The 576,716-nt window shown below is 43.0% G+C and overlaps 2 protein-coding genes, 1 non-coding gene and 1 pseudogene across 4 annotated transcripts; 1 reads left to right on the plus strand and 3 right to left on the minus strand.

The window, feature by feature from the left end:
* Positions 1 to 27,585: 27,585 nt before the first annotated feature.
* On the minus strand, positions 27,586 to 64,965 carry DDX1 (DEAD-box helicase 1). Its single transcript, XM_030311616.2, has 26 exons — positions 64,876 to 64,965; positions 61,968 to 62,019; positions 61,620 to 61,683; positions 60,702 to 60,731; positions 59,645 to 59,741; positions 57,151 to 57,198; positions 55,304 to 55,387; positions 54,992 to 55,075; positions 54,494 to 54,570; positions 53,732 to 53,804; positions 52,013 to 52,089; positions 51,790 to 51,904; positions 50,947 to 51,085; positions 45,234 to 45,294; positions 41,762 to 41,860; positions 40,815 to 40,904; positions 39,667 to 39,855; positions 37,660 to 37,711; positions 35,561 to 35,707; positions 31,767 to 31,858; positions 30,429 to 30,501; positions 30,204 to 30,276; positions 30,078 to 30,120; positions 29,000 to 29,095; positions 28,595 to 28,715; positions 27,586 to 27,921 (listed from the first exon to the last, which is right to left on the minus strand). Exons 1-26 carry the CDS (start codon positions 64,889 to 64,891, stop codon positions 27,791 to 27,793), a joined length of 2,223 nt encoding a protein of 740 aa, XP_030167476.1. The 5' UTR covers positions 64,892 to 64,965; the 3' UTR covers positions 27,586 to 27,790.
* Positions 64,966 to 89,873: 24,908 nt separating this feature from the next.
* Positions 89,874 to 423,392, plus strand: NBAS (NBAS subunit of NRZ tethering complex). 2 transcript variants are annotated; one of them, XM_030311617.1, is made up of 52 exons: positions 89,874 to 90,025; positions 92,332 to 92,386; positions 94,816 to 94,852; positions 97,549 to 97,626; positions 97,975 to 98,022; positions 103,294 to 103,337; positions 113,611 to 113,744; positions 116,167 to 116,300; positions 118,036 to 118,134; positions 143,778 to 143,916; positions 150,459 to 150,527; positions 158,783 to 158,911; positions 170,825 to 170,888; positions 172,173 to 172,366; positions 173,552 to 173,809; positions 174,534 to 174,659; positions 178,272 to 178,423; positions 179,312 to 179,452; positions 179,713 to 179,791; positions 185,286 to 185,390; positions 186,012 to 186,148; positions 212,668 to 212,751; positions 218,933 to 219,086; positions 224,634 to 224,819; positions 226,515 to 226,688; positions 236,688 to 236,821; positions 242,739 to 242,801; positions 245,287 to 245,409; positions 249,484 to 249,586; positions 253,483 to 253,712; positions 256,892 to 257,004; positions 263,690 to 263,803; positions 269,142 to 269,255; positions 273,783 to 273,940; positions 274,950 to 275,039; positions 294,602 to 294,766; positions 297,847 to 297,960; positions 298,283 to 298,406; positions 308,759 to 308,835; positions 309,220 to 309,357; positions 321,283 to 321,512; positions 325,813 to 325,923; positions 333,948 to 334,198; positions 335,271 to 335,605; positions 371,716 to 371,934; positions 374,829 to 375,031; positions 377,353 to 377,442; positions 387,509 to 387,704; positions 401,095 to 401,234; positions 405,406 to 405,550; positions 412,094 to 412,222; positions 422,968 to 423,392. In XM_030311617.1, exons 1-52 carry the CDS (start codon positions 89,909 to 89,911, stop codon positions 423,241 to 423,243), a joined length of 7,122 nt encoding a protein of 2,373 aa, XP_030167477.1. In that variant the 5' UTR covers positions 89,874 to 89,908; the 3' UTR covers positions 423,244 to 423,392. The 2 variants fall into 2 exon arrangements, with proteins under 2 accessions (XP_030167477.1, XP_030167478.1); XM_030311618.1 differs by lacking the exons at positions 387,509 to 387,704; positions 401,095 to 401,234; positions 405,406 to 405,550; positions 412,094 to 412,222; positions 422,968 to 423,392 and adding an exon at positions 379,590 to 379,719.
* LOC115509817 lies at positions 140,350 to 143,361 on the minus strand (annotated as a pseudogene).
* On the minus strand, positions 198,097 to 198,202 carry LOC115511321. Its single transcript, XR_003967992.1, has one exon. It is a non-coding gene; the product is annotated as a U6 spliceosomal RNA (small nuclear RNA).
* Positions 423,393 to 576,716: the final 153,324 nt, after the last annotated feature.

Genomic DNA, 576,716 nt, shown 5'->3' on the forward strand with positions numbered 1-576,716 from the left:
AAATTGAAATCATTCCATAAACTGTGGAACGTGTTACTCCTGTATATGTGTCACAGAAATCACAAATTTTATTCAGATATTATAACTTCATTAGAACTTAATCTCATTGTAGTCTAAACTGTAGATAAATCTAAGACACCATTCAACAGCCACTTTGATGGGTTTTGGAAAACTGAAAAACTGAACGTTTCACCAAATTCTGAAAGCTGCCTCCTACCCTGAGGTCCACGTAGGTGGGAAAGAAAGCCTTCAACGGCCCCCAGGCCACTTAGACTGGACACAACTTTCTGGCGTAGATTCTACTCTTTGCAGTGAAACTGGGGAGTTTGCTGAGTAAATGCCTTCTTTTGGGAACAGAAAACAGGGAAAAGTAGAAGAGGCCTTGTGCAATAATGAGCAGAAGTTTGCCATCAATTTGATGCTTGTCAGATTCTCCAAAGATGAGCCATGCGCAGCGAACCCCCTTCTTTCAAGTCCTGTTTATGGTTGGTTAAGTAAGCAATGGAGTCATCTGTCACCTCCGCTCTCCAGCCGGTGAGTGGAGAGAGCGACAAGCCAATCTGATGTGAAATGATTTGGACAGTAAGTAAATAAATCCCACCTTGATAAGCTGGCCTCTGCCACAGCTCTCCCACGGGCCCTAAACATTTTGATTACAGGACTGATGAGGGCTTCCCAGGAGGAGGCCAGATACTCCACTTCCCTGGAGGTCCCTGAAACAGAACGTCACCCCATCCGTTGGCAATAGTTTTAGGTGGAAGACAGTAAGTGGGGAAACAGGGCAACCAGGTGACCATTTAGGTCTTTTCCCCCAAGGAGTCTTAGAGACAATATCCGATTACCACCGGAGGCAAACAACTCAATTTTGGGGTGTCGGACTTACCCAAATTTCTGCTCCCTAAATGCATGGATGGAAAATAGATGTGTGGACAGGGGAGAGAGTTTCAAGCTTGTTTTGCCCAAGCAATTTTCATAAGCCCAACTGCATAATATATCTGCCATCTGAAAGGCAGATTCCCAGGGAAGACACACAAACACAAAATCACTACTTTATTGGGTAAGGAGTGTCTCTTCCTGTTTGGGGAATCTCCTGTGCTCTTGGTGGAAACTTTTTTTCCCCCAGTGAGAGGTGGAAATGTCTTATTTATGTGCAGCTTTTCCTAGGTTTATACCTATTTCCTAATCATTAACCATTTTAAAACATTGCCCCAAAGCAAGGAGCCATTTCCTTTAAAATGCCCAAACTAACAGCTTGCATTTTTTTTGTGTGTGTTTCGAGCTGTACCAAGCTCTTTTCTGTATCGCATCTCATTCCAAGCCGAAAGGTGTCCCTTGGCACAATGCAGCGGTCACAACCACACAATTCACTAGACAGCCAGACTGCTTGGACTTGAGTCCTATCTCTACACCTATCAATCATGTGACCCTGGGCAGGTCCGTTCAATGCTTTGTGCCTCCTTTTCCTCCTCATACAATGGGGATGGTATTATTATCTAACTCACAGGGTTGTCCTGAAGTTTACACGAGTGGGTCCATGTAAAACACTTATGACAGCAAGGATTCACTGAGCTTCTAGCAACTCACGGCAGATTTCAAAAGGTGATCAAGCAGATACAGCTCAATTTTTGGCAGATTTCCCTTTTGGCAGAAGAAGAGGGTAGAGATTTTCCAAGGCACATGGTGAGGGGACAGCCACGCTCAAGCTGAAGCCCAAGATGCCCTCTCAAGGCTATTTGCAGACATTGAATTCATGCTCAACTACGCTCTTACTGCTCAATACTGAGTGAGCTAATTGTGGTCCAAAGCTATCTATTAATGAAAATTCTAAGAGAGCTTTGCCTGACAATGAGAATTTCAGCTGTTGCTCTCAGGCCCAGAACTCAGGTCCACAGAGATGGGCTCATCAGCAAAACTCCAGGTACCTCAAAGTCACATTCTCTTCTCTTCCTCTCCTGTTTGGAGTTGGATTGAGTGGTGCGTTTTGCTTTCTTTCTCTCTTATTTTTATTTTTATTTTTATTTTAGGGACAGAGACCATGCAAGCAGAGCAGAGGGCTAAAGGGAGAGAGAGAATCTCAAGGAGGCTCCACGTTCAGCACAGAGCCCAAAGTGGGACTCAATCCCAAGACCCTGGGATTACAACTTTAGCCAAAATCAAGAGTCCGACACTCAGCGAGCTAAACCACTCAGGCGCCCCTCTCTTTCTCATTCTTATTTACTAATAAGAAAAGAACTTTTCAGAAAAACAGTGTTTGTTTTTTAGATGATAATTGTATTTTATACTGTCAAAAATGTAGGAAATAGCTGAAAAACAAAAGAAGAATAAAATTTTTAACTATCCAAGGGGCGCCGGGGTGGCTCAGTCAGTTAAGTGACTGACTTTGGCTCAGGTCATGATCTCACAGCTTGTGGGTTTGAGCCCCGCGTCGGGCTCTGTGCTGACAGCTCAGAGCCTGGAACCTGTTTGGGATTCTGTGTCTCCCTCTTTCTCTGCCCCTCCCCACCTTGTGCTCTGTCTCTCTCTGCCTCTCAGAAATAAACATTAAAAAAAAATTATAACATTTTTAACTATCCAAAATTCTATCACTCAGAAATCATCATTGTTTTGGTATATTCTTTTCATGTCTTTTTTTCTATGCATGTAATAAGAATATGTGCATGTTTTTCTTTTACATAATTTGGATCTTGGCGGTGGTAATGGATGGGGTGGTTTATGTAACATATTGCAAGCATTTTGTTCGTTCACCTTTTAATTGCTTTGGGGTTAATTCTCCAAAATAGAGATGAAATAGCAGAGTGCAAGAGTGAAAAGCAAAGACAGCTTGGGTTTGCATCCTGGCTCTGGCACTCATTAGCTATGTGGCCTTTTACAGGCTACTTAGCTTTGCTGGGTCTCAGTTTTCTTTGGGTAAGACAAGAATAATAGCACACACCCCAGAGGGTTGACCTGCTTATGGAAGTGGATGAGTTAATGTCAGAAGTGGTGATGGTGTGCACTTGGGATGTGGTGCCTTTATTTTGTCAGTCTAGACTAGAGCTACATTCCATGTAGGATTTTTGGTTGCAAACAGACACAAACCAACATAAACCAAAAAGAGGACTTGATAGGATGTTGAGTAGGACATCTAGTCTTCCACTGGGAAGGCCGTTTGGATGATGACCACAAGCATTACTTGAGTACCTGCTGGGTACCAGACACAAGGGCTACTTCAGGAACCTCTCACACTGTGTCATTTGTCTTCCTGAAGCAGCTATTAGGTTCTTCTTCTGCATATTAGGTATCTGAGTCTCAGAAGGATTAAATGGCTTGTTCAAGAAGGAAGTAGTGGAACCAAGATTCAAACCCAAGTCTGATTTACTTAATGGTGTGTCTCATTCATTCATTCATTCATTCAGCATTATACAACGTTTATTCTATGTCAGACCAGGGGTTCTTTGGTGAGCACACAGACATGGTCCCTGACAGCATGGAGCTTACAATCTAATGGGAGAGAAGGACGTTTGTCCAGTTACCACACAAAGAAAAACGACATTGCAGCAGTAATGTGGGCTCTGGAGGAGAGGTCTGTGGTGTTATGAGAACCTGTACTAGGGATTTGACCTTGACACAGAGGTGATAAAAGATGCTGTTAGGAAAGTAATGCCTGAGCGGAGATGGGATATGAACAGAGGTGATGGCCAGGACCCAGGAGGTGGATAGGAGCACTTCAGGAAGAAGAAACTACAAGGTTCTATGGAAGAAAGAAGAGTGAGGTTGTGAGAGACTGACACCCGCCATCGGATATATTAGAAATGGGGACAAGCAGAGAGGGGTGGAGAGGTGCATCAGGAGAGAAGAGGCAGGCCATATAAGGTTTTCACGTTAACCAGGGAGCTTTGGCTTCTCCTGAGGCCAATGGAAGTCTTTAGAGAATGGAAAGCAGGGAGACAACGCCATTAGATTTCACTTCAAAGATGTCACTCTAGTTTCAGTGGGGAGAATACATCAGGGTGGGTAACTGGTTTACCAGTCTTGGCCTATAGCAATAACCCAGCATGGTAATGACAGTAGCTGAGACCAAGGATATGGAGAGACATGAACAGACTCAGGAGAACTTTGGGAGGTCAAGCTTACAGAGTTTGGTGATAGATTGGCTATGGAAAGAGAAGGAGAGGGAGGGGTTGAAGATGATGTCAGGACTTCCAGGTGGTCTAACTCAGACAGTGACGGCGTTATTCACTGACCTGATGAATATTGGGGAGATTCAGATTTAAGAATCAGTTTTGAATACGTTAAGTTTGAGGTGTCTTTAAAATACCTCCACAAAAGATGTTAAACAGGAAGTAAACTACAGAGGTCTGGAGTTTACAAGAGAGGCCTGGGATGGAATTGTATAAGTGGGCATCATCACCTATGGATAAAGGTTAGTGGGCATTTGCCATTCTTTTGGGCTCTCCCCCATCTGAACCCCCTTCCAAGTTTGGAGAATCCCTCATCTTATGAGGCAAAGCCCACCTCCCACTGTAGAAGCCAAGAAAAGCAGCTTTGGGATGGCCTACAACAGTTTGGATCTAAGCCCACATCTCCCAGGACCTCTGTGGTCCCACAATCTCTTGATTTGGCTTGGCATTGAATTGGCTCCTCCTACATGCAAGGGCAAGTCTTCCCCCATTTATAGCTAACTAGACCAAGGTGCAAGGGTCAAGAGAGAGGTTGTCCATGGTTTGCTAAAGAGAATGAGCTGGGAACAAGAGTTTGCCACAAGCTAGTCATGTGGCCTTAGATAAGCCCCCTCGCCCCACATTCCTACTTTTGCCAGCTGTACATGGGGCCGGTGACCTCAGGGCTCTCCAAGGCCCTGACTGCCCCTATTAGGCTCTGATGGTGTCTAAGGACAACCAGCCAGAGCAATTACCTAGTTAATTCAGACAGAGGAATTATCTTACTGGGATGAGAAAGCAGATTTTATTTTTCTGGCCCTGAATAATCGAGATCGTTCATCCCCAAAGCTGTAAATATGCCACCCAAAATAGCAAAGAATTGAAAGAAAATGAGCTCATCAGCAGATTGAAAACAAAGTTCTTTTCTTTCTCATTAACAATAGATTTTTTTTTTTTAATCTACATTTTTCTTCAGTATGAACTTCATTTCATTCTGCTTACCTAGGCTAATGTAATAAAACAGTCCCGGGGGGTAACAGTTACTGATAACTGAGACAAAACAGAAGCAGTCTGGGCCCTGGGAGGTTTTGCCTGAAGAATAGATCAGTGCTGTCCGAAGTATTCTATTCTGTGCGGTAAGCCAGTAGCTACTAGCCACGTGTGGCTGTTGAGCAGTTGAAACGTGGCTGGTGCAACTAAAGAACAGAATTTTTTATTTTAATGAATTTAAATGTAAATTGAAAGAGCCACATGTGGCTACCATACCGGACGGGGCAGAAGACGTTTGTAGCTGAGTGGAAACTTACCATAGACACGTCTTCTGCCCCTACAAGAAACTCAAAGCAAATTCACATTTCCGGAAGCTAGTCATTTGGAGTTTGGGGACAGGGGATCAGGGGAAGGGGACAGAATTCACTCTTTCCCAGTGCCGTGTGTGGGTTTATTAATTGTCTACATGATTGCTTTTGTAAGAAGACTACCTCTCTGAACCCAGAATTAGGAGTTCTGAATTTGAAGCCATTTATTAGGCTTAAATTTATGTGGTGTGAAATGTGTTAGATCATTTGCTCATCAGTAGGTTGTCTAGAAAAAAGGCCCATCTACAAAGGCTTTTCAGGGTGAAGGTCACCGGTGTAATCAGAAACATACCAAGCCTGGCCTCCAGCAAAAGATTGTGTGCTTTCAAGTAAATTTTGAATTTGCAAAGTGGCCTTTTGAAGACCTTGCCATTGGTAACATTTCCTCTCTTATGGGAAAAAAAAAAAAAAAAGCAATTATTTTTCACTATTGTTCAAGTTAACCGAAAGGTAGAAGCCTCTCTAGTGGTTCACATCTGAAAATATGGCACACATAGGACTGCCCTGCTGATAGGAAACCTTCGAAGCTACTAGGCAGATGGTGGGATCCAATAAGAAAGTTTGATTAAAATTTGGACAAATCATGCAACAGGAATGGCCGACCAACCCCGGGAGTCAAAAGGCATGGCTGGAAATTTGCTGCAGCTTACGAGAAGAAATACTTTGTCTCGGGCTGGAGATCGGTTCATTCGTTCCACAAGTGCTGATCGTGGACCCGGGGAGGCTTGGAGCAGGTTCAGGGAGCAGGTTCAGGCTGCTGGCCGGGGGGCTCACAGTCCAGGGAGGAGGCCCAGCGTTAGCCGGGCAGCATGCCATCCCCTGTGACTGTTCTCTCCCAGATTCGTCTGATCCTAAGAATCATCCTAGGCACATTTTCAAACACAGATTTCCAGCCCCTTCTCTCCAAGTATCCAGATTCCGTAGGTCTGTGGCCGGCCCTGAGAATATGTGGTTTCGTGGAGTGCCCTTAGAAGACTCTTATTAAAGGGGCGCCTGGGTGGCTCAATCGGTTGGGCATCCAACTTCGGCTCAGGTCACGATCTCACGGTTCGTGAGTTCGAGCCCCGCGTCGGGCTCTGTGCTGACAGCTCGGATCCTGGAGGCTGCTTCGGATTCCGTGTCTCCCTCTCTCTGTGCCCCTCCCCCGCCCATGCTCTGTCTCTGTCTCTCTCAAAAATAAGTAAACACGGAAAAAAAAAAAGTTTTAAGAAGACTCTTATTAAAGACAGTTTGGGAACTTTCTCCAAGTGAATGCATCCTCTCTCCACCCATAGCTCTTCCTCATCACCCCACTCACTCCAGTGAGAACAGAGGAGCCGCCCTAGGCCCCAGACCTCCCTTGCCCATGTCACTAAGCCCAGCTGAGGATCCCTGCTCGGTCACTTCCCACCTGGACTGGGGCAGTCCCTAACCTCCCTCCAGTCCTGTCTTCCCTCTCTGAAGCCATTCTCCGCAGAACCGTCGGCATCATCTTTTCAAAACATGAAGCTGAAAGTGTCTCACCCTTTTGCTAAAACCACCTTGTGGCTCCCACTGCCAGGGAACAGAGGCTCCCGCGGCCCCCAGTGGCCCCCAGCGGCCCCCCCGGCAGCCCGGCCCTCCCTCCTGCCCCCCACTCTGTTCCGCAGCTGCTGTTGGGGGCATGGGTGTCACTGCTTCACCTTCAAGCTCACCCCACACACACCTCCTGCGTGAAGCCTTTCCAGATCCTGCCAGATCATATCGTCTGCCCGCCTCTGGCCAGAGCACAGGTGGAGAGAAAGGGACGTAGGAATTGAGACTGAGAGATGTAAAGGGTCCAAGCGGCCAGAGCGCGGGGCACGGCGAGGTCACGGTGGGATGTGAACGGGGAAGAAAAGGCAGCCTGGGTTGGAAAGGGCATTAACACCAGCTGTGGAAGCTGGCCTTTATTCTGTAGGAATGGGAAAGAAATCTGGATAAAAGTTGCTTTACCTCAAGGAAGAGGCCCGGACAGCCTGGTGGGGGAAGCGGGGAGGGAGTGGAGGCTGTTATTTTTTTTTTCTTATTTGTTTTTTACTGTGTATTCTGGAAACTGTCTAAAACGTTTCAAAATAGGGAAAATAGAATAATGAAGCCTCATAAATATTCAGGGATTAATTGAATCTGGAACATTCTATTCAATCAAGAGGGAACAGGGGGAGCTTCAAACTGACATATTCCAATAATAACCACCGACGCCCAGGCACCTCTACCTTCTCTCCAAGGCCTCCGCACTCCTGACTCACACCTTCTCATGGGCTCCCACCTTATTCAGGAAATTGCTGCCCAGAGAGAGAGGAGGCAGCCGCACCCCTCGCCCTAGCGTGGGCCCACTGTCTGCCCAGGAGGCCCCCCCGGCCGAACTGGTAAGACCGACAGGAGCACACTTTCCTTCCATCTGATCATGTAAGGCGTTCGATGCCGGAACAGACAGGTGCTGGGCATACAAGCACAGTGGGCAGCACAGTGCGTTAGAGCAATGGCAGGTGCCGGAGAGAGGGGAGGGCGGGCTGGACAGATAGACTCCGGCGCCCTGCCGTGAGCCTGGAGGCCTCGGGCAGCCACGCTGGGCTCCCGGGAAAGAGTGGCAGGCTCAGACTGTGGTTCGGGAAGAGCAGGGTGGCAGCGCGGAGGCCACGAGCCTGGAGCCTGGAGTCAGGCCATCTTGACGACCGCCTACGCTAGAAGGATGTCGCTGTGGCAGAGGGCAGGTGAGGAGGTGTGTGCAGGAGGTAAGGAGAGGAACTCCACAGGCCTTCCTTGGTGACCGCGGCCAAGGGGGCAGTCAGAGATGGCACTGGCTCCCTCCCCAGGAAACCTCCGGACTCAAGCCCCCACCCCCTCGGTGCTCCATTAATGCTAACCCCCCGCCACCTGCCATTTGCTGGCCTGACACTGGCCAGGCCTCCTCGGGCACCTTTCATGTGACATTCCTCCCTCTTTGGCTTTCACAGGACCAGGGGTTACTGCCCGTGGTGCTAGGAGATGAGAAGCAGGCCCCGGAGCGGGGGGGAGTGGGTCTGCTGGGACCCCCCAGCTTCCCTGGGGCAGGAACCACAGCTCTGGTTCCCATAGAATTCAGTGTTGCCGGAGCTGGACGGGAGGTGTGAAGGCCACGGAGGGGGGTCATTTGTGCAGCCACCTCCATGTGGGGGCCCGGAAAAGGCTGAAACCCTGCCTGCCAAATCAGTAGCCACAGTGTGTCACCAAAAGGCCAGGAGAAGGTCTTCTGACAGCACCCAAGCTTTTCCGAGGAACCCAGAAGGGGCACCGACAGCTGTCGGCTGTGGGTGGCATTGCCCGAACCGCTTCGAGGAGGACGTGCGCCACGTCTGCAGGGTGTGTTTAATAAAACCCTTTGGTCTCCAGCCTCTCAAGCCAGTGAGAGAATGAAGCATTAGGTATCAATACTGGTGCTATTACTTTAGGGGGGAGATTATTCGGAAGGTTATTAGTCGTTTTAGGCATAAATCTCTTACAGCCAAGCTAACCCAAGAGGCAGGGAGAGAAGGGGGAATTGGGGGTCAGGGAGGGCCAAATTCGAGTCCTGAGGCTGACGCTGTCCATCCAAGTGACCTTGGCTTAGTCATGGAATCTCTAAGTCCTCGGGCAGCAGAGACAACGTATGCCTATCACGCTGGGGTTTGTGAGCTTTAAATGAGGCGATGGTTGTGAAATCCTTTCGTGGGGAGCTGGTGGGGGGAAGGGCACTAGCATCTCCTAGGTGTCAACCACCCATCAGCTATCCCTGTCGATCTCCCAACAACAACGCGAGGTAACTCTTTTCGTCCCCCTGTTGCAAATGGTGGTATGTAACTTGTCTCACATCACACAGCCCGGAGGTGGCTGCAAGTTTTGAGTCTGGGCTCAGTTACTCTCCACCACGTCACAGACGGTGTGCAAGTGCTAAATTACTGCAGGACCCCCATCCAAAGCTCGGCCACCGAAGAATCCCACAGGGCGGGCTGAAGCCCGTGAGACCTCGGCATCTGGGTTCCCAGGGTGTGTGAGACACACACACCTCACACCCAAGAGGCAGCAGGGAGGACCCGACGGCGGTGTTGGATGTCTGTGGGAATTGTCAAGTTCGCTGGTCATTTGGAACCGTGTCTCTTTGAGGGCTGATTTACGTGCAGTGCTACTCTCAAGGCTGGCCTGTTTGATCTCCGGCCTGAGAGCTGAGTGCATTAGTGTGGCCATCCCGCCCCCTTCCCAAGGGGCTCCCATCACCAGCCGTGCCTAGCTTGGCCCAGGAGGGCCAGACAAAGAGATGGGGCCAGGCGTAGAGGCCTGGTGGGCGGCAGAAGGCGAGGAGCTGGGAGGGGAAAGGATGTTCTTCAGTAGTATTTCCAGGGAGGCAGAGCAGGATGGCAGAAAGAACAGGAGCTCAGAGTCAGAGATCCAAGAATTCTAACCCCACGTGCAGACTTACCAGGTGAGAGTCTCTGGGGGCATTTCTCGACAGTTCTTTGAGCCTCCGTTTCCCTATTTGTAAGATGGAGGTGGCATGGCCTACTTTCGTAATGAGTCTAGAGCCCCTGCTTTAGGGAAGGCACTCAATAAAATGTATCTGTCATTATTATTTAATCAGAAAACTAGCCCTGTGACAAAAGCCCTATTGCCAATCATTGGCCCCAAATTCTAGCCTGGCTTAGTTGAATGAAAGGGAGGTTCACGGGGCTTATTTTTTTTGTCCGAGGTGGCCAGCCAGCACATCCTGCCGCCGAGCACCAAGCTAGGGCTGGAGAACTGACTTTTGATTCCAACTCTGCCTTGGACCTGCTGTGCACCTGAACCCTCTGAGCCGAGCCACGTGGCAGGCAGGTGGGCAAGGACTTAGATGAAGTTCCCGCAACTTCAGGCGGCAGACAGGCTTATCAGGTGGGGAGCATTGGCCTCACCTGGTAGGAGTTCTCTACAATCAAGGCTTGCTTAACACCTAAATGACGTGCACGAGAACTTGACCGAAGACTCCAGAGAGCTGGAAGAGATACTGCCTGGGAAGTTAGTCTTCTTTAAAAGAGAGAAAAAGCAAAAGTGTAGAAGCAGTGGTAAGGCGGGTGCCACAAAGCTCCCACAAATGGTCAAATCAGGGCCTATGGTATCGGGTGAGAGACACATGGGGCACGTGAAGAAGGCCCCCATCACTGCGAGAGGGACTTGCTCCCCTCTGCCTCCTCCTGGGCCAGGCACACCTGCACTGGTCCCAACACACCAGTGTACATCGATCCTCAACCATCTCTGTTGGTTCATTCATAGCCCAGTTTTGTGTCATGATCCAGGTCTGCCCTTAAGTCCCTGCTGCCCAGAGGTGGTAGGGCCGGACGATCCCTCCTGGCCCTTCCAGGTTGGCTATTCCAGCTTCCTGCACCTTACCAGGAATCACTAATGTGTCTGACAATGTCCACTCCATGTGGTAAGTCCTTGGCAGCGATAAAAGAAGAGAGAGGCCCAACCCTGTGAGCCCCGGAGAGATGCTCTACGTCAAGACGGTGCTTGGTATGCAAATCGGCCACAGGATAAATGTAGGACTGAGTCGGCAGAGACAGAGCTAACATATGAAAACAGAGACAGAGAAAATACGAAAGAACCGAATTCACATCGTCTACAGAAACAAGAAGGTGCCGTCAGGCCCTGGGGTTCAGGAAGGAAAAAGGGAGGCCAGGAGCCCCAGGTGCATCGGGCAGCCCTGGCCTCCCTCCTCCCCGCTAGAGGTCGCCAGATACGGCTCTGCAGCCAAGTGTGACCCACAGCTCACAGTGGGTCTGCAGCTGTATCTCCCAGGAAAGATGGGTCCAAAGATTAGATGGTCAAAAACTGGAGGAAGGAGCCATTGTCCTCTATGAGGTGAAAAGCAAAACATCTGGGAGAAAAGACAGAATCAAAGCTGTGGAGCCCTGATGTTCTCGACCAGCAAGGTAATCTCTACCAGGGTAAGCCACAGATTTGGGTTCAAGATGCCAATTTGAGGAGGACAGTCTACTGGCTGGGAAGGGGTAGGGGTAGGATGGAAAGGCAGCTGGGCTGCTCCTGAGACTTGACAGCTGCCAACATGGAAGACCACCCTAGGTTATATTAATAGAGGTCAAATGTCCAGTTCTGAGGAGGTGAGGACCCTGCTTCATTCCACACCAGCCAGATGCTACTTATGCATTGCATCAGTCCTGGGTGCCATCTCTTACCACTTCAAAATTCAGACCAAAGTGGCCAGGACAAAGAGGACCTGGAGGTCATGTTAAAGAGGCCCAGTTACTCAGATCGTGATCTCGTGGTTCGTGAGTTCGAGCCCCACATAGGGCTTCGTGCTGACAGCTCAGAGCCTAGAGCCTGCCTGGTTGGGATTCTGTTGTCTCCCTCTCTGTCTGCCACTCTCCCGCTCACACTCTGTCTCTGTCTCTGTCTCTGTCTCTGTGTGTGTGTGTGTGTCTCTCTCTCTCAAAAAATAAACATTAAAAAACCAATTTTTTCGATGTTTAAAAAAAGAGGCCCCATTAAAGGGGTGCTGACTCTTTGTTCTGGAGAAAAGCAGCCCAGTGGGAGGTATTTCCGAAGGGCTTGAAGGAGCAGAGATTTATCTGGTTTTGAGGGGTGGAAAAGTGAAGAGCAGTGGAGGGAACTATAGAACCTATATTTCAACGCAGAGCTAGAACTGGCCCAGAAGCGAACTCACGGCCTGGCACAGAGCGAGCTTCCCGTCTCTGGAAGCATGCAACTGGGATGAGCCAACACCGCGTGCGTGCGGGGAGGGGCGAATCCCTGTCTCTTTTTCCGTATCCTTGAGAGAAGATTCTGCGGTTATTCCTGAATTCTTCCGGCGGAGAAAGCCTTGGTGCAACGCAAATGCGCCTGTGCAGACACCCAAGCACCGGCTGCCAGTCCCCCTTCCAACAGCGCGGGCTGAGCGTGCCCACGAGGTCCGAGACGCCGAGCCTCGGGTCCGCGCCAGAGGTGATGTCACCGTGGAAACACGAGCGTGGCGGCCCACACCTTTCCAGGTCACCGAGCTGTCCCTGCCGCAGGAAGAGGCATTTCCTGGCTCTGGTCCCTCTCAGGGCTCCCCGGCCCGGTATCCTGTTTCTCGTCTGGCGGGGCATCCTGTGATGGTCACCGGGGCTGCCGCAGCCGCTTGGGGCCGCAGGCCTGGCAGAACCTTGTCCGTGCCGACCGCAGACATCACAGCGCCTGCATCAGCTGGGAGGCTGGGCAGGAGCCGGCGCCCCTGGGGACAATCTGGGGAGCAGCCTTCCCACAGCAGGAGGAAGTACAGTCCCGCGGAAGATTCCTCTGCCTTCCTGTCACCGCCCTCAGCTACGTCCCTCATAAAATCCCTTTCCCGGTGTGCCGGAGGCTGTCCCTGGGGCCCACCCAGCTCCTGCCATGTGCCAGGCCCCATAACCAGTGGGAAGTCACCACAGGGCAGGCTAGGACACGGGTGCTCTCAGAAACTCTGAGGCCTGGGGGTCTGTCCTCGAGCAGTGCTCTGTGTGGAGGGGCCTTCGCACCCAGCGGGGAAAGAAAGGGGTTTCTGTCCCCCCAGCAGGAGCCCGGGCACAGCGGCAAGGAGACAAGCGGACCGTGCCCACTCGGGCCTGTCCACACGGGAGCCCCTTCCTGAAGGAGGCGTCAGTGGTCGGTCAGCTCTGCATCTAGGGAGCTCAGGGCCTGAATACATGGGGTGTGGTTTGAGTGTCCACAGGTCTAAGTGACCAAAATCCTAAGAGACAACAAGTGTCCTAAGGGGAGTGGGACAGACCGTTCAGAGGATTTTTTTTTTTTTTAATTTTTTTTTTTTCAACGTTTATTTATTTTTGGGACAGAGAGAGACAGAGCATGAACGGGGGAGGGTCAGAGAGAGGGAGACACAGAATCGGAAACAGGCTCCAGGCTCTGAGCCATCAGCCCAGAGCCCGACGCGGGGCTCGAACTCACGGACCGCGAGATCGTGACCTGGCTGAAGTCGGACGCTTAACCGACTGCGCCACCCAGGCGCCCCTTTTTTTTTTTCTTTTTTAATTTTTTTTTCAACGTTTATTTATTTTTGGGACAGAGAGAGACAGAGCATGAACGGGGGAGGGCAGAGGATTTTGATCAATATGCAGATGGGGAAACTGAGGCACTGGCCAGGCTAGCTTCTTCCTCTCCATGTTCTAAAGCCCATTTCAGTAGCATCCCTGAGCAAAGCCACCAGGCTGCAGATCTCCATGGTGTCAGTCATCCCTGTCCCACGGGGACAGTCACCCTTGCCTGAGGCGTCACCCAGCTCCTGATGGCAGCAGGACTGTCCTTCTAGAAGGCCCACCAGCGCTAGCCCCTGGGACTGGTACCCGTGCTGAGGGTGTCATTGCTGATGGGTGTTGCATTTGCTGCTTAGTGAGTGCTTTCAGGTGAGAGGCGCAGCCTCAACCCATTCCTAAAAAACAACAACAACAACAACAAAAATTCAATGCCCAGAAGAATCTAGCGTGCTGGGCCTAGCTAAGCGCCACGCCTACGGGGCAGACTCTGCCCCCGCAGAACACTGGCCACCTCAGATGCGGCGGGTGTCCACCCTCGGCAAAGGACACCTAGCACTGCTTTCCTCAGCGGGGTCTGTGGCTTCACCTACAAGATGTGGACATAGGCAGACATGCCCAGATGGCCATCTCCTTACCATGTTGTTTGGAAGGTAAAATGGAAAAGTCTCCTCCCCTGATCAGCAACTACTGGCCCCTCGAGACACAAAGCTAGTTGCACCCTCCGACGTCTTTCCTGATTTCCGGGGCCCAGATCCCAACTTGCTGCTCACCAGCCACGGATGGTGGGTAATGTATCTAACCTCTTCGAACCTGATCATTTTCATCGGCGGATATGCACACCAGTCCCTTCCGCACCCAGCAACGCCCATCTGTAGTGGCTACTGGGTGTTTGTCACCTTCTCCATGGCCCTTCCTTGCAGCCACGGTTCTCCCGCTTCCCTTGGGGGCCATCTTCCTTCCTCAGCCCATTCGTTTGCGGTGGGGGCCTGAGCAAGCGTGTGACCGAGGGCTGGCCAACCGCGTACCAAATACCCCAGCCGCAGTGACTGGTCATGAGTGGGCATACGATCCAAACTGTTCCAACCATCATAATATATCTGGGTCTTGTGCAGATCAGCTCTCTGCTTTGGCTGGACTCAGAGGATTTGCGCCCGGGACTGTCACAGGTCACCATGTGCAGCCTGAGCATAAAGCCAACAGAGGGAACACCAGCGCCCGGAGAAACCAAGGCTCACTGACTTGGTGTGCGCCCCTGGATGAAGTGCCCTTTGAGGCCGCTCTGTGCCTAGGCTTCTCAGTTACGCAGGCTGATACATTCTCTTTTAGGCTGTAGCCAGGTCGACTTGCGTTTCCTGTCTCTTATAACTGGGAGGTTCCTAACTGATGCACGTCGAAGCCTCTCATCTTCTCTCATACCATCTGAGCGAAGCAGGAATTGCCTGCAGGATATTTCCGAGGCGGTGGTGATGGGCTGCACGCTGACAAAGAGCACTGGTTGACACACACCTGTTCAAATAAGTTGATATTCCCATCTCCAAACACTAGCTCCTCTGTCTCCTCCACCTTGAACCCCCCAGGTTGGGTGTGGGGCTCCGGGCTCTCCGTGTTCTATCATCACGGTTGTGGCTCCTTTTTGTACTCTGCCTACTTGTCCGTCTCCCAAACATTAGGAGGAAAGGACTGGGTATAAATCATTTCTGTGTGCACGGTGCAAGCAAGCAGTGAAGAGATGACGGACAGAGTCGATGAGAAAAATTCACATGCATGGACACCAGATTCACATAATGCTGCCATCAAACATACAAAGTGTATGTCGCAGAGGGTGTTAGTTGCCTCCTCAAAAATCACCTAGCCATTGTGGCTTAGATACAGAATGCCAATATGCCCAGATTTCAAGGAAGGAAGGAAGGAAGGAAGGAAGGAAGGAAGGAAGGAAGGAAGGAAGGAAGGAAGGAAGGAAGAAGGGAGGGGGGAGGGAGGGAAGGAGGAAGGAATGAAGGAGGAAGGAAGGAAGGAAGGAAGGAAGGAAGGAAGGGAGGAAGGAAGAAGGGAGTGGGGGAGGGAAGAAGGAAGGGAGGGAGGGAGGGAGGGAAGAAGGAAGGAAAGAAGAAGGAAGGAAGGAAGGAAGGAAGGAAGGAAGGAAGGAAGGAAGGAAAGAAGGAAGGAAAAAAGAGAAAACCTACATGTTCTGGCCTCCCTTGCAGAGATGTGACCTCAAGTTCTGGCTAACGAGATGTACACACAAGTTGTTGGGTCAGACCCTGAGAAGACTCTTCAAAAGGATGACAACCAGGTAGGGGGTTCCCTTTGGCCCTTCTTTTTTTCCCCTTTCTGCTGGTTTTGGTGCAGGTGTGATGGCTGGAGCCCCAGCAGCAAACCAAGACCACGAGGCATCTTCGAGGAGGGAAGCTATGAGCTCAGTATGGCAGAGCAGAAGGAACCTGGATCTCTGATGTAAAGGACCAACCACACCGGCTTCACACTGCCTGCCTCCACACTTTTGTTATATTAGAAACAACAACAACAACAACAACAAATCCTTTGTGTTTAAGCCACCATTTTGAATATACTGCTGTATGTAAATGAGCCTCATCCTGATGTTATCACGAAATTTTTATCCTAATATTCATTGATAATAGGTCTTTCTTTTATTCTAATTATAAAATGAAAATTCTAAATCCGTGTCCGACATCTGGAACAGTGCGCGTGTGCCAGATATCCAGGCGGCATAACGGTGGGAGATGTGGACATAGGAACAAGGAGAGGGAGACGTTTTACAATTACCTCACTTTCTCCGAAAAAAAAAAAAAGGGGGGGTATTATTTTACTGATTTTATGGTATGGAAATTAGAGGTTGTTAATTTTAAAGTTAGGGTTAAAGCTTATATTTCCTTATGCTTAATTCTGGTCCCTTCCGCCCCATCGACAGCAGGTGGGAGGGCTCCGGGTGGTCCTCCACATCTTCCTGCCACGGAGCCTGAGTGGATCAAAAGGCCAAAAGAATGAGGAGACTTTTCTCCCGCAAAATAGCTCTCGGCCCCTTGAAATGAATGAACGGCTTCTTTAACAGACTTTTCCTCCAGCTCACATTCCCCATGGTTGGTGAGGCAGAAAATTCACAAGAACAAAGCTCTTGCCCTAAAAAGATCTTCTTTTCAATTTAGGGTCAGTTCCACATTTGGGGCTTCCAGGAGAGTCACCTTTAAATTAAGAAAAGAAAAAACGGGGGCTGTTGCATAGAAGCCGGGGAAATCACACACATGAGTGTGCACAGCGCCCGCCCTCCCGCCCCGCACCACACACATACCCTTCATGGGAAACTCATAAACGCTGTTCCTCACACAGGCTCCCAACAGAAACCGCTGGACCTGGGGGTCCCCAAATGGATTCATTTCCCTCCCCACTGTGCGTCCACGGGTGACTTCTAGGGGCCTCGTCTAGTCCTTCTGGAGAGTGGGCCAACGGCCTGCATCCTGCCTTCCTCACACAGCGCTTGTCTGTCCAAGGAGACCTGCCCTTTGGGAAGGCACTCGGCTCCCCCCGTCCCCCGCCCCCAGGACAGGTGGCCCTGTCACTCCGGCCTGAACATGTGGTAGCATTCTGGCATATAATCTACCTGGGATCACCTTCTCCCCTCGGCCTTTCGGGACGTATCAACATGCACTTGGGTTAATTAAAGTCAACATTCTTCACATTTCACCCTTTATAAAATGTCAGGAAGCTAGACTCCACATGGAGCCCGGTCTGGCTCCGTGGGGGTCCCGAGGCTGAACCCCTGTTGCTAACCTATCAGTCTGGGGCGAGGCTCAGCATCTTGTGTCCTGGGATCAGCTGCCTCCTGAGCCGGCCCGCCCTCACCATGAGTGGTAACCGGGATGGGGGAGAGGGGCGGCCGGGCAGCCAGTGCGCACCCGGGGGCCAGGTCAAGGTGATCGAGTTTCTGGCTCTAGTCGGAAGCCCCATCGCCCCCCGGCTCCAGGGTCATAAACTCAATCGTTGGGCTTGAGCTGTAACACGGTTCATTTCTGGGCCAAATCCCTGAAGCTGAGGGTTTATTTTTAAGGACAAGCAGTTTGCTGTTTTCAGCGTTTCTCATCAGAAATAGTGCAATTCAGCCCGATCTGCATGGGAAGCATAATTTATCATCTCACACAGATGGTTGGCTAAGGGTGGGGAGGAGGTTTACTTTCCATTTTAGTTCAGCAAACATTTCCTGAGCCCCTGCGTGTGCCAGGCACAGGGCAAGGCAGTGGGGACCACAGATGAGGAAGGCAAAGTGCCTGGCCCTTGAGCCACAGTGCAGGGAAGGGACAGACCCACAACCCCAACTTTGGCATCCAAGGGCCCTGGCCAGGAATCCTGATTCTGCTGCTTACTACTGGGGTCACACCGGGAAATTACCTCTTTCTTACCACAGTTCGTCAACTTTGTTAATCTTTTCAAAAACCGACTTTGGTTTTGTTGATTTTCTATTTCCTATGACACTAATTTCCATTCTCATCTTTATTATTTCCTTCCTTCTGCTTGCTTTGGGTTATTTTGTCCCCCATCCCCACCCCCTACCACCACCACCACCAACGTGCCTTAAAGGAGAAGGTTGGACCGATTTGAGATCTCTCTTCCTTCTTAACACAGTCACTCACAGCTATAAATGTCCCTCCAAGCTTTTACCTATATCCCAGAAGAGTTCCTGTGCCATACTTCTGTTTTCCTTGAGCTCAGGGTATTTTCTCTTTTCCCCTTTGATCTCTCCTTGGACTCATTGGTGGTTCGGTAATATGCTGTTTAATTCACCAAGTTCCCAAAGTTTTGTTACTGATTTCTAGTCTCACCCCGATGTGACTGAAGAACATATTCTACATAATTTCAAACGTACAGAAGATTAATTTATGCCCAAGAATATGGTCTATCTTGGAGAATGTGTATTCTGCTGTTGTTGGGTGGAATGTTCTAGAGATGCCTGTCAGGTCCAGTTTAGAGTGTCGTTCAAGTCTTCTACTTCCTCATTCAGCTCTTGTCCAGTTGTTCCGTCTTTTGTTAAGAGTGGGGTTTTGAAGTTCTCAAGTTGGACTGCCGAACTGTTACATCACCTCCTCGGGCCTCTGTTTCCTTGGGAGAAAACAACTGTTCCTGTCTCAGAGGTGTAGGGATAAAAGACGCAAAGTGTGGCAGCACACTTGTCACGCGGTGGACAGAGCTATGTTGCAGCACGACCAGACAGAGTATGGCAAATGGGGGGGGGGGGGGTGAGGATTTCCTCCAAAGGTGGGTCAAAAAATAAGCCCTCTTAAAGAGAAAGACTAGGCTCAAAGCCTGTCTTTTCCTGTTGTCCTATATTCAAGATACGCAGATCTCCCATCCCAAACAAAAACTAAGTAGCAAATAAATCCTAACTTCTCCTCATTTATTTTGTTAATGTCTAAAATCCCCTCAAAGAAGTTTCTTGTAATAATTCATCCATCCATCCATCCATCCAATCATCCTCCCTTCCTTCTCAACAAATGGTTGCGAATATTCTCTGGGCCAGACTCTGCCCCGAGAACGGAAGATACTGAAATCAGACCTGCTGGAAAGGACGCACCCTATCTGGGGAGAGACACTGACATGTAAGCAGGTAAATAAAATATTCTGGTAAATAAAATATAGGCATACAAATGCTCCAGTGAAGGCGTAAAAAGGTTTGTAGGGCACGGAAGAGGGAAGTGACCTGCCTGGGCGGGGAAGAAGACGAGATCAAGACGGCTTCCCCACAAATGTTAACAAAACCGAAAAGAAGTCATCAACAGTGGCTGGAGTCCCGTAACCCCCCCAGCCCCGCCAGTCCCCTCAGGTAGGAGGGCCCCTGGGAGGAAAAGGAGGAAAACAAGAGGATGTTACACAAAGTGAGTCATCAACCTCAAATAACCAAGAGCTGCACAGGCAGAAAGTTCTTGACTTGGAAGTTTGCCAACATCAATGCTACAGAAATAACCATGATGAATTCACATATTTCTGTGCAAGTATCGGTCCACCATAACACTGAAATCTCAGCCATAGGAAATTGGAGCTTTGGGCCCCATATGTTCAAAATCATGCTCGTATTTTGGTCAAGATTTTCTTGAAGAAGCTAAAAGCTACATTTTCCTATTAAAAGTGGTGCTGGTCTTCTTCCATCCCGGCCTGGATGAGACCGCAGAATAACAGTTCCTGCTCGGGGTTAAAAGTCATGAAGTATCTTTCTGTCTTGGGTCTTAGTCTCTAGAACTGATGCCATCGGGTGGGTTGATGGACTCTCCTCATAGCCTGAAAAATAGGCTGATCAATAACACCTGTGCGCTCACTACGTACACTGCAGAGAGAGAGAAGGGAGCCCAGACATACCTACCCTTCACTGGAAGAGCTTTCGATTCACCTGAAAACACTGAGAAAAAGAGTCACAAACCAGTTTTTAAAAACGAAGAGCTACCTAAAGTATAAGGGCAAAACAAAGAGTAACATGCCGGAAGGTTTCCTTGGGGCAGAGCCTAGGACGGAAAAGCAGAGGTTCCAGAACCTGATGGACCTGGACTTCTCTCTCTGCACCTTGAATTTCTTATCTGCAATGGAAACACACACACACACACACACACACACACACACACACACACACACACACACCAAAACCCTGGCTCTTACATGAGGCTGAATATAAAATATCTGGCTCATGGTAGGTATTCAAAAATGTGGTGTTCTCTTGCCCCCACGAAGGAGGCAGAAGTGACTCAGATCCGTAAGGATGGGTGGCGTCCTGACAGGCAGAGGGGAGGTGGGAAGGTCTACCAGGAGGCAACAGCAGCCACGCAACCCACAGCAGGAACAGCAGGGCACATATGTGGGTTAAGACCCTGCATTCAAATGCTGGCTCCACTGCTATTAGCCAGGTCATCTTAAGCAAGCAGTAACTGCCAGGCACCTCAACTTCCTCGTCTGTAAAATGGAAATACTAATAGAACCTATTTCCTGAGATTGTTAGAAGAATTCATAGACGAGTAAACACATAGGATACCTGGTACATGGTGAACGGTCAGATAATGTTGGCTATTTTTTTTTTGCTTATTTATTTATTTTTGAGAAGGGAGGGGGGAAGGGGCGGAGAGAGAGGGACAGAGAGAATCCCAAGCAGGCTCCGCCCTGTCAGTACAGATCCCGACGCGGAGCTCGAACTCATGAACTGTGAGACCACGATCCGAGCCGAAACCAAGAGTTGGACGCTTAACCAACTGAGCCACCCAGGCGCCCCAATGTTACCTGTTTTTATTACGTATGGAGGGGAGTGAGGTTCAGTATGAATTACAGAACAAAGGACATGACAGTAGGAAGAATGGGGCCAAGGAGAACCTTAAGTGCCCAAGTTAGTCTGGACTTAATTAAGGAGATAAAGGCCCATTGCAGGTTCCTGAATGGAGGTTGACACAGATTAATTATAAGTTGAAAATGATAGAATCAAACGAGTTCCTGCCATAGCTTTAAATTACATCAGAAAGGGCTGTTCCTGAATAGTGACTCAAGTCTCCTGTCTCTACCCCTCAAAGATGGTATTCTTTGGAAAAAAGGAGAAGGAAAACGGCAGATCACGTATCTGGTCATTTTGCTGGTCTCTCAATTTACAATCCCATGAAGTCACTTGGTCGGCAGGGAGACTGGCACTTGGGGTGTCCGATCATTCTGACTTCTCAAATTAAGTAGCCATGAGCTACTTTCTGAAGTGACTAGGCTCATTGTTTGGGCTGTCTGTCTCAGCCCACACATCCTGCCCTCACCCCCACCCACACCCACCCACACACAGGCAGGCAAAGTCAACTGGGGATCATTCCGCCAATCTCCACCGTGCTCTCCAAGGGCAATGCTGTAATCCCTAGGATCAGCGGAGAAGTGGCAGGAAGGTGAGTGGGCGTGAACACGATTCCCCACCTCACTTCATTCAGATCTGGGCCTCTAGAGATAGGCAGAATCAGAGGAAACGAGTGAGGAAAAGCATTCTGCATTCTAGAGATGGTAATGAGAAGGGCAATTAGCATAAATGCAATTTTGACACGCGTGGATGTTCTCTGTACAGAGAACTCCAAACGCTGGGTCCAGGACAAAATGGGTGCCCACGATCCTGTGAGTGCTTTGTGACAGGAGAAACCACTCGACCACAAACGGTGTGGAGCCAACTCACGAAAAACATCCAAATGCACATTTCTTGGCCTTCGGGATCCAGAGAAAACGACCACAGACTCTGACAGATGTAATGGGCAATAATTCCTTTGAATCTATGATTTGCTTAGCAGGAAAAAAAAAAAAAAAAGGAAGTCAGGTAATCCTTAACTGACCCCAAGCGGTAAAAATACACCAGCCTAAGCGTTCAGCTCTTTGTGGGTATTCACGGTGTGACACTAGCGCCACCTGCTGCACTTACGGGGAAATGGCAAAGCGCAGACCCACGAGAGCTAGTGTAGGTGGGGCCCTGCTGTTCATTCAGGGTCATCTTGGAGGAGAGTATTCTTTTGGTGCTGGGCGCTGAGATGGAAGTGGCAAAGGAAGTAATTTGTGGGCAGAAGCCTATGCTGGAGTTTGTCATTAGAGCCAAGAGAACTAATATTTTAAGTGAACAAACAGTATTTAATGAGAGGGCTATGATCCAATGTCTCCAAACTGCTGGCCTTTTAGGAGCCCAACAAAGTACCTCCAGCTCCCAGCCTGTGTGACTGCAGGTTGGCCAGTTCTGTCCCAAGTCCGTCTAAGAATTCCTGGGAGTTCGTGGACACTGCTAAACCTGACTGCCACTAGGCCTGAGTGTCATCTTTCTAAGCTGTGGTGTAGACAACTGTTCCGGAGAGGGTTTTTTTGCCCCCCCGCCCCCTGCAATTTGTAACGATTTCCCACCGGATGGGGTCCTCACGAAATCCCACACCCTCCAACATCACTTTGTCAAAACACGGATAGAGCCTTCCCTTTGATGCCCAATTCACACTGACAACAAGGCAGCAAACTTTTGAGGATTTCAAGGGGATCCCCATGTAGAAAAGAAAGCCCCAAACTCATTATCAGACCCCGATGCTCCCACACTCAACCGACCCCATCCCTGCCGGCTCTCTCCCTCTGCCTCCAACCTCCATCCTGGCGATTCCTATCCTGATCAGGGTTTCCCAAGCTGGACTCTCTTCCCGGAGACCCTGACCCACCACACACAAAACAGCAGAGAAGCCCCGAACACCCAATGTCCCACCTTACAGAGACACGACCTCAGCTGCCTCTTCAAAGTCCTACTCTGGCAGCGGCCAGTACCTGTCCTTTGACGGGGATTTAAGAAAACACACAGCGAACAGCCAACCAGACCTTCTTGTGGTGGACAGGAGGAGGTAGCAGGCGGGGGAACGGGATCTGAGGTAAAATGACGGGTTGAACCAATGATTTTGCAGAAGTCTGTAAGGCAGCTGCAAAGCATTAGAAATGCTGTAAGTAAAAACCAAGCGATGTCAAAAACAAAAACAATTAAAAGGCCAAATGAGTTTTGAAAAATGGAAGCATCCTTCAAAGATTTGCCTGAATCCCCAAAATAACTATTTGGAAGGGAACTGAACTCTTCTGGCTACAAAATTTAATTTTAAAATAATCTTCGTTTCTCAAAACTGACATAGGATACCATTTTTATGAAATGCTTTTTCTACAATAACCTCCTCTCCCTAATACAATAGCAAGGGTTCCTTGAACCTAAACTATATTTAATGTTAAGACGCGTATTAGCTTAGGCATGCGCAGAGGGCACACACGAGTTGCAACAGGATCAAGAAATCCCCAGAGTCAGGCTCAGTTTAAAGCAGCAGCTCTCCATCCCGGCAGCGTATTGGCATCACCTGGGCTACCCAGGCCCCACTCCAGAACGATAAAACCAGAATGTCCGGAGGTGAAGGACGGATGTCGGGATTTTCTTGTGAAGCTTCCCAGGTGATCCCAATGTGCAGCCAGCAATGAGAAGCACTAACCCAAGGAAAGGAAACAAGGTATCACTTTTCGTACAAAGGCAGCAGAACAGCACTGAATGATGATTCTAGGACCGCAAGCCTCTCTCTCAGATAACAGTTTGAGTCAATCTTGCCTGAATCTTAGGGTAAAAGATTGCAGTGAGAATTATAGTTCTAAGAGCGATTTCTCTGTAATAGTGTTTCTTGATCTGTGGTTCCAGGCACATGGGTGTCACCATCTTCTGGGGAGTTTGTTAAAATGCCCTTCCTGGGCCCCACCTGCGATCCACCGACCTCTGCGTGTGATTAACTAACTAGAAGTCGGTAACGGCGGCCGGGGTCAGATCCGGGCCTGTCCGGCTCCAGGTTCTTCCAAATCCCCTCAACACTTTTCACCAGTGAAAGTGCAACCCCCGTCAGAGAAACCAGAGCTTTAGATGATCTTAAACGAAAGGTAATTATTTAAAACAAAAGAATGGAAAACAACAGCAAAACTTCCCTAGCACTCCTCCCTCCAAAGGAATCCTCTATCAATTACTGTAGAGTAGAAAATACTATCCCTCCCTTTCCTTCCTGTTCCACTACATTTTTTCCCTTCTAACAAATATCCCTTTCTCCCCCAAATAAGGTCATTTGGAAAAATCCCTGGTAGGTGTCAGCATCTGTAAGAAAATAATAAAACGGCTGCATAAGGGAACCTGCCCCCAGAGCTCAGGATGTATTTCCCTGCACGGCTCTCGAGTCTCACATCTCCCACACGGGCTGCAGGAAAGTGTGTACTTCCCTCTTACATCAGAATAAGGTGAAAAATATAACTAAATGGTTTTGCCCATTTAGAACTGGCTGGGAACCAACTTTTCTTTCTTTCTTTCTTTTTTTTTTTTTTTAATCTGGGCTGTTCTCAGTCACTGCCACATACACTTCTACCTTAAAAAATAAAAAGAAAGAAAAGAAGAGTTGCACCTTACTTACAGCAAGCTGGGACCTTGTTTGTAGAACGAGGATGGCGGTGAGGCAGGGGTGGGGGTGGGGGCGGGGGCGGGGTCAGTAAGGAGTCGTGTGCGAAGAAACCTCATGTGACATGTGGACAACCTCTGAACCCCACTACCGACTCACGCACCGTGCAAAGAGCCAGTATGGAACCGGACTTTAAATGCAACAAATACTATCTGTCCAGAAAATAAATCGTACAGAATTCTTCCTATATTGTAAGTGTGAATGGCACCCAGTACAACCCTTGCAGAAAGTGATCCGGTAATGACCCTGACAGATGTTCACAAGCATCATTCATTTTAATTCAACAATCCAGTTTCCAGGAATCCGGTAGAAAGCAATCCAAAGAGAGAACAAGGATGTTCACAGCAGCGAACAGCAGAAACACTAGAAAACATGGTTAGGAGTACCTGTTGTCTGCTGGACTTCGCTGAGTGCTTAACATAATCCTGAATGATGAGAGTTATTTTTGCCATTTCTACACACAAAGAAACTAAATCAGAGAGGCTAAGGAGCTGGCCTTCTGTCATCCAGCTCGCATGGGTTAGGGCTGGATTCACACCCACGTTCACACACTCCTCAATCCCCTCGGTGCTCAAGGGCAGTCAGAATGCAAGTCACATATATCACAGCACATTCCATGGACTACACAGCCATTATGTACAATAAGAAAAATACTTAGGTCAAATGAAATACAAAATTGTATATGCAGTAGGACCTAACCTGTATACCAAAGACCTCAAAGAAAAAAATGAACCCCAGTGTTATTGAGTGATTCCCTCTGAGAGTGGCAACAGAAGTCAAAAGTATGGAGGGTGGGTCCAGCTAACCTGAAATTCCCATTTCTGTTTATAATTGGAAAATAGGTACTAATGAGGAAAGCAAGGTTTGGGCAGTCTTATAACTAATGCCGCTGGTCAGAGTCCTTGACAATCAGTTCTCTTTAAAGTGGATACATAAATGGAAATAGAGAAGCTCAGCTCAGTTTATTAAAATTTGAAATAGGAAAAAAAGCCCCCCCCCCCCACAAAACCAGTCATTTTGAAAGCATAACTCTAGCAATCAAAGCCCAAAGCTAGCTTCCAAGAGAAGGGGGAGTGCCAGACGAGGCAGACGATGCGGAGGAATGTGCCAAGACTCCCAAACCCCCAGGCCAGGTCTAGGACACGGGAAGGTGGGGCGAGTATGCAGGGGGGAGACCAACGGCAGAGCCACAGGCACAGGTCTGCGGGTACATCTCTAAGCTCTTACCCTTGCGTAGACAGCGCTGAAGCTGTGAGTCAGAAAGACTAACAGGTGATGGTTAACATTTAACATTTTCTGGACTCTGCCGTGCCCCTAGAGTCCTGTATCAGCTGGGGTGGAGGCCTAACCATAGGGTGGCTCAGAGAAGTCAACGTACTGTACCAGGCCGGCCAGAGAGGGTGCAGGTCCCCTACAAGGTCCTCCAGGTTGTCTGGTGGCCCTGCCGTGCCCTAAGTGTGACACTTTCTTAATGTGGACACTGGCTAATACCACAGCCAAGTTCCAGCTTGAGAGAGCAGAGAAAGGGCAGGTAGAGGATGGGACCTAGAAGTTGTATCCATCAGTCTGACTCGTACCCACTGACCAGTACCTGGGAAAGAGAGTCTCCAGCGAGGCGATCTGGGACCGACTCAAACTCAGGAGGTGCTATTTCTAAAAGGAGTAAGGGGGCAATCAGCATCTCTCGTGGTTCAGTGACCGTTTCTTCAAGCAGACTTTTAACAGTTGCTTACATTCTCAGCATGAATCCAGAGGCCTGAAGGAAAGAGTTTCTGGAAGCAGGGACGAGGAGTGAAGGGCAGGATTACCGATGTGAGGAGAAAGGGCAGGCCGGGCGTCCAGGCCCGGTTACACACAGCTTGCCCTTTATAACCTCTGCTGCCCAGGTCAGGGCAGCGGGACAGTCGTCTGAGGAGGAAAAGCGCAATCGCCCCTCCCACAGCCTCCCAGCTCTTGGCGGCCGTGCTCGCTGGCCTACCCGCCTGTCCCGGAGGACCACCTTCCAAAAGCACACAAGGAGTAAAAGCTGAGCCCAGGGAAGCCAGGTTGCAGGTCCAGTGCTGCAAACCGGGCCACGTGGACACGCGCTCCTGCAAACTGTGCGGCTGTGCCTAGAAAACGAGGACACGAGCAAGGTCAGACCTGCCCCGGTTCGTGTGTAAATGGTCCGGATCTCAGTCTTTCCTTTGCCATTATACTGGTTAAAAACCCCTTCCTAAAGCAGTGATGCATGTGTGCAGACTACAGAGAGCTGTCACCGCATGGCACCGAGGTCGGCTGGGGTCGTTCTAGGAAATCGCCAAAGAACGTGGTCAAAACCTAAGCGAGAATGGGACCCCCTCCTCGTTTCACACAGGCCAACTCAATGTACTGGGCAGCGGTTTTCCACTGTTAACGTCTACACTGAGTATTACTCAAGATTTTGGCTGAAGAAACTATTTTGGGGCTAACAGGTTTGAAAACCATCACACAAGAAGAACTTAGAGTAGCCTGTGTGCTTAAGGAATCCTAAGGCAGGAATAACACTTTATGAAGACACAAAATAACAATCCAATTGTACATGTTGGAATGTTCCCCTTTCCTGCTGGTATTTTAGGCAAAAGGGATTGAGGAAATGTATTCCAGAGAACTGTGTTTAATTTTAAAACCTAGAGGGACAGCAGAATAGTTTTATCTTCATAGGCAGCTATCATCTGCAAAGAAAGGTTCTTCCAAAGGTAAACTGTCCAAGATACATCTTCACTGTCACCATCACAAATCAGTCCTCAATCCTCAGACACAGAACCTTTCTGCCTCTCTCAAAAACTCCAGGCCCCTAAAACTAAGCAAGTTGTCCTTCTGCCTTGGCATCACCCAATTTTCTTTCCTGTTACGAGTCTCCTCTAGCTTCAACGTCCACCTAGACGACTATAACCATCTCAAGAACGTCTCCATTTAGAACCACTTCCTGTGAAAAATCCTACTCAAGATACCCAGTGGTGTTTCCATACAGCTCCTCCAGCAAAGTCACATACCCATAAACTTGACTTCATAAACCCACCGTCTTCTTGAAAAACTATCAAGTTACTTTAAAAATAAGACACAAACCTTCATAAAAATATAGTCATCGAATTTATTATTCTCATTAGGCTGCCATTTTATGAAGAATTCCTAACAGTAACGTTTCTTGACATGCAAGACTTAGCATTAATGGCTTATGTTACTATAAATACTGCTGCTTGCAAGCAGTACATGGGTTTTAGAGTTTTAAGACTACAGACTTTTATTATTCAAATCTTACTCAGTTTACGTTCATATCAGAAGGTTCTGAACAGCTGGTTAGGAAGGTAGCCAAGATGCAGGAAAGATGTCTGCGCCTCCTTTTCAAGGGCAGCCAACTCTTGAACGGTAGGTGCCAAAATATCCACATGGCCTTTATAGTTTCCACCTGCATCACACACACAAATTATAAAGCCATGTAAATGACAGGCTTGAAAAAACTTGTCAGCAATACTTTGGCTCAATCACGTCCGTTTAAACATTGCTTCTAGCAATAGAAATGTACTACTGGGCAAGTTATCTCCAAAAGTGAGTTTTAAAAATGTTAAATCAATATATATAAATGGTTAGGCCTCACTAATAGTGTCCCAATACCCCTAGCAACCCCTCCCCTCTGCTCTTTTTTGGTTTGGAAAGCACTAGCTTAGTAGTCTGAATTTTTTGAAAAAATTTTCAGGAATGAGCTGAGGGCATTCCAGGCGAAAGGAGCAACCGTGCGCTGGGTTACCACTTGAATTAAATCGAAGGTTTTCAATTTTGTTCAAAATCGCCATTATTCTCTCGCTTCCTAATAATTCCATAAATGTTCAACCACTCTATGACACGAATACCTCAAGAGACACAGGTAAGCTGCTGTCCTTCACTGGCACACAAATCACATAACCAAAGCATGTGACAAGACAGGTACAGATAAACCGCTGCGAGAGTCATAGGAGGAAATGATTAATCTGCTAAAACAGACACTCAGCATGAGATGAAATTACCTACTCTCTTCTACACAATGAAGCTCAGAAAGGACACATTCACATTCAGAACAGAAATAAAAGTAACTCAAAGCTTACCACCAGCGGCTCTCTTTTGACCATAAGTAACTTTCCCATCAAATTCGTCCACTGGGACCTTTATATCTGGTTCAACCTGAGAAATGGTGCAGTTCAGATGTTCTTCTATCTCAGACAGCAGCTAAGAAGGGAAAGGAAACAAAAAGCATTTTTGAGGAAAAATCTCATTTTGACAGAGTTGAATTTTAATAGCATCAAATAAACCAGGAAGACTATAATCCTTAGAATAAGTGGAAGTTAGATTTCTGAAGAGATAAACTCACAAGTTATAATTTACAAACTCTGACGTTGTAATAAATCACTACTTTTCCTCATAACCAACAAACAGATAAACGCCGGGGTATAATTTTTATAATTAAATGCAGTCTATTTTTGCCAATTTCAGTACGTTTTTACGAGTCTTACCTGCATCTCATTGTACCATATGGTACAGCCACCATCTTCCTTAAGTCTCGTGTTATAACACCCTTTTCCACGGCTGCTACATACGTGGTACCAAACCTACGTTAAAGATGGAAAAACACTAACATGTAGAGATGGAAACACACTAGTTATCTTTACTCTCAATTAGTTTTTGCAGTATTTTCTGTCCCCAAGGAACAAGAGAAATTGCAGGTGTGACGTGCGGTCCACTCACTACTGGCCCTCAGGAACGCGTTAACTCGGTCTGCTGAAAGAGTTCTTTTGGAGAAAAATCCTGAGGTTTTCCTAGAATGCATGTCAATTATAGAAAGGAATTCTCAGATAAAAACAAGGGCGAACAAGTGAATGCTAGAGAATGCTATATTGAGGTTATATCAAAAATAAAGTCCACATGTTTTCTATAAGAAATAAAAAGCAAAACGAACGGCCGGTTTGAACACGGAGTGTGTGGGAGCTCCTTATTCTTGCAACTTTTCTGTAAATTTGTATCAAATTTTGTTTCCAGATAAGTCCCCATCCTTTCCCATAAGAGTTTTCTGTAGCATAATGTCAGAGAGGATTTAAATAGTTTTTGGTGAAATCGAGTATATATATTAAAGCTATTAGTGAAAATCATAGTTTGCATTTTCCTTTCTACACTTCATCTCATTATTGGTCCATTTGAAAATACAGAAAAAAAGGTGCCATTAAAAAGTTCAATTATACTCCAGGGGCGCCTGGGTGGCTAGATGGTTGAGCTTCTGACTTTGGCCCAGGTCATGATCTCACCATTTCCTAGTTCAAGCCCCGCGTCGGGCTCTGTGCTGACAGCTCAGAGCCTGGAGCCTGCTTCGGATTGTGTCTTCCTCTTTCTCTGCCCCTCCCCCATTTGTGCTGTCTCTCTCTCTCTCTCTGTCTCACAAATAAACACTAAAATATTTTTTTTTAAATAACAAAAAAAATGTTCAATTATATTCCATATGCAACTGAATTCAGTGTAAATGGAAAAATCAAACTGCTTTTATTTCCAACATCTAAAACAACACAAACAGCGAATATAATACAGCGCTGAAAAGATTACCTTTTCTTTCTCTGTTGCCACCAGGGAAATGGCCAGACCCATCCTGAAAGATTTTAGAGTCCTTATTAGACTTTATTCGAGAAGCAAGCAAATATTAAAAGAACAAAAGAGAAACTCCAGCGGCACCTTTCAGCTCTTCCCACTCGGCCAATTCGGTGGACGTAGTTTTGCTTCTCATCAGGCAAAGTGACATTTATAACTGAAAATAAGAACAATTATTACCAGTCGCCATTAGTTCTACAATTTTCAAACGTATTAGATGTTTGATGTTTTAAATATTTCAAACGTATTAGAGGGTTTACTTTGAATTCCATAAAATGTAAACCGCAGGGATCAGAACTTTCTTCTTACCGTAGGGAACACCATGGATGTCAATTCCTCTGGCGGCTACATCCGTGCAAATCAAGAACCTCACGTCTCCTTTCTAGAGAGAACAGAGAAGGAATTTACCGGTACGTATACTAAAAAATAAACACGAATATGGTCATCCACTGGATGAGACGGACTTCTGATAACTAACGTGATACTATCAGACTAGAGGTCCAGATATTCATAATTCACTGGACCGTGTCTTAAATTTTTAAGTCATGATCTGCTAAAATAAGACACTGAATAAATCAATAATTGGATTCATTTTTTACTTTCTTTTTTCCCACACCAAAAATATTAAACTGCTATAATGTGGCTTTATCTTTAGAAATCCTGACTGGTAATTCAAAAGACAGAACAAAATGTTAAAACATAAGTATTATCTTTACCCTTGTATTAAAATAAACTCAGAATACTAGGTGTTTTCCCTTGAGGTTACACTTTCTGTGACAACAAAAATCCTAAAGAGATAGGAACCTAGAAGGGGCCCCTGTGCTCTCACCAAAAAAATACAAATTAGCCTTTGGGTGTCATTTGTGCTCCAAGGCACAGAGTGAGAGACAGGAAGGGGAAGGACACGCTGACCTGGGGCCCAGGGTAAGGTCCAGGACGGAGAAGGGCACACAACGTGGCTCAAGTGTGGCCACGCAGCGCGCTTCACTACCCATGTCACTTCTGCTCAGCCTGGAAGTGGAATCCAAAGTGCCTCACCCAGCACTTCCCACCTTCTACTCACATGACGGGTCTGAGAGAAGATGATACTCACACTCTGCACTGGGGCAAGCACACTGGTAAGCAGGGACAATGCTGTGGCCGGAGGCTCAAGCCCAACCCACCTCCACCAAGAGCTACACAACCCGGTCACCGGCTGCAAGCATGGAACTGGGACGGTGTGCCCCAAACAATTACAAATAGTCTTAATTCCACAAAACCGTATTCTGATACCTATCCTAATCAATCTATGAACTCTCTACGGATATTACTACAAACTATTAAAAAAAAAAAAAAAAAAGACTCCCAGACACGGTTTAACTATCCCATGATGCTTCTCTTAAAAAGAGCTACCTGAAAGAATGAGTCTAAAATTCCTTAAGTTGAAAATTCTTATTACAGTGGTGTTGTGCTGACAGAGAACTTACAATTTACCATTTGACTGCTAAAGATGACTAAACCCTGCCATGATAAGGATATACCAACAGGGTAAACATCTTCAGAAATTTCTAGGACAATTACTTTAATGACATTTACCAGAACTAATTAAAACTGGCTACAATTCCCCTCTGAAGTATTAAAGAAATGCAGTCAGCTAAATATCAGTACCTTAAATCTTTCCAAGTTTTGCTTCCTCTCGTGAGGCTTTCTGTCACCATGAAGACAAACACATGAGAACTGGTGTCCTTTTTTATCAGGTCCTAGTGAAAAGCACATTCAACAGTTAACCCTGGAAAACATTACACCTAAGACCATGTCAAAAAACCAATAGCATTCAGACTACACTGTTACCATATAATTCCACAGAAATCCATACCCCAATCTGCCATAAACCATGATTAACACAATTTCTATCATAGGTGAAATGCCACTGAAATAAACTCTATGAGCATTAAAACTGATTTGCTTTGAAGGACATTTTTAGTCACTCTTCCTGATCTACAGAAGTAGATGGAACAGTGTACCAACTAACTGTGTTAGTGAAACTGTGTTCACTAACTGTGTTAGTGAAAGGAAAACATATGTGTATACCAGGAACTTCACCTATCCCATATAAAGCCAGGAACCAAAAAGTAGATTCGAGATCAATCTTGGAAGAACCAAAACAGGCTTTATGAAGTTGAGGCCCTTACCTAAAAGGCCACTCCCATAACCCTACCCTCCTCAAGGTGTCCTAAGCAGCTTAGTTATCTGGTTCCCTGACCGAAGCAGATTAGAAGAATCAAATTGGTCAGATGAAGAGGAACTACTATAGAGTAAGTGCAGTGGTAGCCAATCCCGAAAAGAAAGTCAAGCAGATACAGTAACAAAAGCAGTATAGTCCAGACTACAGTAAGAGCAAACAACCTTCCGGAACTTAATAGAATGTACAGGCTCCACTATGAGGTAGCCTAGGGTAACAAGTATGCCATAACTACTCTCCATAGTAAATTTTAGGTTCAATACGATATACTTCAGAATTCAAGGAAAAACATATTATGAAGAGCTATCCATCCACCCAAAATGACTCACACAAGAACTAACCATGCAGAGGAGAGATGACAGCAAATCAGAACTTGCAGGCCAACTTACAGCTGGTCTGCCACATTCTGAGCTCGAGTGGCTGAGGAAAGTATCCTAGATACACTCCTACTCCCGGTGGAGCTGTGTATCGTGAAGGGAGGGATCCTTCATTTTCCCCTCTCTTCAACCTCTGAAGTCTGGTATACGCTGTGTTATTTTGGTTTTAATCATGGTTTGGGAGAGTTGGTTTTTAAGTAAAAGTATCCAGAATATTTAGGGAAGGAAGGTGAAAGGAACTAGGAAATAGTACTGCTTGATTAACAGCATTCCCAACCAAATAATCAAATCCTCCATTCAAAACCAACATGGACAGGAAGGAGTATTTATTACGAATCAGTCACTATAACTCAACCAACCAAGCAAGTCTGTTTGCCATGACTTGGGGGAAAAAAAGGTACTAAACTATTCACTGTAAGGAACAATGTAACATGTTCTTTATATGACCATTACTTCACATTTTTCATATTTTCTATTTTCTTTTAGAGTTTTCTGGTTCCTTGATATACAACAATTATAAAAAGAGATATGTTAGAGTTTTCCCCATTATGAAAATAGGATTTACCTGTTACCTTGTAATCTGTCAAATTTTGCTTTATATATTTTTACATTTATTATATTTCGTAAAATTTTTTTTAACATTTATTTTTGAGAGAGAGAGAGAGAGAGCACAAGACGGGGAGGGACAGAGAGCGAGGGAGACACAGAACCCACAGCAGGCTCCAGGCTCTGAGCTGTCAGCACAGAGCCCGACATGGGGCTCGAACCCACAAACCACGAGATCATGACCTGAGTCGAAGTCAGACGCTTGACCAACTGAGCCACCCAGGCGCCCCTACTGTATTTCAAACACAGCAACAATGAATGAATTCTAAAAGCGAACAGCTATATTTTCACCTCCTGGATTATACCATTAACATTTACTATATTTGCTTTACTCCATACCTGTCCCTCTGTCCTATCAATTCATTTTTATATTTCTGATGCATTTTACTGTAAACTGCAAATATCTACACAGTTTAGCATGCATTTCATTAACTAGAATGTAGTTATTTGGTTAGGTTTTACTGTTTTCCTCTAACGTGAAATACTACATACAAGGAAATGTATAAATCTTGAGTGTATATTTGCTGAGTTTTGACAAATGCACGTACCTGTGTAGCCCAAAGCCCTACAAGATAGAGAATATGAATGTCATCCCACAAAGAACCCACATGCTTTCCCAGATAACCCCACTCCCGTTGTCCCAGGGAAGACCACTGTTGCGGGTTTTTTCTCCATCAAAGGCTAGTTCTGACTCTCCCAGAACTTCACGTAAGTGGAATCATACAGTATACACATATACACTCTTGTGTAAGAAATCCTTCATTCAGCATCATGTCTGAGATTCACCCAGAGTCGCTGCATCCACCAGAAGTCCATTCCTTTGTACTGCCGGGCAGGACTCCACGGTATAAATAGTTCACATCTGGTTTAAACCATTCCCCCACTAATGCCCACTTAGTGTATTTTCAGTTTGGGCCTATTATAAATAAAGCTGCCATGACCATTCTTGCCCATATCTTTTCTCACTGTATCTTGGGTAAATTTTACTTATCTTGGGTAAATATTTAGGAGTTGGATTACTAAGCCATAAGACAGCAATGTTAATTTTATTAAAACATGTAAGACCTTTTACCAAGGTGCCTGGACAACAGCAGCATACGAACACTCCAGCTGCTTCATATCCTTGCCAAAATCGGGTGTCGTATTTGTAATCTAGCTATTCCAATGAGTGTACGTGGTATTACATTGTGATTTTGCATTTCCCTAATGACAGATCACGTTGGGCATTATTTCATGTTGATTCATATATACCATGTCATAAGGAGCATAATATTAGAATCATCATATAGTCATTGTAGATTAGATTTATTACACAGTGACCTTCTTTATTTCTAGCTAATATTTTTGTCTTAAATTCTCTTGCATCTCTTATTAATACAGCTAGACCAACTTTCTTTCGATTAGTAGTTTAGCTAATACATTTTTTCAGCCCCTTTTGATCTTTCCATGACCTCAGGTTTTAAGTATGTCTCTTGTAAACAGTATACGGTTAGATTTTATCCAGTCTAACAATGTACGCCTTTTAACAGAAGGCTTTGGCGCACTGATATATACTAGAGTGAGCGTTCACTCATACAGATTTTTCCACCAGCCGTCTTACTCTGTAATTTCTAACCATTCTCTTTCCCATTTTTTTTCCTCTTCCTTTCTTAGCCTTTTTTCAGATGAAGGTTTACTCCTCATTTATTGGTTTAGAAGACATACACTCTATTACTTAATAATTACCCTAAAAATTTTTTTTTTTTTTTTAAATTTTTTTTTCAACGTTTATTTATTTTTGGGACAGAGAGAGACAGAGCATGAACGGGGGAGGGGCAGAGAGAGAGGGAGACACAGCATCGGAAACAGGCTCCAGGCTCTGAGCCATCAGCCCAGAGCCCGACGCGGGGCTCGAACTCACGGACCGCGAGATCGTGACCTGGCTGAAGTCGGACGCTTAACCGACTGCGCCACCCAGGCGCCCCATTACCCTAAAAATTTTAATATTAAATAATACCATTACCTTTCTTCCAAATGACAGCAGCGCCTCAGAGCACTGGAATGAAACTGTGCCTGCGTGGAAAGCGGTTTTCCTGGGGCTTATCGTATGGAAAAGTACTGGACAAGCACAGACACTGAGACAACGCGCCTCCACTGCTTTAAATTCAGCGCACGCGTTCTAGACCGCACCAACATGAGACTAATAACCGATTAAGTGAGGAAATAAACACAATTTATTTCAAGTGAGGAAACATTACCTCCTCCTTGTTGCATAAAATATTGCTCCAAGTTATCGCAGTCAATTTTGGTTCTACAGAAAATAATGGCTTGATCCATCTTGTGTTCCTTGATCGCCCGGACAGCATACTCCCCCTTCAGGATTTTAATAGCTTCAGACCACATCTCTTGAATACCACCACCACCACAACAACAAAAAAAAAGAATTTCAATATAAAATTGTTATGAACACACATAATTACAGTCACAGACTTACTGCTTTGCCCACCTGAAAAAAACTCTGCTTTAATATAAGTAGTACAGACAAAAATAAGAAATATTAAGACAGGATGAAATGGTGAGAATATCCATTCGCTCATTTTTCTTTAAGTTTTATTTTTATTTATTTCGAGAGAGAGAGGGTGCATGCGTGAGAGGGGGAGGGGCAGAGAGAGGGGGACAGAGAGAATCCCAAGCGGGCTCTGCACTGTCAGCATAGAGTCCAAAGTGGGGCTTGATCCCACAAATTGGGAGATCGTGACTGGAGCTGAAACCAAGAGTCGGACGCTTAACCCACTGGGCCACTGAGTCACCCCAACTCATTTATTTCTATTTCTGTTAGTGTATGTTTATGCCATTTTATAGTGTGCCAAAAACACCTATGCCACACCTCTTATGAAGGAAACCACACATATAAACAGACAAATAAACAGAACTTCATATCCACAACAAAACTTTGCTCTTACCTCTCATGGAGATGTTTACTCAATTATTTTAACCCCTTTTAAAAATAATTAATGGACTTTTTAAATCAATCTAACACCAGAAAGTTCATACTTCTCAACGGAATAAAAACTGTACGTCGAACTCGGTAATTTCTTAGTCATCATTCTCCCAATCTCTATTTTTCAGTGTGAAGCTACACTACAGTTACTCAACTATCTAATGCAAAACTTTAATTCTGTAATCCACCATATTTCTAAAGGCTCTCCGGTCACACCTAATTGCAGTATAAACTAAGCAAAACATTTATAAGAAAAAATTTATTTCGAAGAAGTAAAAATTTTTATTTTATGATATGCATTCCCTAACAGTGGGAGGATATATTATTTTGAACTAGCAAGGTCTCTGCTCTTCTCCAACGATAAGGCTAGTCGAGCATGCACCTTATAAATTTGGAACTGCACATAAAACCGAATTCAAAGGAACTCTATTTAATCAAGATTTCAGAGAATTCACCTTTTAGATATTGGCCATAAACCCACCAATGAATCCAACCATAAAGTAAATGCAGTCTAGCCCTTCCCGATGATCCGCCTGAGACACCTGAATCCACACATCTGAGACCTACTCTAGGCTAGACGAGCACTGTCCTTCCAATACAGCGTACCTTCGGAGATCTTTAACATATGAGGCACCTGAAATCGTCTCTGCTCTGCACAGAAGCATCTTCAAAGAATTAGGATTTAATGTTAGACTTTTTAAAAACTGGTAAATATTTCGTGATATGGAGTGTCTGTTTAGGAGGATGAAAAAGTCCTGGAGATGGATGGCGGCAATGACTGCAACGTAGGGATGAACTTTATGCCACTGAACGTGACCACTTCAAAATGGCTAAAGTGGGCAATTTTGTGTTGGGAATATTTTACTGCACACAAAAAGAACAGATAAGCAATTCCAAGATAATTTCTGTATCTTTCACAAAGTTGTAAACTAAAGACATTTTTCTTTATTAATTCCCCGAATGAAGAACCTATGTGACGTTTCTCCTGGGATTCAGGGCCAATGTAAAATCTGTTGCCAGAGAAATCTGCTGATATCCTCCAATCAATAAGAATTCCATAATCCAAAATACTTGTGACTTAGATGTCAGGAGACTAACGTCTGAAATTCCATGATTAATACTGCTCTAAGTTGACTGACACCAGTCAATTTTCACCCATTTCTTTATTATCATTTTTGTTACCTTTATTGTCAAAGTTCCTGTTCTAATTTTGTAGGTCACCTCAAATCCTTCATGAGAACAGACAGGGCATAAATTCAGTAAGACAAATCAATTTGTTTTCAAAATCTTTCAACCCCATTCATTCATTCATTCATCACTCACTCATGCATGCATCTGTTCACTCATTCAACTTACCCGGACTATTAGCACCAGGCCTTGTGTTATCTTTTGCATGTACATCATCAGTCTATGAAAAGAAAAGGAGAAAAACAGGGTGGCAAGTGGGTAAGGATTCCAAACAGGTATCGTTTTTTTTTTTTTCTTAAAGAGAAAAGTGTATCTAACTTTAGATACAGACATATGTCTTTAAAGTATGTGGGCAAAACCATTCTTCAGATTCAGAAAAACCCTTTATTAACTGTGGGTCTAAGACTAATCAATTTTATTTTATTTTTATTTATTTATTTTTTTAAATATATGAAATTTATTGTCAAGTTGGTTTCTATACAACACCCAGTGCTCATCCCAAAAGATGCCCTCTTCAATACCCATCACCCACCCTCCCCTCCCTCCCACCCCCCATCAACCCTCAGTTTGTTCTCAGTTTTTAACAGTCTCTTATGCTTTGGCTCTCTCCCACTCTAACCTCTTTTTTTTTTTTTTCTTCCCCTCCCCCATGGGTTCCTGTTAAGTTTCTCAGGATCCACACAAGAGTGAAAACATAAGGTATCTGTCTTTCTCTGTATGGCTTATTTCACTTAGCATCACACTCTCCAGTTCCATCCATGTTGCTACAAGAGCCATATTTCATTCTTTCTCATTGCCATGTAGTACTCCATTGTGTATATAAACCACAATTTCTTTATCCATTCATCAGTTGATGGACATGTAGGCTCTTTCCATAATTTGGCTATTGTTGAGAGTGCTGCTCTAAACATTGGGGTACAAGTGCCCCTATGCATCAGTACTCCTGTATCCCTTGGGTAAATTACTAGCAGTGCTACTGCTGGGTCCTAGGGTAGGTCTATTTTTAATTTTTTGAGGAACCTCCACACTGTTTTCCAGAGTGGCTGCACCAGTTTGCATTCCCACCAACAGTGCAAGAGGGTTCCCGTTTCTCCACATCCTCTCCAGCATCTATAGTCTCCTGATTTGTTCATTTTGGCCACTCTGACTGGCGTGAGGTGATATCTGAGTGTGGTTTTGATTTGTATTTCCCTGATGAGGAGCAACGTTGAGCATCTTTTCATGTGCCTGTTGGCCATCCGGATGTCTTCTTTAGAGAAGTGTCTATTCATGTTTTCTGCCCATTTCTTCACTGGATTATTTGTTTTTCGGGTGTGGAGTTTGGTGAGCTCTTTATAGATTTTGGATACTAACCCTTTGTCTGATATGTCATTTGCAAATATCTTTTCCCATTCCATTGGTTGCCTTTTAGTTTTGTTGATTGTTTCCTTTGCTGTGCAGAAGCTTTGTATCTTCATGAGGTAAGACTAATCAATTTTATTTTATTTTATTTTATTTTTTTCAACGTTTATTTATTTTTTTTGGGACAGAGAGAGACAGAGCATGAACGGGGGAGGGGCAGAGAGAGAGGGAGACACAGAATCGGAAACAGGTTCCAGGCTCTGAGCCATCAGCCCAGAGCCTGACACGGGGCTCGAACTCACGGACCGCGAGATCGTGACCTGACTGAAGTCGGACGCTCAACCGACTGCGCCACCCAGGCGCCCCTAATCAATTTTAAATGTAATAATAAGAATGCAAAGGTGGCTCTTAGGATATCGTATATTTACAATATGTAACAAACCCTTATTTTATACAGGTAAATCTACGATCAGTGGGAAAATGACTAAATGGGCGCATTAAATTGATTTTTAGGAAAATAAGGAACCTCAAGAGGACATCAAAACACTACTAAAAACCACTGTATCTGAAATTAGATTTACATACATACATAACGCTATTTATTTATAAAAATTACATCAAGATGATCATAAAAGTAACTCTCACAGAGGAAAAAAGAAAAGTTGAGCCCATCGCTTATTCTGTGCCCTCAAGGCCTGAACATTTCTGGCCCATGTGCAGGACTCCTCTTTTCTTAGGTATAGTATCTGGCTGTAAGAATCACGAAGAGCCCAAGGTTAAGCTAGTTTATGGATGTTTTATTCCACACAAATGTTAACACTGTAAAGTACTTACTCTAATGTGGTTTTTCCCAAGCCTTTCCCAGAGTCTGTCAGTTTTGGGGTTCACTGGGACAACCACATGGTGCACAGTATCCGGGACAGAATCTTCTCCTTTTAAATCAACCCACGTGGGAAAATGCATTATCTTCTCAGACAGCTTCTTTACGTCAAAAGAGTGCAAAGTAGCAGAGCAAACAATCACCTAGGGAAACAAAAAAATCAAAATTTAGCTAAACTGTTCTAATTACAATTCCACCTAACGCGAGGCCCAAAGTATGTCAACCTGGCATCTAAGCAACAACTGGTGGCATGACTCTGGGCAGGTCGGTCTCAGAGCCGCAGCCCCTCACCCCTGCGTAAACCACGTCTCTATTCCACAAGGCCCGACAAAAACTAGGTAAGATGAGAAGGTGTTTGAAGATCTAAAATCCTAAATTACTGTGTGTCCCCTTCCCTCCCCTTGAAGCCTCTACACCTCTCAAATTCTTCCTAGGAAAGAAGGGTGAGAAAAACAAGAGTAACATCTTAAGAAATAATTACAAAGGAAACCACTGTTTTTCAACAGCTCCAGATATTTTCCCCTCAAAGAGGAAGCAGTGCTCAGTCTGGAATATAAACTCTAATGCTCTGTAGGAAAAACCAACTAAGAATGTTTTCCTTATCATCCTCAGCGACCTAATTTCCTCAAGTTCCCTTCTCCTTCATTTCTACGGGCAGCTTTTAAGACTCTTTCTTTGTGTGTGCTATGTAATCAGGTAACAAAGAAAATGTTTTCTACAGTAGTTAATCAGAAGACACTAAGACAAGATGTAAATGTAAAAGAAAATAGGGGCGCCTGGGTGGCTCAGTCGGTTAAGCGTCCGACTTCGGCTCAGGTCATGATCTCGCGGTTCGTGAGTTTAAGCCCCGCGTCGGGCTCTGTGCTGACAGCTCGGAGCCTGGAGCCTGTTTCAGATTCTGTGTCTCCCTCTCTCTCTCTGACCCTCCCCCGTTCACGCTTTGTCTCTCTCTGTCTCAAAAATAAATAAACGTTAAAAAAAAAATTTTAAACAAATTTCAAAAACATTTGCAAACAAATGCTTGAAAATGTTTTGAAAACAAAAAGCATTAACACGTAACAACTGTCTACATGTATTTTAGGATATATCAGTCATTTCATACCTGAAGTCTTTTCCCATCAGAGGTAATCTGAGGAATCTGACTGTGAATCCTATTTATAAAATCAGAGTAACCTTGAGAAAGAAGTCCATCCTGAAGGAGAAGGAAAGAAAGTATAATTTTTAAATCAACACCTAGATCTTTCTTTTGTAAATCAAGTGTAGAAAGATAATGGAAACAAATTCATAAGCATACATATCCCCACCATATTACCAAAATGATTATTTTCTAATGGATAAAGACAAATTATAAATTCAGCTTTAAATTCCATGTAACTAAAATATGAACAAGCTGACAATAAACAACCCAAAATCTATACTCTAGTGTTCTAGAATGAATATGAGAGTTAATAGCTCCTACCACATGTCCTTAAACACAGGATTTTAATTTGAAAAAATGAAAACAAAAATCATCTCAGTGTTATAAAACTACTCAATCCATTTTGAAAATACTTTAGAAGTCTGTCAAGACATTAATATCCTTACAGTTCACATTTTGCAACTATAACATAAAGAAATAATTGTACTGTGTAATTTATGTACCAACAAAGACCACTATTTGGAGTAAAAAAACAAATCTACATATCTAGTAACAAGAGTAGTTAAACAAACCATGAAGTATCCATGTACTAGAGCACTAGTCAGCCTTTAAAACCTATTTACAAGTAAGGATGTGAAATACATATAATACTACATTTAAAGAAAAAAAGAAAGATTTCCCAGATCCTACACAGCTTGATTTACTATATAGAATAATATTAACATGAATACAAGGAATGGATGAAAATATGCCAAACTGGTAACAATGATTATTTCTACATGTTGGGATCATGAATGAACTGTATTTTTCCATCATTCTACATATTTTTACCTCCAAACACATAAGCAAACTTTTTTTTTTTTTTTTTTTTTTTTTTTTTTTTTTTAAAGCATGACTATAGTCCAACATACAGCTTCATCCAGGACCAGGAATCTAACTTGGGATAAGTTCAGTTTCCCAGTTGACACCAAATCGTCTAGTCTTCCTGGGGTGCCAACGACTATATCTACCTGAAAAATATCAAAAGAAGAACCCAGTGAAAACCGAAGCACTATTATAATCACCATAAAACAGCAACCAATAACGGTCTACTTACCATGAAAACATGCATACTGAAGCAGTGACAGCTCCAAGTTCAGAGAAAAGGAGCTATAGATAATGCCCTATTACCAAACCTGTATTTGGCGTGAAATTAACATGAAGATTTTAGTAGCTGATTTTGACATCCCTAACTGATATAGCCTAATACATAAAATAATATATATATAATCTAACATATAAAATAATTTATAAAACTACAGTCTAATATATAAAATACATAAATATTTTCCAAGTGAAAACCAGATGAATCTTATGGGAACTCAAATCAAACCAGGACTTGATTCCCACCTCCGCCATTAGCCAGCTGGATGACCTCAACTTACTTAATTAATCTCTTCTCGTTTCAATTTTCTCATTTTTGGAATCTGCTTTGCAACATGGCTGTGACAACTGAGAGATGAGATACAGAAGGCACTCGATGCCCAGTTTGTGTGCCAGGTGCTCAATAAATGCAGTTATAATTAATAACGATGATGCTCTGACTACCCAGGAACGCAATCATAATGACTCCTTGTCAAGTGCTTATAATGAACAGGCACAGTGCTAATGTTTTACAAGTACTGTATCATCTCATGACCACTACAGAAAACAATACTATCTTTATTCCTATTTTTAAATGAGGAAACTGAAGTTTAGAATACTGAAGTCATGAGAATTTAAACGATACAGCTCCAAAGCACCCAAACTAAATTTCAAACTCAAAGTCCAAACCTGAGTAAAGGTCTAAGTCAAATAAGAACAAGTTTTACTTAACTTTTTATTCTAAAAATTTTCAAGTATACACACAGGGAACAGAATAATAAGTCCCCACATCAGTACAAATAACAAACATTTTCCTTTCACACACACATCTTTTAATCAAGCTCAAAGGTAAAGTGATCAGGAACATGGACTTTGAAGTAAGGTCTACCGGTGAGGCATAAGCTCTTGGGCAAGTGACTTAATATTTACTATCAGCCCTCTTCCTAGTCTGTAACAATGGAGAAGACCATCATTTCAGAAGGCTACCATGGGAACTGAGTAAGACAATGTAGGTAAGCATTTAGCTGGGCTTGGCCCAGTTCTAGAAAGCAGTCAATAAAGGTAAACTGTTTTAAAGTGTATATATAGATCTATGTGTGAGCACAAATATTATATCAAACCATTCAATCAATTAGACAACTCAAAACTTCTACTCGATTAATCGGCATGAAAACTCACTCCTATTCTTCATTTGTTTTCTCCACTGTAGACTAAAAACATAATTTTCTCCTAACAAATTTATCACCGGAGTCTCATTACTTCAACATCTCACAGACACTTGAAGAAGCAGAATCCTGTGTTGGCTTTTAATTTGAACCGACAGAAGGCATTTATAGTCCCATGAAAAGTGAAACTGACATTTCTGAAGCGATTATTTCATCTGTACTGATAACAATAAGCAAATTTCAGTTCAATGTAGAGAATATTGCCTGAAAATCTGCAGATAAAGGCCTGTTTAAGTGTGTTAAGAACAACCATGTGCCAAGCACCGTGACATGGCTGTACAGGGCAATGAACAAAATATCACTCTGACTCTGTATGTAACATCTCTTTACCATAGGATTCCGACCCACATGTGAATTTCCTCTCTTCTCTATTTCAGTAGCAAAAAAACTCACTTTACATGAAATATAGACACTAGGTCTCACAGGTTTAAAGAAAAAAAGTCAGTTAAGTTGGAAATATTTACATAACTTGTGTAAGAGCTCCAACCACTCCCCTAGGCCTCAACTGCACAGGCTGCATTACTGTGCAACTCTAAAATATTTTTTAAATTACACAGTTCTACTCTCTTACTCCAAAGCTGACTTCTGGTCCAGCGTAAGATACAACACAGGACTAGGGCTGAGCCACAGGATGACGGGAGACGGAACAAGGAGAGAATGCAGGTGGAAAGAAGAGCAGAGAGAGAACATACGAGATCCGCTAAGTAGAATGGAAGCAAATCTGGTCAAGAAAGCTACAGAATAACACTGCCTTTACCTCTGCCACTGGATTTAGCCAGTACCAAATGTTAGATGACTGACAAATCATATAGAATTCCCTAAAAGCTCTGCAGCTGCAAAACAGGAGTTAAGAAGCTTAGTAACTTATGGGGAAAACGGATTGGGGTTTGAGAAACCAAGAATAGGAATGAACATATTAAATCTCTCTCTCTCTTTTTAATTTATTCATTTATTTCTCAGAGAGAGAGACAGAGTACGAGCAAGGGAGGGGCAGAGAAAGAGGGAGACACAGAATCTGAAGCTGAGCTGTCGACACAGAGCCCGACACGGGGCTCGAACCCACAAACCGTGAGATCATGACCTGAGCCGAAGTCGGATGCTTAACCCACTGAGCCACCCAGGCGCCCTGAACATATTAAATCTCTTACAATCCCTAAAAAATATAAGACAGCAAATAAAAACCTATCAAAGCAATATTACTATCTTAGACCAGTATTAACAGGTATAGCAATGGGATTCTTTGCTTTTAACATGTCATACCAGGTCAAATCCAAACCATTTGGCATAAAATTTCATTTGATAGAGACACCAATGGGCCTGGAGGAAGCAGACACATTTCCTCACTGTGACTCAGTATCAGGAGGTTTAGATTAAATGATAAAATATTTAGGGAAGGAAATGGAAGAGAAATTTGAAAGGAGCAAGTTATTTCATACACATGAAATATTTTATGAAGTCCTATCTATATCTGGCTTCACAGAATTGATGAGCACAGTTAAGAATATCCCAAGCTTCTTCCCCCATAATGAGGATCACTGTCTTAGCTTTGTCCTTTGTAACCGCCTGCCTGAGCAGTCTGTGAGACTCCCCCCACCCTTATCTAACTTCTCTCCCTCCTTCTGGAGTCACATTGTATCGTTCTTCATCCTTCCTTTGGGTCCCTGTGACAACTTTTACATTCTCTGCAATCCAGCTGATCTCCATTTCTATCCTTAACTGTACTTTCTTCTTTCTCCATTATCCCCAAAAGAAAGGACTCTTAATTCATGAGAAAGCAAGAAGAAAATCCTCAAGTGCTCAAAAGGTAAATGAAAAAAACCAAACATCCTGTATGCTGAATTTTGCATGAGGGGTGCAAAGAAACTGCTGTACACTCTTAGGAAAAGAAAAGACATCCCCACAAGGTGCTTCCGAATACATACTTGACCTTGTTCTAATTTCAGCCTCACTTGATTTTTCCTGAAGCACAACAGAACTACACTGCGAAAATGACAACCCATCATGCCACCTCTTAAAAATTAAAAGTACAACTTACCCCATTATCCAAAACAGAGAGCTGATCTCGTGCTGCAACACCTCCAATTATCAGAAGCTCCCTGAAATAAATACCATCATGATAATGAAGAAAAAGATTAAAGCGCTTTACTGTTTGACTTGTATTGTTTGACTCATACATTACTAGTAGGAAAGTAAAACAGGGGTGTCACTTGAGAACACAGCTGGACGGCTCCTGAAAACATCAAACGTGAGGCTACTATGTGATCCAGAAATTCCACTCCTACGTACAGATCCGGGAGAAATAAAACGACGTCCACACAAAAACCTGTACACTAATGTTCACAGCACAGTAGCCAAAAAGTGGTAACAACCCAAATGTCCATCAGCCAACAAATGGATAAACAAAAATGTGGCATACTTTGGGGCAATAAAAAAGAACGAAGCACTGATACATGCTGCATCGTGAACAAATCCTGAAAACATTACGCTAAGTGAGAAAAGCCAGTCAGAAATGAGCACATACCATCCAATGCCATTCATGTAAAATGTCCAAAAAAGGCAAATCTATAGTCAGAAAATGAACCAGGGGTTGCCTAGGGATGGGAAGGTTATGAGGACATGGAATGGCTGTCAATGGGTACAGTGCTTCTTTTGAGTGTGATGAAAGGTTTAAAAATTGGTTTTGGTGACAGCTGCACATCTCTGTGAATAGAATAAAAACTAAAAGCAATCTGTACACTTTAAGCAATGGATTGTATATGTGAATTAGATCTCACTAAAGCTATTTGCAAAAAGACAGTGTTTTTTGTTTAAATATTTATTAACTTTTGAGAGAGAGAGAGAGAGAGAGCGAGCGCGAGCGAGCATATACGCACACACACAAGTGTGGGCCTGGGGCAGGGGCAGAGAGAGAGGGAGAGAGAATTCCAATCCCACGCAAGCTCCACACCCTCAGCACAGGGCCCAAAATGGGGCTAGAGCACACGAACCGTGAGATCATGACCTGAGCCGAAATCAAGAGTCGGGTGCTCAACTGATTGAGCCACCCAGGCGCCCCAACATTGTCTTTTTATAAAGCAGACAAAATTACTTTCTGATGCAGCCAGATAACTTTCAATCAGAAGCATCGACCAACCATCTTTATTTTATTCTTATTTGATCGATCTTTTAAAAAAGACTAGAAAACATTAAGGAAATAAATGACAGGGTCTCCGTTCTACAGGATGAAATTTGTTAAAGTTGTCAAGAATAAGGCTTACCTCAAGAGATACCAAGTGAAATTTAGAAGATGATGAGAGGGTAAAACTGATAACTATGCTTGGAAACACTTGGAAACTTGGGATAAGAGTAAATATAACACACCTAAATACAGGATGATAGCTCATGTAACCAACAGGGATACCATTTGTCAGATTGCCTGTGCCCTAACAGAAGGAGACGTGATAGTTTGTGCAGCTCATGTTCACAAACCCCCAAAGCATGGTGTGAAGGCTGGCCTGAGAAATTAAGCATACTGTACCGGCCCGCTGCTGGCCTGCAGGCTTGTCAACAGGTTTGACATGGACAAGATCTACGAAGGCCAAGTGGAGGTGACAGAGATGAACACAATGTGGAAAGCATTGATGCTCAACACGGTGCCTTCGCCTGCTACCTGGATAAAGGGCTTGCCAGAACTACTACTGGAGATAAAGCTCTGGGGGCCCCCAAGGGAGCTGTGGATGGAGGCTTGTCTATTCCTCACAGTACCAAACGATTCCCTGATTATGATTCAGAGAGCAAGGAATTCAGTGCAGAAGGACATGAGAAGCACATCATAGGTCAGAACATGGCAGACTGTGTTACTACTGGAAGAAGATGAAGATACTTATGAGAAGCAATTTTCTGAACACCGAAGAACAATATAACTCCAGATATGATGGAGGAGATGTGTAAGAAAGCTCACAGTGCTACCCAAGAGAATCCAATCTATGAGAAGAAGCCTAAGAAAGTTAAAAAGAGAGGTGGAACCATCCCAAAATGTCTCTTGCCTGGAACAAAGATCAGGTAGCTCAGAAGAAGCAAGCTTCCTTAAGAGCTCAGGAGAGGGCTGCTGAGAGCCAATAAACCAAAACCACAATTTGCTACGAAGATTTTTCAGGTAAAGACAGTAATAAACTTATTCCCTAAACAGCTAAAAAAAAAAAAAAAAAAAGCAAGTAGGTGACCTTAACAGAGTCTTATAATTCTATGGCTGATTAAAGATTGGCTTTATGGTTTCCTATCTGCAACTTGAGCAATTCAGGCAGTAAAAACAAACAACACAAAGAGACGTCTAGCCTATGAATGTGCATGACCTTGGCATATTCCCTAACCTGCTACATTAGAGCCATTATGTTCCTAAGTCTGATAACACCAGATGCCAGAAGGTCTCTAAAAGGATCACCCAGAGGAGCTGCCATTCTTCCTCAAGAAAACAAAAAAGTTCTAATTCCTCTTCCCTGGAAATCCTGGCTTCGTGCATTCAGGAGAGGACCAACAAATCTATCCGTATCGTTAAATAAGGCCCCAAAGTTCCCAGGTTTGGAAACTATGGTCCTAGATGCATCATTTCATCTCCTACAATGCTTGACTCTTATCCATAATCCCAATCAGATATATTGATCCCTATAAATTTAGCAGAAGATACCCACACACATACACACCAATCTATGCTGGTGTGCAGAGCACTGTAGGCTTGAGGAATATAAAAGAACAGCCCCTGCCTTAAGCAGTGTAAAACTAGCAAGCGAGGACGAGCAACGCCGTGCATATTTAAAACAAGGACCGCTAGCACATGACCATGTGTAAGGGTTAAGGCAAGGCTTACAGTCAGTGGTATCTAAGGAAGGAGAAAGGACTGGGCTGGTACGATTCGGTTAGTTTCACAGACGGGAACTTGAGCCGGGTTTTCAAGGAAGCCTTGTTTACACAGAATACTAATGAGTATTCTCACAATTTTACCATCTTAATAAACAAACTGATTTTACCAGTCATCTTCCCTTCCAGTCCTTGTCCATAGGCATGTTAACCTTTACACCTAATTGTAGCACAAAAATCAATTCACAATAGCATTTTACTTCTTCCAAAAACACTGTCTTACAAATTCCAAGTCCCTTACACGAAGCAGATACCCTGGTTGTGTCCCCCAACCTCATCCCCAACGCATTTTACCCAACTCGTTCTGCTGTTTCTCTCCCCTTCACACCATCCCCACATTCCCACACTTAATTCTGGGAATGCAAAAACTTTCTCATTATTATGCTCCTGACACCAAGCTGAAGACTTCACATGGTAGGTATTCAAATAGTTCCCAAATGAGCGACATCATCAATGCCAAAACAAAATTAGGAACTATTTTACCTAAAAAGTTTGTGTCCTGTCTAATCTATCCCTGAACAGGTTTCACTTGTAAGAAAACTCAGTATTGCAGAGACGGTCCCGCGTGACGTCAACAATCCCAGGTTTCTGAAATTGGACAGTGGTGACCGTGGCACAACCTGACTGTGCCAAGAACCACTGCAACGGACACCTGAAGTGGGGAATTTCATGGTGTGTGAACTGTTTCAATGAAGAAGGCACTTAAGGCAAAATTAACAACAATCAAGTGAGTGACAACTCACAGACTAGTTTATAAGGTAGAGCCTCCCTCAAAACGGCAAAAGGGACCGCCACTGAGCGAGAAGCTCCACCGGATCACTGAACTCATGGTCTCCCTCCAACGCAGGAAGCGCCTTCTGCCTGGAGAGGGAGCGGTCCGAGGGCCCGAATGGAAAGTTCTCATCCCCGGGAGACAGGCTGGACTCAGCCGCCCCAAGCTGTTTACCAACATGCCAGAAATAGTGATACACCTTCTATGCAAATGAAGTGACGCATCCTAGCACCGAATGAAACGTTCCCTTAAAAAAGTGTGTAGGGCACCTGGGTGGCTCAGCCAGTTAAGCGTCCAACTCTGGATTTCAGCTCAGGTCATGATCCCAGGGATGTGGGAGGGAGCCCCACATCAGGCTCTGCACTGAGCATGGAGCCTACTGGAGATTTTCTCTCTTTCTCTCTCCCTCTCTCTCTGCCCGCTCTCTCTCTCAAAATATATAAACATTTTTTAAAAATTTAATTTTTATTCTGATACTGTTTTGCAAACCATGACACTTCATGGAAGAGCAAAATCTCAATCTTTTTTTTTTTAATGTTTATTTATTTATTTTTGAGAGAGAGAGACACAGAGCACGAGCAAGGGAGGAGCAGAGAGAGAAGGGAGACACAGAATCTGAAACAGGCTCCAGGCTCCGAGCTGTCAGCACAGAGCCCAACGTGGGGCTCAAACTCACAAACCGTGAGATCGTGACCTGAGCCGAAGTCGGACGCTCAATGCTCAACTGACTGAGCCACCAAGGCACCCCCAATTTACTTTCTATTGAACTTATCAAACAGGAGTTTTATATAAAAAATAACTGCTGGGAATGCAAGCTGGTGCAGCCACTCTGGAAAACAGTATGGAGGTTCCTCAAAAAACTGAAAATAGAACTACCCTAAGACCCAGCAACTGCACTACTAGGCATTTACCCAAGGGATACAGGTGTGCTGTTTCGAAGGGGTGCATGCACCCCCATGTTTACAGCAGCACTATCAACAATAGCCAAAGTATGGAAAGAGTCCAAATGTCCGTCAATGGACGAATGGATAAAGAAGATGTAGTACATATACATACATACATATATATATATATATATAAACTTGTATATAAACAAGTATGTATATACGTACGTATATGTATATATATACACATACATATATGTATATACATACATGTGTACATATATACACATACATATATGTATGTATATGTATATATATGTATGTTATGTATATATATATATAAACTTACATACATAAACTTATGTACATATGTACATATATATAATGGGGTATTACTCGGCAATCAAAAAGAATGAAATCTTGCCATTTACAACTACGTGGATAGAACTCGAGGGTATTATGCTAAGCAAAATTAGTCAGAGAAAGGCAAATAACATATGACTTCACTCATATGAGGACTTTAAGATACAAAACAGATGAACATAAGGGAAGGGAAGCAAAAATAACATAAAAACAGGGAGGGGGATAAAACATAAGAGACTCTTAAACACAGAGAACAAACAGAGGGTTACTGGAGGTGGGAGGGGGGATGGGCTAAATGGGTAAGGGGCACTGAGAAATCTACTCCTGAAATCATTGCTGACTATATGCTAACTAATTTGGATGTAAATTTAAAAAAATAAAAAAATAAGACAAGTTAAAAAAAAACAAAAACAATGAAATAACATGGGATGCTAAATAGCCACACGCTCAGGATTAGAAATAAAGTGTAATACACAGGATGTTCATAAAATTTTAGGGATGAATGAAAATTTAAACATTTTGAGCATGGAGAAATGGTCCAGTATTATTTGCCTAATGTTTATATAGTATGTAAACATGCTGGAAGAAACTTACAAAACTAAATGGTATACATTCAGAACATTATTTTGTGTAATAAAAATTTTCAAAGAGAAAAAAATAATTGCTACTATGTATCAAAGTTACATAGTAACTTTGCACTATGCACTTAACTTTGCACAGTTGTGCATTGGAATGCATACTGAATTTCTACCTCATTTTTTTTTCTATCTCACTCTTCTTCCAAAACACCTCAAACCTAAAATCAACAGGCATGTGAGCACAAAAGGAAGCTTTACCTTAATTTAGGATTATCAATATATTTCTTAAACTGCTTGACGTTATTCAAAGTTTGTTCAGCTAACTCTCGGGAGGGCTCGACGATGAGAGCTTTCGGAGCGTTGGGGAGAAACTTTGTTTGTGCCACCTGCGCATTACCTTAAGAAAACAGAAACGATTGGAATACGTTCAAATCACACCTCAATACTTTTACTTGTAAAGCACCAGCGCAAAAATTCCAATATCGGAGTTTTCAATAACTGTCGAAAAGTATAGGAGGTGGTCATAAAACAAAATAAAGCTAAGATTCCTAAAATGAACTATGGCTTCTTTAAATTTACTTGCAATAGATGCAATTGATTATATATTTTGTGATAAAGTAAACAAGCTATGAAATGTATTTACTTTAAATAATACAGTGGGTAAGAGCACGAGCTCTGGGCTCGAACTGCTTGGGTTTAAATTCAGTTCTCCCACTTGCTGTGTGCGACCTTGGGCAAGTTACTTCAAGTCCCTGCTCCTCGAGGTCTTTGTCTGTACGGTGGGAAGAATGCTACCTTACAGGGTAGTGAACACCGATCCATGTAAAGCACTTGACACGGTGCCCATGGCACTGAACACACACAAGTTCAGAAACACTAGACATCATCATCATGATCAGGTTCCCCAAAAGGCCTACGCTGACACTGAATACTCAAGAGTTTATGAATTGGGTTTTGAAACTGGACTTTACTGACATGGTACGTAAAGATGTGTGACTAAACCAGCAAAGGGAGCATACGGAACTCACTACGAGAAGCCTCCTTACTGGAGTTTTCGCCAGTACCCCATTCCTGAAATTGCTACCCTCTCAGGGGCAATACCTGTGTGCTGTGATTTGACAACATAACCATCCGCTGCCTTGGAAAGAGCAACAAAACCATCTTTTGGTGGAAACTTAAATTCTTCTTCACCGAAGTTAAATTTTAGTTCAGCATTCTAGCATTGAAAAAGAAAAGGAAAATTCTTAACCTACTAGCACACTAACTAACACAAAATAGTGAAGATCAGAGTAGCTTAGAATCATAGCAACATTTTTCTAATTACCTTCAAAACACAAGCAGGAAAGAGGGCTTGGTTCTTCATATGTGGTGGTATTTCAAATGCCAGACCAAGGTCTTTTCCTTAAAAAGAGAGAGAAACTATCAGAAAAGAACCTCCCCTCAGTCGCACCATCACCACTATCAACCCAACTGCATTCATGCTTTCGTGTCCTGTTCCCATGGATAAATTGTCCTGCCCAATGCCAGACCTTTCACTTTTCTCGCTTTTTTACTTTACTCCTAGAAGTGCCCTTTCCGCCCCCTACATTTCTAAACATTCCCTACCTACTGGATCACTTCCACTAGACGCTTCAACCAGACTTTCCATGGCATACAAGCACGCTGCAATAGCTCCCATATTAAAATACAGACAACCTCCTTGAATCCACATCTTCCTCCATTCACCTTCTATTTTCTTTCTCTTCTGTAGTAAAACTCCCTGATCTCCATTTTCACCATGTCACTTCATTTCATCTCACTCTCTATTCAAGTGATTCCCCATCAGGCTCCCCCAACTCACCCATCACGTTCACTACAAGAGGTCCTTCTCAAGCTCATCAGTGATACCTTCTTGCCAAACCCGGTGGCAAATCTCATCCGTCACCTTCCCAGGTTACACCCATCAGCAGCACTGGACACAATCTGACTATTCCCTCCTCCTTCAAGTACTTTCCTCACCTGGACCGCAGGACCTCAACTGCTCTTGCTTCTCCTGCTGGCTCTCCTCCTCATTCGCCTCTGCTGCATTCTCCTCCATCTGCCCACCTCTAACCACAGGAACACCCCAGGCCTCAGATCTCTCCTATTCCTCACCTATTCTCCTTCCCTAAGGGATCTCATCCAGTCTTCCAGCTTTAAATTCATCGTTGAGCCAATGTCTCCCAAAGATGTATCTCCAACCCTGACCTCCTGACTTACACACTTAACCAGTTACTTGGCTTTACCACTTAGATGTGTAGGAAGTACCTCCAATTTAATACGCCCCAAATAGAAACCCCAGCATCCAAATGGCTCCCTATCTACTGCCACCACCCTCACCACTCTGTTTTTAACACAGAAGCCATAATGATATGGTTAAAGATGCCAATTCTCTACTCAAAACCAATCAGGCTTCCAATCTCACTCAGAAAGTTTGTATCATGGCCTATAAGGCCCTGTCCTACATGGCCCGGACTCACTACCTCAACTGACTTAACATTCTACCACCCCTCTCCATGCCCAGTGTTCTCCAGCCCCATTGGCCTCCTCGCTGTTACTCAAATACCTCAAGCACACTTTCCTCCCGGGACCTTTGAGTTTACTGTTCCCTCTGCTTGAAACGCTTGGAAGATTTTTGCAGCTCACCACCCGACTCGTTCGGATGGCTGCTCAGATGTCACCTCGACAACCCTGTGAAAGTAGCACAGCCCTAGACTGCTATCACCCTCCATCCCCTTACCCTGCTTACAATCTCCTTCGGGGCACTCATTCCCACCTGGCACATTATGCCTCTGTCTCTCCCCACCGGTAGGTAAGCCCCACAAGACTAAACGTGTTTGTCTATTCCATCTTCTACTCATCTTTAGCACCTACCGGTGTGCCTGGCATACAGGAAATGCTCAGTAAGTATTGGTTCAAAGGTAAGACAGGGAGGGAGAAATGAAGAAGAGGGTAAGGGAATTATAAGTTATAAATATTTGTTATCATGTATTTTCTCTAATAAGACAATCCACAGAAAGCTCACCATTTTTGGAGAACTTGACATGCCCTTTATCTACATCTAGGTAACATCCAATGGTATCATGCATAGTGAATTCCTAGAAAAGCACAAAGTCAAGTGCTGTTAACAGAAAGCAAAATCATAAAGTTACAAGTTCACATACAGCTACATCAAAAGTACACGTCAGTTCTTTAAAATAATTCCTTGAGGCCCTAATGTAGGTGTTTAAAACTGCTATTATTTCAGGCGCCTGACTGGCTCAGTCAGTGGAGCGTGCGACTCTTGATCTTGAGGTCGTGAGTTTGGGTCCCATGTTGGGGATAGAGATTACTTAAAAATAAAATCTTTAAAAACAAAACAAAAATGCCTATTACAGCATATCATATGTAACAGCAGAGGCATCTCGACAGGCTTTTTAGAATCAACAGGATATTCGGGCTCATCCACCTTAAAAACTACATTTAGATTCATGATTAGATTTTCATGATCAAAAACAAGAAATGAGAAGAACATAATGCATTCAAGTCAAAGCCAAAATCAAAATGGATGAAAACAAAACAAAGTAGTATATTTGGAAAGGCTAATAAATGGCCACAGGGAAAAATACTTAGCTCATTTTGTAACATTTCTTCACTCAAGTCCAAATCTGAACTTTCTGTGGAAAACATTCAGAAAATCCACTTGAATCTGAGAGTCACTTTTATATCCTCAGTCATGTCACAAGTGATCAAGTAAGTACACAAGAGAACTTAGTAATGCCACGATTAGGTCGAGAATACAACTTACCTCTCCATAATTATCAAACTGTTTATTATGGGATTTCTTTCCTGTTCCACCAAAGCCAAATCCAAACTTGTCAGTACCTAGATTTTAAAATATACGTTATTTATTGGTTAAGAGTAAACATAAAACTAAACACTCCGCCCATAAAAGAAGTTCACAATCTACAATAACTTGAAGCATCTATGCTACACTGTTATAGATGTTAGTTATCGTAGTTATTATAGTTATTGTAGATGTATAGTTAACAGAATAACTGTTAGTTATTCATACTAACTTTACTTTTTCTTAACTTTGTTCCTCCTCATTTTATACTGTTACGGTATGTACTTCTGAACACTTCAAATCCTTTTGGAACACAGTGAGTATACATACATTTATTTCCAAGTTTCTAAAATATAAACTTTATATGGTTATGCTTATTTATTTTGCTCCCCACTGTCATAAATGTCAACAATCCACAAATATAAATCCGTAAATTCAGTTTATCTTAGAAATGCTTACCTAGGTCTAAGGAAGCCTGCATGGAAGACCAGCCAACCCTGCACAATCCTTGGTCATGACAGGATACTTCATAGTAGTGCTTTCCTGTAAGGGCAAATACTCCGAGATTTATACACACCTAGGATTCATTTGCCATGTAGCCACTTTCCCGTTGTTTCTGAATTACAATTTGTATGTTCCAAATGAAGAACGGTCTGTCTTTCTGTAACATTAGAAATCTTCTCAGATCCTTACTTAAAGCTACAGAAAGCAAGCTCATGTATTAATACATTATTTCACAAGCTGAGACAAGTACAAATGCTATTTAAATACCTTTCGTCAACCCTTTAGTGGCTCTGCATCCGTGCCACTCCTTCACTTCTCTGCTTTGACAACAAAGACCATCTGACCCAATTGCTGGATTTGAGAAAAACGCAAAAAAAACATGTCAGTACAATTATATAAATTAAGCATTCAGTCTCACCAATAAAATAATTCTTTCACTTGTTGCAATGTTCCAGACGCTGAGACTTACTGATCCTGAGTAACAAGATCTTCCCTACAGGTAATCACCCTTGTTCATCCCCTGGAAGGCCCTGGCCATGTGGCGGACTAGTTTCTATACTGTCATCTACACTGTCATCTATTAACTCAGATGAGACTTTACTGCATCAAGTCTGGAAAGGAGTCACCACGGCACCTAATCTCACACCGATAACTCAGCTGCATCACCAACACAAATGTGTTCAGACAACCCTTGTCTAGAGTCTTTTAAAGAAATGGATACTACGAGGTGATGCAGCACTCGCTCATCAATACCTATTGCTCTGACTTTATGCTTAAATTAGAGCTTGAGCAAATACGACACTAAAAGGAAAACGGGAACTATCTCTGGCTCGTTCCCCAATCCACGGATCCAGAAACCGCAGAGAAAGCAGGGAGAAGCACAAATAAATAAACCTGCGGTTGTTATTCGCTAATATTAGGACCCTACTAAACGATGTTCTGTATTATACCTCATGGGCAGTCACAGTGCTTGTCAGCGCTTACTGGCTCTAAGTAAAGCATACAGCCTTCGTTTGTCCTGGAAAGAAACTGTAACTTCTGTCCCGGCTCAGGCTTACGACCCCAGTTCCCTACCTGAACGTACAACAAACCCTCAAGAAAAGCATCTCATCACACATTTTACTTCACTCGTCAGAAATTAAATTATTTATTCAAAGTATAAATTCTTATTCGTATGGGTACTATGTTCCATAAAACTTTAAACCCTTTAAAAAGTTATCTAAGCAATGGCAAATCCTTAAAATTTCTATATTTAAAATTCTTTACGCATGCATACAGATAGAAACTTTGTACAAACTAGAAGTCACGTGGTGGAGAGCAGCAGTTTACATGTTTTGTGGGTCTGTCTGGGGCGTGATTACTCACACTCCCTCTACTTCTTTGTATCCTGCTTCGGTTCTCACCCACACCTGGCGAAAATTCTTCAAGTCAACACTATAGTTCTGGCTCATTCTCTATAAAGGCCACACGATGGTCCTCGGATACACCCTAATCTTTGTTAACCAATCTCTGGGCAGTAATGGCATTCATCCTCTCGTCAGTTTTTACCATTTACAAGTGACGCCACATCTAACAGCTCTGTATGTATATCCTCACATACGGGCACTCATACTACAACGGGCTAGACCTTCCAGAAGTATACACATATTTTTAACTAGCAATGCCAAACTGCTTTCCAGAAAGGCAGTAATTTGATAGGCTGGTTATCACTCTGTTCGACTGCTGCCAATCAAATGGGTATAAAACAATACCTCACTGCAACTTTAATTTCCACTTACCTGCTATCTGTAAACATTGTCTCTGAACGACTGTTGTCATTTGGATCTGCTCTCGTGGGCACTGCTGATTCACATCCTTCAGCCACTTTCTTAACGGGTTATCTTTCTTACCAAACAGGTAACTTGTTATCTACATGAGACCCCTTGCCATTTTATACGGTTTCTGCATCCGTCATCAACACTGCAAGTGTTCTTTCTGCACTTTTTTGTTTTTGTCTACTGACGTTCTTCTGCGGTATCTCTTACACATATGTTTTTAAATATTAAACAAATACACCTCTATCTTTTGCAATTTCCAAGTTTCCTCTTTGGGTCAGGAAAAATCTATCCACTTACCAAAAGCAGATCCTCTATCATATGGGTTCATTTGCCATTTGTTGAGCACTAAAAATAAGTTACAAACATATGAAATTGAAAACTCTCTAGAAAACAAGCCAAATATTTTATATTTTACATACCTTAATTCCTCTAGATTTAATATGGCTTTATACATTATTTGGAACGTACAAGTTAAAGCTCTGCCGTTTTTATTCAAGGCAAAATTGAAAGTGAAAACTGAAACAGGTCAAAGGCAATAATCACGGGCCTTCTGGGCTAAAACCTTTTCTCCTCACTTCCTTCACTGCACTTTGTAGTAGAAGGCACTGATCCCTGTAAAACTATGAAGGCACTGATGATAAATGAAGTTTTGGTAACTAAACAACCTGATTACAATCATAATGGAAATAAATACCAACATATCAAGATCTAGTTAAGTATCACTATCATTTTTAAAAGAAAAGTTCTTTATTTTAATTAAGTCAATATCATATTCAAAAGTCACAATTTTTTTTTCCTCCTCCCTTGCATGGGATCAGCATTTTCCTTTTCTAAAACACCTTAATAGTCTATGGATAACCAAAGAATTGTAATAGCTAGAGAACTCTACATGTTTTCAGGCCCAGTTTCCTGACCAATGTAGAAATCTTTCCTAGATTACTTGTAGTCAAATGATCTTATCGTCTGCTTAAACACTCTGATGGAGAAGTAACTTCCCCTGAGGCTCTCTCTTTCTTTGTGGGCTCAACCGAGTTAATTAGTATTTACACAGAAATCTTCATTCATTAGGTTATTTCTAATTAGTCCTGCTCCTTTCTAGAACAATTATTTTCTCTCCAGATCCCTTCAATGATTTCAATGATTTAACAATTATCCCAACACTTTTTTTACTTATTTCTCTATGTTTACACATCTAGTTTCTTGATCTCCCAGTTTAAGGTGTCAAGACCCGACTAGGCTCCCACGCTGATAGGGCAGGGCCTGCTTGGGATTCTCTCTCCCCCTCTCACTCTGCCTCCCCCCAACTCGCGCGCGTTCTCTCTAAATAGATAAATAAATATTTTAAATCAATAAATATCTAATTTGTTTATTTCTCACAGGCCATGATATTCAAAACTACTACCATTCTGGTTATCCTCCTTTGGAAGCATGCTCCTGTATCACCATCTCTCATAAATGATGGTTTACTGTTGTTACAAGTTCTGAAACTACTTTCAAGTAGGCCAACAGTCTAAAGACTTCATATCCATTACCTCGCAATTCCTCTACAAATGAGTTCATTCTACGAACTATGCAACATTGTATCTTTAAATTACTGAGAAGAAAAATGTTGATATACCCAGTTCACGCCACTGAAGCTTGCAATTTTGCCACAATTCTGTTTTGTATCATGAAACAAATAGGACTTAAAACATAAAATTTTTGGGGCGCCTGGGTGGCGCAGTCGGTTAAGCGTCCGACTTCAGCCAGGTCACGATCTTGCGGTCCATGAGTTCGAGCCCCGCGTCAGGCTCTGGGCTGATGGCTCAGAGCCTGGAGCCTGTTTCCGATTCTGTGTCTCCCTCTCTCTCTGCCCCTCCCCCGTTCATGCTCTGTCTCTCTCTGTCCCAAAAATAAATAAACATTTAAAAAAAAAAAAAAACATAAAATTTTTTTAAATAAAAATTTAAAATTTAAATTTAAAATTTAAAATAAATTTTGTCAAAGTATTAACAAAACCATAAATTATTCAAGGTAGAATGGAATTCAGAACCATTTAACAAAAGCAACACAATTTACAGATGAGGAAATTGATGTAAGATTGTTCATGGCACAGATAGGACCCGAAATCCTAATAAAAGACCAGTCTCCAAGTAAATGGGACTAAAACTGAGTTTAAAATTTACACTTTACATTTTAACTTCCTGGACCCCTTTCTTATCTTAAAGGGAAAATGCATGCCTCTTTTCCCTGTGGAAGGCAATACTTCCCACCATCATGGATTTTTACTCCATCAATTTTTAAATAAAATCCTTAATACCTTTGTAAAATATTGCACCAACGTATCTTCAATATTAGACATAAGGGTATTATTCTCTCAAAGAGAGCACTACTAGTATTTTAGGAAACAATCTTTTTTTTAATGTTTATTTTTCGGGGAGACAGAGACAGCAAGTGAGCGAGCGTGGGGGAGGGGCAGAGAGAGAGGGAGACACAGAATCTGAAGCAGATTCCAGGCTCTGAGCTATCAGCACAGAGCCTGATGAAGGGTGTGAACCCACGAACCAGGACATGAGCCAAAGTCTGATGCTTAACCGACTGAGCCACCCAGGTGCCCCTAGGAGGGACAATCTTTCACTGTTTATGCTGTAAATGACATTCAGTATCCCTGGTTTCCAAGGCACCAAATGCCATTACCCCTCCCCTCAGATATCGACAATAAAAATGCACACTCTGACCTCCCATCTGTCAATGCCAAGAATGAGAATTACTATTTTTATGCAAAAGGTAAATATTACTATGCAAAAATTACCTGAAGCACCGGTTTTAATTGTTGTTTTTCCTTTTTTGCCTTCCTGTTGGTCTTTCAGAGTTTCATAAACTATCTGGATAACTGGAATACTGAAAGCCTATCAAAGAAACAATTGTTCTCTACATTAGTATTCAGATATTAATGACAGTTTGACAACAGACATTACAGAAGCTATGCATGCACATTCAATAATTACATATTCCAGACTGCTACTCTAATTTCATTTGTCCAAACCCAAAACATGAGCAAGGTAATAAGAGAGTTGATTAAATGAAGGCAATAGGAGACAGCTGATAGCCCAAAACAATACACAAAGGGAACCTGCATAATGAGCCTAAACTAAAGCAGGAAACTATTTTCCAGGCTGACACACTACTTCTCTGGTCCAGGCCAACAGGAGAGCAACCCCTACTGTCAGCCTGTTTATTATAGAGCCATTGCACTAAAATTCAGAAATAAGTATAAATACAGAAGATACTACAACTCTTTATACAAGACCAGTTTAAAACTGTACTATTCTTAAAGGTATACTCTTGTAGATCCTATTTCAGAATTAGGGGGCAACAAGAATATCACCCTCGGTGGCAATCAATTCCTTACATTTTTTTAAGTGTTTATTCATTTTTGAGAGACAGCGTGAGCGTGGGGGAGGGGCACAGAGAGGGAGACAGCATCCCAAGCAGGCCGGAACTCATGACTTGAGCCAAAGTCGCAAGCCCAACCAACTGAGCCACCCAGGTGCCCCTCAATTCCTTACATTTTGGAAAAGGTTGTTTTATTAAATACTTCAAAGCAGAAACTACTGTTCAAACTTACTTTAAAAATTAACTCTTACAGGGGCGCCTGGGTGGCTCAGTCTTGATTTCGGCTCAGGTCATTATCTCGCAGTCGTGAGAGCCACATGGAGTATGGAGCCTGCTTGAGATTCTCTCTCCCTCTCTCTCTGCCCCTCCCCTGCTCTTGTGCATGTGAGCTCGCACTCTCTCTCTCAAAATAAATAAATAAACTTAAAAAAAATAACTCTTACAAAGTAAATCAATTTAAGTTCATTACTTACACCAGTTTTTCCACTTCCTGTTTCTGCAGCCTAAATGGAAAAAAAAGTTGATTGTATCATTTAAGTTGCCAATTAGAAAAGCCAAATTAACATGATACTACGTAGAAATCTTTAAGACGTGACTAGCTACCTTTATTGTCACAGTGCCTCCAGATGACTCAGGCTTCTGCAGTCAACTCTATTGCCACTCTTGTCACTTCTCTCCCATCGCTCAAGAATCTGCTCTCCCGTTCTTTTCCCACTGCTACCATTCAAATCCAAGCCCTCATCATTCTACCTAGATCATTACAGAAGTATCCTACCAGTATCTAAATTCTGAGCTATACTACAAGCTGCTACCAAATCAGTCTTCATAGACGCGGTTACAACTATGTAACACATCCCCACTTAAAAATGTCCAATGAGCCCCACTGCCAACAAATATCAATTCTTTAACATGATACTTGAGAAAGAGCCCAAGTAATTTGACCCACTATGTACTTCCCATCTTACCTCAAGTTACACACCCCACCCCCAACACACACATTTTATGCTACCATCTAATTGAATTACTCAGGGGTCAACTCCTGCATCCTCCTGCTCGCTGCTTTTGTTGATACGCTCTCCACGTATAAGGTTTTCTCTTTCAGCTTTCCTTTGTCCAAAATCTACTTACCCCAAGCAGAGCCTCTTGTACAACACTTACCTGTGTACCTGTCTTAGTGTGCCACAGGGTTTCAGCTTCTCAAGAGTAAAGAGCATATCTAATCCACCTTTGTGTTCCCTACAACTTCTACCTCAGTACTTTGAATACGGCATGAATAAAAGTAATTTGGTGAAAGTATCATTTTTAAGCCTGGGGAGCTCTTAAAGTGGTCACAAACAGTCCCAGAACTGTGTGTCCTCAACCCAGAAAGACCTCACCAAATGTAAACATACCATAAGGACATCACCGCCTCCTAGGATCAGTGGAATAGATTCAGCCTGGATATCAGTTGGGAGCCTGAAAGAATCGTATTTCAAAGAATTTTCGTTAGTAAAAAAGCTAAATAAGTCATGCTAAACTATAAATCTAAAAGAGAATTTTATTTGGTAAATAGTACCCATCTTTTCCAACTAAAAATATATCAGAGTATAAAAGGGAAGCTTTCTAGAGAATAAGAGAATCCTAAGAAAAACTGAATTTTACTTACCAACTAGACTCCAAAATTTTTGATAGAATCTGTAGCAACTCCTTAAATTACTGAACATTGTTGTCACAGGTGCATTTAAGTTTTATGTACTTACAGCCAATCCATCTCCTCTACAGCTTGAGCAATCTCAGGCATAACACCCATCTCTGAAAACAAAAATGAATTGTAAGAAATTGAGCACACTAAATTGAAATCATACTGCTCTTAAAAGGACTGTTCAGGGAACAGGGAAAAGGCTTTGAAGCACAGCTGTTCTTCAGCACCTCCTGCGTACGGCACCATTGAAAGAGTATAGTTTTGGAGAAAGACTTGAGTTCACGAATAAACTCTCACTGACTAGCAATGTGACCTTGGCAAGCTCTACAGCTTGCAAAGCTATACACCTATTTTCTCCACATAAAATCAGACTGATAGTATCTGCGTTGTAGAGCTATAGAAGATTATAGATGAAAATATGTGATACATGGTCGTCACTCGATACACAGTAGCCACCAGTCCTTCCTTCCTAGGGCTAGTAAAGAAAAATCTACCAGACTTGGAGAGAAGGTTGTATCTTGACCAATATCTTGGTTGTTTCATCTAGAAATAATGTGGAAGTTATGCACCTTCACTATTTGAGAACCATGTGATTAGCCTCAGCGACCTGAGAAAAGTGAACGGACAAGTGGAGAGAGAGGCCCACGCTTACTGGCAGCCGGGATCAAACTCCGACTAACTGAAAAGGGAGGGGCCAGTTGTGAAAAGTTGGATACTTAGAAATCACAGCTGAAGAACTACTGTTCTTAATTGTTCTCATATTTAAATAATTCACTTTGAAGCCAGTCCTAAATGAATAGATTGGGTTATCTCTGACTGAATTTTGTCATTTCTCAAATGAACTGTAGTAGCTGGCACACACGGAGTAGTTAGTTGGATTGTGTAAACCTCCCTTCCAAATAAGTGATTTTTAAGTCTCCATTTACAAAAACACAGCTTTTATTACTATTACAAAAACATATATTCTTATGAAAAATTTAATAATACTCAAACATTCCTAAACCTCAGGGATAACCAATTTGGAATTTTTTTTTTTTAATTTTTAAGGGAACTTTTTTATTTCTTATAATTGTGAAATGGCATAAATCTATAAATTGAATATATCCAGTGCGAAAACTGCTTTTTCTTTGCACTAGGTGAGAAGAATCACCCTAGCAAGTAACACAGCAAAATAGGTAGAACACTAAAATTTTAGTACATAGTAAACCAGTTCATATAAGTACTAATGACATGGGAAAGTAGGAAAATCGTTTCCAAAAAAGGTTCTCCTACCTCTAAATCTCCCCAGGAAAATCCACAAATCAAAAAAGTAATCAAGATCTAAAGCTGTATACCCAAGCAGACCTTCCTAAGAATTGTTCCCATTAGGGTCTAGCTGTATTCTCTCTAAAATGCAAACTGCTAGAAAAAAGAAGACAGTCTTAAATATGCTGCACTGAGTATACTGCAAGTTGAGGCTGCCGGTGAAATTGTTACACAAGTAGTAACCAGAGACTGCTTTCAGCAAGTTCCAAACTTTCTTTTTTTTTTTTTTTTTTCCAGCTTATCTACTTTTTGAGAGAGAGAGAGCAAGAGGGAGCAGGGGAGGGGCAGAGGGAGCGAGGGGGAGAATCCTAAGCAGGCTCCACACCATCAGCGCAGAGCAGGATAAGGAGGCTCAAACTCATCAACCCTGAGATCATGACCTGGGCCGGGTAACCCCGGACAACTTCTTGTTTCATTCTGGTCATGTTCTCTGCATGTTTGCTTTGAAACCATGTTTTCTATAAATATAACACTTAAATATTTAAGGGAAAAATAGGAATATTCATGTTCTGTAATCCTACTTGTCTTTATTTCATATCACACACTCTTCTAGTCCTTCACCCTAACATCACTGAAATTTGCACATGACTCCCAAAGAAGTGAACCTAATAAAATGACAATCTGAAACTGCTCTGTGCACCTTGGCGCTAACATCTTATTCTAGGAGAGTTGGGCGAAAACTGCTACCAGTCTAAGTACATTTCCCCTTGCCTCCTATTATAAGATGCAACTAAAACAAATCAGAAATCGCGTCTCGTGACTAAAGGCGTGGAATTCCTAATCTTCTTCTAGGTGTAAGCCGAAAAAAGTACAGTACTGTGTTATATCTGAAGTCATCTTCATAGGTTATGTGCATTAAAAGACAGTAGGCCTCACTTGATACGTATATGGCTACATAAATTCGCCACCTTTCGTATACATAAGGCTTATGGCAGCTTCATAAAACTGGATGTAAAAAGAACGACAGAGAAGACGGGAAAAGGACAACTTTGGGGTTAGATCAGCCACCTCAAATCACTGTTTGGAATAAAGGAGGGCATCGTACGCGAACTAAGAACAAATGAGTTTCCAAAATGTATGCTGGGCTGGTGTGTCTGCGAATATGCTTCAACATAGAACGTTAATGTTGCTACATCAGCGTTTGGCAACAAATAATGATCAGAGGTGTGCCTGCGACTTTTCGTTTTAGGAAGGCCTGAAAAGACTGGACAGAGGCAGGACGGGCATTTCCGACTGACCCTTCCCCACGCCCCGCTGCTTCTCGGCCTGGCCAGGCCCGGAACCGGCGCGGGCAGAAGAGGGCTCCCGAGCGCCACTGCCACGTACGACAGGCCGGGGGCCTAGCGCTACGCCGCCGCGTCGTTTTCGCTGCCGCGGGTGCCCGGGCAGGCCGGCCGACGGCGGGGGAGAAAGGCGAGAGGGTGCAGGGGGAGGCCCGGCGGGCAGCACCTGCAGAGAAAGGCACTCGCCAACACCGAGGCGGAGATCGCCACTGGTCCCCCCGCAGTTCAGGGACCGCTGCGGACAGCTCCCTCCCGGAGCGCGCCGCACTGGTCCCCACCGCCCCCATCGCCCCCACCGCCCCAGTGGCTTCCCGCCCGCTTGCCGGCGCCGCGGCGTGGAGGAAGCCGCCTGCACCAGCCCCCGCTCCAAAGACGCACCAGAAAAGGCCGCCATCTTCGCCCCGTCCCGCGCGGCTCCGCTCGCTCTCCCTCCCTCCGCACTGACACGCTTCGCCTTGGCAGCGCGCGCTTCCGGCCCTCGGCCTGCAGCTTTCCCAGTCCGGGTAGGAACTCAGGCCGGGGAGAACGGTTCCGGCCGAAAGGAAGTCCCGGCCTGGACCCCGCAGCGCGTTGACCAGGTTCAGCCGGACCCCGCCTTCGTAGGTAGCCAGGACCCGTCGTCATTAGCCGCGCTAATAGTTATCTGTTGTTTAGAGCATGCCATGTGTCATCGGGACCACTTTTCCACATGTGAGGAAGCAGACGTTATGTGATGAAGGTCACACAACGGTCCTGGATGATCAGAGGGTAAGACGTTGCCCTCTTCGCTGCCTCACTCAGCACCCCGACTTCTGAAAAAGCAGGGCCTTGTGGTGTGTGAACGATGGGAAGGATGCACTGCGCTCATTGCCCGCAAAACCTATGCCAGTGAGGGTCTGCACCCAGTAGGCATTCACGTAATACTTTTGATTTAGGTTTCCCAACCTCCATTTTGTTGTTTGATGTAGTACTGATGATATCAAGTTTATTTGACTTCCATACAGTTTTGACTCCTTTCTCTTTGCAGAGAGATGGGAAAAGTAGATCAATGTTTAATCCTCCCTCTACGCACAGGAAGTATCAGTATCTTTCGATGAGGACACAGAGATTCAGGGAAGTTAAGTAACTCACGTAAAGCCACCTGCAGCTACTAAACGGCAGCGGGGGATCCGAGCCACATCTGCTTAACTCCAGGGTGCATGCTGGACCATCTTTAGCTGGTCACACAACGACCTGGAGAAAAGGAAACCCCTCAGGCAAGATGTATGGGTGGAGTTAGACGTCCAGCTTCAGGATCCCTACTTCCTTGAGTAACCTGTGTAACCTTACCAAGTCTGGGCTTCAGTTTACTCATCTGTAAACTATCCATGAATAATTGTCCCTGTCTTACAGGATTGTTGGGAGAATTAAGTAGGTAAAGCATAGCACATGTAACAATATATAAGTGTTAGCTTTATTACTGTTACATGTAACGGGACTCTCTTGAAGCTCCAACAGCCAGGGACAATACATTCAGGCCTGCAGCTTCACACCTCCAGGGGGCACCATTTCCCTTATATTCTATGCTGTCATACGTTTTATATACATTTCTACAAATGATACCCCTGAGAGTTATGCAGTGTGGCAATTCTGAATAGATGCCACATTCCAAAGACAGACAGAAGTTCCCGTATCATGCAGCATTTGCAAAAGGGAAATCTGAAATCTGCTTTTTGGTCCTTTAGCCATTCCCTATCTAATATGTATGAGAGGATTGAAGGTATAAGAAAAAAGGTCTCTCTGAAGAGAACCGTTGACACCCTATGGCATTTTTCCTCTCTCAAGAGTGAAAGTATTTTTCCGGGCACTACTCAGAGACCTTTTCATCTCTGGGGTTTGGGAAGCATAAGGCATGCTGTGAGAAGATGTGGCAGGAAAGGACAAAGCGGAAGACCAGGCTGCTGAGGGAGCAGGCCACATTTCTAACACCTGAGGCAGAAACACATAAGATTTTTCTCCCAAGGGCTAACCGGACCTCTGGGAATAGACTTGAAGCTATCTTTAAAGGCAATGTGCTCAAGAGAGCTGCCTGGAGAAGCTAAAAGACACAGCAGAGGGACTCCCAAAGAACCCTGTTGTACATGCCTTCTAACCAGAAGGGAGAGGTCACCTGCCTTATGTGAGTTAGACCTGGAAGATACCAGCAAAAGAATCTCCAAAACACCTGCAGAAAGTACCCCCTCCGAGAAAAAAATCAGAAAGCACCAGAACCAGATCACTATGACACCAGCCGGATGGAGGTAGGTACCTTCCCCACCACACATGACTTTATCTCTCACCAGACACCACAAACAGCAGCTAATGGGAGAGGGGAGAGCAGAGACTGACCACACTCCACCCTATGGCCAACCCGGGGAGGAAGGAAGCTATAATTTGGGTTAAAGTTGTGAATTTTGATCATGACACTGGACTTGATAGTTAAAATTTTTTAATGTTTATTTATTTTTGAGGGGGGGGGGAGGGGCAGAGAGAGAGGGAGACACCGAATCCGAAGCAGGCTCCAGGCTCTGAGCTGTCAGCACAGAGCCCGACACGGGGCTCAGACTCACAAACCGTGAGATCATGACCTGAGCAGAAGTCAGAATGCTTGACCGACTGAGCCACCCAGGTGCCCCTGGCCTTGATAGTTTAATTACAGAAATGAGGCTACAATTGTGATGAAAGTAACCAGACAACTTTTCATTATTTGAGAGTAACCAGAAAAGCTTTAGAAGATGCCAGAGGCATCTACCTAGGTCAGGAAAAGAAATAGCCCATGGAGAGGGTTTCAAGGTGATGAATGATGTTTTCTCCTTATGCCTTATCATGTTTATCTCATTTAATATACCATTTTAATAAATATCGTGCGTGTGTGTGTTTGCGTGTGGTAATACCCTCAATAATGTGAGTTAGGATAAAATGTGATTGGCTACCCACCTTGGCAGGTAAGGACAAGGCCAGGCAAAGAAGTGGCAGGCAATTCCTTCACTAAACCAAGAAATAGAGGATGGGTGCTCCCAGTCCAGCATCATGCTGGTCTACCCTTCCCAGAACAATCTGATAAAATGGAGGCCTACTATTAGGAAACAGTGCTAGAATCCCGGCCTACTTCCAGAAATCCAGCTACCAGGAGATAATTAGGCAGGAGGACAGCCACCACTAGGTGGCCCCAAACTGCAGCTAAGCCTAGTAAAGTTTGCACTGGATTTAAAACTACCAGCTGGGACTGCCCCCCACCCCCTGGGGATTTATTTCTATAACCTTACATAGAACCCCACATTCTATGTACTTGGGTATTATGTAACATGACCGTGCTAATCATGTTATGGTGGAATGTTACTACATTACCCATGCACCCAGAAAGATTGTGCTGTGTGTTTTCAAGTAAGCTATTCTTCTCCACGGGAAAACACGTGGTTGGTTTTGCAAGTAAGACAGACATGAGAAATAATGTCTTTCAGATAGCCAGGACAGCATAAAGAGCAGGGGCCCAGGGAAGGACTCTGTAGACTGGCCACCCAAAAGCCATACACTGTCCTCTTCCTCCTTCCCTTTCTGTGTTATACAGACTGGGAAAAACAAAACAAAACAATCACTTTGCAGACTCCTTTGTAGAGAGAGAGATCCATGAGCCCCAGTTCCGCCTGGAAAGGTGTAAGTGGAAACCCCACGTAAGGACTCTTTAAAACAGAATATCCGGACTGGCCTGTGACCTTCTTCCTCCTGGCACATGGACACGGGACCTGTACAGGCGGCAATGCGTCATGAAGAAGGAAGCTTCGTGCTATGGCTATTGAAACATGAAACGGGAGAAGATTGGGTCCTTGGTGACAATGTAATACAAGTTGCCAGCCCAGATCTGTCTACCTCTAGACCTCTTGTGGTTTGAGAATGCCTTATGTGGTTAAGCCACTGATAATTCTCTCTGGTTTGCAGCCCAACACATTCCTAACTGGTGCAGAAAAGAACGGAGATGAAGCATTCATTGGGATGGATTTCGTGTAATGAATCCTTCAGAAATTTTTTTCAAGTGATCTAGAATACAGTGATAAGCAACCAACAGTGACTCTAAGGAGGAGGAGACATTTTGGCCTGGATCGTGAAGGCACCATCGAAAACAATGTTTGAATGTATGGTCATTTCCTTACAACCAAAAATAAGAATGAAATGTGTCGTACATGGTGGAGGAAGCGACCCTGAAACCAGGCTAGGAAATAGAAGTCAGATCAGATAGTTTACTTTGTCCTTTCATTGGCACCCATCCCCCTCCCAGACTCCATTCTGGCTCTTGATAAAGATAAATCAAGCTGCCTAGTTCTTAAGGATCCAGCCTCCAAGAAGAAGGAAGCAGTAAGGGAGAGAAGTTGTTTTAATGTAAAAGAAGTTGATCAGATAAGGCGATAAATTCACTATATAAACCCAAGTCCTTCCTCATATGATACAAACCCACCCATCATTCCACACAAGAAACCGCAAGCTTCTGCCTCTTCAAATGCTACCCAGGGAGTTTGCCTTCACATCCCCACGGAGAGGGGAGGACTCTAGAGTACTTGGCTCTGGATCCTGAATCCCACTCTCAGTAAACCTGATGTGACCAACCTTCACCAGGAAGCTCCCTTTCCTCTGATACAGCTCATAGTTGTTAAGGCTCCCGCATCCACTCTCCTTAGGATGCCACACACCAAACCCTCCATGCCCAGCCTCCTGCTTACTTCTGGCTTATTACCTGGGGTCATTTCACCCTCTAGTGTATTAAATTATGTAGGATTCCTTGCATACACCAGATTGCCTCTTACCGCTGTGTATTTTCTTACGTTGTTTCCTCTCCTTAGAAGAGCCTTTCCTTGTAAGTTTCAGTTATCTGTTGCTGTGTAACATCCACTCCAAAACTCATACAACAACCAGTTTATTTGCTCATGACTCTGTGAGTCAGGAGTTGGGGCAAGGCTTAGCTGGCTGGTCCTTCTGCTCCAATGGCACGACCTGGGGTCATTCACTCGCATGCCATCAGCTAGAGTCTGGCTGGGCTGGCAGATCTGAGAAGACTTCACAGCCATGCGTGAGGCCACAGTGCTCCTATACATGGACTCACTCTCTCCACAGGCCTGCTTGGATCTTGTCACAGCCAAGTAAGTCCCAGGGAAGAAAGACTTCTCAGGTGCCAGTGGGGTTCCCAGAGGATGTGTTCTAAAAATAGAAAGCAGATGTTGCATATTTCGTAAATCGGTCTGGGAAATAGTAAATGTCACTTTCGTCAAATTCTATTGGTCAACACAAATCACATGACCAACCTAGACTCATAAAAAGGGGAAATAAGCCCCTTATTTTGATGCAGTAATTGGCAAAGAGTTTGAGGACATCAGTGGCATAACCACACCTATCTTCCTGGCACACTCCTGGTCATTACGGAGACTTAGCTAAGCTAGCACCTAGCAGCAAATCCTGTTTAACGCCAATCCCTAGCTAGCAAATACTGCTAGTTTGCCCTGAGGTTTATTTCTTTTTTTTTTTTTTTCTTAAATTTCTGACTCTTAGGTGGACATCTGGCTGCCCAGAATAAGGACTTCCCAGCCTCCCTGGGACTGGCCTGTGTTCTGGCCAATGGCATATACGCAAAAGCATCCTTAAGGGAGGTCGTAGATCCTTCTTCCTCCTCCTCGTTCCTGTTGGCTGGCCTGGAGTTTGAGCAGCCAAACTGAACCACGAAAAGAGAGCCATACACGGAGTATGGCAGAACAAAAGGAGAGAAGTAGCTTGGGTTCCTAGTGAGGAGCACCATACTAGCCAAAACTGTGACTCTAGATTTCTTACATGGGGGAGAAATAAACATCTATCTTGTTTGTTTTGGGTTCTTTGTCCCACACAGCCAAATCTAATCCCAATTTATATATCCCAGTTAGGTATCTCTTGCTGCAAACCAAATTGCCCCACAATCTAGTGACTTAAAACAGTAAACATTTATTGTCACTCACAGTCTCTGTGGGACAGGACTTCAGGAGCAGCATGGCTGAGTACTTCCACTGGGAGTCATTCAGGCTGTTGAAGTCGGTCTGCTGGCCGGGACTGCCGTCATCTGGGGCTAGGGAGGGAGGCTCAGCTTATAAAGGTGGCTTGCTGTCATGACTGTGTGGCAGCTAGCAGGAGGCTTCTGTTCTTCTCCACATAGACCTCTCCCTCAGCTGCTTGAAAGTTCTCATGATATGGCTGCTGGTACCCCGCCAACCCCACTCCCTTGTCACCAGAACAAGTGGTCCTAGAGAACAAGGCAGAGTGAGTGATATCTTTCATGGGCTAGCCATCAAAACCACACAGTCACTTCTGCAATAGCTTGTTGGTCACAAAGGCCTATTCAGTGTGGAAACACACAGAGGTGTGAATACCAGTTAGATAAGGATCATTTGGGGGCCATCTTCGAGGCCAGCTACCACCCCCCCGCCCCTTGCTTCCCTAACAGACCTCTGATTTGTTCACGTAACAGGTGGTAATCCCTCAAAATCAGGAAACAGTATGTTTTTACAGCATCCTCTGGGATAAATCATGTTCCTTCTAGACCAGCCATTGTTGTCATTAAATTTGTTGGCTTAGCTTACCTGGTTTTTCTCAATTTTCCTGACTCAGAAAGCAGTTTGGAGAGAGGGAGGTTCACATTTAAACATCCTCTTTTTTTCCTTCTGAATTTCCTGCAGCTTCTAAGCCAAGCAACAATCATTGAATTTTTATGCTTTTGTCAAAATAAGCTGTCAGAAACTGGTCCAGATCTATTAGAATGCAACATCATTCTCGCTGCCCCAGCATTCACCTTATGGTGCAGAGACCAGAGGGGGCCTGGCAAACAGACATAAATCCAGAGATCTATAATTCTCTATCCCCTGAAGAAGTGGCCATAAAGTCCATCACTCCAGATATATGAGGAGAGGGAGACAAAGGACAACCCAGATGAGTTTCAGAGGGACTGTAAAACAGAAAAAGAGATCTCACTAACTGTGTCGGTCTCATTATAAGCAAACCAGGCAAGGACATGATTTATGGTTGGGTGCTGACTGGCCGGCAGGCATGAATGTTACTCTCTCTCCCACGCCCGCCATCTTGAGTGCTCATCAGCCCCGGTGAGTGATGCCGGTGGCTCTTGGGGAGATAGCGCTGTTCTTGGAGCCTGAGCAAGAGAACACGGCCTGGAGGTTGTGGGTGTTTAAGAACAGACTATGCACCAGAAAAATGTTCTGAGTCCAGCTGCCCAGAATCTGCTAGGACCCCTGAGTTCCATTACCTACGGAAGAGAGCCGTCCTTGCGTCTGCACACAGGCTTCAGGCTTGCTTTCTTAGCCTCCTTCCTAGTGTCCTCACTTCCATGTACCTCCTTCCTGTCTCTGAAACCGATCACAGGTTTTCTTGTTAATAAGGTCTGTGATTTTTATTTAAGCTTGGCTGAAACAACACAACTTTCTATATTGAAAAGACAAAAAGCAGGGCCAATAAGAAAGATGGCCAAGAATTCTTCAAAATGCCTGGAGAAAATAATTCTGAATATGGAAATTTATACTACCTGGACATGGGTTCCTATGATGTTACAATAATGGGACTGGGAATTCATGGAGGCTGCTTCACGCATAGCTCTGAATAGTCATGTTCCAGTTACTTTGGCTGCATAACAAATTACTCCAAAATGTCGTGGCATAAAATATCCATTTATGACGCTCATAGATTTTGTGGGTGAGAAGCCTGCGCAGGGCACAGCAGGAATGACTTACCTCTGTTCTTCAATATCTGTCGATGCAACTGAGAGACTCAAAGAGGAGGTGTTGGGATCACTTGAAGGTTCCTTCACTCACACACCCTAATTGATGCTCTCATGTCACTGACGCCCTGGCTGGGGCTGTTGGCCAGCGGTGGCCTCTCCATGTGGACTTCCTCACAGCATAATCGTTCTATTCCAAAGGCAGCATCCCAAGGACCGGGTGGTAATCCTTAATGACCAAGCTCCCGAAGTCGAGCAGTATCCCTTCCTCCCCATTCTGTTAATTGGGGTGCTTGCAAAGGTCTGTCCAGGTTCAAGGGGATTCTAGATAGTAGCATTTGAAGTATGAGTGGCAACATTTCATTACAAGAAAAGCACGTGGGACAGGGTATAAATTTGTGTGGCCATGTATTAGTCAGAGTTCTCCAGAGAACAAACCAATAGAATGTGTATATATGAAGAAAGAGATTTAAGAAATTGACTCATGCAATTACAGAGGCTGGCAAGTTCAAAATCTACAAGGATGGGTTATCAGCCTGGAGAACCAGGAAATGCTGATAATGTAGTTCGGGTCTGAAGGTTGTCTGCTGGCAAAATTTCCTCTTGCTTGAGGGAGGTCAGCATCGTGTTCTGTCAAGGCCTTCCACTGTTTGGATGAGGCCCAACTTTACCCAGACCGGTTGACGCATAAAGTTAAGCATCGCAAATCCACCTTGTCAACTTGGCACCCATGTGTATCTTCTTAAACTATGCTTAATCTCCTAAGACAATGACAAGGTCACGCTCCCGCCTAACATGGCACAACCGTCCTGTGTATAACTATTGATAACTCACTGACCCTTTCCCCAGGTGAGGATGCAAAGTCCTTACATGACGTTTACTGTTCTTGATATCATGTAATTTGAATATCGTGATGTAAATTTAGCAATTCTTAAATACTATGACATGAAGTAAGTACATCTTATGTTACATGACAAAGGGATAAGAGAGGAAAGGATATAAAGATATTAGCTTAGTGTGTGCATATATATAGCATACACACACTCATAACAAAATAAGGGAGAAATACTCATGGCAGTTGTAGTCCACAGTTCTGAAACTGGTCATGTGGTCATAGCTATTATTTACAACTACGTTCTTCGACTACCCACTCCCTGTTTCCCTGCCTTGTGCTTCATGCCATCAGTGCCACAACATCCTACTGGTTACATGGACGAGCTACAAAGGGCTAGAAAAAAGGAGGCTGGGATTGTAGGAGGACAGTTTTGGAGATGAGCTCCTACACCGGAAAATAACTACTATTTCTCCATTCTTTAGATGTCAAGTTCAAATCATAAAATGGATACAAAGAAGCCTAAAGCATTTGGACCTAGACTGGATCAGGGAGGACTGCGTATATCAAATGAAGATTGGTTTAATACGGTAAATTAGTGGTTCCCAGCCCTCACTGTGCATCAGAATCGCCTGTGGGACTGGCTAAAATGCAGACACGGGGCCCTCCTCCCTCAGAGTTTCTGATTTCGGTAGGTCTGAGGTTAGCAGACCTATCATTTGCATTTCTCACAAGTTCCCAAATGATGCCGATGTTGCTGGTCTGGGAACTACCATTTGAGAACCACTGTTGTGGATGAAGCAGATTTTAAGCAAGCAAGAGAGTGATCTGATCAGATTTTTATTTTCTATAACTCTTTCTGGTGGTTTTGTGAAGAATGCATTCGTGGAGGTAAACCACTAATAGGTTATCACAGTAGCACATGTAAGTTGTAACTGAAACTTGAACCAGGACAACGAAAGAATGTCAGACAGGAAGGGACAGGTAGGGGCAATGTCATTAAGCTGGCAGAGTTGGATTTGACTGGGGGCAGGTAGAGGGCGGTAGGTAGAGGAAGAGGAGTAAATGAGAGAGGAAGGAAGGCATTGGTACCACTCTGTTTCTAGTGGGGATCGTTGGGTGAATGGTGTTAGCATCAGCTGAGAAAGAAGATTACAGGAGGGGCAGCAAGGTGATGAATAAGTCCATTCCTTTGGGATGCTGCCAGTCACTTCACTTTGGAGCTTTTCCGCTGGGCCTCTCTCTCCAGTAGCCTAGCAGGGACTTCTTGGCAGCTCCAGAGTCTAAGAGGAAGGAAACAGAAGCTGCTAGGCCCTGAAGTCTGGGCTCTGATGTAAGAACAGTCATGCATAGACCCAGTGCAGATTCAAGAAGAGGGGACATATACGCTTCATGCATTTATCCAAGGGACCGTATCCCCCCATGGAAGGACTGGAAGACTTGAGGTGCTTTGAGGTTCTGATTGAAAATGGGCATAATTCCATACCTGATCCCTTTTCACCCCTCCCTCCACCCCCAGTTTTATATGAGATATCTTACCTAATAAGTGCTAAGGCCAACAGAATATGTACTATGCCCTATCTGCTCGTTTAGAAGAAATTTTTCGCCTGTACATTTCTACTTAATCAATTAGACCACTGATCTCCAAACTTAAGTAGATCAGAATTACTCCGGGGAGCTCTTTCAACTGCAGATTCCTGGGTCCAGCCATCAGGGATTTTGGTTGCTCACATTTGAAATGTAGTCCAGGAATGTGCATTTAAAAACAATTTGAGTCTCTATTCTATTCCATTGGTCTGTGTGTCCGTTTTGTGCCAATACCATGCTGTCTTGATTACAGCTTTATAGTAGAGGCTAAAGTCTGGGATTGTGATGCCTCCTGCTTTGGTCTTCTTCTTCAATATTACTTTGGCTATTCGGGGTCTTTTGTGGTTCCATACAAATTTTAGGATTGCTTGTTCCAGCTTCGAGAAGAATGCTGGTGCAATTTTGATTGGGATTGCATTGAATGTGTAGATTGCTTTGGGTAGTATTGACATTTTAACAATAATGGAATAGAATAGAGACTCCAGAATTGGACCCACAAAAGTATGGCCAACTAATCTTTGACAAAGCAGGAAAGAGTATCCAATGGAAAAAAGACAGTCTCTTTAATAAATGGTGCTGGGAGAGCTGGACAGCAACATGCAGAAGAATGAAACTGGACCACTTTCTTACACCATTCGCAAAAATAAACTCAAAATGGATGAAGGACCTGAATGTGAGACAGGAAACCATCAAAACCCTGGAAGAGAAAGCAGGAAAAAACCTCACTGAACTCAGCCGTAGCAATTTCTTACTTGACACATCCCCAAAGGCAAGGGAATTAAAAACAAAAATGAACTATTGGGACCTCATCAAGATAAAAATCTTCTGCACAGCAAAGGAAACAATCAACAAAACTAAAAGGCAACCGACGGAATGGGAGAAGATATTTGCAAATGACATATCGGACAAAGGGCCAGTATCCAAAATCTATAAAGAGCTCACCAAACTCCACACCCGAAAAACAAGTAATCCAGTGAAGAAATGGGCAGAAGACATGAATACACACTTCTCTAAAGAAGACATCCAGATGGCCAACAGGTACATGAAAAGATGCTCAACGTCACTCCTCATCAGGGAAATACAAATCAAAACCACACTCAGATATCACCTCACGCCAGTCAGAGTGGCCAAAATGAACAAATCAGGAGACTATAGATGATGGTGAGGATGTGGAGAAACGGGAACCCTCTTGCACTGTTGGTGGGAATGCAAACTGGTGCAGCCGCTCTGGAAAACAGTGTGGAGGTTCCTCAAAAAATTAAAAATAGATTTACCCTATGACCCAGCAATAGCACTGCTAGGAGTTTACCCAAGGGATACAGGAGTGCTGATGCATAGGGGCACTTGTACCCCAACGTTTATAGCAGCACTTTCAACAATAGCCAAATTATGGAAAGAGACCAAATGTCCATCAACTGATGAATGGATATAGAAATTGTGTTTTATATACACAATGGAATACTATGTGGCAATGAGAAAGAATGAAATTTGGCCTTTTGTAGCAACGTGGATGGAACTGGAGAGTGTGATGCTAAGTGAAATAAGCCATACAGAGAAAGACAGATACCATATGTTTTCACTCTAATGTGGATCCTGAGAAACTTAACAAAAGACCATGGGGGAGGGGAAGGGGAAAAAAGAAGTTAGAGAGGGAGGGAGACGAACCATAAGAGACTCTTACAAACTGAGAATAAACTGAGGGTTAATGGGGGGTGAGAGGGAGGGGAAAGTGGGTGGTGGGCATTGAGGAGGGCACCTGTTGGGATGAGCACTGGGTGTTGTATGGAAGCCAATTTGACAATAAATTTCATATTAAAATAATAATAATAACAAATAAAAACATTTTGATGGGGGCGCCTGGGTGGCTCAGTCCATTGAGCATCCAGCTCTTGGTTTGGGCTCAGGTCATGATCCCAGGGTCATGGGATTGAGCCCTTTGTCAGGCTCCGTGCTGAGCATGAAGCCAGCTTAATATTCTCTCTCTCTTCCTCTCTCTGTTTCCGCCCCCCTGCTCCTCTTCCCTGCCTGCATGCACCCATGCATGCTCTCTCTCACAAAATAAGTCTTTAAAAAAATTAAAAATAAAAACGTTTTGACGTGTGAAGGCATCCCTGGACCGCATATGTAGAAAGATTATTTTAGAATTCATTTTTCTGTTGTTATTTTTTTTAGAGCTTACCTGCTCGGTCATGTTGATTTCATGGCATTATTCTTAGATGTCTACTTTATTATTTTACTTACTTCATTTTATGTTCTATTTTACTAAATTTCTTCTCACATCTTGAACTGTCAAAGATAAAAAAAAAAAACAAAAACAAAAACAGGCACTGAAGTGGTAAGGACAGGTTTTAATCAGTAATAGACTGTTGCCTTAGAGAAGAGGGTCCTGCATGAACCAGACCAAACTTTGACTTATGCAGAGGTGGTTGGGCATTTTAAAGGGCAAATGAGAGGATAGGGAAGGGCAGAGGTGGAAGCTTGAGCAAAGTCAGGGCAGTGCAAAGGTTGGTCAGTGGAGATGCACATCAGGTCATCTGTGTCAGCTGGCCAGTTATCAGAAGTTAGGATTCTATCTTGCACAGAGACTGGGAGGCAGAGGCCCTGTCCTTGCTGAGGATTACATTTCAAAGGGAAGCTTTCAGGTCCTTGAGAAACAGTTGCAGGAGCTACATATACATGCCAAAGGGACAGAGGGAGGATTCCCAATTGTAAGCTCATTTTAGAGAATGAGAGAGTGGTTGGGACCTACCCAGGCGTTGGCCGGCTGTCTCAAACAGGCACGTTGTGGTGGGGGAGGGGTGGATTAGGACCATCTTAGGGATGTGTCTGGAGCTGTTAGCAACTTTTAGTGTTTAAGTCTTTTAATGACAGGGGAAGGTGGTTGACAAGATCATTTGCGCTGAGAATCTACTGATTTTAATAGACTGAGGTTGAGGCTCAGTCAAGAAGACTCAGAGAGCCCATCTAGAGTTTGGTCAAGGAGAAAATTTTTGTGGGAACAATGCCTTATGTTAGGTCTTTCTACTTTAGGACACCAAGCCACAGATAGATTAAATGAAATGTGCAAAGCAATAGTTAAAACTATTCCATAACAGAGCTGTGATTCAAAAGGAGGTTTTCCAGACTCTAGAGTTTATGCCAGAGGGAGGGAAGGAATTGGAAGATTGTACAAGATCCACTGGGTCGAAGAAATGACATTCTATAAATGTGCATTCACTACAAAACTATTGAGTTTTATCTCTTGGATTCAATGTTAGTTCTAGAGCAATTTCTAGCGTATCAGTACATTTGATTTTAACATACTATTTTCTTACTTGGTGACCTAAATTTGGTAAAGATTTGTGTCTCCTCTAAAATGCCTTTAATTTTTCTCTTCATTAATTCCTTTAGGACTTAATTAGGTTGGAAAGCTTCTTTTTAAAATCATTAATCTCATGTCTGTATCAGAATATAACAATTTAAACTTAAAAAAAAACTTTAGAGTTTAACATCTGGTATACATTTTTCTTTAAAGAGAAACCTAAAATGATAAGGACTTCCAGGAAACAGTTGACTGTGAAATTCCACTGAAGAGCTAACATCATTAAAATTGAGAGACATTTAATAATTCTACCTCAAATGGTTCTTAATCCTCGGTGTTTAATTTAGCTTTGTAGAGAGTGTCTGATCCCGGTGTAATAGCTTCTACATTTTCAGTTCATACTTTGCCCTACCAAACACATTATTAATTTCTCGTCAGCTTCATTGAATCCTTGTTCTGTTGGTTAATATCTCCATTGTAGGTTTTCATTAGTGGAAACTCAAGGATAAACTGGACTTGACCGTAATTTCAATACAACCATAGGGGAAAAAATTATAGCTCACGAAAGGGCTATTTATCCAGAGAATTTTTCCTTGAGAAAATTAGTATTTTGTTGGAGACAATAAGTTGCAGTCTCTCTTTTAAGCAAAAAAGGGTTAATCCGTAACAGTGACAAACACAATCATGAATAATTCAGGCAGTCAAGAAAAATGTATTCAGGGCCAACCCTCAAGCTGGGTTTATGGAGATTAAAAAGCCATTGTTCCTGTCCACAAAAATTATAGTATTTTGGTTTTGTAGTTGCCTTTTGAATTCTTGAATTATTGGTGTTATTTGAGACTCCCTAGGTGTCCCCAGACTGAGGACATGAATGGTAATCATCATCGTAACATGAAACACCGTAATTTCACTGGTCTTGCCACCAGTTGGTGACGTAGGACCCCCCAGCCATTTTGTAAACTCCCCTACCAGATACTTCTGGGGAGCCCCAGAGGTGTCTTATGCATGTTGGCAAACAACACCATTTCTTTTAGATGCTGCCAGTTGGCTCCCTTTGGAGCCACTGTTGATCGCCTCTATGTGGTCTGCACATCTGAGCCGCGTGGCTGTTTGTGGCAAAGCTGGGGAGAATGCTTTCCCCCATGTGTGTCCCTCTGTAACATTCAGAGAGTTTCATTTCAGAGAATTTGTCAGACAAGACACCCCGAAAGACTCTTACAAACACCAAGAGTGCTAGCTGAAATATAAAAGCAAAAACACAACTTTTAAAATAAATGGGTGATGGGGTGCCTGGATGGCTCAGTCGGCTGAGCATCAGACTTTGGCTCAGGTCATGATCTCGCAGTTTGTGAGTTCGAGCCCCATGTCGGGCTCTGTGCTGACAGCTCAGGGCCTGGAGCCTGCTTCAGATTCTGTGTCTCCCTCTCTCTCTGACCCTCCTCCATTCATGCTCTGTCTCTCTCTGTCTCAAAAATAAATAAATGTTAAAAAAAACTTTTTTAATAAAAAATAAATAAACAAAATAAATGGGTGAGTTTGTCAGAAAGCGGAAGAAACCCTGAATCTTGGCAACAGGCAGGAGAATTTGTGGAAGAAGCAGTGAGGTCATCAGCTGCCTTAGGGATGAGTTTTGACTTCAGGGCGGATGATAGAGGTGTGGTGGGATAGAGAAGCTGGGGTCAAAGCCTCAGGCTTGTGAGGGGAGGGGATATGGAGTATCCATCCATCTACATGACCTGTGATTAGCAACACTATTACAATAAAATCTCCTAAACCAGAGGCAGAAAGCAAACAAACTTGTCCACTCAGCCTGGAATCTGAGTGGATATAAAAGTTTCCTTTGAGAATTTGTGGTCACAGTTGGCCTGAACTTACAGTATTTGTAACATCTGAAATAATTCAGAATCTTAATTTAAAGTGGACCCAAGTCCCACAGGCGCCTTGCAAAAGTGACAGCAAGTCTTCCCAGGGGAAGGCACCATCCAACCCAGGTTTCAGAAAATGCTCACAGAATGGATTCCAAAGCATATGAGCAAACAGTAACACACACAAACACACACACACACACACACACACACGCATGCACGCACGCACACACAATGCATAAAGAACCAAGTCACCATGAGCAAGAGTCAGCAGGAAATTTTAAAAAGGTCCTTAAAGACTTTAGGTATTAGAAATATCAGGTAGAGAATACAAATTATGTTTGATGTATTTCTAAAGGTAGGATTTGGAACATAAGAAGCAACAAACTAACAAAATGGCCAGCATACTTGATTTTTAAAAGACAATGAGTTCCATAAATAAGATATCAGTAATAATTGAGATTAAAAACCTGGTTGGGGCGTGCCTGGGTGGCTCAGTCGGTTAAGCATCCAACTTCAGCTCAGGTCACGATCTCCCAGTTCATGAGTTCGAGCCCCACGTCAGGCTCTGTGCTGACAGCTAAGAGCCTAGAGACGGCTTGGGATCCCGTGTCTTCCTCTCTCTGCCCCTCCCCCACTCATGCTCTGTCTCTCTCCCTCTCTCTCTCTCTCTCTCTCTCTCAAAAATAAATAAAAAAAATTAAAAACCTGGTGGAATGGTTACACATAGATTAACCTGGAAAGTGAACTACAGTGGGCTGGATGAGAAATAGAAATTATACTGAATTCAGAACAGAAACACAAAAAAGAGATACAAGGTGGGAGAGGGAAGTTGTGACAAACAGAGGCTATAAAAGTCCATCATGCACATAGACCAATGGAATAGAATAGAAACCCCAGAACTAGACCCACAAACGTATGGCCAACTAATCTTTGACAAAGCAGGAAAGAACATCCAATGGAAAAAAGACAGTCTCTTTAACAAATGGTGCTGGGAAAACTGGACAGCAACATGCAGAAGGTTGAAAATAGACCAGTGTCTCACACCATTCACAAAAATAAACTCAAAATGGATAAAGGACCTGAATGTGAGACAGGAAACCATCAAAACCCTGGAAGAGAAAGCAGGAAAAGACCTCTCTGACCTCAGCCGTAGCAATTTCTTACTTGATACATCCCCAAAGGCAAGGGAATTAAAAGCAAAAATGAACTACTGGGACCTTATGAAGATAAAAATCTTCTGCACAGCAAAGGAAACAACCAACAAAACTAAAAGGCAACCAATGGAATTGGAAAAGATATTTGCAAATGACATATCGGACGAAGGGTTAGTATCCAAAATCTGTAAAGAGCTCACCAAACTCCACACCCGAAAAACAAATAATCCAGTGAAGAAATGGTCAGAAAACATGAATAGACACCTCTCTAAAGAAGACATCCGGATGGCCAACAGGCACATGAAAAGATGCTCAACGTCGCTCCTCATCAGGGAAATACAAATCAAAACCACACTCAGATATCACCTCACGCCAGTCAGAGTGGCCAAAATGAACAAATCAGGAGACTATAGATGCTGGAGAGGACGTGGGGAAACGGGAGCCCTCTTGCACTGTTGGTGGGAATGCAAACTGGTGCAGCCACTCTGGAAAACAGTGTGGAGGTTCCTCAAAAAATTAAAAATAGACCTACCCTATGACCCAGCAATAGCACTGCTAGGAATTTACCCAAGGGATACAGGAGTACTGATGCATAGGGGCACTTGTACCCCAATGTTTATAGCAGCACTCTCAACAATAGCCAAATTATGGAAAGAGACCAAATGTCCATCAACTGATGAATGGATAAAGAAATTGTGGTTTATGTACACAATGGAGTACCACGTGGCAATGAGAAAGAATGAAATCTGGCCCTTTGTAACAACGTGGATGGAACTGGAGAGTGTGATGCTAAGTGAAATAAGCCATACAGAGAAAGACAGATACCATATGGTTTCACTCTTATGTGGATCCTGAGAAACTTAACAGAAACCCATGGGGGAGGGGAAGGAAAAAAAAAAAGAAGTTAGAGTGGGAGATAGCCAAAGCATAAGAGACTCTTAAAAACTGAGAACAAACTGAGGGTTGATGGGGGGTGGGAGGGAGGGGAGGGGGGGTGATGGGTATTGAGGAGGGCACCTGTTGGGATGAGCACTGGGTGTTGTATGGAAACCAACTTGACAATAAATTTCATATATTGAAAAAAAAAATAAAAGTCCATCATGGCTCTCATGACAATGGTGAACAGGCAATATTTGAAGATGTGATGACCGAGAAATTTCCTATATGTGATTAAAACAAATGAATGGATCAGGGAAGAAATGATATCCCAAACTTCTGAAATTACTCTTCATGAGACAAAGTGAGATGGGAACTCAGTATGTAGTGTGTGCGTGGCATACATGTGGATGGATGTGTGTGTGTGAGTGGCATTAGGTAAATGATTATTGTACCACCTAATTCAAGTGGGAGGATTTTCTCTTTATTCTGGTCTATGTTTTCTTACTATTCTGTTCTTCCCTGCCTCAAATTGATAGTTTTTAAAATTTCCTTTATTCCATTTTCTAGTTTGGAAGATATGGGTCTTCTTTCTTTCTTTTTTTAAATTATTTTTTTAAAAGTTCATCGACTTATTTTGAGAGAGACAGAGACAGTGCAAGTGGGGGAGGGGCAGAGAGAGGGAATCCCAAGCAGAGTCTGCCCTGCCAGTGCAGAGCCCGAGGTGGGGCTCCAACCCACGAACCCGTGAGACCATGACCTGAGTCAAAACCAAGAGCCTGATGCTTACCTGACTGAGCCACCCAGGTGCCCAACTTTTTAAGAAAATATATAATACTTTAATATATAATTAAATTAATATATTATTAATATTTTAATATAATAAATCTAAAGTTATTTAGTATTAAATCCTGCTCCCAAATTGGAAAGAACTTTACCACACTATTTATTGGACTTCCTTTTCCCATTTCCCTTGGTCGAGCTATCTAAAATTGCAGACTTACTTGTTTCTCAACTTTTATTATAAAAGTTTTCATACATAGAAAGTTGAAAGAATTTTACAGTGAGCATTCATATTCCTACCACTGAGATTCTATCATTAATATTTCCACAATTGTGTTATTACATCTTTCCATTTATTTAGCCTCAATCCATCCATCACTTTATCTTATTTTTTGATGCTTCTAAGTATATTACAGATCATCTACCTTTGTTTTTAAAGTTTCTTTATTTTGAGAGAGAAAGTGTGGGTGGGGGAGGGCAGAGAGAGAGGGAAAGAAAATCCCAAGCAGGCTCCACGCTGTCAACAAGGAGCCTGGCACAGGGCTCAATCCCACAAATTGTGAGATCATGACCTTAGCTGAAACCAAGAGTTACATGCTTTAATTGACTGAACCACCCAGGCTCCCCTACCTTTGTTTTTAAACCAAATAAAAGAAAATAGCTTGTCTTACTAGTAAGTCAATATTGACTTATTTACTAATATAAATTAATTTATCTAAATTAAATACATTTAATGTATCTTTTTTTTTTTACCAATTTATTTGCTCACCTCTCACACTTGCTGCTTATGTTTGTGTTTGTCACTGTATGTGGGTCTGAAAGGCCTCTTCCCAAGTTGTCGTTCCATATGATTTGTGAGCAAGGAAAATGGGGGTGGGGGGGAATGGCCTGTGTGAATTGTGTAGCAAATTGGAGTAAAGGATCTTTAAATAAAGGGCTGGAGAGGTTTTCTTACCTGATACCATTTATGAACTTTATGATGTCTATTTGGCTGCCAAGAGATGTTATGGCAGACTTAGAATAGTTTTAGAAGAATAAACTGGGTTTCTGCAAGTTTTCTGGAGGAAATAGAATGTCTTGAGTTGCACTCAATATTATTTTATTATTACGACTACAATTCTCTTCATAAAGAGCTAGTTTGCCATTCAGTCAAGCACAAATGTATGACACCTATTACAGGTTAGCATTTAAGTGTCTAAATTCAATTCTATGCAATTTCAAATTAAAAATGGAAGCAACTTCATATGATGTATTAATCTCTGATTTTTAATATGCAGAAGCATAAAGGGTTAAATGCTGTATCGTTAATGGCTTTTGGAATAATAGGCTTTTTAGCTGATAGAAACTACAAAATGAATCTATCAGTTAATGATCGCTCTACATGGAAAAATTAATAGGAAAAAAATGATTCCTTTACATAAGATATTGTTACATAACTTTTGTCTGGTTCTAAGGTAGAAATGTCTATGGCTATCAGCAAAGTGAAGGGGAATTATATTTTAGTTCATCTGAGGTGTAATGATATGATGTAAGGGTAGGAAGAAACAAAAAAAAAATTTTTAAGTAGGCTTCATATCCAGGGTGGCGCCCAATGCAGAGCTTGACCTCATGACCCTGAGATCAAGACCTGAGCTGAGTCAGATGCTTAACCAACTGAGCTACCCAGGCACCTCAGAATGAAAAATTATTTCCTGTTTTTTACCTTCCCCTCAACAAAGGCTTATAAAAACATCAGATTGCTTCTTTTTAAAATGCCTATCTTGGAATTGTCTCAATTTTTATTTCAATCTTACTTCTTAGCAGCTCACAGTTACTATCTGTGTTAGTTATTTGGAAAACATAATGTGCTTTGAGAATAACTTATTCATGATTGAAACCATCTTCAAACCAGGCCTGGACTCTCAGCTAAATTAAGAAGTATGTTGGATGATCATGGTAGCATTTGGCAAACAAAGTCTAATACACAATATATTTACTTTCCCTAGCGACACAACAGGTTGACAATATTCCCATTCCACATGTTAGTACTTGTCAACCAAAACAACGCATTTCCACTTTCAACCATCTAAGGGCTCCATCTATACCCTGGGTGATGTGCTATGGTGTGGGGAAAAGTGCGCAGGATCAAGACCTGATGAAGTGTGTTTGAATTTTGGATCTGTTGTGATCTAGGATTGCTCTGAGCTTCAGTTTTTCATGAGGATGAGAGTTTTATAAGCCATGAATATTATCAATGTATTCATGCAGTAATACCATTTATATATTATTAATAACTCAGAAGCAGCATTGCAGATATCTATATAGTAAATATAGATTCTAAATTAGATAAATCTGCAAGTTCAGTTGGTAGAAATGTTGAAAGACGTGATTTTAATGTGTTGAAATTCAACTCAAATTAACTTAAGACGAATGCACTGGCTCACTTAGCTAGGAAGACAGGAGTACACAGATGTCACTTGTTTCAGGCATGTTAATATCAAATGAAGTCTTTGTCTCTCTGTTTTGTTTTTTTCATTCTCATTGGCTTCATTGTCTTTCCATGCAGATAGGGTTTTGTGTGTGGTAAGATGACTGCTAAAACTCCCAATTTGTGTCCTTCAAACTCTGTGATCCAAAAAAGAAAGGTGCTTTTTCCTCCATTTCCATTTTAAATCCTTCCTTCCATCCATCCATCCATCCATCCATCCATCCCAGGGAAGAATTCTCCACCCAATGCTTGAGGTCAGAGGAATGGGGCTCTCTGAGATATGGATTGAAGAGGCAGAGTTTGGGGATTGGCAGCCCCACTAGAATTACATGACTTGAGTGAAGGGAGAGCAATTGAAACAATTATCCAAAAGCTAAAAGCTGGGCAGACGTTCTGGAGAAGAGTATGACGGTTCCTCGACAAACTAAAAATAGAACTACCCTACTATCCAGCAATTGCATTATTAGGTATTTACCTCAATGATACAAAAATACAGATTCAAAGGGGTACATGCACCCCAATGTATATAGCAGTATATAGCAGCATTATCAATAATAGCCAAACTATGGAGAGAGACTAAATGTCCATTGACTGATGAATGGATAAAGAGGAGGTGATACACACACACACACACACACACACACACACACACAATGGAATATTATATTACTCGGCGATCAAAAAGAATGAAATCTTGCTATTTGCAACAATGTGGGTGGAGCTAGAATGTATTATATGCTAAATGAAAAGAGTCAATCAGAGAAAGACAAATACCACATGATTTCACTCATATGCGGAATTTAAGAAACAAAACATATGGGAAGAGGGGTAAGAGGAGGAAGGGAAACTAACAAGAGACTCTTAAAGGTGGAGAACAAAATGAGGTTTGATGGAGGGAGGAGGGAGAAGGATGGGCTAGATGGGTGACGGGGATTAAGAAGGGCACTTGTTATGATGAGCACTGGGTGTTGAATGTAAATAATGAACCACTGAATTCTACTCCTGAAACCAATACCATACCATAGGTTAACTAAAATTAAAAAAAAAAAAAGAATGGTCGCTGTCACTACATCAGTCACACTAAGAGAATCAGGAAAAGAGTCTTGCTGTACTTATGAAATACACACACCCTCTTCACTCTATCACAACTCTCTTGCTCTAAATTAGTGCGCCCATCCTCTTAGTTTGCCCAGGACAGTCCTGTTTCATGCCTATTTTCCTAATAGAATTATTAAAATCATATCTTTTCATTCTCAAAGTGTCTCAGTTTGGACAACTAACCAGTTACTGAAAATCAATTAGCAATTCGGCTTGAGCCCTCCATCTGTCTTAAATCATCCTGATCCTTAGACTCAGCTGAACTTTGATTTGAACTTTGATCACTTCTCTGCCTTTCCTGTCCACCCCAGTGTCCGATGCTCTACACTTGGAGCTCTTCTCAGGACATACAGGACATAGTCTTTCCATTTTCTTTCCTTTTAGTGGTCACCTCACCTTCTCTTTCCTGGGCTTTTCCAGATATTAAATAGTGATGAAGAGGGCTTCATAACCTGCCTATCTATCTGCTCAGAGCATCTCTGGGAGTGGAATTTCCCCTCTGGAAATTGCTCCGAGTTAAATGTACAGTCAAATAATGTAGTTTCAGCCCATGCTCTTTGTTTCTTCAGAATAGAGGCTTGCATGGATCACTTAGGCATGGCCTTATGTTTCCTGTTCTGTTGTATAAGCTCGGGCAAGTGGGGTCGGGGTGACGATGGATAATGCAATTAATACAGTGCGATGATGCCAAAAGAAACACATTTTCTTGGTGATATGTTTGCACTTGTTCTCTTCACACACCAGCTGAGAAGGAAGCACCTGTGTCAGCTTGGCCAGGAGCCCCCTGGCTGCTTGTGTGCTTGATCAGGTGGAGGTCATGAAGGGCATGGATGAAACAGAAAGCAATCTCATTCTCTGTCCAAAATACTCGGATTAGATAGGGAGGAGTGGATAGCCCTGGTGCGCAGACTTGGGAGAGGGCAGGACCGAGGCCGTGCAAGTTCAGGGACCACCCTCACTGTGTGTTCTGAATAAATGGAGCTCCTACCCCTTTGTATTCTATTGCATACAACATCTGCATGCACATGTCTGGTGTCTGCTGCTCTGAAGAAAAGTACTTAGGGGGAAACAACATATAAAAAAAGGTTTGGGGGGAAGTTTTTCATTTATTCAACAAGTAATATGTATTTTGTCTTGCGCTCTGTGCCAGGTGCTGTTAATATATTCTGGGGGATGTGGCAGGGATGTATATAGTGTGTGTGAGATGATAGAAAATACATGTATTGATCTCTGCCCCTGGTTCCTAGCACAGAGCTCCTAACATCCTTATAATTTCTTAAATGATAATACTAGGAGTATCTCTTGTTCTAATATTTGTCTTTCACTCTGTCCCTAATCCAGGGCTCCTAAAACTTTGTAAATTCCTAAGTGATAAGAGCACGAGGAGTGTCTTTTGTTCTAACGAAAGTAAGTCTGAGTGGGCCCCTGGATGACTCCTCAATGGCAGCTGGTCACGAGAAAGACCAAGCTATGATTAGAAACTTGGAATTTTCGGCCCCATCCTCCATTCTTCAGAGAGAGGAGAGGAGCCGGAAATTGAATCGAATTAATAATTGATCATGCCTCATGAGGAAACCTCTATAAAAATCTCAGTAGTCAGGGGATTGGAGAGTTTCCAGGCTGATGAATACAACCACACTGGGGGGGGGGGTGGTGATGTATCCCAACTCCAGGGAACAGAAGCTCCTGCACTCAGAACCCTCTGAGATCTCGCCCTATGTGTCTCTTCATCTGGCTGTTCATCTGTATCCTTTATCATATGCTTTAACAATCTGGTAAACCGAGGTGTTTTCCTGAGTTCTGGGAATTGCTCTAGCAAATTAATTGGACCTGAGGTGGGGGAGGTGTCTTTGGAATCTCTGATCTACAGCTGGTTGGTCAGAAGCACAAGTGATAAGGTGCTCCAATGGCATAATTGGTTAGCATGCAGTACTTACACAGAAGCACAGGTGATACCTTGGGCTTGCAACTGGCATCTGAAGTGTATGTTTGGGAGTGTGTGTGTGTGTGTGTGTGTGTGTGTGTGTGTGTGTGTTGGACAGGGGTAAGTCTTGTGAGATTGAGCCCTTAACCCGTGGAATCTGATTCTATCTCTGGTTTGATAGTGTTGAATTCTTGGAGACTTTGCTGGTCTGAGAATTGCTTGATGGTGTGGGGAAAAACCTCTGCACATTTAGTAACCAGAAGTGTTGTGTGTGAGTAGGAGGCTCGCAGGGAAGACACACGTAGTAGGGAAGAACTGGATTTTCCCTACACAAGTGAAAAGCTGAGTTTTTTCCATTTTAACATCTGTATGCATATAGTAGTGCACTCTGTTATGGCGGAGTCTACATTTTAGTGAATGGGGACAGACAATAAATACAATAAAACATACAGTATATAGCGTTTTGGGTGATAAGTGTTACGGAAAAAAGCAGAGAAGGTTAAGGGAGATCTACAGTTCAGAGCAGGTGGTTGCAAATTTAAAAACAAGCAATCAGAATAGGCTTCAGAGATAAGGTGACATATGAGCAAAAACTTAGAAATAAGGGAGAGACACAGACAAATATCTGGGAGAAAACCTTCTAAATAGAGGGGAGAGCCCATGTAAAGTCCCTGAAGGGGAAATGTGCCTGGCGTGTTCAGAAGGAGTAAGGCCCCTGTGGCTGAAGGTGGTGGGAGGAGGGGGGAGGAGCAGGAGAGGAGATGAGAGGCAAGGGGAGCTGGTAGGTGAAATAGGGCAGGCTTTAAGGTCATTTAACTTGGAAATAAATGGGAGGCCTAGGCTTCCCAGCTGAGGCTTTTAATTGCATTATTGCCTAACGCATCTTGATGGATATTGTGCAATTTAATTCCTGCAGGAAATGTTCAGTATTTGTATTTCTTTTGAATGTGAGACAGGCTAATTCCTTGCACACTGTACATTCATTAGGTTTACAATAAGCTCTGCTTTCAAGTACAGGGCTTTCCACATAGAGGCACTTGTTAAATGAATAAATGAACAAATGAGGCTGGCATTTTAGCTCCCTCCAAGTAGGTTCTCAATGTATTATTGCCAGTTTCTTGCCTCCATGCCCTTTTCTCACTTGGGCTCTATTCAGCTGCCTGTGCTCTTTCAACTGTATATTTTTCTGCCTGTCTTTGCCCATCCCATTTCCGCTTGCTTGAGACGCTCTCCCCAAACCTTCTTAATTCTGCCTAATATTAAAGACCCAGGACAAGCTCCACTTCCTCCGGGAAGCCGCTCCAGACTCTCTGAACTTTGTTGCCTTTTCTGAGCTCCTATAGCATTACTCGTCTGACAGCAATCATTGGCTTAGTATCTACCGAGTTGCATCATTTTTGGTGTTTATTAAAAAAAAACAGTTTGCACTCTTTCTATGCATTTGTCAACAAATACACGAATGAATGTTAGCATCTTAGGGAGATACTTTCACCATTTTTGTTTTATAGAAGCTGGCTGGATACGAGGGGCTCAGACTTGGCGCATCTGACGCAGATTAATAAACAAGCAGTGCACCGGGACCAGGACCTAAATCGTACTCCAGACAAGCCAAAGTCACCGTCCTTCCTATTCATTAAAGGGTTAATCTAGCACTTCCTTTCCACGCCCAGCTCCACGCCCAGCTAACTCCACCCCTCCCAGGGAGTCTTAAGCAGCCGCGGTGCAGGAAGCTTGTCCTTGGCGGGATGCCGTAGTGGCCCTGTCCCGGTGGCTCAGTTGCCCCGCGAACATGGCGGCCTCCGAGTCAGCGCCGGCGGTGAATCCAGGCACCGCGGAGGCTGAGGAGGAGACGATTCTCTATGACTTGTTGGTCAACACCGAGTGGCCCTCGGAGACAGAAGTGCAGGTGAACCAGGCCCCTCCAGAGCTGCGGCCAGCATGGCGCGGACGCTGTCCGGGCAGAGCCACGTAAACTAGAGCCACGTAGGGGAGTGGAGCTGGGTGGGAGGGGGAGCAAGGTTCCGCCGCTTGTACCGTCGCCTTGGCAACGGCACCGCGGGCTAGCTGGGGTCTGGTTCCGCTAAAGCAGGGGTACCTGAGATCCCTCCTGGGCTCCCAATTCTGTTGTCGGGATAGAACCTCGGGCTCTGGGTCTCAGTTTCATTGTATTTGGAGGGGAGGCACAGCGTTGGGACTCCAGGGTCCTTCTGCTGTCTGGACTCTGGGTGGTCCTTTCAGGAAGGCGAGGCAGGAGCTGACCAGGGCTGAGCCTCATCTGCAGCGGGAGAACTTTCTAGGACCCTACAGTCATCTCAGCAGCTGGAGGGCCGCCACTGAAACCTTTACTCCTTGGGGCTGAATTGCGCCCATTCTTGTGTACTTCAGTAAAGAAGCATTTAGTGTGCTTGTATGTCCGTCCGTGTCCCAAATACCGTGTTGGGCGCTGGGCATAGGAAGGTGAATAACTTTTATGGTGCCTGCAGTCTAGACTGGGGCTAGTCCAGTAAACATTTTTCATCACTTAGCGTAATTGCGCTGTGCTGGTGGTGTGAACAGAATGCTGCCAGAGGGAAAAGTGAGGAGGTGCTGATCCGCAGTTAGGTTTCCTGCTAAAGAAGGGGTTCTAGAGGTTGGTAACCTGCACTGGACCTTAGGGTCTGCGGTCATTCCGTAGAGAGGGGCCTCTCAGCGCAAGGTGAATAGTAGGGGCCAGGAACCCACATTTATTCAACACATTTTTTGAGTGCCTAACTTGTGCCAGTCATTGTTTTCGACTCACAGGATGCAGCAAGGGCCAAAAGGACTTTTATTAAAATCAGGCAGTCCCACCATATGAATTCTTTTTTCACATCTTTCCTGGGTGTTTCTTTACTGGAGAAACTACTCATTTTCCTATAAAGTTTGTAGTTTTTCTTTAACCTCCTTCCCCCTTGCAGTTTCTGCTTGTCTTGAATAATGTATTTTTTAGGCTGGCAGAGATCTGCATACATACTACTGTTTTTCGAGTACAGTATTTACTTAGTTTATGTTTGTCTTGAACAAAGTGAATATTGTAGGTCCTGCAGCTAGGATGTTGTTGCTGCTGCTGTTGGTTGAACAAATACTGGTTTTCACTGCGTAGCACCCGCTGGTTAATTACAGGAATGTTTCAGAGTGCTTAACATTTTAAATTGATTAAAAAAAGAAGCACAGTATCAGCTTACATTGAAACCTCGGAGCACTTTTTTTTTTTTTGGTTCTATTGATTTCAGCTGTCTAACTTCAAGCTCTTGGAAGGGCAATTGCATCGGATTCATCTTTATAACCCTCCCCGGGACCAAATTGTGTCTTAACTGCAAAGCGGATAATCAGTTCATGTTTGTGGAATGGAATCGTTTTTCTGTGCTTTTAAGACCTATCTGTCTGCCCTTACTGCTCCTTCCTTAACAGTACATGAGTGCGTTTTATTCATTATTTGTTGCTTCTGCGATTGTTCACCCTACTCGGTTTAGTCTACACTTAAGGAACTATTTAATACAGCAATTGGATATCAGTGTGTTAGTGGGATTTCCTCTGTGGGTCTACAACAAATAATAAGCTTGCCTCCAAGATACGAGTTTATTAATCCGTATGACCACTTTTCAAGCAAAACTTATTTTAGGCCACTGTAACCCACCCAAATAGCCTGTGCTGCACTGGCAACTAGTATGGTCTTGGGCTGGTGTTTTGCTGTTTGGTGTTTGAGGGGCACTTGGGTGGCTCAGTTGGTTAAAGGTCCGACTTCAGCTCAGGTCATGATCTTGCAGTCTGGGTTTGAGCCCTTCATCGGGCTCTGTGCTGACGAGTCAGAGCCTGGAGCCTGGCGCCTGCTTGAGATTCTGTGTTTCCCTCGCTCTCTGCCCTTCCCCCACTCATGCTCTGTCTCTGTCTTTCAAAAATGTATACATGTTAAAGAAAAATTAATTACGTGATGTTTGGTATTTGACTTTCCATCTTGAATCTTTGTATTCCCTAGCAAAGTTTGTGCTGACAAATGCCTATAACTCCACTGTGCTCAGTTTTGCTCCCACCGTTTTCAGTCCTGCTTTCCCTTCTTTTGTCTCTGAATAGTAGTTTTTAAATACTGGTAGCTGTACCCTGTACTGAGCATTAGCAAAAGAATATAATTTTACATGTTGTGTAAGTATCACAAGGAAATTCTCAAATGTAATACATTTTTCTTTCCAATTGCAGTCTAGAGGCAACCGAAAACATGGTGCATCCTTTATCATCACCAAAGCAATTAGAGGTAATGTAGCTTATTTATTTTTCTCTATATAATGATAAGAGCAGATAATTTTTTTCCCATTTCATTTGTAACTTTATTGTTTTTGAAACTTTAGGAGTTTTAAAAATGTTCTTTAGACTTATAACAGAAAGCCTGATAAAAGTGAATAGCATACATGTTACCTGAATTTAATTTTTTATATGTATGCATATTATGTATGATATATGGGTATATAGGTGTATATGCCGATATATGTGTGCATACACACATTTTTAATGCAGTTGAGAGCTAAAATATGGCTTAACTTTAACCATTATGAATGTATTCTAGAAGAAATGAAGAAAATGAAATCCAGTATGGGTCCCAGAGAGTCTAGACATTGCAAGTGAAAAGGCAATGACCAGCTGTTTTAAGTGGTTTACACGATATTTCTGCTACATCTGGCCAGAGTTCTTCAGATTAAATATTTTATCAACCAGAGCATTCATGTAACTGCTGACAGAGTTTACATATATATACGAGCTCACGGTATCAGAGCAAGTCTTCAGCACTTGTTGCTAAGCTCGTGCTATGGGGACTTTATGTACATTTATTGATACAGTCCTTTACCAGACCAGCAAGGTAGGTACTGTTATGACTTCGTGTTTTTAGATGAGGAAACTTGCCCAGGATTATTCATTTGGAATTTGACTGCATGTCTTTCTGCCTCCCAAGCTCATCCTCATAATGCTGGTGAATTTGAGCTACTTACACAGAGAAGATTCAGTTTCAAAGGAGTCGAGTACTTGAAATTAACTATTTTATCTCCTGATAAAGATTATTTTCTGATACAAGTGCTAGCATATTCAGTTTTCATTGTGACTAATGTTTTGAAATTTTGAAAATTTAGAAAATGTACCCAGGTGATAAAATTCATTAGAGAAATTTAGAGAATATGGAAAACCACAAACTTAAATGAACAATTTCTCATTTTACCACCCAGAGAAAACCTGTTGCCCTTCAGATCTTTTTTCATTGATACACATCTACATGTTCACACACACATACACGTTTTATTTTATTTCAATTTTTTTAATGTTTATTTATTTTGAGAAAGGGGGTGTGTGTAAGCAGTGGAGAGACAGAGCGAGAGAGAGAGAGAGAGACAGAGAGAGAGAGAGAGAGAGGGAAGCCCAAGCAGATTCCACAGTGTCTGCACAGAGCCTGATGTGGGGCTCGATCTCACAAACTGAGATCATGACCTGAGCCGAAATCCAGAGTCGGACGCTCAACTGACTGAGCGACTCAGGTGCTGCCACACATACACATTTTGATAGGATCATATAAAACATTACTTGTCAATAGGATAGTTAGCCTTAAAAATAAAACTGTCAGTTATTTTACCAGTAAAAATGGGTTTATTCAGGAATAACAGAATTGCAATTCAGGACATGCAAGTTACAGCAAAACTACAGCCAAGTTCAACAGAGGAGGGGAACGTTATTTTCTGGAGGAGGAAGTAGTCGTGAGGAGTTGTTTTGAACTAAAAAGCCATTGGAGAAAAGAGTTCTGGGTGATGATGGTTTCTCATGGCCCGAATTGCAGAGGTAGTCGATTTCTTACTGGCGATGTGACAGTACAGCTCTTCCTTGTTGGGGCCTGTAACAGGATATTTTCTTGTTGATGACTCTTCTGTTGAGGTCTGATGCTTCTTCTTGTAGTTAATGTCAAGTGGTACTGCTCTCCCTTCTGGCCTCCTGACTCGACTTAAGTGAGGTGTCCCTTTATTTTCAGTGTGTTAGAGATTTGTGTCTGCTTGACTTCTGCATTTTAGATATTATTTTTTAAAATCTTTGCTACAAAATATAATAGTATCTTAATTTTTGTACAAATATTTTGGTTTTAAAGGGTGGTTACTGTGACTTCTACTGTATGGTTTTATTAAAGCCTGTTCGGTGAAATTTATATCTCAAACCACCTTTACTTTTTTATACTGTTAGAAAATCCTTCAAAGTTTTGAGTAACAAAACTTGGGCCTTAATATAAAAAAGTACAGGGGCGCCTGGGTGGCGCAGTCGGTTAAGCGCCCGACTTCAGCCAGGTCACGATCTCGCGGTCCGTGAGTTCGAGCCCCGCGTCGGGCTCTGGGCTGATGGCTCGGAGCCTGGGGCCTGTTTCCGATTCTGTGTCTCCCTCTCTCTCTGCCCCTCCCCTGTTCATGCTCTGTCTCTCTCTGTCCCAAAAATAAATAAACGTTGAAAAAAAAAAAAAAATTTTTAAAAAAAAAAAGTACATGATCTTATAAAAGTTACAGTGCATATTAGATTATATTCCCTTATTTTAAGAATTTTGTTCTACATATTTTGTAATGACTCAGCAGTATATTTTAGGTTTATTGTCGATGAAGCTATTTTGAAAGTGATTCCTAAAGAATAGCTGATTCATATTTGGTTTTGCTATTTTTATTACAGATCGTTTATTATTTTTACGCCAATACATCTGGTACAGGTGAGTGTCGCTTCAGAGAATAGTATGAATGTCAAATACAAATATTATCTTATTTATGATTTGAGTTTTCATAATTGAATCCCAGATTGTGATACAGATGCTGACATTCCGGTGAATAAAATAGACCTTCTGAAACATTTGATATAGTGACAAGGTAGCTCAGTTGACTTAGGGTAATTTTTGTTCCTTAGTCCTTATTAAGAATATCTCAGGATGACTTCTGCTTTCTCTGAGTATTCTCAGCCTTATCTTGAATGCCCACATGATGAGTCTGTAGCTTGGGGATCTTTTTAAGAACAATTTTGTTTTTTACTGGATCAACAACTCTTGTGATCAGTATTCAGTTGCTGTGCATGGGGGGGCAGGGGGTCCTTTATGTTTCTGTTCTTGGGGACTTTTTAGTTCTTTTTAGTGTTAAGGATGTTTTAGGAATGGTGCAAATTTTCAGCCTTAAAAGAAACAAATGATCATTCTGACAAATGATACAGGTCTGCTCTTAGATAGGTATATAGGGATTGTTTTATAGATTTATTTAACACAGATTTTTTTTTTCCTTAAGGACATTTAATCTTAAACTCTCCAGAGATAATAGAGACCTTTAGCTCTTCTCTAGGATTAGCTCTGATGTTTTTATGCTTTGTGTGTGTGTGTGTAAATTTAATCTTGTTTTTTAGGGGCTGTGGAGTATGATAGGGTAAAGAGATGAGAGTGGAGGGAGGGGCAAGGATGGGAGAGGAGTTTAGAAGTAGGCTATTTTTTCCTGAGCTCACTGGGTGATCTAGCTTGCTAGTCCTGAACATCTTTGGGAAGTGTGGGCAGAAAATATCCAGTATAGGCCAGTGCACCTTGAAGTGATTGTCTAATCTTCCGGAGGATATGTTTTGTTACTTTCATAAGTAACGTGAAGTTAACTGAAAAAAGTTCAGTTTTTGCTCTTTCAGTTTATGGTAGTTAAAACTAAAGGTTTTGGGGCCAGTATTTGTTTCAAGTGGCTTTTTCTTTTAAAGTTTTTTTTTTTCTCTTTTAAGTATGAAATATTACAAACAGAATTATAGATACTGTAAATTATAACAGGTTTATTATATTATCTACTTGTGTAGGCACATATGCCTCCATGTGATTTAGGCAGTTGTTTGCTCCAGATAGCCTTCTCTCTCTTTGTGCAAAATGTTACAACTTGAGGTGCCCCCACCCCTCACTTCCCTTGGAGAGGATGGATATTCTTCTCTTCCATCTGTTGATGCTATCACTCACATGCGTGTTTCCTATCTTTGTTATGGTATTTCTGTAACTACCATGGTATTAAATATTTTGTGTTTTAGAAATGAATGCAAGTACACTGAACATATAGTACTGATATATATGTATATATATATTTTTAACTGGTTTTAAAGTTTATTTATTTTGAGAGAGAGCGAGAGAGTGTGTGCGAGTGGGGGAGGGACAGAGAGACAAGTATAGAGAGGATCCCAAGTGGGTTCTAAGCCACCAGGAGCCCCATTACTGACATATTTTATTTATTTATCTAAAACAAGTATTGTCATTTTATTTTGTTTTTTAAAATTTTTTTTTGAGAGAAGGCACAAGTGAGTGAGGGGCAGAGAGAGAGAGAATGAGTAGAGCGAGAGAGAAAAGTGGCTTGAGCTCATCCCATGTGGGATTTGAACTCACAAACCATGAGATCATGACCTGAGCAGAAGTCAGATGTTTAAAGACTGAGCCACACAGGCGCCCACTGATATATTTTAATTACAGATCTTTTTAGCCTCCTTTTTTTGTTTTCTATTTTACACAATTTTTGTTTTGTTCTTTTTCTTTTTTTTTCTTTCACTAGCTTGTTTTCTTTATTCTTTTCCACCTATTGTCTTGACTTCCTCCTGTGTCACTCTTGCTTTGTTGTATCTGCTCACGCACCCACGGTGGATCCTTCCCTCCTGTCTTTTGTGAATGATGTTAGTGTGAGCTTCTGCTTAGCTACTCTTGCACCACTTGAGTGAATTTGACATTGCAGTCTGATCTTGCATGTAGTAAAGGCTTGGGGTTTTGTTTTTTCACAGGGGAGTTCATTCCCATGCCCCCACAGACCAAATTCTAGACTGAGATGAGCTTCTAGAACACCCTCCCTCCCTCCCCCGGGGCCCTGGGAGGCTCCGGTGACGTGCAGTCTCTGATGGGTGCTGGCCTTCGCAGGAGTCTCCCTTCCAACTCCTGTTCTTCCTGTGCCCCGCGGCTCATTTTCTGTCCCAGGTGTTCCCTCCTGATTTCATACCTGTAGCCAATTCTAACTTTAAGTTCCCTTTTCATTTCTAGTGCTTGGAGATTTCTCTTTCTTTCTTAAGAAATTTGTTACCGTTGAGTCAGAATTTCTAGGCAAGCATAGAAGGAAAGGTTTCTTACAAGCTCACCTCTGCTATGTTACTGGCATCCTCCATAACCTTTCCTTAGAAAGCTTGTAACATTTATACTTTTGAATATACCACCATGTTTTTCTGGAAAAAGAGTTATGTACCTGGTCAGAAGTTTCAGATAAGCAATTAGTAACTTTGGGTTTTAGGTTTGCCCATATTCGAATTTTATATTTTAGTGGAAAAAAAAATCCTCTCTTGTTATATAGATCTGTATGCTTTTTATAACATTTATCTACTTATATGTATTTTTTCTGATTAGATTTTAAGTTGGTTAATGTGTTGTTTCAGCCCTGTGCCTTTTTTGCTCCCTGATGGACTGGTTCGCTTGGTTAATAAACAGATACATTGGCATTTGGTACTTGCAAGGTAAGGTATTAAAAATTGATACAGTTTTCTTTAGTGGGGTTAGCACTTCAGTTTCGTTATGGATATTGGGGTCCTTTTGTCTTGCATTCTTGTTTGTTTTTTATTGTATATAAATTCCTTTTACATATTATTTGTTACATATTATTTGTGTCTCTTCAATGAATTCCACTGTATTGAATCACTTTGTGCACACTTTGGTACCTTTTATGCTCGTTTAATTTTGAGGTCAAAAGTTGGATAATTGAAGGTGTGAAAAAGATAAATTTTAACTTCTTAGAATAATTTCATCTTTAAAGACGGCTACAAATATTCACGTAATTTTTTTTTTTTTTCCCCTCTCTATGAAAGCAATGGAAAAATTTTGGCTGCTGTTCAAGATCAGTGTGTGGAGATCAGGTAATTGTTAATATTACTCCTATTCAGAATTTTCCCTTGAGAAAATTTTCCTTCATTTATGGGAACTAAGTTTTTTGAAGGGCTTATTTAAAGGGCTTTTGCTCTTAACTCCCATAATTTTGTGGGTTGGTGTCAAACGGCAACTTCTGCCAATTACAGGACAAAGGATGCTTTGTTAGAGTCACATGGTCTCCTTCCCCAGATCCCTCCCTTCTCCCTTGGGCAGTTTTACTTTTTCAGTAGACCAGGCACATCTTCAGAACTCTGGGAGTCACTCTTGGTTGACTGGTCACTGCTAAATCCACTAAAACAGATGCTCAAGAAGGTATTGAAAAAGTAGGGGCCGCCTTGCTCTATTGGCCTAAAGCTGTACGTGGTGTGAGTCTGCAAGACGAAGAGTACGTATTACTTGAGACCAGTGATATTCTCTGTCCTTTTGAGACATTCGTTGGTATTATATACACATCTGAAAGTCTTCTCTAAGCTGAGCTTTTCATGTACTTTATTTTTAAGTAATATATCAGTTGTGAAAGAAGTAGCAACAACAGAAAGTAACTCAGGAAAACTAGTTAATTTTTTTTTTTTTTTTGGAAATTAGCACTAGCAGACTAAATGTGTTGAACTTCTAAAATTCGAGGCTACTTCTTTCTGCAGGCAAGGCCTGACTCTTGGTTTTCAAAAAATAAGTAAGGAGATCAGATTTTAGGATATCGGTCAAAACTTTTTACCGATACTTCATTATTTTTGATTAAACATAGTATAACGTGCATTCGGTTGTTCCCACCCCGGTGCTAGCTTTTTGTGCAGTTTCTTTCTTTTTCCAGTTATTCAAACAGAACTGGACCCCTCACCTTTTTGGGGAGTGGACAGAAGGCTTGCCCCCATTGGGGCATTGACTTCAGATGGGGAGGCTTCGTTTTGTGATCCCTCTTGAAATCCTCGGATGGAGAGGATTGGCACTAATGACAGGCTTTCAAAACTACATTGTTTGGGGCGCCTGGGTGGCTCAGTCGGTTAAGCACCAGACCTCGGCTCAGGTCATGATCTCATGGTTCGTGGGTTCAAGCCCCACGTGGGGCTCTGTGCTAACAGTTCAGGGCCTGCAGCCCACTTCAGATTCTGTCTGTCTGTCTCTCTCTCTCCCCCTCCCCTGCTTGCACGCGTGTGTGCTCTCTCCCCCTCTCTCTCCCCCTCTCTCTCCCCCTCTCTCTCCCCCTCTCTCTCCCCCTCTCTCTCTCCCCCTCTCTCTCCCCCTCTCTCTCCCCCTCTCTCTCCCCCTCTCTCTCCCCCTCTCTCTCCCCCTCTCTCTCCCCCTCTCTCTCCCTTCCCCACTCCGTCTCCCCACCTCCCTCCCTCCCCCCCCAGAAAGAAACATTAAAAAAAAACTGCATTGTTTAATTTGGCATGGCTTTAAAAAACAGACCCTTCTTTTTTTCACAGCATCAGTGAGCATCTCAAGCTGGCACAGTTTTGAACTTGGCACTGCTGGTAGAAATGGGTTCGCACTTGCTCTTCGTGTGCTTTAGTGACGTGAAATCTGTCTGAGATGTGTACTTGTGGTGTGACTGTACAAAAACAGCGGTTAGTTGTCAAAACCTCCATCTTTCTCCCGTGAAATGAGAGCATCCGTGGAATGATTTTAGGTGTTAGGGTCAGAATGTGCGTGTGGGGATGGGATTGATATTTGGGCCAATGAAGAGGAGTTTGACCCGGGGTCTCTAGAACTTGTTGATAACATTTTTGATGAAAGGAATAAAAAAATCATTTGTTTTTATAAAAGGATTTGCTACTGGATTGGTAGAGTGTAAAATATTTATAAAACTTGTACATACATCCAGCTCTAGGAATTCATTCACGTACGTGGTGATCGAGATGAGGGGCTGAGGGAGGATTTCCAGGCAGCCGAAGTGATGCTCATCGAAATCTTGGTCATCTGGTCTGTAATTTGCAAAAGCTTTTGGTCACATTAGTGTATCTGAGGTCTCTTACGTGGTAGAGCACGAATTCCACCAGGAAGCCTTTCAGGAACATACTTCCTATGGATCCTCCCCTTTACGCTCCTGAAATAACACAGTACTGTACTTTGTGATAAGATAACACCGATGACGTTGGGCACCCTTGCAAGTACTTCACAGGTGTTAATTCATTTCATCCTTGCAGAAGCCCCGTGAGGTAGCTTTTGCTATTTTTCTCCATTTTAGAAATGAGGAAGCTGACACAAATGGTTAAATTTCTTTCTTTTTTTTTTTCAACGTTTATTTATTTTTGGGACAGAGAGAGACAGAGCATCAACAGGGGAGGGGCAGAGAGAGAGGGAGACACAGAATCGGAAACAGGCTCCAGGCTCTGAGCCATCAGCCCAGAGCCCGACGCGGGGCTCGAACTCACAGACCGCGAGATCGTGACCTGGCTGAAGTCGGACGCTTAACCGACTGTGCCACCCAGGCGCCCCGGTTAAATTTCTTTCTTGAGGATTTGAAGTCTGCTGTCCCAGCTTCGGTCTTCCTGCTCTTATCCAAGAATGCATACTACCTTTTGGTCACGTTGTTTAGCCATGTATGCTTGTATTTTTACATGTGGGTTTCCCCTGGTCTAGTTGGCGCCGCTGCTTTGCACAGCCCCAGGGTTGTCCTTTCCTCAAAATTCAGTGTGAATGGGCTCTGGTGTCTGTGAGTCCAGCTACACTGTGTGCCTTGGAAGCAGGCCCTGTCTGTTTTCCCGAGCACTGGATATTTCCTTGAACATAATCGGTGCTTAGTTGGTGTTTGCTGAATAAGTAAGGTGTTTGCGAGTGGGACAGAGGCAGCAGACGCAGGGAGTGCCTCACCGGGTAGAGTCCGCTGACTGCTCAGCCTTGGCAGTCCGTTCCTTCTGCTGAATTAACAGACACACACAGTTTGTAGGGACCTGAAAGGAGAGTCTGAGCGAAGATGTGGAGTCATCATTAAAGAAGAAGGGGTGAGGTAGATCCTCAAAGTAAACCCTGTCAACGGTGGCCGAACCTGAATACTTAAGACCTTTGTTCTTGCTCTTCCACGTGTATTTTGTACTCCGGTGTGAAGAACACGTCCGATGCAAGATTGGCGCAGTCGTGATAGGAGTAGGCCGCTGGAGTTCGGGAAATACTGTTGATTGTATTAGACTATGAGTGATAACTCTAGTGTCTCGGGTCCTTATTCGTTACTTGGAAGCAGTCATAAATAGCAAATGGCAGGGAAAAAGATGGAAAGCTGAAACACATGTTAGTTTTAGTTTAGAGAGAGCCCTGCCTTTTGTAAGATCGGACTAGGGCCGCTGTGTGTGTGTGTGTGTGTGTGTGTGTGTGTGTGTGTGTGTATGGTGAGCGGCAGGTGGCCCCAGTCACTTGCTCTTATCTGGCACACCTAACCAACCTGCTTGTGTGCGGGGCTCACGTGGATGGAAAGTGACTTGTTGTGAATTGCTACTTATTAATCTGTAATTTGGCAGTAAGTAGGTATTATGTGGCTAATGTGTGTTTCCTTTTTTCCTAAATAGTGAAGTAACAATTTCTTATGATTATGGGCTGTTATAAATATGGGAATTAGAAACCATCACAGAACCCAGTAAAAAGCATTAAAATAAGGGACTCTTCTAAAAAAGGCACCCGCCCCCAAATTTGCTTAAGTGAATACATTTGCGAAGTTTTGACAAAACCAAATTTATGTCTCTCTCCTTCACCTTTCTCAGCGAAAGAGCAATTATTATTTGTGATGATCTGTATTAAGGATGAAAGAAATGAACACTGACTTAGGTCTAGTTTGTGCTAATTTATGCATTATGTCTTCTTTAATCCTTCCCTAAGCAATGAAGGTGATATTACCCATCCCATTTTATTGAGAGGAAGATGAAACTCCTATTAACTATTTTGTCCAGGTTACCCAGATAGAGCTGAAATCAGGTCAACTTCACTTCAAAGACCATGTTCTTCTCTCTTCCGTGTGGAGGCTGAATAGTCAATTTCTTGAGGAAGTTTATTAACATATTTATAATTGGCTTTTGTCATAATACGGTATCTTAATAAATAGCTAAAAATATTAGTGTTTAAAATTTGTTTTAAAAGTAATGCTTAGTCACTTTACCAATATTAGAAAATAGTTAAGTATTCAAGAAAGAAGAACTACAAATTACAGTTCAGCTAAATGTTGTATGTTCTTTGGAATTTTTCTGTGTGTGTGTGTGTGTGTGTGTGGGTAATACTTAGTCTAACAGTACTCTGCATTCTATTTGATATGTCTTCTCTTGATAAGTTTTGAAAATTATGAACATCTTTCCATGTCACATATAGTAATTGCGTAATATTTCATTGAGTGCAGTTGGCAAAATCTAATCTTATACTGGGTATATTTTTCTCTTTCATAAATTAGGCTCCATGAATTTCCTTGAGATCTGTGTGTATCTGTAATTATTTCCTAGAGATAACTTCATTATAGAAATTGAGGCAATGGATCAAATGACCGTAGACGTTAAGGTTTTAGATAATTGTTACTAAATTATTTTCTAGATGGTTTACCAACTTTTCATTTTTGAACATATAATAATTAAACTACTTAGGCATATATTTCAAGATCACAGATTTTAAATAGGTCACTGGTAACAAATATGGTCACTTATTAAAGCTATTTGATTTATTAAAAGCAAGACCTTTTTTTTCCCTCTTAAAATGTTTATTTTTGAGAGAGAGCGGGGGAGGGGCAGAGAGCGAGGGAGACAGAGGATACGAAGCTGCACTGCCAGCGCAGAGCCTGATGGGGAGCTCGAACTCACGACCATGAAATCACGACCTGAGCCGAAATCAGAAATCAGATGCTTACCCGACTGAGCCAGCCAGGTGCCCTGATCTTTTTTCTTAAGTGATTTAAACTTTGTAATATGATACAGACCGTGGTTCGTGACCAAAATCAATCTGTGGAGCTTTAAAAAAAACATTGTTTCTTGGATCCCATTCCATATTTGCTGAATCAGAACCTTTGGGGAGGGGGCCAATGTCTCAATTGTATTAAAAGACCATGCTTAATCTCATTCTTGTATTGCTGTATTCTAGGTATAGCTCCATTTCTGGTGAAATAAGGTTGGGAGAAAATGTCGCCAATGAAAGGGTCTTGTTTGAGCACAAATCCATGTCTGAGAGAAGGACTGGTTTAGTGTTGTGCAGACAAGTTGTCTCTTGTATCATTTTTGTGGGGTTTCATAGTACGACAAAATATGTTGTGATGGTGAAACTATTGGCTTAATTTTACGCATATTTTGCAGGTCCGCAAAAGATGATTTTACATCCATTATTGGGAAATGTCAAGGTAAGAGTTTCCAAAATATTTGCAAAATGGAAGTTTCAAAGTTGCAACAGTTAACAGTATTTCTTAAAAGTCAGAATAGATGTTAAATATTAACAAAGATTGTTGTGACTTTATTAAATACTTTTAAAACATCTTAACTGATTTCTCTTACTGTCTTAAAATGTTTTGCTTAGTCCATTTTGGACCATTTTGAAGAGATGTGAAATTGAAGCTGTTTTTAAAATAAAAGTCTGTGCCAGTTTTGGGATAAAGTATTTGTGTCCCTAATCTTTTTTTTTTTTTTTTTTTTTTTGACTTTTTAAAAATTTTAATCTCTGCATTCAGTGTGGGTCTTGAAATCATGACCTCGAGATCCATGAGTCACATGCTGTACTGACTGAACCAGCCAGGCACCTCTAGTCTTTTATTTTGAATTCAATGCAAAAAAAAGTATAAGTCAAGTGTTGGAATTTACTCATTCTTCTGGTGACGTATTCAACACCAATTACTATCCCTTATGTATATGAACCATTTTGCGGGGTACTAGGGATATGATTGTGAGCAAAAAGTCACTGTCCCCTACCTCATGAGGTATATAGACACTCAAAATAGAAGTACAAACTGTGACAAATCTGATGAAGGAAAAATACAGAGCAGAGTGAGAGTTTAACCGGGGCTGTGTGACAAGATGGTTAAGAAAAAGTGACTTTGGAAATCAGCCTGAAGGATGAGTAGAAGAGTAGCCATGGGGCCTGTTTCTTTCTGCAGGAGCAGGAGGAAAAGGCAGAGGGAACCTTACAGGAAGAGAAGAATTAGGAGGACGCTAAATTAGGAGATAAATGCAACCACCATGTATGTTTTACTTGACCTGCAGTTCCATCTGTCTGTCTGACCTTGGGTTAGTTAGTTAGTGTAGTAGTTGTAGGAATGAGAACGATGGTAATCATGGTTGTTGCGATGGTGACAACAAATATGTATAGTGTCCTTACTCTGTGCCAGCCACTGTATTTAGGGTTTCACTTACATTTTCTCATTTAGTTGGAAGGACATGGTGTACATATTTTATCTTAAAGTAACATTAGGGTAAAATAAATCCTCGACAGCGAAAGAAAGCTAGGAGAAGGAAGACATGAATAGTTTTGAAATCTACAAAATACTGGTTCTATCGAGGATTTTCCCCAACGTCCTCAAGGAAATGCTTAAGCTCCTTGTCAGATGCACCCTCAGTAAGTGGCTCAGGGCGAGTTTCCTTCTCATTTTTGCCATTTTTGGCCATGCACATCGGTTCTGAAAATTAAAGATCATATGTTTGGAAAATGTTTTCAGTTTTCATATGAATGGCAATATTCTGTTAGTATGTCAGAATTGCTCTAATAATTTTATAATTCCACACATGCTAGTAGGTAAGGTAGTAATAGAGTTCTTACGGAGTTGTCTTTACAAATAGTATATATTATAACTTAAAAGCAAATGTAACATTGCCTATTTGTTTATATAAACTTATTTCTCCTTCTTATAATCTGTTCTTTGGCTCTGTTCCCTAGATTGTCAATGATACCATTAGCTGTACCAAGCCAGTAATCCTTTTTCCTTCTTTTCTTTTTCTCCTGCTTTTCTCCTCCTTTTTTCTTCTCTGTCTTCTTTGACAAGTATTTATTAAGCTGCTACTGTGTGCCAGACACTCTTCCTGGGTGCTACATGTGAAGTGAGGAGTAAGCCTTAGACGACCTGGATTTAAGGGTTTGTAGTCCATCAGGGGAAGAGACACATAATTCACTGCAGTTGTAGTGAGCGACACAGTGGGGAAGCATTGCCTTAGCTTAATGTCACCAAGCTCTGGGAACCTGTTAAAATATCTCTTGCCTCCATTTCTGCACTTCTGCCATCACAGCCCTAGCACTGGTTTTTAACATTTTCACTCCTTTTTTTTTTTTTTTTTTTAGTAAGTCTCCTGACAAGGTTTTCTTCTGTTTGCCTCTCAACAGATCCACACTTCACACCAGATTCATTGCTCTTAAATGAGAATTCTGTCAGGTTACCCTTCAAATCTGGCTCCCCTGCTTTCTAGAAATGTGACCTTGGATGTTACCGTACCTCTCTGAGCTTCAATTATCTGTAATATGGGCATAATACTATAGATTGGGTTGTGGAAACAATATGAGCTAATATATGTAAAGCTCTTAGCATAATGTCTGATGTATGCTAAGTACTTAGGAGACCTTAAGTGATCGCTTTTGCTACTGCTACCAGTACTGTTAATCTGCCTAAAATCTTTCGTTTGTTCCCCACTGACTGTAGAGTGCAGCTCATTTTTTTCTGACCTTTCAGTCTGTGTGTCCCTTAAGATCTCCTTGCCATACATCCCGTGTTCTAGCACAGATCCTCTTGTGCTTTTCCAGCCCCCTCCCCGCCCCGTGCTTTTCACGCCTTGGTACAGATAGTTCCTTTTGCCTAGAAACTCTCACTTTTATATTTAATTAACGAGTCTTGCATATTTCAGTTCAGGCATCAGCTCTTTTGGGAAACCTCCCTCCCTGCCTGCTTCCTCCTCATTTGTGCATCTTTCTTAATGTTTTCCTTGGGCTTGTTTGAACATGTATCACCATACATAGGCTAATCTGCTTTTTTCCCCTTAGTTGTTGCTATGCTTGTCTGTTTCCCGGTTAGACTGTAAATTCTTTGAAGGCAGGGCTCCCATCTTATTCAGCTTTTTTTTTGTTCCTGGTGCCTAGCATGGTGTCTAACACCATAGTAGGCACACGGTTTTTGACCCTATCAAATGGGTAATGACACTTGAGAACTATTACAATAATGTTTGTAAGTTTGTGTGTGAACCAAGTATATTTGTCTATTTCCTGTGAGTTAGTTTTAGAAGTTCATGACTGTATATATATATAGATTTATAATTTGTATGTAGAGAGAGGGAAGGAGGGAGAGAGAAAGAGAAAGTGAGACTGAGTGAGTGGGGGGTGGGGAGCAGAGGAAGAGGGAGAGAGATTCTTATGCGGGCTCTATGCCTGACATGGGGCTTGATCTCACAACCCTGGGATTGTGACCTGAGCCAGAATAGTCAGTCGGAAGCCTAACTGACTGAGCCATCCAGGTGTCCCCTGCCCCCACCATGCTTTTATTCTTACTGCACACAAATGTGTATACATGCCACAAACAATAAGGGTAGATAAGAGGTCCTGTTTGCTTAGTAACCTGTTGAGAATAATAGAAGGAGAGTGGTGTGTGTGCATTTCTAAAGTTTGGAGTACTAGCATTTTCTGAATTTAGTCTCAGTAATCTTCACCAGCGCTTATTAAAGTAGACCAGACCTGGCTTAAGTAATGCGTAAGGATCAAGATGTTCCCAGAAGGATAATTTAGGGATAGATATTCAATTATGTTTTTCCCAGTGCTGTGCTTCTGTTGGGTGAGGGCTTGGGGGGCCCGTGGTGAGCTGCTGAGAAGCATGTTCAGCATGTTGGAGTGATTCAGACATGCAGGGTCCTTTTGAGCTGTGACATTAGACATCCTCTCTTTTTTTTTTTTTTTTTTTTTTTTTTAATTTTTTTTTTTTCTTCAACGTTTTATTTTTGGGACAGAGAGAGACAGAGCATGAACGGGGGAGGGGCAGAGAGAGAGGGAGACACAGAATCGGAAACAGGCTCCAGGTTCTGAGCCATCAGCCCAGAGCCCGACGCGGGGCTCGAACTCACGGACCGTGAGATCGTGACCGGGCTGAAGTCGGATGCTTAACCGACTGCGCCACCCAGGCGCCCCCATCCACTCTTAACCAGTACGTAAACTGAAAGATCTACAAGTTAACATGAAAATAGGAAGCTTATCCCTCTGTATTTCACACAAATTATAATATTTGTTAGAGGTTTTAGTGCATACAGTTAATGTGGCAGCATGGATGGGATAATAATGCTTTGCGAACTAATGTTTTATTTTGTTGGCTTCCAAATGTATGAATTTATGACCTTAATGCTGCATTAATGGCTTCTTTCCATTTCATATAATTTGAGGTAATGATCATTTGCTTATTATCTGACTCTTCTTTATAGGAATAACTCTCATATGCCAAATGAGATTTCCTGTGTCTGCCTGGAGAAAAGGAACCAGATTGTTGTTAATGCATTTTTGAAACTACATATTGCAGAGTCTGCAAACTAAAATAGGAACTGTTTGGTTCCACTTTGATATTTTTCAATTATTGCTTTATAAAATATATGCCATTTGAGAATGTTTTAAATGTGGGTTGCAACTTGTTTTGGCTCTGTTTGCCAGGCCATAAATACTAGTCTTCTCTTCCTGTCTTGAATAGTGACCTAAATACTACCACAAGGAATTAGACTTTTTTTTTAAATTTTTTTTATTTTTTTTAGAGCTGTACTATGTTAAGAGATTTTTCTCCTATTTCTGATTTTGAGATCCTGTAAACCAGAGCTTCTGGTACCAAGCAGTAGTTCGCCTGTTGTGAGGAGCTGAGGTTCCCTCAGTGCACTGGTGGCCTGGTGGGCCGCATGACAGCCCAGGCCCAGACACCGTCTTTTGTGTTTTTGTATTTCTAGAACCTGGCTCGATATCTTGATATTTTGTAGCTTCCATCACGTTTCTGTTGACATTCTCTGTATACTGCCTATGTTTATGTTTTTCTTTGAATTCCCAACTATGCTATAATAGCTGGTTTGAAGTCCTTGTCTCTCATTCCTCAGTTTGTAGCATTTCTGGGCGTGTTTCTATTGGCTGGGTTTTCCCATGATTGTGTATATTTTCCTGCACTTTGGATTGTACGTTCAACATTATGGAGCTGAGTTAGCGAGCCTTGTTATCATCCCTACTAGAGTATTGAGGTTTGCTCTGGGAAGTAGTTAATCAGCTTAATTTTTTAAGGCTTTTTTTTTTTTTTTTTTTTTTTTTTTTAAAGTCTTCTAACATAGGTTTAGAATAGCTTTTATTTTGGGGTTAGGTTAGTCCTACTTTATGATGGAGTCTTTCTGGGATGTCTTATGAAAGCTCCGAGTGTTCATGAACGTCTCTCCACTCTGATGAGGCGGAACTCAAACATTTCCAAATCCTCTTCCACCTCTGGAAGTCGCTTTTGCCGATAGTCAGTCCCCTTCTCCTTGGCGGTGTGGCCCTGTGGAATGTGTGTGTGTGTGTGTGTGTGTGTGTGTGTGTGTGTGGCCAAAGACCCAGGGCTCATCTCTGCACATTTTTCAATCTCCTTCTCTGCCTGCCTCACTTCCCTCTGGAAAGCTGCCTTGCAGGTGGTTTTCAGCTCTGTAGCTCCCGTGTAGCTCTGTGACTCCATTCTTTATCTGCTCAGTTCCTTGAGATTTGCACCTGCAGCTGGAGGTCTCTCTTCACACAAGGCGGTCTAGAAGGTGCCTAGTCCAGAAGGTGCCTACTGGCTGAAAGCAGCCTCTCCCTGGGGTCACAGTCTTGCACTGCCTGTAGATAACGTCTGAAACGGGTCTTTGACATCTGAAACGGGTCTTTGACATATTCTTCTTTCACGGTGGGAGATCTAGTCTGAAACTAGTTACCCTGTTTATTTTATTACAAAAGCAGTACATACAGGTAACAAATTCAAACAGTGCAGAGGCAGAGAACGTAAAGTTTCTTTTCCATTTGCATTTCTCACGGTGACTTATATTAATGATTTAATATAAAACCTCTGCTTCTGTAAACCTGTACATATATGGATTGACTTTGTCATTAACAAGTCGAGATCCTATTGTGGACTTTGTTCCCAGCTTGCTCTCCCTCTGACTGTATCGATGTCTTTCCTAATCAGTGCGTACAGATGCACTTCAGTCTTTTCAGCGTAGCCACAGTCTTCCCCTGTAAGAATGTGAACTGCATTTTATTCATCTGTTCTCCTCTTGATAGAAATTTACGTTGTTTACAGTGGCTTGTTTCCTTCCTCTTTTTCTTACCCATCTTCTCCCCCATCCCTCTTCACCAGCGCTGGAAAGACATCCTGTTTGTGTCTGGGTGTAGTACTCAAATAGCTACTGCTGTAATTCTTTCCAGAAGGTTCCACCTGTATATACAACTATGAAAAAGGTATGATGGAAGCAGTTTTTTTGCTCTGCTGTTACCTATTTAAGAAGTATTTGTTAGGTTCACTGGCAAAGGATAAATCAGTATCTCATTTTCAATTTGCATTTTTTTTAGTTATTAGGTAGAGCATATGTTAAGTGGCTATTTTTATTTTTTTGTGCATTGCTAGATCATACCCTTTTGCCTATATTACCCTTAGCTTACTTGTTCTTATTGGCTTGATAGTATGAATGTTAATACTTTGTCACATATGTTACAAATATTGTCACCCAATTGATTTCCTTTGAAATTTGTTATGGTGGTGGTGTTTTGTTTTGTTTTTTCTCTTGTGACTACATTTGCTTTTTTTTTTTTTTTTTTTCTTTTCCCTGTATAATTTCAGAGTTTCTCATCATGGTTAGACCTTTCTCATTCTAGGATTGTAAGATTTTTCTCATGTCTTTGCCAGTACTTACTTCATACATTCAAGACTCCAAGTCTTCATAGCCCCACTAGTTTGCTTTTGCTCACTGGTTCTCGATTTAGCAGTCAGAGTGAGTCCGGGAGAGATTGTTCATTCAACCCTTCATTTTGCAAATGACCAAGCGGCACCTTGGTGATCTCCCCAGGGTCACACCCCTTGGTTTTATGGCAGCACTGAGAAGAGAACCCAGTGTTCCTTACCTCGTAATCTTGTCCTGTGTTTCTAATCCGGGCGGCTGAGCACTGGATTAGTGTGTACTCTGTTAGCACTTGAGTGCTGATTGCTACCACCAGTGTGCTAGGCCCTGGTGAGGCAGTTCGGAACAAGATGGACCCAGGCCCAGGCATTTTGGAATTTATAGTTTAAGTGAATAGACAGATGATAAAAAGTAGACAAACATGTGCATAATCGTTTGGGATCAGATATGTGGAGGAAATGAAACCAGTGGACAGTGGCGAATAATGGGGCCTTGGGTTGCTTTAGCCAGGGTGGTCAGAGAACGCATCCTAGGGAAGTGGTACATAAAGTGAGACCTGAAAGATGAAAAGGAGCCAGGAGAGGGCTTAGGGAAAGGGTTCCAGGCTGAGAAAACAGCACAGACAAAAGCGTAAGGTGGGAAAGAACTTGGCACCCAGGCAGGTTGAAGGGACTGCAGCCGGTGCAAGATATGAGCAAGAATGAACAGTCTGACCATGAACGTGGAAGTTGTCAGACTGCTGGTTAACTTGACCAGCAGCCTTTCTGAATACCCTTCAGACAACCCCATTAACACTTAAATCTGGACTGTTTGTTCCTCTCCAAAACCACACAGTCGGCTGGAAGAATCTGTTGATAAAGCCTTTATTTTTACATTGCTATGTGAAATCTTATTTTGTAATGAAAACGTCTTTATCTGGGTCAAAACACATGCGGAGTTTTCTGGAGCTACTGGCTATAACTAGAAGTAATAGTAAAAACAAATCCCCTTTAGATGGAACCTATTTTAGACAGAAACAGAATGTGGTGCATAAATCTGTTTATCCTAGCAAAATGAAATAAGAGGAAAAAACCCGGTTATCACAGGTAAAACAGTAATAATGGAAAAATATTGCTGTGTTTCTTGAGCACATGAATATTTTTCAGGGCATTAAAGTGTCCTCTTGCTGGTGTTTATGTGGCATCTGTGTGTATGTGGGTCTTGCATTGTGTTGTTTATCATTTTGTGCCTGTGTTTACTTCCAAGTTCGGATTTTTTTTAGCTTTATAAAGACAGAGAACTGATATTTTTCTTCATTTTATTATCATTAAAAAAGTTGCTTTTCTAGAGTGTATGTAGTATTTTGTTAGTCTTTAATAAATCCACTAGACCCTCCTGTATTCAAAGACCCCCTTGGATTGTTTTTTTTTTTTTTTGGTATGCTTTTTACCTGTTGATAAATAGAGAAACTCCTTGATGTCTGGTACACTTTCCTCATATAAAGAACATATATTATGGGTATTACAGAGATAAGAGGGAAGTCTGAATTCTGTGTTATCTCTTTTAGGTGGAAAGAAGTCTTCAGTTATGTGATTCATGTTTAATTGGTAGTCCTTGAAGGATGCTAAACTCTTACTGTTACCTTGTCCTGTTAATACAGACTTCTCTGAAAGACGTAGTCTTCACTTACTAGTGAAGATTAGAAAGTGAAACTAATCACTTTCTGTTCCAGGTCCCAGGATGGCAGTGTTGAGTAGGACACTGTCTGTGATTTCATGGAGTTCAGAAACTGGTGGGGGCATCAGTCACGGAAACAACGTAATACGATGCGATCAATGCTATGGGGGAGTTTTGTACAGCATATCTGGGGCACAAAGAGGAGAGCAGTCAGTTTGGGAGAATGTCCAGGAAGGAGGAGGTAGCCACTTGTTAACACAGGTGGCTGTAACAAAAGAGAACCATTTGAGGAGTACTAAAGAAGAACATTCTGGGGCGCCTGGGTGGCTCAGTCGGTTAAGCGGCCGACTTCAGCTCAGGTCATGATCTCATGGTCCGTGAGTTCGAGCCCCACGTCGGGCTCTGTGCTGACAGCTTGGAGCCTGGAGCCTGCTTCCGATTCTGCGTCTCCCTCTCTCTGTCTGCCCCTCCCCTGTTCACTCTCTCTGTCTCAAAAATAAATAAATGTTTAAAAAAAAATTAAAAAAGAACCTTCTGGGTAGAGGTAGCAATGTGTACAAAAGGCTGAGACTCGAGTGCGCGTGGTTTGCTTTTTTGCCAGTTGTGTTGTTGGCTCGTCGGATATGTGGAGGTGGTAGTGGTAGGAGGGGACACTGGAAGGCTGTGATGGGGCTATTTGTATGGGGCCGTTGGTGCATGTGGAGGAGTTTGGACTTCATTCTGTTGGACATGGAGAACCATGCAGCTGCAGGGTGGGATCTGTTCCCCTTAGAAAGATCTCTTTGGAGAGTATTGAGGAACTATTGGGGAGAAAATGGAAGGGAGGAGACCACTTGGGGGGGGGGGCTGTTGTGAGCGTCTCCGCAAGAGACAGGGAAGCCTTAACTGGGCGACTCTGTTAGGGGAGTAGAGAGAAGCCAGTGCATCTCGGAAGCCTTTCTGAGGCCGTCCTGAGGCCCTGTCCAAACTCCGACCGAGAGGCGGTGAGTGTGTGGTGGCGAAGTGTTCACTGTTTGGGAAGGCAGGACACGTAGGTCCAGGGCTTTCTTTGCTCTTGACTCGCTGTGTCACCTTGTCAGTCCCCTAATCATCTGGAGTCCCTGCTGGTAAAGGAAAAGGCAGTGGCCCTGTCTCTTCAGTGCTGGCATTCTAATGAGGGACAACTGAAGCCCACAAAACATCAAAAGCCTCAAACAAAGCTAACAGAGTCGAGAGTTTCACTGTCCCTTTTCTTGTTTGTTTTTTTGTAGCCGACAGCTTTTTTTCTTCATTGTTGTACTGAAAAATTCAGAACAGAAAAAGTAGAGGTGTTAGATTGTTAAGATTGGTTATTAAAATATTATAATCGCATGACTGATCCAGGATAGTACTTGATTTACCTAATATCTGTGTCTGTGTATTACACATGCATGTGTATATTTCTTCTGCAGAATACTGCGTTGTATTTCCTTGGTATCTGTATTTGGTATGTTTAGAAGATTTCAGGTGAAGTTTTCATTTTTTGCTGTTAGAGATGCGGAACTCACTGGATTGGAATTATTTTCTGCCCACTCTCTCTGCTTTTGATCCGTTTTAACTTCGCGAGTGTTTTGAGGTGCGCTGTTCCCAGGCCTTTGCCACACCAGGGCATGCTCAGCCTTCACTAGACCACTGGGGTCACAGTCTTTCCTTCGGGAGTAAGCGGGGCAGAGCTGGCTCTGGTTCGTATGTCCCACTCTTACTTGAAGTGGCTTTCTGGGAACTGTTCTCTTCGATTGAACTGAAGCATTAGAAATCCTTGGGAGAGGATGTAATAGAGTTGAATAATTTACATTTATAGTTACTGCAACTAAACTATCTGTATAACACATTGTTTTTGTTTTTTTTTTTTTTTAATTTTTTTTTTTTTTCAACGTTTATTTATTTTTTTTGGGACAGAGAGAGACAGAGCATGAACGGGGGAGGGGCAGAGAGAGAGAGAGAGACACAGAATCGGAAACAGGCTCCAGGCTCTGAGCCATCAGCCCAGAGCCTGACGCGGGGCTCGAACTCACGGACCGCGAGATCGTGACCTGGCTGAAGTCGGACGCTTAACCGACTGCGCCACCCAGGCGCCCCTATAACACATTGTTAAAACCACTTCTTTTCCTTTCATTATAGTTCCAAAAGACCCAAAACCCCAGTGGAGACGTGTAGCATGGAGTTACGATTGTACCCTGCTGGCCTACGCTGAAAGTACGGGAACCGTGAGGGTGTTTGATCTCATGGGAAGCGAACTCTTTGTTATTACCCCGGTATGTATCTAACCGGAAGCTCATTACATGAAAGGCATTCAAACAAGTATGTGAAGGTGCTTGAATGAATGTGAAAGAGGGCAAATAGAAATGTAAGTCTGAGTAAGTTGTGAACTTAAGATATTCAGAATCTAGTAGGTAGGTATCTGTACATGAAATATTTTTCCTTTGTATCTTGTAGTGCGGTGTTCAGAGGTAATCCATTGGCATCAAAACATGGTGGGAAGTGGGGCGCCTCGGTGGCTCAGTCGGTTGAGTGTCTGACTCTTGGTTTTGACGGGGGTTCAAGCCCCACATTGGGCTCTGTGCTGATGGTGTGAAGGCTGCTGGGGATTCTCTGTCTCCCTTCTCTCTGCCCCTCTCCTGCTCATGTTATCTCTCTCTCAAAATAAGTACATTAAAAAAAAAACAAAACCTTAAAACAACAACAACAACAACCACCCCCCCCCAAAAAACCATGGTGGGAAGTAAATGCTAAACAGAGTAAAAGCTGTTGAGAAGTTCCAGGGGGGAAGAGCAGTCAATGGGCTGCTGCAATAGGGAACAGCTTTCAGAGGAACTGCGTCTGTCATCCTAAAAGGATAGAAATTGAAAGGGAGAGTGAAGAAATGACTGGTAGTAATAACTTGTATTTGTGTAGTGCTCTATACTTTATTAATGAGTTTGACATATATTCTCATTTAATGTTCACAAGAATGCTTCGAGTAGATTGGACAGATATTATCTGCGCTTTACAGTTTGGAAAACTAAAATTGAATTGGGGGGGGGGGGGGGGGGGGGGGCCCAGGCTGTTGCCATGGCAATCCAGCTCCTAAGTGAAACAATTTCAGGGACCCAGCACTTTTCACTTTGTGTGCTTCTTCCTTGAATGACCCAAGATACAGAGACAGGTACAACAGCATTTCTAACTCTGGCTGCATCTTAGAATTGCCTGGAAAGCTTTATAAGGAAAAGAAAAACAAAAAATTACTTGATTTTCTAGACTCGACCCATAAAAATTCTGATTTAATTGATGGGAGTGGGTTCTGGGAATTAATATTGTTTATAGGTTTTTTTTTTTTTTTTTAATTTTTTAATGTTTATTTTTGAGAGCACGAGTGAGCGGGGGAGGGTGTGGGTGAGGGAGACACAGAATTCAAAGCAGGCTCCAGGCTCTGAGCTGTAGCACAGAGCTTGATGGTGGAACTCACAGTGAGATCATGACCTGAGCTGGAGTCAGACGCTCAACTGACTGAGCCACCCAGGCGCCCCTGTTTATAGGTTTTTCAGCTGATTCTAATGAGAAGCTGGGGATAAGAACTTATGATATAGAGAATGGTTTTTGTTCAGAAATAATGAGTGGAAAAACTTGAAAAAATGTGTTAGGCTCCTATTATGGAAGTCCTGGGGAATCAAACTAGGAAGTTTGGATCCCTGTTTCCTGGACTAAGCACTATCTGATAGAAAAGTCATGTGAACTTTATATATGATCGCATGTGTGATTTTAACTCTTCTAGTAGCTGCATTAAGAGTAAAAGAAAGCAGGTGAAATTTATTTAATATTTAATCCTGTATATCACAAATATTATTTCAGCATGTAATCCATGTAAAGAGTATTAACGAGATACTTTCTTTGATACCAAGGCTTTGAAATTTCATGTTTACTTTTGTAGCCGATCTCAGTTAGGACTAGCCATGTATGAGTGTTCAGCAGCCACATGTGGTCACAGTCTTGGTGGTTCTAGACAGGAGTCATTCAGGGTGATAAACTTTATTATGTGTGCTTCCTAGGGTGCACGTGCCTTCAAATCCTTAGCAATATAGCCTGATATTTAGTTAATGGAAAAAGGTTGCCATTGAATGAGTGTTTTAAGTGCCTTTTCCTTTTACTTGTCGATGGGGCAAATGGGAATTAAGTGAGGCTTTTTTCTTGAAGCATTGTTTCCTGCAGGCAATGCAAATCAACATTTGGAAGGTGATATCTGAGTTCTGTATCTCAGAGTTATTTAAAAAAAAAAATTTTTTTTTAATGTTTATTTCTGAGACAGAGAGAGACAGAGCATGAGTGGGGGAGGGGCAGAGAGAGAGGGAGACACAGAATCTGAAGTATCTTAGAGTTCTTTGAAGTTGAATTGTGGCATTGCTCCCCTCCCCCCCCATACACACAATAGAAGTACAGTCTGAACAGAAATTCACGAATCTAGGAGAATCTCTCATCCAAAGAGGATTGTGTGCTTCTAGCCTTTGATTGGGAGGGCAGGTCTAGAGTTGTGTGTCTGGTTCTAGGCACTCTGATTTGCATGATTCTTTAGTATACAGATCAGTTCTGGGGCTGTCTTAATGTGCCCCTGGCAGGGCCAATGTCTGGGACGTCTTCCAATTGCACACATGTTAACTTCTGTGTGGTATCTTTTTAGTGACTTAATTTACCTCTTTTCTGCAGGCATCCAGTTTAGCAGGTGATTTGAGCTGTGCCATTGCTGGGTTGATATTTTTAGAATATAAAGCCAGTGCACAGTGGTCTGCAGAACTCCTGGTCATCAATTACCGAGGAGAACTTAAAAGTTACCTTGTAAGGTAAAAATATACTTTATTTGGGAACTCCGGTTTGACATAATGTTTATTTCTCTGGCTTAGTGTCAGCTTTTGTTTTGTTTTTTTTTCTTTCAGCATTTTACTGTGAAAAATTGCAAATATAATAGGAAGGTTGAAACAATTGTATAGTGAATATTCATATACATTCACTTAAATTCTAGAATGAGGATTTTATTACACTTGCTATATCACATTTCTGTCCATCCCTCTATTTAGCCATTTAATCAGTGTTCTTTGTTAATTAATTTCAGAGTTAATACTTAAATACCTCCACATCGTGTCATTAATTAAAGTTCAATATTTGCTTATAGTTTTCTCTTTTGAAGTAAAATTTGCAGATGAAATGAAATGCACAGATCTTAAGTGTACCAGCCAATGAATTATGATAAATGCATGTGCTTGTGCAATTCAAACCTCCATTAAGATGCAGAACATTACCATCATGCTAGAAAGTTCCCTCATGCTCTTGCCCAGTGAATCCGTTTACACCCACCCTTAGAGCAACTGCTGTTTTTTTATTCTTCTTCTAGATAAGTTTTTCCTGTTCTGGTAATTCACATTAATGGACTCATAGTATGCACCCTTCTGTCTAAGGCTTCCTTCTTTTAGCATATTTTGAGATTTATTTGCATTTTTTCATGTATCCGTTTATTCCATTTTATTATAATACATTGTGTTTCATTGTATGAATATTTCATGTGTCTTAGTTTGATTTGTTACAACCGAGTTCCATAACTGGGTGACTTATCAACAACAGAAATTTACTGCTGACACTTCCTGAGGGTGGAATTCTATTCTAGGTACCAGCATGGTTGGGCTGTGGTCTTTTGGCTTGCAGACCGCTGTTTGCATGTGGTGGGAATAGAGCTAGCTAGCTCTCTGGCCTCTTGGAAGAAGAGTGATTCCTTTTGTGAGGGTGTTATCCTCATGACCTAATTAATTCCCAAACACCCCACTTCCAAATACCATCATATTGGCGTGAGAGTCTTAACTTACGAATGTTCCGGGGGATGCAGACATTCAATCTGTGGTGGGCAGGGGTGTCCACAGACGTTCAGACCATAACATTCACGATTTGTGTGTTCGCTCTTCTTTTGATGGAATTCTGATTTCCAGTTTTGGGCTACAGTGAATAAAGCTGTTGTGACCATTCTTATTTAACTATTTGTGGATATACATTGTCATTTCTCTTTGGTCACTATCTTTGAGCAGAACTGTTGAGTCATAGGGTAGATATAGTTTATTTTTGTAAGAAACTTCTAGACCTTTTTCCAGAGTTTTTGTATCACTCATATTCCCACAAATAATGTATCTGAGTTCTGGTTGTTTTACATCCTCAGGTGTATTTGGTGGTGTCTTATTTATTTATTTATTTGTTTATTTATTATTTTTTATTAAAAAAAATTTTTTTTTAAATGTTTATGCATTTTTGAGAGACAGAGACAGAGCATGAGCGGGGAAGGGGCAGAGAGAGAGGGAGACACTGAATCCGAAGCAGGCTCCAGGCTCTGAGCTGTCAGCACAGAGCCCGACGCGGGGCTTAAATTCACAAATTGTGAGATCATGACCTGAGCCGAAGTCGGACGCTCAACCGACCGAGCCACCCAGGCGCCCCTGGTGGTGTTTGTCTTTTAAGTGTAGACATTTCAGTGGGTATTTTTTGGTCTCTCACTGTGCCTTACTGGTATTTATTTCTTATTTACCTTCTTAAATTTAGTGTTGGAACAAATCAGAGCTATCAAGAGAGTCACTGTTTCAGCTTCAGTAGTCATTACCCTCACGGAATCAACACAGCTATTTACCATCCTGGTCACAGGTAAGTAACCATTTCTTCTCTTATATGGTAGAGTATTAGGTGGATGTAGACGTCTTGGCACTGTTTCAGAGAGGAGAAATTGTCCATTTTGATTATTTTGGCTTTTTCGTTTCTTTCTCTCGTGCATAGTTATCTTAAATCTCTTTAATTTGTATGTAATCATTGTGTGAGCATTTCTGTTCATCTGGCGGACAGCTCTGAGCCAGATGGGGCAAGGGGAGTATTCAGTGAGGAAGCCTTTCTTCTCTCTTCACTTACTTAGTCTTATTTTACTCATCTGTGAAATGAGTATATACCTAACTTTTAACTCTAGCGTGTTGCAAGAACTCCTCAAACTGTGCATGTGAAGTACCCTTGCCCAAGAGGTCTCAGTAGACATTCCTTCCCTCATCCTCTCCTTCTCGGCAGGTTCGAGCTGCTCTCATTGCTGCACAGCTCATTCCTACAGCCCTCGCCCATTCTTCATATATGACACTTCTCCATGTATTGGCCACCTACGTTGAGGGTTACTTGAAAATTGGGCGTTTTCTACTTCCAGTGATTTCTCTCCTTTAATTTTGTTATTTGAGAATGAAATTTCCATCTATTTTTTAAGTTAGCCAAGCAAACTTTTTGGTTTTCTAGATGGGAAGAATATCAAGTTGTGCATCAGGCAAACCTAGCTTGAATTCTGTATTTTGACAGTGAGTCTGTGTCTGTTTGCAAGTCCTTAAACTCTCTGATCCTCTCTGTACTTAAGTCTTTTGGATGAAAAAAGGTATGGATTTTTTGTATTCTGTTCAGTCCTAGGTCTGACCTTTTGTGTTTAGAATTTATTATGAAGTGTTCGTTCTGCAAAGGAACCCACATCTACCAGAGCCCAGTTTGTACTCTTCCCTGACCCCCTCCCCACTAGAGAGAACCACTGTCCTGAATTTTGTGTTGATCAGTCTTTTGTTTTCTTGATAGTTTTACCACTTACTCATATTTAGTTTTGCTGTTTGACTTTATATAAATGGAATCATAAGGAAGACACACAGGTCTTACTTTGAGATTCAGTTTTAACTACCAGTACGATATTTCATGTTATGGGGGGCACCTGGGTGGCTCATTTGGTTAAGCGTCCAGCTCTTGATTTTGGCTCAGGTCATGATCTCACGTTTCTTGGAATCGAGCCCTGCGTTGGGTTCTGTGCTGTCAGCGTGGAGCCTGCTTGGGATTCTCTTTCTCTTCCCTCTTTGCCCCTCCCCCTGCTTATGTGTGCTCTCTCTCAAAATAAAATAAACATCAAAAAAAAAAAAAGGATATTTCATGTTGTGAATATATTGCAGCATAATTATTCATTCTCTGTAGATGAAAATTTGTTTTGTTTCCAGTTGTTTTTTTTTTTTGTTATAAGAATTGTACTGTGGCCAGAATGATCATGCATTCCTCTGACACATACGTGCAAGGGTTTCTGTAGGATATATAAGTAGAAGTGGAACTGCTGAGTTGTTGAGGAGGTACATCTTTAACTTTACTAGGCAATGCAAATGTTTTTCAGAATGGTTCTGCAAGTGGACAGAGGCAGTGTATGAAAGTTTCTGTAGTTTCATATTCTTTTAGCGTTCTCGATACCAGACTTTTAAATATTTGCTGAGCTGGTAGGTATAAAAGAGTCTCTCATTGTGGGTTTTTTTTTTAAGTTTGTTTATTTTGAGAGAGAGAGCGTGAGCATGTCAGCGGGGGAGGGGCAGAAAGAGAATCCCAAGCAGGCTCCATGCTGTCAGCGCAGAGCCCGACATAGAGCTCGATCCCATGAACTGTGAGATCATGACCTGAGCCAAGATCGAGACTCGGACACCTAACCGACTCAGCCACCCAGCTGCCCCTCTGACTGTGTGGTTTTAATTTTCATTTCCCTGATTACTGATGAGGTTGGTCACCTTTACAAGTTATTGGCCATTCATGTTTTGTCTCTACAAAATGCTTTCTTAGATAACTGCTTAATTTTTATTGGGTATTTGGTCTCGACATTCTTAGTGTGATCTAGATATTAACTTTGGATTATGTGCCTATTGAGTATCTTCTTCCAGCATATTTTTTTCAATTTATCTTTAACGAGTTATAGTTGTGTGTGGTTTCAAGTGTTAAATAATTTTTAAAAACTTTCACCCAATTTATTTCCAAAGATAACTACTTTGAGCTATTTTATGTAGCTATTTTATTTGATAGCTTTGGCTGTTGTCATACATAAAAATAAAATGCTTATGTTGTTATTTCTTAATTTCTCAGTTTTACACCTTATCTATGAATGTCCCTTTATGGAAGATGCATGTATAGTTTTCTTAACTCAGTCTGTCTCCCATACACAAAGCGAGTATTCTCTTATTCTCCTATTGCATTTGATTTTGTTGGATGAATATTATGGTTAGATGCTATCCACAGATGAGACCAGAACCTTCTGTAGTATTGTGTCCTTGCCTTTTCATCCTTAAATATTCGTTGACTCATTTATTCACTCATTCATTTCCTGTTCTGTGCCACATGCTGTTATATACCTTGGTATGTTCTTTGTGGAACTTACTTCTAGAAGGGGTGACAGACGACAAACAATGGACGTACAGTGTTTGCGGAACTGATAAGTGCAATGGGGAAAAGGATCAACAGGGATGGAGGACGGTGGCCATGACGCGGTGGGGAGTAGGGCACGGGTTGTAATTTTAATTCGGGTTGACTGATTACCCTCCTTGAGAAAGTGACATTTGCTCAAAGACCTGTAAGGGGCGAGGGTATTTACTTATCTGGCTCTCTGAGGGAAAAATGTTCTGTGCAGAAGGAATAGCCAAAGAAAAATGAGTTGGGAGTGTACTGGCCATTTTCTAGAAATAGCAAGGAGGCCAGTTTGGCTGAAGCTGACCGAGTGAGTAGAGTAATATACTGATCTGAAAGAGATGAGGTGAGTACTAAATCATAGAGGGGCTTTGTAGGTTATAGTAAGATCTGTTTGGGAACTTCTTAACTGTGTGTATTCTTGTAGTTAATTTTTTTGTTTATTTGCCCTAACCCTAAACTCACCCCCATTAGTGTAGACCCCCTGTTAGTACATCATATTCTGTAGGTATCATCTTGTAGTCTTTTCTCAGCACTTTCTGACCTGCTCTGATTTGGGTTTACAACTTCTGTTAAGAATTTCACTTCATCATCATGCTGAGAATTGCTTTTGTTATTATTATTGTTATTATTTTTTGTGACATCACCTGTTTCCTGGATGCTATGGTTTTTTTTTTTTCTTTTTTGGTCTATTTCACTGTTTTGGTGAAACTCTGTAATTCCCTGAGGAAGAGTCCATGGGAAGCGTATATTTTTTTCAGGCCTTGCCTGTCTGAAAATGGCTTTTATTCTGTCTTCATGCTTCATTGATAATGTGCCTGGATAGAATTGTAGGCTGGAAATAATTTTCCTTTTAGAATTTTGAAGAGACTGCTCCATTGTCATCTAGCTTCTAGTGCTGCCCTTGAGAATTCTGATACACTTTTTTCTTTGTTTTCTCTATTTTTTTTTGACACCCTTCCCTCTGGAAACTTAGATTCTTTTTTATTTTCCCACAGTGTTCTGAAACTTGACCATGTAATGTCTTAGAGTAGTTTTGTTATACCCACAGTGTTGACCCTTCAGTTTGAATATTCGCTTTTGGGAAAATTTGCTGACTTACTTCTTTGATTGTTTCTTCCCCTGTGTTTTCTCTTTTCTCTCTGGAATGTCTGTTCTCTAGATGTTGAGTCTCCTTGGACTCCCCTTTATTCTCACTCTTTTTTTCTCCTTTATTTTTTGTTGAAAAAAAGAAGCTGTTTTAATTCTTTCCATATAAACATGGACACTAATGAAGAAAGTAGTTTGAGGCACTTTTGAGATATATTATAAATACAATGAATTAATGATACATATGATATCCTATTTATAAAGAAAAATCTGTTCTGGTAATCTTTTCTGATGTATCTTTTTTTTTTTTCTTTTTACTAATTCTATGGCTTCTCTCTCTTTTTTTTTTTCATGTTTATTTTTGAGAGAGAGAGAGAGAGAGAGAGAGAGAACACAAACAAGCGGGGGAGGGGCAGAGAGAGAGGGGGAGACACAGAATCCCACGCAGGCTCCAGGCTCCAGGCTCCGAGCTGTCAGCACTGAGCCTGCCACAGGGCTTTAACTCATGAACTGTGAGATCATGACCTGAGCCGAAGTCGGAGGCTTACCTGGCTGAGCCACCCAGGCGTCCCATATGCCTCCTCTCTTTTTAAGGTAGGCATTCTGTTTTTTGCTTCAGTTGTTGTATTTCTCCTTTCTAGAAGTTCTCTGTAGTTATTTTATGAATCTCTCTTAAGGGAAGAAAGGAATTGAAATGAGTATTCAGTGAGTCACTAGTTGCTTTGAGGATTAGATACATAGTAGGTACTCAGGAAATGATAGTAGTGAGTAGATATAATACCATTAATTTCTTCCTTTTAGTTTGTGTGGCTCTTGCCTTGAAGAGTCGGTTTGGTGTCTCCTTAAGAAATTGGAAAATCAGTTGCAAGTCTAGTTAATTAAAGAATTTAAAAAAATTGTTTATTGTATTTAGCATATTATTTTCCAATCTGAAATAATAGACTTTTATTTTGGATATGGTTGAGTGACCACATGCACAGTTAGCGGTCTTTACGTTGTTATAAAACTGAATGTAATTGTATGTGCTGCAAATTGCTGCCATTTTCATAAAACATTTCTTTTGATTATAAAATAAACACATTACAACAATAAGAAAATTGTGTTGTTTTTATTTTATTCTTGTCAACTTATATGAAGTGTGGCCTCTTACTGTACGTTTTTATAGTTGAGATACTGTGTTTTCCTTGCATAGCTTCACGTTAAGCCTTGAATTTAAATTTTGCCGCTAGAAGAGGGGTAGCATGTGTTTTTGCTTTGACACGCTCAGCTTTCCGTTGTGAATTTTGCCAAGCCTGGACAGTGTGTGTATTATACCCACGACGCTCTGCTGGCCGGTTTGATTTCTGTTGAGGGTGACCTGTTGGTTTGCATCTTCTTGGGTACAGTGTTTTATTATTTTATTTATTTTATTATGTTCAAGCCAGGTTTTGCTGTTTTGCTCTTTCAAGGCCTTTGTTTTATTCAACCTGATTTTGTTGTTTTCAAGCGTAGGTATTAATACCTTTCTTGGTACCTGTATACATTTAAAAATTTTATATTCTACCTTTCTTAGCACATACATACATTTATAAAAATTTAATCTGTCCTCCATTGAAAAGTGCATTCTGTTAGAGGAGTTGTCTGCATTACAAAGATTGAGGGTAGAAGGTCTGTTTTATCTTTGGCTTGCTTTCCATTACTCTTTTTTATTGTGGCTTGCATGCAACACACTCCACTAGGTGTTGTGGAAGATGTGAGGGTGAAGGACGGTCCTGACCTCAAGATCTTGAGGGAAATGATATACGCATATGTTATATACACGTACATATACTTCTAATGTCTAATATGCATTTTCTCTACTTAAATGTGCGTACAGATATGTACGTGTGTATGTATTATGTGGGTATGTGTGTATACTGGAATGCAGTATATGTTAGGGCCCTTAAAAAGGTGCAGGTATGGTGATGTGGGGATCCAGATGAAGGAGATACTTCCCTGGTCTTTCAAGGAAGGACTGTGGCAGGCAGCACTCGCAGTTGCTTTGGAGAATGGATACAATCTGGGCATGGTGGATATTCCAGACAGAGTGATGGTGTGAACAGTGACCAGAGGAAGGAAGCCACAGTACGCTTTGGGGAAATGGCAGGTGGGGTAGTTTGGCTGCCACCGTAGGGCGTGTGTGGCAGGGGAAGAGTGGTGATGGTCGCCATGGGAGGTGGGGCCTTGGGAAGGCAAGTTGGGGATCAGATAATTGGGAGCTTGAGTGGCAGCTTGTTCTTAAGGGAACTCAGATGTCTGAGACGAGAACATATGATCAGCTTTGTTGGAGGAATGTTGGTTCGGTTGGGAGATGCTTGAGGCTGGGTGAGTCTCGGCTGATAACGTCCCAGTTCAGGCCACAGGCAATGAGGGCCTATTTGTTTTCTTACATGGACTTGCTATGTCCACTTATGTATAAGTCACCTCTTGTTTTATTTTTCTTTCTGTTTTGGTGAATGGATCCTCTGTCACCCCTTGGAATGTCAGGTACCTGAAGGCAAAGAATGTGTAGTGTACGTTTTTCTAGAAGCCCCCATGTCTAGTATAAGATTCTGTTTTGCTGAATGATACTTTTACCTCTGTGGGTTTCTTGGATAAGTAATTTTAATTGCCTGAGTGGAAAGGAAAATTAAGTTTGTTTTGATTGTTCTCTTCCTTTTTTCTTCTATTTTGTGTTCTTATTCGTCCCTCACATTTCTATTTTATTTTTCTTGCCCCTTTTAAAAGAAGCGTATTTTCTATCTTAATACTTTATTGTTTTGTTTTGCTTTGTTCATTTCATTATGGTCTTCTCCACCGTCTTGATTTATTATAAAGGTCAATATTGGATTTTTTTTTTTTTTCTGGCATTATTTCTGGAGGGTAAGTGGGGTTCTCTTGGCACCATCTGTTCGAAATTATCATTCACTGAATACTTCTTACGTAACAATTTGTCATAAGTCGGATTCCATTTATTACTCTTAAGGCTTTCACTTTCTGGCCCAGGATCACCCTATTTTTTGGGGGGTGGTCTCTAAAAATTTTAGAAATTTAAATATGTTATCAAACCACAGAAGGAAGGCCTATTGTTGGTTCTGCAATCATATACGATTCTTGAGAGCAGTCAGCTTGAAGATGGATGACTGCATTAAGGTTTCTGGATGAAAATTGTTACAAAGCAAGGCGTATGTTACATGTAAATGCCCTGTTGTGCCTGACAAAAATATTGCTAGGTTGTTTATTTTTTCCATTATGCAGTCTTTTCTTAAATGAAAGAAGCTGAAATATTCATCACATTTTTATTTATTTTTGGTTACTCTAGTAATGTGAGCCTGTGATATTTATCATCTACAAGGATTTTATAAATGTGAAATAAATCAGCCAGAGAGGAGTTGGAATAAATTGGTAATGTACAAACTCAAGGTTTTATGAAATTCATTGTTTTGCCTAATGCTGTGAGCACTGTTGAAGAAGAGAAATCGAGGTGGTAAATTGGGTAATATGAAACATAAGTTAATTGAGTAGCTTCAGGTTACCTGTATGGATTTGCTGATTTTGGCCGTTTTCTTCTTTACATGTCCTCACTGCCTAATGAATGTATTTTATCCACCTCTCTGCCTCCTTTACTGGTCCTGCTCCCCTTCTAGACCCGCCCCAATACCTCCCTGCCTCCTCATTTCTGTTTTTAATATTTGTTAATTTTGGCTTAGCTGGCACCTTGATTACAGCTAAGAGGAATTTCTTACCCCCTCTGCATTCTTAGAGGGGACCGCAGTTGCTCTGAGTGCTGTGCTCAGTGGTGGAGATTCAGATGTAGTGTCTCTCCTCTGGCTATGTCCAGTCTATTTTGGGAGTCCTATTCACAAATAAGGGTGCTCAGTATGAGTTGAGTTCAAATAGAAGACTTCATCTATTTTTAAATGACACCACTTTCAACAGCAATCACTTTTTTTTTAAAGTTTTGTTTCTAACTTCACTGTAAAATGTTTTAATTAAAAAAATTTTTTTTAAACATTTTTATTTATTTTTGAGAGACAGAGACCAAGCATAAGCAGGGGAGGGGCAGAGAGAAAGAGGGAGACACAGGATCCAAAGCAGGCTCCAGGCTCTAAGCTGTGAGCACAGAATCGATGTGGGGCTCGAACCCACAAACCGTGAAATCATGACCTAAGCCCAAGTCCGATGCTTAACCGACTGAGCCACCCAGATGCCCCCACTGTAAATTTCTGTAAGCAAAATCTGATGTAGTCAACTTTGAATGTTGAAAAATTCCTTGATAACTATGCAAAGAGTGTTTGAATGTAACTTTTCCTAGACTCTAATTTACATCTCAACAGTGTCAAAAAGTCTCTGAGAACATGCCTTCTCCAACGCCTCAGAGAACCACCCATGCCTTCAATACTTACTCTTTGATACTGATTTTGTGTGTAATTCGGTGATTTTTAAAGTAAATGTACATAATTGTGCAATCACTACTACAATCAGTTTTAGGGTATTTCCATTACCCCTAACTCTCTCTCCTGCTGGCAAGTTTCTTGGAGTATAAATCATACTTCAGTAAAACTAATATATAAAGGATGAGTAAGAAAGAAAAAGAGACCCTTTAAACAAGACTTCATTTGAACCTTTTTTATATTAAGAAAGCTATTCATGTTTATGTTAAGAAGGATACTCCTACTGTCTGTGGAAAAAGAACCATGACTAATAAATAATGTGTTTCACTGTTGTGCAAAGGAAGAATCCAAGTGTTTGGATGATCATAATTTTTTTTTTTCATCTTAATCAACTATTTTAGGGCAAATACAGTTTGAATAGAAGGAACTTGAAACAGCATTTCCAGGGGATAATAAGCTATGGTTGCCTTAAAGTAGGTTACAGATTACAAGGACTCCAGTTGTAGAGTAGTTAGGTAACTGATGCACTGATTGGAGCTGCTGCTATTTCGAGCGAGGCTCAGAGGTGGTATAGGGAGGCCATGGTCTGCAGAAAGCTGTTCATTTCAGAGGAGACTGGGGAATACCTCTAAGTGATGGCATCCTGAAGTGTTAGAGGGCTATGCTTTATGCGCGTTGATCTGGTCATCTCATGTGGGTTTCTGATTTCCCCTAAACAAAACCTTAGCCATTTTAAATACATGAACGCTTTATACCCATGGGATAAAGGCAGTAGTCCAAAAAAAAAAAGCTAGTACTTAGTGGGAAGTCCAAAATTTTGTGGTGTGATGAGTTCTCAGGTGACAGGATGGTAACTTCACTGGAACAAAATGGAAGGAAAAGAGTCTTGGACATAGATTGGGAAGGGGTTCAGCAGCGTATGCAGAAGGGCCAGTCTCTTCATGTATCACCTTTGGGAAAATGGAGGTGAATCCCATAAATCTTGAAATTTGATCTTGTGAAGAGAGTAGCATTGAGAGTTCCTTACCTTAAAGGTTTATCTAAGGGCTCAGGCAAATTTTATTTTCCTAGGAGGTATAAGTTCTATTTAGACCTATGAGATGCATTTGGAAGTCAGTGAGTGCATTTTCACAGACATTACATTGCTGTAATAGTGCCTGTCTTTCTGGTTCTTAAGGTCATATGCATTCTGTGAGAATCCGGGCATTGGTAAGTGAAAAGATACGCCGGGGCACCTGCGTGGCTCAGTTGGTTAAGTGTCTGACTCTTGGTTTCGGCTCAGGTCATGATCTCACGGTTTCGTGTGTTCAAGCCCCACGTCATGCTCTGTGCTGATGGCGTGGAACCTGCTTAGGATTCTCTCTTGCTCTCTCTGCCCCTCCCCCACTCACGCTGTCTCTGTCTCTTTCAAAATAAATAAACTTAGAAAAGATATGCTATATTGACAGCTGGAGGACCAGTTAGGTATAAATTGCGTTAAGAATTTTTCCTAAACTCTAACTAGGTAAGAATAATAGCTTTATGAAGGATTGCTTCTAGAAAAGAATACTGTAGTTCTGATCATTGCTGATTATCTCCCACTGCAGTGAGAGTACATTTGGCCTGTGATAATGTACTGGCTATTGGCATTTGAGAGAGTAATGTGCAGACTGTACCTGAGAAGTATGAATGTCAGTAATCGAGTTGACCTTATATTAAGGATTTTTTCATTTTACCTCTCAATTTCTCATTTCTCCAGCATGAGAAAATTCTCCTTTCTTTAAGTTCAGGTCAGTTTTTTTGAGGAGAAACCAAGGGTGCTGTTGTCTGTAGAGAAAGCTGCATTGTCTCATAGAGGTGAAAGCTTTTGGATGTGAATAAGGGACTTCTGAGCTTCACAGACTAAATTTTTTGGCTTTACAGGCACTTGTCTTCAGAGAGACAGGGAAATGGAGTGTCTTGGCTGTATCCTGTGATCTGTTTTCATCAGAATATGTTACAGATAGGTAGTCATGTGTGACTCAGCAGTTTCTTGGTCCTCAGCAGCTTTCAGCTGGCTGTCTTTTTTTTTTTTTTTTTAATCTTTATTTATTTTTAGAGAGAAAGAGAGACAGTTGCGAGCAGCGGAGGAACAGACAGAGGGAGACACAGAATCTGAAGCAGGCTCCAGGCTCTGAGCTGTCAGCACAGAGCCTGATGCGGGGCTCGAACTCACAAACTGTGAGATCATGACCTAAGCCAAAGTCTGACACTTGACTGACTGAGCCACCCAGGCGCCCCTGTTTTTTTTTTTTTTTTTTTTTTAATGTTTATTTTATTTTTGAGAGAGAATGAGAGGAGGGGCAGAGAGAGAGGGAGAGAGAGAGAGAATCTCAAGCAGGTTCTGCACCACCAGCACAGAGCCCAATGTGGGGCTCAATCCCATGGACTATGAGATCATGACCTGACCTAAAAAGAAGAGTCAGACACTTAACCGACTGAGCCACCCAGGTGCGCACCAAGCTGGCTGTCTTTTAAGTTGAAGACTTCTATGTTTGGAGATTCTTTGATAGGATTCTTTGATAGGAGGGGCTCATCCCCTTTATGTTACAGTTACATAGGGGTGCCTGGGTGGCTCAGTTGGTTAAGTGTCCAACTTCAGCTCAGATTATGATCTCGTGGTTTGTGAGTTTGAGCCCAGCTTCTGGCTCTGTACTGACAGCTCAGAGCCTAGAGCCTGCTTCAGATTCTGTGTCTCCCTCTCTCTCTGCCCCTCCATCACTTGTGCTCCGTCTGTCTCTCCCTCTCTCAAAAATAAACAAACATTAAAAACAATTTATGTTACAATTATGTATAAAAAGGTCTTTATAAAAGACCTTTATAAATCTTTTACTTTATTGCCCCTCTCCCCCCTTATAAGGACTACTCTACAATCCCTCTGCAAAGATTTACAGAAATGCAATTTAAAGAAGTAACTTGGGCCTGATTGAATTTTTGCTTCTACTTGGAGCTATGATAGCTGTTGTGCCTTCCTCTTGGGAGTAGAGAGCTAAAAGAAGACTCTTTAGCTTATTTTATAGGAATGAAGGAGTGATGTTTAATTTTATTTTATGGGCAAATAGAAAACTAAAAAAAATATATAGTTTTCTGACATAGTAGAATGTGTAATGGGTTAGGAGACAGGAGATCTCAATTCTGTTCTTGGTTCTACTGTTGAGCTGTGTAATCTCAAGGCAAGTCCTTCTTTCTGGACTGTTCTTTGCTGGCACTGCACTGGGCACAGACAGTAGATGGTTTTATTAAGCTGCTCAAGTACCTTCAGTCTAGTATAGGCTATTACGGAGCATTTAACAGAGGAAGATTGTGGTAGGGACTTTAGTAGTAGGCATTAGAGATAGACCCATTGTCAGGGATACCTAGCAGTCCATGGGGCTCACTAGAGAGGGGAGCTAGGGTTCAAAGGGAGAACTTTTTTTCCTGAGAGAACAAACAAGTTTGAGAAAGACTTTAATAATTAAACTACTAATGTTGGAGTAGAAGGTGAATTTAGTTTCAGAACCTGGGTAGTTCTGAAATCTGGATACAAGGTTAGGCATGAAATTGACCAGATGGGTGGATGCTGAACATACTGGGCTTTTGCAGAAGAGTTGCTTAAATCCATCCTAAGGATTGGGAGGGAGTTAAGTCTTTAGATGACCGTTGGCATCAGCTGTGGGTTGCGGCAAGGAAACAGGGTCAGGGACATCTGGGAAATCTAAATTATTAGTATTTCTATGGACATTCTGCTTGCTAGGCTAGTGGTTGTTAACGAGGTGTGGACAACAGAATCACTTATTGAGAATTAAAAAAAATGCGCATACGTAGGCTGTACTCTTGAAGGCTTGATAAGGTAAGGTGTAGGATGGGATCTCAGCATGTGTTAAAAGGCTTTATAATCCCCCATCCCTCTTGAGAACCTTTGCGCTAAAGCTCTGAAAGATTAAATAAAATGAATACAAGATATCCTTGCTTTTGAAGTTGTCCTAATGAAGGATAGGAATAAATTTCATTTTAGGTGTCTCTCCTCTCCATAGGCTGTGGCTGCTGGGAATACTGGATTGAGAAGTGCTCTGAGGCCAGATCTGAGCCTGTCAGGAGCTGACTGTGTAGGACATAAGTGTAGAAGTAACACAGCTCGGTGGTTTTATTCTCTTGTGTAGCCCCATGGGGTGCGGCAGGGGGAGAGAACGTACGAGTGTGTTTATTCTATGCCTGTAGATATTCCTTGGAAGCCTGTTGCGTGCCAGGCTGCTAAGGCATTGGTGGGGTGTAGGGATGACAAACAGGAGTAAAACAAAAGTTCGTGGAGCATGATTTGATACCCGAACAGTTTTCCACCAGTTAGCAAGCATTTCTTTAGCAAGGTTACCCCAGTCAGTACTCTGGCTTTGTAGCCCCAGCAACTGAATTTTTCAGCTTACAGAGAGTATATCACCCTCAGGAACTAACCAAGCTCAAAAGATTGATGTTAATATTTATGTGGGGTTTTTTTTATCAGCTAATTTTTTAAAGTTTATTTCATTTATTTATTTAGAGAGAGAATGGGCATGTGTGAGGTGGGTAGGTGGGAGTGACAGAGAGAGGGACAGAGAGAGAAAACCCCAAGCAGGCTCCATGCTGTCAGTGCAAAGCCTGACCCGGGGCTCAGTCCCATGAACTGTTGAGATCATGACCTGAGCCGAAATCAAGAGTTGGATGCTTAACCAACTGAGCCACCCAGGTGCCCATAGCCAGCTTATCTTTGATGAAGGAGCAAAGGCAGTTCAATGGAGCAAAGACAGTCTTTTCAACAAATAGTCCTAAGTGACTGCACATCCACATGTAAAAAAAAATCTAGACACAGACCTTAAAGTCTTGGCAAATATTAACTCAAAATTTAATATTTTATTTTGAAAATGAACTCCCATGAGCCAGGCCACTTGTCTCAACAGACCGATATGGGAAGCCCACATATAATAAAAAATTTGTTCAGTAAGTACAGACAGAAAAAGGGCATTATAAACCTAGCTGAAGTGCCTGGATTTTTCCATGACTATGGTAAGAATAGCCTTTCCGGTAGAGCTGTTTTTCCCTCCTCCAGCTTTATTGAGGTAGAAGTGACAAAATTGTAAGGTATTTTTAAAGCGTGTAATGTGATGATTTGGTGTATGGATACATCGTCGAAGAATTCCCCTCGTCAATAAATTAAAACAGCCATCATCTAACGTATTTGGCTTTTGCCAGTAGAACTTTTGTATCCAAATTCTACCTCCTAAGAGCGTGTTTGTTCTTTATATGCGTGTAACGTGTGTGCACGTGCATCGAAAAACCTATGCAGCATTGCCATCGCTTCCCTACTCCCCAGTTTGGCCTGGGACAAGTTACAAGACCTGCACACCGGTGCATTCAGTCAAGAACATCTGCCTTTCCAAAAACCTGTATGTGTCCCCTTGTACCTCTTATGACAGGGATCACCACCGTCACCTGGGCATCCGGGAAATTCGTCCATCTTATGTGTTATTTTCTATTCTGCTTACGTTGTCTCTCCCAAAGTGTAACAGGTACATGTGTGGTGGTTTTAGGTAGGACATGCACAAGCCTTTATTTGATACTAATTTGTATAGAAAATCCATGATGTCAACAGAGTTGTGATTATGACCAAGCTAAATTAAAAAGAAAAGCATGTTGACTTTAAATAAATGTGTTATAAATAATATTTTTGTGTGTGCCATAAATCATTTGAAAGAGGTACACTGGTGTCTGAAAATTTGGAAAAGTTAAATTTTTTTTCCCCGAGTGCTTATTACTAGTATATAGAAATACAGTTGATTTACGTATATTGGTCTTGTGTTCTATAGCCATACTGAGCCTGATTATTAATTCTAGTAGATTTTCAGTGGAGTCCTTTGGCCATTGTTTTTCTTACCTATTCTATATATTTTTATAGGCAACTTTAAGCAAACCAGTCAGCACTTAAATGCGTATGTGATATCTCCCAAATCTGTATCCCATAAGTCACTTGTAAGCCACACAGCTATTTATTCACTTGCTTACAGAACATCGTTTCTTGGGTAGCTAGCTCTCAAGTTCCTCATATTCAATTATATTCTGTTAATAGCTTTTTACCTCCAAATGTGCCTTTTCTCCTGTATTCCTGAATCTTGGTATATAGCATTTCTTCCAGGCCAGAACCCTGAGATTTGCTTTATTATTTTTTTATTTTTTAATTTTTTTACCTTTATTTATTTTTGAGAAACAGAGTGAGACAAAGCGTGAGCGGGGGAGGGGCAGAGAGAGGAGGAGACACGGAATCTGAAGCAGGCCCCAGGCTCCGAGCAAGGGGTCAGCACAGAGCCTGATGCGGGGCTCGAACCCACAAACTATGAGATCATGACCTGAGCTTAAGTCGGATGCTCCACCGACTGAGCCACCCAGGTGCCCCTAATGTTCATTTATTTTTGAGAGAGAGAGAGAGAGGGAGAGTCAGAGGGAGAAACGAAGACACAGAATCTGAAGCAGGCTCCAGGCTCCGAGCAAGCGGTCAGCACAGAGCCTGATGTGGGGCTCGAACCCACAAACTGTGAGATCATGACCTGAGCCAAAGTCGGATGCTCAACCGAGCCACCCAGGTGCCCTGAGATTTGCTTTAGATAATTCTTAACTCTTTCTTATGAATCTTAACGACTTGATGATTATTTTTCTCTTCAATGTATTAAATCTGTCTCTGCCTCTTTATTTCTCCTGCCATCCTTCTAGCTCAGACACTCTCCACTTTATCAAGTGTGTTCCCTGCTTCCTGTCTGGTCTCCTCTAATTTCTTTTCTGTTGTGTTTCCAGCACGGAGTACAAGTCCGATATAAGTCTGATCACCTACTTAGAAATCCTCTAATTTCCTTTAGCCATTGAGATACAGATGTAACTCCTTAATTTAGTGTTAAAAGCCTTTAAAAAAATTTTTTTTTTAATTTTTAAGTAATCTCCACACCCAACATGCGGTTTGAACTCAAAACCCTGAGATCAAGAGTCATATGCTCCACAGACTGAGCCAGCCAGATGCCCCAATGTATTAAAGGCCTTTTATAATTTGGTCTTTTAACCTCTCTAACCTTCTGCCACATCCCCTCATGTTTCTTTGCTCTACACCAAGATTGGCACACCTTTTTTGTAAAGGACCACATGGTCTCTGTTGTAACTATTCAACTCTTGCACTGCCGTGTTGAAAGCAGCCATAACAATATATAAATGAATGAGCATGACTGTGTTGTAAGAAAGCTTTATTCACAAAAATAGGCAGTGGGCTGGATTTGGTCCAGGGACTGTAGTTTACTGACTTTTGCTCTAGATAACTCTAGACCTATATATATATATATATATATATATATATATATATATGTATGTATATGTATGTATATATATACATACATATATATATATATACACATACATATATATATATATATATATATATATATATATATATATATATAAGATTTCTCAAAATGATTTTGTTCTTAAAGGTATTCGTGGTTCTTTTTTCCTCTGCTTGGAATGTCCTTGTTTTTTGTTTTTTGTTTTTTTTTTTCCTTCATTTATCTGCACTGGTCTTAGCACTGTATTATCAATGCTTATCGCAATGCTTTTTTGCATGGAATATCAGTAAATTGTGGTTCAGTTGTCAACATTTACTTGGCCTTGTTAAAGCATGAAAAAGGGGAGAAGCAATACTGATGCACTGGAATGTAAACTCCGTGAGGACAGGAACTTTGTGTTGTTTGTAGCTATTTTTTTCAGAGTTTAGAATGTGGCCTGGTGCATAGGGCGCTCAATGAAATATTTGTTGAGTAAATGAATGAAAGCCTGGGAATGGAAGAATTAAAATGTAAGAGCTCAGGTTAAACAACTATATGAATGGAAGGCCTGAAACAAGTTTTTTCAAGCCTTTTTTAGGTGAAATCACAGCCCCATTACCCCATGGGACTGTAAATTCCTTCAGGGCAGGGAAAATTTGGTTTCCCTACGAAGCATTTCTTACACTGCTAGCACAGTACCTTGAAAAATGAAGGCGCTTCCTGAATTGATACTGAATTGACTAAACCTGAAGGTATTAAGGTTATAATTGAAAAATTTTAGAGTCTTTACGGACTACCAGATATTTATTGAATTTCAATCTTCAATCCAATAAGATGGTATTATAGCTGCTCTTGTATAGTTGGAGAAACCAAAGGTCTGAGAGGTTAATAGTGTCTCCTAGGATGATACAACTCTACGTGGTAAACTCAGGTCGTCTGATACTCACACTCCGTAAGCTTTTCTCTGTACCAGAGTCTAGAAAACTATGGGCTGTGGGCCAAATCTGACCTGCTTTAAGGTAGCTTATCAGCCAAGAATGGATTTTACATTTTAAAAAATGTTTGGAAACCCCCCTCCCCCCCAAAATTTTATGATCCATGAAAATTATAGGAAGTTCAAATTTCAGTGTCCACAAATAAAATTTTATTAGAACTTTGTAATGCTTTTTTTTTTTTTTTAACATGTTGTCTGTGCTCTTTTGTACTGTGACTGAGTAGTTGTGAAAGAGACCATTTATGGTCTACAGAGCTTAAAATATGTGTTCTCTGGCTTTTTATAGAAAATGTTGGCTGACCTCTGTTCTATGCCATCCAACCATCTATCTCAGTATGGGTTCAGTTCTGCTTGAAAGATCTAAAATAAAGAGTATTGAACTTTATATATTTCCTCACACCTCTTGATTTTGAATTATTATAAATTGTGTTTTAAGGAGTTTATAACCAGGTACCCCTCAATTTTAAATATATTAAATGCCTAATTATTAAACTGTAGGAAAATGGAATGATTTATTACTAAACTAACCAGTCTTTTATAGTGTTTTTCCTATTGAAGAAAAATTCTCATTGTTTTGCCTTTAAAAACTAACCACTCATTAAAATTAGTTTTCTGTGATCATCCTTTTTTTTTTTAAATTTTTTTTTTTTTCAATGTTTATTTATTTTTGGGACAGAGAGAGAGACAGAGCATGAACGGGGGAGGGCCAGAGAGAGAGGTAGACACAGAATGGGAAACAGGCTCCAGGCTCTGAGCCATCAGCCCAGAGCCTGACGCGGGGCTCGAACTCACGGACCGCGAGATCGTGACCTGGCTGAAGTCGGACGCTTAACCGACTGCGCCACCCAGGCGCCCCTGGTTTTCTGTGATCATCCTTAAGCATGCCATGCTTCATAATTTGATTTCTAGTGAGCCGTGTCCTCCAGAGCTCCGATCATAGATTCAAACATCATACAAAGCTGCGTTCTTAAAGTGTGGTCTCTGCACCAGCAGCATCAGAATCACTGGGGGAGATTGTTCGATACTCAGATTCTTGGACTCCATCCCAGGCCAACTGAGATTAGACCTCTGGAGGTGTGGTCCAGCAGTCTGTTTTTACGAGCGCTCTAGGTGATTGTGATGCATATGAACGTTTGAAAACCACTGCTGTTGAATGAGTTCCAATTATGTGTGTTTTCTTCCTATAAGTCTTAATCTAATAAAGAGATCAGCGGAATCTTAAATTTTGAAGTAGTAAAGGTTTTGAAATCAAGAATGTGTAAGGTACACTGAAGATGAATTAAAATGAGGGGAACATTTTCCATTATCCCAAGAGAGGAGTGACTTCTAGCTGTGAAGCAGTAGGTGACAATTCTTGAGCCCTTATTTTGACAAGCATGATCTTAGGCGCTTTAAAATTTTGAGAGCTGTAGTGTTTTTCTTCCTTCTTCCCTTTCTGTGGGTTGTATGCCACAAGCCCACCGGTCACTGGACGGAGCACATACAGCTGTTTCTGCTATTTCAAACTTCCTTCCTCCGCTTTCAGAAGTTTGAGCCACTAGATGGCAGATTCTTTCAACAATTATAGATTGAAGGACCTTCTTAATAAACGATTTACAGTTCTTCTTGGAAACAATTTGTAGTGTCACATGGAGCTCTCCCGGTTCATCAGTGTCACATGTGGGGTGATGCCTAGGGACACGCATTCTGTCCCCAGCTGCCTTTCCTCAGATGGCCTTGACCACCCCCGTATCGCTGCCCTTTGTTCTGCTCGGCCACCGCCTTTACTCTTGCTCATTTAATTCACCTCTTCTTGTGTTTTTGGCTCCATTTGTCACAGTTTATTTTTGTTGTCTGATACCTGTGTTCCTGCTCTGAGTTTGAGCCTCTTAGGATGTCAGAGCTGGGGAAGAGGTTCATCCGTCATTTGGTTCAGCCCCTTCATTTCTCAGGTGGGAGAGCTGAAGCCCGGGGAGGTTAAGCCAAGGACAAGGACTGTGTCTTATTTATCTTTGTTCCTTGTAGTGCTTTGCACATAGCGCACAGATAGTTTTGCGTGAAACAATTGTGGTAAATGCTATAAACGAGGCACATCCAATCTCTGTTCCTAAGTGGCTCCGAGTTTGCTAATGGAGGCGTGATTTAAATAACTTCTGGTAGAGAAGGTAAGGTGGAAGGTGGCAAGTGCCCAGAAGGGAGCAAGACAAACTATTCTGTAGTGTTCAGGACCCCTTTGAACTTTCTCTCCCCCTCCTGCTTCCCTTTTTATAGGCTAGAAGCACACACGGCATTCATTGTTCTCCAAACACCGTTTCACAAATGACACTCTGCTTTTTGACATTGACTTCCCAGGGCTTGGAATGTTCTTTACCTGATCCCTTTATTTGGGAAATTGTTTAAAAGATAAACTTTTCACTGTGAAGCCTTCCTTGGCTCCTTCCTCCATGCACTGTCCTTTTGGCTGTCTTTGTACCTACCTCCGAGGTCTTTTTTTTTTTTTTTTTTTTTTTTTTAATTTTTTTTTTCAATGTTTTTATTTATTTTTGGGACAGAGAGAGACAGAGCATGAACGGGGGAGGGGCAGAGAGAGAGGGAGACACAGAATCGGAAACAGGCTCCAGGCTCTGAGCCATCAGCCCAGAGCCCGACGCGGGGCTCGAACTCACGGACCGCGAGATCGTGACCTGGCTGAAGTCGGACGCTTAACCGACTGCGCCACCCAGGCGCCCCATCCTCCGAGGTCTTTGAAGAGGTCCTGTGTGGCAGTGGTTTGTGTTGACTTGTCCCTCCCCGCCCCCCCCCCCCCCCCCCCGCCTCCGCCCCCCAGGAGTGGGGCCGCTCATTTTCATTCCCGTGGATCAGTGTACCTCCAAGGCCAGCAGAGGAAAGCAGGTGGGGATCGAAAGCATGGCCCTCAGAGCCACCCCGTGCTCGATGCTGATGAACTGGGAGATACTGTGACACTACAAATGGATTCCAAGAAGAATTATAAATGGTTCATCACGAAGCTTCTTCAGTTGCTTGCCATAATTCCATATTCCGCATTGCTTAGCACACAATTTGCATTTAGTAAATATTGATGGGATAACATCACATAGTTACTTTGTTGCAGAGGTACTGGAATCTGATGCCTGATACCTAGACCTATGATATTCCTATTTTCCACAAAATTTTGAGGTTGAAGATTACCGGAAAGGTCAGTCTTTCTCTCCTTTTTGTCAAGAAGTACAGTTACAATTCCCACACATCATGTGCTTTAATCTAGAGAACTTAATTTGCACTGTAGAAAATCTGTTTTGCTTTATGTTTTTATAGAAAAATTTTAAAACCATTACTTCAAAATATGATTCTTAAAGTAAGCACTTAAGCCAAATATCCAGTATATTTAAGGAAGTATTCTGGGTGGAGGAATTCACTGGAACAGAACAATGTTAATGCTGTAAATTATTTTCTAGAGTATTATCTGTGTGCGGGCTGACTTCTGCAAAAATCTAATGATCCTTTCAGCAGTAAATCACGGAATGCTTAAGCTATAACCGTTAATATATGAAAACCTCTAAATGCCACAAAGTAAATGATATGCTGATTTTATTTTCAGTGTTTGACTAGACTTGTGGGTGGGTGTTATGTGCTAAAGCCAGTTTACTGCATTTTCTTTCCTGGACTTCACTAACTGGCAAAATTTATGTACATGATTTGGGATACTGTATCTCGATGTTCCCGTTTTTAAGTTAAAGAGAAAAGTACGGAGAATGAGGTCATGAATACCTAAGTATCTACTACTCAGAATTAACAAATACTAACGTTTTCTTTTTTACTTAAGGGGTGTGTGTGTCCGTGTACATGCACATACATGAGTAAAAGAGACAGTACAAACAATTCCCCAAATTCCCTCCTTCCATTCCTTTGTCTCCTCATCCCTTTCTAGAGGTAGCTGCTCTCAAGATTTTGGTGCATGCCTCCCCCCCCCCCCCATTTCTTTACCTACCATCTTATCTACGTGTCCATTCTATTGTTGTGTATGTTTTCCTGGATAATTTGTTGAATTTATCCATTCCTTTTAAGCATTTAAAATACATCTAATTCTCCTGCATTATAAATAGTGCTGCACAAAATCTTCTTTTACCATGAGATAAATATACCTGTACAAGAATTTCTCCAGAGTGTCCTTAGAACATAGTTTATGGGGTTGTCAGGTATGTCTTTTTGTTAGGTTTGCCACATCATTCTCCAAAATGATCGTTCCAATTTGAAGCTTCACCGGTACTTTAACTGTGTTCTTAAACATTCTCTGTATTTTACTCATTTTTTTTTTTTTTAACGTATCTGTGGCCAACATGGAGATTTGAACTCACAATGCCAAGATCAAGAGTCACATACATGCCCTACCAGCTGAGCCAGCCAGGCACCCCTAAATCTGTATTGTTTTAATCTGCATTACTGACTTTTGGATTTCTCCTTTTGTGACTTGCTTAATGCTTTGTCCATTTTTGTTTTGGGCTGATTATGGGAGATCCATATACATTCTTTGCTAATACTCTGTTACTTTTGTGTGTTCATCTGGTGTGTGATTTATCTTTTCATTGTATAAATAGAAATTTAAAATTTTTAAAAATTTAAAATTTGTTTTAGAGAGCGTAGCAGGGGAGGGACGGCGGTGGGGAGAGAGAGAGAAGAGAAGCGAATCTTAAGTGGGTTCCACGCTCAGCATGGAGCCTGACGTGCGGCTCAATCCCACAACCCTGGAATTATGACCTGAGTCTAAATCAAGAGTTGAACGCTCAACCGACTGAGCCACCCAGGCACCCCTGTAAGTTTTAGGTGTAATATGGTGGAATTTGAAGGAGAATGTCTTAATGACCCCAGGTACGAAAGTATTTGCAGATGAAGACACACAAAGCACAGCGCACAAAGGGAATGATTAGCAGTGAGAACGGAGTTAGCTTTTCTTAGAACTGCTCACTCTCGTGTAAGTTTTAGATTTGTCTACTTTTAGTATGTGTTCAGTTCCATGAAAAATTCTGTTGGGATTTTATTTGAAATTGCATTCAATTTATAGATGAAGAATTGACTTCTTTCAGGTATTGAGGGTGTGTCAAAGAACATGGTATTTTTCTCTGTATTCATGGCTTTTAGTCTTTCATAAATAGTTTGAAATTTTTTTCTTAACACTTTCCTTTATCAGATTATCGGCTTAGCCTTGTTTAGTTCTATCTTTATCAGTGAATCATCCCCTTCCCCCATTTTCTCCCTCCCCGCTGTGGCCTTGACCTTTCCCCTTTTCCCTGCCTCATCTTCTCACACCTCGCTGCTGGAACCAGCAAGCTTGGGGACTGGCAGGGGGACGTGGAGTTGCTCTGGCACCTCTCACTGTGCTACTTAAGGAGAAAGTTGGAGCTTTAAATTCAGTTCCTCAGGAAACATCTATTCTGTATATTGTGCTGGGCTGGGCCTCAGACTTCTTTCTTTTTCATTGACTGTTTTCATTCAAGTTACATGGTTTTATCATCTAGTGAGGATGGTATGTGATTAGTTCCATCATTCTGCCTCTTTTTCCACTTACTCCTCAATTAGGCATTAATGGAGGAAAGGTTTGGAAGCAGGTATTGAATCTCTTTTGTTCTATTTATTTATTTATTTATTTAGTTATTTAGTTATTTATTTATTTTTGAAGTTGGCTCCATGCCCAGTGAGGAGCCCAATGCAGTGCTTGAACTCATGACCTTGAGATCAATACCTGAGCTGAGATCAAGAATTGGACGCTTAACTGACTTAGCCACCCAGGCGTCCCTGGATCTCTTTTGTTCTTAATGGAGTTTGCATGTAGCCAGTTTGATGTATACATGGCTATGATATTTCTCAAAAATCATGGCGAGGACATGTCTTCTAGCATGAAGAACAAGAGATAAGAAATCTGAGATTTCAGTTAGCTCTGTATCTCCTTCTTCAGTAGTCAGGCAACTTAGTTTTATACATATACGTGTGTATGTATACATATTATTATTTTTTGATTGTCAAATGATCCTCTACTGAAAAATTTTCCTTTGTAGTTCTTACTAGTGGGGCATTCCACAGCACCACTGTTCATGCATCTCTGATGTCATGAGGGTGGTGGCCATGAACATTGCCCCCCATAGACTGGACAGTCCCCAGGATCTCTCGAATGGTTCCAGAAAGTTCTCTGGCTAAAGAATGGTGCTGCATCTGTCGGGCAATGTTCACAATCTCATCAAAAGTGATACTTCCGCTGTGCTTAACGTTTTTCTGCTTCTTTCTCTCTCTTGGTGGTTCCTTGAGGGCTTCGATAATCAGGGAAGAGGCAGAAGGTACCATTTCAATCCGGGTCTGTCTATTCTTAACGGTCAGTTTCATTGTCAGCCTCAGACCCTTCTGATCACAGGTTACCCTGGAGATGTCATCACCAACCTTTTTTTGGAGACAGATTCGGGGCAGTCTTGGGGGTCAGGGCAGATGTGGCACTGACTTCCCCACTGGTGTACCTCAGGTATACAACTTAGATCTTGCTGGGATTGAATTTAGGTGGCGTGGTGGAGGCGGCTGGTATCGGATGAACCCGGATTCTGGGTGACTGAAGAGAGTTGCACCTTCGCCTCCTCCAAGCCGAGAGCCAAAAACTGTGTATATTTTTTATCTGAAAATTAGATATGTCCCCTCCATGACATAGTAGTGCAGAGTAAATAATAATAATATTGAATCCTTTGAGAAAAGAATTATACTGTTGTTAATATAAATATATATGTTGTACACTGAGCAGAGGAAAATTATTTTCGTTATCCTGGTCTTTTGGGAATTTGTTGAATTCTTAGTGTTTTTATGTTTATTATAATGATAGGTTGCTAATTTTTAAAGATATGTTTTATGAAAAACATGTTTTCTGTTTGAAAAAACACTGAGATTATATTCAGAAATATCAATATTCAGGATTACCTGTTTTGTTTCTGTTTATTCAGAGGATTTTTAAAAAAGTAATCTCTATGCCCAGTGTGAGGCTTAAATTCATAACCCTGAGATCAAGTGTGGAGGTTCCTCAAAAAATTAAAAATAGATCTACCCTAGGACCCAGCAATAGCACTGCTAGGAATTTACCCAAGGGATGCAGGAGTGCTGATACATAGGGGCACTTGTACCCCGATGTTTATAGCAGCACTTTCAACAATAGCCAAATTATGGAAAGAGCCTAAATGTCCATCACCTGACGAATAGATAAAGAAGTTGTGGTTTATATATACAATGGAATACTACATGGCAATGAGAAAGAATGAAATGTGGTCTTTTGTAGCAACGTGGATGGAACTGGAGAATGTTATGCTGAAGTGAAATAAGTCCTACAGAGAAAGACAGATACCATATGTTTTCACTCTAATGTGGATCCTGAGAAACTTAACAGAAGATCATGGGGGAGGGGAAGGGAAAAAAAAAAAAAAGAGGGAGGCACACCATAAGAGACTTTTAAAAACTGAGACTAAACTGAGGGTTGACGGGGGGGGGGGGGGGGGGGGGAGGGGGTGGTAGGAGGGAGGGGAAAGTGGGTGATGAGCATTGAGGAGGGCACCTGTTGGGATGAGCACTGGGTGTTGTATGGAAGCCAATTTCACAACAAATTTCATATTAAATAATAAAGTAATCCCCACGCCCAGTGTGAGGCTCAAATTCACAACCCTGAGATCAAGAATCGCATGCTCTACTGATGGAGCTAGTCAGGCACTCCCAGAGTTTTTTTTTTTTTTCTGCTTTTTTTTTTTTAAACAAAATGACTTTTGAAAAAAATTTCATTGTGGATTATTTGAAGCGTGTTCATAGAGACGATAATATATTGACTTCCTTGTGCCTGTCATTCAGTTTCAACAGTCAACTCGTGGCCACTCTTATTTCATAGGTATATCCCTGGTCATTCCTCTACCCTTTTTTTAAGTAAATCCTTTTGATACACCAACTCTAAAGAGCCTTTTAAAGTGTTGTTTTCGTTTACTTTGTATTTTCTATGCAGAAGCTAAAGTTTTTTAAGTTTTGCTGTTTCTATGAACATGGTCTAGAAAAAGGTAAGGACTAATTTGTGTGATGAAGTACATCCTTTTTTTGACAGAATGGGAGCCTGGTGACAATATGAGTGTTTTGCTTTAAAGGGAGCTTGATAATTATTTTCTGTCATTTGGGACAGTGGTAGATCATGTTGGGGCAGTGTTACATGGACAAGACCAGTGAAACTGTGACTTCTCTTTTCTGTTAGTGTTCCACTTTATTGTCATTGGGAACAATGAATAATTCACTGGTAGGTGTAGTGCTTCCTTTAACTTATCATAAATTTACCTTTAAACATTTTTTTTTCGATAGATGATTATAATGCCTGTCACATAGTTCTCGGCTAGATTTAGTGAATGCTGTGACTTTAAAAATCATGAGTGTTGGTGCTGACTCCAGTTAAAAATACCGTATTGCATATTTGAAAGTTGCTAACAGAGTAGATGTTAAAAGCTCTCATCACAAGAAAAAGAACGTGTAACTGTGTATGGGATAGATATTAACTAGTTACGGCGATCATTTCACAGTATATACAAATTTTGAATCCTTATGTCGTACACCTGAACTAATATGCTATGTATCATTTATATGTCAATAAAAACATCATGACTGTTTGGTTTTCATTATTAATGAGTTTAGTCTGTGTAGTGTCACAGTCTTTTACCTTCTAGTATATGTCAGACTGTTTGCCCTGTTGGCAGCTTGCCTCTAATTGTTCACAAAGTAGAACAACTGGAGGAAACAGATCATAACGTGCGTGTAAACTACCGCGTCGTCTTGTTTCAGTGTCGTTATTATTGTAGGGTACTGTCCTATCCACAGCGCTTTTGGCTGTCATCCCTAACATCTGTAATTGTGTCCTCACTGTGCATAATGCTGTGATGAATATGCATGAATATGCTGGGTGTGGGACGCATCTGGATATGAAGTTTATTGGTGTTGATACAGACCATTTCTTCAGTGTTCAGGGGCCAACCTTAAAACATTTTTACTCTTTCTTTACCGTTCCCATCTGGATTTCAGGTACTTGAATGTTTAAGCCTTACCTCTGTATAAGTGAAGGTGGAATTCTAGGTGAAAAACCATCTGGTTTTCTTCTGGTTGTTTCTTCTAAAATATTTACTTCTGGGTTTAGTATATAGCAACTTTTACTTCAGTTTTCTTTGTGAAGGTGACTGTTTCTGCTCTCCTTGTTTTGATGTCCTCTTACTCATATTACAATTTATCAGTTCTTTTTATTTTTCTGTTTTCTAGACTTTTACTGGTTGGTGGATGCGAAACTGCTGAAGTGGGCATATCCAAAGCGTCTAGCTATGGCCTATCTGCCTGGAGAGTTCTTTCAGGATCGCCTTATTATAAGCAGGTTACTAATGGTGGAGACAGGGTCACTGCAGTAAGTATTAGTTATGGCCTTTCACTTTGCTAATAGAGCTTAGGCAGGAGAGGAGGAAATAATTTGTCTTGGATGAGGAAGGTGACTTTGTGTGAAATTTTGGTACTTCTTCCAAACATCAAATTTATCTAAAGCATTTTGTGTTTAACTTGGTCTCATTTTTAGTAACGGTATTAGCAGATGTTAGAAGAACAACAGTAGTCCTGTTACTTACATTTGCTTATTTAAACGTTAACGTTCATTCCACGTGTTTGCTGTGCTGGCGGCTCTTCTGAGTGCTATTGTATGTATTAGCCCACTTAATTCTCCCCCACTTTTTGAGATAGGTATTGTTACTAGCCTGTCTGTTGATGGCAAAAGTAAAGCGTAGTTAAGTAACTACCACGGGTCACCGAGCTAGCAAGTGGCAGAATACAACGGAAGTTCCCCTGTTCAAGATTTCACCACCATGCTACACTTCCTGACATTTTCGTCTGTGTTCACCTGGGTGATAAACCTGGCCATTCATTCATTTGTTGTATAGCAGAGTATTCTGGTGTGCTGGAATAGTCAGTATAGGCTAGGTTCTGCTGTGATAATAAAAACAGTTACATAGATGAAAACTCCTGACATTTCTGTGTTTTACCGGGTAACAACTCATCCCTTATTTGTGACAGAGCCTGCTCTTGGTGCCATGACTCCCCTGAACAGTTTGTTCCGAGTGATGACTGAAGAATACACAGAGGCTGGTGACCTCTTGAGGTTCCACTGTGTCTCAGTTTGTAGAAGAGGGAAGAGAGGGCTGAAAGGTGGAACTTTTTAAACCAGAGCTGCTGTTACTTCTGCTCATAGTGCATGCGTTCTAACTAATCATATGGCTCTTCCTGCCTGTAAGGGGCCTGAGAAATTGTTTTTTCTGTGTATCCAGAAAGCCAAGAAAAATGAGATATTAGTGAATAATTTATCGGCCATATTGACCACCCTGTAATGTTATATATCTTGGTTATTTATGTAAACTGCAGGAAATCAAGCACTTGATCAAAATTATGTATCCTGTTCTTAGCACAGTGCCTCCTTTCCGGTGGCTGCTCAGATATTTTTTCCAGTAGGGAAGAAACCAAGAAATTAAAGTAAAGCACAGTATAAGGGAATGTGTCATGTTGTTTTTTCCTATAGTGAATGTATTTGTCCTGTTAATTCTGTGTTAAGATACACTGATTTTAAAATAATACCCTAAGACCATGAATGGTTAAATGTCTGGTGTTAAAAAGGAACTAATGAAGAAATGCTTTTAAAAGAAAATCTTAAGCAATTATTGTAAGCTCCCATTCATTTTTTTCTTTAGTTCTCAGCATATTCCGAAGTATGTTATTGTGAATTGAGCTCAACAAAGTAGGGTTGGGTATGTGGGTTTTTTTTTTTGTTTGTTTGTTTGTTTTTTGGTGAGAAAGGGTGAGTGAGGAAGGGAGAAGAGAGAGAGAGAATCCCATGAGGGGCAGAGAGAGAGAGAGTGAGAGAGTGAGAGAGAGAGAGAGAGAATGAGAATGAGAATGAATCCCAAAGTAGTGCTTGGACTCATTACCTGTGAGACCATAATCTGAGCTAAAGTCGGATGCTTAACTGATCCACCCAGGCACCGTTTGTTTTTGTTTTTTTTTAATTTAGTTCAACTTAGTGGTTTATGTGACACTAGACCCTGTATCTGGTTGTATTTCTGGATGAGTTTATAATCGAGGACTGTTTTTTGTGCTGTTCCTTCCATGTGCTACCCTCTGCTTATGCTAGTTCCTGCCTCTTCTCCTGCGGGACCCAGAGGAGTCCGGATTGGGGTTTGGTAGCCACACTTCACAGATAAGGAGCCTAAGATCTCATGACTAAAAATAGGGAACACAGGTGGAACGGATCTTCTAGACTCCGTTGAGCACCTTCCCCCACTCCCCGTGTGAGATTATGCCCGTCTCAGTGGCACTGTCAGATTTGTCTGTGATTGTCCTATAATTCATAAAGGGGTAAGAGTTGCTTAAACATATTATTTCGTTTTTGCAGGAAGTTCTTCCTGTTTCTCTCGATGTAGTTCATACCCAGCTTGTAGTTTTCTATGTGAGATATTCAGGGCAGATCTTGGAAAGAGTTTGAACAGCTTTGGCTCTTGAATCTAAGTGTGATGTCTGCAGCTTATTTTTTAAATGGTTTAGTCAAAACCATAATTTAAGAGACGTGTATACACACACATAGATAAAGCACACATAGATAAATGGCAAAGCATCGATAACTGGTGAACCCAAGCGAAAGGTATACTGGTGTTTCTTTGTACCATCACTTGCGCTTTTCAGTAGCTATGAAATTTGTCAAAGGTTGAGGGGCAAAAGAGAAAATATAGGCTAAGTGTGGAGGATACAAGGAGAGATGAAGCAGGCGAACTGTGGAGGTCCATTTCAGGTCAGTATAATCGGACGCATTTGTGACAGAGTGGTCTGGGAGACGAAGAGTCACAGAGTGCTCTCGCATACCGTGAACCCTCTTTTCACCTTGGCTTCTTTGAATTCTCATGTGCTTTCACTTTGCTCCTCACTGAAGTATTGAAATCTGCTTTGCTATGGCCCTTCCCTCTCCAGCCTGAAGCTTTGGTATTGCAGTCTCTTAAAAGAAAATTGCCCGTGCCCTGACAGAATAAGTGGGGAAAAACATTAAATTGCAAATTGAATGCTCGGCTGTATGATTAATTTCTTCGAAGGGTATTTTAATTACGTTAGTGGCTCTTAAATATGTCTTGCAGCTAAACGTCCAGTCCTTCTACATAGCCTGCCCCTACCTCAGAGTAATTTGAGTTTTGGGAGTAGTTCCTTTTGTCAGGTGGCAGATACTGTCCTCATCGAGCTTGTTTGTTTAAGGTTGCTATTGTGTTCGGGTGGATATTGACTAAAAAATGCTGCTGACACATATATTCTAGTCTCTCACAAGGCTGCCAGGTTGTCTAAGAGACGGTGCAAGATTCAATATGTGCATTGACCAAAGTTTCAAATTAATGTTGGGTAGTTTTATGTATTCATTTGTTCAACGTTGAGTCACTGCTGGGTGTTAGGAATGGAGAGGTAGCAGCCCTCAAGGGGTTTACTGTATGGGAGGATATAGCTGTGTCCACAAATAGAGGCAATAAGCTATAACAGACAGCAGGTTTGAATTCAGTAACTGGGAGAAAGGAAAGAATCCAGACTCGGGAGTCAGAAGTCTGGGATGGGAATTCTGCCTCAACACTTTACACCTCTGTGGGTAAGGCTTTTGCGACAATTAGATGAGGTAATATATTTGAAGGCACTTGATAAGCCATACGGTGATCTAGAGTGTTCATTGTTATTATGTTTGTATTTTTAAGATCAGAATTTTAGAAAAAGTATAAAAAGGAACAAAACTAATTTTTATGTTACTGCTACGCTGCTTTTTTGGTAAAGGCTGTTTTGGAAGGGACACAGGCTGTTTGGAAACCCGTTTCTCTGAGAAATCCTATTTCCCTCAGAATATAGAAGTAATCAGAGGAATATTTCCATAAGACCCCACCACCTGCCTGCATCTGTACCTCTTCTGTCATTATCGCAGACAAACTGTCCTTGTACCGGCTACGGCCAACCCATCTGTGTTTCTACCAGATCTCACACTTGTTCATGGAAGAATATTTTTCCTATACCATGAATTGTGCTGTCTGTTAGACTTATCAGCGTACAACATGCTTTTATTTTTCCATCATAAAAACCATTTTTTTGTTTGCCTTTGGGGGATATAGACCCCACTAAATCCTGCTACCACCCCACTTATTTCCCTTTCTTTAACATGTTCTAGAGTCGTCTATACTTGCTTGCACTTCCTCTTTCTTTTCTCTCTTGAATTCGAATTCTGTTGCATGGGAATTTACTTCCATCATTTCACTGAAATACTCCTATTGATGTTATCAGTGGCCTCCAACATTTTACCCATGCATCAATTTTATTGGTATTCTTTAATCTCTTCTAATTGCTTCTACAAAAATCAGTTTATCTTCCTTTCTTCCTTTCCGTTCTCTGCCCTTTTTGTGCTACTGCTACTTTGACAAAACACATAATATTTGCACATTAGTTTCTACCTTGATCCTCACCTTTCTTTAGTGTCTTAGATGTCCATTTCTGATTCAGAATGCTGTTATTTCTTGTTTTGAAGTGTTCCCAGTCATCTCTTGGTTGGGTGAAACTATCTTCTAGTAGATGTGTGTGTGTGTGTGTGTGTGTGTGTGTGTGTGTGTACACACACGCTCTTTAAGATTTTATTTTTAAGTAATCTCTACACCCAACATGGGGTTCAGACTCAGCCTGGGATCAAGAGTTGCATGCTCCACTGACTGAGCCAACTAGGTGCCCCTCTTTTAGAAGATGTTTTAAGACGGGCTCATGGGGAAAGAGTTCCTTAAGTTCTTGTATGTTCAAAATTGTTTTCTAGTAGTCTAGTATTTGAAGGAAAACGTATGGATATAAAATCCTTAGTTTACCCTTTCTTTCATTGAACTTAAAAAAACAAAAAAAACCACTACTCCATTATTGCTTTGCTTTGTATGTGGAATATGAAAATTCTCACTGAAGTTAAATTATTTTCCTTACAAAGGGAATCATACAAATGTTATTTGGCCATTATACTTGAAGGCCTTGAGGATTTTTTTTTTTCAGTCTGTGAAATTTAATAGCTTTCCTAGGATATTTCTCAGAGTTGATTTTTCTGGGCTAATTTTCTCAGAGAATCCCCGTTGGCTCTTTCAACGTATATATCTTTTTCTATTTCTGGCAAGAATTCTTGGATTATAATTTTGACAGTGGTTTTAGATGATCCCTTTGCTACCTTCCCTCATCTGTCCTTCCTTGGCCCTGCAGTATTTTTACAATCTGCTTTTGCTCAACACCAGGCCTGGTAGTAGGCGTCATGGGGACATGGGGGTTGGCAGGAGCAGTGGAGATGACACCCTGGGATTTGGTGTTTTTTGTTTTTCTTACTTATAGTTATCTTGAAGTTTGTCTTATCTTCTGTCTTCAAGTTAAGGTGAGGACATGATTTTCATATAGATTTATTTTCTACTCCCCCCGCCCCCCCCGCCCCACTTTTTTTTCTCCAAGTAAGCTCTACACCCAGTGTGGGGCTTCAGTTCATGACCGTGTTCTACTGACTGAGCCAGCCAGACACCTTATATTTTTCCCTTCTTTTTCTTTTTGTGTTGGAGGAAATATTGGGAGATACGGAGCTAAGCCACCACTGATGGCTTTAACTACTCAGAAGTTCTGATAGGAAAATTTTTAAGCTCAACAAAACTGTACTCTTCTTTGCCTTTTTCTTTCAAGTTAAAATTCATAAAACATAAAACCAACCACTAACCATTTTAAAATATACAATTCAGTTGCATTTAGTACATTCACAATGTTTGCAACTATCACCACCATCTAGTTCCAAGACATTCTCATCACCCCAAAAGGAAACCTCATTCCCATTAACTTGTCCTTCCCTATTCTTCCTCCCTCCAGCTCCTGGCAACCTCTAGTCTGCTTTCTGTTTCTGTGGACTTACCTATTCTGTTTCATATAAATGGAATCATATAATATGTGGCCTTTTGTTTCTGACTTCTTTGATTAGAATAATGTTCTCAAGGTTCATCCAAGTTGTAGCATCTATCACTTCTTCATTCCTTTTTATGACTGAACAGTATTCTGTCGTGTGGATATATTACATTTTGTTCGTTCTTTAGTTAATGGTCTTTTGAGTTGTTTCCACTTCTTGGCTGTTGTGAATAGTATTGCTATGAACATTTGTGTATAATTATTTGATGGAATACCTGTTTTCAATTCTTTTGGGCGTATACTTAGGATGGAATGGCTGGGTCAAATGGTAATTTTATGTTAAACTTTTTTTTTTTTTTTTTTTTTTTTTAATTTTTTTTGGGACAGAGAGAGACAGAGCATGAACGGGGGAGGGGCAGAGAGAGAGGGAGACACAGAATCGGAAACAGGCTCCAGGCTCCGAGCCATCAGCCCAGAGCCTGACGCGGGGCTCGAACTCCCGGACCGCGAGATCGTGACCTGGCTGAAGTCGGACGCTTAACCGACTGCGCCACCCAGGCGCCCCTATGTTAAACTTTTTGAGGAACCATGAAACTTGTCTACAGCAGCTGTACCATTTTACTTCTCCCCACCCCAAGCAGTGTACTAAATTCTCTACATCTTCAACAATACTTGTTGTTTTAAATTTCTTAAATTACACCCTTCTCTCCCTCTTGGTTTTATAAATGCATCTGTTAAGTCTAAAGAGAGTCTGTGTCCTATTATTTCAAATACTGGTTTCTAAATGTTGATTTCTTTTTTCTGGCATTTTTGAAGCATAAGATCAATTCCTTAATAAATTGGCTATTGTGAGTACATCTCTGACACCTATTGATGGTTTTCTTAACTATTTCTTAAAGTGTTAGATTTCTTCTAGTTTTCATTTCGTGATAAAAGGATTTTTACAGCGAGGAAGCATTCCATTAATTTTTCTTTGTATGATGTGCATTTATTTTGTAGGTACCGAAGACCCTGGGATTGTTAAGGATGTTAAGTGTCAAGTTTTATAGTCGCCCGGGACAAGAACAGGTAACTCACAAGCTTAACCTTGTGCTTCTCAAATATTTTCACCGAGTACCTTTAAAGCACAACGGAATGAACCTTCAGTGTTATAGATCTTCATCTGGGTGTGCTCTTAATTGTACCCTGCGTGGACAGATCCATAAGTAAAAATTCCTGGAGCTATTCCCTGAAGGTTTGTGTGTTTTACTGTATATCATTCTTCTCTCAATAATGAAGATTTGAAAAAAAAAAAAAAGGGTAAAGAATGAATTTAGTCCTCTTGAGTTTGGGAATGGAAGACAAATCTCCTGGAACCATTATATGTTTGAAGTGTTTTTTTTTTTTTTAATTTTATCTTACTCGCAAATTTTCCTTCCTTGTCCATAATATATCCTTTTTTGTTTGTTTTTTTAAATCTGAGATTATTGAAACTCCAAGAAAAAGCAAGCCATGTTGATTCTGGGCTTCAAAAACCATTTTATACTGTTTTCCAAGAGATGCATGGATCCTTGACAAGGATGTTTGTCAGTTTCCTCCTGATGTGAGTGAGGTGCTTAGGAGCTGCCTCTGATGGAGATGGTTACTTCACTCTCTCTCTCCTGTTCTCACAAGAGTCTTGGCCTATATGGAAGCATCGGATCTTACCTTTTTTGTTTTGGGGAGACTCAAACTGCCTCATTTTTCTGTTTCTTCAATTTCTTTATTTACCCAAGGGAAATTACAAGAAAGTACAGAAATCTTGAGAAATCAGATGAGCATCTTGGTGCTGCATTTGCATTTAATATATTTAAAGTTTGAGTTCTTTCTCTGCCATTGACTTCAACTAAGTCATGCATTCTGGATTGTTTTGGCATTGTTTCTACAAAAGTGAGCAGTACCACTGCTGTTGATGTCTGGAAAGTCACTTTCATGTTGAATCCCCATATGGTGGCACTGTTTTCCAGTTAGCATTCTCTTCAGGCATTTCATGGAGTTTGTTTTCATTTTGCAGATGAAGAAACATATGAAAGATCAAATGGCTTGGCCTCTGCCATGGACTTAGTTCTCTGTATCGCCTCTGTTGATCTGTTACCATTTTAGTGCATGATAGCATTATTTTACTTTTTCTTCCTGCATCCTTTCTGCATTCTCTTTAATACTATCTAAATTACTATCTTTAACAAATCTTAAATGACTCACTTTTAAAATTCTGTTGACTTTATTAAAGCAATTATATGTCATTTCAGTGTTTATTCTTTTTTTTTTTTTTTTTTTTTTTCAGTCAGTCAGCACTCACTTTGAGCCCAGGCATAATGTTAGAGCTGAGAATAAATTGATGAATAAAATGCATTGCACTTCCTCAAGCAGCCCTCAGTGTAGTGGGGGAGACAGTTACAGAAGCAGCTGGGAAATAATACAGTCTTATGCATTTTATAACCCCTTCTATAAGTTAATATGAAGTACCATTGAGGTGCACAAAGAGGGAGCCTTTCATTCTTGAGAGGATACTCAATTTAGAAGTGAGGGTTCCTCACACAGAAAGAGGGACACTGGACATTTCCAGCCTGGTAGCAGCATTTGCCAAGTCCTGGAAGTGTCAGAGGGCAGTGCTGGAACATTCCAGTTTGCTGGGCTGTAGCCACTAGTTTTATTTGGCATATAGTATTACCTTTCAAAGAGTATATTAATAATAAAAGTTCTGTGTGTTCTTTTATAAAGAATGTTGTCTTGGAAAATTTTTTTCCCAAGGGCTTTTTATTTCCTATGTATTTTTGCAGTGTCTCCCCCTGCTCACTAGCCCCAGGTTTGTTAACCAGGCATTTGAGGATGATTTATTTATTTATTTATTTATTTATTTATTTATTTAGGGAGGTCAGACTTCTAAACCACAGTGGGCAAGAACATCAGCTCAACTTCTTAAGGGCAGGATTTATGTTTTGCTTGCTGCTAGCTTCCCACAGTGTCAGACATACCTGGCATATAGTCTGTATTACTGGATATGTTTATTCATGTTGAATGTGGGAAGAGCAGCACTTACGAATTCACCTTTAAGACTGTGTAGTAATTCAGAACATTTTGAATGTATGTACTAGAGTTCAGTACTTTAATTTTCATGTAGCGTGTACATTTGAAAGGTGTAATGAAATAGGAAATCACTCATTTTTAATTGTTCTGTGTAGATATGCAGTTGAAGAAAGTTAGGTAAGTTAAAGTACTCTCTCTCAGTGCTAAGATCTGATATTGAACATTTAAAAGAATTACTCTCTTAGAAAGGACAGTTAAAGGTTTTATTGTAGTGTTTGAGAGAAGACACAATTCCTACTCTATTGCTGCCAGTAGTAGAGGCTTTAATTAGTGTTTTTAATTAACAAAAGATCAAATGGACGTTTGAGCTAGTAGTTTAATAAATGAGAAATAGAGGTGAAAGTTAAAATCCTGTTCATGTTATTAATTTCAGTAGTATTGGTATCACATTGCTACACAAGAGATTCAGTGAGGTAAGAGGAAAGTATCTTTTGGAAAGCTGTGGGAAGAGATTTTGATACAAGGAGGTAAATAGAATTGATAATATGCTCAATTAAAAGGGTCATAGATGAATTCATGGTGAAAGAAGACCATGCAAATGATCTTTGTCAACCAACTTCCTTTGTTCCATCGTAACTTACAAGGTAAGACTGCCTTTCAGTAGATACTCATGGAATAGAGTAGACTGAAGCAGGCAGTAAGTGAAATTCATCATTTTCTTTCTTTCTTTTCCTCACCTTTTTTTTTGTTTTTTTTAATTTTTTGAAACATTTATTTATTATTAAGAGACAGAGCGTGAACAGGGGAGGGCCAGAGAGAGAGGGAGACACAGAATCCGAAGCAGGTTTCAGGCTCTGAGCTGTCAGCACAGAGCCCGATGCGGGGCTTGAACTCAAGATCATGACCTGAGCTGAAGTTGGACGCTTAACCGACTGAGCCACCCAAGCGCCCCATCTTTTCCTCGCCTTCTTTGGGGTATAATTGTAAGATATTTAAAGTGTATAATGTGATGATTGGATCTGCATATATGTAAATGAAGCTTTTCCCCCATCGAGTTAACATATCCACTACCTCACATATTTATATTTTTATTGTGTGTAAGAACCATTCAGGTCCTCCTCTCTTAGCAAGTTTCAGTTACATAATACAGTGTTATCAAGTGTAGTCATCATATTATACATTAGATCTGCAAACCTTCTTCATCTTGTAACTGAAAGTTTCCACCCTTTACCAACCTCTCCCAACTTCCTCCACTCACTCCCCCGCCTCTGGTAGGCAGCTAGTTTTCTACTATCTGTTTCTAGGAGTTTGATTTTTTTTTTTTTTAAAGATTCTACATATAAGTGATACTCAGTATTTGTCATTCTGCGTTTGACATATTTCACTTAGCATAATGCCAGCCAGCTACATCCATGTTGTCACAAATGACAGGATTTCCTCCTCCTCCTCCTCCTCCTCCTCCTTCTTCTTTTTTATGTTTATTTATTTTTGAGAGAGGGAGTGAGACAGAGTGCAAGGAGGAGAGGGGCAGAGAGAGAGGAAGACACAGAATCCGAAGGAGACTCCAGGCTCTGAGCTGTCAGCACGGAGCCTGACGTGGGGCTTGAACTCATGAACCCATGAGTCATGACCTGAGCTGAAGTTGGATGCTTAACCTGAAAGGGCCACTCAGGCACCCCATGGATTTCCTTTTTAAAGGCTGATTGGCAGTTTGTGTGTTTGTGTCCCCACATCCTCACCAGCATTGGTTGCCTTTTCTTATTCATAATAGCCATCCTGAGGTGTGTGAAGTGATACCTCATTGTGGTTTTGATTTGCATTTCCCTGATGATTAGTGATGTTGAGCACCTTTTCATGTACCTGCTAGCCATTTGTATGTCTTTTTTTTTGTTTGTTTGTTTTACTTAGAAAATGTCAATTCAGATGCTTTGCTCATTTTTAAATTGGGTTATTTGTGTTTTTTTGCTATTGAGTTGTAGGAGTCCCTTGTACATTTTGGATATTTTTATCAGATGTGTGGCTTGCAAATATTTTCTCTCATTCCATAAATTGTCTTTTCATTTTGTTAATGGTTTCCTTTGCTGTGCAGATGTTTTTAGTGTGATGTAGTTTTGCTTGTTTATTTTTGCTTTTTTGACCTTGCTCTCAGTGAAAAATACAAAAGATCATTGCCACGACCAATATCAAGGAGCTTATTCCCTGTGTTTTCATATAGGAGTTTTAGGGTTTTTGGGCTTATGTTCCAGATCTTCATCTGGTTAGAGTGGATTTTTGTATATGGTGTAAGGTAAGGGTCCAGTGGGTATCCAGGTTTTCCAATACGATTTATTGAAAGAGTATCCCTTCCCCATTGTGTATTCTTGACTTCTTTGTTGTAAAGTGACCATTTATGCATGAATTTCTTTCTGAGCTCTCTTCTGTTCCATCGATCTTTGTGCCTGTTTTTATACCAATACAGTATTATTTTGATTACTATAGCTTTGTAGCAGTAGTTTGAAATCAGAAATGGTGATACTTAGAGCTTTGTTCTTAGTTTTCAAGATTGCTTTGGCTGCTTGGGGACTTAGGGTCTTTTGTGGTACCGTGCAAATTTTAGGATTATTTTTTCTATTTTTGTGGAAAATGCCATTTGAATGTTGGTAGGTATTGCATTGAACCTATAGATCACTTTGGATACTATGGGCATTTTAACAATGTTCTTTAAATCCATGGACATGGAATATTTTTTCATTTATTTGTGTTCAGTTTCTTTGATCAGTATTTTATGGCCTTTCTTGTATAGATCTCTCACCTCCTTGGTTAAATTTATTCCTAAGTATTTTATTCTTTTTGATGCTAGTGTAACAGATTGTTTTCTTAATTTCTCTTTCTGATAGTTCACTGTTAGGGTACAGGAACAGTAGTCATTTTTTGTATGTTGATTTTTGTATCCTGCAGCTTTACTGAATTTGTTTATTCTAACAGCTTTTTGGTGGAGTCTTTAGGGTTTTCTAAATATACCATGTCATCTGTAAGGAGACAATTTTACTTCTTTTCCAATTTGTGTGCCTTTTATTTATTTTCATGCCTAATTGCTCTGGCTAGGATTTCCAGTACTGTGTTGAGTAAAACTGGCAAGAGTGGCTTTCTTGTCATGTTCTTGTTCTCAGAGAAAAGGCTTCCCTCTTTTCACTGCCAAGTTACATACTCTTGACCATCATTCCAGCTGTTGTAATGATTAAAATAAACATGATGTTCATATTTGAGGAATATGAAAGAAACCCAGACACATTTTAACTGAAGTAAAAATTACAGCTAAATTATATTGCTTTTGGAACTACTTAATTCAAATAGAGAAGACGAGAGAACGATTATTATTCACTTATGCTGAGAAATCTGAATACGGTAAGAGGAATTATGGTTTGAAGGTTTGAGGTTTACTTTTAGTGTGATGTGCAGTTGATTGAAAAGCCATTTCCTCTTATTTCCAAATAAATAATTTGAAAGAAATTCTCTCCCCAGCCAAGCAAGAAACATTCTGACTTCCAAATACTGCAGGCTCGGTTCACAGACTTTAGCCTGGATTTTCTAACTGTGGCTTTAGATCTTGTGTAACAGCTACTGTCAGGAAAATAAATTATTCCCTGAGCCAGAGACACTTTGTGTGCTATAGACGCTCTGCAATGTTTCTACAAATAAAATGTAGTTTTTATTTCAGAAGGAAAACATCGTGTTTCTAAAATAACATAGGTGGCTTGTCTATGTCTGACAGGCTGCAGTTCATTTGCTGCTGAGAACTGTCTTCTCACTGTGCGTATATGTGAAAGTTAAACGGGTAACTTGGACTTTAAAGAACTGCATACGTAATGTGTATACACCTAATGTCTGGATTTGCTCTACAGTACTCTAGGGGGAAAAAAAAACCCCAAGAACATTGTGGTGATTGGGGAAGGGTTTGTGAAGCAAGTGTGAAAAGTTGGTGTTTGTTGATAAGCTGGTTGTTGGTTCCTGGGTATTCGTTATCCTCTAGTTTCTACATGTGGGTGTAAGTGCAAATTCCTACAGCAAAATGCTTCAAGAAAGGAGTGTTAAGTTTTCAGCGAGGAGATCATAGTATCAAATGAAACTTAAGGGGATTCAAGAAGCCACCAGTTTAAAAGCAAGTGGTAACATTTTAGTTCTTCATGTCGAGAGAGAAAAGGAAGGTAAGAGGGAGAGAAGGATTAAAACGAAGGATAATTTAGCATATTCATTTATTATTTTCTAGATCACAAGGCTATTGTTAAATTATTCACATTATTCAATATACTTTTGTTTGTTTTTTGTTAAAGAGATTCATCAACTTCCCATTTGCTTTCAGAGCACTTTTATTAATTGGTTAATGAAGCATTTATAATACCAGGGAGTTCTCATACAGACCACTGGTGACTAATTATTTAGGTGAGAAAACAGTAAAGTATACTTGATCATGATTGCTGCCGAGGAGCATGGAGCCTCCTGGAAAGGCTGAGGCACCGGGGAGGGCAGTGGTCACCGTGCGGTGGAAGTGACTTGGGCTGGGACTGAAGGCGGCATCTAGCTCAGGTACTGCTATCTATACTAGAATGATCTTCAGCAAGTTTCTGAACCTTTGGGATCTTCAGTTTCTTTGTCTGCAAACTCTGAAGAATGCAGGGAGAGTTCTTGAGAATGAAAATTTATGCTTGTGATCCCACCTTCTGCCAAACCATGGAGCGTATTGACCAGAGTTGTGAATGGAAGGTGCTAGGCCCTTCGTCTTCTCTTCCTGACCTCCTCTCCGTCACAGAGGAGGGGATGGGATGTAGTTAACATTTGCTCTCAGTGCTTTTGCTTTTATTGCTTCTTTTTGTATTTTAATCTTTCTTACATTTAATTCTGGCAATCTGGGATAGACGTGTTATATCCAGTTAAAGTGACTTCAGTCCTTAGTGAGGAGATTAGAGGATGCTAATCTTCTCATCTATGTACTCATCCAGCAGTGTTTCTCACTTTCTGAAATTGTTCTATTTCCTTTTGATGGCTAATACGCCTTAGTCATTGTAGACCTGAGGACTTAAGCTTGTGTCTGTAGAGACCAGGTAGATAATGTGGTGAATTGAGCCAGGCATAATTTTTTTCCTTTTTTTTTTTTTTTTTTTTTTTTTTTAGTATAGTCATGTGTAAGTTTCAGATCATAGCTAGTATTTGACCTTAATCGTAGGGCCATAACCAAGAATGGTGGGGGCTTTGGCTTACTGGAAAGCTTATGATCCTTTTAAGCATGCATATGCTGTCCAGCCCCACCTGATTATTGCCCTAGTGTGACCGGGTAGCACCCTCACCCTTAAAAGGTGGTGGTGGACTCTTGTGTTGCCAGATTTTCTAAATGCTAAGGACACATATGGTTGTAGGCTGTCATTTTTAGGTCTGATTTATTATTTGTAGGTAAACTACCTTAGACGCTGCTTTCAGTAAATGCTTGAGTGGGCAATAGATGTCCAGTTAGTGTTGGTTTGATTCTTCTGCCTCTGCTTAGGCGATGAACAGGGGACATCTCTGCTTGTCTGGTTTCTCATCAAGAAAGGACTGAGAGACTGTGTGGACAAATAGGCCTTGAAAAGACAAGACTTTCTCTGTGCACCCCGTGCTTGGCCATGTAAAATCAGTGTATTAACAAAATTTCTCTTTTCTGTAGCAGTGATTAGATTCCTCATGTTTACCAGGAAATCTGGAAAATAAACACTCTTGGTGCCCCTTAAATTAAGGAATGCATTTCCCCCCTGGCTGCCTCTGTTCCCATCACCATTGGACCTTCTTTTCTGCCAACTCTCTTCTTCCTCCTTTCCCTTCCCTTTCATCCACACAGCATAAATTTGTGGCCTGTGACAGGATATTCCAGATATTGTGTACATATAGAATCTTGTGAAAATGTGAACCCCAAATTCAGGAAATTCACCATCTGGTCAATATCGACCCATAAAAGTTAATGAGAACTCATGGTAATTGATGTGTGATGTAAAGGAGTGTTTTTATAATGCTCGTATATTTGGGTTTTTGGTTATATGTGAATTATAACACTATAAAATGGGTTAAAAAGAAAAAAAAAAAACTCCTTAAGGGTAAGAGTTCTGTTTCTTTATGCTGGAGCACATTTATAGTGTATGAAGCTGTTGGAACCCTTTATTATGAGAGATCATTTATGACATGGCACCCTCTAAAGAGTGTTATTAAATTCTGGAGGTTACTTCTATTCAGCTACAAGTTCCTTGATCTGACGTTAATGTAATATTATTGTATAGGATGGGATCTTTAAGATGAGCCTCTCTCCAGATGGGACCCTCCTTGCTGCCATTCATTTCTCAGGGAAACTAAGCATCTGGGCCATTCCGTCTCTGAAGCAGCAAGGGGAATGGAATCAAAATGAGCAGGTATGTCTGTTGATTATTATTATTATTAGAATGGTTCTCGCTTAAGGGTGAGTACTGACAATAATGGTTTCATTTGGTTAATGTTTGACTGCAGCTCACAGCTATTATTCATGCTCAGCATGCCAAAGCTTTAGTTAAATTAGAATATCATCAGCATCGTAGGATAAATTAAGAACAGAGTAGCACTGTGTGCTGACTTTAATTTGTAGTGCAGTACATTCTGTATACTGACTGTAATCTGTCCACCCCCTTCTCCTTTTTTCTTACTATAAAAATACAGAATGGAGACGCTAATTTTGTAGCAAAAGCCAACTAATATGGTAAAAAAATTGGAGGGTCAGTATTCTAAAAGGGCTACAGTTCTTCCCAAATCTTGCAACACTAATGTAATATTGGGCTTGCTTAAGGCTTGAAGGGAGACCTCTTCACTCAAAAGGTAGGGAGTGAAGATGCAGTCTATTAATTTTTTAGTGTCTTGAAATGACCGGTTTTAAGAATGAAAAGGCTTAGTGGTTTAGTAACAGAATCATCATTTGTTATATTCTAAAATCATGATGGGCAAATAAGGTCTGTGCATATAATGCTGTGTATTGTGATAGAGTGAAGATGAAAAGAAAGACCTCAGTTAGATACAACTTTATGTTCTAAATCTTTTACTCCTCTGATGGTGATTTGGCATTTCAGTACTTATGGGTTAATTTTTTTTTCCTCTCACTTCTCCATTTCCCTTTTCTTTTTTTTTTTTTTTTTTTTAATTTTTTTTTCAATGTTTTTATTTATTTTTGGGACAGAGAGAGACAGAGCATGAACGGGGGAGGGGCAGAGAGAGAGGGAGACACAGAATCGGAAACAGGCTCCAGGCTCCGAGCCATCAGCCCAGAGCCTGACGCGGGGCTCGAACTCACGGACCGCGAGATCGTGACCTGGCTGAAGTCGGACGCTTAACCGACTGCGCCACCCAGGCGCCCCACCATTTCCCTTTTCTATAGGAATATCTTTTCACCAGCTTTGGTGGATAGTTTTGTGATTCTAAGACTGGAGCCTTTTCCCTGAATGGTCTGAATGGATTGATGTCTTTTTTCAGAATTCTTTTTAATTTCATTTCATCAGTTAATCTGAGCTATTAAAACAATTTTGAAAAGCAAAGAGCATTTTGTTATTCCCAGAATAGCAGAGGGAAAGAGAAACTGGCTGTATATTTTCTTACACTTTTCACAGACTTAAATTTGTTTTTGCTATTATTCTTCATTTTTTTTGTTAAAAAAATTTTTTTTTTACATTTATTTATTTTTGAGAGACTGAGAGAGACAGTGCATAAGTGGGGGAGGGGCAGAGAGGGAGGGAGACACAGAATCCGAAGCAGGCTCCAGGCTCCGAGCTGTCAGCAGAGCCTGATGCGGGGCTCGAACCCACAAACCGTGAGATCATGACCTGAGCCAAAGTCAGGCACCCAACCGACTGAGCCACCCAGGCACCCCTTTTTTTCTGTTTTAATACACAAGTTTGGCAAGATTTTTTCCCCTTAGTTCCTACTCACCTTGAATTTAATTTGTTCTCTGCACCTCTACCACTCACTCTGGCCCTGGATCTCGATTTGTTCTAAACAGAAGAGGGGTTCCTCAGTCTTCAATCTCAGCAGCTAAATACAAGGAACATTGTTTTTCTCTCCTCGGAACTGATAGCTAACCTGATTTATATCTTCCCTCTAGAAGTGGAGTGGATCAACTCTAAAACCATTTGTTTAACATATTTAGCCATGCACACTGGATAACTGATCCAAAAGGTACCATGTATTTTTCGTGGCTATTAATGTATAGTGATAAATTTGCATTTGGAAAGACTCTGTTCTTTCCAATATTTTACATTTGGGCAATTTTTTTTCTTAAGTTTACTCATTTTCTTAAATTATTTCATTCACCTAATAGAAATATTGATCAAGTTTGAAGCACACTTAATGTTTGATTTTGTTAGTATTCTAGAATGGCATACACGTAGTGTAAGGACTATTTAGGCAAAATTTATTAGTATGCTCTTTTGTTTACTGGAATTCTGGATACCCTTCTTGTGAAGATAAATTGCATTTGTTGTAACCCTTATTGGCATACACTCAACTTTTTAAGTAGTTAGACATTTTTTTTGTCATTAGTTGCCAATCAGTATCATTGTAATTCGCTACTCTTTAGCTCATTAATATTATTCATTAATTTTTTTGATTTTTATAGCGATTCTATTAAAATAATTTAAAAATTGTTTAAAAATCTTGAATGAGTAAATGTAAGTATCCCAGTAGTTTGGAATAGGCCATCAGAAGAGTAATGGGGCAGGAAAGGAAGGAAATTAGAAAATGACAAAAGGTTTATGGTGGGAAGAGAGAAGAGTTTATGCCAGAAGTTGATCTCCTGTGTTTCCCTGGTGAGACTCTTTGACCCTTGAGAATGTAGAAGGGCAGCTCATCAGGAATTGCTCTAGACTGTTCTGTTGTGCCACAGCGTGCTTCCATCTCGCCCCTTGTGCCTCTGGTTTAGCGCCCACCACACAGTCTGTAGAGGCTGTCTGTTGATGTAGCTTGATTCTCAAGCCAGTTCTAGCTATTATTACAAACTGAACAATTTTTAGGGTAATATATCCGTGTTTTTCAGATTGGGTCGCCATAAATTATTTCCCTCGAATGCCTGAGCAAACCAGGAAAAAAAAACAAACAAACAAACAGGTTTTGGGGCTCACAAAACTGAAAACCATGGACCGGTTGCCATCACTGCAGACGTTTTGTAGGTGGTAGAACCCCTTGCTGAGGGAACAGTGGCTTAGTGAGAATTACTGAACCTAATCCTACCTTTACTGCTATTTCTCCTGCTGCTCAGCACACCGCCTTATTCCCGAATTCATCCCATCCAGGGCCTGTGGCGGTCAGCCCCGCCCTTCTCGCGCTGTGGCTCAGCACAGGGAAGGACTGGAGCTGAATAGAACAGATCTTGCTTTGAGACTCCTCATTCTAGTCTCAAAAGAAATTTTGTCCAGGTTGAAAAGCAAGACTTTAATTTCATCTATTCTTTTCTTTAAAATTCTATAGTTGTGGTCAAAATGCAAACTCCTTTGTTTACCTGGATCATTATGCTGCTTCACACTTGCTTCCTGAACTTTCCTCTCCCTGCTCCCTGCTTTTGTCCCATCCTTTCTTCACTCTGTCATTCTTCATTCTGTCATAAACAAATTCTTGTGAGGCTTCATCATTTTCACAGAACACTCTGTTTTTTTTTTTTTGTTTTTTGTTTTTTGATACACATTTTAGGCTTATGTAGCTCTGGTCACGATTCATGTAGATAGTATTCTTGTAGCTTTTACAAAATTTACTGTAATAATAACCTCAATTATTTATTGAGCACTTATTCAGAGTTATTTAGCAAGTAAGCAGTAGAGTTGAGATTTCAGAGAGATTTCATCTCTCTCTGACTCTGACGTATATGCTCTTCCCATGACCCTGTGCAAAAATAGATACAGTTTTTAAAAGGTGGAAAATATATTTATTAGGCTTTATTTATTTGATCTTTAGAAGAACAGAGATAAATCTTTTTTCCCAGTGAATAGAACACAGATGTCTTCAGCCTTCTCAGATGTGTTGAACTCTCGAGCCAGTTAGTGTGTATCACCAAAAACTGGAGTAAATAATTGACATAGCTTCCCGCTGGTAAACCCTGAAGTTTACAATAGATCTGTGCAGTACTTATGATGTGCTGGGAGAGTATGTGAGAGTGGTAACTCTTTCTTCAGCACAAAGGGTTTGAAAAACTATACTTTGCTTGAGTCTTTCACCTGTATCCTGGGAGTTCATCACATTGGCTTGGCCATTTTGGATTTGGATGGGTACTATATGAAGGGAGTCAGCAAAATTTAGTGTACCACGGTAAGTGGTATAAAGCTTGTGTGTAACAGTTTTATAAAGAGTAAGCTGTTACTGTATTCATAAAAATAATCATAAAATAATAGAGTTCATCTCTTTATTGAATCTTTACCAAGTTTTAGAGTAGAGAATGCAGTAAGTCCCAGTGAGATGCTCATAGTCTTGCAAGGGGAATTATAAACAAATCAACAGAATAACATGTTAATATTATGAATCCAGTTGGGGGGAAGGATTGTTGGGAGTAAGTAGCATTTGTCTACTAAGGCTTGGCTGTCCACCCTGAGTGATAGGAACCTATCTCAATTGCTTCACTACAGTCCTAGTAAGTAACAAATGTTTTTGTGTTCTAATAGATGGGAATAGTGCTAAAAAGAAGTAAACTTGCATTGCTGCATTAGAATCAAGATGCTGGTTGGACTCAGGTTCTTGGACTTCATAGGTTAAGCCTTTGTTTCAGAGTATCTTCTGTAGCCCTTATGTTGACAGATTTTGACTTTTTTTTTTTTTTTTTAATTTATTTATTGAGAGAGAGAAAGAGAGAGAATGAGAACCAGCAGGGAAGGGGCAGAGAGGGGGACTGAGGATCTGAAGCGGGCTTTGTGCTGACAGCAGTGAGCACGATACGGGGCTTGGACTCATGAACTGTGAGATCGTGGTCTGAGCCAAAGTCAGCACCCCTAGATCGTGACTTTTATCTGGGTGAGTTAGGTACGAGTGATGATATTAATGGAAAACAGGGAGAGAGTCCGTGCAGTTGATGTGAACGATGCTTCTGGAGTTCAGCATTCGTTATGCAAAGACACTGGAAACACGAAACTATTAACAAGTCATATACCAAATATATTGGTGTCATTTTGTGTACTCATCACTGGCTGAGCCCTTAAACAGCTGCTCCTTTCTCACTCGTCCTGCAATAGTCAAGGGACCTCGGGTCAGCCAGGTAGGACAGGGCTCTGCCTCTCTTACTGCTGTTCTAGGAAATGAAATGGCCAAGCCAGTATGTTTAAAATAGATTATATGGTAACATATAGTGTAGAGCCAGCTTATAATTTTAGCTAAAACATTGTCTGAGAAGAAGCTAGTGTTACTGTTGCCCTATACAACTGTAGCCTCTTTTACCAAATCGTGAATTCAGCTCATCTGGGGCTTTCTTCATGTAATTCACTACTTTATTAGTTTTCATAATATGCTTTGTGTAATTGAGTATTTTCTCTATAAAATCTAATGATTAAAGATAGTTGTGGAAGTGCCTATTCTGATTTACTTCTACCCAGTTGTGAGTTGATTAAATACTTCAGCTTTCATTGTCAATATGAAAATCCATCTGGCTAGAAATCTGTGAGTATTAAGTTTTGTTCATGTGTGGAATATAGTAAAATTGCTAAATTGCTAAAGTGATTTTCATTTCAAACATTTCCCATATGTTATGTTTATATATTTCCATCTCATTTTTGGCCTTAATTTTTGTCTGAAGAAGTTTTATCATTTTTCTATTTGTACATCCTATGATAAAATAGGAAAGATAAGTTTTGTTTCTCCTACAATTTGCTCTTTGCCACAATAGTAGGTATTGGACAGATTTTGTTAAATGGATCAATCAGTGAAAGATAAGTGGGAAGATGACAGTTAATGTGATTGGTCTTGACACAATCCGCAGCTGTCCTCACAGCTTCACTCAACTGTGAGCTCCTGGAGAAAAGACCCTGAATATATGTTTGTTCCACGGGGCCTAACATAGAGCTTGGCATAAAAAAATACTAGTAAGTGTTTGTGGAATGAATAAGCAGTTGAAAGGCTGCTTTTATGCTGTTGGAGGCAGCGGCCTTCATTATGTTTAGCTTCTAGCTGTTAAAGAGTCAACAATCAGGGGCGCCTGGGTGGCGCAGTCGGTTAAGCCTCCGACTTCAGCCAGGTCACGATCTCGCGGTCCGTGAGTTCGAGCCCCGCGTCAGGCTCTGGGCTGATGGCTCAGAGCCTGGAGCCTGCTTCCGATTCTGTGTCTCCCTCTCTCTCTGCCCCTCCCCCATTCATGCTCTGTCTCTCTCTGTCCCAAAAATAAATAAACGTTGAAAAAAAAATTAAAAAAAAAAAAAAAGAGTCAACAATCAAAATTCCTAACTGAAGAAAACAGTGCTATCGCTGTCACTGTAGGATGTTCTCAGTCATGAGGTGGCATGTCACCCACAGAGGAGTGACAGGGAGGTTGCTTCTCAGAATATATCAACATGGCACTAGGAGTGAGCACCCCTGGAGTGCTTTCACAGGGGCCATGGGTCCTTGATGGTCCTGCCCTCAAAACACCGGCCTACAGCGTGTGTATCAGATACCATAAAGCATGGCCAGATCACGGGCCCCTCACAGTTAGAGTTTTTAGGGTTGAAGGATGGGAAGTCTGGCCCAGTTTGAATAGTATGAGAGAAGCGATGGGAATATCAGCTTTTTTTTGTTTTGTTTTGTTTTGTTACCTCTTAATTCCCTTTACCTATTTTGCCCATTTCTCCCCATCCCCACAACTGCCAGTTTGTTCACTGTATTTATGAGTCAATTTATATTCTCTTCAGATTCCACACATGAGTGAAATCGTGTAGTATTTGTCTTTCTGTCTGACTTACTCCACGTAGCTTAATACCCATGCATGTTGCCATGTGAATGATGAGATCTCATTCTTTTGTTTGGCTGAGTAATATTCCATCATACGTATACACCACATCTTTTTTCTCCATTCGTGCATCAGCGGACACTGGGTTGCCTCCATATCCTGGCTGTCGTAAATCATGTTACAGTGAACATATGGGGCTCCTATATCCCTTCAAATTAGTGTTTTTCTCTTCTTTCTTTGCTTACTTTCATTTTCTGGTAAATACTTAGTAGTGGGATTACTGGAATGTGTGGTTTGTCTATTTTTAAGTTTTTGAGGAAACTTCGTACTGTCTTCCACAGTGGTGGGACCAGCTTGCATTTCCACCAACAGTGGAAACAACTCCTAATAACATTTATTATTTTTTGTCTTTTTTTCTAGCCATTTTAATGGGTGTGAGGTGAGAGATCTTATTCTGGTTTTGATCTACATTTCCCTGATGATGAGTGATAATTGAGCATTTTTTTCATGTGTCTATTGGCCATCTTTTTGTCTTCTTTGGAAAAATGTCTATTCATGTCCTCCGCCCATTTTTATTTTATTTATTTATTTATTTATTTTTGTGGATTATCACTTTTATTTATTTATTTTTTTCAATATATGAAATTTATTGTCAAATTGGTTTCCATACAACACCCAGTGCTCATCCCAAAAGGTGCCCTCCTCAATACCCATCACCCACCCTCCCTTCCCTCCCACCCCCCATCAACCCTCAGTTTGTTCTCAGTTTTTAAGAGTCTCTTATGCTTTGGCTCTCTCCCACTCTAACCTCTTTTTTTTTTTTTTCATTCCCCTCCCCCATGGGTTTCTGTTAAGTTTCTCAAGATCCACATAAGAGTGAAACCATATGGTATCTGTCTTTCTCTGTATGGCTTATTTCATTTAGCATCACACTCTCCAGTTCCATCCACGTTGCTCCAAAGGGCCATATTTCATTCTTTCTCATTGCCATGTGTAGTACTCCATTGTGTATATAAACCACAATTTCTTTATCCATTCATCAGTTGATGAACATGTAGGCTCTTTCCATAATTTGGCTATTGTTGAGAGTGCTGCTATAAACATTGGGGTACAAGTGCCCCTATGCATCAGTACGCCTGTATCCCTTGGGTAAATTCCTAGCAGTGCTATTGCTGGGTCATAGGGTAGGTCTATTTTTAATTTTCTGAGGAACCTCCACACTGTTTTCCAGAGTGGCTGCACCAGTTTGCATTCCAACCAACAGTGCAAGAGGGTTCCCATTTCTCCACATCCTCTCTAGCATCTATAGCCTCCTGATTTGTTCATTTTGGCCACTCTGACTGGCGTGAGGTGATATCTGAGTGTGGTTTTGATTTGTATTTCCCTGATAAGGAGTGACGTTGAGCATCTTTTCATGTGCCTGTTGGCCACTGGAAACCAAAAGAAAGCTGGAGTAGCCATATTCATATCAGACAAACTAGACTTTAAATTAAAGTCTGTAACAAGAGATGAAGAAGGGCATTATATAATAATTACAGGGTCTATCCATCAGGAAGAGCTAACAATTATAAATGTCTATGCACCGAATACCGGAGCCCCCAAATATATAAAACAATTACTCATAAACATAAGCAACCTTATTGATAAGAATGTGGTAATTGCAGGGGACTTTAACACTCCACTTACAGAAATGGATAGATCATCTAGACACACGGTCAATAAAGAAACAAGGGCCCTGAATGATACATTGGATCAGATGGACTTGACAGATATATTTAGAACTCTGCATCCCAAAGCAACAGAATATACTTTCTTCTCGAGTGCACATGGAACATTCTCCAAGATAGATCATATACTGGGTCACAAAACAGCCCTTCATAAGTATACAAGAATTGAAATTATACCATGCGTACTTTCAGACCACAATGCTATGAAGCTTGAAATCAACCACAGGAAAAAGTCTGGAAAACCTCCAAAAGCATGGAGGTTAAAGAACACCCTACTAAAGAATGAGTGGGTCAACCAGGCAATTAGAGAAGAAATTAAAAAATATATGGAAACAAATGAAAATGAAAATACAACAATCCAAACGCTTTGGGATGCAGTGAAGGCAGTCCTCTGCCCATTTTTAAATTAGACCATTTGGTTTTGGTGTTGGTTTGTGTAATTTCTTTATATATTTTGGATATTAGCTCCTTTTTGGACATGCCATTTACAAATAACTTCTCCCATTTAGTAGATTCTTTTTTCATTTTGTGGATGGTGTCCTTTGCTGTGCAACAAGTCTTTTATTTTGGGGTAGTCCTAGTAGTTTCCTTTTGTTCTTGCATCCCTTGCCTGAGGAGACCTATTCATAAATAGTTGGAATCATGTGAAGGGAGGCAGTGGGAATGTCTGCTTTGAGAGTAGTGAGGCACAGCTGTGTCAGGATACTGGTCTGATAGGTCACCTCTGCCTGAAGTAGACTTATGTTTGGGCTTCTTTTTTAAATGTACTGTGCAGATAGTTTCATCCAACTCCCACATATTGTGAAAGTAAACATTTAGTTCAGATATCTAGCGTGAATCTGTGTTCAGCCGTAAAAATGAACGAAGTACGGATACATATTACAACATGGATATACCTTGAGAACCTTCTGCTACTCCAGAGAAGCCAGACACAAGGGGTTACGTGTTGTGTGAACTCATTTATACGAAATATCCAGAATAGGTAAATCCACTGAGGCAGAAAGTGGGTTGGTAGCGGACAGGGCTGAGGGGATGGGGAGTGGGAAATCACTGCTTAACGGGTAAGTGGTTTTATTTTGGATCGACACAAATGTTTTGAAACTAAATGGAAGTGACAACACTGTGAACGTACAAAGTGCCACTGAATGTTCATTTTAAAATGGTTAATTTTCCATTATGTGAATTTTAGCTCAACAACAAAAAATGGCATCGCGAGTGCCATCTTTCCGCCAAAACCCCAAGACAAGCAAAAATGCGGATAATTAGAATGGATATCCTGTACTTCAGTTAAACTGACCCACTGTTTTCCTGAATAAGTTTAGTTTTTTTTTTTTTTTTTTACCGGTGTACTTTTGTTCATTCTGTGTTTGCTGACTGGAATGTCTTCCTCCACCCATTTGCCATATCCAGATTTTATCCAGTCTTGAACGTATGGCACCCAGTGTAGTACTTCCTTTATACCTCTTGAACCCCCTTTGTCTTTCTCAAGGCCATATTCAAAATGACCTCTTCATCCTTTGAAGACCCCTCCACTTTTATCTATACCTCTTTTTGGGCAGCTGTTATATTTGAACTTGGGTTATAGTCACTCACATCTGTTTCTTAGCTCTCTACCTGCTTGAGTTGTGCGGCCAGTAATGTATGGTTTCTCTTCCCCCTCACAGTGTAAGTGTACAGTGTTCATTGACTAAATAGCAGAAGAGACCACACCTTTGAGAGGCTGCAGGAATACTAGTACTAAGCTAATTTTCCTATGGCTTAGCCATTCTAATTAGGGTGCAGTGATTTAAAAGAATAATTCATTCCTGGGGTGCCTGGGTGGCTCAGTCAGTCGGGCGTCCGACTGCGGTTCAGGTCATGATCTCATGGCTTGTGGGTTCGAGCCCCACATCAGGCTCTGTGCTGACAGCTTGGAGCCTGGAACCTGCTTCGGATTCTGTGTATTCCTCTCTCTGTGACCCTCCCCCGTTCGTGCTCTGTCTCTCTCTGTCTCAAAAATAAATAAACATTAAAAAAAAAAAGTAATTGATTCACTTATTCAGCATTTAGCTACCGTGACAGGTGAGTACTGTGATAGGTCTGGGAGTACGAAGATGACTCTGACAGAGTTCTGGCTGCGGAAGAACACATCTTCGTCTTGTGTTTAAAATCAAATTCACAAGAGACATCCATTATTAAAGCCATCTGCACGGAACAGTCTAGTCCCGAAATGTCTGAAAACTGACCCTCATGGACTGGTGCAGCTTGTTCACGGTGCTCTTCCTCATCATTAGCTCTGATGAAGACAAGCCCACCTTGAATTCTCAATGTACTTATACTAGTGAGACGGTTTCGTTTGAAAAAATTTTGGAGATTTCTTGTTAAATTTCACTGTGATCTGTATGTACTTAAATTCCCCCAAGGCCGAATCATCTTTGTTGTTTGTGGGACTTAAAGTGTTAGTCCACCCTCCCCTTGTGTACTCCACGATGTCAGCAGGGAAGCACGCATGTCCCCATATGAAGGTGCTGTGGGAGCGCGTACAGCTGATGATTCGGAGGCCCTAAAAATGTCTGAAGTGCCCTATGAGTGACCAAAGAAGATTTGACCTTAAGGAATCCGAGTTGATTAGTTTCAGTAATCTATACCTTCTGGTATTCTGAATCTTTGAAAGTTAATTATGAGAAAGTAAACCGGGACAATCTATTTCTTCTGTTAGTATATAAATAGGCTTTTAGGGTGACTTTTTGGGTAAAGTTTAAAGAATTATATCTTCTGTTTTCAGTGACTGCTGTGAGTGACTTATCATAGTAGTGGAGATCAGGAAATTCTTTTAGGCCTTGGAAAGAAGTATCAATTTTAATACTCTTAAGGCTTAGCCACTGAGAAATTGTTGATAAAGTATATATTAAATGAGAAAGCACATTTTGACTTAAATATAGCATTACTTTCTTTAGGCTTAAGATTTCACATAGCCAAATGATATTTTTGCTGGTCTTTTCCCATACTGCTGTAATTCTGAAGATGCAGTAATTAACAGTGAGCCCAGAGGGGGTCTGGCAGTGTGTTCATCTCAGCTGTTGTATGATAGTGGAGAGAGATTGATGTGTTGTCACCTTCTCAAAGGTGGGCATGACATTATGTTCCATGAGATTAGAATATGAATGGAGGCAGCTTGAGAATCGCATTGTTATATTTTTTTCTGTAGTAAATTAGTCCTAGGAAGTTAGAACCGGGGATAACATGGAGGTTTCAGAGTCTAATCTCAGAACCGTGGAGCCTAAGGCCTGGAGGGGTCACTCCACTTACAAGTTACAGGAGTAGGACTTGTACCCAGACTTGTGCTTATTCACCACAGCATAGCCGTTCTCCTCCTGGAGTGTAAGTGTGTGTATATGAGTGCGCACAGAATGAATGTTCGTGTGTCTTGCTCTCATCGTATTAATTACACACTCGCTGTCTTACTTTTCTTCTGCATGCTCTTTTCTTCATTAAATTGAGTTACAGTGGTTCCAGGTGCACATTTTAAGTGTAAGAGCAAGGTTATTAAGAGGAATAGATTACAGCTAGGTAGAATACGACTAAGAGATCGAAGGAAAGCATCGCTTCCATATTTTGTTATTTCAAAAAATCCATAGTTGTTAGTGATGCTCTCATAATTTTCTTACATTGTTGACTCAAGAAGTCCTGTGCATATTTTTCATGTTTAGCCAGGCTATGATGACCTTAATCCTGACTGGAGGCTCTCTCCTGAGAAGAGAAAAAAAATCAAAGGTGAGTTGTATGAAATATGATAATTGAAACCTTATGAGACAGTAATTATATAGTAAAGGTGCTCTTTGATGATATATGTAGGGGATGAAAACAAATCTTTTTCTTTTTACCTTCCACGGTTCTCTGGCTGGGGTCCTGTAAAATTAGATTGACAGAAGACAGATTAACAGGAGAAAAACAAAACCGAAGTTACTAGCATGTACGTTGGGAGTAGTACCCAGAAATGAGTGACTCCGAGGGTTGGTTGGAAGTTGGTTTTCCGCAGCATCTTATCAAGGGAACAATAAAATTATTAAGTGCCAAGACAAAAAGAACTTTGAGTTTCACTCATTTCTGCATCTTAACATATTTCTTATGTCAAACTGGTCAATTTTGAGGTGGCAGTCCTGCTCTCCTTCAAATCTTTAAGAGGAAATCAGCATTGGGGCATCTGGGTGGCTCAGTCGTTGGGTGTCTGACTCTTGGTTTTAGCTCAGGTCATGACCTCATGGTTCTTGGGTCCGAGCCCCGAGTTGGGCTCTCAGCTGACAGCATGGAGCCTGCTTAGGATTCTCCTTCTCCCTCTCTCTCTCTGCCCCTCCCCCCTCAAAATAAACTTTAGAAGTGAAAACTATTATATGTCTGTCTTAAATTTTTTTTTTTTAATTTTTTTTTCAACGTTTATTTATTTTTGGGACAGAGAGAGACAGAGCATGAACGGGCGAGGGGCAGAGAGAGACAGAGCATGAACGGGGGAGGGGCAGAGAGAGAGGGAGACACAGAATCGGAAGCAGGCTCCAGGCTCCGAACCATCAGCCCAGAGCCCGACGCGGGGCTCGAACTCACGGACTGCGAGATCGTGACCTGGCTGAAGTCGGACGCTTAACCGACTGCGCCACCCAGGCGCCCCTTAAATTTTTTTTAAGTGTATGATTCTCTCCTATTGTTAGTCTGAAAAGGGATATGTGAACATTTTTCAAAACCTTTTAGAACCTTTATGATACGTATGCTTCATACACACCAACATTTCAACCTGTTCTGTTGACATGTGTTGGTAGACTTCATTTTTTGCGAGGGAAGACCTAAAGATATTTACTGCTCCTGCATCCTTAGAATTTTGGACTTTGACAAATTGTCGGAACTCAGGTACCATTTTGTAAAAATTTGGGTGACGACTTCTAATTTATTTTTCTTATTGAACACGTTTCGGGCCCAAATATGGTTTTTAAATTGATCATTGGACTAAATGTGTTGTAGTTAATGCACATTGACGAGGCGCTTGTGTTGATTTACTTTCCCCATTAGATAAAGAGTCCTTTTACCCACTGATTGATGTAAATTGGTGGGCAGCCGGTGCAGTGACTTTGGCTCGCTGTTCTGGTGCTTTGACGGTTTCGTCGGTGAAAACTTTGAAGAATTTACTGGGAAAATCCTGTGAGTGGTTTGAACCATCACCTCAAGTCACTGCTACCCATGATGGAGGATTTTTAAGTTTGGAGGTAACGCTTTCCCTTTTGGAGCAGCTAGTGTGTTGGAAAGAAAACCTGTATTTCACCAAAAATCCAAACACCTGATTTAGTTTTTAGTGATTTTTGTCCATTATTTTTATTGAAGTATGGATAAACGTTTGATTTTTAAATTTTAGCTAGCCCATCATCTAATCTTGTTTTTAAAAACACCACCCTGTGACTGGAATCAGAGATTCAGTGAGGATAATAAGAAAGATCTATTGTTGAGTCAATTAACAAATTTGCGTTGTAAAAGAATGGAGAAAATGGAGTCATTTTGCTCTTTGTAAAAGCATTTTTTCTTCACGGACATGACATATTTTGTTCTTTTTCTTAGATTGGACATCTTAAAATGTAAAAGGTATTTCTAGTTAGATATGGTCTTTAACAAACTATTTCCTTGAAGTTTGGGAACTTAAAAATTCTGGTTCTTTTAGTAAAGAAAGCTTGTTTGTCATGACAGAAGACTTGAAAATTGAGGCTAGTCCCATAAAGTTCTGTTTTTATCATGAACAATTCTAAGTCTTTCAAGTGTAATGACCTTCAATAGCTTTCATTTCAGTGCAGATTCACAAGTATTTTTTTTTTTTTTTTTTTTTAATCTCAAAGTTTGTTACTGAGTCTACAGATGTGATTTAAAAAGAACCATGGCTTAAAATCTAAGCCAACTCTGTTAAGTCTGGAATGAAAGTTATCGTCAACAGTCAGGCTTTCAGACTCAGAACTTTATGAAGCTGTTACACATTTTTTTTTCCCCAAAGGGAGGGAGGGCAGGAAAGCTAGTCTCAGTAAAGCAAATAAATACCTTCATGTTCATTTTCTAAATAGATGAGAAACTCCTGTTTTTTCTGCAGCAGGTACAAAAATACCAAAGTGAAGATATTAACATTCTTTTTGTTTCCCTAAAATAATTGCCAGGCATATATTTGGGAGATCATATTAATGAGCTGTTTTTAAAACAGGCTTTGGTTTTGGAGATTTGGAGCCAATAAGACAGAGGATCTTTCTGGAAGTGTTGATGTATATACTGTCTGTATTGGGTTCTCTTGAAGCTTATTCTTAATCACATGGCTCGTGTCATGCATTGAACCAGAGCAGAATTAAAAATATTTTTCTCACTCTAAAGCTTGTCTTCAGCTCCTCACTACTGATTTAACATTTCCTTTTTCAATTTAGTGTGAGATTAAACTTGCTCCCAAACGATCTCGTTTGGAGACTAGGGGTGGAGACGAAGATGAAGGTGAAGAGGATTCGGATTCCGATCAGGAAATATCCGCGAAGGCTCGCTACTTCGGCTACATAAAGCAGGGCCTGTACCTGGTGACGGAGATGGAGCGATTTGCGCCTCCACGGAAACGCCCGCGAACCATTACAAAAAACTACCGCCTCGTGAGTTTGCGCTCCACGACTCCAGAAGAGCTTTATCAGAGAAAGGTGAGGGAGCGTCCTATCGCTGTCAGAGTGCATAGGCATCCAGCTTTTATTTTATTGGAATGAGAAAAACTAATTTTTTTAACACAGAAATTTAAAGAGGGATCGTCCTATCATTGACCTGTTAGAAATATCGGTATTATAGAGCTTTTGAAAATAATGCTGGTTTTTGTGCCTGAGGAATCAAAATAAAAACAGTGGATGAAAGATGAATTCACTGAGACCGTTGGTCCACTTTGTGGATTAGCTGGGTCTTTGCTGCCCTTCACGTGGCCTTCAGCGCTCACCTTATCTGTGTTCAGTGCAGCTGTCTCCTCAGACTGCAGATGGTGAGGGAAGAAATGCAGACTTGCTTTCTAATCAGGCATCTGCTTGGGAAGCAGATTTGGTCCACTCTGAGCGTTCTAGTTGTTTGTGCCGGGTGCTGTAGTGTCCGGGGTGGGCTCTGACCAGGAGTCAGGCTGTCGGTTCTCCTTGTCTTGGTTTCACCATCATTTTACTCCATAAATATGGGCATTTCAGCTGTCTCTCAGCTGTCTGTTAAAGAGTGGAAAGAAGCGCTTGCTCTGTCTGCCACTCAAGGCTTTGGGCTCCTGGTGCCACAGTGCCTATGAGAATAGTTGGGAATGCATAACATGCCGTAAGGGTTAAGGTGATCGCATCATGATAGTGACACCGTGGGCGCTTCAGTAATGTAACATTCCTGTTCCCATTTCCTTGTCCCAAGATTGAAAGTGAAGAATATGAGGAAGCCTTGTCTCTGGCTCAGACGTACGGCCTGGACACTGACCTAGTGTATCAGAGACAGTGGAGGAAGTCCGCGGTCAACATTGCTTCCATTCAGAGTTACTTGGTATGTTTACATATTTTCCTAACGTGGTAAAATTCAAATTATGGGATACTTTTTGGTTATGGGCCTTTTTTTGGGAGCATTATATATTGCTGACATTTCTAAAGCTTATTCAACCTGGAGGAGTTATCCGGTTGTATTGGCCCTGCAGCTGGACCTTGGTGCTGAAGATGTGTGAACAAATATTCACTGATAAGCCAGCTAACTATCTGGGTTTTTGGTCTAATCCTTTCTCTTCCTCTACATCACTTACCTTTCTTCACCTACATCATTAAGGGTCTCATCAGGAACCAGAAACCACCTAGTAATTTGGACAGGGAAAGTTTTAATATGGAGCATTTTTAAAAAATTTATTTTGAGAGACAGAGAGAAAAAGCATGTGCATGCAAGCAGGGGAGGGGCAGAGAGAGGGGGAGAGAATCCCAAACAGGTTCCACACTGTCAGCACAGAGCCTGACGTGGGGCTCCATCCACTGAGATCATGACCTGAGCTGAAATCAAGAGTCAGACGCTTAATCAACTGAGCCGCCCAGGCACCCCTGGAACATTATTTTCTAGTGAGATTTCCTATAAAGGGGTAAAGAGAACATTAAGGACTACCCTAGGGCTGAAGGAGCATACCCAAGGAGGGAACAGACTTGGAAGGGAGCTGGGATTCAGACCTCACTGAAGAGTGGTTGCAGCACATCGGCAGGAAGAGTTCTCTGCGGTGTCTTGGGCCAGGGCTGGTTCTTAGATGCCAAGGTTGGCAGGTAGGAAAAGGTAGGATGGATGAGCAAACTGATGCCTGCCGCTAGGTGCAACAGTAAGCGGAGGTTAGGGGTCGGAAGACCTCAGATAAGGACCCATGGCCATGACTGAAAAGAAAAAGGTCCTGCTACGCAGGTGGAGATAGTCTGGAAAGACACCTCCCCTTCTGCTGGGTGCCTGGGAGATTCACTGGGAAGGAATCTGCCCATAGGAGTACAACTGACATTCAGGGGAAGTTGTGTTCAGCAGAGCAAGGGGGGGAGTAAGCACTCTGGAGGGCTCCTACATGCATTGGCTGCTAAGCCACAGGAGCAAGAAGTTTAGACCCTGAGCCTGTTAGGACTAGAAACCAGAGCCTTTCCTCCACAGTGGCCCTCTAGCGCCCTCTCCTGATGAAGCTTGATATTCTGTCCATTAAAAAATGGGAATCCTGTCTATCCCAGAGATAGCCGTGAAGAGAACTTTTGAAGCTGAGAGGCGATGTAACAAGCCTGCCAAATTCTCCCTTTGTGTTTAAATTTTCCAATTGGAATCGCTTCTCGGCCTTTTGGCTAAGATCAAGTGTAAAATTTCCAACTGGATTCCTCCTGCTTCCTGCTGCCTGAGTTAACGTGTGTTGTATCCTGTGTATTTGTACCGTTGGCACCTTTGTGAGGGAGCGGTTGGGTTTCTGGCATGCTTTCGAGAGGCGTGTGGTTCTTCACGTGACGTTGAGAAAAGAGAATACCTTTGCCTGTAGGAAGATCTAAGAAATGTTGGGAAAATGTTGTAATTGTTTTCCTTACAATTTATGTACACGAGTAATTAAAAATAAAAATCTGAAAAAGTTGTAAGTAAGAAGTTGATGCTTCAATAAAACTGGAAGATAAACTGTTAGTACAAGACGCCAGAGAAGAGAGAGCGTGAGAGATCATGAAAGACAGAGAAAAAGTTGCTTGTATATCCTTTAGAATATCAGAACACCAAAGCTATATTATCTTTCTTCTTTTGTGATCAAGACAGTGAGTTGTGAGTTTATGTATACCCGCTTAGGGCTTTTTCTGGAACACAGTAGAGGACAGTTTTGGTCTCTGAAGGAGCTGACAGGTGTTGAGAGAGAGCAGGTACATTTTTTTTATTGGGAGAAATACTTAATTCAGTGAAATAAATAGGCAGTTAAGAGTCAAAGCACTTGGCGAGGGGAGGTGAAAGGGGTACAGGAGAGACATAAATATGACCTTCCCTTTTAGGGAGCTTATAATCTTTCTGAGAAGATAAGCCTCATGTCTAAAATATAAATAACTAGGGATGCCTGGGTGGCTCAGTCGGTTAAGTGTCCAACTTCGGCTCAGGTCATGATCTCACAGTTCATGAGTTTGAGCCCCGTGTCGGGCTCTGTGCTGACAGCTCGGGGCCCGGAGCCTGCTTCGCTCGGGGCCCAGAGCCTGCTTCGCCCGGGGCCCGGAGTCTGTGTCTCCCTTTCTCTCTGCCCCTTCCCCGCTTGTGCTGTGTGTCTGTCTGTCTCTCTCAAAAATAAATAAACATTAAAAAAAATTAAAAAAATAAATATAAATAACTATGCAGGAAGATTCCAGATAAATGCTGTGGGAACCCAGTGAAAGTAGCAATCATTTTAGATCTAGTGGTTATGGAAGGCCCTTTGTAGTGAAGATGTTTTGAGCAGGTTTGAGAGAATTCAGAGCAGGCCTCCTGGAGTTAAAAGATTGGAAGGCATTCTTCATGGGACAAATGGTATGAGCAAATGAGAAGAAAATGAGCATGACCCGTGGCATTGACTAAATCTGTCCTAATCATTGCTTCATGTCTAGTTTAGTACCTGGTCCCCAGTAGGTGCCCACTAGCTATTTCTTGGATGAGTAAATGAGCTCTGTAAGTAAACCAATCTGCTGGATCTGGTATTCAACAGTAGTGAACTTGGGGAAATATGATTAGAAAGATACATTGATTTGGGTTCCGGAGGATGTTGAAGACTTGTGATGACTTAAGCTTTTTATCTGTAGGGTAACAGGAAGTGTTGTGGATTTTTGACTGTGGAGGTGCTGAGGGAGGTGGTGTAGAAGACGAGTTGGTGTGGAAGGGGAGTGATGGTGGGGAAACCCTCTAAGGGCAAGAGACCCTTCTGGTGTCACAGATGTTATGTGTTGATGACATAGACTGGTATGGAGGCCATAGACCTGGAGAAGAGGAAGTGAGTTAGGCGACATTTGAAGGAAGAATTGATAGAATGAAATATGTAAAAAGAATAAAGGGTAAAAGTCAAATGTCACTTAAAATTTATAACCACAATGACTCTAAGAGGAGGGAAAGTCAGGGGTTTTGAGTGGAGTCAGAGGAAGCAGTTGGGTGGGAGGAATAGGCCCTTGGTCTTTCCAAAGAATAGCATATTATGACTTTGATGATTAAATTATCATCCGCACTTTGTGATACATCTCATGGTCAAGTAAATACAGAACTGTGATGTGCTATGCCTCATTAGTTTCGTTTCAAAGTTAAACATGCTTGTTACAATAGGATATATCTTATTTTGCTTTTCTGCTTTATTTTCGACTCTATTATATAGCCCAAATGCAAACTAACGAGCAGCTATAAAACTCTGGGCAGATCTTTTTTATGTTTCTGAAAAAGAGTCCTGAAGCTTTGGGTTTCAGCTTTGGGTTTCTCTTCATTAGAAGAGAAAGGAACGCTGTAGGAATCTCATTCTCTACGTCCCATTTTAATCATTGTTGGGGAATTTTCCTTTTCCTGTGGGCCAAGGGCATAGGTAGCTAGACTTCCTTAGGTATGGCTTTACAATTCTAGAAGGCAGCTGTTAGGTGCTGTCACATGTCATGGGTTCTGTAATGCCTCTTTTTTATTTGTATCCAGAGTAAAATAAAGAAACGATCTTGGGTTCTTCATGAGTGTTTGGAAAGGGTTCCCGAAAATGTGGACGCTGCAAAGGAACTGCTTCAGTATGGATTGAAAGGCACGGACCTGGAGGCCCTGGTGGCGATAGGGAAAGGAGCAGATGATGGCAGGTTGGTCACAGAAAGACTTGGATTCAGGAATAAAGGTGACTTTGTGAAAACATTTAAGCTGAGACGTGGTGAAAGGTAAACTTCTTTATTTAGGTTTATCCTGTAATGAGACAGTTGCCTTCGATCAATGCTTCCCTTATCTGAGGTCACAGCTTTCTTTACTTTGAGTTAAGTATTGTACATATGAGAGCTTGGTGCTAAGAAAAGAGCAAGTTCTACGAAGTGTTATTGGATGCTGGCAGTTTCTAAGCTGTGGGCTGAAGGCATGGACCTGGGTGTGCTCACTAGTCGGAAGCACCCCCCGGGCAAGTGTGAGCTTCATTCACTTTGTCTCTGGCCTCGTACCCTCTTTAGAGAATTGGAGTGCTTAAATTATGTGTTTTGCAAAAGCACTTCATAAGCTTTTAAGTACCACACAAATGCCTGTTAGTAATAGTAGTAAAGTTACTTGAGAAGAGGCATTGCTCATCAGACATTTGGAACTCTTTAAAGTTACAAACGTGATTGTGTATTTGATAAATAAATAACGTAAATGAGACGGACATTCATTACCATTTTAAAACCTTAAAAAGAAGTGATTCAGATTATAAACTCTGGGCAACATTTTCTTCATCGGCCGTTTCACCTTGGGTGAATATAACCTCCCGTGTTTTCCTAAGTAGTTTTTATTGTCATGATTTTAAAATTTCTGTATGTGATGATTAGTGATGACGTTTTGCTCATCCTGTGGATATAGCGTGTGCATCTCTTTGCCTGCAATACAAAAAGCATTCTTTCAAATAATTGGTTGTTTCTGTTTCTGTGAAAATCAACTTAGTAATAAAATCAGCCAAAGTAGGAGAAAGCTGCTTTCACGAATAGCTTTGGGTCTTCTGTTTCTTCGTGCAGATTCACATTACCTGGTGAAGTAGACATTGACAATCTCCCCTATGAAGAGCTTTCACCACCTGATGAAGAGTCTGCCAAGAATAAGAAGGAGAAGGAGATGAAGAGGAGACAGGAACTACTTAAATTAGTAAACTTTTCGAAGTAAATGATTTATTGCTGTTCATTTGCTACTGTCTTTAAAATAACTAGTCAGTTAAGTGTGTTCTTTACTAGGATTAATTGCTCTCAATCATTCCAGCAACTTCCATCAAATGCATTTGCTCTTATTTCACCCTGGTGCTTCTGTGTATTGTTCTGTCAGTTTGGGGCTTAGTGGAATACTGGTTATTTTTATTCTATTTTAACTCCTAGAGAACTGTGCTTCTGTGTTAATATAAGTGGCCTAATATTATTCACAACAGGTTAACACTGGAGCAAAAGGAACTTTGCCGTTGTCGGCTGAAATTATTAACCTACTTAGATCGGCTTGCAACATACGAGGTGAGGAGTAGTTTTAATCAAACCAATTATGTTTGTTCGATCTGTTATTGTAAATGCTACGGCCGCCCTAATATCTGACAGATCTGATCTTTAAAACTGTTGTTTACGAAAATATCATTTTGTGCAGAAGCAGTTTCTCTTGCATACCAGCTTTGGTAAAAATTAGAGATTGTGGAAGGCACAAGTTGTTGTGTTAGTCTAGGGAATAGAAAGACTAGCTGTTTTGGTATATATGTTTTCTGGATATATGACCCTTTTGATTTACTTTTATTTTACATTTTTATTTTCAGGTATGGTGTGTAGCTGTCTCTAGCCAACTTTCAGTATATACTGGGTTTTCATAATCCTAATATGAATATTTCTTACTCATTTTATTTCAGTGATTTGTTGAATTTAGTTGGTCGAACTTTGATTCTAATTATGGCCAAAATTAGACACTTGAACTTAAAAAAAGTATACTTTATATTTATTTCTTTCGGGGACACAAACCCTGATGTTCAAACCACGTTCAGTAGCACGATTCAAGTGTTGTTAAAACTATTTCAGCAAATATAAATAAGTTAGATGGCTTTTTCACATGACGCTTTTAGCCGAAATTACCCAGAAATTAATACAAATTTCCAACTTTCAAAGTTTGGCTTCCCTGGCAGGTTACTTCGCGGTCTGTGTTAAGCCTCCTTTCTGTGGGCCTTGGTACTGGCACAGCAGGCGCCCAGTAAATGTGACACCTGGTGATGTGATCTTGTCCCTGTGTTAATACGCAGGTATTTAATCCTTATCCTACCTGCAGGCAAATCCAAGAGACTTTGATTTCCCACCTGGTAATAAAAATAGAAGTGTTTTCAGACAAAATACCAATGACAAAAGAGGGCTATTTATGGTTATTAGAAAACATAGTAGTGAGTATATCATTTTCATACAAAATACTTTTTTTTGTTTTTTTGTTTTATTATTTTTTTTAATAATGAAATTTATTGTCAAATCGGTTTCCATACAACACCCAGTGCTCATCCCAACAGGTGCCCTCCTCAATGCCCATCACCTACTTCACCTCCTTCCCACCCCGCATCAACCCTCAGTTTATTCTCGGTTTTTAAGAGTCTCTTATGGTTTGCCTTCCTCCCTCTCTTTTTTTTTTTCCCCTTCCCCTCCCCCATAGTCTTCTGTTAAGTTTCTCAGGATCCACATAAGAGTGAAAATACTTTTGTCTGTCACTACTGCTAGTTTGTTGGATGGCCATATTATTTTAAAGCCTACCTTTTACTGTGTTGGACTTTTTCTTCTAAAAAAAAATTTTTTTTTTAACGTTAATTCATTTTTGAGAGACACAGAACATGAGTGGGGGAGGGGCAGAGAGAGAGGGAGACACAGAATCCGAAGCAGGCTCCAGGCTCTGAGCTGTCAGCACAGATCCCCATGTGGGGCTTGAACTCACGAACTGTGAGATCATGACCTGAGCTGGAACCAAGAGTCGGACGCTTAACTGACTGAGCCCCCCAGGCATCCTGTGTTGGACTTATATTTTGAAGTAATACATAAAAGTGTGTTATGAACTGCAGAAGTTGGTACAGATATAGTTTATTATTTTTTCTTAGCCTTTGTTTTACTAAATCTTACTGATTTTGAGATCTTAAGGAGTTCCATAAAATGTTCAGAGTTTGACTATGCAGTTAATTTTTTTTTTATTGCCCTTTAGTTACTGAATTGCTATTTCTTATTTGGTAATATTTCCGATTCGATAATAGGAGGTACTATTACATTTTTTAAAGTATTTGTCGAGCCCACTTTCTTAGCGAATTAGGCTAATTAAGCTTTCAAAAAGTAGGTGAAATTGATGAATTTGGCTATTAAAACTTAAAAATGAAGATGTTCAGATACAGTGGCTAACCAGCTGGATAGTGGTAGAGACAGGCATTGCATTTTAATCATAGTGCATAGCTTATTTTATTAATTCTGTGATGAATTAGATAAAAATGGATTCATTTAAAGTTCACGCGAGTGCCTGGTAAGTACCAGCTGTCATGCGGGAGGTGGAGGTAAGAATAGGGAGCTGTCCTTCTGGAGTCTTCACTTTATAGGCACTAAGTGACTATAATAATGTGCAAAGAACTGGTGAGGGGGCATAGTGGAGTCCTGGGGGTGTCCCAAGAAGATGCCTCAAAGGAAGTGATAGTGCAACTAGTACTTAAAAAAAGGCAGGCGGGTTTTAGGGGCGCGGGGGGTGGGGGGTGGATTACTATGAGGGGCACATGATGATAGAAGTTCCGTAAAGGCATAGGGGATTTGTCTTGTTTGTCTTGACATCCCTAAACTCAGATTGATACCTGGCTCATTGAGGAGCTCAGCAAATATTTGTTGAAGCAATCAGTAGGTCAGACAATACCTTAATACCAACGCATTTGTTGAGGATTTAGCCACTGTGCTGTGAACTTAATCCAGATTATTTCTCAGCAGTCCTTTGAGGCTGGTACTATCCTTGCAGTTTTATGGATGTGAAAACTGAGACTTGGGGAAGGAAGGTAATTTGAGTAGAAAGCAAGAACTCCTAATGAAGTCTCTTGTATTCAGTAGCCAGTGCTGATAAGCGGCCTGCTGTATGAGGAAAGGCCTAGCGGCATTTAAGAAGATGGGGTGCACCTGGCAGAGACAGCTCGTGGGGTTTGGCGGAGGGGCAGCACAGACCAAAAGGAGGAGGGGTGGTTAGAATAGCTTCTGGATACATGATGAAAGGACTTTCATGCTGTGTAAGAACTTGAATTGTTAGAGATTGAGTGGGTCTAGGAAACAACAGGAAGGGGGTAAGTGGAGACAGTTGTGGGCAGCTCTTTCAAGAAATTTTGTTTCAAGGGAGCCAAGAAGGTGGGGGTAGCTACAGGGTATATAAAATCAGGAGTTGTTTTGTTTTGTTTTTTTTCATGGAAGGAAGAAGACGTATTGTTCATATACTAATGGGAATGAACCAGTGGAGGGTGAGGAGGAATTTACTGAACAGAAGAAAGAAGAGATAATGGCATGATTGTAGAAATAGGAGAAATGGGATCCGGAGCTTGAGTGGGGTTTGAGGCTGTTTTGGGAGCAGATGTATATAATTTTTCTGTTGTAACTGACAGGAGGAAAATCCTATTGGTATTGGTACAGGTAGATGTACAGTGTTAGTGGGTTGGAAAATGAGAGCTTTCCCATCTAATAGTGTTAGTTAAAGTATAGGAAGCAAGTTTTTAGTCGAGAATGGAGATAGGAATAAGGTGATGGAGGTTTGGAAAGAATGAAAGAATTGTGGAAAAGTTCTTAACAGAATAGGAGAGAAAGCCTGTTAGGGAAATGTTGTAGCATTGTGGGACAGCATGTTTGAATTGAGTTTATAAAACTTCAAACTTTCTTTAAAATATAGAGAAGAGTATAATGAGCCTGGATGTCCTCACTGCCCAGCTTCAACCATTTTACCAATCTTGTATCTTACTCTCCACTCCTGCCTTTTCTTTCACTTAGTCATTTCAAAGCAAATCCTAGACGTCTTATCATTGTACCCGTAAATACTTAAGTAGTGTCTGTAATTGGTAAAGACTTTAAAAAAATAACCACAATAGCACTGTATTATTTCTAACAAAATGAGTAGTAATTCCCTAACATCATTTGATATCCGCCTCACATTCAATTTTCCCAGGTTGCCTCACGAATGTTTTTACAGTTAGTTCATTTGAATCGGGGCCCTAACGGTGTTGAGATCTGGAAATGAGAACTGTCAGCTTGGTTTTGTAGTATTTCTGCAGAGACTTTGGGTAACTTGTAATCAGGGTTCATAGTTGCCTTTGACTAAGGATTAGGTTTTGCCAGGTGAATATGATAAAGGGAAAGAAGCAAGGGATTAAAGAAATCTCTGTGTAATGATGGGCCAGGGATTAAGTTGGTTAGAAGGGATAAGAGACTTTGAGGAGAGAGAGCAGGTAAAAAGCCTAGGGTCGGTGGATTGGATGTGTCGGTGAGCTGAGGAGTTGCTGGAATGCCAGGGACTGGGTGGGTGGAAGGAGCAGTCGCTCACAAGTCTGGTGCTTGACGTGGAGGTGTCCATAGAGTTCCTTCTTGGTAAGAAAGATCCAGGGCGGTCCTAGGATGTGTAACTGAGGGAATAAAGGAAACGACTGTTGTGGATGAAGTTGGGGAGCGGAGAACACTTTTGAAGTGCTTGCTTGCTTTTTTGGTTTCCATGAGTATGTGTTAAACTCTTCCCCCTCCCCCTTCCTTCTCTGGCTCCTCCGTCTGCTTTTCAGGTGCAGATTCCTCTCGCCCCCACTACTCTACTTTTTGGTTTTTTTGGCCGATCCTTTAAATGATGTTGCTTCTTAAGGCTGGTTTCACTCAACTTAATCCCCCTCGAAATCATAGTCACTTTTGTTTTTTTGTTTTTTTTTTTCAATATATGAAGCTTATTGTCAAATTGGTTTCCATACAACACCCAGTGCTCATCCCAAAAATCATAGTCACTTTTGTATTAATTACAGTACATCCTCTACATAACGCATACCTTACCCCAGAACTCCAGATCTATCCATCCACTTGCCTTCTGGGAAGCTTCTTTTAGACTTGCTAAAGTTCCAAACCCAACATGTTTGCAAGTGACCTTCTCAACCCTCCATCCTCCCTCCCTCACCTCCTCCACACCTCCTCATTCTTCTCTCTTTCCTACCTCAGTAAATTAATTCAGTCAACAAATTATTTATCGGTTATTATGTGAAAGCAGTCTGTTAGGTATCTGGGGTTCAGCGTGAAACACGGCAGATGTGAGCCCTGTGTCCTACGTGGCAGAGGGGAGATCTGCACCTGCAGTTTCCTTGGCTGACTCCTTCCCGTTTGTCTTTTACGTTTCAGCTTCGGTGCCACTTCTGGGAAGCCTTCTCCGTCCTCCCAAAACTAGTTTCATAGCACCTTTCCTATGTGTGTGTGTGTTTCCCTTTCTCTGTTCCTAGCTGCTCATTTGTCTTCCCTACTAGGTTTTAAGCAACTTGGAGGGCAGGGCAAGTGTATCGTTCATTGTATCGCTGCTGCCTGTCACAGCGCCCCTGGCACATAGTGGACACTCGATAAATATTTGTTGAACGAATGAATGGTTCCATCTGCATTTTATATAGATCACCAGCAGCAGTAAGGTTAATCTAAAGTTCCCCTACAGACACAGGTGCTTGTCCTACACAGCTGTGTATAATGGTTGCTTATTTGTTTTTAGCAGGTGGTGGGTTTTGGTTGTCCTACTCTAATGAATTTTTTACTGCCTATTTCATTTACTTTTTAATTTTCCTTTATATTAACAGCATTTATAAATACAGCCATTTTCACAATAAAGGCAAGAATGCAGATGTACTACTTCAGTTAACAGTTGATAGTTTAATTAATTCAGGGCTTATTTATTTAGGGAGGCAGAGTTGTAAAGGTTTTTTAATATTTTCTTGTCACCCATCTTTAAAAGCCTTTTCATTATTAAGTCGCTCTTTCCCCTCAGGAAATCCTGGGAGTACCTCATGCATCTGAACAGAGATATGATGCTGAATTCTTTAAGAAGTTCAGGAATCAGAATATTGTTCTCTCAGCAAGAACTTATGCTCGGGTAATTTCTTTTTTGTAAATAAAATAATTATGGTTATTAACACTTTCTAAGTCTCTGAGCCGTTCGGTTAATGTTATTGCATGCATTTGCCATTATTTCATTTTTTGTTGTAGTATTAATGTAGAGAAAATGGAACCATATTTAAAAAAAGTTTTTTAATGTTTGTTTATTTTTGAGAGAGAGAGAGAGAGTGAGCATGAATGGGGGAGGGCCGGGCTCGGGCAGGGGGGGGCGGGCAGAGAGAGAGGGAGACAGAATCTGAAGCAGGTTCCACGTTCTGAGCTATCAGCATAGAGCCCGATGCGGGACTTCAACCCACGAGCCGTGAGATCATGACATGAGCCAGAATTGGGTGTTTAACCGACTGAGCCACCCAGGCACTCCTGGAACTATATTTTTAAAAATGTTTATTCATCATTCTGAGTTTTAAAAATAAGTAATTTTCATAGCATTAGATTAAGATATGTGGTGCAGACTAGGAAGAATTGGAAATATTTCAAAGTACCTTTTATATCAGAACTGCATAATGAGCTGATTTTAGGTTTTCGGATGTTTTCCTACAAAATCATTCCTTTTTTTCTGAGGTTTACAGTGGAAACTTAACCCTTGCCGTTTGTACAGGAAAGTAATGTACAAGCCCTAGAAATTCTGTTCACTTATCATGGATCAGACCTGCTTCCTCATCGCCTCGCGATTCTCTCCAACTTCCCGGAGACCACTTCTCCACATGAATATTCTGTCTTGCTGCCTGAAGCTTGGTATGTGACTTTGTTTACTGAATTTTATCTTTTTTCTAAATAATAAGTGTTTTGTCTCATGCTGAATAATCTGTATTAAACAAAAGTAATTTTAATGTAATCTACTTAAACTTTTTTCTGATTATAAAATTATTTCTATTTTATTTTTAAATGCTCTCAAAGCCAAAATGCATCTAGCTTAACAGGATGACCTTAATTTAATGAACATGAACTTTTCTTTGTTTATTTTTTTTTTTGTTTGCTTTTCTCTGAAAGCTAAAAGGAAAAAAAAAGTCTTTTGATGATAGAAGTGAACAAAAAGAAGCTTGAGGTGCTCTTTTCATCTTCATATTTCTTTTACTCCTGTATAGTGATATGTAAAATGCATTTTGTGAATTTATATTTACAAGTGTTTTAGAATATAATTTATTTTCTGCCCCTTGGCAAAAATAGATCTAATATTAATAGAAATGACTTTTTTCTACTGTAAATTGTTAGTATACATAAAGGGCTATCCCTTAAAAGTAAAGAGGGGCTACTGTTCCAAAAAAAATTTTTAAAGTAATTTGAGTTCCTTTATGGTTGTAGTCTTCTGATGTCTACTTAACCATACGATTTTCTGAAATTTCAGAATTGGTTTGCAAAATATTTTTAAATGCCCAGCGCTAGATTATCTCTGAATGCCCCTGGTTCCTTTACTGGAGCTGCTGTTACCAAGTTAAATTGCAAGAAATATGTTAGGTATATCATATTGTAGTGCTGTGGTGTTTTGGGGTGCGGTAATCAGAAGATAAAGTTACGTGGCATCATTGTGTTGGGATGTGTTGCTTAGACAAACTTTGAAAAGATTGGTTTCTTATGAGTCTTTACTTTCTCCATGTGTTTAAAATGAATATAGTTAAAGTTTTTTTTTTCTTCTTTTTTTGCTTAATTTTTATTTCTCAAGCTCCAGGTGGAAAACATGAGGAAAAATAATAAGTTTTAACAGTAACCTGTGTCTGTGTCTCCTCGTAATTTTGTGGGACATCCAGCAGGGCGGGGCTTCTTCTAGGAGCCTCTTCCATAAACGTCCTCCTTTTCCTGTGTTCTCATCGTTTTGTTTGGTCTTGTAGCATAACCCCTTTTACAATATATTTCAGTCATTTTCATTTCTGCTCTTCTCCCTCTTGTTCCATCTTTAATAAATATCCAACCTGAAGCCCGAAACCAACTGTTTAAGGCACAGACCATCTCTTACTTAGTGTTGGATCCTCACAGTCCGGGGTTGTACCTGTGCAGCAGAGTGTCTGAAAATGTTTGCTGACTGGATAAAGTAGATCCGCCTTGTGGCCATTTATAAAAGAGATCAAAAGCTGTCCTGACGGGAGTGCGGTAGAATATACTTCACCTTTAACAACGGAGGCGCCCTGGTGAATGTTCCACCAAGGCTCCCACGGCCTTCATTCACAACTGCGGCCTTCATTCACAACTCTGTTGCTCCTTTAGCCTGTGGGTGAAGCCCTGTTCTTCTACCCTGTTTGAAGTTCTACTCTAAGGGATGCCTGGATCAGGAAGATCTAGTTATAGGAATTGTTTCCTTTTTGAGGAAGTTTATTCTTGTTTGAATACTTGGTGTTTGTTTATTTTTAAATCACTTTCAAGTCAGATGAACACAAAGTGTCTGTTTTGTTGGAGTATGAGCGATCCCCTCTACTTCCCCGCTCACTGTTTGCTGAACACCATCTCTGTGCCTGGCACTATGGGAGGGATTCCGAAGCACGTAAAATATTGTTCTTCCACAGGACTAATCAGGTATGTTTTATATATCAACAGAAATTCCTGCTTACAGCATCACGCTTTCAAACTGAGCAAGAAATCAGCCGAAAAGACTCTAAATACATTTGAAGCTTTTTCTGCCTTTTTTTTTTTTAACCCCCTCAGTTGCAGTGTTTGAAAACTAGTAACATGATCTTCCCACTTCCTCATTTACTGCCTTCAAGGACTGTAGAACTTTCTGTGCACATGCCTTTTTTTTTTTTTTCTGGCTGTATGTACTGTTCAGCCACAGAGCCCCCGGCTCATCCTGCTTTATAAAGTGCCCTTCATTGTCTCAACTTGTATTTTGCAAGTAATAATGACTTTTCAATAATCTGTTAAATTGCTTTGAAACAAGTCGCTGAACTCTAAATGTGTGGCTCCCAAAATGCAGAATGGCTGTGTAACTTCTGCTCAGTCTTCAGCTTGCTGTCAGGGTAAGGGCATACAGTCCCCCGTTTTCTCCTTCCTGCCTACACGAGCCTCTCATTGTTCCTTAAGTCGCCACCCTGCCTCGGCCGTGGGGCTGGTTTTGTGGCCAGTGTGCCTCCTGCCTGGTGTGCCCTTCTCCTAGATCTTCATGTGACTGGGCCTCCTACTTCCTTCTGAGTCTCCCCTCAAAGGCTCCCTCTTCAGAAACCCCTTCTCTGACCACTCTCTTCAGGTAGCCTCCGCTCCCTCCCACAGCTTTTGCCCAACCAGGTTTTTCTCCATCGCACTCACACCTAACATATTATGTGGTCGTTTGTCTTCTCCACTTTATCTGATCTCCCTCGGCCATCCTGTTTACGATTTTACCCTCACTTTAAATCCTCCTTTCGTGCTTTAGTTTCTTCCTAGCATTTATCACTCCTACTTTAGTTTGTGTTCTACTCACTTATTTATTTTGTTCCCCCCACCCCCTGCCCACCCCACTAAAACAGCAGCCCCAGTAGGACAGGGATTTTGTGTGTTTTCCCTTCCTTACCCGCCCTGCACTTAAAAGATTGCCTGGCACATTGTAGGTACTCAGTAAATACTTGTTGAATGAATGAATGAATGAATGAATGAATAAATGAATGAATATTTGAATATCAAATCCATAAGGGAAGGACCTCATGTCTTGTTCCCCTGTGTAGAATGTACATGGGAGGGTAGGTAGCGTTTTGCATTTTAGAGTTCAAGCTGTGTAATATTTTGGAAAGTGATAGTAGGTTATGCCAGCAAATTGACCTGTTACCTACCCTGTGTTGAGATCCAGTAGGCAGAACTTTTGCTTTGACATTTAACCAAAGTTTGGTTAACCAGTTTTGATCTAACCAAATTTGATGATTATGATTGCTGGGAAACTTCTGTGGCGTGTGGTATTCTTGTGTTTTATATTGTCATTCTTAAATTATCATGTGTGTTTGACGATGATGAAATGCGACCAGGTTTTGTTAAACTTTGAAATTACGTTTTCCATCATAGATGCCACATCTTTTTATTAGCTGTCTATCCTTAGTTTATCATTGCTATAAAATGTTTCCACTTTATAGTGTACTTGACTGTATGAAAGTACAAAGGTGACATTTCTTACTGTCTTCATTAGCTCCCACAATATGTGTTAATAGAGATTTTTATAAAAGAAATTCTTGTTTATTTTGGGGATTTTTGATACTTGTGGCATGTTTTAGAAAGATTATTTAGATTTTTCATTTTATGCCTCTTTCCCTAGTGTAGAATCTTTTCCAGAATGATGGAAGTAACCTAGTTTAAAAAGTGGTATTTTGAACGGTTGTCTGTTGAAGTAGCGTAGCAGAAGAGGGGTAGGAGCTTTGCTATTAGAGCCCGAGTGCCTAGTTCATGTCTTTGGATAACTTTCTTAAATGCACTTTGGTCTTCTCACCTGTAAAATGGACATGAATTGTCCTCAGCATTGTGAGAATGTTTAATGAGCTAATGCATTGCTCGGCACCAAATAAATGCTACTTAAGTGTTAGCAACTATTGTTAGGGTAGAATCCTATATTAGCACCTTGGCCTTGTATACTTCACATGCTTCCTGTTTTAAACTTATTGGCATATTTTTATAATTCCAGAAAAGTTGAAAATACAGGGAGTTCTGGATACCCTTCACTTAGCTTCCCTTTTCTCCTATATAATCATAGCACATTTGTCAAAACTAAGAACTTATCACTGGAATAGTCAGTTCTGCTATATCATGACCTATACATTCCTAAAATCACTGACTGTGTGGGATCCTGCAGTGAAAACCACAGGGCTTATGGGAACAGTGGGATTAGTGGTCCAGGACTCCAAAACTTTGTTCGGTGAAAAAAAGGAACCTAAATGAAAGTCCTGACTAACACTGTTTACATGTGTTAAAGGGTTAATAGGCACACAAATACTAAAATATGGCACTTCTGTTGAAAAAGACCTTAGAAGGACTTTGCACGTGGAAGTGGGTGTCGGGAGAGTTGCAGGTCCTGCGTCACTGGGAAGTGGAGGAAGAGGGTGGTTGGAAATCTGGTGGAAAGTGGTGTCACCAGATGTGGATGGGGGCTTCCTAACATACTCTGTGATCCGAGGTTTCTGGTGACTGTCTGGGCGTCTCTGCACGCGTAGCCTGACATGGCTGGGTTCGGTTTTCTGTGTGCACCTAGTGTTTCTTGGGGATGAAATTTGGCATCAGCAAATGCAAAACTTGTGTTATGCCCAAGTTGTTCCCTCATATCTATCACTGGAACAAATTTGCATCTTCAAAACAGGATAGCAGAACCGACTGCACAATACTGCTAACTAAATGACAGATTTATTTGGCTATAATTAGTTTTTCTACTAATATGCTTTTTCTGTTTTCGAATCCAATCCAGGATACCACGTTGCATTTAGATTTCATTTGCTTTTAATATGTAGAAATAAACTCTGTTCAATATCTGTCAGTCAGGAAATTCTTTGACACATGTATTTGCTAGATAATGAAAATTGATACTCATATTTATATTCCTGGATTATTTCCAGAATCAGCAAGGAAAGATTCCATTATTTAGTGTATTTGGGGATATTACTGTATTTAAACTATTTTATAATTGTAAGTGGTAAAACTCTGTTGATGGAAGTAGACTATCCAGCTATCCGGCACACTACATTTGTCTCCTAGACGAGCTGTTACTGTGGTAACTTGGCAGTTCGTTTGCTTATAAATATCTGAGTTTTGTTAATTATTTGGCGATTGGAGGTTGGACCGCGAAAGTGTGCTATAACATGTGGATAGATTGTACTTGTGTGAACCATAAAAATGTGTTGACGTTTCTAATTTCTTTTCTGAATTTGTGATTGTAAGAATTATTTGTTGACTTCTAATCATTGTCTGCCTTTAGTTCCACAGTAATTTATGTGATGTACCGTTAAGGCTAACATCCAAAGGGGCTGGCTAAAAGATGTGAAGTGATCAGCTATTTAGATCATCTAGGAGGTCAGCCGCATCCCATGTCAGTATATTTATGGCTATTTAGAAACTGCTCTTTTTCTAGAGCATAGAAATTGGAAACCACTTTCGCCTGTGTTCATTTGGAGCCACCTTGAAAAAACAGTATAAGTTGTACGAGCACCTAATGGGCAGAAGCATTCTTCCTGTGACCTGCAGACCTGGGATTTTTTTGTGCCGCGCGTACTTTAACTCGTGTTTGTCCCTGGCATTTTATTCCCTTGTGAACCCTGAATCATTCCTGCTTTTCCTAGGCCTGAATCCCTTTCTGGTGCTCTCTGCCCCACTTGATAACGCAGCATGGTAATAGACCGATTGTGTTCTTCAACAGTCCGATTCAGAATGACTAGATCTGTCTTGGATTTGTAAATCGTATTTTGAGCTTTGCATATTTTTGGCTTTGTTAAGTGCAGGGACTGTTAAGACCATTTGACCATTATAATGTTTTTGTTTTATTTTTCAAGAAAAAATTTTTAATTGTAAAAAAAACATACAACATCAAATTTACCATTTTAACCACTTTTCAGCATACATTTCCCTAGTAGGTCTGTTCCCCTTGTTCAACCAATTTCCAGAACTCTTTTTACCCTCATGAAACCCTGCACCCGTTAAACAACTCTCACTTTCTGCCCAACCCAGCCCCTGACCACCAGCATTCTGCTTAATGTCTGGGTGAAGTTGCTTACTCTTGGGTGCCACCTAAAAGTGGAGTCATGCAGTATTTGTCTTTTTATGATTCTTTTATTTCACTTAGCATAATATCCTCAAGGCATACTCCTATACTTTCAGTGAAATTAATATTACAATTAAATAGGGCTTAGAGTGGCTTGCCATCTCTGGGTCATGTTTCTGTTTATGCTGCGAAAGTACTTCTCAAACAAAGAATAGGATGAGGACGAACTAACTCTAGTTTGAGATGCAAGGTTACATTACCATTATTGCTGGACTTCCTGTGGAGAGCCTCTTCTCCATCTCTTGGTGATAAATAGGGTGTGCAAACTGAAGGGAACTTGGAATATATCCAAAATATATCTAATATATCTTCTAACACTTGTGTTTGAATAGCCAAACATGGAGCCTTTTTCTGTAATTACAATAACATAAAAATTAGGTCCTAAAATAGCAAAACATCAATATGCATTTTATTAAAATTCCAAGTAGGACAAATTTGATTTAGGTCAAATTGATTTGCCTTATAACTTAAATGATTAATAATTTGTCCTTAAAGAGATCAGATGACATTATTTCCATTCTTCACAACTGAAATATTAGGCAGAAGTTTACTCTTTTAAATTAATTACTTAATATTTAAAAATATTTATTTTTAATATACATCCAAGTTAGTTAGCATATAGTGCAACAATGATTTCAGGAGTAGAATCCATTGATTCATCCTTTACATATAACACCCAGTGCTCATCTCAACAGTTGTCCTCCTTAATGCCCCTTGCCCATTTAGCCCATCCACTGCCCATACCCCCTCTAGCAACCCTCAGTTTGTTCTCAGTATTTAAGAGTCTCTTATGGTTTGTCCCCCTTCCTGCTTTTATATTATTTTTGCTTCCCTTCCCTTATGTTCATCTGTTTTGTATCTTAAATTCCACATGAGTGAAGTCATATGATACTTGTCTTTCTCTGACCAATATGATAGTGACCATGATACGCTCTAGTTCCATCCACATTGTTGCAAATGGCAAGATTTCATATGTATATATATACCACATCTTCTTTGTCCATTCATCTGTCAGTGGACATTTGGGCTCTTTCCATACTTCGGCTGTTGTCGATAGCACTGCTGTGAACATTGGGGTGCATGTGCCCCTTCAAAACAGCACACCTGTAGTCTTTGGATAAATATCTCGTAATGCAATTGCTGGGTCATAGGGTAGTTCTGTTTTTAATTACTTGAGGAACCTCCATATTGTTTTCCAGAGTGGCTGCACTAGTTTGCATTCCCACCAGCAGTGCAAAAGGATTCCTCTTTCTCCATATCCTCGCCGACATCTGTCATTGCCTGAGTGGCTAATTTTAGCCATTCTGACTGGTGTGAGGTGGTATCTCATGGTGGTTTTGATTTGTATTTTCCTGATGATGAATGATGTTGAACATTTTCTCATGTGTCTCTTAACCATCTGGATGTCTTCTTTGGAAAAGTGTCTCTTCATGTCTTTTGCCCATTTCTTCACTGGATTATTTGTATTTTGGGTGTTGAGTTTGTAAGTTCTTTATAGATTTTGGATACTAACCCTTTATCTGATATGTCATTTGCAAATATCTTCTCATTCTGTTGGTTGCCTTTTAGTTTTGCTGATTGTGTCCTTTGCTGTGTAGAAGCTTTTTATTTTGATGAGGTCCTAATAGTTCAATTTTGTTTTTGTTTCCCTTGTTGTGCAGAAGCTTTTTATCTTGACGAGGTCCTAATAGTTCATTTTTGTTTTTGTTTCCCTGGCCTCCTGTTTCCCTGGCCTGCCTGTTTTCTCCTTTAGGATTTTGATGGCTTCCTGTCTTAAGTTTAGGACTTTCATCCATTTTGAGTTTATTTTTGTGTATGGTGTAAGAAAGTGGCCCAGGTTCATTTTTCTGCATATTTCTGTCCAGTTTTCCCAGCACCATTTGCTGAAGAGACTGTCTTTATTCCATTGGATATTCTTTCCTGCTTTGTCAAAGATTAGATGGCCAGAGGTTTGTGGGTCCATTTCTGGGTTCTCTGTTCTTTTCCATTGATCTGTTTTTGTGTCTTCACACAAAACTGTCTTCATAATTACCGCTTTGTAATACATCTTGAAGTCCAGAACTGGGATGCCTCCAGCTTTGGTTTTCTTTTTCAGGATTGCTTTGGCTTTTTGGGATCTTTTTGGTTCCATACAAATTTTATGATTGTTTGTTTTAGCTCTGTGAAGAATGTTGGTGTTATTTTGATAGGGATTGCATTGAATATGTAGATTGCTTTGGGTAGTATCGACATTTTAACAACATTTGTTCTTCCAATCCATGAGCATGGGGTATTTTTCCATTTTTTTTGTGTCGTCTTCAATTTCTTTCATAAGCTTTCTATAGTTTTCAGCGTATAGATTTTTCACCTCTTTGGTTAGGTTTATTCCTAGGTATTTAATGGTTTTTGGTGCAATTGTAAATGGGATTGATTCCTTGATTTCTCTTTCGGCCGCTTCATTATCGGTGTATAGAAATGCAACCAATATCTGTACATTGATTTTATGTCCTGCAACTTTGCTGATTTCATGGATTAGTTCGAACAGTTTTTTGGTGGAGTCTTTTGAGTTTTCCCCGTGGATTATCATGTCATCTATGAAGAGTAAAAGTTTGACTTCTGCCTTGCTGATTTGGATGCTTTTTGTTTCTTGGTGTTGTCTGATTGGTGAGGCTAAGACTTCCACAGTATGTTGAATAACATTGTTGAGAGTGGACATCCCTGTCCTGTTAGCGGTGGGTCTTTCATATATGGCTTTTATGATCTTGAGGTATGATCCTTCTGTCTCTATTTTCTTGAGGGTTTTTATCAAGAAAGGATGCCATGTTTTGTCAAATGCTTTCTCTGCATCTGTTGAGAGGATCATGTGGTTCTTGTCCTTTCTTTTATTGATGTGATGGGTCACATTGTTTTGTGGATATTGAACCAGCCCTGCCAGGTATAAATCCCACTTGATTGTGGTGAATAATTCTTTTAATATGTTGTTGAATCTGGTTGGCTAGTATGTTGTTGAGAATTTTTGCATCCGTGTTCATTGGGGAAGTTGGTCTATAGATCTCGTTTTTAGTAGGGTCTTGGGTTTTGCAATCAAGGTAATGCTGTAATGCTAGCCTTGTAGAACGAGTTTGGACGTTTTCCTTCCATTTCTATTTTTTGGAATATCTTCAAAAGAATAGGTGTTAACTCTTCTTTAAATGTTTGGTAGAATTCCCCTGGAAAGCCATCCAGCCCTGGATTCTTGTTTCTTGGGAGATTTTTGATTACTCATTCAATTGCTTTACTGGTTATCCGTCTGTTCAAATTTTCTGTTTCTTCCTGTTTCAGTTTTGGTAGTTTACATGTTTCTAGGAATTTGTCCATTTCTTCCAGATTGCCCAATTTATTGGCATATAATTGCTCATAATATTCTCTTATTATTGGAAGGAAAGCCTTCTTGGAAGAGGGAAGGTTTTCTCTAGATCTTGAAAGTTGAGTGTGATTTTGATATTGGGAAGTTCAAAGAGGAAAGAGTCATCTGAATATTTAACATGAAGTTGTGTTACCTACCCAGTCTTTACCTGAGTCTTTACCTGTGTTATACTGTTTAGTCACGGGGTACAAAAGATGTTGCCAATTAATTTGTTAGTTGAAATGAATTAATGCAGAGGATTTCCAGTAAAACAATCAGGAATCTCTTTTTATGTTTTTATGTAGCTTGCTCTTGTTCATAAAGATTTCTTTTTTCTTCTCTGAAGTTTTTAAAAAGCAGTTTCTGTTGGTCATTCTATTGGCCATTCCCACCATATTTTTGTTGTTGTAATGGAAATATTATCTAAACTGTAGCCTGGATGATGAAATAATTATGGAAAAAATTGGGGCATCGCATTCATTTTTTGATTCTCAAGAGAAAAATAAAAGTGTTTCTTTTTCCTTTCACATTGAAAAGTTGATTAGTTACCTAATCAGAATGCAATTCCCATATGTACAGTTTATTTCTGAACTGCTGTGAACAAAGAACAATACATTGGGTTGTATTTAGGCTTGGAATAAGTATCTGGTCTTCTGTGGTGACTATCAGTACAGAAGAATATAGAGTCCTCTACAAATGTTGGATATGTTGGCACTTTCTGGATCCAAGGATAACTTGGCGTTTGGATCAGAAAGGAAAGGCTCGTCACCTCAACTGTCTGGGAATAGGGTCTGGGGCTGGCAGTGGGGCGATTGGTTTGCATGTCTCCTGGCACTGTGGGCATGTTAGATCTTGACTTCATTAGTTTTTGTCTTTCTGATTATTTAAAACCACGAAATGGATTTAGGACAATTTCCTTGATTAAGAAGGTAGAAGTGAATCTTATTTCAGAGGAATTTGTATGGGCTTTGGAAAGTGTGTTGATACTTGTTGTGTATTTGGTACTCTGAGAAGTACTAAAGAAATAAAGGTGTACTGATTTGTTCATTTCCTGTTTGGAGCATGGGACTCTTTTTTTTTTTAATTTACAAACCAGTTTTACGTTTCACATGTAATTCTCACAGCATGTTTATGGGATAAGCAGAGAAGGGAGTTCTATTCCTGCCTTCAGGCAGAAAATTTGAAAGGCATTAGTTGAAATATATGCTGAAATAGGGAATTATTTTAAAAATAATTTTAATTGCATTATCATTTTACATATGTATATGTAACATTGTCCAATGTTTTTAATATGGCTTAATACAGTTAAAGTTTCTGATTTATTTGAAATTAAGACCTTTTTGAGGGGGTACTTTTTTTTTTAAACTAATACATTCTCCTAAAAATCTGTTACTAAATTCAGCATTAGCTAGTGGTAATGATACTCTTTTCATGGAGATGAGATTTTTCTTTCATTATTCATTTTCCTCCAAAGTTTAAGTCTCCTGACCAATAATTCAGTACATGTGATCCTTAAGTAGATTATAACATCTTCTGAATGGTTGAATTACCTTAGGGAAATAGTCCCTATAATTCTTCTTGATCACACAATGTCTTTTCCAGTCAAGATTTCATTAATATGTAAATACTTGTCTGTAACAGCAGTGAATCTCTTTATCACACTATATTTAATTAACATATAAATAACCCTGTGAGACACTTTCCCAATTTCTGATATAGGCAAGCCTGTTTAAATATTGTATTTGTAATAAGAAAAATTCTATTAAGAATCAAATTCATATTTCATACACAAAGTATATGCATTATTTTAAGAAATGTTTTGACCTCCATGTGTACTCCATTTTTAATCCTAAAAGTTTAGCTACTATTTGTAATGACTGTAGGAGAAAAACTCCATGACATACGTAAATGTTGGGATCACGTGACATGGCACTGACGCGCATCAGTTTCTTCAGGTGTGGAATGGGGACGTTGCGGAGGTATTGTGATGGTTAAGTCATCGAAGAGAGTTGTCGTCTGTCACCGTTGCTGGCATGTCGCTGGCGTTCAGCATTCAGCAGTGGTTGTAGTAGCAGAGGATAAAGGAGTAGCAGTGACAGCAGCCGTACCGATGTTTTGGGTATATGTCGATAAGAATGTTAGTTACGGATATCTTTCAGCTTCTAGTGCACTGATGAATAAACAGAATGTGTATGACAGGGAGTATTCCTCCCTGATGACACTGATGCTGGGATTGCTCCTCTGGGACAGGACCCCTTATCCTGGTATCAGGTACCCGAGTTTCCAAATGATCACTCCAGAAGTTGCTTAGCGAACCTTATTTCCAATGCAGTTAAAGGTTTTAATTTCATTTTTGATTGAATGATACATACAGGAAAACGAACAAATCGTAAGCGCACAATTTGCTGGATATTTGGATGAGACCGAGAAAGACGTTATCAGCATCTCTTACCCCCTCTCCTGTTACCATCTTGCAGTCCTCTCATCTGAGAGGACCGCTTGTCCTGACTCCTGACGTCACAGCCTAGTTTCATCTGTGAAAGAAACGGAGTGGCTTGTGAGCACTGTTCTCCCCTCTCAACAGAGATCAGATTTCTTCTTCTTCTTTTTTTTTCTTTTTATATCTTGTTGGAAAAAACAGACCGCTTCATGAGTTTGGGCGTCATTCTTGTGAAGCGGCCACGCTGATCTTCTCTGTATCGTCCCGATTGAAGTATATGTGTCACGAAGCGAGCACCAGAGATGAAATTTCTGATGTCCTTCAGATTGAATACCTTTCTAATGCTGGATGTACATTGATATTTTGGTTCTTTTATATTTAAAGTGTGTTTCTTATGGACAGAATATACAGTTGACCCTTGAACAATGTGGGTGTTAGGGGCACTGACACCCCGTATGGTAAAAAAAAAAAAAAATCCACATTTAAATTTTGATTCCCTCCGAACTTAACTACTCATAGTCTACTGTTGAGTGGAGCACCTACCAATAACAAAAACAATCAATTAACACACGTTGTATGTTGTCTATATTATATACTGTATTCTTATAATAGGGTAAGCTATGGAGAGAAAATGTTATTTTAAAAATCCTCAGAAAGAGAAAATAGTTATAGGACTAGATTGTATTTATCAGAAAAGATCTATATAAGTGTGCCCATGTAGTTTGAACCGGCGTTGTTCAAGGGTCGACTGTAATTGAATCTTGCTGTTTTATCTAATCGGGGAATCTCTGCCTTTTGATGGTCATGCTTTGGCTGTTTAAATATAATGCATAGTTCAGTGTGGTTCAGTTTAAAGCTAACACTTTGGTATCGGTTTACCACTTGTTCCATTTTTTCTTTGCTTGCCTTTTTCTCTTTTCCTGCCCGTTTTAAGTTTATTTATTTATTTATTTTGTGATAGAGACAACCAGTGTGGAAGGGGCGGGGGGGTGGGGTGGGACAGAGGACCTGCAGCCAGCTCTGTGCTGACAGCAGAGACTCCGATGTGGGGCCCGAACTCCCGAACCGTGAAATCATGACCCGAGCTGAAGTCTGACGCTTAACCGACTGAGCCACCCAGGCACCCCTCCTGCTTTCTTTTGAACTGGTTCCTTTTAGAATTCCATGGAATCTCCCTTATTGGGTTATTAGCTATACTTTCTTTTTTGGTGGTTGCTGTAGCATTTACACTTCTGTAGTTATGATAGTCTACTGTCAAATAGTATAATAGAACTTCAAGTATAAGATGAGAACCTTACCACAGTATTTTTCCATTTTCTCCCTGCTGGCTTTTGAATGACTGTTGTCATATATTTAACTCTTATATATGTTATGAATTATACCTTTTTATCATTTTTGCTTTAATGAGTAAAAATGGGGGCTCCTGGGTGGTTCAGTCAATTAAGCGTTTGACTCTTGGTTTTGGCTCGGGTCACGATCTCATGATTCTTGGGTTGGAGCCCCACGTTGGGCTCTGTGCTGCCAATGTGGCGCGTGCTTGGGATTCTCTGTCACTCTCTCTCTCTGCTCCTCCCCCTCCTCTTTCTCTCTTTCTCTGTCTCTCAAAATAAATGCATAAATTAAAAAAAAAAAACAACTAAGGGGTGCCTGGCTGGCTCAGTTGGTTAAGTGTCTGACTTCAGTTCTGGTCACGATACCGAGGTTCATGAGTTCGAGCCCCACGTCAGGTTCTGTGCTGACAGCTCAGAGCCTGGAGCTTGCTTGGGATTCTGTGTCTCCTTCTCTCTCTGCCCCTGCCCTGCTAGCATGCTTGCTCACTCACTCTCTCTCAAAGATAAACATTAAAAAATAAAATAAGAATGAAATATAAAAAATTAAAAATGTGTTTTATATTTGCACATATATTTACTGTTCTGCTCTTCATTGCTTTTAGTAGATCCAAATTTCTATCTGGTATCAATTTTGTTCGGTCTGAAAGACTCTGTTTGGCATCTCTTGCAGGGCTAATCTGCCGGTGATGCGTTCTCGGCTTTTGTATGCCCAAGGAAGTCTTTCTTTTGCCTTTGTTTTGGAAAATGCTTTTGTTGGGTGTGGGATTCGAGGCTGTCACTTTTCTCCTGTTAGTCTTTCAAGGGTTTCCCTGCACTGTCATCTCCCGTTGTCCTCCATGAGGTCGGTTGTCATTCTTAACTGTGCATTTTTACAGCATGGGTCTTATTTTCTTTGGATGCTTTTAAGATTTTCTTTATAACTCGTTTTGAGCTGTTTGATTATGATGCTCCTTGACGTGGTTTTCATCGTGTTTATTCTCATTGCTGCTGATTGAGTTTTCTTGGATCTACACCCAATTTAGGAGTTACGTGCTTAGTACTTCTTCAGATACCGTTTCTCACTCCACCTCCCCTCCTTAAAACACACCCTCTTTTCTGGGCCACCGCTTCCACGTGTGCTGGCCACTTGATCTTGTCTTACAATTCATTTTTTTTTTTTCGGTGTTTTTCTGCATTTCATTTTGAATAGTTTCTATTACTATGTCTTTGTAAATAGGTTGCAATAGCAATCTATAGGTTGATAGCTGCAATGTGTGCTATCAATGATATCAGTGTGTTTTTCATCTCTGCTGCTGAATTTTCATTCCTTGGAGTATGATTTGGATTTTTAAAAAATTCTCTATGTCTACCGCATGGTATATTGGTGTTTTAAATAAATTGGTAATTGTCCTGGTTACAAGCCATAATTTCCTGCTTTTTTACATATCTGGTATTTTTGATTGGATGCTGGACATGTGGGTTTGTTCATCTCACTAGTTGAGTTCCTATCCCGGTTGTTATGGAACATACTTTGTCCTTTCCCATAATGCACTTTTATTTAATCACACTGTGTGTGTGTGCTCTAAAGTTAGCTTCTCTGTGAAGTTGATCCAAAAGGATTTCTTAATTTACAATGGGTTAAATTAATCTGTAATGGGTTTCCTTAATCTGAAAATTATAGAAAATGACCTAGCAATACAGGTATAGGGCTATTTATTTGATATTTTTTGTTAGTGAATAACTTGGAGCCTGTTTTTATTCCAGGGTCAACTCCCTTGCCTCTTCCTGTACTTCTTGTTTCTGATTGGGTGAATGAGTGCTTATTAAGTAGTAGGAATCTATATTAAAAAATATAAGACCGGGGCTGCTGGGTGACTCAGTCAGTTAAGCCGCCAGCTCTTGATTTCGGCTCAGGTAACGGTCTTGGCAGTTTGTGGGTTCAAGCCCCGCATTGGGCTCCGTGCTGACAACACGCGGAGCATGCTTGGGATTTTCTCCCTCTCCTCTCTCTGCACCTCCCTCGCTCTCACTTGCTCACTTGCTCTCTCAAAATAAATAAATAAGGGGCGCCTGGGTGGCTCAGTCGGTTGAGCGTCCGACTTCGGCTCAGGTCATGATCTCGCGGTCCGTGGGTTCAAGCCCTGCGTCGGGCTCTGTGCTGACAGCTCGGAGCCTGGAGCCTGTTTCAGATTCTGTGTGTCTCCCTCTTTCTCTGACCCTCCCCTGTTCATGCTCTCTCTCTATCTCAAAAATAAATAAATGTTAAAAAAAATTAAAAAATAAAATAAATAAAACTTAAAAAAGAAATGCCATTTCCTCCAAATTCTCCAACATGTTGCTTTCTTTCTCTTCCGACAATTTCTAGTTTAACTTTGAACTTCATCAGCAGTAGAGATGTATTAGAATTACTTGCACTACAGATACCTGGACCATTGTTTTCTAACCACAGCCTGTGCAATTGACACGAGAGCCTCTCCCTCTTCATTTCTGGGGTTTTCATTTCTTTAGTTGTGACTGTAAGTCAGTCTGCAGTGTAATTTGGCCTAGACCCAAAGAACTCATGATGGAAAGGCTGTGGATAGACATGTACAGCAACATCTTAAGGCAAACCACCTTTGTGCTTCTTTGTCTAAAGCTTAGGACATGTCACATCTCTGTGCTTATGCGCACCCATACACATAGGCCCAGAGTCACCTGCAATTTACAGTATTACAGTGTTCCTGAGGGCACGATATACAATAGGAAGTTGTACAGTCCATTGCAGAAATCTTAAATCAGAAACATTTGAAAGAACACTAAAGTACATTGTCTAAATCTTTAGCCACAGAGCAAGCATAATGATCTTAAGCTGTAAATACCCCTGTAGTTCAGTGGTTGTTTTTGTTTACTTATTTATTCAAATTCATCCTTTGGTCCTTCAGTTTGTCCATCTATCCATCCACTAAGCTTTCAATGAATGCCAAGTATTGTACTAAGAATATAAAAATGACTAACACTTGGAAAGAACTTATAGTTTAGTGAAGGAGCAAGACACAAGTAAATAATTGTGCATATCTTACTTATGATGAGGTTATATCTTGATAAACCCATTGCTGAAAATACTAAGTCAAAAATGCATTTAATACACCTAACCTACTGAACATCATAGTTCACATTAGCCTTCCTTAAGCATGTTCATAACACTTAATGCTAGCCTCCAATTGAGCAGAATCATCTAACACAGGACTGTCTTGTAATAAAGTGGTGAGCCTCCTCATGTAATTTATTGACTACCGTACTGAAAGTGAAAAACAGAATGGTTACATGATTACAGAAGGGTTGTAAGTAAATTGGTGGTTTATCCTCCGTGATCGCTTGGTGGACTGGGAGCTGTGTTTCCCTGCCGCCATCCAGGATCGTGAGAGAGGACCATTACCGCATGACCCTAGCCCAGGAAAAGACCCGACTTCAAAATCCAAAGTACAGCTTCTACCAAGGGCATATCCCTTTCACACCATCGTGAAGTAAAATAATTGTAAATTGAACCATTCTAAGTGGAACCATCTACCTGTAATTCTGTGCAATGACAGCAGTAACGGGAATACATACAAAGCTTAGTCTTACGGAAGAAAGTCAGGGAGGCTTGATCTGGGAACGTCACAGAAGGTTTCAGTTTTTTTCTCTTCTAATGATCACTGCATTGATTGGCCCAATTAAAGACAACATTGTAAATATGCATTCCATGGATCAAGACTACTTTTCTATCCATTCAGATCAGGCTAAAGTGCTGAATTTATAATTTTTATGAGTCTTTTTAAATATCAATCTACATTTTTTTCTTCCTGTTGCCACTGTATAAAACTTGGCTTCCGAAGTGTAAATTTTTCTTTTTTTTTTTTTTTTTGGAAGAGTTTTTCAAGAGTTAGAGTAACACAATGCTTCCCTTGTGAAGCATTGCTAATTACTTGATTGAATCACTTTGCTGAGATTTTTCTGTAAGTTAGGTACTGAGGGTGTAAAGTGCCCCTACCCTGAAACCCATGTGTACAGATAATCTCAGTAGCAGTGAGGTATATGCTGTAAAGGAATCAGTCCTAGCTATGTCGTCTTAATTGACTTTTATAGATTTCATTTATTGGTCAGATTAATTTTTTTCCTTTTTTCAGCTGAAATATAGTTGACACACGCTGTGGGTCAGATTAGTTTCAATGTAAATTAGTTTCACAACATAGTGATTTGACACATTTATACGTTATGCTGTGCTCACTGCAGTGTGCTTATCGTCTGTCCCCATATAGAACTGTTACAATACCATGGACTATATTCCCTGTGCTGTGCCTTTATTCCCGTGACTGATTCATTCCACAACTGCAAGTCTGGATCTCCTACTCCCCTTCACCCATTTTGCCCATCCCCCACCCACCTCCCCTCTGGTAACCATCAATTCTCTGTATTTATGGGTCTGTTTCTACTTTTCCTTTGTGTATTCATTTGTTTTGTTTTTCAGATTCCACATATAAGTGAAATCATATGGCATTTATCTTTCTCCGTCTCACTTCACTGAGCACAAAACCCTCTCGGCCCATCCGTGCTGTCACAAATGTCAAGATCTCAACCTTTTTTAATGGCTGAGTAATATTCGCGTGTGTGTATGTGTGTGTGTGTTTGTGTGTACAGTCTTCTTTATCCGTTTATCTATTGATGGACCCTTGGGTTGCTTCTGTATCTTAGCTATTGTAAATAATGCTGCAGTAAACATAAGGGTGCACATATCCTTTCAAATTAGTGTTTTCATTTTCTTTGTGTAAATATGCAGTAATGGAATTACCGGATCATATAGTTTTGAGGAACCTCCGTAGTGTTATCCACATTGACTACGCCTGATTTGCATTCCCACCAACAGTGCATGAAGAAGGGTCTTTTTTCTCCCCATCCTCGCCAACACTTGTTATTGCTTGTCTTTTTGAGTCTAGCCATTCTGACACATGTAAGGTGATATCTCATTGTGGTTTTGATTTGCATATCCCTGATGATTAGTGATATTGAGCAATTTTTCATGTGGTTCAGACTAAGTTTTGTATCTTGACTAAATCTTACCTTTCCAATTCTTAAGGGTTTTTGTTGTTGTTGTTGTTGTTATTTGTTTTTGAGAGCTCCGATTTTAGAATTAAGATAACATCACTGGATCCGTTCCTACTGATAAATCATTTATGCATTCACTCAGTAAGACAGTGAAGATTTTCGAGTCCATGTAGTTTACTTTTCTGCAAATTTATAATTGTAATATGTAGCTTATGGGGTGTTTGAGGAGGAAATGAAATAATGCGTTTATAAATTATTATTCATGTAATACTATGCCTATATTACTACTAGGAGTTGTGATGGATGCCAAGGAGTACTTACAAGAATGGAATATTTACATTAAATTTTTTTTAATTTATTTTTGAGAGAGTGAGTGAGTGGGGGAGGGGCAGAGAGAGAGAGGGAGACAAAGAGGACCTGAAGCTAACTCTGTACTGACAGCAGACAGCCCAATGTGGGGCACGAACTCGGAAACTGTGAGACCACGACCTGAGCTGAAGTTGGACACTTAACTGACTGAGCCACCCGGGGTTCCCCTGGAATATTTACTTTTAATGGGGAAACAAAATATATACTAGGAACTTAAGAACATAATAGAGAAGTACTCCAGGAAAATCAGAGAAGAAGGTACTACCTGTATATTATCATAAGGTTAAATAGGAGTAAATGCCAGATGAATTGTCTAGTTATTAATAGTGAGAATTTAGGAAGAAAGCAATCTGGCCTGGGATGGTCCGAGAACATCCGTGAGAGGCGGGGATTTGAGCTGGAACAGGTGGGAGTCAGATGGGTAGGATATTCTAGTGCATGAGAACGCAGGCTCTGGAACCAGGCTGTTGGGTTCAAATCCAGCTGCAACTGTTAGTTGTGTGACTTTGCACCTTAGTAAACATCTCTGTGCCACTGTTTTCTGTCCTGTAAAAGGGCAAAGATAATGTCTGTCTCTCGAGACTGTTGACTTCATGTATTCATGAATATGTATAATTGCTTACAACTTTATATTTGTGCTCATACATAGTAATCACTATGTCTGAAATGTCCATTCAATGTAGGTCTAGAGGTAGGACTATGCACGATCTTGAAGGGTGACAGTGGGGAAATTACACTTCCTGTGGCTTGGGATCTGCATAGGCATTATTTTGCCATTTTATTTGGTTATATGAATAAAAGGAAGATAAAAAAATTCTTTTCCTCTCTAATCCTTTCGTTCAAAGTCTCTTAGCACCAAAACCTTACACAGGTCAGAGATTGTAATATACGGTGATACAATTCATAAACATTTTGGTACATTTCTTTAGTTTTGTAGTTGATAAATTCAGATGTCATATACTTCTATCTTTGTCCTGGAAGGTTTTTCTGGTTTAATTAATAGACCAAAGGAGATTTGTCAGGGTCTTGTTACCTTCAAGTAATGTGAAAGGAGAGTGTTGCTTTTATTCTCTCTACTGGTTTTATGTCAGTCTAAGTAACAGAACAGGGAGTGAAATTGGATTTCTCTTGTGTTACTTCCCTGATGGTAGTTGGTACGTGTAGTTTTGGGTCTCCCCAGGATGAGGATCGTCCTATCAATCCTTAGTTGGCTCTTAGACCTCAGATCTTTCAGTATCATCACATGTGATATAGGTTCTCCCCTTACTGCATGAAATCCTGACAGTGCTGAAACTATAGTTGAGTTTATGCTACAAATGAAGGTTGTAACTTACCAGTTTTAGGTTGAGCACTTATTTATGATAGGTGCAATATTATAAATATAAATATGAAAATAATCATAAAAATAAAAAAATAGAAACATTTATAAATATTGGTTGTGTGTAGCACCAAATGCTGAATGTAAAAATTACTACATAAATGTTTTGTTTGGGGGATTTTTTTTTTAATGTTGTCTGTTTTAGCTTATTCTTAGTGAAATATATGCCATTGAAGTTGGGTTTGAGAATGCCTTTTTTTCTCCTAGTAACTTTCCTTATAGCAAACATAAGTATTTGTTGTTCGGGGACCTTGAGTGCCTCTTCCTCAAAATCAGGGCCCTCTGGGGGCGCCTGGGTGGCCGCAGTCGGTTAAGCGTCCGACTTCAGCCAGGTCACGATCTCGCGGTCCGGGAGTTCGAGCCCCGCGTCAGGCTCTGGGCTGATGGCTCAGAGCCTGGAGCCTGTTTCCGATTCTGTGTCTCCCTCTCTCCCTGCCCCTCCCCCGTTCATGCTCTGTCTCTCTCTGTCCCAAAAATAAATAAACGTTGAAAAAAAAAAAAATCAGGGCCCTCTGTCCAAGGGACAGGTGACGGAGGTGGTGGTGTAGGGGATAGTTTTCCTATCACTGACCTCTCTCTTCTGTCGCCCCTTGTTTTATTGACAGCAAACATCTTTGTGAAGAGTAGCCTTTTTTTTTTTTTTAACGTTTATTTATTTTTGAGACAGAGACAGAGCATGAACGGGGGAGGGTCAGAGAGAGAGAGAGAGACACAGAATCTGAAACAGGCTCCAGGCTCTGAGCTGTCAGCACAGAGCCCGACGCTGGGCTCGAACTCACGGACCGCGAAATCATGACCTGAGCCGAAGTCAGCCGCTTAACCCACCGAGCCACCCAGGCGCCCCAAGAGTAACCTTTCTTAACCTTTCTGACAGTTTCTTCCTTTGGAGTTTGTGGCTTTCCCTTAAGTGTCAGTGATTTTATAGACCACTTCTCCTCAGAAATAATCAAGCCACCCTTTGCCTGTGGTAAAAAATTTATCTTCAAACTTTGCGTGAAGCATTTGGGAGAGAGATGATGCCTTGTGGATGTTGTTGCTTATTTCTGCCTCATCGATCAGCTCATCACTTCTTATCACTGCGCATTGCGTTGGCCAGGCGCCATCTATTGAGGCCGGTGTCTGCAGACTTTATTGCATTTGTTAGGTATTTGTCAGTATAATCATTGATGTTATTTATGTGGTGTTACTACTCATCATCAGGTAGATCTTGAAACGTTACCCAGTTACATCGATCTTGTACTTCACTGCCCATGAAAACCTTGCTGGTGTTGGGAATAGTGATGCTTTTTATAATGGTTGGACACTTTTTATATACCAGGTACTACTCTAAAGTCTCTAGATGTACTAATTTGATTCTTCCCAAATCCAAATGAGTGTAATACTATTATTCTATTTCACTCATGGGGAAATTGAGGCACAGGCAGGTTGAATAACTTGATCAAGACCTCACAGCTGTGCAGGGTGGCATGCTGTCACAGAGGTTAGACTTTGGAGAGCATTCTCCTAATTATAATGGATTCGAGTTCAAGAATGTTTGTCTAGTTTTGTCTTCATTTGGGGCAGATAATATTACAGTATTTAACAAATAGTGTACACAGGTGGGTCCCAGGGATATAGCTGGTGGGGACAGGGGGAGAGTCCAAGTCCTGGAGTGGTGGTGTTTTCACTGTGGTCTCTCTCACACATTGCTAACATCCGAGAATACTGGGAAGTTTCAAGATAGCTCTTTAATCTGCTGGATCTTCTAAGTCATTTATTAATGAAACTGAATCCTGTTGTTCCAGAAGAGAACTCTGAATGATGCCTTTAGATAGCATTTTTGCAACTTGGCATTCTGAATGATAACTAGCTTTTTGATTGGTTTCCCATTGAGTTTCAGACCAGTTTGATTTGTTCAGTGATGGTGACCACAGAGTAGTTATATATATATATATATATATACACAAATTATTATTTTTTGTCCTTTATTTACCAGAACATTTTCTTCTGTGCTAAATAATAGAAATAAATTTAACTCCACATATTAAAACTATTGCATAAAAGGTAGCAATTAGTAGTAACATGCAGTCTATTTATCCTTTTGTTTCCAAGTCATGGAATACAAACAAAAGAACTTTTTGTAAGTTTATTCTTCATAAAATTTCTTTGAAATAAAACATTTATACTTAGTGTGGGAAATCACTGGTGAGAGAATAGTCGGACATAATAGAACTTGCAATACTCATTCCTTTCCTGCTGACAAATAAATGTTACCTTCAGATGAAACCAGCATGTTCATTGTTTGGAATAAAACAATGAGCCGAGTTCTCATATAAAGAATCTTAAAATTAAGCAGCTGTTACTTTGTAAAGAGGTCATTTAAGTTTACCACGGTCTTCCTTTTTTTAGTGGGGGATGATACATGTTAGGTTTTAAGATGTCTTAGGCCAAGTGGAAACAACAAAAGACCAAGATGAAATCAAGTGTATGTACACGTTCTGTGTTGATGGGACTTGAGATTCAAAGTGTAACTTTTGCAAGTCACTCAACTTCCTACAACTGTTTTCTGGGTTTTCTTGAACCACAGTGTCACCGACCTCATTTACAGATTGATTCACATGATTCCTATCTTCAGTGTGAACAGAATTAATGAAATGCTATCGCTCCACTTACCTTATGAAAGAATAAGTAGCTAAAACTTGGGCATGTTAACAAAAGTAATGGTATAAGCAGTTATTTTCAAGTGTGAAGAATGGTGAGATTTAGAGAAATAGGTATTCTGAAGTTTTCTCCCCCCCCCCCCCCGCCCTAGAACACGACATGTCCAGCCAGCTGCCCAGATGACATGTGAGCTGTCACTGGCATGGCTTGCTGTGTCATCAGGGTCGTGGGCTCTACAGGAAAGCATTCGTGTTCTCCCTCGCAGCTCTGCAGACTCCATACACACATAAACACACACAAACACACACACTTCCGTGGCATATCTATGTTTATGACTAGATTGTGCCCCTTCCTTGCTTTATTCCAATTTTGAATTTCTGTGATACTCAAGAGAGCACTTTCATGAAAGAATTGACTATAGATGAGATACAGTCCTCACTTAAGAAATCTTTGTGCTGTTATTGAATAATTCGTTTGACATATTATTTTAGAGCCTGCTAAATGCCAGGCACTATTTTAGTTATTGAGGCAGTGGACAAAATAAACAAAAGTTCTGCCCTCAAGAAATTTATATTCTGGTTGAGGAGGAGATCTTGTCTCTGAAATGCTGTTATTTGAAGCAGGATAAAGAACTTAGAGTATTTTTATAGCAAGCATGTTAAACTCCTAAAATTTGTTTTAAAATAACTTGGTTTGTTGAAACATTCTGTAAGGAAATGAGAGAGTAGAAGGAAGGTTTTTGTGTTTTGTTTTTACATAAGTGTTGGTGATCAGACCTAAGGTCTAGCCGTATTTGGTAGAAGCTAGCTTTATCATATTAGTAATCTACTCGTATTGAGTTTGGTTTTATTTTGTAGTTTAAATATGCATGCAACTGGTCCTTACTGGGTTGTCTAAAGTTAAATTTCGGGAAGGCTCAAATGACCCCTACCTGCCACCTACAGATCTTGCCTGGTGACTCATAGGTGTGGACCAAGGCAGTGGTGACAAGAGAATGGATTTGTGGCTGGGGGCTACACTGGAGCCCCTGGGCCCTTTCTACAGGTAGTCTAGTGTGCGAGCTGGAAGTCCGTCCACATTTGGGGTTCTGGTTGTCATTTACTAGTTTTATGAGGACGGACAAGTTAAGCCAGGCCTCAGTTTTCCCACTGTGACATGAGGAAGATCATATCACCAACTACAGTAGATTGGCGGGACTAAATGAGGGTTGTGTGTTAAATGCATTTCATCCTGTCTAGTCCATAGTAAGAGCTCGATAAATGTTGCCGATCATCGGGGGTATGCTAACAGTAGGATGAATAGTGCTGTTACCGTGTCGGTGGTGATCAGCACATTTAGAAACCTTCGGTTGTGCTCTGCCTTGAAAATGCAGCAAAAATGCTTTAGTAACTCAGGACTCTTCAGGACGACTTTTTGGAGTGCACCTCAGAGCTGGAACTTGCCTTTAATACGTGTTTTGATAAAAATAGGTATGTTTTCATACCCATTTCTGTTCAGTGAAGCTTCACAAAGTTTTATAGCTTTCTAGTCTTTACCAAATGAATTATTATTTTGCTGAGGGGGCCCACGCCACTATTAATCATTTTAGTAATAACCCTTGTATCTAATATGCACTTTGTATAGAAAGTACAAATCTCAACTTGTGATACATTTTTCTAAAATTCTTTGAGAAAGCATTTTGTGTGGCTATGGAACCGTGTCTGCTTTAATTAGAAAAGGCGGTAATCGTTTGTTCGTTTTTCTTCCCCCTTGTTCCTCAGTTCACTGCTACAATTTATTCTTCTGTTGGAAGAGTGAACATCGTCATCATTGTTGTATCCCCATGTTCTCTTCTGCTTTCCATTTCAGTAGCCTGTGGTAAAGTATTAGCTATCGACATGGAAGGAAATAAAATCGTTTTTTATTGGGTGACAAATAGTGTGATTGTGGCATCCATGCTAAATCATCTGTGTGATGCAGAAATTTAAGAAACGAACTCAGATACCTTCAAAAATGTATCTGGTACATAGTATGCAAGATCTGTACACGCTAGCTACGAAGCGGTAAAATACTGTGCTTAAAAAATATAGTAAAGTACATTTCTTTTTGTCTGTATCTAGAGGGGAGTTTTGACTTTGGATAATTTGCACCAGTAATAACTTGATGGGAGTGCTGTTGATCGATGCACAACACTGCCCGTTCTCAGACCTTTTGGCTTCCCTCTTCTACTTGAAACCATCCCACGGGCTTGTCCAGAGGACTAGTCCCTCCATCTACGTAGTATTCAAATGTTTACAAAGTATTTCTTGTGCAAGGCATGCCACATTACCTAGTAAGAGAGGAAAGTACAAAATACAACCTGATATCAGGAAGTGCAGTCCTTTCTCTGGGGCTATGATAAATTTTAGAAAATTGCTACCATGAATACTCAGAAGTAGAGAAAATGTTTTGTTGAACTATAAAGCAGAGCAACTGAAATTTGTTCTTACAATTTTTGTCTTCTTGGGGAAGGAGCTTGGGTGGCTCAGTTGGTTAAGCATCCGACTCTTGGTTTAGGCTCAGGTCATGATCTCACACAGTTTGTGGGATTGAGCTGCAGGTCAGGCTCTGCCCTGACCGCGTGGAGCCTGCTTGGGATTCTCATTCTCTCTCTCTCTCTCTCTCTCTCTCTCTCTCTCTCTCTCTCTCTCTCTCTCTCTTCTCTCTCTTTTTTCTCTTGCTCTGTCCCAACCATGCTCTTGTGTGTGTGTTTGTTCTCTTTCTCCCAAGATAAATAAACATTTAAAAAAAATTGTCTTAATTCCAGATGTTTCAGTTGTCATGGGCTTATGGACTATTAGGGCCCAAAGGGACCTTCGAGCTCGCGTTTGGAGCGCTTCGCTTTCGAAAGGCCTGTGCTGAGGACCGCACGGCTCACCAAGACGCTGCCAGCCTTCTGTTTCCCGGGCTTCCCGATGCGCCTGTTGCTCTGCTCTGTTCCCGCACCCTACTGTCTTTACCTCGCTTTTCTGTCTAAATTTACTCCTAATTTCATCCAATCAGGCCTTATTTTTGCCTTTTTTAGTTCTCCTGCTATCATCTTTTGCTGATACACTTTCTTTCCACTTCTATCGAGAAATAAATGACATACATTCCTGTAGAAGTTGAGGGTCCACAGCACGATGGTTCGATTTACATACATTGTGAAGTGATTATCGCTCTAGGCTCAGCTAACGTCCATCACCTCCTATAGGTAAAGTAGAAAGGAAAGACGAGAAAGAAAAAAATGTTTCTCCTTGTGACGAGCACTCAGGATTTACTGACTTAACAGTTTCCCCATATATCCTGCAGCAGGGTGAACTCTCTCGTCATGTTGTACCCTCCATCCCTAGTGCTGTTTTCCTGGAAATCTGCATCTTTTAGCATTTAGTGTTATTTTTAACCTGCAAAGTCATTTCTTCCCTCAATATTTACCTCCCTCCAGGTCTGTACTGTCAAATACGGTAGCCACCATTTAAATTTAAATTAAATTTTATGTAGCTATTTAAATTTTAATTAGCACTAATTAAAATTAAATAAAGTTCTCTTAGCCATATTTCAAGTGCTTAATACATGTGCATGTAGCTACTGGTTACTATGTTGGATAGCATAGTTACAGAACATTTCTACGATCACAAGAAGTTAGACTAAGCCTTTCGAGGGCATGGGAACATTTATGTTTACATTAAGAACGTACAACACAGGCTCTTGATGAAAGCTTTGACATGGGTGAATGAGCATATACCTGCGTTGTCCTTCAGTTCCTTGCCAGTTTTTTTGTTTTGAATTATCCTTTTCTTCTTGAACCATTTTCTGATGCAAGAGAGATCGACCATTTGGTATTTTCCACTTACGTATTGTATGTAGCCTATATTGTGTTTGACTTACTATGTCATAAACAGGAGTGGAGGTTTAAGGTTGTGGAGAAACTTTTTGCATCATGCTCCTTGTGTAGCCAGTCACTGAGGTAATGTGTATTTCAAATACTTTCTTTTTTTTCATTTAAGTTATAACGGAGACTCCTTGGTGCTCATTCCCTGGCGTGAACACAAACACCGGGAGAAAGATTGGTGTGAGGAGCCGGAGCGCAGGTAAAGGGTGAGCTGGCGCGAGGGACCTTCATTCCTCTGGGAGGGTCACGCAGAGGGCCTGTGGACGTGGCATGTGGTCAGCGATCACGTACTTGACGGTGGTCCCTGATGTAGGGAGTTCAGGTGCGGTTGTTTTAAACACTTGGCTTGATTTTACTCCATTATGTTACAGGGTTTTTTTTTTTTTTTAATTTTTTTTTAATGTTTTTATTTAGTTTTGAGAGAGAGAGACAGAGTATGAGAGGGGGAGGGGCAGAGAGTGAGGGAGACGCAGAATCTAAAACAGGCTCCAGGCTCCGAGCTGTCAGCACAGAGCCCGACGCGGGGCTCGAACCCACGGACCACGAGATCATGACCTGAGCCGAAGTCGGACACCCAACCGGCTGAGCCACCCAGGCAGCCCTATGTTACAGGTTGTTTTAATGGAAGAATATTAAATTCTACAAAGTAAATATTCTAAACAAATGATCCTTATATAGCAGCTCTTTTCATTTTAAAGTATTCCTTTAATTTCGTTCTTGATTCAATTTGCATTTTTATTTTTGTGAGACTTAACCTTAGAAAGCCTGAGAATGTGGAGGCATCAACTACTGGTGAAGGGGTGCGAGAGGAGGTTTGGGGCTGAAAGCAGTTGAATTCCCTTAGTCCTCACTTCTCAAGGTCAGGAAAATGTTCTGTCACCATCTAGCCTTCTGTATTTCCCCTGCATGAAATCAGATGTTTGTTTTTTGGATTCATGAATTAAGGCAGAGAACCTCTAGGATGATCCAGAAATCCTCCAGCTGCCTGGGCATTAGGCACAGCGCAGGGTGGGGGTGGAGTGCTGGGGTTGAAATTGTGAGCGTTCAGTGAAAATCTATGTCTGAATGTTGGAGCCTAGGGGTACCCACCCCCTCCGAGCTCCTAGAGTGCAGGCATATTCCCCAAATAGAAGTTGGGAGAGTTCTTTTCTAGAGAAACCGAATCGTGTCCGAGAAGAGGCCTCCAGGTATTGAGATATTAGTCCCAGAAGATCAGTGCATTACCTGGTCACAGCGAAGCCAGCAAAAGAACGAGTCCTGTCAGCACACTGAGCTTCCCGGACGTTTGAGGGTTGGCGTCAGTGGGCAGGACAGACAGGAAAGGCAAAGCCAACAGAAGGTGGAACTGGAAGTCAGAGACCACACAAAAAGAAAACTTCAAAAATTATAATTAATGTTGCCCATGAGATAAGATACTGTAGTTGTGAAATAACAAAAGGATTTTATAAAACAGGGACAGAGAACTAAGAGCACTTGGGGGAACAAAAAAATAAGATAGTTGGTGTCTAACAATTAGGAAAGTTGAAAGATAAAAGCAAAGAATTTCCCCAGAAAGTAGAATAAAACTATTATAGAGCTAGATAATAAGCAAGCAAAGATAAAAAAACAAGCTTAATATTCAAATTACAGGCATTCTAGAAAGAGATGACATATCATAGAAGGGAAGAAATAAGAAATATTTCAAGTCTAGTATTTAGAATTGAAGGCTATGAGTTTTCATACTGAAATGCCCACTGCACTAAAGCATACAATCATGACCTTCCCAAATATCAGGGACACAGTCTACCAGAGAGAAAAACATATTCCATAAAAGGAAGTTTGAATTAGAATGACCTCAGACATCTCCAGAACAGCACTAGGAGCTAGAAGAAAAACTTTTGCTGGAAAATACTTTTTGATCGGGAATCCTGATGCAGCTAAAATCATCATTCAAGTATGAGGTTAATCATGTAAGGTCTTGTAAAATTTACCATCCATGTACATCTCATTCCAGGAAGCCGTAGGAGATGTGTTTTATTAAAATGAAGGCGTCAATTGAAAAAAGAAAGCCATTAGAGTCGGAACTGGGCTCTAACGTGGGCCATGGCAGTGAGAAGGCCTGGGATGACAGCTGTGCTCTGGTCGGGTGAGAGAGCAGCTAGCACAGACTGGGAAGGGGGTAGATGGCTTCAAGAGCCAGGTGTCTTGGAAAAATTTTAAAAACGGAACTGGTGTATCGTCTGATGTATTTGACTATTTGGGGAAAGCTTTTAAATCTTGCTATTAATACATCTTTTGGAGAATTTGGAAAAAATAGCAATGAATGCATATTATAGTGAATGAGACACGTAGGACAACTGGCGTTTATTAACTCCAGAAAATGAAAAGGTGTTCAAAAAGAACAATAGTTATGATAATGTACCACGTGGCTCAGGAGAAGGTAACATTCACATAATCAGAATGTAGATAATTAGTGGTTTAATCCCAACTGTGATATAGCCACAGTGGGAGGAAAGAGTGTAAGGGGAGTGGAAGGTTGTGGTTTAAGACCGCTGAACAGCAGGTAGAGTAGAGAAGTCAGGGAACAGTCCCACACACATACTGTTTGTTTGGATGTGTAGAGGAAAATCCAGGAACGTGGCTGAAAGACATGGAGGGGGACAAAGATGTCAACTGTGTATGGAATCGCTGGCTTTTTGATAGGAGTCTTTTCATGCTTTTGGATTTTTGAAGCTATGTATATGTACGGTCTGTCTGATAAATGATAAAAACCCGTAGTGTTGATCATTGCAGATGACATTCGAAAGCTCTCTAATGTTCGTGCTAATGTTGGCCGTTTCTCTTTGTTTTGTTGTATTTTGGATATCTGAGATAATGGAGTAGGTAACTCTTAGGTACCTTTTATTACCCCCCAAAAGTTTTAGTGTAATAGCAGTTGAATATTCTGCTCTGTTTTTGCTGTTTGCTTTTTAAAAGCTGTTTTGGATTTTCATTTTTAAAAATCAGAGTTGTATATATTTGCAAGTAGATTAAAATTTTTCTACAAAGCTGTGGTTAAAAAAAAAAGCATCAAGAAGATGTAGCCTATGTACGTACACACACACACACACACACACACACACACACACACTGGAATACTACTTGGTGATGGAAAAGAATGAAATCTTGCCGTTTGTGACAATGTGGATGGAACTGGAGGGTATTATGCTAAGCGAGATAAGTCAGAGAAAGACAGATATCAAATGATTTCACTCATAAGTGGAATTTGAGAAACTTAACAGATGATCACAGGGGAGGGGAAGGAAAAATAAGATAAAAGCAGAGTGGGAGGCGAGCCATAAGAGACTCTTAAAGACAAGAGAACAAACTGAGGGTTGCTGGAGGGGGTTTGGTGGGGAGGTGGGCTAAATGGGTGATGGGCATTAAGGAGGACACTTGTTGGGATGAGCACTCGGTATCATAGGTAAGTGATGAATCACTGGGTTCTACTCCTGAAGCCAAGACCACACTGTATGTTAACTAACTTGACAATTAAAAAAAACAAAAAAACAAAACAGCAAAACCCAAACCCTCAGTCTTTTGTTTCCTTCTCCCATTTCTTGCTCTCCAGAAGCAATTACTTCTAATTCTTGTAGATGATAGTTTTTGTGTTCCGTACCTCTGAATAACCATTGTGTTAGCTACTTGTTGATTGTTAAGTTCTGGCCATTACCTGTGGGTTTGTAGAAGGGAAGGGAGTGGCTGAGCATGTACCCTGCAGCTCTTGAGAGTGTGTGGGACATCCTCCACCCCACACCCCTTAACGATCCTGTGCTGCCATTTCAGGGGCGTTGCAGGGAAAAGTGGAGCTTAAATGCATGGTATTCATCCACCATATTGGACTAGAAGTCATCACTTAACAATTGTAATGAGAGGTGGAAGAGGTAGGGAAACCGAAGACGGCAGGAGGTCAGTGACAGGGTGGTAGGCAGAGGTGCAGAGACACTGTTGACAGTGACCTCTCTCATTTCCGGATGGGCTTTTGAGAGAATAGCACTGGCGGAGCATCGCGCCCTTCATCCCACGCTTCCAGGTCCCCACGGCCTGCGCCTTTGCTTGATTCTAGGTAGATGAAAGGCACGAGGGCGTTTCCTCTCAGACCGACCACAGCGAGCCGAAACGTAAGCCAGGCTTGCTGTGCCAGAACTCCTAAAACTAGAGATGAAAAGTCAAAAGTTTCACAGAGGAAAAGATGCTTTTGAAGATGGTACAGATGTTCAGTATTCCAGGACATACCGTGTTGCTTATCCATTTAATTGGCGTCTGTCCTCTGTTAGATGCGAGAATACCAAAGAAAAGCAGATGCGGTCTCTGTAACTCGTGAGGCTTATAACCTGGTGGGGAAAATGGTCCTGTTGTAGATGACTAATGGGATGAGGGCTAGGAAAGACAAGGGCTGGGGCGCCGGGGGCCTGTAGCAGGGAGATCTCAACTTGGTGGAGGACAAGGAAGGTTGTCCCGGGCAAAATCTTGTGAAATCTGAGATTTGAACAGTGAGGGCGAGTTTGGCAAAAGAGAGGGAGCGTGTTCTGAGCAGAGGGAAGAGCGTGTTGGAAGGAGGCTCACGGCGGTGCCCTCTTTCAGGACTCAAAACAAGGACGTGGATTGCTGAAGCACCCAGGGTAAGAGTGAGATTGGCACCAAGAGGAGGCTAGAGTATTTTGTGGCGGATCACAGGCTTTAAAAGTAGGTATGGATGATGTAGCCACGTTTCTGTTTTTAAAGAGGTGACTCTGTTACCTGAGGACATCGTGAGTTCAGTTTGGATCTTGTTGTATTTGAAGTGCCTGTGAACCATTGAGGAGCAAAAAGCAGGAGGATTTCAGAGCTTCTGAGCGGAGGGTGGGTTTGGGGTAAAACATGGTCATTGTTGTAATAATGTGTGTGGTAGTTGATATTGTAGAGTCAGAGGTGACACCAAGCGAGAGTCCAGAGTGAGGAGAGAGGAGAGAGCCAGACTGGGAATCTGGAGGAGCCAGGATGCAGGGGTCAGCTGGAGGGGCTATCCGAGCAGAGGTGACCCAGAAGGAGCCACCAGGAAGACGAGGGACGGCAGGCGCCACCGCATACTGGAGTGAGGGAAGGGGAGCCTGTTTCTGAAAGAACGTGGTGAGATTCCATCAAACGGTGCTGAGAGGGAAATACTAAGGACTGAAGAAAATACCAGGGGACCTCGGAGTTGCTCATGGGTATTTTTCCCTGCTGACATGTGTGGCTTTAATGATCTCGGGGTATGTATGTGACTTTTCTCGTGGCAGTGATGGGAAAAACCACTGGCCAGAAAGTGAATGTCAGTTGTGAGACCAGCTGGGCAGAGGGCTGCTGGCTATAAGCACAGTACGCTGTCTGAGGCATGTGGCCAAAATGCCCAGATATTTTATGGGCTTTGTGTCTGCTCCTACATTACAGCTACTAACAATTCCAACAACAATAATACCTGTAAGTAAAAAATTAAGCACCCGCTCCGTCATACGATGTTTTATGTCTACTTTACGTTATTTTGAACACTCTGGCATAGTATTTACCCATTTTATCTGAATAAAGTGAATCTAAGAGAAGTGTTAGCTCTGTAATTTGTGCAGTTTCATGCCTTTCAGCAATGGCATGCGCTTCAGTTCTGACCCCCAAGCCCCTTGCCTTGATGGTCCACTTGGCCGGGATCATCCTCCCAAAAACTCCTCGTAATTTCCCCCCCTCTCCTCCTCCTCCTCCTCCTCCCCCCCCCCCCCCCCCGCCGCCTTCTTTTTAATCTACGGCAACCGGCCTGAAGTTGTTCCTCTCTTTGCAAATGTCAGTAGCGTACTACATTGCTGATGCCTGCTGACGGTATACTATCAATGTAAATAAGGCGTATTTCCTTTGGTTTTTATGAACAGAGAAAACCAGGTTTCTGAATTTATATTTGAGTCAGAATCGCCTGGAGGTGTTTCACCTGAACGAGGCCTGGCCGGCCATCACAGGTAATTTTGATTTGGTACGCCTGTGGCCGGCACCCAGCCATAAGCGTTTCGTAAAATGTGCCTCCCAGGCTGATTTTGATTTTGTTAATACTCACTGGATTGATTTGTGGCATAGCTGTTTTGGTGTATCGTCCATTCTGATTTTTTACATTGGGAAGCCTAATAGGGAAATAGATTAGGCATCCCCCACATGTCCCATTTATCATGTTAGTGTGCACATAGATACGGGAAAAGATACACGCAGACACCCTCCCCTTTGTACACACACACATACACCATACCCCCATCTCTGTGACCGCTCCCTTCCCATCCCTGTTCCTGTCTCTCTCTCTCTCTGACTTGCACAAAATTCTAACTTTTCCCAGCATTCCAGTGACTAATTGTTCCTTTTGTGCCTTGCAGAATGGTGGTCGAGCCGCGTCTGCAAGATGAAAGTGAATTCTTGTATGCCGCACAGCCTGAGTTGCTGAGGTACAGGACGCCACCGCTCACGGTAGAGAAGGTTGTGGACTGGTATCAGACAAGAGCAGAGGAAATAGAGCATTATGCTCAACAGGTGAGGGGCAGACGACAGCCGCGACTCCGCGATGCCGGCAGAGCCGCGTCAGGCCCTCAGGATTCAGGGCACGTCGTGGCAGCTGACGGTGGTGCCAGGGAGCCTGTATTTGGTTTGCAGAGATGAGATGAATCTCTCTTACTACTTTTGCTCTTTTTTCCTTTGCCTCAGAAGCTCTTGTGGCCTTTCTGGGGATTCTTAAAGAGCAAATACACGTAAGAAAAGTTGTTCACAACCTTACTCTGAAATCAAATGTAAGCTGCGAAGTATGGTGGGACTATGGGACAGAATATGGGACAGTGGTGTCGCAGATTTTCCAAAGATTTTTAATAGGCTTAATACCATGCTAGTTGAAAAGACCGTATCACCCCAGAAATGTCTGATTAGCTCCTTGTCACGTTGCAGTAAGGCAGCTGATTTTTATTTTGCTTTTTAGGAATTTGGGTTTGAGGCTCTGTCTCTAATGTTTTCCTTAAGTTGAAGCCTAATTTCCCTCCGTTCCCCTGTGCCTTTTTGGAGCCACATAAGAACTGCATCAGACGGGCTGTGGAAGAGAGAGAGCAGATTGTACGGAAGCTTAGGAGATCTGAATACTCATCTTAACTCTTTGCTAACATGCCTTGTAACTCTGAACCTGCCACTTACCTTTTCTGCCTGTTTATTTTCTGCCTGTTCATGGGGTTAGGTTTTTTTTTTTTAGTGTTTGTTTATTTTTGGGAGAGAGACAGAGTGTGAGTGGGGGAAGGGCAGAGAGAGGGAGACACAGAATCCGAAGCAGGCTCCAGGCTCTGGACACAGAGACGACACAGGGCTTGAACTCATGAACCGCGAGATCATGACTTGAGCCGAAGTTGGACACTTAACCGATGGAGCTACCCAGGCGCCCCTCATGGGGTTGCTTCTTATACCAAGGTCAACGAAACAAAGAAAATACACAGGAGAGAACATTACCAATTCTGCTAATTGAGGGCCTTGCAAATATCAGCAATAGTTGTCTTCGGCTTAGAGGACAGAAGTTGGCAATTCAGACTGAAGAATGGCAGAAGGCACTTTGAAACCTCATTCAGGGTCCGGCCGATGCATGACTTTTGCTTTTTACTTGCGGTCTTGGCTTTGGACCACCCATCCTACCATCAGTTTTCCACTTCACGGGAAGGCCGATTCTAAAAGGTCTGATGAGCAGCAGCACTGTGGGAAGGAACTTCCATCCCTTTGTTTAAATTTCTACTTAGTGATTGGCACAGCTCTGTGTCTCCATTTGATAGTCTTCTTGAATTTCTGCTTCCATCTCATTCCTATCTTTAGTAGTCATGGAATTGAAGGTGAATTATTTATTGGAGCTGATGGCACTATTATTGACCAAACTTTTTTTTTTGGGGGGGGGGGCGGGCCAAGAATATTTATGATGGACTTTCCAGGTTTTTGAAGATGGCTAAGGACCATAGTATGCTTGAAAATGTCTAGAATCATAAGGTGCTGGAAGAGAACCTCTGGAGGTGCTCCCGTTGTGCTCTTTGGACCTCGGGTGACAGTGATGTGTCAGGTTTATCGATTGTAACAAGTGAACCGTTCCGGTGGGGGATGTAGATGGTGTGGGAGGCTGTGGGTAAGTGGGGGTAGAGGCTGTATGGGAAGTTGCTGTACTTTCTGCTCGGTTTTGCTGTCAGCCTAACACTGCTCTAAAAGGTAAAGTCTATAAAAAATAAACAGAAAGGAGACTGCAGAGCTCTTGGAAATTAAAATTTTTTTTAATGTTTATTTATTTTTGAGAGAGTGAGAGAGCGAGGGACAGAGAGAATTCCAAGCAGCCTCCATGTCATCAGTGTAAACTCCGACGTGAGGCTTGAACCCACAAACCAGGAGATCATGACCTGAGCTGAAGCCATATGCTCAACTGACTGAGCCACCCAGGCACCCCTGAAACATAAATTTTTTGACAGTCTCGCAAGAATTCCTAGACATCTTAAATTCATCATCTGAGGAATTGGGAATAATTATAAAGGGAGCAAAGTGATTTTGGGGGTGCTTTATCTGCTTCGTATTCCTTCATCCCTTTCCTTCATTTAAAAACCCTTCTATCAGAAGCCTTGCTCTTTTGCTCCATTTTGTTTACTAATGTTTCATGTGGCTTATGCTACGAAGTGTATCTAACGTAGTTTCATCTTTTTCATTTTTAGAGACTTAATTGATGTGGGACTTCTTTTTCCTTAGTGCCTACAAATGCCTTTAGCAGAACTTGTTTGTTGGATTAGAGAATGTGTATAATGTGAAATGTATCCGGTGAGGGCTTGGGGTACACGGCCAAATTGAAGTTGTATTAGAGCCCACTTTCATTTAAGGTGTCAAGTAATTTGGTTCCAAAGCTTTTGTACTTCAGTAAGTATCTGGGAGAGCCACAACTTCAAGGCCGATATTAGAAAACCAAATCTGGGTCACAAAATTGGTGAGTGTATTACAAATGGCTAATGTGCTGTGTATGTCTTCAAACTATTAGTTGCACAGAGTTGTGTTTCATGCATCAGGTTTTCTTCATGCTTTCTGAAAATTCACATGTGATAGTTTTTTTTTTAATTGATATACAGGTAAATCTGTCTTTTCAGACATGACCTGTGTTTTTATTACTAGAAATTAGGTAAAAAACGCATTTATCTGTTGAGGTGTTTCCACATCATTCCTGTTTTGCCTCATGCCTTACCTACAGACGGTTTTTCCCCCTTGTGTTTATTGGCACCATATGCATTTCTTCTTTGTTCATTGCATCTGTACCAGTCAGTGCCTGGGTCTTATTAGAAGGGCTTGGAGGGTGGTCCTTTAATACTGCTGTTCCTGCCTCGCCTTGATGCGCTGCCCCTCCCCCTTCTCTGCTTTCCCGGATCTACCACCTCGGCCTCATTCCCACTCATTCCCAGAAGATGATTTGCCTGTGTTTCACTGGGAAACTTGAGAACTCGCTTCCCTTTGTCCTTCCTCTTTCCGGCTTTTCCCAGAGAAAGAGGCCTCTTCTCTTGCGTTCAGGCTGCTGGAGTCTACACTCCCCCCTGCTCAGGGCTGTTCTGTCTGTCATCTTTTCTCTCTCTCCAGTGGCTTCAACCTCTCCTTCTCTGCTCTGTCAACTTTTTTTTTTTTTGGTCCTGAAGTTGAAGTCACTCCTGTTTTTTTAAATACAACAACAACAAAGAGCCATATTCTCCCTGGCTTTGGCTGCAGCTGCCTTCCTTCTGTCGCAGCTCAGCTCGGACATAGTCCCCTCCGCTCTTTGTGATCGCTTTCTCCACGTTTCTTTGCTCCTCGTTTGTCTGGAGTCCGGCCACCCCTGCCGTTCCACTGAAACTGCTTCTTAATGTCAAGTCCCCTTCCTCTGTTACTTTACTGCTTCATCCTTTGACACTACTGCTTCCTCCTTCCCGCAGGCTCCTCTGTGTGGCTTCTGTGATGCCCTCGTGCTTTCCCCTCATCCTTGTCTTAGCCATTCGTTTTCATCTCTTCTGGGTGGCCCATGTCTTCTGGCTTTGTCCCCCAGGGTGCTGCTCTTGTCACTAGTAGAGAGTCTTCTGACACCAGTAAGTGCAGCTGTCTGAACCGGTCTGCCTGCTTCCTGTTCAGTCCACTTCCAGCCCACCATTCAGCACGTACTTACCAAACGAATGCTCTTTCTCGGGCGGACATCTGCTCCTGACATGCCTCAGTTCAAAATCCTTTGGCCGTATTTGGATTTCAGGATAATCTGCCCCTTCCATAGCTCAGTAAACAGTGTTCTCTGTTGTGTGGTGCCTCCCTACTGCCCCAGCCATTTTGCTCATTGCTTCGCTTCATCCAGTCTTTGGGATCCTGCAGAATGAACTGTACTTTCACAACACGGGACGCTTCTCTGCCTTCCATGCTGTTCTCCTGCCCTCCTTCCTTGTGACCTGCCGATATCCACAGATTCTTTTTTTCTTTTTGTTAAGTTTATTTATTTATTTTGAGTGAGAGAGAGAGCAAGAGAGGGAGAGAGCGAATCCCAAGCAGGCTCCTCACTCAGTGCCCAATGTGGGGCTTGAACTCACGAACCACGAGATCATGACCTGAGCTGAAATCAAGAGTCGGACGCTTAACCGACTGAGCCCCCCAGGTGACCCCAGTATCCACGGATTCTTTACAGCACATTTTTTTTTATTTTATTTTATTTTTTAAAAATTTTTTTTTTCAACGTTTATTTATTTTTGGGACAGAGAGAGACAGAGCATGAACGGGGGAGGGGCAGAGAGAGAGGGAGACACAGAATCGGAAACAGGCTCCAGGCTCCGAGCCATCAGCCCAGAGCCCGACGCGGGGCTCGAACTCACGGACCGCGAGATCGTGACCTGGCTGAAGTCGGACGCTTAACCGACTGCGCCACCCAGGCGCCCCAACAGCACATTTTTTTTTTTTTTAATTTTTTTTTTCAACGTTTATTTATTTTTGGGACAGAGAGAGACAGAGCATGAACGGGGGAGGGGCAGAGAGAGAGGGAGACACAGAATCGGAAACAGGCTCCAGGCTCTGAGCCATCAGCCCAGAGCCTGACGCGGGGCTCGAACTCACGGACCGCGAGATCGTGACCTGGCTGAAGTCGGACGCTTAACCGACTGCGCCACCCAGGCGCCCCTCAACAGCACATTTTAAGTGTTCCTCCCTCAGGGAGACTTTGTGGCACTCGCAGGTGGGGCCATGTGCCCCCTTCTTTGAGGCCCCACTCATCCTTGCTCTACTTCAGTCTTTGATTTACTGGGTGAGTTTTCCTATGAGGTGGAGATCATTGAAGGAAGAGACCTCATCAGTTTTCTATTCCTAACACTTAGAATGGTGCTTGGTTCATGGAAGGTCCTTAGGAAATAACTGGTAGTCTAGGATAAGGGTGTAAGTGAGTAGTACGAGAAGCGGTGAGTTAAGGCCACGTTAGATGATTTTGCCATCAGCCCGAATTATGTCCTTTCATAAACCCAATCAAGTGATAGGGAGTCAAATTGCTGTGTCCTGAGCATGTCTAGGAAAATCATACTTCGTCTTGGTCTCAGTGAAGGGCAAATATTTGAATGGAGACAGAGAAAGTGTCTACCAGAGTTCATCATTCAGCAAGTATTTATTGAATGTTTTTTATATAGGAGGCACTGTGGAAGGGTAGGTAGTGAACAGGAATATGAAAGCAAACATTTTGTTTTTGGAGCAGAATGATATAGTGAAAGTAGGATTAATTTGGCATTATCACTAAATAGCTCCCCCTCGCCCCCCGTGTTAATGTCGTAAGAATAGACAAATATATATGAAATTGCTCTTAAACTGTCATGCTCTATGAATTTAAGATGTTTGTCTTTCATTATCTTCAGTATTTCTTACTGATTCTTTTGAAACAGTTTGCTCATATATTTGCTAAAGAACTCTAATGTTTTTGTATTAAATAAATGTATGTTACTGATAATGCAGTCTTATAGAAGATGATCACAAGAGTCTGATTCTGTACAGGAGGCTTTGACTGTAGAAGATGTGGGAGATGAAACACTCAGTCTTCCTGTCGCTTTTCTGTTTCAGGTCGACTGTGCATTGTCACTCATTCGACTCGGAATGGAGCGGAACATTCCCGGTTTGCTGGTTCTCTGTGATAATTTGGTTACCCTGGAAGCCTTGGTTTATGAAGCCGGGTGCGATTTAACCCTAACCTTGAAAGAACTCCAGCAGATGAAAGACATTGAAAAACTAAGATTGCTGATGAGTAGTGTACGTTTTATTTTAACTTTCTGTGTGCTTGGGTTAACGTGGGTCTCAAAGCCAAAGATAAAATGGCCTCCAAACCTGAGAATTTAGTAAATAAAGGAAGGTTTCTTGACTAAAAAAAAAAAAAAAAAAAAAAAAAATCCAGTTTTTGAATAAATTACTGAAGGCATCCCAAACTATTTTGGCTGTTCTTGTACCTTGCTTGCCCTTTATTCATAATCATCTGTATATAACTTCTTTTTTTCTTTTAGCTAGCAGATTTCTAAACTAGCTGGTCATTCTAGGAGTCATGTTTCTAGGCCTTCACTGTTAAAATTCGCAATTACTTCTCTGTTTTGCTTACACGAAAGTACTGGATTCAGAGGGCTGGGTGCTTGTGTGAAGAAAACATCTTGGCTTAGTGGTTCGTAAGTTCAGGAGGGTTTGCCCAGCCACTTTTAGATTCTTCTTGGGTCACCCTGGAGAGGAAATACACCCCCCAACGTTAGAACCTGGTTTCTCATGAACCCACTGAATAGAGAGGCACCTTTGAGACCAGAACGGTGGGGCTGTGGGGGGACAGCTGTCACAGGCCAGACTGGTTCTAAGCGGCCCGGGAAGGCATGGAATCCTTGTCCCTGCGCTGCCCCACGCGCTCTCCTTTCTCCCTGACTCTTCTCTTTTTTTCTCATGTACTTTCTTTTTTGTCTTCCTTCCTTTTTCTCTCTTGTCCTCTTTCTCCCTCTTACCAGTCAGCCTTTTCTCTCTCCCTCTGGCCCTGCCTTCCATTTTGCTTACTAGTTTTTTCCCCCCCACTGATTATCCAGCCAGTGAGAATTGATTTGTGTTACATGTAAGACTCCTCTTAGGGGATTTAGGTGTTATCTCCTGGGGTAATTAAAAGAAGGAATTGTATGATGTCAGGGAGAATGAGTAAAATTATGTGTGTCATTTGGAGTTTTGTGAAGGTGGATGTAAAGGGGAAAAACAAAACAGGAAAAGGAAAAGGAAGGGAGAGACTCTGGGATTCAGAGACTATTCTGAAGTAGTTGACTTCTAGAGGTTTTTGTTTTGTTTTAAGTTTATTTATTTTGAGAGAGAGCTAAAGAGAGTGTGGGGAGGGGCAGAGAGAGAGGGAGAGAGAGAATCCCAAGCAGGCTCCTCACTGTCAGTGCAGAGCCCGACATGGGGCTCGAACCCATGAACTGTGAGATCTTGACCTGAGCTGAAACCAAGAGTCAGATGCTCAACCAACTGAGCCCCAGCTGCCCTCCTTCTAGAGCTTTTTTTATGCTCCTCTGTCTCTTTGCTTTTTTCTGTTTTATTCTTCCCATCTCTAGGCTCGCTTGTTCTCTCTCCATCTCTCGAGACATCTTTTACACGCACACACACACACTTTTGTAGGTAGAATCTCTCTTTACTCTGGGAGACCTCATGTTGGAGCAGTAGTAGTAACATTTTTGTCTTCCAGAGCTGGGCATAGGCTGCGAGGGACCCAGAGTGGCCCTGGTCCTGAAGAGAGGGCCCCAAGTGCTGTCCACTGTACAAGCCCCAGGCAGAAGGCCATTCTGCTACCTCTCAGGCTGCCTGGGAGAGGTGAACCAGAGTGTCTGTTTTAGGAAGTGTTGGCCTTCAACTCTTTAACATCAGTCTCTTGAACTTGTTGTCTGGTATGATAGGTATTTAATGTGTGTTTGTTTTGGTTGATTGTATTTTCAGTGTTCTGAGGACAAGTATGTGACAAGTGCCTACCAGTGGATGGTTCCCTTCCTTCATCGTTGTGAGAAACAGTCTCCTGGTGTGGCTAATGAGCTATTAAAAGAGTATTTAGTAACTTTAGCTAAAGGGGACTTAAAATTTCCCCTGAAGATATTTCAGCACTCCAAACCAGATGTAAGTAGAAACTCTAACTTCTAAAAAAATCTCTGCACTTCTTCCTCTGCATAATTATGTCTTATTTGTCAGTTTGTTATAATAGGCTTTGCAAGTAACTTCACTTGAAACAGACAAGAAAATGGTTGTCATATTATTCTTTAAAAATGTTTCAACAATTCAGTCCACTAATTTTTTGGAAGTTTATATGTACTTTGATTTATTTACTCATAAGTTTGTTGACTTTCTATTATATTGATTATATATATAGATATATATCAATACCATAAAAACTAATAGTTGATAGATACTGAATTCTTACTATAGATAGGCACTCTAGAAGTGTTAACCCATTTAATCCTTATAGCAATCCTATGATGTAGATATTTTTAAAATTTTTTTTTTTCAACGTTTATTTATTTTTTGTGGGACAGAGAGAGACACAGCATGAACGGGGGAGGGGCAGAGAGAGAGGGAGACACAGAATCGGAAACAGGCTCCAGGCTGTGAGCCATCAGCCCAGAGCCCGACGCGGGGCTCGAACTCACGGACCGCGAGATCGTGACCTGGCTGAAGTCGGACGCTTAACCGACTGCGCCACCCAGGCGCCCCTAGATATTTTTTATTAATATTGGAGGGAAAGAAAATTGTGATCTAGTGTGGTTAGGCAGTTGTCCAGGGTCACAAGGTTAGGAGTGGATCCTGGGTTCACACATAGGTATTCTAATTTCACAGCTGTTTTCTTAACCAGTATGCTTTACCCTAAAGCCAGGAGAAGAAGAAAAGATTCTCACCCTTTAGGACCTTCAAAATACTTATGAAAATCTTTAGGATGTCATAAGGAACTCTGATTTTTCTTAATATCTCTTGTATTTGCTTAAGACTACTATATATTGGCTCTCAAACAACACAGCATTTAGGAGCACCAACCCCTGCCCCCCCACATAGGTGAAAATCCATTTATAATTTTGACTCTCCCAAAACTTCCAACTATCAGTAGCCTACTGTTGACCTTACCGATAACATAAATAGCCGGTTAACACGTTTTGAATGTTACATGTATTCTGTACTGTATCTTCATAATAAAGTAAGCTGGAGAAGAAAACGTCATTAAGAAAATCATAAGGATGAGAAAATACATTTACAGTCCTGTCCCGTATTTATAAACAATTGGCATATAAGTGGACACACAGTTCAAGGGTCAGCTGTGTTTAAAGCTCTGTACTGCTGTAGAATTCAAGTCGTTGTTCACATTCACTGGCAATAAGTCATTTTGTTAAGTACAGTATACTTTAGCAAAGTAAATAACCTCTTAATTTAGCCATAAATCAAATATGTTGTTTTAAGAGATACTGGCTCCCTTTCTGTTGGCAGTGGCTCAAGTGGGGTGGCATGGCCACTTGAACGCCCTGACTTTGTAGTGAGAGTCAAAGGGTTGGATTGGGGTTCAAGCCAGAGGCCATTGAAGCCTTCTTCCAATCCAGAATTCGAATTGAGTGCACTTCCTTGAGCTAACCTTTATTGCAGTCTGAAGTCTTCTGAGGTGTATGGTCTTAAGCGGTATAATCCAGATAAAAAAGGAAAACGTTGCTTAGCTAACCTTACACATTTTTTGGTTTCTGAAAGGGTCGTTTTTCAGAAATATATCTATTCTTTGGCGTTTTAAAATTTTCTATCTTCTCATAAGCAGCTCCCGTTTAGTATTCTGGTTTTGAATTTGGGATGGTTTACTGTGAGCCAAGGGTGGGTTGCTTAAGACCGCAGAACACAATGTGAGAAGCAGGATGGATTGAAAATGAATGTTTTATGAGGAAGAAGGAAGTGACTTTAAATTCTTTCTAGTAATCTTGTTTGTGATACTTCTTCCTTACAGAGTCTTGTAAATCCTTTGTATGTCATCAGCTTTTTGTTGTTTTTACTTGGCAATTTAGCATGTGCCTTTTGAATAAAACATACGGTCATTTGCTTTTGTTGAAATATGTAAACATCAAAGCAAAGAACAATGGAGTTGCTGGGCTCTTCCTTTCTGATCCAACCTCTATATTTCTAACAATATTATCTTTCCACAACAGAACTTTGCTCATGTTCATGGATCATGATCTATGGGAAGCCTCCAGTGGCTTACCAATGTCCACAGGGTAAACGTTAGGCTCTCTAGCGGGTTCTTTGTGGTCTGTTTCTAGTCTGCCTCTTGAGCCTCGTTTCCCTCTGTGAAGGAATGTGCTAGTTCACTCACACTGAACTTCTCACCCTGTCTTCACCTTGTTCGGTCTTTCATGTCTCTTTATATCTTAATAGACTGTCTCCTTTGTTAGGGATGGTCAACTTCTCTTCCCTTCCCTTTGCAGACACCTACCTGCCCTTCAAGATCCTGCTGTCTAAGATTCCCTCTGCTGGGAGACCTGTGACTTACCTGTGCTATGACAGGTCTTGTCCCTGCCTCTGTAATAACCCATGTCACACTCTCATAATTGGTGTTTATTTATTTTTATTAAAACACTCATGTTTGTCTCTCCCACCCTTGTTTCCTATGTGTGTTCTCTATGTCCCCTGCATCTGTGTGTTGCCAGAGTGTCAGTGCCTTGTAGAGAGCAGGTGCTCAGTAAATTTTGTGAGGGCAGATGATGAGCGAGGGACTGAAACTGGGTTTCATTATGATGCTTTAGATCACTTGATTCCATTTGTTTGCTTATGAGGATTGTGCTTGGAGCATTGTTTTTATTTTATTTTACTTGGCCCTTTCCAAAAAGATCTGCCATGTGTTAGGCACAGAGTATTAACAGTAATATCACGGGAGCAGTGATTTCTGTATCAGACCTCTTGGGCTAAGTTACGCTGCATTAACAAATGAGTAGGTTAGAACAGACATTCATCACTTGCAAGTGTCATACAGGCTGTGTCTGGGCTTCTCTTGTGTTCCATGTCTTGTTCGCTCTGGGACATGGCTAAAAGAGCAGGCCCCCTTTGCTGAGCTGTGGCACAGGGAAAAAGAACAAAGTGGAACTGCACAGTGACTCTTAAAACTTAGCTCAAAGTATGTCACGTGACATCCGGTCACATTTCACAGGCTAGAGGAAGTCTGTGGCCAAGCCTGATGTTAATAAGGCAGGGAAGAAGGGAGTGCATATTTGGGGACAATAATACAGATACATACTTGCCCTTTTACCTGTAGTGTATGCTACAAACTCTTCTTCTTTTGTATAACATCCTGATTTTAAGCACTCCTCTGTGATTTTAAGCTGCTGTTCTTTGCTTGAATGGCCCTTTGGAAAGTAGAACTTGTGAAGGAACTTGGGCAAGTCTTGATGAAGAGGATTTGGGAATAAAATATTCTGCCTTCTCATGTTCTCTGTCTGCTGTACTAGCATTTTAAAAATGCATCTGTATGGGAACTATGAACTTAAATTTTTTTGATTGTTATTTATTTTGAGAGAGAGAGAGAGAGAGAGAGAGAGAGTGAGTGAACCAGTGTGAACAGGGGAGGGGCAGAGGGAGAGGGAAGAGAGAATCCCAAGCAGGTTCTGCACTGTCATCACAGATCCTAATGCTGGGGCTCGAACTCACAAACTCTGAGCAGATGAAGAGTTGGACGTTTAACTGACTGAGCCACCCAGGTGCCCAAGACTTTAAAACAAAAAGTGGGGGGGTGCCTGGGTGGCTCAATCGATTAAGCAACCAACTTATGCTCAGATCATGATCTCACAGTTTGTGGATTCGAGTCCCATGTCAGGCTCTGTGCTGACAGCTCAGAACCTGGAGCCTGCTTCGGATCCTGTGTCTTCCTCTCTCTCTGCCCCTACCCAACTTGTTCTGTGTCTCCGTCTCTGTCTCTGTCTCTGTCTCTCTCTCTCAAAAATAAATAAACATTAAAAAAAATAACAGTCTTCTAGGCCCAACCCAGATATAATGAGAATTTGGGGGGTAGGGATCTGGAATGTGCACTTGACGATTTATCCAGTGATTCTGGTGGAAATCCACTTGCTATATGCTGCAAATAATTCCCACTCCTGTTTTTCTGTTCCTCCTGTCGTTCTCTTAGTGATGAAGGTCACTTTCATCTGACGGGGAATCAAACTGTTTCAAGGTTCAGAAGGACTTTCCTCTTTCCAGCTATCCTATATTTCTATGGTGCAGTCCTCCAGAGGCCTGAGTTTGGAAGCTTTGGGTGCTGACGTAGGCCCTGTATCCCAGCAGTGGCATAAATGGGAAAGTCTACTTAACACTTTAAACTCTTGTCTTCGATTTCCTGCTTGCCTACTTTTGGCCCATACTCCTTAGGGAACTGAAAAATTTATACTCTACCATGCAGTTAAGTATGGTAACCTCTAGCCATGTGAGGCTATATAAATTAAAATAATAAAATTAAAAATTCATTTATTCAGTTTCCCCAACTTTCTGTTATTTCTAGTATTTTGTAATTACAAACGATGCTGTAGTGAATAACTTGTTCCCATGTGGTTTTTTGTCTTTGATGTTTATTTTATTTATTTATTAAAAAAATTTTTCTTTAATGTTTATTTTTGAGAGAGAGAGAGAGAGCGAGCGTGAGTGGGAGAGAGGGAGACACAGAATCCAAAGCAGGCTCCAGGCTCTGAGCTGTCAGTACAGAGCCTGACATGGGGCTTGAACTCATGAACCACAAGATCATGACCTGAGCTGAAGTCAGACGCTTAACCGACTTGAGTCACCTAGGCGCCCCACGTTTATTTATTTTTGAGAGAGAGAGACAGAGCATGAGTAGGTGAGGGCCAGAGAGAAAGGGAGACACAGAATCCGAAGCAGGCTCCAGGCTCTGAGCTGTCAGTACAGAGCCCGATGTGGGGCTCGAACCCATGAACCGTGAGATCGCGACCTGAGCCGAAGTCGGACGCTTAACCGACGGAGCCACCCGGGCGCCCCAGTTTTGTGTCTTTGGTATGCCTTCAAGGTGTGTTCCTACGATGGGCATACTGAGCCTACAGGCAAGCGTTGTGTTGGCATTGCCAGAGTTTCCTTCGGGGCGGTGGGGACGGGGGATGGTTGGTCCAGTTGACATTCCTTCCTGCGGTATAAGACCATGCTTGTCGCTCTACAGTTTTGTGGACAGAATTCATTGCCATAGTTTAACATGTTTACTAATGTGGGAAGTGGAAAGTGGTATTTCAGGGGTGTTTTAATTTGCATTTAATTATGAGTGAATTTGAAATGTCCTCATGTATTTGAGGGGATTATCTCTTTTTTGGTGACTTGTCCATTCCTGTCTTCTCCCCGTTTTTCATTTGGATTTTTGTTCCTTTGTGCTTTGCTTTTGTAGAAATTCAGGTACATTGGCGTAATTACCCCCCTTTTTAATGGTATGGATTGTGTATATTTCTTTCAGTTGGTAGATTATCTTTTGACTCTGTCTCTGGTGGGTTATGTCAGCCAGAATTTTTATCTCTATGTGTAGACAAATTGAGCAATTTTTTATTGCCTCTGTATTATGAGTCATGGTGAGCAAGCCGTTCCCTCCAAGGTCAAAGAAGAATCCACTCATTTTCTTTCAGTACTTGTATGATTTTATTTTTCTGTGTGGATCCATAATCTACTTGGAGTTCACTTTTTTGTGTGGTGACATGAGGTCTAATTTCTTTCCTCAGATGGCTACCTAGTTGTCCCAGCACCATTTATTACAAATTTGGTCTTTTCTAGAGTGATTTGAGATGCCACCTTTGTCTTATATCAGATTTCCATTTAGTTCTAATTCTAGACTTAAAAAATTTTTTTTGCAAGTTTATTTATTTTTGAGAAAGAGAGACTGAGTGTGAGCGGGGGAGGGGCAGAGAGAGAGGGAGACACAGAATCCGAAGCAGGCTCCAGGCTCCAAGCTGTCAGCACAGAGCCTGACGCGGGGCTTGAACTCATAAACTGTGAGATCATGACCTCAGCCGGAGTCGGATGCTCAACCGACTGAGCCACTCAGGCTCCCCTAGAGGTTTTATATTGTTACTGGTTTGTCTGTACACTGGGACCAACTGTTTAATTGTAGAGATTTTATAGTGTGCTTTTAAAGTCTGGTAAGGGTGGTGTTCCTTTATAGTTTTTCTCCCTAGGTTTTTTTTTTTTTTTTTTTTTTAAGCTATTCTTATAAAAGTTTGTTTCTTCATCTGAACTGTAGTACAACTTGTTTGATTCCATAAAATAGCTTATATTTACTGTGATTATATTAAATTTGTAAATTAGCCTAGCAAGACTAATATTTATTTATTTATTGAAGTTTTAAGGTTCAGTTAATTAATTTCATGCACATGCACGAGCATGAGCTGGGGAGGGGCAGAGAGAGCAAGAGACCAGTATCTCTATAACATCCAGTCATCCTATTCAAAAAGAGGGGGTATCCGTCTTGCACTGTTAGTGGGGATGCAAACGGGTGCCTTTGGAAAATAGTGTGGCGGTTTCTCAAAAAATTAAAAATAGACCTATCCTATGACCCAGTAATAGCACTGCTAGGAATTTACCCAAGGGATACAGGAGTGCTGATGCATAGGGGCACTTGTACCCCAATGTTTATAGCAGCACTTTCAACAGTAGCCAAATTATGGAAATAGCCTAAATGTCCATCAACTGATGAATGGATAAAGAAGTTGTGGTTTATATACACAATGGAATGCTACGTGGCAATGAGAAAGAATAAAATATGGCCTTTTGTAGGAACGTGGATGGAACTGGAGAATGTTATGCTAAGTGAAATAAGTCCTACAGAGAAAGACAGATACCATATGTTTTCACTCCTATGTGGATCCTGAGAAACTTAACAGAAGACCATGGGGGAGTGGAAGGGGGAAAAAAAAAAGTTACAGAGAGGGAAGGAGGCAAACCATAAGAGACTCTTAAAAAATGAGAACAATCTGAGGGTTGATGGGGGGTGAGAGGGAGGGGAAAGTGGGTGATGGGAATTGAGGAGGGCACCTGTTGGGATGAGCACTGGGTGTTGTATGGAAACCAATTTGACAATAAATTTCATATTAAAAAAAAAAGGAGGGTATCATTCTGTCTTTTTTTTACTGTCTTTCGGGTGTATTAAAAATGTTCTTCATGTAGCTTGTGCACATTTTTTGTTAAATTTATTCCTAAGCCTTTAGTTTTCTCTTTTTCTATTATAAATTAAGTTTTCCCTACCTTCACTTCCTCTGTTTGTTGGTTTTATATATGAAAGCTATTCATTTTGTATGTTAATTTTGTATTCTGCCCCTTTACTAGTTTCTTGTATTGCTTCATTCTCTGAGGTTTTCCAGATATCCTGTCTTATCATCTGCTCTTCATCTACTAGCCTGTAGTGCATAATTTTAAGATATTTATTTATTTATTTATTTATTTATTTATTTATTTATAATTCATTTATTCATCCATTTATTCATTCATTCATTTAATGTTTGTTTATTTTTGAGAGAGAGAGACAGAGCACAAACGAGGGAGGAGCAGAGAGAGAGAGGGAGATACAGAATCTGAAGCAGGTTCAAATGCATGGCTCAAACCCATGAACCGTGAGATCATGACCTGAGGTGAAATCGGACGCTTAACCAACTGAGCCACCCAAGACTGTTCTTTAAAATAAAATTATAATCTTCCTACATTTTACCTTGCTGTGTAGCATGGAGAATAATCTGCTACTCATGGTGGGGAAGACTCACTGACTTCCTAGAAAGTTTTAAAGGGGCTCTTTTTTGTTAGCTCGAGGTGGGGCAAATGATGGTTTAATAGTCACTACTGAGATATTAGGGTAGGCATGATGGAAATAAGAGGAAGTGTGTTTTACACTTTATGAAGTTAGACATCTTGTAGGTAGATGAATAGGGCACGAATGGTAAGTGCCTTAAAATGGTGATCGTTACAATTTATGTGCTAATAGATTGCATTAGGAAAGATATACTGAATGGCACGGGAAGCAAACAAAAAGATGCCATAGGAATATAAAGAGGAAAAAATAATTTATGTATCAGAGTAGAATGAGGATAGAGTCTTTGGATTAACATTTATTGAGCATATGTAAGAGGCTGTAACAATCTGGCCAAGTCCAATTGAAGTTCAAGCCAGGCAGAGATAAAACTGGATTATTAGGGAGGTCGTAGATAGGGCAAGACTGAGTTTTTGAGAAGTACACGACGACAAGGAGACATAATCAGACTAATAGCATGTTTAGATGAAGGCAAGTAATTGAATTTGAGTGAACTAAAATTTGCATAGAGGTTTGTAGGACCAGAACAGTGAGCTGGCACCAGGCACGAAGGACTTGAGTGGAAGGCAGAAAGTTCATTTTTTACCTTTCACATTGTAGGACTGCAAAAGGGTTTTCAGCAGGAGATTTTGAACACATATGATCAAGTATGGACTTTAGAACCTTTAACTTCCAAGTGATTCTTTAGTGTCGCAGGGAGGGCAGGAAAGGAAACAGGGGAATCCAGGGAAACATCGAAGAGTTTGGCTTCTGCTGCAGTTGGTTTTCCATTTATTCCTTTTCATTCAAACTGGTTTGTTTTTTTCATTTTCCTGTAGGAGCTGCGTTGTTGAATACTGTAGTTTTTGTCAGTCTCTCCCATTCTTACTGTGAAATGTTCCCGCGGGCCTGTTCCTGCAGGGCTGAGGGGCTGTGAGAGCAGGTATCCTTAGCCCTGGTTTTGCAGCCAGTTGTCTGCATTTGACTCCTGGCCTGACCACAGCCAGCTTTGTGCCGTAAGCAAGTTATAGGGCCTCTTGGGGCCTCAGTTTCCCCTTTATGTAGAATCGAAATAGAACTAGTATTAACCTTACAGGGTGGTTTGAGAAATTGAGAATTCATGCGTGTGAAGCACATAGAAATAGTACCTGGCACACAGTAAGAAATCAGGAAAAGTTAGCGATTTTAATTAAACAATAATGACTTTTACTGTGCCCTGTTTGTCTCTTTAACCAGTCTGTTACTTTGCAACCTTGGATAACTGTCACGTGTCGATGTCAAGTTAATGGGATGTTTTTCTCTTAACACCTTGAAGAAATCTGTAGAACTCCTGTAACCATACTACCTCAGAAAACTGTACTTTCCTCATAACCTTGAATGTTTCTTCTTCAGTCCATCCATGTGATTTTTCCAGCGAGACGATAGATGCCTTTGGTAGCTTCTCTCCATCACTTTCTTATCTGTTTTGTGAATTTCTGCTAAAATGCTGAACCCCACTGGGTCTTTATTATGGAAATTATTTTGTCATTGAGGGCTCTAAACTTATTTTGTCATTGAATAGGGCTCTAAGAATAAAGTTTCAGCTTTCTATTTTCATTTCTTTGGTGGTAATCATGTCAGCGTTCTTCATGTATTAATTTATTTAGTCCTCACAACTGTGACATTATGGAGAGTTGTTAATATCCATTTGCATAGATGAGAAAAACAAGGCACAAATACAGTATTTTTATATCCTAGAAAATACTCCAGAATGGGAGTCTGATTTGCGATGGAAAGGGTGTATCCTATAGAAGACAGTGACCCAAAGTAGCCATTCTTTCTGCACCAGAGTGTGCTCTGTGATTTGAATATTACTGCATTACAGTGTGACTTCTTTTGAATAGACTGTCAGTGCTGTTTAGTTACATGACTAATATATAATGCATACTGAAAAATAGTAGGTTCAAACATCTCTGAATATTAGTTAAGGAATTTTATATATTTTTGTAATTGAAACACATAAAATTTGGCTTTAGGGTTAGAAATGTTTTTAATGAAGTGCCTTTTTAATTCACTGTGTTTCTTCTACCCACTTTATCTTGAATGGGTCATAAATTGAAGAATCTGTTTTCAGCAGATGCAAAGCTTATGGGTACAAATTATCTTTTCTAGCTGATTCTGTAATTAAAATGTGATTTCATTCAGAATTATTAAAGACCCCAAAAGTCTGTAAGCTAAAGAAAAATCAAGATTTGTTTTTGCAGGTGATTAATTGCACTATTTAATATTCTATTGACAGTTGTACTGGGCTAGGGAAAAACGGACTATAAATCTGACTCTTACTACAGCATGCTTTATTTTCTCTGTAGCTGCAGCAAAAAATTATTCCTGATCAGGACCAACTGATGGCAGTCGCTCTAGAGTGTATCTACAACTGTGAACGAAATGACCAGCTGTCCCTTTGTTATGACATATTAGAATGTCTTCCACAAAGAGGATACGGGTGAGAATCCACAGTGTGCCAGTCTTATTGTCGTCTTTTTTGTCCTAACAGCTGAAACGAAAATGTTGTTTCCCTGAGTGTTCATTAGAGAGAATTTGGGGAATATAAAAACATGTATAGAAGAAAATGAAATCATCTGCAAACCTGTAGCCTAGAGATAAACTTTTGTTTTTCCAACAGTGTATGAGCACTGTAATTTTGTCCACTTGGATAAATTATCCATTAAAAAACAAACAAAAATACCACCACCACGATGAAAAATACTTAATTTTAAGTGCATAGGCAGTGATATCTCTGTTTTCAGTTGTGTTTTTCATGAAGCTTTTTTCATATTTATGGGCTTGGGGTAATCTATGAATTATTTGTTCTGGGCCCTTGCCTACAATAAGCATGTTAAGTAATCATGGATGAATATAGATAATTCTATTTTACTTTATTTTTCTTTCAGTTTTATTGAGCTGTAATTAATATACAGCACCGTGTAAGTTTGAAGTGTTTAACGTAATGGCTGGATATCCATACATTGTAAAGCGACAAGTCTGTTTAGTTAACATCCCTCATCTTCTACAGATACATACATGCACACATACATACATAAATAAGTTTTCTACCTTGTGATGAGATCTTTTACTCTTTCGAATATAGCATACAGCAGTGTTTTGGTTGGTTTCAGTTGTTTGCCCAGATTGTTCCTTGACTGGAACATGTTGCTTCATCACCATCTTAGCGCATTATGTCCCCTGTACGTACTTCTCTTACACCTGGAACTTTTATACATGTTGACCACCTTTATTCGGTTCCCACTCTACCCACTCCCATCCCCTGTAACCACAAATCTGATTTTTTTCTATGAGGAGGTGGTGGTGGTTTTTAGATTCCACATATAAGTGAGACTTGTCTTATAGTATTTGTCTGTCTTTGACTTATTTCTCTTAGAATAATGCCCTTAAATCCCATCCATGTTGTCATAAATGGCAGGATTTCCTTCTCTTGTGTGGCTGAATAGTATTCCACTGTGTACATGTAAATAGCACTTTTTCTTGATTTATACATCTGTTGACGGACACTTAGGTTGTTTCCATGTCTTGACTGTTGTGACTAATGCTGCTCCCTCTCTCTTTTCCTTTAAGGAGATTTTTATTTTTTGTGAAATGAATGATAGAAATCACCAATTTTGCATCCCAGTGTGAAATAATGGTTTCATGCAGTCATTCACGGGACTGCGGTCAGGTGAAAGCTTGATGGGTAAAAGATATTTGCGTGATACCAAAGTATTAGCTCAGCATATTTTTAATATATTTCTTTTGTTATTTCAAAGGGGAGATTTAACTTTATAAAGTACAAGTCTGACTGCCACCATCTTTAATCAAGCTACCACGTGTGATATCACGGTCAGCCTTGTGTTCTGTGCCTCCTGCAGAGATGCATTACGAGTAAAATTGTTCACTCTGAATCTTCAGTCCTTGAGCTGAACTTCTGCTTTACAGTAAATCAGGGGATAGGGGAGCAAGTCCAAGAACACATGAAGGAAACAGATACATACGGAGGGTGAGGCACTCTGCAAGTCAACTGGTCTCACTTTGAAAAGCCCGCGTCATGGAGAGAAACAAATGAGTGGGGGTGGGAGGTGCCGATCTAAAATCAAGAGTCCAAACAGACATCATCATCTCCTAAATTTTAACTATAAAGCAATGTATGCACATCAGGAAAGTGAAGGAATCGAAAGACTTGTGATCGATAAACAGTTGATTGCTGCCCCCCTTCGTCATGCTTGAACACCTGTCTTCTAACAGGAACACTTGCATGGGTAATGGTTTTCTTCTGGTCTTTGCCTGCCTCCTCTAAAACAGTAGACTCATGCTGCTGCCGCAGTGCTACATGATTCTTGACTTCCTTTCATGGAGGTCTACCTCTCCCCATACCTGCTTGTCCTACTGTTCTGTCAGTGTGGTTAAGGCCGTAGTTTCATCACTGTGTTAGTAAATGTTGTTTCTACAGAGCTGGGTATGATTATATTTCTTTTTTTTGCAGCGTTTTGTTGTCCCTGAATTGGATCATTTCCTTTATTGTTGTTTGCTTTGTTCCCATTTATCTCCTTCAGTCTTCCGATGGAACGTAAAACTCTTCTTTACAAAGATATCTCAGTTCCTTCCCTTTTTCTTGTCTTCTCTCCCCCTGTCTTCCTTTTGAAGCCTCCGTCTTGGACTTGTCTTTTCTCTTGCTTTGATGTGAATTAATTGTTGTGTGTTCTGAGCAAATGCCATCCCGGGACTTGCTGCGCCTCTCTTGTGTTGCATATTGCATTTCTGAGATCTCTTCTCTTCTCCTTCCTTCGCTTATTCTCTCATTTTGATGGAGCAAAATCTTAATAGCTTCCTGTCAAAGGTTACATGGAGGCATTTTGATTTGAAGACTGTCCCATGTCAGAAAGATAACCAGAATTGCCCCCTTAAACTTGATAGTAGGCTTGGCTGTGTCTGCAGTTCTAGGTTTATAATTATCTTTTCCTTGTGAGTTTTGAAGGCATCCGTCTTGTCCTCTCCTCCCAGGATTGTCAGGTAGTCCCATATCATTCTAAGTTGTTACTTTATATATGGCTTTTCTTCCTTTTTGGATATTTCAATACCTTCTCTTCATCTCTGTATCGTAAGGGTGTGTTTTATTGTGAGTCTAAATGCATTGTTGTGGTGTTCACTTAGTTAGTCTGTTCCAGTCTGGAAACGCTTGTCTTTCAGATCATTGGGAAATTTTCTTATATTCTTTCCCTAATCAGTTTCCTTGGTAATTTTATTTTTACTTCCTTCCTTTTTTTTTCTTTTTTACTCTCTTTCTTTCTCTATTTTTTTTTTTTTTTGCACTTTCTTCTTTGTTTACTACCCCTTTTATTCTTTTGCCCACTTTTTGATCTTCTGTTAAATGATCTAAGAGTGTCTTCAGTTTTATCTTCTCATCCCTCTTTCAAATTTTAAAATTTAGTTTGGCTTTCTTATTTAAATTCCAGGAACATTTAAAATAAAATAGTATCCTAGTCTTGTTTCAGAGATGCACATGTACCTGTTCCTCTGTTCCCTGCATTACCCACGTTCTCACCATAGTCTCTCAGTATTCATATCCTGTTTGTTTGTATCTCTGCTTTTACCGTTAGGGACTTTCCTTCATGTCCAGTGATTCTTGGCCATTACTTTATATCTAAGACATGAAAAAGCTCTCTGGCAGCCTATGACAGGCTGAAGCCTTTTCATGGTAGGAGTGCTTGAGGGGTGGCCTTGTGTGTGAGCACCTCATTTGTCCTCTTGTTTCATGTTTCAGTTTTGGATGTTTTGTGTCTGTGGTGCTCTCAGATGTTGTCCATTATGTCGTAGAGATGTTGGGTAGTTTGGAGATCTTGATCATTCATCTCCCCTCAGCAGGGGTCTCAGTACTGACCACCAAGAAGGAATACAGGCAATGAGACTTGTCAAAGTAAAGGTAAATGGAGACCATAGTAGTGCTTAATACATCCTTTCCTTCCTTGGTCTCAGTTGAAGGAATCTTCATGTAGGGAAAGGTAAATCACAGAGTGACTCTGCACGTATGTATTACCCAGACCTATACAGCTATGACCATTGGCCACCTCCCATCCTTAGTCAAGAGCAACAGGAACAGCAGGTGTGTCTGTGGGAACCGTGGGCCCCCCTGAGAGCCATGGGCCTTCAGTAGGCAGCAGAAGGCTGGTAAAGGGACTGTAGTAACCGATTTGGTAGCAACCTACGTTCGGTTACTAAATGTAGTAGCTGATTTTGCACCCATCATTTAGAAACCTCAACCCAGTGGCTGTCAGGGTGTTAGTAGTAAAACTACTCTTTGCAGAGGGTTACAAGAGATGCAGAGGCCTCTCTTAACATCTGTGTCCGAAAGCAGAGTGATGGGAGTTTTTTTCCCTTCGATGGCCCAGCTGGGAAACTTGATGGTCTGTCTTTCAGCTTTGTGCCTCTGTTGTGGTCTTTGAATCTGCTAGTCAAACTCATTGACGTCCAAGTAATGTGTGTAATTTTTAGGAATAAATGTATTAGACTTTGTTTTTCAGGAAGATCAAATAAGCATAAATATCAACTAGAGCCTATTAATTTTTGAACAGTAATTTGCCTACTGTAAAGTATCAGTGGAATGATATTAAAAGAACATTTTTTTAATGTAGACATTACAGTTACATTACAGAATTAGTGTGGTTTTGAAGAGTGTCTAGGCTAAGAAATGTCTCTTTATCTTGGCTTTAGATTAATGATATTTGATCTAACAGATTTTTTTTTTGTAAATAAAAAAAATAGCCTGATACTCTCTTGTTTTCCATTTATTTCTTAATGATTATATTTCACATTTATAATTTTCTAAATAACATGTCATTTTAAATTAGCCCCATATTAAAATTCAGAGCCTCAGAGTATTTTCTGAGGTTCTCTTTTTTCTTCATGCCAAGTTTGTCAGTTTGTATTTTCCTGTGATTAGTTGTTTGTTTTTAGCAGTTACATGATTATTTACCAAATGGTAAACTATGTGTTTTTTCGCCATGAAATGAACACTTATTTAACCTCATTAATTTTTCGTGTACCTTACGTAGGCAGCATGTTCCAGCTGGCTGAAAAAAAAAAAAACTTATTATGTTCGTGAATTATCAATTCACAACGGAGGAACACCATATTCTTGAAAGTCAGTGACAAATGTTTATTGTAGAGCTGCACAATGATAGTTAAGAAATTACTGTCGTGGGTTAATAGAAGGTAGCTGTGACAATTGACCTTCTGAAGGACTTTAAGTGGAACATACCCTAACTTAACACTCTAGGTCAAGGCCTCAAATTGGTTTTAAAGGATAGTGTAATCTTTGTAAATTGCACAAATAATTGCCAAATAGATTGAGACCAGGAAAGATTGATAGTTTTATAGTGAGTATTTTTGGGGGTTCAAGTTAGGACATTTTTAATTTTCTAAGTTCAGATGAAGAGTTTTATTCGGTCATCTTACTAATAAAACCCTAAGACCTGGCTGGGATTCAGTTGCATCATTGGGGTGGGGGGGCACTGGAGAGCATCAGGTGCGGTGCTGCTCGGCTGAAGGCAGTCCCTCCATATTAGGGACACAGAGTTGTACCGGATGGAAGGGGACTTTAATAGTAGTGTCTCAGCCTTTGTGCAAAATCCCTGCATTCACTTGTACGTGTGTTGTTCCATACTAAATCTACCAGCCACATTTGTATTAGTGTATGATGTTTGCCATGATAATGTTTCTCCTAGTCCCCTGTCCACACGCTTCCTCAGAGAGGCCTTGCTTTTTATCTCCACTACCTTCCAGGGATTATCTACATGATAGCCTTGCTTCTTTTTGGTTCCTTAATATTGAAGTGGGTGCAGAGGGAATGATGACATAGAAGAAATCTTCTGAGTATATAGAATCCTGATGGAAACTTCTAGGGGGTGGTAGGGATATAGACAGGTGGAGGAGAAAGCCAATGTGCAGGGCCATGCTTCCTAACCTGTTTTCTTGGTTAAAAGAACAGAACTAAATGGTGATTTTACTTTCTACCTCTTTTTTTTTTTTTTTAAGAAAAGACTAAAATTGACTTATAATTCTCTGTTGCTTTTAGCAGAATTGAACAAAAAGTTCTTCAGTAAATACCTGTCCATATCATGCTAATCAGTAATAGAGAATATCATTCTAGTCCAGTATTTTTTTTTTTTTTTTTATTTTCATCTCTTGAGTTGTGAAAGATGCTGGCTGAATGCATTCAGGAGATGACTAAAATTTTGCCCAGGCAGTGTAATATTGTTGTATATTAACTATAAGGGAAACATCGTTTCTCTTTTTCACTTCATTGAGTCTTATATTTCATATAAGAAGCTACTCCTGAAACTTTTTAATTTTTTTTCCTCTTAATCCTTTAGTCCTAAAACCGAGGCAACCGCAGCTCTTCATGATATGGTCGACCAACTGGAACAAATTCTCAGGTGAGAAAAATGAATCTGTTGGCTTTGTGCTGAGGGAGGAGGTCTGTCCAAGAAATACTACCTTTAGTATGTCTAGTGTATTTCCAGTTTGACTTTCTGTTTGAGTGCATTTTCTTAATGCAAATGTACAGCTAGCCTATGTAGAGTAGTAAGAGCCTGGACGTTGAAGACTGGCGGACCTGTGTTCAAATCCAAGCATTGCCACTTACAGGCTCTGTGATATTTGAGCCTTCGGCTTTCTTATTTAGAATTTCAAACTCATGGAGATTATGGGATTAACGTTAGATGAAGTTTTTAAAATGCCTCCTACACAGAAATGTTAGTTTCTGCAGCAATTACTGTATCTTTCAGCAAACAATATTTATTATACTCCTGACTTTCATTTTTTGGGCATATTGCACTTGATGGACTGTCTGAACTAGATCAAACTGCACTAAAGCCTTCAAGTAACTCTGTAGTCATATCCTTTACTGTCAAAATGAAGCATCAAACTTTGTCCTGGAGCCTGAAATTTCCCAATTTAGTATTTAGGAAGTCATGTGCTGTTTACTAGTATTTATATGTGTATATGAAGATGCTTGAGTAATTTTTAAATATCTGTATTAAAATTTTAGGGATAAGAATTTTTCCAGTATATGTAATTATAGAATAATAGGTAATACCATCACTTTATAGTGGTGATAAAATAGTAAAGTATATAATTTGGAGTCTACTAATTAGAAGTTTTATTCATTCAATTTAAGGGGCTTGAGTATAAAAATGTTTCAAGTTGTATTTAAGGAAACAGTGTTTTTATGTGCTGTGTATGTATGGGAGTTTAATGAAGAATTAATTGTTCAGTTGCCTCCAGACCTCTGTTTCCTCTATTTGTTATTGCCTAGACTGAGAGGTGTTCCTTTGTGTTCTGAAAGTTATAGTTTTTTTTTTTTCTTGAAAAATGCTTAATAAATCAAGCTTGCTCTTTGTTTTCAAGCTTTGCTTATTTTAGGTTGGCTGTGTTTCTTCTGTCCCCAACGTCCCTGAAAAGTTGAGCATCGTTTTGAGTAAAGCTTAGTGGATTAAACCACTATAGAATCATTCCTTACAAATTTGAGGATTACAATTTTTTTCGTCTAATGAAATTGAGAACAGTTATCTCACAAAGATACAGTAAAATAAACACGGTATATTTCACATATGTTCCCTGGGCATAACCATGAGTGGTCCTGATGTCACATTATGCTCTTAGAACCTCAAGGAAACAGTAACCCCTTGTCAGTTTCTGGATGGTACCCATGCCTTTGCCTCTTTAGTTTAAGTCATTTTTTAAAATAAGGACTTTTTATTTCTGTTCCACTGCATAGCCACCAATTACTGAAAAATGTTTTAGCATACCTAATACCAGGTGACATGACCCATGAAACCTGTTCTTAAGAAGAGCTAGTGAAGTCTAACCAGTCACTCTGTGAGTCCAGTAGTAGTTAATTCATAAATGGGAGGTTCGGGGAGGCAAACCAGGTCTCAAGACGATTCATATGAGACAAAATTTGTGACATATTTTATATTTTTATAGAATAGATTTTGGAGGGAGATTAAGCCTTGTGGTATTTCTGGGGCTCCAACTCTAAAATTGTTTCTTTTTTTTTTTTTTTTAATTTTTTTTGTTTTTAACGTTTGTTTATTTTTGAGAGAGAGAGAGAGAGACAGAGCATGAATAGGGGAGGGTCAGAGAGAGAGGGAGACACAGAATCAGAAACAGGCTTCAGGCTCTGAGCTGTCAGCACAGAGCCTGACGCGGGGCTTGAACTCACAGACCGCGAGATCGTGACCTGAGCTGAAGTTGAACGCCCAACTGACGGAGCCACCCAGGCGTCCCGTTTATTGCTTTTCTAACAGCCTTGCCTATAATAAGTTACTCAGCAGGTTTGTTCAGAGTTAAAGCTTCGTATTGAAATGATAGATTTTGCTTGTTTTACTGATTTGATGCTTTTAGAGTACAGGAAAATTACAAAAACTATTTTTAGATAAAGATATGTCATACTTTTGAAAAAATAGTTACTAGTTCTAAGTACACTGTCATAAGAGTATGGGATATAAAATTGGATACATAATTGTTAACTTTTTTTGGCTGAGAATTAATGTAATTTGTAAAATTGGGTCATTCTGTATGCTATATATTTTTTTAAATACTAAACACCTAAATGCTACATGTATAAGATTCTTGGATTTTTTGATTTGGTAACAAGACTTTAAAATATCCTTTTCTCGGGGCACCTGGGTGTCTCAATTGGTTAAGCGTCTGACTTCAGCTCAGGTATGATCTCATAGTCTGTGAGTTTGAGCCCCATTTTGGGCTCTGTGCTGACAGCTTAAAGCCTGGAGCCTGCTTCAGATTCAGTGTCTCCCTTTCTCTCTGCCCCTCCTCTGCTCATGCTCTGTCTCTCTCTGTCTCAAAAATAAATAAAAACATTAAAAAAAATTTTAAATATCCTTTTCTCACTTTAAGTGTGTCAGAGCTTTTGGAGAAACACGGACTTGAGAAACCGATTTCGTTTGTTAAGAACACTCAGTCTAGTTCAGAAGAGGCACGTGCGCTGATGGTCAGATTGACCAGGCATACTGGTCGGAAGTAAGTAATGAACAGAACTAATCAATACTTGTATATGGTTAAAAATAGTAGTATTTTTCTTTTTTTTTAATTCATTGAGTTATAATTGACCAACAATAAATTGCACATATTTAAAGTGTAGAATTTGTTAAGTTTTGATATATGTATATACTCAGGAAACCATCTCACAATCAAGGTAATAAATATATCTGTCACTCTTAAAAGCTGCTTTTTGCCTCTTTATGTTCCCCTCCCTTCAGCTTCTCCCCATCACTCCCTCACCCCTACTGTAGACTACCACTGATCTGTACTTTTATCACACTTTGTTGACCTATTCACCTGTTTAGGGACATGTGGGTTGTTTTGAGTTTTGGCTTTTACAGATAAAGCTATGAATATTCATGTACCATAAAATATTCCTGATATTTTATTTTCTTGTGTTATTATAAATAGAATTATTTTCTTAATTTCATTTTTGTATTGCTCATTCCTAGTGTATAGAGTTATTGGTATGTGTTAAAATATATTTTTTAAAATTTTGATATATATTGAGCTTGTGTCTTCCTACCTTGCTGGTCTCCTGCATTAGTTCCAGTAGGTTTTCCTGAATATTATGCCATCTGCAAATAGAGACAGCTCTAGTTCCTTGTATACAATTTTCCTCTCTCTTTCCTTTTATTGGTGTTAGCATGATGTGTCTTTTGGTATATAGCATGGTATACCTTTAACGTTTAATTAATTTATGGTTTTGTATTTGAAGTGTGTTTTTTGTAGGTAATACATAAGTTAGGCCTTTCTGTCAAGGTCTGAGCTGGAGAGAGCCAACCTGCCACATGCCACATAGTTATGGTGGGACTGTAAGGGCATTAAGACCCTTCAGACCTACTTATAAACAATAACAGCCTTGAGATGGTAGATGGGTGAACATACACCACCCAGATGTCTCCGGGAATCCTGTCCCAGTCAACAGTAGCAAACCACTTGGTGGTTTGCTCAAGGAACTCTCCTTCCTAAGAAATCCCCTGGCATTTTGTATTTGTCTCTCCCTATCTCTGTCTTTTTCACTAGTGTACTCATAGTGATTGATGTGTGTGCCTTATGTTCCTTTTGAGATCATAAGCTTCTCTGGGGCAAGTGTTATAGTTCCCATACATCTAATAAAGGACCTCATAAATGAATAATTTAAAAAGTTTTCGCAACTCAAGTCTTAAGATTTTTTTTTTTTTTAATCTTTATTTATTTTTGAGAGAGACAGAGTGCGAGCTGGGGAGGAACAGAGAGAGGGAGACACAGAATCCGAAGCAGGCTTCGGGCTCCGAGCTGTCAGCACAGAGCCCGATGCGGGGCTCGAACTCACAAACCGTGAGATCATGACCTGAGTCGAAGTTGGACGCCTAACCGACTGAGCCACCCGGGTGCCCCTTAAGATTTTTTTTAAAAACTATAAACAAATGGTCAATATTTCTGATCATGTTGACTCTAGAACCTTGTCTTCAGGAAAGCCTTGCTTTTGCAGCTATATTACTTCCTGTCCTTCCTTTGAGTCCCTCAAATACTTCTGAAGTCCTTATAGTTCATCTCTCATGGTTGTTCTACTTTGAATATGTAAGAGAATATGGCCTCTTTTTTTTTTTTCAAACTAGTTAATTTTAAGTGAATCCTAATTATTTCATGTATGCTACCATAGCTTGGCCTTCAGCATCTATGGAATATCCTTATGCATATTTTAAATGGTAGCAGATTTCATTGAATCTACACAAATCAAGTTTTACCATCTTGAATGCAATGCTATTTCTCCCTGGAAGATATTCCTTTGTTCCAGGGCTGTAACTAATACATCATGTTTGTATTTAGGGATCTCTCTGTTAATTTGCAAATCTGGTATAGTGCCTTCAGGTTCTACTTTTGGTTCATATTTACTGAATGTATTCTGCAAAGGCCATTGTAAATAATGTCTTATAATTTATTTCAATTAGAACCTGTACTTATGGCTAGCCATGTGTGAGAAAACATTAATACCATCTGTCCCATTGTTGATGGCTTCCAGAAGAACAGCTGGGCTATGAGAATTTGATTCAGCTAGACAATGCTTAGGTTTGATTTTATCCAGCTGGTGCAAGATGGACACTCACTTCAAACATTTTGCAACTTATTTACCTGCAAGCCAAATCTGAAAGAGCCCTCCAGTTCTTTGAAGTTCAGCCACAGAGTTCAACCTACCAAGGTCTAAGTGATGGACACATTTCAGGGATGATCCTGGAAAATGTGCAAATGTGTCATTTTTTTTTTTTCTGGGGGAAAAATGCATTCTCTTATGCTTTATTGCATATGGGATACAAGTTATATGTTTTGTGTAATAAATACAAGCTACTGTAAGTAAATGAAGCATATGCTTATAAAAAATTTTAGGTGAAAAAGTTCCTAGATACCAGAGATTTGACGACAATGATCCCAAACACAGGCTGTCCCTATAGCAATGATATTATACACAAATAGTCTATTTGTCCCGTTCTTAATGCATTAAAAAGGGAGAAGATGTGTGGTAAAGAAACGGTCAGTTGGTTTATGACAAATGCCAATCAAAATAAAACAAAACCTGCCCTTTTCAAACAATGAGATTCATGATTATGTAGAACGACAAGACTAGCAAGTAAACAAATAATGATTCCAAATTTATGTATATTCAACGAAGGTGAACTTTTGGGGGAGGCAGAGAGAATTACAGAACTTTCTCTTTCCTGCTAAACAATATTAGCAATCGTGTATATAACTATAGAAACCAAAGAAATGTGTTTGTAACTTTCAGATTCATTCATTAACATTTATTGAATACTACTTTATACCAGAAAAACGGAGGGAGTGTTTCTTCATACATTCTAGTTTCAGTTAATCCTCACAATGTACAAAAAGGGAATCTGTAGCTCAGAGGAATTCAGAGACCTCTTCAAATCCATATAGGTGATTGAGCTTGTTTTTAAACTTAAGAACATCTTGCTTCAATGCCTGTGTTTTATAAGAATTAATCTCCATTTTTTATCACTTTCCAAGATGGGTTTTAAGTGAGGAAACTGAAATTCAGGAGCATTCAGTGTTCATAATCATGCAGCTAATATGTGATTCTTAGTGAAATTTTTAACAAACCCCTTTGGCCTGCTGCAAGACCATGTGAACCGTTGACTTCTCAAACTCTGTAACCCTGGTTTCCAGCATAAAATGGTATTTGATCAGTGAGATTGTGCATGCCTCATTGGTTGTGTAAAACTGATCCCTGGTTGGTAAATTGCTTCTGACCCGGAGGAACTGGAAAGGAACTGGGAAACCTGAGAGGGTCTTTGTGCTTTGGGCTTTACTGAGGGTGGTCACTGACATGTCCTTGAGGAGACCCTGAAAACTGTGCCTATGGAGTTGTTATGAAAGATACTGATTCTTGTGGGGCATGAAACTTCCTCCTGAGGCCGACAGGGCAGCTCCTGCCACTGACCTCTAAGGCTCTGTCGCCTGGCACCTGGGCTGTCACCCGGGTGAGCATAACCCCTGTGGTGCCCGGTTGGTCGCTCTGTGGAGTGCCGCAGGGACCCCACTGGAAGGAGCGACTGGCGCTGCCCTGCTGGTGAGCCGGGGTCCCCAGCCTCTCGACGGACGCCAGGGGTGGGCGGGGTCCAGAGCATCCCCTGTGGGGCCTTGCGGTATGATGAAGATGAATCTGCAATAGTACTCTGGTGTCCAGGTGCTGTCCCTGCTACATCTTGCTGTGCTTTATTTTGTCTCAGAAACTCACAGCTTGTTTAGCTTTGCTGTTATCACGTAATGCTGTTCCGGTGTGGAGTGTAGGCGGCCTGTGACTGAGGCAGCTCTGGAAGCCTCTAGCATTGATGCAGCGCCGCTCAACTCTTCCTCGGATCCAAGTTGTTTCCTGGAAATTCAAATGAGATTATATCTGTTGATCACTTGCGGGTTGTGTGGCACATAGAATGGTGACACCGATGGTTTTGTTTGTTTGTTTGTTTGTTGCTTTTGGCGAATTGAAGAGAGATTTCATGAGTTATTTTCTTCTTCTGCTCCTCTTCTCCCTCCCTCCCTCCCTGCCCTCCACAGGCAGCCTCCCGTCAGTGAGTCTCATTGGAGAATGTTGTTGCAGGACATGTTAACTATGCAGCAGAATGTTTACACCTGCCTGGATTCTGATGCTTGCTATGAGGTAACTCTACACATGGGAATTATTGCCTCTTAATTCGGAAGGTTTCGTTGTTACAGTGTGTTTATCGGACACAAAGGTGATGACCATAGGCTTCGTTATAAGTAATACTATTGAGTAAGGGAGTAGTGCTTTCTTTTTTTCCCCCGAGTTTGTTTATTTTTGAGAGGGAGAGAGAGAGTATGGGAGGGGCGGAGAGAGAGGGAAACAGAGGATCCTAAGCAGGCTCTGTGCCGTTAGCTCAGAGCCCGGCGCGGGGCTTGAACTCAGGAACCATGAGATCATGACCTGATCTGAAATCAAGAGCCTGTCGCTTGGTGGCCTGAGCCAGCCAGGCGCCCTGGTATTGCTCTCCAAGCTGAGTGCTTCCCCACCTGTCTTCCCTGTCTTTGTTATTCAGTGCGTTCCTCCCCAGTGGGGCCAAGGGACACATCCTTGTCTCCTCTCGCTTCTCGGTTTTGCTGGTCACTAAAGCGTATTTGATGTACCTGGGAAAGGTCTGTCAAATCTGTCCTGTCTTCATCTCTGCTAAATTGTAATTCTTCTTGTCTCCCGACCTCCGTATTTCTCATCTACACTGATTCCGAGCATTCTTCTAAAACACATCCTCTCGTGACGCGCCCCTTCTTCACATTTGCTGCTTGCTCCATTCAGCATCAGAAAGTAGCCGTGCTTGTTAGCGTGGCAGAGAAAGCCACAGCACACCAGCTTTCCCGTCCGCTCTCCCCTGTGTTACTCTGCACACGCAAGGGTCGCCGTGTACCCCGTCCTTCGCTACATCCACCACATCTGCCCTGACTCTGCACGCACCATGCGGCTTCACGTCTCTGTGACTCTGCCGGCATCGTTCCCTTTGCCTGGATGTATCCCTCTTCCCTTTATCTGAAAATTGCTGGTAATTTTTAGGACTCACTTCACTAATTATGCCCTCTAGGATGCCTTCCTTTGTCCTTTCATGTAACTTGTCTCTGTTATGGTCTTTCAAATGCGGTAACTTGTTTCCACATGTGGTTCTTCCCTTTGGTCATGGGCCCCTAGGGTAGGCATTATCGTATTCATGTTCATCCTCTTGTGCCCCGGTGCTTATTGGAATGTCCAGAACACAAAGGAGACTTAAGATATGGTTGCTAATTGACTTAGGAATGTAGCCCAGGGGATTGAATGATTATTTTTGGAAGGTATGTGTCATACCACCCAATTACTCATAGTCCGTGTGGAAAAATGATCCAGCTAACCCACTTTTAGTGAGAGATAGTTTAAAAGCAGATTCCTGTTTTGAGTTTTTCTGTCAATAAACCAGACATGAAATTGTATAGAATATTTCTTGTGTTGCTCTGCTCTGACATCGCAAAGCATGACCTGTTGATGAGAGTTATAAATATAGGTCTGTATTCTGTGAAATTGGTTGGCATTTTTATTCAAGGTAATTTTAACAAAACAGTGCTAATATAGACTGTTGAGAAATGGTTTTATATTTGAACTTCAGGTTTTTAAATGCTTGAATGAGAATGGAGTTTACATTGATGATTATAGTCTCAGACCACGTACATATAACTGCCAGGAGCTTCCCCTTTTGTGTCTAAAGTGAAAACTTGAAATCCAGTTCCAGGAGAAAGTCTATATTCACATGGGATCCAAAACCTAACCATCATGAATATGTCTGCAGTAGTGTTTTTAAGTTGGGATGGCATTGTTTTGCTATTTTCCTGTTTTTGATTTTCATTGGAAAATTGGCAATAAGTATATTACACTTAACTAGCTCTTTTATAATTGCATAACAGCTTGACATATTGAATTGTTTTATATTTTAACACCTTTTTATTAGACTTTGATATTTTAGTGACTTCTGGCCATTAGTCTCAGTTCTTAGAGAAAACATTTGAAAGCATATTATAACAGTTTTGAAATGGTTATAGAGGAAGGTAATACAGATTTGGCAAACTTACATTTTTTTTTTCAAACTTACATTTTTTTTTTTTTCAACGTTTATTTATTTTTGGGGCAGAGAGAGACAGAGCATGAACGGGGGAGGGACAGAGAGAGAGGGAGACACAAAATCAGAAACAGGCTCCAGGCTCTGAGCCATCAGCCCAGATCCTGACGCGGGGCTCGAACTCACGGACCGTGAGATCGTGACCTGGCTGAAGTCGGACGCTCAACCGACTGCGCCACCCAGGCGCCCCCAAACTTACATTTTTAAATACTATTTTAGTACCTTTTAAGTTATGCTATATTATCCTACTGAGTCTTGGCTATTATGTTAGAGTTTTCAACAATACTTGGGAGATATTCGAAAGCTCAGTGGCACAATTTTGAAAATGTTAAACATTTCGATACAGCAGGTAGAGCAGAAATCTATATTGTTTATTTTAGCAAAAACTTTTAAATTTTAGAGTGAGTGAATTATATTTTTCAATACTTGGCATTAACTCTCTATGGCTTACTTGAATAACCCAAAGGAATAGAGAAACTGTCATATCTAAGTCATTTGGGTCCCTTGGATTAAGCCATTTTCACTTGTCGCCTGTAAGTGATTACAGCTGCTTGTTGGTAATTTGCTTTCTGTCACAACACGTATTTTATAGCAGATCCCATGTAGATATTAGTAATATTATCCTTATCAGTCATTTCAATAAAGGCCTGTCTGAAAATACTACCTTCCCTAGAGGCCTAGAAACAAGTGAAAAGGAGGGGATCCCATGAAAATTGGGTAGTCGCCTTAATTATAAGAAAACTCTATTCTCCATGAAATCTACTTTTTTCAACTCTTGCTTCTGTTTCTGTGCTATCCTTATCCTACAGAGGAGTCCTAAGAGGGAAGAACATTCTTGGGGAAGTTGTTATACTAATTATATATTGACGTTATTAGTGTAAATTTAAAGGAATCTCTTTAAGACTTTTTTTGGACTAAATAATAAGTACATAATCTCAGTTATACAGTAAATTTTATATTGATGCTATTAGTTGCCTAGTAGAATACAGTGTTTGCATGATTACCTTCTATCAGTGGCTCTTGTTTTATTTCAATAGTTTTTAATTTGCAGATTGGAAAAAAAAAAGTCCATGTTATATTTGCAGCTTGGCTAGTATGTAAGCCTGAATTCAGATGCATTCAGCAGTCATAAATTATAGGTGTCATATTCAGAGATTTTCTTTTAAAAATTGAACTATTATAAATAGTTTAAGCAGAGTAGGCCCTGTTGAGTATGGGACAGTAGGTCTAAGGAATCCTGTTTTTAATGAACATGAACTTCAGATATTTGACTCAAATGTTCATTGTACACATTGAGGTATGGTTGACCCTTGAACAGCATGGGTGTGAACCACATGGGTCTACTTACTTATACACGGGTTTGTTTTTGTTTTTGGTGAGTACAGTACTGTAAATGTGTTTTCTCTTCCTTGTGATTTTAATGTTACTTCTGGCTTACCTTAGTGTAAGAATAGTTATAGAATACAGTAAATAAAAAATATGTGTCTATCACCTGTCCATATTATCACTGGGGCTTCCGCTTAACAGTAGGCTGTTAGGAGTTAAGTTTTGGGAGAGTCAAAAGTTATACTGGGATTTTTGACTGCGTGGGGAGGTCAGCACCCCTGCCCCTGTGTCGTTCAAGGGTCAACTGTATTATGCTTCCTATTAGTGCGTTCAGTTAAACGATTTCTTCTTCCTAAAAGATGAGTTTGTTTTATTGAGGTGAAATTCACATGACATAAAAGTAACCACTTAAAGCGTACTTCCTTGCCATTTAGTGCATTCAGTGTCACTTGTGCAACTGCTACCTGTACAATGAATGTTTTTTTAATCTATTTCGTTTGGATATCAGAGCCTTCATTTTCGTGAGAAGCACTGTTATCTGCCCTCTTTGAGGCTAATTCCAGTTTCTTCTTTCCCCCAGATATTTACAGAAAGCCTTTTGTGTTCCAGTCGCCTTGAAAACATCCACTTAGCTGGTCACATGATGCACTGCAGTGCTTGTTCGGTAAATCCGCCAACTAGCGCGGCCCGTAAAGGAAAGACCCAGTGCAGGGTCAGTTATGAAAGAAGTATTGACTTGGTTTTGGCCGCCAGCAGAGAGTACTTTAACGCTTCTACCAGCCTCACTGATAGCTGCATGGATCTGGCCAGGTAGAGTAATTCCACGTTCTTCCAGAAGAGGGAGGGGGGAAGTCAGAATACACAGACTCCACTGTTGGTGTTGTTCTTTACTTTACAAAATATATCACCACAGGCGCAGATTGACTGTCCTCCACGGGGCACAGTTACTTATTGCTTGCATACAGAAAGATAATTACGTTATGAATATTCATCAGCTTTCTTGTGACCCCTTTTCTCCAGCATACTTTCCCAGTCTTTCTTGCTGATGATCTGTAAGATTGTGTATCTTTTCTCTTAGAAAGGATTTATGAGATGGCCTGTAAATTCAAGTTCTGGAAATTTTTAGCACATTTTGGCAATGGCCATATGCTTTGCATGACTTTGCTCTGTTTGGGGATGAGGGACCTGATTAGATGATAAAGCTTCAAAGTCCCTTCCAGGTGGAAATTTCTGGACTGTGAATTCTGTTCCTCTTTGGCCTGTTGTCCTGGAGATTTAGTGTTGATCTTTTTACTATTGATTCTTAAGAGCTTTCTGTGCATAAAGGACATTTACCCTTTGCATCTCTTACATGTTTTAACCACATTGTCACGTTTTTATTATGTATGATTTTCAAATCGCTGTTCAGAATCTTTAAGGATTTTGATTGTTTTCTTTTATAGTTTCTATCTTGTGTGTCATCCTTTGAAAGACCTTTAATTCCCAAGACCATTATAAGAGTTTTTCATGTTGTTTTTCACTACTTTGATAGTTATATTTTCACATAGAAATTTTAGGCCCATTAGGAATTAATTTGGTTGTAGTGATTGTGGTACCTATTTAGATTAATTTCCCCCCCAAATGACTAGTAGCTAAAAGCTTAAAGGAAACTTTCCCCCCACCAGTGATATCTTATTACAGAGAGAACCATGTTTTCTCAAACCGTGTTATTGGACTTGACAGAGTTGTTAAAAATAGTAAATTTTTTTTTCTTCTCTCCTAAGGGATTGTGTTTCTATTTCAGACGATGAAAATATCAAATAGAATAGCTTTTAAAACTGGGAGTTGTGTTTGACCTAAATCTTTTTGGCAGGAGTTTTCAGAGATTGTTTTTAAATCTACACTTCTGATATTTCCCTTTCGTTCCATCCCTTTTTCTCCCACAAGGACACACGTTAATTTGGAAAAGATGCCATATGTGTGTGTAAGGTGGCACCAGACTGATTATGATCTGCAAGGCTGGGTATATTGAAATGTTGACAGTAATATTTAATATAGAAAATAGCCCTTACATTCTTATTGATTAAATTATCATGAGCTAGTTTTTTTAATGTTTATTTGTTTTTGAGAAGGAGCATGAGCAGGAGAGGGACAGAGGAGGTGGGGGGAGAGGGCACAGAGGATCAAAGCGGGCTCCGTGCTGACAGCAATGAGTCTAGTGCGGGGCTCAAATACAAACCATGAGATCATGACCTGAGCTGAAGTTGGACACTCAACCGACTGAGCCACCCAGACACCACTGAACTAGTTTTTTAATTGAGGAAGTAATACATCCAATGAGATAAAAATATTCAGCAATAGAAAAAAGGATATTTCTGATAATTCTGTCTTCATTCTTGTTGCCCTAACTTTATGCCTTAGCTATCTTTTTAAGTCATTTTCCTATGTATCTTTCCAAAATATCTTCTTGAACGTTACCCTCTTCTTAAGTCACAAATGGGTGCTCTTGAACATTACCCTCTTCTTAATTCACAAGTGGATGCATACCTTTCTGCATCTTGTTATTTCCACTTATGATCTATTCTGAAGGTTTTTTCATGAGTGCCTATAGGCTTGATTCATTCTCTTTTGATGGTTGTAGAATATTCCATTGTTTGACTTTCTAGAATTTATTTGATTAGCTTGTGATTTAATGCATTGTCTTATATTTTAAAGTTTATTTTGAGAGAGAGAGAGAGAAAGCGTGTCCACGTGCATGAGTGGGAGAGGAGCAGAGAGAGAGAGAGAGAGAGAGAGAGAATGAATCCCAAAAAGGCTATGTACTGTCAGCACAGAGCCTGCCCGCCATGGGCTCCTGAACCTGATACATGGATCTCATGAACCATGAGATCATGACCTGAGCTGAAATCAAGAGTTGGACGCTTAACTCACTGAGCCACCCAGGTGTCCCTCTTATATTTTAAAAACACCATGATAGTCAACATCCCTACTTACGTGTGGGCGTGTGCTAGTCTGTCTGTAGTATAAATTGCTAGAACTGGGAATTCCTGGGTTCAAAGATAGTTCAAAGATAGAATTTTGGTAGATACCACAAGGTTCTGTCACTTTCCCTCTTGAGTCAGCAGTATATGTTAGTGCTCTTCTTATTTAAATTTTAAAGTTTTGCAAGCAAGGTAGACCTGTATCCATCATACAGATGGGTACTGGGGCCATGGGATCTTCATCAGGTGGTCCATGATTTTAGCACCATTAGCCCTTCCTGGCCTGATCTCTACCAGTCTTTCTAGGCTTGTGTCTCAATGTCCTTCCACATGCACCTTTCAGAAAGTTGGTTAATTAAAATATTTATTAAGGACACTTTGTTTGGATTTTTAAAAACTTGCTTAAAATCCTCCATAGGGTATCACAAATTCTTAGTTTAGCAAAGTCACTTTCTCCCGTTTCGCTTTCATTTCACTATTGCATTACCAACAGACTCTTCCTTCTGATCAGAAAAATGTCCTTTGTGCAGTTTCTTAGGTTAGTCTTTTTTCCTTTGGGAAACAAAATTGTCACCGAAACAAGATGTTTGTTTTCCCTAGAAGAATAAGTGGAAATTACCTGAAATCTGTCTCCTTTTTTAAACCTTTCCTGTATGATTATCACCTTTGGAGTCAGCAGTAAAAAGAGTGTTAAAGGCAGAGTTAACACATTTTGCTTCATACTGTGGTACCATTACCTACTATCAGCATAACCCTGTGCGGGACTTTACCTCTCTGAGCTTCAACTTTGGCTTCCTTAGAAAGGAGGTGATGCTATTTGCCTATCACACAGGATTGCTATGAGGACTCAGGAAGGTAATAGACAGCATCTAGCAGAACCTGGCGTGGAGTCAGTATTTGATAAATGTGTGTTGGATCTCACATTGTTGAATACAGAAAGGCAACTTAGCCAAACGTGTGTTATTTAAAAAACAAAACAAAACAAAAACAAAAAAAACAAAACAACAGAATTTACCTTGTTTCCCCTAGGTGCTGCTTACAGCTGATAACAGATAGACCTGTGGCCATTCAAGAGGAGCTCGATCTTATCCAAGCCCTTGGATGTCTTGAAGAATTTGGGGTAAAGATTCTGCCTTTGCAAGGTGAATTTTCCATTTAGTGTTGCATTATTAACTTAGTATTCAGTTGTTTTGCGTTGAATTATTAGCATTACCTTTGGCCATTTAATCCATTAGCAATAGATCCTACTCTCTGCCCCATTTTCAAATGAAATCTTAAGTGGATATCTAAAAAAAAATAGAGCCGATGTCTTACTATAAATTTATTTTTAAGTTCTCAGTTATGCCATTAAAAGGAATAACGTTAGTAACAGCCTTGAGGCTATTGGATAAAAACAAAAAGAAATGGGGGATTACAGATAGACTTTCAGATCTTCATCAGTTTTTGATGATGCAGTTTTTCTGTATTTTGTTTCAGTTGCATACATTTAAGTAGCTGTACATGATCATAGTTTATTTTGTTATGCTCAGTACAGACTATTCTTAAGTTGATACTATTTTTTTTTAAAAGGAAGAATGACAGGAAGCTCTTGCTTAGAGTTTAATTCCTAGGGATATCTTAACAATGCTCAAGTTCTTTTACCTAAATGTACAGTTGAGTAAGTACCACCCAAGACAAGCCTGCTGATACACAGTCACTTGTGATCATTATGCACTTTGTGCGGTGAGGACAGTGTGTGTCTCCTAGTGTCCTGAACCTTACGTGACAAGTTGGAGATAGATTTTCTGTTGCCTTGAACTCTGGACCTCTGTGCCCTAAATAAAGCGGGTTGCTTGATTATTAGCAGTATGCTTGGTGCCTTCCATGTAATTTCTTATCTTTATTCTTAAACCTGGAAATGTTGGGAATTGGGAGAGGGGAAGCTATAGCTGAGTTGTTTCTGTCTCTGGTTTTTGATGCATTTTCACTAGCATCGGCTCTTCTTCCTTCTTCCTTCTTCCCTCTTCCCTCTTCCTTCTTCCTTCTTCCCTCTTCCCTCTTCCTCTTCCTTCTTCCTCTTCCTTCTTCCTCTTCCTTCTTCCTCTTCCTTCTTCCTCTTCCTTCTTCCTCTTCCTTCTTCCTCTTCCTTCTTCCTCTTCCTTCTTCCTCTTCCTTCTTCCTCTTCCTTCTTCCTCTTCCTTCTTCCTCTTCCTTCTTCCTCTTCCTTCTTCCTCTTCCTTCTTCCTCTTCCTTCTTCCTCTTCCTTCTTCCTCTTCCTTCTTCCTCTTCCTTCTTCCTCTTCCTTCTTCCTCTTCCTTCTTCCTCTTCCTTCTTCCTTCTTCCTCTTCCTTCTTCCTTCTTCCTCTTCCTTCTTCCTCTTCCTTCTTCCTCTTCCTTCTTCCTCTTCCTTCTTCTTCTTTTTAAACTCCTTGTACCTTTGGACAGTGGTGTCCTGTTACAGGTTCCTTGGTGTCCTTGTCCTGTGTAGGGTTTGAGTCAGATGGATCTTAGGGGATAGAAGTCAGTTGAGACCTTCTCGTGTTTTCATGTGGGTTTCCATTGTAGTTTCATTACAAATTAGAGTTTGTCAGATAAATTTACTAGACTTGAAAAAGGTAGTATTTGTGTTACCTTGAATATTATTGTTTGGAAGTAATTTCTAGGTGATTATACATATCCTGTAGCATCTTAAACAAGTACATTTATGGAGATTGTTAAATCACTGGAAAATTGTGTTTTTTGAGCTCAAAGCTTTTTAAAATTGTGAAGATTAATCAGAGTTACTAAAAAACATTTTCATTTTATTCTGCGATGTCTTAAATCATTACCTGTCTCCCCTGAAACACTTATATTTTCAGTTGAGGTGTTCAGCCCGTCAGCCCGGGAGAGTATACAGCACTAGGAAACTTTTGCCCTGGTTGGGCCAAGCCCTCATAGCTTTGACTCTGTATATGAGTGTATTTTATTAAAAAAATTCTTTTTAATGCTTATTTATTTTTGAAGGAGAGGGAGACAGAGCATGAGAGGGGGAGGGGCAGAGAGAGAGGGAGACACAGGATCCGAACAGGCTCCAGGCTCCGAACTGTCAGCACAGATCCCGACACGGGGCTGGGACTCACGAACTGTGAGATCGTGACCTGAGCCGAAGTGGGATGCTCAACCGACTGAGCCACCCAGGCGCCCCTGTCTATGAGTGTATTTTAGCTGCTTATTTAATCCAGGCAGATTGATGTAATACAAAAAACATTTTCTTGCAGTTCCCCAAATGCAAATGAATTCGTTCAATTGAATTGAAATAACAAATCGAGCTCGTAATTTTCCGTGGTGCTCCATTAGCAGGACTTTTGCTGGCAGTGTTTGCACGTCATCTGATGGGTTTGAGAATCTGCGACTGAACCTGCTATCCTGCTGTTACTTCTGAGAGATTTCCTGACTGAAGAGTGTTTTAAGAAGGACGTTTGCTTTCATGTCTTGACAGCTTTCCAGCTTGATATATTGATTTGGAGCTTCCTGTTGGAATGAATGTCAGAAAATTTTCTGGATGGGGACACGGGATACTGCGTTTGTATCCTGTGTGTTGTGTTTATGCCGTAGATACAATTTAGGGTTAAGCTGCTTTTGTAGTCATCAGGGATACTGGACAAACCACATAACTTGGTATTTAAACACTTAAGGTCCAGGTATTTTTTTTTATAGCGTACATAGTTTATTTTGTCACTCTGCTTTGTTTTGAAGCCTTGGCCTACACTCCAGGAGTTGGTACTGGTCACCAAGTGAAGGCTAAGGGTACTGAGTGACACTTAAAGAGTTCATAGAAAACAGGAACAGAAATAGCATGTAAAAATGATTCCTTACGTTTGAGTGTGTGTGTGTGTGTGTGTGTGTGTAAGTAAGTGTGTAAACACCTGTGTGCTTTTCCCCATCATTTGGAAATTCATGTTTTATGTAAATTATTCTTAATATTCACACGGGCAGATGTGGGATATTTCAGTTGTCCCCCGTGTTTTCTATAGTAGGGTAAATCACTTTTCAGTCTTACAGCACTGTGGTTAAAGCCACCCACAGCCAGTTTTGTCCAGCTAGTGACTGGACACATATTTCACCTTTCTTTTTGTTTAGGTTTTCTCATTCACAAAATGGGGATGCTAATAAACAACTTCTAGAATTGCTAATAGACACGAAGGCCATGTGTTCACAGTGCCTGGGATATCGTAAGGGCCGTGCAAGCATCAAGTGTCATCTTTGTTATTTTACATGGAGGTTCTAGTGTCTAATTGGTGGTGGAATTAGAGTGGTCTTACCTGCTTGTCGTTGTTCCTCTTCCCCACCATCTCTTCACTCTCGTGTTCCTACTCTGCTTTCCTTCCATTTAAAACCCAAGTTAGCTTCTTACCCTGTTCTAGGAACTGAAATGATGAAGGGAATAGGGCACACTTCTGACTCGGGGGGACTAACACCGATAACAAGACAGAGTCACACAAGCGTCACGTAGGAGTTTAAATTCTGATTCATCCACTCTGAGCTTTGTGACCTGTGGCATCTTCGTGTTTTTGAATGTCCCCTTCCTCAGTTGGAGATAATAATACAATGTTCTGTAGATAGACCTGAAAACTCTGTCTTGAAACATTGAGAATTTTTACATTAGAGGATCTCATACTTCACAAGTATTTCTGTGCATATGTCAATAGTAGTAATAACAACTAACATTTATTGAGTAGCTTTCATGTTCTAAGTATATGTATTTGTTCTCAAAAGTCTTCTATGAAGTAGTGTCTATTATTGTTTCCAACTTCCAGATAATGAAATCAAAATAGAGGAGGTTAAATAGCTTGCTCAGGGTCACGCAGTTAGAGATGGAGCTAGAATTCAAAGCTAGATAGTTTGGTACAAAAACCTGTGTTTGTAAAGAGTGGACCATACTCTTCTGATGAAGTGGTGTGAAAGTAAAAGATTTAATAAGGAAACTCCGGTGTTCTTGCTCATCGGCTAAGTGACTGCTGCATATTGTCACCTTCTTCCCCTGTCCAATTCAGATTTGTACTTCAGCAATGTCACAAGTAACTGCCTGGACTGTTGTGTACATTTGGTGCCATTCGTGAGCGACTGAAAGTGGTATTTTGCATCTGTGGTTTGTTGGGCATGATTCCCTGTCTGTGCCTTACAAGGTCATGATGAGAGCGTTTGGCATGTGTGTAGCTGGTCGGTAAGAGCTTCTTATGTCTGAGGTGTGTGTGTGTGTGTGTGTGTGTTTAAAACACTGGATCTATATTTGTGAGATCCGCAGGAAAATGAGGGATCCTCAACTATTAAAAGATGCATACGTGCATATCTTTTTCATGGTCATTAATTCCATTTGAAAAGGAATTTTAAGTGTCGGAGACTCCTTTCCTTCATAGAAATATAATAACATCTAAGTCTTGAATTTGCCTAACCAAGAAATCACATTTTGAGATATAATTTAGCATGTCCTACAATAAGCAGTAAAAGAGAATTGGTCTAGTGATTGTCCAGAGGCTCAAAAAATAGAGAAATAAATAAAGTAAAAAGACATTTGAATAAGGCAATTGCACTCTATTAGAATTCCACTCTGCAAATTTACTTAATGTCCTTAAAATATTAGTAGTTATGCCTTGCTTCGGGCAAGAAACAGACAAAGAACCAAACTTGGAACTTCAGAGAAAATGAAGATCTGTTGCTATGTGTGACTTCAGTTTAGAAAACTGAAAAAGTAGAACTTTGATTTTATTGAACTAGAGAAAGAATGGCTGTATAGTAAGGAAGTCAGCTTACTAGAGTTATTGAAACCAGGGTTTCCCCGAGAGAACCAGCATTCATCAAATGTGGCTATAAAAGTGTGTACAGAAACCCCAGGTTCTTACATATGTAGACTGACCATGAGATCTCGGTAGGGCAGGTTTTATTTGGAAAATCAAATGAGAAACATGCAGAAAGTACCTTTCTCATAGTAATTGCATCTGAAATAATGAGGTAGTAATATACATTTTCTTAAAATGCATACAAGGAGGAAAACCCATAAAACAGTAGCAAATGTTAAGAAAAAAACAAAACAATTTTTTGATTGAGAAAAGTTTGAGGAACGCTGTATCAGTTAATTTTTGCCAGGCTGTGCTATAGGAAAAGTCTCCAAAGCCTCAGGACCGCGGAATAGAAGGTGAGTTCTCGCACACTGGCATTTCTGCAGCTCGGCTTTGTGAAGTGGCGTTCTCACGGGAGGGGAGAAGATAAGGAGTGGGATCCCACGGTGACTCTTAAACATTTGCTCGGAAGTGGCATATGGCGTTTCCACTCACATTTCGTTGCCCACAGAAATCACATGACCAAGCCTAAGTCTAATGTCAGGTGGGTATTTGGGGCACGGCTCATTGTGAAGCAAGGAACTGAAGTCTACGTCTACCTTCCGTTTTATAGTGAAGGCCACAAGGGATTACTGTACTAGCAGATGCATGAATAGCCCTCTTAAAATAACCCAGTGTACACTCAAGTATTTAGGAATAAAAGGATGCGACATATGCAACTTATTCGCAAGTAGTTCAGAAAAAACAGGTGTGTGTGTGAGCGTGCGCGTGCACGTGTGCACACAGGCATTCGTGTGCGTATATGTGTGGAGAGGGAGTGCTCACCTGCATGATTGCACACGTGCATGTGTAAATGGAGCAGATTGTTAGCAATTGGTTATTCTTGGCAAAACGTACAGAGTTCTTGGTATCATTCGGGCAACTTTTCTGTAAGTTTGAAATTAAATCATAATGAAAACGAACAATAAAAGGGCCCATTCCAAAGAAAACTACTACCTCTCTCCTTTATCTTGCCAACCCCTGGACCTCCTGCCACTTACCTATAAGAAGTTTTGGGAGAACCTAGAATATATGGGATAAAGCCATGGATTTGGGAATGGGTAAAGGAATGAAGGTATGAAAAACATTTTAAGGGGCTGGGTTGAATTCTGGTTCCATCACTTTTTCAGTGACCTTTCTGTACCTTTTTTTCCTCTGAAGATAATAGCATCTGCCTTACAAGTTCTGCCTTGTAGGGTTAATATACGTAAATTACCTATGACAGTGTCTGGGATGTAGCTCATACTCACTGAATGTCAGCTGCTGTCATTATAGTTCCTACTGTTGTAATTATGGGGGCCTGGCCTCCCCGATAGTGACATGCTCCTTAAAGGTTGATACCTCTCCCTTAAGTAAAAAAACATCTCTTCGTAGCATATACATAATACTCTTTGCTGAAGCTTTTTTCTCCCTTTAAGTGTCCTTATTTATCTTATAGTGTGAATCACTGTGATCAGACATGTTTTATTTTCCTAATATCTGTCTTAAGTGAGAAGGTAGGGCCAGTTTGGAGAAAGGTTAATACATTGGAACTGTGAGCACTTGAAAGATCCCTGCCCTTTAAAAACAGGGGTGATGACGTGGCGGTAGAAATATGGATGTTTGGAATATGGGATGGATTTTGGGGTGGAGGGGTTAGGTGAATGGGGGTGCAGGTGTGATAGGAAGTATCTGACGTTTTCAGAGACAGATACTGAATTCTTTAAAATTTTCTGAGGCATTACATGGCAGTTGAAAAGGTGACGCTTTGTCATAGCTCCCGAACGTCAGCGCCTTCACTCTTTCAGAAGCTGGGTGACAAAAGATCCAAGCTGTACATTATTTATTCAAAAGCAACAACAATTGTAATTTTTTAAAAACAATTGTGTCTTAATTCTTTTTGATCTGGAGGCTGAAAGCTTTCATTGTGTTCACTTACCTAAAACTTGGACAGTCATGACACTCTTCCGTGATGTCCCTGGTTACCAGTCTTTAGTATGTCTCTCTTCCTTAGTGCGACTGTGCTCTGATCGGATCGGCCTCATCAAGGAGTGTATCTGCCAATCCCCCACGTGCTACAGACAGTCTGCCAAGCTTCTGGGCCTTGCTGACTTGCTGAGGGTAGCAGGTAAGCTTTGAATGCTAAATTGCAGAGTAGGGTTTCTGTGTTATTCTTGCCATCATCCCAGGCAAAAGTCAGAAAATCTACCTCCAGGTGTCAGAGAGCTGTTCTTGAGCAAGGATTTGTCTTCTCTGCAAAGATTGGCACATTATAAAAATGGGTACCCATACTGAGCTGCTGGTCCTTTAAATGAGGACAGACTCATTCAGGGTGCTACAAAGAGTAGCAGCCAGGATTAGTATTTATCACCAGAAAGCTTAAGTGTAGAACAGGTCAGGCCTACCAGGTCACTTTCGGTGCCCAGATTCGGTGTGGCGTTTTTGAACCTGAACAATTTCTTAGAAAAATGCGTGCATTTACTGTTTGGTGGGGTTTTCACATAGGTGATCTTACTTCATCTCCTATTAAATGGTGGTGATGATGGTATTTTTCTCATTTTATAAGGGGAATTAAGGATCAGAGAAGTCCAATATCTGGCTCAGCAGGGTTAAATAGCAGAGCCTGACTTCTGAGGAGTCTTTCTGACTCTTTCATGTTTCTTTAACCACACTGTTCTGCTTACCAGAGTCTGTTAATAATTTTCTTTTGTATTTTTGACTTAAGCTTATCTCCACAAAAACAGTTGTTGGCCATATGTTTTATAAGCAGTGGTTTGAAGTTAGACTTGTCCAAACCACATAGTATAGGCTCAAAAGTAAGTGAGATTTCTGTTTATATTTTGAACTGTTAAAAACATATATATCTAGTATATTTAGGGGACATACATTTATAAATGTTTTTAAATCTTAATATAAATGACTTACTCTTAAGGGCTACAGTTTTAGTAAATTGTCCTGTGTCATTGTCCTCTTCTAGTTCTGAAAGCAGAGAGTTAGCATCTTTACCTGCGGGCCCGCTGCAGCTTTGGGACCTGTCACCCATCGTGAGGCATTTGGATGACAGGGTGGGGGCGGGAATTGGGGGCAGGGAGTCAGAAAACCGCTTCAGTCCTCACTGTCCCATACGCTTGCAAAGTGGCTTTAGCTCCAGCTGTTGTCTCTGGTGACTGGCAATGATACCCTTGCTTCACCCTCCAAGTTACAGGATCCCCGAAGGAGTTAATGCCTATAAAAGCACTTCGTAAACTTTGAAGTGCTCTGTTCATCAGGGAAAATTTTCGTAAGGAAATTTCACAGAAACAAATGAAGCAGCTCAGGGATACTGCCAGCATTTTTATGTACCCACTAAGACTAATTTCCTGTTTTGTCCTGTGTCATGTTGACACGAAACAGGAATATCCGTGATCTTGGTAAATTGTAGGAATTTTTAATGGTATTGACTGACATTCTTTCAGTCTCCTTCTGTACTAGTCATTCACTTAATTAATTAATTTATTAATTATAATTTTTAGGGGTGCCTGGGTGGCTCAGTCGGTTGAGCATCCGACTTTGGCTCAGGTCATGATCTCGCGGTTCGTGAGTTTGAGCCCCGCATCAGGCCCTGTGCTGACAGCTCAGAGCCTGGAGCCTGCTTCGGATTCTGCGTCCCCCTCTCTCTCTGCCTCACCCCTGCTTGTGCTCTGTCTCTGTCTTTCAAAAATGAATAAACATTAAAAAAATTTTTTTATTTATTATAATTTTTAGAGAGAGCATGAGCTGGGGAGAGGGGTAGAGGGAGAGAAAGTATTCTAAGCAGGCTCCATGCTCAGTGTGGAGCCCAGTGTAGGGCTCGATCCTCAACCTGACTGAGCCACCCAGGTGCCCGGATACTCCTTTTTACGTAGTAGCTCTTCGGTGATGTACAACAACCTCTTGTTCCCTGCGTTTTACAGATGAGGAAGCGGAAGCACAGAGAGGTAAAGTAGTACCGCTAGGTACTTTGGATACATAGTTCTGTTCCCGGCAGCTTCTGCCCTCTGGGCATTTGGAATCTTAGAGGGCTGAGGAAGCAGATAACTATGCTGCAACATATGTTGCAACAGGACATGATGTGTACCTGGCTTCTGCAACCAAATGTTACAGAGGTTGGAAGAAAGGCAATGCTAATATTTTTCCCAGTGAGGAGGGTAATTAAGAAAGGAATCACAAAGCTGGTGACATTGATCTGAAGCGCACAAGGTGTTTGGTTATCTACTCCTGCCTTACAGACCACCCCCAAAGTTTAGTGACTTAAAGCAAAATCATTTGATTTTTATTCTCCCAGTTCTGGAGGTTGACTGGGCTCAGCCAGGCGGTTCAAGATCTTTCATGAAATTGCACTCAGATAGTGTCGAGGGATAGATGGGTTCATCTCAAAGGTTGCTTTACTTACATGCCTGGCACATGGTCTGGGAAGACTTACATAGCTGGGGGATAAAATAGTCAGGACCTTGTCTCCTCTCTTTATGGTTTCTCCTTGTGGTCTTTCCATATGGTGGCCTTAGAGTCCCAGTACTTCGTGATGGCTGAGGGGTCCCAGAGTCAGTGTTCCGAGAGAAACCAGGAAAAGCTTCCTGGAGTTTTCTAATCCAGCTTTGGAATTTGGGCAGTTTCATTGCCATTGTGTCTTATTCATGGAGGCAGTCACATGGGCCCTCCCAAGTATAAGGGAAATACATATGGGCCCCACCTGAAGGCTTAACTGGGCCCGGATAATCTGCTTCTGAGCTGGCTTACTCGGCTGTTGGAAGAGACCTCAGTTTCTTCCTGGCCGGTGGCAAGAGGCCTCAGTTCCTTGCCACATGGACCTCTTCATAGGGCTCCTTAACTGTTCTGTCAACATGACACCTAATTGTTCCTCAAGCAGTTGAACCATGAGAGACTGAGGAGGAAGCCCTCGTGTCCTTTATGACCTAGTCTTAGAAGTCTAGTCAAGTAAATCAGTAACCAGTCCCTGTCAATGGGAGGGTCACTGTGCTCCATCTTTAGAAAGGAGTGTCAGAGAAATTGTGGATGTGGCTTAAATTATATTTCATATACTCAAAGCCTTATCATGCCACCATTTATGTTCTTTCTTTCAGACTAAATATCAGAATCATTTTAATAGATGTCTTTTTTTTTTTTTTTAAATGTTTACTTGTTTTTGAGAGAGACAGTGCATGAGCAGGAGAGGGACAGAGAGAGAGAGAGAGAGAGAGAGGGAATCACAGAATTCAAAGCAGGCTCCAGACTCTGAGCTGTCAGCACAGAGCCCAACACGGGGCTTGAACTCATGAACCGTGAGATCATGACCTGAGCCGAAGTCGGACGCTTAACCAACTGAGCCACCCAAGAGCTCCTTTAATAGATGTCTTGTCTGGCCATACTCCTGGCTGTTAAGAATTTGTTTTGTTTTTTTTGTTTTGTTTGCAATATTTTTCTAGATCATTCTTTTAGGCTGTTTTTGGTTATGTTTTCCCACTAATCCACCTGTTCAGATTGGAACTTTCTAGAAAGAAAAACCGTTAAATATTTGAACTTTGGACTTGAAGGTGACCATTTAACCTATCTCCATGTAAAAATTTACATTAACTACAATAATAATCCTCCCCTTATGCTTTTATTCTTATCTAGGTTACTTGTTAACTGCCCTTATAGCAAAGATATGACTCTTATTTTGAATGTGAGAAAACAGGGATAAAGAAGTGAAACAATTTATTGATGATTTCACAGTTAAGAAGTTTCTCACTTTGAATCCTTTACTCTTATCCTTTGTTTCCACCTTTTTGTTATTGTTGGATGATGGTAATTAATGGATCCTTAAAGTCAGCTGACTAGAGGCTTTATATCTGCAAAATATCTTTGCCACCTAGCCAAGCTGTCTTATGAAAAAAAAAATCACCCTTGGTCCTTTCATTTTTTTATTTAGATATTCTGAATAAATGCAAACATTTTGAGAGGATTATCTAGGAAATAGGTTTTATATTAAGTGTGATATGTGCATGTATTTTTGAGAAACTTTGTGCATATTGTTCCATTTCCAGTATTATGTGTCAGTGTTACAGAACATGGGTTTGTTCTAATAATAATACTATTATGAATCATAGTGTTCTATTCTCTCTTAAAAAAAACAAAACCTAATGTCTTTTTATTAGCTTAGGCCAATACTTGGATTTTAAACCTGTGAAACACAGGATGGAGATTAACGGTAACATATTTTAAAACTTTCATTCAAACCTTTCTGTGATATGTTTATTTTTTCTTCCAAACTGCATTATAGCTTAAAAATGCAAGGATCTGGGGCGCCTGGGTGGCGCAGTCGGTTAAGCGTCCGACTTCAGCCAGGTCACGATCTCGCGCTCCGTGAGTTCGAGCCCCGCGTCGGGCTCTGGGCTGATGGCTCAGAGCCTGGAGCCTGTTTCCGATTCTGTGTCTCCCTCTCTCTCTGCCCCTCCCCCGTTCATGCTCTGTCTCTCTCTGTCCCAAAAATAAATAAACGTTGAAAAAAAAAAAATTAAAAAAAAAAATGCAAGGATCATTGCATTTTTCCTTTTTCTTTTTGGAAATATTGAAAATAATTTTAAAGTTTCATTACTTGATTAAAATATAAATTGTTTACTTTTTTTTGCCTAAGTGTACAAATTGTGTTTATGTTGTAACTTTGAATTATAATAGAATCTCTACTCATTTCACTGAGTATTTTTTTTGAACCCCAATTATATGTATGACTTGGAGGTACTGAGAATTTAACAAGGGAAGGGACCCCTGTCTTGAGAGATCTTAAATTCTGATACTAGATGTAGATTTTTAGAACAATAATCTCAATAAATTGGTATTCTGAAAATGAAAACTGAAGAAACATGTAGGAGGTCACCTAAACCATACCTTTCTCGTGAAGAAAGTGTAGAGATGTCAAAGAAGGACATCACATCTAAATTGACTTCTAAGAATCTTTTTGAGAGATTAAGATATTTGTGTTACCATAAACTGAATTTTGGTATGTTTTGAGAGCCTACATGCTTACTATGATAAATAAAAGATAGTACTGTTAGTGAAACCATAAACTTATAACCAATTTACTGTGTGTTTAAGGCTCCCCTCTTTGTATTTGTCATTTGTTAATTATAATTAGAAATAGAACATTCAAAGGGCAAAATATTAAAAAAAAAACAAAACAAAATATTTAATGCCACTACTGGGAGGAAAACTTTTTCTCTCCCCACTTAGGTTGGAATGGTTGGTCTGGGGCTGATACTGATCATTGATCTCTTAGGAGAATGAGAGCTAATTCCAGGATTAATAAATAGATTGGAAGGTCAAAGTTGCCTTGACATTTGTCCTATAATCTTTTAAAAAAATCAGTCTAATCTCTACCTTTTATTTTTTAATTAATTCAAAATACAATGTTAATGAGCTGTTTTATTAATTGATGCTGCCATAATCATTAAGTTGTTTGCATGTGTTTACAGGTGAAGACCCAGAAGAAAGGCGTGGACAGGTTCTGATCCTTCTAGTGGAACAAGCACTTCGTTTCCATGACTACAAAGCAGCCAATGTGCATTGTCAGGAGCTGATGGCCACAGGTGAAATAGACAAATTACTTAACACTTTGCCCAGGTCCGCTTTGCATGATGAGTAATGGAAAAGGTCTGTTCTGAAATCAATTGGCCTGATTGGGAAGCCAGGCACATTTTCTTCAAAAGACTTGAGAAACCTTTTATGAGCACTAATCAGTCTGTATTCTTTGTGCTTATATATTAATGTAAGTACTTAATGGGCTCAGGGGTTATATTTTAGCTGAGATTTTGGTTGCTTTCCATTGTCTATTAAAAATATGCTCATAATTTTAAGAACAATTTTATATAAAATATTTTAATGCCTTTTCATGTATTTGTTATATAAAAGAAAATTTAAAATTTTTGAATTATCTCTGATTTGTGAGTAGTTAATGTTTCTAGTCTTTAATCTTTTTTTTTTTAAAAAGGATAACATAGTGCTTTTCAAACCGATCTTGAGAAGTTAGAAAGTAGTCTGCAACCCTAAAATTTTCTATATTGAAATTTAAATTCCAGTCTCTGGAAGATCAGATTTGTGTGTGTCTGTGTGTGTGTAGAATAATTTCACTATGAAAGAACATATTCCCCCATGGGGTAGGAAGTGATGTTGTCTGATCATAGACTCTCTACTAAATGATCTGCTTTCTGTAGCTGTCTCTGAATGTAAGAAAGCTCAAGCATATCTTTTTTATGTTCAGCATAGAAGGAACGTACTTAAACATCATAGAAGCCATTTATGTAAAGCCCACAGCTAATACCATCCTCAATGGGGAAAAACTGAGAGTTTTCCCCCTGAGATCAGGAACACAATAGGGATGTCCACTCTCACCGCTGTCGTTTAACGTAGTGTTGGAAGTGCTAGCATCAGCAATCAGACAACAAAAGGAAATCAAGGGCATCAAAATAGGCAAAGATGAAGTCAAGCTTTCACTTTTTGCAGATGACATGATATTATATATGGAAAACCCGATAGACTCCACCAAAAGTCTGCTAGAACTGGTACATGAATTCAGCAAAGTCACAGGGTACAAAATCAATGTACAGAAATCAGCTGCATTCTTATACACTAATAATGAAGCGACAGAAAGACGGATAACGAAACTGATCCCATTCACAATGGCACCAAGAAGCATAAAATACCTAGGAATAAACCTAACCAAAGATGTAAAAGATCTGTATGCTGAAAAGTATAGAAAGCTTATGAAGGAAACTGAAGAAGATACAAAGAAATGGAAAAACATTCCGTGCTCATGGATTGGAAGAATAAATATTGTCAAAATGTCAATACCACCCAAAGCTATCTACACATTCAATGCAACCTCAATCAAAATTGCACCAGCATTCTTCTCGAAGCTAGAACAAGCACTCTTCAAATTTGTATGGAACCAGAAAAGACCCCGAATAGCCAAAGTAATATTGAAGAAGACCAAAGCAGGAGGCATCACAATCCCAGACTTTAGCCTCTACTACAAAGCTGTAATCATCAAGACAGCATGGTATTGGCACAAAAACAGACACATAGACCAATGGAATCGAATAGAGACTCCAGAATTGGACCCACAAGAGTATGGCCACCTAATCTTTGACAAAGCAGGAAAGAATATCCAATGGAAAAAAGACAGTCTCTTTAACAAATGGTGCTGGGAGAACTGGACAGCAACATGCAGAAGAATGAAACTGGACCACTTTCTTACACCATTCACAAAAATAAACTCAAAATGGATGAAGGACCTGAATATGAGACAGGAAACCATCAAAACCCTGGAAGAGAAAGCAGGAAAAAACCTTTCTGACCTCAGCCCTAGCAATTTCTTACTTGACACTTCTCCAAAGGCAAGGGAATTAAAAGCAAAAATGAACTATTGGGACCTCATGAAGTTAAAAAGCTTCTGCACAGCAAAGGAACCAGCAAAACTAAAAGGCAACTGACAGAATGGGAGAAGATATTTGCAAATGACATATCAGACAAAGGGCTAGTATCCAAAATCTATAAAGAGCTCACCAAACTCCACACCCAAAAAACAAATAATCCAGTGAAGAAATGGGCAGAAAACATGAACAGACACTTCTCTAAAGAAGACATCCAGATGGCCAACAGGCACATGAAAAGTTGCTCAATGTCACTCCTCATCAGGGAAATACAAATCAAAACCACACTCAGATACCACCTCAAGCCAGTCAGAGTGGCTAAAATGAACAAATCAGGAGACTATAGATGCTGGAGAGGATGGGGAGAAACGGGAGCCCTCTTGCACTCTTGGTGGGAATGCAAACTGGTGCAGCCACTCTGGAAAACAGTGTGGAGGTTCCTCAAAAAATTCAAAATAGATATACCCTAGGACCCAGCAATAGCACTGCTAGGAATTTACCCAAGGGATGCAGGAGTGCTGATGCACAGCGGCTCTTGTACCCCAATGTTTATAGCAGCACTTTCAACATTAGCCAAATTATGAAAAGAGCCTAAATGTCCATCACCTGACGAATAAAGAAGTTGTGGTTTATATATACAATGGAATACTACTTGGCAATGAGAAAGAATGAAATCTGACGTTTTGTAGCAACACGGATGGAACTGGAGAGTGTTATGCTAAATGAAATAAGTCCTACAGAGAAAGACAGATACCATCTGTTTTCACTCTTATGTGGATCCTGAGAAACTTAACAGAAGACCATGGGGGAGGGGAAGGGGGAAAAAAGTTACAGAGAGGGAGGGAGGCAAACCATAAGAGACTCTTCAAGACTGAGAATAAACTGAGGGTTGATGGGGGGTGGGAGGGAGGGGACAGTGGGTGATGGGCATTGAGGAGGGTACCTGTTGGGATGTACACTGGGTGTTGTATGGAAACCAATTTGACAATAAATTTCATATTTAAAAAACAAACAAAAAAAAATCAAGCGTATCTTTTTACCTAATGTCTTTGCTTTCATAGCGAGTGGTTAAAAATGTAGTGCTTCACCTCGTAATAACTCATGGAGAGTGCACTTAGAGTTTTGCACTTTGTGTATACCGTTAAAGAGAAATATTCTGTCATTTCTTAAAAATTGTAAGGAAGACATTATTCAGGACTTTTGCAATAGATGTTAAAACTATTGCATTAAGGGAGAGAGAAGAGACTCAGTTCCAAATACGAGAAAGACAGCTGGCGACTTAAAGCCAAGGAGCATGGTAGGGGGTCAGTGGATGGAAAATTAGCACGAGACATCAAGGTTCGTGGCATTCTTTCTGACCTGCCTTAACAGGATTCTTGCTGAAGGCAGGCCAGGGTGATTAGATATCAGGGATGAGGGATGGGGCATTTGCTCACATATCAGCAACGATCAGTTGTCAAGGGTGGGAGATTCTCTCTAAACTGACTTTTTTGTAGGATTATTGCTGAAACTGGAGTATGCAGGCTCAGCCAGGCCAAGGTGTAGGCCTAGTTGGGAAGAAGCTTCAACAGAACCTAATATTTGGTCAAAGAAAAAATCGTTTTCTTTACATCTATGAAAGTGTTTAAAAGTCTAGGAGAAAACACTGTGGTTTGTAATATCAGCATTAGAAAATCCGTTTCATAAAATAGCTACCTACATTCGGGATACCAACCAATATTAACATTAACCAGTTATTAAGCCACTATTGATATTAACCAATATTGACTTTGTAACATTAAGTTCAGAATAATTATGGTTGTCTGAAAAAAACGTGTATTATTCTAAAATTATTTAGAGAACTTTGTTAAAGAATTTTATTCCCGTAAGGCGTAGTACCTGGATTTTTACTTCATATGTTTAGAGAAATTGTTCTGGACCCAGGCCTTTGTACTTAGAAAAAGCAAACCCTTTCAAAATAGAACTTAGTACTTAGAAAAAACAAACAAACCCTTTCAAACTAGAACTCCTTCAGTGACAAAACTGTATTTTACTGGAGTATAACATTGTGCAGCAAACATCTCTGCTTAGAGCCACGACGGACAGCGTGCCTTGCGCTGTCCTTGGATCTCTGTCTTCTATAAAGTGAATGTGTCTGTGTAGCTGCCTGTAATAGTTTTTCTTTTCTCACACTTGGCAAGTTTACAAAGTGGCTTTTAGATATAAAGGTGATTTAATCCTTCAACAACTCAAGGAGGAAGGCATTATTACTGTCCCTTTGTGGTAGTAAAGGAGCTGTGACATCTGGGACTCTCTCAGGCACACACAAGTGCTAAATAGCAGTGTTGGGCTGTATCCTCAGGTCTTCCGAATTCAGATCTCTGACTTAGCTTTTTACTCACTGTCAAAGCTAAGTAGATGACGGGTAGTCATTGTCAGGTATTCTAAAAGGAAACAGTTTATCAGAAAAACAGATGGGATATTGCTAACCTTTCTGGATAATAAGCCAGCCCAGTATTTCTTTTCTACTTTACTTTAGATCCTTATGTGTTTCTTACTGCTTATAAAAAGGTTACGCGTCTCTAATGACCAAGATTGTGCTTTGGTGACACAAGACCTGAGCAGAAATCCACTGAGTTTCTCATGTTAGATCAGAGATTTTTCTTCTGGTGAAAATCCGTTTGTTTTTTCTTGCTCATTTTATAGGTTATTCTAAGAGTTGGGATGTTTGTAGCCAGTTAGGACAATCAGAAAATTACCAGGACTTGGCCACGCGTCAGGAGCTCATGGCTTTTGCTTTGACACATTGCCCTCCTGGCAGCATTGAACCCCTTCTGGCAGCGAGCAGCAATCTGCACACAGAAGTAAGTGTTCCGGTGAAGTAAATCCCAAACTGCATGAAATCTGATTTGTTGGGTGTGTGGATCTGAGATCTTGTGATTGTTTTTGTAAATAATATGGAAGAAAAATAGCTTGTCGCTTATGTGAAAAGGGATTTGGAGATATTGGATAGAAGGTAGTGTTGTTGGCTTATTATAGTAAGGGAGAAAGGTAGGAGGTAATATTAAGAGGTAAATTATTGGATATAATGGAAGAAATTAGTGTTGTCAAGAATAAAACATGAGAAATGGTCATGGAAAATATGTTAAAAACCATTGGTGATACCATCCCTCGGAAGTCGTTTGGAGAGTGCCGAATCCTAACCACTAGACCACCAGGGAACTTGGAAGTCCTTTGGAACTGGCAGAGGATGGAGTTTTGGTTGGGGAGATGCTCAGTTTCCCAAAATTCACGGGATCTGCCTAAGAGTGGATAGTACTTTTGTTGCAAAAAATATAGAAGAAATAAATAGAGGGTATAAGAATATAGGAGGAGATTCTGGAATTCTCCTTTTCATATCCTCGTCATTCAGTACATTACACACCAGGTTTTTCACCATTGGTGCCCACTTCTCAAATTGGGAAGCCATTCAGGAAGTCCTGAAGTACGCCTGTTACCAAAAAGTGTTCATTATGAAGTAGCAATTTTTTTCCTCAAAAGAGTGCTTTTAAAATTTCCAGTCTATGTTGTAAAGTGAGGCAAATTTAAAACACAGTTCCTTCAGGGGCACCTGGGTGGCTCAGTCGGTTAAATGTCTGACTTCAGCTCAGGTCATGATCTTGCAGTCCATGACTTTGAGCCCCACTTTGTGCTCTGTGCTGACAGCTCGGAGCCTGGAGCCTGCTTCGGATTCTGTGTCTCCCTCTCTCTCTCTCTCTGCCCTTCCCCTGCTCAGGCTCTGTCTCTTTCTCTTTCTCTTTCTCCAAAATAAATAAACATTAAAAAAAATAAAACTCAACAGTTCCTTTACAGTATGTCATGTTCTCTTTTCAGATTCTTTATCAAAAAGTGAATGTCCAGATCCATCCGGAAGGAGGAGAGAGTATCAGTGTTTCACCGTTAATTAGTAAAGCGCTCCACGAGGTGAGTTAGTCTGCGAGGGAGGAGTTTGAAAGGTGACCATGAGTGGAGTGAAATGGGAGTCGCCTGGCCGTGTGGGTGTGGGAAAACTTTTTCTTTTAAACGTTTTGTGTGTGTGTGTGTGTGTGTGAAATACAACATTCATATTAAAAAAAGAAAAAGTACAGAAAAGTGTCCAGCTCCATAAATTATCACAAAGAAAGTAGCCATGAAGCCACCAGATAGAGAAATTAGTATGACCAGCCTTCCACAGGTCCCCCTGCACCCTGTCCCAGCTTAGTTTCTAGCTCTTCTTTTTCCTTCCGGAAATCACCAGTGTTGTGACACCAGATCTTTGTGGCTTTTGTTCTTATTTTAAGGAATTTTAATACCCATCACACCCCTCCCAATACGATTTGACCTATTTTTGTACTTAATAGAAATGGCTGTGCTCCATAATTTTTGCGAGATTCCTTCATGTTCTTACACGTGTATAGTTTATTCACTGTTCTGCTGTGGAGAAATTAGTTGCGGTGTGCGTATTTTACAGTTCATCCATTGCGATGTTGACTGGCGTTGGTGTCTTTTTACTTTTGGCTACTAGAGATGAGGCTGCATCAGCATTTTCTACGTGTTGCTGGCGCACATGTGCATACCATTCTGTCCGGCATCTGTTTACCTCGGCCTGGAAGCGTATGTTAGCGGGTATCTGTACGTTTAGCCTCCTCAAGAATCCCAAATGATTTCCAAAGGTGTTTTACCATTTGCTCTTTTTTTTTTTTAATTTGTTTTTTTTTTTCAAGTTTATTTTATCTTAATTATTTTGTGAGAGAGAGAGAGAGCGTGCACGCGCGCACGGGAGGGGCAGAGAGAGGGAGAGAGAGAATCTCAAGCTGGCTCCTCACTGTCAGCGTGGAGCCTGGTGTGGGGCTCGAACTCACGATGCGAGATCATGACCGGAGCCAAAATCAAGAGTCTGACGCTCAGCGACGGAGCCACCCAGACGCCCCCGACTGCACTTTCAGGAGCAGTGTTTGGGTTTGCCATTTATTCCGGTCTAGCAATTTGGCATTGTTAGCTTTTTAAAAATCTTAACTCTTCTCTTAAGTATTTAGCGGTATCTGTTTGGGATCTTGGTTTGCATTTTTCTCATGACTAATGAGATGGAATTAGCTCTGGAGACCTCTTCTTTTGTGAGGTGTCTGTTCAGTTCTCTTGCCCATTTTCTATAGAATTTTTCTCCTTTTCCCTTGCCTCACTGAGATTTTTGTGAATAAAATATGTCTGAGCCACCTAAGTGTGTACGTGCCTTAGGATAGTTCATCCTGGGAGAGAAAGGAAGAAGTACTTGCGCCCTGACACCATTTTTCTTTTGGTCAGTGCTGGCTCCATGGCCATTCACTCTCCAGACCTGCTTCTAAAAACATAAAATTGTCATTTTTTTTTAGGTTGAAGAAAGTAGCCCAGTTTTTGACATTCTAATTGGGTCAATTAAGAGATAGTAATTCTCTTTATAGATTGGTTTTCCACAGGATTCCTTTAAATGGTAAGCTTCACTTTTTTTTTTTTTTTTTAATGTTTATTCTTGAGAGAGAGAGACAGACAGACAGAGACAGAGCAGGAATGGGGGGACGGGCAGAGAGAGAGGGAGACACAGAATCTGAAGCGGGCTCCAGGCTCCCAGCTGTCAGCCCAGAGCCTGACACAGGGCTCGAACTCTGGAACAGCGCGAACATGACTTGAGCTGAAGTTGGACGCTTAACCGACTGAGCCACCCAGGCGCTCCTAAGCTTCACTTACAAAATGTGAAACGTCATTCATTTTTCTGATACCTATTTTGGAAGCCATCTATTGTGGAACATTAGGTGCACCTAATCTTTTTTTTTTTTTTTTTTTTTTAAATTGGCTGTATCCATTTTGCCAAACTCCTTTGCAGTTGTGTACTATATAGTTACTTTTAGACATCTGATACAAAGTTTCAGTTGCAGAATCTATTCATGGAGTTTCTGCAGAGATATTATTCCTCGTGGGTTATGTATGACTACGCCATTTCCGCAGTTCGTTCTTTTCTATTAAAATTCAATTTGACAAACCTATTGAATATACCGGTGTAACCCTAGTTCAGTGCCGAGTGATCTGAGGATCTCAGAATGGGAGATCCTTTTGTGCTTCGGGAGTTTTCCCCTATTCTTCCTGTGATGGTGACTTCAGGACAGCATCCACCAATCGATTTTTCCACAGTGAGGAAGATGTCCTGTATCCCACCGTGGCCGCCAGCCACATATGCCGTGGGTACTCGAAATGTGGCTAGCACACCGAAGGAATCAAATTTTAAATTTAATTTCATTTTAGTTCAATTTAAATAGCCACATGAGGCTTCTGGCTACCAGCATAGGTATTGCAGTTGGAGAAGATTAGACACCGGGTGGAGGATTGTGTGCCACCGTCAACACTGCAGACAGTGGACTTTTTTGTCGTGGGACTCCTCCCTCTGGATGGAAGCCGAAGTGTTTTCTAGGGGCCTGGAGTGTGGTGGATACGTTTCTTCTTTGGCATGCTTTGACTTGTAGTCGTACTGATTACCGTTTGTTTTCACTGGATGTGAGAGCACATTAAATTCTGTGGTGTTTTCTCCGTGGGACTCAGAACACTTGTGGCCAGCAGTCACCGAATGTCCTGTGTATCAGGAGGAAGTTGGCCAACTGTACCATCTTTCAGGGTCCAGGTGAAGACCTACTTTCAGTGAGATCTTCTTCATCCCAAGTTTTGTATCTTTTGAGCCTCTGGTGCTTCTCCAGCGGTTCAGCCACATCTCCCACCTTCCCATCTGTCTCTCTCGCCTTGTCTCTTTTCACGCCTCCCAGACATGCGCTGGGCTGCAGTCCTACTGACCTTGCCACCGTTCTCCGGAGTTGCCTCTGTCACCCCTTCGGTGTTACTTTCCTGGCTGCCTCTGCTGCCCTTCTTGCCTTGTGCTCTGGTCATCTCTTTTACGCTTTGAGCCCATCTGAAGTATCATTTTCTTCGTCAGGTTTTCCTTGAGTTCTCTAATTACTGTTGCTTCTGTATCCCCCACACATTCTCACATCATCGTGTCAGCATGTACGTGGTATTATGTGGTCACTGGAAGTAGGTCATTTATCTTTGCACCGTCCATAACGGGGTTGTCACATGGCGAATGTGTAGGAAATGTTCGACAAAGCCCGCTTGGAAACTCCCTCTGCATACGGGTTATTCTCTGGTAAAAACTAATTATAAAGTAGATTTTAGCTTAAAATAAAAGGAATTTCCCATTTAACTCATATGTATGTGCTGTGGTGGCTGTTGAGATCTGTTATGTTTTGGCCAGCGTACAGGGTGTGTGATTTCTCTGTTCAGTATAGGATTGCAAAGTGTTTCTGCTGAGTTCAGCTCTCTAAGCTTATTCTGAATCCCCGTCTTTTATAAAATCCATGAAAAGCCTTTGTGATGTTGGGTTTCATATTTTCTCCTTCTTCAATAAATTACAAAGTGTCAACCTGGCCCTTTAGTGGCTTCTTTGGAGAAGGACATGCTGTGTCTCCACAAGTGGGTACATCCTGCTCCATTAGTCTCTTTAGTGAATGAAGGAGACCACCTTTACACGGCAGTCTTTTACTCATTCTACTTAGCAAGGAAAAGGGATTCTTCCAAAATGATTATTTTATTTATTTATTTTTTAAAATTTTTCTTTCTCTCTTTTTTTTTTTTTTTTTGTAGCTCTTTAAAAAGCTTTCTTGTCGGGGCGCCTGGGTGGCTCAGTTGGTTAAGCGGCCGACTTCGGCTCAGGTCATGATCTCACGGTCCGTGAGTTCGAGCCCCGCGTCGGGCTCTGGGCTGATGGCTCGGAGCCTGGGGCCTGTTTCAGATTCTGTGACTCCCTCTCTCTCTGACCCTCCCCCGTTCATGCCCTGTCTCTCTCTGTCTCAAAAATAAATAAACATTAAAAAAAAAAAAAAAAAAAAACTTTAAAAAGCTTTCTTGTCTTCCTGTGTCCTTTCTCAGCAAGTTGCAGAAAATCTAGATCTCATGAAGTGCAAATCTAAACCCTCAATGAACACATTATGGCTTTGATTCATGAAGCACATTTCAGAATATTATAGCTACTATTATTAGATTAAAATACAGCGCTCAGCTGTAGGTTGCTGTGCGTTACACATTAACAGTAGATATAATAACCATACTAAATTCTAACTCATAAATGAGAGCTGACTATATATGTAATCTGCTTAATGCTCAAGACTTTCATTACTCAGTTGTGAAAATAATAATTTTTATTTATATATCCAAGCAAAGTAAAGATGGAATTGCTATGCGGTAGCATTTGCATTAGTTCAAGTAGAGCCTACAGGTTTGAAGATATTGGCTGTTGTCCCCATGAACAAGATATTAGTGTATAAATAGACCAGAATGCATATTTTGTGAAAATTACAATTTTCCAGTTTCTTATTAATGTTGGTTATTATGCTTTTTAGATGTAGCAGTATTTCGCCATTTAGAGTATATTAACGTTTGTTTTTAGCTAGTATTAGTTGTATCACTTAGCCAATGGTGTTTTCCCCCCAGATAAATCCAATTAGATTTGGAAATGGATTATATATAAGATTCCCATTAAAAAATCATTTTCACTGTGGGAAAACTTGTTATGAGCGTTTTAAGTGGCCATAGATTTATACAACTAGACTAATTAATGTTTATAACTGTGGCATGGGCTAAGCATAGAGCGATTTCAAATTTATAAAAGGACTGTTTAGAAATCTCTAAAAGTGAGCAAAAGGACAGTTGGCTTTCAGTATCATAGGAAACCATTTCTTTTTCCATTCACCAGGTGATAGACATGTGGGTTATTTCTACTTATTCGCTGGAAAATATGGAAATAGAGAAATAGGTTTTGATTTCTCATGTAGGTGTATAGGAGAGGAACTGCTACATTGCATGCATATACGCGTTCAACTTTTGAAGAAATGGCAGATTGCTTCCCAAAGTGGCCACACCATTTTCCTTTCCCACCAGGAAGTGTTCAGATCCCAGCGTCTCCACATTCTCATAACACTTGTTCCTCCCTGGATTTGACGAAAGCTGTCCTTCGGGGGGATGTGTGTGGTATCTCATTATCATTTTGGTATGCTCTTTCCAAAGAACTAATGATCGTGAACATCTGTTTTTGTGCTGCTGCTTATTGAGGTGTAAGAGTTTTGTTGTTTTGTTTTGTTTTTCTAAATTCTGGCTACAAATCCTTTCTTGAGTAGGTGATTTGAAAATGTTTTTCTCTCCGTGTGTGCCTTGACTTTTTCATTTTCATAAAGTGCAAACATGTCTAATGTGGCTGAAGTCCAGCCTACCAGTACTCTTGTATCGCTTGTGCTGTGGTATTGTATCTAAGAAATGGACGCATAACTCAAGAGTGTGGGCATTTATTCCTATGCTTTTTTTTTTTTATTTTATAGTTTTGGCTCCTGTGTTTATTGATAAGGAAGTAATAATACACTTTTTGTGTGAAATAACTGTAGGCTTGAGGAATATTCTTATACGAAAAGGTGAATTGGAACTTCTTAACATACACAAAAATTAGTTCATTGAGATGGTATTTGTTTTGTTTTCTTTTATGTTTTATGATAGCTTACTCCTTCATAAAGAATTAAAAATTTTTTTAAATGTTTATTTTTGAGAGAGAGAGAGAGAAAGAGTGTGAGCAGTGCAGGGGCAGAGAGAGAGAGAAAGAGGGAGACACCGAATCCAAAGCAGGCTCCAGGCTCTGAGCTGTCAGCACAGAGCCCCACCTGGGCCTCGAACTCACAAGTGTGAGATCATGACCTGAGCCAAGTCGGATGCTTAACGGAGCCATGCAGGCATGCCAAGGATTTTAAATTTCATATTTGGTATGCACAAAGACATTAATATTTTGAAGTTTGAAAAGAAAGAGTTTCACCTGGAATGGATTTTTGTTAAAATTATCACTTTACTATCCACCCCCCCCCGCCCCCGATGTGTTGTAGAATTTTGGTTTCCAAGCTCATTGGGGGGGGGGGGGTCATTCCATTCTGTTTACTTTGTATCTCCCTAGACCTTCTGTAAGGATTCTATAGTTTTATGGTTTTCCTCAGTCTGTACCCTTAGTGCTTCAGTCCAGAACATGTCATGTCCTATTAATACCTTTTGACGTGGGACTCCCGACCTCTTGTAATGTTGAGGATCTGAGGAATCCAGGCATGGAGCCAACGAGGGACTTGGGCCCTGTTAGTTCTCTGCCTCTTTATTCCTGCAATTTTATATAAATACATAATCCCAGGCAGTGGGTCTGATCCTCTTACAGGGGATCCTTTCGATTCACAGTTCCCTCGAGAGGAGCGTTTCACAGCCACTGTCAGCATCTCAGTTCCGAGCCCCCAAATGTTGAATTCCATTGAACGTGAGTGCCTTTCTACTTTTGTTTTTAATTACCCTTAGTATTCTGGAGTACCATGAGCACATTGCAACAGGAGTTCACTGCTCCATCCTGACTGGAATTCATAATGGCTTTCTTAATTACAAAAATAACACAATCTTTTATTTTAGCAATCCATTTAAGAGGAGGCATGGGTTCAGATAACTGACACTATTTAGCATATTTTATTCCTGAAAGTTAAAAAAAAAAAAGAAATGTAAAACATCTATGATAAAATATTAATAACATTTGTTAACTTTTGATAAGAAGTACATGGAAATTTATGGTAGCTTTGGCCTTTCTACTTTTTAAAATATGAAATAGAGGTGCCTGGGTGACTCAATTGGTTAAGTGTCCAACTTCAGCTCAGGTCATGATCTCACGGTTTGTGGGTTCAAGCCCCACATTGGGCTCTGTGCAGACAGCTGGGAGCCTGGAGCCTGCTTTGGATTCTGTGTCTCCCTCTCTCTCTGCCCCTCTCCTGCTCAGGCTCTGTCTATCAAAAATTAAAAAAACATTAAAAAAATAATAAATTATGAAGTAATTTAATCAGCAGTACATTAGTATATAAGTTCTCTTTCTTCTCTTAGTTCTTTCTACCCATACCATGAAGCCCACTGCTTAGAGGTAAACATTTTTAAGTTTATATATATCTTCCAGAATTTTTCTGAGTATGAACAGATTTTCTGGATACCTATTGTCTATCTCCTGGAGAATTATTATTTTTTAAACTTAAAATGGATTCGTACTGCATATATTAATTCCACATTAAAAAAAATTTTTTTTAACGTTTACCCATTTTGGGGAGACAGAGACAGAGTGTAAGTAGGGGTGGGGCAGAGAGAGAGGGAGACACAGAATTTGAAGCAGGCTCCAGGCTCTGAGCTGTCAGCACAGAGCCCGAGGCTGGACTTGAACTCACAAACTGTGAGATCATGACCTGAGCTGAAGTTGGACACTTAACTGATTAGCCACCCAGGTGCCCCTGCATATTAATTTAAAGCTTGTTTTTTTCCATGTAATGTTATTTGTCACAGATAGCTGCCCTTCTCCTTATATACAGACCATTTATATAATGGCAGGTTAGCGGTCATTTGATGTATGTACAAAAATTTATCTTTTGCTTTGTTTTTGAACATTTAGATTATGTTTGATTTTCCTCTCTTTTAGACTGAGCCACAGTGAACATTTTACATGCACATTTTGTGTAGTCCTGCATTGCTCTGGGATAAAGTGGTGGGAATGAGCTCCTGAGATAGAGAATTTCCTATCTTCTTATAATGTATTCTCCATAACTTTGTTAAGTGCTGATTGCTTTCTTTACTGTTGTGACACCAGCACATCACTGGGAACAGAGTAGGTCCTTATTCACTTTTTTTTTTTTTTTTTTGGATAACATTGCCTGATGAGTGTTTACGTGAGACTGAGTTCATGGTGATCTGTGACATCGCGAACTGGATGATAACGTAGAGCCAGCACGATTCACAAGACTCCTGCATTTCATTCACCATGTGGTGTTTCCTCTCTCACTGAGGTCTGACCGAAAGAGGGCATGCTCTGCCCATTGGCATGCTTGTAGGAGACCGTGATCGCTCGGTCCACGGCTTGATGGTCAGGACTGTGAATCCTGTCACTTTGATTGGCTCGGAGAATCGGGGCCACGGATTTCCATTCCTCAGAGAGGCTTAGATTAGCTGCCTCCTCACCGGGCTCTGCCACTCATGTTCCAGGTTCTCTTCTTTCTTCCATCCTGCCCTTTCTTCACAGAGTACACGCATTTCTAATACATTTGTTTCGTTTCTTTAAGTTTCTTTGACTCTTTCAGTAACAAAGAATACTTTTTTTTTTTTTTACTTTTTCATCTAGACTTGGATTTAAATTCACTTGCAAAGGATACTTTTCAAATAACATGTCTCAGTTTCAGTGAAATCTGGGGGATTCGACAGTTTCCTTTCCTTTTAAGGAGGCCTTGTGATCTGAACACACGGCTCATCTGTACCATGCTGAGGGGCTTTGTGTACACGCTTTGGTTTTATACATAGTAGTGGCCACATCTTTTTCTCCTGTTGTCTTTTGCGTGCTCTCCATGCGTCTTTTTCTCCTCACTGTTTCCTCAGAACAGCTTGTGTTTGGGTCACCAGTGACCTCCTATTGGTAAATTCACGCGTCAAGTCTGTCTTTATCTTATGTGACGTATCAGTAACATCGGATACGTACTTGTTTCAGGGACAGTCTATTCGTTTTCCTTATACCTCATTGGCCACTTACTCTCACCGTGTTTGTTGGTCCTTCCTCATTTCTCTAGCTAAATGTTAGATACCTCAGGTCTCAGTCTTTAATCTCTTCTCTGTCTCTGCCGATTCCCTGGATGATTGCACCTGTGATCGTGCAACTTTGTGCGGAGGATTCTCTACGTGTAGCTTGAGCCCCGATCTTCTGCGTTCCAGGCTTGTGTGCGCGACTGCCAATCTGGCATCTGTACTTCCCTTTCTTACAGGCATCGCATCTCAGCGTGTTAAAAGTGAGCCACTGATCTTAGCATCGCACCCTTCACCCCAGCTACCGGCGGTGTTCCTTCTGTGCTCTTTCCTATGTCAAAAAATGGCAGCTCCGTCTTTCTAGTTGTTTAGGTCATAAACCTTGTCATCCTCCTCAGTTCTCTTTGTCCTGTGTAACGCAAGCAGTCTGTCAAGAAAGCCTGGTGGCTCCACTCTCCCAGTGGACTTGGAATTGGACCATATTTTACCATCACCACCGCTACCACCCTGGTTAAGTTATTGCCGTGTCTCACCTAGAGTTTTACGGTAGTGTTCTGTTTGTCTGCCTCTTTCGGCCCTTTTCCTTGCTCTAGTTGGTGCTCAATAAGGCAGCCAGAGTGATTCTTCAAAAATATGTCAGATCACGCCACATTCCGTGGAGTACAAGCTAAGCTTTTATGATCTCCTATGAGGACACCCATGATCTATCTTCCCTACCACCTGTTTGACTTGATCTCTTCTCTCCTTAACCCCCCACTGACTTTGCCCACTGTACTCCAGGCATACTGCCCTTCTTTCCATTCTCTAAACATTCCCTCTGGTCCTTATCCTTGCTGTGTTTTTCTCTCACATATTCAGTGACTTATCTTCGCTCCTTCCAGGTCTCTGCTCAAATGTCTGCTCAGTGAGAGCTTCCCCGGTCCCTGCATACACAATTACAGTGTTCCCCCTACTCCCAATATACCGCTTTATTTTTCTTCCTAGCTCTTTTCCTATCATTTATCTGATACACCTCTCTGACATGCTTTATATTTATCTTTGGCTTATCTCCTCTTGGAATACAAGAGGAGCTCTGGGTGGCAGGAGTCATGTTTTGTTCACTGCTCTGTTTTCAGTATCTACTACAAGTGTCCTTGTTGTATTTGATGTCCAAATATTTGTTGAATATGTGAAGAAAATAAATGAGGAAGGTTAAGATGTGGATATGATGGGCGTGGATAAATTCTTTTATTATAAGGGGAGGAATATTCCAGTGGGATCCAATTTGATAAATTCTCAGTTCATTGGTGAAATAAGGCAAATTTCCTGTTTGCCTATCTTTCCTAATGTACTATGAGTTCCTTGAGAGCAGGGACAATGTCTTAATCATTGTGGTAACCCTGTTGCCTAGCACTGGGTCTTAAACATAGTAAGCATGCCAGAGGTATATGTTCAGTAAATTTATTTTGTGGATGGATTTAGAACCCCAAATTATTTAATCAAAAGAGATTTAAAAATTTGGCATGGTGAAAGAAAATAAAAATATACTTCACATACCTGTATTTTTCCTAACTACAGGTCTCTTAATCTTGGTCCAGGAATGCCAGCAGATTCAAGAGGGTTTGATTCCCAAAGCCCCTGAAGTAGTGTGCTGTATTTGGGTGTGTGTGTGTGTGTGTTGTGTGTGTGTGTGTGTGGGGGGGGGGGTGTGTATGTGACTTTGTGTGTTCCTGTGTGTGCACAGCATGTGCGTTCTGTTTTCTGGAGGAATGACTTCCAGCTTTGATCGGAATTGTGTAGGGGTTCATGATTCGCAAAGGTGAAAACATCTGAATTATATAACCTGACCTGTTACTTAGCAGATGAACTGAAGCAGAGTCAGACCTTGGAGCGATTTGCTCCATGGGGTATTTTTCTATTGCTGCTTCTGACAGATTCATTCTTTCTTTTCTTTTCTTTTTATTTTGTCTTTTCTTTCTTTTCTTTCCTTCCTTTCTTTTCTTTCTTCTCTTTCCTTCTCTTTTCTTTCTTTCTTTTCTTTCCTTTCTTTTCTTTTTTCTTTCTTTTCCCTCAGACACTTCTAAAAGTAGTATCACCAGTAATAATAAAGACTATATTCTTAATGTTTTAGGTTCAGGGTGAAATTTGCTAGAAGCGTTGGGTGCAGGGAAGAACTTTGGAGCATCTAAAGATCTGTTGGAAGGGAAGGGATGGTGGATGAGTTCAGTTCGAGCGCTATTTATAATCCTTACCTATTTTATGTGTACCACCAACTCAGGTTATAGGAGGCAAACAGATTTCTCAGAAATTAACCCTTATGTTACCAGATACCAGAGATAGCAACTCCAAAATAGATTATTCATTATAGTCCTTGATCAACAAGACTCTGTAAGCCAGACTTGAGATGTGGAACTATTCTTGTTCTCGTGAACCTGGTCAGTAATGGTGTCTGTGGTAGAATTTGAGAGATACTATTAGTGCTTTGTAAGTTAACCTCTGAGCTGTGTAACATACTGATGTTAATGAGATTTCATGTTAAATTTTATGCTGGCAGTTGTTGATTTGGTTTGGGGGATTAATCTATTTCTGCTGTTATACATTCTAAGTTAATTAACAGTGTACAACTATGAATATAAAAAGTGCCAGTAGTAATCGTTTCAGGAGTAAATTTTGCCCAGCCTCCCCCCCCCCATTATATGTATTAGAATGAAAACTATTTTCCTCATTAATTATTCTAGGTAGAATATAATTCTGGTAGACTGTCCCCAAGTTCGATGCTTCTTCTGTGGTCCAAATGAGCCTTTTATTTTACTTTCTCTTCTGTAATTCTCATCAGGGAATCTCTTACGAGCCTTTTATCTTGTACATTTCTGAGCATGTCAATTTCATTTATCTTCTGGAACAAGCTTTTAATTTTCATATGTCTTAAACGTCCTGTCTGAAGTTAGCCTATCTGTATGAAATAGAGAAGTAAAGTTTAGGTTCATTTTATGAAATGGAATGATTGTTTTATAGCCTGTATTTTTTGATATCTTTCAGTTGACTTGATTTTCCTCTGAGTGAAGTTGCACTGTGTTCAAGTGCCGTTTATTTCTTACCTTGTTTGTAGTTTTAATTCTGTACTTGGATTAGTTGATGACAGTAACCATTCAATACACCCTCTCAATTAAGAAGATTATAAAGGTGAAGAAGATTTGAAATGTGGCATGAAGTCTTATTTGAATAACATTAGCTACTATAGGCACAACATATTAGGCCTGAGAAAATGTATCCTCAAACATTTCAATAGTGCAGTAAAGCCACACTTCTACATATCTATAGATATACACTATAAGTTAGGGATTTTCCCATGCTTTGAGGATATAGTGGTAAATAAACATAATCCCTACCTTTGAAAAGCTACTGTCTAGTTGGGAAGGCAAACAAAAAAAGTGAGATTATCAAAATTTTATGGTAAGTGCATGGAAACGATGCATCTAATGCTCGAGGTGCATAGGAGAGAGGGTGGGACACTGACTTAACAGGATTTTACTTACAGCAAAAATATTACAGGTCAACAAAAATATAGAAGAACATCTTTGTGAGCTTGGAGTAAGCAACAATTTCTTAAATATACAAAAAATACTAATCGTAAAGTGAAAAAAATGATAAATTAGAGTAATGTAAAATTTAAGAACTTCTATTAATCAAAAGACAACATTAAGACGATGAAAATATAATCTGCCAAGTAGTAAAACATATTCACAATTTGTACATGTAATAAGGATGTGTGTCCAGAACATGTGAAGAACTAGAGGTGAGTGGGAAAGGCAGATAACCAACAGAAGAAAGGCAAAACACTTGAACAGACACTGCACAAAAGATGGTCAGATGACCAGTGAATCTATTAAAAGCTGTTCAACTTCATTAGTCATCAGAGAGATTCAAATTAAAACCACAAAGAGATACTATTATATCCTCAGTGCTACCGCTAAAAGGAAATACACATGTAATGCTAGATGTTGGCATGGATGTGGAGTGACCAGACTGTTGTAATTGCTGGTTAGAATATAAATGTTTGGCACTATTCACTAAGTCTGGACATATGCATACTCTATGTTTTAGTAATCCCCCTACTAGATTTGTTTCCAGAAATGCATATATTCACCAAAAGATAACTATTAGCATGTTCGAGGCAGCACTATTGGTATTAGCTACACACTGGAGAGTATCCAAATACTCATCAATAGAAAAAAAGGATAAGTAAGTTCTGATATGTTCACACTATGTAACACTGTTACATTAACAGTGTAACGAGATTACACTAACAACGAATTGGACAGTCTTCAACTACTTGCAAGAATATGGATGAATTTATGTTGAATGATAGAAATCAGACCCCAAGACACACTTCCATTCATATAAAGTATAAAAATAGGCAAAACTAATTTATACTACCAGAAGTCAGAATAGCATCTACCTCGGCCACGGGGATGGCTAGAAGTGATCTCAAAAGTGGCATCTGGGATCCTGGTGATGGTCTTAGTCTAAGTGCTGATTGCATGAGTGTGTTATAATTTACCAAACTGTATGCTTGCGTGCATACATTTTTTAATGTATCTTCTTCTTCGATAAAAGGTTTTAAAGAAAGATCTCTAAGCCTGGATTAAAGACAGGAAGAGAGACTGTATCCTGGCAGTATTGTCTTTGTATTGCGATGCTGTGAATAAGTACTATCTTCTTTTCCCCCTAACCTTTTGAATTTTTCAAACCGTCTTTAATGAGATCGTATTTTCATGACACAGGAGAGTAAGTACTCTCAAATACATTCGTATGTGCTTGTGATGTTACTCGTGTGTCACATCCCTCTGCAGAACAAGTGGACCACAGGTTTTGATAGCCCGACCTGGTCAGGAAGAGGAGACACCCCTAGGCCAGTTGCGTGTGGGCAGCATCTGCACTTTACTTGTGCATCATATGGCTTCCGCATACCTATCTTGCAGTGTTATTCTAAAACCCAGGAATGACCAGAGGAAGCACCTGCCCAGCACCTGACACATAGGAACCATTTAGTAAATGGTAGCCGTCATGTCTCTTATGTAATATAAACCAGACTCCTATTAGACATCACTCCTAGAAAAAAAAATAAGTATATATATATACACATATATACATATATATTATACATATATACATATGTATAATACATACATATACATATATTATACATATATAATCTTTTTTTCCTAAGTTTGAAAGAGACAGAGCGCAAGTGGGGGAGGGGCAGAGAGAGAGGGAGAGCGATAATCCCGAGCAAGCCCTGCACCATCAGTGCTGGGCCCAGTGCGGGGTTTGATGTGGGGCTCGAATCCACGAACCCTGAGATCATGACCTGAACTGAAGTCAGATGCTCAGCGGATGGAGCCATCCAGCTGCCCCCTGATCTTTCTTATTCCTCTCTGCAAACCTGGTCCTGTCTTCATTCTTTCTCAGTAACTTGCATTGTCATTGTTTTTCCCCCCACTGCATCTAACCTTGCTTAGCTAACCATGAATGCTTGCTTGGGTTCCTGACTTATCTTCTGTTCTTTTCTTCTTTCTCTCTGCTCTTCACTAAGACCCAGCTTGGTGACCATGTACTTTATTTCTTAGAAAGTTGGAGTCAGAATCCTTGAATTTCTCTGCTTATCTGACTTACCTCAGGCCCTTTTTACTTTGAGAAGAATTAGAAATAAAAACATTTGAATTTAATATATGCATTCAGGTGGCAAAATACCCTTATGGCAACCTCATATATTCCTAGCATCACGATCCTAATTTGGCCGGTGATTATTTTAAGCTTGAACTAACACACCAACCTCCTGACTGGATTCTTGTGCCTGGAATGATATTTCTAAAACACAGATCTGAGTTTGCCACCCCATTTGCATGAACGGTTTTAGTGGCTTCCCGTCTGTCAGGCTGGCAGCGGGGGTGCTTTGGCCTGGTCAGCGGGGTTCTTGCTCCAGCTCCTTCTCTGTCCCTCCATGCTGGTGATCGATCGGCCCCTTGCCCTCGCGTGCCACTGTCCACACCTTCACTGACTTGATCAAGATTCCTCCAGTTTGCTGTGTCGTTTCATTTCATGCTCTCGTTCTTCTGTAAGTCTGCCTGAAAGTCTCTCTTCCTCCTTTGGGGGGTTGGGGGGGGGCCTGCATTCTTTCCCGATGAGATACTACCTTCTGTGTGAAGCCTTCTGTGATTGCGCCTCTGGGCAGAGGAGGTGTGGCCTCTCTTCATGTCGCGTGGCACCGTAGATGTCTGTCTACTTTAGAGGCTGAGATTGTACTGCAGGGCTGTGTCCACATCTCTGCCTCCCTCCCTGGTTTCTGAGCAGCTTGAGAGCACAGACTGTGTTTTCCCTGTTTTTGTCACCTCATTGCCTGGTGTAGGGCGTGACACCGAATGAGAGTCACGTAGTAACTGCCGTGTAAGTGAATGAATTCTAATTTGCTTCTGTGTTTTTTTTTTCCAGTTGTAAATATTAAGTAATTCAGAAATATAGCCAATAAATCGAGATGCTTGCTGTGTATTTTACATATATATCTGTATCTCGTATATCTATATAAAGAGAGACAATGTATACTTCAGATTCCTTCTGAGATTTATTTCTGGCGAAGAACTATTCTTGGCAGTGTTATTCACACAGGGACACATAGAGCTCTCTCCTCTCCACGCACGGTTGGCAAGTGGGGGGATCTTAGACACAGAATGAAGCAGAGTATACACGAGCTCCACAGCTTTCGGTAGCCCGGAGAGGTGTGCTTGGGCCGGACTTGGTGGGTCACATGCACAATGACAGGCGGACCAGGGGACTAAGTCCACACCCTGTAAATGCGGGACAGGAGCTGGAGGTAACATTGCCACTGTGTGACATCACATGCTCCTTGGCTGGGGTTGTGGCCTTACTAGCGAAGAGGGGCCTCTGCAGTGCAGGAGCTGGAATCAGCTTATTTTTCTTCGTTGATGAACCAGCTGTTTTTGGTACCAAAGCGGTGACTAAATGAGCCTCCACTGCTGTCTCCTCACGTAGCAAAGAGATTAAGGACAGAAAGGAATTCTAGTAATGCTACCACTGAAGCTATTGTGTGTGTGTGTGTGTGTGTGTGTGTGTGTGTGTGTGTGTGTGTTTCCTTCTGGTTCTTATGCCCAGTACATGTATGAAGCACTTTGTAAAGTGCTGGCACATAGCAAGCTACCATCATTATCACTCTTGAAGGGAGAAGTCTGGTTTTTCCTACATAGGACTTCCTGCTTGTCCTTTGAGGTTTGGATGATGAGTTTAAGTCTCTCATCATCTCTCCTTCCACGCTCTTCACCCCCTCCGTCCAACACATGCTAAGGAGAGGGTGTGTGTGTAATTGTCCTGATTGCTGAAATTGAGAGAAGAAACTGGAAATGTAAGGCTTAGCACCCCCACCCCACCCCACCCCAGCTGGGCTCCCTCCTGCTTATGCCTGTCCACACAAAGGGTGCATTCTGCTTTGATCTTTGTTCCTTGAGGTTACGCACATGAGGGTTATGTTATTTATTTGTTATTTTTAGTACAAAGCCCTTGAAATCCAGTGTGGTACATTACAGCACATCTCATTTTGGAATAGCCACGTATCAAGCGTGCGATAGCCCCGCATGACTGTGGCTAATGGGTTGGACGGCACTGGTTTGAGGCAGTTCTGGGTATTCGTTCTGCTCAGTTTCCCTCTGAGCTGCCATGGTGATTTTGGTTAGGCTTGTCTACTCTGTAGACTCAACTCCTCCTTGGAAAAGTTACTCCAAGACTTGCAGAAAAATTTTAGCCTAATTATGACAGTGGATTTAAGCCATGTTCTCTATTCCAGAATGAAGATAGTATTGCTGATTTCTCTGATTCCTACTTATATATTTTTAATTAAAAAAATCATGCAAGATTCAGTTGTGGGTTACAGAAAATATTCTAGCTCTTAGCAGAAGGAGTTTTTTTTTTTAATGGAAAATTAAGAGCTTTATGGAGATTAGGATTAAAAATCACTGAAAGGACTGGAGGAGCAGGCTTTAGATGTGTTTCTAAGACCAACTACTAGAAAAATTACAGAACCTGCCTGCTAGGGGAGCTGCAATCTGCCATAAATAAGCTGGGAAAGCAGAAAGCCACTCCTTATCAGTTGGCTCCAGTGGTAACTGACGACCAGGATACAAGCCAGCCTTTACACGCATAAAACTGGAGTCTGGGCACTGGGGCTTCTATTACCACTGTTGTAGAAGAATAACTAAGACTATGAAAGGGAGGGAGGGAGGGAGGGAGGGAGGGAGGAAGGAAGGAAGGAAGGAAGGAAAGCAGCAGAAGGCAGAAGTAACAGAGGTGTGGTCTCTACTAGAGTTCCGCCTCCCAAATTCCATGCAGCAGGTGCATTTACGAGAGGGGAACTAGATTATGTGTGGAATGCCAATATAGGGAGTCTGAGAGATGTAGTCTTTAACGTATCAACTTGTAACAGTAGTAGGACAGTTTGTAGGGGCAGAATGGCATTCAGTGAACCAAGCTGTAGTATCTGAGATGATCTGAAACCCAGGAGAGGTATTGTGTTTTATTGGCACCTAAACCTCAGTTATTTTTAACATTGTTGCTCTTATAAGTATACAAGCAACTTAATGTGATTTTTTTCCACATTTACATCCAGTGTTTATGTTGTTTTTATAATCAAATGACAATGATTACATTGAGTTGGTATTTTATACTTTTCTCAGTGTCCAAAGAGCCCACAGGAAACAGTTTTTAAAACTTTTTAAAAATTGAGATATATTTGACATAAAACATTGTTTTAGCATAAGGTTATTAATTTGGCATATTTATATTGCAGTATGGTTGCCATTATAGCTTAGCTAACACCACTACTCTGTCACCTAATTATCATTTCTTCTAGTGTTGGGACACAACTTTTTTCATGTTAAAAGCACAGTTTAGAAAATCTTACCAGAAGCCTTAAACAAAAACTGGATAAGTTAAGTTGTAAGCATTGGTTAGTAAAGCTTAAATTCATTTCCTTTTGGAAGTAAGAGTAAAGTTCACAAAGTTTTCTAGAAATTAAGTATCCTAACATGATGTATTTGTTTTCTATTGCTGCTATAACATATTACCACAAATTCAGCCACTTAAAAACAATGCAAATAAATTATCTTCTAATTCCCCTAGGACAGAGATCTGGCAGACTTTGATGGGTCTCTCTTTAGTCTCACATGGCCAAGATCATGGTGCACACAGGGCTGTGCTCTTTTCTCGAGCCTCAAAGGAGGATCTGTTTCCACGCTCACTCATGGTGTTGGCAGAAGTCGATTCCTTGTGGTCATAGGACGGAGGTCCCTGTAGCCTTGCTGGCTGTCACCTCAGAGCTGTTTGCAGCTTCTAGATGCCACTCACATGCCTGGGCTTGTGGTCGCTTTCTCCATCTTCAAAGCCAGCGACGATGGGTTGAGTCTCCAGTGCCTCAGGTTTCTCTTTGCCTCTTCCCCCATGGCATGTCCCGGACACCCTCTCTCTGACCCTAACTGAGAAAGCTTCTCTGTTTAAAGGCTCGTGTGATTAAAGGCTCGTTTAAAGGACCAATAATTTTGGATAATCTTTACTTCAGGGTCAGTGTCCTTAATCATATCTGCAGAGTCGCTTTGCCATGAAATGCAGTGTATTCCCAGGTTCCAGGGATTGGGACGTGGACATCTTTGGGGGTCTTTAATGCTACTTACCATAAAGGGCAACTGGCCGGATAGCCTGCAATGGTGCATTATTTGTGGTGTGATAATGCCCTGGAGACTACTGACTGATTACATAGTTTACATTTTTTATTGCTTGTGCTGGGTTATGGATCTAAATAGCCAAACTAAACTCTCCTTCTATTAGTATTAAGAAGGCTATTGAAATAGTGGGACTAGGCCTCAATTTTTGCTTTCTATTAAATGGGAAACTTAAAATAAGCGGAAGTAGATAAACACTAAACCAAGAACTTGGTTTTTATAGAACAAGTAATGTTTGTCTTTGATCAGAAGCAGATGTGATTGTTGTCATTTCCATTTAAAATGAAGTTAATATATTAGCATTTTTCTCCACATGGAATCTCTCAGGTGAGTAAATGGGGAGTCAGAATTTTCACTTGATTGCTTCAAGATTGGCAGGAAGTTTCATGTTATAAACCTTTTAAACACTATTAATCATCAAGTTGTTTAGATGAAAAACAAAATACCTTTCAACATTTATAGATGGGCCCTCTGAATTCTCTCCCTTTGTCTGGGTCGTAGTAGCATTGTTCAAATGAATAATTTATTTCATAATTAACCTAAATAACAAATATTTCAGAATGTCTAAGAAATAAATGGGAGTTTGTCTTTGTAGGATATTAGATTGGTAAAAAATCAAGAACCCGTTATTTGCTTTATAAATGTTTCTGAAGGGGATTCTTTGACAATGCATCATGATGGTTTTTCCTTTACCAAATTTTCTTTTGTAAGTGCTCCAAGGAGGTACGATATACCAATAATGCTTCATTTCCCGTTTTTTTGTTGCTAGCCAAGATGGATTTTATTTTTTATTTTTATTTTTTTTAAGTTTATTTATTTTGAGAGACAGCATGAGTGGGAGAAGGGCACAGAGAGAGAGAAAGAGAGAGAATGAATCCCAGGCAGGCTCCCTGCTGTCAGCACAGAGCCCGACACGGGGCTAGAACCCACAAAACTGAGAGATCATGACCTGAGCCAAAAATAAGAGTCGGACGCCCAACCCGACTGAGCCATGCAGGTGCCCCACAGATGGATTTTACAATGTATCTTTGTGTCTGATAATTGTCAGTAACCTCATGATCACCCTCTGTTCCTACGACAGTGACAGCCTACATTTTTGATCTTGCCATTTTCTTTTCTAACTAGGGTGAAGCCAGTGTTCCTGGCAGCAACACAGACCTGTTCCACTGGGGCACCGCGGCCACCATGAAAGTCCTGTCCAGCACCACGACTACCACCAAGGCCGTGCTGCAGGCCGTGAGTGATGGGCAGTGGTGGAAGAAGTCTTTAACTTACCTTCGGCCACTTCAAGTAAGCGATGCCTCTTTTTTCTAAAGACCCATTGTGTGGCTTATGTCAGTCCATCAGCACTGGTTTTCAGTTGTGTTCATGTTGTTACAGCTTTCTCTTCTCTAGATCCTTAAAGTAATCCGTTAAGAAATCTAAGCCTCCCATCATCCAGGGGAAGAGTAATTTATTTTATAGAATGTGGCATTTATTTTATAGAATTTTATAGGGTCTTGCAAAAGACACTGCTACAGATTTAGGTGTGATTAGGTGTCAGAATTAGAATTTAGGGGGATGAAAAGGAAAATGATTCCATCAATACTTACTTGTTTTTGCTGTATTTCTGTGGGCCAGTAGTCATGAAAAAGCGCTAGAAGCTGGCAGGAAGGCTGAGGTTGTTGGGCTGCTATAACAGTAATACCACATACTGGGGGTCGTAACAACAACCATTTCTTCCTCACAGTTCTAGAGGCTGGGAAGTCTGAGATCAAAGCTCCGGAAGATTCAGTGTCTGCTGGGGTCTGCTTGCTATGTTCTCACATGGTGGGAGGGGTGAGGGAGCTCTCTGGAGTCTCTTTTAAAAGAGGTCTGGTCCGTCCCATTCATGAGGACTCCATTTCCCAGAGCTGACCACCTCTGCAAGGTCCCAACTCTTATTTTTTTCGGGGTATGACATAGTGATTTGACAACTCTATACGCTATCCTGTACTGACCACAAACCTAGCTGCCATCTGTCACCATACAACACTCTTACAGTGGCCTTGACCATGTTCCCTATGCTGTACCTTTCCTACCTGTGACTTACCCATTCTGTAACTGGAAGCCTGTACCTCCCACTCCCCTTCGCCCATTTTGCCTATCCCCCACCCCCTCCCCTCTGGCCCCCACCAGTTCTCTTATTTATGGGTCTGTTTATGCCTTTTTATTTTTTTCTTTTAGTTTGCTACTTCGTTTTTTAGATTCCACATGTAAGTGCAATCATATTTTATTTGTCTTTCTTACTTCACTTAGCATAATACCCTCTAAGTCTATCCATGTCAACACAAATGACAAGATCTCATTCATTTTTATGGCTGAGTAATATTTCATCGTGTATATATACCCAGAAGCCCCACCCACCTCTTAATTGTCATGTTGGGGCTTAGAATTTCAACATGTGAATTTCAGCAGGCGACACGAACATTCAGTTTCTAGTAGGTGCTCTGGGTAAAGAGAGCAGTGTACCAGCCTCTTTCACCCATTCTGGAAGTCGAGGTCAGGACAAGCGGTTGAGCGATTGTGCTCTCCGTGACGCATGAAACCCACTGCTCCTCTGCTGACTTCCGTGCGTTCTCACCCTGCAGTCCTTGGGCTCTCCGGAAAGCTCAGAGGAAAGAGAAACATGCTGTTTACCAGGTCACCCCAGATGCTCTCTGGGTGTAGCGTTCATTTTATTCGCTGTCCAAGTACTCTTCAGGCGTCTTCGGTGTGCCAGAGCCCAAGCTAGTGATTGGGAGCAGGGGGGCAAGCCCTTCGCCTGGCAGAGCCTGCACACAGACCCGCCAATAAAGTAATTGTGCAATAATGGAGCGGTAGGCAGTCAGGCGGATGGTGAGGAGGCTTCTGCAAGGTGGCGGGAGAAGGATCCGCATCGGAGAGAGAGAAGTTCTGATGTCTGACGTGGATAGAAGGTGGGGTTCCCAGGACGCACTCTCAGCAGAAGCCTGACTGAGCCACATAGAGCACATGCAGAGCCCTTTTCGGAGGAAGGTGCTTGACATCCTTGTAGAACAGAAAGGAGGCCTGTGTAGTACGAACAGAGTGAGCAGCAGGGAAGAACGGCAGGAGATGAGAGGAAGGAGCTGGTGTCCAGAGCCTTGTAGAGACACTGGTGGGGTCCACAGGTCTTATTCTGAGTAGGACGGGGAGCTGGTGTGGAGTGCAGGCAATGCTGTCATGTGATCCACCTTCATTTAAGGTCATCTGAGTGCTGTGTAGAGAGCTGGCCGGGTGAGTCAGGAATAGGAGCAAAGAGGCTCCAGGCGAGAGGTAGTGCTGGGGTGACTGGAGAGCCAGGGAGGAAGTGGGAGATGCGTTTTGTGGACCTGTGGGTGGTCTGGGTGTGGACTCTGCGGGAAAGGGGAGAACCGAGGATGACCTGGCCGAGACGGTTGGGTAGATGTCCATACCACTGACTGCGATGGAGAGTGCTTGACTTTGGGGGACGGCCCTGCGTCTCCTATCGTGGTGTGCGTCACTGGGGTTATGATTTTGGTCACTTTTCTGTCTCCCCTCGTGGACCTTTTGGGGATATGTGTCTCAGATGAAATGTTTAGCCCTGTGCCTGATACTGGATCATTTTTGGTAAGTGTCCGTTGTAGTTGTCATCGTCATGTACAGAAGGGCCTTTGCTGCTGCCCAAGGTCATGGTTGGCACACGGTGGGGTGTGGGGTAGCGGGGACATGAGCGGGGACATGACAGGGGCGCACTTCCTTCCAGCCTCCAGCTGGGAGGGTTTCAGCGGTGAGGTATGAGGCAGGCCTGCAAGCAGGGGGGTGGGGGGGAGTGGTGGTTAACAAGGCAGTCAGCAATGGACAGGCCGCTCCTAGTGGAAGAAAGGCCTAGGAGCTGGTACGATGTGTGTAGTAGATCGGCTGGTTGGAGGGAAGAATTAGCCTTCGATGTTAACTAATGATGCTAACTAACCTCCAGGAACTTTAAGTGTTATTTTACGCGGTTTAGACTTGATGCTGCTGCCTGTTGGTATTGTTCAAAGCTGGGCAAGGGAGCTATGTGTACCAAGTGATGTTTGAGGAAGGTTATTCTGACTCTAGGCTAGAAAACTTGCCGTGAGTCGAACACTGATTGCTTCTTTGTTTCTGATTCCCTGATGTCAAAGTGACCGGAGAATCCAGAGGCGCCGCAGGGTCAGGTGGAAACGCCGCTTAGAGGGCAGCTGTGACTCCTACGTCCTCTGCTGGGTGTCTGTGTCGCTGTGACACTGTCTGTAGCTCTGACACACTGCACGTGGGTCAGTTTCTCCTGAAATCACCCCTGCTTCCCTTCTCCCCCCACCCCCAGGGCCTTTCTTCTTACCCACTGTTCTTCACCTTGTTCTATTTAGGGGCGAGAGTTTGGCGGTGCTTATCCAACGGGAACCATAGCCAATGAAGGGCTAGAAAGACAAGGCTACCATCCGTTTTATGAATCCGTCCTCTCCGATCCCTTTGTCACAGAGGTAAGGACAGTGCGCCTAAGAACGTAGGCTCAACTGTCATGCTCTTGTGGCATTTCAGTAAAAAAAAAACCTAAAATATTGTGGAAAATGTACATCTTTGGCTTCGTACTCATGTTATTCACTGGTTTTATATGACTTGTGTCTATTATGCCATATTATGAGATTAAAATCTGTTTGAAACTTTACATAGAATAATGTGCTTTAGTAAGTGAGAAGTTATAATTCGCATCATCAGAAGATATAAGAGCCTATGATTCTGTTCTTAGAACATCTTCATAGAAGAAAAGACACCGTACTAAATGGTGTAACCGCTTCTGTCTAGTCTGCAGTGACCTGTGACCCGTATCAGCACGTTCCAGCAGAAAGCTTTGCAGAAGTATTGCTAAGAACTGGAAAACTGGCTGAGACGAAAACTGAAGGGGAGGAGGTATTTCCAACAACAGAAGGTATGAAACAAAGTTCCAGCTCCTTGACTGTGTGTAAGTCTTACTAGGAGATCCGTAAGTGAAAAACTATATGAGTGAATGGAACTTGGGAAAAACAAGAATATAAGTTTTCAGTAGTTTTGAATAGCTTAACCTGACACCACCATTCACTTATTTAAAACATTTATTGAGTACCTTCCGTTTTCTGGATACTTACTAATATTGAGGATTTAAAAGGATAAGGATGATAGGATTCCTGTATTTAAGTTTCTAATTATGTGAAGTGATTGTTACAGTAAATGGTATAAAGTGCTCAATAAATATTCGATGCTTTCCGATTTTATGTGTTAATTAAGAACTCTGAAGTATTTGCTTCACAGAACGTAGATGTGTATTTCATTTAAGAATTTTCTGTGTGGCAGCATATCTTTCCATGTAGAATTTTTTGAAAAGAATTCAATGTACGCAAGTTCACCAATGGCATCTTACCATTTGTGTGTTTTTTTCTCTTTCATCTCCTTACTTCTTTTTAAGGTTCCAGGATAGTTGCCTCAGCTGTTTTCTTTCATTTCCCTCTCTCTCTGCTCTGTCATCCATAGTGAATACCTCCTGATTTAAAGGCTGCCGGAGTTCCGGCCATCTTGTCTATGTTCCAGGCATCAGTAAGAAGAAAAGAGGAGGGAGGGCAAAACATTGTGTCCTTGGCAGACCTATTCACACCTGCCACTTACATATTTCTGACTGTCTCTCACCACCAGTAAACCTGGATGATGCTGTCTTAACTGAGCACATCGATGTATGGGATAAAATTGGGGAAAATGTGTATGTGGAATAGAACTGCTGTTTTCCCAGAATCCTGTTCTTGTCACTCACTTTTGGATAATCCTTCTTTCAATCAGTATTTATATGTAGTTGGAAAGAGGGGGAACAAATACCACTTTTCTATCTACTGTGTGGGCCTCTTGAATACTAGAGGTTTTTATTAAGTATACCTTTTTCCTTCAGTTCTGAATGTATGGTTTGTTTTTTTTTTTTTTTACCTCTTATTTCTCAAATCAGGGTGTCTCACAATCGATGAGTACGTTTTTGTTTGTTTGCTTTTCTCCAAAAAGCTATTATTAAATTCATGGCACGTCTTAGAAACAATGCTGAATATACATGAAGAGTGTAGTTACATTGCTGTTTCCCCTTTTAATTATTCTTTATTACTGCTTGCTTTTCTTTTTTTGATTGTCTTTTAAGTATTTTTTTTCAGTTCCATAGACATTTATTGGTAGGCGGCATTTGCTTTGCCTACTGCAAGAGAAGCCCCGTATCAAATGCTATTAGTACAGTATTTTATTTAATCTGAATAACAGACCACCTGATAGTTACCATCAGTCATATTTTACAGTGTAAAGAAGCATGTCTCAGAGATAAGAATAGTTTTGTTTTTATTTTTGTTTTGTTTTGTTTTAAGTTACGCAGCCAGTGGTTGGTTGAACTGAGTTCAGATTCAGCGTTGATCATTGCCGTGGGTAGTATTCTCCCCATTTTACCAGCCTCTGCACGGGACTGCATTAGACCTTGAATCAAAAATAATAACAGCAACGAACAAAAACATGCCAGTGTCACTTAGTTTGATATTTTCTATTCAAAATTTGTTAATATGTCGAAGATACCATTTTTTGCAGGGTGGAGTTTGCAGGAGAAAAAATTGTCCTGAAGAGTAAAAGCATCTCAAAATGGAATCACTGTTTGTTCCTTTTTCATCTTATCACACATGACCTTTTTCATCTTATCACATGTGACCTGTCCATACTCATGTTCTGCAGGGATACCAGAGGAGTAGGGAGCGTCCTCTGTTTCACCCATTTGTCCCTCAGACCTGTTTCTGGATAAATTCTCTGTAATTGTTTGCTTGTGGATCAAAGTATGAATGGTTACTGAGCTGCTTTGCACAGATAGAATCTAAGACCTTAGGAAAATAGTGGGTTGGATGTCGAAGTGTATCACCCATTGATTGGCATAATAATGGACTAAAATCATAACCGGGAAGTTTGGAAACATGGATTGATACAGTGTTTTGCTTAGCTTGCATCATACATATATGTGCTGATGAGAGTATCTGTCATACAAAAGGCATGCTTCGCCCAAAGGCAAAACAGTGGCATCACATTGTCCAACCTGCAGATGCCTTCTTAGAGCAAGCATCCCGTCTCAGACTGATTTCTCAGTGTATTTAAGGCTTCTGCTATTTTCCATAGCTGTGTTTTGTTTTTTTTTTTTTTTTTTTTTTTTGAGAAAGTGAAAGGCCCTCATGAGGTGCAGATTTCTGGGTTAGTAGGCCTCCCCTTTTCATAGGGTCTTGAGAGTACTTGACCATCTCTGCTGCACTTGGTAACTAAATGATGGGACATTCAAGTGATCTTGAAACATGAAGCAGGTTAGAGAGACTTTCTTCAGGTGCTGTGTGGAGTAGGGGACACGTGCCTGATGATGGACCAGGGGACCCCTTCCAGTGCCTTTTCTCACCATAGGTCCTTTACTCACTGAAGGAGTGGTCCTTGAGCCACCTGGTGTGCTCGGCATTGTCCCCGTACTTGGAATATAAAGTCACAGAAGACCTGGTCTTGTCCTCCAAGGGCTTACTGTCCAGGTGAGGAGACAAGACAGACACATTTGTGTGTGATAAGGGCTATGAGAGCAGACACAAGAGGTGTTGGGATTATAGACGTGTGACAGCCACGTGGAAAGGTGGCCTGAAGAGGCTTCCAAGCTGGTGATACTTGACCTGGGATTTGAAGGATGAAGAAGGGCAACGTAGATCAAAAGAGCAGGGGGAGTTGTTTCGCATTAGAGCCCCTTGGAAAAATTTTTAAGAAGTGCTGAAGCCTGGGATCCACTACAGACCTTGTATTTCAGAACGTCTGAAGTGCAGCCCATGCATGAAATATTTTTAGAGTTCCTAAGGCAATTCACTTGGGAAGCCATGGTGAAGACCCTTTGGAAGTTTCACTTAACACGCTAGCATCTCCCTACCCATCACGTGTCTGTTCTTCAAACTGACACACTTGCTTTGTAAACCTCTCACCTGGCAATCTGGAGAATGCCACCTATACCTGTTATGTCTGTGTCTGTTCTCTTCCCATTGGGGGTCAAACCCTGCGTGTCCTATCTGTTTCTAACGTGTACAGGCCTGCTCAGGTTTTCCATATGGCAGACGTGAAATCAGCGTCTCCACGGTGACAAGAGTGAGCACCGTGTGTGCGTCAGTTGCTGGGACAGGAATTGAGGCCACGCTCTTGGCGAATCCAACTCTAACTTCCCAGGGGCGTGTGCACTGTTCTTAGTAGTGTCTGTGAGATTTTAGTGGGAATGCAGGTGGTTTTTTTTTGTGTGTGTGTGTGTGTCCTGGTGTTTCATCAAATTATCTTTTCTGACGCTCAGATTTTACTACTCCACCAAGGGAAAGAATCCAAGTCCGTTGAAGTATTAAAAATTTTTTCCCAATATTATTCAGTTGAGTGGGAAAAAGATTTCAGAATGCTTGTATATATTAAAAATGGAATTTTTTAAAAAATATAGACATGATTTTAATACTCTCTTTAGTTTACATCTGGGGATGCAATTTATGATGCATGTTCATAAGCACTGTCAACATTTGACATCCCTTGATAATGCTATTTTATCTGAGGTAGGTGTCTTTGTGTACTTTATAAAGTCAAATATTTGTCAGAAACTCAGCAGATTTGAAGAGTGATATAGGCTAACTTACCCAAAATAGAAATTGTGAAAATATGACTTCTAACTTTGGTTCAGAAATAGGTCATAATACAAATTAAACTTCCCAATATGATCTGGCTTTTCAGAATTTTTTAATAAAGTTGATGAAAAGGTTTTTATGGAGACTAGCTGAAGAAAATTGATCATTATTTATTTAGCTAAATGAATGATTTAATGGCTAATGATTTCCAAATCAATAATATGGGCAGCTCTCCTATGTGAATTTAGTTCTGGAATTAAATTTATCATAGAGTGCTTTCCAGAGGCACTTAGTTTGCACAGAATTAGTGCTTGGAGGCTTATGCATAGATTTCATCTGATTTTGACTGTATAACTTGTTTAGAAAATGCATTATATTCAAGATTTTAGAGCCAGCATTGCAAATTAAATTCATATACACTTTTAAATGTAAGGCAGGCTTCCCCCGCCACCGCCCCCCATATACCTTAATGGTACAGTAAAATCACGCCGACTCAGTCTGTAGTCATCATGACACCTGGTGAATCCCAGTGAGACCTTTTAGGATCAGTCTACTTCACATCCTCACTGATAATTTTGTCGAATGTTCTTCACTGGCTTCAGATTCAAAGACTGAGCAGCTTCCTGTATGTGGGGTTTGATTTTCACTTTGCAGAAGTCCTGGAGTCTCCATGCTGCCTAGAAGGTTTTAATGCCCAGAGGCGTGACTTCATGTAACCCTAATTACCATCCCGAGGCCCCATCTCCAAATACCGTCACACTAGGGATTGCGGTTTCAACAAATAAATTTCAAGGGAGCACAGACAGTTTGTTCACAACACTGTCTTTACAAATTAGCTACTTTTCTGAGTGTAGGTGATTTACATTAGCTTTCCAAGCCCGTGTAGAAAGCAAGATAACACTGTCTCCTTTGGGGGTTTTTTGTGATGCAAAAAGAATTAGAGCTAATTCATGCAAAGCATCTTTCTCATATCTGGCTTGTTGGAGCAGATATTTTAAAAATTATAGGTATTTTTGTTTTATACTACTAATAATTATTGCTGGGTAAAGAAATGGCATGAATGCAGGCAGAGAGCTGGCATATAAATCATTGGAGATTCAGACTAATTTAGCTGGTGTGTAGGACAGGGATAATACCAGTTAAAACTGTAAATTAAGGTTGGCCCATATTTATCGAGACCTCGAACATCAAATAAAATTTAATTTTCATTCTTCAGGAAATGGGAAACCATTGAAGAGCTGCATATCTGCATTACGTTTGTGTATATGTGTGTTTTAAGCTGTTGAGACACGATTACACTGATGCTTGATGAAAAATAACAGGAAGTTAGTGTGAAGGTACGGTTTTAAAATGGATTGGAATGGATTGGAAGGCATCAAGTAGGGTTGAAAGATTCCAGTTTTTAAAGGAGAGTGTGTGGCAGTGGAAGTAGAAAGTCTGTGGGAATGAGTTCTTGGGAAATGAATCAGCCTGCTTGGGTGGCTGACGGTTGGAAGCAGGGGAGAGGGTGAAGTCCAGGATGACTCTGGGATTTTGTGTTTTGCTAACTGGAAGAATAGTGCACCCTTTTCGGAAATATGAATGATACCGAGGAGAGAATTAGTAACGTGGGGGGATATTTGAGTGGCAGTGTCACAATAACCGGTCGGTAATATAAGTCGTAGGAAACGGATCAGGGCTCTAGAGATAAAGATTAGGAAAGTACTGAGGTATCAGCTGAAATGAAGAACACGGCTGAGTTCTCCTGGGAAGAGAGTGTGAAGTGGAGTCGACAGGTAGGGATGAAATAGTCTAACTGAATTCCCACAGTCAGCGGTCGAGGAGAAGGCGATCTGGTGACGTGGACACAGGAGGGTCATTTGAGGAGAGCTGCGGGGAACCCTGTGACCCTGAAAGCCAAGGAGGGACCAGGTGGCAGTGCCTTGTGGTTCGGCGAGATCTGAGAGAGGTTGGCGAGGCCTGCAGAGTGGGTTAGAAGGGAGAGCTCCCAAGGGAGGAACCTTTTTTCCCAAGACCGGTGTGATTTACTTATGTGTTGGCACAGGACCGGTAGAAAGGGACTTTCTTTTTTGTTGACTGAGGAAAACCGCGAGCTTCTTCCACAGACAGGTTGGGAGGAGCAGCTAAGTGAGGGTCGGGTCCCAGTGAGAAGAGGCTGAGTAACAGCAGGGATGGCAGAAGTGCACCCGCTACTCGGGTGTGTGCATGTCTGCTCTTGTCGTCCTGCTGCAGCCCATCTCCACGCCTCAATGCAGCAGCTAATCCGTTAACAAGTATGATTTAGGGGCGCCTGGGTGGCTCAGTCAGTTGAGCGTCTGACTTGGGCTCAGGTCACGATCTTGCAGTTCGTGGGTTCGAGCCCCGCATCGGGCTCTGTGCTGATGGCTCGGAGCCTGGAGCCTCTTCAGATTCTGTGTCTCCCTCTTCCTCTGCCCCTTCCCCGCTCGTGCTCTGTCTCTCTCTCTCTGTCAAAAATAAATAAACATTAAAAAAATAATAATTATTATGATTTATATGAAATGGAAGTAATTGCCTCTGTTACCGCTCTGGCAGTTCTTAACAGAAGAACCTATTATCCGTCATCTTTGGGGGGGAATCAAAAAGTGTCCTAACTGAAGAAAGTCGTTTGTTCCCTCAAGTCTATACTGTTTAGTGGGGGTGGGGGGAGGGAACTTCTAGATGCTTTCTATATGCTAAAGAGATGATACGCGTTGAAAACTAAGGCTCTGATCTAAAATTCACAATGCTTCGAAAACCAAAAGGACTTCTTATAACTTGTTTGACATCAAAACCTGAATTAAACTGACATGAGGTTATTTAATCTTTGCTTTATCTCATCTAGTGTGAGCATTCAAATGTTTTACAGCAGAGATGTAATGTCTTTGATTCTGGGTGCTCTCGGAACGTGCTGAAGGTATCATGTCATATGTGATACATTTCTAGCATAACTTCCTGAAAGTTCAGAACGTTCTGAATTCTGGGACACAGAGCCATGCAATAAATCAATGGTGGGTCTGGGTTCTCTTTCTGAAGATGGTTCCCAACTTACTGTATCATTCTGCCTGTTTTTATAGTTTATAGATGCTGTTTTAGTTGTTCCGAAATGTACCTGGGATTTTGGTTTTACGTTAGGTATGGTAAGACACCCAGACGTGGAAATGATGGTCATGAAGGAAGTTTATACTTGCAGATCCCTAGACATAGGAGGCAGGACAGGCCACCCAGGGCCCCATTGTTACAGCAAATACTTGACGCCCAGGAAGAGACAAGCGACATGTACTCGGGGAATCAGAGCAGACTGTTTATTTCGCACCAGGGTCGGCCCAGCGGAGTCACCTCCAAAGGCTGAGCCGTGAGCCCTGGCGCTGGCCTTCTTTTATGCCTGGCTAGCTTCCGGGTATTGGAAACCTTCTATTGGCTGCACGGGGTGGGTGGGAGGCGTTATCAGTTGTGCTATGTGGGCAGTTGGCTGATGCAAGAGGCAAGCAGGATTACAGAAGCCAAAAGCATGCAAGGAGAGTATCTGGCCTCGGACACCTGGCTGGCCTTTTTTAAATCACTTCTTGCCGGCTTTCCTTCTCAGCACAGGGGAACACTTGGGTCAGCCTGGGGTCGGAGGCAGAGGAGGCGGAGGTGGGAGGGGAAAGCCTGGGCAAAAGTCTTTATTGTACTTTCCACGGGCACAGTAGGGGAGGGATTGTAGGCAAATTTGAGCGAGCCTAAAATAGATTGTTTGAATAATTTTGTAAGACTCCAGGCTGTAGTTTTCTCTGGTTGTCCAGTGCCTGGCCCTGGGGTGGTTAGAGTGGAGGAATATAAAAGCCACTGGAGAGAAGGTGGTTCAGAGTATTGGCTCTAAATTGGTTGGTTTGCATATCAGAGATGTGCTCAGAGTAATTTGTTTGCCATCTTTAGGAATTTCTAGCTCTGAGAAGGGCAGTCTTTCCAGGATTATCAAACACCCAGAATGTCAAAGCATCATAAAATAGGAAAAAAAAAAAAGATTAACACATTTGTGCGTATGAAATAAAATCTGTGTGGATATTATTCACTTGAAGCAAACATTTATATTTTAGGGTGATTATTGTTACTGGTAAAAGTAACAGTGATGATTCTTTAGACTTTTTTCTGAGGGTGATTTTTGTCATACTCCGAGCTAATGGAAATGAAGTATTTCTTTTATCTTTCCTGCTGTAATAAGCTTTGTATTCAGTTATTATATGTTCAAGAAATGCTAGAGATCATCTTGTCAGTTGTATCTTTGTAATAATATAACTTCTTAAAATAAACCTACTGGAATTTAGGTGTTCAGATGAAGATCTTCCCCTTGAATGATCTTTCCTGAGGACTCTGCATCTATTTCAATTATGTTGTCAGTTGTTCCTTTCTGTCGTTTTAGTTTGTTGCTGGGTTGTTTTTGTTTTGGAATTTCCTTCAGGGTCTGTAGCATATTCATTGGAATATCTCCTGGAGTATTTTCCTCACTGGAGGGTGCTTTGGTTTGGGGACACAGAAATATGCACATTAAATGGAGTGAAAGATGAAGTCAGTGATATTAAAAAAAATAGATCTGACTGGAAGATAGTAATGGAACTGGTATTATGACAGATAGGCGTCAGATTGGCCCCTGTCACAACTCTTAAGAGGGACGGTCCTTCAATAGCCAGAGAAACAGCCACACACCTGAATAAAAGCTCCTGAACTTTGAGGGGACTGGTCTCTTTTGATGAGTGGGTTCAGATAGGCTTATTTGAAAATTGGTTTCCCTTGTGCACAAAGAAAGGAGGTATCTGAAAACAGAATGGGAGGAGGAAAAAACTAGGTGAGATTGTAGGTCACTTTATAAGAAATAATGTAAGAAAGAAAATTAAAAGGGAAAAATCACTAGTATGTGAAACTATTGGACTTTTTTTTCCCTCCAAAACATGGATCCTGAAGGACTATTAGGCAGGCATCAAATGGTAGAAGATGTAAGGCAGGTAGAAGTCAAAATGGTAGCCCAGGGGTTTTATGCGTGTGTGTGTGTGTGTGTGTGTGTGTGTGTGTGTGTGTGTATACAGTATGCAATTTCTAGACACGAAGTAAATTTGCCGCATATTGTCCAGAATGTTCGCAGATTAAACTTACATGCTCTTCTTGCTTTATCTTCTGGCGTCCCAAAGATAGAGCTAAGCCTTCATCCTTCAGTTTTAATAGTGTTCTACAACACACTCACCAGTACTGTTTCTTCTTCGCTCTCAATTATTTGTAGAAAATTTGATTTGGGCTCTTTGCATTGTATTTTTTATTATTTATTTGGAGACTTTCTCTTGTCCTAGCGTGTTTATCCCCAAGGGCAGAGACTGATTGTTAGGGCAATGTCTGGTTCAGAGAAGATTCTCATTGCCACGGAATGAAGGAATGAATTTGCAGATGGGCCTTGAAATGAGTAGCTTTTGAGTAGAAAACCTCTCTAAAATAGTGCGATTCCTCGGAAGTCCTGAGGCTGACTGGTGGTCCAATTTGGTCCATAAGGTTTGGAGAATACAGAGGAAATGAGTATTTAGAGAACCAATATTGCCTCTGTAAGGTGCAGCAGAGAAAGCTCAAATCCCTCCCGTGAGTCATCCACAGGAGATTCTGAATTCTAAGTCAGCTTTTGACACTTCATCCACTTGTAGGTGGTTCCTCGCCCCACCAGTGTCTCATTGTCCAGACTGTTAGCTAAACTCAGATTATATAAATGACTTAAATTTTAGTTCAAGTGAGACACAATTAGGAAGGTAAATCTTCTGGAAAAATATTATATGGTGTATTTCTGAAGTCAAATATCATTTACTTTGGATTATCCACGTAACAGTTCTCCTTCATTAGTGCAGATCATGAGATTCTGTGTCCTTTAAAAATAAAGGATTTACATTGTGATTACATATGACTACCCGGTATTTGTCGCTAAAACCCTAAATGAATCCCGTATTAATACAAACCACGCATAAACACAGGCTTTGTTGGCAGTGTGCTCTCTTTTATTAAAGCCATGAGACTGATAAGTTGTTGCTTATATAAAAAAATGTGTGGAAAAGTTGTTCAATAGTTGGGAATCTTAAGATCTTATATAATCAAAGCAAGGGCTTTTTGTGGAGTGTGATGAAGAGGGATGTTCTTGGAAGGAACAAAACCTATTCATTGTAGTATTCAAAAGATTTATCCTAAATTTGCACTCACGTAGCTTTCTTGTTGCTTTGCTCTTTGTTGCTCATATGCTCAGTTACCATGTCAGCTGTCATTGATACATATAATTTTATAGCATGGCTTGGGCCTTTATAACCAAAAGATTAGCTGTAAGAAACCATCCTCACTGATCTCTTTGCACTTAGACTTTGTACCTGCACTAACAGAATTTTCTCCTATTTAAAAGTGTAATGAATAGCACAGTTTGTCTGAGTTAAGGCAAGGTTACTATTTAATAGCATGGTTTCATGTGATCTGTATTAGATGGTATGCATAGACCTTTGTAAAAGGTCTCAGAGAGTCCTCTCGAGCTAGGTATCTGTTGAAATCAGGTAGGACTGAAAACATGGCACATAGTAACCATGAATGTCGTATAGATCTTCAAGTAAAATCATGCATTTTTTTCCCCTGCCTTCAGTTCTGCTGCAGCTGGCAAGTGATGCTTTACCAAGTGACATGACCTTGGCTCTGGCGTACCTCCTGGCCTTACCACAGGTGAGTTTGCCGTTACCAAGAAGGGACTTCATGAACCAACAAAAAAATCTGTCCTGGGGATTTTTCACCAAATAAATTGTTATATGTCTCACTTCCTTCTGATTGTTCTTATGTGCTGGAAGGACTGTGGTGTCAGTATTCAGAGAGCAAATTCTACCATTTTAGCTGAAGTGTTCATTTCAAAATCTGCCTCTCCATCACAGGATCTGCCTTTACAGTGTCTTCTGAATTTTAACGTCGTCCTGTTCAGTTGAGCGTGAGCTTGCGTTGATGTGATGGAGACTTTGAACATAAATTCTGTAGTGATGACTAGAAATGTAATGGCTTATGATGATTTTCTTAATTTCCTTTCAGCTGAGTTCATTCTGTCATGTTCCTTTCTAGGTGTTAGATGCTAACAAGTGCTTTGAAAAGCAGGCCCACTCTGCTTTATCTCTCCAGCTGGCAGCATATTACTATAGCCTCCAGATCTATGCCCGACTGGCTCCATGTTTCAGGGACAAGTGCCATCCTCTTTACAGGGTGAGTCCTCCTCGTTTCCACTTTATTAACAAGCAGAGCTGAGTTACTTGTCTAAAATAGTTAAAACACATGTTTATCTTTGGAGGGACTGATGTGCTTTATATCCAGGATGCATTCCCAGCGTTGGACATAATAACTTTTCCAGGCACTGGAAGAGGTAGTTTCTCATGTTATTGTGAATGCTGATTCTTCCCACAACTTTGCTGTCATTTATTTTATTTTACAATTTCTTAGGAAAGGTTAAAGTAGTAGGAGAGGAGAAATGGAGAATTGAGTGTTTAATTCACCTCCCGAAAGGAAGATGGCTCTAATTTAGGACAGTAGGCAATGCAGTTCTTTGAGCAGTGCTGTACTTTTATTTATTTTTAAGCCAGAAATACGAGAGTAGTTACTGTGCCGATGAAATGTTGAAACATGTTATGTCTACTTGCCACCAAGCTCCAGACAACTTTTACATAACTTATAAATGTGGCCTCAAGTTATGTGTGCATTCTTTTGTGGATGCAGACTTATTACGGATGCCACTGGAAAATCAAAGCCCTCTAGGTTTACTTGTACATATACCAGTTTTAATTATCAGCCTTGGGAAATTATCTACTTTTTTTTTTTTTTTGTACTGGTGTATTTTTTTAATGTTTATTTATACTTAGAGAGACAGTGAGAATGAGTGGGGGAGGGGCAGAGAGAGAGGGAGACACAGAATCAGAAGCAGGCTCCAGCTCTGAGCTGTCAGCACAGAGCCCGATGCTGGGCTCGAACTCATGAGTGGTGAGATCATGACCTGAGCCAAAGTGGGACGCCCAGCCCACTGAGACACCCAGGTGCCCTTGTACTGAGCTATTTTTAAGAGAATTACTACTTTAAGAGTAGATAAGCAAATCGGACTTTGAAATCCACTATGTGTACAGATAAAAGGTCAAATTTCGTGGCAGGATTCTTTCTGTCCTGACCTCAGAGCACACTTTAAAGAAGTACTTTTACAATCCAAGTGTGTATCAAAGTTCTAGCTGCCTCAGCCTTCCCAAACATCTCTAGGAATCTACAAAGACATGAAAACATTCCCTTTGTGGCAAAAATTCATGGCTCTCATTCATCCATTTTTCTTTAAAAAGAGAAAGAGGGGGGATCATCTAGAACACACGTTAATCTTGCAAGGGCATACTGTTATTAGACCTGTATTGTCCTCAGGCATAGTTTTATCAAGATGACAGTTGGCCAAGTAAGGAACGTTTTCTTCTTTTTAGCTACTTAATATATTACTTTATTTTGGGGATTGTGTGTGTGTGTGTGTGTGTGTGTGTGTGTGTATACATACATATAATTTTTTTGTTTTGTCTTTTATAGCTATTGCTTTGTGCAGTGACTTGATTCCATACTCTAGTAATTTTCCTTTGTTTTATTTTTATGTCTCAGGTATGTTTCTGTGTGAAATAACAAATTGAACCACTGCGCTGTAAATTGAGGGACAGAAGTGATCACATAGGTGGAAGCGTGGCGAATGTCCTTCCGGAACAGCGTACTCACTGTCCTTGTTATGTTAGGTGGCCGTCAGAGAATGTGCGCGGCAGATTTGCCGGTGTCTGTCTTTCGTTAGTGCTGGGCACATACATAAGCAACAAGTAATTTACTCCAAAACACCAAGTGTGTTGAAACGCAGTGAAGTTTTACTTTGATCCAAAGCATTGTGCCTTGTTACAAACACAAGTCAGTTGTGTCCTCAGGACTTTCTTGACCGCGATTTCTAAGTGGGTGCCGTTGGCATGGGATCCAAGTGCTGGAGTGGGATCGCCCTCTCTTGTTCCCATGTACGTACTCTGTATCAAGATCACACTGTGTGCCTAGCACTGTGCTGCACTTTCCATGAATACAGAGCATTGAAAGGTCAGTCATCTGGGTACCTCAAGCGTGCCGTGGGCTCTGAGCATTAAGACGAAAAGACGAATATGGCTGCCTGAGCGCCATGAACCGGCCGCTTACTATAAATGCAGAGAAGACAGTTACATGCAGGGGACTGGACGGGCTTTGCAGGAGAGCGCTGCAGACCGATGCACCACAGACTCGCTGGGCCCGTAAGGGCCAAAGAGCTTGCTGTAGAGCTACATTTTGGCCCAGTCTTTAGTTTCGTTTCTTAAAAAATCTTAATTGAAGTAGTCCTCCTCCAAAAGTAGTCCTCTTGGAGGAGAATTCTGGTACAACATATGTTCCTCTTTTCCCTGATAATAAATTATTTTTATAAAAAATTATTTGTGCCAAAAGTTGAAAGTCCTTAAATCATGTACTGTTTGTGAGAGAGGTGAGTTGGGAGAAAACCATTCAAGTCCACCCCGACTTTTATATCTGGCAGTCACTGTTTCCTTCTTCGGATCCTGCAGTCACTCCATAAGGAGCCCCATTGAAAATCTCCCCAACTCAACCATGGGAAGAGACAAAGAACATGGAAAGCTCAGGGTTAGAAGTAAAGGTGCTTCCATCTTGGTTTCCTCCGTGTTCCCAGCAGTTCTTTTCACTGAGTAGAAGTGTGAACATTTTATTTCCAGATCTTGTATTTTGTATATCCTGCCATAGATCCAGTGTTTATCAAGTGCCCAGTGTGAACGACCTGGAGCCTGGCATCACAGTGAGAAGAACCGTGAGACTTGATTCTTGCCCTTTTCTTACCCTTAACCACAATTTCTGTTTCTTCCTTTCATCTCATGTCACCCCGCCACCCGTCAACTCTGGGCCTTGTTCCCGTCACCGTCCTCCTATCAAACTATCCTTCCTTTGAAGATGTCCCTCAGAGCTATCTTGTCTTGCCCTAGCCCTGGGCCTCTGATTCTTGGTTGTTAGACTCTTCATCCACCCCGTGGCATGGCTCGGGACACCTGCTCCTCCTCTGTCTCTGGGCCCGGTAACAAAAGGCAGCTGCTGTTCAGGGTCCTCTCTTCAGGAAACTGCAGTAGAGCCACGTGGGAACAGAAACAGTAAAGTCCACGTAGCCCCGCGTGTTTGCTTCAACACATGATTTCTAACTTCTCGGCTGCTGCAGACAGAAACAGGTGTCTCTTCCGGTAGTGTTAAGATAGCACATGGCCGGCTCAGGGGCCAGCCCATTCTCCGGGGACTTCGTGGCAGTTCTGTGGAAAGCATTTGGTTGGTTGGTAGTCTGAAAGGTGAGCTGAAGAGGTAGAAAGTACCCATGATTTTTTTTAACATCAAGATGCAAAGATGTTCTGAAATTCTTCCAGATAGATGTGTTAAAAGGGAGTGGCAGAGGTCGAACACCTCTCCAGTTGTTTTTCTTCTCTCTGCCCCACGTCCTCAAATTAATTCAGTCTCCGGGCTCCATGGTTCTTCACCTGGAGCACTGTAACCGTCTCATAAACACCACCCTGTCTTTGCTTTCGTTAGGTTTGTATTCTTTCCCAAACATCTGCCAGAGTGGTGTTTCTAAAATAGAGATCTGGTCACCCTGCCTTGTGCCTAAAATCCCTCAGTGATTTCCTGTTGTCCGGGCAAGGTCTGCATGTCCCCCACGGTCTGGCCTCTGCCTCTTTCTCCAACTCCTTCTTCCTTTGCCCAGCCATACCAAGCCACTTAAATTTCTCAGATGCCCTGTGCGTTCTCTTTCCTTGTCTTCAAACCTGTGTTCTTTGCTATGATGTTTTCCCCCAGCATTTCTTTGCTTAGGACTTGCTTCAGGTGTTACCTCACCCAGGCTGGGTTCCTGTCCCCTGCTGTCACTCGGTAGTGCTCCCAGGCTGTGTTTGGTGCTCTTCTGTGGACATCTGTAGTGCCCTGTACTTACTCCAGTCATTGTGCTTACACTCTCGTTTTGCATTTATGTATCTTTCATCTCACTAGATAATGAGCTGTTTGAGGCCAGTGTCTGAGTGGTATTTGTTTTTTCCAATGCTTAGAGCAGGACCTGGATAATAAAAAGGAGTAAATAAATCTTCACTGGGTAGATTATTGAAAATTAATGAATAATTCTTCAGCCCATGTGAAATGGTTGAATTGTGTGTGTGTGTGTGTGTGTGTGTGTGTGTGTGAGTGTGCGCGTGCGCATGCGCTCAGGGATTTATCAGGTGATTATGCCAGGCCATGTTCTAGATCCTGGGGAAACACAAGCGCACAAGACACATAAGAACCCTTGCCCTTTTGGGACTTACATTCCATTGAGGAAAGGACACCATCAACAAAATAAGTAAATACAATATATACTCTGTGAAATGGGGGTAAGAGCTATGAAAACAAAAAGCAAAGAAGAGTAAGCAACACGCTCGTGCGCGTGTGTGTGGAGAGCACAATTTAAACAGGCTCAGGAGAGGCCTCAATTCAGAAAGTGACTTTTGACAGGACAAAAAGGTGAGGGCAGAGCCAGGAAGATGGGAGGGGAAGAGCCTTCCAAACAAAGGGAATAGCATGACGAAGGTACTGAAGCATCCCTGCGCCCATCCTGCATACTGTGGCAGTTTTTCACAAAGTATTTGAGATAGTATTGAAATTTTACTCCATAAAACTCAAAGCTTTGAAGAGTTGCCTGACCCCAGATGGAAAGGATAGAAATTCAGTCTGTGACCAGACCTCATTGTGACCAGCAGGGTCTCCTCTGTCCAGCTAAAAGTGTCAAAAGGCGTATGTGCGTGGGGCGGGGGGGGGGGCAGTAGCAGCAAGGGTCTGGCCTATGGGAATTTTCAGTGGACGCTAGAAAGATCAGACTAACCCTGAGAAGGCACTGGCTGTCTTAAAGTACCTCTCCCATTTATTCTGCCACTTGATCCTTGGAGCAAGCCCATTTTGCAGAAGATAAGACTCGGAGAAATCCAGTTACTCGCTCCAGGTTGCCCTGGTGGAAAGTGACATCCTGTCACTTAAAGCTCCTGATTCTAGGCTTTACCTGCTTTTTGCTTGCACCAGAGCGGTTTCTGGTGTGCAGTCTAATGAGTCGGTTGCTGCGGGAAGCTCCGCTGTGGCTACAGGTGAAATCTAAACTCCTTTGTGTGACAGAGACGACCCTTCCCGAGCTGACTGGCTCTTCATTACCCCGCCAGCAAGATCCTGACGCTAGCTCTTTTGAAGTTTATGTTTTAGCTGTTCAGAATTTATATTTCTCTGCATTTACCATCCTTTTTCACACCTCTGTGCCTGTGCAGATGTAATTTCCCCGCTTGAAGTGCCTCCTTCTTCCCACTCTCAGCAGATACGTCTGACTCAAAAGAGCCTCCTGTGTGGAGCCTTCTCTGCCTCTGAGCACACACGGGTCCCTTCCATGTCTCACTGCTCTAGCGTGGACGCCCCGCGAGCAGTTCTTCCGTGGTACTGTAGGTGACACACAGCTGTCCCCTCTCCTTGTGGTAGGGCAGGGACCCCATCTCTCTCCGAGTCCCCGGGACCTCACCCATCGTAGTGGCTCGGTGGGTGTTTATCGGCACAGGAATAGCTTCAGGAGGCATTTCAGCTGCCGTGGGTCAGGGCGGCCTTCAGGCCCGAGTTCTGCAGCTTGAAGTTCCCGCTCTCTTCGGTTTGAAGGAATTGCGGATGGAAACAGTAGCTGTGTGTTTTAAGTACATAGAGTTTTCCACTGGCAACCGGGCGGCTCATTGTTGGAGTCTTTTCAGCATCTTCCTTTGCATAAAACAACACTGCTGAGTTTGGAATTAAATATAACAAACTCCCAATGAGTCATCGTAGAAATTGAAAGCAAAGTGGTTTCGATTTGTTGCCTACACATAACAGCACTCAGTGAAGCTAGCTTTCCCTCACTCGCCACTTCAGCTCGTTTCAATTTTCAGTCCTCAGGAATTCTCCTTCTACCGCCCCCCCCCCCCAACCCGAGTTCTGAGCTGCGGGATGATTACTAGGTTTGAATACAGGTACTGAGAGAATTTGTGGGGTTATTTCTGACAAAAGGCCTGTGCACCCTAATGGAAGCACTATCCTAAGCCTGCCAGCACAGGCTCCTGGGGCTTTTCTAGATCGTTTTTGGAGCAGCCCACCTTACCTCAACTCTTCTTTTTAGGGACCTATAGTAACAATTGACAAATGGTCAGCTGGAGAGAGTTTTCTCTCCTTGTGTTTGTCCTGATTGACTTGTTTTTATGTTTAAGAAATAATACATATGTGGCCACAAAACTCAAACGATGAAAATAGTATACAGCAGAAAGTCAGTGGTTCCCTTTTGTTTCCTTCCAGACATGGTGTATGGATATACGTATTTATGGAAACGTTTTTTATACAAATGTGAATATACCCACTGTTAGGTACCTTGATTTTGTTTGCATTTATACCCTACCTTTATAATTATTGTAAATGCATCTGTGTAAGTGTGATCTTGCTAGCATTTTTTTTAAAGTTTCAGAAGATAAAATCAGTTAAAAATGGAAACATGCCCTTCAGTTTTATATGCTAGAGAAGCAAACCCAGCAGGGGATGAAATTCAAAACTTTATGGTAGACCATTTCTAAATGTGGTTTTTTTAAGCTACTAATTGAAAATACTAAGTAGAAAATTATCTCAAGCAAATAACAACCCTAGAGGGGAAACGCACCACCTGTTTAAAACTTTCCAACCAATATTACCAAGAAATGGAGACTATTAAACTGGAATGGATTTATTACCTCTACTAGTAAGCAGTAGATTAAGTCATCGAGCATTCTGTAGCCATGAATATTTATGCATATTTTGTTTTTACAGGGATTTGACCATATTCTTTAAAGAAATCATATTTTATTCACCCCCTGAAGAACTGTGTTGCCAAATTCGGGGAAAAATTTAGAATAATTTAATTCTCCACACTTTTCCGTTTAAAATTTTTGATGCCTTTTTATGTGGTTATTTTTGCAGCCTGTGATGTTTTGCAATATCACATTGAATGCCAAATATGAGAGATTCTGAGGCTACCTGTAAAGTCCTTCAAAAGCTTCTTAGAAGCTAAAAGCTTTCATATGCTTGGGTCACATCATTGGACTTAGTTGGGAGAAGAGGGAGGGCTCTGTCTACACACACACAAACAGCAATTTGCGATGTGAGTTCGGGTGTAGAACATTTGTGGGGACCTGTCAGCAGCATAAGGAGCGCGGTAGGTGAGAATCAAGAGGCTTGACTCACTTCCTTGCTGTCAGCCCCCAGCCGAGGATGTCTGCGGTTCAGATTGGCGTATCTGCGATGGGAACCATGGTCTCCTGTGCACATTGCTGGGCCGGTGTGAGGGTCAAATGACATTCATGGCAGAGTGCTTAGACGCTTGAATGCGTGAAATAACGTATCGGGGTGAGTGGGGGATGCTTTGGAATATTTTGAGAGAAATTGTGGTAAGCTCAGGGGAAGAATGGTGATTAAAATTTAAATCAAATTTTGGAAGTAATCACGATCAGTGAAGTTCCTTGAGGAAGAGAGAGAGGTAGTAATGCTAGTGGTAAGAAGATAATTTACATAGAGGGCTAGAATTTACAACATGCTAATCCATCTAGCCTCGTTTAATCTTTATGGGGGCTCCATAAAGAAGAAATTGCTTCCATTTTAATAATGGAAAAGCTGAGGCTCAGGGGAGAAGAACCAGTAACCCAGGTTCTTTGACGCCTATTCCTGTGGTTTTTTACCCATATCTGATTTCCTTTTTCTTAGAAACCTTTGTGAGTTGTCCCTTCTCATTAGTATTACGTTTTACACAGTCATTTGAAGTACTGAAAACCTTTCTGTACATTTAACAAAGATTTGATGATCCATAAGCTTGAAGACGCTTGGAAGTCATCATCAGAGGGTTAATAGTATGCCCCTACTCTCACCACCTTATTAAGACAGAATTTTAAACAAGGTATATTTATGTCAAGGGGTTTAACAGAAAATGGTGTTCTAAACTCTCTCTGTTGTCATTAGAGAATTAAGAACCAAAAGACTTGAAGATACAGCTCGAATCAGGTGTTTAGTTGAACACCTACCATTGTGTGTCCTCTATGGTTGCTTGTATTTACATATGTGTATACATGTATAAAAGGGTTGTGAGGGAGAATGTACCTATGTGTTAAAAAAAAAAAAAAAGCCAATCTGGATGTAATAACAAATGACAGCATTAAGTCCATCAGTGACAGTTGATCGTTTGTAAAAGGACTCTGGTGCCATGACTTTGTTACATTCGGGGGGAGCTGTGTATACACTGGTCTCGTCAGGATCCTTACAATTTCAAGAGATCCCCTCCCCTGCATGCCAAATGTACAAGGATGGTTTTGGGGAGGCATTATGCTCGGGAGTCACATGCCACACCACCACTCAACCCAGCGGCCTTGGTCAAGTTTCTCACCTCCCAATGCCTCTGTAAAAACAGATGGTACTAGCGGACTGGTCCCACCGAATGGTTAGTTTTAAGTGAGATTCACTTCACGTATGTTTAGCTCTATGCCTGTCTCCATACCGAAGACTATTAGGTCTCCAATACCGAAAAATATTAGGTGTTTGTTCTTAAATATTTCTTAGAAAAGTGAACACATTTGATGTATAAAGAACATGAAATAAAAATTCCAGAGTGGCTAGATAATTTCTACTTAGTAAAAGAAAAGAGATTACAGTTGTTTAAACTATGAAGGAATGTACTGACTGCGATTCATTGGTCTAAAATTGTACTTTTAACCAAGAAATCTGCTCTGAATATTTAGTGGAGGCATACATGAGGAAAGGTGTGGAACTTCCCCAATTCCACACCTGGAGGGATGTACAAGGATTTGTTTTATTTTTATGATTGAATTCCTCTACATTCATGGGATTTTAGCCTGAGAAAGGCGATCCTCTGGTGATGTTCCTTTGTTTTACATCCGAAGAAGCTGAGCCTCAGAAGAGTCCAGAGAGGAGTAATTGCTCCCTGCCAGGAGTTCCTGGCACTCTGGGTTTGTGACTCGGCAATGGTGGGTATATGCAGATGCCTTCTGTGAATTGCTTATGTGCCCATCTTTGCCAGCCACTGCTTCCTAATTGCTTGAGAGTAAGCCCTAGGCCCAGTTTGCTTTCTTATAATGATAGAGAAAGAGCACTTTAACATACCTTATTTATCTGTGCCTCTTAGCAAACCATCAGGACGGTGTGCGCATCGAGTCCTATGGTGAGGAAGTGGGGATCTGAAATAACTTGCCCCAAATTGCATCCCTACTGACTGAGGGACCTGGAATAGAAGGACTGTTGACTTTAAAACCACTGCTACCTGGGCACCCGGGTGGCTCAGTCGGTTAATCATGCAGCTCCTGATTTCAGTTCAGGTCACGATCTCATGGTTTGTGGGTTCGAGCCCCACTTCGGGCTCCATGCTGACAGCGAAGCATGTTTGGGATCCTCTCTCTCTCTCTCTCTCTCTCCCCCTCCCTCCCTCCCTCCCTCCCTGCCACTCCCTTTCTTGCACATGCCCACAATCTCCGTCTCCCTCTCTCAAAATAAATAAATAAACAAAAGCCACTACTGCCTTTCATCGTCTTTCCCTTTTACCCCGTACCTGATTTGTGCAAGAGAGGCTACTGCGCTCTGGAAAAGACAAATTCACGAAATACTCGTGGTCTCTGCCATAATTTAATACGCTATAATGTACTATTTATAAGAAAAAGCAGTGTAAAGTGTAAATTTGAATTAGCGTTAAAGTGTAAGAGAATAGAAAGGAGGAGGCGTTATGCTATTGAGGTCAAGTGAAAAGTATGCAGGCCACTCCCCCCATACGGGTGCCAAATCCTTGAGATGCCAGGAAACAAAGTGAAAAATGAATGTGGAGACAAGACCTGTGGGAGAGGCCTTGAGAGAATGGAACCGGTTGACTCCACGAGCAGGCGTGGGAGCCACAGCCTGGTAGAGAGGGGCTCGGAGAGCCCGATGGCGGGATGCTCGTAGCCTCTCCTCCAAATGCAGCGGGCCAGTGCAGACCCAGGGCTTTGGTCCGAAACCGCCGGGTCGGAGCGTCTGTGGGGGAAAAGCTGTCCTTTGGTGGTGAGCATGGGTTTGCTGGCAGGGTGTAGAATCGGGGCGCAAGGTGACAGGCCACGACAGGAGAGTTGTGCCGCCCTGAAACCCGATCATTGGAGATGCGCTCTTGCTCTCTTCTGCTGCGAGGCCAGAAAGTGCTGACAGGGTGAGGCTGGGAAAACAGGCAAGGACGGTGTCCACCTGGGGGCGGGGACAGAGCAGGTGTGGATGGGCTCGCTGGCCCTGGAGCAGTGGCCCTGTACCGCGTGACTTCAGGGCCGGCTGAGCCCTTGCTGCGTGATTCAGGGTGCTGCCCCGAGGCTTCAGCCCTTGAGCGGAAAGGGGGTGGGGCTCGATGGCAGCTGTGGAGGCGGCGCTAAGTGCTGAGGCGTGGGATCCCCTTTGTCTAAATCCACGGCCAGAAACACCATCCATATGCAGCCGATTCCCAAATCTCTTCTAATTGCAGTTAGATTTGCTTTATTCGTGCCATCTTTCCGTCAGGTCTTAGCTCCCCAGGCCTTAGCGCATATTGAACCCTCACTGCACTTTGTCTCCCTAGATTTTCCTGGCGTTTTCACTGCTGATACCGGAGTGGTTAGTCTAGGCATTAAATCTTCCAAGAAGACTTCCTCTGAATTCCCACAGAACCCTGTGCTTACCTGTATCGTACCATTTTACAATTATTTGCTTGATTGTCTCTCTCCAGAGACTGCATCCCTAGAGGAGAGGGTCATATCTTCTCACTGGCACATAATAGGTGCACAAGAAATAATTTGTTGAATGAATGAAAGATGGTCTCATAGCTTACTTTGAAGAGTGAGTTTTCAAACCCAGGACTTTTGACTTGAGACTTAATCTGTGGTTTATGCAATAGGACCGAGTGTGTGCATAGAGGTAGGGAAAAAAGCAATGACTTTTTCTCAAATCCACCTACCGGAACCCGAGAAGATTTCTCTAATTGGTTTTTATCGGTTCTCTCAGAATGTTTCCTAATAGGATCAAGAGAGAAATGTCAGGCTAGGTTTGGTAATACAGACTCGACGTTGACAAATCTCCTGTGTGCCTCAGAATAATGGTGTACACGTTAGAAATGCTGACAGCTTACTATAATTAGGTGTGTTTCTAAGAACCAAAGATAGATTCTGAAGTTTTTCCCCCTAATTTGCTTATATTAAAATATATACCACGTCTTCCTAGGAATTGAGGGATTGAATTACTGTTGTTCAAGTATTAGGCTCCCTATTAAACAATTCCAAAATCATAGTTGAGCTGCTGTTGCTTCGTTGACACACCCTGACCAACTTTAATGTAAATAAATGTGGCCAGTTCATCACTTCTTTTTCTTTCCTGTCGGCTGTCAGATTCCAGGTTTTGTTCTCTTTGAGTAATTTTTTTGTTGTTAGAGAAGCTGTAAAGAATTATAGAGCAGTATCCCACTGAGCTCCAAATTGAGCAGAGGAAAAATTGGTTGGATGCTCTCTTATGCAACTAGAAGTGTTTTGTGATTTTAGGAACAGGGATGGGTCCCCCCCCCCCCAGCTTATCCCTGGAGAAAACACTCTTCTACTTAGCTGTCTTGGCATTTAGAGTGGCATTACTGAGCTGCATCTTAGTTATTGAGAACACTTACATGGTCCAAAGAAAATGTATCCAGGGGCAATGAAGATGACAATTACTTCAGGGTGAATTATTATAAATGCTCAGGTAATTGGGCCCCCAATCTAACGTAGGGTGATGAGAGTTGAAAAAGCAAATGTACGTTATTTTTTCAACGGGTGGAGATTTTTAAGGTGGAAGAACAGAGCAGGCGTCCAGAAAACTCCTTCTAGACTCCTTTCTGTGTCTTGTCTCTCTGGTCTGCAAAGTTCACTGGCTCCCCCACTGATTTCTCAGGGTGGCTGTGAGCCTTGATAAAATGGCAGCAGGGGAAGAGGCAAACAGGTTGCCCAGGAGACGTGGTCGTCTTGTTGTTACTTTATTTTGTTTTTGTTGTTGCTGTTTCTGTTACAGGCTGATCCCAAGGAGCTCATCAAGATGGTCACCAGGCATGTGACTCTATACGGACACGACGCCTGGCCAGAGGACCTGGTTTCACTGACCAAGCAGTTACACTACTACAACGAACGTCTCCTGGATTTCACGCAGGCCCAGATCCTTCAGGGCCTCCGGAAGGGTGTGGATGTACAGCGGTTTACGGCAGATGACCAGTATAAAAGGGAAACTATCCTTGGTTTGGCAGAGTAAGGGATACCTTTGTCTCCTAAAGGGGTGGATTTAAAGCCTAAAAGAACAGGTTGAATGGTCAGGACACTGTCCTTTGAAGGTTTACATCTGTGGTTGTTATAAATAGGACTTTCCTTCTTCCTGGGGTGTGATGGACATGTGGCTGTTCCCAGTTGGATCAGTTGATGGCAGACAAAGTTTTAAACCTGCAGATTTAAATAATAAGCGTGGGAATTATTTAAAAGTTTCCCATGATTTGGCTAGCCCAATACCAACATTCTTACCATGTTAGCGGGCTGAGGGTATGACTGGCATAAAAAATGTGAAGCTTATTATAGACGTTTAAAAAGATTGCCTGTTATTCCTGGAAGTCTCACTGCAAACTAGGGGGCAGTTTAATTTCCCCCGTGTGTTGAGAATGAGATGTTGTTTGAGTACCGGGGGAAGGACCCAGAGTCTAGATTCAGGGCACCTGTATCTGTCATGGGTTTCCAGAGGAAGGAGAGCTGACCAGCTAGGCCCAGCAGTCTCTCTTGGTGGAAGCCAGTAGCACCTGCCACTTTTCCCTTTGTCGCTTACCCCTTTCAGCAGCAAGCCCCATGTGAGATGGCAGTACAGGTTAAGGCCCAGTGAGAAGCATTTCTTGGAGGCATGGGATGCCCCTTGGTTTTAATACTGGTCTCCATTTTTTTGTTGAGATCAAATGAGAATTAGTTACATGTCAGAAGGTGGGAAAGTGGAAAAAAAAACAAAAAAAGAAAAAAATACAAATTAAAAAAAAAAAGTGGGAAAGTGTGTTCACCCATAATGGTTATTAAGTAGAGTTGTTCTGTTCTTAACATCACAATTTGTGGAGCACTTCCCATGGGCAAGGAGCTGTGTTAGGTGCTCTATAAAGCTTATTTTGTAAATCTCTTTTACTCCTCGAACATAATAACCCTGTGGCGTAAAATGGTATTTCCATTTTATAGCTGAAGAACATGAGACTCGGGAGTGTGAGGTAACTGGCCCAAGTTTACATGGGTGGTAAGGATCGTCACTGTGATATTAATCTTGGCCTTGGTCTCTCAATTATCAAAGCCATCCCATCTTCACAACGCCCTGGCCCCCCCCCCCCGCCCCCCCCTCCCGCCCAGTCCCTACCCCCAATGCACGGTTGTGTTCCCAGGCAAGCGAGGCCTGCAATGCAGTCTAGGCTTCCAGCCTTTGAAGCTAAGGTTAAATTGTGCCCATATTTAGTGATTATTCTTCCTTCCTGCTACATTACTTTAAAATAACAAATGTAGCCCTGGTCATGGTTGTAGTATATGCTATTTTTCGTTATTATTATTTAAACCTCTAAGAAAGTGGCAAAGTACCCTTGGCACTCTGTAATAACTTTATATGAGCCCAAGCTTCTTTCCTACCATAAGCACCCCAAATTCTCTTTAAAGTTTATTTGTATTTATCTTGATAGAGATAGAGCAAGGGGGGGAGGGGCAAAGAGAGAGGGAGACAGAATACCACGAAGCCTCTGCATCGTGAGCACAGAGCCCAATATGGGACTCAGACTCACGGGCTGTGAGATCATGACCTGAGCCAAAATCAAGAGTCGGACACTTAACTGACTGAGCCACCCAGGCACCCTCCGCCCCAGATTCTCTTTAGAGTAACGCGGGGAATAGACAGATCAAAGAAAAGATAGTAAGAACAGCCTGTAGTGGGATTTAGTTAAGAGAAACATGGAATAGTTTTTTCTCTCCTCCTCTGTTCTCCTGGAGGTTCACAATGTCATGGAACCGTTTAATGTCTAATTTGAAAGTGACTGAAGGGGTCACTTAATCCAGCCTCCTCACTTTCGGAAGAGGGATCTGAGAACCAGAGAACTTTAAAGAGTTGTTCGAGGTCACACAGCCCAGGGGTGAGACTCGGCTTCCCGTTGCCAAGTCCAGTGGGCTTCTCCTCCGGGCATTTGGTAATCCTGGGTGCCACCCATGCTCATGGTTTCTTAGAAGAAGGTCGGGGCGCCTGGGTGGCGCAGTCGGTTAAGCGTCCGACTTCAGCCAGGTCACGATCTCACGGTCCGTGAGTTCGAGCCCCGAGTCAGGCTCTGGGCTGATGGCTCGGAGCCTGGAGCCTGTTTCCGATTCTGTGTCTCCCTCTCTCTCTGCCCCTCCCCCATTCATGCTCTGTCTCTCTCGGTCCCAGAAATAAATAAAAACGTTGAAAAAAAAATTAAAAAAAAAAATAGAAGAAGGTTATTATGCAGAATGCAGGTTAGGAGGTAAGGCATGTCTTAACATCATCTGTTACATTTTGCCGGGGTTTTTGTCCTTTACTTTCTTTTGTAAGTATCCAGGATGCTATTTGAAGTGTGTCCTAGAGGACAAATACATGCTTTTGACAAACATACCATAGAACCTTCTCCACAATTTGTTACCTAGAAAAATATCCAACATTCTCTGAACGGCTTGTTTAAAATGTCAGAGTGGGTGTGGCGTTTTTGAGTTCGCAGTTCCGATTTGGAGGCGGGCATTCAGTGTGTTACAAAAATCCTTGACGCGTCTGCTTCTTCCTGTTCTGCAGCCCCCCCGCCGCCCCCTCACTGTACACAGCGTGACCAGTCTTCATTTTCTTGCGAATCGTGCATCCATTTTGATGGCATTGGCCTTCTATAAGTGCCTTTTATCCGTCCTTTATTGTCCGTGTATCTTAGATAATAGGTTTCGGTGCTTCATTGGGCTAACCTGGAGGAGGGCACACAGAGCTTGGCTTCTTCCCACCTTTCTCAGGTGATGAAGGTACCGGTACCTAGTGAGCACGTTCCTGGGGTCAGGCACTGTGTCAGACTCCCCTCAGAGAAAGGATGAATTGCTAATGGTCGCTATTCTCAAGGGTTTCTCATTCCATAGAGTATACTCAGTAAATAGTTGAGAAATTTTTGATCGGCAATGACCTAGTACTTCACGCAGTGACAGACTTATTCCAGCCCTGGGCCTGTGTTTTACAGTCCACATACACAGAGTGGTTTTTACATTTTTAAAGGTTTGTGGAAAAACAAGAATTTAAAAAAATAATAAAAAGAAGAATTTTCTACAGAGACCGTATGGCCGCGAAGCCTAAAAGATTTACCGTCTTGCTGTTCACAGAAGATGTTTACCAACTGTGGGCTAATCAAACATAGAAGTAAACGTCCTGTTTTTTGTTAGCATGTATATAGTCTTAGCAATATCCCTTAATAAGAACAGATATTTCATTTCTGTTCCTGTGGTTCTGTCCACCAATCTTCCAAACGAGAATTTCATCCTTAGAATTTCTCTGTTTCTGGGAAATAGAGGTGCTGCCGTGGTCTTTGCAGAATGGCCTTCATGGTGGGTGCTGGGGCCCAGAATTCTTCATAAACCTACAAGGTCTCAAGTCTGGTGACCCCATGCCCTGGTTTAAACCTTCCTCTGGCTCTCCACTGCCGGTAGGATAAGGTGCAGGTCCCTTGGCAGGAACCCCTCCTGCCCCACCCCCCATGCCTTCTCTCTCAGAAGCCCTCTGGCTCTTCTCTCGTAACTACCTTCCCTCAGTTCTGCTTTTTTATCTTCCAGGCTTCAGCTCAAATCGGTCACTCCCTCATCTCTGCTGTCAGTATTTGAAGTCCTCTGGGAGCCCCGCCTTCCCCTCCCCCCCCCCCCCCCCCCCCGTTGTATTTGGTTCCTGGTTGACATCTCACATCCTCCACTAGGCTGTGAGTTCCTCAAGAAATGTCTTGTTTGTCTTTGTGTCCCACGGAGCTAGCACAATACCTGATACAGTCTGGAAAACATAAACATTTCTTGAGTGACTGCTTTCTCAGATACATGCCTGTAGGGCAGGGATACATTTCCTTTGCACTGTTGTTGGCCTGTAGGCTCTGGTGTCTGTACCAGAATTTTTTGACCTCCCGTACATTTTGGACTGGATAATGCCTTGGAGAGCCGTCTGTGCCTTGCGGGAAGTTCGACAGCATCCCTGTCCTTTCCCCGCTTAGATGCCAGTAGCGTTGTCCTCCTCCTCTCCTGCCATGATAATCAGACACTGTCAGATGTCCACTGGGGGACAGAATCCCCCTCGGTGGAGAACCACCGTTCTGGACAGTTCCTTGGTCAGTTGCAGTGCACCACGGTGAGAAAGGAACATTAACATGCCTGGGAAGTACGTTTCCTGAATTGCTGTGAAATGTCTTTTTAAGGCCCGTGCCGGCTGCACCCCTTGCAGCTGGAGAGAGTCCTAATGAACAGTTTCGTTGCTGATTAAGGGTAATGTGTTTCTCTTCTTTCCCTTCCCTGTGGCTGATGGACGTTCTTGAAGAACACTTGAGGAGAACGTCTACAGCATTTCCCTTTCTCTGGCACAGCGTTACAGTGTCTCCCGCTGGGAAGTTCTCATGACGCATTTGGAGTTCCTGTTCACGGACAGCGGGTAAGTGCACGGTTCAGATGAACGTTTATTTCCGTGTCTGTCTTTTCTCAGTTCTATTTTAGAAGGATCTTGACCTTGTGAAGTGCAATTTCACCTTTCCTTTTGACCTGTAGTAGACCAACATCTGTACCTTCTCCCTTTATGTGTCTCCTGATACGTCCATATTCCAACAACAGTTTATTTGTTTTTGTTTTTCAGTAATAATAGCCCTGAGTTACTGTAATGTTGGTGTGTTTATTCAGAGGTTTCTTTTGTTTGTTTGTTTGCTTTTATTGAGAATCTACCGTGTACCAGGAACAGTGTTGATACTCAGGTTACAGTAGTCAGCAAACACTGGCATCCCAGCTATCTTGGAACCTGTAGTCTAGTGTGGGCGACAGATTATAATTGGATGATGCTAAACAAATGACCACACGGGTGATAGTCTTATCTGTGATAAATATTGCACTGCACCGTTTTTAAAGTCCAGTAATAGGTTCAAATAAATGTTTGTTATGCACATTGGCATTTAAAAAATATCTTGGCATTTTATTAAATATCTTTTTCCTTTCATTGAATGTTACATAAAAGGGTATCATATCTATATAAGCAGGATTGGTCCATTGGTCTGAATTTATTATAAATTATCAGACAATCTAGTAATGTGCAAGACTGTTCACAGCATATCATTATACCTGATAGCAGTGTGATTATGGAGACGCACAGCAATTACAAAAGCAGGAAATCATTACCGCCTGGCATCATTACTTGTGAGTGACAAAACACCTAATATTGATTTAGCAAGTGGTGTTTGGTGCCCCTCATTCCTTACTTAAAAGATGTGGTTCACATTACTGTTTAATCACACTTGGTAACACAGGCATTTGAAACCAGCCTTGTTAATAGAATAGAGATTGCCCAACATTTACTTGTTGAGTCAATGCCTATGAGAAGTTAATAGGTCAGAAAAATAATGTTCCTCTCCTGAAGATTTTTGCTTTTTTTGTCCCTTTAAAAAGTCATTTTCGGGGCGCCTGGGTGGCGCAGTCGGTTAAGCGTCCGACTTCAGCCAGGTCACGATCTCGCGGTCCGTGAGTTCGAGCCCCGCGTCGGGCTCTGGGCTGATGGCTCAGAGCCTGGAGCCTGTTTCCGATTCTGTGTCTCCCTCTCTCTCTGCCCCTCCCCTGTTCATGCTCTGTCTCTCTCTGTCCCAAAAATAAATAAACGTTGAAAAAAAAAAAAAATTAAAAAAAAAAAAAAAAAAGTCATTTTCCCTGAAAAGTTGATTTTCCTATAATTTTACATTCTCTTTCCTGTTGGTTGAGTTTGGAGATATTCCCTGCCCAGCTCACATACAGAGGGGCGCACACCGTCTTGGGTGAGGCAGCGTTATGCAGTAGAGCATAAGCCTTCAAATCACCGTAGCTGGATCAAATACTAACTGTCAGTCTCTAGCTGTATGTCCCGATGCAAGGTCATTCAGTTCTCGGGAATTTATTTTCCTCAGCTCTAAGGGATAACAAAAATTAAATGACTTCACGGTAAAATGTCAAACCTGCACCCCTTTTCCCATGACCAGTACATCATTACTGGCAGTTATTCCTGGAATTTTACTCCTGTGAGAAGGAGATAATCATCGTAAACACCCATACTTGAATTCTTGGTCTCCTTCTTCCCCTTATTTCCCCCGCGCCCCCATTGTTTTCTTCTTAGTCATTGTAAATATCAGTGATGACTTTGAGTGGCCACGTGTGCCTGGCGTCCCTTCCAGCTGGCACACCCCGGCTGTTCTGCAGGGCATGTTCAGCTCCCCGTGCTCAGGGCTGATGTATATCTATCACTCACTACAGCCTCGGTGGCCACCTTCACTTCTGGGCTGTTCTGGATGTTTTAGAAGAGGGACGTTTTAGAAGAGACCAGCAGAAATACTTACACCATCAACTACCAGTGTACGTGTGGCTTAGCATGAGGGCACGGGTTTTGGAGTCTGGCCACATTTGGTCCACATCTGCTGCCCATAACCCCAACTATGTAGCTGTGAGCAAGCCTCTTAATCCTCTTGAGTCATTGTTTCCTCAGTGATCCGACCATTATCCTTACCTTGTAAGGTTCTAAAGGTAAGAGAGGATCTGTGGAAAGTATATAGCCTGGCCACTCTGTCATACTGTTGCATTATTCCTGTTATTATTCTTGTCAGTTCTGCTGACTCTGTGAGCACCTTTAAGTTTTGGACACAAGATCATTTTTAAAATACCAGAGGATGCTTCTAGACGATTGAATAGTACCACATTTGTTCACTCACTACATATGATTATTTTTATAGTGTCTTCCTATTCTAAGCTTAGGTTTAAGTGCTGAATGAGACAGACACATTATTACCTTCACAAAGCTTATATTGTAATAGGGGAGACGTGCCCACTCTCAACACACACACACACACACACACACACACACACACACACACACACACGCATGCACGCACTTGAAAATAGCTGAAAAGTAAATTGCTAGTCCTAGTAAGTACCATAAAGGAAGTGCACAAGTTGTAGATAGCAGTCTAGGCAGAGGGAACGGGTTCTGGAGCAGGAAGGATCTTGGTATTTTGCATAACTAAAGGAAAACCATTGTGGCTGGAGCATATGGCAACTTAGCACTGGAGAACTAAGGGGCCAGAACTCCCTTCGACTGTCATCCTTGGTGACACTCTCCATTGTTTCCCTTCTTAATTAAACAGCAGATCTGAAGGCCTGCATCCTGCATTTTCATTTCACTCTGATAGCCACCTTTGAATCACCAGGTGATTACCCGAGTGTCAGAGATCACGATACCGTCTTCTTCTCAGTCTCCTTTAGATGCGTGGCAAGGGGCCCCCTGGCGCATGGAACCTGCCTGCACTCTTCTATTTTTCACAATCAGTTTCATATTCTTTGGTAGGATTCTTTTGTTCTCAGGTACAGGGATGAACCAGGGCAAGTTCTAGCTGTGGGAGGATGAATAAACTGTAAGGCATCTGTCTCCTTCTGAATTGAAACAGAAGATACACGGGACTTGTGTCCCAGGATTGCTGCTGCTCAGAGGCAGAATTGTGTCCACACGGCCACACTGTAAAGGATTCTAAATCCTGGCCTTTTCTCTGTCTCCTCCCTTAAGGAAGCCTGGCTTAGCTGAGGAGTTAGTGTGAGAATAGTTAGCGTATAGAGAGAGGATTTAAGGTAGCTCGGCTTACTAAAAGTAGCTCATAACATTGAAAATCAGGATAAAATAAAAACTCAGGACCAGGAAAAAAAATCCATATTAGAGTAGGAAGTTTGAATATAGATATTCAGGACATAGGCCTTCTGTAGTCCTTAAATTTGGTTTTGATCTTTTTTTTGGCCTAAGGGTGGGGGGGTTGTGGGTCATGACCCACACTCTGATTTGCATTGTGCCTAAGAAGAAACCTGCCATTCCTAAGAGTGGAAGAACCGATTACCACCATTACCAAAGTGGAAGCCGTTCCTTCCATACATCTGCAACCTTCCTTTCCATGTTGTGACCATTAAGGCCACTTCTCTCCCAAACTGTCAAAAGCTCCTGACACTGGCATAAAATGTAAGCAAGACAATGCACTTTGGCTTGTTTCCATCTGGTGGAAAGTGCTCAGACTCTGAATCCTGGGTTCAAACTCTGGCTCTGTGACTTCCTACTAAAGTGTTCCTGCCAGGTAGACACGTTGCTTCAGCCCTGTATGTATGCCTAGGTTTCCTTGTCTGCAAAATGAGTTTTCTCATTCCATTTGACAAAACTGCTGTGAGATTTCAGAGATTTATACAAAATACCTGACATGTGGTAGGTGCTCAAAAAACAGCTGTTGTTAATTCTGGAAACAGATCATATACACCAAACCCATCCTATTACCAGTATTAGCCCAACATTGTACATCTTATCTTTGAATAGTTATTTTTCAAGTCAACATTAATTATAAGGTATCTGCTTTGTGAGAAATAAATGAGCTGACATGGCACTTAACATCTAAATGCTCAGTAAATGTACCTATTCATCTACTTCTGTGCTGTGGTGTCTTTGAAAATATTTTTTTGTTAGGTAATAATATGAGACTATATAAACCAGTGAGAATCTAAGGTGTCAGGATTGTCATTGTAGAGGAGACGAAACCTATTCTCATGGCCTGCCCCATATGCTCTGTTCATATACAACATTCCGCAGAGGATCTGAGTAGTTGTATGACAAGAAATAGACAGAGATGCTCATTATTGGTCATCCCATCAACCGTGTAGGTGAACTTATAAAATTAAATTCCATTTTTCAGTTTACAAAGACTTGGCCAAAATGTTGGCAAAACTGAAAAATGCCACGGCTATTTTGACCTTATTTTCTCTTTGTAGTCCCATGTGCAACTGTCAGGCAGCATTGCACATCAAGTCGGCCACGTCAAGTTCATTCTGAGCATTTGTGTGGTGAATACCTTGGATTGTTTCCCTCAGGTCAGAGTAGTTATAACTTAGAGGGTAGAATTGTCTCTTTGCACAGGCATCAGTGGAGGAACCCTGTTCGCTCATGATCAGGGTCATGAATTTGGACCCATATGTCTTTAAACTTTTAGGATTAGTCTTTGGCGGAAATGCCTGGAAGTTAGTACATCTGGACTGTGTGAAGCCATATCCCCATCCCTTTGTCTCTGCCTTTCCCAGCGGCCGTCTGCCTTCTCCTGTCCCACTGTCCTTTTTCCTTCCTTTCCTCTTCTCGGTATTGTTCAGACAGGTAATAGAACTTTATTATCAATCAGTCTCAGACTGAGTAAAGAAAAACATATTTAAATAAATTTGTTTTCCTATTTGAATATAAGTTCTTTCAATACATGCTGTTCTTGAATCACGTTTTTGGGTGATTGACAACTTGAAGCCATTACAGAACACTAATCAAAGGATTAGTGCTATTAATTTATTCCTTGTGCACCGGGTACAACTCATGCTAGTTTCTTCCTTTAGTTAATCTCTGAAAGCTAAATATGCATTATATATATAAGCTGCTTTATGGCTAAAACTAGGCTCAAGATAAAGCACTTAAACTGTTTTCAAGGGTAATCATTAATTTGATTAGTGAAAAGTCCATAGTGGTTTCATGGTATTTCTTCCTATTCTCTTGAATGTGGGTTCTTTGGAATTGTTTTCCAAGCAGAGTTTTCATTTCTTGTTCCAAAGGGAAGATAATAGCTTCTTTCAATGGAAACTATTAAAATGGGTTATTGATTACTGGCATCTATAAAAGATCTTACTTAGCACATTGTAATTTACTGAAGAGGCAGGTTTTGGCATTTAATCATGTATCACTAAAGGTATTCCAGATCTCTCTTGACAAGATAAGTAGGTAAAATTGCACATCAGACAAACCGAATTGTAGGCACAGAAGAATAAGTGGGTGGGCAAAGGGGAAAGTCGTATTGGTTAGGAGAGACTATATTCAGAATGAAGCCAATCACCAGTGAACTAAAACTGTTAGGGCTTAATCACTGGCCACTTTGTAGATGAGTACTATCTCAAGTATTCTGTTTATCAGAGTGTTAAGAATGAAGTATGACAGGAGAACTCTTTGAGAGTATTGCCGCTGGGAGAGAGAACTAATGTTCATTACAGAAAAACTCCTGTTTTTGACATGGTTGGTACTGCAGACACTTGACCTTCATTAGTCAAAGGCTACTTCGTGATGAGCTGAGCAGAACACACACCAAGTCCAAACAGATGTGGACCCTTTGTCTTAAGCAGGTCGCTTAACCTCTCTGATGGCAGTTTCTCGTCTGTAGGTTGGTAATTACTTAGATTTCACTTGCCTTGCTTAGGAATCAGCCCAAGAAGTGCACGCGTGTTCCCCTTCCCCCTCCATCGGCATGCTGTTCTGCCTGCAAGTTTTCATCCATATGACCTGTCTTCATGGGGTTACACGGTTTGCTGTTTACTGCAGACTTCGTTTTACAAATTATGCAGAAACATCAGAAATTCTGTGGATCGCGTTCATACGCGACGGCGCGTACAGTATATTTCAGAGGTGACATTGCATACTTTGAATAGTGATACTATCAAGGTTGCTTTCTGACCAGCCATTCATTTATACTCATTTGTTGTACAGACCTTGTGCTTTCTTGTCTCGATACCTCTGTTAAACTCTCTTTGCTTCATTCCTTTTTTCAGTGCCAAGCTCAAGTGCTTCCTTCAGTAAGCCTTCTGTTAACATTGACATTTACCTCCTCTCAAGATACAGCTTTAGTGATCCTACTGTTAATTAGAATATGGTTGTGTGGCCTTTGTCCTTACCATTATTTTGCATTGTGGTTTAACTCTTAAGTATTTAGAACTCCAACTAGCTTTTCAAACTGCTGGATAGAGCTCTGTGTTGTCAATCTTTTTTTTTTTCTTTTAAGTTTATTTATTTATTTTGAGAGACAGGGAGAGAGAGAGAATCCCAGCCAAGCTCCACGCTGGAAGTGTGGCTCAAACCCAGGAGCCGTGAGATCATAGCCTGAGCTGAAAGCAACAGTTGGACGCTTAACCGACTCAGCCACCCAGGCGCCACTGTTGTAAATCTTTATCCTCTCCCCCCACGACGAGCAGGGTGCCTGGTCCCTGGAGGACACCTACGTTTTGTTCATCCACCCATCTGTTTGGCATTCGTAAGACACATGTTGAATGTTTCCTTTTTACCACACACTGGTGTTTGGAACTGAGAAACTAAAGATGAAGATATGGTATCATCTTTTCCATCAAGTGGTACATAGCCTAGTGAGGGAGACAGACAAGGTAATGAAAAGTTACAGCACGTTATGAGTGCTAGAAGAGAAGGATGCTCAGAGGAGGCAGTCGGGGACATTTTTATAGATGTTTGAACTATGTCTTAATAGAAAAACAGAGTTTCTCGAGAAGTGACAGTTAAAAGAGTATTTAAAAAAATTACTTGATATTTTCACTTCATGGATTGCTGCTGGTATCCCAAGTATCATCACACCCTTATAAAAATTTTAAAACATAATTTGTATTAACTTTATGTCCTTAAACCAAAAAACATGTCTTGGCATTTCCTAAAAGTGGGAATTCCATTAAATAGGGCATCATAGTTCAGAGATGCTGCTTTTCAGTTGTATGTGATCTTTGATTCCGCCAGAAGTCTCCCTGGCACCCCTCGCATCCTTTGTATGCTACTGCTGAATGCCCCGGAGACTGGACATTTCTATGAGTGCTGACTTACTCTGCACGGGGCATCAGGGTTACACCGGGCTGGAGGCATTATGTTCTGTCCGGGGAGAAGCCAAGACCAAAATTAAGTCTTCCCCTTTACCCCCAGAAATAAAAACTGATTGACCAAAGTAAGACTCCTTAAAAATTGTTTGCAGTACTTTAACCTTAAATGACCTTTTTTTTTATTACATTATAAAGACCTCTAAATCATGGTGAAAATACCAAGAAGTGTGTTCATTCTAATGGCACTCATTACCACAGATAAGTCAAGTGAACATATCTGTTCTTTCCCATTTTAATTCTCTTTGAACACAGTATCAAATTTGGGTGTATTGAATAGCAGTTCGGGGCTCTTGGGTGTAAAACTTATATGCCTCAAAGTTGGAGTTGTTTCTTCTCCCCCACCATTTCCTAAATTCCTGAAATAATAAGGTTGTTTACATTTCTATAATGAAGCTCAGATTTTAAGTGTTTCTTGTGACATGAATAATGCATAACGGAAGCTGACAAGTCTGGGTTCATCTCCTGGATGTTAAGCGTTGGGTGACTCTCCCATCTGAAGGAATGTGAACCCTACTTCACAGGGTTGCTGTGACCCATATGAGAGGACGCAAAAATTGTATAATAGTAAGCATTTAACACTCCTATTTGCCCTTATATAAACAGCCCACATTCTGGTGGTTTGCTGAAATTGATTGACAAGAAGAAGGGACTTGTAAGAAGCAGCCTGTCTTTTTCAGTCAGGGGGAAAAAAAACAACAACAAATTGTTTACTAAAGGGACCAAATCTTAACACAATTTCTTTCTCCTTAATTTCAGTTTGTCCACAGTAGAAATTGAAAATCGAGCCCAAGCCCTTCATCTCTTTGAGACTTTGAAGACTGATCCTGAAGCCTTTCACAAGCACATGGTCAAGTATATTTACCCCGCTATAGGTGGCTTTGATCACGAAAGGTTGCTATATTATTTCTCTCTTCTGGAAAGCTGTGGCTGTGCAGATTTGGGGCAATATGCCATTAAGCCAGAAACACACATTCGGCTGCTGAAGAAATTTAAGGTCGTTGCTGCAGGTAAGACGATCCTTTCCCTGCTTGAACTCATTCTTTAAACTAAAGCCAGGAATTAATTTTTTTGTGCACAGTCATGTTTGTGCATTTTGTGACTGGCAGAGATCAGAAATCGCAGGATCTGATGCTAATTGACTTTAGTTATTATCTTTGCAACTCCTTTACTTACTGTTTAAGGAATTAAATACCAAAGAAACTACAAGAGACCTATGGAAAGTCACACATTGACTTTGTCTTACAGTAGGCCTAGTGCTGAGATCTGGAGTTTTTGACTAATCCTCCAGAGGTCTGTTCCCTACTCCCAGTGGTTCTATTTTATCTATAGAAAGGACAGGGCTGGGACACTTCACATTTGGCAGTTTGGCCGAATTTCACCTCACTGGAGACTCTGTGTTTTAAGGATGTGTGAAACCCTTAAAATAAGAGCATTTGCACCTTTGATAAATGGTGGCAGTCTTTGGAATGCTATCCCTGTCTCTCTAAGCTCCTAACTAAGACATTAAACACATTAATACCTCTCCAGTCTGTATGATACTTTATAATTTACTTTGAAACCTACATTCATTCAATACTTAAAACAGTTGTGAGAATTTATTTCAGTCTGTCAGTGGTTTACCGAGTAACCAAATTAGAAGCTGGACCAGATGCAAGAAAAGGAGCAAAATTGCATCCCTGCCTGCAGGTAGTTGATGGGATGGCAGATGAACTATGGGGAGATAGAATGCAGTGCGATGAGCATGCTGGTCAAAGGAAATATAGGTGCCGTGGAAGGACGTAGAAGGATGGAGGAAGCCAGAGGATAAGCCCTCTCCAGCGTGCACGCCAGGAAACCTGAGGCACGCGGAAGCGGGCGGCCTGTGGAGGACCGCACAGCTGACCGCCTCGCAGGCTGGGACAGGAGCTCACATCTTCTGATCTCTGTAATCGACAGAATATCTGCTATAAATTGGTAGATAAAATTTTCCCTTCAGCAGTCCAGAGGGCTGTGTGTGTGCGTGTGTGTGTGTGTGTGTGAAAGCTCCTGTATGTTTATGTTGGAAAGAACCCACTCCCTTTTTTCTTTTCGTTCCATTAGGTCTTAATTACAAAAAGCTGACCGATGACAGCACGAATCCTCTTGAAGCCCTGGAGCCAGTTCTTTCAAGTCAAAATATCTTATCTATTTCCAAACTTGTTCCCAAAATCCCCGCAAAGGATGGACACATGCTTTCCCCGAGCTCTCTGTACGCCATCTGGCTGCAGAAGCTGTTCTGGACTGGAGACCCGCACCTCATTAAACAAGTCCCGGAGTCCTCACCCGAGTGGCTCCGCGCCTATGACGTCTGCGTGAAGTACTTTGATCGCCTCCACCCGGGCGACCTCCTCACGGTGGTGGATGCCATTACATTCTCTCCGAAAGCTGTGACCAAGGTAACTGAAAAGATCGTTGAAAGTGCACTGAATGCTGTAGAGGAAACCAAAATGGCTCTTAAATCCAGTAGATTGTTTTTGTTTCCGTTCTTGGGATGGAGAATACTTAACGTGTTTGACGTTTTCGTTTCTTGCGAAGCGCGAGATGTTCTAATTGGGAAATCGTTTTCCTCTGCCACAGATGTGCAAGTAGTCTCAATCTGACTTGACTCTTTCTGATTCACGCGTGCGTCTTGTACACGTTACGGTTCTCCTGTGTCACAGCGAATACGCCACCTTGTTCTTTCCAGTTGCGAAGCGGGAAGCACGTCCAGTGCCCCGCCCACATTACCTGCCTTCGGTGGCAGGCCGACAGCTCAGCTGTGGTGAAATCGAGCCCCTAAAAACTTTTGCATGAATTCCATGTAGCGTATGACTTGCTGATAGAATTATCCACGGAAGTCTCTGTAGACATTTTCTAATGTCTGCTCCACGCTTAGGTCTGAGCACCTTTAACTGGACTCCCAATTCCTGCTCTGGATCCTTCAACAATACCTAGTTTCATACAGAGTAAATAACGTGAGTCCTTCTCCTTCTCTTCCTGCCGTCTCGGGACCTTACTGTAAAACAAAAGTCTCGCTGTTTGGTGGCGGGGAATGTCTCTCCCGAAAACACCTCCCACCTCTGGTCTCAACTGCTGAGTTCTGTTGCCTTTGGAACTTTTATCCTCCTCTGCTTGACGGTCTTTGCTGCTGCTCTCCCCGTCTCCAAGCTGGCAAGTCTGCCCAGTACCCTATCACAAGTATTTTTAAACTTTTTTTTTTTTTAAAGTTTATTTATTTTGAGAGTGAGAGTGAGCAGGGTAGGGACAGATAAGAGAGGGAGAGAGAGAATCCCAAGCCTGATGCAGGGCTCGATCCCACGAACCATGAGATCAAGACCTGAGCAGAAATCAAGAGTCGGACACTTAAGACTGAACCATCCAGGTGCCCCACTATCGCGAGTACTTTTTTTTTTTTCTTTTGGAAAAAAGAGAGTTTTGGAGATACAGTTCTTTTGAATCTCTTTTGGAGATGCATTCCTTTTTTTTTTTTTAATATTACAAGTATTTTTCACATGGCTCATATTAGCCTGAAAATTTAGTGTAAAGGCTAAGAATTCAAGTCATTCATTTGGAGGTTGATACAGGTAGAGGTTCAAACATCTGTGGGGAATTCTAGTTCTAACTAACTTATTCGATTAACAGTTGTGGATGGAACCAAGTACTTCATCACTGACTATTAGAACTCAAGCACTTTAGTTAATAACTTGGTTTTAAATTTTGCAAGCGCTGCAGGGACACCTGGGTGGCTCAGTTGGTTAAGCGTCCAACTTCAGCTCAGGTCATGATCTCACGGTTTGCGAGTTCGAGCCCCATATTGGGCTCTGTGCTGACAGCTCAGAGCCTGGAGCCTGCTTTGGATTCTGCGTCTCCCTCTCTCTGCCCCTCCCCTGCTCACATTTTCTCTCTTTCTCTCTCAAAAATAAACAAACGTTAAAATAAAGAAATTTTACAAGCAGTGCTACGAAAAGGAAATGATCGTTTTTGTTGTTTCCAAGGAAGCAACTAAAAATGATTTTAAAGGAAGATAGCCTCATATATTTGAAAAGAGTATGTGTTTCAAGTCCTTTGAACCTGGTTTTGAACTTTGAACCTGCAACTTAATAGCTCTGTGGTTTAGACTGAGGAATCTGGTAGACCTCTCCCTCCTTGTGGCTGAGTAATCTGTGGTACAGATATATTATTACCCCCACTTTGACAGGTGAGGAAAGTGAGGCCTACAAAGTTAATTTGGTAATAGAGGAGCCACAGTGTGAAGTCGAGAAGGCTTTTTTCCAGAGTCCTTGCTCTTAACCCCCGAACTGTACTGTATGTGAGGAGCCCTGGAACCAGCAGCTAGAGTCAAGGGCCTGGGGCCATTGTAGGAGCTGTAGGGGAGCAGGGCCCAGAGAGCCCCAGGGACATTCAGTCCAAGTGGAGTATCCTGGGATGTGCCCAGAGCAGGGCTGAGTCTGAACAAAGAAGGGTGGGCAGGAACCTGGCAAGTATGGGAAAAAGGCAAGAGTCCAGCAAACGTGGGTTTGGAATCTCCCGGAACGAGAAGAGGGTTGGAGTCCAAGGAAGTACACATGCAGGGAAGGGAAGGAACCAAGTGGGGAGTTGAGGTGCAAGGAAAAGGCTCCAGAGGTGGGACCATGAACTGGCTACAGGAGCTGGACAAGCAAACAGACCATGCAGGAAGCCAGGAAGATGGGGGGGGTGGGGGGGCTCGGGGGGCTCACTCTAAGGCCGTTTCTTTCCCCTCAGCCTGATGTGGGTTTTCAATGCTTTATGTGAGGGCAGGACAAAGAGTAGCATGCCATCGCCGAGGCCATGTGCTAATTGCGAGTATGTGTATGGAAGGGGACAGATGAGTCTAGATTTCCAGCAGCAGTGATTTACTCAGGATTAAACGTAAGACGTGGACATAGAATCCACTCCGAATTTGAGCTGTTATTTATGATGTTTCAAGTCCGATGATTTTCGGTTACAGCACGTTCTCCAACCACCTGAAAACGTATGGCCCAATTGTTTGTGCACACATGCGCACTTTTCCTGAGGAGAACATGTCTGGCTGGCCCAGTAAAGAGTGAGTCAATAACTATGGCATTGCTTTCTCTCCATTCAGATGGTGTCGTCCTTAGCAAGATACCCTTGTGTAGTCAACTATCTCGGGGCGCCTGGCTGGTTCAGTAGGAAAGAGCATGTGACTCTTGATCTTGGGGTTATGGGTTTGAGCCCCACACTGGGGATAGAGATTGCTTAAATAAATATAAAAAAAGATGGTTTTCTACTGAGTCAGGCAAGCTATAGGAAAATGAGAGAGAAGCATTTAAAATTAATTTTACATCTTTGGTCTAGCTGTTTTTCCTCATGTTATTAATTGGCAAGCTTTCAGTTTTCCTTTGAGAGAGGAAAAGTATAAAGTTTCGATACAGTGCTTGCTTGAAGTCCCACAGTACTGTGCCAGAGAGAGAGAGAGAGAGACACAGAGAGCGAGAGAAATTCAAATTGAAGTACAACCCTTACATGTCCGAGGACACGTTTGGAAAAGGAAGTGCAGCTGAATTTGGCCAAATTTGCAAAACACCAGATGTTCCCACAGCTCGTACATGATGTTAAAAATGTAAAATAAGTCTGTACTCCTCACATGTGGTGTGCGGGTTTCAAATGTGTACCCACGTTTAATTCCAAACCGAACTGTGGAAGGAACTGGTGAGCTAGTTCTAGAGTGTGGGACAAGAGCACGAAGCTGTTGTGTAGGTGCTAGAATTCAGACAGGAGGGTCCAGAAGCCTGCACTTTGTACCCTTCCCCCGACAAAATAAGCCAGAGAGGGCTGTTTGTCTTCGAGATCATTGTCATTCAGTTGCCATTTGCATTGGCAGAATTTGTGGAAATTCTGGGGAAAATATGCACAAAGTGGTATTATGTCATATAGGCAGAGATTGAATTTTCATGACATTTGAGGTGATGAATATGCAGAAGCTTCAGAGAACACAAATGTTTAAAGTTCATTTGCTGCAAATCTAAATTGTTTGTTTTTTTTGTGGAGTCAGGTAAGAGTTGCTTTCCTATTGCTTTTCCGGTTGAGCAATTAGATACATTTTGTAGAAGGGACAGAGAGCAAGTTAGTGGGTTAGAAATCCAGGAAAATGATCAAAGAAGCTGCAGTTGGGGTCAAAACACTGTGTGCTTGGTTCAGATGTGATGTGCTAAGACGGGACTTAGGTGCGACCTCAGCCTTCTCCTTACTCCCAGCCTTTTATACCCCCACGCACTGGGAATGGCGGGGAGGGTTGCATCCTTAAGTGACGACGTGGGAAATCCTCTGCTCACTTACGAACTGCTACCCAGGAGCTTGCTAGGACCCTACTTTAAGAGCCCCAGGTAATCACAGAACTAACACAGGCCTTCTGCCTCCTGCCAGGTGCTTCTCAACTTGAAGTTGGATGGACATTGACCATCCTCACCCCACCCTGGTTGCACTCTCTGTTTCAACTCCCACCATTTGTTTCTGATGGAAACATGCTGTCTCCTTTGGGTTAGAGTAGGGGAAAATAGAAAAATAGGTCTGACCTCTGACCCTCAAGCATCATACCTATTGATAATTAAGTTACTGCCCCTAGTGTGTGTGTGTGTGTGTGTAAAAACACATTTTTTTTCAGGCTCCTTATAGTTTCCACCTTTCGGTTCTGCCTTCTAGAGCTATGGAAACAGCATAAGGGAATCTCTTTTTCATGTTATGATTGTTCCTGAAATAAGCTACCATTTCTTCCCTCATCCTGTTATCCAGACTATTTGATATAAAATCTGGAAGAGTAAATTTGTCTTAAAAACCATGATATGACCTAAAAATAAAATTTATTTCCTAAGGTTTGTCTCAGTGAAAGGCTGCACTGTTGCTGTAACTTCAGGGTCTTTTCACTAAGGACGGAGCACCTTTGTCACCATAAAGAGCAGTCAGTGTCTGAATCCTATGTAAAAATGCTTAGGCAATGCCCAGTACCTAAGTATGTGGCAGATATAGGACTTTCTGATGCACAAATCAAATGCATATTATGTAGATTCAGACTGAATCACTAAATATTTAGATATCAGCTGTGTGCCATATACAAGGTTAGTTGCCCATTGAGAACATCAAGATGTAAATACATTCCTAAGAAAGTTGAAATGTTTTTTTTTTTCTTTTTTACAGTAAAATTGTTATAATTGAGAATTACACTCTTCATGAAATTAGAAATTCTTTGAGGCTAGGGATGCTGCCTTTTATCTACTTCTCCAGTTCCTAGCACAGTATGAAGTAGGAACTCCTTCAGTGTTGTTTAAACAGTTATTATCAAAACTGGTGATGGTAAAACCTTTTGATCTGAGTGCCTTAACATTCTTAAAAATTATTGAAAACTGTAAAAAGAGTTTGTTTATTAAGGATATATCTATAGATATTTATCATGTTAGAAATGGAAATGAAGAAATTTTAGAAATATTTATTTAATTCGCTTATAACTACCAATAATAGACCCATTACATGGGTTGACATGAATAGCATATGTTAATGGAAAATAACTGCTTCCAAAAGAAAAAAGATTAATGAAAGACTAACATTATTTTACATTTACATGTCTCACTTAAGAGAACACAGCTAGATTCTCGTGTTTATGCCTTCAGTTTTTGTTGTTTGGGTTGAAGTAAATGAAGAAAACCCAGCCTCACACAGATGCGAGGTTGGAAAGGGAGGAGTGCTTTCATAGCCTATGAGTTGGCGTGCTCTCCTTTGATCCTACACTGAAACTCCACAAGTGGTAGATTTTTTTAAAGGCCAATTGCAGTGTGGAATCTAAAACCATATCGTTGAACCCTTTGTACTCTGTTACATTAAAATCACTGGTCTATGTTGCACTCTGGGTGTATCATTTACCCATGTGTGGTTTGTAATATAACGTGTTAGGCCTTTGGAAAATCGTGATCCGTTGAGTTATGCAGATCAACCAGATGTTGATAATTTGCATTATGCAGTATCGACAGTCACGTGTACTAATATGAACACTCCTCTTAGCAGATGAGTCTTTAAGTATCGGAAAGCTGTCAGTCTCACAGTGGTGGATACGAGTTTTCCAAAATTCTAATTTTTTGCTTGACAGCTCAAATTTTATCAGTGGCAACAAATAGTACGAATCGTTTTCCTTGAAGTGACAGGCTCATTTTGTTCACTTTGGAGAAAATGTCTGCGAAATATCCAGGTCTGAACAACCAGAGTTTTCTATTAGTTGTTCTTTTAAGCAAAAATGATCATGCACGCAAAAAGAAACTACTTCAGTTCATAAATCAAACCATCACACAAATGCTTTTTCCTTATTATGCTTTGGTATACAGTGAAATGCTTTGTGTATATATGTCAGTTCACCCAGAATATTAAAAACCCGTGCACTCCATGTTTGAGACTTAATAATATTAGTAATTTTTACTCCTTCATCAAGAACATTCTTGTATGTGGAATTTAAGAAACAAAACAGATGTGGGTGCCTGGGTAATTCAGTCAGTTAAGCGTCTGACTTTGGCTCAAGTCATGGTCTCATGCTTCGTGAGTTCGAGTCCCGTGTTGGGCTCTGTGCTGACAGCTTGTAGCCTGGAGCCTGCTTGGATTCTGTGTCTCCCTGTCTCTCTGCTCCTCCCCCACTCATGCTCTGTCTCTCTCTGTCTCAAAAATAAATATAAACATAAAAAAGAAAAAAAACAGATGAACATAGGGGAAGGCAAGAAAAAATAAGATAAAAACAGAGAGGGAGACAAACCATAAGAAACTCTTAAATACGGAGAACAAACAGAGTTGATGGAGGGGAGGTGGGGGGGGGGGAGATGGGCTAAATAGGTGATGGGCATTAGGAGGACACTTGCTGGGATGAGCACTGGGTGTTCTATGTAGGTGATGAATCACTGGGTTCTCCTCCTGAAACCAATACTACCCTGTATGTTAACTAACTTGAATTTAAATAAATAAATAAAAATAAATAAATGTATTAAAAAAGAAGAAGAAGAATAACACTCTTAAGTGAAACTTTGCCAGCAAAGAACACAGTGACTCTTAGTCCAGTCTGGTGCCACTCCCTTGATTTGTGCTAAGACCCCACACTTTTGTCCACCATTGCTTTTTTACCAACCTATAAATGTCAATACAGTAAAAACTGATAAATAATGTCTTAGAGTCCTAAAAATAATTTTGACTCAGCAGACTCCTTGAAAGAGTCTTGTGGTTTGTGACCCACACTTTGAGAACAACTGTCATAGGTTATTGTTTTTAAAACTACAACTGTCTTTGATACGTATGTGAGAGATCATTTCAGCTTCCTAAATATTTATGATATAAATAAGAATAATGAAGATTTGTTCTGATAAATGCATAAAAGATTGCCTTAAATTTTCAGTTCCTTAAAAGAGATTAATTTCTTATCAGTGTCCAGATGTGGAGATTCTGTAAATAATTTGAAAATGCAAGATGGAATGTGTGCCTAGAAATGCCGTTACACCACCCTTTGAACTTGTGAATTGTGCACTATCGGTTTTCTTTCTTCACAGTTTAGTCTCTAATTTTTTTGATTAGCACATCATCTTTTGTTGTTAATCAAGCTCAGCAGGGAGTTCTCTGGGAGGTGACCGAGAGATGTATCCAAAAGGAGACAGGGCTTGGATGAGGGGGTGTCTCCTAAGAGACCCTCAACTGTGTTCCCAGGCCAGGGTATCAGATCGGAGAAAAGGTGATTTTTCTGAGGTCTCTTTGCTGCAGTGTTTGAGGGTGATGCCTAAATATGTTCCTCTACTTCACTAACACCCACTTTAGGATTCAGAAAGCTGAAAGCAAAAACATCCACAATCAATAAGTGTTAATAGCTATTGTTGGAACAGCTGGCATTGGAGAGTGTGGCCTGGGTCTGCGGCCCAATGGCCTCTCTGTCCCGTTTACACCTGCGTGAAACTTGACTCCTGAGAGCTGCTCCAGAAGGTCATTCTGTGGACGGGCAGGCCGCAGCCAGGGGGCAGCCACACTCCCCACGGCTTCCAGTCAGCTCCTCTCCTGTGGGGGAGATTATGGAGGGAGAGGGAGAGAGATGCCACAAGCATTCCTCCTGTAGTTTCCTGTCCGTTGTTTGGAGCGAAGTTTTCTCCCTGTCAGGGGAGGATGGGGCACGGGCAGTGGGCTTTTTGTTCCCTTACCTGATTAGGCTTAATCGCAAAAGCTGTTGCCAACAAGGGGAGAAAGGAGTCCGACTTCTTTCAGAACCTGGTCCTGGTGTTCCCACTTCACGAGGCCATTCCCCTCACACAGACGAGTTTCATGCTATGTCTTCCTGAGACCCTTAGTGGCCTTTGCTTCCAGAAGGCTCTGAAATAGATCAGAGGAGCACACTCTTCTGACCCCCTGTAGACAGAACACCAGATTCAGGCATCAATTCCTCTCAGATTTTGCCCGACTGGACTGATAATTAAAACTCATCAGAGATGAAACAAGGAGTTTAAGCAAGAATAGAAAATACGCCAAGTAATACAGGTCAGCAACTGTAAAATAGTCGCAATTTAAATTCCCAGAGGAAAAATTGACATCCCCCAAATCAAAGCCTCTTGTCCTTTTAGAGTTCAGTTACATCAAAATACAAAATTCATAAGTTCACAAAGGTAAGGCCCACGGATGATTTTCCCTGGTTTCTGCTGTCGTAGCCAAAGAGGTCTGACTTAGGTGTTTGGGTAATCGCAGGTTCCTTCAGCAAAATACACTTTCTTTCACTGGAGCAGTGGAGCTTCTTCAGCACATCTGAAGTTACATTAATCCCACCTGCAGTTCTTCATGCATCTCATTTTAAAAATAGAAAAAAATAAAATCATATCAGCATCAGCTCCATAGCCATGCAACTTAACCAGCCATGAAACAGCCAAGCAAAACATGGTTCTAGAGGCCTGGTTTCAGTTCAATCCAGACACACCTTCCTAGAATGCTGGAGAGCACAGAAGTGGCTCGGTGACACGGGGGGAAGGAGAGTAGACACGGGAACCCCTCCGGATTTAGCTTTGCCAGGATGCCAGGTGAGGTCAAGCAAGGAGATGGGTTGAGAAAGTCGCCTGTCTGGGGTTGATTGTGGCATACGTTCACCAGGCGGGAAGGAAAATCCACCCATCCGTACTGCCTCCTCTCCGAGATGGATTTACTTTGCGTGTCCCTGTTGGTAGTCACCCTGCCTTCCTGCTTCCCGCTGCATCATTTAGGCCCTGCGTTCCTCTCAGTCGAATCCCACCACGGCTGATGCTGCCATTTTGCTGCAGAGTCCCACGTGTCTCAGAAACCAGTTTCCTGGGGGAGTTTGCCATTCGTGCCCATGTTTCATTTTGGTCGAAAACCGCCCTCCGCTGAAATCAGTGGAGATGTTTTGGAAGCCTGTGCCCCTTTGGACCTAAAGAGGACCACTACCTTTACACTACCTTCCCTAGGTACGTGTACCCGGAGTTTATGTTTGTGCTACTTCATGAGAACAGAAATACCTCAGTCATGTTTTGGGGGTTTGATGGGGAAAGAACAATAAATAACATCCTTTCTTCTCAAGTTATGATCAGTTAAGAGATAGATCAGGTGGTTGGAAATCACAGCTTTGTTTTTGGTCAAACTGGGAGTGACAGACGTGGCTCGACCCTCCACGTCGGGGTTCCATGTGTCGCTCCCTGTGCCAGACCTTCAGATGGCCTTCAGACGGCTCTGCCGGGCACACTCTAGGGCTGCAGAGCTCATACGCTCTCTCAGAAGGGCAGTCTCCCAACTTGAGTTTTATTTGTGGGGCCCAGAGAAGTGGCCTCTAGATCAGGGCTGCCCAATAGAAATATGATGTGAGCCATGTGTGGAATTTGAAGTTTTCAAATAGCTAAATTTTAAAAAGTGAAACAAAATAGGTGAAATTGTCCCACATATTATCATTTCAACATGGAATCAGTATAAAAATAGTAATGAGACACTGATTCTTTTTTTTTTTTAATGGTCTTTGAAATCTAGGGTGTACGTAAATTAAAGCACGTATCAGTTCCAACGAGTTACATTTCAGATACTCATTAGCCACAAGAATGTATTGGACGGATAATGCTTCTTGGGAACCGGAGTCTGGGCCTGCCCCACAAGTGTTTACCACTGGAAGGAGAAGAGCAGAAGAAAAATGTAGTCTCCCCGCTGCCAGGCAGGTCTCAAAAAGGAAAGAAAAGGACTAGCCACCCATCATGTTTCTTCTCCCTGTGGCTCCAGGTGTCACTCCTCCTGTCTTGAGAAGTGAAAGATTGGAAGCACCATTTACTTTCTTGGCGTCCAAAGGGAACTTTCTGCTTTACAGCTAAGGTAGGCACTCCAGAGCAGGAGAAAACTCTTCCTCCCACACATACCCAGATGGATGTCCAGCTAAATAATAATAAATTCTAAGACCTGAGGCATTATCTCTCATCTCCAGAAATCACTGCCCCCGCTACACAATAATGGTAATAATAGCCACCATTGGTTGTTTACCATCGGTTCCAGGTGCTGGCTTGACATTTCACCTTATCTCTACTAATCGTGAAAGCCCTGCAACGAAGCCTTCAATCTCAGTTTAGAAATGAGTAACTGAAGGTCAGCGGTTAAGTACTTTGTTCAAGGTCAGAAGCAAGTTAGTGGCTGAGCCAGAATGCCATTCCTAGTCTTACCTACGGCATGTTAGAGGTCTTCAGCCAACGATCGTCTTTACTCCATGTGGCAGGGCCCACTCGCTATGTTCGGAGGCAACCTGTTCCTTTACTGGGCCCATTTATTTGTTACTCTCTCATATGGGCTCTACGTCTGCTTTCTTGATCCCTCCTTTCTGTAACTACTGAGGAGTAGAGCCACCTGCCCTCCTCATGACTGCTCTTTGGGTAATAGAATAAGTTATGCCTCATATCACCCAAAACTTTACATCAATTCATCTTGTCCTCAACGGTTTATGTGTTCCTCTTTAAAAAAAAAAAAAAGAAAGGGGCACCTGGGTGGCTCAGTCGGTTGGGCGTCCGACTTCAGCTCAGGTCACGATCTTGCGGTCCGTGGGTTCGAGCCCTGCGTCGGGCTCTGGGCTGATGGCTCAGAGCCTGGAGCCTGCTTCCGATTCTGTGTCTCCCTCTCTCTCTGCCCCTCCCCCGTTCATGCTCTGTCTCTCTCTGTCTCAAAAATAAATAAACTTAAAAAAAAAATTAAAAAAAAAAAAAAGAAAAAGAGAAGGTTTCTCTGTGTCTAGTTTCCTAGCACTGTTGTAACTAATTACCAGGAGCCTAGTGGCCTAAACAATACAAATTTATTGCCTGACACTTCCGTAGGGTAGAAGCCAGACGAAGGTTTCAGGGGGCTAAGATAGAAGTGGACAGAAACCAAGGTCTCCGGAGGCTTCTGGGGAGAATCCATTTCTTTGCCTTCTGTGCATAACTGGAGGCTGTCTGCCCTCATTCCTTGGCTCAGGGCTCCTTGTCCCCATCTTCAAAGCCAGCAGCAGTAGCCTGTCTCTGACCCTTCTGTCTTCCCATCTTCCTGTCTTGACCAAAGCCAGGAAAGGTTCTCACATTTAAGGATCCATGTGGTGAGATTGGAGCCTGTGTGGATAATGGAGGATGGTCTTCCCATCTCTAGGTCCGTATTGTTAGTCACATATGCACAGTCTCTTTGCCATCTAAGGAGCATATTCATAGATTCCAAGGATTAGGGTGTAGACCTCTTTGGGAACCTAATTGTGCCTGCCTATACCTTTACATACACTAAGGGCTTAGACACCTTATAGGCTTTATAATAAGGTTTTAAAAAAGGACTGGAGTTAGGGGTGCCTGACAGGCTCAGTCAGAAGAGCGTGCAGCTCTTGATCTTGGGGTTGTGAGTTTGAGCCCCACATTGGGTATAGAGATTACAAACAAAACAAAACAAAACCCCAAAAACTGAAGTTAAAACCAAACTGGGAAAATAAAAAAAAATATTTAACTCAAAGCTGAAATCTATTTTTATCTGTAAGTAAATAGATTTTAGTTTATTCAATATATAACATTTTAAAGCTAAATAAACCACACGTATCTGTTTCTAATTTCTGATGTGTGTATATGTATGCATATATGTATATATTTATTTATTCATATATATATATAGAGAGAGAAAGAACCACAGGGATTTTTATGTATAATTATTGGAATATTAAGATCTTTTTATTATAATTTTTAAAACAGATTTTAAGTAATCTCTACACGCTCTGTGGGGCTCGAACTCACAACCCTGAGATCAAGAGTCACGTGCTTCACTGACTGGCACCAGCCAGGCTCCCCTGTTGTTAAGATTTTTAAAATTGAAAGGATATTTGACCCACATTTGTCTTAGGAAGCACTGAGTGCATTTCTGAAGCTCCTGTTTCTAGGTGGAAAGTGGCATACTCCTATGTTTTTTAAGACTTTGGTTTTTCGGGGGGGAGCGCCTGGGTGGCTGAGTTGGTTAACTGTTCAAATTCAGCTTAGGTCATGATCTCACGGTTTGTGGGTTTGAGCCCTGCATTGGGCTCTGTGCTGACAGCTCAGAGCCTGGAGCCTGCTTCGGATTCTGTGTTTCCCTTATCTGCCTTTCCCTGTTTTCTCAATCTCTCTCTCTCTCAAAAATAAATAAACATTAAAAAAAAAGTTTAAAAAATAAAAAAAAGACTTTTTTTTTTTTTTAAGAGCAGTTTTAGGTTCACGGCAAAGTTGAGAGGAAGGTACAGAGATTTTTCATATGTCACTTGCCCCCGTCCATGCACAGCCTCCCCCATTATCAACATCCCTCAGCAGAAGGTACATTTTTGTTACAGCTGATGAGCCTACATTGACACATCATCATCACCCAAAGTCCGTAGTCTGCCTTAGGTCTCACTCATGGCGTTGTTTATTGTATGGGTGTGGACAGTGTACCCATCTACTCATCATTATAATATACAGAATATTTTCATTGACCTAAAAGTTATCTGTGCTTCGCCTATTCACCCTTTACTCTCAATCCCTGGCAACTACATCATTCTGTTGTCTCCATAGTTTTGCCTTTTCCAGAATGTTACAGAGTTGGAATTGCACACTATGTGATCTTTTCAGATCGGCTTCTTAAATGTGGTCATATGCATTTAAGTTTCCTCCCTGACTTTTCATGACTTGATAGTTTATTTCTTCTTTGTCCTGAACAGTATTCCATTGTCTGGATGTATCACAGTTTATATATCCATTCACCTGTTAAAGGACATCTTGGTCTCCTCCAGGTTTTGGTGGTTTTGAAGCAAGCTGCTATAAACATTCATGTGCAGGTTTTTATGTGGACGTAAGTTTTCAACTCTTTTTGGTAAATACCAAGGAGAGTAGTAACTGGATTATATGGTGAGAGTATGTTTACTTTTGTAAGAAACTGCCCAGCTGTCTTCCCAGGCAGCTGCACCATTCTGCATTCCCACCAGCGACAGGTGAGCATTCCTACTGCTCCACACCTTCACCCAACATTTGATGTTGTCACTGTTCTGTATTTTAAGTCATTCTCACAATTCTGGTGGGTGCGTAGGTCTATCTCACTGTTCTTTTAACTTGTGTTTCCCTGAAGATTCATGATGTGAAGCATCTTTTTATGTACTTATTTGCTATCTTTATATCTTCTTTGGCGAGGTATCTGTTAAGATCTTTTGGCCCATTTTTTAATCAATATTTTTTAATTGTTTTAAGAATTCCTTGTGTATTTTGTAGAACTGTCCCTTACCAAATATGACTACTACAAATATGTTTCCCACTCTGTGACTCTTTTCTCATTCTCTTCACATTGTCTTGCAGAACAGAAGTTTTTAATTTTAATGAAGACAGGCTATCAATTATTTTTTTCATGCATTTTGCCTTTGGTACTCTATTGAAAAACTCACAGCCATATTCTCAGCCATATCCAAGGCTATCTAGATTTTTTTTTCTTTTGTAATCTTTTAGGAGTTTTATAGCTTTATGTTTTATGGGTGGGTCTCTGGTCCATTTTGAGTTAATTTTTGTGTAGGATGTAAGATCTGGGTCTAGATGCACTTTTTTGCATGTGGATGTCCAGTTCCAGCACCATTTGTTGACAAGACTTTCATCCCGTTATATTTCCTCTGCTCCTTTGTCAAAGGTCATGGGTTATACTTATGTGTCAGTCCCCTCCCCAAATTTTACGGTGTTCACTGTTGCCATTTTATAATCATACTAAGCTCGACTATGAAAGTATTATAAAATGTTTACTCAGTGTTACAAGATGACTAAATGTCAACTCTTTTTTTTTTTTTTTTTTTTTTAATTTCATAGTAAGTATTTTTCCCATTGATCTCTGGTTATGGTATAGTCATCATTTGACTCCTTTGATTCTGAACTGAATGAGTTTTTTTTCATACCAGATACATTGAGGAAATGTTTAAGTGAGCGCTTTTTCATTGCCATTGTTCTAGATGCTGTAAACAAAAGACTGCCCTTGAGAAGCTCGTGGCTGATTGGCGCAAATGTATGCATGTATAACAGATGAATGATAATTTAATGTAAAAAGTACTGTTGAAGCATTTAATAAATGCTCTGTGTAGAAAGGAAGACACAACCAACATTTATTAAAGGCCTTCTGTTTCAGGCATATGTTTGTTAATGATGCCCAATAGTGACGATTGTTTCCAGATTTTCAAATGTGCAGAGCATATCACTCCCATGTGACTTTCAGCTAGCCTGTGCATATTACTGTTGTTGTGAACATTATCTTTCCATTTCTCCTCCTGAATGTTTTTGCTTTTAAGGAACTATTTCCTTTTCTTTTCAAGGGTGAGGGTTTAGTCCGATAAGCATATCCTATCTTGACAAAAATGCAAAAAAAAAACAAAAACAAAAACAAAAACAAACAAACCAGGAGCTTGGGAGATAAGCCTAGAAGAAGAAATTTAAAAAGGAATTGTTTTTCTTTTCCCATTATGACTGTCAAAGGCACAGAATAAATGGGAACAGAGAATACTTGAAGGATAGAGAATATAGTTTTTGAAACTTGATATAACACAATTTACCATATATAAATAAAATACAGATAGTCCTAAGAAAAATGACCTTTTATCACAAGACTCTAAAGAAAGTTTCCTCTGGTAAAGGTTTTACATGGTGTTTATACTTCCAAAGTTGATTATTTGTCCTACCTGCCCTTTTCCCATTTATTAAGAGTAAAAAATCCATAAGTTCCTAGAGAAGTCAGTCTGATTTTCCCATTTGGCTTAGGATCTTCTTTTTTTCAAGTGTACATCATTGGTTAATTTGTTCATTCATTGAACAAATATTTATCGAGTGCTTGGGAAGACAGCTTGTAAGATGGCCCTTAATGATCCCTACCTGCCAGTATTTAATCCCCTGTGTAATCCCCTCTCCTAGAGTATGGGCTGGATTTATTGATTTTCCTCTAATGAACAGAATATGGCAAAAATGATGGGATGCCATGTATAAAATTCAGTTACAGAAAGACTGTGGTTTCCTTCTTGGTCACTTACTCTTGGGGGATGTGGCTGCCATGTTGTGAAGAGCTCCATTTGACAAGAGACCACAGCTACTGTTACCACATGAGTAAGCATAGAAGTGGATCTCCTCCTGCCACCCAGCCTTGTCATCACGTGAGACCACAGTCTTGGCCAATGGTTTGATCATAACTTCATGAGAGACCTTGATCCAGAGCCACACTCAGACTCATGATTTATAGAGACTATGAGATAATAAATAAGCTTCTAAAATTGGGTAATTTTTTACACAGCAATGGAAAGTCATTATCAGCGCCTACTGCATATAAGGAATTGTTCTCATTGCTGGCTATATAGCACTGAACAGAATAGACAGGCACCTGGGACTTTAGGGACCGTTCATTAGGGACAGGTGGAAACCAGACAATAAAGAAGGATGATTAAGTTCAGACATGTGAGATGGCAATCAGTACAAGTGAAAAATAAACCTGGAAAGGACTCAGGAGGGCAGGATGGCTGCAATTTAAAATAAGATGGTTAAAGAAGACCTCACTGAGAAAGTAACATTCAAGCAAACATCTTAAGGAAGTAAGGCGGCAACAAGTTCTTTGGTTAGCAAAAGTAAGATGGACGGGGAAGTGAAAAGTCCTGACAGGGAATGTGCTGGAGGAGGAGCAAGGAGGCCATTGTGGCTGAAGGGGGATGAGAGAGGAGAGGAACGGGAGCGGAGGTTCTATGCCAATTTTAGGATCGTTTGTTCTAGCCCTGTGAGGAATGCTGGTGTTATTTTGATAGGGATTGCATTGAACGTGTAGATTGCTTTGGGTAGTATCGACATTTTAATAATATTTGTTCTGATCCATGAGCATGGAATGCTTTTCCATTTCTTTGTGTCTTCTTCAGTTTCTTTCATAACTCTCTATAGTTTTTCAGCAGAGAAGTCTTTTACCTCTTCTGTTAGGTTTATTCCTAGGTATTTTATGGTTTTCAGTGCAGTTGTAAATGGGTTCGATTCCTTGATTTCTCTTTCTGCTACTTCATTATTGGTGTATAGAAATGCCACTAATTTCTGCACATTGATTTTATATCTTGCAACTTTGTTGAATTCAAGTATCATGTCTAGCAGTTTTTTGGTGGAATCTTTTCGGTTTTCCATGTAGAGTATCGTGTTGCCTGCAAAAAGCAGAAGTTTGACTTCTTCCTTAGTGTTTTGGATGCTTTTTATTTCTTTTTGTTGTCTGATTGCCTTGGCTAGGACTTCAACACGATGTTGAACAAGAGTGGGACATCCCTGTCGTGTTCCTGACCTTAGGGGGAAAGCTCTCAGTTTTTCCCCATTAAGGATGATATTAGCTGTGGGTCTTTCACATATGGCTTTTATGATCTTGAGTTACGTTCCTTCCATCCCTACTTTCTTGAGGATTTTAATCAAGAAAGGATGCTGTAGTTTGTCAAATGCTTTCCCTGCATCTATTGAGAGGACAATGTGGTTCTTATTCAAGTCAGGCTGTTGACAGGAAGTTGTCAGTATGAATCTGGAGGTCAACAGAAAAGTCTGGGCTGCAGAAATACATTTCAGAATTGTCAGCATATAGAGAGGAGTCAAAGCCAGGTGGCTGGGTAAAATTTGCACAGGAGCAAGTAGGTGGAGAAGAAAAAAAGAGTGCAGGGCACTCCAACATTAGGACTTGAGGATGAGGAAGAACCAACACTGACAGGCAGACTTAAGATTTTTTTTAATATAACAGTTTTTTTTTCTATTCATTAATGGAAAAGACATAGGAATGAATGAAAAAAAAATGGTACTAATTTCTGTTGTAATTAGTGAGACTGGACAGGCCCTAGAGGCCAGATGGAATCGTTGGCCTTGGCCAAGATCCCTGTCTGCTTCCCATGATAGCAGATAGAGGGAGGCAGAACCGATGGACACAGATGTGATAGGAGATGGAAGTCATTAGCTTCTCGCTGCTTCTGTTTTCTCAGCGAAGAGGCAAAGAAAGAAAACTCGGTATGAGTATAAAGTAGGGAGTGTGGAGATTTTTTTTTAAGTTTATTTATTTTGAGAGAGAGAGTGCACGAGAGAGAGGGGCAGAGAGAGAGAGAGAATCCCAGGCAGGCTCTTCACTGTCATTGCGGGGTCCGATGTGGGGCTCGAACCCACAAATTGTGAGATCGCGACCTGAGCCAAAATCAAGAGTCGGATGCTTAACTGGCTGAATGCCCAGGCACCCCAGGACTGTGGAGACTTGAGACAGGAGAAGGTACGAAGCAGTAATCATATAGGAGAGTGGGAAAAACAGGGAAATGTCGTCCGATTGCTGCCCACCTCCTAGCATTTTAATAAGTGCCTCTCCCAGTTTTTCATTGTAACCCTGATGATGAGCTCCCGAAATGTTAATAAGTCTCCCATCCCTAGAATCTGCATGTTTTGGACACACCTACCCCCACTCCGGAGCCTTGGCTTTGACCCTACGGTTGACCCTCCTCTTGCCAGATGCCTATTTTTATCCTTAATAAGGTTTATATGTTCATAAAACATATATTTGAATTTTTTTCCTTTTCATTTCAGCAGTTTCTGTATGATGAAATGCAAATATTAGGGTTCCTTACCTAAATGACTTCATACCAGTGTAGTGATTTGAACCATGCTTGGGCACAGTAAATATTAAAGTTAATGTTGGCTACTGTTGCTAATTATGCTGCTGCTGCTGCTTTTGTTGTTAGTGAGCCCTGTGCTGGTCCATTGCAGGAAACCCTAAGGAAATGTGGGATGTGATCCCCACTTTCAGTGGCCTTAACGACCTAGGAAGACAAGGCAAATATTGGTAAAAACAGAGCAAGGAATTCAAGGCAGCATGAAAATGAACATGGATTTTTGAGTGTAATAATTTCCCCGTATGTTAGGTCATCTTACAGTCCCAGATCTCTTAGAGGGGTGGTGATGAAGCAGATATTACCATCTCCAGTGGGAAGGTCAGATTCCTGAAGGATCACCGTCCTGAGTTTTAAATAGGACTAAGGGTCCAATCCCATTTTCACACCCAGGTCTTCCGATTGCAGACTTGACGGTGATCACATGACACAGTTCTGCTTTAGGAACTGAGAAGGAAGGTCACTGGAGCTGAAATAAGTGAGATCCAGGACATCATTATTTTGTAGGCTCACAAACGCATAAAAAGTCTAACTTTAGTAAGTTGGAGAGTTTGGTCCAAATGGGCCTCTGTTGTGAAGAGTCCCCTAAAGACCAGTGATTTTGAATGTGATGTGGAGATGAAGTTAAGCCAGTGGACGCCTGTGAAGGGCCACAGCCTGGGGAAGGACCGCGGAAGGGGGGGAGAGAGGTAGCGGCTTGGTGCCCGGTTGTCCAGGTGCTGGTGCCTAGTGTAGTTCATCCGCTCTCTGTAACCACCAGGTGCGGTAGACGATGCCGCCCCTCTTTCATGGTGCATGCGACAGGCTCAGAGAAGCTAGGGGACTTAACCTAAACTGCTAGCATCTGAGTGACAGAACCAGGAGTCGACTTTAAGTTTGTCATATTCTGAAACCTTGTTCTGAATATGCTGTTTATACAAAAACTGTAGCTCTATTTTACAAATTTATTTTCACTTACTTAATTTAAACTGATAACATCGTCTGTGCAGGGTAGTGGGGCAGCTAGGGGACAGTCACTAAAATATAAAACTGAGGTGCCTTTATCAGGGCAGTGACCTGGAAATGGCTCCACGTGTAAAACATTTGAAAGCATAAGCTGGCAGGAGGAGATCAGCCTCTGCTTTCCTCATGCTCGTGCTCCATACGTCTTATTTGTTGTTTATTTTGTATTTTTTTAAATGTTTGTTTATTTTTGAGAGAGACACACAGAGACAGAGCACAAGCTGGGGAGGAGGGGAGAGAGAGAGGGAGACACAGAATCTGAAGCAGGCTCCGGGCTCCGAGCTGTCAGCACAGAGCCTGATGCAGGGCTTGAACTCACAAACTATGAGATCATGACCCGAGCCAAGGTCAGCGCTCAACTGACTGAGCCACCCAGGTGGCCTGGTACATCTTATTTGTAAACACGAGTGTGGCTCAGAATGGAGCCGTGTAGTGCATGGAGTTAGCCTTGAGCGCTAGCTCAGGGACCTAAGGAAGGACAGTCCCACGTGTTCTTTGCTACGGCAGATGTACAGTGAGCTCTGCTTTAGAATTCTGTGACAGTTGGTTTCTTTCAGGCTGTAAGGACCCTCTCCCCCCCGCCCCGCCCGCCCCAAGTCTGATCACTTCAGTTTATGGGGCATGATAGTAAGAATACTGTGTCCACTGAGGATGTGAGCAAAGGAAACTTCTCAGTGAACAACTCACAAGTCATGACTTGGAGGTGTGAACCCCCACACCGTGCACATGAAAATTGCCCCTGACCCGATCCTTTTTAATTGTCTCACCGTCCAACCTCTGTGGCCGCCTTTGGCCGCAGTGCTAGTCTCTGGTGCCATCAGCTGTGCTCAGATTATGAAGCCAAGCAGATAACCTATTTTTAACAGGCTCCTTTTGGCTGCTTCCTCAAAGGAAGATTGTGGACGTGCATTTCCCGTGGATATTGGGACATGCAGAAGTCTAAAAGTTGGCCCTTAAACATCAGTCAGTGTCCTCGTCACCCCCCCAACAATAAGGGGAACTGATATTCCCTTCCAAAAGTCTACCCATAATCCTCCGGGCCGAGTACTGGTGTGGGTGGACCAGTTGCCTTCACTTACCCCTTCACATCCAGCCTTCCAAACATATGCCAGAAGAGAAAGAAGACAGTGTTGACTGTAATGTTCCTCTGTGAATTGTCCAGCCAGCCCTGGGAAGTAAATGCTTTATCACCGTTTTTACAGAAAAGAAAATGAAGGCTCGGGGAAGTTGAATAACAGCTCCCAGTGTCTTGTGAGCTAAAAGTGGCAAAGTCAGGATTTACATAGAGGCCTGCTCCCAAAATCTCGCTTTCTGTTATCTCCCTTGCCTGAAAAATTTGGCTGCAGGAAGCCCATCTGGGGCCATCATAATTATTGGCCTGACTGGCAAACTGAAAACGCATTCTGTTTGTGCCGGGAAAATTATTTCAAATTGGCTAAAGTAATAATTAGTGACAGAGATTGAAAATTGGCCAGTCCAATCATGAAGGATGGTGCCCCTGCTCCCGAAGACGAGTCTGGCGGGACACGGAGCCGGAATGTGTTTCTGCGGCCCCTGCAGGCCTCCCCTTAGGAAGTGCAAGAAGGAAGGCACGCTCCTTGCAGGGAAGGCCGCAGGCTCTGAATCCGCAGCGGGTGGAAGTCGTGGGGATGACACGGGAATAAAGAAGCCACCTCAGAATCATGTGCCGTAAATGCCAGAGCATGTTTTACCATGAAAATAAAGCGGTGGAGAAGTCTGAAAATACCGTCCCTACTGAAATGCTCTTCCCCGGCCGACTCCCCAGTTCCGAACCGCGTCTTGTGCGGTTGTAATTCCTCAGTGCCCTGGCTTCTCTTGACTTCTCCATTCTTTGTTCATCCTGTAAACTCCGTTCTCTCATTTTAGTACTGCTTAAACGTGTAAACGGATTTACCTCCTAATCGCTCTTCTATGAATACTTTCTCCAGCCTGTGCAGCAAAGGAATTTGGAATAAAAAGCCACGCCCCCTCTTCTGAGCTATTGCCTACTGCTTTTTCTGAGCCTTGGTACCGGTGGGAAGATCCGGTGTCATTACGCCCACCTCGGGATACTGGTTTTTTTGTCTACTTGATAGCTGGACGTACTCTTCACAGAGAAAGATGGTCAACGGATACATTTGTGATAGGTTCGTAATTGATGATTTGATATATGTGATTCGTGATGTGGAAGAAGCAAGGTAGACATGGTCAGTAGGGCTGGGGTATAGCCAGGAAAGGCCCCAGAGAAGAAGAGTCTTCGAGTTGAGTCTTAATAAATGAGGATATTTTGTCATGAGTACCATGGAGGGAAAGCTTGAGTACCATGCAGGAACATTCCAGACAGATATAGTAGTTGTCATAAAGGCATAAACAAACAAACAAAAAAACCCCAAAACCTAGTACCTTCAGTAAACTACAAGAAATACGGTATGAATGAGAGGGTAAGAATGAGGCTATAGTGATGAGGCAGGGCCTGGTAATGAAAACTCTCACATACCCGACTAAAGAGTTTATATTTTGTCCTGGTCATGGATCAGACATAAATTTTAAGCCGGGTAGTGATGCTGTTAGATTCTCATTTTAGAAAGATCACTTTGGGGACACCTGGGTGGCTCAGGGTCCAACTCGATTTTGGCTCAGGTCACGATCTCACAAACCGTGAGATCGAGCCCCACCTCAGGCTCTGCTCTGGCAGTGCGGAGCCTGCTTGGGACTCTCTGTCTCCTCTCTCTCTGCCCCTCCCCCCGCTTGGCTCACACATGCACACGTGCACACGCACTCTCTCTCTGTCTCTAAATAGTAAACTTAACAAAAAAGAAAGATCAGTTTGGTGACGATTGGACAAGGAACCTATGGCACCAGCCTGGGGACAGGGAAACTCCAATGTGAAACCACCACAACATCTTTTTCCTTTTTTTTAAATTGAAGTATAGTCGACATACCATGTTCTGTTAGTTTCAGGTGTATAACACAATGATTCCGCCATTTTGTACATGATAACAGTGCTCACCACGGTAAGTATAGTTACCATCTGTCACCATACAGAGTTGCTGCATTATTATTGACTGTATTTCTTGTGCTATCCTTTTCATCCCCGTGACTTACATATTTCATACCTGGAAGTTTGTAGCCCTTGATCCCTTTCACCTATTTGGCCTAATACCTGCCCCACCCCCCACCCCCCAGCAACCTCCAGTTCTCTGTATTTATGGGTCTGTTCCGGTTTTGTTTGTTTTGTTTTTTAGATTCCATATGATAATTTGTTTTTCTCTGATTTTTTTTTTTCACACAGCATAACACCCTCTGGGTCCATCCATGTTGTCGCAAATGGCAAGACCTCATTCTTTTTTATGGCTGAGTAATATTCTGTTGGGTGTATATAACACATCTTTGTCCATTCACCTATCAGTGGACACTGGGGTTGCTTCCATATCTTGGCTATTGTAGATAATGCTGCAGGGAACGTAGGGGTACATATATCTTTTCAAATTAATGTTTTTGTTTTTCTTGGGTGAATAGTAGTAGAATTGCTGGATCATATGGTATCTCTATTTTTAATTTTTTGAGGAACCTCCATGCTGTTTTCCACAGTGGCTTCACCAGTTTACATTTCCATCAGTTGTACATGAGGGTTTCCTTTTCTTCACATCTTCTTGGATGCTTGTTATTTATTGTCTCTTTGATACTAGCCATTCTGATAGGCATAAGGTGGTATCTCATGTGGTTTTGTTTTTCATTTTCCTGATGATTACTAATAAGCATCTTTTCATGTGTCTGTTGGCCACCTGTATATGTTCTTTGGGAAAATGTCTTGTTCAGGTACTCTGCCTGTTTTTTAATGAGATTATCTGTGGTTTTTTGGTGTTTAATTGTATGAGTTCTTCATATACTTTCGATATTAACCCCTTATCAGATAAATCATATACAGATATCTTTTCCCATTCAGTAAGTTGCCTTTTGGTTTTGTTGATAGTCGTTGCAGTGTCTTTTGGGTGATGGTGACGGACCAGGGTAAGGCATCAACACCAGACTCACCTGACTTGTGATCATTATTGTAGTATTGGCATATGTGCTGTATGTATTTGTTTTTGTAGCACATTTTCCTAAACATCCTGTGAGGAAATTCCACATACTATATAACCTTATTTTTCTTTGTCTTCACTGAATCACCTAGCAGAGTTCCTTAATCAGAGCATAACCAGTTTTTGTCCAGTATACCTCGTCTGATGAGGGATATTTAATGCCACGTCTCTGTCTAAAGACTATGAGACATTGATGCCACTGATCAGCAGATGTCAAAAATTCTCAGGAGGAGAACAGAGAAAAGTTTAAATCACCACTGACCCAGGAATTTGAAAAGTGTCATACGTTAATAATGTGGCTTCTCAACATGTTGAATTGAATGTTGATGTGTTGATGGATCTTAGACGCATCTTAAGTTCTTTTAATGGTAGCATGGTGATGGAGAAAGAGGCAAGTTTATAGTCAGATTTCCTGAGTTGCCATCTGGCTGGGCCTTCGGAAAATTACTCTGTCTTCCGAGTTTTCCTCACTGTATAATGGAGAACAATAACCACTACTATATATATACAGATTAATTTTTGAATGTTTTTAGACACAAGTAAAAAATCCAGTTAAATTGGCTTAATTGACCAGAAAATTTACTGGCTGATGAACTGAAAGGTCCAGAGGTGGGGCTGACTTCAGGATCGTCTGACCCAGCAGTGAGTGGTCATCAAGGAGCCAATTTCTTTCCATCTCTTTCCCCCCCCCCCCGCTGTCTTATGGTGTTAGCTTCATCGTAAGGTTCTTTGCTTCAGTGTGATGGCTGGAAGTAATTGGGGCTATGCTGTTTCCTAATTTACATCCAGGCAGATCGAGTGAGCAAGCTCCCCCAGGCACCGCACAGAAATTTTAAGTTTACGCCAATAAGATCACCCCCGAACCAACCCCTGTGGCCCTGGTATGCCAGGTCCTGACTGGCTTTGATCTGGATTTACCTGCACTGATAATCACTGTGGTGAGAGGGGTGGGGTCCCCTGAGTGATCTACCTGAAGTCTCCCCGGAGCAGCGCCGAGTGGGTCCTTTACAGACTGCACGGTCAGCTCTTGGTACACGTGCTTTTGAGTGGATATCAGGAAGATGCCCACGATATCTGGAACATGTTCACGCGTAGCTATTGTGAGGATTAAATAAAATAACCCTTATAAAGATCTGGGTGCAAGTAGGTACGCGGTATTAGTCGCTTCCCCTCTGCTTTTATTTATCGCTCTATTTTATTCTTACCTAGAAGGTAAAAACAAAACAAAACAACAACAAGAAATACCCATTGATTTCTTCTGGGTCCAATTTGAAAACTCTAGCCACAGTTTGGGTTTTAAATGACCCTGTGTAGTTGTAAGTGTTGGATTAAGATCTCGATTTTCAAATTTACATTTGGTTGTGATATGAATTTAGTGGCTCTACGTAAAGTGATCTTAATAATTACATGATAGGAAAAGGTTTTTAAATGAAAGTGTGAATGTGTGCTTTCAGAGCTTGCTAAAACCTGTATACGCACAACAGCGGTGGACGGTAGCATTCATTACCGATTGCGGTAATATCTCATCTCATTTCTAGCATTCTTCACGTCTTTCCCTATTAAGATAAAAGTGACCTTCAAGCTATTGAAAAACTTAGGAATGGAGAAGCTTATGTCACCACTGAACGTGAATAGTAAAAAAGATAGGGCTATTCACACTTGCCGAAGAATAATATTTCTGTGGTTATTTTACAAGGCGAGAGCAGAGATAAAGTGGCCTCTGTGTCCTGCATCATTCATTTTTATTATATAAGCAATTGATAGTTAAAGCAAAAAGGCAAAGTTATAACATTGATTTTCTGTGAAGTATATAGCCGAATGTGACAAGACCTGCCTTCTTATTTTTGTGGTTGAATATCTGGTTAACTATATTAAAGCAAAATTGTTAAGACTTCTCATTTTTCATTTTCTGTTGCATGATATTTAAGATACTATGTCATAATATTTTATATTTGTAACTTAAAAACGGTGCTTAAAGTGCTATCTAAGCATTGGGAATAAAAAATGAAGAAGATATGGGCCCCGCTCTGATGGATCTCATAATCTAATAAGGAAAGCAGACTTAGAAATAAAACATCTGTGCAGCATTCAGTGTCCACACCGAAATTAATGTTATGCCATCGGTAAAACATAAAGTAATTTCTTCTTTAATGAAGTCAGTTCAATATGACTTAGGCAATTTGATACTTTGTAGCCTCCATGTTTGCTGGCCCTTGCAAACCATCCTGTTGGCGCTGGAGCTGATTTGCAGGTGTTTTACAGACTGAGTTATGACCCATTAGCGCGGCCTGTAATTAAGTGTTGTGATCGGTATTAAAAACAATCAAACCAAAAAAGACTAGTATGTAGATTAACATCAGAAAATGTCAGTATGCGTCCCACCGGAGTAGGGGTTGTATTGTTTCGGGAAACTTTTGTTTGCTTTTAATATATGCATATTATAGATACAGACAGTGAGTTTTGGTATGCAGTGTGTTTCTTACTCTGGGTCTTAGACAAAAGGGTTTGGAAGCTGCTGGGTCAGCTGATAGGCACCTGGCTACATATACCAGGGGAAGCACATCCTTGGGCGCCTAGCCCAGGACAGCGTGTTGGTATCCCTTAGTTCTGTTACAAATGTCGTCTAAATCCAGAACTGCCACCTTCTTTCGTCTCCCCCTGCCCCTCTCTCCCGACCTGTCTGGACTCTTGCAGTGACCTCCTTCCTGTCCCTCAGCTGCCATCCCAGAAGCCACCTCCAGCCATCCCACATTCTCCATCAGCCAGTTGATTGGGTCCTTCAGAAGTTTAAAGTCCCCAGAGCTTACAGTGAGAGGTCGCACGCTTCCTTTACCATTAGAATTAACCTGGGGAAGCTTGTGCAAAGGAAAGATTTCTTTCCACCGGTGCCAGTGCCTTCCCTAACTCCCGAGAGAGAGTTGTAAGTCTAGCAAGGGCTCGGGGATTCTCACTTTTGCAGTAGCGCTCAGTTATTTCAATGCACGTGGTCTAAAAATCACACCTCAGGGAAATAGCGTCCAAGATAAAGACATGGGCATGGTCGAGTTCTGGTGAGAGCTCTCTTCCTGGCTCACGGTTGGCACCTTCTTCCTGTGTCCTCGCATAGTGAAGGGGCAGGGAGCTCTCTGGAGCCTCTTTTTATTTTTATTATTATTTATTTATTTTTTAATATGAAATGTATTGTCAAATTGGTTTCCATACAACATCCAGTGCTCATCCCCACAGGTGCCCCCCTCAATGCCCATCACCCACCCTCCCCTCCCTCCCAACCCCCATCAACCGTCAGTTTATTCTCAGTTTTTAAGAGTCTTTTATGGTTTCTGGAGCCTCTTTTATAAGGCGCTAATCCCTTTAACCAGGGCTTCACCCTCATGACTGAAGTACCCCCCCCCCCCAGGCCCCACCTTTGGGGGATGGGATTTCAACATCTGAATTTTGAGGAGACACAAACATTCAGACCCTAGCACTTGCTATCTAAGATTTTTTTTAATCATAATTTTAAATGGGTACAAAGAAGGATGTAATTTTCTATATTTTAAATGTTGACATTAAAGTAAAACTGTTAGGTAGCTCTGTTTGTGTCCAGAGTCATCTACAAATCACACAGCGATTTGATAACTACCACGGTCCCTTTAAAAAGTACAAGAACAAGCACATCTCTAGCGTTAGAAAGGTCGTGTTCTTTTCCAATGACTTGTACTCTGTTTCTTTTGTCAACAAGAAATAAAGGGCACTAGTTAAAGGCAATAAAGACTGATTTTTTTTAAGTTTATTTATTTATTTTGAGAGAGAGAGAGAGAGAGACGGTGCGAGTTGGGGAAGGGCAGAGAGAGAGAGAGGGAGGGAGGAAGGGAGGGAGATTGATTCCCAAATAGGCTCCACACCTTCAGCACGGAGCCTGACGTGGGGTCTGACGCGGGGTCCGAACCCACGAACCCATGAGATCATGACCTGAGCCGAAACCAAGAGTCGGATGCTTAACCAACTGAGCCACCCAGGCGCCCCAAGACAGATTTCATTTAGCGGTAACTATTGCCGCAGGGAGGACAGCCCGTGTTAATTGAGCTCAGCTTCTCTGAAATGAAAGGCAGGAGACTAAACGCTGGGGTGTGCTAAAGGAAAGGCCCTCAGGGGCTGGTTTCTAGCACTGGGCCGCTCTCTCTTTGCTAATTGACGCGTAGCCAGGAGGGCAACAAGTCCTTGTGTCTTTATGACGGAAGAGAGTGTGCAGGGTGGAGCAGGGGCTCACTGACGCTGTGCCCCCACCCTGCCACGGGGTTGGGAGCATGGACCACCTCCTTGGGTGTCTCCTTGGATGTCTGTGTTTTAAAGAGACGCTTCCAGATTTACATCTCAAAGCGGCAGAGAGAGGATTTATAATGGCAAGCTTTCTAAAGTCACGGCTCCAAGAAGGGTTTAGGGGCCTATCAGCCTATCTCTGGGTTTTGACTGAAATAAACAGTAGATTCTACTGGCAGTTTTGAGCTTTCTCAGGAAAGAATCTTAAGAGAGACTTTGGTCACCTTAAGGGCACCGGGTGGCTCAGTCGGGTCAGGTAGGCTCAGGTCATGATCTCGGCGGTGTGTGAGTTTGAGCCCCGCATCCAGCTCTGTGCTGACAGCTCGGAGCCTGGAGCCTGCCTCAGATTCTGTGTCTTCTTTTCTCTCTCTGCCCCTCCCGGGCTCATACTGTCTTTCTCTCTCTCAAAACAAACAAACAAACAAACAAACAAACAAACATTAAAAAAGACTTTGGTCATCCTAGAGACAGAGACATAGACTTAAACTGCTAGATCTCACAGTAGTCTGCTCAGGTCTCTTAGTGAAGGAGTTTGGGAGTTGGTGAATAAACACACTGAGTTGTTTTGTGCCAATGCAGTGTTTTTATACTTAAAAGTATACGTCTTTATACTTACAAGTCCTTTCTCTGCATCAAAAAGAATTATAGAGAGAGAAATTAACATTTAAAGTTTTTCTTGTGACCAAAGCACTCTGAGATTTTTTAAAACTTTTTTTCTGTATTATTGTTTCAGTCATACATTTGATGAAAACAACATAGACGTGTTAACTTTTGATCCATAAGAATTTATCATAGCATTAAAAGTGTATTTAAAATGTACCTCTTAATGAGATGCTTAGGGCTTTAAATATTGCTTCTTAATTAGTTTATGTGCCCTTTGATGAGCGCTAGTTATGGCTAGATTGAGATTGCCTTCAACATCAGTTGTTTCCCTTTTACATTTTCAGAGATAGGAATATTTAAAAACCTTGTTCACAGTGGATGGGGAAGGAGCTTTGTCAATCTGTTGTTAAAAATTATTTTTAAGGCTTTATCAACTGACAACTCCATTAAATCTTTCATAAATTTTGTTGAAAGCAAAAGAAGGGGAAACCGTGCTGTGTGCGAAAAGACATTCATTATCCAGTTGTCGGAGGCCTGTCACACACCAGGATTGTCAGCTGTCCCTTGCTTGGTGGTCTGGAACTTTGTAGATTCCGGGTCCATGCGGCAGAGTCAGATTCAGGAAAAATGTGGGGCGTGTCTTTCTTATGTAAGTGGAGGAAGGCCTCTGTGAAAGGAGAGTCCAGAAGGAGAAATAAGGTTGACATCCTGACTTCCAGAGTGTTCTCAAGATCAGTTTTAGGACAGAGGGTTTAGAGAAGGTGAAGATTTAGAAACTGATTCCCTTAACACTCTCTGCCCCGGCATACCCTTCAGAAGAGCTTTGTGTGCGGCTCACTGGCCACGAGGAGAATGTGTAAGCTCCTCACCGTGGCCCCCCTGGGGAGCCCAGCCCTCCTCTGCATCTGTTCCCCTGCAGGGCGGTCTCCTGCCCAAGCACCCGCAGACTCTCCGTGGACACCACCGTGGGCTTTTCCTCACCCCGCGAACAGTGACCGTCCAGGTCTCGTGCAGGAGTGACACTAGAGGAGGTAGTGCCTAGTTTCTTGTGGGGATGGGGTTGTGGGGGAGCCGGGGAGCATCAAAGTCCTGGGACCACTTGTTTCCAAAAACACTTCTTCTCCTTTCCCAGATGCACTGTTGGCTGGTGCTCTGTACCCACTCCTCCACCTCCCTGAGATTCTTTGAGGTAGTGAGCCGCTGGTTGTGGGGGGAAGATACTCGATCCCTCAGGTGTTCTAGAGTCACAGCCGCAGAACATTCTCGTTTATAAAAGCCTTTCTTTAAAGTCCCTATGCCGCTGTCCCTGCCTGAAATCCACCGCACCCGCTTCATCCATGTGAATTCTTGCTCATCCTTCAAGTTCTGGTTCAGATGTTACCTCCTTTGTAAAGACTTTCCCGCCTTGCCGAGACCGACGTTTTTTTTCTTGATACACCCCCCGTGCTTAGTTTTATACTTGTTACATTTTAGAAGTGCTTATTTTGTGTTTGGCTTTCCCAGTACGATGTATGTTCTTCAGAGGTAGAGATCATGTCTTAATTTGCTTTTGTATCCCCTGTGCCAAGACCAGCTCTAGCGAGTGGGAGAGGAGCAGGGAGAGAGGGAGACACAGAATCAGAAGCAGGCTCCAGGCTCTGAACCGTCAGCACAGAGCCCGACGCGGGACTTGAACTCACGAACCGCAAGATGGTGACCTGAGCCGAAATCGGACACTCAACAGAGTCACCCAGGCACCTCAAAGTACAGGAGGTTTTAAATGGGGACCTGAAAAGAGAGGCTATAGGTCTGTCCTTTATCAGCCAGAGATTTTCTTCCATCTGTCTTATTTGCTGTGATGTTAAAAAAATGAAAAGTGAAGAATTTTGCCCTTGATTTTTCCATCATCTTACATAGTTACTATTAGCAACGTGAACAGTATATGCAGACGCTGATTTTTCCAGCTGACTGGAAGTAGCAACTGGGTTTTCTTGAGTCACCTGCCATTTCCTAAACATCGGCCTTATCTTCAAAACCATGCTGTGTTCATTTTAAAAAGAAAGCAAACGGTCTCTGCTCTGCAAGGTTTATCGGCCTTCAGGTAGGCGCAGATGAGGAGAGTTGTCTTGGTGAATTTTGAATCAAGCCATTACCTGAAAATGATAGCACTGATTGTGTCGACTTCTGCCTCAGCTCCCCCGTTCCCCAGTCGGCGATAGAGAGCCGTCCGGCCAGCCTGGCGAGCGGGCCCCTCCGTGTGCCCCCCGCCTGCTCGGCTCTTCCTCATTCCCCGGCAGACCTCTGCGTGCACCCCGGATTCCAGCCGAGCCAGCCGACTCCCGGGTTCCCCACTTGCCCCTTTGACCTGCTGACCCCTCGGGATGCGTGGCCTGTCTTCACGCCTATGCACCGCAGAGGCTGGCCTTGGCAGTGGCCGCCTTCGGAAGACTCACTTCCGGTCAGCCGGGGCGCCCCTTCTGAGGCCTGTGCACCGTCTCCTAGATACCCGGACCTGATCTAATTTTGTCTGTGCTGCCAGCACCCGGCCCAAGGCACACGTACACCGTGTGTTCACCGGGTGTGCATCCAGTGCATACGCTCAAGGTCGCCCCGGGTTTAATGTCCCGGTGTCTCTTCCTGCATGGCTTCCGATTGCCACAAGTGGCATTGTCCTGGTGGCACACATCCGATCACGGTTTTTTTTGTTGTTCAAGTCCTTTAAAATACCCTTTTGCAATTTTAGTCTCCAAAGGCCCTCTCACAGGAACAGGACGCCGCAGTAAATTGGAGCCTTTTGGCCCCATTCTGGACCACAGGTTTCTAGGGACGTATTGGAAACATGTCATTTCGTTGGTCCTCTGAAGGTTCTCCCCCAGCCCCAGCTACCGCGTTGATCAGAGTTGAGTAATCTAACAGCTGTTTTTTGTCTGTCTACAATATGCCGAGCATCGAATTAGGTGGTAGGAAACACGGAGATTTTAAAAAGCACAGTTTCTACCCTGAAAGGATTTCCTTGTTTAGTCAAGGAGATGTAAAAGTAACCCAACGATGTGAATGTGGTGCGATATGTTCTTCAATACAGATGAACGTAGAGTGCTTTAAGAGCGCCTACGAGTGGTTTATGACCCCGAGAAGAGGTGATGTCAGGGGACGCTTCCAGATGTGTGAACTCTGAACAGATTCTGGAAGGACAGATGAGGGGAGGCTTGAGAAAGGATGATGTTTTTTCCTCAGATATTTGCATTTTCATATTTTTCTTTGAAGTAAGATTGTCTGGCAATGTGTTCCCATTTAATGGGAACCGAGAGGGGTGCCTGGGTGGCTCAGTCGGTTAGGTATCCAACTTTGGCTCAGGCCATGATCTTGTGGTTCACGAGTTCAAGCCCTGCATCGGGCTCTGTGCTGACAGCTCAGAGCCTGGAGCCTGCTTCAGATTCTGTGTCTCCCTCTCTCTCTGCCCCTCCCCTGCTCGCACTCTGTCTCTCTCTGTCTCTCAAAAATAAACATTAAAAATAAATAGATAAAATGTTGTCATTCATCCACTTGTACATTCAACATATTGGGCAGCTGTTCCCTACGAGCCACCATTCTGGATTTGGGGCTCTAGGAATGTAAGTGACAGGGAGGCAGCCAGCAGATGGAAAGACAGGGTGTCAGTTATGAAGAAGAACGAACACAGAGTAAGGACAGAGAGAGCACCAGGAGGTGCTAGCTTTCGTAGAGTGGCCAGGGGAGCCCTCTCTGATGAGGCAGCATCGGTGCCGAGTCCTGAGCGAAGCTCAGGAACCAGCCGTGAGGAAGCCTGGAGGAGAACATCGCAAGCGGAGGAACCCACATGTGGAAAGGCGCTGACGGACTACACGGAGACCAGTCTGCCTGGAGCAGAGCAGGAGTGTAGAAAAAGGAAGGAAGTAGGATTAGACAGATAGGGTGGGGTGAAGAACAAATCATAGGGCTTCATAGGGCATTGAAGGCTGGATTTTATTTGTCGTAAATTAGGAAGCCGTTAAATAGTTTTGAGCAGAGGAGTGACGTGATCAGATTTATGTTTTTAAAACATCGCTGTGCGACTGGGTAATGCTGGAGTACCCAGTTAGCCCCAGGATCACAGTGGCTTAACACAACCAAGGTTAATATTCCCTTGTGCTCCTAATCCGGTAAGAGACTGCAAAGGGCTGTCTACCACAAAGTCACGTAGGATCCAGGCTGGCGGGATCTCTGCCATCTTGTATTGGTGCCATCTGGGACCAGCACTCTCTGCCACGGCTGGGAAAGAAGGGAGACTGGATAAGGACGCACGTGGGTTATACGTTGCCTTGGCTCAGAAAAGAAACGTGTCACCTCTGCTCAGATTCCATTGCCTGGAACACGACTCATCCTAGCTGCAGGGGATTGGCAAATGCGGTAGAATGCACGGAATCCTTGTGTTTGCTGACTGCTGCACTCTCTGCCTCATCCGGAGACCAGTCAGAACCATTGCAGTACAAGAGGGGTGACGTGGCCTAGAACTGAGCGGTGACGGTGAACGTGGTGGGAATTGGGTAGACCTGGATATATTTCAAAGGTAGACCCAGTGAGATTCAGGGATGTTGGGGATGACTCCTAGATTTCAACCCCTTCCCACCAGCGTATCTCCTATACTAAATGGGATTTCTCTGAGCCTGGCTCCTGTTTTTCCACAGGGCCTACGAAATAGATGCACAGTACATACTTACTGAGTGCTAGAACAATTAACTTTATTTTATACAACCCACAGTTTCTTAAATAGTAAGTAGTTACTAATTGCTGTCAGGGGATAGTTTTACAAAATCTTTGATTTCTAATTATAGAAATATGTGTATGAGTGATGTGTTAATGCCGTGGGCTTCAGAATAGAAGGTTAGGAACAGAAGTACCTTGTGGCTACTAGGGTCAGTGAAGAAATTGTGATTTTTCTCTCCGGTACATTTGTCTATCTTTTTTTTTTCTTTTACTACTTATTTCTTCTATCATGGAAGAGTTTAAGCAAAATAAGTCTAATAGACTTACTTGGTGTGAAACTTGTATTTAATCTCACCCTATAGTCTTTTTTTAAAAAATGTTTTTAATGTTTATTTTTGAGAGAGAGAGAGCATGAATGGGGTAGGAGCAGAGAGAGAGGGAAACACAGAATCTGAAACAAGCTCCAGACTGAGCTGTCAGCACAGAGCCTGACGCGGGGCTCGAACTCACAGACTGTGAGATCATGACCTGAGCCAAAGTCAGACGCTTAACGGACTGAGCCACCCAGGCGCCCCTCACCCTAGGGACTTTCAGCGATGAACCTGTTCTCACAAAGAGTGAAAAGCTTAAATATCCAATCAAGCACAGTGCCCAGGCAAGTAAAAGCCCTTGCATCTTTTATCATATCATTCTGCCTCTTGTACAGGCCCCGGCTCCCTCAGGAAAATTAACTTACGTTTACATTTGTTTACACGCTGTATTCTTAGTAACCGTGGTTATTTACTTATTTTGAAAGATCATCAAGAATAACGGGGGGGAGGTACTTTTCTGATGAGATTGTTGATGAGGTCAAACAACTTAAACTCCTAGAGAATTCACTCGCCTCTACTGGCTGTTCTGTGGCGGTTCCATAGCAGATTCTAGGAAAGCACGGATGTCAGTGTGAGGCCTGTGCTCAGTATTGCTGGGCAGCTGGGGTCCACACGCATGTCAGCATGGAGTATGCACTTGGTTGTTGGGGCAGATGGCCTGCCAGTGGACCAGCTGTCGAGGCTGAAGAAACCGAGTCCAGGGTGACTTGTGTGTATCTCGGTATTGAGTCATGACCGGGCATTTGCCCAGCAAAGAAGAGAAGAGACAGTGTTTCACTGAGAATAAGATACCAGTTGACACTGGGGAATGAAGAAAAGCTTCCGGGTGTGGAGCCTAGAGTGGGCTACGGTTACATTGCGAGGCTAGAGGGGTAGCTTGGGCCAGCTTGGGAGAATCCTCGGGTTGCCATGCCGAGGAGCTTTCGGAGCTTATGAAAAGGTTTTTCTAAAAGAGATTACATGGCACATTTACTAGGAAGATAAAAACCTAACAGGTAGATGACGGCCTGGGTGGTGTATCAGTTGGTCAAATTAGAATTGAGCCTCGATTTCCTGAGTTTCCTACTATTATGGGTAAGGCATTTTGCTGATTGTTTTGCATATTCTCTCATTTAAATGGTCAGAATGACATTGTGTGGTGGATGACTTCTTTTGCATTTTATGCATGAAGAAAGAAGGCTTGAAGCATGTTGTCAAGTGTCACCCCGGTAGTAAAAATCAAACACGGGTTTTGTGAGGTTAGTGCTCTCCCTACACTTACCAACTATTCCAGGGGTGGTTGACAGTCACAAGGCTGACTTCGGACAACAAAGATGGTGTCTGGACTCCTCCCAGGGCACAGAGACCAGTTGTTTCTCTCAGGACGCTGCTTTCCGCACAGGGGAATTGCCTGTCCTGTTCCTACTCTCTTGCCCGTCTGTTGTGGAAACCTTCCACGCCCTTTGATGGGCTGGGAGAGCATAGACATTTGGCCAGCTGGATATCCAAACATTCCCCAAGCCCGTGTTTCTTGGGGAAACAGATAGGAGTGAGTGGAAAGGAAGGACTCTCTAGGCCATTTTCTTATTTGTCTTTCCTTCTGTTGAGCATTCGGCCAGTGTGCACCCATCATATGCTCTGTCAGAGCCCGTGAGGGGGTAGAAATGGCAAAGTGGAAGCTGTGTGACGTGCAGTGAAAGGGGAGCACCAGATCCATGACCAAGGCCCCTGCCTTCTGGCTTTTCCTTTTTGCACTCATGCGAGGAACCCCAACGTATCACAGAACCTCCCCAGGGCTCAGTCCTTCCATCCATATGATGGGGGAAAGTAAGGAGGGCTGTTGAACTAAACACAAGTTCTGTGATCTTGTATTTCTCAACCACAGAAAAGAGTTCACAGGGTATGCAAGGGAGGAGAATGATGAACTGATACTGATGGTCAGTAGTCGCTTCTGATGTTGTTGTATGCCAAGGTGCTTGGGGGTAGCAGTCTGGCCACAAAACTTACTTGAAGCTGCATTTGCAAAGCACACACTTAATTACAGTTCAGTGGAAATAGTACTTTCCTAAAGTTCCTTTTTACCCATATTTGTATAGACCGAAGAAAATGTCAGCTGTCCTCATTATGCCACATGAATTCTACACAGAGTGACTTGGAGGCAGCTGGTGGGGAGGGTTGAGCGGGGTTTGCCTCCTGGTGTGGTTGCAGGTGCCATGTTGATGTCTGTGGTATTTTTCAGAACAACCAGACACACAGGGTACCTGATGTTGAGAAAGAAAATAAGGATAAGATTTTGTCCTAAGACTCCTCATCTGTTTTTTATTTTATTTATTTAAATCAACACAGAGCCCTTTTAAGGCTGTAGTAAAAATGTGCCTGAGTAGTTGACATGAGGCTAAATCTAAGGTCCAAAACAGCACAAATCAGCGGGGCCTCAAAAAGCCCAGCGTGGCTCACCAGTCTGTGGTGCGTCCGTCAAGATGGGTTACGTTTAGACTTGAGGCCAAGCAAGCTTAATATTTTTAATATTATGAGAAAAAGACAACTCGTGCATACCTAAGAAAGTGACTTTCGCGTGTCACAACTCAAATACTTGGTGAGTAATTGAATGAATACATTAGTGTAGAAAATTGACAAAATTGAGAACAAAATTGCTCATAACCCTAACATAGCAGTCACTGGTGTCTGTGTGTGTGTGTGTGTGTGTGTGTGTGTGTGTATTTCTGTTCAGCCGTACAGGTTTCGTTCGGATTTTAATACGAGCGTGGTGTAGACAGTTTTATGATTTCTGATTCCTAAAATTCAACATTTTATGATAAGCACTTTCCAAATTGCTAATACTGATTTTATATCTAATTTTAACGGCTGCATAATGTTCTATCTAGTAATTTATCATAAGTTAGTTACCGTTTCTGTTATTACCAGGCAATTAGGTTGCTTTTGAGACTTTATTTTAGAGTATTATTCCAGTTGAAATCATTATGCCTATACAATTTTCTTCTTTTTAATCATTTCCTTGTAATAAATGATTGAAACTGGGAATTGTAACTGTAGAAATGACTCCTCATTTCTGCATTGTAACCAGTAATCTATCTGAATGCTAGTTTCATCATAACACCACCTACTTTTGCATTTTAGCATTAAAAAAAAAAAATCTGGATTTACTACCTTAATAGTGCATATGGCACCTCACTGTTGTTCTCCTCACAGAAGAAAAACTAATACAACAAAAGTCCTAGACACCAATTAAAGTTGTATATCAACGTTTCACTCTTGTTCTCTTTACTTCGCTAATACCTTATTAAATACACCTTATTAATACCGTATTGAATACAAACGCAGGGCCGGTTTGTCTCACTGCCGTTCAATACCTTTTTGTGTTGAAGCTGTCCGTGGAAGCACGCAAAGAGATGACTAGAAAGGCTCTCCAGGCAGTCCAGCATTTTATTGAGAAGCCGCGGAAAAGAAGTTCAGAAGACAACATTCAAGAAGCTAGTGACTCTAAAATCACCTATGCGGATGCCCGGGGCCATCTGGAGAAATCACTTGCTCACCTGGAAACCCTCAACCACAGCTTCCTTGTTTCTCTGAGGAATAGTGAGCAGGTAATGAAGGGAAAACTTCTTCTCCATGCTCACTCCCCCTGGCAACCTCAGTAGGGCTTACATTGGTCCTTTAGAGCCGTATTAGTGGTGTTGATAGGGGTTTCAGTCTTGCAGATGTCCTTGCAAATGTCCCTCAACCCTTTATCCTCTAGCCTCTTCATCACCTCTTGATTGTTGACTCCCATTTGGAGGTTTGCGGTTCTTTGAAGAGGATTTGGGGCCACTTAACGGGATTGAGGGACAGAAGGTGGTTGGGGTGGGGGATGGGCACCCGGGGGGGTATGGCCCAGGATGGGTGCCTGGGGGAGGGAGTGGTCACTGAGGCTGAGAAAGGATGGGGACGGTGGTTTGCAAGCCCCGCTTCTAGCCGGTAAGTGTTTTGCTCTCCAACTGAAAAATGATAGATTTTTTTCCCCCGAATTTTCCAAAAAGTCCAGAAAGAGCCATCCATGCCTGCTTCAGATTTTTTTTAATTATACGCCCCATCCTGTTTATGTTTTCTGTTTCCAACATAATTTTATCGATATGCATTTTTTTGGCTGATACAGTTGTTCCTACATGGTTTCTAGTTGAGACCCTCATGGTGTCTCAGAAAATACTCTCGTGAGAGTCAGGAGCCCCCTGCCCAGGATGATTCTTGAGGCAGTGAGGACAGGGTGTTAGGACAACACAGGGGAACCCTCTGTAGCTTTTCTAGTTTTTCTTCTGTATTGTTACAGCCGAGGGAGTTTAAGCTGTTCTTCTCCATAACTGAGAAGTTGACAGATCAATAAGTAAATGGATTCATATAGGTAAAAACAATGTTTAGATATATAAGCAATATTTCATTTGCCCCATTAATGTTACGGTAAATGAACCTGTAAGTGGCCACTAATCTCCTCTTTTATTTTTCTAAAACCTTACATATTGATTGAATCGTATTCTTGGCTTGTAAAGAAATATTCCTGACTAGAAAGATCGGTCAGTGGAGAGCAGTTCAGATAATGAACAAATGGAAGATTTCAAAATGTGTAGGAGACGCATAAATGCAAACCCTCGTGGAAAAGATAATGAGCAGAATTCGAAAGTTTGATAGCAGTTTTATTTCATTTTGTATTTTTCAGTGCTATTTGCCTGCCTAATGAATAACATTAAATGATGTGCAAGCCAGATAGAAGCCTTTGCAGGGAACGGATCAGCTTTTCCAATCTTGATTTTATCCTACTGACATGTAGAGTACTGTAATCCATAATTATAAGAACTAGGGTAAAATTTGAATTCCTCCAAGTTAAAATGATTATGCTGATTAGTATAAAAATGTACATACTTGTCTTGCTTAGTTTTTTAATTAAGTATGCTATATTCAAATCTGGAGAATTGTCATTACTGTCCTTGGAACAAGTATTATCTTTCAGTGACTTGAATCGCGTCTATGGGGCCAGGGGGGTTATTAACAAAAACAGCTGTTTGTTTCAAATAGGCTGAGATTTAAAGGTACCAAATGACTGCTTGCAAATGCTATTCAGTCAGACCGTGGATGGTCCATAGTAGGATACTCTTCTGGTTCCTAAATTGGACCCTATTTGATTTTATTAGAGTTCCTCTCATAGCAAACACTGGAAATAACCTTTATCCCCATACATTTGTCCCTTTTGAGTTCAGGCTTTAACTTTCACCTCTTTAATTCTACACCCAGTGAAAGAAGATCCCCCACACCCTACGCTAGCGCGGTCTAAACTCGAGGTTTTTATCCTGTGACGCCTCAGTTCCCTCTTGCTCAGCAGGGACCTGAGTAACTGTTCTGTTGAACTCACGGGCATTTTCTGTTATCAGAAGTCTCACAGTGGGGAGAAGAGTAAAACGAAATGTCATGCGCCCAACTCCCAGCATCAACAGTCATCAGAATGTGACCCGTCATCTCATGCCTATCTCCCCTACCCTCTCCCCACTCCTGTGGATTATTTTCAAGAAAATCCCGGTCATCATTTCATTTTATCCGTAAATATTTCCGTATCTTTTTCTCAAAGGATACATGTGAACACAACCACCGCAACATTATCACAATCAAAACATGAACAGTATTTCTTCAGTATCATCAACTGTCCAGTTAACGGATTTTTACATGGTGGTTCTGAAAGGCAAAACAGTGCATTCTAGGTTACCCGAGAAGCTTATAAAGAACCTGGAAAGCATTCTAAACACTAAGTGACCACATTTGGTATGATGAAAAATAGTAGTTTGTGGCCCATTTCATAAATTATTTGTTGTCACATTAATTTTTACAGATATTATCGAAGAGGGGCAGGCTGTGTGGCATGGGGGTGGGGAGATGTAGTCTTTTGGATTCTGATCCTAGTCCCCCTGAACATCCCCGTGTGCCTTTGGGCGTGTTACTTAACATCTTTGGTTTTCAATTTACTTTTTGGTAAAACGGAGCTAATTAAAACTCTTTGCAGGCTCACTCTAAGCATTAAATTAGGTAAGACACGTGTACTACCTGGGTTTGTGCAGATCAGAGCTGTTATGTGGTTATAATAATAATCACAGTAATAATAATCAAGAAACTCAGACTTCATGAGTTTCACTTTGTGTCTGACATTGTGCTAGAGGCCTGGCTCTTACATGATCTCATGTAACATTCACAACACCCTCTCTTCCCAAGAATCTCTGTCATCATCCTCATTTTGCAGGTCCCGAAGGCTCATCAACTAATAAATGCGAAAAAGCAAGGATTTGTACTCCAGTGTGGTGTCCGGGAAGCCCAAGCTCTTGAAAACCACTACGTCTCCTTCCGTGTGGCCTTTGTAGTTCGAGTTTGTTTGGTTTGAGAGTCGTCTAAGTCTGTTTCACTCTGTACATGTGGCCACACCTTATTTCTACTTGACGTTTAGGTGTTGTGCCCCTTATCTTTTCAGGAAGCGCTGCAGAAATACAGTCGCCTGTATGATCTGTCCCGATCAGAAAAGGGGAAAGTTCACGATCAAGCTGTGGCCATGTGTCTAGATGGCCTGCCTCTGAGAATGATCCAGAAGCTGCTGCAGGTGGCCGTGGGCCCTCTCGACATCTCGCCCAAGGACGTAGTGCAGGATGCAGTGAGGAGAATAGTTTCTGCCCTGAGGTAAGCCAGAAAAGAGTCCCCGGAAAGCCGAGGCGATAGTTTGCCAGTAATGGCACTCGTTTCACAGTCACGAAGGTAAAAATACGATCATGGATGTAGAGGCATTTTATTCACTAGGAAGTACTTCATAAAAGTGAGAGGTTATTATCAGATTTCTCAAAGTCTTGTGTCTTAAAATATCTCAAGAGTGGAGAACCATGAAAATGTTTCCCCATTGGTATTGTGTGTAACCCACCCTGAAATTAACTTCTGGTTAGACCCTCTTGCCGCTCCCCCTCCTCCCACCATCATCCCCATCCCCAAATAATTCTTGAAGTAGGGGAAGGGCCAAGATTAGCAGGTAGCTAAATGTCAGGTCATCATGTGACCCCCGGTGGATATACACATCCTGACTTTTCTACTCACACTTCTTTTCAGAGCTTGCAAAATGGCTCCCAGAAGCTTCTTTCGAAGTATACACAAGGCAAGGTTAATCGTATACTGAAGAAGTTAGACATCTGTTAAGTCTCTTAGAGTTTTATTTACCTGCAGTTAATGGCCTGAAACCAACAATTGAGAAATTCTAGCTTTATGTCAGTATGCGGGTGTCTTCGTGGGAATGCATCCGGGAGGGTTAGAAAAGGGGGAAAGTTAAGCTAAAAGAAGAATGAGGCATGAAGTGCTTTCTGTGAATAATGCAATTAGGCTGAAAGATTTGGTTGTGTTTAATGTATTCTCCTTTTAAGCATTCTTTGTAATTCTGCATTGCTCTTGAGGAACTTTTTGATTAAATGCATGTCAGTTTTCCACAGCTGAACTGAAATCAAATGAGCCTTTATCAGTTTAATTACCCCAGCCTCATACAGTTTTCACCTTATAATGATCTGAGGTATCTGGTAATTTTTAGAGAGAGACAGAGACAGAGATAGAGATAGAGATATAAAATATAACACTTTGTAAGAAATAACAAATGTCAAGTTAATAAAGCAGTGTTCTGTTATTAGCTTATTATGTTTTGGTGGTGGTGGTGGTTATAAGAGCCGCCCACTTTCCTGTTTTCTTTTCTTTTTTCTTTTTTTAATGTTTATTTATTTTTGAGAGAGACAGAGCACAAGCAGGGGAGGGGCAGAGAGAGAGGGAGACACAGAATCGGAAGCAGGCTCCAGGCTCTGAGCTGTCAGCACAGAGCCCGACACGGGACTCGAACTCACAGACCTCGAGGTCATGATCTGAGTCGAAGTCAGATGCTTAACTGACTGAGCCACCCAGGCGCCCCTTTCCTCTTTTCATTGATGACAGATACTCGGTCACATTTTGCACCTTTTGATTCATAGCTATCTTTTTAGTGTTTCTTAAATCAAACTATAGATGAACCTCACAAAAACAAAACATTTTGAAAAATCGGTGCTTTGATGAATTTATTTCCTAAAAATTGCCTATTTTTGTAGATAATGAAAATATGTGATATTTTTACCCTTGTAAAATTGTGCCAGAAATTACACTTCTCTCTCCTTCCCTGCACCCAGCTCCACTTACTAAGATTTCGTTCTCACCTAATAAACGTTATGCTTAGCACACAGAAGATATTCAATAAATGTGAATTAAATCTTTCAGTAGTGGGAGGAGAGGGAACTTCAGAAGTTCAGCTACCTCCTTTTCAAAGGAAAAGAAATTGCTACTGACAACATCCATAACGTTCACCTTTTAGAAAGTTAGTAGAATTTGGTAGATATGAAACAACAAAGGCGTGTAAAGAACTGAACCCAGCAGTTGATTTAAGTCCTACCGCTGAAATTATTCAGAACACTCAGCTAAAACTTGTCTTCTGTTGCTTTTTTTTCAAAATTTACTAGAGTCCCAGATATATACACTCGTAAAATGGGCATAATAATAATAGTACCTACCTTGTGGGCTGTTGGGGATTAAATGGTACATGTGTGTACAACATTCAACGGTGTCTTGTGCCTAGTGAGCGTCACGTAAATATTAGGGTTTTTTTAAGTCCAGCTGGAGAATTGGGATGATTATGTATTTAATGCACACGTATAATAATGTCCATTGACTGTTTTTTGGAGGACAGAAGGCAGGTAGATTGTATTTTCTTGCCAGCAAAACAAGCACATATGAGACCGTGAGCGTCTTAAAGGCAGAAGGCGTTTCGTTTCCACACCTTTGGCACGTCGTGTAGGGCTCAGTGCCCTCGCAGACCACACGCAGCCCGCGTGGCTGGGAGCCGGCAGCGTGCACTGCCACAGCCCAGCCGGGCTCCGAGTGCGAACGCCGTGCTGCTTGCTGAGCCCGGAGCCCCCTTCTGAACCGGTTCTTTCTCTCTCCCTTCGCAGCGGAGGCAGCGCTGAGCTCGGTGGGCCCAGGGACCCCCTCCAGGTCCTGGAAGGTGTTGTCGCAGCCGTCCACGCCAGCGTGGACAAGGGGTAAGCCTAGAACGGCTCGCGTGTCTCGCGAGCACTCCGTGCACTCGTGGCACTCCGCAGGATCTTAGAATTATTGTGAATATCCATATTTATGAAACTGCCGAGAGGAAGCAGTCTTCCCAGGTGTTTTCGGAAGGAATTGCTGAGAACTTTGTCACTACAGAGGCTCTCCATCTGGAGACACAGTTTCGCAGCTGCCCTCTCACTCCTCAGCTCCAGCAGGACACCCCCCTTCTCTCCAGAGCACCGTCTGCAGGGAGAGTATGGTTTCTTCTCGCCACCTCTTGAGTGAGGCCAGGAGGGGGAGCTGCTCTGAGCTTCTTAGGAGAGAGGGGTTCACATCTCTGAGAGGTTAGCTGGACTGAGTGAAGTATGGAAATTTCTAGAATGTTTATATATTTCTTAGAGCTTTATACATGTTAGGTCTGTCTTGTCGGAGGACTATGAGTGTACAGGTTTTATGAGTCTAGAAAGATGTGTGTCTCTAATGCCATTTTTAGAAAGAATTTTTCATTTAGGTCCAGTGGCAGTGACAGGGTTAATAGCATCAAGTGGGTGGTTATATATTCACCAGAGTTTACAGACATCTTTCCTGTGGCTTTTACTCATGTCATCCCTGTAAGGCCGGGCCCCAATTCCTTTTTTTATGTTGTTTTTGTGTGTTTGTTTGTTTGTTTGTTTGTTTGTTTGTTTTAACAAAATCTCTCTATCCAATATGGCACTTGAACTCACAAACCTGAGATCAAGAGTTATATGCTCTACTGACTGAGCCAGCCAGGCGCCCCTCAGTTTTCTTTTTTCTCCCCTCCCCTCCCCTCTCCTTTCCTTTCCTTTCCTTCCTATAGGTTTCCCAGTGTGGGGCTTGAACTCAGAACCCTGAAATTAAGGTCTGAGCTGAGATCAAGTTGGATGCTTAACTGACTGAGCTACCCAGGTGCCCCTCCATTTTTTTTTAATAGGAAATATGATATAATAATACCAATGAAGAAATATTTGCAAAAACTCCTCATAGTTCATTGAGTATTGTAATTGTTTTTATTTGTACATTACCTTCTAGTTATTGTGCAGGTACAGATGTATTTTTATATAGCTTCAATCAAAATATATAAACACTTCCTGTTCTTTTTTTATTTGCTTGCTATTGTGAGTCTTCCCATTGGTCTTTGTAGCTTCCCTGAGTATTATTTCTGATGGTTGCGTACGCTGTTGCCATTTTCGGAGGAGGCCTTGCCCCCAGTCGTAGGCCTGGGAGATGGAACCAGGATCCCAGCCAGGCTCTGAGTCGTAATTCAGCTCTCAGATGCCTTTGCAGCCTATTTCCATGCATTGCTTTGTGCCCGAGGTTTGAGTGGAAGACAGAGGATAAGCCATACTGGTCAAAGTGGGAAAACACGGCAGTCAGGGGCCTCTACCGACTCAGCCTTTTGCCTCACACGTTTCTTCTGATCCCCTTTGCTCGTGGGTCTTTCAGTAAGAAGGAAGCCACAGCAGCGGCCGATTTACCTCTCGTTCTAAAGAGAAATGAGATGACCTACATGTGTACCATGTGCTGAGTCACGAGGAGTAAGATACGGAGAAGAAATAACCCCCAACCTCAGAAGCTCAGTCTTGCAGGGGCGACGAGCCCCCCGTGCCCCTCCCCCAGCCCTGGTTACCACACTCTGGAGGGGCAGGTGCTGGACAGAGAGCACAGTAGAGGGAGCAGTTTATTCTGCCTGGAGAGGTCAGAGCAGGATACACGAGGGGCCACGTTGGGCCTGGTCTGTGAAATGTGAGTCTGTGAGGACGAGGAGGAGGGTGACGGTACTCCCGGCTGAGGAAACTACCAGAACCGTTGCAGATGCGGCAGAGCAGAGACGCCGCGTGGGAGACCCTCAGCCCCCTTCCAGACGTGCGCCTCCTCGCACCTGCCCGGCCGCCCCTTCGCTGCCGGCCGCTCCTGTCAGAGCACAGCTGCTCTCAGGGCAGGACGCCCCGGAGCCTGGCCTCGCGGGATGACAGGGATCTGGAAGGGCACTAAGCCCCTTCCAGGGGACACGTCGCAGAGGGATTAGAAGGCAGTATTTTTCTTAGTGGGTTTCCGGCCACAGATACACAGGAATCCAACTCGGGTGTCTTGCATACAGACTATTTTTTTTTTCTTTTAGCTTTGATTTCCAAAGAGGAAGACATTGGGGAATGGAGAAACAGAACGAGATCTTACTTTTTTTTATTCCAGAGACACAGAATAACAAAGTCTTCTCAACAGAAAAACTTCAGTGAACAATTTCTTTTTTCTTAAAAAAGAAAAAGAAGAAGAAAGACAAAGTCATAACTTTTATTCCTGACAAGTAGTTTTTGGATCCACAAGGATTTTAAACCCAAATCCTTGGCTTCAGTTTCTCTTCCCAAAACTCTGCCCAGCAGCGTCACATGGGGGAGTCCCTCCTTTCCACGTGGCTCTCAGTGGGGTCTTTGGAGCGACATGGGGACTTGGACCCTTTCGAAGTAACCCTCTCAGTCACTCACTACTTAGCCTGACCTGACCCCCAGGAGGCCACACCAGGCCTGGGTATTTCAGGGACATACCATCAGCCTCCCTCGGTCCCCGCCCCCAAACTTGAACATCCACTGCCCTCCATGGCATGTTTAGAGAGCCAGTCGCCTCTTTCTCTGCACACTGTCAGCTGTCACACACATTCACGTGCTCTTAGGTTAGGCATACGCCATCCCATAGTGTCCTGGCAGGCAGACTGCATACGGAGAGTCATGGCTACCACCACGTGTTGGGTTTTATGGCGTCGTGGGTGCGTCCTCCTTTGACTCCTTATGTTGGTACAAGTATGATTTGCCATTGACCCGCAGCTTCTGCCCCATTCGTAAAGCCCTCTTTCCCTCCTCTTTCGCCTGTGCTGAGTGTCAGCCACCACAGCCACCACACCCAGACAGGCCACCAGTGGAGTGTCGGGACAGACAGACTTCCTTTCCAGTTTCACCGCATTCTTGCCTCCCGACATCAGGGGGGAGTATCGTAAGAATTTGAAATAGTGTCAAAAATCTTGTACAACCTCTACAATTGAAGACGAGTTTAGGGTAATTAATTATTGAGAGGCTCGTGCACATTAAATTGATGAGTATGTTTTCTCCCATTTTTTATGTATGCCTATAACATATTTCAAGAATAGAATCCAAATTTCCTGTTTGAGTTAAGAATTAATTGATTAGATTGCTTAAGATAAATGGATTTTAAAAGCCTCCAATAACTAAAATAATATTTTTCTAAAAGAATATATTTGGTAAACCCGGAATTAAGAAAATATCATCATGCATTTAAAAACAAAAAACTGGGGCGCCTGGGTGGCTCAGTCGGTTAAACGTCCGACTTCAGCTGAGGTCACGATCTCGCGGTCCGTGAGTTCGAGCCCCGCGTCGGGCTCTGGGCTGATGGCTCAGAGCCTGGAGCCTGCTTCCGATTCTGAGTCTCCCTCTCTCTCTGCCCCTCCCCCGTTTATGCTCTGTCTCTCTCTGTCTCAAAAATAAATAAACGTTAAAAAAAATTTTTTTTTAAAAAACCCAAAAAACTAACGAGCATCTATCAGTCAGTGGCAAGATCTCCGGAATGGCTCTCTGCAACTCACCAAATCCTTACAACCACCCTATTCTATTATTGTTGTCTCCATTTTATAGATTAGGCAATGATGCTCAGACAGGTTTTGTTATTTTTCTGGGGTCGCCCAGCTAACGACATGCTATGAATTTCTCTCACCATATCTCATCTGCTTCTGACATTAAAGAGCTTGCAATGGACAGTGAGTGAGGTAGCACCTCTCAAATGCCATCGTGCCCTGGAATTGCCTGTGGGTCTTATTAAAATACAGACTTTACTAGAGTAGGTCTGGGTGGGGCCTGAAATTCTACATTTGTAACCAGCTCCCAAGTGCTCCTCCGTCCAGGGACTGAACTTCATGTAGCAAGGTCTTCAGGCGTTACCTCCCTCAGTTTTCTCGCCTTTTCTGTCTACTTCTCTCTGCTTTGGTCTCATTCCCTCTTCTGTTCCCTGCCTTTGTATACCTTTAAACAGTTTCCTAACAGGAATGACCCACAGGTGTGAACCGGCATATTAGTGATTCTCAAAAGGACGTGCAGAAATAAATCCACTCAGAAAACAGATAATTAATGAGGAATTCCTCTGCACGCTACTCAAAAAGGAAGAAAGATTTCCTCCAAAAGTATTGGAGTATTTTAGAAGATTTTATTTGTTTGTTTAAATTGCTCCTCGATCACAGTCCAGCTTCAGCTGTGTAAAAGCTTCATGTATACTCAGCAGCATCAGATATTCAGACTGCATTGAGCTCTTTGGAATTACCTAGCGATTTCACAGTATTTTTAAGCACAGAAAATGAAAGGAAAAAAAAGAGAAAGAAAGCCCACTAAAGCAAATAGAATCTGATTTCTTCTTAGTCTTCGTGCTCTGTGGGACAGAGTAAATCATCAGATGTTCGCCGAGTGCCCCCAAAGCCTGAACATGTGCCGCGACGCTGAGCCCTGCCAACAGCCCTGGTCAACGGGCAGCACAGCAGATCCACCCTCCCACTGCAGTCTTTCTCGAGGCCAGCTCAGGTTCTGCTTCAGACTTCATAGCTGTCATTCCTGCCTCATTATAGTGAGATGCACCCAGGTTTTTACTGATAAATGAACCTGAGGAAGAGATTCTGGGTTGCATACATTCAAGAGCAGCCACAAAGAGGTTCTTAGTATTTGTCAAAAGTTCAGACTTGAGATTGGAATTGTATGCACATCGAAATGATTTCATTTGTAGGAAGTTTTCATAGAATTTAATTCTGTTAATTATTTGAAGAAAAGTCGCACTTCTTTCTACACTCCTGCAATACCATTGATGTGTCCCTGCATTCATTTATTTGCAGTTCTCTCTTGTTCCTTGCCGGGTGCCCCAGTTATTTCATGGGAGCCAGTAAACAGAAGGTACTACACTGGGGAGCGTCCACCCCACCCAGCTCTGTATGCAGGGAGCAAAGTGTGCGTGGTGTGTGGGTCAGTAACTTGAGTCAAGGGACCTACTTAGAATATGAGTGTTGGTGTCTCTCACTGTTCGCTTACTTCCGTTTACTTGCTCGTCCCTCCTCCCTCCCTTTTTAACCTCACCTAGAATTTTACAGATCAGGGTTTGCACACTTATTTCCCACTGAGGCCAGGCAGGTAACGGACATGAGCAAGGTGGGCTGGGCTTGAGGAGAGGTTGGGGGTGGTGGAGGCTGAGGGGCACGGGAGCTCACACACGCCTTGTCTAAAGGAAACAGCGGCCCGCTTGTCCTCTTCTTTCAGCTTTTCAAGAGGGGCTGGGTTGTTAGGAGAATAGATCCGAAGAGCTCTCATCACAAGAAAAAAGTTTGTTTGTTTTTTATTTTTTTTTTAACGTTTTATTTATTTTTGGGAGAGACAGAGACAGAGTGCGAGCAGGGGGAGGGGCAGAGAGAGAGGGAGTCACAGAATCCGAAGCAGGCTCCAGGCTCCCAGCTGTCAGCATAGAGCCCAATGCGGGGCTCGAACTCACGAACCGTGAGATCACGACCCGAGCCGAAGTCAGACGCTTAACCGACTGAGCCACCCAGGCGCCCCCTTTTTTTTTTAAATCTCAATGAGGTGATGGATGTTAACTTATTGTGTAATCATTTCACAGTACACGTAAGTCAAATCGTTATACTCTACACCTTTAAACTTAGCTCTGTATGTTGCTAGTATCTCAGTAAAACTGGGGGGAGGCCGGGAAAAGGAACTGGAAAATCTTAATTTTTCTGTAAAATGTTTAAATTTTGAAACATTGTCGTATGCCGTGCAAGGCAACACACAAATTTGGCTGCCAGTTTGTAACTCAAATATAGAAGATTCAACGAAGTGACCCTCTGTTCCCTTTAGGCATTCAGATTCTGTGACATTCATGTTTACAAGAAATCACAGTGGTCTGTGTTTTTCCTGTTTGAATGCAGTATCTTTCCTTCCCCCATTCTCAAATGAGAACGGTAATTTCATTTTGTGTAGTGCATCAAGATTATGTAAAGTGCTTTTTGTGTTTGCCATGTCTTTTCATGTACTTTAACTGTTTAAGTGCAAGGTTGAGTTCTCCTCGTATGAGTATGCCATGCAGAATCTGAAAATTCTTTTACCAAGGATTGGCTTACTAATTTTCTCAAACTCTGTCTTTTTGCTTTGATTCAATAATTGCTTTTGTTTGTTGACAGTTCCCTTCCTTTTGTGAGTATCCTGTCATGCTCCACTATAGAACTAATCGTTTGGCGAGTATATTTTTGTTGTTCTTGTTGCTGCTGCTGTCCTTCTCCGTTAATAGAGCTATTTCAGAGGATTCTTTGTTTTTTGATCCCAAACCGATTGTATGAACGTGTTTCCAGTAGTTGTTAATTTTTCTTTAAATAGAGTAGTAAGTTACTCTGTGCAGTATAAAAACCTCCTCCCCAGAAAATACTCATTATAGAGAAAAAGGTGGAAAATGTCTATGTATTTGCAGTGAAACTATGAGCAGTTTTTTCTTTTATCTGTTTATAACTTTTTTAAAAACATTTGTATGACTTTCATAATAAAGTAAAAATGTTTTGAAATAATGTTCTTTTTATTCCTAAGCTCATTAAATCCTCTCCTTGCCTTCATAAGATACTCTAAAAATGGAATCATTTTCCTTCTTCTCAGTCTTTTTTTTTGACATTGTAAAAGTCATAATTGGTTATTTTTCACCCACCTATTTACTTCAAACATTTCAAACCCACAGAAAAATTGTAAGGATAGAAAAAAATAATACATATGTACACTTCCCCTTGATTTGCCAATTTGTTACCATTTTATCAAAAATCCTGCTCTTTCTCTGTATGTGTGTGTATGTGTATTTGATGAGTCATGAGAGTGACTGACTATGGATTTTAAAAACTCAGATTGAAATTAAAATGTTAACCATTTTGCAGTTGATGTCTTTGGGAGATAGCATCCAGGCCCATGTCCTTGGGTAGCTCTCCTATAGAGCTTCCTTTCGTTTCTGTGTGGTCTTATTGAACACCAGTGTTCACGTGGACATACAGTGAAGCTCATTTGGAACATGGTGCTTCCAGAACACAGCATTTCTATTCTGGGGATGAATTTTGCCAACTTCATTATGTGTTTGAACTGTCAACCCGCAGTTAGAGCAGATTCCTCCAAAATATCAAGTATTATCAACTGCATGATAACCTCTAATGTAAATGGAATCGAACTCAGTTTGACTTGGAAAACATTATAATAATCTTTCTATATCACATCAGTATCTAAATAATTTTAATCAGCTGCCACAGTGTTCTGGAACATATCCCCTATTTGGTTCGGGAGCATCGTGTAGTCATTGATAGCGGCAGTAAGAGAGTCCAAGTTCAAATATTGGCCTCAGTAATAATGGTTGCCAGTTAATCGAAGCACTTAGTTATAGGTCTGATAATGTATTATGTGCTTGAAATTTATTACTTACATATTTGTTTACTTCTCAAAAGCTTCAAAAGTAAGGGGTTGTACTTCTCTCCAAGTTACTAATGAGGAACTGAGGCTCAGAGCCATTAAGTGACTTCCCGGTCACTGGCACGCTGTCAGGAAGAGGGGATTCTGGGAGCTGAATGTGAGCCTAACAGCTGCAGATCCTGTGCTGTCAAAGCAGGACGCTGCACTGCTTTTGTGGCCGGGGGTGCGTGCTCTCGGTTACCCAGGTGAGGAGGCCTGTGCTGCCTTAGCTCTCTCCTCTCTTTTACCGCCCACTTGCATTGCTCCCTGAACGTGCTCTGTCCTTGGAAATCCTTGGTTCTTTTTTCTTGCTGTTCTCTTGATCTGGATGATATTTTCTCACCTTGCCTTTGACACGTAGCCCACTTGACCTTTATGATCCCGTTCCAATGCCACGACCTCAGTGAAGCCTTCCCTGGCCCTACTCTCTGTTCCTCCAAAATGATTGTTCATATTTACATATATTAGTAATTTGAATAGTAGTCACTTTCAAAATCTTTCTGGACCATTGTTAGTTCTTTGAAGGCAGGAATCCTATAATTTTCATCCCTGTGTCATCATGCACAAGCTGGTGCTTTCATGATACTGATAATAATCATAATGATCGTTATGCAGATGATGCTTACTATTTATTAAGTACTTCCTCTGTGCCATGTACTGTGGCTAAGTACGTTCTATACATTATCTTGATTTCACAGACTCCCAAGAGACAGACTTTCAGGACCTCTGGTACCTAACTATAAAATGGGAATGATGACATTCATGGTTTTTATCTAGAGTTGTTAGCACATGGTGGGGCCAGGGCCCACAGGTCCATCACGTTTCCCCAAAATGTTTTTCCCCCACATGATACCATCTGCTCACTCTGCACATAGATTTCCAAGAAATCTACTTCTCATGCACCCCGATTTTGCCGTTTTTGATACATGTCAAGGGCTCACATAGTTAAAACTAACAAATGACTTCGTAGATTTAGAAAATGCTTAAGCCACTTGTCCATGGTGTTTTAGAATTTCTTTTATTCCTAAAGACAAATGATGAATTGTTTTTTAATTCGAATTTCCATGAAACTGTACTGACAAGTGTATTATAGAATGTGTAGTAACAGAAACACTCAGTGGTATTGTAGAATTTTAAAAAACATCCTGTGGTCTTGTTGGGTCGTGGAATTTGGGACTTGGTGATATATTGCTGGAAGCCTCATAAGGATGTCGTTACAGCAAAACCTGTATGATTCAGTGCTGTAGCACTGCTCTCTGGGGCTGTTGTGCATGTGAGGTATCTATATGAGGCCTCTTAACTGTAATCAATAGTAATTCTTTGACATCATCATCAAAGGAGTTGTTTTCCTGAGATGGCCCATTTGGGTTTACAAAGGAATAGATTCTAGCACTGGATAGAAAGTCGTACAAATATTCCCTTCTCTGAAGCCTTTCAGACTTCCCAGGTCTTTAACATGCATTCATATTTCATCTTTAGTAGAAAACTTGATACTCTAACCCCGTATTGAAATTCTATCAGAGAGAAAGGTGTAGAAAGAACATGGACTTTGGGGTCATATTGCGCTATTCTAGATGTGTGTGGGCATATCATAGCCTTTCCTTAAAGGCTATTTCCTCATCTGTAAAAAGGAATTTACATGTACAGCATAAGGACTACAGTTAACAATATTATATATTTGAAGGTTATTAAAAGAGTAGATCTTAAAAATTCTAATCTCGAGAAAAAATTTTGTAACTATGTCAGGTAATGGATGTTAACTTATTAATAATCATTCCACAATATACATATATCAAACCATTATATTATTCACCTTAAACTTATATGATGTTATGTCAGTTATCTCTGCAAATGGAAAAAAAATTTAAATAAAATGGAATATTTATAATAATGATTTTGCATAGGTATTGTCAACTAGTTTAGATAAACTAGTTTACCTAAAATTACTTAGAATGATGCCTACCTCTGTTAGTAGCATTAATAGAAATACATACTTATTAAGCTTTTCGTAAGAAATAGAGTGGCTAAGAACATGGTTATTTTTCATCTGCTTTATGTAACTCAATATGATACTGTAAAATATGTAAAAACTACATTCATTTTACATAGTTTTTAAATACCTAATATGGTTTCTTTAAGCCATTTAGAACCTAAATTTCTCGGGGCACCTGGGTGGCTCAGTCAGGTAAGCGTCCAACTTCGGCTCAGTTCATGATCTCACGGCTTGTGGGTTCGAGCCCCGCGTCGGTCTCTGTGCTGACAGCCCAGAGCCTGGAGCCAGCTTCGGATTCTGTGTCTCCCTCTCTCTGCCCCTCCCCTGCTCACACTCAGTCTCTGTCTCTGTCTCTGTCTCTCTCAAAAATAAACATTAAAAAAAATTAAAAAAAAAAAAAGAAGAACCTCAATTTCTCTTCTCAATAGGAAAAAGGCAAGGTCACCCAACAAACAAGTCTTTGGCTCAATCACTGTATTGGGTTACTGGAATTTTTTTTTAAGAAGGTTTAGGAGTTTCTGCCTAACCCTTGGTTTTGCCCTTCAGGGAGGATCTGGTTTCCTCTGAGGACCTGCTGGTGTGGCTGCGGCCTTTCTGTGCTGACGATACCTGGCCCGTGAGGCCCCGCATTCAGGTGCTGCAGATTTTGGGACAGTCATTTAACCTGACTGAGGAGGATGGCAAGCTCCTTGTGTTCTTTCGAACGGAAGCCATTCTCAAAGCCGCTTGGCCCCAGAGACAGGTAAGGGAGCGTCCGACTGGTTTTTGCATGCTTTCCCTATTAAAAATAATTGGAGGTTATTTCTCGATTACTTTAAACCACCCTCCAGTGAATAATCAGCTTGGTAATGCAGACTTTCCACTGTGTTCCTCAGTCCAGCTGTTTAGTAGTTAAATACGTTTGGATTGGATTGGATTGGATTGAATTGGTTTGGATTCTTCCATGTGTTTGAACGTGCATAGGTGCTGGAGTGATGTCTCATTCACTTCACATGTGTGTGTCATTTTTCTCTTCAGAGGATATAGTCAGGATTCTTGACAGTATCTGTTAATTATCGCAACTCTCCCTGTCCCTGGAGAAATGCAGATCTAAATGGAAATTCAGTGTGCAGTTTAGCTAATTCACTTTTTTCATACTCTACCCAGGCAGGCAGATGCCCTCCTCTCTCTTCTGTCCCTATATCGACAACGTAGGCACACACAAGATCTTAGTTTCTCCACTCATCCTTCAAGACTCACTTGGTCTGCCATCTCTCTGGAACCTTCCCTGACCACTTCAAACTTAATTAAACCTTGAATTCCACACATTTGAGCTTTAGCTATATAATAATAATAATTATTATTATTATATAGCTATATAATAATAATAATTATTATTATATATATTTTATGATTATAAATATATAATTATGTATATAATTATTATATATAACATAATTATAATATAATTATAATAATTATTGTTGTTACTATTATTGTCTTGTCTCCCCACTACTGTGGAAAATTCAGAAGCCCTGGAGGATATATTGTCTTTTGAATTCCCCTAAGTATGCTGGGCACACATTGGGAGCTCAAATATTTGTTGATTGAGTAAATGAGAATACTGATTCCTAAATCAAAGAAATATGGTAGCCATTGAAGTTTGGCTCAAACTCTAATTTGATGCAGCCTAAAGACACAGGATGTAAGGATCAGTAATCTCAGTCAAGTGCGTCAGCCTGCAGACCATACGCCAAAAAAGTAAGGCTTCCCACATAATCTACTCTGCAAGAGACTTTCCTGGAAGTCTGACTGCAACTCAGTGTACCTTCTAATTTTAAAGCTTCGCTTTCTAATTAATGTTTATGTCCTTATTACTACATCGAAAGAACAATGAATTTTTCTTTTAAAAAATGCATCAGATATTAAGAATATCTTGAGACTCATCTCAGAACTTCACAATTATTATTTTAAGTATTCTTATTTTCCTACATGAGAGAAATGGGTAATTACTCTTATGTATTCTTTAGAATTAGAGAATTTGAGATTCAGAAGAGATGGATTATCAGGTATTCTCTTAATCTTGCCAAATTCCTGAAATGGGTTGTATTAAAAGTCACTGGTATCTGAATAATACTCTTTCTGAAGCCCCATGACCTTACCAACATACTTAGTCTCAACATGTTGCCTTGCATTACATGAAGGGATCACTAACAGTCTTTGTAAAGAGTGGTCTATGAACACCAATGCAATAGCTACAAAATATCTTCCAGGTCTCCGGCACAGTAGACGTTAGAAGTATGCTTGTTTTTAGCGACAGAAAGGTTCACGTAGCATCTCTTGAGTTAAACTCAAAATTAGGTCATATTATTTTTGCCACGTGGAATCTTGGATTCTGACTCATTCTGAAACAAATGAACGCCCCTACCGTTAGGTACTTTTCTGACAGAACCTCCATTTTTCAAGTGCTCAACCTTGCTCAGTTTCATCTTCGCTGTTGGCTGAAGCCTGGCAGAACGATGAGGCCGGTTTCTCCAGTTGGAGCCTCACTTCGCGTTATGTCAGATCAATATACCAAAAATACTACCAAACAATGTGGAGGCCAGGGAAAGGGAAAACATCTATCTTACCTGTCATGTTGAAACAGTAGAACACACACTTTCGTATTTGGGCCAAAATGCTTCAGAAATAGTAGGAGTATAACCATGATTTCTTCTTTTAAGCTTTTCTTAACTTTCCAGTTACCCAGAGAACAAGGTATAAAAGGTATACCATCTTTTATATGATTTCAGTGATGTCTGGATATTTCTGAGATTTTAATTTCTTTATAGCAAAACTTTTTCCAAATACAGGATTTAAGGGAGCTCAGCCTTTTGTTAAGATTCCTTTTCCGTGTACTTTTCTAAATTGACCTGACCATTTCACTGAGCGCAGTCTGGTTTCTGTCCTTTGCACAGTGTGTACAGAGAGTCTCATTTCACCACTGTTTGCTCTGGTGGCAAAAACTTTTTCAGGCCCTTAGAAAACCTCTCTCCCAACGCCCCTGACTCCAGTAAAACTCGTCCCGTGCCTCCTTACCCCTTTTCGGTTCTCCCCCTCTTACTTTGTCCTCATATAAGAGCAATTTCCCTGTTCTTTGAAGCTATTGAGCTGAGTTTCTTTAAAGTATTTGGTAGTGGAAATAACAAAACTACCATAGTTTAATTATGTCATTCATCTATAGTCTTCCAAAATAAATCAAATCAGTGAGTATCTCCTCCTCCTATAAAAATTAAGTATTCTGTGTCAGTCTGGCATTGCTGTGTCAGATCTGTTTTGGAGGGCAAGCATATTTGGCCAGGGCACTCTGTTTATTATTGTAAATAACTGCTACATGGAAAGTGAATGTGGAAAAATTGTGGCTTCACAGTGGGAAAAACCGCAACTTGTAGAGTGTTACAGAACTACGCTCCTAGTTCAAATCTGAAGCCGTCTCCATTATTGTTTTTAAAAAACTGTTTTACCTTTCACTCGAGCAGTAGAAAGATCGGGGTGCTGGTGCACAAATCCTTCAGAAGCCTATTATCTTGGCCACCCTCCCACCTCCATTGCTTCATCATCTTGGAAAAGATTCCTAAACCGTGAGCCTTGCCTTCTTGGTGTGCAAAATGGAACCTTGAGCTGGAGGAGACAGAGGATGGTTTGCTCACTCTTCTTTCTTCCACACACATTAGAGTCTTCTTCATCTCCATATCCCAAACACCTAGAAGACCCCAAAATGTTGATTACACAGGCTGTCGTTTTCTCCACTCCCTACCCCTTTCTCTGTTCTCAAAGGTAATATTAAGGGTAGAGGCAGATTCTTACAGAGCAAAGATAAGAATAGATAATGATATTGCAACGTTCAATTACCAGAAAATGTAGGACTGCTACCTTCGCTGTGGCTGGTAATCCTCTTAGGCAGACTTTGCATACATCAAAGAGGGACTTAATATTTAATTATCCTCGAGGTGCCCAAAGTAGTGGCCCTACAAATCAATGTGTTGCCGGGAAACCAGCCAGCTCCTGCAAAATTAAACGCAGAGTCTGTGGAGCCTGCTACCTCACTGGTTCTCAGAGAGACAGCAATTCCTAGTTTTCTAATGATTAGTTAACAGAATTAAAAATTCAGAGGCCCTCATTTTTCAACAGCTTGAGAGGCCTCCTTTTCCATTCCAGAAAAGTACCCCAGCATGGAGTACCGGAGAGAAGGAAGGGGGAAGACTTAAGGAGGGGGAAGGGAGGAATGTATTGTATTAATTCCCTTGGTATAATTTATCTGAGTTTTTCAGGTTTTGTAATTTTCTGGTTAACTGGTGCATGAAAAATATGGGTCAAAATACTGATGTTTCCTTAAAAGATTCCATACCCCTTCACCTTATTGTTTTTTCTGTTTTTGTATAAAAAGGGACATGTGGCTTAGAGTTTCACCTTTTAAAATTTCGATCTGCCTGGATTTGTGGTTGTAAGTGATCACTAGAAAAATTAGTTTAAGGAAACTCCTAATCTTATTACAAATTCATGCATTTTGCCTACTTTGAAACATGCAAGGACATATTAACTCCTCTGGTCAAAGGCCAGTTTGGCTTCGTTTTGCCAAAACATTAACAAAATACACACTTCTTTATCAGACCAAGACCAGTGGAACAGCTTCAGGATGCAAAGCTAGATTTAGTTTCTTACAAAGAATTTACTGTCACCTTAAATGTCTTCAAAGCTAAGACTCCCTGCCCTAAATGGTTTGCTTAATCAAGTATAGGATAAGATTTGATGTTAAAAATATATGTGCCTGTGTGCCCACACACATATAATATATCCCACACATGTGAATTACCCGTACATGTAATATATCTTTGCTAGCCATGGAAACCGATTCCTGGAACCAGGGGAGACTTTCAAAAGCATGCCAATTCCAAAGTCACATTTTATAGAAAAGGACATGCTGTCCAGAAACAAGAAGTTACTTCCTCTGATTTTAGCTTAAATGTCACCATTTCTAAAATACTGCATCCTAAATCAGGCCCCAGTCACGATCAATTTCACAACCTCTTAGTTTTCTTCTGATCACCAGTATCTGCTCACTTCTCCCTGCCTGTCCTTCTGTCTGTCATTCTATTATATGATGTCTTTCTTCTTCCATTAGAATATAAATAACATGAGAACATGGATCTTAAGGACACTCAGTAAATATCTGCTGAATAAATGAATATTCCATTTTTAAAAACTTATCTAAGGTCACCTTTAAAATGGCAAGGCCAGGACCCCTGAGCTTCAATCTGCTGTTCTTGCCGTGAATGATGAAGGCTCAGGCCATGCTGCTTCCCGCTTATGTACAAGCAAAATGATTTCCTTGGAATAATGGAAAGGTTTCCTTACAGAGTGGCCTGGTGCTTTTAGACTGATACTGTTTTGTATTAATTTGCTGTACTTTGCTCCCAGTGATTTCTGACCAGCCGGCTGCTTGTCGTATGGAAGCAAATGATTCACAAGCATGTTTGTCTGGACAGAAGCAAGAGATCTGAAATGTTCTAATAGAGCTTGATGTGCCTTTTCAGGTTGAGAGAGCGTCAGTGTTACTGGGTTCTGCAACTATTTGGACACCTCGGAAGGCCTCTCTTGATGACTTAGGGCTCCTTTCCTTTAAAGATATTCCTTCTTGTCATGGGCATCGTCGAGGGAAGAAGATGGGACTGAGGAATGTGTATTAAGTGCACATTACTGCGTGTACTCTTTAGAACAGCTTGCAGAGTCGTTACCAGTCTCTGTTTGAGATGAGGTCACATAACCTATTAAGGTCACCCAGCTTGTGAACGATCGTACTGGAGTTTGAACCTGGTTCTGTCTGATGTCAATGCCTGTCTTCTTGGCCCTTTACCGCACTTCTTCCCATCTGCCGGGGAAAGATACTCAGCTCTAAAGTCTGGGTAGCACTGCACCATGTCACGCGCGTTCTGTTCATCTTGTCTTTCTGCTCGTGACTGCCTGGGTTGAGTGTGACTAGGCAAGGGGAATGAGGAGCTTGCTTCAGAAAACAGAAAGCATTGCTTCATCTAGTAGCATTTTTCCCTGGCTCAGTACAGAGCACTGCGTATGTTCTTTGCTGCTCAATTAAAACATGCTGAAAAATGCCATGCCTGGTAACCGTGGTCTGTGAAATATTCACCGAAGATTCTTCCGGCATGGTTTATGCACCATTCCCTGTATACTCTGGGGGTAGACAAGAGACCAGACAGTTAGCAGTAAAGCGTTTGGGCACCTCACACAAAACCGCATTCAGATCCCAGTTTTACCACTCACTCGCTCTGTGGCCTTGGAGAAGTTACTAAACCTCTCACAACCTCAGTTTCCTCGTCTGTAAAACGGACATAATGCGTGGATGTGTGAAGACTAAATGGGATGGTATGTGTGTATCTCTAACTCCGGTCAGGTAAATGTACGCCGTTCGTGTGGGGATCCCAATCCAGCGGAGCACGTAGATACGCGCACAAAGAAGTCCGTACCCTGAAGGCTGTAATGCTGCTGTTAAGAGTCTGCACAGTGCACAGGGTTCAGGGCAGGGCATGCAGTCGTCCTGCCTGGAGGCAGTGGAGAGAGACTGCTCTGAGGAGGTGATTCGCGAACTCAGTTCAGCGCAGCAGAGCCCCCGGTGTCCTGTGCACACTTTACCGTGGTGGTGCGGAGACCGCGTGGGAGAGAGAGAGACGTGAGAAGCAGCGTGATCAGAGATGCGTTTTTAGGAGAGACCCTCTGACCTCTTCACGAACAACAGACTGGAGGGTGCCAGGCAGGGGACAAAAGCAGGGGTCAGGTTGCCCAAACTCGGCCCTGAACTTGGTACCAGCTGTGAAGATAGAGGAGGGTAAAGAGAGCTGAAGGAGTTAATCCCAAGGGCCCGGTGACTGCTTAGACGTGGGGGGACAAGAAACACATTTAGTGCCCCTCTGAGGTTTGCTTAAGTTGCTGAAGACAGAGCAGCATGAGGAAAGAGCAGAGGACAAACTAGTTTTGTGGAGAAAGACACTGGAGGTCAGGGCTGTGTTTTCACTCAAAAGGACGCTTTTGGGGGGTGGGGGGCGGTGTGGTCAGATGGGGAGGCCCTGCTTCTCCCCTTCACTAGGCAGACCTTCTTCAGAGCCTTGTACGTTTCCTGGGTCACAGCAACCTCTTCCTGGGACGCACACTCGGGTTTAGCAACTGCTCCTGGGTGGGACTGCTTCCTCCACCCCGGGGCACTTCCCCCAGGGCCAGGTCAGCAGGGGAGCCTCTTGGGCTCTGTCCCTAGAGGGGGAATCACATCCAGAGCCTCCTGCCCAGAGGTGCAAGAACCTCAGCCACCACACGGGTGGTGCTCCTGACGTCGTGCATAGCAGTGCTGTCCCTTCCTTCCTTCTTGGGCTTAGAGAGAAAGGTTGGAGGACGAAGGGGAGGAGAGGCAGGAAACATCCCAGCGTTTGCATCTTGCAGGGTGATGAGGATATGAGGTAGCTGGGGATGACTTCTCTTGTTTGTTTCTTTTAACTTTTAGTTTTGAAATAATTTCAGATTTACCCCCCAAAATTTCATAAATCATAGAGGCAGTGGAACAGCTCATCAGCCCATATGGAAGGTAGGACTGTGGTGATTGATGTTAGTACATTGAGAATAATCCTTTACGTGACGCTAATTATTTTCTGTTCACATAGTATGGTTATGTACATTAATACTGATTTCATATTCACACATATCTGAAGATCAAATAAGCCACGTTGTCCGTGCCTGTGGGAAGATGCAGATTTCAGGAGGGGCGCCTCAGTTTACGACAGTCATGTTCACTGTCCGCGGCCACAGAGGAATTTCAAGTTAAAGCTGTTTTCATCTGAGAATAGGTGACTCAGTCCACTTTTTCAAGGACAGTGACTCAATGTCTGATAAGGAGGCTGTAGCTACTTGACAAATTGACTTACAGCAAGGGCTAAAGTCACCTAATTCAGTGAAGACAGAAGCATCGCTTTCAGAGACAAAAGGGAAAGAGATATCTTTATGTTTGACTCACATGTGAATTTTGCCTTTAAAATCCAGTAATGTTCAGTTCGAGGTGTCTGTATGGGATCATCACGAACTATAGGGTGCCTGTGAAATATTGGACATTTTCACCACCACCCCCCACCCCCCGCTCACTCAGAAACAGAGGCATATTATTACTTTCTCTCTTGAGGGAAAAAAGGATAAAATCAAACAAAACATAGAAGAAAAACTTGTGAGAAATTGCTAATTATTTTCACTCATCTCTAGAAGGCATGCTATAAAGCCATTGCAAATCCTATATTGTACAAATAAATGAGATTCTAAAAAGGGATGAAAGTTAACCCATGATTCCATTATCCCCAAACAGCCACATTTCTTTGTGTTCTTCTCCTGTCCCATCTAATCTGTTGACCCAATTCTTATTAGAAGAAATCACAGCCCATATTTTTATATGGAGCTGTAATATAAATCATACCTGTCATTTATTATGTGCCTACCATGGGCCAGTCTTTCTGCAGCCTATTTTATTCACACTCTCTTATTTAATAACCAGAACTATCATGCACTATGTTACCTTCATCTTACAGAAGAGGCACTTAAGGTCAGAAAGGTCCAGCAACACCTCCAAAGTATGGCGTCTTTCCATGTTACTTTGACTTTATCAGCACTATTTTGAAAGCCGCGTGTTTCACCAAATTGTCCTTTATCATTATTTTACAGTCTCCTTGGTGAGGTATGAGGAAGCATTTGCTAGCCACCTCCAGTTGTTTTTCCCTCTATGTTAAAATATGTTCTATGGCCATTTCATCTTGTAGCTGTTTAGATACTGTATTGCTTGCTCACCCTTGCCTGAAGTGTATTTAGGATCTGGGAATACATATTTGAATAGGAGCTGTGCTACCCTCTGGAAAAGAGAGAATCTGATTGTTTCCTAGGTCTGCATTCATGTTCACGTGACACCTTGTGTCCACGTATTTTGGAGAATTTAAATTCCTGTGGTATTAATGTTGATCTCATGTTCCCATGACTTCTGCAGGTTCTGAGACCCATTGCTTTCTCTTTTATTGACTCAAAACAATACTTCCCTCTTTTGTTTTTCCAGATAATTTGTCAGATATATGACACCGTGATTTTCTTCAATTTAAGATTGTTTAATTTTTGCAGCCATTAATGAGGAGCGTTACTAGTTGTGATAGAAAAATATATTGGGCCAAAACCCATGTCCTTTCTATTTGAAGAAGTTTCTTTAGCCAGTCTTTAAGACGAAGGCTGTTTGTGACAGATTCTTTTAGTTTTCCTTCCCAGAGAATGGTTTCATTTCCCCTTTTTTTCCTAAAGGATAGTTTTACTGTATATAGAATTTGTAATTGACAGTTCTTTTAATACTTGAGAAATATTGGGCCAGTTCTTTCTGGCCTCTGCGGCTTCACATAAGCAATACACTGTTATTAAAATTGCTTTTCTCTCTATAGGTACTGTATTCTCTCTCTGGCCGCTTTCAAGATTTTTTTTTTTTTTTTGTCTTTAATTTTTAAGAGTTTAATTATGATGTGTCCGGGCATGGATTTCTTTGGACTCACTAACCCCTGTTTGGGGTTAGCTCATCTTCTTGAATCTGTAGGTTAATGTCTTCCACCAGATTTGGGATGTTTTTAAATGTTACTTCTTAAAATACTCTTTAAACTCCACGTTCTTTCTCCCTTCCTTCTGGAACTCTGATGAGAAATGACCTTACCTGGCCTGTCCTGTATTTTTCGATCAGGAGTCAGGAAATACTGAGTCTGAGTATCCTTCGGTTGGGTGAGGGGATGCCAGACCCCAGACCTGTGTTGTTTCTCCAGTCCTCGGGTCCCAACTAGTTAACTTTCTTTTTACCACCTTTAAGAGTTCTTTTGTTTTCTCTCATTATTTCCAAAGTTTATAGTTGTGCTTAAGAGAGGAGTAGGGAAAAATGGGTCAAAGCCATTTTGTTCAGGCTGGAAGTCCTTTGTATATGTGTATATTTCTTTATACAAAAATTCATTTTGTTTTGGTTACCTGAATTTATGTTTAAAATCTTATAGGATATGATAAACAAGATAAGCTTATATTATCTTGGTAAATTTAGATCAATTTAGATATTTTAATATGTATACAAGCATAATTTGTTCCGGAAGCATTCTTGTAATCCAAAGTACTTGTATATCAAAGCAAATTCTCCCACAAGAAATAATGGAAACTCAGATGATTCGTTCCACAACCCAAAAATACTCACATAAAAATGACTACAATACTGTAATATAATACAAAATAATAAAGAAAATACAAAATATAAAGAAAAATAAACAAATGAACCTGCACTTACCTTTGAAAGCCTTCGTGGCTGGTATGTGGGAGACGAGAGAAGAGGGTTATTGTGTAGCACGACTTTCACTATCACTAATGGAATCACTGCTATCTATCGCTCAGTGGAATCTTTTCCTTTTAGTGCAACTTGAACAAGGAACCTGGCCAATGACACTTGCTTTTGCCTCCTTTTGAGGATTTTGCAGAAATGTGATATTGCATTGGTGATCACCCACAGTCCCACAGCGAGAGAGGCAGGGGGAGAGGGAGAAACATTGGCTCAGTTGGTGGTCATATGACATTTGTTGTCATATACTACTCATATTGCAAGACATTGCTCGTTCATCAAGTTAAAATTTATTAGAAAGGTTTGCTTGTCTTGCAGAACACTCACAGAACAAGTTACTCATAATCTAAGGTTTTACTGTGTGTACTGATTATCTGGCAAGGCATATTCTTTCTCGTGTTAAAAAAACATGCACTCGAGTCCATTTTCAGGCCCATTTTCTTCTCTCATGTAAGGTGAAGCTTTTGCAGCTACAGTGATAGATAATTTAAAACTGCTTTTTTTTTAATTTATTTAAAATTTATTTTTTTTAATGTTTATTTTTGAGAGAGCACAAGTCAGGGAGAGGCAGAGAGAGAGGGAGACACAATCTGAAGCAGGCTGTAGGCTTCCAGCTTGTCAGCACAGAACCCAAAGCGGGACTCGAAGTCACAAGCCATGAGATCATGACCTGAGCCAAATAACTGACTGAGCCACCCAGGCGCCCCTAATTTATAGTTTTTTAAAAATCTTTCTCTCCTTTTAGATACACTACACTTCCTAAAAATTTACAGGCTGTTACAGTTTCTGAAAATAAATCTAAATGATCTTGGGACACCTGGGTGGCTCAATCGGTTAAGCGTCTGCCTCTTGATTTCGACTCAGGTCATGATCTCATGTTTCAGGAGATGAAGCCCTGCGTCAGGCTCTGCACTGACAACATAGATCCTGCTTCGGATTCCCTCTCTCTCCTCCCCCCCCCCCCTCTCTCTCTCTCTCTCAAAAAATATTTTAAAAAATCTAAATGATCTTGGAAGCAAGAATCACTTTTTCCTAATCTCTTCCTTTTCGTGGTGTCCTCAGGAAACCTATGTAGACTCTGCCTTTCATGTCAAGGAGCAACTGCTTGTTATTCATCATACAGTCGTTAATTATGGAAACTGGAGGACTGACACTAGAGGCATCATTCGGTTGTTTTTAACTATTTTTAAAATGCAAAACCCATGGGTTGCCTGGGTGGCTCAGTCGGTTAAGCATCCGACTTTGGCCCAGGTCATTATCTCATGGTTCATGAGTTCAGTCCCCACGTGGGGCTCTGTGCTGACAGCGTGGAGCCTGGTTGGGATTCTGTCTCTCCCTCTCTCTCTGCCCCTCCCCCGCTTGCTTGCACATGTGTGCGCGCGCGCTCTCTCTCTCTCTAAAATAAACATTTTTAAAAACCCACAAAACCTTTCCTACAAATAAGCTATAAAAGCTTGGATTGTAACTCCGACAAGAGCAGCCATTTACCTGCCCTTTTCCCTCCCGCAGACCTTCAGGCACCTCCTCAGATCTTCTGAAACTTCAGGGCTTCTTGGAGCACATTTTTGAAATGAGGAAAATAGGACCCAAAGAGAGGGACTGCACTGAAATCACACAACTAGCCACAGGGCATTGTTGGTGGAGACATCATGTCAATACGCGGGCCTCCTTTGAGTCATGTTTAGTGATTCCCTTCTCACTGGCACCTTCGTTTTAAGCCTCATGTCTGTCTCCAGTAAAAAAAAAAAAGAGAGAGAGAAGAGCCAAAACTTTACGGCAACTCGTGAATATTTAGTATCACCATTCTGTGCTAAAATATTTTATACATGATGGATTGTCTTCATTTATTCATTTGTATACGCATTAGTTCATACACTCAATAGTATTCTGCATCTGCTGTCTGTCAGGCATTATTTTAAGGAGTAGGGATAAACCGGTGAACAAATAAGTGAAAGTCTCTGTTTTCAAGGAGCTTCCATTCTTATAGAGGAAGAAAGGCAATCAACCAATACATATGAAACATGTCCCATCCTTGTAAGTGCAAAACAAGGTGAGGGAGACAGATGGTGTGGGGGAATATGCTACTTAAGGTGGACAGTTACACAGCACGTTCCCTGATGAGGTGACATTTGAGGAATTTGAAGGAAATAAGCGAATGCACCATACAGACATCTGCAGAGAGAATGTGGCAGGCAGAGAAAACAAGATCAAAGTTCCCGAGGGGAGGTACACGTGGTGGATGCGGACGATCTGAGAGACCCTGAGCCTGGAGAGGAGTTGAAGGTGGGAGGTCAGGTGAAAAACAGGTGGATTTCTTCAGTTTGGAATTTTTTTAAACATTTCTGTATAAATAGGTGAGAAAATGTTGCCTAACTCCCAATTAGACCCCCTATTTAAATATTTCAGGGCTTGTCTAGCTTACTGAGTCCTCTAATTCCAGAACATTCTGATATGATCATAATTACCTACTGGCTCTGTCACTTGCTCGCCTTGTTATTGGGACAGATAAGCCTGTTTCTGCATCTATAACGGGGGGGCTAATAACACCTGTGCTGCTCTCCACCCAAAACAGTTATAAGGGCGAACTCTTCCTGGGTCATGAAATGATTTCCCAAACCGTAAAATGCTTTTGGGTTATTAGTCCATGGAAGAAGGACGTGGAGCTTTCAAGCAGGTTTTGATCTGCCAGGTCACCATGTGAGCAGGGCTTCCCCTATAATTACTGAACGTTTCATAAGCACGTATCGGCTTTTGTGAGAATGCAGACTCTATGCTGTGACTTTTCAGGGGGCTACTTGGGACCGGAGCCAGAATGACCATTAAATTAAATGCTTTGGAAATATGTATTTATACCGAAAATTTAACAAATGTGTAGGTAGCCATCCATTCTTTTATCCTTTCAAGGCCTCTATCATCATCTGTATCTAACGTACTCGAATCTGGGGCATCTGTGTTAAGAGAGGCTAGGGAACAGGCAAACCAGCTTTTGGCTTACTTTTATATTTAAAACTGCTTTCTAACTTAACATAGCAAACATTTTCACCCACAGAGGTGTTGGAGATGTGATTCGTTTCAGGACTGCCTCAGTGTAAATAAAGGAAATATTCAGTTATGCAATGAGAGGAAAAATTAGTGTTTTTTACTGATCAGGACTTCTTCTGCATCAGAAATGGAGATTCAGATAAAAGATATTTTGCTTTATTTTGATGTGTAACAAAAATCATAACAAATACAATTTAGTCAAGTCTAGAGAAATTTTCTAGACAACATGAAGACTCAGCAATAAAAAAAATGCTAAAATGAAAAGTAGAAGTACATGGAGGATAATTTAAACCAAAAAAAATTGGCTAATGTTAAGTAAGACGAATTATTATAGTTTCATATAAAATAATTCTATATTTTAACTTAACGTATATTAGGAAATCACTAAGCCAGCTCTCTGGAAATCTACTTGTTTAAATTTATTTTCGTAAGGAACATTCAGAACTTTCCTGTGATTTGTTCTAAACAGTGTTTAACGTTAACGTTTTAAGCTGGGTAAAGCAGAGAGCTTTTGAAGGTTTTTTTGCGGGTGGTGGGGCGGTAGGGAGGAGGTGAGGGTGGTGGTGTTGAATCTTACCTCCCAACACGTTGTGAAAGTTTTCGAGAATGTTTCCTCAAAGTCATCAAATACGAATTCGTCTATAAACCAGTGAAGTAGCCTTTGCCACCAGTGTCAAGTGTGTATTTCCACTTCCAGGTGGACATAGCTGACATCGAGAATGAAGAAAACCGCTATTCTCTCTTCGTGGAGCTCCTGGAATGTAGCCACCAGGAGGTTGAATTTCAGCACTTGGTTTTGCTCCTGCAAGCTTGGCCGCCTATGAAACACGACCGCGTGTGAGTGTTAACATCAAGTTAAATTTCCTTGGTCTGTTCTTTACTTTTAAAAATCCTTGGGGCGCCTGGGTGGCGCAGTCGGTTAAGCGTCCGACTTCAGCCAGGTCACGATCTCACGGTCCGTGAGTTCGAGCCCCGCGTCAGGCTCTGGGCTGATGGCTCGGAGCCTGGAGCCTGTTTCCGATTCTGTGTCTCCCTCTCTCTCTGCCCCTCCCCCGTTCATGCTCTGTCTCTCTCTGTCCCAAAAATAAATAAAAAACGTTGAAAAAAAATTAAAAAAAAATAAATAAATAAAAATCCAGGGGGCGCCTGGGTGGCTCAGTCGGTTAAGCGGCCGACTTCGGCTCAGGTCATGATCTCATGGTCAGTGAGTTCAAGCCCCGCCTCGGGTTCTGTGCTGACAGCTCAGAGCCTGGAGCCGGTTTCAGATTCTGAGTCTCCCTCTCTCTGACCCTCCCCCGTTCATGCTCTGTCTCTCTCTGTCTCAAAAATAAATAAACTTTAAAAAAAAAAAAATTTAAAAATCCAGTACCTTCAGGGGAGCCTGGGTGGCTCAGTCAGTTAAGTGGCCACCTTAAGCTCAGGTCATGATCTCACGGTTCATGAGTTCAAGTCCCGCATCAGGCTCTGTGCTGACAGCTCGGAGCCTGGAGCCCGCTTCGGATTCTGTGTCTCCCTCTCTCTCTGTTCCTTCCCCACTCACACTCCGTCTCTTTCTCTTGAAAATAAATAAAGAGTAAAAAAAAAAATTTTAATTCAGTACCTTCAAAAGAGCCAGTGAGAAGAAATATGTAAAATCAGCATCAACCTTTGGAGAAAATTAAAATTGTTTGTTTTTTTTTTTTTTTTTTGGAAATATTGCTGTTTCTTTCCGTTTCTCCTTGCCCCTACAGCCAAATATTTTATTCAAAAATATCAGTGCTTTATAATAACATCTGATTTATAACGTCAGCAAAATAATTCCGTTCCAGTATTTTCACCGGGAAATGTTCTGAGTCTCTTTTAACACAGCTTGCAGTGCCGACTTGAGAATCCGAATGGAATCAATTGATAGTTCCCATTTAGTGAGGACACACAGTGTTATGTGCGTTTTACACTTAGTCTTAATTCATTCAGTAAACCTGCATGGAAAGTGACATCATCTAATTTTCTAAAGAGGGAGTGGGAATTCAGAAGTCTAAGAACTTTCGGCCCCACGTGGTCAGTAAGTGGACGAGGCAGAGGTCTCACTTGACGACCGGCCGCCCTCACAGCCCATGTTTCCTGCACGTCCTGCTGAGCTCGCAGCTGCCACTCAGGGCCGCACGCGGTAGTCACGCAGTCCCCGTGCTGTCAGCCAAGGATGCCCGCGGAAGACGCGGCCAGCTGTCTTCTGGGCACATGCGCCGCCTGTGACGAACTGCTCCTCCTCGTTGGCAAAAAGCAGGCGCGCCCACCCGTGCCTCTGCTCCACAGGCCCGCCTGCCCCACAACTTAGCCGCCCCCCCCCCCCCCGCCCCGCCCCGGGCCCAGCAACCGGCTCTGCCCGGGCCAGCGCGCACCTCTGTGCCCCCAGGAGCTAATGGAAGTTTTCCCTGAAGAGTCATTCTTCCGTGTGCAGTTTGTGAAGGACTGCTACCAAACAGCCGGCAAAGGCCCTCTCACTTAACCCCAGGGTGAGCCTGTTGGAATTCCTGAAGCCAACCAAGGAGAGCGGTGGTTTTGTTTTGTGTCCTAACGAGTGTTTTCAGAAAGGGGGAAGACCATTTCTTTTGATCTCTACTGTTTGTGGCATAGATGACATGCGGTTGTGTAACTTTTAAGATTCGGGTCTCACCTTCCCTATTTGAAGCCCTGCAGTACAGCTTCTCACACTCGAGCCTTCAGTTTCCCACGTGACCGTGTATCGGAGCAGCGTTTCCATTGGGTCCCAGCTGTCATGGCGGGGCTGCCCCGGAGCCCACGGGTTCTCGTTGGGAGCAGGGTCCCCCGCTGGGCCTGCTGAGCCCGCCTCTCCGGACGGTTCCCAAGCAGCTCTAATGTGACGATGGTGTGCGGTTCACTCACTAATTAGATTGTCAGTAACGCTTTGCTTTTTAAGAAAGTGATCAGGGTTGCGTTGCGGATTCCTTCATACCCTCCAAACGGATGTCTTGGTCTAAAGAGAGTTTTTCAAAATCGGAAAACGATTCTAGTAGATGAGCTTACTGTGGTTTTACAGTTTCTTGTGACGTTTAGAACAGTGACCATTTCGAAACACTGGCTTACCCACACGAAGTGAACTCAGCTTAATCGCTTAAGGCGTGTATTGCATTTTAAACATTTAATGCATTAGCAGGTTTTTAAAACCTCAGTTTTTAAAGGTATATTCTTTTGTGGCCAGAATGAAGTGAAATCACTAAATTGCTGACCTGTGTTCTAAAAACCTCCTTTACGAAATCATTAGAATTGAAACAATGCACTACCAGTCTGCCTAACCCCTCTGACCAGCTGTGTCTCCATCCGAGCGGGTACCTGAGGATAAGTCAAATAAAGTGGTCTCTTGTGGCTTTTTTCCTTTCCCGAATTTGTGTTTCACCACAAGGCACTGTATGATGGGACACCTTACCAATAGGTTCTTTAAAGTACTTTTGAGTCCCTTTTCTGTTCCCAGACAATCAAATGTGTGACCTCACTTCCAAAATCACCACCCCCCACCCCCCGTTAAGGAAAGAGGGGAGAAAAATCAGGAAAGGCAGGAGGAAGGGAAGGATAGTGTGACAATGACTGAATGTTGCCAGTTAGCACAATAAAGGTAAAAACTGAGAAACCTGCCTGGTCCACGTGGTTGCTAATTTACTGGAACCAACTTTGGTTTTTTAGTTTTACTCCCCTGTGGGAAAATGCATGGGAAGAATAATAGATTCGTATTTATGGGACATGTATAATTCTCATCCAGTGTATCAAAGCTGGCTGGTGCAAAGTGCATCTTGATAATTGTCGTCAAAGCCACAAGGCCCATCGGGGCCCACTGTTTGGGCAGGCCAGTGTTCCTACTGCAGTGAGGCGGCCTGGTAGGGAAAACCCAGAAAAGTGGAGGGTCCTTGCATGTAAGAAGATTCCTCAGTCTACCAGACACTCTCAGAGCTTTGTACCTTGAATAAGCAGGACTCTTTGTCCTCACACATTGTTCGTTTGAGCTGAGACACAAAGGCTTTGCCAGAGGCTAGTATTGTGAGTCCCTTTGTCATTGCTACACTTGACATTTTTCTTAGGGGGCGAGGGATAAGGCCCTTTCAAGGGAAGAACCATCCTTAGGTGTTCAGTGTCTAGACTCTAGAGCCATTCTAACGAGACAACAGAATCTTCATAAATAGGAAAATTATTTTAATGTATCTAAGTAAAATTGGTACCCTGTTCCTGAGGCCATGGGATGAATGTGCCTTTACTTTGTCTGTTGAAATGTAAATCGTGATGTTGGTATGAAACATGAGGTCCTGACATCCAGAGGAAGGAAACAGAACAAACTTTGGGATGCTTTTATGTTTCAGAAATAAGGAAGCTGTATGAAGTGTGACGTCTCTACCTCTTATGTGTTGCTTCCTCGGTCTGTGCTCACAGACTGACCTCTGCTGCGCCCTTGTGTCCTTCAGCCCCGCCCTGACCCCTGAGTCTGTCATAATCCTATGATAAACAAAAGCCATTATTTAGGTAGTAGATAGTGAAATGTGCCTGCAATTAAGAGCGATAATTCACAATTACAAACATCATTCATTGAATAAAGCAATTTTGCAAGGAAAACATTAAATTCCTCTTTCAGAATGAAAAAGAACTGAGGCCCAGACAGGTTGGGTGGCTTCCCCAGCACTAAATGACCAGGCAGAGAGAGTTTCAGTGACTTCCCTGAGTCACCCAAGTAGGAAGCCAGGGAGCCGGCCTATGGCCCGAGGGAGGCCTCTGCTCATAGTGTCTGCCCACGGCCTTCACGCTGCTGGGCACTTGGTAATGCCACAGCAAGCTGTTTTCTCTGTGAGATGTTCTCCCTTCTACAATACAGACTTGAAGGAGGAAGGCAGCATCTAGATTGTGACTGTAGTTTGCCCAAAGCATTTTGCTTCAAAAGGTGGCATTTCTTCTCTCTTTAAAAATTCCGCACCGCAGTTGTTAGAGCGTTAATCATCCATTCCCAGTGTCTCGTGTTTTCCTCCCTCAGGTCCAGCATAACCAGCAATCCGTGGGTGAGACTGGCAACAGCCATGCTGACCAGGTGCACATCGGAGAACAAGGACGGACTGGGGAATGAGGTTTTGAGAATGTGCCGCTCTTTATATGACACCAAGCAGATGCTCCCCGCAGAGGTAAGCGGGTATTTCAAGTGGCTTTCCCGGGGGGCATCCCTTTTCCTTGTCCAAAGTCTTTATTAGAAGCAGTCATCAGCGACTCTGCTTGAGGAACACTTGGCTGAAGTTATCAGTAGGCAAAGGCCCATAATTTCCAGTAGATCAAATGAAGAAAAGTCGTATTGAAAGGATGCTCTGAAGCCGATTCCCTTTGCAAATCTTAGGGTGTGACTCAGCTTCCAGTTCCTCTTGGATGCCCTTTCATGTCCAACTCAAGCTTACGTCCCCAGGGGTCTGCGTAGCCAGCCCCCTGTGTTGTCTCTGCCCGAACCGGACCAGGTGGTGATGGAGTGGGAAGCGTTAGCACCCCTCTGGGCAGGTGGCCAGCCGCTCTCGCTTTTCTGTGCTTTCTGCCATTGTTGTAGGAAGATCACATAACCACGATGTTTAATCTCTGTAAACACGATAAAGACTCAGCCACCTCCATTTTGACCACCATTCTCTCTCTGAGCCCATAATTTGGCTGTCACTGAGGCATTTGTTTAATGTATGTAAATTTGTACATTCTCAAATAAGTACATATTAATTACAGCTCCCTGCTGTGAATCTGACCTCAGCAGTGTGCTGTTTGAGCAGCTTCTACATGTCTTAAATATAAGCATTTTGATAATGGCACTAAATTGATTAATTGGTTTCCAGGTTCCTGCCACATAGGAGGTAAACTTGAAAATAAAATTGTAAATATGATGCTTCGAATCCTCACAGTAATCACTCAAGGAAGATATTCTCATTATGAATGTACATTTAATGGATTGTTTTCTGAATGAGGGACCGGCTAAGTGTTTTCTGATCGAATTTTAAAATATTTTCTCCATTTAAAGGTTTCCAACCACCAGAATGACAAAATTCTTCTATAAAATATTTAAAGTACCAATAGCAGAAATAACTTCCCTTTATGCCAGAGTGTGTGATTTGCTTGTCTCTGCTACTTACCTACCTGCGATCTGTCGCACTGCACTGTGAGCCCTGGAAGGGTGGGAACCGTGGCTGTGTCCTCACTCACCTGCAGCGGGTTTCAACCTACTGTGTGGAGCGGGGACTCAACACAGTTTATTGCCCTCACCAGGGTGAGTGGTATGTACGTGATGAGGGGTTCACCTTCGCCTTACCATAACCTAAGATCAAGTACCGTTAGGTCAGGACCAAACCCCAGAAATGCCAGTTCTGCCGAATCTGAGTTAGGGAAGCACTATTTAGGACCGACTGTCTCTGTATCGCAAGCTGGTGGTAATGGCAGTAAAACTAGCGTTTGCTACCACTGTTGGGCTTCAACTTCCATCGTCCCACTTAACCCTCTCCACCACCGGTAAGGAGGCTCCTTGACCTTCAGTTAACAGCTGATGGAACTGAGGCTCTGAGAGCAAAGGTCTGGCTCCTGGTCACTCGGGCAACAAAGGGCGGATCTGGTCATCAAACCGACGTTCCACTTGAATGCTTGGAAAATAAATACTTCCTAGTGAGCCATGCTTCCTACGCTTGGGGTGTCTGCATATTGAATGTGCATGTTTTATGTGCTTGTATAAGCTTCATTGTCATCCCCCTTTTCTATGATACTTCCTTCAAGAATGGCCTGTAGTGTGTTAGCTCTAGTGTGTCGAGATCTCTAGCATTACCTGGAGAATTTGGTTTTTATTTAAATATCCTCACTGGTTTGGTTTTACTACCGTTAGTTCTGAGGCAAGGAATGTAAGTTAGCTGAGAACATGGCCACTGCATCTTTGACCTTGACATCATACCATTCATTACATAATTGAGGTTCAGTAACAGTTACATGTGTTGTCTTGCAGCCACCCGCCAGCGGGTGATAAACATATCTGAGTGTCCAAAGCAGTAGTGAGAGCTGTCAGCATTGCATGTGAAGTTTAGGGGCGACCTTCGAGGACATGCAGGGAGAAGTATGTTGTTCTTCTTTTTATTGACCAACGCATTGTAAATTGTGCTCTGTTTCCTATTAAAAAAAAAAAAAAAAAGTTGGTGATTGAACGAGAAGTTAAATAACTATAATGATTCAGCTCCCTAATATGCTTCTACGGCCAGGTTGAGGTGCCTTGACAAATGGAATAATATTTTATTTACAGTGGTCCCGCTTAATCTCAGAATCATCGGACCAATGCTTCCCGAGTGTTTTAAGGAACTCAGAATACATAGCACAGTGCCTGAAGCACACGTCTATTAGAGTATTCCTCACACACCAGGGAAGGGGATTAGAGCCTGTCCTCTTTCTTGGGACTGGGAGCACCTGAAGGGCAGGGGATATCAGATGTACAAGAGCAGCAGGAGCCCTGGTGATGCAGCAAATTGTACTGTCCTTCTCCGGACTGGGCCACAGCGTGATCTGTGGCCATGAGAAAAGCGCCAGATGCTCTGCCCCTCCCTTTTCTGGCCCCGGAAACAAACAAGGAGTTAGATCATGTGATCTCCGAGGGGACTCTAGTTCTGAGTATTCCCCAAGGTCTCCAGGCCTTTGAGGAGGCTGACTGGAGGCTCTTTCCAACTGCACCCAAAGCACCTAATCACGAGTTTCCATCAACCTCCGGTTCTCTTGGGGCAGGGGGGAAGGTACTGGATTAAAGCCCATGTTGAAGTAAGCCATTAGCGCTTCTCTGTTCCGGTTTGATAAGGTGAAAGATAATCATTATCAAACGAGTTGTGTTGCCACAGTGACTTTTGTTTATTTTCCTTACACTGCCTCACTTCTGTCTTGAATTTGGGTATGTTTACAGATTTTTTTTTTTCTTAGGATGCCATGATTAAAAGAACCTTGCAAATGTTAGGTACTATTTTTATTGATTGTTAAAGGTGCTCAAATGTGAGTTAAAATGGCTACAGAGGAAGGAACATGGTAATTAAGAAATGGAAATGTCTTCTTAAGTTTATTTTACCACCTTTGAAATTACATTGTCTAATTTCAGAAGTGCATAATATTTAATATCACTCTGGTGGTAAAATGATCCATGACTCAATTTTTTAAAATTTATTACTTTTGGTTGCTCTACTCTGTGGTTTATAAAGTACGTTTGTCCAACTGTCTAGGACAGGGTACTTCATCCACATTGCCTGTCTCCCCACTGAGTTCCCATATTTAGAGATTGTTTTCTGTTCTTCGTGACTCTTCAGAATGTCTTTATGCAATGCCTGCCGTTGTTCCTGGTTCTTGTTTACTTCCCGCCATGTTGGTTTTGCTGATGGAAAATATTACCAGAAGGATAAGATCAGTGCTGCTCGCAGATCATATTTCTGTAGTCTTGAAAGTTCTGTATCCTTCTTAGCTTGTATCCATGGCAATATATGAAGCGTTCTAAGGAATGGGGGATATTCAGAATTAGAAACCAGCATAAAACAGATTCTTGGCATTTACAAATTTAAACTTCCAAGTTGCAGCTCTTTGTGACTGACCCTGAAAGCCCCTGGTTTTGCTGAAGCACAGCATGAACTAGAGTCACACACATGCTTTGGGTCAGGTGTTTGGGAGTTAAAGGCCCAGCTAATGAGCGAGCCTAGCTAATCTGCAGCCTCTAAGTCTCAGTGTGATTGTTCTCTCTCATAGTTGAGGTACTTTTGATAGAGTCTAGAGTTGATTTGCAGATCAGATGACCTGCATCTCTGTGCCCCTCTGTTCCTGCTGTAGATCCTGCAGCACGTTTGGGTGCAGGATACCCCAGGACGAGCAGGAGGGCTGTGCAAGGACAGAAGGACCATTAGTGGACCGGTCCTGCGTCTTTGACAACCATCAGCCACAGGGACCATGCCTTGGGGACATCACCATGAATCACATTTGTGCGGGGTTCTGGCCTGGCTTTGGGCCCAGATGCACCTGTTCCTCTTAAGTCAAGGCCTCTCGTTCTGTATCTTGATGGCCAGACAGGTTTGAGCTGGGAAGGTGCTGATGAGGTATTTTATGGTTCTCTTTGCTACTTTGTCCCTTCTTAGAGCTTCCCAGATCCCCCTGTAAATCTCCCGATAAACTCTTCTTGTAACACAGGGGAACATACCGAAGGACCTAGTAGAGTATTTAAATACAGAGTAAGTATTTAGCCAGTAACTGTTAGCTAAGAGATAGAAAGTACTCAGTAGCTCAAAAAGTACTCCTCCATTCTTGGATGTCCTTGACTTTATACTTCAGGTAAAGTATATTTCTGTCAGCAAAACCATCATGGCCGTAAGTCAGCAAGTACCATGAGCAGTAACGGGCTAGACATAAATGCATTCTAAAGAGCCACGAAGAAAAAACAACCTTCTAAATACGGGAACTTAGGGGATGGGAAGTGGGGGCGAAGGGAAAGGTAAGTCCCTTTAAGTACCATGTCCCAGACAGTTAGGCACATGTACTTTGGCATAATCTGTCCATCGTGCCTGCTCAGAGGGATATACAGGTTATTTTGGTAAAAGTTGTCATCAAAGCTAAGGTCAGCCAAGTGATACGCTTAGTCTAAATATCATAAGTTGCTGGGAAATACCTGTTTACCTGTTACAGAGAACTTAGTGAGTAAGTAAATATGAGTGCTGGGAGGGAGTGATATACAAATATTTTTAGGTATAGTCTATACCAAGCAAATTCGGAATACAGAGAAGGGAAAATATCCTTGCCCTCAAGTGAGGCAGCTGAACAAATGAGTTAATTACAATATCGCAAGATGACAAATAGTGTAGTCAGAATATAGGAGTTGCCAAACGTTGGAAATCTGAGGCAGCTTGGTAGGAGATGGGGTTTTCCTGTGCCCTTTTCAGCGGAGACTCAATGAACCAATAGGGGTCCATCAGAAAAAGAAACAGCAGAGGTCACCTCTTGTGCACAGACCCAGAGGTCTGCAGAAACTCAAAACTGTAGCTGTACCGTCAGGACGGTAACCACTGGCCACCTGCAGTTATTAAAACTTAAATTCAGGAAAATGGAATAAAAATTTTAAAGCGGTGCCTCAGTTGCACCAGCCAGATCTCAAATGCTCATAAGCGTGAGGCTCCTGGCTGCCATGTTGGACAGAATAGTCTGTCGTGGCCACGAGGTCTCCTGGGCAGTGCGGTCTGAGCGCTGTCTGAGCAACGTGCAGGTAGGGGAACATCACTGTGACATTCCAGGAGGAGGAGGTGGAGGGCGACAGAAGCAAGTTGGTGCAGGACAGCTGCGTGAAATTGTCGTGTGTGAGAGTCCATATTTCCTCCTCCCAAATACTCTCTGTGGGCTGTGGCATCCCAGAGGACAGATCCGCATTTCTCTTTGGCCCAGGAGCTCGGTGAGGTTCCTCGTAGGACCGTGTGCTTTAGGGCACACAGAGTGTGAGGTAGAATCCATGATGCTTGAAGTGCACACTCTACAAACGTGTTCCCCTGCCGGTATTGATCATTTCCACCCAAGTTCACGTAGTACAACCTTCCAGTCTGAAATTGAAGGCCTTGCTGATTTCCAGCAGAGATGTGCTAAGGAGAAAAGGGTAAAACACTCCAGTGAGTGGGATTCTGAAGAACGCTTTTCTCCTGGGGGCTTTGAATAGGAGCTTCTTCGTGTCACCCTTGTTTTATCTAGACTTTATAATAATGTAAAGAAATTATCAAAATGTCATAAATTAGAGTGTTTCTTCTCTGGAATGCTGCTGTTGGAGTAGCATAGGAGAAAGGCCAGTCCCATGGGGGACAGGGATTCTTAGTTTTCAAAAACAACCCCTGTTTTGTATAAGGAGGTTGCACTCTCTGGTCCTCAGTGCACATGTTCTGTTCTTTCTGTTATAGCTACATTCAGGACACCGGGGGAGCATATAGCTCCGCGGAGAGGAAGAGCTTGCAGATATCCTGTGTTCTTGTACTTTTGTTGTGAAGGGCCATCGTTTGTTATCTTGTATAAACTCTTGCTCTCTGATGACAGGTTCGGCTAGGGTAATAAAGGGCTGAGAATAAAATTCAAATGCGTATGTGGAGATCCAAATGCATTTCCAGTTTTTTGGACTACAGATACTTTTCATGAAACATTCAGTTCACCTTGACAGTAGAATTATAAACACGTTTTTCAATACGTAAGTTGCTGATTCTTATTGTTGCAGAGGATAACTGGATCTTGGTGATAATATTAACAACCTGTAATCATTTGTATCATTTAAGTGTCTACACACACACACACACACACACACACACACGCATGCACACGCACGCACCCATGCAGGCACAAAACTGCAAAGTAGATATAATTACCTCCATTTTACTTGTGAGGAAACTAGGGCTCTGAGAGATTAGGAGAATAGATTACAGTCCTGTGTCCACCCGGAGGGAGACTTTGCAGCTGTTAAACGCAATATCTGGTGAATATCAAGTGAATATCTGATAGGGCCGAAAGATGTTTACAATATACATGGTGAAGGGAGTGAAGCAGATACCAAACAATCAGTGTGGTCCCGTGTGCGCTTTCTGCACACACCCTCCTAGAAAAGGTGTGGAAAGACGCCGCCAGATTAGCACCTGGCATCCGGGGTGCCTCCTGCCTGCTTGCTCACATAACTGCCCTTGTGGTTCCAGGGTGTGAGGGCGCTGAGCTCACTGCTGCTCAGCCAGTCCCTGCCGCTCCCAGCCCTGAAGCTTCTCCTCGAGAGCCAGGACGACGGCCTTCACGCCACGGCGCTGGAGCACATCACCGCCTTCGTCCAGGTATCCCCGGTGGAGTTTACCGTTGCTTGTGCTTCGGAGAAACGAATTAGCATTGTCATTCTCAGAAGTAACATCCGTGATTGATTTAAGGCTGTTTTGTCTGCAGTATTCTCTGACCACGCTGTTTCTGTTTTGTCTAAGAAGTAAATATTTGTTTATTCTATAAACATTTACTAAACCTCTCTCATGAACCAGACTCTGTGTTCATGTGCTGAGAATACAAATCCGAATGATGAAGCAGTTTCTCTGGAGAAGCCAGTGTATTGTATACCCTTTAAAGAAATGTCAGAGCAGCCCAGGACAAGTGGACGTGTCCTTGCCACTTGAAATGTAGATCACAGGAATTTGTCGCATCAGGCAGGATTCTGTGCCTGGATGTATGTGTTTGGTTGCCTGCTAATTAAAGGTGAGACAGTGGCTGCAGGTAATGTTTACTGGCACCTTCTAAAATCTCAAGCCCTGTTTCCCCTGGCAGACTAACGCGCCATTGAAGCAGTGTCTGGGCTTGAGGAATGACGTACTAAAGTCAAGGCTTGAGATTTCTCCCTCAAGGCTGGTTGTCTTGTTATCGTGATTAAGGAAGAAACTTTCACTTCCCTTTTCAAATTTTACACTTTAGAAATAGGTAGCTCAGAGTTGTGTTTTAATGAATTTCCATTGTATAATCCTTACTGAAATCCTTCTATAGAGATCATTCTTTCACTGTAAAATTTGTGTGTGTGTGTGTGTGTGTGTGTGTGTGTGTCTATGTGAGTGTGTACACACACAGATATAATTTTAGGTATGCGTGTATACTCACACACATGTACGCACACACACAATTATATTTTTTTTTTTTTAACAAAAATGTTAGAGGATGTTTTCTAGGGACAAGAGAGGAGAAGAGAATTCTAGAACCTGGGTACATACTTGCCAAACAAGACCATGAAGAGATTTAATGACAACGGATACAGAAAGTTAGGTCTATGGTTACAGAAAGTAGACAATAATTCCATTTGGAAATTGTCATAATGAGCAAAATGAAAAGAATCTAATGCATTTATTCATTGAGATGTATTTCTGAAATAATATAAAGCTTCTGCAAACATTTTTATGACCACTCTTCATTATCACTGATGATTGATCATAGCAGGGGCCTCTTTGGAAACAAGGCATTAGTAGGGAGTAGAGGGGACCTGTCGTCTGCTGTAACCCCCCATCCAACTGTGCTCAGATAAACCCTGCATAGTGTTGGGAATGGACAAGAACCTAAGAATTACAATGTTGTTTTTTTCTTTAGCCCATTTTTTATTGCAAATCCAAGAAATTAGGAAGAAGGGAGAAACAGAAGAAAATCAGGCTGCATGTTTTCAGTGCTTTTCCTTCTCCCCACTGTCGTCTCTTAGTGTCTCTGCTTAGGCGTTCCCACTAAATTGGCCATGGGCCTCTCTGAGAAGACTACAGTGATGTGTTATCCATCGCCCTTCTGTACTCATCCTGCATGGAGCTCCCTTAGTGCATCCTAAATTCCAGAGGCGAGTAGATCAGGTTTCATTGTAAAGATTCTTCATCCCGAATGCATCCGTGAGGACTGCAACTAGAACTGGGGCTCCCCACCTGCAGACTGGCTTTGCTGCACACACGTACCCACGCACACCCCTGACACACATGCTCACACCCCCCCACACGCTCACACACGCCCTTGACACATAGTCTCACACGCACACACACACACACACACCCCTGACACACACTCATACACACACATATACTCTCTCTCTCTCTCTCTCTCTCTCTCTCTCTCTCTCTCTCTCTCCCACACACACACACACTCACACACACCCACGCACACCCTCTACCACTGGCTATCACAGTAAGAAACCAAGTGGGAACACTGCAACACCCAAGTCATTTGTAAATGGTGCTGAGTTACCTCCATAACACTTCCGTGTCATGTGCAGCATTGGGCTAAAGCTCTGTGGTTGTGAAATAGCCCTTCAGACTGTGGGTGGTTTGTCTGGGGTTGTGATGATGACACCCAAAACCTCAGTGGCCTTCAGATCCACAAATCAAAACCGGAGATGTCAGTTGCTGAGGTGAGTTACTTACCTACCACCGAGGCCCTTACCTGGGGGAGGTTGGTAATGGCACTTAACTGTAATTCCCTGCACTGAGGTTGAGTTTTTACATTAGGCCAACCCATCTGTGACCTTAAAATGTGTTCATGGAAATGCTGAGTATCGTCAGACCTTGTGCATCCTCCCAAGAGCTGAAGTTTGGCAGGGTTTTCCAGTTTTTAAAAATTTTTAACTTTTTTACTTTGAGATAATTTTAAATTCGCATTCAATTGGAAGAAATAGTACAGCGGGATCTCTTGTACCCTTCACATGGTTTCCCTTGATGGTAGCATGTTGCATAGCTGTAGTGCAATGTTCTGATTCAATCTCTGGACCTTATTCAGATGGCAGTGGTTTTACAGGCACTCACTTGGGTGTGAAGTCCTGTGCAATATTGTCCCATGGAGATTTGTGTCACCACCACTACGGTCAAGACACAGAGCAGTTGCGTCCCAGGGATCTCTTGTGGGGGACCCTTTGTGGCCACAGCCACCTTCTTCCTCCCCCACATGCTCCCCCCCGCCCCCAGCAACCTGTGACAACTACTGATCTGTTCTCCATCTCTGTCACTTTGTCACTTCAAGAATGCTCTATAAATGAAATAAGAACTTAGCTGTAGTTCATCATTGCTCTCCCAGCACCATTAAAAGGTGATGTGACCCTTCTTTAAGGGCAGAGTTTCAGTAGGCCTTTTTACAGGACTCCTGACTAGCTGTCTTTATTCTGTCTTATTAAATTTTTTTTCTATTTTAAATCATATGTGGTATTGCAATGAAAAACATAATATTTGCTTTTTTGTTTGTTTTTATATTGCTATTCACTCTGTCCATTAGTAGAGGGCCTGGGTTCATTAGTAACTTCAGTTTCTCCCTTGTGGTTATTGACGGTAGTTCCCGTTGACATTAAAAGACAAAACCAAGGGACTCCTCTGGTAGGCAGCCGCGCCTGCGCAGCACGTGGATCCACGTGGGAAAACAGCGCCACGTGCTTGCTGTTGGCACATGTTACTTCACTATTCGTTACAAGAGGCTGACAGCTTTACAGGTGTTTACAGCTCAGCGGGTGATGCGTTAAGTGCTGATGCCAGAGATTGGACTGCATTTCTTCATTTCCTTCTCGAAGCTTTTCTGAAATTGCCCGCCTCTAGTGTTCAGCATGTAACCTCTTACAAATGGCCAGCAGCCTCTTTGCTGGAGCAAGAGAAAGTCTTTCTTAGAGCTTATATTGTCGATGAGTAATTAAAACCCCGGCGTGGTGCAGATCTTCCTCAGCTAACCATGGGCTTACGTCCCAATAAATCCATCGCAAGTTGGGAATATCGTGAGTCAAAAGGGCACTTACTGAACTTAACCTACCAAATACTGGAGCTTAGCCTCAACTGCCTCACATGTGCTCGGAGCACTTCTGTTAGCCAACAGTCGGGCAAAATCATGTAACACAAAGCCTGCTTTATGGCAAAGTATGAATGTGTCATATAATTTATTGAAGACTGTCCTGAAAGTGAGAAACGGAACGGCCATCCTGGTGCAGAAGATGTGTCAGCATATTGGTTGTTGACCCTCGTGGTCGTGTGGCTCACGGGGAGCCGCGGCCGCTGCCACCACCCAGCACCATGAGAGAGGATCATACTGGGTATTACTAGCCCAGGAAAAGATGCAGAATCAAAGTGGTGCTTCTACTGAATGTGTATCGCTTTTGCACCACTGTGAAGTCAAAAAATTGTAAGCGTGTTGCGAGTCAGGGGCCATCGGTATGGACTGCTGGGTTCCCTCGTCCATCAGCCCCAGTGAGATTCGAGCTCACCTCCAAAACTTTCTTCTCTCCAAGAAGAATCTTCCTGCTGCTGTGTTCGAATCTCGTCTCTGGAGTATTTTCCACTGGGAAAGTCACTCACTCGGTCATTTCCTCAGAGTAAGCAGACATCGATCGCTAAGAGTTCTGTATACCGAAACCCCCCGTTTCATAATTCCGGACTTGTGGTAGCTTTGCGCGTCACTCCTTCCTCCTCGTCAGTGCTGCTCACCGCCTCTGCCCGGCCTCCATCCTGGGGCCCGTTCTGGACTGCAGTGCCTAGTGAAAGAAGAATTCAAGGGGTGACAGATGAGGGGTTACAGACCTTGTCACCTAATTAAGCATTCCTCTCTGAAGCTAGTGACAACCAGTGTCTTTCCAGTACTGGCTCTTTTCCCGACATCGTTACGGGCACATCCTCACCTTACCTTCTTACTAATCTTGTGAAAAGATGGCATTCTAGTTTCACAGATGGAAACACACGCCCAGAGGTCATACAGCTAGGCACGGCTGGAGCTGAAATTTAAACTGTAGATCCAGTGTCCAAAGCCTGTAATGCTGCCTGCATTCATGTGACGAGGCAGGCTGTCTTGTCCTGGAAACGGGTTGTCTCTGCAGAGAAATGAAATTGCTGAGAGCATCTCGAATCATATTAGCTCTGAGCTGGTCTAATAAGTGGCCCACTATAGGGCTTCCTTTTTCAAACCCACTAGGAAACCTGGGTCTTGGGTGAGCACTGCTGGGGGCCGAGAGCTTACCACCTCCCGGCGTGCTCTCGGCCATTTTTTGATAAACCTCATAGTAAGAGAGCACCTCTGGATTGGGATTGAAAGCTGCACCGTTACCTTGAACATGTTGATCTTGGCCCTGCCCGATGGAGTTGCTCAGGATTAGATGCCTCCATGGACAGTCCTTCACATATTTAGCATTGGTGACTCTTAGCCTCTTTTGTCTTGCCTTGAAGGCACTGGAGCCCACAGACATTACTTACACTGCACTGTGTCTAGATCGGAGGAGGGAGAGCCTTAAAGATGCTCAGGAAAACACGTTTGGATTAACATTGTTATGCAAAACCAAGAAACCTTCTTCCTTTCTTTGTCTCCTCTTTAACTCTATCCAGGCTTCCAACTAGTCCCTCCCTGATGAGAGTCTGTTCCACCCTGAAGAGCTCCCTCAATACTGCCTTCTCACAGTTCTCAGCTGAATGCCTCTGGTGACAGGCAGCTCACTCCCTGTCAGTTAATCTATTCGATTTCTAGGCCTCATTGGTGGTTGATTGACTTACTTAGTGTGAGCAGATGTGCTAAGCATCCATTGTGCTAGCCTGTTAGTGTGTGTAGGAGTGAGGAATGGGCAGGATGTTTGTGAAGATAAAATAAAATCACATCCTCTATTTAAAGGAATGATATGGAGATTCATATGTGAGATAACAGCCCAAGAAACGAAGGTAGGAACAGGGTAAGTACAGGGTGTGGAACCGGCAAAACTCAGGGCCCACGATGCAGTGTTTGCTGTGGTCATAGAAGCGATCAGACTCGGCTTTTCAAAGATTCTCTCTCAATGTTAGAGCAGAAGTTAGATGATTTGCCCTAATTTTGGTTTCAGAAGAGGCATACTGTGAAATCCCGTGCTAGGAGAGGCTGGTATTTATGCTGAGAAGTGGAGTCTGAATATCTTTCAAATAAACAGAAAACAAAAGAAACCCTGCAGGCATTTTCCTTCTCCGAGTATTCACTCGTGCTGCCCTTTTATTTTTCTGCCCTTGCAGTTGATGTTCAATAACTTCTATTAGTGGCAGTATATGTAAAAATGAGACAGGTACCCTGTCCTCCAGCAAACAGTGAAATAATAGTACATAATCTTCTGCAGAATTATTGGAATGAGGCCCTGCATACATTTCAGGTACCTACCGAATTTCAGCTTACCTCATCGCTATAATTACTCTTAGTTTTGTATAGATCCATAAAGTCGGAGACTTGAATTCAGAGAAAGTTCATTACCTGTTGTTGAAACTGGAATTAAGAAGATAACGTTTTGATGGCTTGGAAGATGATAGCACTTTGTGCTTTAATAGATTTATTTCCCAAGATCTGCAAAGTTTCTTTTATTCTCAAAAATTAATTACTGACAGAAGAAACAATCAGTGACCAAGATGGCAAGCATTTTGTCATTTTATGATAGATGTATGTCCTCTCCTTCTGGAACATGCATCATGCCTGGTTTGTCTGACTGTAACAACTTTGGCCATTTACTGAACTTGAACTCTGCACCAGGCATTGTGTTAGGCACTTAAAAACATAGATTATCACAACCCGCAGAGATAGTCTGAGGTCTACGGGTCTGGGGCTCAGAGAGATTGTCCTTAACAGGGTCACACAGCTGTCCAGCAAAGAAACCAGGATTGGAAATTAGTCTCTAGCCCAAAGTCTGTCTTCTCTTCCCAAGACCACACTGCCTCTGACTCGAATTCCGAGTTATTTGATCAGAGGAATTAAATCAGCTGATCCTCCTGGACTTGTCTCATATTTATTTCCAACATCCAGCTGAGTCCAGAAATGACAGAACATATTTTTTTCCTCAAGCTCTAAAAGCACCAATCAAGCAAATGTCAGGAATGTGTGATTTTCCACAGACTGTATACCAAAATAAGTCTTGATCAATTAAAAAGTTACATATTTTTAAAAGTCAGTAAAATGTGTGTGTGTGTGTGTGTGTGTGTGTGTGTGTGTGTGTATCAGATCCTTTGAGGAATTCTACTAAAACTTTTAATATTTAAAGCAATAGAAAAAAATCATAAACGAACAGTTTTTTTCCTGACATTATAAAAATGTAAAACTTCTGTAAAACAAATAATAAAAACAGAATAGCAAACAGATTAGAATGTTTATTACAACTAAAATCAGGGTCGATAACTTAAGTTCTAGAACTCAGAGAAAGCATTTACATAAAAAAATTGATTTTTGGTATTTCGATAATATCAGACATTTAAAAACAACTGAAATATCCATAGCAGGAGAAGGTATATAACTGTTCTCTCTCTTCAATAGACTATTTTGTAGCCATTGCGATCTTTAAGAATGAAAACTGTGTAAAAGCACTTACGAATCTTTCAATATATTGTGAATGAAGTAGACCACAAAATCTCTGCACGTGGAGAATTACTAGAGAGGAAAGGAGGGAAGTCATTTTCCTGTGGGATCCACATATAGAGGATTTGTTTTTTCAAACTATTTCCACCTTTCCTTTTTTTCTTGATTTGAAAAAGGAAAATACACTGGGTTAGAATGAGGGATGGGTGGCTACCAGACTTGTAGTACTTTGTTAGAATTTCAGTCAAAAACAAGAAAAATGAAGAAAAGTTGAAGCTCAACACATTAAGCGGGCAGCTCGGAATGTGGCCGTCATGCTTGGGAAGGTCTGGGGCACCGCCGGGCACCCTGCCGGACTGAGGACAGTGACTCAGTCTGGCCTTGGCGCCCCCGAGGCAGGAGGCCTGGTGTGGGACCTTGGCCAATCCATTTCTTCTCTGACCCTCAGGCCCCTCTTGTTTAAGATGCAGTTGTTGGAACGAGTCCTCACAAAGGCCATCCTTCTTTCTGTGTTCTTTCTCTATTTTGTCCCAAATGTGCACAGTATAAGTGTCTACACGGTATTTCCTGTGTGCGTGACAATTACAAAGTATGCTCTGACCATTCTGTACCTTTTGCAAAGGGCCAGAGCCAGGTGCAAGGTCAGAGAAAGGAAATAGAACAAAGGCAGCCACTCCCATTTTCTCAGGACCTGATTACGAGAAGCTAAACCGGAATTTCCCCCTAGGCCTTGGCCGGGCCACCACAGAGCTCAGTGGAGGTCAGCAACATCTGAGTGGGCCAGGGCCCAAGGGGAATCATTGTATTTCATTTCTGTGACTTCTGCCTTGGGCTTGCTTGCTTGCTGGCTTGTTGCTTTCTATTAATGTTTTATTATTTATATTTGAAAGAGCAAGCACGAGCGAGGGAGGGGCAGAGAGGGAGACAGAGGATCCAAAGCAGGCTCTGTCCTGAGAGTGCAGAGCCCAATGCGGGGCTGGAACTCAGGAACCATGAGATCATGATGTGAGCCAAAGTCCGACACTTAACCTACAGAGCCACTCAGGCACCCCTTCTGTTTTCTTAGCCAAGGGAGTGGACCGAGAGCTTTGAGAGGGTCGGTGCTTGGCCGCCCGCCCCTGACCCCAACCTGGCCAGCAGGAAACCGATTTCGAGGATGTCCTCGCCCTGGAGAGAAGCAAACAGAAGAGAGGGATAAGAGGAGCAGTAACTGTGAGCATTGACAGAACCCCTGTCTCTTCCTCAAGCTGGAAAAATCCATCACTCCCTTTCTAGGAGTCTTTCAGACCCCCAAAGGAAGGGTTCGTGAGGAAACAGAGAGAATAATAAAGGTGTCCTAGCCTTGAAGACTTATTCAGGGCAGCGGAGAATGTATTGCCCTGCAGTGTTTGGATTCTGAGTCTTTTATCTGTCTATTTTATCAAACATTTGCCTGTAGCATCCTGGCACACATTTGTTCCCTCCTAGAGGGCTGGGTGCAGGGATTCTTTGTTTTTAAGGGTGAACCAAAAAAATACACAGTAACTCAGATGCCCTATGTGTGCGCGTGCACATGTGCTCAGGAAAGCAGTAGCGTTCAAGGAAAGGGTGAGAGCTTTAGGGTTACTCATTCTTGGATTCATCCTACAAGTCTTGCTGAGCCCCCAGCTGTGGCCAACACTGTTCTGGCCATGGGGGATGCGGGGATAAACAAGGAAGACGAGATCGTTGCTCTGGAGGTAAACAAATAATACACAACTAGTCAAGGATGAGGGCTCATTGTCCAGCTCACCGTTCAGCAGCCACATGACATTGGGCACATTGACTTTGACCTCACTGAACTGGCTTCTTCATCCATCAAATGAGATTGTAACTGTCTTGCAAGGATGCTTTAAGGTTGAGACTGAGTGCTCACTGGCACGTGGATGTCCCTCAGCAAATGGAAGACACTGTGACAGTGGGGGCAGCACTCACATAGGGTCAAGACTCCTGTTTCCTAGCTCTGAAGAAGAGAGGGAGGGAAGCTGGAAGGAAAGAAGAGACACAGAACCCATAAGCAGACCCCAGTGGAGAGTGCTCACCGGTCTTCCACAGCCCTTTCCTTTCCCACCATCCCACCTCTACAAACAAAAACCAGCAAGAGATGCTAAATCGAGCTCAACCTAAGTGTCTTCCTGAGTCCGAAGTGGATGAGCTGCATGTGCTCGTATTGACAAAAGCACGAGGCCCAGGGTTTGCAAGAGACTCTTCAGTCCTGGAATCTGGCTCTGTTCAGATCCTCTGCTGGGATAGCGCTCTTAGGGTGTACTTGTGCCATTGACAAAAGTGTGACAACATTCAATGATGCGGGTTCGTCCAGCCATGTAACAACAGTTGATTAAACTGGATGCTGGGAGAGGAGGATAAAGCCTCTGTGCCCTGAAGAAGCCCCCAGTCTGGCAAGGGAGCCAGACCTACAAATTACTCCCGCGGAAGAACATCTGTAAGGAAGGAGGAATCAGCTTAGGTGAGACACGTAGGGAAAATGTCACCCAGGAGATGAGACTGACGTTGCGGTTGGTTTTAAAGGATCACTAAGTTGCAGGAAAGATTGATGCTCTCTGACAGCGGGCGGTGACTCTCATTCTCAGAACAGCTCTTGCTTTCATTCTTGCAGTCCATAGATGCAGTTGACCTCGTCTTCAGTAGCGTTTCCTCCTTGTCACAGAACATGCAGGACGAGCACACTGTGAACAGTTGTATAACATAGTTGGTCCAAACATTAGTTCATTGGCTTTGAAATGCCACATTATTCCTGTGGTCCCTACAACCAAAATTGCTAAAAATGCTCAGTGACATTAGGAAGGACTGTCCTGAAGCTGTTTTATGACCGCCCCATGTAAATGAGGAGCTCCGGATTTTGACGTGCGACGAGCGTTGACTTGATTCCTTATAGAAAAAAATGTGGAAATAATAGAAAATAGAAAAGCGTATGCTAAGTGTCAACCCTGTTGAAAACCATACAGAGACTAAGCAGAGAAGACCAGGGAGGAAACACAGAGGATATCCGAGCTGAAAGAGCCTGTAAAACAGACCACATAACATTGGTCTCCAAAATACAAAAATGTCTTAAAAAGGTAAGTTGGGTACTGAGCTTTCTAGAGGCTTAAGCAAGAACGACCTAAAGCCTTCCTGTCCGTCTTCCTAGTTACATCAGTGGGGTTGATGGATATATTTTCTCAGTGGAGTAAAAAACAGGTTTTTCTGTTGTAGAAAGAATTGTTTGCCCGGGCCTCTACATACAGCAGAGGTTTGGGGTTAAAGAAAATGGGCCGTGGCGAAGCACCAACGAGATGGTAACTGTGGTTGTTGAAAGCCTGGGCTCTGAAGTCGAGACTGGCCTGAATTCAGCTTCCGTCCTGGCCGCATGACTTGCCACGATGTGTGCCAGCGTTCTTACCCCTCCTTTCCCTGATCCGTGACTTCCAGGGCTGATGGGGACACGGTTGGCACTTTCTGGCCCTCGGTGTTTGGTAGCTGTGGCAGCAGCTCGGGGCTCTTGGCACGTGGCTGCGTCTGCTGCTGCCGGGGAACCGTGTCTGTGGTCCCGTGTGTGTGTGTGAGCTCAGGCTCGCGCCCCCGTGTGTGCTCTTTGGCGTGAGCGCCGTGAACCCCGGTGAAGGGTGCAGGATGACGAAAGCGGGAAGAAAGGCGGCGTGGAGCAGCCAGCGGGGGGCGTGCGTGATGAGTTCTGTGGCAGGAAGAAGTGAGCAGGGCCCCTCTCATGTTTCGCCTGTCTCATCTCTTGAAGGTGAATGACTCCAACTGCGACCAAGAACTTCTTTCCCTGCTCCTGGACGCCGGGCTGCTGGCCAAGTGCATCTCTACTCCCTTCTACCCGCGAATCATCGAGCACCTCTTGGCCAGCCCGCAGCAGGGGCCCTGGGATGCGGAGGGGCTGGCCAGACACCTGCGGGAGGCCGGCCACGGAGCCGAAGCTGGGTCGCTCCTTCTGGCCCTGCGGGGGACGCACCGGGCCTTGCGAACCTTCAACGCGGCGCTCAGCGCGGGAGAGCACTGGGTGTGAGTCCGGTCTGGGCCTGCGTGGTCGAGGTTTCTCAGCCACCCGGTGGGAAGGAACCCCAAAGCCAAATGCTGTTCCATGGGCCACGTGTGCACCTGCTGATCGTTCTCAGTGGTTCCAAAAATGCAAATAAAGCTGTATATAAGTGATGAGCGTCGTGTACACGTTTTCTTTCTGGCCGTGACCGGTTAACGTACTTTCTTCTTGACTAAGAGACTCGACTCCTCACCCCTTATTCAGAGCCGTCTTTTCTGGATAGAATACAGCGAATAAAGACATTTGGATGTGGAGGTGGGTAGGGCTGCGCTAGAAACGGAGTGTGTGTGGGATGGTCACTGGTTGGAGCAGATGTCCTGGGACGGAGGAGGAATGCCTCAAGTTAGTTATGCAACTTAGGGCAAAGTTCTCTACTCCCTGAACCTTAGTCAACCATGTGTAAAATGAGGGTTGTGTTATGTCGCAGGGTTGTTGAGTTTTTTTGTTTCTTGTTTTTTTTTAATTTACATCCAAATTAGGTAGCATATACTGCAACAGTGATTTCAGGAGTAGATTCCTTAATGCCCCTTACCCATTTAGCCCATTCCCCCTCCCACCATCCCTCCAGTAACCCTCTGTTTGTTCTCCATATTTAAGAGTCTCTTCTGTTTTGTCCCCCTCCCTGTTTTTATATTATTTTTGCTTCCCTTCCCTTGTGTTCATCTGTTTTGTCTCTTAAAGCCCTCATATGAGTCCTCATATGATATTTGTCTTTCTCTAATTTCCCTTAGCATAATACCCTCTGGTTCCATCCACGTAGTTGCAAATGGCAAGATTTCAATCTTTTTGATTGTCAAGTAATACGCCATTGTATAGATATATCACATCTTCTTTATTCATCCATCGATGGACATTTGGGCTTTCTCCATACTTTGGCTATTGTCGATAGTGCTCCTATAAACATTGGGTGCATGTGCCCCTTCAAAACAGCACACCTATATCCCTTGGATATAGTGCAGTTGCTGGGTCGTAGGGTAGTTCTATTTTTAATGTTTTGAAGAACCTCCATACTGTTTTCCAAAGTGGCTGCACCAGCTTGCGTTCCCACCAGCAGTGCAAGAGATCCTCTTTCTCCTCATCCTCGCCAACATTTGTTGTTGCCTGAGTTGTTAATGTTAGCCATTCTGACAGGTGTGGGGTGGTATCTCATTGTGGTTTTGATTTGTATTTCCCTGATGATGAGTGATGGTGAGCATTTTTTCATGTGTCGGTTGGCCATCTGGATGTCTTCTTTGGAGAAGTGTCTATTCATGTCTTTTGCCCATTTCTTCACTGGATTATTTGTTTTTTGGGTGTTGAGTTTGATAAGTTCTTTATAGATTTTGGATGCTAACCCTTTATCTGATAAGTCATTTGCAAATATCTTCTCCCATTCCATCGGTTGCCTTTTAGTTTAGCCGATTGTTTCCTTCGCTGTGCAGAAGCTTTTTATTTTGTTGAGGTCCCAATAGTTCATTTTTGCTTTTGTTTCCCTTCCCTCTGGAGATGTGTTGAGTAAGAAGTTGCTGCAGCCAAGATAAAAGAGGCTTTTGCCTGCTTTCTCCTCAAGGATTTTGATGGCTTCCTGTCTCACATTTAGGTCTTTCATCCATTTTAAGTTTATTTTGTATATGTATAAGAAAGTGGTCCAGGTTCATTCTTCCACATGTTGCTGTCCAGTTTTCCCAGCACCACTTGCTGAGGAGACTATCTTTATTCCATTGGATATGCTTTCCTGCTTTGTCAAAGATTAGTTGGCCATACATTTGTGGGTCCAATTTTGGGTTCTCTATTCTGTTCCATTGATCTGAGTGTCTGTTTTTGTGCCAAGGGTTGTTGAGTTATGTGAGGTTGTGTGCTTTAGGCTCTGTGAGATACATAGTAGGGGCCCAAGAAATGTTACCCTCACTCATTAGTGTTATAGTATGTGAATCATGATTTTGAGGCCACAGCCAGATCAACCCGAGCATATGAGATGCCTACTGCATTAGGGGTCCCCATACTTACACCATCACCGTACTAAGGTTGGCACATTTGCATGTCTGTGACACCTAGATAACCAGGTGGGTGGGCTAACTGGTGTGCACACTTTTCCTAGTGAGGGGATCACTAATTTGCATAGAGCTGATCCTAGCAAGTAGCAAAGGTATGGATGGCAACACACTCAGGAAAACCTGCACAGAAGGGGTGTTTCCCGTGCAGGGGGATAAGGATCCCCATGAATGACTCCCTGGCACTTGCTTCCGCTGTAGAAGTGGGTGCTTGAAGGTGGAGGCTTGGTATGGAAGTTCTGGACTTTGCGCTTGTGACCGCCTCACACCAGATTCAAGCCACAGCAACTCGGTGACCAGCAGACCAGGTGAGGCCCCATCTGACGCACACTGGTCATTACCCCAACTCCAAAGAAGTGCGTGGCAGGAGGGAAGGTGGGAGGTGGCCGTGTGTTAATAAGAAGGTTTAACTTAGACAGATGGGATGATGTTATATAGGATAATCCTTTGTTATAAGGAAAAATTTTTTATTAATTTGAAAAGGTATCCGATGGTCTGTTTCTGTATTGCTCTGTCAAAGCCTGTGGGCTGCATGTAATGTGGCTCAGTGTGGGTCTCGGCGTGTGGCATACCGGGGCAGCCTAGTCTCCACATCACCCCACACTGTCACCAGTGTCCTACCTGGTTGGGCACGCACTCTAAGAATAATGTCGCTTTACCTTAAACTCCCTACCATCGTCCTCATCATTGGCTTCATCTCATTTCTACTCCTGTGGATGTAGCCACAGAGTCCTCTAACAACAACAAAAAGTTTTCATCATTGGATGAGATTTATTGGCTTAATAACCCACTCCCCTGACTCCTGACCTGTTGTCTACCCCAGCACTGAGTTCCTTGTCCAAACCTTTGGTAGCACCTGGAATTTGGGAATGGCTTACACAAGCCTCTGAAATGCTTCAAAGGAAAGGGGTCAACATTTTTCTCCCCAGTTAGGGAACACCTGTCCAGAGAGATCCACAAGGCCAAGCAGGCCTTCCTAGAACTCTGAGGGCACCAGCTGTACCAGATGGCATTGATCAAGCCTCTCTCAGGAAGCATGCCTACTGGTCACGTGGATTTTTTCTAACCTTCCGGATACCTTCCATCATTTCAGGTGACTGAAAACAAGGTGAGCACTCTTCTGAGATACCATTTGAATGGAATCCATCCAGCCATGTTTTTCTTCCAACTTGCAGAATTATAGGCCCTAGACATGAACATAACACCATGACTCTATAGACTGATAAACTGAGGGCCAGAGGGCTGAAGTGCCTTGCTGGAGGCCAACAGCAAATTGTGGGTCTCCACATCCCCAGCCAGCCACTGTGCAGTGCTTATGTGGAAGGGAGTCCTTCATAATTTAGCTGTTGGTGATAGCGCTGCTATAAACATTGGAATACATGTGCCCCTATGAATCAGCACTCCTGTATCCTTTGGATAAATTCTATTTTTAATTTTTTGAGGAACCTCCTCACTGTTTTCCAGAGTGGCTGTGTCCATCAGCTGATGAATGGATAAAGAAGATGTGGTTTACATATACAATGGAATACTACTTGGCAATGAGAAAGAATGAATTCCATTGCTACAACGTGGATGGAACTGGAAGGTATTATGCTGAGTGAAATAAGTCAGAGAATGGTATCATATTTTCACTCATGTGGAATTTGAGAAACTGAAGACCATGGGAGAAGGGAAGGGGAAAAATAGTTTCAAACAGAGAGGGAGGCAAACCATAAGAGAGCCTTAAATACAGAGAGCAAATTGAGGGTTGATTGGGGAGGGGAGCAGAGGAGAGGGGAAAATGGATGACGGGACGTTGAGGAGGGCACTGTTGGGATGAGCACTGGGTGTTGTATGTAAGTGATGAATTATGGGAATGTACTCCCAAAGCCAAGAGCACACTGTATATACTGTATGTTAGCTAGCTTGACAATAAATTATATTAAATACATACATACCATGGAAATTATCTTTAAAATTATTCTAGAACAGGTTAATACCTACTTGTAAGCCAATTGTAATAATGTAATTATGTCCTCATTGTTGGAATTTTAGTCTCTGATTTTTTATAAATAATACTAAAATAAATTTCCCCTTATATTTAAAAAAAAAAGGGGGGGAAGGGAGTCCTTCATATAAACTATGTTGCTGTGATCTGACTCATGTCCTCACCAGAAATCAAATTTGCAAAGTTTGAACATTTTCTATGAAGGAAAGAAAAAATGAAGGAATGCATTCCAGATTCCTCCCAACTGCATAAAATACTCTAGAAGACTGAGGTGGTCTCTGTGTCAGTATTTAGGATGTGCACCATGCATGTTAAAGGAGATAATTTATTTTCTGCGAGCCGCGAGCACAGAGTCTGTAAAAAGCTCCTAGTAGTTATCTCAAAACCTTCCTCTTTGCACACGAAGCAGAATAAGAAAGGGTTGCCCTGGCCCCCTCACACCCAGATTTTAAAGGTTTGCTGGCCTGGAAAGTGGACCCAACGGTGGGCGGAGTAGGGAGTGAGCCTTTGGTATCTGATGGCCTGGTGTGAACACAGTGCCACGTTCAGCAGATAACTTCATCTCTCGGAGCCTCGTCTTCTTACGCATAAGTAGGGCTAGTAATGCCTTCCAGGTATTTAAGGTAATACCACGTGGCCTGCTCTGTACCCTGCTGAACCCACCGTCTGCCTAGGACTCCTCTCTGTCAGTGGTGCTGGGCCCTGCTTCAGCCGAGGGAGTTCCCCCCAAACATATACCCCAAGTTTGAAATGCATTAACTCATTTAATCCTCATGATAACCTTATAAGGAAACGAGGTCCAGAGAGGGTAAGTTATTTGCCCAGGGACACAAAGCTAGTAAGTAATGGAACTGCCTGGCGATCTGAGGTAGTCTGATTCAACCTTGGCCACTTGCTGGGTAAAACCCCAGTCGTCGTGGCGCCTTCTCCCTCTGCTGAAGAACCCGGGTGATCTTCCTGGCGGGCATCTGAATGGCACTGGGCTGTATTTTCCATCTTTCTTTTCCATTCATGAGCTGATCATATGGCAAAGGGGTCTATGGAATGTTCTTTGAGTCTTCCCAGCTGCCTGCTGGTATCCCAGCCTTCTGAGATCTCTGTTCAAGAGCTCAGATTCGAAAATGTCCAGACTCCCCCACTTCCCACACAATACCTAGGGGCCTTTGTTCAAACCTTCCCTGGCATTCCATGTTTCCCAAACCATACACGTGGCTTTGGCCACCATGCCTGTTGTCTGTAGACAATTATTGGGGCATCACCTAGCTTACTAAAAGGATGAGCCAAGGGTTTCAGAAGTGCCCGTCTCCACTTTGAAGTTCGTGAGGACCCGTGGTTAAGGATCAAGCTGCAGATTAGAATAACCTGAGGAGAATTTAAAATTCACTGATGCTGAGACCCCCACCGTGACGCCGACTGTTATCCAGGGGTGAGGCACCAAATCACGGGAAGCCACAGCCAACGGGAGAACCAGATTTATGTCATTGGCTTCTTGTCTCTCGTTAGCCATGTCCCTACCCACTTGCCTTTCACTGAGAAGCAAATAAGGAACGGGACAGGATCTAAATGTGGCTCTTCCGTCCACACCACCCTTACTCTGGAAAGGTGGCCTGGAGCACGAGGGGCTGGAGTCCTTGGTCTGGGAGTGCCGGCCAGCACCGCCTACTCGGGCAGGCCCTCACCTGCGAGGTGAGCATGTGCTGCCTTTAAAGGGGAGTGGCTTCACAGAAGGATGAAAAGACCCACCACTTGCTTAACCTGCCACTAAATTTAGACGTGGAGTCGAGGCGGCTGGAATCGGCTGGCTCCCCGTGTCCGAACGGCACTGCCTGTGGTACGTTAACCTTCCCCTTGAAAACCGGGCCTTCTCTCTTTGGAAAGAAACTCATCGTGGTCAGTGTAGCAGGAGAGCATTCAAAGGCAGCTCCGCCCTTTTCTTTGGAAGAGGCTGCCTTTTTCTCCAGCTTAATGTAAACGCAGCAGCTCTGTGCTCTCATTGCGCTCCAACGCCTGGGACTCCGTATCTCTTCTTAATAACTTTAAACTCATTATAAACTGAAGATGGCTTAGAAAATGAGACAATGGGAAAATAGGCTAGCATCTGTCCCGGGGCTTGAAAAGAAGAAGAGGAAGGGTCTTGTTTGAGCAGCCACGCGCTGGTTTTTCTCTCTCTCCACCGGCCATGGGAGACGCGAGAAGCAACGGCCCTACAGTCGGATGCTGCAGACCCCAGAGCCACCGCGCGGCAACCTGCTCAGGGTCGCGAGCCAGGCGTGCGCACATCAGACTCAGGAGTAACGTGTAACCTCTGGTTTGGATGCTGGTGTTCAACTCCTGGACTGTGAGCTCCTGCCTGGTGGCTGTCAGAGGCCTGAAAGGGGACCTCAGAGCACGCGAGGCAGATCTCAGAGACCGAGACCCTCAACGACAGCCGGGCAGTGGCGGAAGCTGTCGGAGAGGTGACTGAGGTGGCCCTGCAGAGGCTCTAGAGGCGGGGGCTCTCCTGATGTTTCACCTGACAATGGGAAGGGGCCAGCGTGGAAATTCCACTCCGCCGTAGACAGGCAGCCCTTCTCCTGATGGAATTTGGACACCGAACGGCGGGCCTGCTGCCGAGTCTGGGCCGCTTGGGCCAAAGGACGGGTTTGGAGCCGGGATCTGGGTCTGAGCACCGGCCTGCCTAATTCGTGAATCTGGGCAGCTTCCCTGCTTGACTTTCTCTGTGTGCCTCCCGACTCCACCTGTCCATCGTTGGGAGGCCCCCGTTCAGCAGGGCAGTGCTTCCCGTGGGGTCTTCGGGGAGGGGAGGGTGTGTCAGAATGAGGGCAGAGGCCGGAGGAGAGGACAGCCGCGGAGACGGCTCGTCACCAGGACGGACAGTCCGCACAGCTGGGGTCCGGGAGTGGTCTCCAAGACCCTCAGGTGACCTCCCCGATCTCCTCTGCGGCTCTTTGGCACCTGCAGTGTCACGGGCCCCCCGCTATGCCTGAGCCGGGCTGAGGGCAAGCAGTCAGGATGCTCAGAATTCTCCTTCTGGGAGGAGGCAGGTGGCCCCTTTGTGTACCAACGAGGACACTGCAAGGGGCATCCCGGGCTCTGAGGACAGTGGCGGCAGCCGAGCCGCGTGGGTCTCTGCTGCCGCTCCAAGAGGGTCTCTGTTCCCCCAGCCTGTGGCCCAGGCCGGGGAGTGAAGCCACCCTATCCCTGAGACATTTGTCTCCTAGAAAGGACATTGACTTTCTCTTCTGGGTACTTGAAGGTCTCCGGTGTTGCGTGTCTCCAGCACTGTCCTCCCCGCGCTGGCTTCCCTTGCCTCCCTTTGTCCAAGTTAGCCCCACTGTTCACGTCTTCTTCCTGGGAGACTGGAAAAGGCCTCCTCCTGTCCTTTGATAAATTTGCTTGTAGCCCATTTTTTTTTTATAACTCTTTTGCTTTAACCGAAGAATTTTACTCTTTGCTACTATTAGCAATAAGAATAAGGCACAATTTATTTTATTTATGTATTTATTTATTAAAAAATGTTTTTAGGGGCACCTGGGTGGCTCAGTCAGTTGGGCGTCCGACTTTGGCTCAGGTCATGATCTCTCGGTCCATGGGATCTCTTGCTCTATTCTTTGGAAGAGGCCTGCTTTGGATTCTGTGTCCCCCTCTCTCTCTGCCCCACCCCCGCTTGTGCTCTGTCTCTCTCTGTCTTTCAAAAACGAATAAACATAAAAAAATGTTTTTAAGTTTATTTATTTATTGAGGGAGAGAGAGAGTGAGACCGGGGGACGAGGGGGGGCAGAGAGAGAATCCCAAGCAGGCTCCACACTCATTGCAGAGCCTGATGTGGGGCTTGAACTCACAAACCATGGGAGCATAACCTGAGCTGAAGTCATAGTCGGAGACTTAACCGACTGAGCCATCCAGGCACCCTAAAGATAAAGTACAATTTATTGAGCACCCGTGTAGCGCAAGGTCTCATCTCCGTGAACCACTCCGGCAAGGCAAGTAGGTACTGTCTCCCGTTTACGTACGAGAAGAGGAATTCAGAGGTGCTAACTGACCTGCCCAAGGTCGCCCGAACAGAGAGGGTCAGGACCAGTCACACCAGTCTGATTCCAGAGCCTAACTTCTGTGTGACTCTACACTCCTGGAGAGTCCCGGCGTCGCATGTCCTGTGAATAGTCTCTGTGGCCACGCACTTTGAACCAAGGGGTCGACCACAGCCAGAAGGTCTCCTTGTGTAGAGGAGATGATCCAAAATGTATCCAGGATCTGTTAGGCGAAAGAGAAGTCCTCTGAGCCCTAACTTCTTACTGGAGTGGACGTTTTTATCCTCCTGACCCAGAGGAGGGATGTTCCCATTTGGAGACCTGATTCCCAGTAAACGCACACAGTCGGTGGAAATACCTTAGAGTAGATGGGATGAGATTGGTTTCTCTGTGAGGGAGCAGGAAATCGGCCCTGTGGGTAGGAGGGATCTCTGGAGGTCCCCTGCTGCAGCCTCCCAGCCCCCCCCCCCCCCTGCTGGGACTCTTTCCTTGCTCAGTGCCTTTGACAGGTGGCCCAGCCTCTGCCTGAAGGTTGCCCCACCGTTCATCCCGGGCATAGGGTGCCTCCTGAGCCCTCTGCTGTATCCCCCGGACATGCCTGGCATCTCCCTTTGCAGGGGACCTTGCTGTGATGCTCGAGTGAGCACCACCGAGCCCTCCTTTCTCTCACACCTTTGCCCACATGTGTTGGGCCAACTCCCTGAATGTTTCCCTGAGCTGCTGTCTCTACTGCAGTGGGCACGGAGACCCCCATCGTCACCTGGATCCCACACTAGGGTAGCCAGTGTCCTTACCTCCACTCTCACTACTTCAGGGACCCTTCTCACAACCAGCAGAGCCATCTTTCTAAAACAGAGCAAATCTTGTCATCCCCCAACTTAAAGCCTCCAATGGCTCTCTGTGCTCCACAAGATAAGCTCCCTAGCATGATAATCAAAGCCTTTTATTTACATCATGTTTGGATTGGTGACTTTCTTGTAATGTGCAACATCCTTTGTAAGTAATCTCCACAGCAAGCTTGATGCTAGATATTATCATTTCTTTTTAAAGTCTATTTATTTTGAAGGAGATAGAGATGACATGGGTTGGGGAGGGGCAGAGAGGGAGACAGAGAATCCGAAGCAGATTCCGTGCTGCCAGTGCAGAGTCCAACGCAGGGCTCGAACTCACAATACTGTGAGATCATGACCTGAGCCGAAACCAAGAGTAGGACACTCAACCGACTGAGCCACCCAGGTGCCCTTAGATAATATCATTTTAAAACGCATCTTACAGAGTAGAGTGAGCCTCACCGCTTAAACAGTGTCCCCAAATCACGCAGCCAGTCGGTGACAGGAGCCTCAAACTCCTACTTGACTCCTGTGTCCCAAGTAGTACTAACAGCAGCAGCAGGGTGTGTGTTTAGTTATGGTAAAAATAAACAAAACCATTAGCCATCTTAACCATTTCTAAGTGCACAGTTCAGTAACATTAAGTGGATTCACATTGTCGTGCAACTACTGTCCACAGTAGTCTCGTCTGGCAAAACAAACTCCATTAAACAACAACTCCCCATCTCCCCATCTGCCCAGCCGGCAACTACCCTTCTACTCTCTGTCTCCGTAGATTGGGTTATTCTAGGAACCTCACATGAGTGGCATCACACACTATCTGCCTTTTGGTGACTGGCTTATTTCGCTCAGCATGATGTCCTCCAGGTTCTTCCGTGTGGCAGCATATTTCAGAATCTCCCTCCTTTTTAAAGTGGAGCCTTCTTCCATCGTGTGGAAGTGCCTACAGTGAGCTGGGAGTAGGGCTGGGGTGGGTGGGGGGTGTTGAGCAGTGGTCATAACGTCGTGTTCACCGCCTTCATCTATTCCAGATTGTAATATTATTCCGTGGCAAATGTCTGCAGGGGGAAACATTCTGGATTCTGTCTGGATGGCTTATGCCCCAGGGGAGCCAGGATAAATCCCAGAGAGCTTGCTGGTGATCTGGAAGTGTACCAGCGGTAGGAGTCCCCACCGTGAATGAATCCTGGGAGCACAGGCCTACAAGTTGCAGACGTGAGTCCTCAAGCCCCCCCTTGAAAAGGTGGCCTCTGACCTGTAGACCCATTCCCACTTGGAGGGGCAGAGGCTGGAGGGAGGGGGAGGAGGTGGACTGCCAGGGAGGGCGAGGAACCTGGGACCCTGGAAAAAGACTGGCCGTCAGCTCAAAAGACAGTTGGGTTTTACCTCCATCACGGTAAGGGAGAGCTCTTCTACTCCTAGAGGAATCTTTTTAAAACATTAGAGGTGTTTTTGGTTTTTGCTTTTGTTTTTTAAGTCAGAAATGGTTGTATATTGATTTTATCAAATGTATTTCAACATAGAATAATCTTACTAATTTTTTTTCTTCAATCAATTGAAGAGCTGAACTGGTAACTCTCCTATGAAACCTTGCATTTTCTGCCTATTTTCAAATTCTTTGCATTTCTTCGATAAGAGCTAATTGGGGATTCTAGTGAATCATCTGTTTGCTCTAGCGCTGGGTGCAACCACAGTATTTTATGGGAAAGGTGTACATTTTTTCATAATAGATGAGACTTGCTTGTAGTGTTTGTGCACATCCAGATTCTCTTTATCAAGGTCTGAGATTTTAGATGAACTAAATCTGGCTTTATAAAATGAAAAGTATTTTTAACGCTTTAAAGTCACTGACCTAGCGTGAGTATTAACTGAATCTTAAAAGTTTGGAAGAACTCACTCACTCACTCAAAACCATTGAGACTTAGTATCTTTTATGGAGTTAATTCTTTGACAACATTTTCAGTTGTTTCTTTTTTCTTGGTTTTTGTTTTTGTTTTTTTTTTTTTTTATGGTGATCAGTCTTTTCAGAGTCATTTTCTACTCCTTGACTCAGTTGGGGAGTAAATTAGTATTGTTCTCAAAAATCACCCATTTCTCGAGATTTAAGATAATAGCCTAAAATTATAAAAAGATTTTGTCTTCTGTGTCTGTATTTTTTTGTTATATACAATTTATCATTTCTGATTTTGTGCGTTAGGGTTTTCTCCTCTTTTTCAATTAGGCAAACTGAAGTTCGTTGGGGTGTTTTGGGTGGTTGAAAGGTCACTTTGGCCTCATCTTCTAAGTTTTGATTTATCGTGTTCGCATTCCCACTCATTTCTGACCTGCTGCTACTGCGGGTTGGTTAAAGTTGCTTAGGAGTTGTGTCTGTGACGTCCGTAGACATCCGTCATTAACTTCTAGATCCTGGTGTTTCCCCCACTGTCCGAGAGCAACTCCTGACTCTGTGAGGGGCTTCTGCGTGGCCCTCCCTCACCTCCAGCACTCAGTGCTGTCTTCCCAAGGGCTCAGTGAGTTTCTGCCAGCATCCTCCACCACCTCCTGGGAGCCTGCATGGATTTTGTGGAGGGCTGAGGGACTGAGAGTCGTGTTTGCCACATTCCTTCAATCCGGCCCCATCTGCTCTGTAACAAGCTGCTACTCCTCTAAGTCTGCAACAGGTGGCTGGACTTCTCTGGTTTGAGGTCTGGGGTACCATCCCCCTCCCTTGTTTTTCCTTGTCGATTATAGTAAGTGCTGGGCGGGGCGGGGCAGGGCTTAGGCACCCATGTACATCCTGCCCAAACTCTGGCACTCTGTGCATCATCTCCATTCTTCAACTTCCATCCTTACAACTCTGTGAGGTGGGTGTTGTTACAGATGAGGAAACTGAGGCACATAGAGGTGAGGTCCCCCTGCTGTGAGTGTCAGAGCTCTCTGCACCGAAATCACCTCCTGGTTCCCCAGACTTCGTGATGTTGCTCGTATCCCCTGCAGGTGATTGGCTGCCTGCAGGGTATTTTAGGGATGTGGAAAGGCATTCCCCAGAGGCAGCCCCAGCCCCGATTTCTTCCCTCCTTGTTCCTGATGCCCCTTCTAAGCCTTTCCCTGGGGTGGAGGCTTTCAGGTGCCAGGAGCAGGAGACAGAAGATCTAGCAGAAAGGCACGGTGACTGTCCCCGCAGCAAGCTGAGGTCTCCACAGCCTTAGAGGATGTGGGGGGTGGGAGCTGTGCTATTAACAGAGCACAACTCAGAGCAATGGGAGGGGCGACTGTTTGCTCCCGTAACCAACCACAGAAGGGGCAGGGTGTAGGGGACCTCTGGGAACACCAGATCTAGGGGCTCAGACGCGACAAGAGCCCCTCTTATTTTTACCAACCCTCTGTGAGTTTCCCTGCCTGTGGGTTTCTCTGTCTGGTCCTTTTCCACAAGGCAGGGCTCACCGGCCACCTATAGCCCCTGGTGGGCTTAGTCTTAATGGCTGGGACACCAGGAGGAAAGGGAGCCCCCTTCATCCAGGGCAGGGGTGGGGACCTGGGGCCCAGCAGCAGTCCTACTTGAGATCTCCTTTGGATGGCGACAGGGAATGGGAGGGAACAGGTGTCTGCAGACGTAGACAAGAAGGTGGGAGGCCTGGGCGGCAGAGACAGTCTCCCCAACTCCCGGCGACGGCAGCCCGGGAGGAGCGGGGAAGAGCGGATTTGATGGCGGCGCTCCGTGCGGGTTACTAGCCTGCAACCCCGGGCGAGGGCCTTTGTGTCTGCTGCCCACGCGAGGAGGCCTCTCTCACCCGGTGACCTTTCTCACTGTTAGATTTTCGGAAAGGGAGCCAAAGGCAACCCGAACCCCTTGGCCTCGTCCTTCCTTTCAGGAACACCTGCAGGAGTTGCCATGGCAACAGGAACCGCGGCCGGGGCTCTTCACTGCTCGGGGCTCATTAGCTTCTCGCCGGCTGTTAACTGCGGGGCTTCGAGTTGTGGGAGCCGGAGAGCTTTACCAGGGAAGGGTAATTGCTGGGTAAGGTCAGCACTCTTGGTCCCGGAGGAGGAGACCTGGAGATGTCCTGTCCCCAGGGATCGGGGTCTCCGGAATCAGTGCCGTGGCTCAGGGCCCCCACCCTGTGGGATGAGCTGGCAGGCGGGGTGCCCCTGCCCGCCGGGTGTGCGGAGAGGCTGGGGCTGTGCACTCAGGGTGGCGCTCTTCATATTCTTCCCGTACAGCCCTCTCCACAGGTATCAAGGCCCATCCCCAGCCTTGGGTTCTCAAAACAACAGGGCGAGGGAAGTACTGTCATCCCCACTTTCCAGATGAGCAAATGGAGGTGAGGACAGGGTCACCTTGCCTCTCAACAGAAGGGTGGGGATGGAAACTGGCTATTTCCCTCCAGATCCCTGCCTCTGTTCCCTGGCCCTCCCACAGTTGTCACCACCACCTTGGCTTATCCAAGTGACACTCACAGACCGGCTCTCATCTCTAGGGTCAAAAAATGGGCTCGATGAAGCTTTCTGTGAAATACCTAGATATCTTGCTTCTGTTGGAAAAAGACACGTGAGTGTCATGGCCTGTTCAACTCGGGCCGGATCAGTACCATAGTCGCCCTAGGAGGGGGCCTCAGGGTGGTGACGACGTGGTCCCCGCAAGCAGACACAAGGGGGGGGGGGTGCTTGCTGTGAAGGTGCTTGGAGCAGACGCTGGCCGCTGCAGAGGACTGGGCAGCACGGCCCCAGATCTGGGGGGGGGGGGGGGGGGGAAGGGTTTGCCGAGAAAGAGGCTTCTGCCTAAGCTGTGCTATCGTTCTACCCTCTGCTCGGTGGGCAGAATCTCTTTCAGTCACGGATTAAGCAGAGTCATCTGGTGGGTCCTAATGCCCTTGCTGACTTGGACCTGGAATCTATCTCTCATTGTCACTTTGGTCCTGGGTTAATGGGCTGTGGGGAACGCGGAGCTGAATGTGAGGTGACCTTGCTCCCACAGAGCTCACACTCAAGGGGGAAAGATGCCTTTGGAGGCTACTTGCCAGATAGGGCACAAATTGGAGCAAACTTCTTAGCTCGGAGGTCCAGTATCCTGTGGGTTAATGGATGGGCTTCATGAAGGGGGTCCAGGGAATCCACGAAATTGCATGCGTTGTTACTCCGTGTGTGTAAGAGAGAGAGAGAGGGAAGACGCCCATGGCTTTCTCTGGGTTCTCTGAAATCCAGCAACAGTGGATGAGAACCTTTCTGAGGGTGACGCAAATGGCTGGATACAGAACTGGAAGCACCAGCACTGCATCCTGTATGTAGAGTGTGTGCCCGGCACACGGCCTGTGCACGGAAAGAAGGCTGCGGCAGTCACACGGGTTAGCTTCACACACAGATACCCGAGGAAAACAAACAAGCTTTGCCACCCTCTGCCAGGGGACCTGTCGCCCTGCCTGTGGGAAAGGTCCCACCCCACCCCCACCCCACACAGCTGCTATTCCGGTGCAAACAATGGTATCCTTCTCAGCATCTCTGCCCTCCCATGGAGAACCTAGGCTGGCTGGGTTCAAGGGAACAAAAAGACCTCAGAAGGCAACATTTTTAAGGCAGGAAACGGTTGCTTTTTATGCTTGTCAAGCGTCTAGTGAGATTCAGAATAAAACCCACCACTGCGAAAGAGAATATGAAATAAAAGGAGCTTTTATTACCCTGGATTCTGCCTTGTTCGAGATACTTACCTTTCCATCGTGAAACATAAACCTTCTGTGCATCTTGGCAAGAAGAAACGCCCGGTGATGAGTTGCTGTGGATTTCTTCTCATAGACCATCTGGGCGACCAAGCCGGGATCCGCAGGAATGCTTACACGGTGGGAAAGGGGCAGAGAGATGCCTAAAACTTCTCCTACAGTCACTTTTATGCGCGTATGGCAATTCCTTCTGCAGGAAGAAGAAGGAAGATTTACTGCGTCAAGAAATGCAGAGCCTTGCGAATACCGTGCCATAAAATGCAGCGTCCGGAACATGGCCCAGCTTGGAAGTGGGTGGCCCTGCCGTCTGGAGCCGTGGTGGGACATTGCCTGCTCCTGGGTTCAGGAAAGGGGCATCTAGTGCCGCTCGAAGTCACCAGAAAATGGCACCAGCCCCCCAGACACTCACATGGAGTGTGGGAAGGGAGGCCCCCCCCCCCCAGCCGCCAGGGGTTGGTAGTCTTAGAAACACCCCACCGTGGAGGAGACGGGAGCCTCGATCTCTCTCACTTGACTTTGGTCCTTCCAGCTCCCCTCTTTCCTGTCACATTATCTGTCAGGCCTCCAGACAAAGGAGTCCTCACTTTCTTTAAAAAAATGCTGTCCATCCCTTGTTGGAGATAAAGGGGACAGGAACAAACAAGGAGTTATTGAACCCCTACTAGGTGCAATTCAAGCTTTTAAGGGCTCGACATACCTGTTTTTCTCTAGAACTTGAGTTCATTCTGGGAGTCAAAGAGTTTCATCCTCTTTTTTTTGGTGGAAAATGGAATATGAGAGAGACCAAGTGCTGGCCCAAGGATATTCAGCCAGTCAAGTGACAGCCCCCCAAGCTGGTGCTTCTCTGCTATATCGTATTATGATATTTTAGAAATGTAATTCTTCTTCAGCAGCAAATGTGCGATAGCTTAGAGCACTGGAAACATCCTCAGGAATCACCCAAATCAGCCATCCTTTAGCGTGGGGATCCCAGAGAATGTAAGGAACGTCTTCTGTTGAAGTGTTTTCTCCCTAGCTCCACCACCAGATAGACTGGGTCACTGGAATTCACCTGCCTCCCCAGGCCTGGTTCCCTCATGGCATCCACGGGTGAAGGGCTAGAACCCAAGGGAACGGAAGGACAATAGTGAGGGCAGGGTCAGCTGGTGACTCCGTTCTCACTTCTGGTGGCTTTTAGGGCTAGAAGGTGCTGAGTTGGGACAAGACCGCGCTCAAGTCTTACTCAGGAGAGACAAAAGCTTTGCTGGTAGAGCAGTTGTTCCACAAGTTCTCGCCGAACGGCCTTTCTACCAGAAAGACGGTACACAGCGAATGAGAATCAAGAGGATTCATGGCCCCAGATGCCAGCACCCGACTCTCCCGACTGGAAGCTCTCGGTGGAACTGAGGCCGGTTGCCAGAAGTCACAGCCGAGAAGCCGACCCCGGACGCAGTGCCTGTGTAGCCCCAGCGAGACAGAAGGAGGAAAGCCACCCTGTCCAGCTCGGCATCCTTCTCCCCACAGAGACTCCGTGCACAGCCGGCAACCTTGCTCCAAGCCCAGCAGTGAGCTGGGGATACCGTGTCCCGAACTCCCTTCCATCTGTCAACCTCTTTAATTAGGTAGGGGATTTCTTGGACTGTCGCCGGACCTAGAGCATACCCAATATATCATTTTTCGAACTTGGAATAGACCAAGATAAAAATATGCCAACTTGCAAGCCGATATAACTAGCCTGGCCTTGATGCTTTAAAATAATCATTACGACTGAATGAGAAGTTTGAGTAATAATCTGCGCACCACATGCCAGAGCTGGTGTGATCTGCTCCACGGCACTTTATTTCTATCCAGGCTTCAGAGCGCCAGCACCAAATACTGCAATCTGCACCAAATGCTACCAGCCTCAAGAGTCCTGTATTTCCAAGCCCCTAAAATCTTAATGATAACACACATCAGTACAGCATTTTTTAGTTTATAAAATGCTTTTATGGACATTATCTCGTTTAATTTATGGCTTACCATCTCCTGGAACTCACAGCCTCCCTATAAAAGTTATCTTCATTTTACATAAGAGTTGGCCGAGATTTCGAACGGTTAAGGGAATTTCCCAAGGTCGCGGAGGTGGTGATTGGCCAAGTAAATCCTGGCGTTTGGGTCTTCTCGTTCTGTACCCCGACACTGTGTGCGCCTCTAAGAGCCATGCTAGCAGATGTTAATGTTAGTTGAATACCTTTTGTGACGGGGAGCTCCCTCTTGGAGGATGTCAGTGTATTATTGAACAGCTCTGATTGTTGGCAAGTTGAGGCAAAAGTTGCCACCATATAAAACCCGCTCGTGGATTTCCACGCAAAAGCAACCAGTGGGTCAGCTCTCCCACGAAGTGGCTTCCAAAGGGACAGCTCCACTCTGTGAATGGCTACCTCAACGCACATTATGCAGTTTCTCCTTCCTCATCTTGCTTTGAAAAAAGCATTTTACCCAGTATTTGGGTGAAAGAAGCTGGATTCTGCCCATAGCACGTTTCTAAAGTGAGACGGGCAATGTCAGTGTCACCGACCAAACTCATGCATCTGGCTGATCCCCATCAACAGGTTTCTGCCCAGAATTGACATCGAGCCAACTGGGCTGGAGCTTCTGAATTTCTGTCTGCCCTCGCTTTCAGAAATCATTCTCCATACTTTTTCTTACCTGAAGTGGCTTTGAAAAATCCTGGCGAGGTTTTTTCAGTCTTGCTCTATAACCTGCGTGAGCCTAGAAACTCCCTTTAACCGTGTTTCATGTATTCCGTCCCAACTGGCTGCGGATCTCAACCCTGACTTCTGTCCTTCGTGCCTGTGCTTCAATAAAGACGGTTCTGGTGGGCGAGGTTGGACAGGAAGGGAGGAGCTGGAAGGTGCCCACTCTCTTGTAGCTGACTGGACCCGGCTCAGAAGGAAATGCTTTTCTTGCTATAAATTGTTAGAAACAAAGCCAAAGGCCCAAGATGGAGTCACTTGACCCCCAGGACAGCAAAGCAAGACTTAATTGCAGTCTCAGCCTCTCCAGGCAAGAAATTTTAAGCCAGTCAATCTGGAATTTTCTGGTTGGCACCAATGAGGTAATCTGTCACGTGGGCTCTCTCCATCCTCTGAAGGAAGATGAGGAGATCCCCCCCAAAAGACCCCCTTCCCTTCCCTTCCCCTTCAGGGAAGGTGATGTTGCCTGGAACCCTCTTTTCTTTCGCTAATCCCTTCATACCCTGCCCTCCTCCCTATGAAAACCATCCATTGGTGCCCCTCTGTGGACCTCCCATCTGCTTGCTGGAGGGAATGCCGTCCGCTTCATGAATCGCTTAATAAAGCCAATTAGATCCTCAGATTTACTCAGCAAAACATAATTTTTTTAGCAAAACATAACTAGCAGGACCCTTTGTTAGAACAGACACACTCCAGGGTGCCTCAGAAGAGGCCTGCCAGGGGGGTGCCCGGCAGGCTTAGTCAGCTGAGCGTCCAACTCTTGATTTCAGCTCAGGTCACAATCCCAGCGTCGTGAGATTGAGTCCTGCATTGGGCTATGAACTGAGCATGGGGCCTGCTTCAGATTCTCTCTTTCCCTGTGCCCCTCTCCCCAGCGTGCTCACTCGCTCGCGCTCTCTCTCTCTCTCTCTCTCTCTCTCTCTCAAATAAAAAATAAAATAAAATTATTTAAAAAGAAGAGAACTGCCAAAAACTTAGATCTTGTGGAGCCAAGGGAGAGCTAGTGGGGAAGGCCTCACTCTCGTTCTGGTGCACGATATTTGGCTCAGCTACAGACTCATTGGGGTGGACATCTCTTCGTTCAGACTCATAGGAGAATCGGATTTGCTCCTCCTCGCTCTGAAGCCAGTAGCCTCCTGGGTCCTCCTCAGGGGAGATTCTGTTAGCAGGGGTTTGGGCACCAGGCTGCTGACTCCTGTTCTGTGAACCTGGCTCATGGCCTTTCAGCCTGTTCAGGGCCTTTGGTCAGTAAAGTTAACATCTACACAAGACTGTCCCTGTGCTCTAGGGTCCTGGGAACTGACCAGATGTTGACACTGTCTTCTGGCTATAATACAAAGCTTTTACCTCCTGATAAGAGTTCGGATGCTATCTGAAAGCTGACACAGGAGGAAACTGAGACCCCAAGAGGTCACCTGCCTTCCGGCAGGTACGTAGCTTGTTTAAGCTGGAGAGATTGGACCTCGAACCCAGACCTGTCTGATTCTTGTTCCCTTGTCCTTTCCCCTGTATCCCGTGCATGCCCTCTGAGCTCCCACACCCCACTCAGCTGCCTGCCCCCGTTCATCTTATAGACAGTTATAGAGAGTCCTGCCCAAGGCTGTGTGCAGTGATTTTGATGGGCTTGGCTCTGAGAAAGCCTGTGCCCCTGACCCCCCTCCAACAAGGCCTAATGAGTAGTCTTAGAACCTTAGGATTAAAGTTTGTGGCTCTAGTCCACCCTAAAGGATCAAGGGGTTCGGTAAGTGAGGGGGGCTTCCTAGAGCAGGGGTTTAGGGCAAGCTGGATGTAAGTTGCTTACCAGGGACCATCCAGGCAAACGCTCCCAGATACAAACCAAAATGCCCGATGCCAGGTTCATCTCCCACGCTCAGGAAACCATACTGATGGGCCACAGAGCTTGGGATCTAAGAAGGTTTTCTCTTTCCTACAATGGGAAGACTAGCCATGGAAGATTCTCTCTGGGTCATTTCCTCTGATTGCTGTGAACTTACATAAGGAAATAAATCTCAAATCTCTAGGCTACAGGTATTCTTATTCTTAATTCTTTCTTTTCTGTATATCTCCCATCAGTTGTGATGAGGCCAGGATTTCAGCCGTCTTGCCATCCTGCTGAGGCTGCAGTTACAGGCGTGAGGGAGGCCTCGGCCACTGCTGTCCCATGGAGCTGCAGCCCCAGGGCTCACACAAGTCAAGCGTCCTCTCCTGTGTGGCTTCTCAGGATCAGGTGAGACCCCACGTCCGGCAAACCTCCAGCACGCCCTTGCCTGAACATGTCCCCAGTCCTGTACTCGTAAGTGCCGCCCTAGACCTGGAATGTTTTCCTCTTCGTCTCTGTCTTGTTCTCCAGAATTGAGGTGATGTTTCACCTGCTGGGAGCTCGTCTGGACACCCCCAGACTGGGTTTAGGGCCCTGCCACTCGCCTTCTCCCAACCTGGGTCTTGGTGGCGGGGACTGTAGTCACCACGGACATCTGCGTGTCCTTCACTACACAGGGACTCCTCAGTGGCAGGACCTGAGTCTGTCCACCCCCTGAGTCCCTGGAGCACGGCACCACACAGTGAGGGTCTCCGGTTGTGTCATGTTAGTCCCCCACCTCAGGCCGGTTCCCAGGGGCACAGAGAGCAGGCATGAGGGTCCTTGCCACCCCTCCCGCCCCTGGCACAGAGCTGGGTGCCAGGAGTCTGGAAACACACACCTTCACCTCTGCCTTTTTCATTCTTTTTCAAAGTCGGTATTTAGCCTAGCTTCGGGCCCCAGGTAAGATCTGCCAGATTTCTCCCGGTCTGAGGCTGCTGTCTTGTATTTAAACTCGACAGGAGACCCAGGAAATGAGTTGTTTGCTCCTAATTCGCTCATGAAGTGATGTGATAATTATGTCTCTCAACATCCCAGCAACCGCCCTGTGTTTTGGGGCTACGGATACGGGAGGTGATGGGTACAGGCAGGGCACGGAGCTGCCTTGACTACGCGGAGAGAGGGCAACTATCTCCAGTGTGTTCTGAGGAATCAGGCCGTGTCAGGCCCTAGGCGGGAAGTTGGCTGACTACAAGCCCCCTACTTTTTCCTATTCTGCTGCCTTTATTAAACAATGAATACACAGAAAGCAAAGCCAGCAGCCGTGGGCTGCTGGGACGTGTTGTGTCATGGCCGCACAGTGAGCCTCTGCCTTGGGAGGGGGGGCTCTGGAGGGCCAGGCTTGTGTCCTGGCCTCCCGACTGCCACAGCACCTGCACCCTGCCCCACCCAGGGCATTTGCTCAATATGGGCTTTCTGAATGGAACCCTAGTCGAGTCGGTAATAAAACAGGTGAAACACAGAAGCCATTCCATTAGTAAACAAATCTTACCTTTCTTTAACTAGATTCGGAGATTGCCAGGAGTTCTGAGGGAGTGACGTTTTTGACACTTGGGTCTGTGACAGGCTTTCCTGGGATGAGTTCTGGAAATCACCTTAGTGCACATGGCTCTGGAAGTTTTGTCAAGGCAGCTGGGGTAGAGGGGTGCTCCTGGCCCGGAGCCACACTGCCTGATGTGTGGAATGCATGCTATGGTGTCTTGTGTGCCCAAGTGTGGGAGAGTGAGCATGGGAGCCCCGGGGCCAGGCAGTGAAAGACATGACAGTCCGACCAAGGGCAGCTGGAGGGGCAGAGCCACCACTGGCAAACCTCTGATGGGCTGCAGAGAAGCAGACGCGGTCCTTGTGGCCCCAGTGGCAAGACGAGGCCCCTGGATGGAGCGTTGAGCCAATGACCTTAGCTCCCAGACTTACCCATATTCTTTTTTGTTTTTTTAAGTTTATTCATTTATTTTGAGAGAGAGCGTGAGCATGAGCGGGGGGAGGGGCAGAGAGAGAGGGAGAGAGAGAATCCTAAGCAGGCTCAGTGTGGAGCCCAAAGCGGGGCTCCATCCCAGGAACTGTAAGGTCATGACCCGAGTGGAAATCAAGAGTCGGATGCTTAACCAACTCAGCCACCCAGGCACCCCCCTTTAAAAAAATTTTTTTTAAGTTTGTTTATTTTTGAGGGAGAGAGCGACAGAGTGTGAGCGGGGGAGGGGCAGAGAGAGAGAGAGGGAGACACAGAATCTGAACCAGACTCCAGGCTCCGAGCTGTCAGCACAGAGCCCGACGCGGGTCTCGAGCCCAAGAGCGGATTGATCATGATCTGAGCTGAAGTTGCACGCTTAACTGACTGAGCCACCCAGGTGCCCTCCCCTTACCCTTATTCTTAAGTTCTTTGGCTTCTCCCAACTTCAGTCCTCCTCCTGATGTTCAGTTGACTTGCCCATTAAACTATAAGAGCCTTGGGATCAAAACTTCACTCCGTTCATCAGCGTTGTGTCTTTCTTGCCTTGCGGTATGAACACAGTGCACAGTCTGGGCTCAGCGGCCTGGACCAGAACGTCACAAACATCGGTCCATTGCAGAACCACTGGCTCCCCACGCTCAGATTCCTCATTTGTAAAACGAGGGTCCTAACTGACTTCACAGGGTGGCTGTGGCCTTAAGTGAGATAAGGAGTCCTAGAAGGGTGCTGAACACGTGGCCAAGCTCTGCGGGGGGCCCGAAGGAGTAGACAACGGTGGGCTTCCGGAAGCTTCCGCTCTCTTTGAGGTGACAAGACACACTCTGAAAGCAGAAAACCACCATGCGCACATTTCAGCGGAGGAAGCTGTGTGGAGGTAATCTGTGGCTCACTTTGTTTGCTCCCCAGAACTAGTGCTCAAAAATTACTTGCTGAGGGAGGGCGGGATGAATATTTGGGTTTCCTTTTCTTGGCCTCTAGGCATAAAACCGATGAGAAAAGTGGAGAAATGGTTCTTCTGAAGTTCCAGCGCTTTCGCTCTTCTCATCAGTGTGCCAGATACAGGTTCAGAAAGTAAAACAAAGGTGCTCTCGAGAGATCTGGACACGGGGTGTTTACTTCCGGCCATGGTGGGTTCCTCACCCTCTCCAGACACAGGACGACGAGGCTGGAGAGGAGGAAGACAGGAAGCTTTCACAGCCCGCCCCCCAGACAATGGGAGGTAGCAGCATAAATAAACCTGTATTTGGAGTTTTTAGCAAGGCCTCCCGGGATGACTCACACAGCAAGGGCTGGCAGATGTCTCCTCGGAAGGGTAGGTGGCCAGTGAAGCGTCCCTCACGTGTTTGCCTGTCAGCCTCGCCGAGGTGAGCATCTTTAGCTCTTCAGTAAATTGTCCCTCTGTGGCAGTAGCGGCTGAGCGCTCCCGACGTCATCTGCGGGAGCCTCATTTGGTTTTAATGGGGATGCGTTTCTGGCTGAGAAACTCACATGCCCGTCCCGGCTGTGACATTCATTTTGCTGCGGTCAGCCCACACACCTGTGTCTCCAGGCAAAGCCAAGTGCGCCCGTTCAGGTAGGAGCTGACAAACGGCCGGGCCCTGTCTCTCTCCGCTGTTCCGTTCTCTCCTCCCTGCTGCTGTGTCTCTGGGTTCCCCTGATTTTTAGCACATGTTGCTGAGTGTCTAGAGGCTGGCGGTTGAGGGTGGTTACCTCCAGAACACGAGCCTGTCACCTTTTCTGAATATTTTCAGTGCTGAAGCATACATAGCCCAACACATGGCTGGAGATGAATGGATATTCCATATGTAGGTGATTCCGGATTTATTCTCCGACATGAATTCGGTGATTGTAAATGTCACAGCCTCACACTGGTTTTAAATATGTTCATGACTTCAGAGTCCATGGGAGTTTGAATTTCAAGAGCTCGTTATTTCTCTTTCCAGGAAGAAAAACAAACAAACAAACAAACATCCAGATGTAATAACATCTGGGTTTGTGCGATGCCCGACTCAGTCACGTCGGACACGAACCCTCTCCGGTACCCACCAGCCCCTTTCTTGTTGGGGAAAGAGTGTAATCTGGTAAAGGGAACCCTTGGGCTTGTGATGAAAAAACAGACTCTGTGGATAATCGACAATATGTCAACATTATACATGAAATATCTTGGTTCTGTATCAAAATGAGTCTAGCCTTCATAAAACCAACTTGCAGACGCTCCTCCTGCTTCAGTTTGAGGGGCTAATTGAAATTACTTAGAATGCAGTGACGTCATCCCAAGCCTCTAGAACATGGAGGTAGAAGCGGACTAAGGGGAGGGGGGTGTGCCCTCAGCCTAGCTGGAATGGGGAGGAAAGAACAGTGAAGTCAGAGGCCTGGGCTTCCATCCAAGCTATGCCTCTCTCGTGGTATATTCTGGATGAAACCACAAGTCTCTCTGAGCCTTTCTGTTCTCATCTGTAAAATGGGAGCAGCGATCCCTACCTCGCCAGTCACCGGGATTCGCTGCGCCCGCACGCGGGGGAGTGTTGAGCTCAGAGAAGACACTCTACAAGCAGGAGCTGAGTCTGAAGAGAGGGAACTTCACAATAGCGAGTTGTACCAACTCAAACCTCCAAATTGGAGAGACTTACAGAGGGAGAGGGTGAGAAAGAGAAATAAGGAGGGAGGAAATAAGGAAAAGAGCTAGCCAGTGGATCCAGGAAATCCCCAAGAGGGAGAGTTCCTCCAAAAGAAATATTCTGCACAGAAATAAAACCACGTCAGATGGCACCAGAAACAATGGTCCACATTTACTGAACTCTTACGAAATTGCCAGACCCTGGACATTTGTCCTGGAGAAGAATCCCCAGTCTCCTACTGGGGTGGGTATACTCCTGGCTACAAGCGAAAACTTGTGGGCTTCCCTAAGAAATGTTCTATTTTCAACCTTAATGTAAACGTGTTCTACAACTTAATACTCAAAACAATGCTGGTTAGTAGGACTATGTCATTAAATGCTTTTCATGTACATTTTCACTTCCTGGATTCTCATGACTACCTTTTAGGTCACAGTTAAAAGTTGAGGGACAGAGACACCCTGTCCTAATGACCCCATCCGGCCTTGTCACCCACAGTCATATAAGATTCCTGCTGAATTTGCCATTGGCTTACTGGTGACATTTCTGAAATTTAAAGATAATAATTCTTCCTCTTTGAACAGTGCTTCCTGATATCTATCAAATGCTTTTCCGTACAAAATTTTCTATACAAAATTCTGAACAAGTCCCCATGAGGGAGGTATTATTCCCATTTGCGGATGAGAACCCTGCGCCTCCCAGAGGTGAAATGACTTGTTGGAGGTCACCAAGTGGTAACGGTCGACAGTGCTGAGAAACTTCACGCTCCCTTCCCCTTCCACTGTGTGCCAGTTACAGGCACTGTCAGACAACCCCCAGAGTGTTCCGCCCGTGGATCCCGTGGTCAGGTATTTGGAAAGGTCATAGCAGGAAGGGCTGTTCCTGCTCCATGTTGTCTGGGGCTCCAGCTGGGAAGACTGGAAGACGGGGTTGATGTGACAGCTGGAAGGTAGAATTATCTGGAAACCCATCCCTCATCTCACGTGGAGGCTAGCTGTTGGTGGGAGCTCTGCGAGGGCTGGGGGTCAGGGCACTTACATGTGGCCCCTCCATGCGGCTCCTTGGGCTTCACAGCGTGGTGGCCGGGTTCCAAGAGCAAGTGTCCAAAAATGAGCTGAACAGAAGTCCTATATCACCTTCGTGACTTCACCTCGGGAGCCACATGGCGTCCCTTCCACCGTAGCCACAAACCTACCAGATTCCGGGAGGGGAAACAGATCTCTCCTCTCCATGGGAAGAATGTCAACGTGACATTATAAGAAGGGCAGGTGGGGGGCACCTGAGTGGCTCAGCCGGTTAAGGGTCTGACTCAGGTCAGATGTCAGCTCAGGTCATGATCTCATACTTTGTGGGTTCGAGCCCCACGTTGGACTCTGTGTTGATGGCGTGGATCCTGCTTGGGATTCTCTCTCCCTCTCTTTCCCTGCCCCTCCTCTGCTTGCTCACTCTCTTTCTCAAAAATGAATAAATGTTAAAAAAAAGAAAAAAGAAGAGTAGGTTTATTGTGGCTTGTAAAACACAAGCTGGCATGCACTCTAATACCCCTGATATTAGTCCTGAAGGACTGCTTGGGGGCCAAGGACCCTTGCTCAGTTTCCAGGGAACGGTTCCTCTCATGCTTCCGTTTCACAAGTGGGGCTCACAAATGGTCACCGCAGCAGGCAGCAGGATTCTCTGGTTTCTAAAATGTCTCTTTCCTGCCTAATTCCACAGAAGATTTGAGGTGGCTTTCCATACGGCATGCACACACACATACACACACCCCACACAGAAGATCAAAAACCACACATACAGGCAGAAAGTAAAACACACAGCAACTCACACTAAAACCACACTTACTATCTTAAAATCATACCTACACTACTTACACACAGGGTCAAGCTCTGAGCTTTCTGGAAGTCAAGGCAGAAGGGCCAGGCCTGCTGGTGACATCAGACGGTCTTCAGTCGTCCTCACAATCTCCATTCTGCCTTCTCTTTCCAAGCATTGCACACTGCTGTCCACCCCCAGCGTTCTGGTAGTTTTAAAAAGCCTCTTACTTTTTAAAAAGATGATAATGGCCTGTGTTTGTGACACTTCAGAGGAAAAAAGTAAATTGGAGAGGCACAGCTGGGGTCATTGTCATGCTGTGGTTGAAGCCTCCGAAAGAGGCAGAACTTACTTCATTGTCTTGCAGCGCACACTGGCCTTGCTCCCGGAATCCAGGCCAGGGCACTTGAGCAAAAACAGCGCCCACCTCCTACCCTCCAAGAACAAACAAAAAATCAGCAGAAAAATTAAGATGTGAAAAGTAAGTTTGGCATCTCGGAGGCGAAAGGGAGCAAACAAAAGATTACCTTCTCTTTCTCTTTTTTCTTCCAGGGAAAGGTGAATTCTTTGAGTGGCTTCTTTGTTTCACGTTGAGCTAACTAATGTGTCTTAATTATCCTACTCTTTATAGAATAAATTCTCTTTATGATTTGATGGGGTCTCTTTCAGCAACTGCACAAAAGTGATGCATTCTGAGTCTGAAGAAATTAGCCACGAAATGAGCATCTTCTGAATATTGGGGGGGGGGGGGGGCTGGTCTCTTCATTTGTTAACTATTGTTTTGAAGACAAAAGGCCTACAGCTCGGTTCTGAGGTCTGAGGTTAGAGGAGAACCAGGAGCCTGGGGTTCTCTTGCTGGTGTGTGGCCTCGGAATTGGCTTCTAGACCCTGTGCTCCTCGCCATTACACCAGGCTGTTCCCAGGGATAAACGGGATAGTGTTTGAAAAGCGGAGCGCAGGTTCTGGTGCAGAGCAGAATGCTCCCTGAATTCTGATCGCTGTTCTTTCCATAGCGAAATGTGATGACATCACCTTTCTGCTTAAAATGCTTCACAGACCCCCTTCCCAACATCATATAACTCGACTTTCACCAGCCTGCATCACCCAACCCCTAATTACCTCTTCAGAAGCACCCTTGAGTTCCTCCCTCAAGCCCCACTGAACCTATTTGAGATTCTAGAAGGTTCTGGGCTCTTTTTCTCCTCAAGGAGAGAAATTGCCTCTGCTGTTGCCCCTACCTGAGCCTCTCTTCTCTCTCCCTTCACCTGCCTAACTGCTGCCTACCCTCCAATCTTAGCTCAGATGTGACCTCCTCCAGCCCCAAATCTGGCCCATGCTCTGCCCCAGGGCCTGGGCCCATTTATTGTCTGTCAGGGTAGCGGCATCAGAATCCTGAGACTTCTTCTGGAATCCTGATGAATAGCTGTGAGCACACTTTCCCCCCTCCCAGGGGTAGAGAGGTGAATTCCCCTGGGCAAAGATGATGCTTTTATTCCCCGAGAGAAATCTCTGCAGGTTGTTACAGAAATGCAAAGTGAAGACCCTCCTTCCATTTGCTCTTGGGGAAAACTGAAGGAGCCATTAACCTGACTGCAGATGTTTGATTCAGAAAAGTCCTTTTGTTTGGAATTGTAGGAGTCAGAGCTGTGTTCTAAGAAGCTGGTGTGTTTTTCTCACATCTTATGATGTTTCGTGGCTCTCTTGAGTGTGGAATGGACTTCCGTGCAAGAGTTGCTTGCCCCGGGGGACATGAATGTTCTTATTCACAGTAGTTTTTAGCAGACAATCAAGACAAGATACTAAGTATCACAGAAAGACAGGCAGGTTTTCACCTATTACTAGAGAAGAGGCCATAAACAGCATGGCTAGATCATTAGTATACTCGGTGTGGTGTTATTTACCATTGAGACATGCAGGATGTCTAGACCAGGGGTTGACTCGTGGGCCAAATCCGGCCCACCACCCCCTTTTATAAATAAAGTTTTATTGGAACCACAGCCACACTGGTTTATCTACATATTGTCTATGGCTGCTTTCCTGCTGCAGTGGTGCACCTGAACGGTTGTGGTATGGCCCACAGAGCCAAAAATATCTACTATGTGGCCCTTCCCAGAGACAGTTTGCCACCCCCTGGCCGATACCACTGTGTTCAGTGACTGTCTTGTTGGGGTTCATATCTGTGTGGTTATGGGGTCCCTCCTAAAGGAGAAGACGGTCCTGCTGGCAGCCGCCCTGACAGGAGGGCTTGCCCAGGTTGAAAACGAGGCCAGAAAAGGCAGGCGGCAGGAGGGGGCCTCTTCCTCCTCTCTCTTCTCCAGGGGCCGGAGGCTAAGCCACTGCTTTCACACTGTCAGCCTCTCCGTTCAGGCTCCCACCATGGGCCCCGGAAAGGATAGGCTTGTGCCTCTTTCACCCTGAGAATGGTGGTGGGTTCTGGTGCTTTCTCTCTTGAACCCAGTCAGCCGGTGTGTGGTCTCTCCAAAGGGTGGGTGTGTTGATAGCCTGTAGCGAGGGGAAGGGATTTTAAAGTCTCTGAAAGAATGTCCTCCTGTTTGGGGTGAAAGCGGAAAGAAGTGACCCCACTACCAGGCTCATGATGATGCAATACTTCCGGGATAATTATAGACTTTCCTCCACCCACCGTGCCCGCACCTCTTCACACCCTCCACCCTCACCCACCCCACTTCTCCCCCTGTACAGAAGGGCAAGAAAGGCCACTGCAACTCCAGAATCCCTTGGAATCCCTAGCAGGGGTTCTCCGTCACTGCTGAGTGGCCATGTGCCATCAACGAACCGCCTCCTGTCCAAGACCACAGCACAAAAGCAGTTAGCGCCTCTCCTGGCGTGCTGTCAGCGTTCAATAAGGGGCAGCAATCGTTATTAATTTCAAACTTAACTCTGCTTCCTGAGGAATAGACAAGCCACAAGTAGAACAACTTTAAATCGATCCTCCTTAGTGAAATCCAAGTCCCATCCCAAAGTCTCTGAGGCCGCCCGCAGGAGCACAGCTCACGGTCCCCTACTTAACTTGAAAATGTCACCTTAGGATCTCGACTGCGTAAGAGCTCCTGATGGGGAAATCTTTTATGATTATCCTTTATGCTGACAACAGCTCTAAATTAGAGGGTGCAGCTGACTGCAATGAGCTTAATTTTCCATACAAATGTAGGCTCTTGGAAAGAAATCACTTTTTTCAGGTCTAAAATCTATTTTATCTCCCCTAATTAGGAGAATATGTAAAGCAAGAGGGGGGGAATGGTGTTCAATTTGCCATAAAAAGCAAACCCAGTAGTTTATAAGATCACACATTCCCAACAAGCTCTGGCCCATTAGAAGGATCATACATAATTCAGGACCCACTTGTTACTGCGTGTATCATGCAAATTTGCTCAAATTACATTTAGAAAAAATGAGGTTCATTTTCCAGCTTTAAATAGACTATTAGAAAAAGGGGGTAGATATAAAAGCCATAAAGAAGCAAATGATTTAAGTAGTGTCATCAGTGTGATCTGGGGTGGGGAAACTTGAATGAAAGAGTGAAGAGCCCCCCAGTTCTGAGCCCCAGGTGAGCCTGGAGTCCAACAGGTAACACGGTGTTTACGTCTCCATCCGTCTGTTTCACAGGCATGTCTGCCTCCAGCGGAAGTCAGGATCCTTGCATTCAGGTGCTCCATTCTCGTTTTTGAGATGGTCTGAATATTGACCTTCTAGGACGTTCTCTTCTTGGACCTTAGAGATTTGCGTGTGCACGTGTGATGTGTGCGTGTGAGGGGGAGAGCCAGAGTCCTAGCGAGAGTCAGGGTGGGCTGCTATGACAAAGGACCATACTGGGCGGCCTTTAAACAGGAGACGTGTGTTTCTCTCAGTTCTGGAGGCTGCAAGGCCGAGATCAGGCTGGGTTCCAGTAGAACCCTCTTGCAGGTCACAGACTGCCCGCATTTCGTTGTGTCCTCGTGGGGCAGACAGAAGGCAAAAGAGCTCCCTGAGGTCCCTTTTTAAAGGACACTGATCCCATTCCTGAGGGCTCCCCCTCATTACCTAAATTGGTAATGGTAGTAGGAGGCGTGGCCTAAATTACCTCCCAAAGGCGCACCTCCTACTACCATCAGCTCTGAGGGTTAGGATTTCAACATTTAAATTTGGGGCGGGGGTGGGGGGAGGGGGGGACACATTCAGTACATAACAGAGAAAGAGACATGGAGAGGAATGTTGCAAATGTGCATGATAAAGAGTAGAGCCTGGGTGTGGAGGTGGGTGGGGGGGGTGTGTGGAGGTGGGCAGAGGGGGGTGTGTGGAGGTGGGCAGAGGGGTGGGTGTGGAGGTGGTTTTCTCACAATTCTACGGAAGATTTGCTCAAATCACACACTCATCTTGTTGACGAGTCTGAAAGTCTCTCCTAACCGGTACTCTGTACTCTTAACAGCAGTCATTCAAAAAGGCACATAGCACCTGCTGGAAAAGGAAGTGAATTTGTTTCACTCTCTGTTGTGAAAGTTATATATGATGATTTTTAGAATTAAGCTAACAAAGACACATACATGCGCGCACACGCGCACACACACAGACACACACACACACACACACACACACACACACACACACACACTTCTACCAAAAAAATGGGATGGTCCCAGCCATACTGATTTGTAACCTGCTGCATGCAAATCTCCTTGTCCCCTCTCCTCAGATTCCTCAGAAGCTCCCTGTTGCCTGGGGAGCTCAGTGTTGAGTTCCTCCTCCCCGCCCCCCGCCTTTGCCCCCTTCATGTGAGAGGGCAGAGGTGGCTTCCTGAACTCATCTCTCAGAGCTTCTGGACATGCACGCTGCAGTCTGGCCTGAGTGTTAGAGGGCAGACTTGTGTAGACATGCAGCCACCTCCTATACCATCAGATTAGAGTTTGAACAGGTGAATGGGGCGGTGGGGGGAGGCACACGCATTCAGTCCATAACAAGAGCTCCAAGGAGCAGGGGTCCCTTTGCCCGTCCAGGTGCTGAGCAAGGCTCTGGGAACACGGAGGTGACGGGAAGGCGGGTGTGCAGGAGAGGTCTTTTGGAGCTGGTAGGGCATGAATGGGGCCCTGGAGGAAGGGAGGGATTCGCATGGGCAAAGGGTAGGCGGCACACCGAGTGGTGGGGAGAGTCCGTGGGGGCACAGACACAGGGCGGACCTATGTCTGGCCAGCATGAGGGGGCGTGGAATGCCTCGCATAGATCATTGGCGCTGGCCAGAGATGCTCGTGGCTACAGGAGGTGGGGGCCTTTGCTGGTGAGACTCTTACCTCCTTTTCTTTTTTCTCTAATATTTATTTTTGGGAGAGGGCAAGCAGGGGAGGAGCAGAGAGAGGGGGACAGAGGATCTGAAACGGGCTCTGTGCTGACAGGGTGACAGCAGCGAGCCCAGTGCGGGGCTCGAACTCCCAAACCGAACCACGAGATCATGACCTGAGCTGAAGTCGGACTCTCAACTGACTGAGCCCCCCGGGCGCCCCTCCACCTCGTTTTCTACCACATGGCTGTCCCGAGCCCCGTCCTCCGTCGGGGTGCACCCTGGGCAGTAACAGGAAGAGCTCGGTAACCCGCGGATGTGCTGCTGAAGAATGTCCTCTGAGCTACTGAGCTGCCAGCCCCGAGGGAGAAGTGTGGAGGCCGAGTGATCAATAAGCCAAACAAGGCCATGCGCAACAGGGAGTTTAAAGGAGGTAATTAAACAAACTTCTCATGCAAGAACGCTTACGGAGATTAATTGAGATTTAAATAATTAGGCCTCACTGGCTAAGTCGGGAGAGAAATACAAATGAAGAAAAGCCTTGCTGATGGTACTGAGCCCTGACGGGTGCAGCCGGCAGGGACGCCACAGGTGCACCAGTCGTGAGCTCACGACGAGGGGAGTGGCGCCCACCCGTGGGTGCCTTGGCCCACCCAGCTGCGGCACAAATGTCCCGCTCCTGTGGCCCGAGACCCGGGGTTGCCCATGTTTCCCAGGCCCCTTTCGCCTAAGCCGTCTATCGTCTTTCCAGCGTGTGCTCCCCCTGACTCCAACAGCCAGCCACGGCCTGGGCCACAGCTTAGTCATTTTTCCATGGGATTCCAGAAGCTGCCTCCTGGCCACTCGGCCACTCTGGGCTGTTTGCAGCCTTGCCAGGATTTAATTTCCCGAAAACGGCCCCAGTGGCCCTGCCAAGCTTGGCCTCAGTGTGGCATTCAAGCCCCCCACCCCCATGTGGGCATTCCAGCTTTATTTCCTATTCTCCCTTAGACCTTTGGCTTCTCTGAAAGTGACCTCCCTCGTCCCACATCTCCCCACAGCTTCCGGCCTCCATGCCTTTGCCTGGTTGGGAATGACTTTCCCCTTCCCAGGCCATCTCCTGGTCCCGTTATATTTCCTCCATGAAGCACTCCCCCTCCCCCACCCCAAACCAGAAATGATGGTGTCCTACTTTGTATACTTCATTTATGCGTGTGTGTCGGGGTAGAGGTCATCCGGGGGACATGACCACAGGGTGACCTGCGAGATGGCCCCGGGCAATCGGAGACTCCTGCCCCCTTCCCTGTGTATTTCGTCCAGCGTTCCCACAGCAGAGCGATTTCACAGATGCAGCCTTGAGAGAGCAAGGTGGCCATCTGGACATTGTACATGGCTGAACTCAGTTAAGGCCTCTACGTACACTTTTTTTTTTAAGTTTGTTTATTTTGAAAGAGACAGAGACAGCATGAGTGGGGGAGGGGTAGAGAGAGAAAGAGAGAGAATTCCAGGCACTGGCAGTGGGTAGGCCAATGTGGGGCTCGAGCTCACAGACCGTGAGCTCATGACCTGAGCTGAGATCAGGAGTTGGTTGCTTAACTGACTGAGCCACCCAGAGGCCCCTCTATACGCTTTTAAGACTTAGGCAGGCGCAGAGTCTCGTGGTGCCCAAGACAAGCCTTGGATGTAAGTTTCCTCGCTTATTGAACCTTTGACCTACCAGGGGGGACCTGCCTCTGTTTCCCAGCTCTCCTTGCCCTCCGTATCCAGCCTTCTGAGTGCAGGGCCAGTCTGAGATGCCACCAGGGAAGTTCCCCAGCAGCAATGTGTCTCATCCCTTCTCTCGGACGAGAGACTGCCTGACGGGATGCCCTGAGCTGTGAGTGCCCTGTGGTTGCTGTGTTAAGGGTTTAGCCGAACCCCAGGAAATGCATGTGGTGTGGAACTTGGAATTTTCGGATCTTGGACCGCTACATGGTGCGTGTGTTCTGTATCATGGAATAGCCCTGGAGGTCTGGGGTGGGACCTTGTAGTCAAACCGTTAATACTTCTGCTGCGAAAGTGGGAATATTCCTTATAAAGAGATCTTTAAAGACAGTATCGGCTGCAGTCACGTTCAGGACAGGTTTTGATCAAATAACGCCACGTTTGTGATCACCGCTGTCTGATAATCCAAATAAGTCGAGAAAAACTTAGTTTTCTGAGCTTTTTTGATGTTGGAACTGGGGATGAGAGACTGGGCCTGTGGTCCCTTGGGAATGCCCTTTCGTGTTCTCCGGGGTTCGGCTGGAGGGAATAAAGGGGCCCGTTTATACACTCTGCCAGGCAGACGGGAGTAATTCAGACTTGGCTTGTATCACATAGTCTATAAGTAGAGAGGGCTGGGGCACCTGGGTGGCTCGGCCGGTTAAGCATCCGACTTCAGCTCAGGGCATGATCTCGAAGTTTGTGAGTTTGAGGCCCACGTCAGGCTCTGTGCCGACAGCTCGGAGCCTGGAGCCTGCTTCGCATTCTGTGTCTCCCCCTCTCTCTTCCCCCTCCCTGTTCATGCTCTGTTTCTCTCTGTCTCTCGAAAATAAATAAATGTTAAGAAACAAGTAGAGAGGGCTTCGCCAGACGGGGCAATTGCAATCGCAGAGGTGTATGTGATGCCTTCTTGGCCTCAGTAAATCCTCTGGAGTCACACAACATTGTGCACGTCGGTGTCCAGGTACCCCGGGGGATGGCTGCAGCCCCAGAATGGGACTCGAACACGGTCTTTGGGGGGACCACATCTTCAGGCTTTGCGACTGTTGCCCTCAACGCCACGTTTGTGATCACCGCTGTCTGATAATCCAGCCACTGCGCTTTATTTTTTTTTCAACGTTTTTTTTTTTTTTTTTTATTTTGGGACAGAGAGAGACAGAGCATGAACGGGGGAGGGGCAGAGAGAGAGGGAGACACAGAATCGGAAACAGGCTCCAGGCTCTGAGCCATCAGCCCAGAGCCTGACGCGGGGCTCGAACTCACGGACCGCGAGATCGTGACCTGGCTGAAGTCGGACGCTTAACCGACTGCGCCACCCAGGCGCCCCGCCACTGCGCTTTAAAGAGCAAGCCGGCTGGAAAGGTTAGAGGAGAAGGGTGGGTGCAGGTGATTAAAAGGAAAAATACAAGTCCCTGGATGAGACTGTAGAGATGTCGGTGTGGGTCTTAAAAGAACAGCCTTAATATCGAGGAATCCTTGCTGGGCCCAGGTAACCTAGATGCCACCCCTCAAAGAAAATATAGATCCGTTTTTTGGTTGGGCCTCGGTAGCTTTCAAGTCACAGCTGCTTGGATTTATTGCAAGTTATTAACTGCTGTGCCACGACAGAGAGAAGAAGTGAGAAGATTAAAGAAACAGCCAGGGCCATTGAGAAATAATTTGGCCTGTCTTTGTTGCTGGGAGTGTGCTGTTAAACCATTATCACCTGTTAATTCTCGGTGTAACTTTGGGGAGGAAGATTATCATCCATATGATGGGGATTTTTCAATTTCTGTTGAGGCAATCAGGTTTTGAGTGGCTAAGGGTTTGAGATGCGTTTCTTAGAGAAATTAGAGCCTGGGTGGGCACAGCCCTGAGTCAGGACCTGCTGTGTCATTTGTGGCCCAATGCAAAACGGAAATGCAGGCCCCCTTGTTCAAAAAATAGTTTGAAGAGGGTGAAATTGCAGAGCCCAGAACCAAGCAGGGGGCCCTTCGGAGCCCAGAGCCCTGTGTGAACGCGCAGGTCACATGCCCAGGAAGCCGGCCCTGCCGCAGGGCCTTCTGAGACGCAGACAGAAAAATCAAGGAGCCGAATTCTAGCCAAACAAGCCTGTGGTCAGTTCTGAGTTTTGCATGTTACAGGCTGGTCGACCTTGGACACAGAGCAGGGAGCCCCCGACTCCTCCTTTGTAAAGTGGAGCCAGTTGTGCTCATCCTCCGGGGACGTGATGAAAAGAAAAGTGTGTAGAACACTCGGGAGAGTGTGTATCTAATAAGAGCTCAATAAATCTCAGCCCCGGAGCCCTGTTGCTGGGGCCCCGCCGTCCTCTACCCTGTCCCTCCTCAAGTGCTGACCAGCTGGCTTCCAGATGCCAGTACCTGCGTTTTTAGGCGGGTAGATTTTCTCTTGCTGCTGCCAGAGCCAATCACCACCATCAGCGCCACCTTGTCAGCCCTCAGCCAGGCCCTGGGAGGATGTGGGGCATCTGTACCCCAGCTCCCTGGCTCCTTGCGGGGTAACTGAGTTGCGGGTCGCTTACGGGCCTGCAGAGTTCCTGCAGTGGGATTGAGCGCTGCGCCCCCCCGGAAGTGGCTGCCTTGAAAACAGTCCTCTGCCCACCTTCCCTTGTCTGTGGTCCCCCTCACCCCTCACCTGCTGTCAGGGTCTGCTTCCAGGGAGCCTGATCTCCGGCCAGGTCTCTCTCCACCTCCTTCCCTTTGTGAAAGGGGTGGGGGACGATGCTAGAAAGCAGGGCATAGGGGCGTTGGTCCCAGCAGCCCCCTCGGCTACATTGGTGTTGGAAGGCTGTGTCTGATCTGACGCAAACACTGAAGGGGAAACAGAGAGGGCAGGGTGCTGGTCCAGTAGCTGCTCTGACCCGGAACCTGTGTGGCCGGGACGACAGCCCACGGCCCCGCCCCACCCCCACCCCTGCCTCAGTGGTGGCGCCTGCTTTGGGCCATCCCCGTAGAAAGTCACAGGGGGACTCCACTTCTGCCCTGAGGACTGAGCTGGAGCTCGGTGTCATCTGGGAGCTCATCGGCCGGATTATATCCTCTGCTGCTTGCGGCCGGGGAGAAGGCGTTCAGGTCCTATCATTCCACAGGAGGATCCCATGAAAAACCCAGAACTTTCCTCCTTCTGGCCTTGGCCTCAGCAGGTTCAGGCAGAAGCCGTTCTAGGAGTCCCTGGAACAAGAGCGGGGTCCTCTGGGTGTTTGGTTCTTCGTTTCAGTGTTTGTCTTGCAGTAGATACTCGAGTGTAGAGTTTTAAGATTTATTTTCAGATTCTTTATTTTAAATCTCTCCTTCCTTCACTGAGTCTTTTTTTGCTATATTCTTAGAATGGTTTTGTACAGCTCCAAATCTGCTTGCTTTCTTGGTCCTCTGGATTCCTTTGGTACCATTTCCAGCCCTCTTCCTTCTCCTTCACTTCCTCCTTCTGTTTTCTCTCCTCCTTTTTCTTTCTCTACGTCCCATTGGAGAGGGGGTAGAAGAGCTTCGGTCTTCCCTTGGAGCAGAAGATCTTAACCACTGATGCGCCGTGGGCCCCTTTGGTGGTCCAATGAAGCCTGCGGATCCCCTTCTCCAAGTAGCATCTCCTGATGCACAAAATAAAACACTACGTAGGATTACAGAGAGTGAGACATAAATAACGTTTGATTATGTTGATACACTAGAGAGAAAAACTTTTAAATCCTCAATTTGTGATCTAGTCCTATTTGTGCTTCTATTAACAAAATAGCACGATCTGGTTTAGATGTAATAACTCCCGCCAGCTTGAAGTAGTCACGTGCGTGAGCAATCTTTTGATATACCTGCAGTCGCTGTCACACGATATAAACATAGCTGCATGTCTATGGTGGCGAAGTCGCGTGGCTAGCTACACTTCCTGGTTTGCTGCTCGCTTCCGTAGACGAAAGAAATGCTTTTGCGTGCACCTGAAACCTTTTCCGGCCTTTCCCACCTTTGCTAGCGTGAGGAGAGGAATCCCCACATCAGCCGTGGCTCACGTGACACTCTGCCCGCTGCTCCCTCGACCGGCCCCTGGGCACACTCCTCTCTCGCCTTGGTCGTGGCGACAGCGGCGGGCCGCAGACTCTGGCTACAGAAGGGCTTTAAGCACCGTGGTTACGAGGCACCGAGAGATGAAAGATGTGTCCTGCCTGTCCTTTAGGATGTCAAAGCAGGCCACTGTCTCAGAATGTAATTCCACGAAAAACAAAGATTGCCCGCGAGGAAAACCCGACCCTCACGCTGGTAGACATATGGGCTGGCTGGAAATCCACAAACAATTGTATCTCGTCCCCATTTGGCTTCCTATCAAGACAGAAGATGAATTAGATATTGAGCAAAATTATTGGCTGAGTGAAACACAGATGTTGTGGAAGCCAAAAAGGCATGAAAGAGGTTGAGGAGCGCTGGGAATAGGCCGTTGGACAGTGGCAAAAGGCATCCTACTGGGGGAAAGGTTACGTGCGGAGAGAAGGGCCGGGGCCCAGAGATACCTCTTGTGGAAGCAAAGCAAAGCTCAGGGGTGCCTTAGTGGCCCCCAGCGTGGCGGGGAGGTGGAGGCTGTGGGCTGCCTGACATTCCTCACACGTTTTGTTCACCGGGTCACACACCCCTGCCCAGTGCCCATTCCTTCTTGTCTTTCCCGGGTTCCATCCTCTTTCTGTGTAGGGCACATTGACGCGTGGAGTGCCAAAGGGGGACAAGCCAGGTCCCTGCCCTCGAAGGGGATGACGCAGAGGGAATCAAGGTCAAATGACGGTCAAATGAGGGTCAAACCGTCAGATGACGGTTCAGGGTCAAATCCTAAATCCTTCACTTCACATCTGGGGGCTTTTAGGAGCCCTCGACCTCACTGAGCCTCGCTTGCCTTACCTGAAAAGTAAGAGTATAGCAGCTTTCTACCTCAGGTGGTTGGGCAGGATTAACCCACCCTTTCCTATCCCTCGGACACACCTAGAGTAGAAAGAATGCGAGGGAGGAGTGGAACAGGCATGAGTATGTCACTTACATCTCTAAACATCAGTTTCTTTGACTTTGAAACGAGGATACAAATATCTACGTTGTAGGTGTGTGGTGGGCGTTGAATGTGGCCAAGAATGTTTATCAACCAACACCCTGACATGGAACAGGCACTCGCTGGTTGAAGTGAGAAAAGAAACATGTTCATGGTCAGCCTCTGTTAGCTTCTGGTGTCACGGGTGGGACCGAGGACCTTCAGATTTTAGGAGGCATAGATTGGAGCTCGGTTGGCTGACGGGCTGTCCTTCAAACTTGCCCGCCTAAAGCCCCACATTGGGTTCTATACATTTTTGGTCATCAGGACCTCCAGAAACACTTGAGCCCTGCCCTCCCTCCTCATGGGTAGCTGGCAGACCAGAGAGAGCTATGGGCTGGAGGTGTGTGGGGCGGGGCACAGACTTCCTGCATTCCTGCCCCAGCCCAGCCACTTCCTGGCTGGTGACCTTTTTGTTAGTTTCCTCTGCTGCAAAAGGGGCGGTGACTTCTATGCGCAGAGGTGTGTGGATGAATGGTGTAGGGCTTCGAGCACCGGGAACCCCGCAGGTGCTCAGTTCTGCCGCTGTTAAAGGCCCTGAAGAGAGCTTTTGTAGGGGCAGCCTGTATTTTCAATCAAGGTCCCTTTGTTTCCTGAGTCCCAGCCCTTTCCACAGCCAAATGCACTTACCCTCGGGCAGCTCTGTCATATCATATAGCAATGGCTTCTAAAATCCCAGTAGTTTTTGCTGTTGATATTATCCTTTTGATCACCAATAATGATGTAACGTGGTGGGTCGAAGTACCAGCTTCAAAGCAGATTTTAGTAACAGCCCTGGTATTAGCTTCAAGACCTTGGGCAGGTCACTTATCCTAAGTTTTAGCTTCCTCATCTGTAAAAAAACAAACAAACAACAAAACATCTGGATAATAATGGTCTTGACCCCATAGGATTATGGTGGAGAAGAAAGGAGGTAATGCACACGACTGGATGCACAGTCTCCATATTAAGCGCTCAGCACTTGTTAGCTCTGTCCCGCTTATCGTATTCTTGCATTTCTCGAAGACTTTAGAGAACCCCATGGTAGTGCACATCACGGTTTTTGTGGGGAAGACGGCACGGAGGAAAATGTATTCTGGCTACCCCACCTTCCACAGAGAGTGGGGCTGGAGGCTTGTCCTGGGTTCTCCGACCTCATTCACAGGAAGGGCCACCGAGGCCCAGCTGTGCACTTGCTCCCAATGGCTGATGGAACCCTGCACTTGACCTTTGGTGTAAACAAGCAGACCAGGGAAGAGCAGGTTCCCCCCACTTTCAGCTCCTTTATACCTGAGCCCTTTCCTTGGACTTGGGACACCCCACAGCTGGTTCAGGTTGAGCCGGACCACGGGGGTCCATACCACACCCTTCGCACGCTGCTTGTAGGGGTCCCTGCCTCACCTTGGAGGCTACATTCTGTCTAGAATGTAGTCGCTACCAGGACGCTCTCAACCGTTACCTGTTTAACAAACACACAACATTTGCTCTGCCCAGACGCTGCTACAAGTATTTTACAAATATTCACCCAATTAATCCTTGAAACCACCTTATAAGGTAAATACTATCGACATCCGTGTTGACTCAGGAGGAAACAAAGGCCCAGAAAGTTCAGATAAGTGGTCCAGGGTTCCAATAGCAGGTCAGGGGTGAGCTGGGAGCCAAACCCATGCTGCCAGTGTTGGCTATTTTAAGAAAGGGAAGGTTGTACTTCCAGTGTGTGCCCTTCAGACCCACATCCAGGGGAAGAAGTAATGAGCAGTGACCTCACCTCCTTTGCCCAGCGATGACCCGGGATGTGCCACATTTCCCACATCCAGGACTCCGGCGGGAGTCCTACCAGCTCTGTGCACTGTCTGATGCCTCCAGGTTGTCACTACAGTTGAGCCTCCCTTTCTTAAGCCATAAAATGGGGTGATGGCACTGCCGGCCACACAGGATTGGGGTGAGGATCTCTGATAGCATGTGTGTGCGTGAGGTTTCATGCCGAGACACTGAGAGTGCGGGAGCGTGTGTCTCTTTAGACGGCAGGGACTCCGTGCCAGGTGTGGCCAACTCTTCCACGAGGCCACGAGACGTGACCAGACCTAAGACCCTGCTCCTCCCTTCTCTGCCTGCTGCAGACCCCAGGCTCGGCCAGAAGCACAGAGCACTTTTGGGATTCCTGGGTGGCTCAGTTGGTTAAGTGTCTGACGCTTGATTTCGACTCAGGTTGTGATCTCACTATTGTGAGATCGAGCCCCACGTCGGGCTCCACACTGGGCGCGGAGCCTGCTTGGGATTTTCTCCTCCCTGTCTCTCTGCCCCTCTCCCCTGCCCGTGCTCTCTCTTTCCCACAAAATAAATACGTAAACTTTAAAAGAAACACAGAAGACACAGAGCACTTGTCTGGGCTGAGTCTGAGCCCCTCTGTGACGTGTCCCTTTCTGGGCCCGTTGGGTCTTCAGCCTTCCCCTCTGCTGACCCCACCCCCTCCGGCTGGCTCGCCCTTCGTCTCTGAGATCCTGACTCCAAAGTCTGTCACCCTTGGCTTGCTCTCCATTGTAGTTATTTACGGCTGCCTCACAGGCGACTCCAGAATGCAGTGGCCGAAAGTGATCATGTTCATTACTCTCAGGCTCCTGTGGGGCAGCAACTGGATCGGGCAGGGTGGGGCTGGCTCACCTCTGTCCCACGTGATGTCTGTGGGGACCCGTACAACCCAGCTGGCTTCTTCATCGTCTGGCGCCTTGGCTGGGAAGGCTGGAAGGCTGGGCTTGGTGGGATGCGGTGTCGCTCCCTGTGGTCTCTGTGGCTACTCCATGTGGCCTCTCCACGCAGTCCCTCCTGCAGGGCGGTGAGCTCTACGTGGCGGCACAGGAGTCCCCACGTCATCGGAGCAGAGCCGCCACGTCTTCCTGACAGTAGGGCCTGGAACTGAGAGAGCATCTGACTCCCCCCTCCCTCCGCCAGCCAGACACCATGTGGCAACCTGGTTACAAAAACGGGCAGTGAGGGGCACATGGGGCTCTCTATGTCCTTCATTTTTTTTTTTTTATTTAAAAAAACATTTATCTTATTCTTGAGATAGACATAGAGTGTGGGTTGGGGAGGGGCAGAGAGAGAGGGAAACACAGACTCCCAAGCAGGCTCCAGGTTCTGAGCTGTCAGCGCAGAGCCCGACGCGGGGCTTGAACCCATGGACCGCGAGATCATGATGTGAGCTGAAGTCGGATGCTTAACCGGCTGAGCCACCCAGGCGCCCCTCTCCATGTCCTTTAATGACGACAGTGGCCGAGCATAAACCCACGTCTGGTCTACGTGGAAACTTCTGCAGGAGTTTCCACGGTGAACTTCATTGATAAACTCGTGCTGGTCCAGCTGCCCGCGAAATTCCTGATTAATGACTGCCTCAGGCCGAGAACCAGCGATGGCAAAAGACTTGAGGATCAATAGTGTCTGCCTTGTCCGCGCAGGCCCTCGAAGGCCTCCCCTGCTCACTGTCAGGGTCGAGAGGGGCGTCCTGTGAGTGAGAGCAAGGGGCAGCAAATGACTAGGGCCGGTCAATAACGAACTGCTTCTTTTCTCCTGTTAATAAAGCCAGTTCCCGACGAACCCAGGGCAGAGTGAGAGCAGAGCTCTGCCGTCCTGCCTCTCCTCCTGGGTGGCCCAGTCCTGGCTGCTCTCCGGGTGCATAGCAGAATGTTGACACAGAATGTTCCAGCAGGTGCCTGTGCGGCCCCAGCACCCTGTCTCTTGAGAGGATGGGTGAGGCTGGGGCGAATCTGGGACAGGCCAAGGGTGGCCCACAGACAGGAAGAGCAGGTGGAGGCAGTGCAGTCCCTGCCCCCCAGGACAGTGTTTCTCAGAAAGCATTTCTGGTGACATCAGCCCTGGGGGTGGGAAGAGGTATTACTGTCCCCTGTAAGGGATCCCCAACACTGTAGGAAAAGCGTACATTCTAATGCTTCCCTTTGAAAAAAATGTTTATTTTGAGAGAGACAACATGAGCAGGGGAGGGGCAGAGAGAGACGGGGAGAGAGAGAATCCCAGGCAGGCTCCAGGCTACTAGCGCAGAGCCTGACGAGGGCCTGGATCCCACAAACAGTGAGTTCATGACCTGAGCCAAAATCAGGAGCCAGACGCTTAACTGAACAACCCAGGCGCCCCTGTAATGCTTTCCTTTTAGCAGATCAGTGCATCCGCACAGCAAAGGCCCTGAGAAGGCCAGCAGTTAGGAACATGTCTGACTGCTCAGACAAGAACTTCCAGACTTCTCAATAGAGTCTCCTTTTCTTCTTGGGGTTAAGTTTCGAGACCGGCCTTCTGAGGGGACATACTTTGCAAGGTCTTCCTCAGGGAAGTCAGGGAGGTGTAGCCATCAGATGCAGAGGAGGAGCTGAGTCCCGGATGAGAAAAGTCTGTCCTCTGTAGGTCCTAGAGTGGATGGGTTGGATAGAAGGCAGGGAAATTGGCCTGGAGTGGCCGTGGCTTAATTTTCTGCCTACTGGGGTAGGCCAGCTGCCTTTTGAGTGCTGAGCTGTTTCGAGCAGGCTCCGTTGCCCCAGTGAGTGTGGTACTGGGGGTAGACGGCTTCTTGACCCAGACCCTCAAGCTGTGGCTGTGTATGAACTGACCCTGCATGGCTCCAGATGCCACGTGAGGGCTGATGTATATAGCAGAGGGGCCTGACTTCCTGTACTGTGTCTAATTTGTAGAGCATTGATTTGAAAATTGGGTCTTGTTAGCATCTGGTGGGGAAAAAAACAATAAGAGAATTCAAGAGAGAAAGAAAAAAGGGTCACTCCACTTTTCCAAATCTTTTTGCTGGAATGGTAAAATGAGCTTAACATACATATTTAATGTGATTTTGTTTTCTTTCTTATAAAAACACCCAACCTGTATATGCATTAAATCAAGAAATTCTTGAAAGGTAGCTGGTTTAATTGCATCTTTTAAAACATCCCAAGACTTTTTTTTTATCTGCAAATGTGATGCAATAATCCTTTCACTGCTTGCCTTCTGCTGAGGGGTTCAAACGAAAATAGGGTGTGCAAGTGTTTGTAAACTGTAAAGTGCTACAACATGTAAGTTATCAATATACGATTGTTACTGACGATGCCCTCTGTCATGGACTGAATGTTTGCGTTCTCCCAAAATTCACTGTAGAAGCTCCAGTGTGGCTGTATTTGGCAATAGGGCCCATGATGAGGTGATAAAGGTTAAATGATGTCATAAGGGAAGATCCCTAATCTGATAGGGCTGGCACCCTTATAAGAAGAAGAAACACCAGTGGTCTCCTTCTCTCCGTGTGCATTCAGAGAAAAGGCCATGTGAGGATATGGTGAGAAGGTGGCCGTCTACAAGCCAGGAAGAGAGTGCTCACCAGGAGCCAAATTGGCCAGCACCTTGATCTTGGACTTCCCAGCCTCCAAAAACATGAAAAATAAATGCTCTGTTGTTTTGGCCACCCAGTCTATGGTATTTTGTTGTGGCAGCCTGAGCTGACTGATGTCTTTTCAAAAGACAATTTCCTTGTGAGCCTTTGCGGGGGTCTATACCTGTCAATGAAGAGCAGGACCATCATTTCAGTGGAGTCTGGAAAACCCAAAGGTGGCTGAGTACTACCTAAAGACCAATAGAATCGAGTTGAACATCAGCCCATCTTTGCAACTCTCTGTGGCTAATACCCTCACAGTCTTTGGTTGTGAAAACTTAGTTTATATGTTGTGTGTGAGAAGATGTTCTTGAACCTTCTTTTCAAGCATCACAGAGGGCTGAAGATTAGCTATTGGCCTGGAAATATCTCTATATGGATTGTGACTTAGCAAAAGAACAGCTTTGGCCAATGTTCATTGTCCATTTTTGGTGTCACTCGCTGAGGCCCTAGGTTGGTGGCTCTATTAATAATTACTGAAAATTTTTTGCACATCTACTATGAGACTGACAAAGTGTTGGGCACTTTTACATATCCTAAGTATAATCAAATCTTCCCCCACAATGCCATTTAGGAAGTGAATTTGCCTAAATAATCAAATCCAAGCTCTGGACCTTACTACTGTATGTTTTAGCATCTGATTTCTTACATGGATGTGCCCATGTTCTAGGCACAGATTAAAGCCATTTTCAAAAAATAAAAAATAAAAAAATAAAGCCATTTTCCAAGGTAAACAAAGCACACCTGGGTTTAGATACTGTCTATCTCTGATTTTGGAATGAAATCAAGTGTCCATGTGTTAGAAGTCTATTTATGGGGTATGTGTGCTAAGTTTCTAGCAATGGGCTAGACTGGAGTATACAGTTTACTAAGACAGACCCAAGTGGGAATATATGCTTTTTAATTTAAATTTTTTTTACTTTTCATAAGGGTATACTATAGGTAAATGAAAAGCCTTTAGCAACTACAGGATTTATGTTGTAGGCATTGAAGTATATATGCGCAGTTCCCGCCTCCATTTCTCCCAAATGCAGAAACCTCCGATCCTTTCAACTACTTCTTATATTTATCATCATGTTCCAGAATACCAACATATTTATTTTTCTATTTATTTTTGTTAAGCATAACACAAATACTATATAAAACATGTACAGCGTAATGAACTATTACAAGAGGAGCTCCAGGGGCACCTGGCTGGCTCAGTCGGCAGAGCGTGCGACTCTTGATCTCGGGGTGATGAGTTGGAGCCCTGTGCTGGGTAGAGAGGTTACTTAAAGAAAAAAATCTAGAAGAGGAACTCCCTTGTAAACCCCTCCCTTGTCAAGAGATAGAAGTTGGAGTCACCCTCGATGCTTTCTGCATGCCCATGGCCAAACACAGCCCCGATCTTCCCCCCTAAATTATTTGCTATCCTAACTGTTGTTGTCTCCACGTCTTTATTTTTCTTAATAGTCTTATCACCCAAATATTTACTTTGTGAAGGTGCTAATTTTAAGTCTCTTATATTTTTATTTTATTTTAATTAATTAATTAATTTATTTATTTATTTCTTTATTTATTTCATTTTAGAGAGAGAGATCTTGAGTGGGGTAGAGGGGCAGAAGAAGAGGGAGAGAACCTTAAGCAGACTCCATGCTCAGTGCGAAGTCTGATGCTGGGATCGTGATCTGAGCCAAAATCAAGAGTCGGTCGCTCAATTGACTAAGTCACCCAGGTGCCCCTTTAAGTCTCTTTTAATCTACAGGCTCCTGAATTATGTCCACCCCCACCCCCCAAATTCATATGTTGAAGTCCTAGCCTCCAGTATATCAGAATGTGACTGTATTTGGAGTTAGGCTCTTTAAAGCTGTGGTCGGTTGCAATGAGGTCATTAAGATGGGGGCCTATTCCCATGTAACTACTGTCCTTATAAGAAGATATTAGGACACAGATATAGGGCAGAACTGGTGGGTATCCGCAAGCCAAGGAGAGAGGCTCCAGAAGAAACCAACGCCTTGATCTTGGACTTCCAGCCTCCAGAACTGTGAGAAAATAAACTTATGTTGATTAAGCACCCCCCATCCCCAATCTGTGGTACTCTGTTATGACAGTTCTAGCAACTAATGGAGTCCCTCTCCATTTTGTTGACTTCCTTGTAATTTATTTGTGGGAGATTCTAGATTATTTGTCCTGTTGGGTTTCCCACAGTTGGGATTTTGCTGATTGCATTAACACAGTATAGTTTAATGTGTTCTTCCATCCTTTGTATTTTCTATAAATCAATATTTACATCTAGAACTTAATCTGTTACCCTATTGAGGTTTTTGGTCTTTGAGGTCCTCCATTATATATGTTCTTCATTACCTGTGTTCTCATTATTTTTTAATCTGCAATTCTTTTCATTTTTTTCTTTAAAAACTTTTTTTTCCTTCCAACCCCCCTCCTTTAATGGTCTGCTTCTCTTAAGGCATTATCTATTGTGTTTATTCCTCCTTGTTTTGCCTTCATTTCTGAAGTGAACTTTACAAATGTCTAATTTTCTGTGTTCTTTAGTTCATTTGTGATTTTTTATGATTCTGAATAATATTATTCTTTCATAGCTTGTACCACCTTTCAATATATTTTAGCCCATTTTGAGATATTAAGTTGTAGTGTTTATCTGTTTTGTTGAGTTGTCTTTCTGGTGTGCTTTCATTATCCTTAGTGATGTTATTCTAATCTTTTTTCTTTTTTTTTTTTTTTGTTTTTATAACTTTGCATTGCATTTTGTCTTGATGCCTTGTGACGATCTTTTTTTTTTTTTTTTTTTTTTGATTTATTTTTCTTGAACTATCAGAAAGTAAGCTGGTTTGGGAGAGTTTCTCTAATTTTGTGGCTTGAGAGTTCCCTCTTCTACTGTTTTTGTGCAAGTAGACTTAACTACTTTCTAAGCATTCCTGGCTCTGTTCTCCTTCTCCAGTTTTAGCTAGACTTTATTTATTTATTTTGCTTTTCCCTTTATTGTCCTCCTCAGTGTAGGTTCTGTTCCCAGCAGTGTTTTTAGTGTGGTTACTTCTTCCTGGAAAGAAACTTTGGCTGAGTGATTCTGAGAATTCACGGGGCCCGAACTGGCCCATCCCCCTCCCAGCATATGGAGGGCACCATGGACTCAAGTGCTACTGGGGTGTATAAACCCCTCACGGTTCTGGCTGTCACAACATGGGCCCTCTGAGCTCTCTGGTGAGTGCTTGTTGGTTACTTTACAGTTCTTGCATCTACCCATTGCTGCGCTGCGTCCTTCTGCACAGATGCTGAGAGCCTGCATGTGGTTTGTCCTCAACCCACTCATAACTCGGGAGCTCACGGGTGTATCCTCACACCTGGTTTTGTTGTAGAGGTCATATGTGGGTTTTTGTGTTTTCCACCTTAGTTGCTCTATGTGTTTTTAGAGCTGTGACTTAGATTTTAAAAACCACTGATCTCACTGCCATCTTCCCAGAATCCTGTACTGTATTTCATGGCTTGCCATGTTAAGGCATCACCTACTGACTCCCAGTATGGCGGACAGGAATTTAGCTTCCTTACAACCCAGTGCCCACTCACACACCCTCCGTTCTTGCCTTATAGTTACTTCCCGATGGACTCATTATTAATGACTATTTCTATACTCAAATTGTATATTATGTTCACGTTTCTCTTCTTATACATATTTTTGTTTTGCTTTGTTTGTCCCCAGAAATCATTTTGGGATTCTGGAATTCTTCATTGTATTGTCTTTTTTGTTTCTATTTCCTTCAAGTTTTTTATTTTGGTCCTTGTTTTTCATGCTAGAGGCTTTCCCCAGATTTCTGTTTCTTTCAGGTTGTCTGTTCATATTTACAAGTGACATCAAAAGTGAAATGGAGTTTTCTCTGTGTCTTTGTACACAATACAAGTGGGAGAGGGCTTGTCTACAAGTGGAACCATTGAGTTTCCAACAGTTTTCACTGGGGCACACTGACTGTCAGATGATTTGATTTTCCCTCCAGTTGACTATATTCTCCAGAAAGGTACCTTCCAATCTCCTGAATGGGAAGTATTTCCTTAGACACAGAAAGGGGGTCAGAGTGTTCCACTGTTCGGTGGTTAGACTCATGTAATGCCACTGTTTACAGGCCGTCTCTCTTACTCTGGCAAACAAGCTGTAACTCTCTGGTCCAACTTCTCTTGAGCTAACATTGACTTTGCTCTTGCTGTCCATCTTTGTATGTTTATATATGAGCGCCTTACGTGTATGACTCCCGATCAGTGTAGTAAGTATTAGTAGAGCCTAGTTTTATTTCTGTGTTAAGAAAAACTAGAAATAGAAGCTCTAGTATTTTCTTCCCATACCCCAGTGAATTATCTTGCGTATCATCCCTCTGGGGTGTGTACATCTGATCAAAGAATAAATGTCTGGAAGGGAAGAGTTCCAGTGGCATCTGCCCTCTCTGTGTAGACTCTCACCTTCCTTCCTTGTCTTGTGCCTTATGCCTCCCACCTGCCTTCAGGGGACCTGGTAACCCTATGTCCTGAGCTCCTAGGTGACTTCCTGTAGATATAGTCCTTGGAGAGGTTCAGAAGATGGTGGCGTAAGAGGATGCTGGGCTCGCTGTGTCCTGCTGATCACTTAGATTCCACCCACATTGGCCTAAATAACCCAGAAAACTGCCAGAAGACTAGCAGAACGGACTCTCTGGAGCCAGGCGTAGACAAGAGGCCCACGGAAGAGGGTAGGAAGGGCAGAGAGGAGGCGCGTGCTACACGGACTGGCGGGAGGGAGCCGGGGCGGTGGAGGGGCAGCCCACTGGGCAAGGCAGAGCCCCCGAAGTCTGGCTTGCAAAAGCAGAGGGGCCGGACTCCATGAGTTCTGACGGCCAGCAGGACTTAACATCTGGAATGTTAAAAGTCAACAGCTCTGCTCGGAGAGCAGGAGGGCGAGAGGACACTGGGAGGGAGAGGTGTTGAGTCCTGGAAGACAGAGCTCAGCTCGGTGGGGAACAAAGGCGCTGGCCAGCGCCATCTCCCTCGCCCACCCCCCAGCCGAAAACCCAAAGGGAACCAGTTCATCGAACTTGCTTGTACTGTGCAAACACCCAACGCTGTGCTTCTGTGGGTCCATCCCTCTGATGGGTCGGCCTCCCTCCTAGTGCCACAGCGCCCCTCCCACAGGGGACCACTGATGGCAAAGCAAGCTGAGCCTGCCCCTCCCGCCCCTGTGCACCTTGTGGAGCCACCCCGGCTAATACGCCAGATCCCCTCAAAACAGCACCACAAGCCAGGCAGGGTGCAAGCAGCCCAGATGGGCCACACCACCCCACAGTGAGTCCTGCCCCTGGGAGAGGGGAAGATAAGGTACACACCAGTCTGACTGGCCCCAGCGGTGGGCTGGGGGCAGACATCAGGTCTGACGGCGGCCCCACCCACCAACACAAGTTACTCCAGACAGCACAGGGGAAGAGCCCTGCAGTTCCCTGCCACCTGGGACTATCCAAAATGACAAAACGGGAGAATTCTCCTCAAAAGAAACTCCAGGAAGTAGTGACAGCTAGCGAATTGATCAAAAAACGATTTAAGCAATATAATGGAACAAGAGTGTAGAATAATAGTCATAAAATTAATCGCTGGGGTTGAAAAAAGTATAGAGGGCAGCAGAGAATCTATTGCTACAGAGATCAAGGGACTAAGAAATAGTCATGAGGAGCTAAAAAATGAAAAATAAAACGGAGGCTACCACAGCTCAGATTGAAGGGCAGAGGAGAGAATAGGTGAATTAGAAGATAAAATTATGGAGGAAGCTGAGAAAAAGGTAAAAAAATCCCGGAGTATGAGGGAGAATTAGAGAACTAAGTGATGCAATCAAATGGAAAAATATCCATATAATAGGAATTCCAGAAGAGAAAGAGAGAGAGAAAGGGGCTGAAGGTGTACTTGAACAAATCATAGCTGACAACTTCCCTGATCTGGGGAAGGAAAAAGGCATTGAAATCCAAGAGGCACAGAGAACTCCCTTCAGACGTAACTTGAATTGATCTTTTGCATGACATATCATAGTGAAACTGGCAAAATACAAGGATAAAGAGAAAATTCTGAAAGCAGCTAGGGATAAACATGCTCTAACATATAAGGGGAGACCCATAAGACTAGTGGCAGACTTATCTACTGAAACTTGGCAGGCTAGAAAGGAATGGCAGGAAATCTTCAATGTGATGAACAGAAAAAATATGCAGCCAAGAATCCTTTATCCAGCAAGTCTGTCATTCATAATAGAAGGGGAGATAAAGGTATTCCCAAACAAACAAAAACTGAAGGAATTCATCACCACTAAACCAGCCCTACAAGAGATCCTAAGGGGGACTCTGTGAGTGAAATGTCGCAAGGACCACAAAGTACCAGAGACATCACTACAAGCGTGAAACCTACAGACAACACAATGACTCTAAACCCATACCTTTCCATAATAACACTGAATGTAAATGGACTAAATGCTCCAACCAAAAGACATAGGGTTTCAGAATGGATAAAAAAAAAGACCTATCTATTTGCTGTCTACAAGAGACTCATTTTAGACCTGAGGACACTTTCAGATTGAAAGTGAGGGGATGGAGAACTATCTATCATACTACAGGAAGTCAAAAGAAAATTGGAGTAGCCATACTTATATCAGACAAACTAGACTTTAAATTAAATGTTGTAACAAGAGATGAAGAAGGGCATTATATAATGATTACAGGGTCTATCCATCAGGAAGAGCTAACAATTATAAATGTCTATGCACTGAATATGGAAGCCCCCAAATATATAAAACAATTAAACACAAAGCAACCTTACTGATAAGAATGTGGTAATTGCAGGGAACTTTAATACTCCACTTACAACAATGGATAGGTCATCTAGACACAGGATCAATAAAGAAACAAGGGCCCTGAATGATACATTGGATCAGATGGACTTGACAGACATATTTAGAACTCTGCATCCCAAAGCAACAGAATATACTTTATTTTCGAGTGCACATGGAACATTCTCCAAGATAGATCGCATACTGGGTTGCAAAACAGCCCTTAATAAGTATAAAAGAATTGAGATCATACCATGTACACTTTCAGACCACAATGCTATGAAGCTTGAAATCAACCACAGGAAAAAGTCTGGAAAACCTCCAAAAGCATGGAGGTTAAAGAACACCCTACTAAAGAATGAGTGGGTCAACCAGGCAATTAGAGAAGAAATTTAAAAATATATGGAAACAAATGAAAATGAAAACACAACAATCCAAACACTTTGGGATGCAGTGAAGGCAGTCCTGAGAGGAAAATACATTGCAATCCAGGCCTATCTCAAGAAACAAGAAAAATCCCAAATACAAAATCTAAGAGCAGACCTAAAGGAAATAGGAGCAGAGCAGCAAAGACACCCCAAACCCAGCAGAAGAAGAGAAATAATAAAGATCAGAGCAGAAATAAACAATATAGAATCCAAAAAAGCTGTAGAGCAGATCAATGAAACCAAGAGTTGGTTTTTTGAAAAAATAAACAAAATTGATAAACCTCTAGCCAGGCTTCTCAAAAAGAAAAGGGAGATGACCCAAATAGATAAAATCATGAATTAAAATGGAATTATTACAACCAATCCCTCAGAAATACAAGCAATTATCAGGGAATACTATTAAAAATTATATGCCAACAAACTGGACACCCTGGAAGAAATGGACAAATTCCTAAGCACCCACACACTTCCAAAACTCAAACAGGAAGAAATAGAAAACTTGAATAGACCCATAACCAGCAAAGAAATTGAATCAGTTATCAAAAATCTCCCCAACTAATAAAAGTCCAGGACCAGATGGCTTCCCAGGGGAATTCTACCAGACATTTAAAGCAGAGATAATACCTATCCTTCTCAAGCTGTTCCAAAAAATAGAAAGGGAAGGAAAACTTCCAGACTCATTGTATGAAGCCAGCATTACTTTGATTCCTAAACCAGACAGGGATCCAGCGAAAAAAGAGGACTACAGGCCAATATCCCTGATGAATATGGATGCAAAAATTCTCAACAAGATACTAGCAAATCGAATTCAACAGCATATAAAAGGAATTATTCACCATGATCAAGTGGGATTCATTCCTGGGCTGCAGGCCTGGTTCAACATTCGCAAATCAATCAATGTGATACATCACATTAATAAATGAAAAGATAAGAACCATATGATCCTGTCAATCGATGCAGAAAAAAGCATATGACAAAATTCAGCATCCTTTCTTAATGAAAAACCCTCGAGAAAGTCGGGATAGAAGGAACATACTTAAACATCATAAAAGCCATTTATGAAAAGCCCACAGCTAATATCATCCTCAATGGGGAAAAACTGAGAGTTTTCCCCCTGAGATCAGGAACACAACAGGGATGTCCACTCTCACCGCTGTTGTTTAACATAGTGTTGGAAGTGCTAGCATCAGCAATCAGACAACAAAAGGAAATCAAAGGCATCACAATTGGCAAAGATGAAGTCAAGCTTTCACTTTTTGCAGAGGACATGATATTATACGTGGAAAACCTGATAGACTCCACTAAAAGTCGGCTAGAACTGATACATGAATTCAGCAAGGTTGCAGGATACAAAATCAGTGTACAGAAATCAGTTGCATTCTTATACACTAATAATGAAGCAACAGAAAGACAAATAAAGAAACTGATCCCGTTCATAATGGCACCAAGAAGCATAAAATACCTAGGAATAAACCTAACCAAAGATGTAAAAGATCTGTATGCTGAAAACTATAGAAAGCTTATGAAGTAAATTGAAGAAGATATAAAGAAATGGAAAAACATTCCATGCTCATGGATTGGAAGAATAAATATTGTTAAAATGTCTGTACTACCCAAAGCTATCTACACATTCAATGCAATCCCAATCAAAATTGCACCAGCATTCTTCTCAAAGCTAGAATAAGCAATCCTAAAATTCATATGGAACCACAAAAGGCCCCGAATAGCCAAAGTAATTTTGAAGAAGACCAAAGCAGGAGACATAACAATCCCAGACTTTAGCCTCTACTACAAAGCTGTAATCATCAAGACAACATGGTATTGGCACAAAAACAGACACATAGACCAATGGAATAGAATAGAAACCCCAGAATTAGACCCACAAAAATATGACCAACTAATCTTTGACAAAGCAGGAAAAAATATCCAATGGAAAAAAGACAGTCTCTTTAACAAATGGTTCTGGGAGAACTGGACAGCACCATGCAGAAGGATGAAACTAGACCACTTTGTTACATCATTCACAAAAATAAACTCAAAGTGGATAAAGGACCTGAATGTGAGACAGGAAACCATCAAAACCCTACAGGAGAAAGCAGGAAAAAACCGCTCTGACCTCAGCTGCAGCAATTTCTTACTTGACACTTCTCCAAAGGCAAGGGAATTAAAAGCAAAAATGAACTATTGGGACCTCATGAAGATAAAAAGCTTCTGCACAGCAAAGGAAACAATCAACAAAACTAAAAGGCAACCAACGGAATGGGAAAAGATATTTGCAAATGACATTGGACAAAGGGCTAGTATCCAAAATCTATAAAGAGCTCACCAAACTCCACACACGAAAAACAAATAATCCAGTAAAGAAATGGGCAGAAAACATGAATAGACATTTCTCTAAAGAAGACATCCAGATGGCCAACAGGCACATACCACCTCACGCTGGTCAGAGTGGCTAAAATGAACAAATCAGGAGACTGTAGATACTGACGAGGATGTGGAGAAACGGGAACCCTCTTGCACTGTTGGTGGGAATGAAAACTGGTGCAGCTGCTCTGGAAAATAGTGTGGCGGTTTCTCAAAAAATTAAAAATAGACCTACCCTATGACCCAGAAATAGCACTGCTAGGAATTTACCCAAGGGATACAGGAGTGCTGATGCATAGGGGCACTTGTACCCCAATGTATATAGCAGCACTCTCAACAGTAGCCAAATTATGGAAAGAGCCTACATGTCCATCAACTGATGAATGGATAAAGAAATTGTGGTTTATATACACAATGGAGTACTACGTGGCAATGAGAAAGAATGAAATCTGACCTTTTGTAGCAACGTGGATGGAACTGGAGAGTGTTATGCTAAGTGAAATAAACCATACAGAGAAAGACAGATACCATATGTTTTCACTCTTATGTGGATCCTGAGAAACTTAACAGAAGACCATGGGGTAGGGGAAGGAAAAGAAAAAGTTAGAGAGGGAGGGAGCCAAACCATAAGAGACTCTTAAAAAATGAGAACAGTCTGAGGGTTGATGGGGGTGGGAAGGAGGGGATCACGGGTGATGGGTATTGAGGGCACCTGTTGGGATGAGCACTGGGTGTTGTATGGAAACCAATTTGACAATAAATTTCATATTAAAAAAAATATAGTCCTTGAGTGAAGCTTCCCTTAGCCTCTCCTCCAGCTTTGGAAATTAATCGACTTCTCTTACTTCCAGTGGTTTCCTGTACTAGTCCCTTCGTCTCTGTGGATTCACACTTTTAAAATGATTTTGCTGCCATTTTAGTGACCTTTCGAGGGGAAAGGGATTAACACATGTGTTCCATCTGCCAGAAATACATCCTAACAATGAACAATTAACACAAACAGAGAAGCACTTAATAGCTAAGCAATTTAAATGTTTAAAAACCTTACATTAACACAGCACCACTTATCCCCAAAGTACCTTCTGGCATACTTCTACATTAGAGCATCCCATGAGGTAAGTTGCCTAGAGGTTGTTTCCCTTAGTTCCAAGTGTCAAGGCGGAGACCCCCAGTAGTTATGTGATTCATCAGGGTGACTGGGTCACACTAAAATGTATGATTCCTGGTTGTTGTTGTGTAATGTATATGTTTAATCTCCTGGCCATGCACTCACGGAATATTCCCCACTTTTTCAAGAACTCTAATTCTATGAAATTCAAGCACATTATTGTGTATTGACAGGCACTAAAGACTATAATATACAGAGGGGGCTTCATTTTATATGAGCAGAGGATTTCAGTTGACCATAGAGATGTAAACATGGCCATACTAATGCATTTTTAATAGTATCTATTTCTGGACTTTAGCCAAAGTGGGCATCTTTAGCAGTAACAGATTTGCCATACAGGTCAATTCCACCCTTACAGATTGTAGAGATCTGAACTTGACCCCAACTACTTCCTGGTTCCAGTGAATAGATTCTCCCATTTGTGAGTTCTGAAGCCTGTGTGGAGGAGTATTTACTAGGTTTTAATTGATTAGATTGCTTTGGTCAGCAATCACTTTGCTGCCTCGACACTGGCAGTTTTAAAACTCTTTCTCAGATGCTGACTGAAAAGCAAGGACTGGTTCTTTCATCCTCATTATTCATTGGTTATATTTTCAGCCTGTCAGGCTGTAGGCAATCACTTATAGCTTTCAGAACTAGGAGCTCTACACTGGTAGGTATAAGCTTGTCTTCTCCGTTTCGGCAGCTTTTGTGGTAGCTGGTAGTATCTTTGTGCTTGTTCTAAGTCTGGCCCAGCCAAGTTCTCTGCCTCTGTAATCATCTTTCTTTCTCCATCCCAAGCTTGCCTCACCCCAATGGGATCATTTAACCTTTCTTGGACTAGGTAATTTTAGAGATTAGAAGGATGTAAGTAAGTCTTTATCTGTTTTTTTTTTGGGGGGGGGGGTGGTTTCAACGTCAAGTCCTTGCTGAGTCAGTAAAGGAAAGCAGGTTGATTTCATGAAAAAACACAGGATTTGGGGGTAGATAAACTTGGGTGTGTATCCCAAATCCATCCTTACCAGCTGTATGAGCTTAGGCAAGTATTTCCCTTCTCTGAGCCTCAGTGTACTCAAAAAGCAGGACTAATTATACCCTCATTGTTGAGTGGTGAAAAAATTAAATGAGATAAATTAAGAATTCCTAGCATACAGGGGCGCCTGGGTGGCGCAGTCGGTTAAGCGTCCGACTTCAGCCAGGTCACGATCTCGCGGTCCGTGAGTTCGAGCCCCGCGTCAGGCTCTGGGCTGATGGCTCGGAGACTGGAGCCTGTTTCCAATTCTGTGTCTCCCTCTCTCTCTGCCCCTCCCCCGTTCATGCTCTGTCTCTCTCTGTCCCAAAAATAAATAAAAAAATGTTGAAAAAAAAAATTAAAAAAAAAAAAAAAAAAAAAAGAATTCCTAGCATACAATTTCACGCAAAGTTAAACATGCACTGGGGCACCTGGTTGGCTCAGTTGGTTGAGTGTTCGGCTCTTGATTTCAGTTCAGGTCATGATCCCAGGGTTGTGGGATTGAGCCCCTCCATCAGGCTCCAATCTTACAGCATGGAGCCGGTAAGATTCTCTCTCTCCCTCTGACACTCTCCCCCACTCATGCACTCTCTCCAAAATTAATTAATTAATTAATTAATTAATTTAAGTTAAACATGTACTTACTTACCATATGACCCAGCAATTAGACTCTTTGGAAGCTATCCAAGAGAAATAAAAGCATTTGTTGCAGAAAAGCTTATGCACAAATATTGATAAGAGTTTTCTTAACAATAGCTTCAACTGGAAACAACCCAAAAGTCCACCAGTGGGCAAACAAATAAATTATGATATATTCATACAATGAAATTCTGCTTAGCATTAAGGAGAATGAACTGTTGATACATGAGTCATTATGGATGATTCGCAAAAAATGTTATGCAGACAGAAGGGACCTGACAGAAAAGACTGCATATTATGTGATTCTATATGAAACTCTAGGTAAGAGAAATCTGATCAGTAGTTATAGAAAGCAGATCAGTGGTGGGGTACCTGGGTGGCTCAATCCGTTGGGCATCTGGATTCTTGATTTCAGTTCAGGGCATGATCCCAGGGTTGTGGGATTGTGTCCCACATTGGGCTCCATGCTGAATGCGGAGCTTGCTTAAGATTCTCTCTCTCTCTCTCTCTCTCTCTCTCTCTCTCTCTCTCTCTCTCTCCCCCCCCCCCCCGTCCCTCCTCCATACACATTTTTTCCCTAAGAAAGAAGGAAAGAAAGAAAAAGAAAGAAAGAAAAAGAAAGAAAGAAAGAGATCAATGGTAACCTGAAACCAGGGGTGGGGTAGGAATTAACTGGGGAAGGGCACGAGAGAATCTTTGGGTGAAAGAAGGAGTCCCGTATCTTGATTGTGGGGGGAGTTACATGTCTATGCACCTTAGTGAAATTTCACCAAATTTTACATTTAAAATGTGTGCATTTTATTGTATGTGAATGATGCCTTAATAAAGTAGATTTTTTTAAATGTCTGGCATGGTGCCTGACATGTAGCAAGGGCTCAAGAAGTGTTGCTTCCCTTCTCTCTCTGGTTTGTACTCAGGGAAGACAACATTGCATGGTTGAAGCTCTTGGACTCACGGTCCTGTACATGGGACAGAAGAGATACCTTCAGTGTCCCTCCCATATTCTTCTGACCTTTCAGTGTACAACCCTCCAAACATTCGGACTCCTGTAACAAAATACCACAGACTGTGTGGCTTAAACAACAGAAACTTATTTTCTCATAGCTCTGGAGGCTAGAAAGTCCAGGATTCAGGTTCCTGCCAATTCATTTCTGCTGAATGCTCTCTTCCCGGCTTGCACATGGCTGCCTTCTTACTGTGTCCTCACATGGCTTTCCCTTGGTGCATGCACTTGGAGAGGGAGACTTCTCTTTCTCTCCTTTTGAGGCTACCAATCTTATTGGATTAGGATTCCATCCTTATGACTTCACTTAACCGTAATTACCTCCTAAATGCCTTATCTCCACGTACAGTAACATTAGGGTTAAGGCTTACAACATATGAATTTGGAGGTGGTAGGGGGAAGAGACCTAGCCTACCCTGTGCTTGAATTTTCCCCCCTGGAATTACAGACGGAGGCTGTAATGTGGCAGGTTAGATGTACTGGGGAGCAATCTCTGGGAGCAGTCCTTAAGTAAGTACTTCTGGAAGCTGGTGTATAAATACCCCAGCTATCTTGCCCCTTAGGTGGATAATTTGGAGGGATGGTTTTTATACCACTTTTCAGAGTTGTCTCTTGAGATAAAGTACCAGTCACCTACTGGTAACTGGCTTGGTACCACACTTTTTATTTACCACCCTTCTTTCCTGTATTTCTAGGCTGCTCCCATTCAAGAGTTCCTTCCATCTGCCAAGTAAACCATTTGAACTTGGATCCTTGTCTCAGGGCCTGAGTCTAGGAGAACCTGAAAAAAGACAGTGATATGTGTTTGTACAGGTAACTGTAACTCAATGGAAAAAAAAATGGTGCAAGAAATGTTCAAACATCAAGCCATGTGAGGAGGGGTTGACTGTGGAAGAGAGTGTGATTGTGACACCAAGAAGAGGTGGGGTTTGAACTGAGCCTTAAAGGGTGCATACAGCTTTGACAGGGAACTCTTATGGCACCCAGAGAGAAAGGGGAGAAAGGGAGAGGGAGGGAGAGAGGAAGGGAGAGAAGGAATCAGAGGAAGGAGATTGAAGTTAACATTTGGTGAGCACCTGTATTCCGAAAGACACTGTGCTAAGAGAAGGGCATACAGAGGTGAGTGAGACCCAGCCCCTGTCCTCAAGGCCATCATGGTCTAGTGGGGCAATGTGATGATTAATAGATAAAGCACTCGTCACATTGCCCTATGATTTGATGCATCATTTCCCAAATGTTGTGGGCTCCAGAGATTTTCCAGTGTCAAGTGTCCTGAGAGAGCCCTCAGTGTGGAGCTCTCTCACACCAAGGCTCCAACAAGAGGAGAACCTGAGGTTTTGAAAAACTCTCCTCAGGCACAGCTCCAAAATTCAGGACAGAGTCCACACTCTTTTAATGGCTTTGGCTAAAATTCATGTTCAGCACTTGATTTAGAGCTTGCAGTGTTAATATTTTGTACATTGGGCCAATTCTCTGGTGATTTTAATATTTCATTTATCGACTGATTTAACTTTTAATAGTATCCAAAGCCATCTCATTAGATTACAGTGCTGAAAGACTGCCGTTGTAATAGCTATCCCGTTGTTCAAGTAAATCCAATTTGGACAGATGTAGCCCAAGGCAAAAGACAATCGTAATCTGTGAAATATTTTGCCAACTTCTATTCCAAACAAGCCCTAGCCTTTTCTGTGGAAAAGGACACGACTGACAAAGTTCTGACGATCTTGGAGGACAAGGGGAGAAATACCATCTGAACATGACTGATGATCATTGTCACATCACACTGTACATGTGTGCTGTGTCCCTGTCACAGCCATATTTGGGGGCTTCTTATAGGATTGTGGTTGTGCCTCCTTAATCCCTGAATCCCGAGTAGCTTGAATTACCTAGTAGGTAGAGGCTAATTAAATGTTTGCATTAAACTAGACCTGAATTTTTGTCTCCAGGTGCCAGAGAGTTCTGTCCTTGGTTCTGAACTCTTTAATGGATTTTAAATGGTGTCTTCAATGAGCCATAGAGGACATCTCCTACCCTCTAGAAAGTGGGGAGGGACCATAAAAACTTTGGGTGACTGAATCAGTGCAGTATCAGAAAGATTTTTCTATGCTGAGACATCCTTAGTCTAATAAAAATGTAGCAGATAAGTGGTCCTGTGACATAGTTTGCTTCTGGAAGTGAAGCCTGTCTTTTATTTCTGTATCTCAGAGTGTAGCAGACGCTGAGTGCAAGTTAGAGGGACAATAAGTGATTCTTAAAGGAATGCATAATTACAAGTCCTACCTTCCATCCAGAAGCTAATTTCTCACTGGTGCACAATGGGGGAGATAGGAAGGCTGGACTTAGCTGCTTCACGAACACCATTATGATCTTCAGTTGCTAGTCAGTTTCATAATAATAAACTTATATGGCCCTCAAAATAGCTAACTTTTCTTTTGGACGTGTGACGTATGTAAGCCATGTAGACCATGGAGGTGACAGTTCTGTTCTGACCAGACCATAACTGTTGCACTTCCTTCATTTCTGGGACCAGTGCCAGGCTCCCTGAATTAAACTCTTGAAATGAAACTTTCAGGTGAAAAAATACAGCTTCTCTAGAGATATAGAAACATTATTTTGATTAATCATTTAATCTAAAATCATTTAGTTAGCAACTTTTCTGTGCCAGACATCCCAATGATACAAAGGAATGTAAGACATGGTCCTTCTTCCCCAGTATCTCGCAATATAATAGTGGGGGAAGATAAAGAACTATTATACAAAGTGAAGACATTCAGGAAAAACCTAGTACAGTGAGGGCAAAGATTAAGTGCCTAGTGTATGCCTTTGGAATGAATAGAATAAAACTTCTCAAACTTCAATGCATGTGTCACCTGCCAGAGAATCAGTAGGTTTAGGAATCTGGATTTTAAGATGTTCCTCAGGTGATAGTAATGATGTTGAATATGGACCTTACTTTTAGGGTGAGGCATCAGTAAAATTTTTCAAAAGGAAGCTTGACATGTATATAAGTCAAGTTCCACAAGAAACAGAACTGGTAGATATACAGACATATGTTTATTATGAGAAATTGGCTCATGAGATTATGGAGGCTGAGAAGTCTCACCATCTGCTCTCAGTGAGCTGGAGACCCAGGAAAGCCAGGAGTGTAATTTTAGTCCAAAGGCCTGAGAACCAGTGGATCTAATGATGTAATTCACAGTCCAAGGGCAGGAGGAGACTAATGTCTCAGTTCAAAGAAACAGACAGGAAGGGAAGGAATCCTCCCTTCCTCTGCCTTTGTTTCTATTCAGGCCCTCCGTGGATTGAATGATGCTCACTCACATTGGGGGAGGGGGTAATCTACTTTACTGAGCCCATGATTCAAGTGCTGATATTATCTGGAAACATCCTCACAGACACACCCCAAAATAGTGTTTAATCTGGGCACCTTATGGCACAGTCAAGTTGACACATACAGTTAACCATCACAACAGTGAAAGAGGGCAGAGGAACATTCTAGACTCACAGACAACAGGACTGAAGGTTCAGAGGGAGGCTTAAGAACATGGCTGTGTTGGGAGCAGACCCATGTGAGACTGATTTTCTTCCTCTTTACCCACAATCAGGGTGATTCTGTTGAGTGACTGGCTGCTGGCTGGCCTGGGCAAGCCCTTCCCTTCCCTTCCTCATCCCCTTCCCCTTCCCCTTTCTCCCTCCCCTCCTTCCCTCCCTCCCTCCCTCCCTCCCTCCCTCCCTTCCTTCCTTCCTTCCTTCCTTCCTTCCTTCCTTCCTTCCTTCCTTCCTTCCTTCCTTCCTTCCTTCCTTCCTCAATGTTCCACATGCAACCCTCCAAAAGCTGTAAGCCTCAACAAATAAGACCTCTTTCCAAACAGTCTGACTGAGTCTTGGTTCAAGGCCTATGGATTATCCGGCCAGAGCAGAGGTCCAGACAAGGGTAGAGACAAGGAAAACACTTTGGAATTGTTACCGCATTATCTTTTTGCTCTTTCCACTTATTCTAGGTTAGTCTGACATGAAGACAAAAACTAGTCTTGGTGGGGGGAGGAAACAGAGAGAGCTAGCCTAGGGTAGCTGAAACCTGCAATCAAGCCAGCTGCCTCTCGTTTTGGAGAGAGTCCCTTGGCTTCACGATGGGCTCACAGATCCCCTCTCTCTTCATCAAATCAAATAAGGGCGAGGGCCCTTACCCTAGACCCCATGGAGTTGCGAATCTGAACAGAGGTCTGCCCTATAGGAGCACTGTTGGGTAGGGGAATTCAGGGAGGAGCAGAAATAACTACAACATCAGGTAGAAAGTGCCCAGCCTGGCCCTGCATCTGACAATATCTGACAATATTTCTTAAACATTGTTAAATGGATGTATGGCTACAACTTGACCCCCCCCCCCCCCGGCATACTGGGTGATAGGGACGGGAGCACACCAGCCTGGGTGGAGAGTGTCGTGTATGGATGCAGTCCTGGACCACGCACCTGGATCAGCCCACCACCTTGATGCTTTTTCATTGCCTCCTTGATTTTGAACTTGCGTGTTCTCTCACGGTTTTGAGGTTTTCCTTCATGTCACTGTGGGTAGTTACCCTTGGACACGTAGGATCCTCTTCTTTGGAATTTCCCTAACAGGCCGTACTTGTGCTGCTGAACAGGGTGGTTGAAGGGAAGCGGAACTCACCTCCAACTCATGGCTTAGAGAACGTCGTGGAAAGGACATTTGAGATGGGTCTTGAAGGGCAGGTCACTGAGCACGGGAGCATGAGAAATGGCCCCAGAGCCATGCAGAGGCATCCTCTGGAGGGTTAGGGAGAAGCCCCAGTGATCTCTACTCTCACAGATGGATTGTGTACTCAGGAGCCCTCAGATTATTCGCTGAAGACTGAGGTCCACCTTCCTTCCTGAACCTTCTTCTTCCACCCTCTATCATCTTTCAGGGAAATGAGTTTCTACAGGGGTTCTGCCTTATAAAATCCTTTTTTATCTGCCACTTTTTGTTTTCTGCACTGGCATTAATATTTGATTTTATTAAAGAGATGTTTTTAATGTTTATTTAGTTTCGAGAGAGAGAGAGAGGAGAGAGAGAGAGAGCGAGCGAGCATGAGTGGGTAAGGGGCAGAGAGAGAGGGAAACACAGAATTCGAAGCAGGCTCCAGGCTCTGAGCTGTCAGCACAGAGCCTGATGGGGGGCTTGAACCTGTGAACCATGAGATCATGACCTGAGTCAAAGTTGGATGCTTAACCAACTGAGCCACCCTGTTCCCCCTAGAATTGATATTTTATCCAGTATTGAGGCTGGATATGCTTCATTTTCAAAATTTTAACATTAGATGACATAGCAAGGTAGCAAAGTTCTAAGTTCAGTTAAAAAAAAATACTTGGCTTGGGGCGCCTGGGTGGCTCAGTCAGTTGGGCACCTGACTTTAGCTCAGGTCATGATCTCACGGCTTGTGGGTTCAGGCCCTGCGTTGGGCTCCACACTGGCGATGCCGGGCTTGTTTGGGGTTCTCTCTCTCTTTATCTCTCTGTCCCTCCCCCATGCTCTCTCTCTCTCTCTCTCAAAATAAATAAACTTTTAAAAAAAGAAAAAAAACTTGGCTTTAGTGGCTGTCAGAGTTGAAAAGGATTCCTTACAAAGAGGCGTCCATCCACATGAAAGAAGGGCATTGGCGGCTGTGTTTACTAAATCATGATTCTCATTTTTCAGTGCCATCCACCAATTATGCAAAGGTTTTTGTTGAAATTGGGCTAGTAAATTTCCGTCTTCCTGATGTCAGGCAGTTATTCTTGCAAACTAATTGGAAGATATTTCATTTTTACATTTTTAAACAAATGGGTCCAAAACCCAGTGAAACTTCATTTGGAAGATTTTAAGCAGGCTGCAGACATCCGTTTAAGTGTGCACATGTGAATCTTGTTATAGTTGATAATCAAGTATATTGGTAAGAAAATCACATAGGGATGGAAATGCTTTCAAAAGTATTTTTCTCCTTCTGAGTTCCTTTAGCAAAGCAGTTACTTCATCACTCACTCTTCACTCCAAAGGGTCAGATTAAATGTGTTTATTTTTAAAAAAAAATCAACCTGTGGCACACTGCTCAGAGCCACTGAATCATCACAGAAAAGGTCGCCAAATTTGACAGTCTTTGTGAAGGAAAAATGCGTAACCCATCTTCTAGTTCAGTCACTATTTCAAGTACACCGTGCGTTCCAAAAGAAGTTCATGGTCATACCTTACATCGTTATGAAGATTTGTGAAAATTCAACTATTCAAATATCCTTTTCCCCTTATATATAATCATGTGAATGGTATTCTGTGACACTATGTGCACCTAGTGTCTTATATTTCCTTGCTGCGATAGCCTGCTGGTAAATGATGCTGTGGATAAATTTCATGTGTGATGATATCTCTGTAACCTCACTCTGGAATTGTTTTTCAATTCTCCTGGTTATGTTTCTGTAGTGTTCCCATAAAACACAGTTACTATTACAGAATCGATTGTTGAGATTGTATCTTCTCCAATACAACTTTCCGTTCATGGCTCATATAAAGCAATTCTTCCCATGTGTCATTTCAGGTCACTACATCATGGTCCCAGAATGTGCACTGCACAGTGTCAGGGGCACACATCCCATAGACTAAAACGTGCACGATGCCTTCTGGACTGTGCAGTGCACAACCTGAGCAACTGTAGGAGGCACGCGGCGCTGGAATAAAACACCTCAAATCCAAATCCATGAAACGGGACATGTTGGAGACATCCACACTTTAATTCAACTGCCTGGAAAAACATTGATACTATAGAATGTGTTCTAATGTCATTTCCCCCAAATGTTCCTACACAGAAATTTTGGTGTATCTTCCAAAAGCTATTTCTGACAAAGAACGCAATTTAGTTTACCACCGTGTTGCCATATTGTAGCTGTGTGTAATATTGGTCATGTTGCTGCAGCAGGAAGAACAAGAGACTTTTTTAAAAATTCCATCTTCTGAACGCTTTTCACTCTTAAAGCCAAAGGCATGTATGTTCAGAGTAGACGGATTACCTTTATAATAATGGCTATGCATCCAAATCTCACCCATTCCCTTGTTTTAGGCTTCACTTCCTTCCTTCTTTCCTTGCGCATCTCTCTCCCATGCTCACTCTCAATGAAGATTATCTCCCTGGTTTTGTCTGTGTTGCGATGGTAACAAATCGATTCTAGGGAGGTCAGAGAGAGCAAGTTTGTATCGTGGGTGAAGTGGCTGATGGCCTACGAGAATCACGACTGAGAGCTCAGGGAACAAACCCTCAGACTGAGCCTCAGACCTACTGATGCAAACCCAGTCCCTTCTTTGCTCCTTCCTGTTCTGCTGACGGCTCCCGAGTCTCACAGGTGCTTGGTGGCATGGCATCTTGCTGTCTGTGGGTGGCAGACAGTCCTTGGTCTCAGAGACTGTGGGTTCCGCAAGGAGGATTGGGGGTGTGAAGCACTGGGATGGCCTTAAGAAGGGCTCCTGGGCTGCAGGACTGTCTCTGAGTGTCCAAAGATCTTTCTCGTTTTTTACATGTTTTGCAGAGAGTTTTTCTGTGGCCCCCAGAATGGCCTCAATGAGGGCCACTAATGATTGCATTGGGGGTCCAGGAGGCTGGGTCTGGATGTCAGCTGTGGCTTTGAATCACAGCAGGAAGGGCTGTTAATTACCTAATTTGTCTTTGTCTCTCTTTGATCGGCTGGTGAAGGGGGGGGGGGGGGGCAGTATTCCATCTCATGTTAAAGGACCAGCTGACCTGGAAAAGGCAAAGCAGTGAATGTGGGGCTTGGAAAACCTTGGGGCTGAGGGCAACTGCTCATATTTGTACGTCTGAGCCGAGCTATTGTTTTGTGTTAAAGCGAAGCGTCTCGAGAAAAGCTGGTTTGACAGAACTGATAGATCCAAAGGTAGGCCGCAAGCTCTGTGTCTTGATAGGCCTCTTGGCACCCGGCCCAGGTGCCTTAAAGTCCAGACCCGAGTGTCTGCCCCCCCTCCCCGTCAAGCCTCACGTGGCCTGTGCTTGTGCTGGGTCAGGGCAGCTCCAGGGCTGGGGAACCCGGGCACTGCTTCCAGACCCGGACTCTAGGACAGCCTCCTATGGGCTCGCAGAGACTGTGATCCTTCTGCCCTCTGATGGCGGTGGGGATGCAGAACAGCAGATGGGAAGAACCACCCACGAGGTAATCATGTCCAGCTTTCAGGGGAAGTTTACGCTCCCTGCCAGGGCCTGGGGGAAGGGGACCACATGGCCTCCGACTGAACCACGGGCCATGTTCATCAGGGGAGGGGGAGGGGTATTAATGTGCACAGGGAAGGTCCTGCTCGCTCCAGACCTCCGGGTGGTGGCGGGAGACAGCGGGAGAGAGGGCTGGCCGGGGCAGGGGACACGGCGTGGCTCCTTCGGCCCTGTTCACGCACAGCTGGGGAAGCGGGGAGTCACGGGCTATGTGCCTGGTTCCCAGTCGGACTCCGTCCAGGAGACGACAGCTTTACAAAATAAACTTTCAGGGCTGGGGCACCTGGGTGGCTCAGTTGGTTAAACATCCGACTCTTGATTTTGGCTCAGATCGCGATCTCCCAGTTCGTGGGATCAAGCCCCACCTCAGGCTCTGGATAGCACAGAGCCTGCTTGGGATTCTGCCTCTCCTCTCTGCCCCTCCCTTGCACACGCTCTTTCTCTCTCTCTCAAAATAAATAAATAAACATTAAAATAAATAAATAGACTTTGAGGGCAAATATTCATTTACCTTTGTTGGATATTCCAAATCCCCTTCCACAGGTCTTGTACCATTTGAGCGTTTCTGAATCAACTTTTCAAAACCTATCTAAAAACTATTGGAGAAACATAAGCCACAAATTTAAACTTCAAGGCACTTGTTTACAAAAAAAAAAAAAATCTTGTCTACTTTTATCCTGAGTAAAAATACTCAAATACTTTCTCAGAAAAAAAAAAAAAACACTTTAAAATATGCTCATTGTTGAAAATTATGAGCATGTGGAAAAGTGAAAAGAAGAAAAAAAATTCTACTTCCTAAAACAGAGACAACTATAAACATTTTAACATTGCCTTTGTGGTCTTAAAAAAATCTCATTTTAAAAACATAGTTGAGGTGATAACTGTAGATGGGTCTGTATTTTGTGATTTTTTTCATATTGTAACATAAATGCCTTTTCACTTTACTAAAACCCTTTGTGAAACAAATTTAATGGCCTCGTAATATCCTGACAAAATGGAAGTACTGTGTATCAGTGAAGGTCTGGCAGAAAATAGGAACCACTCTAAGTATTTTAGTAGAATTTTCAGCAGGGAATTGGTTACATGGGTGAAGGAAGTGACAGAACCCACAGCCAAGCAGAAGATCCGGAGAACGGCCCAGAGATTAGCAGTGGCAGGAATCCCTTTCTAGATCAAGGGCTGGATGAACAGGGGAGGTGATGCTGTTACCAGTTATCTAGAAGCAGGGACTGGACGGTGGCAGCTTCAGCAGGTCTGGAAATGTCACGTAGGCCTTGAGACCCTGGAGGAGACGAGTCACATCCAAAGATGCCCCAGGAAGCAGGGATGGGGAGGAAGATACCCAGGGTCTTCCCTCCTCCTGACTTCCACCTTTGCAATGGCCCCTTCCTTGCTCTTAACCTTCAGTGGCTCCCAATTACCTATAGAATAAAAAGTGAATTCCTTGGTCTGCTACAAAAAGCCTTTCCTAAGTTTGACTCTAGCTTAAATATCCATTATCATTTCTTATCACTGCTCTGCCCACTACCCACCGCAAACCCCAGCTCTAGATATACCAGACTTCTTATTGTTTCTATTAATGCCCGTATGCCTCTGTACATGCTGTCCCTACATCCTGGAATGCTCTTTTTATCCTTGTTCCCTAGGTGAGATCTGTTCATCCTTCTGGACCTAGCTCTCATTGTTACTTTGTCTGGGGTGATGTGGTTGGATGTTCCTTGGCATTGACTTCATACTTCCTTGAGGCATTCTTGCAGGCATGTGTCTGTCCCCCTACAAAGGAACACCCAGGATAGGGGCCCCCACCCGGGTCCTATCTGCAGCTTACCACCTGTTACAGAGTGAGTGTTCAGGAGATGAGAACTGAATGGTTAAAAATGCTGTTTTCTGGGGCACCTAGGTGGCTCAGATGGTTAAGCATCCAACTTCAGCTCAGGTCGTGATCTCATGGTTTGTGAGTTCAAGCCCCACGTTGGGCTCTGTGCTGACAGCTCAGAGCCTGGAGCCTGCTTTGGATTCCATGTCTCCCTCTCTCTCTGCCCCTCCCCCACTTACGTGTTCTCTCTCTCTCTCTCTCTCTCTCTCTCTCAAAAATGAATAAATGTTAAAAATAAATTAAAAAAAAGAGAAAATGGTGTTTTCCTAGATCTATAGCTATTGGCCTGGAGGACTAAGTGAATGCCCTTATTTGAATACCCCCCCCCATGTATGTTTTATGAGCATGGGAGGAAAGTGAGGAAGGATACACTCCAGGTTATCTCCGTTGGTTACCTAAGAGGGGTGGGAAAGGTGAACCACAGAGGCCATAGGGAAGATTAGTTTTTACTGTACCTTTTAGTAATTTTTTAAAATCATGGGGCACACATGTCACTCTTAAAATTTTTGAAAAAAAATTAAATAAAAGGGTTAGGTAACATGAAAAGAAAATTATGGTTTCTTCTTAGAATGTGGCTGGGTCCATGACTGCCTCATTCCCCTCTTCTGGGAACTTCCCGAATCCCGGAGTCAGTAGTGGGAGTCCTTTGGGTCTCTTACCCTGTCTCTCCGGTTAGATTAGGGCTCAGTCTGGAGGAGAGCACGGCAGAGGGAGCCGGTGGGGGCACCACAGGGTTCAGCCTGCTGAGGGAAGCTTGGCACAGTCTTTGGGACCATCAGCCCCCAGATCGTAAGCTCAAAGGAGTCTCAGTTCTGGACTGCTAGGCTGAACATAAAGTAAGAGGCTCGGCTTGGCTTCTGTTGCAAACGTCCTGAGCCATGCAGCCTCTTAATAAGAAAATTGATTCAGCCCCAAGCTTAATCCCTGAGGTGCATTTTTTTTTCCAAGACAGTAAGTTCATGGCTCTGCGATATCTGATTTCGATGTTTTGAAAATGTATTCTTTGACAAGGCTTAATTAAAGTGGATTGCACCTATATGGGAACATTTTACAATTTCCATAACAAACACTATTATTACCAGGAGCAAGGTATTTTTTTGTTCCATTGATGTCTTTTATGGTGATGTCATAAAAAGAAGATTATGACTTCTCATTATGAGACAGATGGAGGAAAAGATGCATTTTGATTACCAGAGAGGGGAATATGTTCTTTCCAAACAGTTACCTTAATAGCTAGCCAGGGCCGAACTGGACAGGAATGACAGGTCTCAGCAAATGACTTTTTTACGGGCTTTACTTTATAGAAGCGTCCTTTTGTATGTTTTAAAATGAGATCCATCAAATGTGAAGCTGATTTTCCAGTTTGGCTAGGAACGAAGGTTCCATAGATTGTGTATCTTTCTGAAACTATTATTAAAATTAACACAGCTCACTTTCTATGTCTCTTAACTTAGTAGCTAGAAACTGACTTATAACATCTACTATAATTCAAAAACAGTTTACATTTATAAAGTATTGTAAAGTATAAAGAATTGTCTTTTTTCTTTTTAAAAACTCTTTTGTATTATAAGAGGAATACATTTGCATTGTAATGAATTGGAAAAATACAATGTTTCTCTATATTAAAAAGAAAAAAGGGGCACCTGGGTGGCTTAGCCAGTTAAGCATCCAACTTTGGCTCAGGTCATGATCTCACGGTTCGTGAGTTCGACCCTTGCGTCGGGCTCTGTGCTGACAGCTCAGAGCCTGGAGCCTGGTAGACACCATATTAAATGGCTTCATAATATTTAACCATTGATTGTAACATAATTTATTTACCTAATTCTCTAATGTTGGTCATCTAAATTTTTTCAAGTTTTCATACGTGTAAATAACACTATGATAAACTTCCTTATAGAAACTCTTGGTCAGTATTGCCAGTTACTCTCCTAGAGTCATCTCTGGAAGTGAAATTACTGTGAGTAATTCCAATAACTCCAAGTGTTATTGCCAATTGGCTTTCCCGAAAGTTTGTACCAATTTATATTTCCTATAGGAACTTACAAAGTATGTTTTGAACATGTTTGTGAACAGCGCTAGGCAGAAATACAAGAGTACCTTCTTAATTTCAGTTCATTTCCTGGATTACTATCAGTAATTGAGGTTTTAAAGGTGGCTAGGCCAGCCCGTGGAGGGCCTTGAACATCTCTGGTGCCAGGAATAAACACTTGGCTGTGTTTGAGTAAATGTAACCCCCCAAAACATGTTAGAATAATTCCATGTAAATTCTGAGTTTTGCGTAAAGATTCAGTGCTCTGTTTATGGAACTCAGCTTGCTTCTTCCTCCCCCAGCAGTGACCCACCAGATCTAAAAGGGGATTAGACCTCATATGATTTCAACTTGGTTTAAGAAATAATCATGCCATATGCAAATCTGTGAAGCCCAAAGTAGACATGTTTCCTTTTTTTTTTTTTTTTTTTTTTTGAACCTGACTTCATATAGAGTCAATTACCCTGAACAGATTATGTTTTTAGTTTGGACTAATCATCCGTGAATTGGACACATTGGAGGAAGTTCTGACTGCATCCACAGCTAGGGAGCATTGAACCTGGTGAAGGAAGTACATCACTGCAGAAACAGGGAATGTCAACGAGTCAAAGGCTAAAAAGAAAACTAAGACTTGTAACATATTTGCAGAGTACATCCAGGTGGGGAGGGGACAAAAAGCAGAAGCAATGACTTCATTTCTTTGGGAGCATATTTTTTCTGTTTTTACCCTGAACTCCCTTTCTCTTCCTTTGTTTCAGGTCCAGGACTCACTGCGTTTTGCATACCTAATTAATTGTGTTTTGCATTCCTAACTAATTGGAGCATGCACTTCCCTACTTTGGCAAGGGTGCGTAATTTATCACGCTGGGCTCCTGAAGCCAGAGCAGGTAAGTTTTTTGAAATGTATGCAAATTGACTCACCACCAGCTATGCAATTCAATGATGGAATGAGGAGTTCCTATGAGAAGCATCCAAAGCGTCCCTTACTTGGCAATCTTTTTTTTAATTTTTATTTATTTATTTATTTATTTATTTATTTTTAATTTTTTTTTTAATTTTTTTTTTCAACGTTTATTTATTTTTGGGACAGACAGAGACAGAGCATGAACGGGGGAGGGGCAGAGAGAGAGGGAGACACAGCATCGGAAACAGGCTCCAGGCTCCGAGCCATCAGCCCCGAGCCCGACGCGGGGCTCGAACTCACGGACCGCGAGATCGTGACCTGGCTGAAGTCGGACGCCCAACCGACTGCGCCACCCAGGCGCCCCTACTTGGCAATCTTTAAATTGCCTGTTGGGTGGGCATTTTACTCACTGGCAATCAAAATAGGGCAGTACGGCGTATTGGAAATTTCTGAGATCAAGTTCACACCTCGCTACTGGGACGGGGCCACTGTTTCCATTGCCGAAGGTGAAGGTCACTGAACTAGATGACCCCTAAGGGAGCCCTCGTGGCAGTATCTGTGTCAGAGGGTGGCCCAGGTTTATTCTCCTCACTGAGACCCTGTTTCTGCAAAACTCAGTCGCTAGTTGCTCAACAGGTATCCTGGACATTTTGGGGCACCAAAACAAAATTCCGGTTTCATGGACTTATCCAGAAGTTTTTAACCATAGTTATCTAGGAAAAGGCTATTTTGACTTTATCACTGCTTAAGTTTTGTTTGTGTTAGGGCTTGGAGTGTGTTTTGAATTACAGGTGTAAGTGAGGGTTGGGCACCAGGTACCATAATCTTTTCAGAGCTCAGGGCTTCTGAGGACTTAGCTGGACACAGCGTCAGCTGGGGGATTCTGTGCAGGAGGAGACTGCCAAGGACATCCCCCTCAAATCTCACAGTGTAGGCTACCTAAGGCTACAGGGTGAAAACTGTTTGAAATGCCTTTACTACAGGGCTGCAGAGCCCCGGCATGAAAGCCTTCTGGCTTCCTGTGGCTTTTCCAAATAAGGAGAGGGGCATTTTGTCAGCAGAAACGTCAACGTAAATCTGCATCTGGGCAGCAGGCGCGTTAGCTGGCTACCTACCCAGAGGGATTTTACAGCCTCAGGTGGGTTCTCCCCAGTGAGGGAAACATAATGAGATGAGGCCATGTTTTCCTGTTTTAATTACTTTTCAATTTGGAGCACAATTTCAAAGATGTCTTGGTAATTTTCAACAGTGGGGTTTGGGCGTAAGTGTAAAGGGATGTTCTCGCGGTTTCTCTTTGGGTTTTTATAGCTTGCTCGAGCTGGGTGACTGTCCTGCAGCTATGCTACTGAAAACACCTGGGCCCTACATGGACACCGGAATGTTAATGCTGGGATCAGCCCATCACATTCCGTTATGGTCCCCAGGCAGATGTCTTATGTCAAGGTTACTTAAGACTGTACGTCCCTGGGAAGCCATTCTTTACAGAGCCGAAGTGATGCACCCAGAGGTCCTAGTTGCCTGTACTGAGGGGATCAGCTTCAGTGGAGAGAGCTGAAGTTAGAAACTCACAGCCTCTGCGTCCCCAGTGACTCAAGAGATGTGACATCACCCCTCAATCAGGCTTAAAAGACCAGCGCTCAAGGCAGCAGAGACCACGAGACCGGCCACGGTGGACCCGGTGTGCCTACCACCCCTGGCCCACAGACACGTGCTTTTGGCCCATAGAAGGTTAAAAAAAATCCTCACTCTTGACAACAGGAAAATCTGACTTTCAGCTTTTTTGGGAAAGAACTCCCTGTGACCTTGAGCCGGCGTGTCCCCACATCAATTTCTGGAGCTGAGTCAGGACGACTGCTGGATCATTCACTGCAGCCCTTCTCACCCTGTAGTGCACCCCGTTCTCCCGCACCCCAGCCTTGCATGCCCCGCCACATGCTGTCTGTGGGTCTCTGAGCCGGTGGCCCCAGCTCTAAGCCACTGCTGGGAACACCACTCTGGGCAGGTCTCAAGTCTTTAGTCTTCCCCCAGGCCTCAGTTTTCCCATATGTAAAATAAAGAATTGGATTAGAGAGGGTCCAGAGTATTCTGTGACTCTGGGATGATTAGGGACTTTAAAATAATTATTTGGGCATGTACTGAGAGGCAATTACATTTTTTCGACCTTGAAGCATTCTAACGTTCACGAAGCACTACAAAACCATTTGTAATTTGGCATAATGAGATCCAGCCTTCCAGAGGCTGGGGACATTCCTGGGAGAAGAGAGAGCGTAATTTTGCCGTGGGGACGGGGCTATGGGGACGGAGGTGGATCCCCTGGCTCTGTGCTTGTCTGGTGCTGGCCGCGTAGATCCGGCATAGCTCGGTAGAGCCCCGTCTGTCTTACAGGCCCCCCGATCGGCCTGAATGCAGGTGTCCTCTCTCCCATCCCAGTCAGTTTCTAGCGTGAGGACAACACTCAACCAGAAGTTAGCTGGTCTGGATTCTTGTCTTGGATCCAACATGGACTCATTGCTTGGTGGTGTTCACATCCACTCTCTGTCTCCACCTCTGTAAGATTGGAAGAGATGTTTTCAAGATCTAACATCCTGTGGTCCTAAGGTTCATCCTGTGCTTGAATAGGAAGCATCAAGGGAAAGCCCACGGAAGTTGCTGGGCCCCCCTGCAGACGGCTGTGCAACGTGTCAGGGGCAGGGCGTAGACTCTGCGGGGGCTCATGTGCAGCCCTGGCCGCCAGTCTCAAGAAACCTTCCTTCCAGTGGGAAACATGAAACATGTACAGAAGACTCTACCATAGGAGGGAAACACCTGCCTCTTGTCACCTTTTTCTCCACTTTTAAAGGTCTTGCATGTTCAGCATCAGGGCCTTTATAGAGAAACAGAAAGAAAGAATTTAAAAAGAAGCCCAGAAAAATAGGAAATTGGGAAAAAATATGTCCCCTGTCAGACTGATTTTTTGAAAACACAGCTCTTAGGACACCCTCCAAAATTCTTCGTCCCTGTGGAGTCATGTATCAGGTGCAAACTCTTTGACCGGCACTTTCCCCTGTGGCTCCGGACAAGAGCATGGCTACCTTCTGCTGCTCCTGGACCAGGGAAACTGTGACTCTCAGCCTGAGAGCTGTCCCTATCCCTGTTGCGCCCGCCCACCGCACCTCTCCTTCTTTCAGAGGCGGGCACTCCCTCCCGACGCCTTCCCGGATCAGTGCTCTTTCTTGTCCGCTCCCTGCCCTTGACTCACCCACTGTTGGCCCGCACGCGCTGCCTCCTGTCCTAAAGGATTTCCCCTCCCTTGCGTCTCCCTCTCCCGTGCCACCTAGTTAGCCAGAGTCAGGCCCTCTTGAGTCCCTGCTGCAGGAGTTGGGACCATGGGAGCTCAGTGAGCATTTGTCCTGTGGATACACGAAGGAGTGAATGGAGGCGTGAGCTAGAAAAAGAAAAGCGGGGAGCACGTGTCACCCAGGTCAATGTGTGCCAGCTCCACGTGACATGGCTTCTGTCTTCACTTTCGTCAATGTCACACCAGCTGGCATTTCCTTTCCTTTGCTATCACTGGCTGGTGGCGGTCCTTCTACCAAGGCATGCAGGACTGGCCAGCGTCCTTCTGAAAAGGATCTGATTTTCAAGATTGTCTTTTTCTTTTCTTTTCTTTTCTTTTTTTTTTTTTTTTTGGTGCCTCAGAGAGTGACTGGCTGATGAGTTCCCGAGGACACTTACTATTTTCCTTCCTCTAGGGGCACTGTTGTAGGGGAAGCGAGCTGGGCACTTTGTCTTCCTTATCTGTAATATCTGTAGCCAAACACCATTAGCCTGACCAGTTAGGGATGAAGGGCAGAGCGAGGAAGGAGAAAAGCCTGACTACACACATCACGTTCAAAAACCCCTCAGTTTATCTTCTTTAACTACCTCTTAGTATGTGACCAGTATTGCTTAGAAGTTACTCAGATACCCGTTTTAATGCACAGACAAGAACAACATCTAGTGATGGACTAGTCAGAATTCTCTGGAGAATTTCTGACTAAATAGGAGAGCTGATGGTTTAGTTCCAGGCTGGAGACGACAGGCTTGAAACCTGAGAAGAGCCAAGTTTCAGTTCAGTTCAAGTCCAAAGACGGGATGGGGGGAAGATACTGTAGTTTGAAAGCCATCAGGCAGGAGTTTCCTCCTACTCAGCCTTTTTGTTCTTTTGAAGCCTTCAACTGATTGGATGAGGCCCACCCATATTAGAGAGGGCTATTTACTTTACTCAGTCTTCTGATGTAAAGGTTAATCTCGTCTAAAAACTCCCTCACAGAAACCGAATAATGTTTGACCAAATATCTGGGCACCCTGTATGTAGCCCAGTCAGGCTGGCACATAAAATTAATCTTTATAGTAAACCAACCAATAGATTTTTATATAGTGAATAATTTTAAAGTGGTTTACAGTACCTGAGCATAATGTGTTCTGCCTTATAGTATCTAAGTGTTCTGCAATTTTGTCTTTACCGTGAATGGGAGAGAAAGAGAAGTGGGTGGGTGATGTGGGGGTGAGGGGCACACAGTCCTCCGTGAGAAGTTCTTCCCATGTGTGTGTGTGTGTGTGTGTGTGTGTGTGTGTGAGTCAGCTTTTCCTGAGACCAGTATGGGAAGATAGAGGGTACGATGCGTTAGATTAACGAGCCCTGGGATGTCTGTCTTGCCTTGAGGGACCGGAACTGAAGAAGCATGGGGACTCCCAGCAGGTGATCTGGAGTCAGCAGGATAGAGTTCATATCAGACACAGGGCTATTTCTAATGCTGGCTCTTCAGAGAATAAATCACGGGACTGATGGATTAATTACGTAACGAGAGCTGTAATTCATTGAACATTCCTTCTGTCGTGACAACAAAAGCAATTGTAGAGTGCCTTCCATGTACTATTTACCATGGTAGCTATTTTATGTGTTTTCTCATTCGATCTAACCGGCAAACCTACCACTGTGTGCATTTTGGTTCCCATCTTGTAGATGCTAAACCAGGCTCAGAGACCTTGAGCCACTTGTCCTGGGTCGCGGAGCCGGGAAGCACAGAGCCAAGGCTGACACGCTGATCCTTACAAGGCTCATGTTTTCCCATCTCTCTAGTCTCACCTTCAGGGGAACAGGCTGGTTTTTTACAAACTGCTCAGCCATTCCAGGGGCCCCTGAATGCCACTCCCCTCCCGGGTGCATCTGTACACATCTGGAAAAACCAGTCTTGTCGTGATGGGTGAAAATGGCTTGATGATCCTGTGTGTTCTGTTGGTAAAAGCGGGCTCTACCTGTGTTGAACATCTGTGCTTCCTTCATCACGGCAGAATTCTGAAACAGAATAAAAAATGCAGGAGAGGGCAGACCATCTTAGCCCACAACAGTTTTCAATTTTAGAACACTTTTGCAAATGGTGCTGAAGGAGGTACATATTTTATGTGGAGTAGACTAGGACATTTTGTTCCTTGCAGACAAACCGGGGGTGGGGGAGAACAAAACCCCAGCTTTTAGTTAAAAAACGCTAAAAGGCTGCTGCTGTGTACTCCGTCATCAGCTTTGGGTCCTCTCAGGGCTCACACTGGGGAGATAGGGAGGGGGGGAGGCAGGCCCTGCCCTTTGTGAGCCACGGAAGTGCGAGCTTGGAGGCAGGAAGCAGAAGCCCACCCACTCCAAGGCTCTGGGACAGTGGGGTACTGGGAGGAAAGCACTGGGGAGTGGCTGGCCCCTGCCCCTCGGGTGGCACCCGTCACCTCCCCTCCGCTCTACCCCACATACCTGCCCCAGGCTTCACATATCTGCTGCCCTATTTCTGGGTTGCTATGCCCACCACAGGGAGACCTGTGTGAATGGAAATATTCCAGAGGAGGAGAAACTCCTCAAAAGGGGGGGGGGGGGGGGGAAACGTTGTCCCTTACCTCTCTGCACGTGTTGTGTGTGAATGAACTGCTGGATGAGTGGCGAGGGGGTGAAGGTTGGCACACAGATCATTGTGACAGCAGATGGAGCTGAGCCGGGCACAGGAGGTGGGTGACACAGAGTCACAGATGGTCCTAGGCCCCGGGCACGGCAGAGGGCTTGGAGTCAGAACTAGGTAAATCGGTCTGATAATACCTCCAGCACCACTACCACTGCCCTCATTTTCTTAATAGCTATTATTTTTGAGCACTCTTTAAAGCCAGATTCTACATTGAATTGTTTTATTTAATTATTGCAATCCCCCCGTGGGACAGATGTCGTTATCTTTGTCTCACGGTCATGGACACCGAGGCTGGGAGGTGAAAAACTTTTCTGAGGGTTCCACGTCTAGGGAGTTGTGACTCAAACCCAGATGGGCCTGACTCCACACTACCCTGTTGGCTGTGGCATTGTGCCTTCTGGAAAATGCAACCTCCGTGGGCGGACAAAAACAGCTGGCCTTCGATGTGGCTTCCAAAGTCGCAAACAATTAGGCTTCAGGACACAACCAGTCAGAGCCATACCTGTATCACTCCGGTTGATGAGGGCAGTCATCTAACACACTGGGTGGGGCAGTTTGGGCTCGGGTCCATAAGGACAAGGTCCCTGGCCGTAACTACACGGGATGGGGAGGAGAGAGAGCCCGCGGGCCCACAGAGCTTCTCTCCGGTGAGGAGACCTGAAGAAGGATGTGGCTGCCTCGTGAGAAGCTCTCTACAGAATGGGATTCTTGGGTAGCATCTGTGGATGAAGAGGTCATGGGACAGAAGAGGGCACGAGTGTCCGGGAAGCCTGTGGACTGTTGGCTGTGCAGTGTTAGTGGCCTTGTTGGGGTCCACTGGATGGTTCCGGTAACATGGTAGGAGGTATGTGAATGTGGCACGTGAGATCTCTTTCTGTCTCTCTATCGCTGTGTCTAGGCTGAGTTGCTCAATGAAGGGTAAGGAACAACCTGGGAGGACTTACTTCTGAGTAAACCATCTTGGACACACCCCTCTTGGAGAAGCCCCTCAGAGCTCCCAGAAGTAGCTTGTGGAGAGTGAACCGTGAAGGTTTAACGACCGTACAGGTAGGGATGGCATGCTCGTCAAAATCCTACATTGAAGTTAACGTGACCCCATTGCTCCTCACAGGCCAGTGAGGCCTGGGGATGTTGGGTTCACAGGGAAGTGGATTTTGCATGTATTGGCTGTGTATTCTGTGTCTGGCCCTTGGAGCGAGGGACCAGCTCCCCAGAGATGACCGTGGGTATGGCTGTGAAAACATCACTGAGAGACAGAGAGAATTCAGGGGGAAGAAGTTGGCCGCTTCGGCAGGATAGTCCTTCTCCATCTGGAGGATTAAAGTTGCCTGTGAATTCTTTGGCCGCCCTCCCACCAACCTACAGGGTTTCTATCTCAACCCTTTGAATCTGAGTGGGCTTTGTGACCAATAGACTAGGATGGAAGTGATGCTATTACATACCTTAAGAAATTGGAAGCTTATACTTCCGGGTTCCTTGAATTCTCTTTCTAAGGGCTCTGAGCCACTAGGTAAGAAGTCTGACTACTACTCTGAGATCATCGTGCTGGAAAGGTCACACGATGACCCTTCAGCCCAGCTGTGCCCAGCCCTCCAGCCATCCCCACCAAGGTGCCAGACATGAGACTGAAGCCATCTGGTCCTCCGGACCAGCCCATCCGCCAGCTGATTCCACTGCATAGTTTCAGCTAATGCCATATGGAGCGGAAGACTTACCCAGCTGAGCCTTCCCCAAGTCCTTGACCCATAAAATCATGAGACATAGCCAATTGTTGCCCCCGCACTTTTTTTAAGACACTGAGCTTTGGAGGAATTTGTTATGCAGTAATAGACAACCAGAACAATTAGATCTCTTTTTGTCCAAACTGGGGAGGGCTTCAAGGGTTAGTCATGAGACCAATGTTTGTGGAGAGCAGCAGGAAGTGTAATTGGCACATGAGAGTGTTTAAGGATGGTGTTGCTCTGAAGTTGAATCTGTGTGGACCCAGGCCTTATTCTCACCAGCTCAGATCTAATAAAACATGTCTAGGGGTATGGGAGCCCTTTGGGCTTAAAGAAGATGGCATTAACCGTGATGGCTCAGGTCTTCTGGAGGAGAACGTGCTGTCCTCTTCCAGCTAAGAGCCTGCCTAATCCACTAGTGCTGAATGAGAAGACCTATTTGCTTGCTTGCCTGGAGCATTGCCAGCGTGTCTGTGGTGTGACAGGACTGGCTTCTGGGGCAGAGGATCTGGCTTGTGCTCCTTGGTCCCCTCCTCTACTATGAACCTCTAGAGTAGGCTTGAGTTCTTCTATTCCTTCATTCTATATCAAAGTCAAACATGGAAAGAGAAGAGCTGTTGCTTTGCCGATGTAAAAAGTCATGCCATACAGATTGAGTGATTATGAGCATCACTCCTGTAAGCAGGTATTGGCCATCTACTCTGTGTCTGGCCCTTGGAGATGGGGACCAGCTCTACAGAGATGACAAAGACACAGCTCTGCCCTCGAAGAGCTCACTGTCTGTCGGAGGGCTGAGAAATAGGAGAATTGCAACATGAGGAGTGTGTGCTACCTGGGGGACCGTGCCGAGGGCAGCAGAAGCCCTGGGGAGGATGGCAACGTCTGCCAAGAACTTCTCGGGAACGGATTGGGCACATCAGATGGAAGCACGACTGGAGGTCTTCCTGAAAAGAGCTTCAGAAAGTGAACATGTCATAATTCAGGCTCTGCGGCTCCAGAGGTGGTGGCAGGGGTGACAGGGAGGGATCCAGGTGAGTAGAGGACACGTGAAGGTCCTGCGTCCTTGGGAATGTGTGTGGAAAGGAGGAATGAAGGTGGTGGACCCGATAGACCCCCACCAGAGGTCTCAAAAGTGGGTGGTGGCTTCTGATTGGTTTCTTAGGGACCAGAAAGTGACAGGATGGTGAGGAGTATCTTTATTGAGTGCTTACTGCGTGCCTAAGTATTCTGTCTTTTAAATTCCTAAACATTCATGAGGAAGGAAATATCATTCCCACTTTATGGACGAGGAAACTGAGGGTTAGAGAAGCTCAGTGTTTTGATCAAGGTCATTGGTTAAGCGGCTGAATTAGTTCATTTCACCCTGGTTTGATTCAAAATTTCACATTTCCTGTTTTCAGAAGAATCAAATTTAATCAGGGTTAAAGCCTCTGAGATTAATCTGGTACTTTGTCATTTCACGGTTTCATAGTCAGATTATCCAGGATTTGGAGGGGATTCTGAGGCCACCTCGTTAGTCCCCTGTAACTTAAAACTTCATTGCACTTTTCCTAGCTGAGAGCAGTCTAGCAAAGCTACTGTGGATGTGACCTTCACTTGTGTGCAGTTTCCTGTCTGGCAGGACTGGGTCATCTTAAACTGCAGTACATTTTTCTCTTTTTCCTCCCTATATAATGCACATTTTCTTGTGTCCCACTCTACTTTGTGTAAGAGCTAAATTTATTAGGGTACAAAATTATATATTCTTCTGGATCCTCCCTGATTTTCTTATGTGGCCAAGATGACCAGAAGGAAATACATCCAAATGTGAAAAGTAATCATCTTTGGGTTATGGAATAACTACTGATTTTTGTGTCTGTGATTTTCATTTTTTTTTTTCTCTGTGGTCTCAAATTTTTACGAGGAAAAGCTTTGGGAAAGTTACTGCAGTCAGATCTAGAGTCTGAAAGTTCTGTCCTCACCCCAGAGGTCCAGGGATTAGGGCCTCTTCCCCTGAAGAGGGTGGGGTGATATTGAAAGAGATCAAAGCCCTTCATGTGCGTAGTTCACACACACTAGACTCAAAAAGTCTTTGTGAGTGCCTGAATAGAAGTGTCATTTTCCTCATCCTATCTCTCAGAGAATTTGGAAAAGATTAAAGAGGCAAAGTCAACAAGTTTCTTTGAACTTCCTAAAAGAAAGACCCAATGTAGGACAAGGTGTTATTTATTTCTAGCAGTCAAAGAAGGTGCCCTGAGAGAGAATGTGTTATGCTAGCTTCATTAATATCCCCATTATTGTTCATAATAGTAATACTGTGATACCCCTGCTAGCTCTGTTCCCGTCCCAGCCATCATAGGGAAACTACTCATCTGACCTTGTTACTCCCTGTTGGAAACTTTTTCAGGGTTCCCTATTGCCTGCAAGATAAACTTTGATTCTGTCAGATGATTTACTGACAATCTACTCTGAGCATTAGGCCTCTGTGAGTCCAACTATATCTCAGGGCCTTTGCACATGCTTGGCCCAATGTCCAAAATGCCTTTTCTCTTTCTGTACATCTTGAAAACTCCCATGCAATTTTCAAAGTCATGATCCAGAGACTTCCTCCATGACCTTCCTGCCCCTCTCTCTCCTCCCAAAGGCATCACACACTTCAGGACCATATCAGCACCTCATCCATGCTCCCACTATTACATGAAACACCTTTGAAGGAAGGGGTGGTGTCCTATTCATATCACTGTATCCCAGGGCCTAGCAAATGACTGACACAGAAAGAAGTTTGTTGGACTAAATGCTTGGACCACATACATGCTGGAAAAACATCAGGGCCTAGTGGTGTAAGCCTTATGAAATAACATATAGAAAAGAGAGACATCTTGACTGAAAAATACAGAATTTCTCTGTGTAATTTGTGATTTGATTGTATAGCGTAAATAAGGTTGTTAATTTCATTCTTGATTGTTTAAATTATGATACAGCAATCCTACCAGCTCCTATTAAAAGCTCTGAGCAGTTGTGAAATATTGCTCTGTTTCTTCGTGAAACAGGGACTAACAAAGTATGGAATCATGGGTAGGACATCCAAATGTACGACTGGGTGCACAAGCACTGGCCCTCTAAATCAGTGCTGACGGACAGCCACGAGTGTTCCAGTAGCCTGCTTCATGGCGACAGCCATTTTGAAGGAATCCATTGGGGACAGCTCAACTGAGAACTTGGCCAACAGTGGTGAAGGTATCTGAGAACCTGATGCCACAGTACAATGGCAGTCGCCTCAGGTATGGAGGTCCCCATCCAAGTCTGATCCTGGGAGACATTTTCACAGACATTTTCTTTATATTTTCTACCATTCAGCTTCCTCCACATTAGCATGGGTGAAATGGTATATCACCAGGAGAGAGAAGGCACATTGGCCTTTGCTGTTGGCGTGGAATGGAGGGGAAAGACTTACAGGCTTGGAATCCAAGGGCCCTGGGTCTAACAGAGGTGGCACACCCTCTCCAACACTGGGTATTGTCCATCCTTTAATCCTTGCCATTATCGTAGGTAAAAAGAGATATACTGGATTCTTTCACTGTGAGTTCTATTGACCCTCTTTATATATCCATTGATTGTGTGTGTGTGTGTGTGTATGTGTGTGTGTGTGAGCACACTCCTTGAAATCTGTTACTTGTTTTTTTGTTGTGGGTTTCAGGTTTTCCATAGTAGTTTGTAAGAGCTCTTCGTTTATTATGGAAATTTGCCCTGTATCTGTCACATGAGTTGTAGATCTTTCCCTCCACAGATCTTTGTCTTTGACTTTATGGTTCTCCCACCCCCATGGATTCTTTAAAATTATTTATTTAACAAAATATAATTTGTTGGTATTTTTCCTTACAATTTTTTGTGGTCATAGCTTTATTAAAAAGATTTTCTTCATTCTGAGATTATACACATATTCTTTTCTTTCCTCTATATTTTTCCTTTCTTTCTTTCTTTCTTTCTTTCTTTCTTTCTTTCTTTCTTTCTTTCTCTCTTTCATCTTTGTTTCTTTCTTTTTATTTTTTTTAATGTTTATTTATTTTTGAGAGAGAGAGAGAGACACACACACACACAGAGTGTGAGCGGGGGTGGGGCAGAGAGAGAGGGCGACATAGAATCCAAAGCTGTCATCACAGAGCCTGACGCGGGGCTTGAACTCGTGAACCATGAGATCATGACCTGAGCCAGAAGTTGGATGCTTAACCAACTGAGCCACTCGGTGCCTGTCTTCCTTCCTTCCTTCCTTTCTTTTCTTTTCTTTTCTTTCTTTCTTTCTTTCTTTCTTTCTTTCTTTCTTTCTTTCTTTCTCTCTTTCATCTTTGTTTCTTTCTTTATTTTTATTTTTTTAATGTTTATTTATTTTTGAGAGAGAGAGACACACACACAGAGTGTGAGCAGGGGTGGGGCAGAGAGAGAGGAAGACATAGAATCCAAAGCTGTCATCTCAGGGCCTGATGCGGGGCTTGAACTCATGAACCATGAGATCATGACCTGAGCCAGAAGTTGGGCGCTTAACCAACTGAACCACTTGGCGCCTTTCTTTCTTTCTTTCTTTCTCTCGTTCTTTCTTCTTTTCATTTCTTTCCTTCTTTTTCTTTCATGTTTATATTATTAATCCAAATGAAACTAATTTTTATATTGGAATGAGATAGAAATCCAGCCTAGTTTTATTAAATAGCTGGCCAGTCATCCCAACATTTTTGATTAAATCATTGTTTTTATCATTGGTTTAAAATGTTTCCTATGACATTGCACAAATTTTCATAGGAACTTGGATTTATTTTTGAGTTCTTTGAACTATTCTGTTGATTTGTATGTTACATTTTAAGCAATAAAAGTGAAAGGAAATGCATGGAAATGATAAACACAAGTTCAGGATTATGGTTACTTGTAGTGTGGCAGGGAGGGGGTATGGCTGGGGGAAGACTCCAGTGCCTTCCCCTGTCTATTGATATGGTTTTATTTCCTAAAGCTGAGATACAGGAGACTTTGTTATATTATTCTTTATACATTTTTATATGTCTTAGATGTTTACAATTCTTTTTTAATTAAAAAGGTCTATTGAGTATGTAAAATAAGTCATAAATACAATGGGAAGTCATACTCATTTTTATTTTTATTATTTTATTTTATTTTTAATTTTTAAAATTAATTTTTTTTTTCAAGAGAGGGAACATGTGCGTGCAAGGAATGGGCAGAAAGAGAGAGACAGAGTGAGGAAGTGTCTTAAGCAGGCTCCACACTCAGCACAGAGCCTGATGGGGGGCTTGATCCCACAACTTTGAGCTGAAATCAAGAGTCAGATGCTCAACTGACTGAGCCACCCAGGCTCCCCAAGACATACTCATTTGTAGATGAGGAACATCAATATCATATTTTCAGTTCTCTGTGACTTCCAACTGGCAATATATTTACCATTCCCCTTATTGCTTCCTATTGAGAATTTTAAATATTTATAATTAAATGTTTGTAAAACTATAAAGACAACACCAGGGTTGAAATAGGAAACTATTTACCTGATTGTTAAAAGAGGCAGTTAAGGACTGTTAAAAGAGGCAGTCCTCTCTCTAGAAGAAATCATAAAGAATTAAATGGTTTGACTAAATAACAAATTTTAAGAATCTTCATTACTACTAAGACATCATAAACAATTTAAAAGGCAAATGAGAAGTTAGAAGAATATTTACGGTCACGGTAAAGGATTCATACATTTATATATAAAAATATTTATACTGATCAATGAGAAAACGCTAAAACTCTAATGAACACAATGAGCAAAAGACTTGAACAGGAAATACACTGAAGAATAAATGCAAATGGCCAATAAACAAGTAAAGCAATCTTAGCATTACTAACGTTAATGAAAACAACACAACAAGGTGACCGTTTAACCTGCTATATAAACAAAGATTAAGTATAAGGCAAAAAAACATTGGCAAGGGCCATGAGGTGGCTACTCTCATACACTGCTGGTGGGGGTTTTATCTGGTGACACTTTTGGAAAGTAATGAGGAAATATTGCCAGGACCTTAGAAACAGGAATCTCTTCCAGAGATCCATCTGAAAAATTAGGCAGAAAAATGCAAATGTTCATTCGTATGTATATCCATCCTTGCTTGTGTGTCTATTTACTCTACAAACTCTTAGATTACAAAGATTTCATCAGTACACTTCATTTTTTTCCTTGATAATGTTTTCATTAGATCTTTGTTGCTCTCTCCCTCACTGCCAGCTGACGAAGACACTGTGTAGACGTGTATTGTACTGTCCTCTTAGACGGGACCAATCCACATCCTCCCTCTAGTGTGCCGTGAAGCCATGTGTCTTCCTTCTTCTGACTGGTGTTTTTCTGCCATGGCTTGAAGCAGGGTTTCTCGACCTCAGCACTGTTGACGTCTGGGGCTGGATAATCCTTTGTGACGGGGGCTGTCTTGTATGTCGCAGGGTGGAGAGCAGCATCCCTGGCCTCTACCCGCAAAATGCCAGTGGAGAATAGTCGTGACAAAAATGCCTCGGCTGGTTTAAAGAGTTAGTCTTACTAGGAATGTCTGTCTCCTCTTCCTCTGGGTTGGGAACATAAATCCTTCTTCTCAGTGGAGGTGTGTTGATCTTATGTCATCAGAAGAGCACGCGGGATGGGTTTACACTGGAGGGGGCGACTTTGGATGCTGTGGCCACACCCACTTCACTACTAACCCACTGTGTGTTCTCGTGCCAGTCATGTTGTTTCCTGGGCCTCCGTTTCTCCATCTGCCAAAGTGAAGAATTAGAGCTAGAATCGTTGGCTTTTAAATTGCTCATCAGAGGCCCTGTGTGGGCTGCTGCAAGATAAAGGAGCAGGCTAGGAAGGTACTGTTTTTTCTTTTCCCAAAGGAGCTTCACTGGATCTGTTTTCCATTGTGGTCTTCCAAAGAAATGTTGTCATGGTGTAATGGAGCAGAGGTGTGATGAACCGGTGCACTGAGAAATGTGCTAAGGTGCCTATTCTGTGATGGCGGTGCGGGCCTTGAAGACAAGGGCACACCCTGGTGTGAGGGGGGATGGAGTTTTCCACGGCAGGGGATTGGTGGTCCTGGTACAGAGCCATTACCTAGGGCAGGAAAATTGATTGGCCTTTGGCTGGGAGGCCCAGGGGAGCCATAGAATGTGCCTGCTCTTGTTGAGGAGCTGACACGTGAAGCTTGTAGAGCAGCAAGGAGCCAACAGCAGGTGCAGCCACTGTGGAGTCCTCTAGTCTAAATGTGGATGCATTTGAGCTTTATCCATGCTACGAGAGGGGCCAGGATGGAGCCTAGGCACACAAAAAGAGCCAACCAAGGCCTGATTAGGGGCCTCAGCGGTGGACATCTGAGGGAAGAGCTGGGTCTGTGGGGGGCGGGATGTGGGGCACCAGTGAGATGGGCTGTAGAGCCATTCTTCCCGGCCCTTGGTTTCCCTCAAATGGGAAACCTACAGAAAAAACCAGGACACTGCACTGCAAGCAGGCCCATGGGGGACAGCAATTCAACAGACCATCGAGTTCCACTTTAAAAAGTGAATTCACTAAAAAAATTTTTTAATGTGTATTTCTTTTTGAGAGAGAGCAATCGAGGGAGTGGCAGAGAGAGAGGGAGACAGAGCATGAGCAGGGGAGAGGCTGAGAGAGAGGGAGACATAGAATCCGAAGCAGGCTCCAGGCTGCGAGCTGTCAGCACAGAGCCCGACACGGGGCTCGAACTCACAGACTGTGAGATCATGACCTGAGGCAATTTGGAAAACGGTTTCAATGGTGACATTTGCCATCTTCCCTAATTCTTTCCCACATCTGCTTTTTTTTTTTTTTTTTTTCTTGAGCCTCACGAAACCATAAGAGCTGTAGTTCCCACCGTGAGCATGACTTCCAAGCTTGGTGGTCTGAAAGATGGAGATCTTTCAGAAAAAGAACTCATTAGCATGACGCAGGGGGCTCTGAAGGTAACCATTTCAAGCTGGAGTGTTGAGGGACAACATAGGCTTTTGTCATGACTGATGGAATCGCTTCTCTGGGCAACCCGACAATTTCCAGAGCAGCTTTTCTGCTGGGCATGGTAATCAGGAGCTATTTTAGGGAGGCCTGAGCATGTTGCTGCAAGAGTTTTGACAAGCCAGACAGAAAGAGGCGAAGTGTGTGTGTCCTCACATTCTTCCCTCATTGGGAGATACGGGGATGTATCCAGAATCGACAGGAGCCAGGGGCAGGCACCTTCCTGAGGGGTGGTTTCTGGCTGGGGCGGTCAGAACAATTCAGCATGCTGTTTAGAAAAGCAAATCTGAGGGGCGCCTGGGTGGCGCAGCCGGTTAAGCGTCCGACTTCAGCCAGGTCACGATCTCGCGGTCCGGGAGTTCGAGCCCCGCGTCGGGCTCTGGGCTGATGGCTCGGAGCCTGGAGCCTGTTTCCGATTCTGTGTCTCCCTCTCTCTCTGCCCCTCCCCCTTTCATGCTCTGTCTCTCTCTGTCCCCCCAAAAATAAATAAACGTTGAAAAAAAAATTAAAAAAAAAAAAAAAAGAAAAGCAAATCTGAGTAGGAATGACGATTTCTCTTCCTATTCTTACCAACTGCTACTATTATGAGTATAGCTTATCAGAACTGCCATGTGATAGTTACGGGGGTTCAAATGATGATCAGGATGCTATTTCTGCCCCCCAGAGGAGACTGTATTCAAGCCCACACAGTGAGCTTTGGACTGTTAGAAAATATTATTCTGACCCTTGTTAAAGACAGTGAGGAAGATTTTATTGGAAGGACCGCTGCCATGGGGTTTTGTAATAGGGGAGAGAGATGGGGCTCCCCTCTGAATAAAGTAAGGGATTTATAGCCAAGGGATGGAGTTGAGGGGGGTCAGTGGATGGAAAATTACCAGGAAGGTAGGGGAACTCTTGCTAAGCTGACCATACTGGATTCTTGCTGAAGCCAGGCCAGAGTGATAGGATGTCACTTAGGGGGGATAAAGGGAAATGAGGAATTTGGCCAAATATCAAGGATGACTAGATATTGAGGGTAGGAGATTCTCACCGCACTGATGTAGCAGGATTCTTGCTCTTGAGGACAAGGTCCCAGGATGGGGCCTGGGGGATCAATGTCTTGGAGGACCCTGGCAAAAGTTTGGCCAAGGAGAGTCCTCGTCAGGACTCATCACTTCTGCCTCTTACTCCAGCGTGAGTGAAGGCTCTCAGTAGAGATGTGGGCCCAGAACCTTCCAAGGAAGCATACACTGAGCACGTATCATCCTCGGTGTCTCCAGAATTTCTGTTTTCCTTCCCACCTTGGGTGCCTTCTTAATTATGGCTGCTATTTAATTCAGCGTCTGGAATGTGCCAGTAGTGGGGTAGATACTTTACCCACATTAACTCAGTAATGCTCACAGCAGTCCCGGGCTTACACTAGACGAGATTTTTCAAACCTGAGGAAAAAAATATCAGCAAACAAAGGTCCTGGGACTTGAAATGACACATGACCTATAAAGGACAGAGCTACACTTCAACCCCAATTCTCTTCCTTCCAAAGTCTGTCAACTTTAAGTCATTTCTGCCTTGTCCTAAATTGGTGTTCACAGTTAACTTATGCATATCCTTGATTCCAGGAGTATTCTGGAAATTATCAATGTGCTTGTCAAATTCAGAAGTTGGAGGCTGAATCTATCCCTCTTTCTCTGATCTCCCTTTGCTTAAACAACAGAAGTTTATTTTCCCATAGTTCTGGAGGCTGGAGGTTCAAGATCAAGGTGCCGGCAGGGTTGATTTCTTTGGAGGCTTCTCTCCTGGAGTTGCAGACAGGCATGTCTTTGCTGTGACCTCACGTGGCCGTTACTCTGTGCACACAGTCCTGTGTCTCTCCCTCTTCTTCTAAGGACACGGTCCTGTTGGATTAGGGCTCCACCCATATGATCTCATTTCAAGACCCTCATTTAATGACCTCTTTGAAGACCCCACCTCCAAATACACGTTCTGAGATGTACAGGGCTTAGCACTTCAACATGTCAATTTTGGGGGACACACTTCAGTCCATAACATCTAATATATTTTAAAAAATCAGTTGTGAAAGATGCAAAGATGAAGAAGACATTCTCCTCATCTGCCAGGAGCTTTCAGGTCAGGTAGAGATACCTAAAGAAATATAGAGATGATGAATGATTTTGGAGCTAAGACGTGGGTCAAGTTACCATGGGCTATGGCAGTTCAGGAAGGCATCTGGGAGGAGGCAACATACAGGGAGTCTTGGAAGATGCATGTACATTTCTAGAAGCCCAAAGAGAAGACCCTGCCTAAAAATTAAATAGATGTGAGAAGTGAGCACTCAATCTAATGTGATTTCATAAGCATTTCCTGGGAATCTACTCTGCCAGGCATTGAGCTGAGGGATACAATACAAAGTCGGGCATTTGCCCTTGAGTTGCCTGCAGGGCAGGAGAAGGGTGATTTTAGAGCAGTTCGAGCGTTGATAATATAATAAACAGGAATGTTTGTGGCACAGCTCAGCCATCGGAAGTTGGCTGCCGGGGAACAGCAAAGACGCGTGGCTCAGGGACCCAATGTTGGCAACAAGGCATTGTTTGTGCTGATAACCTTGGCTCCATTTCGGTCCTTCCAGAAGCTCCCCACCCCTGCCTAGACTTAGTGTCCTTTCCCTGTCCACACTGTTTTGATTGAAAACTCAGCTTCCATCTGCTGTTTAGTTTACATATTGTTCAGATTTTGAGTTCCATGTGGCAGGACCTTGTCTTTTGTTTTTTACTATTTGTAAAGTTCACCCTGCCTGTGCCATTTGCCCTTCATAAGCCACAGACATTAATCAGAGTTTGGGTTCCAGCCACAACAGATTTTGACCTGACAGTATCTAAATCCTGAAAATGTTTAAAAGCAGAATGCAAACCCATTGTCCTCACAACTCTGTATAATTTCCATTAATTGCTCTAATATGCTGGCTCCTCTTTTTGATTGCATGCCCTTTAGAAAAAAAAAATCATTGATACATTAATTATAGCTTTCATCCGGAGGTTGGAGCATTTCTAAACATTTATTTGAATTTCATGCCAAACTGGGGGATAATTGCATATAAAAGGATCATGCTGGGTTACATTCTGAGATGGGTTTTCAAATATCCTTCCTCCAGTATAAACAGCCCACTGGCAGCCCCTGCGTCTCACTGCTCTGTGTGGTTTGACCGAGTCCATTTTCTGTGTAGTGATGACACGGGATAATAGGTGATAGTCTGAGAGGTAGCCTTCAAGCTCAATGGCGACGATACTCTCTCTGGTTCAAAGCTGTGGCAGGTGAGATTGCAAAACCTGAGTCTTGGGGAAATGCTAAAGGTGCCAGCAGCTGGGACAGCAACAATACAGGTTTGTTCTTCTACAGTGAGTCCCCGGAGGACCCATTCTATCCCTACTGGTGACAGCAGTGGTAGCCAGACCCGTGGAAGGCCCCGCTAACGCCCAGCAGATGGGACCTTCTCTTCTCACTGCAGAGGTCTGGAGGGGGCTTCCTGGGATCTCCGCTGTCCATCCTAGGGGGTGCTGGTGGACCCTGTCTCGCTTGGGCCCCTGGATTTCTTCTTCCTCCCTGCCAGGCCCTCTTGATTCATGTATATTTCTGCAGGTTTACTCATGTGACACTTTTCTTTAAGGTTTCCTTAAGGTTTGCTTTTCTGGAAGCCACAGATGGGGAATTACAAATGAAGAGTTTTAGTGATGTACACAAAAAGGAATTTTGCAAACAAATGGTTTCCATAAACAAACATTTGAGATTGCTTCCTGCTGGATTGTCTCTGCGCAAATAACTCGGAGGGAGCTGGAAGACTGATAGGGCTCCTGGCTGGAGCTGGGTTCTCTCACTTGGTGGGTCTCCCTCGGAGCCACACTCACAGAGGAGCAGGTGGGTGGAGCTCAGGACTGGGAGCGGGACCTATGGGTTCTTACTCCAACCACTGCGTCCCATGTGACCTCGGAGCTGTCCGCCCAAGTGGGGGACTCTTCAACACACAGTATATGTTAATGCAATCCCATGCATTAATAAAGGACTACCACCCAAAACCCCCACTTACCAAATACTACGAATCACACGTTAGGCTGGGCGATTTACCTATATGATTTAATTTACTCTCTATGACTTTGAAAATTAGTTATCATGAAGATTGGAGGAGTAAACTTGCCCAAAGTCATAAAACTAATAAGAAAACTCCAAACCCAGGATGTAGTTTGGACTCCAAAGCTTTTGCTTTTTCTCCACACCAGGCTGCCTCTCAGTGAACATTTTAGACCTATTTGGGTTCAAGTGTGTGTGAGTGTGCATGTGTGGGTGTCTGTGCCCACATGTGTGTTTTCGAGTACCTATACCTAGGCGGGGTTTTATACCAGGGGAGCAAGCTCTGTGTCTCTGGTTCCAAATCCCCTAGGACACAGTTTTATCACCATATCCCTCTCTGTCCTCATATCTGTCCTCTTCAGCCTCTCTCAGAAGCGAGTACTCAGGGTTCTGTATAGGTGAAATAATTGTAATTTTTTTTTTACACTGGTACAATAATTGAATGAACAATTGAACCTGATTTACGTGACGTGAATAATTGAACCTGATTTATGTGACATGTAGCCGATGTCTTATACTTTTGAGGCTCCTGTCCCATGTTGCACAGCTACACTGTTTTTGTTTCTGGGCAGTCAGGGGGAGTGGGCACGTGCCTCTGTGCCCGGCACTGTCTCCCGTAACCCTCCCTGTAGCCTCAAAGAGGATTATAATGCTCTCCCTAGTTTGACAGGTGAAACACGGAGCCTCAGAGAGGGTCCCTGGGACCCCTGACTTGGAGAGCTGTCCTCCTTCCGCCACCCCACCTGGCTGGATGTGCTCCCTGACCTGCGGACCCCCTGAGCGGGAAGGAAGCCGCCTGCCTTGTGAATGCCCGCGTCAGAGCAGGGCTCAAGGGCTCTGCAGGCCCTGTACTATGTCCCTCTTTTCAATAAAATCTGATCTTCATGCAGACAGCCCGGGGAGTCCACTGAGTTCATTAAATCCAGGCTCTCTCTGTGTTGTTTCCACCGCAGAAAATTTCACTTCGGCACAGATGGTGGCCCTGAGACGTGAGCCCCCAGGGACACTGGTGGGGCAGAGCTGCATTCCGGAGAACATCTCATGGGGGAGGGAGACTTGCAACCCAAGTCCACACCCTGGGCGGGGCGAGCGAACTTGCAGATCTTCTTTCACTTTGATGCTTACAGATACAATTATCCTTCTTTCATGGAGGATGGAGCAGAGCCCCAGGGCATTAGGTGGTTCACTGAGGACCCTGGGGACCTACCCGTGATTAGGCCTTTGTCTGATGTGTTAAGTGACCAGCCTCTGCATGGACCTCTGAAGCGGCTCCAGCATCCTTCTCCATTATCATTGTTCACGTCTAATAGTACATTCTTCCCCGTGGCTCAGCCTTCTTGCTGCGGACAGACACTGATCACTGGAAAGTTACTTTACGTTGCTTTATTTTATTTTATTATTATTTTTAATATAATTTATTGTCAAGCTAACATACAGTGTATACCATGTGCTCTTGGTTTTGAGGGTAGATTCCTGTGATTCATCACCTACGTGCAACACCCAGTGCTCATCCCAACAAGTGCCCTCCTCAATGCCCGTCACCCATTTTCCCCATCCCTGCAACCCCCCACCCCCTTCAACCCTCAGTTTTCTGTATTTAAGGGTCTCTTATGGGTTTGCCTCCCTCTCTGTTTGAAACTATTTTTCCCCCTCCCTTCTCCCATGGTCTTCTGTTCAGTTTCTCAAGATCCACATATGAGTGAAAACATAGGATATCTGTCTTTCTCTGACTGACTTATTTCACTTAGCATAATACCCTCCAGTTCTATCCATGTTGCTGCAGATGGCATGATTTCATTCTTTCTCACTGCCAAGTAGTATTCCATTGTATGTATAAACCACATCTTTTTTATCCATTTATCAATTGACGGACATTTGGGCTCTTTCCACGATTTGGCCATTGTTGAAGTCGCTGCTGTAAACATTGGGGTACGTGTGCCCCTACGAATAAGCACTCCTGTATCCTTTGGATAAATTCCTAGTAGTGTTATTGCTGGGTCATAGGGTAGTTCTATTTTTAATTTTTTGAGGAACTGGAAAGTTCTTGACGTTGAGCTGAAATCCTCCACATCTAAGAGTACATACTTCCCCATAGCCCAGCCTTCTTGTTGCGGACAGACTCTAATTACTGGAAAATTCTTGACGTTGAGCTGAAATCCTCCCCATCATCCCCATTCAGGCCCCAGGGTTGCACAGAATGTTTCTAGTCCGTGCCTCTCTTCTCTGGGGTCACCATCTTTGGTTTCTTCAGTCTGTCCTTCTAGGAAGAAGTCCAGAGTATCTCAGCCCTGTTTGCCTTCTTTGGATGATTTCTGGATATGTATATCATGAGAAACACAAATTCAGTACCCCAGGGTGGATCTAATCAAGTCCGTGCACAGGGAGGACTCTGCTGGTTATGTTGGGGCTGCTGGCACTCTCAGGGACACAGTCTCTGAAGGGGACATGTCCACCTGTCCCACCTGTCCATTTCCAGTTAGGGTTCTCTGCTGGTTCTGGAGCCTTCTGTCTTCCTTCCTCACTGTGTGTAAGTTTTGAGGGGTTGGGCATTGTGTTTCAACTTCTCCCCTCCTTCCCCACCCTGCACCCATGACCTTCACCAACAAGAAGCATTTACTGAACATCAGTTGTGCATCGGTTTGTGCCGGGCTCTAAGGATGTGAGGGACACAGTGAGAGGTTGTCTTAACAAGAATAACTTCCCCACGTGTGGAGCATATTTGAGACTACAGATTCTTTCCATTTCCGTCATGTCATAGTGACCCTTGCACCTCAACACGATGTATTAGTGCAACCAGCACCGACCCCAGTCTCGTGACAGATTTTGCAAGGGCTGGGGATCAGAAAGATCGGGGGATGCTCCAAAACAGGGTCAAGCACAGAGAGTTTGAGACAGGCTTCGGAGGCCCGCAGGGAGGCTAGAACGTTGCTCAGGCACACAGGCCCGCAGCAGACACTTCAGCTGGTGTTTGAAGCAAGGACTTGGAGAATGGGAGCTGTTAGGAACAAGAGCGAAGGAATCCTGGGGGATGTGGGCTGCCGCTTAACACAAATGCCAGCCTTCCAGGTCTGCTTTTATGTGGTGCCTGTGTGTGGAGTGAGGGCCACCAGAATCCAGGCTTCAGCGGATGACCACGTGAGGATATTAGCTGCCTTTTACAGATGGGGAAAGGTGGAAGTTCCTGGCTGGCTGTGAAAGTAGTAATCAATAGAACCCAAATTAAGTTTTGGCCTCTGACCCCTTCATCCCAGCCGCTTCCTTTTACCCAGTGCCACTTGTGCCTCAAGGACTTCATCTTGCCTCCCAACCACAATGGCCTAGGTTAGAATAAGTGGCTGTATGTACAATAAGTACCCTGTCATGCCCGCCTTGTGAATAGGAACTTACATCCTCTGTCTTCTCTACGGCGCAGCCCATTAAAACGTCAATAGCCATCTGCTCAGTGATCTCTGGTATGTTTATTTTTATTCAGAGTAGCAGCCAGGGAGTCTGGGTGGGCTCAGTCAGTTGAGCGTCTGCCTTCGGCTCAGGTCATGATCCGCTGCTCGTGAGTTTGAGACTCGCGTCAGGCTCTGTGCTGACAGCTAGGAGCCTGGAGCCCGCTTCGGATTCTGTGTCTCTTAATCTCTCTGCCCCTCCCCTGCTCATGTTCTGTCTGTCTCTCTCTCTCTCTGTCTCTCTCTCAAAAATAAACATTAAAAACTTTTTTTTCAAAGCAGTAGCCAAAGTTGTTTTTTTTTTTTTTTTTAAATTTGTGTATATTTCTCGGGTTCCTCAAACTTCACACTATTGACACTCTGGACTGGATAATTCTTTGTTGTGGCTTGTCCTGTGCCTTGTAGGCTGTTTAGCAGTACCCCTGACCTCTACCCACTGGATTCTGGTAACAGCCATGCCCTCTTTTCCCCACCCCTGCTCCCCAGTTGTGACAATCCAAATGAATCCAGACATTGCCAAATGTTCTATAGGGGGCAACATTGCCTGCTACCCCCTCCATTGAGAATCACTGATCTACTGACACGATCTTCCATTGAAAAGATAACAAAGGGTATAAGAATAGTCTCTCTTCCTCTTCTGCCCAACCACTCAGCTCCCCATTAATTGTTTTTAAGTTTATTTATTTATTTTGAGAGAGACAGAGACAGTGTGAGTGGGAGAGGACAGAGAAGGAAGAGAGAGAGAGAAAGAGAGAGAAAGAATTCCAAGCAGATTCCTCACTGCCAGCACAGACCCTGATGCAGGGCTCAAACTCATGAACCATGAGATCAGGACTTGAGCCAAAACCAAGAGTCCGACCCTTAACCAACTGAGCCATCGAGGCAGCCCTCAACCAATTTTTTTTTTTTTTAACTTGGTATTTTGGGTGTTTACAACAAAGGTACACTGTTCATTTCTGAATGCACACTGACCTTGCATATGGGAACCTAAAGGGAAGGAAGGAGGCAGAAAGGTGAATGGTTTCTCTTTGGTTGCCCAAGGGGCCTGCCATTCACAGGGTAGGGGGAAACTACTCTACATTGGCCTTGCCGATATTGGCAAATGCCAGCAAAATGGGGAAGTGAGTGCAGCATCCTTAGTCCCTTGCCTTCAAATTCCGTGAGGTCTTTCTTGCTCCAGAACTGGTTTGCTGTTTCCTCCTTCTTGCCGTTGGCTCATCCAACCTTCCCCAAGGCTTCTTTGTATTCCACTGTCCCTCCAGTCATTCTGTACTTCATATTGAATGTCTGCAAGGTGTTTTCCTAGGCAACAGAAAAACGTATGCACATTATCGTCTTCTCAATAAGCCTCGGCAGCCACCAACACTTCATTTGGCAGGTGAATAAATGGAGTGTCTTCAGAATCAATATTTCCTTTTCATTTCACTGGGAAAACCTTTAAGTCAGCCTTGAACTTATGGACAAGTTGTAAGTGCAGTGCAGATCACTTCTGTTTTCCAGAATCATTTGAGGGGAGGTTGCCCGCCTGGTGCCCTGTCACACCTACAGACAAGGACAGTCTTGCACATAACCACAACATACACACAAAACCATGAAATTAACATCGATTAACTTGAAACTTGAATTAAACTTGAAAAAGACTGGAAAAAGTCGCCAACCCTTGATCCCTTTTACGTTTTGCCAGTAGCTCCACTGATGTCTTTAAGAGCAGATGCAGGGGCGCCTGGGTGGCGCAGTCGGTTAAGTGTCCGACTTCAGCCAGGTCACGATCTCACGCTCCGTGAGTTCGAGCCCCGCGTCAGGCTCTGGGCTGATGGCTCAGAGCCTGGAGCCTGTTTCCGATTCTGTGTCTCCCTCTCTCTCTGCCCCTCCCCTGTTCATGCTCTGTCTCTCTCTGTCCCAAAAATAAATAAAAATGTTAAAAAAAAAAAAAAAAAAAGAGCAGATGCATTGTTTTTAGGCCGCTTCGTATGTCTCGTGTCCTGTCTCCTTAGTCTCCTTCCGTCTGGAACACTTCCTCACTTTTTCTTGACTTTTGTGACTATGATACTTTTGAAGATTTCAGGCCGGTTATTTTGGCGACTGTCCCTCAGGTGAGGTTTGTCTAATGTTCTCTGGCGATTATGTTCCGGTTATGCATCTTTGGCAAGAATATAGTAGAGGTGAAGCTGTGTTTTTCTAAGGCTAATTTATTCAAGCATCTTCTGTATACATAGTGTTCCTTTTAATGGAGAATGGTATTTACAAACCAAGATTTGGGTGTTAGTGGTGTTCATCTCTGCCACGTAGAACACTGATATCTGCAGATGAAAAATACAAACGTGTATAGTATAATTAATTATATTTATTTATTTATTTATTTATTTAATTTAAATATATATATATGTGTATTTATAAATACACATATACACGTGCACATTCCTTAGCTCTGTATCACCCCAATAGCATTTGTGTATAGTGTGCCGTGATTTTAGTGGCATTTTAAGATTTAATAGTGTCAGAAGCATAAAGACTACAAACACACACAAAAAACCAGTATTTGAAAGTTTAATTCTTTAACTTTCCATCACACTCTTTTAATTATGAAAATTTTGAATACGTTATAAAATTTTGCTTTGCATCTTCAGAAGGACTGAGAAAACGGACGCTTTGTAGCTCAAAATTCACAAACTAAATACGTGTAAAAGAAACGTAAATAATTAATCTTTCAAATGCTGTGTTCTGTAACTTTGCAGTATTTATAGTCTGAAGTTATCAGAGCTTAAAACTATACCTATATTTTGGGACACGCTGAATATTGAAAACCATAAATTCGCATAATAGGTGTAATTCAGTCTAAGACAGAAAGTTCATTCTGGTTTTCGTCCTTTCCGTATTTGTAACTCCCTTCCCTGAAAGTGAGAAATCTGACTCCCGCTCTGGTAATGGACTGTCTTTTTTCATCTTTGCCCCGTGGGTAACCAGCCTTGCACCCGTGTCTACCACACACACAGTCCCCCGACCTGTCCAGACTTCGGCCTCCCAGCCTGTGCTGCTGCCCAGGTTCAGGCTCCGACTCCCTGCTCCGGGCATCCCTTCCCACCCGGTCCGAGGCTCACGGAAGCTTCTTCCTCCTTCTCTGGGTCCTGTGCCCCTCACCGGGAACAGTGGCTCCTCCCCCCCCCCCCCCCCCGCCCCCACCAGCACCTGGCTCAGTTCCAACCAAAGGCTGTAGGACTGAATTGTTCAGGAAGGGAAGAGGAGAGGAAGAGGAGCAGGAGAAGGCAGAGAAAGAGCTGGTGAGATTGTATCTCACCCCCGTTGTCTGGGGAGCCACTGGTGTTCCCATGTCCGTCTGACGCTCCATCCTTCAATGGCAGATACCGTGCTAATGCATCTTTCCTGAAACTCTCTCCTTTGATTCATAAACCTCCACTCTCTCTTAGTATTTATTTCTTCTATCATATCTCCACTAGGTTCTTAAACTTTTGACTGGTCTTTTTCTCTGCTCTCCCCTAGAACATTGCCGATTGCTTATGATTCATCCTTAGTGTCTCTCTCTTTTCCTTTTATATCAGTGTTTCAGGTGATCTCACCCCAAGATCACACAGGTAGCCATCGACCAATGTCATTTACCAAACGCCGGACATAATGAATGACACAGGCCAAAGCCAGAGGCAGTATCTCAGTTAAACAAATCCCTTTGCTACAGGGCTTTAAAAAGCCTCTGAACATCTTAATGGACACTCTGAATCTTCGAGGGTGATAATCCCGGTCCCACATTTATTTGATTTCTCCCAAATTTTCCTTTGTTTTTCCTTTTGGAGTCAGTTTTAACATTTTGTAAACACGTTGGCGGTTAGTGGAGCTCAGCATAGAAATTGCTGCTTTCAAGCATTGTTTAATGGGTGCTCTGGAGGACGTATCCGGGAGCGCACTTGACATGTCATACTCAGCTGGACCATCTGGAGGTTCCTTAGAAGAAGGATCAGAAGTGTGCATCTGTCCGTCTGAATGATGCGGAGGTGCCGATGTGAAATTCCCATCTGTTCCCTTAAACTGGGCACCCCACACATCTATCATAACAGCTGTGCAGGATTCAAGGTCAGGTTAGGCCCCTTGCTGTGTACACGCAAGTTACTTCTGCGCCCCTAGCCTCAGTTTCCCTACCGGGACAGTGCACAGGAGAAAATTCCTACTCCAAAGGCGGATGTGAGACAAGAACTCCGTTATGTGGGTTATCCTCTCATTACTGGAAAAGAACACCCCTCTGCGGCAGGCAGCTGCGGTGGCCGCCTACCCTCTTTTCCAGGGAGATGGGGCTCTGGGAGTGTCAGTGCGTCCCCGAGTGGCCAGTCGTGGAACTGCACTTGAACCCAGGTTTCAGCAACCAGCAGATGTGGCCTCAACACTGCAGGTTGCAGGAGCTGACCTTTCCTAGCCTCTCTGAACAAACATTTCCTCATCCGTGCAATGGAGAGACAACACCTGTCTCAAGCTTTGCTGAAATGATGGAAAGAGAAGTTGTGTAAAGAGCTCAGCGCAGAGGCTGAGCTTGTAGAATCAGTAAATATCGAGCAGAATGCTTCTAAAGAGTGCATATGTTGAAGAGTCCAGTGTTAAGGGGACTGACCCCCAGGACACAGCCATTGTCTCGGCTTGTTTGGGGACATCACTCAGCCACCGCACCATAAGGCCTCCAAACTCCAGCAGCTAGCTTTTTTTTTTTTTTTTTTTTTTTTTAAACTGTGAGGAGACAGGTAAATTGGCCTCATTTGTTGCTTTGGATTTGAAGTCGAGCTCAGAAAGAAGAGAGGTCCATTCTTTCTGCTCTTTCTCTCCCTTTTATTTGCTAATTGGTCTTCAGGCAAATGTGCCGCCTGGGAAGGCTTGGAGGACATCACGTGCACCCCAGCCTCCTTCCTCTTGGTCACTAGACCTCGAGATGGTCCCACACCATGAGGAGGAAGGACACCAGGTCTCCTTCAGAGGACCCAGGACTGGGGAGAGTTGTTTCCGAGGAGCTGAATTCAAACTAAATCTGTTGAGGCTTTATTTTACCTCCCTGAGCTGGGTCTGCTTTCTAGGAAATTAGGTAATGAAGTATTTTAAACCTACAAAGAGCTTTATAGAACTTCCTGTCTACTTCTCCCATTCTGTGGGTGAACAGAGGCTCAGAGAAGGGAAGGGAGGTGTTCAAGGTCACACGGTGACTTGGAGGTGTTCGCCAGGGTAAGAATCTGGGGCCGGCCCCTACACACGCCATATTAACTTCTTTGACTTTCTAATTTCATGGGTATTATCTTAGTCCGTTCAGGCTCCTATAACAGAATGTTATAGAATGCAGGGCCCAGGGGTGCCCGGGTGGCTCAGTGGGTTGAATGTCTGACTCTTGATTTCAGCTCAGGTCACGATCTCATGGTTGTGAGATCGAGCCCCCTGTCGGGCTCTGTGCTGACAGCATGGACCCTGCTTGGGATTCTCTCTCTCCCTCTTTCTCTCTGCCTCTTTCCTGTGCACATGCATGCTCTCTCTCTCTCTCTCTCTCTCTCTCAAATAAGTAAACAGTAAAAAAACCCAATGGGGTGCTTAAACAACAAACACTTATTTATTGCAGTCTGGAGGCTGGAAATTTAAGGTTTAAGATTCAGGCACCGGCAGAGGTAGTGTTTGGTAAGGATCTGTTTCCTGATTCGCAGATGGCCACCTTCTCACTTTGTCCTCAGGGACATAGTGGCAGGGGTGGCGGAAGGTGGAAGGGGGGAGAGAGCTCTCTGGGATCTCTTTCATAAGGGCACCAGTCCCATTTGTAAGGGCTCTACTCTCATGACCTAGTTGCCTCCCACAAGTCCCCCCTTCCCAAGTATCATCACATTGGGGGTTAGGCTTCAACATATAAATCTAGGGGGTGGGGTGGGACATCGCCTATTGCAGTATTTTCCTCATTTCACCTTTGCTTTCTCAGATTTCAACAGAGTTATTTGTTAAAATGTAGAAATCCAGATCAGAGAAACATGCCATAGCCCTAAAACAATTTTAAAATCAATGTATATATCTAAACATTTTAATCATACTTATAAAGAGCTACAAATGATGTAATTTTCAGGCTTACTGTAAACTATTGACATTTCATAATAAAAATGTCCCATCCCTTCTTTTAATGTATTTAACGGAATATAAAAACCATAGTGATTCTAACTCACCATTATTCATCTTTAAAGCTACAACACGAGTAACCTATTTTTTAACAGCTGCAGATTTATACTGTTCCTTTTTATCCTTGATATTGAATTTCCACTCCTTTTCCCCTTCAGGGTTTTAAGTGAACATAGTATACATATTTTTACACCTAAAGTCTTTTATTAATCACCCTACCGTACATCTCTGCCACAAAGACATGTATGTGCTTTGAAATATAATTTGTAAATTCCCTTAATTATTAAGGCTCTTAAGTGTCAACATTTTCTTCTGCCCTGGATTACTATTACAATAATTTTAATTTGCCATTTATATATAGCTGCATCTTACAAATGCTTATACTTACTAACTAAACGTAAAAAGTAAACTCTGTTGGAAGCTATGTTTTTGCGAGATGGATCAGGTGGTTGTTGTCCCATGCCCGAGGAGGCTCTGGACTCGGAGAGCTTCCACTCTCCTTGTTCCGTGCTCCAAGGTAGCACAGTCTGAGAGGCTTTCAGGTGGGGAAGAGGTGTATCTTTCTCTTGCATGGTGGGAGGTGGGAGAAGGATGCCCATGAAAGGGGAGGTAGAGAGAGGCACCGTGAAGCCAGCCTCTACCACAACTGTTCTCTTAGGTCGGATTGGAGGAAAGAGTATTTAAAAGCCCAGCATTGAGAAGTTGATTGTGTCAACATTCTCCATGCCCTGGGGTTTTGTGGAAAGTCCCCAGCATCTCCAGGGCCATCGCACCTGACTCAGAAACTATGGCCGTCAAGGTGAGCACATGGGCACAGTCTAGGTCCTAAGTGTCCCACTGAAGACGGAGGCAATGTGTTTATTTTTAAATATTTATTTATTTATTTATTTATTTATTTATTTATTTATATAATTTATTGTCAAATTGGCTTACGTACAACACCCAGTGCTCATCCCAGCAGGTGCCCTCCTCGATGCCCATCACCCACTTTCCCTTTCCCCCACCCCCCCCCATCCACTCTTAGTTTGTTCTCTGTATTTAAGAGTCTCTTGTGGTTTGCCTCCCTCCCTCTCCGCTTGTATCAATTTTTCCCCTTCTCTTCCCCCATGGACTTCTGTTCAGTTTCTCAAGATCCACATAGGAGTGAAAACATACGATACCTGTCCTTCTCTGACTGACTTTATCATTCAGCATCATACCCTCCAGTTCCATCCACGTTGCTGCAAGTGGCCAGATTTCATTCTTTCTCGTTGAGAGGCGATGTGTTTAGTTTGCTTTAGTTTGCTTTCCCCAACTCAGGATCTGGAAATTTTCTTTCTTCTCCCAGCTTCATATAATGGGGTTATATGAAGTTGCTGGGGGTATTTTAAGAGCCAGTCTCTGTGTTGAGCACCAGAGAGACAAAGATGAGTCAAACCTGGCCTTTGCCCTCCAGATGCCCCACATCAAGAAGGGGGATGAGAGAAGTCCACGGTCACTGTAATACAGTGATGGGGCCTTACGGGAGGTGCATGGGGCTGAGAGAGTATTTACGGCTGGGGGACGAGAAAGAAAGTTTTCCTAGGGCATGTTTCATTTTAATTGGCCCTTGAAAAAGTGGGTAGGGGTTGAACAGTCTGCGAGGGTTCGAAAAGTATTTCTAGAAGGAGGCAAGGAGGACAAAATAAATCTAGTTGCTCCTTAATTGATGTTTGCCATCTGTCAATCACTGACTTGATCAAAGTCCCTCCGTGACATTCAGAATGGCATCGAGTGATATGTGATAAAATGCCCGAGACAAATATGGTGCCTTAATTGCAATATATATTAGAGCAATTAACCTAATTATGGTGATGGTATGAGACTGCATCTCACTCTAAAGAGCAATTGTCTGCAGTGTAAAATAGTAACACCTTCCTTCTGGCTGCTTATTTTGTGCCTTTAATATGCACAACAACTCTGGGAGGCAGGTTTCGTTATTATTTTCACTGAAAACAGGAAACTGAGGCCCTTCGAGGATCAGGGCTCCTGCCCCAGGACCACAGCTGGCCAGGGGCTGAGTTGGAATTTACAAGCAGAAGCGTCCAACTCAGAATCAGTGCCGCAGTCTGTAACTGGCTTTCTTCTCTCTCATGTCTCCATGAAATCCCATTGTGGCTCTACGTTCTGCACCTGTTTCACCTGGCAGGGTGCCCATCACCCAGTTCTGCTGAGGTTGCTGACTGATGCACAGTCAGTTCTGCAGGTGTTGACACAGTGGTTGTCACTGGCCACGGGTGGCTGCTCAGAGGACAGTGGAACACGAGGGGGACAAGAGGATGTGGGATGTGTTCATTGTTCAGCCACCGAGTAACCCTTGAGTACATCCTCCATGACTCATTCTATCATTCATCCATTCAACAAACATTTATGGAATCCTCATTTGTTGCAAAGCTCTCTTCTAGGTACTGGAAATAGGGACAGAAAAAGCTCAGCACATGCCCTGAGGGGCTTGCCTAGGAGGGGACAAGCAGACCCTCACTTAACATGATCCAGTGGAGAAAACCAGGGCTGGGCAGGCCCAGAGGACCCTCCCGCCATTCCTTAGATTTCTATCGCTCTCGGCCTCCTTCGTTCCTGTCATTATGAGCCCGTGGGCAGTATCGTGGTCTCTTGATGAACGTAAGAATGAGGCTCAGAATACAGAACTTGCCCACATCCGCACGGGGCAGGCGAAAACCCTAGCAGAGCCCAATCCGGATGTCCGGGCTGGGCTCTGTCCAGCAGCCGCGTCACCAGCAGCCCCGTTTGTACAAACTCTCTGTGCCACTGGCCTGTAGCCCTCTAGGGCTCCAGGGGGCTGTGTGGCCCACCCCGTGCTGCCGTGACCCACACCGCCTACCGCAGCCTCTCAACCCTGTAGCAGCAGTCCTGGTGTTTGCTCTGAGCTGAGCTGAGTCACCCTGATTCCATTCTGGGCGCAGGTTCCCATCTGTATGCTTTGCTGCGGAGTCGCTAATGCCGAGTGGCCAGGCGCCTCCTAAAACGTAGCTGGTGCCACGCACACCTTAGACATGATGTTCATTCTGCCCCTTTCTGAAATCTGGAAAACTCTGAATTTTGAAGCCCCCTCAGGTTTCAGAGAAAGGATTGTAGACCTATAGCAGAGATCAAGCCTAGCCATAAAAAAGAGAGAGAGAGAAAGAAAGATTTTTAGGAAGCACGTATCAAACGCAGCGGGCATTCAGAGGGAGTGTTGTGGGGGGTTATGCTGGGGCTGGTGACGGGACAGCACTAGCGAAGAGAAGTGACGTGTGTGACGTGGAAAGCATGTCACGGAGACCTCATGTTGTGGAAAGAGCTGAAGCCTCGGGTTATTCATGGATGTTACAGCTGAGGTGCAGAGAGAGGGAACATCGATTAGAGTCTCAGTTGAGGAGGCAAAATCCAGTGTGGGGGCTCCAGGCCAGGGCACCTAAGGCGTCCAGCCCTGCGGCCGGGGCTGGGGCTGCCAGGAGCAGGAAGCTGGGAGGGCGTCCCCAGCGCCTCTGGTATTGACACACACACGGACAAAGATTTCTTCCAGCTTCTGTGTGTCCCTCTTTGTTGGCTCCCCAGGTATCTGCTGGCTTCTGGGCTCTGTCACCAGCTTGTCTGCGCACCCCTCTCGCCTGCCCCCCCCCCCCCCCCAGCTGGATGCATGGCCAGCCTTGCAGTCCCGTGTGGCGAGGCAGTGGGCACTTATGTCCCTCGCCCGATGGCAGCCCCGGAGGAGGACATGTGTCTCTGCAGGTTCTCCACCGGGAGAGTTCAGCACCATTTCGGAGAGCAAATGGCTTAGGGGTTCTTGTTTTAGGTCCCAGGCCCGAGGTGCCGAAGTGCTGGGAGGAGGGTTGTTTCCAGCCACCCCCCACCTCCAGGAGGCGCCCATAGCCGGCAGACCTTTCCTAGTCGCAGCTCAGGGGGGCCATGTCCTGGGGGCCGGCACAGAGCGGACAGGTCCACTGGGTTCTGGTGCGCTGAGCTGAGAGCCACTGAGCAGCAGGGGTCCTCCTGTCTGCAGGAGACAGGAAAGCCCCAGAGGCAGTGCCCCAGGGAGCACTGTGACAAACGAGGTGAGACAAGGCCGCCCAAGCAGGTGGTGGCATGGGAGAGCCTGGGGCGGGGGAGCAGAGTGGCCCCTGCAGGTGGCTGACGCATGGTGGCAAGTCTGAGAGCAAGTGACACCTGAGCTCTTGGCAGGCAGACGACTGGCATCTGGGAGCCGTGGGCACAGACGATGAGTCCCGGGTGGAACTGGCGTTCGAGGCAACGTTCCAGGTTTTGGAGAAAGGCTCAGCTGCACTGAGAAGGGTGCAATTCCTTAAATACTCATCCTCCGTCCTCTCGGCTCCTTTCCCTGCCTGCCAGGCCCTTCGCCTGGCTGGGCTGGGAGCCTGTCCTCTGTGTCCCCCAGCACTTCCTTCTCTCTGCTGCACATTGGCCACAGTGCCTTCTGGTGGCCTGTTACTGTCCCAGACAGAGCTCGTGGTGGGAGGCAGTGTCTTATCCGGCTGAGCCCTAGTGTGAGGACACCGCCCAGTCTGTGTAAGACTCGGGATGTATGCCCAGCAGAGAGCCCAGCGTAGGGCAGGGCTGAGCTGCTGGTCTTAGGATGAAGGGAGTAGCTGTGGTGTTGAACCGAGTTCCAGGCAGAGCGGGGGCCACGGCCTCGAAATGGTGGTGGTCTCTGGATTTTGAGCCGGGCTCCCTTCAGTCTGACCTGGGACTGAACAGGAGTTAGCACTTGATGTAGGATTGAGGCTGCAAGTGGCCCTCAGAGAGGGAGAAGTAAGGGAGCCAAAGTCAGTACCAGGCAGAGCCTGAAGCTGATCCATCCTGCTTCCTGATGCCGGAAAGCCTGCTGCGGTTGGCGCTTCTGGCCTCGGAGAGAAGGCTGATGGAGAAGGTAGCCTGTGCTCAGAGGTGGGTGGAGAGAGATGGGGCTGCTTCTCATGAGGGCCTGGGCCTGCCCTGCACAAGGGCCTTCAAGGGCAGGGAGGCGGTGTCAGGCGTGGACGGAGGGGACACGTCACCTGCCACCCAGGCTGCTTTGCTCTCTCGCCTCCTCTGCCTCCTCTCCCCGCTGCAGGGGTGGTTTTGTTCTGTGCACCAGCTTACTCCTTCCCAGTCCCAGAGCTCTCCCTGCACCGGCAGTTCTGGGGGCCTTCGAGCTCCGGAGGGCGGGGACAATGACTGTCTTCCTCCCTGCTGTGGCCCCACTGCTGGGCAGAGTACTGGGCACATGGAAGATTTCCATAGACATTTTCGGGGCACGGGATTAAAGAACAATCTCTGTTTGCTCTGGACCAGGCACCACACTAAGCCTTTTCTAGCAGTTTTTTTTTTTTAATGTTTATTTATTTTTGAGAGACACAGAGACAGAGCGGGAGCGGGGGTGGGACAGAGAGAGAGGGAGACACAGAATCCGAAGCAGGCTCCAGGCTCCAAGCTGCCAGCACAGAGCCCGACGCGGGGCTCGAACCCACGAAGCATGAGATCATGACCTGAGCGGAAGTCGGACGCTGAACGTACTGAGCCACCCAGGAGCCCCTCTTCTAGCAGTTTTCTAATTTCGGCTATACAGAATGCTCAGAGACCAGTATCCCCGTGTTGCAGCTGAGGAAGCTAGGACAGAGAGGTAGGGTAACTTGCCCGACGTCACATAGCTGGTAAGGGGCAGAGCTGAGGCAGTAGCCCAGGTCTCTTGCTTGGAGGGCGTGGGCTCCCTCCCAGGGCACAGCATCCGCCTCGCCGGCCCGTGTCCAGCCCTTTCAGCCACCGCCTGGCCTGCCTCAGCCACCTGTCCCCCATTAGCACCACATCTTTGCTAAGGCGGATGTGAGGCCCAGAACCTCAGCCGCTGTTGACTCCTCCTTTCCTTGCTCACCCCGTTCAGGCGTGAGCCATTCTTGCTCCTCTGCCTGTGTCATCGCTCTCCAACCTTTCTCTCAATCGTCCTGCCAGCACCGAGGGGAGACCCTGATTGCCTCACTGCCAGCCTCACCCCTTGAGCATCCATCCTGCTCAACAGATTCAGCCCCTTAGAGCACCTGGCAGACGGAATGCACACCCCCCACACCGCCCTCCGGCGGACCCCTGGCTTTCTCTTCTGCCCCCGCCGACACCCACCTCACTGATTCATGGGTCTTTCTGGAACCCTTTACTGTGATCCTGGGCCTCTGCCCTGCCTTCACATTGCCTTTCAGCACCCAACCCTTCAGGGCCCAGTCACCTCCTTGGTGACCCCTCACCAATGCCCTGGCGTTGAGCAAACTGGGAGTTAAATCTCTCGCTCAGTACCTTCCAGGTTATCGTGAGTGTGGAGTTGCCTAGAATAACTCTTTTCTCCACCTTGCACTGAGTCTGACTTCTTCTGCACGACTAATTAGGAGTGAACTAAAAATAAAGCCACTGCCAGTATTAGAGGGGCAAACAATAAAATAAATAAAAATAGAACGCTTTTTCTATTTCCACGCAGGAGCACCACCTTCTTGTTATTCCAGAAGGGAAACTTGCTTTCCGTCCGCATTCAAATGATTCTCATTTTAATTGCTTCAGGAGCCTAAAGAATGCAGAATGTTCAGAGTTTGTTTTTTGGGTCTAAGTGATCATCCCCCCCCCCCCCCCAGTTCTGTAATTATGTGAGTACCGTGCTTAAAAGATATTTCTCTGAGTTAGACATATGATGATAGTTTTTAAAGTTTTCTTTTTTTTAAGTTTTACGATTTGTGTGAATTGGAATAAGACATTTCAGTGAAGGTAGGTTTTCAGCTCATTCAAATTAAACCTTAGAACTAAAATAAAGATTAGCCGTAGAAGGATACTGAATCTGGCCTCTATCCCAGGATGGAGAGAGGGGGCAGAGTATTGCTACCGCCCTTGCAGTGAGAGACGGCTGGGCCTCCTTCAAACTCATGACTGCTTTTGAACCCAGTGGAGAGCTGACCGAGGTCATGGGGGGTAGCGACTTGGGGGAAATCCAAGGAGAGGCTGTGCCTCGGAGGGGCGGGGGGAGGTGTGAGAACATATCCCCCGTGGGGCAGGCACCCCACGAGCAAGATAAGCTGGCCAAGAGCAGCTGACACACTGGTGAGGGCTGGGCATGCCCTGGAGGGACAGAGCCAAGCCTCTGGGGCTGCTGACACTGGGGGTCTGGACCCACTTGCAGGCTTTTCCCACAGCCCTATGAACCCCAACTATTGTATGAGGGACTCGGGCACAAGGTGTGAAGGAAAGAAACGGCGGCCATGTGGGAGGGGCCAGGAACTGGGCCCCACCCTTCCCTCCATGTCTGCTGCAGAGTCACTCAGCATCTGGGGCCCCAAGCAAGGCCATTCTGCTCATCCTCAGGGAAGGGAAGGATCCAGTGTGGAGCCCACAACTGCAGAAGGGAGGAGGCAGGGGCTCCTGGAAGGCCACACTCCAGGAACCCAGGCCTGAGTACAGGCTAATCAGAACTACAGAGATGGGTCTGCCCACCCCCATCCCTCCCACCAACCTAAGATTTCAGTAACAAATGACAGCAGGATACTGTTGGGGAGGGACAGGAAAGGACCAAGAGTATGGAAAGAGAGCCTTTCTGAAACACAGCATAACGGGGAGACCAAAACTCAGCATCAAGACAGACGCAATGACAAAGCTCCAGCCCAGCCCAGCACCTGACTGGATTAACGCAAACCCTCACATGAGAGCCCCAGCCAAAGGAAAGGTGTGTCCTTTTCTAGACATACAATTATTTACCTCATGTCCTGTCCTGTGCTCATATCTTGGTTTCAACAAAGGATCATGAGGTATGTGAAAAGGCAAGAGAAGGCAAGAAAAAGCAACATGCTCCCAAGAAACAGAGCAACCATCAGAATCCAACACAGATACCGCACAGAAGGAGAGACTATTTGACGAGGAATTGCAGGGAGAACTATGATTAATATGCTAAAGGTCCAAATGGTTTCACTAGTGAATGATACCAAACATTCAAGGAAGAAATAATGTCAGTTCTCTACAAATTCTTCCAGAAAATAGAAGAGACTTTGTCTTCTATTCTATGCTCCACCGAGCTCCTTGTTAGCATCACTCTACTACTAAAGCCAAAGACATTGCAGGAAAATAGAACCAATAATCCTTGTGAACATAGATGCAACAGCCCTCAAGAAAATTTTAGTAAATCAGTCTTCCACCAAGTGGAAATCATGTCAAGAATGCAAAGTTGGCTTAACACTTCGAGTCCGACTACTTTACTAAGAGACGACAGAAGAAAAAATATATGATCATATAAACAGAGACATGAAAAGCATTTGGCAAAACTTAACACCTACTTCTGACATAAACATCAGCAGTTTAGGAATAGAAGGGCACTTGCTTCACCTGTACTTCCTTCGCCCTAAAGAGTGGGGGTGGGGAGTCCCAGGATGGAATGGAATCTGTGATGCTTGAGGTGTGCAGTAGTTGAAGAGACTCAAGAGGGGAGGATTCAGGATTTGCTGGCTGTGCCACATTGGGAAAGCTGCTTAACCCTTCTGAGCTTCGGTGCCTTCCTCTCTAACTGGATTAATGTAGCCTATCTCACTCTAGTGCAATGAGGATTGGCTGAGATTATGCACTTGGAGTTCTCTTGAAACAGTACATGATGAATCACTGAATTCTACTCCTGAAACCATTATGGCACTGTATATTAACTAACTAGAATTCACGTTAAAAAAAGAAACAATCCTCTCTTCCCCAGCCCAAGACCAGCAGGGATTTGAAAAAACTAGAAATGGCAATATTTTTATCTGAAATCCAGTAGTGGGTTTCAGGCCCTTGCATCTGATGCCAGGAAGGGCATTTTTGAGTGGGGGTGTGGGTCGCACCTTTCCATGATCTCAGATAAACAAAGCACAGTGGGGACACTCCAGCGGATCGGTGTTCCTGGTGGTTAGGATGACTGCCCACACATGTGCAGAGAATGGTTTCCCTCTCTGTGCTTCCTCAGCATTAGCTCCTGTCACGCCATTCCAGAATACTTTCTCTTCCTGACCGGTTTGCTGTTAGCCTAGGAGCTCAAGAGTGGAGCATATTGTATTTTCAAGTCTCAGCACAGGGTCTGACCCAGTGGGGCTGGTCAATTAACGCTGCCTGGATCAATTTGTCTAATTGGAATGCTTCTGGAAAGCTGGAAAATACATGGTTGAGATTTTGATATTTACTTTGGGAGATCATATTTAGGAATTGATCAGTCTTTGCTAACTGAGCAGAATGGGTTCTTTCTTTTGAAATCTGATTTCAATACATCATCCTTTTGGGAGCTCCTGTTAACATGTGGCATTTCACTGTGGCATGCTAGCCTTTCCCCAATTATGTTTTGGTGCTAGCCAGTGCATTTAGGTTTCATTTCCAACAGAAGTCTCAGTGTTGAAAGCAAAACATGGGCCAAATTCATCTCGTACGGGAAGCAAGGTAATTGCTAGGTTGAATAGAAGCAAGCCTGGGCCATTGGGTAACACCTTGCCTCTTTATAGCTATCTGTAGTTCAGAAAATGAGGTCATCTTGTTAAAACCCTCACAACTCTGTGAGGTGAGCAGGGCATTGATCATTAGCCACGTTGTGCAGATGAAGAAGCCGAGTCTTATGTAAGTAAAGTCATTTGCTAGAGATGGGGAGTCAGGACAAAGGCTTGTGTTCTGACTCCTAGGTTAATTTTTTTCCCCTCCATATTCTCCCTGGCCACACCAGAAATGAACCCTGCCTTTGTAGTTATTTTGTGAAATCTTAATTCTATACTCCACTGAGCCCCTGTTAGTATGTTTTGCTGCACATTGCATTTATTTTTCTATCTTATGAAGAACCTCATTAATACAGTTTTGCTGTTCATTCTTCTGCATGTGTAGCGCCAATAGGCTTGAATATAGCTGAAATAATTGGACTGCGGGGGTTCGGAGCAGGAGTTTATTGTCAAGTCAGCTGTCACCGATTCTTCATCAATGTGGGGACTCAACCATGCACAGACCTTCTCCCCTCCCCCTTCCTTACCTACAAATCATGCAACATCAGCATATTAACAGGCAGTCTCATAGAATGCTCATTTTATTATTTGGAATCTAAGTCATCGGAAACACCACTGGGGAATTGTCTAAATTTTATGTCGTAGCAAAGGAAATTTTTAATTTTTTTAAATTTTTTTTTATTTTGAGAGAAAGAGAGCACACGCACGCAAACAGGAGAGGGGCAGAGAGAGGGAGAGAAAGAGAAGCCCAAGCAGGCTCCTTTGCTGTCAGCGCATAGCTCGACACAGGGTTCCATCTCACGAACAGTGAGGTCATGACCTGAGCCGAAATCAAGAGTCATTTGCTCATCCAACCAGGACACCCAAGTACCCCGGAAATTTAAAATTTTTCCCTCTGTTCAGCCTCACCCTTTATTAGAAATGGTCGTGTGAGAATTTTTCCATTTCCTCATCTGTGACCCTTGTCCTCTGGTTCATTCTTCTATCCATCCAGTCAACCACCATTCACTATGGTTGGCTCCGTCCCAGACCCTCAGCCTTGTGCTGGGGACACAGGTGGACACGAGGGTCTCTGCCTGAACACCCAAGTTTGCAGATGATGAACAGTAAGACTTGACACTTTGGGGTGCGGAGGGCTTTGATCATCACCCAGATGTGAGCAGGAGCCCTGGTGCCCTGTGGGGTGGGGTCAGAGGCATCCTCTGGCAGAGACCTTGAGCTGAGTGCTGGAGGGCTGGCTCACCAGTAGAGGTACTGCCATGTACCCCCTTGCAGAACTAGAATGAGAAGCCAGGTTTTGTCACTCTTGGGGGAATTCTTGGGTCCTCTCTAGATAGCACATTGGCCTGCCTAAGAACTCCTGGAGTAAGGGGTGGAGAGTGGAGCTGGGCTTTCATGTGTCAGGGGCAGGATGTGCAAAGGCCCAGGGGACTGCCACAGGGCGATGACTTGGGGGCATGCCATACTGTTTGAAGTTGCTGGGGTTTAGGAGATCTCAACAAAGGGTGGAGGATGGAGAGGCAGAGGCCAGAGCCGGGGGATCCCTGTGGCCTGAGCCAAGAAGGGTAGGACTTATCCTGTAGGTCATGGGCCCTTGGCAGTGTGTGCTATGCTAACATCTGACTTTGAGAAAGCTCTAGACTGTGGGACCTTGTGCCCTGCACTGGTTTCTGTGAACCCCAAGCTCCTTGTGTGTCAGATGAGTCTAGCAATCCCTACTCTGCCTCTTTACAACTTAATGAGATGAGCCAGTGAGGAGGCAAGGACACTGCCTAGATGGTAAAGTGCTGTCAAATAGGATTTGTTATTATCACTGAACTCAGGGGTTGGCAAACGACAGCTTGTGGACCACATCTGGCTTGCCGCCTGTTTTTGTAAATAAAGTTTTATTGGAACACAGCCACACCTGTTTGTTTATGTATTGTCTTGGCTGCTTTCATGCCATGATGGCAGAATTGAGCAGCTGACACAGAAACCGTGTGGCCTTGAAATATTTACTCTCTGGCCCTTTTCTGACAAAGACTGCTGGCTTCTGGGTTAAGTCTTCGGTTATGGTTTGCCAAATTTAATTATTAATTGACATAGGAAGATTCCAGAATCTCTTCCACTTACTGATTTGACTGCAATCAGGCAGGAGGCCAGAGTTCCTGTGGGTATCTGGCTTCTCTTGGACCTGGTGTGGGATGACTTCTGGTGAGGAAGGGGGTGCAGTCAAGGTCACAGCCCCTCGGGGCTCCTCTCCTTGGAGAACGCACAGCGCATTGGTGAGTGGCGTTGAGTTGGTTTCATCCTGGGTCATCCCTTCGGAAGAGACGCAAATGAGACCAGTGCCAACAGCTTCCCTGTGAAAGTTGTACTTCCTTCCTTCTCCTTTTTTCCCTGGTCATTAGCCTGATTGCTGCTCATGTCACTTATTTCTCCCGATTTCCCGGAGTGATTTTGTTTCTCTGCTCCCCTCTCCGCACACTCTGCTTTCTTCTATTCTCATCAACACCCTGTGTAATCATAGAGAGGAACCAAACTGCCCAGCGGTCACTAATGCTGCACTACTCAGCTCCAGCTGGTGCATGACGTTGTCTCTTCTGCCTTTTCTCACCCTGAGGATGGTAATTACCCGTTTCGAGACCGACAAGAATGCAGAGAAAAGGCCACCAGCCTCTGAGGGTCCCCTCCCTTCCTTGTTATTCCTCTTCTTACCAAAGGAACCAATTTGGACAAAGTTTTTATGCTTAGGCCTCCAGCAATTCTCAGCTCCAAAAATATCAGGAGGATTTAGAAGCTGCATGTGCTATTAAACACTGTCCATGTTTAAAGCAAATAGAGAAACATACGAAGCACAAACACAAATCACCTTCGTTTCTCACTTCACTTTCAGTCACTAAAATAGAGTCTGTTTCAAAGCCTACTTTGCAACGGGTGCTTTCAGCCCTGAAAATGATCCCACCTTCCCAGGGCTTATTTCTATTCAGTACTGAAGGAAGGAAGGAAGGAAGGAAGGAAGGAAGGAAGGAAGGAAGGAAGGAAGGAATCTGTGCATATGGTGAGATAGTCCAAGGAAGGAAGGAAGGAAGGAAGGAAGGAAAGAAGAAAGAAAGAAAGAAAGAAAGAAAGAAAGAAAGAAAGAAAGAAAGAAAGAAAAAAAGAAAGAAAGAAAGGTATAGCACATTGATGCTGGCAGCGCCCTCGGAAGAAATGTCATCAATGCTTCTCACCATCATGATGGTGCAGGGGCACCAAGGGCACCAATGTGCCACGCTCATTGTTTGCACAGGTCTACCATTGGGCAGGTGCTGGGCAGCAGAGGATTTCTTCCTCTGGTCACGATTCAGTTGTTCCTTCATCTGGTATACAGTCAAAGAATACTGACCGCTGCTGTCCTGAACGAATTACCAGATCCGGACGCCCCTCCCATGTCTCAGCCACTAGGACATCTCCCTGTCCCAGATGCCTTCCCTTCTGGCTCACCCGAGCCATTCACCCTGGTTTATTCCCCTTTCAACAGCTACTTGTTGTTTTTGGGAGCTTCCCAGGAATAACCTGTAACCCGCCTGAGGGCTCTGAGAGCAGAGAGAAGGAAGAAGGAGGTGGCCACTCCAGATGGGGAGGGGTCAGGTTTAAGAAGCAAGGGAACTTATATATGAGGCTTGGCTTGGGTGCTGCAAGGTGAGTAGGGCTGTGCACCTGCCCACCAAAGCCTAGCAGTTTATATCAAGGCTTTAGCTGGGTTCAGTCATGTATGTCACCTAGATGGTCTCAGCACCACATCACTCTCTCAAGGCTATGTCCTTGGTACAGCCTTGAGGATAGGGGAGATGAGGAGCCTCCGATGGCCTAGGTCCACCTCATGGGTGAACCAGCAGGCACATCTTCATGATGATCTCCCCTAACACCACCGCCTCCCTTGGGGATTCCTCCGCCTCCTACAAGGGGGATATTGACACATCATCCCTCTGGCCCCCCTGCCCTGTTGCTACTTTTGTTAAAAGGGTTTTTATGGGAAAAGAACACAGACACAGAGAACAAATGTCAGAGAGCAAGAATGCTCCTGGATCTCAGGTATTTGCCCTGTATGTGGTTTCTGCTCCCCCCAGAGACAGACCCAGATGTCCGCATTGGTACCTTTGATTCCTGACGAGGTTCCTGAAACTCCTACCACGGAGACTCGGCAATGCCTTCCTCCAGAAAGGCCTCTCTAGCTTTACCCAGGCCTGGAGTGCCATCATGGCGAGACCATGTGTGTGGAGCAGAGCATCTCAACAGCGTGAGGTATGCTCTCTGCTCAAGGAACATTAGGCAGTTCCGCTCTGCTTGAACACAGTGATGTGAATACTGATTTTGGGAGTCCGACCTGATTCAAAGGGGACTCCTGTGGAAGGGTTCTGGGGAGAAGCTGACACGATCAAAGCTAAGCTTTGGTACATTTAATCTGCCAGGGATCCTAGGTTAGATTGGAGGGGATTAAGCCTGGAGAGGAAAGCTTAATTAGGCAGTAGTTCAAGGAAAACCCACTGATGAAAGAGAAGTAGAATTTGAGACCTGTGAGTATTAAGCTGAATTTACCTCCGGGCAAAGCAGGCCAGCATCACCCTCAGAGGGATGAGGCACCACAGGATAGAGATCTTTGGACTCAACCTCAAAGAATGACCAGGGACAGCTGTGAGACCTAGGACTGATTAGTAGAGGGGAGGTCTGGCGGGGAGTGGCCCTGTGGACAGTCTCCCAGGTCAAAGGCAAAGGCGGGGCTCGTAAAGGCAGCAACTCAGAGCTTGAGAAGGAAGCGTGGATGGTGGGTTTATACAAACCTTCAGGTGATAGTTGAAGATTGGCTGGTTGTTGTGAGTACAGGTCTGTTTGCTGAGTCTGGCCAGCACAACTTCACCATCACGCTGTTTTTTGCTGGTTCTGACCAATTTTCCAAGAAGTTTTTGTCCTTCCTCAGAGCCTCTTAGGGTTCAAGGTCATACATGGGCACATGCTTAAGACTGGGCAAAGAGCCAATCTGCAACCTTAGACCCATCAGAGATCCTTTCCTGATTGTGAATTTGGGCTCTGTGGAGCCCTGGACCAGTCTTGCTATCTTCTTTGAGCCTCCATTTTCCCACCTGTGGTCATACTTGTTGGGCTGCGGTGAGGATTCAGTGAGGTAAGGAATGTGTCCGACTCTCGGTGGGCCAGCAGGAAATGCTGGCGATGAGTAGCACTGTGCCCTGGGGAAGGAGCTGTCGAGCCCCCTCTCGGCTATCAGACTTCTCTCCTTATAGGTACTTCAAGCTCCAGGGAGTCTTCCAGAAGCCTTGAGCTAGGCCAGCCTGCAGGGCAGCTGAGTGATGCCTACCTGCTGGTTAGGCCCTCCCTGATTGCTTGTTCGCCACTCCCCTCTGTCCCTCTCTGCGGATCTACCCTCCTCCCCAGAGACAGAGAAGGTGGATCACCTTCTTGATGAGGCATTACTCACGTCACCACCTGCCTGACCATTACAAGATTGAAACTGCCATTTAATTTGTTCCCCATTCTACGGGCAGCACATCCTTACCTCCTCACCTTTGGCAGAGCTTAGAGGAGGAGCTGGGTAGGAAGTGACGAAGTCAGGACATGATTGGCTTCCAGGGTGGCCCTTTCTGCCTTCCCCGGGGCCTCAGAGGCTGCGGGGAGAGATTGGTTTTCAGTAGCAGGGGCACATGAGCTGGAGTTGGGACCTGGCCACAGGCTCAGAGAGGGAACCGATTGATTGGGTGTGGTGTGGAGGCCGTGAGTAGCTCTCTGCTTCAGTGGAGTTTTTTTTTTTTTTTTTAAGTCACAGCTTTCTGGAAACCCTTCACCTTATGTTAGCTTCCCCTGAAATGCTTCTCTTAAAAATTCTGGCTTGTGCACGGAATATTGAGCTGGACTGCATCCCCTTGACTCCTGGGATGGGATTTGAAGTAATCAGCCTTTGAATTTCCAGGAGCCCTTAATCTTCTTTGACCCACATGGAGCCACAGATTAGCCTGTGAAAAATCATATGTAACCATTTCTTTAAATCCTTCCCCAGCTTATTTCTATGGGGATTTTGAATCATAGAACGCTTCTGAGCTGAAGGCACTTAAGAGGTTGTTAGCACAGGAAGCCGAGACTTGCCTCCTGATTGTCCCTTTTCAACCTGTTCGTTCAATATGCAACTATTGCAAAGTGAGCATGCCCACTGTGTGCTCGGCGCTCTCATTGCGCTGTGCAAGGGCTCCTTGGAGCCCTTAAAATGGGCTATTGTTCCATTTTATAGATTAGGAAACTTAAGTTTCAACAAAGATAAGTCGCCTGCCCTGGCTAAGGCAGACACCTGGCTGGTCGGAGTCAGGGTCTGTATTCAAATTTAGGTCTTCTGCTTCACAAGAGGTCGGTTATTACTACAAAGGTTTACTCATGTTTTCCGTGGAACCAGGTGCCATAGCAGAGGTGGGTTTACCAAGAGGCCAATGAAGAGGAAGCTTCAGTGCCCCTTACCCTATGGTCACATGATCAGGTCTTTCTGTAAAGTTTGCAAAAGTAAGATATTTGTAACTGGTTAAGACCGTCATTTTACTCCACCCTGGCTTCCGTTTCATCTCTTCTCCTCAGGTCGGGGAGCGGGGATGGAGTGGCGGCAGGCTTTTGTGGGATTGGCCAAAGTCGACTGATTTGGGGGATGCTTTTGCTGTGCTCAGTGGGATATATTGACATGATCCTGGTCACTTTCAGGGATAAATTACTGCTGCTTGCCCCGGGGCGGGGGGGGTCAGGGCTTCCAGTGACCCTGCTTGGGTTCCCATGCTGACTCAACTGGGATCAGAACACAAAGGTGTGGGGTCAGAGGTCATAATGCAGTCTGAACACATTCCGTGGCAGCAGGCATCAGACCTGTGTGAGTGGCACAGGAGAAACCAGACATGAAATGGAAAGAGCCGGAAGCTGTGGGAAATTCTTCCAGTCATGAGATGCGTAAAACTCTAAGTGGGATGTCCGGTTTTCATTCAGTGCCCAAATGGGAAGTTTTCCTGTTGAGAATATAGTCGATAATGTATATAATTTTAAATTCACTCTACTTTGGTTATTTGATGAGAAGCACGTGAAGTGGAATTTCGCAGAATAACTATTTGTAGAATACTAATCTGCAGGGATATCAAATCAGCAAGTATGTCTGTATATAAAGTCCCATGTTCTATGTGTCCCAACTACTACTAATAAAAAAATTAATTAATCCTGCTGGAGGAGAGATTGCATTAGCTTTTTTTTGTCTTTATATGAATAGGTGTAGCCAACCATTGTCAAAAGAAAGGAGGATCAGAGAGCATGCAGCCACAAAATGTAGAAAAAAAGATTGTTGGGGTGTATCAGGCAGATGGTTATGATGCTTTCTAGATCTTGTGATAGTTATCGTATTTGTCTGCTTGTAAAACTTGGCAATTTGGAATAATTTATTTCCAATTCCGAATCATTATTCATTTTCACCTCGTTTTTGTGAGTTACTCTATACTAATTTTTTAGTAGCGGGTCCCTCATATGGTAAAAGTTCCCGGTATCAGGTAAGTAATATCCGCTCCTGGCTAGAGAGAAAGCCTGTGACTGTGCAGAGTTGTGCATGTGTTGGTAGCAGTGATGCTGGATCCTGTAGGCAGAGAGAGTCAGGATGGGGCGGGGAGGTACGAAGAATATTTGGCCCCTACTCTGATGGAATTTATAAAGGGGGGTGACAGGCCCCAGTGGGACTCCATGATTAGTGTCATCAGAGAAAGAGACCCAAAGCCAAAGCAGAGCCAAAGCAGTATGCCTCAGGTCCCATGTTGCCCCCTCATGGCCCAAATGCCAACCTTTTAAAATGAGGGTTCTTCTCTGGAAAACAGTGTGGAGTTTCCTCAAAAAACTAAAAATAGATCTACCCTATGACCCAGTAATAGCACTGCTAGGAATTTATCCAAGGGATACAGGAGTGCTGATGCATAGGGGCACTTGTACCCCAATGTTTATAGCAGTGCTCTCAACAATAGCCAAATTATGGACAGAGCCTAACTGTCCATCAACGGATGAATGGATAAAGAAGGTGTGGTTTATATACACAATGGGCTACTACTTGGCAATGAGAAAGAATGAAATCATGCCATTTGCAGCAACATGGATGGAACTGGAGGATATTATGCTGAGTGAAATAAATCAGTCAGAGAAGGACAGGTATCATATGTTTTCACTCCTATGTGGATCTTGAGAAACTGAACAGAAGTCCATGGGGGAAGAGAAGGGGAAAAATTGATACAAGCGGAGAGGGAGGGAGGCAAACCACAAGAGACTCTTAAATACAGAGAACACACTGAGGGTGGATGGGGGGAGTGGGCGAGAGGGAAAATGGGTGACAGGCATTGGGGAGGGCACATGTTGGGATGAGCACTAGGTGTTGTATGGAAGCCAATCTGACAATAAATTTATATTATATTATATTATATTATATTATATTATATTATATTATATTATAAATAAATCAATGAGGGTTCTTGAGGGCAAGATCTCAGGACGTGTCCAGAGACTTTAGTGGTAGTGGAGGAAAGAGGGATTATAGCTCCTAGCATAGAGAAGAACAAAGCACCTTCATGAATCTGAACCAATACTCCTGCCTTTTTGATGTTGGCATTTGGAAGCCTCAAACTGATTCTTTGTGTTCCATGTCCCCTCATAAGCCTACCCGTATTCTAGGCCTCTGTCAAGTTCTTCCAGAACCTTCCTTGCTTGCTCAGCCTACAGGGACCTCCCTCAGCTACTCCAAATGTTTTCCCACCCTAGGCCTCTCCACAGACAGTTGGCATCTCCTACTACTGTTCTTGGACAGCTCACAACCTCTCTGAGACTCAGACATCTGTCAGATAGGGATGGAGCGCAGCCTTCTCATCGTCAGGAATTACAGTGAGTAGCAAGTGTGCGTGGGAAGAGAGCGTTTGGTGGCCATGAGCTCTCTGCTGTGTGGTAACTTCCACTGTATGCTGATGCTCAGTACTTAACGCCAGGCCCTTCTAGTTATGCTTGGAGTGGGCACAGCATTAATGAACTGAGGCCCCCCCCTGCAGCTTCTTGCAGAGAGCAGGTGCTCAACCAAGATTTGGGGGTGATGAGGTGAAATGTGACTCAGTTTCTGGAGTCCAACCTGGGCTGGAATTTGTAGTGTCTGATTATCGTGACCTGTGAAATTTATTTAATTTTGCAGGGCTTCAGTTTTTTTTCATTATAAAATAGGAAGGAAAAATAATTGAGTTGAGGGAATTAATGAGGAATGCATATAAAGTGCCTAGCATACCTCCTAACATATCATATAGTAAGTGGTTTTTGCCATTGCGATTGCATTTGGAAAACCTTATAAAAATACTTACTGGTATTGATTTCATGTCCGTGACTCTGCTAGGTATTAGGGATGCAAACGTGAATAGGACTTGAGGTCATCCGTAGCCAAGAACATGCAAATTAAAACAAAAATGAGATGTCATTAAAAAAAATACAACGTATTGAAGCCCAAATATTGGTACTTCAGATATTAGAAAGGGCACAGAAAAGCAACTCCTTTCATTTATTGTTGGTGGGAGTATGAATTGAATTCTTGGAGAGCAATTTCACAACTTCTACCTAAATTTAAAATACGTATGCGCGTTTAATGCAGCAATTCAACCTCTCGGGTATTTGCTCTAAGGAAACATTTAAACACGTAAATTATCTATAAACTCTTGTAAACATTTGCAAGAGTTTTCACTGCAGCATTGTTTATGAGTGAAAACCTGGAAGAAAACAAACAAACACCAGCCTAAATACTCATCAGCCGGGGAATGCTGGTACAACCATACTATGAAATACTACAGATAGTTTTTTTTTTTTTTTTAAAAAAGAATGAATTAATCCATACATGCTGACGTGGGAAGACCTTGGACTAATGTTATTAAGTGAAAAATTAAAATATAGAGCAATGTATCATTTATGCTAAAAACAACAACAACAACAACGACGAGAAAACCATACTCTCTGTTTCGGTTTCTATGCATGTGATTGGCCAGGGGGAAAAGCTGAATGAAAACAACCAAATTGGTAATAGTGTTTTCCCTGAGGAAGAGCTGGTTTCACCGGGCCCTAGAGTATTTTTCTTAATAAGCTTTGTCCGAATTTTTAACAAGTAGATATATTCATGTATTACTTATGTAAAGAAAAATTTTAAAAAAATGTGACCAGGCACTAGTGAGTTAAGAGTCTAATTATTTGAGACGAGTGGGGTATAGGCTAGGATGTGGAGGCTGTTTTGAGTGTAGAGGACGTCCATTTGCTGGTTGTTAAGGCTGCAGTCCAGGAGGACAGTAATGTCTGGGTGCAGACTACCCATGTAACCGATGGGCCATGTGGAGTGTGACAGGAAAGAAGCCAACTCTTTCCACACTGTGGAGCCAGCACTGCCCTCCGGCCCCCTTCTCTGGTTGGCTCTTGATACCAGTGGTGAAGATCCTGGCCATTCGGGGATACATGTCTACGATTTTTCTGGCTGAGGTATCCTTGGGTTTTTAAGAGGTCTTTTTGGGCAGGCTCTAGGATAACTCCCAGCCAGTTTTCTCTCATGGTGTTCCCATCTAGTCACACACCTTGTGTCGTGGGGATTTCTTCTGGTTCTGGGCCACAGCTTCTCTTTGCTAGGTTGTCCTGTGGGCAGGTGTCAGCCACAGTGCCCTTGACTTTCAGATTTCTCAGGCATGAGCGGGTTGTGTCCCACAAACTCTGGGGATGTGGGACGAGCTCTCCCAGTGGTCTTGAAGCCCCTGTTACAGGCTTGGAATTTGGGAGGAGGAAGAACTATTGAACACTGATGGCCTGTCCCAAATCCTCTCTCCAGTGTTCCCTGTCCTTTATATAACGTCCAATATGGCTGGCGTGGGTAGTTAGCCCAGTCTTCTACCTCACCATGTCCTGCGGGTGTAGTTGGCATTCACTGTCTGGGGACCTCAGCCAGAAGCAAGATTGGAGGGGCTCCAGGTAACATTCACTGAGAATGTCATGCAGCTTGACTATGATTTCGTTAACAGACTGTAGAAAGTTCGAGATTATGGTCCTTAAATAATTCAGGTCAAAAATGAGGTCACGGAGGCTCAGAGATGCCAAACAACGTGTCCAAGCCCACACAGCTGCTTAGTGACAGGGCCTGCAGTTAATTACATGAGATCCCTGGTTGGTAACAACCTCTGTAGCTCTCAGTCTCACATCAGTTATCATAAATTCCAAGCGTGAGATTCTTAATGCTTTTTTTCTTTTGATTCTCCATACTTTTTGACTGCCAGTAGTTGGTATATTAGTATAGAACCTATACAATTGTATGAAAACATATCAAAATGCTATTCTTCTTTTATATTTATAATCAAATGATAGAGTGGAGGCTTAGTGGCAGATCTGAGACTCAAAACTAGGTTTTTAAGGGAGTAGGAGCGATAAAGGAGAAATGGCTGTGGTTGTTGCTCCTAGGAATTCTACTTCTTAACTGAGAGGCTAGGTGACCCACATAATCTCTAGCAGTCTTTTTTTTTAATTTTTAAAAAAAGTTTATTTATTTTTGAGAGAGAGAGAGAGAGAGAGAGAGAGAGCGAGCGCGGACGAGGGGCAGAAAGAGAGGGAGACACAGAATCTGAAGCAGGCTCCAGGCTCCGAGCTATCAGCACAGAGCCCAATGCAGAGCTCGAACTCATGAACTGCAAGATCATAACTTGAGCTGAAGTCAGATGCTTAACCGACTGAGCCTTCCAGGTGCCCCTAGCAGTGATTCTTGACTAGGGGATATCAGTAATATCTGGAGGCATTTTGGGTTGTTATAACTGGGAGGGAGGGGTGTTCTTGGAATCTATTAGGTAGAGGCCAGTGATACTGCTATATATCCTACAGTGCACGAAACAGCCCCACAACCAAGAGTCATCTGACCCAAAATGTCAATAGTGCTGAGGCTGAGAAGTCCTTCTAGAGCACGGACACTAAAAGCTGTATTAATGGTTCTACACAAGAAATGCAGAGGTGGAAAAGGTCAGGGCACGCGCTGGAGTCCTCTCTGTACCACATGCACAGAGCATGCCTCTTTGCCTTTGTTCTCATCCTGGCCAAGAGGGGGGGTTCCCACACCTGCTCCAGCCTCCTTCTTGGCTGTGGCACCTGGAAAGGGATCCACCACCAAGGCCAGGGTGGGGTGCGGGAACTCTCGTGTCTGGCTATTTGTTAGTGTTCAGAGTGTGTGCCTCTGACGTCCTTATTTGGATTTACCCTGCTCAAACCTCTACTGGTTGTCCCCTTACTTAAAAAGCTCCACTGCTTTGGCTTCGTGCATGACTGTGGCCCAGAGAGTTCAGACTCTGACCTTCTCTTAACCCTTGCCTTGCTTCTGCTGTCCCCTTCCCATCCTATGCTCTATCCCCCTGAACTAGCTGTTCCAGAACATGGCCAGCTCTTTTTTTCCTGTTACAATCTTCCAGGTGATTTGAGGTGAAAAATTGGGCTTAGGAATATCAACTTTCTTGCTTTCCCAGAAGATGATTTTCTGAAGACAACAGACAGATGCTTAAATCAATTAAGAGCAGAAAGAGCATGATGAGAAGTTTCCTTCCCGGTAAGCTGTGGAGGCTGTGAGCTTGAATTTTTTTTCGTACTAAAAAGACTGCCTTTCAGAAGACTAAACTGCCAACCGTTTTTGAAGAATGAATCCTTTTTAGGTGATACCCTTCTTGAATTCTCAGCCGTGTTTGAGAGAATACTGCAAATATTTGACTTGAGACTCTGAGCTGAAAGCATCTAGCAGCTCCCTCTCCTCTCCCTCTCCTCTCCCTGCCCTCTCCCTCCTGCTACCCCTCCCCTCCTTCTCCTCTCCCTTCTGCTCCCCTCCTTTCCCTCTTCTCTCCCTCCCCTCTCCCTCTCCTCCCCCCCTTCCCCCCCCCCCCCCTCCCTTCTCCTCTCCCTCTCCTCCCTCTCCCCTCCCCTTCCTCTTCCTCAGGGCTCTCCCCTCCCTATGCTGCCCACTGCCCTTTATTTAACAGAAAACATTGGGAAGGGCCCTGGCAGAGCCTCTCAGATAGTCAGCAGCAGAGAGGGGCTGGAAGACACGTTTGTCCTCTGACTGCTTCCTTTCCATCCTTTTTCCTTTTATTTTTTTAAAATAACAATTGTTTATATTAAAGGTATACAGTGTGGTCATTTAATATACATGTATGTATTGAAATGATTACTACAAAGAAATTAACATATCATCTCATACAGTTCCGTTTTTTTGTTTTGTTTTGTTTTGTTTTTTTGGTGAGGACAGCACCTGAAATCTACTGTCTTGGCAAATCTTTGGGATTCAGTATGGCATTAGCTCCAGTCATCAGTCCCCTTTCTGAATAACTCTGTTTTCCCACCCCTCACCTGCTTTTTGCTGTCACCTGATGATACCCGAGCAGGACACACAAGAACGCCAACACATAGCATGAAATCCTGACCAGACACCATCAGCTCTTTTCATGTACTTCTCATCTCAGCACACTCAGGGGTGTATTCCACGGCCCCGGGATAGGTTTCTTCAAATTCCTTTATCTGTCCCAACAGTTCGCTGAAATTTCTCTGGTTCGACTTGTGTATTTTTACCTCATTTTTCCCCCCTTTCTAATCCCAAGGTCTCTATTTTCTTTTGTTACTAACAAGCTCTATCTGTAAAGTAAAATAACGATGGTGAACCTGAAGGCAGAGAGTGTACCAGATGACCATTTTCAGCTTATTTTGGTTTAAGATTTATAGTTCAGGTATGGTTTTAAGGGTAGTCTCACCTTTGGGAGAAGATGCGTTGATGAGAATTTGTAGCTGGACCCTCCTAGAGGGACGTTCTTCCTAAGGCCAGTCTCCCCTCCTGTTTCTTAGAGAGTTTTCAGTGCTTGACAAGCTCTAAACGCAATATTTTGAAATCAGCTACCCTCTACTATGAATTTTGGAGCTGAGACAAAATCAACAAGCATTCATTTGCTCATTCAGCTAATGCCTCCTGAGCACCAGGCTCTGGGGCCACATATATGAGCCAGACAAAGGTGTGTCTTCCTGAAGCCTACACACTAATAAAGGAACGAATTAATTCACTCAGGGTGAATTATTCTCGTTGTTGGAAATTTAGTGGTGAACAAGACAGATGAGCAACTTGCTGTTATGGAGGTGATATTCTATAGGGGAGAAAGAGAACGAGGGAATTAAACAGGCAGATAGAATAAAAGAGAAAACATCAGAGATAAGGACCAACTTTAGGACTGTAGTTAGGGACAGACTTTTTAAAAAAAATGTTTAAAAGTGTTTATTTTTGAGAGAGGGAGAGAGAGAGAGAGGAGACAGAGTATGACCTGGGGAGGGGTAGAGAGAGAGAGGGAGACAGAGAATCTGAAGCAGACTCTAGGCTCTGAGCTGTCAGCACAGAGCCCGATGCAGGGCTGGAACTCAGGAACCATGAGATCATGACCTGAGCTGAAGTCAGTTGCTTAACTGACTGAGCCACCCAGGAGCCCCAAGGGACAGATTGCCGTGCCCTTAGGCTGGTACTGATACTGCTGAGAAGGAGTGAGCATGTCAACATCCAGAGAGGAGTGTTTGAGTGGAGGAAATTGTGAAGGCCCCTAATGTGGACTGAACTTGTTGGGTTTGAGGGTAGAAAAGCTGTGGTGTAGAGAGCAGGATGCTGTCAGAGGAATACGGCATGTGAAATTACGCAGGGCATCATAGGCCAAGGTATGGAATTTGGGTTTTATTCCAGTGCAATGGGAAACCATTCACATTTTTAGCAGGACATTGACACAATCTGATTTATGTTTTAAAAAAGATAAAAATGCTCTAGGTTTATGTGATTTTGGTATTAAAATTTTTTGGCTTCATAAAGTGAATTGGGAGCTTTTTGTCCGTTTGTTTGTATAGAGAGAGTGAGAGCCCTAGTAGTGGTGGGGCAGAGAAGGAGAGAGGGAGAGAGAGAAAATCCCAGGCAGGCTCTGAGCTGTCAGCATGGAGCCAGATGCAGGAGTCAATCCCACAAACAGTGAAATCATGACCTGAGCTGTATCATGACCTGAGCCAAAATCAGGAGTCAGTTGCTTAATCGGCAACTGAGCCACTCAGGCGCCCTGAGTTGGGAGCATCTTAAATGGTTTAGAACAGAAATTCTCTAACATTGGTGCGTGTCAGGATCCGCTAGAAAGCTAATTAAAGGTATCGAGTCCTGCACTTGTTGAAGTACGGCAGGGTTTGGGCTTCAGATTTTATTTATTTACTTTTTCCACCTGGTTTCCTGGATGATTCTGTTTCTTTTCTTTTTCTTTTCTTTTTTTAAAGTAGGTCTCATGCCCAGTCCAGAGCCCAATAAAGGGCTTGACCTCATGACCCTGAGATCAAGACCTGGGTTGAGATTAAGAGTCAGACACTTAACCGACTGTGCCACCCAGGTGCCCCCTGAATGATTCTTACTCATACCGAAGTTTGAAAGTCGCTGGATTAGAAAACAATGCAATTATCTGTTATTTAAAGGTCAGATGAAATTCAGCTGGGAGCTCATGGGTTCCTGATGAGTTTTTCAATGGTAGACCTTCCGTCATCTTTTGGTTTCTTCTGTGGTAATCCATCTACTCCACAGAACTAAAAAACAACCACCCTCATTACTATAAAGACAAGCATTCCAAATATCAGTCAATACATTCCAGCCATGTATCAAAGGAACAATATGTGATGATGAGGCAGAGCTGTTTTCCAGAAACTAAGGTTCAACATCAACGAAATATGTCAGCAGTATTCACGATATCAACAAACTGCTGGAGAAACCTGTATCATTGTAATGCTGAGAAAGCTCTTGGTAAGATTCAGCAGCAATTCCTAATGAAGACTTGAAAAATGGGAACCAAGTAAAACTAGGTAAGTATGAGCAAGACTGAACACAACAACCATGGCAATATTAACAACGAAAAGTTGGTAGTAAACATCATTCTAAATGGAAAAGCTATTTTAATCAAATCAGGAACTGTATAGCTTGTCTACTGTTCCCTCCATTACTTAACATGGTCAGGGAGATTTTAGTGCATACAAAAACACAAGAAAATCCACCATAGAAATACAAAGGATTATAAGAGAATATCATGAAAAATTATATGCCAACAAATTGGATAACCTGAAAGAAATGGTTAAATTCCTAGAACTGAATCAGGAAGACATAGAACATTTGAGCAGACCAGTTACCAGCAATGAAATTCAATCACTAATCAAAAAACTCTCAACAAATAAAAGCCCAGGACCAGATGGCTTCACAGGTGAATTCTACCAAACATTTAAAGAAGAATTAGTACCTAGTCTTCTCAAACTATTCCAAAAAATAGAAGAGGGGGGTCCCTGGGTGGCTCAGTTGGTTAAGCGTCCAACTCTTGGTTTTGGCTCAGGCCATGCTCTCAAAGTTTGTGAGTTCAAGTCCTGCATTGGGCTCCATGCTGTCAGCGAGGAGCCTGCTTGGGATTTTCTCTCTCCCTCTTTCTCTCTCTCTCTCTGCTTCTCTGCTGCTCACTCTCTCAAGATAAATAAATAAACTTAAAAAAATAAAAAAATAGGAAGAAGGAAAGCTTCCAAATTCATTCTATAAGGCCAAAATTACACCCATTACAAAACCAGATAAAAACCCTACAGAAAATCACAGGCAAATATCTCTGATGAACATAGATGCAAAAATCCTCAACACAAGCACTAGCAAACTGAATCCAATGATATATTAAAAAAAAATACTCACCACAAAGTGGGATTTATTTCAGGGATTCTGAGTGGATCAATGTTCACAAATCAATCAACATGATATATCACATAAATAAGAGAAGGGATAAAAACCATATGATCATTTCTGTAGATGCAGAAAAAAGCATTTGACAAAGCATAGCATCCATTCATGGCAAAAACTCTCAACACAGTAGGTTTAGAGGGAATGTACCTCAACATAAAATGACAACAACAACAACAACAACAAACACACCAAAACACGAGAAAGTAAAATAATTGCAACAAACATCTGGAAAGAAGAAACAAATCTATATTGTTGAGCTTATGATATATTTTATGTTTGAGAACCCAAGAGACGGTAGTGAAATTATTGCAGTTATTAAGAGACTATGGTCAGGTGGCTGGATATAGAAGTTACCTACAAAAATTTGATGCTTTTCTCATCTGATATGGAAAAAAAATTCATTTATAATACTCAAAAATCTAAAGCACTTAAGAGTAAACGAAACAAGAAAAGCAGTAAATCTATATGAAGAAAACTACAGTAATTTTATTTAAAGATGCAAAAAAAAAGCAGCCTAACCCCAATATATACATTATTCTTGGTTAGGAAGACTTTCTGTCACAAACTTGCTAATTACCCTTAATTAGTATTATATGTTAAGGTCATGCCAATTAGAGAGTAGAGATTTGCCTTGCTAGGTACCCTTAGACCATAAAGCCACTGTAATCAAGTCAGTATGAGGTTAGTTTATGAATGGACAAATAGATTAATGGGACACAAAATAGAGAACTTGTAAATATGCCTATTTTACATGGGGGACTTTAATATTTAATAAATGGTGCTGACACAGCCAGCTGTTCATCTGAAAGAAAATAAAAACAGACACCCAGCCTAGGCCATATTTTATCCTCTGCCATATATACAAATACATTCCAGATGAATTAAAGAGTTTAATGCAGACAAATATAGAAAATGACATGTATAATGTAGGAATTGGGAATACCCTCTTAATTAACACTGCAAACCCAAAAGCTGTATAAGAATATGAAGGCATATCTGAATATATGAAAATTAAATTTTGTATATACAAAATAAAACCTCCACAAGTAAAGTCCATTGCCAAAGATATGCTGTGATAATATTTTTATTGCAGTAATGCACAAAGCATGGGTATTTTGAATATTCAAAGATTTCTTACAAGTTGATAAGAAGGCAAGAAACCATTAAGAAAATGAACAAAAGGCATAAATTGTCAATTCAGAGAAAAGCAAATACCAGTGGCCGGTAAACATTAACTGATGTTTAAATGAGCTCTCAGTTTAGGAAATGGAAATTAAAATCACAATGAGACATAATTTTACACCCACTGACTGGCAAAATTAAAGGGAAATATAAAACTGATGTTTGGCAGGTATGAAAGGAAAATAGCACTTTCAGTTTTCACTTGGAGATTTCAAAATTCATAGCCTTTTTACAAAGCAATGGACAGCATCTATTAATATTAAAAGTACATATATTCTTTGACCTAATCCTGGTGACCTTTCTTATAGAGATTAAATTCCTAAGATGTAAGGACTCGTAAATAGAGATGATTCATGGAGTTATTCATAATGGCAAAGCAAAACAACAACAAAATAAAACTGGAAACAAATTGGCGAATACTCACCATAAGGCAATCATTAGATAAATGATGGCACATAATTATGATACATATGGCACAGACTATAACCATGGTATGCTGTGTGGTCTTTAAAAGAATGAATTAGGTATTCAGTTGACTTGAAGGACCTCCCACTAAGTATTGTTGAGTGAGAAAAGCAAGATGCATGAAATATACATATTAGGGTTCTATTTTGTAAATGAAACTGACAAAATGCCTTCCATATACATACAGATATATGTATATGCCCATATATCTCATAGGATTGAATGAATGGAGAATAACATGGGTACAGACATGGAGAAACATAGCTTATCAGCATGGACTGTGATGTTTGGGGAGTGGGGAGGCTGATGTAGTAGAGGGGAAAGATGGGAGAACCAGACAAAAAAGGAACAGAAAAAAGACCAATTAAAAAAGCATATGAACAATAACCTTCACACAAAATTATATACGTATGTGAATGTGTACACATAATGAAATAAAAAGATTTCAAAAACCAAGGGTATTCTAACAGTATTAAAAGATGACTGCAGGTGATATGACGAGAATGGGTATAGTGTGCAAGAACGGAAGCAGGGAGAGCAGTTTTGAGGCCACCTAGTGCCGAAGGCGAGAGAGGATCTTGGCCGGGGCTCAGAAGCGATGGTAGAGACCCGAGAAGTGAACAGACATGGGATAAGTCTTGGTAGTTATGGTTGCCAAGATCTTCGGATGGATTGGACATGGAAGGAGTTGAAAGGTAAAGACGGGACTCAAGGATGATTTTCCACTGTTTTGCCTTAGCAGCTTGATGGGCAATGGATCCATTTTACGGATAGGATAGACTGAGTGAGGAATGGGTTGGGTGGGGAAGAAATATAGAGTTTCCTTTGGGAGTATTTACACAGTTTGAGATGCCTCTTACAAATCAATTGGGAAAGGTCAAGCAAGCAGGAACATATAGACTCCAAGTGGCAAGGACTGTCCCTTCCTTAGGCCAGCAGGACTGATATCGTTGGGCGCATCACCCTTCTGTCTCCTTGAAAACCAAGGCACCCTTTCCTGCAGCAGCTGTTGACGCCTTGTGCTCATTCAACTTCTCCGTCTTCCCAGTTGTCTTTCCTCACTCTGTTCAGGTGACATTCCCAAGAGCAGTCCCCAGTAAACCAGCTGCTCACAATTCACCATTTCAGAGTCTGTTTTCCGGGGAACCTGAGCCTTCAAGATTACTCAGGTGTTCAATGGCTAATGTGGAACTTAGATCCAGTTCTCCTGACTAAAAAACTTCTCTTCTTTCTTCATGACCTAAGAGAGCCTTGGGATAACCTCTGTTAGAAGGCATGCATGTGGCCCTTTGGAATCTGGTGTTTCTAACCTGCTAAGGGCTGTCCAGAGCCTTCCAACAGCCATCAACAGCCAGGAGCTAAGCCATTGTGTGTCTCTTTATGCCTGTGAGCCTAGGTCTGCTTGTTCTAAGAAGTCTTTGTGTCCCTTCAATCAGGCCAAGGAAGGTGGATGTTTAAATTAGCTCTAGGTTGGGCCCCCAGAGTCCATTTCAACCAGACTGAATGTGTTTTATGCGTCCTTCAAGGCCTATGATACCTGTAACTTCCTCTCTGAAGCCTTCCCTCAGGCAGAATTAATTAATTCAGCCGACAACACAACAATGCAGATCCTACTATGCGGCAGGCCCTGGAGGTAACGTAATATTATGTACTCCTCTGTGATCACTCCCTTTTGTGTTTCCTCCTCTCAAGGACTCATCATGGGTGATAATTACTATACCTTGGCCTCGTCCACTGGACTCTGCTTCTCCAGGGTCACCACCTTATTTATCTCTGCATTGTGAGCTTTTGTATAGCATCTGGTGCAAAGCACTGGGGTAAGTGGTGGTTGATTTTAATCTGTTAGTGACTTTAAGCTCATCTTTCTGCTTCAGACTTCCATAGCTTCAGGATCTAATGTAAGCAGGATTATAGTGCTTTCTCCCCTACCATGCCAACGAGTTTTGTTTGGGATGTCTCAAAATAAAGGAGACACCATCCAACACTTATTTTACCCGTAAAAGCCACTTGTCATATCTCATCTCTGAGGACCCTACAGCAAGATGAACAAACTCTATACTGTATGTTCCCAATCTCCCCCCTTTTTACCCTTGCTCTCAGAATGGAGTCCTTGTAGCTTCTCCTCTGTCTCTAACGCCCCTCTCTGCCTTGACTGGTTCTGTTTTTTCTACCAACTCCTCTCACCATCCTCCTCAACAGAGCCTTTGCCCTTCCTGTGGAATCTCGTTCTGTTATCACTGCTCTTGCTTTCATGGCCAGCCCCCCTTTCGGCCTTCACACTCCCAACACGAAGAAGTCTCGTTCAAGTCCACTATCCTCTCTGGGTCCTGTTGTGTCTTCTCTGCCCTTTCACCACGCACCTTTTCAAAGAAAAGTTTCTACGTTTGCTCTCCTTGGTTCCTCATCCCCCCCCCACCCCTTTGCAATGTGTTTTCCTCATCCACAAATTCTAGGCACCAGTTCCTGAAAGTGTTACTGAGAATGTCATGACTCTCAATTCAAGTCTTGCCTTCATTATCTTCAACCACTTTAGTATGTTTAAAACTGTTGACCCTCTTTCCCTTTGGAAGTTCTTCCCCTGGAGAGATGTCCGACAGTGTGGCAGAGCGAGGAAAAGCATGGAGCTAAGAGTTAATAAAAATGGAGTTCTCCTTTCAGTTCTACAATAGTAGCTTTATGACCTTGGACAGCTCCCTCAACCTCCACTTCCTTATCTGTAAAATGGGGTGATAATTGTAAAGTCTAAGAGGATTATCATGTTCAAATAAAATGGTGTATTTATGATTTGCCCTGGCACAGAGGCCCTCAGAGCGTATCACTGCCTTATCAACCCTTTTTGATTTCCATGTCTGTGCACTATCCTGGTTTCCTTTCTGTCTCTCTGACTACAGCCCCCTTTCCTCTGCCTACCCTGTAATGAAGGTTTCTCCAAGGAACGATGAATGAAGGGATATAAAGGAAGTACTTTGGCTTTTTAACAAGGCAGGTAGGCAGCTGTGAATATAAAACCTTTAATAAGTAGGTTTTTGAATTTTGGCTTAATTATTCACCTCATGTATAATTATAACCAGAAAAAAAAAACACCAAAAATAAATTTTCTGCCATTTCAATGTTATACCTCATTTCATGTTCCTTTACAACAATCTCTAATGATATTGCAAAAATATCTATATCAAGACTCTGTAGAGAATGCACTTAATCTATTGCCAATTGCACTATTAACTTGTTGTGCATTCAGAGTGGATATAAATTGTCTTAGGTTCCTTGAAAGAAGTTAGACATGGCTTGATATATTAATGAAATCATTACCATTTCATTAAACTGTATGTTTTGAACCAGACTATTCTGTGGCTTATTGGATTGCGTAAAGTGCATAATCACAGTTGGTGGACAAACTTACAGCACTCAAAGGCTGCAACTTTTTGCGTGAAATATTTTCTTATACGAGCATGAAGTTCTGTGCAAAATAACTAAAAGTCAGGTGCATTTAAAGAAAGAACAAAAAACATGTGCAAAACAATGGCAAAACAACTGCTATTTCAGGAAAAAAGCCAGTGTTTATCTGACTCTCAGAAATTAAGGTTGTCTTTGTTGGGCCTATGTATATATTATGTGCAGAAATAACTTTCACCCTCGCACACTTAGAAACAAAGTTTAGGAACAGTCTTGCATTGCAACTGACATTTATTAATTAACTGATTAACTCCTTGATTAAGAAAGGAGGATAAAATGCAACCCAATTTTTTAACTCCTATGTCAATGTGAAACGTTCAAGCTTCATAATACCAAAATCATTGTATGATCTTTTAAATATTTAAAGCAATAGCAACCACAATGACAAGCCAAGCCGATGCTGTGGAAAATAATCATACTTGTTTTAAGGACCCAACAAGGAGCCAAAATTATTTATTAAATTTTAACATCTCATGGTTGTGTTGCTCTAGTGTAGGTTTCAGGAAGTGGTGTTTCATTCACACAGAATCACAGAAACTCCACACAGGAAATGGGCTTAAATTCTGTTGCTGCCATTCACCCACCGTGTGCAGTCTTGTTGGTTATTTGTTCCTCTGGAGCTACAATCTATTTTCAACTATAAAACAGAGCTAGTTCTAGCTGTGGGTCTACCCCTTTCACAGGATTGTCTTGAGTAACAAAGAAGGCGGTGGGAGTGAGTGCTTGTTGGAAGATTATGATTTGCCCTGAAACACTAGGGGGAGGCATCCATACTGGGAAGTGAGGCTGAGCCAGGGCAGCGCTCAAAGACAGGTCCCAACTTGAGTTGTGTGACTAGCAACTTGGACTTGGTTGAATGTCCTTCACACTGGTTTCTCTCATTTCAGCTATCAGGCCAGGCAAAGGATGTCCCTGAGATCTGGAGGGTGTAAGTGAGGAAGTTCCCTGCTGCCTCCCTTTCTCTCCAGCAGCTCAGAGAGTCCTCTGAGTCAGAATATTCCCAAATCAAGGGCCTTTTACTCTCCATTGTCCTCTTTCCCCTTCCTTCCCCCCTCATCCCTCCCTCCTTCCCCTTCTTCTTCTTCTTCTTTTTGTTTAGGCTGGAGAGCGGTGTACATATCACCTCATATCACCTGGTCTAAAAATATGTTTCCTGGGTTTATAGTTCTTTGCTAGACTGATTAGTGTTAGAACACAATCCTCCCTGGATTTCTTGGTGTTCCTGCCCATTTCAGGCCTTCTGTGCAATAGAACTTGACCAACTACAGAGAGAGAAGATGCCTGCTCTCCTCCAGATCCATTCGCTCCCTTTTTTAGAGACACCTTTTCATCTCCCCCACAGATAATTGTTTATATTCTGGGTTAGAGACTTGCCCTCCCCTCCCTTGACAGGATTGTTTGCCTTCCAGAGTAAAATATAGGTTTCTCTCTTTCTCCCTCTCTCTCTTTTCTCTCTCTCTGAGAGGGAGGATGGGTGGATGTGTCAGCAGTCCCTGTATAAGCTCTGAATTTCATAATTTGGGGGCTCTTCTCCTGTAGTGCAAACTGCTGAGTGCACAGGGACATCTGAGCCTCACCACAGGTGTGGAGACATCGTCCATCCTTCACAGTTTGGCCTTAACGATTACTTCCTGCATTATTTATTGAGCCTACCTGAAGTAGCAGCCACAAGACCTTCAGTGGGAGCTCCGGGATGATTAGTATTCTTAACAGTTCAAATTTAGGAATCTTGGGGCCGAGAGTTAGAGGCTTTCTAAAAGCACCTTGAAAGAATAGGCAGATCTTTCTCTAATGGGTATTTACTACACCAAGGAAAACAACTTGAGGCTGATGGGTGGTACGTATTTGTCGGTCTGTGAGGGAGTCCGCCAGCTTCTCCACTGTCGAATGTTGTGGAGATAGATTAGCATGTATGCATGGGATGGCTGGATACTGGTCAAGAGAGCAGTTATTCATGGTTTTCTTGTCTATTTCCACTAATCTTTGGGAAACAAGGGACAAGATTTTTACTTGGTGGCATTTATGATATTTGTCACCAACCAGAGGTCATGCTTGATGGTAGTTTAACGTTCCCCAGCTATTGGTGCATCGAAGACAGCCCTGAACCAAGAGCCAAACCCTCCTCAGAACTGGATGCTAATACTGACTGTCACTCAGTAGTTAGATGGCCTTGGGAAAATCACCTCAATTTGCTGATCCTTGTTTGTTTTCACTTGAGTTACACTAGGATGACTGGAATTGTTTAACAGGAATTTGATGATGATCAGATGGGCCAATGGGTAGGAAATGACTTTTTAGGTTATGAGGTGGCAATGGCTAGACTATATGAAGGTTTTAAAAATTTTTAATTAAAAATTTGGGGGTCACTAGAATAATTTAAATGGTCTGATTTGGGGATGTGCTCCTTCCTATTGTACTTCAAGGTGGGGGGGGGAGGGGGGAATAATACAATGCGTGCCTAATTTTGCTCATTTTTTAACATCTTCTCTATAAGTTTCAGGAAGGCATTTAGTATTATGATAGAGTGTGAAATATGTTACACAGTAAGCAAGTAGCCCTAATAGAGGTGTCTGTACCTTGAGAATCTAGGGTATCCAGAGTGATTTCTGGAGCACAATTTATATCGGTGAGGTAGTGCCCTGCTGAAAGGGATATGACAAAGGGGAGTTTAGCTCTGGTCAAGCCCTGGGTACTGAATGCACAAGGGTACCAAGCCCTTGGTACCTAAATGCGCTGGGTACCCAAATGCACTGGGTACCAAGCCCTCAGTACCTAAATGCACTGGGTACCAAGCCCCCGGTACCCAAATGCACTGGCACCCAAATGCACTGGGGTACCAAGCCCTCAGTACCCTAAATGCACTGGGTACCAAGCCCCGGGTACCCAAATGCACTGGGCACCCAAATGCACTGGGTACCAAGCCCTCAGTACCTAAATGCACTGGGTACCAAGCCCCGGGTACCCAAATGCATTGGGCACCCAAATGCACTGGGTACCAAAATACACTGGGCGCCTAAATGCGCTGGGTACCAAGCCCTGGGTACCAAATGCACTGTGCTTCTAGGAGGTGTGAATGGACTGGTGAGAGCACTTGGAGAGAGGAGGTGTCACGAACTTGGGTTGGCCCTTGGGGGACCATGGAGAGAACTGGAGGTGCATCAAGACTTCCCAAGTGGATTAGTTCCAAAAAGAATGCATCTTCAGTAGATTCCTGTAGCATAGAACAGTGGTGTAGTCTCCCTCTAGACAGAACTGAGGAAGTCACTGTGTACTACAGACTCCGGAGGCAGGAGATGATGAGGCCCATGGAGACTCTCACTGGCAACAGTTGTTCATGGAGTTGCCACTACTGAGGGCTGTTAGTGGGTGTGATCAGCTCTGTCGATTATCACTGCTGTTGAGAGTGGTTCGTGAAGGTCCTAATTATTGGAAGGTATTGCCCCAAGTAATAGGAAAGTGTCAGTGCTGGAATATCTGTTGCACAGGGACTTCTCACTCAGCTGGATGGACCAAATAATGTCATTTTAAAACTTCCTATTATGTTTTGGCACTCTTGAAACATTATACATCTTCACGATAGTTCTATAATTCGGTATTCTTATCTGCATTGGACAGAGGTGGGAACCGACACCTGGAAAGTTTAAATAACCTGCCTGAATTCATGTGTACAGAAATTGTGGAGCTGGGATTTGAACTTAGATTGAATGCTAAACCCAGGCTGTTTTCATTTTCAACACATCCTGTTACTTCATATTCTTCGGCCTTTATTCTAATCCCAGTGAAAATCCTGCTTAACATCTGGCGTTGGGTATAGGTAGTTTTTGTTTGCAGTATACTCTTTCTCTCTCTTTTTTTAAAATATGAAATTTATTGTCAAATTGGCTTCCATACAACACCCAGTGCTCATCCCAAAAGGTGCCTTCCTCAATGCCCATCACCCACTCTCCCCCCCCCCCCCCCCCCATCAACCCTCAATTTATTCTCAGTTTTTAAGAGTCTCTTATGGTTTGGCTCCCTCCCTCTCTAACTTTTTTTTCCCCCTTCACTTCCCCTATGGTCTTCTGTTAAATTTCTCAGGATCCACATAAGAGTGAAAACATATGGTATCTATCTTTCTCTGTAGGACTTATTTCACTTAGCATCACACTCTCCAGTTCCATCCATGTTGCTACAAAAGGCCACATTTCATTCTTTCTCATTGCCACATAGTATTCCATTGTATATACAAACCACATCTTCTTTATCCATTCATCAGTTGATGGACATTTAGGCTCTTTCCATACTTTGGCTATGGTTGAAAGTGCCACTATAAACATTGGGGTACAAGTGCCCCTATGCATCAGCACTCCTGTATCCCTTGGGTAAATTCCTAGCAGTGCTATTGCTGGGTCCTAGGGTAGATCTATTTTTAATTTTTTGAGGAACCTCCACACTGTTTTCCAGAGCGGCTGCACCAGTTTGCATTCCCACCAACAGTGCAAGAAGGTTTCTGTTTCTCCACATCCTCTCCAGAGAAAGAACCACAGTTTCCCACTAGAAAATCTGATAAGATTGGAAGCTCAGAATGTTTGAGGTAGAGCCCAAGCTAATTAACAGGGACCCTCTACACTGGCTATCACTAATTTTCAGCAAGATATAGAGCTCACAAAGGAAAAAAAAAACTTTCGTAAGAAAAAACCATTTCCACAAGAAAAAATAAAAACATCCACTTCCTTTTTAAAAATTTTTTTAAAGTATTTATTTATTTCTTGAGAGAGACAGAGTGGGGGAGGGGCAGAGAGAGAGGGAGACACAGAATCCAAAGCAGGCTTCAGGCTCCAAGCTGTCAGCACAGAGCCCGATGCGGGACTCGAACTTACGAACTGAGAAATCATGACTCCGAGCTAAAGTTGGACACAACCAACTGAGCCACCCAGGCGCCCCAAGACATCTACCTCCCTTAAATAAACTATATATGCTTAAAAACCAGGATGACGCAAAAAAAAAAAAAAAAAAAAAAAAAAAAAAAAAAAGAGAGACATTATACAATGTGCTTGGATTTAAAATTCTTGAATAAATGAGACAAATATTAAAAGAGAAAATCAAAAACATTGGTAGAATTGGCTTCCCACCTATCAAACAGCGAGTGTCTCAACAAGTCTCAGCGTCACTGCTGGCTTCTAAGTGGAGTTACTCATTATGTGGGGGGAAGAGGAGATCATGGCTGCACTCAGTGGCTGGCCTTAGATCATTGGCTCACCTAGCGTATCCTGATAATTTAGTTTTAAAATTAGTTCAAATTCTGCGAGGATGAAAATCAGCCCGTGTATTACACATGCCCTTGGAAGAAAGCAAAGGGAAATGATAAATGTGTCCTTGGCATCTTGTCCAAGTTCCCCCTCGGGTGGTTGAGAGTTCCTGACTGGCTTAATGTGTGCCTTAATGATGACAAAGCAGGACTGAATGGCGTTTAACGATGTTTTAAGTGGATCCTAAGTGGAGGCTCACAACCAACATCAAGGCATAGAGAAGATACAGACGGAATGTCAGAAACAGAATAATCCGCAACAGGATAACCACAGGCCTCCTCCTGCGGTAGCCAGGATTAACAAAACTCAGAAAGCTCCAGAGACTTGCTAGCCTGTGGGGGCCTGCAGGAATTTGTTGGCCTGTCCTGAGTACTGCTGTTGGCTGGATATGCATAACCAGGTGGCTTCTGTGGACGTCTGAGTTTGCAGAGAAAGTTCCTGGAAATCTGGAAAAGACACTTAAAAGATTATATTTTAATTGTAAATATACTTATTATAAGAAGTTTATGTTTTTATAGAGACAGAGAAGGAAAATGGCCAAATAGAGGTCACCTTTGTTATCATGGGAATCCTTCCTATCTTTCCTAGTGTAGATTTTATTTTTTAAAGTCTAGTTGTAATCATATTGTGTATATAATTTATATGATATTTTCGGTAATTATTTAGCAAGCTGTTTCTTTTTTAAAACCATCTTCATAATTATGTATTTTAATAGATTTGTAATGACTCTTTGAACAGCTGTGCCATAGTAAACCATATCTATATTATATCTAGTTACCTTTTCCAATTTTTTATTCTTTAAAAAATTTTTTTAATGTTTATTTTTGAGATAAATACTTAATTTATTAAATAAATTAAAAAATATTTAATGTTTATTTAATGTCTCTCAGAGAGAGAGACAGAGCATGATGAGCAGGGGAGGGGCAGAGAGAGAGGGAGACACCGAATCCGAAGCAGGCTCCAGGCTCTGAGCTGTCAGCACAGGGCCCGACGGGGGGCTCAAACCCACGAACTGTGAGATCATGACCTGAGCTGAAGTCATATGCTTAACCAACTGAGCCATTCAGGTGCCCCTCCAATTTTTTATTCTTATAAAAAATGCCATAATGAACATATTGTGTATAAAACTTATTTCCTGTCTTCTAAAGAACTCCTTTGGATTAATCTCCAAAAAAGAATTTCCGGATCAAAGAATATTATAAGTTCTTGGTACGTACTGACAAAAGAACTATGTGATGTTTGTCTATTATAGTATACGCTCATTGGCACCAGGTGTACTTAATTTTGGACTTGGTTGATTTAATTTTAAAAGCATATATTAATATCATTTAAATGTATTGGCTTTCTATTAAAATGGAATATTTTCCCAAGCTGTTTGCCAAACATACTTCTTGACATTATTTCATGTTCTTTGCTCATTTATCTTGCATTAACTTCAAACTGGTCTCCCTGACCCTGGTCTAACCATCATCCCATCCATCTTCTACATGTTGCTGGAAATTATTCCTAAAATCAAAACCTTAATCCTGTCACCTGTTCTCAAATATTTCAAAGGTTCTCCATGTCTCCTGAAGTAAATTCTTTACCCTCCATGGAAAGCCACCACAAGACGGCCCAGGCTACCATACCACCTGGTTCTGGGCAACTGCTTGGTAAATGTGGAATTAGATAGTCTCCTGAGATTCGTGCAGTGAGAGCCTGCCTCAGTTGGGGTCGTGCATTTTCCCAAATGCTGGCAGAGTGGCGGCCAAGGATCCTCTGGAAAGAGAATCTACATGGAAGAAATACCGCGAGGGCGTCCCATCTCTTACCTTGCCATGGGAAAGTGGTGCAGTTGCAAAGCCGCTGTCTTTGAGTTAGATCTTCCTGGGCTCCAGTCCTGCCTTCGCCGTCCATTTGCCTATGGCCTGGGGCTGTCATTTAACCTCCGTGGCAGTAATGCCCACCTCTTGGAGAAGCTGGAGGATGCCGTGTAACGATAAAGTGCACTGTGCACACTAGGCTGTCAGTCAACAACGAGCTCTTCTAAATAAAGAACCTCACAAAGGGTGAGGTATCTAAAGGAGTCAAATTCATGTAAGCAAAGAGTAGGATGGTGGTTGGGGCTGGGGTGGGGGGGGGGGGGAGGGGGGGGGAGGGGGAGGAGTCGCTAAACAGCAAATATGAAGTTTCAGTGTTGCAAGATGAATTAGTCCCAGAGCTGGGCTGTGCAACATTGCACCTACAGATAACAACACTGTGCATTTATAAACCTGAGAGAGTAGATTTCGTGGGAAGAGTTCTTGCCACAATAAAATACAATTTTGAAGAATTTCCATCTCAAGATTTTATTTTTATAAGCACAAGTAACTTAGACTTGCCAAAATTTGTAGCGTGGATTGTAGCAAGTATGAGTGAAACAGTGTTTAACTGTTGTCATCTCTGGTATTAAGGTCACTCCCGAACTGGCAGGCACTTCTGGCTTTTGTAGAAGAATCCAGATCCTGGCTGTCTACTGACATCATTTTATTGCTGGAATATAGACTTCATCATATGATAAAGGCTGGTATCTGTTGCTCACTGTTTGATCCCTAAAAACCTTTTTTAAAGTAATCAAAATAATAAAAATAACAGTATCTCCTTACCGAGTTTGGCAAGCAATACATTACCAGATGCCAGTTTGGTGGGGGCAGACTCTCAAGGATTCTTATCTAAAATGTTGAAGTAAATTAAAATATCAGGAAAGGCTAATGAAAAAATATTTAAAAAGGTGATTTGTGAGCACTGTTCCTTATCTCTAAGTGAATGTGATTTTTTAAATTCTCAGAAACTGTAAATTGTTTGCACACATTTGCAGATCTAGGAATCGCTTACTTTGAAAATTTGGCATCAAATCAGAACGCACAAGTAAAAAGTAGGACAAAGCCAAGGCGGTGTTAAGTGAACTGGATGGTAATGAAACTATTTTATACTTTGAAGGAGACTAAGTTTATTAGTGACCAGGGGCCAGGAATCCAATTTGTGAAGATAACTCGAGATTATACATATGAATCCTTGGCTCTGAAACTCTCCTAAATGTAATAGGTTCTAGTGGCCAAAAAATAATTTTAAGTATGTCCCAATTTTTTATGGCATTTAAAAATAGATGTCTGGAAATGACTGGAAATTTCTCAAGTTGATTTATCTTTCACAAGTCACAAGAGTAAAGCCGATTTTCTGATACTGTGTCCTGCATTTATCTTTCAGGAGCGGGAGAGCATTCTAATTAAAACTAATCCAGTCACGAACTTGAAATATCAGGTGCTTTAATGTGAGTTCCTTCTTAGCAGCCAGAACTATCTTGACATAAATATTTTGCCCCTGGTTGGTTAGAATCTAATTCAAAAAAGTGACAAAGTGGCAATGACTTCTGGGAAGCTAGATCTTGAATTCCATCAGAAGTGCTGATGATCTCTTAGTGGGACTCAGTCTAGGAGAGGGAGAAATGGGGGTCTCCTGTCTCTCACGCTCAGGAAACCAGGGCTCTGGGTAATCAGACAGCAGTCCACACAAGTGTCTCATCTTTTAAAGAGAGAAAGAAAGACCTTCCTCAACCTGTGTATATAAAAACAGCACGACCCACCTCTTCCCTGAGCGTTGATGATGCCAAAAGAGTGTCCTGATTACCTGCAGTCCCTGCATTAGAATGTAAGCTTCGTGAATACGGGAAATTATTGGTTTTGTTTGCTGCTGTGTTTAGAGTACCTAGCACCTTACCTGCATGCAGGTAAATGCTCCCTAGTACTTGCTCCCGAGTACTTCTCCGTGCAAGAAGAAGTGAGTAATTATTGAACACTAATACACAGCACTCCCAAACTGTCCTCACGTCTAAACTTTCTTTGATCATTCAAAAGGCGCTGGACACAGAATCAGCTCCTCATGCCTAGATTGTTCCTCTTTCTTCCCTTTGCAACACTCATATCCCAAAAGCCCAGATAAAGTGCTAAACCCCCTAAATGCCTACCTTGACCTCTGCTCTGGAAATTAATCTATCTCTGCTCTGAACACTAGAGTCTTTTTAATGCTTTATATTATATTGGGCCATATAATATAATGATGATATAACAGGTGATATTATATAATATTACCTGTAATTGGAGTTGACATTGTTTTATGTTGCATTATATTATAGTATGATTATATTTGTAATATAACTGTAGATTTTTCCCTGTTAGACTCTTAACTCCATGAGCTTAAGAATTAAATTGTAATCATCTTTTTAGTCTCCTAAAATGTCCAATATCTTGCATCATACATGGTAGATAGTCAATAAATAATTTTGGAATAAGCAGCCAATTGTGGTAGGATACACGTGAAAACCCTGTAAGAAAGATCAGGACAGCGGACAGTTCCACAGCAAAGAGATTATTCCACAACTCTGCCATCAACCTTGAGTCTTCATAACCTATTGAGTTTCCCAGGAGACTCACAATGTGTTGTATAGCCTATTTTATTTGAACAGCTTTGAGACAAATGCTCTGTTCTCCACAGCCCCACCCAGTGGGGGTCAGGGACCAGTGATCAGGCACGCTTGTACTCAAATGCTCTTCCCTTCCTTTGCCAGCTGTGTGTTGCATCCTGCAACCTCTCTGAACCTTAGTTGCTGCTCCTGTGAAACTGGGAGAGGGATTCTTACCACACCAGGCTCTTTGCAAGGTTAAGTGAGATGGTGATGGTCAAGTGCCTGTGTGTGTCTCACACATCATGAGCTCTCAGCAAGCAGTGGCCCTGAGTACCCTTGCCGTTAGAATCAGAGCCATTCCAAAGGCCATGCATGCTTCTTGTCTTATGGAACATTTTCGTTTGCAAGGAAATTAGAAATGGCATTTCTTTATTTTGCTTTGCCACTGTTTATTTGATATCCACCACTACTCGTTCACAATTTCTTTGTAACATTCATTATAGTCCCATCACCTGGGAGAAGCTGACCGCAAAGGAGGTAGGCAGGGCATAAACGCTGGAGAATTCTGGTTTCTGTTATAATGATTGCAATCATCTACCATAGACTCTGAGGTGCCACACTGGGGGTGTTACGTACAATCTCTGTCCTTACAGAAACTGTTTTCCTGCCCTCTGGAAAGTTGCACCTCCCACTTTCTGAAGACAATGGCTCATTTTTATACCTATTTGCAGGGTTCGGTTAAGTAGCAGAAAGAGAGACTTTATGCCCTGAACCCAGACTAGTCTAGAATCACCTAGGAGGACATCCTGGGGTTGTGGCTTTCAGTGTTTCAATTAAGCTTTAGGACTTTACTTGCAGATACTGACCATTCTGGGTTAAAGCTGCTAGCTACTATTGGGCAGGAATCCTGCTTCGATGGATTGATAAGAAAGTTGGAACTCATAGTACCCAAAGCTATCTACACATTCAATGCAATCCCAATCAAAATTGCACCAGCATTCTTCTCGAAGCTAGAACAAGCAATCCTAAAATTTGTATGGAACTACAAAAGGCCATGAATAGCCAAAGTAATTTTGAAGAAGACCAAAGCAGGAGGCATCACAATCCCAGACTTTAGCCTCTACTACAAAGCTGTAATCATCAAGACAGCATGGTATTGGCACAAAAACAGACACATAGACCAATGGAATCGAATAGAGACTCCAGAATTGGACCCACAAGAGTATGGCCAACTAATCTTTGACAAAGCAGGAAATAATATCCAATGGAAAAAAGACAGTCTCTTTAACAAATGGTGCTGGGAGAACTGGACAGCAACATGCAGAAGAATGAAACTGGACCACTTTGTTACACCATTCACAAAAATAAACTCAAAATGGATGAAGGACCTGAATATGAGACAGGAAACCATCAAAACCCTACAGGAGAAAGTAGGAAAAAACCACTCTGACCTCAGCCACAGCAATTTCTTACTTGACACATCCCCAAAGGCAAGGGAATTAAAAGCAAAAATGAACTATTGGGACCTCATGAAGATAAAAAGCTTCTGCACAGCAAAGGAAACAATCAACAAAACTAAAAGGCAACCAACGGAATGGGAAAAGATATTTGCAAATGACATATCAGACAAAGGGCTAGTATCCAAAATCTATAAAGAGCTCACCAAACTCCACACACGAAAAACAAATAATCCAGTAAAGAAATGGGCAGAAAACATGAATAGACACTTCTGTAAAGAAGATATCAAGATGCTCAACAGGCACATGAAAAGATGCTCAACGTCACTCCTCATCAGGGAAATACAAATCAAAACCACACTCAGATATCACCTCACGCTAGTCAGAGTGGCTAAAATGAACAAATCAGGAGAGTATAGATGCTGGAGAAGATGTGGAGAAACGGGAACTTTTTTGCACTGTTAGTGGGAATGCAAACTGCTGCAGCCACTCTGGAAAACAGTGTGGAGTTTCCTCAAAAAATTAAAAATAGACCTACCCTATGACCCAGCAATAGCACTGCTAGGAATTTACCCAAGGGATACAGGAGTGCTGATGCATAGGGGCACTTGTACCCCAATGTTTATAGCAGCACTTTCAACAATAGCCAAATTATGGAAAGAGCCTAAATGTCCATCAACTGATGAATGGATAAAGAAATTGTGGTTTATATACACAATGGAATACTATGTGGTAATGAGAAAGAATGAAATGTGGCCTTTTGTAGCAACATGGATGGAACTGGAGAGTGTGATGCTAAGTGAAATAAGTCCTACAGAGAAAGACAGATACCATATGTTTTCACTCTTATGTGGATCCTGAGAAACCTAACAGAAGACCATGGGGGAGGGGAAGGGAAACAAAAAGGTTAGAGAGGGAGGGAGCCAAAACATAAGAGACTCTTAAAAACTGAGAACAAACTGAGGGTTGATGGGGGTGGAGGGAGGGAAGGGTGGGTGATGGGTATTGAGAAGAGCACCTGTTGGGATGAGCACTGGGTGTTGTATGGTAACCAATTTGACAATAAACTTCATATTTAAAAAAAAAAAAAAAAAAAGTTGGATCTCAGCCCCATTTAGCCAGCATGGTACCTATCCATGTATAAATGGGCCCTGATATTAGTCACTCACTGTTTGGTCCCTCAAAACATTTGTGAAGTAATAAAAATTACAAAAATCAGAACTGTGATTCCATACTCCCAGGCTGGCAAACAAGTTGCACATAAGTGTTGCCTCATAGACAATAATTATAATAAAACCAACTAACAGGTACATTTTGCAATTGGCAAGTTCTCCCAGTTTTTATTTCTCATTTACTGAGTTATCTGGTTTATGCCATATGCATTATTAGCCCTGTTTTCCACATGAGAAATTGACGGCTCAAGGAACTTGAGTCATTTGCTGCTACAGACCGGCCGTCATGTTGGAAATGAAACGTGAACCTTAGGTCTTTTGGCTTCCAACCCAATGCTTTAATGAATAGATAAAAATGATTTTAAACGATCACATCTGTGCATCAGCTCAAGCGGTCCTTATATCTGCTTCCTTGGACATTACCAGGTAAGTTTGTAAATGGCCTCCTCTGTGGTGCTTCCAAATAGTTGGCTGTTTTCCATTAATGGCTCCTTGGCCATTGTATTTACAAGATTCATTTGTAATCCTTGTTCTCAATTGAGAGCGGGCAGGGAGACCTCAGTGGGGCCCCTCTGAGGACCCTCCCAAGGGCAGACTTCCTGCAGGCCCAAATGAATGGGCATCACTGCCCCCTTCTTCCTAGTTGCCACCGGTGGCTGGAGGGGCATGGGAAGGGTGTGTGACCCTGAAAGGGCCGCTGGCTGGACACGTGGAGCTGTGGCTACAAGGGCCCCCCTCTCCCACTCCCCCAGGTCCACACCCGAGCGTGCCTGCTTGCCCGAACGTTAATTAGGACTGCTTCGGTGATTGCCAGCACGCTGTGAATCTCTGGGAAGATGATCAGGTTTGCAGAAATACAGCCTGCTCGTTGGAAATGAACCCCATCAGAGTACCTTCTTCTCACTGTCCTCTTGTGAATGATAGTGTGTTCAACTTCAAGAAGATGTGAGGGTGAAATTTTAATTGAATAAAAGATAGGGAGTTTCTAGGGACAGTTCCCATGGAAACTGCAGTGTGTGTGTGTGTGTGTGTGTGTGTGTGTGTGTGTGTGTGTGTTTAATATATGCATTAGAAGAGAAATAGCAGCTCATGTCAGCGTGCAAATCTAGAATGTGAATCTGGGGAGGGAAAGGAATTGGAGTCCCCTGGGGTAGCCTGATGCTGGATTTACTGCGTTCCACGACTTGTACATTCTCTCTGCAACATGCCAATAACCAAGTGCATTCATTTGTTTCCTTTCTTTCCTTCGGCTTCATGTAGGCCAGGTTCCACCTTGCCCAAGGACACTCTGAGGACAAAGCCACTGGCGTCTAAGAGTTAGGGTCTTGTAACAGTCTCCAGAAGCTGGCATTTGCTTCTGGAGACAGTTCTGCCGCCCAATCCATGAGAGCGGTGGGCACCAGGGCCCTGTTGGCAGACAGCCTGGGCGGGAAGTCCCAGCTTTCACTTACTGGCTCTGTAAACTTGGACTGCCCCTCAAATAACCAGAGCCTCCACTTTTTTTTTCTGTTGTCTTTGATTTTTAAATCTGTCAAAGGGAGGATCAAGCAACTTACCCAGAGTAGTATCATGTTTGGGTGAAAGTTAGAACATAGGGAATAGGGACTAGGGTCCACACTTCTTTCCCAGGGACCAGAAGGAAAGTACGAAATCCACCTGGTTGGGGGTCACAGTTTGCAGGAGTTGCTTTCCCCCTTATCTGGGATTTTTGCTTTCCAAAGCTGCAGCCACCCCCAGTCAACTGTGGTCAGAAGCTGATAATCCTCCTGACCCATTGGCAGGTTAATTGTAGCCTGATGCTTCGTCGTGTGCCTGCGTAACCCCACTTCACCTTCTCTTGTAGGCATTTTATCATCTCCCATCATCATGAAAAGGTGAGAACAGGACAATGAGATATTCAAGAGAGAGAGAGAAAGGGAGAGACCACATTCAAATAATTTTTGTGACAGTATATATTGTTAGGATTGTTGTATTTTATTATTATTGTCATTGATCTCTTACTGAACCTAATTTATAAATAAACTCTATTGTAGGTATGTATATGGGAAAAACAAGTTATATATCGGGTTTGGTACTATCTGAGGTTTCAGGCACCACCAGGGTTCTTGGAATGTATCCCCTGTGGATGGGGGGGGGGGTTGCTATTGTCATTCGAAGTCTCTCACGGAAGGTTGTGATGTTTACAGGTAGCAGGTGGGTAAAGAAATAGTCCCTTGGAGAGGCAGCTTTCTGGATGGGAGAAATGAGGACAAAGGAAGAGGAAGCAAAGTACCAAAATGAATGTTCATCTCACATTCCTTTTGCGCCTAGAAACTGCTAATTCCACCTACTCAAGACTACTGGGCAAATGGTGAACTGAACTGAATCCGACCTAGTTTATTTGGCAGAAGAGCAAGTTTATGTGTCTGACTAGAGAGAGAAGAGAAGCAGCTTATAGTTTATTAAAGTATTTAGCATCACATTATTTTATAAACACAAAGCACAAATGCCGTTATAGGGCTAGAACTCGGACTTTCTGTGTTCAAGCAGAGGCTTTTTCTTTAAGTCTCTGTTGTTATTTTTCCTCTTGTTTGGACAAGAATTTTCTGAAAATTCCAGTGCGTCTCCACTGGGTTCCTTGAGATAGGGAGGAGGGACCTTAACTTTGCACACAGCTTGCTGGAGAGAAAACCGGGGGGTGGGGTGGCTGGCAGCTCTTTTCTTTTGAGCCCTTGAAACATTTTGTACTTGGTTTATCTAAGGAGCGATTTTCTTAGACTATCAGCATCTGCTTCTCTGCCCTTTGGAAAACAGAAGGAGCTCCAGGGTCCCTGGCAGACCGCTCCTTCTCACAGTATTAAATTCAGCCCTGTCAGTTCAAGGTTGTGAACGTGTTCCTAGCACACGAGGGGCGTCTGTCATCTTGAAGATGCAAACAAAATCTTCCAACAGCCAGAGCAATTATTTTGGAAGTATTTCCCTCTGGGCTGTGACATGGGCAGGTGGACAAGGCAAGAGCAGATGTCCCCTGATCTGGGGGGGGGGCATTTGACCTTGGAGGGTAGCACTGCAGTGTGGTGATGCATGCAGTTTGGCGTTGAGACTATCTGCATTGAAATCGGAAACTCTGCCACGCGTCTGCTGTGTGATCCTGAACAAGTTACTTCACCCCTCTGGGTCTCGATTTCTTCATTCGTAAATTGGAATCACGAGGGTACTTAACTGGGAGAGACATTAGGATTAAACAAGCTCATATATATAAAGGTCTTAACATAATGCCTGGCACATAGTACATAAATATTAGCAGCTGTTACTGTTATTAGTGTCCCCAAGACTTTGGCCATCACAGACCCAGCAGGGGTTCTTCTGCCTCTCTAGATTCAGGTCCATGTGATGGGTATGGAGATCTACTGTGTGCCAAGCACTGTGACAGGACAGTGGCTTTCATGTTATCTGTTATCAACCTCAGAAGAAGACACAAGAGAATGCCACTGTCACATGAGTCTAAGCTGTCTTCTGGGAGGACGTGGGGGGCCACAGTTGGGACAATGCTGTGCATGTAATTTTGGGGGGACGTTGGAGAGGAGGGGGAGAAGGGGGCCTGTATGGTGGGCTTTGGGCTGCCAGGCTGGCCATCAGAAGATAAGAGAGAAGTTCCATGGGGACCACAGCTCAGCCCTGAGCTGTGAGGAACAGCAGAACGCCAGAGAAGGATGCGCCCAGGCTGATGTTAGTTCAGTTTGGGGCAAGAGTTCCGCCTTTGCTGAGCAATGAGACCAAGGTGCCGGGGAAGGTGGGGGTCTCTCCAGCATGAGGCTGGAAGATGCTGAGCTGTCACAGGGCTTCAAACAGATGCAGCAGCGGCCGTGGAAGGAATGGTGAGTTCCAAACCTCGATGTTTCTCAGAGTCTAGTGAGAGCTTGTTACAAATGCAGATTCCTTTGCAACACATCTTCCCCCACTTACTTCGAATTCTGGGGGTAGGAACTAGAACCGTGTAGTCCCGGGATTCTTTTGCAGTGAGCCGTCCCTGGGGTCCAAGGATGGGGGTTTAGTCTTCACTGGTGGAGCCCATCAGGGAATAAGCTAGGAATAGAGCAGCTCTCCCTTGAGAGGTTACCTGATGCCTGTGTTGATGCTAGGCTCTTAGGCTGAAGGGGCTCTGGCCTGTGCTAAGGGCAGGTTAGGGAAGGTAAGGAAGGAAGCCTCGTTCCTGGCAGAGCCTGCATCCAGGTGGGATCGACAGGGGGTGGGGAACCCCAGACAGGACGAGGAATAGTTCTGGGCACGCCTGGCAGGTAGACCTTGCCGGAGTTGGGGGGGAAGTGGCACATAGGCTCCTCCCGGGGCTGTGGCTCTCTAGGAACCTTGTTTGAAGGGACCTGAGGAGCATGAGCCACATCCAAGATCCCGAGCTCCCGGAGGCAGAGGCAGAATTCCGTATTCCTCCATCCTGCCCTCCCACACTCCATCCTGGCATCTGCAGGGTGGGCTCTCTGACCCGTGAGCTGCTTCAGGCTGCAAACCTCGCTGGGCATTGAGGGTGTCAGAGAATTTCAGCAGGGCTGAGCTCCAGCAGTGAATATAGCTCCCCCCGCCTCATCTTTTCCCTCTCTAGTCCCACCACTGGGAATAATCCCTTCACCAGCTCTCACTAGCTGAAACCTCCACTTTCCTTCAAGGGTTACTTAAAATGGTCATCTCTCATAGGTTGCCAATTTTGTTTTTATTGCCATCAGTTTCAAGTTTAAGGCAATTCGATCCAGTTTAAACGCATATGTATTGAGTAAACATTATGAATCAATCCTGGAGTCTGGTGCTGGAATGTAAGACAAAAATTAGGACAAGTTCCCAGTGCTTAGGGAGCTCAGTGCAGGGAAAGGAAAAATGCAGGTAACAAATGGCATTTAGAGTGTCAAGTCCTATGATAAGGGTAAATTCCAATTTCTAGAAGGACCTATACGATAGTTATTTCTGTGCATGTTTTATCTCCCCCACCTAATTTGTCTAGAGGGCTAGGGACACGGCTCATTCATTTTTGCACTCCAACCCTCTGAAACAATGGAGGGAACTACACTGGTGTTCTGTAGATATTCACTGATTTGGTTTGGATTGAATTCTACAGTCTATATGATTATTGGTTACCTTTAAAAGATGTTTAGGAATATATTGTATGCCAGGCTACTGGTAAAGCAGATGTAGGAGAGTTTGAGTTGGATTTGGTTTTACTTCTGGCAGTTCCTGGGCTTTTGTGTAAACACATTGACTTCAAGCAGTAAAGATTAAAATATGGTTTGAGCGTTTTTAGACAACACCGAATTCAAAGAATCTGCTAGCACTTTGAAAGGGCAGATTATGACACACAGTTATCTGGGCCAATGAGAGGTTTGGTGCAATTGAATGGGATGATTTTCCTTAGGGCGGGCTGAAGCGTCCTTCTAGAAAGAAGTATCGTGTCCACATGCCCAGTGAGAGAGGAATGGCTGGAGATTGTGTTAGGAAAAACAGAGGTTTGGAGAGCAGGGGAACGGGAGTGGAAACACCAGGTTGGAAGGCGACTCCTCAGATTTCGTTCTTTTGTTCCCTACTGATGTCGTACACTGGAATAATCTGTCTTCAGTGTGTTAGCAATAAAAAAAGCATGGGGCAGATCTCAGTTAAAACGTGGGTCACAGTACACTAACTTGTGACGTTGAGCAGTCAAAACTCCCCCGGTGTCATTTTCCTTAGATGTGAAGGGGCAGGCCTGGTGCATTCTTCCTGGGCTGCTCTGAGCAAAGGTCCAATGACATAATACAAGTCAAGGGCCCTGCAGATGCCTTGCCTGTAGTGTGTGCTCAACAAATGGCCACCCCCCTTGATGGGTCCCTTCCCAGGGACAACGGTGGGGAGCTTAGTGACAGTTCAGAAATCAGTAACAAGTTCTCACAAACATCATAAGATTATTCTTTTGGATGACTCCGTGAGCAGTATGGTTGGCTTCCTTGGAATCCGAGTCTGGAGATATGACTGTGCAAACTGGCCACATGCCTGATGGTGGCGGCTGGGTCTCTGGTGAAGAAAGGGCAGGGGTGCTGGTACAAGTGGAGGCTTGTCTGAATGGTGCATTATTGTGACTTGCACGTCCCCTCCCTCCCTCACCTTGCAGCAAACTGGGGGCCAAATCAATGACTGGTGGGGGTCCTTTGTCACCTGGAAGCCTTGCCTGCTTCTCATCAGGACCTTTTGGCTTAAGGACAACGGAGCAGGACGTGCATAATGTCTGGGGCTCCCGGGACTGGTTTGGAGCAAAGAAAACACTCGGATTCAGGGCTGGCTCCACACAAGCCGGATACTGAACCTGCTGGGGTGTAGGGGCGGGGTGGAGTCCTGAATGGAAATGAAGAAATCCCATTTGTTTATTTATTTTTTTGAAGCACTGATGGGTCTCAACACAGGGTGACCATATATATTAATCATCCCACAGCGGGGACACTTTGAGAATGAGTGGAGGCATCATAAGGTTGTGCTGGGATGGTCAGGCACAATGAAGACTGTCCCGGCAGAGCGGGGTGTATTGTGACCCTTGGCAGATAGCCTTGAGCAGAGCATGGTTGACATCAGGTAGTGTTGTTGGGAGTTATTTTCACGGACTGCAGCACGTAGCTGAATATGTGTCTTTGATTTGATGATTTCCTTTAGCTACAGTTTAGTTTAATTTCCCAGAAACGTTATTATGAGAAAGACCACTAGAACTTGTGAGGAATAATATGCTCTCATTTGCATAATGATTTACAGTTTACGGAGCATTTTCACACACATTATGTCACCAATCTGGATTTCCCCTCCTAAACCTTGAAACCTCCAAACCGCAAGCCTCTGCCTCTAACATGGTTTCCACAGAGCTGTTTGCGGTATCTGCCTGTTCCACACCAATGCTTCCTCTTCCAGGAAGCCTTCCCTGATTGCAACTCGGAAGAAAGGTGCACCTCCCCCCTCTCAGTAAACCCGTGTGCTTGCCTACCTTGCTTACTAGAGAGCATCTTTGAGGGAGGGACTGGACTAATTGTCTTCTATTCTGACAGTCAACTGAGAGTAGGACTGAGAATATTTGCTGAATGAGTGAATCTGGCTGGAACCGTGCTTTTCATATTTTAATGTACACCAGTCAGCTGGAGAGCTTGCTAAAAGGAAGGTTCTCAAGGGGCGGGTCTGGGTTGGGGACTGAGGTTTCTACATCTCTCCTGAGTGCTGCTGGTTCTTGGACCACCCTCTGGGTAGCTGAGTACTCATACTCTAGAACTTGAACTTGACTATAGATTGGAACCACATGGGTGAGTTTAAATTGACCCATGCCTGGACCACACATCTGGGGTTTCTGATTTAAAAAATAAGGGTGCACTTTGGCAGCCGGGTTTCTAGTATCGAGGAGAGTTTGAGAGCCGTAATACTGCAGGGAAATAGGCCATGACTGTGCAAATTTTGGAAGGAAGGGGTTGGATTCCCCTGTAAAAACCAGGAAGAGTGTTAATGGTGCCTTATTATATGAGAGTCCACAAAGGACTTTAAGATCATAGCCACTATTCCATTAGCTCCACACAACCTGTGAGGACCCTTTCTTCACACAAGAAGCAGGACTTAGCAAGGTGATTCTTATAGAGCAGTGTCATGAATCAGGTTTTTTAATTAAAGTTTACTTATTTTTGAGAGAGAGAGAGAGAAATGAACCAATGGGGGAGGGGCAGAGAGAGATGGGGCAAGGGATCAGCACAAGAGTCCTGATGCAGGGCTGGAAACCCATGAAGTGCGAGACCACAACCTGAGCCAAAGTCCGATACTAATGGACTGAGCCATCCAGGTGCCCATGAATCAGACTTTTTTTTTTTTTAAATTCCAAATTCAAGTTTTTTCCCCTGAGGTCAATAGAGGAAAACCCAGGATTGTTGGTCGAGTCTCAGCCCTGACAGTTGAGCTGGGTGTCACTCGACTTTGGAGTCCTCACTCCATCCCCACGCGTACCAGTTGCGGACCACCCTCCTGGGCGGTGTGGTCTGTCAGCTCCTGAGAGTCACGTCCAGGTTGTGGATGAACGCACTCCTCTGCCCTCCTCCTCCAGCTGGCAGACTCCCACTCATGCCTCGGGACCAGGCTCAGATGCTCCTGCTTCCCTCGGGCGCGTTTCATCCCTCCCACGTCCCCTTCCCCCATTACCACTAGTGTCTGTTTCTTCATTTGCTTCTTCTTGCCTGTGAGCTCTTCAAATTCATGAACCATGACTTATTTTCTTGTATTCCCTACACACAATACAGGGACTGATACATGACATGCTCGGTAAGTTTATGTTGAATAAAAAAGGGTGGTAAAATAACTTAATCTGCTTTAGAGAGATGTTTTAAGACTGTAACAAATTGGAAGATTAAAAACACTATTTTGGAAAGTTAAAAGCATGATACTCAGTGTAATATATCTCTATTACTATTATATGGTAATAACATAATATTATATTATCTAATATCTCTGTATTATATTATCTAATATCTCTATTATTATTAATAGTAATATTGTCATTACTTATCAATTTTATCTTAGCCTTTCTTTTTTTTTTATTTTTTTTTAACATTTTTATTTATTTTTGAGACAGGGAGAGACAGAGCATGAACGGGGGAGGGTCAGAGAGAGGGAGACACAGAATCTGAAACAGGCTCCAGGCTCTGAGCTGTCAGCACAGAGCCCGACGCGGGGCTCGAACTCACGGACCGTGAGATCATGACCTGAGCTGAAGTCGGATGCTTAACCGACTGAGCCACCCAGGCGTCCCCCCTATCTTAGCCTTTCAAGATGCGGACCAACTTAAGCATTTTGCGCCCGACATTTTCAATTGGCAACAAGTATTCTTGCTGTTTTAACAATTAAGAATTTACAGTGAGAAAAAGGGTCACTTAAAAATCAACCAGGAAGAAAGGGAATTAAAAAAAAAAAGAGAGAGAAAAAAGAATAAGTACCCATAATCTTATCACCCAACAGACACTGGTAAAATTGTGTAGATTTCTTTTCCAGTCTGTGTTATGCACACAGTGTTTTTGTAAAAATTCTTTTTCAGTTTATTCATTTCTGAGAGACAGAGTGTAAGCAGGGGAGGGGCAGGGAGAGAGGGGAGACACAGAATCTGAAGCAGCCTCCAGGCTGTCAGCACAGTCTGACGTGGGGCTCGAATACAAAAACACGTGAGATCATGACCTGAGCGGAAGCTGAAGCTTAACCGACGGAACCATCCAGAGTTTTTAAAAACAGAGTTGTAATGATGCTGTTGTGAACCATTTACACCTTTCTTTTTCACCTGAAATTCTGGCATATCATCCCCTCGTATTATTACTATTTCTACAAGCATCTCTTTTCATGCAGTGTAATATTTTGTTTTGAAGTGTGTGTGCCACAGTTTCCACGTGCATCTCCCAGGTGTTGGACATTTAGGTTCATACTCAGTGTTGCTCAGGTTTGCATGGCAGTGGTGACTTAGGATAAAGATTTGTTCTTCTGAATTTAGGATTGCCTCTTTGCAGTCAATGTCCAGAGGAGTGGTCCCCAGGCTATTGCCAAGTTCAAGGAAATGAATTTGACATTACAAACTATGGTGTATTTTCTGCAAACGAAGCAGTTTATTATCAATTTCTTTTTTTTTTCTTTTTTTTCTTTTTTTTTTTCAACGTTTATTATTTTTGGGACAGAGAGAGACAGAGCATGAAAGGGGGGAGTGGGCAGAGAAGCAGAGGGAGACACAGAATCGGAAACAGGCTCCAGGCTCCGAGCCATCAGCCCAGAGCCTGACGCGGGGCTCGAACTCACGGACCGCGAGATCGTGACCTGGCCTGAAGTCGGACGCTTAACCGACTGCGCCACCCAGGCGCCCCTCAATTTCTTTAAAAAATGCATGAAAACTGTACTGTAGAAGAGAAGTCTTAATAGGAAAGTCTTAAAAGATAAGAGAAAGTCCTTAATAGTCTTGATCTAACTTCTGTTAGATTATTTAAAAAAATAGGAAATGAAGAGAAATTAAGGAAACTAATGGAATGTGTGATATATGAAAACCTCCTTTTCTTTCCAGTGGTTGAAGGTATTATGGTGCAAGCCAGAGTTTATATAGTGTATCCTCAGGGGAGGAGGCTCAATGTGTTAGACTAATTTTTTAACCACATTCTACTTGGTGGTATTAAATGTATGGGCCATTTTATATGTTGGCAGGGGATATTAATATGGGAATTATAATGGAACATTCCAATCCATATCTTTTCGTTAGAGAGTTGAAATAGCTTTTTTCCCCCCCATACCAATTATGCTGCCCAGAGATACACCTGTGAGAAATTTAAACCTCTGAAATGAAGCTCAATTTTATTCGGTTCTGGGATAGTTGTAAGATAACTCCTAACTAAAACACACACTGAAAATAGTATCCTATTAATAAAGTGATGAACATCCGCAATTTACATGTGAATTCTACCCTACTGTACGGTGTTTAAAAGGATCTTTAATTATTTCAACTACTCATGTGGCTGTGGCTAACGTTTTACTTATCCACCCTGAGGATTCATAGAAGATTGTGGGGTTGCTGTCAGAAACTGGCTTTAGATGATCAGTAGACTTGAGACTTCTAAGTGTGCCCTGCTGTACCATATGTGAACACACTAATTTACTCAGTGTATTGCAGAATTAATAATACAATTCCTTTATTGCACTTCATTGTTGTTGTGTTGTTTTGTATTCAAGTGGTTTCAAATTAAGCATATGAGATTCAGAAGTCAAATGGCAGCCATTCGCTTACTCATATAACGAACATTCGTTGAACAACATGACTAGTTTCATTTAGGTACCTGGCCAGCTTCTAGACAGGTAAACCAACAGTCACAGTTCCACGTCCTCTGATGCAGGTATATAGAAAAGACTCCTGTCCTCAATAGATTTCTGAATTGAAACTGTAGTTTTTCCATAGTCTAAGCTCC

The sequence above is a fragment of the Lynx canadensis genome, chromosome A3 (genome assembly GCF_007474595.2).
Source record: "Lynx canadensis isolate LIC74 chromosome A3, mLynCan4.pri.v2, whole genome shotgun sequence".
Taxonomy (NCBI): Eukaryota; Metazoa; Chordata; class Mammalia; order Carnivora; family Felidae; genus Lynx; species Lynx canadensis.

What these genes read in the sequence shown, in the direction of transcription:
- DDX1 (XM_030311616.2), bottom strand. An exon ending in GTAGAGGAGATGGATTGGCT is followed by an intron (nt 61,684 to 61,967) that starts GTAAGTACATAA and finishes CGATTCTTTCAG; the next exon opens with GCTCCCAACTGATATCCAGG. An exon ending in TGGCAACAGAGAAAGAAAAG is followed by an intron (nt 29,096 to 30,077) that starts GTAATCTTTTCA and finishes TCTTTAACGTAG; the next exon opens with GTTTGGTACCACGTATGTAG.
- NBAS (XM_030311617.1), top strand. Translation starts at nt 89,909, where the DNA reads ATGGCGGCCTCCGAGTCAGCGCCGGCGGTGAATCCAGGCACCGCGGAG. An exon ending in AATGGAATCAAAATGAGCAG is followed by an intron (nt 158,912 to 170,824) that starts GTATGTCTGTTG and finishes TTTCATGTTTAG; the next exon opens with CCAGGCTATGATGACCTTAA. An exon ending in ACTATCCTTGGTTTGGCAGA is followed by an intron (nt 321,513 to 325,812) that starts GTAAGGGATACC and finishes ACGTTCTTGAAG; the next exon opens with AACACTTGAGGAGAACGTCT.